This window comes from Lithobates pipiens, unplaced genomic scaffold, assembly GCF_037356315.1.
Source record: "Lithobates pipiens isolate NorthernLeopardFrog02 unplaced genomic scaffold, aLitPip1_a1.2 Scaffold_16, whole genome shotgun sequence".
Taxonomy (NCBI): Eukaryota; Metazoa; Chordata; class Amphibia; order Anura; family Ranidae; genus Lithobates; species Lithobates pipiens.
The window spans coordinates 192,859,895-193,312,932 of NW_027507748.1; the positions used below are offsets into that span (position 1 = coordinate 192,859,895).

At 43.1% G+C, this 453,038-nt stretch overlaps 2 protein-coding genes across 5 annotated transcripts; one reads left to right on the plus strand and one right to left on the minus strand.

Moving 5' to 3' along the window:
- Positions 1–67,720: 67,720 nt before the first annotated feature.
- Positions 67,721–94,389, minus strand: DYNLT3 (dynein light chain Tctex-type 3). The gene is made up of 5 exons (XM_077480856.1): positions 94,160–94,389; positions 88,944–88,985; positions 79,859–79,982; positions 76,380–76,457; positions 67,721–72,766 (listed from the first exon to the last, which is right to left on the minus strand). Exons 1-5 carry the CDS (start codon positions 94,181–94,183, stop codon positions 72,690–72,692), a joined length of 345 nt encoding a protein of 114 aa, XP_077336982.1. The 5' UTR covers positions 94,184–94,389; the 3' UTR covers positions 67,721–72,689.
- A 50,422-nt stretch (positions 94,390–144,811) lies between these two features.
- Positions 144,812–437,821, plus strand: SYTL5 (synaptotagmin like 5). Of its 4 annotated transcripts, XM_077480858.1 has the most exons (22): positions 144,812–144,912; positions 214,170–214,265; positions 284,641–285,016; positions 313,883–314,101; positions 322,419–322,534; positions 323,531–323,642; positions 325,854–325,958; positions 335,450–335,563; positions 338,825–338,974; positions 345,950–346,094; positions 353,315–353,435; positions 356,466–356,578; positions 369,147–369,224; positions 372,777–372,842; positions 392,117–392,295; positions 395,843–395,945; positions 404,659–404,820; positions 405,513–405,624; positions 405,801–405,930; positions 415,481–415,689; positions 432,661–434,930; positions 434,992–437,821. In XM_077480858.1, exons 3-21 carry the CDS (start codon positions 284,898–284,900, stop codon positions 432,816–432,818), a joined length of 2,511 nt encoding a protein of 836 aa, XP_077336984.1. In that variant the 5' UTR covers positions 144,812–144,912; positions 214,170–214,265; positions 284,641–284,897; the 3' UTR covers positions 432,819–434,930; positions 434,992–437,821. The 4 variants fall into 4 exon arrangements, with proteins under 4 accessions (XP_077336984.1, XP_077336985.1, XP_077336983.1 ...); XM_077480859.1 differs by lacking the exon at positions 214,170–214,265 and having other exon boundaries at positions 144,815–144,912; XM_077480857.1 differs by lacking the exons at positions 144,812–144,912; positions 214,170–214,265 and adding an exon at positions 246,794–247,021.
- The last annotated feature ends 15,217 nt before the right edge of the window (positions 437,822–453,038 follow it).

Genomic DNA, 453,038 nt, shown 5'->3' on the forward strand with positions numbered 1-453,038 from the left:
ACTTTCACTTTCTGATTTCTTTTGCTGAATGTTGTGTTGCATTATCCCCTCTAGTCAGCAGAGGGGGAATTATAGCCAGGAAAGCCTGTGAGAATCACAGAAATTGTAGTCGGAAACCTCAATCACAGAATGGGACTTATGGAACATTACAATATAGTTCCCATAGGACATTGAAGCGGAGGGGGAGTGGTGAAGCAGCTTTTACCAGACTACACTTGAAACCTCTTCCTCTTTGCAATGCAGAGCTAAGATGTGCACACAGATCATCCACGGGGTAAGAGACCTGGGGGAAAAGATACCCAAGGCAGTGCAGCACAGCTCACAGGATCACATCTGCACCATTGCTGCAGGGAGAACAGAGCATCCTCTCAGCTCTACTTCCCACCACTGATTACCGGAGGCATTCTGTGAAGAGAACCGGTGAGCCCCTTTCTACAGAGAGAGTTCACAGCAGCACTACAGGGACTGGTGAGAGGTTTCACTGTTCATTGTTTACAGCTTTACCACAGGGGCTGGTGAGAGGGCTCACTGCCCATTCTTCATACTGCTATTAGGGACTGAGTTACTGGAGGCAGGACATTAAATATACTGGACCTTTACTGCATTTGCACCACACCTATACTGCACCTTTACTGCACTTATACTGTATGCTGTTTAACTAAAACTGTTGGTAAATGCACCAACACTTCTTAAAGGGCCCCAACCATAGCTGGCAGAAAAACAACATAAAGTACTGCACCTCACATAAAATTGGCTGTGCTTATACAGTAAGTGGATACTGAAGCGACCACTGGCTGGAACCATAGTCAGAGCAAGAAAATGTCACCAGCACACCGTGATTCTCCAGAACGGGTCCAAAGTTTTATTCAGTGATCACATTGTTACAGCAAATAGCACATTTACACTATTTGTTGTAATGATGCAATCACTTAGTAAAGCTTTGGGCCCATTCATGAGATCGATGGTGTGCTGGTGACATTTTCTTGCTCTAATTTCTATGGACAGTGCACATCCATTTGGTCTAGGCCTAGCATAGTCACCATAAATGCACTTTGGCAGTTTAGTTTCTGTGCTCGGTAAACCAAGCTTTATTACTGCTCCCTGCTGCACTTTATGTGACCTTGCAACCAGTGATGGCTGATTGTTTTTTGGGGGGGGCAGCAAGCAACCTCACCCCCCAGTTGGCCGGCAACATCCCCCTGGCTGGTCGTCATCCAGCCCGACACTTACCCCATCTAGGTTGCGGGCGGGCAGCGCTCTTACGAACGGCAGTTCCTGTTTCCTCTCCTCCTCTTCTGCATAGGATCACCTGTTCTTTCAGCGAATCGGGGGATGACGGGTCTCAAGACCTGCTTCCTGATTGGCCGGGAGGAGGATGGGTGTGGCAATAGCGAATATTCATTCCCTATTGACACACAACTGGGTGAGTTTGGAGCGCAGTGCTTCAAACCCCCCCCCCCCCCCCATTGGAATCCATGATACAGCACCCTACATGTAGATCAGGGGGCCAGACACATGGATGGGGGGGCAGTGCCCCAGCACCCCTAATGGATGGGCTGTCACTGCTTGCTACTGTTTATACTGATCTGGACACCAAATGCCACAAAAATAGAGCGACAATTTTGAAAAAAATGCATTATTTTTTACTTTTTGTTATAATAAATATCCCCCAAAAATATATAAAAAAACTGTTCTTTCCCTCAGTTTAGGCCGATACGTATTCTTCTACATATTTTTGGTAAAAAAAACCGCAATAAGCGATTATTGATTGGTTTGCGCAAAAGTTATAGCGTTTACAAAATAGGGGATAGTTTTATGGCATTTTTATTAATTTTTCATTTTTAATACTAATGGTGGCAATCAGCGATTTTTATTGTGACTGCGACATTATGGCGGACACATCGGACATTTTTGGGACCATTGTCATTTATCAGCAATCAGTGCTATACAAATGCACTGATTCCTGTGTTAATGACACTCCTAGGGGCATGTTACTAACTGTGGGGAGCTGGGCTTTGTGTTAGTGAACACTGATCTGAGATCAGTGTCACTTGTTGCTAGGCAAAATGGGGAGATGCTGTTTACAACGGCATCTCCCCATTCAGCCTCCCCCTGAAACGATCACGGGTATCCCCACGGCGATCGAGTCCACGAGACCCGTGACCGGACTCATGGGGTCCCGGCCGGCACGCGAGCGTGCCTCCCGCGGTGTGCACGCGATGGCAGGGTGGCATATAGAAATGGACGTGCCTGTACGCCAATATGCCTGCCCGTGCTATTCTGCCAACGTACATCGGCGTGCGCCGGTCGGGAAGTGGTTAAAGATATGTTCTCAAGAACTGGTGTTACTGAAGCACACAGGTGCAAAGGGACAGGAGTTTACACTGTTACACTATAACCTTATGGTCTTGCCAACCATTAGAGTTTGTGCACATGGATGAAATTAGTCTGAAGTGCTTCTAAATTGCTTGCATTCACATTAACCTATATGCAGTAGAAAAGCAAACATGCTCTAAATATTCATATTATTTATATTATACAGGATTTATATAGCGCCAACAGTTTGCGCAGCGCTTTACAACATGAAGGCAGACATTACAGTTACAATACATTTAGATACCTTGCTCAGTAGAGCTTAAATATTATGAACATCTTCTCCCACTGTGCTTTACAAAAAATTGATATATAAAGGCTATAATATTGGCATCATGACAACAAGCAGTATATTTAAATTGTATTTCCACTTTTGCAGACAAATTTGAGAAAACCAAACTATACGCTTGTTATGTGGCCCCAGTCATACAATGTTCCTAAAAAAAATAAAACAATAAATTATTGCTTACCTTGTAAAATGTTTCTCAGGAGAAGACATCAGGAAGGACTTTGAGGCTTTTTCAACAATGTCAGTGTGAGTCTGTCCTAATGACAGAAAGCAAAGCCGTCTTTAAGGCAGGGCAAAGGGGACAGCTGCCCTGGGCCCTATCATTGTTGTGGGGTCTAACGCAGCTGCCTCATACTTGCCAACTCTCCCAGTTTATTCCCTTATCCCTTAAAGTTTTAGTCCAGTGCTGCCTCCCAATATCTTAGTGTGAAGTTCTGTTGCTAATGCTGCCCAGCTCTGCCCTATTGCTGTGTACAGATAACTCACCTGCCAACCCATGTAAATAACCTGCATTGATATGTAAATAGTAGCACCATTGATATGTAAATAGCCATATTCATATGTATATCATACCCCCCTGAGGTTGTATCCACCATCACTTCTGCTGAATCCTGCCCACTGGGGAGGTAAAGGGGCATGCTTGAAAATCCTGCCTATAACTGTGGTCATTAAGCCCAACATCAGCCTGTTCTGCAAAGGTAATCAAATTGGAGATGGAACCCTTTTTCAAAATAACATGGTGCCACAGCACCGTGAATGTTGGTGCATGTGAATACGTACATTAGTGGTTAGTGTAATCCCCATTACTTTGGTGGCCAGTGTAAAAACTCTTCTTTATATTGATAATCAGTAAAAAAAAATCCAAACGTGCATTTGTGGTCAGTTTTGAATCCTACCTTACATTGGTGGTCCATGTGGCAGCCCCCTTTAAATTGGTGGTGAGTGTAAATCCCTGCTTACATTGGTGGTCAGAGTAGAAATTCCCTTTTATTTGTTGTTGATGTAAAATCCCCCATTACATTGTTTACCCGTGTAAATTCTGCATTACATTGGTGATCAGTGTACATTTCACTTTACATTGGTAGTAAGTGAAGAATTGCCCTTACACTGGTGGTCAATTTAAATCCCCGTTTGAATTGGTGGTTAGTGTAAATTCCCCCTAACATTGGTGGTGAGTGTAAATCCCCCCTAACATTGGTGGTTGGTGTAGAAGTGTCACCTTACATTGGTGGTCAGTACAAATCTCCTTGACAATGGTTGTCAGTGTAAATTCCCCTTTACAAGGAGGTCATTGTATATTCCCACTTAAACTGATGGTTGGTGTAAATGCCCATATTACATTGGTGCCGTTGTAAAAATCTATCTTTATATTGGTGGGTGGCGTAAAATTCCCTGTTACATGGTGGTCAGTGCAAATTACCTCTCACATTGGTGGTCAGTGTAAATCCCCCCTCGCATTGGTGGCCATTGTAAATTCCCCATTACATTGGTGGTCAGTGCAGAATCCACCACTATATACTTGCCAAAGATTTCTATCTTTGCTCAACATGATTCAAAATTTGCCAGTGTGTACTGTCTCCTAACTAATCCCATCCCCCCACCCCTGCCACTAATCCCATTAACCCCCCAGCATTGGCACTGATCACCCCCCCTTCCACATCATTGCTACTGATCCCAGGAGTCCTAGGATCCCTAGAAGTTTTCTGTCTATTGATAGGTCCCCTCACCTCCCCATGATGTGCAGGCAGTGAGGAGATGATGTGCTGGAACTTTTGGCAATCAATCAGTGAGCAGTAATGATGTGCGCTAACCTCTTGCAACCAATAATTGAGTGGTAAGGATATGCAGTAACCTCTAGTAACCAATCAGTGAGCAGTAATAATTTGCAGTAACCTCTAGCAACCAATTTGTGAGTGGTAAGGATGTCCATTAACCTCTAGCAACCAATCAGTGAGCAGTACAGTAATGATGTACAGTAATCTCTAGCAAACAATAAACAAGTAGAAGTCATGTGCTGTAACCTCTAGCAAATAACCAGTGAGGCATAATGTGTGCTGTAACCTCTAGCACCTCGAGACATTAATTGCCATTTCTGACAGACCTCTGCAATCTTTAAAAAATATGACATCCTCCATTATTGGTCCTGAAGAAGCTATGCATTATAAGCAAAACCCGTTGACAAGAGGAGGAGACCCAGTTTACAGATACCCCCCCCCCCCCTCAGTTGCTGTTTCCAATACTGTTGTTTGAGTGGGGAGGTGATGTACAGGGGTCAATGAGGAATGTCATATATACTGTTTTAAACCTTTCTTGTTTTGTGGACGTTAATTCCCAAGCGCCCTCCTTTTAATATTTGTACTAATATATATTTGATACTTTTATGAAAAATCGTTTTTGGTCTTGTGTGGGTGCCAGGAGAGTCCATCAGCCGCAGGAAAAGCTCTTGCATTTGTTTCTCTAGATTTCTATTTTGGGATGTGGCATGGATAGAGGTCTCTTATGTATTTTCTTGAAACATAGAGTTAATTTAGGACTACAGTTGCCCCCTCTTAGCCAGTTCTGCTTGCCAGCTAAGCCCTGCATCATTTATTTTGCAGCTGTAGCTGTTTACTGGAGTAGAGCAAACTGATTTCCTAATATGTCTTCTTAGTCCTTTGGAGTGATCACTAGGGAAATACTGAAGTAATATATCTGATGCAACAGTGTCTGTGAATATCACAACGGCACAGTTCTGATACTGAATGTTAAATGAAATGGTGTTCTTGAAAGACAGAGGTAAGTATGAATGAGTCCCTTCTTACCCAAAGTAAAATATGCACAGAAATCAAGAAAATAGGTTTCACGTCCTGAAAATAGATTATTTATAAGGACCAATGTGGAACGCCTGATGTTCTAAATCTGCTAGTTACATACAGTAAAAATTCATGATTGCTGCCATCAATGTCCCTCTTGTTTTAAATAAATAATTATGGATTATAAATATACCATGTTCTACAATAACCTTTCTGTAAGTCCAAGGTCATCCCTGCCCTGACACAGAAGACTTCTATTTGAAGCTGCTTTGCCCTTTAAAGAAACTAATACAATATTCAACATTTCATGCAAGAGAGGAAAAAAATGAGTGTAGATACTAAACAGTGTTCTGAAGAGGGGTCCCTGAAGGTTTCATAGCAAAATGCCTTGGGAAGGCCTCTTTGCCTATTTTCAATGATTAAAAAGATGATGTGACATATGACACACAATTTTTGCTTCTAGTCCTTTTACTATTTGTTGTAAACATTTTGAACATAACCGTTTTATAATTGACACTAGACATGTGCGATTAGTTTTGTACGAAACGAAAATTTGTATGAATTTCTGAAAATTCGTACATCCGTACGAATCCGAAATACAAATTTTTATGCATACGAATTACGAAATTTGTTTGCAAATTTCGGATCCAAATTCATAACGAATGTTCGTATTTAATGAAAAGTTAACGAACCTAAAAGTTAAAAACCCAGGAGGTCATCACAGCACAGGGATGCAGGGAACCCCTCATAATGATAAATTCATCATAACGAAAATTCGTAATTGTTACGAAAAGTTAATGAACCTAAAAGTTAAAACCCCAGAAGGTCAGCACAGCACAGGGATGGTGGCAGCCCCTCATAATGATAAATTAATCATAACGAACTTTCGTTATTTAACAAAAAGTTTACAAACCTAGCGAAAATTTGTATTTTGTACAAATCCGAATTAAATTTCGTACACGAATTACGAAATATGATTTTTTTTTTCGTACGGAACGAAACAAAATATTTTTTTTGACCGCGCCCATGTCTAACTGACATTAAACAGCTTTTAAAAGATTTGGAGACTTAAATTGTTGGGAAATTTTCATTTTACATCTTTAAGCAAAGGCTACATTGGAGTCACTTACCCAGAAAAAGGATATTATTCAGATACCCTGTATGCCTATTTGGGGTCAGTTACTCAGGAAGTACTGATGTTACAGTAGATACAGACAGCGATGATTAGGAGGGCCACCGTGGTGGACACGGAAGCGCTAAAACATTTTTTCCTGAAGAGAGAAGTGATCAGAGTGACGTCATACGTGTCATTCTACATTAATTGCCAAAAAGCATACAAAAGAACAGGAATGCACTAAGAAAGCCATGGTCACTTATTCAGTATAAATAAAAAAAATACATTTAGGCTGCCAAAAGTTGTAATGAGACTTCCAGTGTTAATCTAAATTGATCAAACAGCTGCTGCAATCACTGGTTATGTGTTCCTCACAAAATATAGCAAATGTAAAATAAAAGGTGCTGTGCTGTTGTAAATGGTGAATATGCCAATATATACAATGAATGAATACTGTGTAAATAAAGGACTGATGCTCCTACATAAATGCAATATTCTCCAGTGGTCCTAAATAAACATAATAATTGTCCGGTGCTACAAAGTCCCAAAAAAAACACTATTAGATAATAGTGTAATAAACGTTCAATTATCGTTGTGTCTCACTAAAAGTGATTTATTCCGCCATAGGCATAAGGCTTCAACTGTGATGTTGTAATTATAAAACCCTAATGGTGTTATAGAGACCAAAATCTCAGTGCTGTAGATGTTTGCTGTATTTTCCCCAGTTCTCCACCAGCTATCGAAAATATAATGCCCTGTACACACAGTCGGACTTTCCGACAGAAAATGTGAGATCGGATTGTGTTGTCGGAAAATCAGATCGTGTGTGGGTTCCATCAGACTTTTTCCGTCGGAATTTCTGACACACAAAGTTTGAGAGCTGAATCTAAAATTTTCCAACAAAAAAATCTGATCGTTTAAATTCCGATCGTGTGTAGACAATTCTGACGGACAAAGTGCCACGCATGCTCAGAATAAATTACGAGACGAAAGCTATTGGCTACTGGCCCGTTTATAGTCCCGTTGTACCTGTTCTATGTCACCGTGTTCAAAACGATCATGCAACCATGTGTATGCTAGACAAGTTTGGGCCAAAATCCGTCGGAAAAAATCAGACGTATTTTGTTATCGGAAAGTCCAACCGTTTGTACGGGGCATAAGAGTGGCCCATACCTGATTCTTAGACCTATATTATAGGTCTAGAAACGCCTGTTCCCCAATGTCTGGGGTGGTCAGATGTATGGATTCTCTCAGGGCTAATCACCACTCAAATGCCATTCAGTATCTTGTCTCTCTTTGTCCAATTAGTCTCATGGATGTCCCCAGGGTGTTCTCTAGACAGATCTCATAATCACAGAAAAACGGCCATAGTGTAGTACGTAAAAGCTCCATAGACTTTATTAAGAATAAGTATTTCACCCACATTAAAAACACTTGTATGATAGCATTCCAATACAGAAAGATACGGCATAAACTGAATAAGGACTTGCCGTTACTCCTCGTAGCTTCTCCGTGATGCCACCTCATTCCTCTCCACATTTATCATCCCTAAACACGTGACTTCATCAAGGGAGCACTGGAGAATATACGGCAAACATTTACAGCACTGGGATTTGGATCTCTATAACACCTTTAGAGTTTTATTATTACAACATCACAGGTGAAGGCTATGCCTCTGGTGGCATTCATCACTTAAAGGAGACAAAACGATAATTGAACGTTTAATATACTATAATCTTTTTGTACTTTGTAGCAGTGGACACTTATTATATTTTTTTAAGATCACGAGAGAATATTGTATTTATGTAAAAACATTATTCTTTTATTAAGAAGTTATAAATTTTTTTGATGTTTACATAGTATTCATTCATTGTATATATTGGCATATTCACTAGTTACAGCAGCATAGCACTTTTTATTTTATATAATGTATTCAGTATAAATACCAAACCTAGAGAGAGATTTATGGGATACTGATTTATTCAGCATGTTAAGCGTTAGGTCCATGGTACACTAAGAATAGGATGGAAGTACTAGTAGAATTTGTATAGAGCTAGGTGTATGCATGTTTTTTTTTTTTATCCAGCTAATGCAAAGCATTGTCTCCTTGTAGCATTGAGGTTAATGTACTTGCAACCTTCCTCCCCCGGGTCTATACACCTCCCTTCACACTATGCTTTCAGAAAACCTAAAATGGCCAAAGGATAGGCTTAAAGTGAACCTGTCGCCAAGTTATGGACATTTAATATTCATATGTACTTAACAAACAGAATTTAGGCTTAAAACAAGCCGTCCCTGGCCTTCGTAGTTGCAGGGACTGGGAAGGTATTTATAAGATTTCACAGCATAAACACTGAAGTAATTTATGGCATTCTCTTAGCAGAACAGCTCACCCTTTTTCCCCTCCCAGCAGTGAATAGGCAGTGTTTCTCTAATGTAAAAATATGGTAGGTTCTCTGGGAGATACAAGCAGGGGGATTTAAGCTGCAGAGCGAAGGACTTGAATGACTTTAGTGCTTTTCTGGGGAAATTTGAGTATAAATTATTCCAGAGTGAGAGTTTGTTTTAATGATTCTTCGATTGCCAAAAATATTTAAATACTTGACTTTCCAAACCCTGGTCAAGTTCATTTTACACTTTCACAACTCCCCACCAATCAGATAATTAACTTTTTGTTTCCAATCTTTTTCATTTAAAAATAAAAAGGTACAAAATTCCCACTCATCAGCGGCTCTTTACAATAGCAAACAAATGCTTTACAACAGAAAATAATACAAGAACAGGCTCAAACCAAAGTTCTGCATGGGAAATTACAATTAAAAGTCATAAATACAGAGGTTAATAAATGCAGCAAATCCTCCATCTTTATTGTAGATCCAGTTGACTACGAACAGGACTTCCTTAAAGTGTCCAAACATAGTATCCAACACAATGTGGCCAATAATAGGCCCTGAAGATTCCCCAGGGACTCAGGAGTTTAGATAACTAAGTTTTCAATGATCTGTACACATAGTAAATGTGATGTATCTCTAGGCAAAATTATTATTATTTTTTCAATGTTTTGGATGATGTGGGGAAGGGTCACGTTTTCTTGCTGTCTATGCCCTCATTGGGGAACTTCACCACTCTGTTTGCCTAGATGACTACTGTCACTAAAACAGAAAGTAATGGGAAATCTAAAAGTTGTCTCCAGAAGTAAAGGGAAATCTTTCAATGAGGATAACTGTTCCAGATAAAATGGCATAAGAGAGGAATCCCTGCCTTTGGCCAATGATCTTCCAACAGATTGCGCTGTGATTGGCCAAAGCATGCAGGTCAGGTGCACCCTTTGGCCAATCATCAGTCTATCACTGGTATCTCGCACCCCATATGTTTGGTTAGTTTGCGGACAAACAAACACCTGATGTTCGAGTCGAACTTGAGTTTGATTTAAACATCGGGACCATCCCTAATCCTTAACAGCCATTGACAGGAGGAAAAGGGGAGGGGGGGGCGGTATAAGTGTGGGGCAGACCGACCAGCCAATTGGGAGGGGGGTGCCCCAGCTCCAAAATATATAGCACCAGCTGCCACTGATTTTGAGTATCTTGACTGGGAAGCGTTGTGCACAATTGTGAATAGGTGACCCTGACATGTGTTCCCTAGCTAAGTGACTGACTGAAGGTCTACATATATGGGGAATGTGACATGTTGTCCCATAACCTAGGCTACTTCCATGAAGAAAGCCATCTGACTATAAGATATTTACAGAGGTAATGCTCTTCTGGAGTACAGTTTCAAGTTACTTTATAAACCTGACTTGATATTTGAGTATTGTGAACTTTGAAGAGAGTGGACAGTGATGGGAAAGCTGGTAGTTGGCTTTCTAAAAGACTTGCAAGTCAGGATGTATGGTTCCCTCTTCACTTGTAATGAGCAATATAACCTTGTACAGTATGGAGGATCTTACGTATTGTCTCATGTAGTAGAATTATGACATGTGCACACAAGGCAGTTAGTGGGTCTCTGATCCTCCATATTGAAGATCACTTGGAAGCACATGTGTCCTGATCTCTGCAGGCAGAGGCCATCACTCGCCACATTTCCTTGACACAGAACATATGTTATGAGAATCTAGCGTAGTTGATCTGCAGAAGAAAAAGGTCTTAGTAGCAAAACATCCTCATTCCTCAGCAAGGGGCCGCCACATGCAGCTACCCAGACCATAGATACAGAGATATCTTGTGACTGTTGAATACCTCCAGTGAGGAAATATTAAAAGGAATAATTAAATACACCTGCATATGTATAGATCAGGGGGTGCCTGAGGGGAGTTGAGGAGAGCAAATCAAGCAGTGAAGTTGTCTAGGGTATCTGTAGGCTTGATCCTTGCTAGCTGCAGGCTGCTAGTACCCTCATTCTGCCATATAGCCAAAAAGTTGGGATATTCGTATATAGACTTCGGTGGGATCAGCTACTTATTTTCAAAGGATGCAAAACAAAGTGTGTGTGTGTGTGGGGGGGGGGGGGGGGGGGGGACTAGAATTAGCAGCATATCTAGTTATGAGTTTTGTGGAGGTAAGTGTAATGCCACGTACACACGATCGTAATTCTCGTCGGAAAAAGCTCTGATGGTTTTCCCATTGGAAATCCGATGGAATTTCACTCAAATTGTCTTGCCTACACACGGTCACACCAAATTCCGACGGTCAATAACACTGCGACATACAACACATTTGACGGCACTATAAAAGGGAAGTTTAATGCTTCAGAGCATACGTCGAATTGTTTCCGAGCATGCGTCAGAATTTTGCATGTCGGAATTGCATGCGCACGATCGGAAAGTCGGATAGAAAGGTTTTCCGTTGGAAAAATTAAGAACAGGCTCGCAATCTAAAGTCTGTTGGAAATACCGACAGAAAAAGATAGATGGGCATACACACGGTTGGAAAATCCGATGAAAATCTCCCATCGGACTGTTTCCATCGTAAATTCCGGCCGGGTGTACGCGGCATAAATTACTAATTCATTTTTTTTCCCCCAGTGTGGAGGATGACACTTTGCCTATATATCATGTCTACTGTACAGCCAGTACATCAGAAATCAGACAGAGAGAAGAGAGAATCAGCGCAAGAAGCCAATCACATGAGCTACAGCCTAAGAAACATGCCGATAGAAGGAGAGTGCCAAATGACAAGGAGATGAGCTAATCACTTTGCTGATTCTTTGTTCATTGCCTAATCATTGTACTTTGCTGGGAAAATCAGCGCCCATGTATTATATCAGTATATTTAGCTGTTTGCTTTTAGTTAAACTAAGTGAAACTTCCTTACACTGTGCACACACCTTTTTGATTGCAGCCTTGGCTTTGTGAACTTAGCTGTTCTCAAGAAGCAGACATACACTTCTGGCATAACTCTTGCTAAAAGCGGGAAGCAGCTCAAATGGCTGCTGAGATGACCTATTGGATAGTGCAAGGGTATGGGTGTGTTAGAGATGATACATTGAATCTAAGGCATGGCTTTTTTTATTACAACCTAATTCACACAACGCCAGAACAAAAAGATTTATGATCAGAAAAAGATAGAGAGTATGTGCCAGAAAAAAAAAACAATGGAGGACTCCTCTTACTGGACTTGAATTCAAATTTCCCTATACAAAAATTGGATACATATACTTCGACGCTGAAGTGAAATATTTGTTTCTGGCTGTATAATCATGAAATCACTGGCTAGCTCATTCTTTGTTACAGAAAAAACATACTTATCAATGAACAGCTCACCATGCATAAAACTGTCTGTGAAATATAATTCTATTGGAAAGACATAAAAAAAAAAATGTAACCTTAAGAATGTGGGTAATGATTGTGTAACCTGCATGACATACATACATGATTTGAAACTAGACAAATGTCCATTAAATCAAGGTCCCAGAGTCTGGAGGAAGAGTGGAGAGGAAGAGAATCCAAGTTGCATGAGTTCAAGTGTGAAGTTTCCACAGCCAGTGATGATTTGGGGAGCCATGTCATCTGCTGGTGTTGGTCCATTGAGTTTTATCAAGTCCAAAGTCAGCGCAGTTCTCTACCAGGAAATTCTGGAGCACTTCATGCTTCCCTCTGCTGACCAACTTTATGGAGATGCTGATTTCATCTTCCAGCAGGACCTGGCACCTGCCCACACTGTGAAAAAAGTACTAATACCTGGTTTAATGATCATGGTATCACTGTACTTGATTGGCCAGCAAACTCGCTTGACCTAAACCCCATAAAGAATCTGTGGGGTATTGTTAAAAGGAAGATAAGAGACACCAGACCCAACAATGCAGACAAGCTGAAAGCTGCTATAAAAGGAACCTGGGCTTCCATAACACTTCAGCAGTGCCACAGGCTGATCGCATCCATGCCATGTTCCATTGATGCAGTAATTCATGCAAAAAGAGCCCCGGCCAAGTATTGGTATAGTGCAGGGGTAGGCAACCTGGGGCCCTCCAGCTGTTGCAGAACGATAAGTCCCATCATGCCTCTGGGAGTAATTGTAATCGCCAGCCTTGCAATGCCTCATGGGAAATGTAGTTCCACAACAGTTGGAGGGGCCCATTTTGCCTACCCCTGATATAGTGCATACTATACTGTACATGGACATACTTTTCAGTAGCCAACATTTCTGTATTAGAACCTGAGGATCTAATTGGCACCAAAAAAGGGTGGGCTTGGGGCCCACCCAGTTGTGTGACAATAGTGAATATTCGCTATTGTCTTCCTGCTTCTAATTCTGGCCAAGAGGAGAAGTGATCGTATTGGCCACAGAGGAGGAGGAGACCCAGAGTGAAGCCACCGTGTAGCCCCAAGGAGGAGGAGACAAAGGGTGAAGCCACCGAGGAGGACGCCACTGAGAAGGAGGAGACATAGGAAGAAACCAAAGCTGCCCGTGACCTAGATGAGGTAAGTGCAGGGCTGGTGGGTGGACAAATGAGTGAACGAGTGAGGGACAGGGTGGTGGGGGGTTTGAGTGATTGACCGACCGAACGCAAAATGCACAAAATACACAGGACAGCATTTAATTGTTGGATCATAAGGTATGGCCTTAACAACAGATATAACAAAATGCATTCAATGGTACTGTATATTTAACAGACCAAACAAGAGCATTAAGAGAAGTTCATTATTAGGGTTAGTATACAGTCCCCCAATTAATTTTTAAACACTCTGCCTTAATTTGGTCCACTTCAGTTGCAACATTTAGATCATAACATTAATGTGGTCCTTTTATTTTAGGTTTAAATAGGTTTAAGACCCTCAGAACAAGATACCCCCAAGCAAAAAATAGACCCCCACCAGCAACAATACAATAGACCCCCCACCAGCAACAATAGATCTCCCAGCAGCCATTCACATTCCTCCCAATTTTTTGAGATGGGAATGAGGGACACCTATTAGCAAAAGTATGTAGGCATAGGACACAAACCCTGCCACACTCCATTAAAGGAGATTTAACCACTTCCGGCCCGAAAGATTTGGCTACTGAATGATCGGGGCATTTTTTGTGATTCGGCACTGCGTCGTTTTAACTGACAATTGCGTGGTCATGCAATGCTGCACCCAAACAAAATTGACGTTTTTTTTTCTCGCACAAATAGAGCTTTCATTTGGTGGTATTTGATTGCCTCTGCCATTTTTATTTTTTGCTCTATTAACAAAAAAAGAGCGACAATTTTGAAAAGAAAAGCACAATATTTTGTACTGTTTGCTATAATAAATATCCCCATTTTTTTTCTCAATTTAGGCCGATATGTATTCTTCTACCCTGTTTCCCCAAAAATAAGACCTAGCGTGATTGTCGGTGATGGCTGCAATATAAGCCTTACCCCCCAAATAAGCCCTACTCTGTTTCCCTGAAAATAAGTCCTACCCTGAAAATAAGACCTACAAGCACTTTAACTAGTTCTTATTTGGGAGTAGGGCTTATATTGCAGCCATCACCGACAATCACGCTAGGTCTTATTTTCGGGGAAACGGTACATATTTTTGGTTAAAAAAAAATCGCAATAAGCGTATATTGATTAGTTTACACAAAAGTTATAGCATCTACAAAAGAGGAGATAGATTTATAGCATTTTTATTATTATTTTGTTTTTTACTAGTAATAGAAGCGATCTGCGATTTTTATCGGGACTGCAACATTATGGTGGACACATCGGACACTGTTGACACATTTTTGGGACCACTGGCATTTATACAGTGACCAGTGCTATAAAAATGCACTGATTACTGTAAAAAATTTCACTGGCAGGGAAGGGGTTAACACTAGGTGGTGATCAAGGGGTTAACTGTGTTCCCTGTGTGTGTTTCTAACTGTAGGGGGAGGTGACTGACCTAGAGGAAATGACTGATCGTGATTCCTAGCTATTAAGAACTTGCAAACTGTCACTCCTCACAGAACAGGTATTTGTGTGTTTACACACACACTTCCCTGCTCTGCCTCTCGTGCCTGCGATTGCTCATGGTCAGCGGTCATTGCGACCATCAGTCACGTGCATCGGCACCCCCCCGCTGTGCAGTGAGAGCATTCCGATCCCGCAAGCCGACATATAGCTATGACGGCAAGTGGGTAAACAAAAACAAAAAAAAAAGATTTGTTTAACCTCCTCGCGCCCGCCCTATAGCCGAATTACGGCCGTAGAGCAGGCGCGTTCGTTTGGGCGGTCGTCCCTGGACGGCCTGATGTTTACTTCCGCAATGCGCGCCGCCGCGGGCGCGCATCGCGGAAGTTCTGTGTTCGCCGTGTCCCCCGGGGACAGGCAAACACAGATCGCTGTAAACGGCCAATCACAGCGGCCGTTTACAGCGTGATCGGCGTGTCCAATGGGAGATGATCTCATATGTAAACATATGAGATCATCTCGCAGCGCCGCTCTCCTTCCTCGCACAGACAGTGCGAGAGGGGAGAGATGAACGGCTGCAGCGGCAGCCGTTCTGATTCTGGAAAAAAAAATAATTAAAAAAATGAAATAAAAAGTGCCATCCGCCCCCAGCAGTGCCATCCGCCCCCAGCAGTGCCATCCGCCCCCAGCAGTGCTATCTGCCCCAGTGCCATCCACCCCAGTGCTACCTGCCCCCAGTGCCATCCACCCCAGTGCTACCTGCCCCCAGTGCCATCCACCCCAGTGCTACCTGCCCCTAGTGCCATCCACCCCAGTGCTACCTGCCCCTAGTGCCATCCACCCCAGTGCTACCTGCCCCCAGTGCCATCCACCCCAGTGCTACCTGCCCCCAGTGCCATCCACCCCAGTGCTACCTGCCCCCAGTGCCATCCACCCCAGTGCCACCTGCCGTCAGTGCCACCTGCCCCCAGTGCCACCTGCCCCCAGTGCCACCTGCCGTCAGTGCCACCTGCCGTCAGTGCCACGTGTCATCAGTGCCACATAGTGCCATCTGTCATCAGTGCCACGTATCAGTGCCATTTGTCATCAGTGCCACCTGTCAGTGTCACGTGCCATCTGTTGTCAGTGTCACGTGTCATCAATGCCACTTATCAGTGCCATCTGTCATCAGTGTCACGCGTCATCGGTGGCATGTATTAGTGCCATCTGTCATCGGTGGCACATATTAGTGCCACGTATTAGTGCCATCTGTCATCGGTGCCACGTTTCAGTGCCACGTGTCATCAGTGCCACGTATTAGTGCCACGTGTCATCAGTGCCACGTATAAGTGCCACGCGTCATCAGTGCCACATATTAGTGCCATCTGTCATCAGTGCCACATATTAGTGCCATCTGTCATCAGTGCCACCTGTCATCATTGCCACGTATCAGTGCCATCTGTCATCAGTGTCACGTGTCATTGTCCTGGTGCTTCAAAAGTGTAATAAATAGTCAACAAGTTAGATGTGTAATTTATGTTCCTAGAACACATGATGGCGCTACCTGCATGTTGGGCCTCTCTATGTGGCCAGGCTGTGAAAAAGTCCCACACATGTGGTATTGTAATACTCAGGAGGAGTAGCAGAATTTTTTGGGGGGTGTCATTTGTGGTATACACATGCCACGTGAGAGAAATAACCTATTACAATGACAATTTTGTGGAGAAAAAAAAAAAAAATGAAAAATCTTAATTTTGCAAAGAATTGTGGGAAAAAAATGACAACATCAAAAAGCTCACTATACCTCTTACTAAATACCTTGGAATGTCTACTTTCCAAAAAGGGGTCATTTGGGGGGTATTTGTACTTTCCTGACTTGTTCGGGTCACAAGAAGCGAGATAGGCCACCAGTACATCAGATGTGATCAATTTTGTGCGATTCGCACCACAGCTTGTAGACTCTCTAACTTTCACAAAGACCAAATAATATCCACTAATTTGGGTTATTTTTACCAAAGACATGTAGCAGTATAAATTGTGGCCAAAATTTATGAAGAAAAATTAATAATTTGCATAATTCTGTCACAGAAACAAAGAAATATGCGTTTTTTTTCAAAATGTTCGGTCTTTTTTCATTTATAGCGCAAAAAATAAAAACCCCAGAGGTGATCAAATACCACCAAAAGAAAGCTCTATTTGTGGGAAAAAAAGGACAAAAAATTCATTTGGGTACAGTGTTGCATGACTGAGTAATTGTCATTCAAAGTGTGAGAGCACCGAAAGCTGAAAATTGGTCTGGGCAGGAAGGTGTTTAAGTGCCCTGTAAGCAAGTGGTTAACCCACAATTGTTTTTTTTAACCACTACTATATCCTTTGTATTGGCATTTGAAATTAACAAATGCAGCAATTTAGAAACTGGATGGAAGGCAGTGTAGCCAACCTATGAGTTTGAACACCCAAATTTTACTGGCACCACCGCATTTTCTGACATTTACAAAAGTTACAAAGTTACAAGTGCAAATTTTACTATTTAGGCTACAAACAAGTACAATATGCAATTAGTAATGTGAATTAACCACTTCCTGCCCAGGACAATTTTAAGCTTTCGGTGCTGTCGCACTTTGAATGACAGTTGCGCAGTCATGCTACACTGTACCCAAACTAAATTTTTATGATTTTGTTCCCACAAATAGAGCTTTCTTTTGGTGGTATTTGATCACCTCAGCGGTTTTTATTTTTTGCTAAACAAATAAAAAAATACAGAAAAAGTTTGAAAAAAATGTTTTTCTTTTGTTTCTGTTATAACATTTTGTAAATAAGTAAGTGTTCTCTTTCACTGATGGGCACTGATAAGGCAGCACTGATAAGGCAGCAAGGATGAGGTGGCACCAATGAGTGGGCACTGATGGCCACCGACGATGGGCACTGATATGCGGCACTGATGGGCACTGGTAGGCGGCACTGATGGGTGGTACTGATATGCAGCACTGATGGGCATTAATAGGTGGCACTGGTGGGCACTGATGGACACTGATGGGCACTGGAATTCTGAAAAGATGGATACTTATGGGTGGCACTGATAGGCAGCACTTCTGGGCACTGATGGGCATTGATACATGGCACTGATGGGCACTAATGGGCACTGATACACAGCACTGATATGAGGCACTGATGGGCATCCCTGGTGGCACTGGCAGTGGTAGGCATTGTCAGTGGGCACTGATTGGCAGAACCCTGGGCATTGATTGGCAGCTGCCTGGTCACAGATATGCATTTCCCTGGGGGTCTAGGGGGCATACCTGGTGGTCTAGTGTGGATGGCCATCCTGGTGGCCCTGGGTGGCATGATGATGGTCCTGGGCAGCACAGATGATGATGATGACACCTCACCAACACGACAGTTCCCTCCTGAGTCACAGTGACAGTCTTTCTCCATGCCAGGTGGTCCCTTCAGTCCACTCCATTCCAAATATCTGACAGTCCCGCTCCCAGCTTGCCTTGCTCCCATCCTGCAGACCCACACCAGCCACTCCGCTGAGCTCCCTTGCACCATGACATCACACGACACTCGCAGGCACCCTATCTGTTAGTTGTTACTGGCAACCTTTTCCTGTTACTGACATTTACTGGCAGGACAAAAGTACCCCTTTTTTACTGGCTGCCAGTAAAAATACCGATGGTTGGCAACACTGATGAAAGGTTTAGCACTGGGAAACACTGTAAGATAAATAGTGAATTTTATATAAAACTATATAGATCAGATCAAAATGAGGGACAAATGATGCAGAAGAGGGGCAGAGGGACTTTGTTACAAATCGGGGACAATTCCTAGAAATCAGGGACAGTTGGGAGCTTGTCACGTACCTTGCGGCGGAGTCCGAATGCTGAGGGTGGCCTCTTGCACGGTTCTGGTCTCAACACCCCTGGTAGTGAGGACAGGGAGTGCTGAGGCAGCGAAAGGGTGCAGGTGCCTGCAGGCTGAAGACTGAAGCTCGGAGATACTGGATCCTCACGGAGGAAGGAGTGTAGACTGGTCACCGGAAGTGTTCAGCGGAAGCTAAGCAGGTAATTAGGAATACTACAATGTCAGGAACAGGCAAAGGTTGGTAACTGGCTGACAACAAGGTACAGGAACGGAAGGCAGGTTCGTAGTCAAGGACAGGCAAGGGTTGGCAATGTGCTGGCAGCGAGGTACAGTAAGTCAGGAAGCAAGCCAACGTAGAGAGTCCAAGCCCAGCTCAGTATAGTCAATCCAGGTAAATAGTAAGCAGGGGAGAACCAGGAGAATAGTCAAGCAAGCCGGGTAGTCAGGAACAAGATAACAGGTTCATCAGTGGTCAGGTATCTCAGGAACAAGCTGAAGACGATCCAGCACTGGTATCAGGAAAGGACCCTGTTTATATATGGTGTCATGTGCCAGGATTGGTGGACGTGAATGTGCGTGCGTGCGTGCGTGAGTGCGTACACACGTTCGGATTGGCACGCGAGTGCGCACACGTGTTCGTATTGGTGTGTGCATGCGCCCGTTCGTTCCGGAACTCGTTCACCTCTGACAGGGACACCGCTCATGGTCATTAGCATTGACGGAACGGAAATAAGCTGCTGCTGCACGGGATGGGCATTCACACGGTGAGTTCTCTGACAGAGCTACAAATCATCAATAGATCCCCCCAGCAGCCAACAACAATAGACCACCACCCACCGCAACAATATATCCCCCGCAACAACAATAGATCCTCCAGCACCCCTAGCAATTACAGGTATTCAGAGTCGGAGGTGCCAGAACTGTGTTATCCTGTATTTTTACAGAAGAAAGCCATGCTATTATTACAGCACTAGTTAAAAGAAATGTGGTAAGGCTTCATGTACACCCTGCCAGTGTTAATTTCATCGACTAAAATGATTAAAACATTTTAGTCGACTATATGAATACTATTTTAGTCTACTAAAATATGACTGAAACTAAAACAATTGAGATGACTAAAATACGACTAAAACTAAAATGGCATTTTAGTTGAAAGACTAAAATGGGACTAAAATTAAAATGGCACTTTAGTTTGGAGATTGTAGAGAAATGTTAACTAATACATTACAATTTAATTACACCCATTCGATTTCATATAACTAAAATTAGTTTTAGTCAACTAAAATATACTGGAGATTTAGTTGACTAAATACGACTAAAACTAAAACAATTGCAAAAGACTAAAATGGGACTAAAACTAAAATGCCATTTTAGTCCTAAAACTAAGACTAAAACTAAATCGAAATTTGCTGCCAAAATTAACACTGCACCCTGCCTACATTTACCACAGTTGACGGTCAAAACGTTCCTATCCCTAACACAATTTTTTTCGCGTTCAGGAGAGGTGGGTTGAGGGAGGTTGAAGCTCACCTAAAGCCTCGTACACACGATCGGACTTTAAACAAACTTTCCCGTGGATTTCTGTGTAAAGGGCGTTGGCCGTGAACTTATTAAGCATACACACGATCAGCCTTTTTCAGCCAACTTTCACCAAATCATGTGGTTTTTCTGCTCTTTACTGCCACTTTTGATCAACTTCTGTATTGTTGTCTGATCGTTTGCATTTATTCTGAGCATGCGTGTTTATAAAGTCCAATGGTTTTCTGTACACATGATCGGACTTTGATCCATCGGACTTAGGATGTCCAAAAATTTGTCTGTTCGCACAGCCAACATTTGTCCGATGAAAACCGAAAAAGTTTGTCCGATGGAGCGTACACACGGTCAGATGTTGCCTTAAAACAGCTAATTTGCATGTTTGTTGTCAAAAAGTCTGATTGTGTGTACGGGCCTTAACAGTAGCAGCTCCTAAGCTCTGCTAAAAGCCTATGGGTACATTATTATTATTTAAGGTACTTATATAGCGCTGTCAATTTTCACAGCGCTTTACATATACATGGTGCATTCACATCGGTCCCTACCCTCAAGGAACTTACAATCTAAGGTCCCTAACTCGCATTCATATACTAGGGCCAATTTACACAGAAGCCAACTAACCTACCAGCATGTCTTTTGAGTGTGAGAGGAAACCCAGAGTACCCAGGGGAAACCCACGCAGGCATAGGGAGAACATGCAAACTCCAGGCAGGTAGTGTAGTGGTACATGGATACATAGGGGGTTATTTACGAAAGGCAAATCCACTTTGCACTACAAGTGCACTTGGAAGTGGGGGGGGGGGGGGGGGCATGCAAGGAAAATAAAAAACAGCATTTTAGCTTGCACATGATTGGATGATAAAATCAGCAGAGCTTCCCCTATTTTTAGATCAATCCCTCAGATTTAAAGTGACTGCACTTCCAAGTGCACTATTTATCATTTACAAGTTCATGCAATAAGCATTCCAAACATATCCCATATGAAAACCAATATGCTGGCTGTGAGTAACTGCAGATGGCTGCGCTTGAAATCCAGTAAGTGAATGATGTCAATGCTCTCTCTGATGATAGGAAAACCACTCCCTTGCTTCCAAACAGGTGAGAAAATGCCACGATACATCAGCGGGCAATAATTACAAAAATAAGTATTTAATAAATAAATAATCATAGGTGTGCGCAGCCTATTGCATTAGGGTGTGCACTCCAAACCTCAAACACACATGCCTTTCAATGCAGCCTCAGCTGCACGGGACAGTAACTGAATAGGAAGTGATCTGTGCTGAGGAGCTTCCTGTTTATTCACAATTTACTATGCTTCAGTTATGGATGAATACACTGAGTGAGTGTGTTCACTGTATTCATTTAGAAAATGAAGGGGTCGGTAAATTACACATTTACTAGCCCATTCCCCCGCTCTCCTTCTTTAAATATCTGCAGCAGCAGCCAGGAGGAGAGGAGGGAAACCAGCAACACTGTGGGGTGGGGGTGGGGGGCAACAAGGGGGAAGCCCAGGCAGTAGGAGGAATTTGCACTGCACATAGTGATTAGGGTGTGCCCAGGCACATCTGGCATACCCACTGCGCACGTCTATATAAATTCCATTTTATGCACTGGCATACCTCCTTAGACATACATACCCAGTCCGTCCAGATAGCATGGTCACCTGGTGACTTGGCACCATCCACAGGCAGCTTAATTCTTCAATAAGACACAGAAGTTGAATCAAACACATATATCACCTTTCTAGGTAGGTTGCTGAATAGGCTAGGTACATTTAGTTCTTTTTTTGGTCATTTGTAATCAGCGGAGCCGTTTGTGATTGCCTTGGACTGTTCTGGGTTTTACATTTCTGGAAGATTCCAAAATACAGTGGGTTTAGAGGAGGCAAATCAGCAGCCTGAAAATGTATGCTCCCTGCCAATCCCTGGGAGAGGGTGCCCAGTAGGTGGCTAGGGAGTGTATAAATAGCCTGGAGTCTGGGGCAGCCCTGTTCTTGTCCAGGAGGGGAAGTTCCCAGCCTGAAGGGCTGCTGACCTTCTAGACAGCCCAGCTGAAATTCTACCTATGCTCATCGAAGTCCCAGCTATGCTAAAGCTGGAGGGTCCTGTTTGCTTAAAATCTATGGAAATTTGGGGAAATGTCTGGCTCATTTCGGAAGGAAACATCCAAGTATCCAGGGACATTGCAAGTACAGACATAAATGTAGGATCCTGGTGACTTGTAGACAGATTGCCTACAGACACATTAGTTAATGGCTGGCCCAGGCAGAGGGGGAAAGAGTTAACATGTGTGTCTCAGTTCCTGGGCTATTTGGATCCAGCCTATTCACTAGTAATATTAATATGGGAGAAGGCTGGGCTTTTAGGGCAAGACCTACTGTGAATCGCGTGAAGGAGGCCCCGGGGGTCCGGAAAGCAACCGAGACCAAGAAAAAGCAAGAATGGACTACTACCTTACAGAGGTATGCCTGGGCAGCCATCCAGTAGTTGTTAAGGTCAGGATATGGACCCTATGTGCACTGTGGGACAGAGCTATGTGTACATCAGAACCCCATTCTGTAATACCCCTTTCACACCGAGGGCGTTAAAAATAGCACCTGCAATCCGCCCTCAAACGGCTGCTCCATTGCCTCCAGTGTGAAAGCCCGAGGGCTTTCACACCGGAGCGGTGCGCTGGCAGGACATCAGGAAAAGTCCTGCCAGCAACTTCTTTGGAGCGGTGAAGGAGCGCTGTGTTTACCGCTCCTCCACCGCTGCTCCCCATTGAAATCAATGGGGCAGCGTGGCTATACCACTGGCAAAACGCCACTATTGCGGCACATTGCGGGCAGTTTTAACCCTTCCTCGGCTGGTAGCGGGGGTTAAAAGCACCCCGCTAGCGGCCGAAGTGCGCCGCAAATCCGACGGTAAAACGCTGCTATAAATAGCGGCGTTTTATCGCCGACGCTATGGGCGGCTTGGTGTGAAAGCCCTTTCACTGGGAGTGAGGTAACAGAGGTACGCTGGACTCCTAATGCAATTTACATTATGCTACAGCGTGCAGTGACATGGGAAAGGACGTTACTACAACCAGTGTGAAGGTTCATCTTTAAGTTGCCTGGTTCTGGGCATTGATGAGTGCACCCGCGTGAAAGGCACCCCCTCCAACGTGCTGGGAGAGTAGACCCTGCCCACAGACTGATACTGCTGCAGTCTCTTGTGCATCAGTACTAATGCTTGTCTGACCTAGGACATTTCCGATGGTGTCTCAGTGCCCTCCATTTTCTGGGCCATTACTAAAGGGACTGTTCTCAGGAATAGCGGCAAAGTGAGGAGTGTCCTCTTATTAGTGTTCAGCGTTAATGCAGTATCCCACAACTCCCTGAGCCCTATCCAGATTTATTCAACAATAAATTCAAACAACGGAAACCCTTACTTATTGAAAAAGAAAGAGTGACTGTTGTTGTGTACCTGGCTACCATTGCACTAATCTGGCAAATCAGCATGCTCTTTCAGGGGTAAGCAACACACACAATTTTACTTTCAGCTCATTGCAGCACAGAGGATGATTTTCAATGCTCTATTCAATTACAACCATGACAATGTGAAGAGCGTAGAATCCAGGGGAGGGCTGGGCTGGGGGGCAGGGATGCAATTGCCCCCTGGGCTGCTCTGATATGCTGTGGCAAAGGCTGCTGTGCCGTCAGCTCAAGAGCACACATGAGCTGGCCAAGTCCAGTACTGTGATCCAGCGATGTCTTCTTGTCAGGGCTGGCAGTCTGTGTTAAGCCCCATACACACTATCAGATTTTCTGCTGATTTTTGTCTTCAGATTTACCAAAACTATGTAGTGCAAGGGCCTGCCTGATTGCATACACACTGAAACTCCTAAGGTTTGACCTCATATTATATGGTTTTGGTAAATCTGAAGGAAAAAATCAGTAGAAAATCTGATAGTGTGTATGGGGCTTAACACAGCACAGCCCAGCCCCTTCCTACTCCCTACCATTGGCTGGCAGAGGCTGGACCTGCTTCTTTCCCCGCCCACACTCCGGGGCAGCCCGTGTGCTGTCTGTGAGAGGATGTGTGGGGCGGGAAAGTTCAATCTGAGCAGTCGGCTGGAATCCAGTGAGGCTCCTGGGAGGCTGAGACCATCGAAGTAAGTGAGCTCCTCCCTCCCCCTCTCTGCAGCCAAAGAGGTTTTTTTTTCTAACAGCCTGAGCAGTACCTTCTTGGTATGATGTGGGCTCACACTGGCATGTTGCAGTTTGGCTGCAGTGCTGGTGTCCTGGCAGTCTTCCTGCACGTTGTCCCTGGTCCCATAGAGGTTGCACATTTTTACTGCATGTTCTGAAAGTGCACAAAACATCCTGCATGCTGCTTCTTTGGTGCATTTCCAGAAAATGCAGCAAAAATGTGCACCCTAAAAGAAGTCAGGGGGACTGTGAGAGCCGCCAGTACACTCCCATTGCAGCACACTAAAGGCTTGTATTCACTTGCAGCAGCCACTCCTCTAAAAAGTGATCCATGCTCAAGTCACTTTTCAGAGGCATTTGACAGGCAGTGAGGAGTTAATATTACATTTCATCCCTGCCTGTTTTAACCCTCTAAATGTCAATCCCTGCAGGAAATGATACGGTTCACTTTGAACTCCACCTCATTTCCATTACTCTCTGTAGGCATTAGACGTGCTCTCAACTTATTGTTTGCACATCTAATATCCAAGGGTACTTTTACACTGGGGCAGTGTGGGCAGTAGTGGTAAAGCATTGCTCGTTTTAGCGGCGCTAGCGGGGCACTTTAACCCCCGCTAGCAGCTCAAGAAAGGGTTAAAACCGCCTGTGTTGCTCATTTCAGTGGGCAGGGCACCTCTCCCAAACCCCCCAATAATGCTGCTTGCAGGACTATTCAGAATGTCCTACAAGCGCACCACCCCATTGTGAGATCACTCGGGGGCTTTCACACTGGGGTGGCATGAGAGACAGTTTACAGGCGCTATTTTTAACACCAAAGCGCCTGTAAAGCGCCTTCAGTGTGAAAGGATCCTAAAAAGAGTTCTGGAAATAAGGTGGAGTTCAAAGTGAATTTCTACACCTAAGTGGAGCCCCCCTTTGAGGATTTGGGGATACAGTGGTGTGAAAAAGTGTTTGCCCCCTTCCTCATTTCCTGTTCCTTTGCATGTTTGTCACACTTAAGTGTTTCGGAACATCAAACCAATTTAAACAATAGTCAAGGACAACACAAGTAAACACAAAATGCAATTTGTAAATGAAGGTGTTTATTATTAAAGGTGAAAAAAAATCCAAACCATCATGGCCCTGTGTGAAAAAGTGATTGCCCCCTAAACCTAATAACTGGTTGGGCCACCCTTAGCAGCAACAACTGCAACCAAGCGTTTGCGATAACGTGCAATGAGGCTTTTACAGCGTCCTGGAGGAATTTTGGCCCACTCATCTTTGCAGAATTGTCCTAATTCAGTTACATTAGAGGGTTTTCGAGCATGAACTGCCTTTTTAAGGTCATACCACAACATCTCAATAGGATTCAGGTCAGGACTTTGGCTAGGCCACTCCAAAGTCTTCATTTTGTTTTTCTTCAGCCATTCGGTGGTGGACTTGCTGGTGTGTTTAGGATCATTGTCCTGCTGCAGAACCCAAGTTCGTTTCAGCTTGAGTACACGAACAGATGGTCGGACATTCTCCTTCAGGATCTCTTGGTAGACAGCAGAATTCATAGTTCCTTTTATCACGGCAAGTCTTCCAGGTCCTGAAGCAGCAAAACAGCCCCAGACCATCACACTACCACCACCATATTTTACTGTTGGTATAATGTTCTTTTTATGAAATGCAGTGTTCCTTCTACGCCAGATATACTTGGACACACACCTTTCAAAGAGTTCCACTTTTGTCTCATCGGTCCACATAATGTTGTCCCAAAAGTCTTGGGGATCATCAAGATGTGTTGTGGAGAAATTGAGACGAGCTTTGATGTTCTTTTTGCTCAGCAGTGGTTTTCTCCTTGGAACTCTGCCATGCAGGCCATTTTTGCCCAGTCTTTTCCTGATGGTGGAGGCATGAACGCTGACCTTAACTGAGGCAAGTGAGGCCTGCAGTTCCTTGGACGTTGTTGTGGGGTCTTTTGTGACCTCTTGGATGAGTCGTCGCTGCGCTCTTGGGGTAATTTTGGGCGGCCGGCCACTCCTGGGAAGGTTCACCACTGTTCCATGTCTTCGCCATTTGTGGATAATGGATCTCACTGTGGTTCGCTGGATTCCCAAAGCTTTGGAAATGGCTTTATAACCCTTTCCAGACTGATAGATCTCAATTACTTTCTTTCTCAATTGTTCCTGAATTTCTTTGGGTCTCGGCATGATGTGCAGCTTTTAAGGATCTTCTGGTGGACCTTACTGTGTCAAGCAGCTCCTATTTAAGTGATGCCTTGATTGTGAACAGGTGTGGCAATAATCAGGCCTGGGTGTGGCTAGAGAAATTGAACTCAGGTGTGGACAACCACAGTTATAGTATGTTTTAACAAGGGGGGCAATCACTTTTTCACACAGGGCCATGATGGTTTGGATTTTTTTTCACCTTTAATAATAAACACCTTCATTTACAAATTGCATTTTGTGTTTACTTGTGTTGTCCTTGACTATTGTTTAAATTGGTTTGATGTTCCGAAACACTTAAGTGTGACAAACATGCAAAGGAACAGGAAATGAGGAAGGGGGCAAACACTTTTTCACACCACTGTATTATTAAACAGAGACTGGTGGACTTAGGCCACCATAGACAGATTGAAATTCTGCCTGTTCAGCAGAAATTTCAATCAATCTATGTGCAGACTGGTTGCACAGAATTCGATCTATCAACTGACAATACAACCAGTGTGTCTTTATTTATTTCTTTGTGATCACTGCTGGCTGCTAAGCTGCCGGCAGCGATCACTGTATTCTGATGACTTGAAAACTTTCACCTCAGAGCACACACCCACACACGGCTCTTATGGATGCTTAGTAAATCAAGTGCCAGGCTTCTCTAGCATTACACCTTTGTGACTGCAACCAAGTCTGGGCACAAGCTAGTACAGGCTCCTGGAAACATGGGAGGGTGGCCAGTAAGAGGAGAGCTGGGATATGACATTGCTTGCCTCATATTCCTGCCACTCCTAAACCTGCTCCACTGCAGCACCAGGCCCATGATGCCCTTAATCTGGCTTGTGCTCCAGTGTGCACCTGCATGTGCTTTTCTCACTACCCGTAATTGACACAGGAAGAGCCTGCACCCTGGTGAATCTGGTGGTCATGCCAGGTAGAAAGCAGGACTTGCGTGTTTAGCCTGCTGAACTCACAGTGACTTTCAGCTACTCTGCTGGCTTGGCTTGCCCAGTGGTGTGGTGCTCACTCACCAGAGAAGCTCCAGACTCCACAGATAGCACTTAGTGTGGCGGCAGTGACAGCACAGTCTTTAGTCTTCATCTTCCTGCAGTCTTATTGGTCTTTGTACTGGGTGAGGGGAAGGGCCAAACTCTTTTTCTCAGTCTCTCTGGGGGCAATCATGCAGTCTCTCTCTGAGAGACTGCTCCAAAATGATTGCCCCCACAGGGAGTGACTGCTCCACACTGCCTGCACAGAGAGTGACCGCTTCACACTGTCTGCACAAAGAGAGTGACTGCTTCACACTGCCTGCACAGAGAGTGACAGCTTCACACTGCCTGCACAGAGAGTGACCGCTTCACACTGCCTGCACAGAGAGTGACAGCTTCACACTGCCTGCACAGAGAGTGACAGCTTCACACTGCCTGCAGAGAGAGAGTGACCGCTTCACACTGCCTGCACAGAGAGAGTGAACGCTTCACACTGCCTGCACAGAGAGTGACCTTTTCACACTGCCCGCACAGAGAGTGACTGCTTCACACTGCCTGCACAGAGAGTGACTGCTTCACACTGCCTGCACAGAGAGTGACCGCTTCACACTGCCTGTACAGAGAGAGTGACCGCTTCACACTGCCTGCACAGAGAGTGACCACTTCACACTGCCCGCACAGAGAGTGACCGATTCACACTGCTTGCAGAGAGAGAGTGACCGCTTCACACTGCCCGCACAGAGAGTGACCGCTTCACACTGCCCGCACAGAGAGTGACCGCTTCACACTGCCCGCACAGAGAGTGACCGCTTCACACTGCCTGCACAGAGAGTGACCTTTTCACACTGCCCGCACAGAGAGTGACTGCTTCACACTGCCTGCACAGAGAGTGACCGCTTCATACTGCCTGTACAGAGAGAGTGACCGCTTCACACTGCCTGCACAGAGAGTGACCGCTTCACACTGCCTGTACAGAGAGAGTGACCGCTTCACACTGCCTGCACAGAGAGTGACCGCTTCACACTGCCCGCACAGAGAGTGACCGATTCACACTGCTTGCAGAGAGAGAGTGACCGCTTCACACTGCCCGCACAGAGAGTGACCGCTTCACACTGCCCGCACAGAGAGTGACCGATTCACACTGCCTGCACAGAGAGAGTGATTGCTTCACACTGCCTGCACAGAGAGACTGACCGCTTCACACTGCCCGCACAGGGAGTGACTGCTTCACACTGCCTGCACAGAGAGTGGCCGCTTCACGCTGCCTGTACAGAGAGAGTGACCGCTTCACCCTGCCCGCACAGAGAGTGACTGCTTCACACTGCCCACACAGAGAGTGACCGCTTCACATTGCCTGCAGAGAAAGAGTGACCGCTTCACACTGCCTGCACAGAGAGAGTGACCGGCATTGTCAAGCAGTCTCTCTCTCTCTCTGGGGCAATGTGGAGCAGTCTCCCTCCCTCTCTGTATGGGGAATGTGGTGCAGATGGATGGTGAGCTGATTCGGGGGTTCAATGGGCCACTTGACTGGACTTGCCCCCCAGGCCTAAGGCTGCCAGCCCTCCCCTGGTAGAATCCCTCAGCAAACAAACTCATTTTAGTATAGGGTGGATAGAGCAGTGAAAACAAATTATGCTGCATGGTACTAGTTATATCTAGCCACTAAGCTTTGTTCTCTATCTTCCTCAATAAAGCTGGCTATAAACTAGTAGAATTTCATTCAAATATTTAAGTTTTAAGAATATTTGTGCGATTTCTAAATTGCTTTTAACCGCATTATTTCTGCTTTAGGCTAGATGGTGACTTATTAAGCCAAGCATGAATTATATATATAGTAACATATTATCTTGTAGGACTGCACATTTTAGAACAGATTTAGGTAGCAATGGAACAAAGGTCCCATGTTTATGTATAGACTGTGAGAATGGGAGAAAGTCCCCTTATAGAAGAAAATATCAGATTAGTTATCAGTTACCTTGAGAAACCCCCTTTACAGGCATAATAGCTTATTTCAAGGTCTAGATGTTGAAGCACTGGTGCCATCTTCAGGAAGTTGCAGAATTTACAATATGATATAGCCGTTTTCACTTTTGCAGCCAGATTAGGAAAATACCTGCTTTATATCTTCTGGATGTTCCCATTCACATAGCATAATTTATGGAGACTTCCAACGTTTGCAAATAATAATAGATGCACACATATTGCAAAAAAACAAAAATGTGCATTTTTTTTTTTAATTAGCTGGCCATAAATGAGCCTATGCTTCTCAGCAGTCATGTAAAAAAATCCATCTTGTAGATGTAGCACCGGCTCCTGAAGAGCATGCGCTATGTGTTTTGTCATTTAAAGCGGTAGTAAACCCAGTTTCAAAAAACTCTCAACCAAACTTTCAAACCATCCAATGGCTGATTTCATAACTGATCACATGTGCAGCATTATGGCAGTTGAAGAATCATTAGAGGAAAAGATGGCAGCTTCCTTGACTGAAAATGATAGAAGGATTTACTTCCACTTTAACTTTACCCTTGAACCGCAGTTTGGTTTTGGGTTTTGGGTTTAATTACTCTAAATTTTGACCTCAGTACCAGTCTGACTAGACTGCATGGTGTTCTGCCTGACCATAGGTGGCGCTGTCATCCCTGGCAGGGTTTAGAACGCAGTCTAGTTGGGTGCATTAAGTGTTATTCTCTCTCAGGACCAGCCCAGTGGGAGTGTCACTCTTGCTGTGCCTTCTGGGAGAGGGTACTTAAGATGCTGATGTCACGTGTTTTGAGGCTCCGGTTCAGAAGTGCTTTCTGACTGTTGGTCCTGGTCCTCCTGACCAGCCCCCAGTGCTCTTATGGCCTGGGGTGTGGATCCACCCGATTCCAGGTCTCGGGGCTGGCTAGCCCAAGGCAAAGAAACTGAAAGAAGGATTCAGAGGTGGTCTGGTGCCGTCTCGGTTTGTGGAGAGGCCCAGCAACTGTGAAGGTATCCAGGGAAGGACTCTCTTCGGGAGAAGACCACGCAAAGGTTGGCTTCTCAGCAAGAGCCTGGACAAGTTGAAAGACCCCAAGTGAATTTAGTCTCGTATGGTATCGCCGGACCGGCTGCAAGACACTGGTATCATACGAGGGTTCTCCGAGTTGTCTATATCTTTCAGTTTTACTCAAGTGTTCTACAACAAGTCTGTGACAGAGACTTGGTTTGATTTAAACACCCTGTTGGCTGCTAGGCCTGGTGAGAGAAGGACTATCCGATAAGGGTGAGGATCCAGCTGTGAATGGCTATTCTCTGGATTTCCTAATGTGAGAGACTTTTTCTATTTCACTTAGCACTAAGAGTACCTGGACTTTCCTACCTAAACCCTCTAACCCTACGTTGAGAGACTGTGTTTGTTAACTGTTTTTTGAAAATAAAAATCCCTTTAAGTGGATTTGGCATCAGTCTCTACAGTTCTTGGGCCATCTACCTCAGGAAACCCATAGACACACACGAGGTCAAGAAGGTAACGGTAAGCACAATAAAATCAGCCTCTCCTTCGGGAGTCAGTGCTACATAGAGAATTCACAAAAATGTCTACTATCACAACACAACCTAACCCAGTGATGGCGAACCTTGGCACCCCAGAGGTTTTGAAACTACATTTCCCATGATGTTCAACAGCACTGCAGAGTGCATGAGCATCATGGGAAATGTAGTTCCAAAACATCTGGGGTACCAAGGTTTGCCATCACTGACCTAACCACACCTCAAAGCAGATCATTTCTTCTACATCACTTCCAAGATTTTAAAGAATTAACAATCCAAGGTCCCTATATCACATTCATACATACACATACTAGGACCAATTTAGAAAGGAGTCAACTAACCTACCAGTATGTCTTTGGAGTTGGGGAGGAAACTGGAGTTCCAGGTGGGCTGGCATTTCCTGCAGTTACCCTGTTTCCACGAAAATAAGCTCTACCCCAAAAATAAGACCTAGCATGATTTTCAGGGATGGCTGCAATATAAGCCCTACCCTGAAAATATGCCCTAGTTAAAGTCCTTGTAAAAACATGTAATCCGTTTTGTAAAAAGATTATATAATGTGCAGTGTGTCTATTAGTATAATTTTATTGTGGAAAATACCTTATTTACAGCGCCATTGGGTGCTCACGTGACCCGTGAATAATACTGTAAATAAATATATATAATAAATATACCATAAATAAATAAGACATCCTCTGAAAATAAGCCCTAGTGTCTTTTTTGTAGCCAAAATTAATATAAGACCCAGTCCTATTTTCAGGGAAACACAGTATTAGAGCTGGGACATGTTTACAAGGGAGTTGGAGATACTCCACGATGCAGTTCACAACTTTATTCTACTTTCTAAAGGGACTGTGAGTTCCTAGTCCTTAAGGGACTTTTCCTTTTCTAACAGAGACTGTTGGCTGCAAGAGAAGAATCCATCAGAGTTATACAGACTAAAGCATAAGACTCAATTGGAGTTGTACATAGGAAGCAAGTTGTCCCTGGTTTTGTTGCTATCAAGTTGGGCATCCCATCATTTCTATTCCCTATCCAAGGTATTACCCTTAATTGTGTCTTGATGAAAGCTGATTGCCCAGCAGTGTTTCCCACTGTCCTCCTCCTGCTCCCGTTCAGGACACCTCTGAATGACCATGTAGAGAGAGGCTCCCTCCCAGCTACCAAGCTCCAGACCCGAGATCACCCCCCAGAAAGGGGGTTGCCTCAAGAGCCATGACAGTCTAACACTCCATCACTTCTTCCACCTGACAACTCCTCCCACAACAGGCTGACCATGAGTAAATATAGGAAGCCTGTCCCCTGCCAATCCTAGTTGGTCAGGGCTCCCAGATACACTCCATGCCATTCCCATCCTCTGCCCTGCCTCTTTTCCAGAACCCTCTGGAAACAGAGGAGGCGCCAGAGAGATGAAGTACATGTCAGTCACCTGCTGCTATACTAAACCACTCCCCAGCCTCCACACCAAAAACAAACAGGCCTAGCTCAAAGCGAGGCATCCCTTAATTTAGCTGCACTGGCTTTAACAAAAATACACTACTCAAGCAACCTACCTACCTAAGGTAGAGGGTGCTAAACTCACCCCCCGCCAGAATACAGCTGGTCCCCAGCTGAAGAAAAAAAATAGAAAAAATGGGTGAAGGCATCCCATGAAATAAGTTGGATGGGGGAAGGGAAACAACTTGGATGGTGAACTGTACAAATAAAGTACGTACAAAAATAGGTGTAGCGGCCATAACCTATTTCAGGGCGGCCTTGAGGCCTTCAGGGGCCACTGACAGGAACATGTTGAGGGGTGTCGAACACCCCGTGACCGGGACCCCTCGTGGGGCTACCCCGGTCCTGGAACCAGACTAGACCACACGGATCTCTCCAACAACTCTGGAACCCCGAACACGTGACCCACACCCCTTTAAGTACCCCTTTCCAGACTCCTAAGCGGGCCCGGGCACTCCCACTGATTGGCTCCAAGAAGGCCGATACCCAAACATCCAATCAGACTTTATTCTAGCCTGTCATGTGCACCTCACCATCCTCATGACCAGGCAGAACTTCCAAACACAGCCTGGTCAGACTGGTGTTAAGGCCTACCTACACAATTAACCCTCAGAACCTTTACTGTTCTGAGGCCAAAAACGAAATTTACAGGTGTGTGACATTTGATTTCAAATGTCATCCACTACATAGGTATATTCACTTTTGGTAGGTATTTACACTGTACATCACAACTAAGACAAACCTAGCTACAGGTCCTTGCAGCTAAACACATAAAACATTTTTGAGCCAGAGGTATTTCTCCCTCACAGCATTCTTGTCCTTCGGAACAGTGAAGATGGACAGCTGTCCCATCTCTAAAGATCATAAAAGAAAACACAAACCATACATCCTGCATTTATATTATACCTATACACTGTACAAATCTCCACTGAAAGGGGGTTACAGTCCTTTCAGCAAAGAGAATCAGCAACACAACATAAATATTTCTGCTTGTTTTGTTCTGTCAGAAGGGAACTACTACCCCCGGACAAACAGGCTCCAAAAGAGGTGAGCAAGAACAGTGCACCCAAAGTGTCCATGACTAGACAGTCTTTCTATCAGGTACACAAGGTGGCAGGCATAGTCTGTTCCTGCAAAAGTCAGAAAGGAAAACACACACAACTCAGCCACTTCACCGGGGTCGGACTGACAACTCATGGGGCCCCCGGGCAATAGGAGATTATGGGGCCCCCGGGCAATAGGAGATTATGGAGCCCCCAGGCAATCAGAGATTATGGGGCCACACAGTATACACACACACACAGTATACAATCACACAGTATACACAGACATGTTTCTATTGGCTGAGAAGGTACTGGAGAGGTGGGGCAGCTATAATCTCTGGCTTTTTAGACCAAAAGGATGTCGGTAAGGGACATTTCAGAGACAGATGTAAAAAAAACACAAATTTGTACATACTGTCCCTGGTTTTACTGAGGCTGGTAACCCTGATGGGGTCCCCTAGTGGCATGGGGCCCTCGGGCAGTGCCCGAGTGGCCCAATGGTCAGTCCGCCCCTGCACTTCCCTGCAGGTCCATGTGGCAACTTCTATGGTGGCTGAGTCAGGAAAAAGCTTGAGTCAGGAAAAAGCTCATGGGAGAGAGCGAGAAGGAAGCTCATACAAAAAAGGGAAAAAAAAAAAAAAATTCCCAAGTAATTCTTCAATGAGGAACAACCAGTAATATCAAACCTCTTTTTGAGGTTATGGTATCAGTTGTCTGACTGAGGAATTGTAATTTTTCAATTCCTCACTTCCAGCCAACTTCCTATATAGCTGAAGTGTCAAGTTTATGATCATTTTTCAGGAGGAAGCCCATAGTTGCCAACATTTGAAAGAAAATTTTAGGGACACAGTTTTTTACAGAAAGCCAGTGTAGGTGGTGTAGTATGTTAATTGGGGCTGGGGCATTCATTTTGTGGGCATGGCTTACCTTTAAAAATGTTTAGCATATGAAATACGGGCTTGGTTAACCACTTGCCGACCAGCGCACGACGATGTACGTCAACAGAATGGCACGGGCAGGCAAATGGGCGTACATGTACGTCCCTTTAAATTTGCCGCCCTGCCATCGGGAGCGCGCCGGCGGCGGCGCGCTCCCGCGCTGGTCGGGACCCCTGTGAGTCAGGTCGCAGGACCTGTGGACTTGATCGCCGCGGGCATCCCCGCGATCGTCTCACGGAGCGGCCGAATGGAGAAGTGCCGTTGTAAACAACATTTCTCCATTCTGCCTAGCAACTAGTGACGCTGATCTCTGCTCCATGTGATTGGAGCAGAGATCAGTGTTCACTAAATGAAAGCCCAACCCCCCCACAGTTAGTAACACATCCCTAGGAACACTTAACCCCTACACTGCCACCCACTGGTTAACCCCTTCACTGCCAGTGTCATTTACACAGGAATCACTGCATTTATAGAGCAGTGATTACTGTATAAATGACAATGGTCCCAAAAATGTGTCAAAAATGTTCGATGGGTCCCCCACAATGTTGCAGTCACAATAAAAATCGCTGATCGCTGCCATTAATAGTAAAAAAAAAATAATAAAAAATTATTAATAAAAATGCTATAAAACTATCCCTATTTTGTAAACGCTATAACTTTTGCACAAACCAATCAATAATCGCTTATTGCGATTTTTTTTAACCAAAAATATGTAGAAGAATACGTATCTGCCTAAACTGAGGGAAAAAAATGTTTTTTTATATATTTTTGGGGGATATTTATTATAACAAAAAGTAAAAAATAATGAGTTTTTTTCAAAATTGTCGCTCTATTTTTGTTTATAGCGCAAAAAATAAAAACCGCAGGGGTGATCAAATACCACCAAAAGAAAGCTCTATTTGTGGGAAAAAAAGGACGTCAATTTTGTTTGGGAGCCACGTCGCACGACCGCGCAATTGTCAGTTAAAGCGACACAGTGCCAAATCGCAAAAAGTGGTCTGGTCTTTGACCAGCAAATTGGTCCGGTCTGAAAGTGGTTAAATTATGTTAAACTTTGGGTGTGGCTTAAAAGGAATGTAGTTAAATAGAGTCTGTTACATCTGCTTGTCCATAGGGATGCATGGACCTTCCCATCAGGTCCGCCTGAATAACTGAAAGGCAGACCTGATCTGATCAGCCGTGTGAAAGGGGCCTTAGTGATGGTTTTTAGCAGGGGTGGACTGACCTCCGCTGCAGGGGGCATGCCAGTGCCACCTGCTTAAACTCTCAGGACTCAGATGTCACACTGGTCCAATGCCGGGGGAGGTATGACGTCTATCATGCGGGACATCAGATGACAGAGGCACCAGGTGTAACAGCGGGAGATCTGTGTGATCTGGCGTCTTTTCTCTCTAACCCCCATGCACTTATCAGGCTGCATTGAGGGCACTGGTGGTGATGGGCACTGGTGGTGAAGCTACATAATGAGCACTGGTGGTAACGTGGCAATATGGACACTGGTGGTGAGGCTGTATTATGGGCACAGGTGGTGTGGCTGCATTATGGGCACTGGTGGTGAGGCTACATTCATGGGCACAGGTGGTGAGGCTACATTCATGAGCACTGATGGTGAGGCTGCATTAGGGGCACAGGTGGTGAGGCTGAATTCATGGGCACTGGTGGTGAGGCTGAATTATGGGCACAGGGGGTGAGGAGGCATTATGGGCACTGGTGGTAAGGCTGCATTATGGGCACTGGTGGTAAAGCTGCATTATAGGCACAGGTGGTGAGACTGCATTATGGTCACAGGTGGTGAGGCTGCATTATGGGCACTGTTGGTAAGGCTGCATTATGGGCACTGGTGGCGAGGCTTCATTATGGGCACTGGAGGTGAGGCTGCATTATGTGCACTGGTGGTGAGGCTGCATTATGGGCATTATGACACCTTTCCTCAAATCCCTAAACAGTAAACCCTCCTGACATGAACCGCTGCCAGCAGCTTACCTCCCTAAACAAGTTTCCAGACAGAAACACAGCTCATCCGGAGGCAGCTCTGAAGCCAGGCTCTCCCTTGAAGATGTTCCTGCAGTTCCCGTGAGTGCCTGAAGCTACTGGTTTTAGTGATTCTGGCCGGGACAAGCTCTGAGTGGGACATCTGTCTGATTTCTGTGAATGTCACGGGCAATCCATGACTCTTAATAACTATGGAAGCTGTGGTAGAGAGATCAAGTTGTCCAGAAGCATTGTCAGACTACATCTTCCTCAGTAGGAAGAGGATGGTGGATATCAGCAGGAGTGAGTACAACACCCCAGTGCTCCAGAGTGTGACAATGTGGTGCTTTGAGACTCTGAAAGGACAGTCAGTCTATAGATCCAGTGGGACATTTAATTTGCAATTGTAGTGCAGCCAGGTGTTTTGCAATACAGCTAGGAGTGGTACAGTGCAGCCAGAGATTGTGCAATACAGCCAGAAGTTTGTGCAAAGCAGCCAAAAGTCAGCAGTCCTCAAGTTGTACAGTTTTGTCATTGCTCCCCGTCCCTATTCAAGTTCATCATTCCTCAATAAAAACACACAAAAGAAAACCCTGGACGGATCTTTGAGCCATTAGAAGAATGCGGAAAATTCTGTGTGCCTGACTGTGTGTGCTCTGAGGGGGGAAATAGGACCAAAATTTCAAGTGACTCTTTAGGGGTGCTACACTGATTGGGTAACATTGGGTGTTATTCAGCTCAGAAGACTGAGGACATCTTGTGGTGAAGATAGGTACGCTCTGGTGTAGCTCTGGGTTGAAGGTGAGTTTTGTAGCCGAGGCTTAGAATCTCCATAGGACTATGTAAAACAAAACAAAATACTATCTAAACAAAACTAAATAGTCTAGATTTGGACTTTAGAATTTAAGGCTGCGCAATTACAACATTATATAATAATTTATGATTGACTGTTGCTATGCTTTTTACAAGGTTAGATGTGAATAGTTTCTTTAGGAAAGTTGATTTAGTAACCAAAAATGAAAAACTACATATGCTTGTTTTACAAGTTGAAATCCTATCTTATCCTTTTTTTTTTTTTGGCACCCTCTCCATAAGACACCAATCTTTATGACTAAAATAAATTAACTGTTTTTGCCAGATATCAAACTTGGTCTTCCATGCTATATTTTAAATCTCTATTAATATAAACTGTAAAAATGTGCCAGTTTCAGATTCTTGATATTTCCTTCAGCCAAGGTGTTACCCACAAAAGATTAGACTACAGTAAATCTTTTCATTCTTCTCTTGAGAGCCATAGAATGTTAATTTTATACATATGGGAAAGCCATAGAATGCTATTTTTTTTACATATGGCAAAGGACAGCTTACCTTTATTGATTTTCAATAGGTTTTATTCTTTTGACACATACTTATTTTTGACTAGTCAACACCTTGGGTTTGGAGGTAAGTAGCCCACTAACCCACACACACACACACACACACACAAATTGAAGAAATGTTGCGTTCTTGGAAGAAACTTCTGCTATCAGTTTCAAATTGGGTGTTCTGTTTGATTGTGTTTTAAGTCAAAGTGTTTTCACTTTTTGCACTTGTCTGTTGGGACATTCACTTTCATCACTTGGCTTCTCGAATCATTCCTCTCTGATGAGTCCAAATCGTTTTTCATTTTTCAGTCCCTTACTCCAGATGTTGTTATTCACTGCTTGGAGGACTGCCCATCACTTGAATGTATTATTGGAGCAAGCTGACATTTATATTTCCTTTTTCTGAATGTGGGAAAACCCACTTTTATTCCAGATAACATAGTTATCTCTCGCTGTATGATATATCATTTTGTAGATTGAATAATAAAAAAAAAAAGACACACTTTTAAAGAGTTGGTTCAAATGTGCTATTTCAGTTATATTATAGTTTAAGAGGATATATCAGTCTTTTACTATCAGAAACACTGTCCTGACTGTGCCTGATGAATTCATAAATTAAACAGTATATTTTTTTCTGTTACCTAAGGTAGAACTAAAGGCAAACCTTTTTCCATTTTGGAAAGTGTAAGGGAAGGTTATAACCCCACATACGTGTTGTGCCATCTGTGTCCCAGTTGATAGCGTTCCCTTCACTCTATCCCATAGCCAAACCAGTAAGTGAGAGGATATCTCTGCAAAATGAGGGATTTAGTGTCCCCATTGGAAAATGGTCCTCTATTCCTGTAACAACTTTCACTTTTGGTGATAATGGTCATCAGGACAAATAGAGATGGTGAATATCCATAACAGATGCACATACAGCAATAAAAACCTGACAGATGACCTAATCCAGAGGTGTCCAACCTTTTGACCTTCCTGGGCCACATTGGAAGAAGCTGCACATAAAGTACACCAATAATAAGTATAGCCGATGAGCAGAAAAGGTTGGGCAGAGCGCAAACACTTACTGATATACAGTAGATAATGTACCTATCTGAGTAATAAAATTTTATTTTTTTGTAATATCTGTTTAATATAAAAGTAAAAGAGGGAAACATAAAACTAGTTCAATATTTAACACTGTTTTTGATAAATGAACACATCAATATCTGGTTCAATAGATGTAGCAATTCTCAATGAATTCTCAAGGTGCTCATCAGATATTTTGGTTCTAATTTTGCCCTTCATGTGCTTCACCCTTGAAAATAGCTGTGCTGAAAAAGTGCTGCCAAAAAATGATGACATGAATAAGGCATGATTGTGAAGATTGGAAATTTTATTTTGGCAAGATAAAACTTATATAAGTCCAGTAAAGAGACATTGTCAAATTTCTCTTTGGCCGCACGTGTTTGCAAAGTGTAAATGCATTTTTACAAAACAAATCATCATACAGAATGTAAGTACATTTACGATTTTGAACTGGGCTACTGTCATAGCCATGGTGGGCCACAGGTTGGACAACCCTGATCTGATCTCTGAGAGAGAGAGAAGCGGCGCCACTCTGAATGCAGTATGTCAGTTAAAATGTAATGTAAAGCCGCGTACACACGGGCGGACTGTCTGGCCAACTTAGTCCGTCGAAACACATTTCAGCGGACAGTCCGCTCGTGTGTGGGCTTCAGCGGACTTTTTCAGCGTGCAGTCTGGCGGACTAAGTATTTCGGAATTTCCGTAATATTGTCCGTCCAACTTTGGTTTCAGCGGACAGTCCGCTCGTGAGTAGGCTAGTCGGACGGACTAAGTATGACGCATGCCCAGAAAGGATTTACAGGGCGGAAGTGCTCGGTCTTGTAAAACTAGTGTTCATATTGAAGCTAGCATATTCGTCATGCTGCTAATTTTGTGTTTTTTTTAATATAGCCCATTCTTTTCTTCTTCATAATGCAAGAAAAGTGAAGTAGCTTTGCTGCTTATATTCACACAGAGTTATCCCAAATGTTTTTATTCATCCTCATCCTATGATTAATATTCCAATTTGAGAAAAATAGTTAAATATATATATATATATATATATATATATATATATATATATATATATCAATTTTTTTTTTATAATTTATCAATTACTATATATTTTTGGAACTACTATTGTCAGTTTAAAATTATTTATTTATTTATTTATTTATTTATTTATTGTGTGTGGTGGGGGGGTTTAAACAAGATGGACTTGCGTTTTTTTTGGCCAAGCAGGACTATGTAAGTAGAGATAGATAGATAGATAGATAGATAGATAGATAGATAGATAGATAGATACCCAAACCAGCATTTTAGCTTACACATGATTGAATGTTCAAAATCAGCAGAGCTTCCCCTCATTTCAAATGTTAAGCCTCAAATTTACAGCGACTGCACTTCCAAGTACACTTGCAGTGCTTTAAAAATTGCACTTGAAGTTAGCATATTTATATTAACATGAACATGAACGTGTGTTTTGTAAATAACCCCCAGAGTCTTTTGAAATGTACCTGCCTACTCACAAATAAACTCTGTTTTTTTAAGCCAAAATAACAAAAAAAAATACAGTATTTTTGGAAATAATAAATATTTATTTTTCGTCTGTACAAAACAAAATCAAGAGGGAGGCAACACTGGAGACAATTTTGAAGTTTGTAAAGCCTTTTGTCCCCCAGGCACACATCAAGTGAGTGGCCACCAAAATTCAGAACCTGTGTAACATGAAAATAGGGAGCACAACATGGTCCTAGAATCCCACAGACCAGGAAGAGCAGCAGATGAGATCTATGTCCCCAGACTGTGGTACTACAACAGCCTGCGTCTTCTTTCAGAGCAGACTGAAGCCAGGCAGTCACTTCCGACTCTTCCGTGTAGCCTTCCCTCCACGCTTCGCTGGAGGCTGTGCCTCTGGTGGTGGACTTGTGGTAGGAGGAGGAGGAGGAGGAGCAGTAGGGTCTGTGTTGTAGAGTCTGGTGGTTGGTGTTAGCTCACCCTTCAGACCCCGTTGAATAGTGTAAAAAAAAATGGCTTCGCACAAGTTGCGCTGTGCCTTCTCCATTTCTAGCAACTTGCTTGCCAAATATGTACCGTAGGCCTCCTCAGGATTGGGGGGTTTACTCAGCACTTGGGTGGCTTGGCGTATAAGCGCCAATGACTCCTCCTCTGTCTGCGTCATCCTCCTGGGCCTTTTGCTGGCTAGGCGGAGGGGAGGGACCTGACTTTCGGTCCGACTCCTGCTGGGCCCAGCTAGCTCCTGCGTGTGGCTGGTCTTCTCCTCCATACCACTGGTCCCGGCCTCCTCCTGGGTGAGCTCATCCTGTGTAAAAAATAAAGAAATCAATAAATAAAATATGTCTATATTTTGAAATCATCAATCACTAACAATTTTACAGTTCTCACTTACAAATACTTTTGTCTTGAAATACAAAAGGCTATCATTTTGACACCATCATTTTTCCATCAGTTCACCAAGATTTGAGCCACATTTGTGGAAACTACTGTATCCTTATATCTAATTTAATTTGTGATGAAATCCTAGATTTGGAAGCAATTCAAACATTGAACTTTACATCATTAATATTTGAGCAATCCTAACTTTAGAAACTAAAATATACCTGGCTCCAGCTGGGCGCATCAACTTCGTCCAGCAAGGAAGGGTCTGGATCTTCCTGGGATGGCTCACCTGAGGTGGAGGGAAGGGTGGAGGGAAGGGTAGACGGAAGAGTGGAAAGTGACTGCCTGGCTTCTGACGTGTCATCCAGAAAACGCAGCCTGTCGTAATACCACAGCTTAGGTACATAGATCTGATCTGCTGCTGCTCATGATGTTTGGGAGTCTAGGACCTTTTTGCGCTCCCACCTATACACGTTACGCAGGTTCTGAATTTTGGAGCTCACAAAGTTAAGGTCTGCCTGGGGGAGTCGGGTTTTCACAAACGTCAAAATTGTCCCCAGTGTCTTCCTCCGGCCAGGACGGTTTGAATATTGTGGGTGCTTGGAATCCCACAGGCTCCTGTGCATCTCCAACATATCGATAAATGTGGCGAGGAAGGCCTCCTCCTTAAAGGGGTCTGGAGTGTACTTTTGCATTTTGATTTCTGAAAAAAAATATAAAAACAAAAAAAAAACATAAATACTAATGTCAGACCAAATGCACACTATTTATATTGTGACAATGTAGGCGAGACACACACTACACCCACACTACCCCCACACACACACTACCACACACACTACCCCCCCCCCACACACTACCCCCCCATACACCCACCCCCACCCCCACACACACTACCCCCCCACACACACTACCCCCCATACCACCCCCACCCCCACACACACTACCAAACACACTACCCCCCCACACACACTACCCCCCCATACACCCACCCCCACCCCCACACACACTACCACACACACTACCCCCCCACACACACTACCCCCCCACACACACTACCCCCCATACACCCACCCCCACCCCCACACACACTACCACACACACACTACCCCCCCACACACACTACCCCCCCCCACACACTACCCCCCCATACACCCACCCCCACCCCCACGCACACACACTACCCCCCCCATACACCCACCCACACTACCACACAAAACACCAACCCCACTCAACCACCAACCCACATAAAAATCAACCAACCATCCACAAGGTGAAATCTCACTATATACATTCCTAACGCAGGCCTAAAAATAAAATAAAATAAAAAGATAACCATCTTACCGTCGCGTGTAGCACTCGCTGCTTCTGTTCGGACAAACGTACGGCCTCGCGGTAACGCTTTATATACAGCGCATGCGTTCAAGCTCCACCTGCGTTGCCCACGTTGCCCGCCCCTGACGTTCCGTGTGACCGTATTTCCCCGCCCCTTTTACCCTCGTTCCGCTGTGGGAGATTGATAGTTGAAAATGGCGGACAGAATTTCAGTGAGCAGCGTGGAGGAAAGCCCTGAACCCCATGCTTCCGGAGCAAGGAAGAGGTATAAGGCCACAAACATGGCCTTTGAAGAGATGGTGGAGATGGTGAATATACTCCGAAGGGAGGATTACGATGGGGAAAATGGCCCGTATCCCAAACCCAATATCCGCAAAAATGGCATCATGAATACAGTTGTCGAAACTTTGGAAAGCAAATTTGGGGTCCGAAGAGCCAAAGATCAGCTCCGGAAACGATGGTCCGACATCAAATCCAGGGAGCCGGACCAATACCATAGAATCAAAAAGGCCCTGAAAAAAAGTGAGTACTCTGCGCTTATCGTGACGGTCGGACATAATCGTTCATATAGGTATACGATATATTTGTAAATCTGGCGAATTTGATCGTTCGTGTGGTTAATAGTCCATGTAATGAGCGAATATGCTCGTTCGTATATGTGGACGTAAATAGCATGAATTTGTATATGGTGTAAATTTATCTGGTGTTGGATTAGATTTTAATTAGTTATTAATTTTTTTGTATTGTTCATGATAAACTGAATTGTCACACTCAGTTTAGGATATCTTTGTGTACATGTCTTTATAGCTGCAGCTGTTTCATAAATGTATTCAGTGTAATGTAGTCTAAATAAAAAAAAGAGATAGATAGATAGATAGATAGATAGATAGATAGATAGATAAAATGCTGGTTCAACATCTGGACTGGGAATCATTTAGTGTAGTTTGGGACATCATAGAACATTTTTTGACATAATCACACACAGGTACTCCAGGGGATGATTCGAGTGTGTCCGTCTGTGAAACTTGGACAAAAGATATAAAGTATCACAGTTTGGTTAAAGGCTAGGTTCACATTGCTGCAATGTACGAGATCAAATGTGATTTGCACCGCACTGCAGTGCAAATCACATGTGATCTCTGTTTGATGCGATTTCAGCCATACATATAGTATGGCTGAATTTGCATCGCAATCGGGCCCAAACTTGTACATGGCCCTTTTTTTAGTCCACAGCAGAATCAGATCACATGGGTGTTCACACCATGTGGTCCGATTCCTGTCCGAGTTTAAAGATTGCACTGTGATATGAGAAATAATTTGGAGGTGTCAATAAAACTTTACACTGACACTCCCAGCAGGTAACATAGGGCAGTGTGAACTGCCTCCGGGAGACATGTGATGCGTGAAACCACAGTAGATTAGCAGCGTTCGCACATCGCAGCAGTCTGAACACAGCCTAACTAAAAAAATGTCCTTTTAATGATGTATTAAACTAGGAGCTTGTAATAACCAGCTAATAATTGTACACCACTTCAAACCAATGTTTCATATTCCAATTTCTGAACTCAAATATCACTATGCTTAAAAGTATACCTTTTTTTTTTGTTTTTTTTTCATTCTCATAGGGGAACAAAGACTCAGACAAGAGGCGGAGCAGCCCAGGACCCCCCGACCTCACCAGCCTGATTGGGCAGTTAGCCCAAGCCCAGTGTCCGAGATGGAGCTGCCCAGCCCAGTGTCCGAGATGGAGCAGCCCAGCCCAGTGTTAGAGCTGGAGCAGCCCAGCCCAGGGCTAGATGTGGAGGAGGAAGAGGTGGTGGAGATACGCACCCCACAAAGTGAGTGTCTAACAACCCACCTTAAGGTAAACAATTAATGGCTGTATATTTTAACCAATTTTTTATCTACACATGTTTTTAGGTGATGATCTAGTTGTGGAGGGACAAGCCGCGGAGCCATTTACCTCTGACAGTGCCCAGAGACTGATTGGTCAGATCATGGCCTGGAATGGCAAGATCGATCAGATGCAGAACAATATGATTACCATGCAACGAGAAGTGGACACTATGAGGCAGGAAATGAAGAACATGATCGATGTTTTAGGGAGAATCTAAGCCCCTTTTCCCTAAAACGAAAGATCATGTTCTTCATTTCCTTGTCAAAAAGTTTTTAATGTTTTTAGAACATTGTTTTTAGAGGCCAAATTTTGGAGATGCACACGGTGTGTCAACATGTGCTATGTGCCATCAGAGGATCGCAATGGACGCATTTTGTGTTTGCAAACCCTTCCTCATTCTAGTATGTGAGAGGAAGGGATTGCACCCACCAAACACGTCCATTGATCACTCATGATGGTAGATAGCACATGTTGACATTACCAATTTTTGGTGTGCATCTTCAAAATTTGGCTTTACCCCTTGTTTTCTGTAAATAGTTTAAAATTCGATTTTATGTATTTTTTTTATAATTTTATTTTATATATATATATATATATATATATATATATATATATATATATATATTTATATATATATTTTTTTTAATATGTCTACAAAAAAAAAAGTTTACAAAAACAAAACAAAACAAAAAGAAAAATATCTAAAAAAGAGGCACTGGTTGGAATGTGCACTATTAAAAATTAAAAAAAAAGATGTGTGTGTGTGTGTGTGTCTACTTCTTTCAATACTCAATACCAGTTTGGGAAGTCATTTTGTGTTTTCTGTCACAAAGGGCCTTATTTACTATTGGCAAAAACCACTTTGCAATACAAATGCACTAGGACAGGAATATGCAATTAGTGGAAATCCAGCTGTTGCAGAACTACAAGTCCCATGAAACATAGCAAGACTGACAGCCACAAGCATGAGACCCAGAGGCATGATTGACTTGTAGTTTTGCACCAGCTGGAGGTCGGCCAATTGCATATCTCTGAATTAGGAGAATGTAGGAGACAAGCACCGTGAAAAGCAAACAAGAACCAAACTTAAAAATTTGAACAGACAATACATATTTAAAGAAAAATACATTTTTATTGGTCAGCTGGCATTGGAATAGCCCCCCTACCATTAAAATAGGTGACATACCGGTCACGCACCTCACGTGCTGTTTGGGGGGCTAAGCCAGGATGGGCATGATCCAGCCCTGTGAGTTCAGGTAATATTAGTCCGGCCTCAGGCCCAATTGGTTGCAGGTACTGGTTTCCCTAAAGTTTGCGTAAAAAATTGTGCAAAATGCAGCAGCAAAGAATTACATAGTTCAGTTTATACTCTGCTAAGTTGATTGCTGTCATAAACAGACGGAACCGGCTGGCCATAATACCAAAGGCATTCTCCACAACCCTTCTTGCTCTGGCCAGCCGGTAATTAAAAACACTCCTCTCCGGGGTGAGGGTCCTTTGGGGGAAGGGTTTCATCAGATGGTCACTCAGACCGAACGCTTCATCAGCAATAAAAACAAAAGGTAGACCCTCCACATTATCGGCATCTGGTGGCAAGTCCAGGTCACCAGTGATGAGACGGTGGCAGAACTCAGTCTGCCTAAAGACTCCTCCGTCAGACATCCGGCCGTTCTTCCCCACATCCACATACAAAAAAAACGGCCCAATTCACAGATTACTCAGCCCTCTGATGGACCAGGGGACATAAGTTAGGTGGGTGAGTGGGGTATACAATCCCTGCAACCAATTTGAGTGGGGTGGGGGCCTAATTAATGAGTATACAATCCCTGCAACCAATTTGAGTGGGGTGGGGGCCTAATTAATGAGTATACAATCCCTGCAACCAATTTGAGTGGGGTGGGGGCCTAATTAATGAGTATACAATCCCTGCAACCAATTTGAGTGGGGTGGGGGCCTAATTAATGAGTATACAATCCCTGCAACCAATTTGAGTGGGGTGGGGGCCTAATTAATGAGTATACAATCCCTATATATATATATATATATACACACACACACACACACACACACACACATACACACAAAGGGTGTATACAAAGAGTATACAAAGGGTGGGGGGGCAGTAAAACAGTACAATGGAGCTGACAATATGAATTAGAGAAAAACAGTCTCGGTTGTGGGTGTATAGGGGCCCAGGATTGCATGCTGGGGACGTTAGTGAAAGCAAATATGCACGTGGGACACAAAAAGGTAAAAAGCTCCAAAAAAATGACACAAAAAAAATAAATAAATACATAAAAAAAAAAAAAAATGCATGCATTCATATAAAGGGGACATTCACAGCATATTCCTGTCATGGATATTAAAAGTCATGATGAAATTAATACAAACATACAATGCATATAATGCAATATTAACCACTTTCAGACCGGACCATTTTGCTGGTAAATGACCAGAGGTCTTTTTACACTTTGGCACTGCGCTGCTTTAACTGGTAATTGCGCGGTCATGCAATGTTGTACCCAAACAAAATTTGCGTCCTTTTCTTCCCACAAATAGAGCTTTCTTTTGATGGTATTTGATTGCCTCTGCGATTTTTATTTTTTGCGATATAAACGTAAAAAGACCGCAAATTTTGAAAAAAAATTATATTTTCTACTTTTTGTTATTAGAAAAATCCAATAAACTCAATTTTAGTCATACATTTAGGCCAAAATGTATTCAGCCACATGTCTTTGGTAAAAAAAAAGTCAATAATTGTATATTTATTGGTTTGCGCAAAAGTTGTCACATCTACAAACTAAGGTACGTTTTCTGGAATTTACGCAGCTTTTAGTTTACGACTGCCTATCTCATTTCTTGAGGTGCTAAATTGGCAGGGCAGTACAAAACCCCCCCAAATGACCCCATTTTGGAAAGTAGACCCCCTAAGGAAATTGATAAGAGGCATGTTGAGCCCATTGAATATTTTATTTTTTTGCCTCAAGCGATTGAATAATGACAAAAAAAAAATATTTTTTTTTTTTTACACAAAGTTGTCACTAAATGATATATTGCTCACACATGCTATGGGCATATGTGAAATGACACCCCAAAATAAATTCTGCTGCTTCTCCTGAGTACGGGGATACCACATATGTGGGACTTTTTGGGAGCCTAGCCGCGTACGGGGCCCCGAAACCCAAGCACCGCCTTCAGGCTTTCTAAGGGCGTAAATTTTTGAGTTCACTTCTCACTACCTATTACAGTTTTGAAGGCCATAAAATGCCAAGATGGCACAAAACCCCCACAAATGACCCCATTTTAGAAAGTAGACACCCCAAGCTATTTGCTGAGAGGCATGTTGAGTTCATGGAATATTTTATATTTTGCCACAAGTTGCGGGAAAATTACAAACTTTTTTTTTTTTTCACAAAGTTGTCACTAAATGATATATTGCTCATGCATGCCATGGGCATATGTGAAATGACACCCCAAAATAAATTCTTCTGCTTCTCCTGAGTACGGGGATACCACATATGTGGGACTTTTTGGGAGCCTAGCCGCGTACGGGGCCCCGAAAACCAAGCACCGCCTTCAGGCTTTCTAAGGGCGTAAATTTTTGAGTTCACTTCTCACTACCTATTACAGTTTTGAAGGCCATAAAATGCCAAGATGGCACAAAACCCCCACAAATGACCCCATTTTAGAAAGTAGACACCCCAAGCTATTTGCTGAGAGGCATGTTGAGTCCATGGAATATTTTATATTTTGCCACAAGTTGCGGGAAAATTACAAACTTTTTTTTTTTTTTTTTTTTTCACAAAGTTGTCACTAAATGATATATTGCTCACGCATGCCATGGGCATATGTGAAATAACACCCCAAAATAAATTCTGCTGCTTCTCCTGAGTACGGGGATACCACATATGTGGGACTTTTTGGGAGCCTAGCCGCGTACGGGGCCCCGAAAACCAAGCACCGCCTTCAGGCTTTCTAAGGGCGTTACAGTTTTGAAGGCCATAAAATGCCAAGATGGCACAAACCCCCCCCCAAATGACCCCATTTTGGAAAGTAGACACCCCTAAATTTAGGGGTACACTAGTGAGACTAGGTAATAAATGGCGGGTGCCCTGAAACTATAAAAAAATAACTAACCAACCAGCGTCACCTGTAACAGTTATATGGTGATCACTGGTGAAAGGGTTAACTAGGGGGCAATCAGGGGGCTTTATGCGGTAGTATATGGGGGTCCCTGGCGCTATAAAAAGCTGTGGCGAACCTAAATACCTACCTGCCTAACTAGCGTCACCTGTGACACTAATACAGCGATCAGAAAAACTATCGCTTATTAGGCTGGGTTCACACTGGAGCGATGCGGGAATGCCACGAATGCGCGGCGGGTTCCCGCATCGCATGCCTCCCGGCGGCAGTTCACACTGCCCTATGCGAACTGCTTGGAGTGTCAGTGAAATGTTAATGGCACCCCCAGATCAGTTCGCATATCGCAGTGCGATCTGCAAACTTGGATCGCATGGTGTGAACACCCATGCGATCCAATTCTGCTGCGGACCAAAAAAAGGGTCCCGTGCGAGTTTGCGGCGGGTGCGGCGGGTGCGACGCGAATTCAGCCATACTATCTGTATAGCTGAACTCGAATCGCACAGAGATCGGATGTGATTTGCACTGCAGTGCGGTGCGAATCACATCCGTTCTCATAAACCGCTGCAATGTGAACCCAGCCTTAGTGACACTGGCGACGGGGGGTGATCACGGGGTTAAACCTTTATTGGGGGGGTTAGGGGGTACCTTAGAACTAAAGGGGGCTAACCCTAACTGCCCTAACAGTTATTAGTCACAAATGACACCCGCCGGATGATCAGGGGGTTAAACCTTTATTAGGTAATAAATGGCGGGTGCCCTGAAACTATAAAAAAATAACTAACCAACCAGCGTCACCTGTAACAGTTATATGGTGATCACTGGTGAAAGGGTTAACTAGGGGGCAATCAGGGGGCTTTATGCGGTAGTATATGGGGGTCCCTGGCGCTATAAAAAGCTGCGGCGAACCTAAATACCTACCTGCCTAACTAGCGTCACCTGTGACACTAATACAGCGATCAGAAAAACGATCGCTTATTAGGCTGGGTTCACACTGGAGCGATGCGGGAATGCCACGAATGCGCGGCGGGTTCCCGCATCGCATGCCTCCCGGCGGCAGTTCACACTGCCCTATGCGAACTGCTTGGAGTGTCAGTGAAATGTTAATGACACCCCCAGATCAGTTCGCATATCGCAGTGCGATCTGCAAACTTGGATCGCATGGTGTGAACACCCATGCGATCCAATTCTGCTGCGGACCAAAAAAAGGGTCCCGTGCGAGTTTGCGGCGGGTGCGGCGGGTGCGACACGAATTCAGCCATACTATCTGTATAGCTGAACTCGAATCGCACAGAGATCGGATGTGATTTGCACTGCAGTGCGGTGCGAATCACATCCGTTCTCATAAACCGCTGCAATGTGAACCCAGCCTTAGTGACACTGGCGACGGGGGGTGATCACGGGGTTAAACCTTTATTGGGGGGGTTAGGGGGTACCTTAGAACTAAAGGGGGCTAACCCTAACTGCCCTAACAGTTATTAGTCACAAATGACACCCGCCGGGTGATCAGGGGGTTAAACCTTTATTAGGTAATAAATGGCGGGTGCCCTGAAACTATAAAAAAATAACTAACCAACCAGCGTCACCTGTAACAGTTATATGGTGATCACTGGTGAAAGGGTTAACTAGGGGGCAATCAGGGGGCTTTATGCGGTAGTATATGGGGGTCCCTGGCGCTATAAAAAGCTGCGGCGAACCTAAATACCTACCTGCCTAACTAGCGTCACCTGTGACACTAATACGGCGATCAGAAAAATGATCGCTTATTAGGCTGGGTTCACACTGGAGCGATGCGGAAACGCCACGAATCCGCGGCGGGTTCCCGCATCGCATGCCTCCCGGCGGCAGTTCACACTGCCCTATGCGAACTGCTGGGAGTGTCAGTGAAATGTTACTGACACCCCCAGATCAGTTTGCATATCGCAGTGCGATCTGCAAACTCGGATCGCATGGTGTGAACACCCATGCGATCCGATTCTGCTGCGGGCCAAAAAAAGGGTCCCGTGCGAATTTGCGGCGGGTGCGGCGGGTGTGGCGGGTGCGGCGAATGGCTGAACTCGAATCGCACAGAGATCGGATGTGATTTGCACTGCAGTGCGGTGCGAATCACATTCGTTCTCATAAACCGCTGCAATGTGAACCCAGCCTTAGTGACACTGGCGACGGGGGGTGATCACGGGGTTAAACCTTTATTGGGGGGGTTAGGGGGGTACATTAGAACTAAAGGGGGCTAACCCTAACTGCCCTAACAGTTATTACAGTCACAAATGACACCAATGCAAAAAAAATAAAAAATGACATTGGTGTCACTGTGACTGGGGGGCAGGGGTAATTGGGGGGGTGATCGGGGGGGTGTGAGTGTGCCTGGCATGTTCTACTGTGTGTGTAGAGTGTTGGTGCAACTCACCGATCCGCTCTCCTCCATGTCGGAAGGAAAAATACCGACACGGAGGAGAGAATACATCACTTCCTCTCCTGTGTTTACATTACAGGAGAGGAAGTGATGTCACGGGGGATTTCTATTCGTCGGGAGCGATCGCGAGGGGGTGGCCATGAATGAATGGCCGCCCCCTCGTCCCGGATCGCTCCCGGACGAAAACCGACCGCCGCAGGCACCGGGCGGGGGCCCGATCGGGCCCCCGACCCGCGGGAAGGCAGGGACGTACAGGTAGGCCCATATGCCTGCCCGTGCCATGCTGTCGACGTACATCGTCGTGCGGCGGTCGGCAACTGGTTAAAAGAACAAACTTACCTTCATATATTCCTTCTGCAGGACCCGAATAGTGGCAGAACAGGTCTCTGGAATAATGATCCCCAGAGCCTGGGGGGAGATGCCTGTCGAGAACTTGAGGTCCTGAAGGCTTCTCCCTGTCGCCAAGTAGCGCAACGTGGTGACGAGCCTCTGCTCCGGAGTGATGGCTTGCCGCATGCAGGTATCCTGCCTGCTGATATAAGGGGTCAGCAAAGCCAGCAGACGGTGAAAAACGGGGTCCGTCATCCTGAGATAATTCCTGAAATCATCAGGATTATTCTCACGGATCTCACGGAGTAAAGGAATATGCGAGAATTGGTCATGCTGGCGCAACCAATTCTTTGTCCATGAACTCCTCCTCACCCTGTTCACAGACTGGGCTCGGGTCAAAGTATTAACCCCAACACCAAGCCCCAATATAGCACGAACTCGTTCCCGAGTACGTCCACTCTCCATGGCTTTGAAACGGTCGGCTGGACAAACAAGCTCAACTGAACGCACTGAAGAACAGCCAGACCTATGAAGAACGATCTGAAACCCAGAAACGAGCGGACCAGAAGCGCCTAACAACAGGTACCAACTGATCCACGCATATCGAAAGACAGATACAAACCTCACAGGTAGACTGTGCCGCAGAAAACGGACAAATTAAGCTGAAGTCTGAAAAGCGCGAATCGTCTCTAACCAAACTTCTACTAACGCAAAGTCAGCAGAAGGAGCCCAAAGGGTGCTTTGCTGTGTCTTGGACTTCCTATTTCTAGTCCCGTCGTACGTGCTGTACGTCATCGCGCAAGCTTTCGGCGGACTGTTTGGCTATCCGTGTGTGGTCAAGTCCGTTCAGTGGAAAGTATGACGGACTGTCCGTCGGATTGTCTGACGGACTAAGTTGGCCATACAGTCCGCTCGTGTGTACGCGGCTTAAGAAAGATCAACTCACATTTTGGTAAAATATAATGTGTATGGCATAAGTAGCTTGGGCTCCTATAGTCCAGCTGGGTAGTGGTGGTGGTCAACAGTGCCTGGCGGCTCCGGTGGTTCACAAGGCTACAAGGCTGAAGACGGCCACACAATAAGCACGTCAGTGGTGATTGAAGGGAGGTGTGGTCGAGCTCGCATTCGGAGCATGCATGCTCCTTCATCAGGCATATGGAGCAGCCATCTTAGGTGTGGGTTTTTATGGGATCGGAGAGGGGCGGTACTTGTGACTGCAACTCACAGCTGACCAATGTCAGCGCTGGGTCTTCTGTTGGTCACTTGTTGCCGGGTTGCAGATGATTAGGTAATAGTGCTAGCATTAATGCAGATGTTACACACTGTTAGCATATTTGAGTTCATTAGAAGTATAATCATAATGGGATCAAATTGAGGAATATAAAAGGCTGGAAACTGGTCCAACCAAGGCTGCCAAGTTTTTAGAAATTTGTCCTTAGTGCCCACGAGTAAGCTTCTCGTTCCTCCACGTACCATGCACCCATCGCTTCACCTCCTCAAAAGAGAGGAGAGCTGTTTTTCACACCTTTGCAATGGTTTGTTTAGTAGCCATAAAAATGTGTGTCAGGATACATTCTTGCTTCATTAACTCCAAGATAGGCTTATGAAGTAAAGCTTCCCACAGGTCCTTTACGTATATTAGAATGAAATAGCATATTGACCAAAGCATACACCCGGATGCACAGCTTGTCCACCATATGTGCTTCATATCACCCTGTTCTGAACAACCCCTGAAGCACATTGCTGTGTATGTAGGAAGGTATTTTGCAAATATCACTGGGGTGTAACACCATCTAGACCTAACTTTGAACAAATTCTCTAATGCTATGACTTTACAGAAGGAATGAAAAAGGCCTTCCAGATCTTGGATCAGCCATCAGGGGATTGAAGGACACCTAAATCTGCCTCCCATCATGCACAGTAGAAGAGAGCTGAAGTGTTATGCCGCGTACACACGACCAGACTTATGTCCGACAGACTTTCGAAGGAGTTCTGCCGGAGTTCTGACAGAGTTCTGATGGACTTTCCGAATGAGCGGACTTGGCCACACACAATCACACCAAACTCCGACGGATTCGAACGTGATGACGTATGACTGGACTCGAATAAGGAAGTTCATAGCCAGTAGCCAATAGCTGCCCTAGTGTCGGTTTTTGTCCGTCGGACTAGCATACACACGAGCGGATTTCTCGATAGGAACTGGGTCCGGCAGAGTTCTTGCGGAAAAATTTGAAGCATGTTCCATTTCTAAAGTCTGTCAGACTTTTGCGAATCAAAAGTCCGTTGCAGCCCACACACGATCGAATAGTCTGCCGGAATCATTCCATCAGACTTTTGATGTTGAAAAGTCCGGTCGTGTGTACGGGGCATTAGATGCTCACAGAAGGGAGGAATAGAGTAATGAGACAAGGCCTTGAGTAATCAAATGAGTACTGCATCTGGTTTCGAATGCAGTCAAAGATCAAAATTATCATAATTTCTAACCAGGGTGTCTAAGAAATGGCAAATTTGGATATTGCGGTATCTCTCTCTCTCTCAGTAGCTTCATACGTTTCTTAAAGATTTTTTCTATGACTTTACAGTAAAAAAATTAATAGTGTAACAAGTCATACCTCTTGTTTGTTTGTCTCCATATTCTTTCTGTTCCCTGAATGGGCCTCAAAAAATGGCGGTGAGCCTTTACTATGCTATCCAGCGGGTAGCCTTTCTCCAGAACGCCTTACTACTGTTTTTTATTTTTTCTACAATATTTATTTATTTGGTATGTTGTTTTTCTAAAGAAGTTTATGGTAACTTTGATAATGTCACTGATGGTCTTGAGAGAGAGACTCACAGGTCGCAGCAGAGGTAAGTCAAAGCAACAGCATTTTATTGTTAGTATGTTATACTTACCTGCTCTGTGCAATTGCACAGAGCAGCCCCGATCCTCCTCTTCTTAGGTCCACCTGGTGTTCCTGGCTCATTCCTTTCTAGGTGTGCCACCATAGGAAGCCCCTTCCTATTGTTATACACCTGTAGGCAAGCCGGGCTGCATGCATTCATAGACAGAGAAAATGTGGCTTAGCTCCACCCGCTGCTCCCAGTCATTGGCTCCTGCTGCTGTCAATCAAATCCAATGACAGAGTATGAACAGCGATCTGTTAGTCTCCCTGCATAGTCCCATCCCCCTTCAGTTAGAACACAAACTAGGATACATATTAACCCCTTCACTGCCGCCTAGTGTTAACCCCTTCAATGCCAGTGACATTTTTACAGTAATCAATACAATTTTAATATTAAAGGGGTTGTAAAGTAAAAAATTTTATTTTTTTAAAATAACAAACATGTCATACTTACCTCCACTGTGCAGCTCGTTTTGCACAGAGTGGCCCCGAACCTGCTCTTCTGGGGTCCCTCGGCGGCTGTCTCTGCTTCCTCCCGCAGGCGCTTCTCACGTTAATGGGAGCTCCCTCGCATTGGTGAGAAGCACTGCGGGCGCGCTCCCGTGATACAGCCGGCGGCTATAGCTGCTCGCTGTATCACAAGGCCCCGCCCCCCGGCGCGCTGCGTCATTGGATGTGATTGACAGCAGCGTGAGCCAATGGCTGCGCTGCTTTCAATCCATCCACTCCAGCCAATCAGCGGCCAGGCTGAGCGGCGAAGAGGACGGCGGGGGCGAGCGCGGGATTTTCGAGGGGTCAGGTAAGTAAAACGGGGGGACTGGGGGCGCCGGCAGTGTGAGATGTTTTTTCACCTTAATGCATAGAATGCATTAAGGTGAAAAAACATTTACCTTTACAACCCCTTTAAGTATTGGCCCAAACTGAGGAAAAATATTTTTTTTCTATATTTTTGGGGGATATTTATTATAGCAAAAAGTTAAAAATAATGTGTTTTTTTTTTTTTTTAAATTGTCGCTCTTTTTTTGTTTATAGCGCAAAAAATAAAAACCGCAGAGGTGGTCAAATACCACCAAAAGAAAGCTCTAATTGTGTCGAAAAAAGGATATAAATTTTGTTTGGGTGCCACGTCGCATGGCCGCGCAATGGTCAGTTAAAGCGACGTAGTGGCGAATCGCAAAAAGTGGTCTGGTCTTTGGCCAGCCAAATGGTCCGGGGCTTAAGTGGTTATTTAAAGAAAATAAAAAACAAAGCTTTACAATCATTTTAATTATACTGGGGGGGGGGGGGGGTGAGGGTTAATAAACATACTCAAACATGTTTTACCTTAAGGCAGGGAATGCTTAACCCTATTTATTGAATTGTGCAGTGTAGGTACCTAAATTTTACATGTTATCGGCCTCCTGCAGTCCCTGTACAAAAGAGCTGAAGTGTGAGAGGAAGAAGCAACACAAAGAGCCAATCAGTTCGGGGGTTATTACTGACACCTGTACACTGGCTTACATACTACCAACTTCTGTACAATACCCTACATACTGATGACCCCTGTACACTGCCATACACACTACTGATCATAACTTATTCCTGACCATTCATTCTGTGCAGCTGAGGCTGCAGAGATGGAGATTGAGTGTCCCCAATAATAAAAAATAAAATTGTAAAAACAAAAATGAAATGTAAACTTCTCTCCAGATTATGTAAAGGTAGCCATCGCCCCACACAACATCTATACGCCCCAGACCCCATCATACAACAAAAGACTCGACACTTCTTAGACTCTCTGCCTCTCCCCTCCATCTCGACGGAGCAATTGGAGGCCATTAATGCCCCCATCACTCTCCCTGAAATAGAAAACACCATCCGCCATCTCAACTCACACAAGGCACCCGGCCCTGACGGCTTTACTAGTGACTTTTATAAAAAATCATACACACATCACGGCACCCACCCTCCTCTCCGTCTATTCCGCTATCTGGGCGGGAGGTCCATATCTCCCCTCAGGGAATCAAGCTGTCATTAAACTCCTCTCAAAAAAAGGAAAGGATCCACTACAGCCCGGCTCTTACAGGCCCATCTCCCTCCTCAATTTAGACGTAAAAATACTCTCAAAAATCGTTGCCACGAGATTGGCTGATGTCCTACCCCACTTAATCCACTCAGCCCAATCGGGTTTTATTAAGGGGCGAACGGCCACTTTAAATATCCGCAAAGTTTTACTAGCCCTTGAAGCAGCCAAACAAAACACCAAGGGCACCTATGCCATTATCACTTTAGATGCAGAGAAAGCCTTTGACAATGTCAGCTTCGATTGGCTCTCTTTAACCCTCTCCAAATTAGGTTTCTCAGGCCCCTTCTCCCACCTCATTAACTCTATGTACTCCTCCCCTTCCGCCAATCTGGTAGCGGCTGGCCTCCTTTCGCCCAGCTTTCCCCTGCACAAAGGCACCAGACAGGGCTGCCCTCTATCCCCTTTACTCTTTAACATCGCCCTCGAACCTCTATCTAGACACCTAACCCATACGGCCTCCCTCCACGGCATAGACATAGGAGGCAAGGAACTCCGCACATCTCTGTTCGCCAACGATGTACTTATCTTCACATCTAATCCAGCAGCTGACATCCACACTATTAAAAGCGTTTTCGACGAATTCAGACTTTGCTCAGGGCTCCGCATTAATTATTCCAAAAGTGAGATTCCTCCCATTGGCTCCCATTCCACCCCCCCCCCCCCCCCGGGCTGCTGGTTCTTTATTTTCGGTTGCCCCTTCCTTCATCACATACCTAGGAATCAAAATTGGGAAATTACCTTCCTCACTATACCAACTGAATTACCCTCCTCTGCTCTCTAAGATTTCCCAAGAACTGACCAACTGGATGGATCTGCCCCTTTCGCTCCTGGGAAGGTGCCACCTTGTGAAAATGGTCAGCTTTGCCAAACTCTTATACCCTATGCAAACTCTCCCACTATTGCTTAAACACAAAGATGTTACCTCATTGGATTCTGCTATCTCAACATTTTTATGGCACGGCAAAAGACCACGCATCGCCTACAAAAAATTACACCTTCCCAGGGGCAAAGGGGGTATCAGTTTGCCTAATGTTAGATTGTATAATTTAGCTTGTCTACTTAGAACCAGCCTAGATTGGATCACCCACTCGTCCAGGTACTCTAATTTTGATCTCGAAACTGCTATGGCTTACCCTTTCTCCTTAACTGCCCTGCTGCATTGCCGTTGGAAGGCGGTACCCCCCCCCCCCCCCCCCCCACCAACATAACCTTGTCCTTAGAGACACAGCAATAGCATGGAGGGAGTCTAGGAAACTGGCTAAACTCCCACCCTTCCTTTCTACTCACCTGCCAATGCAAGGAAATCCTTGCTTCACTCCAGGCCTTCACTGCAAAGCTTTTTCATCCTGAACAGCACGGGGCCTGTCCCTTTTCTCCTCCCTGTGCGACCCGGCTACTGGCAGACCTCTTCCTTTTCAGTCAGTGATGGAATTGTTCTCCATACCCACCTCACACTTTCTGCACTACCAACAGTGTGTCAGCTTTATTACCCAGAGTTGCAAGGAAGAGCTTCTTTGTTTCCTACCCAGCTTCATGGATCAGCTGATACGGGACGAGTGTTTTAAGATCTCTGATGTCTACAAACCCCTTCTGGAACGCTCAACGCCCCCGGCCTCCACCACCTCCATTGCAAACTGGTCCTCGGCCTTCCCAGACCCCGACATTGTCTACAAGATTATGCTGGGGCTCAACAAAGTTATGAGACTCACGCCCAACGAAATCTGGAGGGAAACCCAGCTTAAGATTGCCCACAGGGCCTACGTCCTGTTTTTGTCTCCTAAATCAAAGCAAGACGGGGCATCCTGCCCCCACTGTCAATGTTTAAAGCCACCTCTCTCTCATCGTTTCTGGTCTTGCCAAATAATATCTACATTCTGGGACCAGGTCATAGCATTCATTTTTGATATCACTCTACTGAAACTACCCAAGGATCCTCTGCTCCTAATCTTTGGATATTGGGACCCCTTGCTATTGCCATGGTCTACATTGCCGGGGGCCGGACCCATATTAGGGCCCCACTCCCAGCATGCTACAGTCGACTGGATCTTGCTATGTCTACTTCTGGCCCGCCGCCTTATACTTCGTTTTTGGCTTTCGCCTCCTGGCCCTCCGGCCTCCCAACTTCTCAAGGACCTTCTATCTCTCCTGTACAAGGAGAGGCTTCTGGCTGACTTTTCCCATGTCTCCCAAAAAGCTGCCTTTTTCGCCAAATGGCGTTTGTTTATCACCGCAACCATGTCACTACCTGATCAACGTGCATTGGATCAATTGTCTTTTACCTACAATGATTTGCTTCACTCCTAATATATCTTCAGGATCTACTTAACTGCCTAGACTGCCTTGGTCCTTATTTGCTCCCCAGGTTTCTCCTATGTGGTCATTGCATATGAATCCCTTCTTAAGATGTTATCCTTGTTTCTAATCTGCCTTCCCCCCCCCCTTTTTTTATTTGTCCTTCCCTACCTCTCCCTCCTCCCCCCTCCCCCTCCCCTCCCTCTTAATTACTTGGATCTATAAAGTGTAATTAGGCACTTGTTCCGCTAGGGAGCCGGTATCAATACCTGTTCTACTTAAGGTTCGAAACAGTCCCCGATTCATCCAGTTGGTCCCTGTTGCCCTATGCTATTATAGTATTACTGTTTGTTGAACTCTTCTGTGTTTCACGGTTTCCTCTGCCCCAGGGCTTGCCCTGGATATTTATATCTTCTCTCTTTATCGCTGATTGTGCCTTCTTCTATGCCTTTGTATGTTCTTATTTCTTTTTTTTCCTGAATAAAAATTATTTAAAAAAAAAAATGAAATGTTAAAAAATAATTAAAAAACAAAATAACAAAAATAAAAAACTACTGACACCAGTGGCAGAACTACCAGGGTCAGAAAGGTTGCACTTTCAACTGGGACCTGGTGTTACACTACGGTGTGGGGGGGACTCGCTGCAGAACATGTCAAAATGTCCACCGCTGCGGGACCATAATAAGGGGCCCCATGATGGGAGTAAAGGGCCCCGGGCTCAGAGGGAAGGGCCTCGGACTCAGAGGAAGGGGCCTTGGGCTTGGAGGCCCCAGCTTGGTGTCAGAGGAGGCTCTTCATGGTTTTATGGCACCGAGGCCCGATAGATTCTGTGCAGTGCCTCTGTAGCGTCCACTTGATGATGCTTGTCCCCAGTTGTTGCCCTGACCTTGCAAGACCCCTGACCCCTCTGACACTCTAGATTTAGTCATATTTCAGCAATCAAAACTATGGAACAAGAGACACAATCCTTTAGTGACACCTCTATATTGAAGTTTGGTCAACAAACATATTAAACAAAGTATTTGGATAGGCGGAAACAGTCTCTGTTAGAGCATAGAAAAAATGCACACCAATTACAGTAGCAACATTCAATTATCAATATTCAGCAGGCTTAAACAGTGAAAAGTAGCCAGATACAACCATTGGAATGCAACACTGCCAATAACGAGGGGGAGGAGAGACTTATTTGTCGGCCAGCTCCCTTCTGGGCCACTGGTGTACCAAAGAGCATGCACAAATGTATATATATATATATATATATATATATATATATATATATATATATATTATACAGTATATATAAAAGCCCCCCCTTTGACCCTTTGATGATGATGACAATAGCTTCAGAGAAGTGGGTATTTTTTTAACCACAGGAAAAGCAGTCAGGAATTCTGGATAGCTGAGAAATGAAATTCTGGTATGGTGGTATCAATTGTCTAGCAACGGTAGGTATGCAGTAGTGTTGAATACTTATATGTCAATGAAGTTAAACAGTTGTGCTGCTTACAATATAAGGTTTTCAGTAAAGGGTGTCTGCTCCCAGTGTCTCTAGACTGAAGTATGACAGAAAGGGGTTGGGCGTCTGCCTTCTCACCAACCCTGAGGGTAACACCTCTTTCAAAGAGACAGGATGTCCTGTGGAGGCTCTTGAATGGAAGTCTCAGGGTGAAATTGCACGAATGCGGTCCTGATTCAGTGATGTGCGTCACAGCAATGCAGATCCCCTGAGCTGAATGATGCTGTGATTGGCTAGGCCACAGACCCACGCTCCAAGAGCTCAAACCCACCATTAAATAAATATGCTGCACCAGAATCCTCCTTGCTTCACCAGCCTTCTGGTATCTTTAGTACAGTCAGCACTCTGGAACAGTGAATGTATTGACCGTTGGACTATAGGTCCCAAGATCCTCTATTATTCAGGAGAATTTGCTCTGACTCTGCAAACAGGAAGGATTTCGTTATTCTAATGCAGGACACTAGAAGGAAAGGTGTAAAGTGTTTGTAACCCTAAGAAAAACCCTGGTTGATTCTTTCACTTTCTGTGTCCCCCTCTGTGAGCTGACCTCGATAATCATGGCTGCTGAGCCCTGACTACTGTTTTCAGCTTGTGTGACTCCATCATCTGCAGCCTTGCACTGTCCCCCTCATCCCCTCCCTCCCTGCCTGTCAGCTCCTATGTCTGTGTCTCTGTCTTCACCCCCCTCCTCCTGACGCTATTATTAAAAAATAAAAGATTACCAATCGCCACTGCCAGCCCCTCTATTTTAACTAGGCATAACACACAAGGTAAGTGCTTTTCTAAAACAAAGCTTGTAAATACTGTTTTACAGGCTGATCATGTGACTATTGGCCGGTCTCCTACTCCGATCTTGTTAAAGCCCCCTTTAACAAGATCCCCCTTTAACAAGATCCCACATCCCGAAAATCCCCCATCCATTTACCAAAAAAAGTGTCAAAAAGTAATAAACACAAGAGACCGTTTTTGACAATTTCTATTTTGTCCCTCGATGTAAACTCATCAACAATCACGCCGTCCACCGGGCCTGAAAAAAGAACAAAAAAAAAAGGTCTCGCCTTCTGCGAGGTTTGCCATCATATATGCTTTGACATTTCTTATTTAGGCAAGGGGCGGGGCCACCTGGCTACGTCACCCAGTGGCACCACCCCTTCTGACGGGGGAAGAAGGGGGCAGTGCCACCTCATGATGTATCCAAGTGGCTACGCTCCTTGCCTATATAAGAAAAGCTCAGAGCATGCAAAGGGCAGAAGGCCTCCCAGGAGGCAAGAGACTATGGATTTACATTGAGGGACACTATTTTTTTTTATTTTTTAATAAAGCATTTGTCAAAAATTCGATAAGCCCCTTCCCGTAGAAAAGAGATTTGGGTGCTTACCGCTCAAAAAGCCAACTGATTAGGATCTGTGAAAGCTGCTGGAAGAGCCCAGGTGCCTACCTGTTCGCCCCATAATTCACTGTGAGATCATCACAGTGGCAGGTTAGTTAGTTGGTGGCATATATATATATATATATATATATATATATATATATATATATATATATACACTCTGAATTTAGTGTAGACTATATATTCAGTGTAGACTCTATATTCAGTCAGTGCAGTTAAGGGGAACCCTGCGGCAAAATAAAAAAAAATGGCATGGGGTTCCCCCAAAATCCATACCAGGCCCTTCCGACGGGGGGTTCCACACACCGTCTTTTTCAATGTTTTTTTCTCTATGTTGCCGGGAGCCGACAATACATTACAGACCGAGCAATTTTAAATTGCATTTCTTCCATTAGAAATGTAATTTTGCTGCTGTACTGTAATAAACATCAAAAATATGTGCTACTTTACAGGCAGACTAAGGGACCCCCCCACCTCCCCCCGGGACAATATTTTAAGAAATATTTCATTTGTTTCACTTTAAGCATTATTAAAATCACTTCTCCTGAAAAAAACAATCATTTTCAAAACTCTGATAAAAGTGTGAAAGAAAAGCCTGCAATTGCAACTTTAACATGGTTACAGTTAAAATAGCATATTTCCAAATAACCACAAGATGGCGCCCTAACATTACAGCATACATTGCAGAGGAGCGAGGACATCTAGTGGGAAGTTTGTTATATATAAATGTATAACACACAAGGTCAACCCAAACAATTAATTCTCATTTGCTTCCTTTTGGTCTTGTTTAATATACAATTGAAATAGTGTTGTTATATCTGTTTATTAAATGCAAAAAAGATTCTGACAGAAATCTTGAGCTTTACTTTGAATGGTGAGCTGATAACTTTATGTGCTGTTTGTTTCTGCTAGCTGTCAGTTAGTATTAATTCCAAAACATCCCCCATTTTATGGAAAAAAGGAGAGGTTAGTGCTGTCCTAGAGTGACAACACTGTTCCTCCACAGATCACAGTAAACAAGAAGCGGGTTACTGTCAAGATCACTGAGTCAAAATAGTGGCAGCTGGTGATAAAAAATTTGGGGGCCATCGAACAGTGCACCCACAGACACCCTAGCCACCCCCCACCCCCAGTCGGTCAGGTAATCCATACCCCCCCCCCCCCCCCCGGAGCACTTACCCCATCTATGGCAGGCAGCACGTCACCCAGGTGACAGGCGGCAGGCATCACGGATGGCTTCCCCTTCCCCTGCTCTCCTCTGCAGGCATCACAGCGACTTCCGTCTCTTTCCTCTGCCTCGGGGGCCAATCGTAACTCTTCTCCTTTCGGCCAATTGGGTAACAGGTCTCAGACATGCTTCCTGATTGGCTGGGAGGAGAATCAGTTTGAAAATAACAAATCTGGGTTTTATCACACAACTGGGTGGGCTGTTTGCAGTGCTCTGGGCCCCGAGCCCACCCTATTTTGAAGCTTTAAAAAAACATGCATGGGGACCAGACGCATGGATGGGGGGGGGGGGGAGACGCCCTAATTGATGGGCCACCCCTGCTTAGACTATGTAATATTGTATTTGGCGACATAAATATTTTTTCATTAATTTGTCCAACATTTTAATTATTGTTTGATATTGTAACTATGAATGCATTAGCAGATTTCCATAATTTTTATATCCATATATGTGTAGCACCCTCCTAGTTTAGAGAAAGTTGCTAGGTAAATTTGGTTTGGCTCCCCTGTAATCAGTGGAACAGGTGTTGATTTTTTTGGGCTGTTCAGTTTTGCACAAACTGCAGTTCTGTTACGTTCCCCTGTCTTCTAGAGCATTCTAAAAGTATGCTGGGAGGAAGAACAGAGAAGACAGCCTGAATATTTATGGGACCTCCAGCCAATCCCTGAAGAGGTGTGCTCAGAAGGTGGTGAGAGAGCCCATAGTCTGAGGCCCGAGCAGTAAGGACAGTGGTTATAAATCCAGTCCTGTAGGAAGGGGACCCCTCTGCAGGGTCTCTGCCCATCTGGTGCAGGACCCTAGTGGAAGTCTTGAGGAAGACGCCGAGCTATGCTTAGCTGGAATTCCTATTCACAGATTGATGTCCAGAGATCAAGATGGGTCTGGAGGAAACTCACTGGAAAGAACCTGGAGGAAGTTGGTGGGAAATAGTCCAGATGTCCTATGGTGGTGTGAGTCTACATCTCCCTCGCTAGGAAGAGCCTGGTGGGTGTCAGCAGGAGGCAACAGATGATCTTGTGGCTAAGAGAGTAGATGACCCCCAATTCTGAAGTAAAGTGACTGCGTGGGACTTTTAACTCTGGAAGGAGTGCAGGTCACCAGCAGCACAGAGCTCTTGTGGGACAGTAAGTCCTGTACTGTGCAGCCAACACTGTGTGCAGTCCAGCCATTAGATTTGTGCAGTGCAGCCAGAAATTAAGAAGTTCTCAAGTTGTTCAGTTTGCAGTTCATCGGGTATCCCATGTTCCATTTAAAGGGAAATAAAATAAACCCCTATCAGGCATGCTTGGCTTTGTGTGCTCTGAGGGGGAAAATAGGACCAAGTTTACCAGCGGCTCTTACGCGCGCGGGGAGGGGGGGGGGGATTTTACAAGAATTGTTTATAAGAAAAGAGAGGAGGGACCTGGGAGGATTTTACTTTTACGTTAAGTCAAAAATACTATTTTAAAGTATTCAGGTACTGTACATAGAGACAACCAAAAGCGATTCAACAGTGGGGTGGTCTAAATTAACCAACAGTTTAACAGAGATGACTCTACAGGGCATGGTCGGTGGACATCATAATTGACAATGGATTAACAAGGGACTTTTCTTTTTCATTCTTGCTATAGGACGTGCTACAACAAACATTTGGAAAGAAAAGTGCTGCAGCACTTTCCATACATCACAGAAACGCACCTCTTCACAAGCTGGATTGGGACACCCTGCTCAAACCGAACCCAGGAAATTTCAGCGCATCCTTGCTCTGGAGATTGTCCAGGAGAAAGAAAACCTAGGAAAGAGCTATATTCAAGAAGATCAGGCCCAGGCTCTCCAAATTAATATAAGTCAAATGTTCTCTCAGAAGGTTGTCCAGATATCCCATTACAGGGATGCATTTTGAACAAAGCAAAGCAAGAACAAGGGATAGCACCTTGGTTAAGACCTGATGTGTAGTGGACAGGCCAAAAGCAAATGCATCAAATTGATAATGTTGTGTGTCCACAGCAAAACCCTGGCAGCGCTGATGCAGAAAGATGGGCACATGTAAGTAAGCATCTTTGATGTCCACAGGTGCCAGGTCTCCTGAAGGAACAAAGACTGACTTGGCAGATTTCATGCAGAATTAAAATGTTTTGGAGGTGTTGAGAACCTCTAGATCCAGTATGGGATAGATGCCTCTTTAACTTGTATACAGTGAACATGTCTGAATAGAAACCATGGAACCTCTTGGTTTCTGGACCTCTTCATAAAGTAGCTGCACCAGAGCAGTGTGAGGATTGTTTCAAGGATGCTGGTAAGTTTGACAGCATAAAACAAGGTGGAGGCAGAGACCAAAATTCCCATATGTAGCCTCTGGACACAACATTCTGGAACCAAACATCTAAAATGTCCTTAGACCAGATGGCCAGAAGGGTTAATTAACATCCCCACACTCTGACAAGTGGGGGCACTGCCTCATTATGTGGAATTAATACATGCTTATAGATTTTGGGGATCCAGGACTTATGGCAACACTGAGTTTTGGGCTTAATTTGGGACTTGGAAACCCAAAATAAACTCTTCCTAGCCTCAAGAGTAGAGCGTTTCCCAGATGGGGATTTTGCTTTCTTCTTCTGCGGTCAATGGGTATTCTTCCTCTCCAGTGATCTCCTGAAAAGTTATCCAGTTATTCACCAAAGATGTATTTCTTGTCAAAGAGCATTACAAGAAGCATTTCTTGCACTGCTGCTCTGCAGAGCAATATCTGACCCAAAGGGTCTGTCACATGTGTAGCAAAAAGGAGGCCAATTCTGGCTATCTTGCATATAATATCTGCTAGCCTGACGAAACAGAGTAGGACCTCAGGCATGAGCACTGCTGATAGAGGACACTATACAAGACCAATTGCAAGAGGGAATTCAAGACTTCAAAAGTCTTAACAGGCTGGGGTCTTTTAAAAAAAAAACAATGTTAGTAATGTCAGGTGTAGCTGATGCAGGTAGTTCCAACTCTAGGCATGCCTTGGCTGTGTAAATAAGAACCAAAATTGTATCCCTAAAGCTGAAATTTAGTATAAAAAAAAAGCTATACAATTTTAGGCACTTTTTTTTTTTTACATGTAATGAAGTATGTCACACAACGTAAATAAACAACAAAGGATGTAGCAGTATAGAATAGAATACTAGGATACTAGGATACTTATGCATCTAGGATACTAGGATACTTATGCATCTAGGGAGGGTGGGCTAAGTTAGGTCAGAGAAGGCGGTCAAAAGGATATTTGTACTTACTCTATAACTTCTAAGTTAGCTAATAAATGAGGGGCACCTCTAGAAGGCTTTTGGCAGGCAACAAAAACAAATTTGGGCTGTAATTGCCTTGTTTAAATAACCTATGACTTGATATCAGCATGCCAAATAGGGTTAATCCCCACTGTTGTAGCCATGATTAACATTCCATCATGACACTAGGAGGCTCCAGGGATATACTGCTGAACTCGATATACAACTAAATGCACAGTGTACATAAATATACATTTTCATTTATTTTTTTTAACTAGGTATTATGCCCTGTACACACGGTCGGATTTTCTGATTGAAAGGGTCCGATCGGATTATGTTGTCGGAAAATCGGAACATGTGTGGGCTCTATCAGACTTTTTCCAAAAAAGTTTGAGAGCTGGATCTAAAATTTTCCAACAACAAAATCCGATCAGACTTTTTCCAATCGTTTGTAGAGAATTCTGACGGACAAAGTGCCACGCATGCTCAGATTAAATTACAAGACCAAAGCTATTGGCTACTAGCCTCTACCTAGTCCTGTTGTACGCAACGAACGTCACCTCATTCCGAACAATCAGATTTTCTGACAACTTTGTCTGACCGTGTGTATGCAAGACAAGTTTGGCACAAAATCCGTCGGAAAAAAATCTGATGGTTTTTGTTGTCTGAATGTCCGACCGTGTGTACAAGGCATTAGGCTCCTTTTACAACAGAGATTCGATCAGGTCCGCTTTTCAGTTTCTCAGGCAGACTTAATTAGAAGGTCTATGCATTCCTATGGACAGGCGTCGTATACGGACTTGTGTCCTCTTTCACCCACCAACTTCCAGGTCCACTAAAAAAAAAAAAAACAGAATGGGATCTGTCCTCTTCCATTTAGGAGGTTTGGATCAGAGGGTAGTCGGGTGTAAACAATCACCGGAGTCCTGGCAACCCATAGAGCAGAGCAAAAACTAAATGGACACAGATGTGTTATCTACCTGCTCTGCTCTGATCAGCAGGGGATCTGTCAGCTGATCAGAATGGAATCCATCACATGTGAAAGGGGCCTTAGTGTAGTTAAGTTCTCTGTGCTGTTTATTTGCCTCACTTTTTAATAATGGGCTCACATGTTGTGGCTGCAGTTCACAATGTCATAGTTGACTGAATCCCCATGTCCATGGTAGAGTGTAAATGGTCAGTACTTTGCTCAGGTAGGGCTTTTAGCCTAACATGGGGCTGACATTTCTGTGCTAACAGGGAGAGAATAAAAGGGAATTAAAGCTATCACAGGTATCCCTAAGTAGTAATGTTATACTATCAAACAATCTGGAGATTATAAATATTTCATATACCCACTCCTAACTATTCCTCCTAAATATGCCTTATACAGCCATCCTAAATATATCACCATATTCCTTACATTCACGGCACTAAATAATACCACCCTTTGGACCAGGTACCAATGCATCTGTCTTCTTATACAATTGTTTGGTCACACGTATGCTTAAAAATTGTATACATATATTTTGGGCCCAAACAAGTACATACATGGGCTTGAATGCCACCTATTAGTCAGACAAACACCGCAGCACATCATGGCATGGCACTTTATTTTTTTCTGAATGTTTACCAATTTTTTTATTTCACTATAAGAATCTTTATTAGGTATTATACCAAACAACAGCATACATTTTTATGTATATTATATTGTATTAACAAAACATACATATTTTATCATCTAACATTCTTCTCTTAATGGTAAATATATTTTTAAATTAACGTTATGGTAAATGCATTAAAATCTTGTCTTCAAGTTAAACAGCAGTGCAAATATAAACTGAGTTTTGCAGTGAGGAATCCAAGGCAACAAATGGGCAATGCAAAGCATCATAATGTTATAATAAAACTAAAATGATGACACGTATAAAATAAAAAATAAAAAAAAACCTGGTTATCTTAACTTGATAACATCGATGCGGCATAATACGTATGTAAACCTGAAGCAGCTTCATTTTAGTTGTTTATGACTTTATTTCCAAATGAGAGCAAGTAGATTTCTATATAAATTGTAAGATTATGTTTTAAGGACTCTTATAAAAACTGAAGGGCGTTAAAAATGGTTGTGTTGTCCATAGCATCCAGCCAGGTCAGCCATGCAGAAGTAATACAGCTCTTGTAAAGTTTATAAACTCCTTCCACAAATGTTCATTCTCTCTTTCCAGGGTACCTTCTTCAAAGGCCAATCTACTATAAACTGATTTTTCAGTTTTGTATGGGTGTTGTGGGGGGAAAATACACAACACAGCAAGATACATTCACAATGAACATTCCCAATAATTCCAAAAGACTGTTCCCTGCAATTTTTGCAATGATTTCTCACCTTCTCTACTGAATGTCTTTTTTTTATTTTACATTACAAACATTGCAGGAAAAGAAGTGTGACCAGCTTGCTTAGCTTTTCGATGACTGTAGCAGGTGTCACAACTGAGAAATGTGGCAAGGAGATCTTGCTTTTGGAGATCATAAGATAGGAAGCCAGTGATTTAAACCATAGTCTGCATCTATAATTGAAATAATTATTTTAGGTAGAAAACAGGACTGCATAATTGTTTGTTTTGTTATTGATGCACATTAATTATACATGCCATCTAAATCCAGGTAAGGCACTGTCTGAATCGAATTAGCCACAGAATCTGTATAGTTATGATGCATCAATTAGGGCCCATTTAAACCTGCATTCCCAAGCATTGCGATGCAATTTTAGGGGCAATGCACACTGGGCTTAAATAAACACCAGTTCCCTTGGCAGAAATAAAAATGCTCATGTAGAGCTTTTTTCAAACAGGCATTTAGGAGCATTTAGCATTTTTTTCTGCCCAAAAACTCCTCTCAAAAATGCAAAGCAGAATGTTTTTTTTGCCTCTAAACCCTGAGCTTAAAATATGCCTCTAAGCGTCCTAATGTGCATGGAAACACAGGATAACGCTGAGCTGCTTCTACAGGCAAAACACAAAACTCCTGTAGAAGCAACGTTCTTTAAGGCCGGGTTCACACTATACTACACGACTGTAGTACGACTTTCATCCTACTTTGCTCTGCGACATCAGTCCTACATTGGTCCTACATTGATCCTACATTGGTCCTACATCCATCTGACTTTCATGAGCAGGATACTACTTTGATCCGACTTTTCAGATAGTACGACTTGTCCTTTGACCAATCAAAACTAACACACAATGGGAGGGGCTTCAGCAGGGGGCAGGAAATAACACAATGTCGGATGCCAAAGTTAGATGGTTATGTCAAGGATCTGACTTTGATCCTACTTCAATGATAGTTAATGGGCTGAAGTAGGATCAAAGTCGGACCAAAGTAGTACAGGGAGCATTTTCAAAGTAGGACCGACTTGTGTTGGACCAGTTAAGACGGCTCCCATAGGGAAACATTGATTTTCACACGTCATGCGACATGAGCTCCCCAATGTCAGAGCGTTTGTCGTACCAGTGTGAACCTGGCCTAAATGCTCTTTACAGGTGCAACTATTCATCTGTATGGAAGTATATATGTGCAGGTTCTCATTTACCCAAGACATGGTACAGCTAGTAGTAGTCACATTCACCTAGACTTGTTGATGGTTCTATAATACTGAAGGTATTACACTACTCATCCAAGGCAGCTTCCTTAGTTCTAATTTGTGTCAGGGATATACCCAGGCATTTCGAGCGAATTGAATTGTTATTGCTAAAAAATAATAAATATTTGATTTCAAATATATACTTATTTGACAATTTAAAACAGTTCATTGATATTAATTATTTATTTTTACTCTGCCAAATGCTGCTTTCTTTTTTTTGGACATGTGACCAGTAGCAGAGGACTAGAAACACCTCCTGCTTATGTTTCCCTGCAGACAGACTGGGAAAGAGCTGGGACATGTGACAGCTGTATATCGATTAGTAGAAATTTTACAATTTTAATAATTACAGTGCCATCATCTACAGAAAGAGAATGGACAATGTAAATTAACCACTTAAGCCCCAGACCATTTTGCTGGCCAAAGACCAGAGCACTTTTTGACACTGCGTCGCTTTAACTGACAATTGCACAGTCGTGCGACATGGCTCCCAAACAAGATTGACGTCCTTTTTTTCCCACAAATAGAGCTTTCTTTTGGTGGTATTTGATCACCTCTGTGGTTTTTATTTTTTGCGCTATAAAAAAAAAAATAGCGACAATTTTGAAGAAAAAAAACGCATTATTTTTACATTTTACTATAATAAATATCCCCCAAAAATATATAAAAAAAAAACATTTTTTTTCCTCATCCTTTTCCTTTAGGCCAATACGTATTCTTCTACATATTTTTGGTAAAAAAAATGGCAATAAGCGTTTATTGATTGGTTTGCAGAGTTTACAAAATAGGGAATGTGGCATTTTTTTTTTTTACTAATAATGATGGCAATCAGTGATTTTTATCGTGACTGCGACATTATGGTGGACACATCAGACATTTTTGGAACCACTGTCATTTATACAGCAATCAGTGCTATACAAATGCACTAATTCCTGTGTAAATGACACTGGCAGTGAATGGGTTAACCACTAGGGGGCAGTGTAGGGGTTAAGTATGTCCTGGGGAGTGATTCTAACTGTGTGGGGGGGGCGTGGCTACATTTGACACGTCACTGATCTCTGAGCACTGTCACTAGGCAGAATGGGGAGATGCTTGTTTACATTAGCATCTCCCCGTTCTTCCTCTCCGTGAGACGATTGTGGGTATCCCTGCGGACATCGAGTCTGTGGGACCCAGGACCCGACTCATGGAGCTTGCCACGAGTGCATGCCCACAGGCCGCCTCTTAAAGGGCAACGTACAGGTACGTTAGTACGAGCCCTTCTGCCAACATATATTGGCGTGAGGTGGTCTGCAAGTGGTTAAACAGTGTGTGTGTGTTTAGTATCACTATAAAAATAACAAACATGTTATATTTACCTGCTCTGTGCAATGGTTTTGCACAGAGCAGCCCTGATTTTCTTCTTCTAGGGTCCCCCCGCTGGCGCTCCTGGCTCCTCTGTGCTCGCTCCAGAGTCCCGTTGCTGCATCCATCGATAAAGACAGTGGGATTCGGCCTTGCCCCCTGCTTCTGCTTCTGTCAATCTGTCCAATGAAGAGAGAGACAGCAACGGGAGCTGCTGCGCTCATGCACATCGTTGGATTGGAGGGGCTCAGGTAAGTAAAAGGTTTAGGTCTAAGGGGGAGCTGCGGCACAGAAAGCTTTTGACCTTTATGCATAGAATGCATTAAAGTGAAAAACCTTACAGCTTTAGAACCCCTTTAAGGTGGCTGGTGTGACTACAAATGCTGGAGTTTGTTCCTAATACTCATTAGAACTGAAAATTGTGCTTAGATGAGTAGCAACAAATTGTCAACATTACAGAGCAAGTCCAATTAAGTGTGACTAACTACCACTAGCGATCTGTATGGAAGATTTGTTTGCCAGAAACTGCAACAAAGATTGCAATAGAGAAAACAGGTAAGACCTAGTGCCTAACTACAGAGACAAGTTTACAACCCTGGTGGACAGGTGACTCTTAATGCTCTGGACATTCCGACGACAAAATCGGTCGGATTTTTTCAGACAGATTTTGACCCAAACTTGTCTTGCATACACACAGTTGCACAAAGAAAAGAAAAATCTGATCGTTCAGAACGCAGTCACATAAAACAACTACGTCGGGACTATAAACGGGCCAGTAGCTTTCGTCTTTGTGCGTCGGATTTGTCTACACACGATCGGAATTTAAACGTTCGGACTTTGTTGTCGGAAAATTTTTGATCCAGCTCTCAAACTTTATGTGTCGGAAATTCCGACGGAAAAAGTCCGATGGAGCCCACACAGGATCGGAATTTCCGACAACACAATCCGATCGCACATTTCCGCCGGAATGTCCGACCGCGTGTACAGGGCATTAGAGTTTATCTATGTTGGGAACTTGCTGACAACTTGCTCTGTGCACACAAACACATCCTATGCACAAAAATCACTGAGATCGTGTCTGATTCCCCTGTAACCACTTGTGTCACAGGCCCGCTGCATGGCTTCCCATCTGCTTCCAGTTAGCAGCCTTGAGTGACGAGCCTTCTTGTCCATCTGTATAGGTTTCTAGTATTGTAAAAATTACAGTTAAAACTTGACTGGTTGCCACAGGCAACATCTCCATTTCCTATGTGCTACTTATTAGAAGCTAGTCCAATGGGTTTCTGAGGGCCCTTAATTCATTTAAAGTTTTTCTCACTTGTATTCCTGAGGATCTGTGTATTATTATCGTCAATCGTATGGCAGGGAAAGGCAGTGTCGCTTTTTCTACCAGACTTACAGCTGTACAGTTTAAGTTGTGCTTTATCCTGCCTTTAAAATAGACAGCTAAGCTGCTGAGGTTTGGTAATACAGATTATTGGATATCCTTTGTAAGAGTCCTGGTTCCTGTTTTTTTTTTTTTTTTTTTTTAAGCATTAAAAGCGTGCAAAAAAAAAAAAGAGTACAATATTTTCCTGTAATTGGTTACAGATGAATGGCAACAGCAAATACATTCACGATACAATACATGGTCCGATTTTCCCACCTCACTGTGCAACTCCCTGAAAATGAGAAAAAAAAGAAAAAATTAAAACAGGAACAAACACTTAAAAGTCCACTAACATTAAAGTGTATCTTTATGCAAAACCTGTCCTAGAGAGACTCTCTGTCAAATTTTTATTGTTGTCTTTGTCCCCAGTCACTCCTCAATTTGTACTCGTGACCATCATCATCATCATCTGTAAAGAAAGTGAGGAGGAAATCCCAAATTTTTAAGTTGTCCCTAGGGGTGAGGGGAAATGTTTCAGTGGGGACAGGAACAACCAAGAGGGGAATGACCCTCACGTTGGGAGAATTCCTGTTGCATCTCTAGGACAGGAAGTGAACAGAAATTTACCCAATGGCACACAGACATCCACATCTTAGATTTGTGTCTTTTCAGCAATGGGAGTTGGTGCTTTTTAGTGCTGACAGATACAGGATACAATAACTATGCTGCACGATTTAAAACAGTGCTGGCATCAGGTTAGGTTACTAGGTCAGGGGATTAAGTCCTGGTTCACACCAGTGCAGCTTTCAAATCGCGCTACTTCAGCACGATTTCAAAGCTGCCGATCAGTACAATTTTATGTGTGGCTTGCTGACATCTGTGCGACTTGAGCGATTCCATTGTGGCTAATGGGGTGCAACTTGTCGTGCGACTTTGAACTGTTAAGTCGCATGACAAGTCACACTGGTGTAAACCAGGGCTGGGTGTTAAAACCAAACTCCAGCAATTTCCAAAATTCACCCTTGCAGTGAACTGGGGTTGCAGTGAACAAGGGTTAAATGCTCGCTATTTCTAGGGGTTACAGTGCAGGCTCTATCATTTACCTGTCTCACCATTCCAGCACTCTCCTCCTCTGCCTGGAAGTGTGACTGCAGTTGGTCTCAGGTTAGGCCTCATGCACACGGGCATATGAATTTATTCTGCATTTTTTCTTCCAGAACTTGGCAGAAAAAATGCCTCTAATGTTGTATATTTGCACACGTTTATGCGTGTATTTATGGTGCTTTTAAGTGCATTTATTCTACCACGCCTAAATTATGTTCATAGGTGGCTCTCCAAATGCAGCTGTGGGGCATTTTATTTATACCTCTGAACACTAGTACATAACAATGCTCATAAACGCCTGCATTTGCATGGCCACATTAAATAACAGGCAGCTGCGTTCATGGGTATGAAATAAAAAAATGTCAGATGTCCCTAGCAGCAGCATTTTATCTTATAGAGGCAGATATGGGGGACTGGTTGCAGCACTGGCGTAATCCAGCTGGAGTGAGAAATAAGGTAAGTATTTCTTCTTATTCCTCTACCCATATTTGCAGCTATGCAGTAAGCATGATCTGTACCTATCGGCCACAATCACTTTGCAAGCTGCTGGAAACTGTACCTGCATGCTTGATTTTGGTTGCTCGATGGAGGAAAATGTGTCAAGGCTAAAGCCCCATACACAGCATTAGATTTTCTGCAGATTTTTGTCTTCAGATTTACCAAAACCATATATTTATCGGCATATAACACACACATAAAATAGGGGGAAAATTGTGTGCTTGTTATACGCTGCTATAGGCTTCCACCATGGGGAAGGAGGGGACAAGCGCTGCTGAAATAGAGCCGGATCTCCTGTGTACTCAGCTTGGCTTGCAGTCACGCTCAGTCCCACCCCCTGGACGACTTCTAGCACGGACGTCCTGGCATTGGACGGGTGTTATGTCCATCATAGAATCCAGGCCAAGGGACGGGACTGGGCGTGACGCCAAGCCAAGTTTCGGCAGCGCTGCGGATGGACACTGAGCAATGCTGCAGGTGGGCACTGATTAGCCTGCAGGTGAGCACAGATCAGGCTGCAGATGGGCACAGATCAAGCTGCAGATGGGCACAGATCAGGCTGCACTGAAGCTGATGATGGGCACTAATCAGGCTGCACTGATGCTCACTGACCATTATTTTGCTTCAAAATGGTTTATTTAAAAAAAAAAAAAAAAAAAAATTTCCTGAAACTTAAATTGCGGTGCATGTTATACGCTGACAAATACGGTAATATGAGGTCATACCTTAAGAGTTTCAATTTGTATGCAATCAGGCAGACCATTGCACTACATAGTTTTGGTAAATCTGAAGACAAAAATATGCAGAAAATCTAATAGTATGTATGGGGTTTTAGGCCCCATACAAACTATACAACTTTTGTTGTCTGATTTACTTTAGATTCATCAAAACCATGTAGTGCAAGGGCCTGCCTGATTGCATACAAATTTAAACTCTTAGCTTTGACCTCATATTATATGGTTTTGGTAAATCTGAAGGAAAAAATCTACAGAAAATTGTATAGTGTGTATCCAGCTTTAGAGATGATGGTATACAAATGACCCACATTTAGCCATCTCTGCTCTATGCAGCTGTCATGGCTAATCTTAATACAGGGGAACATGGGATGGAAACAAAAACCTGCAAAAGTATCAGGTTGCAGATGCTCCACTGCAGCTATCCTCCTGAGTAAAGGCTGTACATGCTCAAGGGAACACTGAAGTCTGCATTTGGTGGGAAGTGGTGTTAAAAAAGCAAATGGACATTGTATTAAGCTATAACTTTAAAGTGGAACTAAACCAATTTGAAAAAATGCCTGTCTGCTCACAGTCTTCGAATGAATGTACGCAGCGTGGCTCAGTGTGGCCCAGCACATTGCGGCTCTGCTGACTCCCATGCGCATGATTGGGATCGCACCAGCCCACGTTGGCCTATCAAGAGGCAAAAAAAAATGACACCAGTATTAACTGGTAGGGGGTGGGATAATGACATCCATCAGCAAAGGATGTAACTGTTGCAACCTTGAAAAGTGAATGTAAGTTTCTTGTGAAGTTTAGTTCCACTTTAAAATATTTTTTTCATTTGGCTGATAACCAGAAGTGTGTAGGCTTTAAGAGATTAACATAATCATGACACAAAACTCTATATGTGTGATGACCATCATCAGGGCAGGACTTAGGGTGGTGGGGGCCCCTGGGCTTGAGTCACTTTCGGGCCCTACATTCTATACATTATCGTATTTATCGGCGTATAATTCGCGCCAGCGTATAACACGCACCCCAAGTTTAGGAGAGAATTTTAAGGAAAAAACTTACATTTAAATACCCATCAATGCAGCCTGGCAGTGTCATTTGTAGCCTTGTCAGTGTAGCCTTGTCATTTACAGCCCTGCCCCAGTGTCATTTGCAGCCTTGTCATTGCAGTCTTGAAGTTTAAAAATGGCGCCGGGTCCTCTCGGCGGCTCTCGGGTCCTCTCGGCGGCTCTCGGGTCCTCTCGGCAGCTCTCGGGTCCTCTCGGCGACTCACAGATCCTCTCGCAGTCCCGAGCGGAGCAGAGAGTAGTGTACTCGGCTTGGCTCACAGTCACGCCCAATAGCTGTGTTATGTCCATCATAGGTCAGGACTGGGTGTGACTGTGAGCGGAGCTGAGCAGAGTACACTCAGCTATGTATCTCGGCGGGGCCCCCTATTGGGCGGGGCCCATGGGCTTGAGCCCAGTCAAGCCCAATGGTAAGTCCAGCCCTGACCATCATGTTCAAATCTATAAACCTAATAAAGTTGGTTTATCTGCCCAAAACATTTAATTGGCTCTACATAAGGATTACCATCAGTGGTGTTATCCCAGAAGGAGGAGCTTGCTGAATGAAGACCACCGCCTCGTTTTTGCATAACTGTGCAGGTTACTGAAGAAAAAACAAAAAAAAACAAAAAATGTTGGTGAAGAGTCCAGTGCCCCAATGTATAAAAAAAATGCTTTTTTTTTTACATAAGTCACATATTTATGTGCAAATAATACATTTGCACACAGACCCAAAACCTAGGCTGCAAACACAAAAATGTATAAATCACATTAACCGGCTCTATTTACCTGTGTCCATACTTTTCCTTAATATTTAACCTTTATGGTGAAGTCAAACATATAAGATAAGAGCGTGTCCGAGAAGTGATTTTTAACTGCTTTAAACTCTTTATCAGAAAGTTTCCCCAAAGTTATGGGTTTCTTGGAGTTATGTTCACATTGTTTATACTTATATTGACGCAATGTTATAATTAAAATAATCACATTTTTGTATTGACTGTTTCACATATACAGTAATATGTCACATACGTCACATATGTATTCAACGAACAATCAAGTTTCACAGAGGTCAAATAACAAGCATAAAAAGGCTGGAATTTCAAAATGGCAACCAATACATAAAAGGTATACACTTTGAAAAAGAAAGAATTCTGGCCAGAATACCACTTTAAATTGTGGTACATATTCTACACAGTTCTAACAACAATAAATAAGCTTTAAAACGAGCCCCCTAACCTGTGTAGCTGCACGTATTGTCAAGCAATCCACGCTCATTCATAGCAAAAGGAATACATTTGTTAATGTGTTCATTCAGAAGCTCAACTCACCCTGATCCCCCTCCCAGCGGTGACAGCAGACTTCCAGCCTTCTAATCTCTATTGTAAACACAGGTGTTCTAGGAGCCAGTCGTCCCTGCATTGCACAGTGCTATTAATTTATTAACAAATGGAACTTGCTAATTGGAGGAAAGAGAGTGCAGGGATGTCCTCAGATAAGTGTCTCTTTTGCTATCTAATCACAAACTAGACCAACCTGTATTGCTTTGACTGCAATTGAGAAAAGTTACTGGTCAAAGCTTTGTATTTTGAAAAAAAAAAAAAAACTATTTGAACAGAGTTTAAATATAACACAGTGACATATGTATTTCAACTGTGTATCAAGCTGTTTGCCTACTTTTACACTTTAAACAAGCAATCATATTAAGAACTGCCAGGACAAGTTTTTAAAATGATGAGTAAAAGCTTTTGGATGTGTGATCAACCTTGCATGGAACTCCCCCTCCCATATAAAATGAATCATAATTGTTAAAGAAAAGGCAGCAAAGGAAAGTGCAGTATGTACTTATACAGTTCTGATCCAACCACAGCAGTGTTTTGCCACAACCCAGCCCAGGCCCAAGCTAACTAAAGTAGCTCTATCACAACTGGGAAGGGAGCACACTGCTGCAACTATGAACTCCAGACATCTAAAAGTTTCTGCGTATTATTGCAGAAGACGTTTTGTTTTTCTGTTAATGTTCTGACTGTACTAACTGGTGCACTGTTTAGTTATGTTACCCTACTGAGCTTGTGCCTCTTGAGAGTCAAGGGTTAACACTTGTCAGGTTTTCCTGGACTTTTTGGGAAGTATTGTCCTTTAGTTGTCATTGCTAGCTCTGCAGAACATATGACTGCAACTTTGCTTAATATCACTCCTTGGTGGGAACCCAGTCGGGGTTCCAGGACTCTTGAACTTAAACAATTGTCTGTGGACTTTAAAGGGGTTGTAAAGCTTATTTTTTTATTTTCTAAATAGGTTCTTTTAAGCTAGTGCATTGTTGGTTTGCTTACCTTTTCCTTTGATTTCCCTTCTAATTGTTTTTTTTCTTTGTCTGAATTTCTCACTTCCTGTTTCTCCTCAGTAAACTTCACACCATCATCCGAGCTGGTGGTTAGTCAGCCAGAACAGCTTACTGAACAGCTTACTGAGGAGGAACAAGAAGTGAGAAATTCAGACAAAGAAAACAAAGAAAAAAAACATTTAGAAGGGAAATCGAAGGAAAATGTAAGTGAACCAACAATGCACTAGCTTAAAGAAACCTATTTAGAAAATAAAAAATGAACCTTTACAAACTCTTTAAAGACTTTCTATTCTTTAAAAGGTATAATGGGCATGGGCACCAAGGGGCAACTAGAAAACACTTGCTGTAATGTCTATTTATACGTAACCAATTTTAGTAAATAAGTTTGTTGTCAATGTATATTGGCTTGGTATGAAGTTACTTAAGGACATACTTAAACGGGTGCATGTAGGGTGTATCACATATTTGGTTCAGACCAGGAGACAAGAAAATATCATAGAATATGCAGGGCCAGTGCCTGAGTAATGGTCAACTAAGGCTAACCAGAAAAGGCTATAGTGCCATTTCTAAGGACTACAGTAGAAGTGACTATATACATATAATAGCCAGCTGAGGTGACTTGATAGGTGAGGGAAAGCTCCAGTAGCGAAGGAACTTGTGTGCTTGAATTCCTTCCCTAGCGATTGGGGCTCCAACCTGGGTCTGACTTCCAGTACAGAGGGACCTAGGCTGGAGGTCACGGAAGATGGATTGAGACCTCAAGGGAGAGTAAGCACAACAGAGTCGAGCTTCCTGGGATTCAAGTTTAATTACAAGTAGAGTACAAGTTAAATTTTCAAATCAGCATCATTGGGATGAGGTAACAGATTACTGAGTTGGTGGAGTCCAGTGCGCGTCATGCGTTCTGACAGTCAAACTGCAGAGGAATGTGCTAAATGATTCTGCATGTCATCCAGATCAGAAATCATCAGTAGGTTGCAATGAAAGGTTGAGAACAAATATTCAGCCAATAAAGTTTGAATTAGAGCCTGTATGCTTGTTCCAGGTTATTGACTCACTAGGTAGTATAGCAAGAATCAGGATGACCACTCTGGAGACTGAAGATTATTGGTCACAGTAATATATCCTCATGTTGTATTTAAGGAAAGACTTCCCTGCAAGGGGTCAATATGTACCCCTTTTTCCATCTGCACCACCAATCTCTGCAGCCTACAAATGCAACACTGACTTAGGTATCTGACACACTTCCAGTCTAGGTCAAATACTTCTGTGTGCTGTGTTGGTCCCTACATCACTTTTGTGTCCTGTAGTGATACTGGGGCCTACATAAGGAACCACAGAGTGCAGAGGGAGACTTGGCATCGGACATGCCAGAAAGTCTAGGATAACGAAGATTTTTCAACCAGGATTACTGAAATCCGAGGAGACTGGTGTTGTGTTGGTGTTGGAAGACCCTTGACCCCTTTATTTGAAGGGGAATATTTCTTACAACTTTATCTGGGGCAGGTATGAGAGGCTCTAGTACTGGAACTACATCTCTGGGGGTCCCCAACACTGATAATTCATTCCACCCAGTTCCACCAGAACTTGAGATACACTTGCAAGATCAGAATAAACCACATGTAGAGCAATGAGATTCGGCATTATAGTAACAATTAACTTACCAATATACTTGTAGGTTTTTTCCAACTTTACCAGATGGGTTAGTGACTGCTCCACCACAGCAGACATCCACTCATTGACTCGGCCTTCATCATAATCCACTCCACCTAGGATGACCTCTACACACTGGATAAAAAGCAACAAATAGTATCAATCCAGTATTTTTGTAAACACAAAAAAGATACCTGGTTTTCCATAATTAGAACCTGTCACTTTTTTAAAGTGACATACAAAATACATTTTTTTTTACAGATATACAGTATGTACATACATGCGTAACTGCATACATGCGCAGGATGTGGTTACATACAAAAACATTGAGGATGAGGGCCATATTAGGCCCCTTCCACACAAGGTGGTTTTCAGCTGCTACATCGCTAAAAATAGCGCCTAAAAAAAACGGCCCCTTTTACTCCAGTGTGAAAGCCGAAGGGCTTTCACACTGGAGCGGTGCGCTGGCAGGATGGTGAAAAAAGTACTGCTATTTGCTCAAAGTGGCGCATGCACACATACATAATGTCCCAAATGCACACTACCTGCATTCCAGACATTACAACTGTGCACAACACTATGCAAGTAGAGACACGGCTGCATAGAGCTGCCTTCACCCAGTTATTTCTATGAGCAGCTGTATGAGGTACCATGAGTTTAGCTTTAATTTATTGGTCCATTTAAAGGATAAGTTCATCTTTTGAAACTGTTACATGTTACACCTGTACTTAGGGTATAACATGTAATATATTCAGCAGGCCCCTCTCCTCCCTCCCCCATCCACTGTGACAGCGAGCAGGGGATCCTTTCCCTGCACCCGCTGTCACAATTTAAAAACAGCGTGGCTCTGCCAACATAGCCATGTAATTTATTCACAGGGATCTTTAAATGAAAAAAACTACAAGTTCCCTTTTCCAATGGAGCAGACGGGCTTTTAGTTTCAATGACCTGCAAGTGTGCTGATCAGCACACACATAGTTCATTCATTCTTTCACTAGTTTTATAACAGAAAGCCCATACAGAGGTATGAGCAATGACGGGGCAAGGCCATACAGCGCCCAGGGCAAATATGCCAAACTACGCCCCCCCTTCCCATAAGGTTAGGGTCAGGGTGCCCACATCCCTGCAATAAACCATTGTACCCAGGGCAGCCCCCCCTCTTATCCACCGCTTGTCCTGGCCCTGGGTATGAGTATAAAGCTGGAGGAAGACTGTGCAGAAGCCTGACATTACACCAGCAATCTACTGATCACAGATGCAATGTTTTTCAGGCTCCTGAAAAAAAATAAAGAAAAAATAAATAAATAACGTTTTTACCGGCAAAATCATGTGCATTTTTTTTTAAGGTGAACTTAGCCTTTAATCTATATATCCATCCAACACCATGCTATCCACATGGTGACAATTCTGCTGCACAGTTTCACTGCAGAACGTACAGGGTTGTTGTCCCATTAATGAACATAAAAAAAAATGGATCTACTGGCAGGATCAACAAGTAATAAAATACAGTATCTTACAAAAGTGAGTACACCCTCACATTTCTGTAAATATTTTATGCTATCTTTTCATGTCACAACACTGAAGAAATGATTACAATGTAAAATAGTGAGTGTACAGCTTGTATAACTGTCCCCTCAAAATATCTCAGACAGCCATTAATGTCTAAACCACTGACAACCAAAGTGAGTCACCCCTAAGTGAAAATATCCAAATTTGGCCAAAGGTGTTAACATTTTGTGTGGCCACCATTATTTTCCAGCACTGCCTTAACCCTCTTGGGCATGACGTTCACCAGAGCTTTACTGGTTGCCACTGGAGTTCTCTTTCACTCCTCCATGACATCACAGAGCTGGTGGATGTTAGAGACCTTGTGCTCCTTCACCTTCCATTTGAGGATGCCCCACAGATGCTCAATAGGGTTTAGGTCTGGAAACATGCTTGACCAGTCCATCACCTTTACCTCAGCTTCTTTTGCAAGGCAGTGGTCGTCTAGGAGGTGTGTTTGGGAGCGTTATCATGTTGGAATGTCCCAGAAGGGAGGGGGATCGTGTTCTGCTTCATTATGTCACAGTACATGTTTGCATTCATAGTTCCTTCAATGAACTGTAGCTCCCCAGTACCGACACACTCATGCAGCCCCAGACCATGACACTTCCACCACCATGCTTGACTGTAGGCAAGACACACTTGTCTGTGTACTCCTCATCTGGTTGCTGCCACACACGCTTGACACCATCTGAACCAAATAAGTTTATCTTGGTTTCATTTCAGAACATGGTTCCAGTAATCCATGTCCTTAGTCTGCTTGTCTTCAACAAACTGTTTGCGGTCTTTCTTGATCATCATCTTTAGAAGAGGCTTCCTTCTGGGAGGACAGCCATGCAAACCAATTTGATGCAGTGCATGGCATATGGTCTGAGCACTGACAGGCTGACCCACCACCACTTCAACCTCTGCAGCAATGCTGGCAGCACTCATATGTCCATTTCCCAAAGACAACCTCTATAAATGATGCTGAGCATGTGCACTCAACTTCTTTGGTCGACCATGGCGAGGCCTGTTCTGAGTGGAATCTGTCATGTTAAACTGCTGTATGGTCTTGGCCATCGTGCTGCAGCTCAGTTTCAGGGTCTTGGCAATCTTCGTATAGCCTAGGCCATCTTTATGTAGAGCAACAATTGTTTTTACCAGATCCTCAGAGAGCTATTTGCCATGAGGTGCCATGTTGAACTTCCAGTGACCAGTATGTATGTGTATATAACATACCTGCTCCCCATTCACACCTGAGACTTTGTAACACTAACGAGTCACATGACACCGGGGAGGGAAAATAGCTAATTGTGCCTAACTTGGACATTTTCACTTAGGGGTGTACTCACTTTTGTTGCCAGCGGTTGAGTTATTTTGAGGGGACAGCACATTTACACTGTTATACAAACTGTACACTCACTACTTTACATTGTAGTAAAGTGTAATTTCTTCAGTGTTGTCACATGAAAATATATAATAAAATATTTACAAAAACATGAGGGGTGTACTCACTTTTGTGAGATACTGTATGTTACAGGGAGGACTCAAAAAAAATAAAATCTGCTGTATTAATTATAGGGACAGACTGAAGAACTATTGTGTCCATAGATACACTTGAAGTCAATTGGTATTTTTTTTTTTTTTGATAGAGCTAAAAAGGAGCAGACTCTATTTAATGTGCTGCCTCTCAATGCTTGAAAATATTTTTTGAAATAAATGTTTCCTGCCTATTTATCACAAAGGAAAAAAAACATAGCTAATACAGCTCTGCAGATTTTTTTTTTTTCCAAAGTATTAATTATGGAAATCTAGTATTCAGCCTTATTTCAATGACTTCTAAGCCCTAGTAAATGAATAGCACTATTGTTTGATCCAGCTGAGCATTGTGCTATGTTTATTTCACAGATACAAAGTCTTTATTATATTGACTTAACATACTATGACTTCAGATTTGCTCAGTATAAGAATGTATACATTACAAAGAAATATTGTTTAAGATATATGAACTAAACCACATAACATTTCTTCATTATACATGTAGTGCACCAGTGGGGTAAAAACAAACATTTCACTAGGATTACGTTAGTGATCTAAATGTTCAATAGGCATCACGCACCCCCATGTGCTGGCACAAACTACTGTTTTAAAAAAAAATAAGGCTCGACCACACCCAGAGCACATAAGTAGGCCAAATTTAGAGGACGTTACGGTGGTACCATGCCCCTCCCACAACCCACAATGCCATGCGGATATCGATAGTACCCTGACGCTGCATATGAAAGAAGTAACTATTATAATCTCACTCACAGATCAAACTTTTTCATTTTGGAAAGGATTAGAACCCCTGTCAGATTTTTATTATTGTGCCCCTGCTACGTAGATTTACCCTCTGTTTGCACTGGTGACAACAGAAAGTAGACAAGTAATGGGAAATACAAACTCCCCAGAACAGAAATGTTACAAAGTTACATTTGTTACAAAGTTACAATTAGGTTGAAAAAAAAAAACACAGGTCCATCTAGTTCAACCAAACAAAATGGAGAATAAATATGCAAATATGGACATCTGATCTGGTGTCAACGTGGACATTTTCTCTCACCAAGTAGGTATTTGCTCACTAAGTTAGGAAGTGAAGAGAAATCTCCCTAAATGCTCTTGCACACAGATGCCTAAAAATGCCACTTTTTAGGCATTCAGGCATTTTATTTTACTGACCTATATGCACCCCATTGTTTTTAATGGCCCTGTACACACAAGCATTTAAACCTGCACTGCGTAAAGATCAGTAAAAAAAAAAAAAAAAAAATCTGAGTTGCTCAGCAGTATTGAATAAAAGCAAGAATCATTTTTTACACCTACAGTATCTCACAAAAGTGAGTACACCCCTCACGTTTTTGTAAATATTTTATGCAAGTCACAACACTGAAAAAATGACACTGTAAAGTAGTGAGTGTACAGTTTGTGTAACAGTGTAAATTTGCTGTCCCTTCAAAATAACTCAACACACAGCAATTAATGTCTACAAAAGTGAGTACAACCCCAAGTGAAAATGTCCAAATTGGGACCAAGTGTCTCACTGCCTGCCTGCATGTGGAAGTTTTCCCCGCTTGGACGCTGATGGGGAGAGACTGCCAGAAGTAGTGCATGTAGTGACAAGCTGCATATGGGGGGGAAGGTGACAGTGACAAGCTGCATATGGGTGGCAGGGGACAGTGACAAGCTGCATATGGGTGGCAGGTGACGGTGACAATCTGCATATGGGTGGCAGGTGACAGTGACAAGCTGTATATGGATGGCAGGTGACAGTGACAAGCTGTATATGGGTGACAGTGACAAGCTGTATATGGATGGCAGGTGACAGTGGCAAGCTGTATATGGGTGACAGTGACAAGCTGTATATGGATGGCAGGTGACAGTGACAAGCTGTATATGGGTGACAGTGACAAGTTGCATATGGGTGACAGTGACAAGTTGCATATGGGTGACAGGTGACAGTGGCAAGTGATATGCTGCATCTGGTGGCAGGTGCCGGTCATGTACAGAATATCGGCACCTGATATCGGCTATCGGCCTGAGAGGCGGCCGAAAAATAGGCATTGCCCCTGAAAGAACTATATCGGTCAACCCCTAATTTGTAGCTGTTGGCTTTTAATTTATTTCTCCCTAGGGCAAAGCTCCTCTTAAGACTGCAAATGAAATACATAGATGGTAAATAAAGAGCCAGTTAGAATTCCAGCCAGCTAGCAGTATTGATGCTTGTTTGATGTTAATGATTTTTCCACGAGAACTGCACCCTCTCTAATTATAAGGCCGCTGTCACAGACATAATGACGAGGGATCCAGGAAACAATTGATCAGTATACACTTTCCCATCCAGAAGCTTAGGACATGAAAGCAGTTTATGCTTAGCGTATGTTTCCTGAACAAAAGAAAAGCTATTTTTTTGTCATGCAAACAGTACAGGGTGTTCTGAAATACAGGGAATTGGATTTGCAAACTGCAAAGTATACATACTCAACTCTAGAAGGCCACCGTATAAACTAAGCATACTAGACATATTTCTGTCATTTACGACTCATATTAAACAGTACCCATCGCCAGACTATTCATTTCAATAAAAAACTTCCCATAAGATTATATGTGCATTTAATATATTTTAGACATGTTATATACCTGTAAAAGCCTCCCTTGTGTAGACAACCAAGAGCCTTAAGATTGTTACTGGCCACTGCCATCTTGGATGTGATGTCAGCAATCCCAGCAGACTCAGATCTGTCACTCAAGTGTCACCCAAGCCCAGCAGCTACATAAAAGGTTATGCATGGTAGTAAGAGCACAGGTAGTGGAGCTGTGCCAGCACAGACAGTAACTAGGCACACCCATAAGAGGAGATGGCTATGACATGCAGGGAGAGAGGGGTCTCTGCTAGGGAACTGACTATTGAAATGCTCTAGCAAACTCAAAGGCACGTTGCAAGTGAATAAAAAATAAAACATAAATAATGTATGGAAAGGAGAAATACAGCAAGTCCGCATTTCAAATACTTGATTTTTCTGAGCGATATGTTAAGCTGGTGGCAAGGTCTCTTTAAAGAGTGCCACCAGGAAACATGACATTGTAAAGTGTACTTTTAATGGGTTCCATGAAAATTTGTAACTGAGCTAAAATCTGATACTCATCTTACCTTAAAGTTTTTGTAAAGGCTGAAGTTTTTTTTATCTTCATGCATTCTATGCATGAAGGTAAAAAACCTTCAGTGTGCAGCCCCACCCCCCAATACTTAGCTAAGCTCGATCTTGATCCAGCAATGTGAACAAGACCCTAGGCTCTCTTTTTCCTGATTGGCTGAGATGCAGCATACAGCAGCGGGAGCCACTGGCTCCCACTGCTGTCAATCACAGCCAGAGAGGCAGGAGCTTGGGGCGGAGCCGAGCTGCGCTCTCTCTGTCTCATGGATGCAAAGAGCTGGCGTGGGAGCGAGCATGCACGAGTGCCCCCCACAGCGAGCAGCTTGCTATGGTGGCACTTGGCAAGGGGGAGGGGGCCCAGAGCACCAGCGGGGGACCTGAGAAGAGGAGGTTGTGTGCTGCTATGTGCAAAACCACTGCACAGAGCAGGCATGTATAACATGTTTGTTATTTTTTAGAGTGGACCTGAGAACTGAGTGATGAGCGGTCACATGATCCCTGAGTTCTCAGGCTTACAGCTAGCGAGGGACACCAATGCTGCAGCAGGGAGATACGTATGTATAGTGTTTTTTTTTTACCATTGTCACACTTCCCTTTTAACTGTAATGGACAGACAAGTCCCTTACATGACCTTTTAAAATAAAAGCATAAATCTTTAAATTAATTTATGAGTCTGCTCACCTACCTGACTCCCTAAAGGATGGCCTAATCCATAATTCACGCTAATGTATGTCTAAACGCACGGGAAATCACAAACGGAATTGGACCAGCTTTACAACTAATTGCACTTCCAGGTTGAAAGGCTAGACCAAGGTTTACTGCAATTCTCTTAGCTCAGCACTTCTATGGGGCTCATTTAAGTTTCTTCTATTTTATTTTATTTTTATTTTTAACCCCTATGTTGCTTCAGCTTTATATTCTAGTACAAAGGAGTGTACTGGCATGGTGAAGCCATTTTCTATATTTTAGAGAATAAAGTTAAAATAATGACAATTTCAGATGCATGTTGTCTTATCATATGGTATGGTAAGTGATCAGATAGGGATGTGTGATCACAGGGAGTTGTGTATGTCCACCAGTATGCCAAGGCAACATTACAGTGGCAATACACCCACCACCCCACCACCTGAACAGCCTGAATATTTCAAGGTGTGCTGAGACTTGTAGTTCCACTACAAATGAATAGCTATATATAGTCCATCTATGGTCTAAAGCAGCATTTCCTAACCTTTCCACCCTGGAGGAACCCTTGAAACAATTTTCAGGTCTTCAGGAACCCCTGCTACAATGATTATACCTACAGCTCACAGTAGTATGAACAATAAGTTGTAAGAGCAAAAAGTTTTAAATAAAAGAATAAAATAATGTCGCATATCTGGGGTTTTTGACAGCCAGGGTAGATAATATATTTTCATCCCCCTTATATTATGAAATTATTTTCAGTAATATTATTGAAATTATTGATAAAACAGTAAGAAGAATTGTTGTCCTATAAGCTGCACATCAGACAAGACCATGTGTATAGAGTGTGTAATAGCCTCAGCCCAGGCTCCAACCAGGCCACATCCCCCTCCAAGTCGTTTCACCCTGCCCCCGGGGCTTAGTCATGGATTTCTTTCCCTTGTATGGATACTTGGAGTTGGGATGAGCTCCATCCTTGCCTACACTCCCAGCAGTTGAGAGGAGAGGACCTGTCAGAGCCTCGATAGGCACCCACAATTCTGGTATTGGTTCACAATAGAATTGTGGTGTCTCCCAACATTGGCAGTCAGTGTGTAAGTGCCCCCGTTACATGGGTGGTGTGTGGAAAATTGCCCCCCTTGCATCCATTTTACTGAAGGAACCTCTGGTGACTTCAGAAGGAACCGTAGAGTCCCACAGAATCCTGCTTGACAAAGGTCTAAAGCAAACCATACATTGATCAAAATTAGGCCGGTTCAGTATGGACCAGATGAATTGCGATCAGCGTGTGGCCATCCCTGCTCAACATAATTTGATTGTTTGTATGACTTTAGTTGAAGGGACATGTTGGGAAATTTGTATATCTGTGGCTGCAGCCATTCATCTGCAGTCAATATTTGGTGTATTCTGACAGCCATGAGTGCTGCTTTTAGAATACAATGTCCCAGTGGGCATGTGGTGATGATTCCTCCATGCACCTCATATGTGTGGATGAAGGAATATATATATATATATATATATATATATATATATATATATATATATATATATATATTTTTTTTTTTTTTTTTTTTTTTTTTTTGTTCAGCTCACTAGTTAAATTTAAAAAAAAAACTAATCCTGTGTTGCCAGGTTAATGCCACATTGACTTATTTAACAGCACAGTACAATGCAATAGTGTGCAGTAAAGCTGGCCATATATGGATCGAAATTCATTGGGCTCAGCAGGAACGGGCCAAGCTTCAATCCATGTATGTGCAGGGAGGTTGTACATGAGTTGATTTCCCGAACGACTTCTGTACAACCACCCTGTCGGATTTGCCCCGCTCAATCAGTGCTGACGGCTATATCAGTGTATTCTGATGGTGGGGAAGTCTCCCCACTGCCAGAATACAATGGCTCAGCAAGGAGTATTCCCACATCCACATCGAGTGTGGATGAGGAAATTACGTTTTTTTTTTTTTTTTAATCCGCTGGTTGAACCCAAAAAAAAAAAAAAATGGGCTGCATTATCCATGACAGTTAACCAGATCACAGTTGAATGAAATCCGCAGACAAAGAGAAGTTCTGGTTAGCTGGTATTTGAACGGACAGTATACTGAACCTAACCAGTTTTCATGGTAGAAGGATAATCTGGACAAATACTGCAGGTACTACAGCTGTGTAATGATCAATATAAGGGTGATGATTAACCCACCTCTTTTACAATGGAGCTCGCTTCATCTGCACTGAATGTGTTCTGTAATATAAAACATATATTATTATCCACAGCATGACAAGCTTCAAAACATTGACAGATGCAAAGGAACAAAAATATAAAATATACTGATTAGGAAGCATTTCTACAGCCATGAAAAAAAGGACAGAAACAGGCTTATTCAGTATAAGCCTGTTGCACAAATCCATAGTATCAATCATATATCAGCTGGAGAGATGGTCTAGTTTTATGACTTCTCACCAAATATATATACAGAAAAATAAAAATAATGCCTGTCTTAGAAGATGTATGCAATAGTTGCACATGATCATGGTCACAGTGAAGCCCTGAAGCACTAAGATTTCAATGTTCCATTTTAAGCCTGTTTATTAATATTCTGTTCTTCCCTTGTCTGCCCATTCCAAACCTATTACAGAACATACAGTACATCTTAAGACCCTGGGTATTAAACAGAAGAAGAAATTACATTTATATACTTAATTTAAAAACTGCATATATTTTGTAAACTCAAATGTTTGGGATCCTGAATCCTTGCTTAAAACAGAACGCAAGCAAAAAAATAATAAGAAAAACATTACAATTGTATTAAAAAATAAAATAATTCAGAGATTTCCCCTGTAATGTTTTCTTCTGCCACTAGATGTCCTCAGTCTGGTGACCAGCATCATTTAGCCCACATCCTCCGAGTCCAGGTCATACTGGGCTCACCTCAGTCTGTGACTGGACAGTGAAAGGAGAAGCAGCACAGTGAGGAGCTCATTTCCCTGTTCGACTGCTCTCTCCAATCAACATGTTCCTTGTCAGCAATAACCGATTGGCCCCTTGTGCTGCTTCTTCCTTTCATACTACAGCCCTGTTGTACAGGGACTGAGGGATACAAGGTCAAATAAAAAGGAACTATACTCACCTCCACTACAGCAATACGGTGTCCCAGAACTCCCTCCCCGGCCACTGACATTAGCTGGGCCAAGATGAAGTCACTTCCACTCATGCGCAGGAGTTTGTTCATCTCAGCAAATGCCGAAATTGTACATGTATCAAACACAGGAGGGTGCAGAGTAACAAAATTTGAAAGAACAATGATTAAAAAGCATTTTTGTAGAAACAGGTTTATTCAGTATAAGCCTGTTGCACCCATTTATAGTAGTAATTCATCTATATATATATACACACACACACACACACACACACACACACACACACACACACACACATACATACATACATATATATATATATATATATATATACACATACACACACACACACACACTGCATATATAACGTAGGGTCATAACTCCTGTCAGATTTTTTATTTTTTTTTGCCATCTGTGTCCCATTGCAAAGATCTCCCTTTACTTCCTGTCCCATAGCCAAACAGGAAGTGAGAGGAAATCCCTGCAAATTAGGGGAATTCTTTGAGGACCCCCAGGTCTCCAGAACTAGTGTCTCCATTGGAAGATTTCCCCTCTATTACTTTTCTGGGGACAACCCAAAATTTGGGATTTTTTCACTTCACTTTCACTTTCCAGGATAATGGTAAACAGGACAATTAGAGAGTGTGAGGCTCCTTAACGGGGGCAGAGACAGCAATAAAAACACACAGGGGGATTTGGGGTTGGGGACTTGGAGTGGTTTTCCTTAGAGTTCAGCATTAAAGTATTATTAAACCAAGGAGGTTAACAGGACAAAAAGAGAGGGTAAATCAGCCGGGGAACGGGAACACAGACAGCAATAAAAACTGACAGGGGTTCTAATCCCTCTCCACTCTATCCAAAAACAATAAAAAAGTTTTGCCTTAAGTTATACTTTAATGCAGGAGAGATGTGGGAGGATTTATCAAGACTGGAGTAGACAGAATTTGCAGCAGCTGTGCACTGATTCAGTCTGCTCCTGTTTTCATAAATTACGTCTTTTCCTTTTTTTCACTTTGAGGTGCATACATTGCTGCATGTAGAAAAAAAAAATATTGTCACTAAAGGCAAAACTGTGGAGAGTGGAGAGGGATTAGAACCCCTGTTGGCTTCTATTGCTGTCTGTGTTGCCATTAGGCTGATTCACTCTCTTTCTCTATTTGTCCTGTTTACCTGCTTGGTTTACTACTACTTCAATGCTGAATTCTAAGGAAAACAATACCCCTAGCCCCCCTCCCTCCCTTCCTCATTGCAGTGGAGCTGCCACAGAATTGCAAGGAATAAATGTTTATTTAGGTCTTGGGAACCAGAACCAGAGAAAGTTTTACTTACCTGATCCTCCACTCTTGGAGGTCCCCAGAGGCTTTTCTCCCCTGAGCTCTGGAGGCTGCAGGTCCTCTGACATCATCAAGTACAATGCAGGATGCATAGCCTTGCATTGAATGTGAGGATAGTGAGGGATAGCCCACAAGCTGGAGCATAGGGGAGGAGTAGAGAGCCAGTGGGGAAGAGGATAGAGTAAGAAAGATTGGTATTCCTGTCCCCTAGATATAAACAGGCACTTAAAGCTCAATTCTGGGCACAGAAAAAATTAATACTCCCCCCACTGCAAAGGTTAAATGCTAAGACCCCTTTCACACTGGGGCACTTTGCAGGCGCTACAGCGCTAAAAATAGCGCCTGCAAAGCGCCCTGAAAGAGCCGCTGCTATGTCTCCAGTGTGAAAGCCCCGAGGGCTTCCACATTGGAGCGGTGCGCTGGTAGGACGCTAAAAAAAGTCCTGCTAGCAGCATCTTTGGAGCGGTGAAGGAGCGGTGTATACACCGCTCCTGTCCATTGAAATTAATGGGGCAGTACGGCTATACCGCCAGCATAGCGCTGCCGCAGCAGCGCTTTGCAGTGGTTTAAACCATTTCTTGGCCATTAGCGGTGGGGGCAAATGCGCCCCGCTAGCGGCCGAATAAAGTCACAAAATTTCCGGTAAAGCGCCGCTAATAAATAGCGGCGTTTTACCGCTGACGCCACCCCGGCCCCAGTGTGAAAGAGGTCTAAGTCTAGGGGGGACAGAAAGAGGGAGTATTACTTACTAGGCTCTGTGCTCCGGTCAGCTTCGGTGCTGTCCCCCTCTCCCCAAAGCTCCGCTCTGCATCCTCACACCTAATGCAGGGCTATTAATTCTGTATTGTATGTGGTAGGGGCAAGCCTGTGACCTCGGTTGAGAGCAGGTTAGAGAGGACGCTGCAGGGGACTGGTGAAACAACTGGAGGGACCCCGCTGGAGGTAGGAAAACATAATTAACCACTTCAATACAAGGCACTTAGACACCTTGTAGCAATTTGAATGACCATTGCGCGGTCATGCAACATTGTACCCAAACTAATTTTTTATCATTTTGTTTCCACAAATAGAGCTTTCTTTTGGTGGTATTTGATCACCTCTGTGATTTTTATTTTTTATGCAACAAATAAAAAAAGACTGAAAATTGTAAGCGTGTACGTTTTCTTCTTCAATGATGGGCACTGCTATGGCTGCACTGATGGGCACTGATAAGGCGGCACTGATGGGCACTGATGATGTGGCACCAATGAGGTGGTACTGATGAGGTGGCACTGACGGGCACTGATGATGGGCACTAATAGGCGGCACTGATAGGTGGCACTGGTATGCGGTACTGATGGGCACTCATAGGCGGCACTGATGGGCACTTATAGGCAGCACTGATGGGTACTTATGGGTGCCACTGATAGGTGGCATGGATGGGCACTGATGGGCACCGATAGTTGGCACTGCTAGACACTGATGTTGGCACTGCTGGACACTGATGGGTGGCACTCATAACACTGATGGTTGGCATTTCTGATTTAATTTGTTTCATGATGGTGCCAGTCAGTGCCCATTTGTGGGCACTGATTGGCACAGATTGGGCATTCATATGTACATGTGGATGGACATGGGGTACATACCTGGCCATCCACATGTTGCCCACTTCCCTGGTGGTCCTGGGGGCTTCCCTGGTGGTCTAGTGTGGGCATCCGAGGGGGAGCTGCGCTGATGAATAATCAGCGCAGACCCCCCCATCAGGATTGTCACCAATCGGCTCTCCTCTACTCGCATCTGTCAGACTCGAGTGAGGAAAAGCCAATCAACGGCTTTTCCTGTTTACATCGTGATCAGCCGTGATTGGACACAGCTGATCACGTGCTAAAGAGCCTTCGCCAGAGGCTCTTTACCAAGAGCGGTGTATCGGTGTGTCAGACTGACACACTGCTCCACCGGATGCCGCATTGCGTGCCCCCTCGGGCGTGTGGCAGCATGTTATCCTGAAGGACGTCATATGATGCCCAGTCAAGATAACAGAACCACTTCCCAGATGTCAATTTGCTATTGACCGGGCGGGAAGTGGTTACTAAAGCTCCTTCTGCCTGGACTTAACATTAAAACCGTGCAGTGAGGGTAATTCTTTTTTTATTGTGCCTTGAGTTGGGCTTTAACTCATACAGTGCAGGGGCAGCCCCACTGCAGGGGGGGATTTAAAGTGGAAGTTCATGCAAAAACTAAAATCTCTGCATTTATAGCCAACAACATTCTAACACTAACCTCTTTAACCCTGTAAAGAAAAAAAAACAGTATTTATACCTTTTCTGCAGGCGATCCGATGCGATCTCCAGTGGCGGAAGCTCTGCTGAGTACACGTCCGACAACGGCTGTGAAATGAATGGGAAGGGACATCACTTATAGACTTACTATGGGGATTCCGCTGTCGGACGTGTCCTCTGCACCCGACTACACAGCGACGCCGCGGCTGACAGCTCAGCGTGGGATCAGAGCTTCCGCTGCTGGAGATCGGGTCGGATCGCCTGCAGAAAAGGTATGAATATTTTTTTTTTTTTTTTTTTTATAATCAGGGCTAGATAAGTTAGTGTTAGAATGTTGGTGGCTACAAATGCAGGGATTTTAGTTTTTGCACGGGCTTCCACTTTAAGCTTTAGGATCAAAACAAATTTAACATCAGCTTGAAAAATATCCAAATTAAAATCAGGAAATAAAACTGTTAACACGAATAAAAGTCTGTCGCTCTACAGTAACAATGGCTACCAATCTGAACATTCACATCTGTTCTCCTTGATTTTCTAAGCAAACTATATCCAAGGTCTGCTGTGATCTGAACACGTCCCCGCCAGCATGGCAAGCTGCATCTGTGCTGCACCAACATAGTGTCCCCATTGTTCCAATGTCACAGGCTGCTTGCTGTACAGTGCAGTGTAGAGTGGTGTGCACTTACCTCTGCCTTGTTCTGATCCTCCATGGTGGTGGGACAGGTGCAGCCAGAGGTAGATCCTGCTCTTCTAGCTATAGCTCTGCCTCTGTGTTCTCATCTGATGTTTAGGATTTAGAGGAAGACCTAAAAATAAACATGTATAAACATTTACACATTCATCTCTTCTGAGCTCTCTGCCTCTCTGCCGTCCCACCCTGGCTTCCTGTATTAAAGTAATGCTGTCATTGTGAAGAGGAGGAGCAATGATCAGGAACAGGGCTACAGCAATATGAACAGGAAAATGACAGGAGGCGTACACTACACAGATTTGGGGGAGGTGCTGCCACCTGCTGGTCAGAAGGCATCATTACAATCATATACCGCACACTGTCACTTGTGACAAATGGTTTCAGGAATGTTTATGTTGGTCATATAATCCACGTGTTATTTTGTTCAGGGATTATTTTTTCATGCATCTTTATCACATAGTTATTATTCAAATAAAAGGAAAAAAAATCATATAATGTTCCAATAAACATTAAAGGGATTTATCACAAAACCGCCTAATGCAGATAGGGTTGTCACTTTTTATTCAAGCCAAACCTTTTTTGTAGTACACACTATAGGATTGTAAAATACCTTGGGTTACCTAAAGAGAGTAGTAATGAGGTGTGATACGGTGAACAGAGGCTGTGGCCAAATTGCATTAACAGTGGGGGACTGGGGCGACTTAGAAGGGGCATGGTTAAATAAAACAAAAGCATTAGTGTACTCATAAAATATGATTTGATTAATAACAGAGATGTCAGTTTAAATATGAAAATAGCCTACCTTAAAAGTGGACACTATTAGCCAGTAGAGCAGTGGACGATGTTAGTAGAGCAGTGGATGGTGTCAGTAGAGCAGTGGATGGTGCCAGTAGAGCAGTGGATGGTGTCACTAGGGCAGTGGACGGTGTCACTAGGGCAGTGGACGGTGTCAGTAGAGAAATGGACAGTGTCAGTGGGGCAGTGGGCAGTGTCAGTAGAGCAGTGGATGGTGTCACTAGGGCAGTGGACAGTGCAGTGGACGGTGTCAGTAGGGCAGTGGGCGGTATCAGTACAGCAATGGACGGGGTCAGTAGGGTAGTGGGTGGTGTCAGTAGAGAAATAGACAGTGTCAGTGGGGCAGTGGATGGTGTCAGTAGCGCAGTGGACGGTGTCACTAGGGCAATGGATGGTGTCAGTAGAGCAGTGGACGGTGTCAGTAGGGCAGTGGACGGTGTCAGTAGAGCAGTGGATGGTGTCAGTAGAGTAGTGAACAGTGTCAGTAGAGTAGTGGACGGTGTCAGTACAGCAGTGGACGGTGTCAGTACAGCAGTGGACGGTGTCAGTAGGGCAGTGGATGGTGTCAGTAGAGAAATGGATGGTGTCAGTGGGGCAGTGGATGGTGTCAGTAGAGCAGTGGACAGTGTCAGTAGAGCAGTGGACGGTGTCAGTAGAGCAGTGGTCGGTGTCAGTAGGGCAGTGGACGGTGTCAGTAGGGCAGTGGACGGTGTCAGTAGGGCAGTGGGCGGTGTCAGTAAGGCAGTGGGCGGTGTCAGTAGAGAAATGGACAGTGTCAGTGGGGCAGTGTAACGGTGTCAGTAGAGCAGTGGACGGTGTCAGTAGGGCAGTGGACAGTGTCAGTAGGGCAGTGGATGGTGTCAGTAGGGCAGTGGACGGTGTCAGTAGGGCAGTGGACGGCATCAGTAGAGTAGTGGGTGATGTCAGTAGAGCAGTGGATGGTGTCAGTAGAGCAATGGACCGTGTCACTAGTCTGTATAATGGTAATAATATGGGGGGGCTGTATATATGGGAGGATTGTATATATGGATGGTGTATGGGGGACGGAACTGTATATATGGGGGGGACTGTTAATATGGATGGTGCATGGGGGGGCTGTATATATGGGGGGGAGAACTGTATATATGGAGGGACTGGGGGGATTGTATACATGGATGGTGTATGGGGGACGGAACTGTATATATGGGGGGGACTGTTAATATGAATGGTGCATGGGGGGACTGTATATATGGGGGGAGAACTGTATATATGGGGGGACTGTATATATAGATCATGTATGGGGGAAGAACTGTATATATGGGGTGACTGTATATATAGATCAGGGAGATGAGAGTACTTTGAAATCCTGACATACTAACATGGCAAAAATGTACCTTTCAAGTTGGGCTTTAGTCCCAGTGCGCTCTCTGCTCACTTTCCAACAGAGTAGCAGGGAATGGGGAGGCTCGGCCTTCAACCCCACCTCTTTGTCCCTTCTGCAGCCAGCCAGAGGACTCGAGGAGAGCACCCGGAAACATGGAGGCTCCACCTCTGTGTCCTATCTGAAGCACACAGATTGGGGGGGTAGATAGGGAGGAGCAGAAATCAAGCGGACTCGAACTCGAGGAGACATGGCCATGGTGGCACAGCTTTGGCACAGTGATGTAAGGAGGGACTCTGCTGGGAGCACCTGATGTAAGGAGGGACTCCGCTGGGGGCACCTGATGTAAGGAGGGACTCCGCTGGGGGCACCTGATGTAAGGAGGGACTCCGCTGGGGGCACCTGATGTAAGGAGGGACTCTGCTGGGGGCACCTGATGTAAGGAGGGACACCGCTGGGGGCACCTGATGTAAGGAGGGACTCCGCTTGGGACACCAGATGTATGGATGGACTACGCTGGGGCACCTGATGTAAGCACAGACTCCGCTGGGGGCCACCTGATGGCATCAGGTGACTTGCTGAAGGCTCCCACTGATTCAGCATTATGGTGAGTTGAATGATTTCATTTTATATTAAAATGTATTAATAGAAATAGTGTGCTTCAATCATCCTGACACTATAACAGCCAGGGACACCAGATGTAAGGAGGGGCTCCGCTGCTGGGGACACCAGATGTAAGGCGGGGCTCCGCTGCTGGGGACACCAGATGTAAGGCGGGGCTCCGCTGCTGGGGACACCAGATGTAAGGAGGGCCTCTACTGACTGGGACACTAGATGTGAGGGGCTCTGCTGCTGGGGACACCAGATGTAAGGAGGAGCTCCGCTGCTGGAGACAGCAGATGTAAGGTGGAGCTCTGCTGCTGGAGACACCAGATGTAAGGAGGGACTCCGCTGCTGGGGACACCAGATGTAAGGAGGGACTCCGCTGGAGGCACCTGATGTAAGGAGGAACTCCGCTGGGGGCACCTGATGTAAGGAGGGTCTCCGCTGGGGGCACCTGATGTAAGGAGGGACTCCGCTGGGGGCACCTGATGTAAGGAGGGACTCCGCTGGGGGCACCTGATGTAAGGACGAACTCCGCTGGGGTCCCCTGATGTAAGGACGAACTCCGCTGGGGGCACCTGATGGCATCTGCTGGCAGGCGACGGGGCAGGTGACATGCCCACGGATTCAGCATTATGGTGAGTTGAATGATTTAATTTAGTGCATTTCAACTAATGAGCTCTGCTTGTTTCAAATAAAAAGGAAGTGAGAGGGGAGAAAAGGAGAGGTTCAGAAGCTCACTGAGAATTATGTAGCACTACCCAGTTGCTTGTCCCCATTGGTTGCCCTGATCTTGCAAGATCCCCAATACCTCTGGCACTCTGGGTTCTGGAATATTTAAAGCAGACAGAAAATACAAAGACAACAATAGTTAGTAAGGTTTGGGAAATTAAGTCAGAATATAATGGACACAGGTGTAGCCCAAGTTGAGTGATAATGCAGGAAGCAATTTTTACATTTCCCCATGAGTCTGTGTATTCAATGATAACTTTAAAATTAATTAATGAGATAGGAAAGGCTATCTACTAAGTAAGCTTTGAATGTTGTCTGCCTTCTGCCTTTACCAGTGCTGAACCCTGTTTGTAATAATAGGAAGTGTAAATACTTTTTACCATGCTCCAGGTTAAGGGCAGCTTGGTGAGAACCAAGATCTGTTAAGAATTTTCGAGCAGTGATGTCATCCCACCACATGTCAAACTTGAAAGAGGTTGTAAATCCTCACATATGTCACACCCTGGTATTAGGCAGGGTTGCTAACAAATTTAGTTATGCTGTGTGGGCAGCAAGCGGCTAAAGTAATGCAGTACTACATCACAAAAAATGGTTTTGTCAGGAAGAAGGGTAAATCTTCTGGAGATCAAGTGGTTAAATTTACCTCTCATGGCACATCTTGATACTTTAACAGGTAATTCATTATTGCCTTTTGCATCTATTCCTCTTCTGCATGTGGTAGATGTGTGATGTGTTTTACATCATTTTAAGAGGAATCACAGCTACTGTATTACTCTTTTGCACACCAGTCCTTCAGTAGAATAGATTATTATTTTACTCATATTCCTCATTTTCCAATCTTTGTTAGAAGTGTCCCCTGCCCCCTCAATTGGTTTAAGACTGTGGTCAAGCTACTCCACCTCGTTTTGGGTTGCTCTTCTAAATGCGCAGGTCTCTTCTGCTGGAGACTGAATCTGATCCAATGTGTTTGGCTGACATTGATAAAGCCTCATTCTATCATCCAATAGGAGATGCTAAAATGTGTACAATCTTTCTTTGCCTCCATCTTCTGAACTCTTTTCTATTTATCTAGGCCCTAAAAAAACTCCACAAAAAAATGTTGTTTAAACATTTCATTATGAAAGCACATCAACTTATCCCCACATTTTGAAAAAGTCTACTATACCTTCTGTGTGAGGCAGTGCAGGTGATGATATCATGAGAATGGAGAAACATTTAGCCTCGGATACGCACACTCTAGACCACTTTCTTGCCCAATGGACCATTTCCTTTCCTGTGTGCTGTGTGGAGGGGGTGTCCCTTTCCTCCAATGAGCTATCAGCAGGGCTTTTATTCTCAGAGAATAGGTGCAGGAACTCACCCTTCCCGGCCAACTCTCCACCCTCATCCCCCCAGTATTCCTCGAAGAAAGACGTAAAGCACTGCCAAATAATCTGCACATTGCACAAGAGGCACAGAGTACTGCTCCTAGTATTGCATAACACACAGGGCTCAAGAGTGCGTATTGTGCAGTTTTGAGGTATTTGTATCACACAGGGCACCCAAAGATATAAGCACAATGAGCAGTACTTAGCTATTCCCTCCCAAAGTAACCATCTATTGCTTACCTCTGTACCCCCTAGCTCCCCTCTTCTCCCACAGTCCCCTGCTACCCTCTTCTCCCACAGCTCCCCTCTTCTCCCACAGTCTATAGCTCCCCCCTTCACCCACAGCTCCCCTCTTCTCCCACAGTCTACAGCTCCCCTCTTCACCCACAGCTCCCCTCTTCTCCCACAGTCTCCAGGTCCTCTCTTCTCCCACAGTCCATAACTCCCCTCTACTTCTACAACTCCCCTCTTCTCCCACAGTCCACAGCTCCCCTCTTCTCCCTCAGTCCACAGCTTCCATGTTTGCCAAGTCAGAACACAGTTCTATACCACTGTCCACAAATGAACTCCCCACCACCTCCCCCATCCAGAGCTTACACCCATAGCTGTGGGTGGTGGACAGGTTACACAACCTGCCTCTCCCTACACAGCTCTCAATTTGCCCCCATTTTCCTTCACAGCTCTTACCTGTTTTGACAAAGCCCATAACCTCCCCAGCTGGCATGTCTGCATTACAGTTTCAAACCTCTCCACTGTTGCATCTCTGCATAAGCGCCTGCTCTCCCCCACCTGTTTACAGCTTCACATGGCAGCAAGCATGTGTGTGCGGGCTTTTTCTTTTCAACACTGTGCAGTCTCCACCTACTAGACCTGTAGCACACAGCGAGATCACTTCAATAGGTTTTGTTCTGCTAAGGTCTGACAGGCAGGGGCGGGACGGGAACTGGAGCCTGCTTCCGATGCACTACAGGGATGGAAATAAAACACAGGTATTTGTGGCATAGGGACTCGGGGTACCAACCAACAAATTTACAGCTCTGCACTAGCCCTAGGTGCCCGGCAATAATACACAGAAGACAGTAGAAGAAGTGAGTAGTGCAAAAACTTTCTCTACCTTCTTCCTTGTTTAGTGGCAGGTTGGAGAGAGAGGACAGGGCAGCCAGAGGTGGCGGAATGCCGTTCCGGCTGAAAAAAAGCCCTGTCTATCAGAATTCTCTTCACTGAGTTCTGCAGAGTGCAACTTCAGTTCTCTTCCCCCTTTTTTCTGAACTCTCAGACAAGCTTTATAATTCAGCACTTTAAACCGATGTAGAGAACATAAGACTGCAGATAAACAGGGACAACTTATATAGGAGGATTTGTAAATTTTTATATCTGGCATGAAACTGCTAGAATTTGTTGATAGTAAAAAACTCTTTCAATTAAGCAAAAATGCAGTATGTAATTTCAGCTCTCTGTCCCCTTTTCTCTGACAGCTTTATACATTCTGGATTTTGAATGGATTTAGAGAAGGAAAGAAAAGACTGCAGATAAACAAGTACAACTTATGTAGGAATATTTGTTTAATCTCTGTGTATCACTTGAGGCCAGTCACTTCACTGAGCATATGTAAGGGTTTACAACCACTTTAAGTTATCGTGTCTGGTATGTGCCTGTATCTTAGAATGTTCCTGAGTGCAATGTATGATTTGTCTATGTGTCCTTGACCATTTATGTAGCCGTGTTCTGGTTTACCTTCATGATCAACTCAACTGGCTCAGCTGCTTTGTTCTGTTTGTAAACATCCCCTTCATATATACCAAACCATTATCCTAGATTAGGGTATGATAGGGTTTGCCAGGAGGGACCCCACAAAAAAAGGCACGGGGTTCCCCCTAAACATACACACTGAACCCTTATGCTTGATGAGGGCCTGGAATTGATTTTAAGGGGAAACGCCTTGCAAAAAAAAAAAAAACACAACAGCATGGACCACCAAAATGTATTTCAAGGGAGTACCTTATGGAAAAAAACCTTTTAAAAAATTGGCGGGGTCCCCCCAAAATTCAGACCTTTTATCTTAGCATACAGTCTGGTTGGAGTGTGGGGGAGCAGGAAGGGTACAACCCCCCTCCAAAATGCCCTTAATGTGAGGAGAGTACCTTGCAAAAGGGTATGAGTGTTGTTGGGAACCTCATGTCTTTTTTCCAACGCTATAATTGGTTCATATGGCACACCATAACAACCAATGAATGTACACCACCAGCATCCCAACAACCAGGGATGGTAGCATCTTCATCTGCTAGGAGACAGGAGGCCACATAACAAGTTGTCATTTAGTGGCAGTAGCAATACCACCACTAAATAAATGACTTCCATGCACAGCTTGAGGGTCCCTTCAGTGGGAGGGCAAACATCCTATTTAGATCACCCACTTGCTGAACTGCGATCGCCTAACGTTCATGTGAACCCAGGGAAGTCTCCAATTCAAACCACCATCCTTAGTGATGACCCATCTGTGTTCCATTTACTACAGGATTCTGCTTATTAGCTTAGGTCAGTTTTCAGGGGATTCCTTGTGGAGTTATCAAGACCAGAGCTGTACCAGTTTTGGCTAATTGCGTCTTTGACTACTCACTTGTGAGCTAGTAGGCTTTACGCTGTGTTGAGGAAATGTTCTCCTCATTTTCCCTGAGAATGAGTGTGCTTTCTTCTGCTACATTTTAGGCTGTATTACATGGGGACTTGTGAGGTAAAATAATATCTATTCCTTTTGCTAAACTTGATTATGGCAAGGTCGGCTTATTTTTAAGGGAAAATCCATTTTTTTTTTGTCCCTCAGGCTTAGCGTACAAGGGGGGGGGGGGGAAGTCTTCAGTCTTTTACTAATGTGGTTGGACATTTTACCCAAACCGCCATTTTAAATTTCACACTTTCTTCTCCTTCTGGTCTTGATAATACCTTATGGAGTGAATGGGGTGCACAACCTGGCACTGTACCAGCAGCACTGTTACATTGATGACAAGGGGAAGCTCTTGCATACTCCTTAAGTTTACAGCTCACAGCAAGAAATAGTCGGAGTCTGCACAAGCCAAAACCCAGGATCTGACAGTAGAAAGTACAAGGATCCAAGAAAGCAGCAGGATCAGTAGTGAGGAACTAACAGAAGGCTTGGCACAAATATGAGAACACCCCGCAGCAGATCAAATGCACTTCAGATGAACAATTTTGTTGCACTGACACTCGATTGCTTGGATCAATAATAAGACAGTCAACTGTATCACATAAAAAAAATAAAAAAAAAGCTATTCCAGCTTTGTTCTAGATTTTTATTTTATTTTTTACTATGTTATCAGGAAATAATAGTTATTATTCTTCCAACTATTAAATGAACGGGGGAAACTAACAGAAAATGTACCATAAATTATTCATATTTCAATTGTTAGTGACAGTTAACTTAAACACCCTAAACGTTTCTAAAAGCCTAATTATTATTCCTTTTTCCCTAGCAACAGCCTGTGAAGATTGATATCTTAAATGATTCATTTAACTGTAAAGACTTTTTCCTTTGTTCTTTTTTGAATATCAATTTACATGTTAACAAGCCATGACTTTTTGGGTTAACAGAAGAGCTTACCTTTGTAGCAATTATTCCCCCCAGTTGTGATAACATGTTTATGGTCAGAGTAAACATCACGTCAATTTAAAAAGATCAATGCCCTTATTTAGCAAGGCATGGATCAATATTCAAAGTGTTGTAACCAATAAAAACACATCTTTAACTTATCTGAAATATGTTGGCCTTCCTTACTGAACTTGCAGTCCTCTTTATAATGCCTTATTAGAGGAAACTTGAAAAAAAAAAAACTAACAATGTATACTAAAGCATCTTTATTTTCTCAAAAAGCAGAAGAACATACAGCTGGACCAGTACTGTGCCCAAAGGCTTGGCTCTTTGGCAAATACTGGGATGTGCATTGATAGAGAAAATTTTAAGCCCACTAATTCAATATACTGTATATCAGGGGTGTCCAAACTTTTTTCAAAGAAGGCCAGATTTGATGAAGTGAGCATGCACTAGGGCCGACCATTTTGCCTGACATTCTTTGAACCATTGAAAATTCGGTCTAAGTGTGTCCATCCGAGTACTAATACACAGCCTAACAAGAATTCTCTTGCCTTTGTCGCGCTCGTTCCCAACAAACAGATGAATGCTCTGCACTTTAGGGGGTACTTTAGGGGGTACTATTCTTAATGGTACCCCACACATTGGAAAATGTAGGGTGCTTTTGGTGCAGTGCAATAAAAAAATAAAAAAAAGCTTGGGGGCTTCTTTCCCTGCATTTTTGTGAGTAGGGAAGTCCATTGAAATGAATTGGCTGCCCTACACACAGTACGCAGCCACACAGATGTGAACCAAGGGCTTATTCACATGTCAAGTTGGAGGGGCAGTAAAACCACATGGTTAAGCTGTTTTTACCACCCCCCAACTTCTCCCCCTTTAGCTGCAGAGGGAGCAGCTGGGGGTGTACACATGCTGTGGCTGCAGCTGGAGGTATACCCAGGGTGAATGGGCCTGCAATTTAAGTACACACAGTTGTGGTATAGTGATGCTGCATTTACGGGCTTAAAACAGGTGGTGAGGAGGGAACATAATGCCTCTTTACCGCCATTCAAATGCCTCTAAAAAGAGATCTGTGCATGGATTGCTTTTCAGAGGAGCAGCAGTACTGGCTAATTTCACACACAAGCCCTACAAAAGCAGTTTTGATGGTACAAGAATGGTGGGGGGGGGGGGGGTGCGGATTAAAAGTAACATACACACAGACACACGTACACACATACAGACAAATGCACACCGCACACACATACAGACACATGCATACACATACATACAGACATACATGCACACACATACAGACATGCATACAGACACATGTGCACACACACACACACATACAGACATACAGACACATACAGACATACATACAGACACATGCGTGCACACACACACATACATACAGACACATGCATACAGATATACATACAGACACATGTGCACAAACAGATATACATGCACAGACATACAGACACATGTGCACACACACATACATACAGAGACACGCATACACATACATGCACACACACACACACACACACACACAGACATACATACATACAGACACATGTGCACACCCACATACATCAGACATACATACAGACACACGCATACACATACATGCACACACACACAGACATACATACAGACACATGTGCACACACACATACAGACACATGTGCACACACACGCACACAAACACATACAGACACATGTGCACACACACACACATACAGACACATGCACACACACACACATACAGACACATGCACACACACACACACACACACATGCACACACACACACACACATACAGACACATGCACATTTGCACACACACATACAGACACATGCACATGTGCACACACACATACAGACACATGTGCACACACACACATACAGACACATGTGCACACACACACACACACACACATACAGACACATGTGCACACACATGCAGACACATGTGCACACACACACAGACACATGTGCACACACACACATACATACAGACATACATGCACACACATACAGACATACATGCATACACACACACGTGAATAAAGCCCTTTTTAACAGTAATTTAGCTTGTAGCACAGTACAGTACCTTTGCAGCTTCCTCATTCAGCCATTTACTGCACTGTAGGGGGAAGCAGAGAGCACAGCACACTCCTCTGCGTTTTACTTTCACTGTTGAAGCTCACGGAGCTTCTCACAGTGCCAGGGATTGGGCTCATCTGACAGCCCTGCTCCCACGGCACACTAAATTGAGAAAGACCAGGTGGGTCATTCAAAACCAGACTGCGGGCCGCAATTGGCCCGCGGGCTGGACTTTGGACATGCCTGCTGTATATAGTACAGCATAAAACATCAGTTCATTATGAAATGCCACAATATTAATAATATTAATTTAAACATACACACACATGGATATATAACAACTATATGTACTGAATGTTTTTCAGGAATCTCCCCAAAAAGTTTAAATTTAAAATAGAACTCCAGCTTTGACTTTTTTTTTAATTTTTAGTCCACCCCTCCCTACTGTTTAAAAAAAAAAAAAAAGAACTTGAAGTACCTACCCTATTCATGATTTTCTTTCAGTCCAGCGCTGGTAGTCCTTTTTCAGGGGCACAATGGCATTCATTTCCGGTTAGCCCAGCCTGTTTAGATAGAAGTTGCTTCTTCTTGCAGACTGGGCTCAAAATACTCCAGACCTGAGAGACGCTCAGTCCAGGAAGAATGCTTTTCTTTGGAGGAGGAAGAAGAGGAAACACAGGACTGGCTAGAAAACTTTTTAAAAAAAAGGTATTGATAGAGTTTACAAAAATATACTGAGGGGGCTTCGGGTTGGAGGGGTGGTGAATGAGGTGGGGGTTAAATGCCTAGAGTTCTGCTTTAAATTAATTCTACACCATTATGAAGTAATCTTAGAACAGGTTGCTAACCCTTGTCATGCCAAGTTATCTAACCAACTATTCAAAGAGGTTTAAGGCTAAACTCAAGGCAAACAGCTAAATACACAGTTGAAAATACATATGTTGAAGCTGTTTTACTCACTGAAGGATTTGTATTTCTGATTAAAGATTCACACAGCCCTGCCAAACTGTACAACCAGGTTGGTGATCCGACTGTTCTCTGCAGCAGTTAAAGCCCAACTCTGGATTCAGCCCCCCATTGCTTATTTTTTTTTTTTTTTTAATATACTTAGATTTGTTAAATGTCCCTAGGCCTAGCACATGACTTGATGGGTCTTCTTCCTCTTTGCCTCTTTTGCAGCCCAGTGCTCTCAGCTTCTATACACTATGAATATAGGGTGTTGTGCTGATGCCCGTTAGGATTCTGGGTTGAATGACACTGTGGGGGTTATTTACTAAAGGCAAATCCACTTTGCCCTATAAGTGCACTTGGAAGTAAAGTCGCTATAGATCTGAGGGGGACATGCAAGGGAAAAAAAAACAGCATTTTTGCCTGTACATGATTGGATGATAAAACCAGCAGAGCTTCCCCTCATTTCAGAGCTTCCCCTCAGATCTACAGTTATGGCACTTCCAAGTGCACTTGTAATGCAAAGTGGATTTGCCTTTAGTAAATCAACCCCTGTGCATCAGTCAACTCCAAAAAACTGAGGGTATTTTGTGGTGGAATAAAAGTACTGCTGAAGAGAACTCCAGATTAAGGGTGAGCATCGTTTTCTAAACTGCTTTTATATTTTTACAATCCTCCACTAACAATACATAGAGGCACAACTAATAATCCAATTTGCTATTCTTTTTGTTATTATTTTTTCTTATTCTTTTTCTTATTCTTATCGGGATTAGGTGCCGATGTGTTCAGTTGAACTATATGTTTTTCTAATAACATAAAAATATACATTTAAGGAACACTTTAATTTATTTGAGAGTAATGACAGAATTATGAGAGGTAAAGCATAAATTTAGAACTTTTTTAAGAGGGAAATGAGACTGATAAAAAGTCAATATGAAATGCAATTTGTTGAAAAGAGTAAAACAAACCCCTTGAATTCTTTTAAGGATAAGGAGACTTTTAGTAGGCACTATTTTAGTAGAACTCCTGGCAATTTTCTTTGCTGTGATAATATCATTTAAATTGGAACTAAAGCCTAAGGGCCGGTTCACACTGCAGGCGATGCGAGGCGACACCGACTCGCCTCGCCGCGACCTGCCGCGACCTCAGCGGCGACTTGCAAATGACTTCTGTATAGAAGTCAATGCAAGTCGCCCCCAGGTCGCCCAGAAGTAGTACAGGAACCTTTTTTCTGAGTCGGAGCGACTCGAGTCGCTCCTCTCAGAACGGTTCCATTGTACAGAACGGGGGCGACTTGCGAGAGCGCGGCGAGGTGAGTCGTGTCGCCTCGCATCGCCCGCAGTGTGAACCGGCTCTTACTATAACTATGCTTAAAATTTTTCTATCCCCCTTCTACTTATCCAAGTTCTAAAGCGCAGGGCCCTCTGATTCCTCCTGTATTGAATTGTATTGTAACTGTACTGTCTGCACTCATGTTGAAAAGCTCTGCGCAAACTGTTGGTGTCATATAATTATAATATCCTGCCTACTCTATGGAAGAAAGATCTGTGTATTTTACCTTTTTTAAATCACCTTCAGTCTGGCCATCTGCAGCTTTATCAACTTTGTTAAGAAGTTAGATAGAGAGATACAATGTAACATGTTACTGTGTATTTGCTCTTCTTCATTCATCTGCAAATTTAAAAAAAATATATATTTTTTTCCATTTAAAATGGCTGTAAACCTCAGACATGAAATATGAATAAAGCAAATCATTCTATAGTGTGTACTTTTCTCTATCCAAAGTATTGAGTGTGATTTATCTCCACTGCTTTGTTCCTCTGTTATCTGCATGAGTCATTTGTGTCAAGTTTTCCTGACACCAAGAGATAATAGGGTGACAGGGAGGAGAGCTCCAACACGTAGCCTGCAATTGACAGCCACAGCTGTGCATGCTCCCTATGTACTTGTCAGAAACCATGAATCAGACCAAGACAGAAGTACAATTAAATCACACTTGTTTATTAAATAAAAATAAAAAGTCCAGTAACCGGATCGAGTAGTCAGCCAGGCCAGAGTTCAATAACCAATTCGGGTAATCAGCCAGGCCAGAAGTCAGGGATCTATTTTGAGGAACAGCATGCAGGATAAGGAGGCAAAAGGGATGTCAGCAGGCCAGTCTTTAAACAGGTACACAGGACATGGTTTCTTGTGATGTGACCAAAGCGATGGTAGAGATGAAGTGAGCTGGACAGCTTTAAGTAGGCAGGTCAGCCGAGCAGGATCAGGAACAGCTAGGTAACTGTGGAGAGTGATGAGAGCTGGCAATTAGCCAACAGCTGAGCAGCCAGCCCAGAGAAGGAAGGGCTAAGCCAGCCCTGACAGTACCCCCTCCTCAATATCCCCTCTCCCTCGAAGGGCCACCGGGCTTGAGGGGAAAACATCTATGGAACTCACGGAGGAGCTGAGACAGCTGAGCAGCCAGCCCAGAGAAGGAAGGGCTAAGCCAGCCCTGACAGCTCTGCACTGTGAAATGTCAGATTCCCAACCCCTGCTTTTGAAAGCTGAGAGATGCTGTGTAAATTGTGTGTTTTGGAAGACCATAGAGCAGTGCTTCTCAACTTCTGTCCTCAAGCCCACTAAAAGGCCAGGTTTTATGTATTACCTTGGGGAGATGCAGACTAGAATACTGCAATCACTGAGCAGCAAATGATATCACCTGTGATGTATTTCAGTTATCTTGCAAACCCAACCTGTTAGTGGGCCCTGAAGACAGGAGTTGAGAACCACTGTTGTAGAGGACAGATGAAGCAGAAAAACAGGTACAACTGATTTAGAAGGATTTGTTTAATCTCTGTGTATCACCATTGACAGTAACTTCACTGGGTATACAGTATGTAAGGGTGTACAACCACTTTAAATAAAACTTGTCTCTCATTGAAATAACCTTTCACTGCCAGGTCTGTATGCTAAATTTGACATCTTGACATTTTGTCCCCTGTGTGATGAAAAAAAGTTACATAAACTTTTTTTTTAATTATACAAAAATAAAGTTAAACCCAAGGATAGAAAATCCCCCACCTCCAAATTTTTGGAAGCCCCTACATTCAAACGTAAATTCATGCGTTGGGGCGCCTGCACAAGAAAACGTAGATTGTGCTACACATTGTGATATCACCGTACACACCACAGTGAGAGCAATAATTCCAGCATCATACCTCCTCCGTAACACTAAACTCATGACCTGTAGGGAGCTTTTAAAGCATCCCCTATGGAAAATATAGGGTACTGACATTTGTTGTCATTTCACGGGGGGGGGGGGGGGGGCACACAAATTTAAGGTTTGGCATGTTGGGTATCTATTTACTGGATGCAATCTTATCTTATATTTTTTATTTAACCACTTACAGACCGTCCGCCGCAGTTTTACGTCGGCTGTTTGAAGGAGGATATCGTTATGGCAGCAGCTAGCTGCCATAACTCCAGTATCCTCTTCTTCAGCGGGCGGTCCGCTACAAGATAAAAGTGGTCTCTGCGGCGGATTCACTGCTAGATCACTTTTATCAGAGGTGGGACGCCACCCCCTCCCGCCACGCTCTGGCACCCTCTGTCGCTTACCAGAGCCGTCGGCAGCGGCGGTGGCAATTGCCTCCTGTCTCCTGATAAATATGGAGATGAGTGAGGGGGAAGATGGCCCCCACGCGTCTCCATAATAAATGCAGTGCGGAAGCGACGTCAAAACGTCACTTCCGCCCACAGCTCTTAAAGGGACATTTTTTTTAATGATTTTTTTAAATGACAATTTTTTTTTATTGCATTTTAGAGTAAATATGAAATGTGAGGTCTTTTTGACCCCAGAGCTCATATTTAAGAGGTCCTGTCATGCTTTTTTTCTATTACAAGGGATGTTTACATTCCTTGTAATAGGAATAAAAATTACTTTTTTTTTTTAAAGTGTAAAAATAGGTAAAATAAGAAACAAAAAAACGTTTCTAAACACGACCCATCCCGACGAGCTAAGACCGCTGTGCAAATATGGTGTGACAGAAAGTATTGCAACGACTGCCATTTTATTCTCTAAGGTGTTAGAAAAAAAATGTTTAGTGTTTGGGGGTTCTAAGTAATTTTCTAGCAAAAAAATAAAAATGTTTAACTTGTAATCAACAAATCTCAGAAAGAGGCTCGGTCCTTAACCACTTGCCGACCGCCGCACGACGATATACGTCGGCAGAATGGCACGGGCAGGCATATTGGCGTATATATAAGTCCATGCCTGCCCGCGGGTGGGGGGCCCGATCGGGCCCCCCCCCGGTGCCTGCGGCGGTCGGCATTCGTTCGGGAGAGATCAGGGATGAGGGGACGGCCATTCATTCATGGCCACCCCCTCGCGATCGCTCTCGACGAATGGAAATCCCCCGTGACATCACTTCCTCTCCTGTAATGTAAACACAGGAGAGGAAGTGATGTATTCTCTCCTCCGTGTCGGTATTTTCCGTTCCGACACGGAGGAGAGCGGATCGGTGAGTTGCACCAACACTCTACACACACAGTAGAACATGCCAGGCACACTCACACCCCCCCTTTACCCCCCGATCACCCCCCCAATTACCCCTGCCCCCCAGTCACAGTGACACCAATGTCATTTTTTTTTTTTTTTTTGCATTGGTGTCATTTGTGACTGTAATAACTGTTAGGGCAGTTAGAGTTAGCCCCCTTTAGTTCTAATGTACCCCCCTAACCCCCCCAATAAAGGTTTAACCCCGTGATCACCCCCCGTCGCCAGTGTCACTAAGGCTGGGTTCACATTGCAGCGGTTTATGAGAACGAATGTGATTCGCACCGCACTGCAGTGCAAATCACATCCGATCTCTGTGCGATTCGAGTTCAGCCATTCGCCGCACCCGCCGCACCCGCCACACCCGCCGCACCCGCCGCAAATTCGCACGGGACCCTTTTTTTGGCCCGCAGCAGAATCGGATCGCATGGGTGTTCACACCATGCGATCCGAGTTTGCAGATCGCACTGCGATATGCGAACTGATCTGGGGGTGTCAGTAACATTTCACTGACACTCCCAGCAGTTCGCATAGGGCAGTGTGAACTGCCGCCGGGAGGCATGCGATGCGGGAACCCGCCGCGGATTCGCGGCGTTTCCGCATCGCTCCAGTGTGAACCCAGCCTAATAAGCGATCATTTTTCTGATCGCCGTATTAGTGTCACAGGTGACGCTAGTTAGGCAGGTAGGTATTTAGGTTCGCCGCAGCTTTTTATAGCGCCAGGGACCCCCATATACTACCGCATAAAGCCCCCTGATTGCCCCCTAGTTAACCCTTTCACCAGTGATCACCATATAACTGTTACAGGTGACGCTGGTTGGTTAGTTATTTTTTTATAGTTTCAGGGCACCCGCCATTTATTACCTAATAAAGGTTTAACCCCCTGATCACCCGGCGGGTGTCATTTGTGACTAATAACTGTTAGGGCAGTTAGGGTTAGCCCCCTTTAGTTCTAAGGTACCCCCCTAACCCCCCCAATAAAGGTTTAACCCCGTGATCACCCCCCGTCGCCAGTGTCACTAAGGCTGGGTTCAGATTGCAGCGGTTTGAGAACGGATGTGATTCGCACCGCACTGCAGTGCAAATCACATCCGATCTCTGTGCGATTCGAGTTCAGCCATTCGCCGCACCCGCCACACCCGCCGCACCCGCCGCAAATTCGCACGGGACCCTTTTTTTGGCCCGCAGCAGAATCGGATCGCATGGGTGTTCACACCATGCGATCCGAGTTTTCAGATCGCACTGCGATATGCGAACTGATCTGGGGGTGTCAGTAACATTTCACTGACACTCCCAGCAGTTCGCATAGGGCAGTGTGAACTGCCGCCGGGAGGCATGCGATGCGGGAACCCGCCGCGCATTCGTGGCGTTCCCGCATCGCTCCAGTGTGAACCCAGCCTAATAAGCGATCGTTTTTCTGATCGCTGTATTAGTGTCACAGGTGACGCTAGTTAGGCAAGTAGGTATTTAGGTTCGCCGCAGCTTTTTATAGCGCCAGGGACCCCCATATACTACCGCATAAAGCCCCCTGATTGCCCCCTAGTTAACCCTTTCACCAGTGATCACCATATAACTGTTACAGGTGACGCTGGTTGGTTAGTTATTTTTTTATAGTTTCAGGGCACCCGCCATTTATTACCTAGTCTCACTAGTGTACCCCTAAATTTAGGGGTGTCTACTTTCCAAAATGGGGTCATTTGGGGGGGGTTTGTGCCATCTTGGCATTTTATGGCCTTCAAAACTGTAACGCCCTTAGAAAGCCTGAAGGCGGTGCTTGGTTTTCGGGGCCCCGTACGCGGCTAGGCTCCCAAAAAGTCCCACATATAAAATATTCCATGGACTCAACATGCCTCTCAGCAAATAGCTTGGGGTGTCTACTTTCTAAAATGGGGTCATTTGTGGGGGTTTTGTGCCATCTTGGCATTTTATGGCCTTCAAAACTGTAATAGGTAGTGAGGAGTGAAGTCAAATATTTACGCCCTTAGAAAGCCTGAAGGCGGTGCTTGGTTTTCGGGGCCCCGTACGCGGCTAGGCTCCCAAAAAGTCCCACATATGTGGTATCCCCGTACTCAGGAGAAGCAGCAGAATTTATTTTGGGGTGTCATTTCACATATGCCCATGGCATGTGTGAGCAATATATCATTTAGTGACAACTTTGTGAAAAAAAAAAAAAAGTTTGTAATTTTCCCGCAACTTGTGGCAAAATATAAAATATTCCATGAACTCAACATGCCTCTCAGCAAATAGCTTGGGGTGTCTACTTTCTAAAATGGGGTCATTTGTGGGGGTTTTGTGCCATCTTGGCATTTTATGGCCTTCAAAACTGTAATAGGTAGTGAGAAGTGAACTCAAAAATTTACGCCCTTAGAAAGCCTGAAGGCGGTGCTTGGTTTTCGGGGCCCCGTACGCGGCTAGGCTCCCAAAAAGTCCCACATATGTGGTATCCCCGTACTCAGGAGAAGCAGCAGAATTTATTTTGGGGTGTCATTTCACATACGCCCATAGCATGTGTGAGCAATATATCATTTAGTGACAACTTTGTGTAAAAAAAAAAAAAATTTTTTTTTTGTCATTATTCAATCGCTTGAGGCAAAAAAATAAAATATTCAATGGGCTCAACATGCCTCTTATCAATTTCCTTAGGGGGTCTACTTTCCAAAATGGGGTCATTTGGGGGGGTTTTGTACTGCCCTGCCATTTTAGCACCTCAAGAAATGAGATAGGCAGTCGTAAACTAAAAGCTGCGTAAATTCCAGAAAACGTACCTTAGTTTGTAGATGTGACAACTTTTGCGCAAACCAATAAATATACAATTATTGACTTTTTTTTTACCAAAGACATGTGGCTGAATACATTTTGGCCTAAATGTATGACTAAAATTGAGTTTATTGGATTTTTCTAATAACAAAAAGTAGAAATATCATTTTTTTTCAAAATTTGCGGTCTTTTTACGTTTATATCGCAAAAAATAAAAATCGCAGAGGCAATCAAATACCATCAAAAGAAAGCTCTATTTGTGGGAAGAAAAGGACGCAAATTTTGTTTGGGTACAACATTGCATGACCGCGCAATTACCAGTTAAAGCAGCGCAGTGCCAAAGTGTAAAAAGACCTCTGGTCATTTACCAGCAAAATGGTCCGGTCTTAAAGTGGTTAAGTGGTTAAAAAATTGAGTAATGTATTGCATTTACGTGCCTCAAAATTGTATTTATTTGTATTTTTTTTTTACTGAAGTTTATATAGTTAGAAAATGTAAGTCCCGCTGGATCACTTCAGGCTGGTCCCTTTTGCAGGTATAGTCCAGTAATACCGCTCTGCACATGCTCAATTGCTCTGTATTTTTAGGCACTGTGACGAATTTATAGAGACCGATCTGCTGACAGCTTAAAAGATTTACTGCTGTTCAGATGATCTAGGCTTCAGCAAAATTACAGCCACCAGCAAGAAAAAAAAAACAGGAATTGTAGTTCCTGAACAACTGGAGGGCCATAGTCTGAAAACCCCTGTGCTTGACCCTTATTATACCTCCAGAATTGTGAGTGTGGCCTCTACCCAACTTCTCTCTGCTGATGGACACAAGAACCTACATCTATTGATATATATATATATATATATATATATATATATATATATATATATATATATACACACACACACACACACACTGAAACAGGAAGCAATATACATTGGCCCAAAAGTGAATCTGTACACAGGAAGTAGGTGAGTGTTTTGAGGCCAAATCATTTAGACATACACACATGACCCACACAAACCCCACCCCATGTAAAAATAAATCAAAAATGATCTTCATTTGCAAATAAGGATCATCTCTTCCTCAGAGAACAGTGAGCTGGGCATGGTGGTAGAAATTATCAGCAGTACAAGCAGGGGAGGGCTGGTAGCCTTAGGCAGGACCCACACGTCAGTGGCCAGCAGGACCCACAGGCCAGTGGCCAGCAGGACCCACAGGCGAGTGGCTTGCTTCCAGCAGGACCTACATGCCATGGTCATTTCCCAGCAGGACCTACAGGCCAGCCACGGCCAGCAGGACTTACAGGTCATGACCAACTCCCAGCAGGACCCACAGCCCATTGGAGTTACTACCAAACTTCCAGTGCTGTAAATCAAATTTCCAGCAGAAGATGACATAACAATGGGTTTCTGCCTAACAGAGAGGATTACACACCAATCAAAATACAGCCCCTGCTGAACCTGATGAATTCTGATCTGTGTGTACCCAGCTTTACCATATGCCTTGCTTCAGTGGGCTCTCTGCAGTTCTGTTACTGGTCCCCTGCAGCTCCTGTGTATGTTAGGACTGACATTGGTCACACTACTGCCTCCACTTCATACCATACAGGGTTAATCTTCCTTTATATGTGATGTCTACGGAGGAGGAGAACACTGCAGCATAGAATCTGGTAAGTAAAAAAAGGCTATACCCCCCTTCTCCCTTTCCCCCACATTGCAAGATTGGACTTCTGTACTTTCTTTGAGTTGGGCTAGGATATCATCACATACTTTGCTGTGTATTCTTATATTCTTGAATAGGTTAGGAATTAGTGTGACATTTCAAGTGCTACATAGATGTAATCCATATACATATTATATCTTATAAAAAATCATTATTTTTAAAAGATATAATGTGTATGTGGATTACATGTATGTAGCACCTGAAATGTCACAATAATTCCTAACCTATTCAAGAATTTTACTCTCACTTTCAATAAACCTGCACTGAAAAGTACAGAGCAGGCTCACATCACAGTATGCAGGGCAGTGGATACACACGATCGGAAATTGAGCCAGCAAAAGTCCGATGAGAGCTTTTGGTCGGAAAATACGTTCAGACTTTTGCTGGCCTAATTTCAGCCAACAAAATATTGAGAGCATGTTCTCAATTTTTCGGTCGGAGAAAGTTCCTATCCGAAAATGCGTTTGTGTGTATGCAATTCTGACACGCAAAAACGCATGCTCAGATTCAACTACGAGATGGAAGCTATTGGCTACTGAGTATTGAACTTCCTTTTCCTAGTCCCGTTGTACGTGTTGTACGTCACCACCTTCTTGACGGTCGGAATTTGGTGTGACCGTGTGTATGCAAGACAACTTGAGGAAAATCCCATTGGAATTCCGTCAAGAAAACCATCAGAGCTTTTTCCAACCAAAATTCCGATCGTGTGTAGGGGGCATAACAGTAGCAGAGGATCTCTGCTGTGTACTGGGTGGGACCCAATGATCGTTGCTGCAATGTGAGGTTCTTCCTGCCCTGCCCACATGTACTGTTGCTGGGACTGTACCAGCTCCAATCTGGGGGGGGGGGGGGTAGACTCAAGAAGGGAGCCTGGAAAGGGGTGTATCTGCTGCCACAGAGCAACAGACAGGGGAACATAATCTTTGTTTTGGGCAGGCAAAAGGGGCTTACAAGTGTTACAACTAGATTTTGTGGGCAGATTTTCCTGCTCAAAACTCCCAGAATGCAACACAGCCAATCAGTGGCCGACACAGTTCGACCTTCTGCATAAAAAAAATGTCAGCAGACAGCGGCCGCTTTGAATATGTAAGGCAGCCTGGAGGGAAATTTCCACCCTGCCCCCTGGCCCAGTCCGCCCCTGAGTACAAGTAACTTCCTGGAGGGGCGTGATGTCATTCCTTTGTGCTGGCCACCACTGCTGCATACCAGATATGCGCCATGGGTACATACCTCCGCGCACACAGCAGTTGTGCATCTCATATACACAGAGCATCTAGATGCAGAAACCCAATTTTTATGGAAATTAATAGTAAAGCAGATGCAGATTTCCAAATGTTTATAGTGAAAGGCAACTGGTGTTTTCTATTAAATAAGGTCTAAATGGCCCATTGATATGTATCACAGTTGAACTTAGGAATGTGTCTTTGCAAAGTTAAACTAAATTAAATCCTTTCTTATTTTTGTTGGGGATAGAGTGCAGAGGGATTAGAAGTTTTTGTCAGTTTTTGGGGATGTCTGCACCGCTGAAAGGGTGAAGACATCTCCCAAATTTTGCCACTTTCTCCTTCAAATATATTCACTTCCTGTCAGATAGCCAAACGAGAAGTGAGCGTAAAACCCTACCAATGTCTTTCCTTGGGGACACACAGGTCAATATAAATATTTTCCTCATTAGGTAAATTGCACTCTAGCATTTTGCTGTGTACACCCCAAATTATTAGGCATCTTGGACTTTGGGGTTTATTTACTAAAGGCAAATCCAGTTTGCACTACAAGTGCACTTGGAAGTGCAGTTGTTGGAGATCTGAGGTTGACATGCAAGTAAAATAAAACAAAACAGCATCTTTGCTTCTGCATGATTGGATAAAATCACCAGTGCTTCCCCTCAAATTTACAGCCAGTACACTTGTATTGCAGAGTGGATTTGCCTTTAATAAACCCCAAAATACCTAATAATTTGGGGTGTACATAACAAAGTGCTAGAGTGCAATTTACCTAATGGGGACCCTAGTTAGATTGACCTGTGTATCCTCAAGGAAAGACATTGGTAGGGTTTTACCCTCACTTCCTGTTTGGCTATGTGACAGGAAGTGAAGCCAATTTTCAGAAAAGGGACACAGAGCCCAACCTAAAAAAGACAATCAGGGGTTCTAACACTCACTTGGTTTCCCTCAAATGCCCACAATTAGAATAGGATTGTCTTCAGCTAGATTTTAGCTCAGTGCTCTAAAGCCTCGTACACACAATCAGATTTTCCGCACACAAAACCTCAGACTTTTGTCCAAAGGTGTGTGCCTAGATTTTGTCTTGCATACAAACGGCAAGGAATTGTCGGCCAACAAATACGAATGTAGTGACAACTATGGTTTTTCAGCTCTTTAGCGCCACCCTTGGTCTCCTTCTGCTAATTTTGTGTTAGTAGAAGTTTTGGCGAGTGTTGATTTGCGCTTTTGATTTCATGCTTTTCAGTGCACACTTTTTAGTGCGTTTTTGAATGGCCATTCGTCAACCAGACATGTTGTGGAAATGGAGCAGATAATGTGTTATTTATTATTAGCCTTGGAGTTATTGCTTTGACCCAAGTCCAGTCACAGGAGGAGGAGGAGTTCTTATTAATCGTAACCAATTATGTCATATGCCTTTGCTGCAGGAGCTCCAGGAGAATAATCTGGATGTTTTTCGGAATCATCTCCAGATGACGGACCCCTGCTTTCACCAACTCTATGTTGACCTCCTACATTAAGAAGCAGGACACATGCATGAGACTTTCATTTTATTTTTTGGTTGAATAATAAGGATTTGTTATATTTTCTATATTTTTGGATGCATAGAATGCACTTTTTGGTTAAGTTCTATTGGCAGATAACAGGTCTAATTTTATTTGTTTTCTTTTTTTAATGCACAATAAAAAAAAATTGTGGAGAATAATACTTGGCTATGTGTTTTACTTCAAATGACAGTTTGGGAATACAATGTAAAATTAACAAGGGACACCAACATAGTTGTATCTTTGATCTTAAAAACTACGGGATAATGGTATTGTGATAACTTGCCCAAAAAATAAAAAAAATAATTACAATATTCTTCTTGATATCACTAGAGAAAAAAGCCTTTGAAAATGTGTTAGCAATAGCTCCATCAGTATCACCAGCAAAGCAGCTTCATTATCATCCCATTAACCACTTTCAGACCTGACCAATTTGCTGGTCAAAGAACAGACCACTTTTTGCGATTCGGCACTGCGTCGCTTTAACTGACAATTGCGCGGTCGTGCGACGTGGCTCCCAAACAAAATTGACGTCCTTTCTTTCCCACAAATAGAGCTTTCTTTTGGTGGTATTTGATCACCCCTGCGGTTTTTATTTTTTGCGCTATAAACAAAAATAGAGCGACAATTTTGAAAAAAACGCATTATTTTTTACTTTTTGTTATAATAAATATCCCCCAAAAATATATAAAAAAACATTTTTTTCCCTCAATTTAGGCCGATACGTATTCTTCTACATATTTTTGGTAAAAAAAATCGCAATAAGCGATTATTGATTGGTTTGCGCAAAAGTTATAGCGTTTACAAAATAGGGATAGTTTTATAGCATTTTTATTAATAATTTTGTATTATTTTTTTTTTTACTAGTAATGGCGGCGATCTGCGATTTTTATTGTGACTGCGACATTGTCGGGGACCCATCGGACATTTTTGACACATTTTTGGGACCATTGTCATTTATACAGTAATCACTGCTATATAAATGCAGTGATTCCTGTGTAAATGACACTGGCAGTGAAAGGGTTAACCAGTGGGTGGCAGTGTAGGGGTTAAGTGTTCCTAGGGGTGTGTTACTAACTGTGGGGGAGTTGGGCTTTCATTTAGTGTACACTGATCTCTGCTCCAATCACATGGAGCAGAGATCAGCGTCACTAGTTGCTAGGCAGAATGGGAAAATGTTGTTTATACAGCATTTCCTCCATTCGGCCGCTCCGTGAGACGATCGCGGGGATGCCCGCGGCGATCGAGTCCACGGGTCCCGCAACCGGACTCACGGGGGTCCCGACCAGCGCGGGAGCGCGCCGCCGGCGGCGCGCTCCCGATGGCACGGCGGCAACGAATATTGGACGTACATGTACGCCAATATGCCTGCCCGTGCCATTCTGTCGACGTACATCGTCGTGCGCTGGTCGGGAAGTGGTTAAAGAAGAGATGTGCACTGCATTTCAAGATTTCATCTTGCCACGTCACGAATGTTAATTCTCCATTACGAATGCTAGTTTACAAGACCGACCGCTTCTGGCTCGTCTTTGCTTTCGAGCATGCGTGTTTGTACTTTGAACTCTTGTCTGACGGACTTGTGTATACATGCTCAGAAAATCTGACAACAGACATTTGTACGCGGGAAATTTTGAAACCTGCCATCCAACATTTGTCCACGGAAAATCCACCAACAATTGTCCGATGGAGCGTACAAGCGGTCGGATTTTCCGCCAACAGTCTGTCATCACACATTTCCCATCAGAAAATCCAATCGTGTGTACGAGGCTTAAATCAGTGCTAATCAACCCTGTCCTCAAGTACCCCCAACAGGCCATGTTCGCAGGTTTTCCTTCGGCTCCATGCACACTGGAGTTCAAAAAATCTTTTTCTGGATGGCAGTTTTGTACTAGTGTTTATGTGCGTTTTTTAGCATTAGCGTTTATGGGTGTTTTTTAAAAAAAATACACAGAGGACCCTCCAAAAATCCCACAATGCATACAAAAACTCCCACAATGCATTGAAAAAATAGAAAGTTGAACGATAATTAACGTGCCTTTATGCGTGTTTATACGCATTTACCTGCGTTTGCCGTTTTTAGCATTTTTTGTGGTCAGAAAAGCGTCACTTTGAACACGATTTTATGGTATTCAGAGAACAGCCCATAAACTCCACTGCTGATAAAAGCTAAAAATTGTCCATGTGTGCATGGACACATAGGATAACAGAGTGGAGTTTATGGGATGTTAAAAAAAGAAACGCCCAAAGGCCCCTTTCACACTGGGGCGGTGCGGCCGTCGGCGGTAAAGTGTCGCTATTTTTAGCAACGGTTTTCGGCCGCTAGCGGGGTGGTTTTAACCCCTGCTAGCGGCCGAAAAAGGGTTAAAACCGCCTGCAAAGCGCCGCTGCAGCGGCGCTTTGCTGGCGCTTTGCTGGCGGTATAGCCACGCTGCCCCATTGATTTCAATGGGTAGGAGCGGTGACTACACCGCTCCTTTCACCGCTCCAAAGATATGGCTAGCAGGACGTTTTTCACCATCCTGCTAGCGCACCGCTCCAGTGTAAAAGCCCTCCAGCTTTCACACTGGAGTGAAAGGGGCCAGTTTTTTCAGGCACTACACAGGCGCTATTTTTAGCGCTGTAGCGCCTGAAAACCGCCCAGTGTGAAAGGGGCCAAACTCCAAAAAACGGCCGTTTATGAGCTCCAGTGTGCATGAAGCCTTCATCTTCCACAGGTGCTTTAAATCACAGTCAATGGCTTGGTATTTTGGACAGCTATTTTAGCTAAGATAAATTCCCAAAACATGTCCTGTTGGGAGTACTCAGGCTGAGAACCACTGTGCTAAAATGGAAAATTGAATACTTACCTCTCTGTAATTTTCCTTTCCTACTGCCATGGCAGAATATGCACTATCCATGCATATGTTACCATGAAGGCACCAGGAAAGAAGCTTTTAGGCAAATCACACCTTTTTTTGTTTTGCCATGCCAATCAGCCTAGTTAAGCTGCAGCTGGGAAATCTATTGCATGAGGGGAGGGAGTGTAAAATGCATTACTTGGATTGAGCATACATCTGCAAAACAAAATTATTAACAAGAACACATAAAACAAAAATTTGCTACAAATTTTATTGCTCAAACAGGACTTGGAAAAAAGCAAGGAAAGCAAAAAACATGTTAATTTGAGACATTAACAGAATAGAGGAAAATTTTATACTTACCTGATGGTAATTTTCTTTTCCTTTACTGATGCAAGGCATGACAGCATATATGTATGAGTAGGCTCTGCCCCCTGCCCTATTCCACATTCTTGTAACTTAGTATCACTGCGAAGCCCTTTCAGGAGGGACCTATATGCTGTCACGCTTTGCATCAGGAAAGGAAAATTATTGTCCGGTAAGTATAACATTTTCCTCTTTCCTGACACAGCATGACAGCATATACGTATGGGATGTACGTATGGGATACTGTAGCTAAAGCCACTTGGGTCCACTTTAAAATGGGCCCCAAACATGTTGAATGTAGACCAGGTCGTAGTTTACATATTAGTTCTGGAGGGACTCCTTTGGAGTTCTGCCCATGGAATGCGCAATCCATCTGGAAAAGCAGTCTCTGCCCTCACTTGATGGATTTTTCTTAGCCATCTAAGCCCCTTGAGTAACGTGATCCGCACCACTGTGATTGTCTTTAATGGACAGTAATTGTCTTCTGATGCCATTAGGCCTAAAGAGCCTATTGTTTTCTCCTTGAAGAAGGGACAATTCTATGTCTCTCTTCAACTTTGAATCTATTTTCAATGCTTGTGGTACATATCCAAAATAAAGTGTTTGGAGTAAGAAGGATGATGTTCTAACCCAGATGCAAAGCTGCAGGTCTCTGCATAGTGCTGAGTAGGGATGAGCTTCGTGTTCGAGTCGAACATACGTTCGACTCGAACATCGGCTGTTCGCCCGTTCAGCGAATTCCGAACGTTATGGGCCGTTCGCACCAAATTCGCGTGGCGCTCACGGCCCACAATGCACTGCGATGGTCATGATTGGCCAAGCATGCACTGTGACCCCGCATGCTTGGCCAATCACAGCGCCAGCAGCGAGGAGAGCCATGATTGGCCACAGGCAGGATGCCTGTGGCCAATCATAGCTCAGGCTGTGTAGTACACGCCCCACACTATATAAGGCCGCCAGCGCGGCGGCCTTGTGTAGTGTGTTGGCATCTGTAGCAGTTAATGGGTGTTCTGTGTACCTTCAACACAGTATACACCGATCGTTATCGGCCGATTTTTAGTTCTTGCTCTTCTGTAGTGGTTGTTGTCTGCGTGCCCTGACCGCAGTATACACCGCTATATTCACCTATCTTTTATAATAGAGCTGTTAGTCAGTGTTAGGAGATTGTGCGTGCTGTCTGCGTGCTCTGAACGCAGTATACACCGCTATATCCACCTATATAGCTAAATATCTTGCTCGTTTTAAATAGAGCTTTCAGTCAGTGTTAGGAGATTGTGCATGCTGTCTGCGTGCTCTGAACGCAGTATACACCGCTATATCCACCTATATAGCTAAATATCTTGCTCGTTTTAAATAGAGCTTTCAGTCAGTGTTAGGAGATTGTGCACGCTGTCTGCGTGCTCTGAACGCAGTATACACCGCTATATCCACCTATATAGCTAAATATCTTGCTCGTTTTAAATAGAGCTTTCAGTCAGTGTTAGGAGATTGTGCGTGCTGTCTCCGTGCTCTGAACGCAGTATACACCGCTATATCCACCTATATAGCTAAATATCTTGCTCGTTTTAAATAGAGCTTTCATTCAGTGTTAGGAGATTGTGCGTGCTGTCTGCGTGCTCTGAAAAAGACGGACGGCAAAACAAATTATACAGGGGTGATAACCCTTCCCTATGTTTTCCAAAAAGCTTAAAAATAGTTTTTTTGACTGGAGCTACACTTTAAAAATTTACCAGTTGAAAATTACAAACCGATTCAACTTAACACAACAAATCTACACAGTCCCTGTCTTGTTTGCACCGCCTGTATACTGCTGTTCTGAGTATATAGGGCCTGGGGGCCACACGTATTTCCTTTTTTTAATATGGGTACGGGGTTCCCCTTAATATGCATACAAGACCCAAAGGGGCTGGTAATGGGCAGGGAGGGCTACCCATGCCATTTTTCTCAATGATTTTCAACCATATTGCAGGAACCAGATTTAACATTAAAACCGCAAGCAGCTTTAAATGACGTTATTTCCGTTAAATGTCATTTTGTGCAGGGACTGTTCTAAACACGGGAAGCACGTGGCACTTCACAGGCAAACTACAGACACCCACCAGGCACCATATTTAAAGGAATATTTCACTTTTTTTTTCATTTTAATCGTCATTAAAATCAGTGCTCCCGCCAAAACGGACGTTTTTAAAAGTTTTTTTGCATTGACCCATGTCCCCTTGGGCAGGAGCCAGGTCCCCAAACCCTTTTTAGGACAGTATCTTGCATATTAGCCGTTAAAATTAACACTTTTAATTTCGAACGTTCGAGTCCCATAGACTTCAATGGGGTTCTAACATTCGTACGAATTTGGGGTCCGTTCGAAAGTTCTGGTGCGAACCGAACCGGGGGGGGTGTTCGGCTCATCCCTAGTGCTGAGGAAGAAACTGGAACCAGTTTGCCTGATAATTTCAGCAACAAGGTAGTTTATGGCTGGATATCTCAGATCCTTCTAGACCTATTAGCCATACAAAATACTTCTTCAGTGTTACTGGCCATATTGAGGATGTCTTATCCCTCTGAATGGAGAGTGAGAAAAAGAGAGACTTGTCTCCTCTAGAGTCACTGTTCCTGGTGTAGGAAGCAAATCTTCCCTTACTACAAAAATCAAGCAATACTGTTGTCAACCTTCCATTGGGCCCCTCAGACCACATAGGTTACTACAGGCTATTTCCTTACCCTTTTGCGACCATGGGATGCAACCAATAGGAAAGAGCTATAATTTGTTCAAGTGAGATACTTATACTGTTGCCCTCTCTGTGGGTATTTCTACTGTATGATTCAGAATTGCTTCCAGGCAGGTCATTGCTGTAATGAGACTAGTTGGTCTCTCATGATGGCTCCTCCCAATTTGAGCAGAGTCTGAACTAAATTTTTTTCCCAGAACCTGGAAGCTATTGCGCCAGGCTGTTGCCCAACAAGGCTCACCAGAAATTCTTGCTCCCGCAAGATGGCCACTACTGAACCTAATATCCTGGGAAATGCCCGGCGTTTGTAGAAAGGTCACAATCTGTCAGATTAACTCTTAGTGAACTCTCGAATGGCCGAGCAAAGGTACTTGTAGAAACATGGGTGGCTCAAAGTGTGTATACAGCACACATACACACACACACTTTCTAGGTCTAAAGACCATCTACAATCTTAGCCTAAGTTTCCACTGTTGCAACCTAAAAGTTGTGCGATTTTGATGCAACCTTTATGAGACTTGAAGCAATGCTGGTGTATGCTTGAGGTCCATGGTCCCAAGTCGCATTAAAGTGGGATAAAAGTAGTGCAGGTACAACTTTGAAGTCACTGCGATTTGAAGTCGTACCACTTTTAATGGTGCTCCTTGGAAATAATGGGCTATGATTTGTGGGAATATAACGAAAAAGCAAACACTGCGCTACTTGGATGAAACTAGCAGCTAACACTCAAAGTTATAATAAATGTGAAAACAATAAATGTAGCGCTAAAAAATAAACTCAAAAACCTGAAGGCAAATTTTAATTGAGTATGAGTAACCCGTGCTAGAAAAAAAGGGGAAGTTTTGCACTTATTATAAAATATGTGTAAACAACATTATGTGCAAGGTGTAATCGCTGGTGCTATATAAATACAGCAGTGCATAAATAATATAATAACAGTGGGATCACATAACGTGAATCCTGAAGGATAAACTATTATCAGTTCATCAATCTGTACAAAAGTCCTCTTGTATGGAAAAAGAGTGACCAATCTTCTCATGTAGACCTTGGATCAAGGCAGCAAGGAGACAAACCACGGCAATCTATTTTTTTTTCAATCTAATATCTGAGGATGCAATGCTCTATAGATGTAGGATCGATACTTTTACCAGAAAAGTTGGACCCGCATGACCTACGACAGTGGGTCTAAAGAGCTTGTAATCCCAGAGGATTGTACTCCAACTTCTGATGAAAAAGATCACGGTGTAGAATCCTCTTATAGGCATCCTAGATCCCAGATGGTGGTGAGTGGGCCCGATAGTTACCAACCGATGTTTCCCACACTCGAGGGCGGTGATACCTTGGGGACCCAATATGTCCCAACTCCAATTTCAAGGGTTCGTACAGATGGCATATATAACAGGAGAAAAGAAAAAGAAAGGGCTCCATCCACTTTTTGCTTCTAATATGCCAACTTGCCATAGCAACTTCCTAGAAGCACGCTAAGGCTGACTCACCTGGCCAGTCTGATAAAGACTCCCCAGCCAACTGTTTCTGAGGTAGGGGCTGCCTTTAAACAAACACAGCTGTTTGATTTAGGCTTGGCATGGAATCATTAGTGACTGTAGGCCTTCTTAGTCTCTGCACATTTGCCACTGCCTCTGGCCTGCAACTTGGTTTCGCATTTTGGTCGACACACCAGTTACCACCAGTCCGCTATGATTTTTGTACAGGTTTCCTTGGTCTGCCTCTGCTGACAGTTAAATATAGTGGTTCCTTCAGGGCTAAAGAGGACCTGTCTCTGTTACAGAAGCCAGTTGACTCTCTTCTTCCTGAGAAGTAGTGTTGGTGTTGAGTGCTGGAGAGATTTACAATCCATTATGCTTATAATGTGCACTCTTTTAGGATATAGAATATACCTACCTGCCCTCACCTTAATGAACGTTTCTGGTCTCTAGGAAGGCTCATTGCTACTGGTCCACATATGAGCTGAAAAACTGGAGCCATGCCTGGGAGTATTTGTTTAAAAAATCCATCAGTAGTAACCACTACAAACAGTAAACCACATATCCCTCTGTGGTGTACCATAAATAACAGAAGCAATTACACATTGCTAACAGGTAAGGACTTAGGAAATGTAACTAAGCAGATCCTGATTTTCATTTCAGCATAAAGGTCAGCATGTAAATGCATAGAGATAAACTCATAGCAGTCATAGTACTGTTGAGTCAATGTAATCACAGGAAAACAGTGCAGGTTAATAGTCATCACACAATTAGCACTAACAGGTTAAACCTTAGGCACATGTACCGCAAAAGGTCCATACCACAACTAAGCATTAATTCAAGAAGCCCAGTCTGCAGGGCCAGTCCCTGTGTTAATAGGAAAGGCTCAGCACCACCTGAAATCAGCCTAACCATTAGAAATACTGCAGACACAGACCACAACCTGTGAAGCAATAGTAAACAGAGTGGCACTATGGACAGCCAGTAAGATTCACATTTGTGATATGCGTTTCAGTGGTGCAAGCTAACAGCATACCTACCGACAATAAGGCCCCCTTCACACTGGGGCGGTGGATGCGTTGGAGCTTTACCATCAATTTTGCGGCGCTATTCGGCCGCTAGTGGATGAGAAAGGGTTAAAACCACCGCAAAGCGATGCTGCAGCAGCGATATGCTGGCGGTATAGCCGCGCTGCCCCATTGATTTCAATGGGCAGGAGTGGTGAATACACCACTCCAAAGATGCTGCTTGCAGGAGTTTTTTTTTTTTAACGTCCTGCAAGCACACCGCTCCAGTGTGAAAGCACTCGGCTTTCACACTGGAGAGACAGGAGCGGCTCTTTACAGGCGCTATGGAGGTGCTATTTTTAGCACTGTAGCACCTGTAAAGCGACTCAGTGTGAAAGGGGTCTTAGTCAAGCCTGTAGGGCCAGGCCTTGCTGAGTTAATAGGAAGGCTTCAGCCCAGGACAGCACACCTGCTATCAGCATTAGCAGTATTTGCAGACAGAATCCACAACTTGTGAGGCAATAGTAAACAGACTAAAACTTTGAACAGGCCAGAAAATTTGCATGTGTGACATATGCTTGCAGCAGTAACTGAATACTATGGGTTTGTGCACCATGTGGAATGTCCATCCATTGAGTCATGATAAAGGAGCAATCCCTAGAGACCAGATACCATTGCCCCCCTTATCCTGGATCTTGAGTGGGGGAGGTCTCCCCCATATAGGCGTTCATTTGAAACTGTACAGCGGGAAGCTTTGTCACTGGAGAGGCTTGAACCCATGTGGCTTGGCCAGATCAATTCGGCAAGGTGAGGGAAAAGAAAAATCTTGCTTTCAGCAGCAGCATAACCAGCTGTAGCAGTGAGGAATAAAAAGAGAATGTGACCTGCAAGGAGGAAACTTACTTATATAGTATAACCAGTCCTGGATAAGGCAGGGGGAGCGGAAACCTACCCATACCTATTTGCTTTCATGCTGTGTCAGGAAATTGTTTTGAGGTCTGACCATTTTTTTTCAGGGCAAGGTAAAGAATGCTTTATATAACATAGATTTGCGTGCTAATGAGGCAATTGAAAACACATGCACAGTCCATGAAACACACAAAATTCAAGCTCATCCAATGTAGAGACAGAACTTCAAATTGGATACACCTGTTAATGATGTCCTTAAATTACTAAACCAAAAAACACTCTCTGATCATGCCCTGAAAAATCCAAGTGCTGTTCACACACAAAAAGCACAAAAAAAAGCAAAGTCCCTGAGCATGTCCAGACCAACCCAAATGCATTTCACACACCAAAAGCCACAGCAAAAAAAGGTCCCTGAGCATGCTCAGAACAACCCAAATACAGCTAGCACAAAGTAAGCCACCCCCTGTCCAAAAGTAAGCACAACATCCAGCATGCTACAAAATTATAGATGGGACAAACACCCCCCTCGGTACAGGGGGGCAAACAGAGAGCCTAACATGGGCAAAAGTTATACAACAAATACTATTTCAGTTTATGGGAACTGACTTGTTAATTTTGCTAGTCCCCATTTAGCTGGCTTATATTCTAATTATTGGCCTTAAAATGGATATGGGGGTCCAGGTCCCACACTGAGGGACATATATTAATGTCAGCAATTTTGACAACCCCAAAAACGAAACAAGGAGAACTGCCTTTTAAAAATGCAAAATTGCTTAAAGGGGTTGTAAACCCTTGTGTTTTTTTACCTTAATGCATCCTATGCATTAAGGTGAAAAAACACCTGTCAGTGACCGGCCCCCCAGCACCCCCGTTTTACTTACCTGAGCCCCGTATTCCTGTCAGCGGAGACGTGCTACCCCCACGTGAAAAATACCACCCCAAATTAAAAACATATTGTGCCCCTCCCACACATTAACAAACCCCTAGCCAATCACAAAGCAAGGCAACCCATGAAAGGGGGTGGATGCTTGGGGCGGGGGGGTTGGGCACCCCAAACGTCAACCACCTCCTTACCATATTCAAGGGGACAAGGGCCTCTTCCACACAACCCTAGGCTGGGGTTGTGGGGGGCTGCAGACAGGGGGCTTTACGGAATGTAGAAAACCCCTTTAAACTAATGGGTACAAGGTGCTTTGTGGTTGGTATTGGGTTGAGCCCAACATGCTCCAAAGGCAGCCAGCTGTGTTGAGTGCATGTGGCCTTGTATGGTTCAGAAGGGGGTTGAGCAATCGCTCTTCTCGCCCCTTTCCTAGCTGGCACTGTTGTATGCTCTGAAAAAGGATGTGGTTTGGATTGGTGAAGGCAGCTCACAGCCTTTGGAGAATAGGGTGGAGTGTGAAGTTCCCCTTTAAAAGCAAAAGTTAGCCCATGGTAATCCAAGTGTGTCTATGGGAATGTTTGATCATTCTACCAGAAGCGCATTTGTAAGGTCAGGCACTGATGTTGGACGAGAAGGCCTGGCTCGTAGTCTCCGCTCTAATTCATCCCAAAGGTAATCTATCGGGCTGTGTGCAGGCCAGTCAAGTTCCTCCACCCCAAACTCGCCCATCCATGTATTTATGACCCTTGTTTTGTGCACTGGTCCAAATCAATTGGAGGAGAGGGGATTATGGTGTGGGGTTGTTTTTCAGGGGTTGAGCTTGACTCCTTATTTCCAGTGAAGGGAACTCTTATGCCGCGTACACACGAGCGGACTTTTCAACATCCAAAGTCCGACGGACTGAGTCCGTCAGACTACTCGATCGTGTGTGGGCTGCAACGGACTTTTGATTCGCAAAAGTCTGACGGACTTTAGAAAATGGAACATGCTTCAAATTTTTCCGACGGAACTCCGTCGGACCCAGTTCCGATGTAGAAGTCCGCTCGTCTGTATGCTGTTCCGACAGACCTAAAATGACGCATGCTCTGAAGCAAGTACGAGACGGAAGTGCTCGGTCTTGTAAAACTCCAGTTCGTATTGGAAGTAGCACATTCGTCATGCTGCAAATTCTGTGCTCGTTTAAATGCAGCGCATCTTCTTTATAATGCTAGAAGAACGAAGTCTTTATTTATAATGCTAGAAGAACAAAGTCTTTATTTATAATGCTAGAAGAACAAAGTCTTTATTTATAATGCTAGAAGAACGAAGTTGAGTTCTCACAAAACACATTTCTGGCTTATTTCTCCTCATCTCATGAATGATCTTGTTTTTATTTTAAAGCCCCATCTCATTAATAATGTTTTTTTTTTTTTATTTTTTTTTTTGGTAGTCGTCTTTTTTTTATTTTTTCCTCCATATTTTTCGTATAATTCTTTACCAATTATTTTCTTGTGATCTCCATATTTAATTATTCTGTCAAGTTAACACCAAAAACCTTTATTTTATTTTTTTGGTAGTCGTCTTTTTTTTATTTTTTCCTCCATATTTTTCGTATAATTCTTTACCAATTATTTTCTTGTGATCTCCATATTTAATTATTCTGTCAAGTTAACACCAAAAACCTTTATTTTTTTTTTGTTTTTCATTACCACAATAACCTTTTTATTTTTATTCTGGTGACAAGTTACCACAATAACATTTTTATTTTTTTTGGAACCTCAAGGAGGTTAGTGTCCCTTGTTAATTTCACATTGTCTTTTAGAAATGTATTTGACCAAAAAACACATAGGCAATTATATTTTCCAAAAAAAATATCCATTTATTCTGGTTCAACCAAAAAAAAATGAAGGCAACACTGGAGAAACTTGTGACATTTGTGTAGCCTTTTGGCCCCAGGGCAAACATTAAACTCTGTGGAAAAGAAAATTAAAATATTGAGAAGTACAATATGGTCCCAGAATCCCAGACATCAAGAGCAGCAGCAGATGGTATATATGTCCCCAGGCTGTGGTACAACAGGCTGCGTCTTTGGTCAGACCAGAGTGAAGCCAGGTCATCACTTTTTTCTCTTCGCTCCACCCTTCACTGCACCCTTCCCTGCAGACTTCCCTGCAGCCTTCCTGTGAGGCTGTGTCTCCGGTGGTGTACTTGTGGCAGGAGGAGGAGGAACAGGAGGAACTTGATCCACAATATCGCTGGTGGCAGTTAATTTGCCACTCAGCCCCTTCTGCAAGGCCAAGAAAATGAGTCTCTCGCACTGGAGGCGTTGGCCCATCTCCAATTGCTGCAGACAGCTGGCTATGTAGCAGCCATAGGCCTCTTCAGCTTCAGGGGGGCTCTTTAACACATTAGTAGCCTCTCGAATGAGGCGCAGGGATTCCTCCTGTGTTACTGTCATTTTCTTTGACCTTTTTGCTGGAAGACGGAGGGGAGGCACCTGCGATTGTGTGCGTCTTCTACTGGGCCCGGCCACCTCCTGGCTGACAGTGGGCCCGGCCACCTCCTGGCTGACAGTGGGCCCAGCCTCCTCCTGCCTGCCACTTTCCACACCTTCCTCCTGGCTGAGCTCATCCTGTGTATAAAAAAGGGACATCGTTTTAGTTTTTTGTTCATCAATCATAAACATTTTTCAGCTCCTGACTTCAAAATTCTGTTAATACATATAAAAGAGTATCATTATGACACCACTATTTCTTGTTTCTGCTGGTGACAAACATTTGTGGCGACTACTGTAAATTGATATGTCAAAATATTTGTTTTTTTTAACATCAATAATAGCGTTTAAATTATAACATCTAGTTAACATCATTAATATTATGAATATCACTATTTATTGTAACAAACTACCTGGCTCCAGCTGGGTGCATCCGCTTCTTCCAGGATGGAAGGCTCAGCTTGCTCATCAGCCTCTGCTGAGGTGGAGGGAATGCTGCAGGGAAGGGTGGAGGGAAGGGTGGAGGGAAGGGTGGAGGGAAGAGTTGAAAGCGATTCCCTGGGCTTACTCTGGTCGCCAAGAAACCGTAGTTTGTCAAAGTACCACAGCCTGGGTACATACACAGCACCTGGTGCTGCTCCTGATGTTTTGGATTTCTGGATTTTCTTATTCTCCTTTCGGTACATGTTTCTCAATATTTGAATTTTCTTTTCCACAAAGTCCACGTCTGCCTCTGGGATCCAAGTCTGCACAAATGCCAGAAGTTTCTCCAGTGTTGCCCTCCTTATTGGTTTATTATAATAATCAATGTGCTTGACTTGCCACAGATTTGTCAGCTCTTCGTATTTGTCAATAAATAGACTCAAAAATTCAGGATCCTTAAATTTCTGATTCATTTTTCTGAAAGACAATATACAAGCCAAAAACAATAATGTTAGCTCAGACTCTCCTAATCTTAGCCCAATATAGACCCCAATCTCTAAGCAGGATATGCCACTGATTTGGGGAATTTGTTTAAACTTACCTTCGTTTTGCTTGCTCCCAACTTCCGTTCCTATTTTCTCAAAAGAACATACGACATGTGCATTTTGTCGTTATATACAGTGCGCACGCGTAGAACCACGCCTGCGTTGCCCGCCCATGACGTTCTTTTGGTCAAGTTTTTGTTTTCCCGCCCCTTTCTGCGCTCATAACGTACGTAAGAACGTACGACATGTGCATTTTGTCGTTATATACAGTGCGCACGCATAGAACTACGCCTGCGTTGCCCGCCCATGACGTTCTTTGGGTCAAGTTTTTGTTTTCCCGCCCTTTTCTGCGCACATAACGTAAGTAAGAACGTACGACATGTGCATTTTTTTGCGTAATATCCAGTGCGTACGCATAGAACTACGCCTGCGTTGCCCGCCCATGACGTTCTTTTGGTCAAGTTTTTGTTTTCCCGCCCTTTTCTGCGCACATAACGAACGTACGACATGTGCATTTTGGCGTAATATCCAGTGCGTACGCATAGAACCACGCCTGCGTTGCCCGCCCATGACGTTCTTTTGGTCAAGTTTTTGTTTTCCCGCCCTTTTCTGCGCACATAACGAACGTACGACATGTGCATTTTGGCGTAATATCCAGTGCGTACGCGTAGAACCATGCCTGCGTTGCCCGCCCATGACGTTCTTTTGGTCAAGTTTTTGTTTTCCCGCCCTTTTCTGCGCACATAACGAACGTACGACATGTGCATTTTGGCGTAATATCCAGTGCGTACGCGTAGAACCACGCCTGCGTTGCCCGCCCATGACGTTCTTTTGGTCAAGTTTTTGTTTTCCCGCCCTTTTCTGCGCACATAACGTATGTACGACATGTGCATTTTGGCGTAATATCCAGTGCGTACGCGTAGAACCACGCCTGCGTTGCCCGCCCATGACGTTCTTTTACAAGAATATTTCCCGCCCCCTTTTCTCTACGGTGCGCAGTAGGAGAAACATGGCGGAAACACAACAGGTGCTTGATATTAACGACTCCAGTAGTCACGAATCCCCGGAGCCACAAACGTCCCAATCCGGAAAGAGGAGATTTAAGGCCTCAAATATGGCATTTGAAGAGATGGTGGAGATGGTGGCAATCTTGCGAAGTAAGGATTATGATGGCAAGCATGGACCATACAACCATCCGAACTTGCGCAAGGCCAGAATCATGGCCAAAGTAGTTAAGACCCTGCACAATCGTTTTGGGGTACGACGGTCAAAAGACCAATTGAGGAAACGGTGGTCCAACCTTAAATTGAGGGAGCCGGATCAGTACAGAAGGATCAAGAAAGTTCTTAAAAAAAGTAAGTACTTGTCGTGTGTTCCTATTTTATGATTATTGCATACTGATCCATATGCTTTACCTTTGTACAATGTAAAAAATTGCTGCTTTCATGTTGGATACAGTAAAATAATCGTATCGTTATTAACAAACCCTCGTAAGTTGTTCGTGGCAAACCTCGTTTATGATACAGGGTTTAATCCTCATTTTTTTGCTGTGTAATTTTTAGGAACCAAAAAAAGATTAGGACATTGTGGTTTAGATGTGTTTCAAACTACAATGACTAGAAAAGAACATTCAGTGTAATTGAAGGAGAGGACACTTGGCAGCTGGGTAAAAACACATCTGCACTCATGAGCAAAAGTGTGGGACACCAGAGAACATTTATTAGGGTAAACCACACGGGGTTTCTTGGTATACTTGGGGGGGGGTTGGGCATGTGTGAAACTTGGCCCAAAAAGCAAATTATTGTAGTTTTTGGCAAAGTGAATTGATTTATCATGTCTTCACATTTTGCATCTCTTCATAAACCGACAATTGTACAACACTTCTAATCAAGGTTTCATCTTCCTAGTTCTGGCCTTAAATATCTGTGTGCTAAAGTATACCTTTTTGTTTGTTAATTTCTCATAGGGGAGAAAAGCCTCACAAAGCAGGATCCCAGGGACCGCCACCCTTGCCAGCATGAATGTGAGGTTAGCCCCATCCCCCCCGTGGATGTGCATGTGGAGGAAGGAGAGGTGGAGGAAGGAGAGGAGATGGGCACCCCACCAGGTGAGTGTCTGACACCACAGCTTCAGGTAATCGATGTATACCTGCATATTTCAAAACACATGTTTTTACATCTATTTTAGGTGATGTTCTGGTTGTGGAAAGGGACACATTTCCAAGCACCAGTGCCCCCCCCGAGGATGTGGAGGAAGGAGAGGTGGAGGAAGTAGGGGAGATGGGCACCCCACCAGGTGAGTGTCTGACACCCCAGCTTGTTGAAATCCATGTATGACTGCATATTTTTTGACCCAATTTTTATCATCTATTGTAGGTGATGTTCTGGTTGTGGAAAGGGCCCCGTTTTCCAGTGACAGCGCACAAAGGCTGATTGGCCAGATAATGTGCTGGAATGGGGAAATAGATGCCATGCGAACTAGCCTGGATCTCATGAAGAATCGGATTGACAATATGCAGCAGGAAATGAAGAACATGATCGATATTTTGGGGAGAATATAATCCGTTTCTCCATAATATCGATCATGTTCTTCATTTCCCTTGTTTTACTTAAAAGATTGTTACTTCCTAAATTATAAATATTGTGGCTGATTGTTGTTACATTTTTCATATTTTTTTAAGAAAAAGAAAACAAAAATTCTAAAAAAAAAGGAAAATAAAAAATGTTTTTCAAAGAAAGTTAAATTAACCCAAAAAATAAATAAATATATAAATATTCAATGGCACATGTGAATGTGGCCAAATTAAAAATTTGAACAATCAACAATGTGTGGCGTATTCTTTCAATGTTCAATACCAGTTTGTGAAAAGTGATTTTGTGTATCCAGTGACAATGGGCCTTATTTAATTAATGAAAATACACTTGGCACTACAAGTGTACTAGGATAACATAGGAGACAGCACAAACCAAAAGCAAGCAAGAAACCAAAATTCAGATTTGATGTTCTTTTATTATTTTACTGGTTTTAAAAATTAAAGATTCTGTGGCATTGCAATGGCCCCCCTACCGTTAAAATAAGTGACATATCTTTGACGAACTTCACGGGCACTTTGGGGGGCCAAGCCAGTACGGCCAGTATCCAGGCCTGTCAGAGATTCTGGAACAAGTCCAGCCTCAGGCACTATTGTTGACAAATAATTGGTAGAGTTTTTATTTAAAAAGTTGTGCAAAATGCAGCACGTAAGTACTACATGGTTCAGTTTGTATTCGGCTAGGTTAATTGGAGTCAGAAAAACACGGAACCGGCTGGCCATTATTCCAAACGCATTTTCCACAACTCTTCTCGCTCTGGCCAGCCGGTAGTTGAAAACCCTCCTCTCCGGGGTGAGGGTTCTTTGGGGGAATGGCCTCGTGACGTGGTCGTCCAGAGCGAAAGCTTCATCAGCTATGAAGACGAAGGGGAGTTCTTCAACATTCTCGGAATCAGGTGGCAATCCCAGTCCACCTGTCTGTAGACGGCGGTAGAACTCCGTCTGGGCGAAGACTCCTCCATCAGACATACGGCCATTCTTCCCCACGTCCACATACAGAAATTCATACTGTGCCGACACCACCGCCATTAACACAATACTGTGAAACCCCTTGTAGTTATAATAGTATGACCCCGAATGGGGTGGTGGCACAATGTGGACGTGCTTCCCATCTATCGCACCACCGCAGTTTGGAAAGTCCCAACGGGTGGCAAAATGGGATGCCACAGTCTGCCATTCCTGTGGCGATGAAGGAAACTGGGGAGGCAAAGCAGAAAAAAAAAAAAAAGTACTTTTGCACATTAAACATTGTACATTACAACACAAACTTTATTTCCCGCTTCTGCCTAGTCACAGGACACCGATCGTCTGCTCCCTGTCATCGGGAGCAGTGATCAGGGTCAGGTCACTGCTAGCCCATCCCCCAGACAGTTAATAAACACTCACCCAGAACACACTTTAAACCGTTCCTCGGCCCCCTTGTGCTTAATAACACCTTCACTGCATGTGACATTTTTACAGTAATCAATACAATTTTTTACAGCATTGATCACTGTATTAATGACAATGGTCACAAAAATGTATGGAAATTGGCCAATGTGTCCGCCATAATGTGGCAGTCACAAGAAAAAACAAAAAAACGGTTAGCACTGCCATTACTATTTTCAAAAATGGCAAGATTTTAAAAATGCCAGCAAAATAGACCATATTTAGGATACGATAGAACTTTTGCACAAAACAATCAAGAAACGCTTATTGCGATTCATTTGAACAAATTTGTTTAATAAGAATACGTATCAGCATAAAATGATGTCCAAAAAAATCAGGGTGATATATTTTTGGGGCTATATTTCTTAGAGCGAAAAGTGAAAAATAATGCATATTTGGAAAAATGCGTTTTGGTTTTGTTGGTGGTTAATCGCCAAAAATAAAAAAGCAGAGGTGATCAAAGACAACCAAATAAAACATCTATTTGTGCTAATAAAATAATATTATAATTTACTAGGAGGAGCCATGTTACAAGGACACACAATTGTCAATTCAAACAACGCACTGCCAAATCACAAAAAAAAGTGCTGAAGGTCAGGAAGGGGGAAAATCATTCCAGGGTTGAAGTGGGTTAAAAATACAATATATAATTCAACATTAATTTAAGGACACGCAGACTAGTTGGAATTATATTAAGTGGGGGGGGGGGGATCCAGTTAAAGGACACACAGACCATTTGGGATACTATTAAGGGGGGGGATTCAGTTAAGGGGACACAGATTATTTGGAATAATATTTAAATGTTTGGTTTTAGGATAAAGCAATACAATGGAGCTGACAAAAGACATTTTAAGTGACTAGACTAGGTGGATATGGGCCTACCATAGCATGTTGGTGAGGTTTAATGAAGGCAAATATGCAGGAAAGACAAAAAAGGAGCATTAAAAGATTACAGCATGCATGAGGACAAAGGGGACATTCACAGCATATTGCAATCATGGTAATTAGAGATGGAGGAAAGAAATACAAGACATTAGCAAACATTAAAGACAATAAAATGTGATGTTAAATGATAAATCTTACCTTAATATAGTCCTCCTGCAGGACCTGTATGATGGCAGAACAGGTCTCTGGAATAATTATCCCCAGAGCCTGGGGGGAGATGCCTGTCAAGAACTTGAGGTCCTGAAGGCTTCTCCCTGTCGCCAAGTAGCGCAACGTGGCGATGAGCCTCTGCTCCGGAGTGATGGCTTGCCGCATGCAGGTATCCTGCCTGCTGAAATAAGGGGTCAGCAAAGCCAGCAGACAGTGAAAAACGGGGTCCGTCATCCGGAGATAATTCCTGAAATCATCAGGATTATTCTCCCGGATCTCACGAAGCAAAGGCATGTGCGAGAACTGGTCACGCTGGAGCAACCAATTCTTCGTCCAAGAACTCCTCAACACCCCGTCTACGGACTGTTCTTGGGTTGAAGAATGAACTACAACACCAAGCACAAGCAAAGCACGAACTCGACGACGAGTACGTACACGCAACATGGCTTCAAAACGGTCGGCTTATCAGAACGAACTTAACAGAAGTCACTGAAGAACAGCAAGGCCTGTGAAGAGCGAGCTGAAAGTCAGCGAGCGCAGTAGATCGCACTGCAAAATACAGAGACGAACTGACTACACGCACTAAAAAACAGATACAAACCTCACAAGCACAAACTGAAAAGCAGTGAAAAACGTTCTGAAAAATACGAGTCTGAAAAACGCGAATCGTCTCTCACCAAACTTCTACTAACACGAGATAAACACGAAATTAGCAGAAGGAGCCCAAAGGGTGGCGCACTTGTTATTGAACTTCCGTTTTATAGTCTCGTCGGACCTGGTGTACGTCACCGCGTACCAGACGGGCGGACTTTAGTGGGATCGTGTGTAGGCAAGTCCGTTTCCACGGAACTCTGTCGGAACTCTGTCGGAACTCCGGCGGAACTCCGGCGGAAACTCCTTCGGAGTTAAGTCCGCTCGTGTGTACGGGGCTTTAGGCCCCTTTCCCACAGGTCGGATCTGCTCAGCGGAGTTTGCCAGCTCAGCGGGAAATCGCTCCATTGATCTCCGCTGAGCCGGCGGATGATAGGTCCTTCTCTGCTCCTAAACAGAGAGCGACCTGTCAGAGCCCTGCTTATTTCTATGGGAAGATCGGATATAAACAGACAGCATATCCGTTTTCATCAGATCTCATCGGACCCGCCATATGTCTGTTTTGAGTGGATCAGATGGCAGACGGATGTCAGTGAACACATCTCCGCTGACACCCGCTGCCCATAGGAGTCAATGAGTGGTCCACTCGGATCCTCCTGTCCATTTTTCAGGCGGATCCAAGAAGGCCACGTATTGACTCCTATGGCTTATCATGTGAAAGGGGCCTTAAGGTGTCAGCATACCAAGACATTTTGGACAATTTCATGCTCCCAACTTTGTGGGAACAGTTTGGGGATGGATGAACTTGACTGGCCTGTAGGGATGAGCTTTATGCTTGGGTCAAACATGAGTTTGACTCGACATTGGCTGTTCGCTGAATAGCGGGCAATTTGGGGTGTTCACGGCAAATTCGAAAGCCGTGGAACACCCTTTAAAAGTCTATGGGAGGAATCAAAAGTGCTAATTTCAAAGGTTAATATGCAAGTTATTGTCATAAAAAGTGTTTGGGGACCCGGGTCCTGCCCCAGGGGACATGTATCAATGCAAAAAAAAGTTTTAAAACTGCAGTTTTTTCGGGAGCAGTGATTTTAATAATGTTTAAAGTGAAACAATTAAAGTGTAATATTCCTTTACATTTTGTACCTGGGGGGTGTCTATAGTATGCTTGTAATGTGACACCTGTTTTCCATGTTTAGAACAGTCTGAGAGCAAAATTAAATTTCTAAAGGAAAAAATGTAATTTAAAACTACTCGCGGCTAGAATAAATTGTCGGTCCCGGCAATACACATAAAACAGGGGAACCCCCGCACCAAAAAAAAAAAAGGCATGCCCCCCCCCCCCAAAATCCACACCAGACCCTTATCCGAGCATGAAACTTGGCAGGCCGCAGGAAAAGGGAGGGTGAGAGAGTGCCCCCCCCGAACTGTACCCAGGCCACATGCCTTCAACGTTGGGACGGTGCTTTGGGGTAGCCCCCCAAAGCACCTCCCCATGTTGATAGGGAGAGCCCCAAAGCACCTTGTCCCAATGTTGCTTGCATGGTGGTTGTGGGGGTTTGCGGGCAGGGGGCTTATCGGAATCTGGAATCTCCCTTTATCAAGGGGACCCCCAGGTCCTGCCTCCCCCTGTGTGAATTGGTAATGGGGTACAAAAAAGACAATAGGCATTTTTTAACAATTCCTTTATTAAAGTCTTCTTCTTTCCCCTCTTCTTATTCCATCTTCTTCTTTTCTTCCTTCGGTTTTCTTCTTCTTCCTCTTCTTCCATCTTGTTCTTCCCCCACTTCCTCCTCTATCTTCCTCTGCTTCTTCCTCCGGTCTTCTCATCCGGCATCTTCCTCCGTCTTCTTCTTCCTCGCTTTGTCCTCCAGACGACTTGGCTCAATGGGAGTCTCCCGCTGTGTGATGCTTCTGTTCAGGTGATAGCTCATATATAACGGAGGGCGGGTGACCCTGCCCCCCTCTGACACCCGGTTGAAAGCCATAGGGAAGTCCCTGTGCGTCAGAGGGGGCGTGGTCATCAGGTGGCCCCACCCTCCATTATATAAGAGCTGTCACCTGTACAGAAGCATCACACAGTGGGAGACTCCCATTGAGGCAGATCGTTCAAAGGATGAAGCAGGGAAGAAGAAGCCGGAGGAAAATGCTGGACGAGAAGACCGGAGTAAGAATAAGAGGAAGATAGAGGAAGAAGCTGGGGAAGAACAAGATGGAGGAAGAAGAAGAAAACCAAAGGAAGAACAGAAGAAGATGGAAGAAGAAGAGGGGAAAGAAGAAGACATTAATAAAGGAATTGTCAAAAACTGGCTAGTCTTTTTTAACATTTTTGACACTTTTTTTGTGAAATGGTAGGGGTACATTTGTACCTCATTACCAATTCACACAGAGGGGGCGTGATCTGGGGGTCCACTTGTTTAAGGGGGCTTCCGGAATCTGATAAGCCCTCTGCCTGCAGACCCCCACAACCAACCGGCAAGGGGTTGTGGGGATGGGGCCCTTCTCCCCATCAACATGGGGACAAGGTGCTTTGGGGGGCTACCCCAAAGCACCCTCCCAATGCTGAGGGCATGTGGCTTGGTATTGTTCAGGAGGGGCCACTCTCTTGTCCCCCCTCTTTTCCTGTGGCCTGCCAGGTTGAAAACTCAGATAATGGTCTGGTGTGGATTTTTGGGGGACCCCACACCATTTTTCAAAAAAAAATTGGCACGGGGTTCCCCTTAAAATCCATACCAGACCCTTCAGTCTGATATGTATTTTGAAGGGGACCCCCACGCCATTTTTTTTTTACATTTTGGCGTGGGGTTCCCCTTAATATCCATACCAGACTTTAAGGGCCTGGTATGGAATTTGGGGGGACCCCACACGTTTTTTTAATTTTGGTTTGGGGTTCCCCTGTGGGGGATTCCCAATGCCGCTTTTTTCAATGACTTTTATGTGTATTGCCAGGACCGACAATTCATTATAGCCGCGAGTACTTTTAAATTACTTGTTTTCCTTTAAAAATGTCATTTTGCTCTCCGACTGTTCTAAACATGGGAAACATGCGCCACTTTACAGGCATACTATAGACACACCCCAGGTACGAAATTTAAAGGAATATTGCACCTTTATTGTTTTACTTTAAGCATTATTAAAAGCACTGCTTCCGAAAAAACTGCCTTTTTTAAAACTTTTTTTTGCATTGATACATGTCCCCTGGGGCAGGACCCAGGTCCCCAAACACTTTCTATGACAATAACTTGCATATAAGCCTTTAACCACTTCAGCCCCGGACCAATTGTCAGCCTAAGGACCAGAGGTCTTTTTACAATTTCGCACTGCACTGCTTTAACTGGTAATTGCGCGGTCATGCAATGTTGTATCCAAATGCAATTTGCGTCCTTTTCTTCCCACAAATAGAGCTTTCTTTTGATGGTATTTATTCAGCCACATGTCTTTAGTAAAAAAAAAATGTCAATAGGGGTATATATTTATTGGTTTGCGCAAAAGTTATAGCGTCTACAAACTAGAGTACCGTATATACTCGAGTATAGGCCGACCCGAATATAAGCCGAGGCCCCCAATTTACCCCCAAAAAACTGGAAAACTTATTGACTCGTGTATAAGCCGAGGGTGAGACATGGCTGTCCATCCCTGTGTGTCCGTCCATCCCTGTGTGTGTGTCCGTCCATCCATCCCTGTGTGTGTGTCCATCCATCCATCCATCCATCCATCCATCCATCCCTGTGTGTGTGTCCGTCCATCCATCCCTGTGTGTGTATCCATCCATCCATCCATCCCTGTGTGTGTGTGTGTGTGTGTGTGTGTATTCATCCATCCATCCATCCCTGTGTGTGTGTGTGTATCCATCTGTGTGTGTGTGTGTGTGTGTGTGTGTGTGTGTGTGTGTGTGTGTGTGTGTGTGTGTGTGTGTGTGTCCGTGCAGCCTTGTGTGTGTGTCCAGCCTACCTGTGTCCCAAGCCTCCGTCCCGAGCCGCCGTCGTCCCGAGCCTCCTCTGTCCCGTGCCTCCTCTGTCCCGTGCCTCCTCTGTCCCGTGCCTCCTCTGTCCCGTGCCTCCTCCGTCCCGTGCCTCCTCCGTCCCGTGTCGTGCCGATGGATCGCCGCTCCAGGATCGCCGCTCTTCTCGGCGGCCATTCTACAATTCAAAAGCCGCGCCTCCTTCTCCGCCTCCGCCTGTGATAGGCGGAACACTCAATTTCCCAGCAGCCTGTGTTCCGCCTATCACGGACATCCTCTCATACTCGTCCGTAGTATGAGAATGAACGGATGTCCGTGATAGGCGGAACACTGACTGCTGGGAAATTCAGTGTTCCGCCTATCACAGGCGGAGGCGGAGAAGGAGGCGCGGCTTTTGAATTTTAATGTCCGCCGTCTGTCTGCTCGATACGCTGATCGAGCAGTCAGACAGCGGTGACTCGAGTATAAGCCGAGGGGGCACTTTCAGCCTCAAAAAAGAGGCTGAAAATCTCGGCTTATACTCGAGTATATACGGTACATTTTCTGGAATTTACACAGCTTTTAATTTATGACTGCCTATCTCATTTCTTGAGGTGCTAAAATGGCAGTGCAGTACAAACCCCCCCCCCAAATGACCCCATTTTGGAAAGTAGACACCCCAAGGAAATTGCTGAGGGGCATGATGAGCCCATTGAATATTTTTTTTTGTCCCAAGTGATTGAATAATGACACACAAAAAAAAAAAAGTTTACAAAAAGTTGTCACTAAATGATATATTGCTCACACATGCCATAGTTATATTTGTAATTGCACCCCAAAATATATTCTGCTGCTTCTCCTGAGTATGGGGATACCACATATGTGGGACTTTTTGGGTGTCTAGCCGTGTACGGCACCCCGAAAACCAATCACTGCCTTCAGGATTTCTAAGGGTGCAAATTTTTGATTTCACTCCTCACTACCTATCACAGTTTCGAAGGCCATAAAATGCCAAAATAACACAACCCCCCCCCCCCCCCTAATGACCCCATTTTGGAAAGTAGACACCCCAAGGAAATTGCTGAGGGGCATGTTGACCCCATTGCATTTTTTTTTTGTCCCAAGTGATTGAATAATAACACAAAAAAAAAAAAGTTTACAAAAAGTTGTCACTAAATGATATATTGCTCACACATGCCATAGTTATATGAGGAATTGCACCCCAAAATATATTCTGCTACTTCTCCTGAGTACGGGAATACCACATATGTGGGACTTTTTGGGAGCCTAGCCGCGTACGGGACCCCGAAAACCAATCACTGCCTTCAGGATTTCTAAGGGTGCAAATTTTTGATTTCACTCCTCACTACCTATCACAGTTTCGAAGGCCATAAAATGCCAAAATAGCACAAAACCCCCTCAAATGACCCCATTTTGGAAAGACACCCCGAGCTATTTACTGAGAGGCATGTTGAGTCCATGAAATATTTTATATTTTGCCACAAGTTGCAGGAATATTACATTTTTTTTTTTTTGTTTTGCACAAAGTTGTCACTAAATGATATATTGCACACACATGCTATGGGCATAAGTGAAATTACACCCCAAAATACATTTTGCTGCTTCTCCTGAGTACGGGGATACCACATGTAGGGGACTTTTTGGGAGCCTAGCCACGTACGGGACCCCGAAAACACTGCCTTCAGGATTTAAATATAAAACGCTACCAAAAAAAACTGTTAGCGATCGCAGGGATCAGGCCTGACTCTGCCAACGCTGCAGTTATGTATTTAGTGTTTTGTAAGTGACACTGATCGATCGATACTGCACTTGGGTGGGCTGGGCGGAGGGGCAAAACGCAGGTGCCAGCAGGTATCTGGGCTGATCCCGCTAAAAATGAGTTTTTTTGGAACCCTAAACTTCTGGGGACGCTAGTATAGATCTGATCAGATCAGATATTGATCTGTTCAGATTCTATACCACTACCGGAGGTTTATGCTTTGCGCGTGGGTGTTAGCGGTACTGGCACTAACCTAGTGCTGCCTGGGGCGACGCAGACCCTGACCCTAAAACATAATTGATATCACCCGCCGGGTGATCAGGGGGTTAAACCTTTATTGGGTAATAAATGGTGGGTGCCCTGATGCTATAAAAAGCAAACTAACTAACCAGAGTCACCCGTAACACTTATACGGTGATCACTGGTGAAAGGGTTAACTAGGGGCAATCAGGGGGTTAAAATCTTTATTAGGTAGTATATGGGGGTCCCTGGCGCTATATAAAAACCTGACGGGGAACCTAAATAACTAACTGGCTAACCAGCGTCACCAGTGGCACTTATACGGTGATCGCTGGTGAAAGGGTTAACTAGGGGCAATCAGGGGGTTAAAACCATTATTGGGTAGTATATGGGGGTACCTAGCACTATAAAAACCTGGCGGTGAACCCAAAAAAATAACTAGCTACCTAGCAGCACCAGTGACACTAATGCACCGATCAGAAAAACGATCGCTTAGTGACACTGGCAAAAGGGGGTGAAAGGGTTAACTAGGGGCAATCAGGGGGTTAAAACCATTATTGGGTAGTATATGGGGGTACCTAGCGCTATAAAAACCTGGCGGTGAACCTAAAAAAATAACTAGCTACCTAACGGCACCAGTGACACTAATGCAGCGATCAGAAAAACGATCGCTTAGTGATACTGGCAAAAGGGGGTGAAAGGGTTAACTCTAGGGGAAATCAGGGGGTTAAACCTTTATTGGGGTGGGTAGGGGGCTACCCTGGACCTAACACTAACTGCCCTGACAGTTTTTACTGTCACAACTGACACTAAATGCAGCGATCAGTAAATAAATGATCACTGCAATCAGTGACACTGTGACTGTGGGGGGGGGGGTGATGGGGGGGGGATTTCTGTGCCTATGTGTACCTACATGTCAGTGTAGTGTTTGGTGCACTTACTTTCTGTGTTCTCCTCGCAGTCCGGTCAAAAAGACCGCCCAGAGGAGAATGACATCACTTCCTCCCTGCCTGTGTTTACAATACACAGTGGGGGAAGCTTCTCATTCGCCAGGAGCGATCGAGAGGGGATGGCCAGAAACCAACGGCCATCCCCTCATCCCGGATCGCTCCTGAAGCGAAAAGGACTGCCGCATCCAGTGGGAGGGGGTCCGATCGGACCCCCCACCCGCTGGAAGGCAAGCACGTACATGTTCGTGCTTGTGCCTGTCAGTGCCATTGTGCCGACGTACATTGCCATGCGGCGGTCCTTAAGTGGTTAAAATTAGCACTTTTTATTAATCATGTTTGTGTCCCATAGACTTTAACAGTGTTTGCGTGTTTGAACAAATTTTTTGCATGTTCGCATGGTCTGGATGCGAACAGAACCGGGGGGGGGGGGGGGGGTGTTCGGTTCATCCCTACTGGCCTGCACAGAGTCCTAAGCCAACCCGATAGAACACCTTTGGAATGAATTAGAGCCGAGGCTGCGAACCAGGCCCTCTCGTCCACATCAGTGCCGGACCTCTCAAATGTGGTCAAACATTCCCATAGACACACTCCTAAACCTTGTGGACAGCCTTCCCAGAAGAATTGAAGCTCCTATAGCTGCAAAGGGTAGGCCAACTCAATATTGAACCCTATGGACTCTTTGGAGCGGTGAAGGAGCGGTGTATACACCGCTCCTTCACATTGAAATCAATGGGGCAGCGTGGCTATACTGATGGGACCGCTGCAGCAGCGCTTTCTGGTGGTTTTAACCATTTCTCGGCCACTAGCACGGGGGGGGGGTAAAAGCTCCCCGCTGGCAGGCGAATAGCACCGCAAAGTTGATGGTAAATCGCCGATAGAAATAACGGCGCTTTACCGCTGACGCACCCACTGCCCCAGTGTGAAAGGGGACTAAGACTGGGATGCCATCAAAGTTTTGACACTATATTACATCAACTGATCTTTGCATATCTGAAGTCTATTCTGCTGTTCACAAAAGTTGCCACTAGATGGTGCAAGGAACCCGATTTAGCCCAGTAGAAGGCTGAAGCAGCGAAGCCCTATGACGTCTTCAGCAGAGGCTGATCACGGGGTCTCGGTTCCCCTCTCTGGCTGCAGTAGATCAGCTGGAGGAGCAGGGATGCGCACACACTGATAAACTAAGAGGGGTCGTGTGTACTCAGCTGTCAGACAGGTAAGTACTGCTCTATGCACTTCATCACTGCTAGATTTCTTATGAGAACAGCATGCTTGTGATCTGCTTGTAGTTCTTTAATGGGTCCTGTGCTTGGGATGGCTGACCCTAAGCTGATAAATGTAGGTTTATTCTGTACATCACTATACATGTCATTATATAGAAGACATCAGTATCCCTCTTTACTCTGCCCCACTATACATGTCATTACATAGAAGAAATCAGGACCCCCCTTTACTCTGTCCCACTATACATGTCATTATATAGAAGAAATCAGGACCCCCTTTTCTCTGCCCCACTATACATGTCATTATGTAGAAGAAATCAGAATCCCCTTTACTCTGCCCCACTATACATGTCATTATATAGAAGAAATCAGGACCCCCCTTTACTCTACCCCACTATACATGTCACTATATAGAAGAAATCAGGATCTCACCTTTTCTATGCCCCACTATACATGTCATTATATAGAAGAAATCAGGACCCCCTTTACTCTGCCCCACTATACATGTCACTATATAGAAGAAATCAGGATCTCCCCTTTACTCTGCCCCACTATACATGTCACTATATAGAAGAAATCAGGATCTCCCCTTTACTCTGCCCCACTATACATGCCATTATATAGAAGAAATCAGGATCTCCCCTTTACTCTGCCCCACTATACATGCCATTATATAGAAGAAATCAGGACCCGTCCCCTTACTCTGCCCCACTATAAATGTCATTATATAGAAGAAATCAGGACCCCCCCCCCCCCCCCCCTTTACTCTGCCCCACTATAAATGTCATTATATAAAAGAAATCAGGACCCCCCCCCCCTTTACTCTGCCCCACTATAAATGTCATTATATAGAAGAAATCAGGATCTCCCCTTTCCTCTGCTCTTAGACCAATGCAATCCTAGAGACACACATCTGTCAGACTGATTGGCAGCCAGGTCAGTGTCATGGTCAGATGGAGACCTCTTCTTCCCTGTCTGACATCAATCCATGGCAAGCCTAATGAGGGAGCCCTGACCACTGACTAGTAAATGATTATTTGTCATATGGATTGCACATTAGGTGAAGGTTCTGCTGATGATATGAAAGTTTGTCTTGTCGGGATATGTTGATGACGGTGTGCTCAGTTATGGGGTTGGTTTGCTGGTTAGGTTTTGGGTTATTGGGGGAAAATTGTCTTCTATAAATAACTGGATCTCCGGTGTCACGGACTACTGTTAGGGCAGTAAATTAAAAATAAAGTGTTGTGCATCTTCAAAGAATATGTATTCAATGCATAACTGCAACTCCCTCCTCATTGACTATCCCTCCTTCAGTCCATCATGAATGCTGCTGCCAGACTCATCCACCTTACAAACAGCTCAGCGTCTGCTACTCCTCTCTGCCATTCCCTCCATTGGCTACCACTCACCCAACTGATTAAATTCAAAATACTAACAAATGGTTCCAAAGCATTCCACAACTTAGTCCCCAGTTATATCACTAACCTAGTCTCAAAATACCAACCTACTCGTCCTCTTCGTTCCTCCCAAGACCTCCTGCTCTCTAGCTCCCTCATCACCTCCTCCCATATTCACCTCCAGGACTTCTCCAGAGCCTCTCCCATCTTCCGGAATACCCCAATATGTCAGACTATGTCCAAATCTATCTACTTTTGGGCCATCCCTGAAAACGTTTCTCTTCGGAAAAGCCTATCCTGCCTCTACCTAACAAATGTACTTTTATTTTCTCCATCAGTTCATCCCCCACGGTCATTAACCTTTCGCATCACTTGACCCTCCCTCCTAGATTGTAAGCTCTAGCGGGTAGGGCCCTCTGATTCCTCATGTATTGAATTGTATTGTAATTGTACTGTCTGCCCTACTGTTGTAAAGCAATGCGCAAACTGTCAGCACTATATAAATCCTGTATTATAGTAATAATAATAACCCTCAACGCATGACAGTATGCGTCTAACTGAACACACGCGAGGAAGTATCATTGGTCAAACGTAAGTATACCTTCTAAGATTGGTAACATATATAGTACCTATAAGTGACCTTCAAACTGTGCATAAATGGACACATAACAATTGCATTACTATGAAATCTGGTGAATTAACTCAACTCGGGTCATAATATTGTGAGTAGCATGAAAAATCACAATATACATTAAGCAAACATATATAAAAGTGCATTAATCATATATCATCTGTATCAGAAAACCATAAAGTAACCAATATGAAATGAACAGTCCAATGTGAATGTTCAGCAGGTTCTTCTAAAGGGACATTCACATTGGACTGTTTATTTCATATTGGTTACTAATATATGGTTTTCTGATACACATGAATATGATGAATACACTTTTATATATGTTTGTTGAGTGCATATTTTGATTTAGATTTTTCATGCTACTCACAATATTATGACCTGAGTTGAGTTAATTCACCAGTTTTTCTATTGATGCAAATGTTATGTTTGTTCATGCACAGTTTGAAGGTCACTTAGGTCTCTTGCACACGATACTCCTGTTTGAGCATCTATTTAGGGACTATATATGTTACCAATCTTAGAAGTTATACTTACGTTTGATCTATGATATTTTACACGTGTGTTGTTTTAGATGCATATTGGCATGCGTTAATGTTCTTTGAAGTTGAAAACCCTTTTTTAATTTACTATTTAGGTGATTTGGGAATTACACATTTAAGTGTTAGCAGCCGGGACAAAGGGTGGGCAGGAGGGGCACTGGGCACTGTGGTATAATGTTCAGTTGGGGGGGGGGTACCAAAAGGAGATGGGGGGGATTTGTGTTGGAAGAGGAATTTGGGGGGGAGCAAAGGGGTAATTATTGTTCTAGAAGGGGAAATATTGGGGGGGGGGTGCTAAGAGTGGTGATTTAAGGGGATTTGTGTTGGGAGGGAGGATGGGGGAAGATATTGTGTGCTAGGAGGGGAAATTTGGGGGGAATTTGTGCTGGGGGGGCAGTTTGAAGAGTGTGTGTGGGGGGAGAGAAGATGTGTACTAGGAGGGGAAATGTTAGAGGTAGAGGATTTGTGCTGGGAGGGGTGAATATGTATTTTTGGGGGGAGAGGCAGTTAAGCTGGGGGTATATGGGGGATGGGGGGGCAAAATTTGTGCGGAGAGGGGGATTTTACCAGGGGGAGCTGATTTGTTCTGGGAGGAGGGTGAATTTATACTTAGGGGGTAAGCATGCAGATTAGTGCTTATTGTTTTTGTGGGGGATTTTTGCTGACACATAAAGCTTATGCATCTTGGGGGGCACAGTTTGACATGTTTGCCCTGGGCTCTGCATGATCTTATCCCAGCATGGGTTAGCAGCACTAGTGGATAATTTTTTGGTACCTATCAATTATTTTTTTTTTTAATCACACTTATTGGTTTGCGCGGAGGATTCCTCCATACATTTTGTACTGTTAGGGCAGCCTTGTTCTACCTTTTTACCCAAGAGGAACCCCCTAAATCGTTTTCAGGTGATGTGGAACCCTTTACTAAAACCAATTTATTGGAAGAGAATTTCAAAAACGTCCCTCGTGGTGGTGGTCAGAATGCCACTTTGGCAGAAAACTAAAAAGATAAAGGGTGTCATGCCACTGGATACCCTAATTGGCATTGACCTGGAAACTATGCAAGCACTATCAGATGGTCAATCAGCCAAAGCTCAAGGAACACTTAACAGCCTCTGGAGGTACCCTGGGCATTTTTGGTGGAGGCTGCAAAAGAGCCAATATGAGAATTTTCATTTCAATGACATTTCAAGATGTTTTTGCCGATTGGCGATTTCCAAAATCCATTGGATTTAGTGGGGAACATTAAATGAAGGTGGTTTTGGTGGTTTTTGAGGGTAAATTGGGCTTTAAATGGTTCCGGAGGGTTATGGAACCTAAAGCTGATCTCTGCGAATAAGACATGCCCTACATGTTGATTGGGAGTACATGTATTACTGAGGCTCCGTTCGCTTGTTGTGGTTTCCCACTATTGCACCGCGATGGGCGTGGCAAAACCACACCTTGTTTTAGGTGGCATTGAAAATTAGTAGTACCTAAACATGCGTTTTGCGATTGCAGTGCATTTTGAGATTGCAGGCAAAATTGCAGTGATTCTGCCTGGGATCCCAAAACACCAAATGTGAATGAAGCTTTAACCTATCCCCCACTCCAGCACTGTTCTCGTCATCCTAAAGCTCCAGGCTGTGAGAGGGGGACCCTTGGTGTCATCACATACAGTGCAAGGCTATTGACCCTATATTATATGTGAGTAGATGAACACTAACCAGGACCCAACGTGGATTAGAGAGGAGGCAGCACTGGACCAGTCGCATAGATAAAGGAAATCTGTAATAGTCAGGAAAGTAATCAAATCAAGCGATTTTCTCTTACTCAGAATGTGTGCAAATCAGCCCATTATAGTGATGGGTCAATAGGAATGTCTTGGGGGGTAGGATGGAGCAGGTAAGCTTCAGCACTATAGTTTTGGGGCTTTATCAAATCAGAATAGCCTGAGGATTAGTTTTGTGACGACATACCTAACAGCAACTACAGTCACTAATTCAGTAGAATCTGTTAACTAAAAAAATATAACTGCATTTGGTACATATGCTAATCAGACAAATATTTCTACCTTCCTAAAAAAAACTGAAAAAAACCCCACAAACAACAAATAACCAATAAGAAATAAAAGTCCAAAAAACTGTTTATGTCTAGCCTAAATTTCCCGCTTTCTCATGCCCGGGGGGCTAAAGGTGCATCCTACGTATCTCCCAAAAGCTTCAAAGAAGCAGTAACATTTAAAAGAGTACGCCGATGTACAGCTATTCACTTCTATGGCAGGCTGCACCCAAGCACCCTAAATGCCCCTAGATCTCTGTGTGAATGAACCCTTATTGCCACTGTTTAAATCCTCTGTTCTGTAAAAACCTGTGGGAACATTACTGTGTCCATGAATTGATACATCACTTCAAACTGCAACAAAACTTTCTTCCTTGTTATCTTCCCCCTCCTTGATCAGAGACAAATTTGTCCCATATTTAGCTCGCCAGAGGTGATAGATAGACCTTACTAAATTATTCAGGTCAATATGCACTTTTTTTTATTTCACATTCCACTCACTCCTTCCCGACCGTCCCTAGAGATGATAGTAAACCTTACTAGATAGATATTCAGGTCAAAATTTGTATTTTAACCTCTTGGCGCCCATACTACGTCTATTGACGTCATGGGCTTTCGGTGGTTATATCTGAATGATGCCTGAGGCCACAGACATCATTCAGATATCAGCGTTTTCAGCCGGCGATTCCCTGCACCATAAGAATGATCATAGTGGCTGTTCCACCGCTTGATCGTTCTTATGGGCGGCGGGAGGGGACACCCCCCCCCGCCGCCCTCCGGTGCTTGTACCGACTCACCGCTTCCATCGGTGAGTCGGTGACAGGATCCGCCGGCCCCCGCCAGTTACTATAGAGATTTCCGGCAGACAAGATCGTCCCCGGAGTCTCTATGATCGTTCGGAGGCCGGGCGCGATGTTATGACGTCACACCCGGCCTCAGTATTCAAATTAACGGCGCCGATTTGGCAGGGAAGCCAGGATCATTTTTTTTTTTTTTTGATTTTATTCTTCCCAGCCTAGAGGTGTGATATGGGTTCAATAAAATAAATATGTCTGATCGTGCCATATTCCTATTACAAGGGATGTTTACATTCAGATTCAGAATCAGATTCCATCCATTCTTTTGAGACCAGTTATAGAGATGATAGACCTCACTAGATATACAGGTCAAAATTCACCCTTTTCTGATCTTATCACATTCTATCCATTACTTTCTGACCGTCCATAGAGATGATAGACCTTACTAGATATACAGGTCAAAATTCACCCTTTTCTGATCTTATCACATTCTATCCATTACTTTCTGACCGTCCATAGAGATGATAGACCTTACTAGATATACAGGTCAAAATTCACCCTTTTCTGATCTTATCACATTCTATCCATTACTTTCTGACCGTCCATAGAGATGATAGACCTTACTAGATATACAGGTCAAAATTCACCCTTTTCTGATCTTATCACATTCTATCCATTACTTTCTGACCGTCCATAGAGATGATAGACCACCTTACTAGATATTCAAGTCCAAATGGGCTTTTTTATTGTATCAGATTCCATCCATTCCTTCCTGACCATTCATGAAGATGACAGTCCTTAGCCCTTGTACACACGGTCGGACATTCCGATGGAGAATGTCCGATGGGACCGTGTTGTCGGATAATCTAACTGTGTGTGGGCTCCATCGGAAAATTTCCGACGGACAAAGTTTTAGAGCTGGGCTATAAAACTTTCCGACAACATGATCCGATCGGACTTTGTCCGATTGTGTGTAGCGAATTCCGATCAGACAAAGTGCCACGCATGCTCAGATCAAATTCCTAGACCAAAGCTATTGGCTACTAGCCTGAACGTAGTCCAGTCGTAATGAAATAACGTCATCACGCTACGTACGATCGGATTTTCCAACAACTTTGTGCGACCGTGTGTATGCAACACAAGTTTTGGACAAAACCCGCCGGATTTTGCTGTTGGAATGTCCGACCGTGTGTACAAGGGCTTACTAGATATTCAGGTCAAAATTTACTTTTTGTATCAGATTCCATTCCTTCCTGACCATTCATGAAGATGATAGACCTTATTAGCTATTCAGATCTAAATGCACACTTTTCTAATATCATCACATACTATCCATTCTTTCTGCCCATCCATAGAGATGATAAATCTCACAAGATATTCAGGTTAAAATGTGTTTTTTTCTGATATCACGTTCCATCCATTCCTTTTGACTATCTATGTTACACCTTACTAGATATTCAGGTCAAAGTGTGATTTTTGTTTTTTTAATGATATCAGATTCCAGCTATTCCTTCCTGACCATTCATAGAGATGATAGACCTTACAAGATATTTAGGTCAAAATGTCCCCCTTTTCTGATATTATCACATTCTGCCCATTCCTTCCTGACCGTCCATAGCGGTGCTAGACCTTACTAGATATTCTGGTAAAAATGTTCTTTTTTTTATATCGGATTCTGTACAATCCTCGTTAATCATTCATAGAGGTGTTAGACCTTACTAGATGTTTAGGTCAAAATGCACTTTTGTTTGATACTTGATATCTTGATACGTTTATTATATAATTACATTTGTGCCAATAGATAATTTATAATTTGTAAACACAAAATTGTTTGTGTAAACACAAAATTGTTTAAAAGTAATGGTTCATATTCATCATATGCAGCCACTGTGCCTATCATGTGCAGCCAATTGTGCCCAGCAAATGCAGCCACTCTGCCCATCATATGCAGCCAACTGTGCCCATCATATGCAGCCAACTGTGCCCATCATATGCAGCCTCTGTGCCCCATCAATTGCAGCCTCTGTGCCCATAATATGCAGCCAACTGTACCCATCAATTGCAGTCTCCGTGCCCATAATATGCAGTCACTATGTCCAGCAAAAGAATCCAAATGTGCCCCATCAATTGCAACCTCTGTGCCAATAATATGCAGCCACTGTGCCCCCCCCCCGCCCACTGTCTGCCTGGCACTTACCCCGCCGTGGTGGTGGGTCAGGCAGTGGGTCAGGCGGCGAGCTGTGGGACGAGTAGGGCGGCGATGGCTCCTGTGTCCTCCGTGCGTGTCTTCTTCCTGTTCTGCTAGGCGGCCAATGGGATTGCATTCAGCCAATCAGGTGACTGGTATTACATCCACGCCTCCTGATTGGCTGAGGGGCGGTTCTTTGTTAAAAAGGCAAATATTCATTTGCTTTGCTAACACACTTGGGTGGACTATGAGCGCAATGGTTTGCGCTCACAGTTCTTATTTTTGAAGCCTATAAGAGCTTATGGCTCTAATCAGGTGTTTAAAAAACATCCCTCCACCATTGTAATTCAGGCGCCCTGCGTCCGAAAAGGGGCCGAACGCCTGAATAAGGGGTGGCTACAGCGCCCATGAATATCCATACTACACAGAGGGGGTGGCTGGAGAGAGGGGCCAATGCCCGTGCGCCCTAAATGGACGCACCACCACTGCCATAAACGGTGCAAATTTCTTTCCTGCAACCATGCAGGAAATAAATTTGCATTATTCCCCCAACAACACAGACAGTGCTGACAGGAGAATCAGTAATTGTCTTCTCCCGGCTGGGGGGCAGGGAAAGCCGATAGCAGTCATTAGCGATAATTGCAGGAGAATGCAGCAGGCTGGTTGTACCCAAATTGATTGGTCAATCAACTTGGTAATTCAGCCTGCCCATTACCGTGTATGGCGGGCCTTACTGTCAGACTATTCAGGGTATAAATCATTGATCAAAACTCTATGAATATGCCAAACCCAGACAAAACCGTTTATTTTTATTTTTTTGTAATTTATATTAGATTGAGTGGGAAAGGATTAGAGCCTAGAGTCAACTTTAAATTGCCATCTGCATTTCAGTTGGAGAGAGGTCCCTTTATTTCCTGTGAGTGCAAGAAGTGATGAGAAATCTCCCCGACAGCAACACTATAAAAACAAAAATACATTTTTAGTAGAGGGAGGAAAGGTTAGAACCTCTAAAATGTTTTTATTGTTGTTCATATCTTCCTATCCTGCTGGCTTTTTTTTCTTATTTCTTGTGTGAGTGTCACAGGGACAGGAACTGAGGCTAATTCTCTCCAAAATGTTATTCATAATAAGGAATTTCTCTTTTTAGCTTCCCTTTTAGGCCTCTTTTACATGAGCAGCCAGGGGGCAGTAAAAACAGGTGATTGAGCCATCTAAAACAGACAGCCAGAGAGGGCTGTATACATGCCATGGCAAATGTCATAGGGCTTGTTAAATTGAAAGGTGGCACCACCTGTCAAACTTGCCCATGCATGTCTATGGAACTGCACCACAAGCACCAACCAAATGCTTCGGTCACTGTCGGGACATGTTAGCCCTTGTACACACGATCGGAGGTTCCAACAGAATGTGTCCTATCGGACCGTTTTGTCGGATAATCCGACTGTGTGTGGTATGCATCGGACTGTTTCCGTCGGAATATCCGTCGGACCCAATTTTCCAACTTGTTGGAAATATTTTCCGACAAACTGGTCTGATCGGACATACTCCGATCATGTGTAGAGAATTTTGATCGGACAAAGTGCCACGCATGCTCAGATCAAATTCCTACATCAAAGCTATTGGCTACTAGCGTAAACGTAGTCCCGTCGTAACGAAATAACGTCATCACGTTCTGAATGATCGGATTTTCTGACAACTTGGTCCGACCGTGTGTACGCAACAGTCTCGGACACAATCCGTCAGACAAAATCCAACGGATTTGGTTGGCAGAATGTCCGACCGTGTGTACAGGGGCTAAGTCTCAATTTAGCAAAGTGAACAGGCATGCGGGAAGAAAGAAACCACTCATTAGCAGTTCTTTGGAAATCAATCCATCACCGACTTCTATGAACTTAAAGTGGTTGTAAACCCTTACAAACCACTTTGACCTACAGGTAAGCCTAGAAAAAATCACAAAAAATCACGCCAAAAATCACAGCGCCGGAGCAGCGAGACCCACGGAGACCCACCAAGAAGATGGACGCTCGGAACTACAGGGGACAGCGGTGACTTCGCTAGCTCCTGTGTCAGGCAAGTGACACATAATGGACTACTATGCGATGCATAGTAGTCCATTAAGCTTTGCCTTTACAGGGAATGAAAGAGGAAGTAAACTCATCAGGGTTTACTTCCTCTTTAACCTAAAGCCTCTTACACACGATCAGATTGTTGGCCAACCGAGCGTCTGATTTTTGTCCAAAAGGCATGTGCCAGGAACTTGTCTTGCATACTAACGGTACACAATTGTCGGCCAACAAACACGAACGTAGTGACGTACTACAAGGAATTTCAGCTCTTGAGTGCCACCCTTTGGGCCCCTTTTGCTAATTTCACGTTTGGTGAGCATTGATTCCGAGCATGCGTGTTTGTACTTTCAACTTTTGTGTTTAATGACTTGTGTACTGACAATACGAAAATCAGACAACAGACCGTTGTCCGCCAAAAATTTACTAGCCTGCCATCCAACATTTGTTGGCCGAAAGTTGGACAACAATTGTCAGAAGGAGAGTACTAACGGTCAGATTTTAGGACAGCAGTCTGTCAACAGACAATCCCCTGCCAACAATCTGATCATGTGTACAAGGCTTTAGTCTGTTTGTTGATCCTCCCAGAAATCCAGTGCTGCCCTGTGCTGTTTGCAGTGTTATCTTTCCTATTACAAAGAGCTTGCATTGGGGGTGTAGTTGCAGAAAAGTAATGTGCTATATAATGTTAACTGTGAATATAATCAATGGTAAAAGATATGATGTATTGAACATATGTTTGGTAACCACCCTTTACAAACAGCTAACAAAAGTAGATGAACTCAGCTCCTATACTGGATATAGGTTTTTTCAAACATTGGCCATAAAACACACAGTAAATAGAAAAGTCCAACACCCTGCATAGAAAGGAATAGGAATTGCACTGGCTGACTTTTTTACATTTTATAAATGCATATTTTGTCCAATGTAAATGTCTTATTGATTATTTAAGCCATATTAATATTATAATTTGAATGTAAATAAGTTAAATAGAAACTGGAAGTTGTGCATGAAAAAAGGCAGGCAGAAGCAAAGGACTAGTCACGGTATTGCCTGTGGTCTCCCTACAGCTGATCTTTCTCCAGTTACCGACTTACCATGCGTTCTTCTGCACTTGTCTCTTTGCGGAGGCGGCCATCTTGGCAGAGGCATGGCTTTGCTTCCTCATGTCAAAGCCTCCAGCATGGAGAACAATGAGCGGCACAGTAGTGGCAACACCAAATCTCACTCCAGACAGTGGTGGCCCCCCATCCATGCGCCCAAACCCTTTTAGGATGCCAGACGCATGGATTCCCATAGTGAGGCGGGAGTGGGTGGTACCTTTTGAAGCACCTGATTAGAGCCAGAGGCTCTAATAGGCTTCAAAATAGGGTGGGCTCGGGGCGCAGAGAGTGCGGCCTGATCCCACCCAACTGTGTGACGATATAAAATAAATTTTCACTATTTTCACACTAACCTTCCTCCTCACCAATCAGGAGGCAGGGCGTTAGACCTGTTTCCTGATTGGCTGAAGTGCCAGGCCACCCTATTGGATGCCTGGCGCTTAGGAAGAGGAGTGGACTCAGCGAAGTAGATACACGCTGGAGCGGAGGTCGCCGCCACTCTGGTGCACTCACTGCACTGAGAGGAGCTGCTGCCTGGCGGTAAGTGCCAGGGGGGTCTGTAAGAGCCACGTGGGGGGGTTGGGGGTCCTGCCAGAGCCACGAGCCTCATGAGTGGGGGAGGTTGGTGGGCACAAGTGGCTGCATATGATAGGCACAAGTGGCTGCATATGATGGGCACAAGTGGCTGCATATACTGGGTACAAGTGGCTGCATATACCGGGCACAAGTGGCTACATATACTGGGCACACGTGGCTCCATTTGATGGGCACAATTGGCTGCATATACTGGGCACAAGTGGCTGCATTTGACAGGCACAAGTGGCTGCATATGATGGGCACAAGTGGCTGCATATGATGGGCAAACGTGGCTGCATATGATGGGCAAACGTGGCTGCATTTGATGGGCACAATAGCTGCAATTGCCCCCCCAAAAAAAAGTTGAGCACCAGCCGCCACTGACTCCAGATCTTCTGAGACTAGCAGACAGGCAGCAGTTCCTGAGATCTCACAGTGCAGATATACAGCTATTAGGCTGTAGACACCCCCACATACCAGGAAGTACTGCTATTTTTAAAGAGGAATGCAAGAGGTAAATTATTCAGGTTACTGTTTAGGCATGATTGACATTTCTAGATGTTCCCTATAACATAGCAGATCTTCACTTTTTGATATCAGTTTTACTTTAAGGCTGGGTTCACACTGCTGCGGGGGGAGATCCGGATGTGATTCGCACCGCAAATCACATCCGATCTCCGTAGCGATGCGAGTTCAGCCATACAGATAGTATGGCTGAATTCGCATCGCTCCCGCAGCAAACTCGCACGGGACCCTTTTTTTGGTCCACAACAGAATCGGATCGCATGGGGGTTCACACCATGCGATCCGATTCCTGTGCGAGTCGGCAGATCGCACTGCGATATGCGGACGGATCTGGGGGTGTCATTAACATATCATTGACACTCCCAGCCGTCCGCATAGGGCAGTGTGAACTGCCGGCGGGAGTAATGCGATGCGGGAAAACGCTGCGGATTCGCGGCGTTCCCGCATCGCAGCGGTGTGAACCCGGCCTAAACGTTATATTTCCTTTATAGACAGGCTTTAATGCTCCTGAAACTAAACCTAGAGCTATAGTTGGCAGAGTTGAGATATAATATTATTATTATTATTACTAATGTGTTAAGCCTTTTCTTTCTTTCATGTCAATGCTTAGAAGAGATGTATGGGAATTTTTTTTTTACAAAAATCATACTTACCTGGGTGGATGCAGCAGCGGTCCGATGCTGCTTCTGTCCCCCGCTGGCTCTAAGACTGAGAACCGAGCGATCAAAGCCTGGCGATCAGTTGTTTCTCAGAGCTCCATGAGCAGAGAGCTTGTGACTGTCAGTGCCCCCCCCCCCTTCCCCCGTGCTCAGTGGAGTGCTGGGCTGTGAACGGGGCAGGAGCAGCCAACAGTGGGCTTCAACACGCTGTCTGCTGAAAACTGGTCACAGGAGTACAGAATGATCTGCACTCCTGTGATCCACAGAAGAAGTACAGACAGATGAGCTTTGACTTTACTTCTCCTTTAAATGGTTTTAATGTTTTTTTTAAAATAACAAACATGTTATACTTACCTGCTCTGTGCCACTTTCCATGGGAGAACCCCTGCGTGCAATGACTCCTGCTGCTATCAATCTGTCCAATGAGGTGAGAGACAGCGGCTGGAGTCGCTGGTCTCTTGCTCATCGCTGGATCCGATCGAGCTCAGAAAAGTAAAAGGGGGAGGTCTAGGAGACTGCAGCAAAGAATGTTTTTCACCTTAATGCATAGAATGCATTAAAGTGAAAAACTTTGAGCCTTTACAATCACTTTATTGCTCCTTTTTCTTTTCTTTTCATTGTTGAGGTACACCAGCAAACTGCCCACTAAAATTCGTTGTAGATAAATTAACTAGCAGGCCAATCATTTTTCAAACAGGATAGGAAATGTAACATTGAGTGAGGCAATGTTAAAAACTGTAGCAGTGGATACATATCTACTTCCATTGTACTGGCTTCCATTTCTGTTTTCAATGTTTTGGCAATGTTGGAGGTCATACAATTTCAACCCTGTGACCCATGCCTGTCCCACCTAACAGAGCCAGCGCATAGAGATTGTTTCCCTGCAGTGCCCCCCCCCCCCCCCTTATATTTATCTGAGCCTGATCTTGATCCAGCAATGTGCGCAAGAGCAAAGGCTTTGTCTGCTCTCTTCCTCCTCATTGGTTCAGAGACAGCAAAGGGAGACATTGGCTCCAGCTGCTGTCAATCACAGTAATGAGGTGGTGGAGCCGGGTCCTGCTGTCTGTGTTAATAAATGCAGACAACAAGGCTTGGGAGCAAGTGACTTGCTATGGGGGCACTCAGCAAGGGGAGAAGCCAGGAGCACAGAGGCAGGGGACCTCAGAAGAGGATGTTCGGGGCTGCTCTGTGCAAAACTATTGCAAAACTATTGCACAGAGCAGGTAAGTATGATACAGAATGTTTGTTATTTTAAAGGAAAATGTAATTTACATTTGAATCACTTTAACGCTCTCTTGTCACAACTCTATAACAGTCCCTAGGTGACAGATACACTCTAAGCCTAGGTTCACACTATTGCAGGTGGTTACAGGTGCGGGAATTGCACCTGTTCCCCCACCCGCAGCCAAAATGCACTGTCCTATAAAAACGCGTGGTGCTGCCATTCATTGTTGATGACACCCCACGCATCTAAAAAGGGCATTTTGCAGGTGGGAACCGCCAGAAAATTGCTGCCACTGCGTTTCCAAAATAGTGCAGGGATTGTTTCCTGCATAAAATGCAGGCACTACAGCCCATTCAAATAATTCCCAATATACAGTTATTTGTCCCTCTCTATGCTGCAAAATACCTAGTTGATCCTGACTGTTCCTGTGCCCCCCTGTGTGTGCTGACCACAGTAATCATAGCTGCTAAGCACTGATACCATTGTCAGTTTACGTACCTCTGTCAGCCCGCAGTCTCTTCCTCTCCCTCTCTCTCCCTGTCTGTCAGTTATTGAGTCAGTGCTGAACTGCCCCCTGCCTCTTCCCTCCTGATGCTATTCTGTGTAATGTCATTGTGCCTTATAACTAGAATCCCCTCTGTTATATGAAGCTATGTTGCACCGTGTCTTTGTTTTATAAAAATTATGCAGCTAAATACCTTATTTCAGAGTACCGCTTTAATCCATTAAAATTTAATTTTCCCCCAAAAAATGTGCGTTTGAAAATCGCTGCACAAATGCTGTGTGATATAAAAATATGCAACACTGACCATTTTATTCTCTAGGGCCTCTGCTTAAAAACAAATACATATATATTTGGGGGTTCTAAGTAGTTTTCTATCCCAAAAAAAAGATGTTATATACATGTGTGTGTGTATATATATATATATATATATATATATATATATATATATATATATATATAAATGTGTGTGTGTGTATGTAAATATACAGTCAGGTCTATAAATATTGGGACATGTTATATACACGTATATGTAGCTGTGCGTGTGTGTATATATATATATATATATATATATATATATATATATATATATATATATATATATACACAGTGCCTTGCGAAAGTATTCGGCCCCCTTGAACTTTTCAACCTTTTGCCACATTTCAGGCTTCAAACATAAAGATATAAAATTTTAATTTTTTGTGAAGAATCACCAACAAGTGGGACACAATTGTGAAGTGGAACGAAATCTATTGGATAATTTAAACTTTTTTAGCAAATAAAAAACTGAAGTGGTGCGTGCAAAATTATTCGGCCCCTTTACTTTCAGTGCAGCAAACTCACTCCAGAAGTTCAGCGAGGATCTCTGAATGATCCAATGTTGTCCTAAATGACTGATGGTGATAAATAGAATCCACCTGTGTGTAATCAAGTCTCTGTATAAATGCACCTGCTCTGTGATAGTCTCAGGGTTCTGTTGAAAGCGCAGAGAGCATCATAAAGACCAAGGAACACACCAGGCAGGTCCGTAATACTGTTGTGGAGAAGTTTAAAGCCGGATTTGGATACAAAAAGATTTCCCAAGCTTTAAACATCCCAAGGAGCACTGTGCAAGTGATCATTTTGAAATGGAAGGAGTATCAGACCACTGCAAATCTACCAAGACCTGGCCGTCCCTCTAAACTTTCAGCTCAGACAAGGAGAAGACTGATCAGAGATATGCAGCCAAGAGGCCCATGATCACTCTGGATGAACTGCAGAGAACTACAGCTGAGGTGGGAGAGTCTGTCCATAGGACAACAATCAGTCGTACACTGCACAAATCTGGCCTTTATGGAAGAGTGGCAAGAAGAAAGCCATTTCTCAAAGATATCCATAAAAAGTCTCGTCTAAAGTTTGCCACAAGCCACCTGGGAGACACACCAAACATGTAGAAGAAGGTGCTCTGGTCAGATGAAACCAAAATCTAACTTTTTGCCCACAATGCAAAACGATATGTTTGGCGTAAAAGCAACACAGCTCATCACCCTCAACACACCATCCCCACTGTCAAACATGGTGGTGGCAGCATCATAGTTTGGGCCTGCTTTTCTTCAGCAGGGACAGGGAAGATGGTTAAAATTGAGGGGAAGATGGATGCCGCCAAATACAGGACCATTCTGGATGAAAACCTGTTGGAGTCTGCAAAAGACCTGAAACTGGGACGGAGATTTATCTTCCAACAAGACAATGATCCCAAACATACAGCAAAATCTACAAAGGAATGGTTCACAAATAAACGTATCCAGGTGTTAAAATGGCCAAGTCAAAGTCCAGACCTGAATCCAATGGAGAATCTGTGGAAAGAGCTGAAAACTGCTGTTCACAAACGCTCTCCATCCAACCTCACTGAGCTCGAGCTGTTTTGCAAGGAAGAATGGGCAAGAATTTCAGTCTCTCCATGTGCAAAACTGATAGAGACATACCCCAAGCGACTTGCAGCTGTAATCGCAGCAAAAGGTGGCTCTACAAAGTATTAACGCAAGGGGGCCGAATAATTTTGCACGCCCACTTTTCATTTTTTTATTAGTTAAAAAAGTTTCAAAAATCCAATAGATTTCGTTCCACTTCACAATTGTGTCCCACTTGTTGGTGATTCTTCACAAAAAATATAAATTTTATATCTTTATGTTTGAAGCCTGAAATGTGGCAAAAGGTTGAAAAGTTCAAGGGGGTCGAATACTTTCGCAAGGCAATGTGTGTGTATATATACAGGCAAGTCCATAAATATTGGGACATCAACACAATTGTAATCTTTTTGGCTTTCTACACCACCACAATGGATTTGACATGAAACGAACAAGATATGCTTTAACTGCAGACTTTCAGCTTTAATATGAGGGTATTTACATCCAAATCAGGGGAACGGTGTAGGAATTACAACAGTTTGTATATGTGCCCCCCACTTTTTAAGGGACCAAATGTAATAGGACAATTGGCTGCTCAGCTGTTCTATGGCCAGGTGTATGTTATTCCGTCATTATCTCATTTACAAGGAGCAAATAAAAAGTCCAGAGTTCATTTCAATTGTGCTATTTGCATTTGGAATCTGTTGCTGTCAACTCTCAATATGAGATCAAAATCACTATCAGTGAAGCAAGCCATCATTAGGCTGAAAAAAACAAAACAAACCCATCAGAGAGATAGCAAAAACATTAGGTGTGGCCAAATCAACTGTTTGGAACATCCTTAAAAAGAAAGAACGCACTGGTAAGCTCAGCAACACCAAAAGACCCTGAAGATCACGGAAAACAACTGTGGTGCATGAACGAAGAGTTTTTTCCCTAGTGAAGAAAACACCCTTCACAACACTGGGCCAGATCAAGAACACTCTCCAGGAGGTAGGTGTATGTGTGTTAAAGTCAATAATCAAGAGAAGACTTCACCAGAGTGAATACAGAGGGTTCACCACAAGATGTAAACCATTGGTGAGCCTCAAAAACAGGAAGGCCAGATTAGAGTTCTGGAACAAAATCCTATGGACAGATGAGACCAAGATCAACTTGTACCAGAGTGATTGGAAGAGAAGAGTATGGAGAAGGAAAGGAACTGCTCATGATCCAAAGCTTACCACCTCATCAGTGAAGCATGGTGGTGGTAGTGTCATGGCATGGGCATGTATGGCTGCCAATGGAACTGGTTCTCTTGTATTTATTGATGATGTGACTGCTGACAAAAGCAGCAGGATGAATTCTGAAGTGTTTCAGGCAATATTATCTGCTCATATTCAGCAGATGCTTCAGAACTCATTGGACGGCGCTTCACAGTGCAGATGGACAATGACCTAAAGCATACTGCGAAAGCAACCAAAGACTTTTTTAAGGGAAAGAAGTGGAATCTTATGCAATGGCCAAGTCAATCATCTGACCTAAATCCGATTGAGCATGCATTTCACTTGCTGAAGACAAAACTGAAGGCAAAATGCCCCAAGAACAAGCAGGAACTGAAGACAGTTGCAGTAGAGGCTTAGCAGTGCATCACCATGGATGAAACCCAGCATTTGGTGATGTCTATGCGTTCCAGACTTCAGGTTGTAATTGACTGCAAAGGATTTGCAACCAAGTATTAAAAAGTGTTTGATGGATGATTGTTAATCTGTCCCATTACTTTTGGTCCCTTAAAAAGTGGGAGGGACATATGCAAACTGTTGTAATTCCTACACTTATATACATGTAGGATTTGTGCTTAAAAGGGAAAATTAAAACTGGAAAAAAAGGAAAACTTGGCTTGACATACACATACTACAGACAGAGAGCTAACACTTTGAGCCTACCTTAAAGAAGAACGTAACTGAAATAGTCACGGGTTACTTAGAAACCCCCACAGCTGTTGAGACAATAACACTATGGGGTATGTCATCTACAATATAGCAAATACATTATAGGGTCAGAGGTATGTAACATAACATACAGGAGGTACAGCCTAGTGTACAGAGTGCTCTGAGTATGCAAAGAACAGTGCAATTGCCACAAATATACAACATTCTAAAGTATGGGGTATGTATATACACACACATACAGAGAATGGCAGTCAGAAATAGGTAATGTATGGTACACATTATGTTACATAATCCTGACCACTTCACTCTGTATACTTGCCACACATTGCACACTCCTGACTGCTGCACTCCCAGCATACACAGTGCAGACGTTACATTAACACACAAATGGATTGCATGCAGGCAAAATTTCCCCCTAAGCAAAATTATTCCCCCTATCTGCACTAAATCAAGCAACAATCTCTCACAAGGAAAAACCTCCCCGAAAGATCTAAGTCATCCCCTCCCACAGCAATAATCTATCTCCCTCCAAAATCCTTCCACAGTAAACATTCCCCCACAAAAAAAAATCCCCAAAGGAGACTCCTCCAAACCCACCTTGTACCTCTCACCTCTGCATCCTTTGCCCATCACTGTTCACTTCTACATGTCCCACACCCTCTTTTCCACCACTCACCTCTGCAGCCCTTGACCTTAGATCTGCATCCCCTTATCCACCACTGCTCACTCTTGCATACCATGTACCCCTCTGCCACCACTGCTCAGCTCTATACCCCTCTTCCACCACTCCACATGCAACATATCGATCACCATTACAATCTCTGCAAACCACTTCCAACACTGCACTCCCAGGACAACTCTGCCACCACTGTAGGCCTTGCACATCTGTTCTACCACTGCACTCTCTGCACATGTGTTGCACCATTGTATCCCCACAATCCATACACCTGTTCCACCATCAACACTGTAATATTTGTGATATAGGAGCGCTGTGAACCTTATGCAGATGTGTTTTGGTGGGATAGGTGGGTTGTGGCCCTAGAGGCTGCTCCCCAGCAACTGCGGGGTCTTGCTGGACCCCCAGAGGGGTTCGTTGAAGTTTTGAAAGGGCGTGAACGCCACACCAGCTTGTACAGACTTTTAAACAAATTTTTATTTTGGAGGGCCCTTCCAATCCAAGTGCCTGCATCATCCTGTTTTTAGCCCTGATGAAGGGGGAGTGCTGCGCCCCTGAAATGCGGTGGCTGTTGCAAAATAAAAATCTTTGAGTAGTCTGTACAAACTGGTGTGGCGCTCCCACCTTTAAAAAATTTCAACGAAGCATCAACACTGTGACCTCTGCACCCCACTGTACCTCCTGCACATGTGTGTCTGTCATCTGCTATGCAAAAGAGCGCCCCACCCCAAGCCATGAACTAATTGCACCATGGGATTGGCAGAGACAAGACAGCCTAGGAAGCTCTGAAATGGGTTAGTAAGCATCAATCCATTGATTCTCAACAAGTCAGTCTGAGCCTAAACATGGTGAATGCTGATGGGGGTGCTGTGCCCCCACATGCACCCCCACCACCCTGAGCTTCACTACTATGTACCTTATTACAATATATTCTGTGTTTTTCACCACTGGCGCATAACAGTTGCTGTCATTCAAGAGATGTTTATTGACTTTATTTCTTCGTAAAACGTAGTGTCCTGTAATCCAAAGATCATTTATCCTTTTTCTACAGGTTTCTGATGTTCTTTTGTGAAGGATTATTTTCTATTAATGACTTCTTGGGCAGAAAATGATCTACCAGTGTAAGAGAGGCTTCATTCAGTAAATGACAAATGGTATACATGCGATCCCTCTGAGCATGCAGAGCAGTAAATAGAATATACCATTTACTCATCCTCTGTATATGAACCACCAGAGATAATAGTAACAGGAGCACTAGTTGCTTTCTTATAAATAACACATTTCATTTAAAGTGTTACTAAACTCTCAACAGTTAAATCAGTTAAAGCAGTCTGTATATGCAGTAAATCATGCTTGTTATACTCACTGTGGAACCTAAGGGGTTAATCCTCTGCATTGTGTAGCAATGCTGTTTGATCCTGTCTTCTCTGATCCTCTTCTTCTTCCACGGTCCCCAATCCATCTGCTGATAGTACAGAGCCATAGGAGGCACTCTGCACATGCTCAGCTTGGTGTATATTGCTAGAGAGTTTTTTTTTTCCTTAGGAAGATGCATGTGATCAACAGAGGGCCAATCAGCACTGTCCAGACAGAGGAGTGGGGTTCTGCAGCCTCATAGGACAGTCAGAGTAGAATGAAAGCTCCTCCTACAAGCTTTAACCAGACACCGATTGAAGTCATAAGACTGCTAAATACTGCTGAAGAGAAAATGTATTTATAAGTTTATATTTACAAAAATAATTTAATTTCCATCTTCTGTGTACTTTGGAAGACAAGATATGGCGAATGCAGGTCCCTGGGTTTAGTAACACTTTCAAGAAAATTTATTAGTTTAAAGTAACCCTGTAAACCTATTTTTAGGTTGGATAGAGTGTGGAAGAATTAGAACCCCTGTTAGGTTTTACTGCTATTCAGGCCTCTGTTAGTGATTTCCCCTCACTTTGTTCTTCTGACAACGATTTCATCAGACTGGAATTAAGGAAAAATCTGCAACAGGGGTTCTAACCTTCCCCAATTCTACTAAAGGAAACATTTTTTATTTCTGTCTGTGTTGTCTTAGGAGAATTACCTTCACTTCCGGTCTGGTATGTTCCCTATAAATCCTCTCCTGGTCTGTCCATCAATTCCCTGTGATGCCGTTCTTTTGCTTGTTACCTTTTTCCAAGTGCAGCTTCACGAAGACAGGGCCAGGCTTTCAATCCGAGGCTGCAACTCAGTGTTGTTGCAGTGGGCAGAGTTGGTAGGACAAGCCAAGGAAGACTGGGAAGCTCTGCCAATCAGCCTTATTAGGATGAAGCAGAGCAGAACTAAAATCTCAGAGTGAAGGAATCATTTTGGAGGATATCTGGATGCAATGGAATTCTAAGCACAAATATTACCAATAACCTCCTATCCTTTAAAAGAATAGAAAGGGTCGCAAAGCAAAGGTCCCCAACCCCTGGGCCATGGGCCAGTACTGGTCTGTGGCCTGTTAGTGACCAGGCTGCACAGCAGGAGGTGAGTGGCAGGCAAGTGAGCAAGACTTAATCTGTACTTGGAGCCGCTCGCATTACCGCCTGAGCTCTGCCTCCTGTCAGATCAGTGGCGGCAATAGAATCCAACAGGAGCACAAACCTATACTGTAACCTGCGCATGTGTGAGATCTAGGTTGTGCGCTTCTATGAGAATTCAATGCCTCGTGATCTGAGGTGGAGTTGAGGCGGTGATTGTAGCACTCGGAAGCGGCTGCAAATACAGATTAAGAGAGTTTTTTAACTGCACCCACCCAGGTCTTCCTCGAAACCCATCCCTGGTGACAAAAGGGTTGGGGACCACAGGCTTAAAGTATACAATAATTAGTTTAAAAAGCATTTATTTAAATAAAAAATATGTATGGGCAAACCCCAGGTTACAAGCAAGGTTTTGTAGGTTTGATCTTAAGTTGAACTGGTATATAAATTGGAACAGGTTAATTTTTTAAAGCAGTAGTAAACACTTTCCTCCTGAAAGGCAATGTTATAAAGTGCTAGTATGCACCGTATACTAGCACAATATGTGTCACTTATCTCACTTACCTCAGAACGAGCCCTCCAGCAATGAGCTGTCACCACTGACAGGGCTTCCATCTTCACCCAGTCTTCCATACAGGTTCGTGGGCTCCTTTGGATGAAGAAGCCACAATGATGTCATGTCCCTCGCTTGCCCACGGGAGTCGCTATTCATGGCACAGGGCTCTGGAATGGCACGGTGCATGTTTAGGAAATATTTACTGTACCTATAGATAAGCCTTATTATAGGTTTACAGTATCTCACAAAAGTGAGTACACCCCTCACATTTTTGTAAATATTTTATGATATCTTTTCATGTGACAACACTGAAGAAATTACACTTTTCTACAGTGTAGAGTAGTGAGTGTACAGCTTGTAGAACAGTGTAAATTTGCTGTCCCCTCAAAATAACTAAGTGTCAATATTTTGTGTGGCGACCATTATTTTCCAGGACTGCCTTAGCCCTCTTGGGCATGGAGTTAAAAACAGCTTCACAGGTTGCCGCTGGAGTCCTCTTCCACTCCTCCATGACGACATCGCTGAGCTGGTGGTTGTTAGAGACCTTGCACTCCTCCACCTTCCATTTGAGGATGCCCCACAGATGCTCAATAGGGTTTAGGTCTGGAGACATGCTTGACCAGTCCATCACCTTTACCCTCAGATTCTTTAGCAAGACAGTGGTCATCTTGGAGGTGTGTTTGGGGTCGTTATCATGTTGTAATACTGCCCTGCAGCCCAGTCTCCGAAGGGAGGGGATCATGCTCTGCTTCAGTATGTCACAGTACATGTTGGCATTCATGGTTCCGTCAATGAACTGTAGCTCCCCAGTGCCGGCAGCACTCATGCAGCCACAGACCATGACACTCCCACCACCATGCTCGACTGTAGGCAAGACACACTTGTCTTTGTACTCCTCACCTGGTTGCCGCCACACACACTTGATACCATATGAACCAAAAAAGTTTGATCTCATCAGACCACAGGACATGGTCCAGTAATCCTTGTCCTTAGTCTGCTTGTCTGCAGTAGGCTTTCTTGTGCATCATCTTTAGAAGAGGCTTCCTTCTGGGATGACAGCCATGCAGACCAATTTGATGCAGTGTGGGGGCTATGGTCTGAGCACTGACAGGCTGACCCCCCACCTCTTCAACCCCTGCAGTAATGCTGGCAGCACTCATACGTCTATTTCCCAAAGACAACCTCTGGATGTGATGCTGAGCCCATGCACTCAACCTCTTTGGGCGACCCTGGCGAGGCCTGTTCTGAGTGGTACCTTTCCTGTTAAACCGCTGTATGGTCTTGGCCACCATGCTGCAACTCAGTTTCAGGGTCTTGGCAATCTTCTTATACCTAGGCCATCTTTATGTAGAGAAACAATTCTTTTTGTTTCAGATCCTCAGAGAGTTCTTTGCCATGAGGTGCTATGTTGAACGTCCAGTGACCAGTGTGAGAGAGTGAGAGCGATAACACCAAATTAATTGACATTAATAGACATTAATGGCTGGGTGTTGAGTTATTTTGAGGGGACAGCAAATGTACACTGTTATACGAGCTGTATAATCACTACTTTACATTGTAGCAAAGTGTAATTTCCTCAGTGTTGTCACATGAAAAGATATAATAAAATATTTACAAAAATGTGAGGGGTGTACTCACTTTTGTAATATACTGTATCTGTAGATAAAAATCAGCCAAGGGAGTGTCCTCCAACTTTAAGTGTAACTCTACATTACATGTTATGGCTATCATAGGAAAAGGTTAACACCCCTGTAACTTTTGTTTTACTGTGTGTGCCCCTGTTCAGAAGATTTCACCTCACTTTCTGTCCTTGTGACAATTGGATTTTGAAAAGTTTGGTTTGTCATGGAAACAAGGATTGATGATAAAGCTCCAGTGGAGACACCTTTTTCCCAGGATGGCTACAGGAATGAATTTGCTTTCCTAGGGGTAGATTTCCTCTCACTTCCTGTATCTCCCTCCGTTTGTAAGTACGAGTCTTATTTAAGTTGGATGTATGAACAAGCTTATTTAATACACATGTGGAACAAAAGACACCCTATGGTGTTCATACTCACATCACATACTTCCTTGTGCTGGTCTTATAAAGGCTGTTGCTCTAGTAAAAATTAGGGCTGTGGAAATTAATCGATTCATTTTTTTGATCGGTACTCACCTCTCCGTCGGCTTCCGGGTCTTCAGGGAGTTCCGTCGGAGATCCAGTGACATCACGGACATCGATGTCACTGTACTCCTCCCCCCTTCCCCAAGTGCCTCCATCTGCTAATGAAGGGAAGGGGGAGGAGTCCGATGACATTGAAGTTCTTATTGAACGTAACGCGTACGGGGAGGAGCTACGCATGACGTCACCCGCTGCTGCCCTACGGAACTAACATGATTGTAGACTTTACGTGCTGTGTTTTTATCATCTTTACTTCTTTACATCTTTCTTATACTTAAGCGGTGAGCACTTAGGTCTTTTCTTTCTACCCATGACCTGCCATCCTTGCTGAGATCTATGGAGACGTGAGAGAAGTTTATGGTTCGTGCTAACCCTTTTGATACCCGCTTGCATGAAGACCTGTTTGCACCGGGGTCCATGCCATAAGGTGAGAGTGATTAGTTAGACCGGAGGTGGAGGGATTGTCACGCTAGTGTGGAAAAAAAAGACTTACGTCGGTGCTACAGTTTGAATTTAAAACGTATTTGTGTGAAGTTAAGTCATGGATTGTGGAAACTAACTAGTGTCGGGTGATTGTATATAGTGTGTACCACATTTACCACTGACTAATGCAGAGTTGCAATGCAAGGAGATCAGCTAAAAGTAGTTGGATCTGTATGTGCATTATAATTAATCACAATTAGTCAATTAATCGATAAAAAAAAAAACAATTCATCGAACACGAGTATTTTAATCAGAAATAGCCCTAGTAAAGATATATGAAAAAGATTGTCTCGTTACGTTTACTTCGCTGAGCTTCTCTCTGGCAACTGGCCATTCGGGCACTGGTGGTAAACATAGGCAGTTGATGTGGGCTCCAGATGATGCCTATTGGGGGTGGTTTGACTTATTCAGATAGGATTTAACAAAGCAATAAGGCTAGATTGGCAATCAAAGTGACTGTATATGTTTGCATATGATTTCTTTATGTAGGTATTATGGCCTAAATAGGATTAAAATAAAAAAAATGTTCAGTCCACGCATCATTTACATTTCATTTTTTGGTAGATACTAAAAAGTTAAATTGCTTAGTGGTTTTCTTTAATGTTCCTCAGGGATTCCCGTAATGAGATCTCTGTGCTTGAGTGGCCAGGTTTGAGGACCTGCTGTGGCAGCTTTAATAGGAAGCTCATTTTTCCAGCCATATTTTTCATTAATTTTACATTCTGAAGGATGTAACAAGTGAAGGAGAAACATGTTTTCAACTTTAGGGAGTGAGACTCCAAGTCAGGTGTGAACATATCATGAAACTATTGAAAGAAGCTATAACGACCAAAGTCCAAAGAGGTATGGAAATCCAGTGGGTCACTCATTCCACCTATCTCAATCTGACCCCTTAAAATAAAACTGACAGAATATGCTATCTTACTATAATAGTTAATCTGCTTAAATGCAGATACCACAAGGTGCCTACAGATAGCTCTGTTTTCCTAATAGAGGACTTAAGGGAGAAGTATAGATAAAGCTTTTTTGACTGTGCTTCTCCTATGGATCATAGGAGTGTAGTTCGTTCATCAGGCCAATGCTGCATCCACCTAGGTGAGTATAGTTTTTTTTTTTAATGTTTTAAACCAATACTTCTCTTTTCATTTCCCTGTCTTGAGCTTTGCTTCCACTTCTCTGTTAAGGGGTCCAAAGTGGCAGAGGCGTAGTCAGGCCGCTTGCACAGAAACCTCTACCCTATAAGGACTGCATTGCCACCTTTGGCACTAACGGTGTTGAACAAACTGGAGCTACTCAACACCTTTGTTAAAAGACTACAGCTAGGTTTGGGGTAAGGGCTGGCGATGATGACCTCTTACAAAGCTGTCTGAGAAAGCATCCTGCTTATATGGTGCACTGACCCCTACATGTAGCGGTCCCACTGTGAGCTTGAGCGTTTGGCTCTTTTGCATTGCTAGGTGCAGCCTGATGCAGGTAAAGCTTAGATGTTTTCTACACCTGCTGTACTGGTGGCTCAACGGTGGCTGACGGAATGGGGTTACTAACTCATTTGACATGTTGGAATCTCAGGACACATATTCTTTTTTTTTTTCCAAGTCTTTATAAATGGTCCTCTAGTCCAGTGATACTCAACCAGGGCTCCTCCGGAGGTTGCTAGGGGCTCCTTCAGCATTGGGCAATTTCTGCCTCTCCCACTGACACCATTGATCTTTTTAGCTATCTGTAAGGAGTTAATTCTTCCCAATGACCACAAGTGCCAGGACCATTCTTCCAACTGACCATCACACTAATGTATCATGAGTTGTAGATTTCAAATTTTTAGCAGGGGTTCCTCAAGACTGGAGAACTATTTCAAGAGTTCCTCTGTGTTGAAAAGGTTGAGAAAGGCTGCTCTAGTCAGTGCTAACATATTTGTATATGTTCCTTTCATCATGTTATTATGTTGGCTCATTTGGGTTGTTTTTAGAACAGATGGGCATTACCGCTCAGAGATGATAACAGGAAAGCTGAATGAACAGATGCCTCTGCAATGAAAACTTGGGGCCAGACTTCCTTTGCATACAAATAGCGCATCCTTGTACAAAAAATATATACTTTCAGAACTATATAAAGATAACCATGTGTTTTGCAAAAAAAAACTAAACTAATATGTTGAAAAATAAATATATTTTTTATTAATAAAAGTAATATTTATTTTATTCCATAAAATATTAATAGTGAATCTTCTTTAAAACTGCTACATTTCATACTATGGGCTTTGGAGAGTATTAAATGTTATGATTTACAGACTATCATATATGAAATGTTTTCATGAGGCATGATATTGTTTTGGTCAGAGAATCTTACAAGTGCCCTCAAGATTTGTATTTAATTTAGATAGACTTATTTTTGTCTTGCTTTTGTCTATGATAATATCTATACCAAAATGAATTACTGATTCATCTGTAGGTTTTTCAGAATTTAACTCTATTACTGTCAAAGGTGCCAGGGAATCCAGTGCCTCGTTTCCCAGTTCTTCCTCATCCATATCCTAGAATATTGAATAATGAAAGATGCAAGTCCACAGCTATCAATAGCAGACCCATCCGGAATTAGCAGTAAATACTGATCACTCACGATTATTCATTTATTATTATGATGTAGTATATTATGAAGTGCTTGTCAGGAAACAATGCAGAGTGTCTTTAAATTTCAATTTAATTTTCTTGCATTGCATTCTATAATACTGTTAGTACGTACAACATTGTTTTCTTTCTTTCTTTTATTTTTTTAAATTTTTTTTTGGTAATAAATTCGTTATACAATACAGTTAGCACTTATAACATTGTTTTCTTTCTTTCTGTTGTTACTCACCCACCCCAAAAGTGGAACTGTATTTTTTACTGTTATAAAATTTTAGATCCAGCTCTCAAACTTCTTCCATCGGAATTTCCGACAGGAAAAGTCCGATAGAGCCCGCACACAATCGGATTTTCCGACAACATAATCTGATCGCACCTTTTCCGTCGGAATTTCCGACCGTGTGTACAGGGCATAAGAGGAACCCTTTTTACTATTCCTAACTACTGTAAGGCTGTAATCACTGCAGTAGTGATCATTAAACACTATGCCATGTATGGCCATGATGCTGGCCTTAGAGGCAATGGCCAGGCCTAATGAAACATATTGGCAAAATGTCCTGGTTGCCGAAGAACATTTTCCAGTTACAATGGAGATCTGGAGACTGTGGTTTGAAATCTGAGATCTGAAATCTGAGATAAAAGAATTCCATCAGGCAATAAAAAGCCAGCAATGGCATAGTTATGTTTAGTGAAAACAACTGTGCACTACTATATATATATATATATATATATATATATATATATATTGAGAGAGATATAATTTTACCCCTGGAATATGGAATATGCAGTTCAATTTTGGGCACCAGTTCACAAAAAGGATATGGGGGAACTAGAGAAAGTGCAGAGAGGAGAAACAACACTAATAGGAGCCATGGAGGAGCTCAGCTATGAGGAAAGATTAGAGGAACTGAATTTATTCTCTCTTGCAGGGGCAGACTGACAACTCATTGGGCCCCTGGACAATAAGAGATCATAGGGCCCCCTGTATCCCCACCAATGTGCCTCACCTGCGCTCAAGCCACACCCACACAAAGCCTTACCTCCATATGCCCGTAAAGCCCCGACTGCCCACATTACATGCATGCGTCACTGAATTTATCTACACTATTTACAAATAAATGTTTATTACAGAAAATAAAAGTTTGGTTGTACTTCTCCTGTGGCTCATAAGTGTGCAGTTCATTCTCCACTCTTGTGACCCATCATTCAGCCAGTCCAGGCTGGGAAAAGATTCCGACTTTACAGTTGGGATCCACCTAGATGCCTAGACTGGTAGCTGACTCAGCCTCTCAGCTTTCCACTGAGAGCCTGAGCCGGCTGTTCTTGCCCCCTTCACAGCCTAATGCTCCAGTAAATGCTGGGGGGAGGGGGTGCAGAGCAGGGAGTGGGTCATTGACAGTTGACGGCTCTATGCTCAGTGAAGGCTGAGAACTGGGCGATAAGTATTGTTTGATACCACCTAGGTAAGTATGATAAACAGACTGGCATGTTGGAAGTTCAGGTGATTTTACTTACTGTCTCAGAATATGGGGTTCCACACTGATGTAGTAAACATAATAAGCTAGCAACAGGAAATATAAAACACTAGAGTGCACAAGAAACTACACAGAAGTTTAGAAACCAATAGAAAGAATCATGGAGAATTGGTAATGGAATTGGATATTGATTCTAGAGCCATAAAACTAATAAAGAAAAAAAAATGTTTATTCTAAACTATTTAACTATATTTTGTAAATCCCTTAACAATTTACATCATGGTGAATACATCTTTTGCTAAATACACCTCAAGCAATTTTAAACCCACAGCTTTAATGTCAGTAAGTGTACCTCCCAGACAGTGTCTGTTAGCACCGATTGTCCGCCACACCATTATAGTTGAACTATAAGTCCCTGATCACCGTTATTACCAGGAATTTATCCATGTAAATTCCTGTATGTAAACCATAGTTTGTAAATGCTATAACTTTCATACAGGCCAATTAATATACTCTTATTGGGATTTTTTCTTACCAAAGACATGTAGCAGAATATATTTTGGCCTAAATTTACGAAGAAAATTTATTTTTCGATTTTGTTATTGGATATGTTTTATAGCTGCAAGTAGAAAATATTAGGGATTTTTTAAACACGTTTTTTGGTCTTTTTTCATTTAAATAATAAAAAAAACCAATGATGATCAAATACTGCAAAAAGAAAGCTCTATTTGTGTGAATTTTTTTTATAACTTTAATTTGGGTACAGCGTTGCATGACTGTGCAATTAAAGTTGTCAGTAATCAGTTAAAGTAGCACAGTCCTGAATAGCAAAAAATGGCCTGGTCATGAAGAGGGTATAACCTTCTGGAGGTCAAATGGTTAAACTGGATTTTAGTGCAAACAAACACATCATACCCAATTATTTTGTTAAATATAAAAGATTGGGTTGCTTTGAGTAAATAGATGCCAAACATGTTAAGTCCTAAAACTGAGCACACCTTTGGAATGGTAGAAAATGATGATACCCAAAATTCTCCATAGGTGATGCTTTAAAGTGGATTTAAACCCAATCTCATAATTTCTAAATTACTTCCATAGTGCTTAACCATAATGAAAACCATAAGGATATCTATGCCTCCTAGTGAAATTGTATAACAAAAAATAGTGAAATAAAATGCAGCGATAATGAAAAATAATGTGATCTTGAAAAACCTTTCACAGTGAAGGATAAAGCCAGGCTCACCACACTGCCATCATAAAGCCAGGCTCACCACACTGCCATCATAAAGCCAGGCTCACCACACTGCCATCATAAAGCCAGGCTCACCACACTGCCATCATAAAGCCAGGCTCACCACACTGCCATCATAAAACCAGGCTCACCACACTGCTACCATAACGCCAGGCTCACCACACTGCCATCATAAAGCCAGGCTCACCACATTGCCAATATAAAGTCATGCTCACCACACTGCCATCATGAAGCCAGGCTCACCACACTGCCATCATAAAGTCAGGCTCACCACACTGCCATCATAAAGCCAGGCTCACCACACTGCCATCATAAAGCCAGGCTCATCACACTGCCATCATAAAGCCAGGCTCACCACACTGCCCAGACAAAGCTGCTCGTCTGAGACTTCCTGAACTAATGCAAAGTTCCACATATGCAGCTGTCCAGAGATTGATCTGCCTTACGGGCACGGTTACCTTTTAGTGAGTGACTAGTGAGTGAGTGACTAGAGTACCGGCCATCCACCGTCCATATCGTCAGCATCTCCATTGAAAGATCTGCTGGATTAGGCAATCCAAATGCTCGTTTGACTCACCGCTATATAGTGTGTGTGTCCATCAGTTGGGGTAAGCGTACCTTATTTGTTTATTACTACATATGGATTGTCATTGGTGACGTGTGGAGATGGATACAGCTCTCTCGGTATAGCAGCACTTTGAAGAGGCAGCACTCCTCACCTATTTAAATAGGACTAAAACCCCTCCTAAGGGAGGAAGTTCACCTTCATATGTGTTCACGGACTATTTTTTAGTTATTTTAAGTCAGCACCAACGATTTTAAAATATATTTGGGCATATATGTACATTTTGCTGAATCATTGAGAGGCATTTTCCTATCATACACTGTAGGTTCTCAGGAGTCGGTTTAGGGATTTGTTTCCTCCTTTTCACCGTAACTAGTTATATTGTGTAGTAACTGTGACATGTTTACGTCCGAATTTCAGGTATTTTCGTTATCATTTTGACAAAAACGATAACGAAAGCACAGAATCCGAAAAACAAAAGATCCGACATAAATAAATGCTTTATTTTCGTTTTTTGTTTTGACACAGTTCGATATAGAATAGGAGACAATAACAGTCTGTGTCTATTGAACTTGTATCATAACAGTCCATTCACACAGGGGCAACATGACTTCCAGCGCGACTTTGGGAGGCAACTTGGACACGACTTGAGTGTGAATCACAGCGTGACTTGGGGCGACTTACAACATGACTTTAATTAAAAAAAAAAAAAAAAAAACGGAATGGGTTCCCCTTCAAGAGCATACCAGGCCCTTCACTTCTGGCATGGATTTTAAGGGGAACCCCGCGCCAAAAAAAGGGGTGTGGGGGGTCCCCCTCAAAATCCATACCAGACCCTTATCCGAGCACGCAACCTGACAGGCCACAGGAAAAGAGGGGGGAACGAGAGAGTGGCTCCCCCCTCCTGAACCGTACCAGGCCACATGCCCTCAACATTGGGAGGATGCTTTGGGGTCCCCCCCAAAGCACCTTGTCCCCATGTTGATGAGGACAAGGGCCTCATCCCCACAACTCTGGCCGTGGTTATGGGGGTCTGCGGGCGGGGGGCTTCTATATCTATGCCTCCTGCATGTATCCTTACCTGTCAAATATCTCCCCTTTAGTTGTTTGGAGTCTGTTGTCCAGGGCTCGGTCAGCAGACTCCCCGTCCATCTCTACACTCCCCTTGGCCAGGCATTGATATTTCTTACACTGAACTCCTGCTGATCTCGTTGATTATACCCCATGATCACTAACATCCAGTCAAAACCCAGGAAAGTCTCCACATGACTTCAGCATGCCCAATCATGCTGAGGTGTGGAGCAGCCAATCCTGGGAGAGCTGGAGAAGAAAGGAGGGGGGATTTGAAGTACACAGAATGCCTCTCTCACACTCCTTCAAGAGATAAGGAAATCACCCATCACTCACAGCAAGGGCAAAAAATGACACCGGTTTTTCTGTGTCTGTTTTTATCTTAATGAAGAAAGATAAGAGGATTGCACAGAGGTGAATTAACTCTTTGTGGCAAGATTGGGCACAGATGAAATGACATCCCCTGCTGTAACAGATATGAGTCTTCAGGACTTTTAAGGCGCCAAGAGAATTAATTGATTACAATTGATAAAATTCAATCAATTTTATTATAACAATAAAAATTGATAAAAGATTCCTTGTTATATCACTTGTTCAATTCATAAGCAAATGCAGACACTACCACTCTACATGTTTCACTTTAAAAGAGCTTCTTCAGTAAACTCAAGAGTGCTGTATGAAATAAATGCTATAAATGACAAAGAAACATAGGAAAAAAAGTATATACATTTTGGACAAAATTGTACATCAGTCACGATATTGGTATACCTGAGTACACATATTTGATTTTATTTATAGATATTATCAGCAAAAAAAAACAATTTTGAATAGTATGTGAATTGAGATAAAGATGAACCTACCGGATATTTTTGGACCTGGGTTAGTCAATAAGCTTTACAGGTTATCAGTTTGTATAGCCTTAAGGATTTCACCTTAATGCATTAAGGTAAAAAAACCTTCTGTGCTGCAATATCCCACACAGACCCCCCTGCTTTTCTTACCTGAGCCCGATCCGATCCAGTTATGTGCACAAGTTCAGTGGCTCCAGCCGCTGTCTCTCTCCTCATGGACAGATTGATAGCAATCAATTCCTGTGAGTCCTGTTGTCTGTGTCAATGGATGCAGCAGTGGGGCTTGGGAGTGAGCACACGCGGGTGCCCTCATTGAAAGCTGCTTTCCGTGGGGGGCACCTGACAAAGAGGAGGGGCCTGGAGTGCTGGCGGGGGACCCCAAAAGAAGAGGATCGGGGCTGCTCAGTGCAAATCATTGCACAGAGCAGGTAAGTAAGTAAAGCTGATAATCATTTTAACTATGAATTATTGCCCTAGGATTATTGCTCTGACTTCGACATTCCTGATGATACCATACCTGTGTGGCGCCACTGATGTTTACATACATGTTCTCACACTAGATCAACTATTTTTATAGGGTGTGTGGGTTCATGGATGTCCTTTAAAAAAGTTTTAATTATTTATCCAGCCCCCCACGAAAAATGAAAAGTCAGCAGCTACAAATACTGCAGCTGCTGACTTTTAATATATGGACATTTACCTGTCCAGGAAGCCGGTGATGTCAGCACCCCAGCCAATCTTTGGATCGGTTGTCACGTGCAGCCAATGCCATTTCTGTTAAGGGAACCCAGCAGTAAAGCCTTTCAGCTTCACAGCCGGATCTCTACTGCACATGCGAAAAGCGCACTGTGCCTTCTAGTTGGTCCGGTGGCCAGGGGAAGTAGGAGGGGGCCATCCCGGAAGTGGGGAATGGTACCTGCCAAAAACAGGTACCTGTTCTCCCCCTCCCCCCTGAAAGGTGCCGAATGTGGCACTGGAGGGGGGGAGGAGACGGATAACCAGAAGTTCCACTTTTTAGTGGAACTCCGCTTTAAGCAAGTAATGTGATAGCATGGGTAGGTGACAGGTACTATTAGACCCCTAATATCTCTCACTAACTGATATATACTGTATAACACTGATATCTGTACCCTGAGTTCTATTCCCTCTATGTAACACTGATATCTGTTCACTGAGTGGCACTCAGTGTACAGATATCAGTGTGCACTCAGTGTAGATCTGAATCTGTGTACAGATATCAGTGTGTTGTGCACTCAGTGTATAGAAGTCACGGTTAACGGGTAGGAATAGGTAATAGCACCTGGCGGATGGGCACTGGGTAGGAACACTCAGCCTGGCTGGTATACATTAAAGTAGAGTGGCACACAGAAGCTGCGTTGGTGATCACTTTTCCTGCCCTGCATACAATGCAGGTTCCTCCGAGATCAGCCGCTCTGCAGGGCATTTCCAGCTCCAAGTTCAGCACCAAGTCCACCTTGCTGTCCCCCATGGCGGGGATGCGGACTCTGCTGAACTGCCTAGAAGGAGAGGTGGCCAGAGCGACTGCCACTGCCCAGATCCCCGTGACTCCACCATCCCTCTCTCATCGCAGCCAGCATGTGAGTCTTCTCCCAGCATTTGATCAACGGCTGGCAGGGATGCTATGGTTCACTGCCTCCTCCAGGCTTAAGCCTCCTCTTTTTTCTGGATAATAATCTGTGGGCATCTCCAGGGCTGGACTGAGCCTCTCATGGGACCCCCTACTTGCCCCCGAATGGTTAATCCAACCCTGCTCTCTTGAGAAGAGGAGATTAAGGGGATAATAATCAACATGTACAAATACATAAGTTGTCCATATAGTGATCTTGATGTTGAGTTATTCACTTGTTCAAGTGTTTGTTAACCCAATAAAAAAAAAAAAATAACACAGATTCTGTTCCTTTAAAGCATTTTATACAACACAGTGCTTGTACTGTGTAATTTGGCCCCCTCTAACACCTGTAGTATCTGGCTTATCCTGCCTGGCTATACCCTCCCCTCTGCAAACTGACCATGATAATCATGGCTGCTGAGCCCCCGACATCGTGGTATGTTTGCATGCCTCCATCATCCACAGCCTGCTCTCCTGTGTCTGTCTCCTCTGTCCCCCCCCCCCCCCCTGCTTTGCGTGTCACCTAGTGACAGAGCCGCCTCATCCCATCCCACATCCCATCCCACTCCTGCTGCAGGAATAAAAATATCTATATACTATCTGTTCTGTATGCTCACCCCCCCCCCCCCCATAAAAAAAAATACTTCCTTCGTATCTCACGGCGGCTCCCTGACCAGCCATGTCTCCTCTCTCCTCCTCGTGTCCCGCTGATGTCAGAGGGGAAACCTCGTCCCCGCCTGCTGCTTCTACAAGACGGGCAGAGAGGAGAAACAGCTGGTTACATGAGTGCCGGGAGCCGCCGTGAGATATGGTGAAGGAGGTATTTTTAATGAAACAAAGAGACAGGGGGGCACTGTATTAGGATACAGAATGGATAGTGTATATTACTGCAATTGGTTAACAACCACTTTAAAGCGGTGTTTTGCTCACATTTTCAACAACATCCTAAGCCAATCTCTTTCTGCCATAGATGTGCAATTGACCCTTAAAAAAATCAGATCGCCGTAATTACCTTTGAATTGCGATTCTAAAAGTAACTTCCGGGCTCTCCTCCCGTGGGAGTAGGCATGGTTATCGCCTTTCCCCAGCTCCGCAAAGTCCCCTGGGAGCTTTCGCACATTCTTCCCATGAATCTGTGGGGAACGCAGTCCTGCCAAAATCTTGTGAGATTTCAGGAATGAATGACGCCGCTGATATCACTGAGCATGCACGGGATCGAGCGGTGAATGCTGGGAACACAGCATTCACCGCATCCCGGAACTAAGTGCTGGTGGGCTTCAAATGCCCACAAGAAAAATGGAAACGGCCGGGAGGAATTTTTAAAAGTTAAACTCACGGACGAAATCGGCAAGCCAGGGAAAAAAAACAGCAACAAGTGAGTGCTAGACTAATAGTATAATCAGATATCAATGACACCAAAAAAAAAAAAAAAAACGATAGGTCAGCGGAATCCCGCTTTAAGGTCATTACAGAGGACAAGGGGCATCTTTATGTCTGAAGGAAAAGAGATTTAATCTCCAAATACAGAAAGGTTTAGTAAGAGCTGTGAAAATGTGGAATAGACTCCCTCAAGAACTGGTTCCGGCCAGCTCAGTAGATTGCTTTAAAAAGGACTGAATTCTTTCCTAAATGTACATAATATATCTGGATACTAACATTTATAGGTAAAGCCTCTCTGGGAATCAGGAAGGATTTTGTCCTGCTGGAGCAAATTGGATCAAGCTTTGCTGTTTTTATTTTGCCTTAAGCCTCGTACACACGGTATGAATATTGGGCAATTGAGTGTCTGATTTTTGTCAAAAGGGCGTGTGCCAGCATCTTGTCTTGCATACTAACGGTACACAATTGTTGTGCCACAAACATGACCGTAGTGATGTACCACAAGGAATTTTCAGCTCTTGAGCGCCATCCTTTGGGTCCCTTCTTCTAATTTCGTGTTTGGTGAGCATTGATTCTGAGCATACGTGTTTTTACTTTCGACTTTTGTGTGACGGATTTGTGTACTGACCATACGAAAATCTGACGTCAAACTGTTGTCTGCCGAAATCTGACTATCCTGTCATCCAACATTTGTTGGCCGAAAGTTGGACAATTGTCAAAAGGAGCGTACTAACGGTAAGATTTTAGGACAACAGTCTGTCAACAGACAATCCCCTGCCAGCAATCGTACCGTGTGTACGAGGCTTTACTCTGGATCAACTGTGGTTATAGGATTGTGTATATGGGATTGTATGATTTTTTATTTTTTTGCTTTTTCCCTTATATAGGTTAAACTAGATAATATGTATATTATATATATATATATATATATACACAGTGCCTTGCGAAAAGTATTCGGCCCCCTTGAACTTTTCAACCTTTTGCCACATTTCAGGCTTCAAACATAAAGATATAAAATTTTTATTTTATGTGAAGAATCACCAACAAGTGGGACACAATTGTGAAGTGGAACGAAATCTATTGGATTTTTGAAACTTTTTTAACTAATAAAAAAATATAAAGTGGGGCGTGCAAAATTATTCGGCCCCCTTGCGTTAATACTTTGTAGAGCCACCTTTTGGTGCGATTACAGCTGCAAGTCGCTTGGGGTATGTCTCTATCAGTTTTGCACATCGAGAGACTGAAATTCTTGCCCATTCTTCCTTGCAAAACAGCTCGAGCTCAGTGAGGTTGGATGGAGAGAGTTTGTGAACAGCAGTTTTCAGCTCTTTCCACAGATTCTCGATTGGATTCAGGTCTGGACTTTGACTTGGCCATTCTAACACCTGGATACGTTTATTTGTGAACCATTCCTTTGTAGATTTTGCTGTATGTTTGGGATCATTGTCTTGTTGCATGATAAATCTCCGTCCCAGTTTCAGGTCTTTTGCAGACTCCAACAGGTTTTCATCCAGAATGGTCCTGTATTTGGCTGCATCCATCTTCCCCTCAATTTTAACCATCTTCCCTGTCCCTGCTGAAGAAAAGAAGGCCCAAACCATGATGCTGCCACCACCATCTTTGACAGTGGGGATGGTGTGTTGAGGGTGATGAGCTGTGTTGCTTTTACGCCAAACATATCGTTTTGCATTGTGGGCAAAAAGTTAGATTTTGGTTTCATCTGACCAGAGCACCTTCTTCCACATGTTTGGTGTGTCTCCCAGGTGGCTTGTGGCAAACTTTAGACGAGACTTTTTATGGATATCTTTGAGAAATGGCTTTCTTCTTGCCACTCTTCCATAAAGGCCAGATTTGTGCAGTGTACGACTGATTGTTGTCCTATGGACAGACTCTCCCACCTCAGCTGTAGTTCTCTGCAGTTCATCCAGAGTGATCATGGGCCTCTTGGCTGCATCTCTGATCAGTCTTCTCCTTGTCTGAGCTGAAAGTTTAGAGGGACGGCCAGGTCTTGGTAGATTTGCAGTGGCCTGATACTCCTTCCATTTCAAAATGATCACTTGCACAGTGCTCCTTGGGATGTTTAAAGCTTGGGAAATCTTTTTGTATCCAAATCCGGCTTTAAACTTCTCCACAACAGTATTACGGACCTGCCTGGTGTGTTCCTTGGTCTTCATGATGCTCTCTACGCTTTCAACAGAACCCTGAGACTATCACAGAGCAGGTGCATTTATACAGAGACTTGATTACACACAGGTGGATTCTATTTATCACCATCAGTCATTTAGGACAACGTTGGATCATTCAGAGATAATCGCTGAACTTCTGGAGTGAGTTTGCTGCACTGAAAGTAAAGGGGCCGAATAATTTTGCACGCACCACTTTTCAGTTTTTTATTTGCTAAAAAAGTTTAAAATATCCAATAGATTTCGTTCCACTTCACAATTGTGTCCCACTTGTTGGTGATTCTTCACAAAAAATTAAAATTTTATATCTTTGTGTTTGAAGCCTGAAATGTGTCAAAAGGTTGAAAAGTTCAAGAGGGCCGAATACTTTCGCAAGGCACTGTGTATATATATATACATATATATATATATATATATATATATATATATATATATATGTATTTATATATATATATATATATATATATATATGTATTTATATATATATATATATATATATATATATATATATATATATATATATATATATATACCTTTTTTTGTGTTATAGTCATTTAGCTCAGGTGAATGAATGATCCTCCCAATATAGCCATCCAACCTGATCAATTTTTAAAGCATAGCAACATATAGAACATGTGGTGCGTAAACTGCATGAATAGATTTGCTGTTACATGGGTCACTAGTAGCTTGACTTTAGCATTTTAGGTTTTGCTTTTTTTTTTCCCAGCAAAAGACCTCAGATTACCCTTTATTTTACGTTGGCAGAGAAGTCAGATTACTTTCTGCATGAGTAAATGAACTGACTCCCAAATCCTTTCAACTCTTGAAAATTAAATTGTCTGCACTGTGCAATCAGAGCATGAAATATGAGAAAACGTAGCTTAATTCAAATAAATGATATTACATTAACAAACGCTACAAGGAGGCAAAGTGGAACAAAGTGAAGTCATATATGATGTGTATGTAAGCTCTAACAATAAATTCCTCTTACTTCCTCCCTTTTGGTCTGTTAAATATACCATTCAAAAGCGGTTTGTTATATCTGTTCACCAAGGCAAAAAATAGCTGTCCATCCAGCCAGAAATCTGGTCAGCTACAAGGTCGTGTATTCTCTGGACTGGTATCAGTTAGCATTGTTCCCTGCTTTCCCTGTCTCTTTGGACCAGTAAGCACCTCCACCTGTTACGGAGAAGAGAGAAAGGTGTTATGTATTTCCAACACACGCCCTGTCCATGGGTGACAACACTTCTCAGTGCGGCTGTCACCCTAGGACAGAAAGCGGAAGCATTACTAGCTGTCATCAGAACAGAAGGTGAGGGGAAATCTTAGTATAGGGATTTTTGTTACAGTGACCACTTCCTGTTGCGTCCCCAAAAAAAATTGAATGAAGCCAACACATCTAAAGACCGGTAGCCTGCAACAATATTAATTGTTGTTCATGGGCTTAGATTTACATCTAACTGCATACTGAATCAAACAGTCCACAATCCTGTGTTATTATGGTGCATTTTTCAACCTTTGCATTTGAATGGGTTGAAATCGCATTGGATCGCACCAAAAGTAGTGCATGCACTACTTTAAATAAAACACTGCAACTGGATTGAATAGTACCGTGATACCATGCAATCCAGTGCAGACAAACCCAATGTGTTTGGGGTATCGATAGGAATACACTGACACTTGCAGAAGATTTCATACCTACTGCATTTTAAATGTGGTGTGCAGAACAGACACATTGCGTGGATGTGATCTGATTTGAGCGGGTCCTTAAAGCGGAGCTCCACCCAAAAGTGGAACTTCCTCTTTAAGGCCTCCTCCCTGGCTTCTGATGGTGAAACATAGCTTTTGGGGAGGAGAGGGTCTTAGGCAATTGGAAGTGGAAGTTCTCCTTCCCCCTTCCTCCTGAAGTCTTCTGGGACACAGAACAGGTTCTAAAAGACTTTGATCACAGAGCGCAGCACCGCTCATGCATGTGCAGTGGGCATGAAGCCGCAAGCGGTCACAACTGGGTGCCCATAGTAGAGATGCTGCCAAGGGAGTAGAGAGGAAGAAAACTGCTAGGGTTTGTGCACCGCTGGACCGTGGGACAGGTAAGTTGGTGTTTATTAAAAGTCACTACTGACTTTTAATAAACACACAAATGGCTGGAAGCAGGCAACTTTCACTTTCATACTATAACATCAAAATTGTAATAGCAATACATACAATAGTTATATTTGACAATCCAATAAAAGTTTACTTGACAAATCTCCTTTCATGTTGTAAGTGCTGCCTGTCTGATGGTGAAATCTTTCATTAACTTCCCTGGATTTCCTGTATGCTTTGCGGCTTCTCCTGCTGTTTACATTCAATTGCTAAGGACTACATATCCCATGGTCCCAAGTTATGATTCCTGTAAGGACTCCTTCACCTGAAACTCCTCCTCTAAGCGCCGCTGCAGTCCAGAAGTCAGGCTCTGTAAAATATGTAACAAACAAAAATACCACGCTTGGGGCAAAACCTAAAAGCTGCAACTAAAAAACCATCAAATATCAAATTATGGATCAAATCAGAAAAAAAATATACATAAAGTTGCGCTAGATATACGTGAAATCTATAGTGAAAAAAGTAATAAAACTCAGTATAGATTATATATAAAAAAACAAATAAATCGAAAAAGAGAAATTCAATCAAAAAAAGTCCTTATAACCAAGAAATCCTGGTTCTAACTAAAAAATAATGAACAGGGAAATCAGTCCTTCTCAAAAGTTTGATGAGACCTTCCTGGTTTTGCCAGTATCACTTCCAGACCCCGAAAAAAGTTGGACTCTTACCGCAAACCAACGGAGTCATTAGCGCTGGCAGATAACCCTCTGCAGGGATCACATACAGTAGGTGCCGCCGATATTGTGTTTCCAGTGGGACAGTATCGCGCTGGTTCCCGGCGACAGGCTTCTCTAACCAGTGTGATGCCGTTGCGCTGGCTGCAATAGGAAAATGTCATTTTCCTATAGAAGTCAGAGCGAGATGATAATGTCGCCTCACTCATGAAGCCTGCATGCCTTCCACTGATGAGGTAGCACTCATAAGCGGCACTGATGGGCACTGATAAGAAGCACTTGTTAATGCACCGATGAGGCAGCAGTGATGAAGCAGTACTGATGGGCACTGTGTGACACTGATGGGCACAGTAAAGCACTGAAGAATAGCAGAGTAAGTTCACTGTTGGCACAGATCTCTGTCCTTCCCTCACACTCAGTCTCTGTGTGAGGGAATGAGAGCTGTCAACCTCTGATGAGCTAATTTATTTACATTTAAGATCACTTGTTATTGGACACAGCGATCACGTGGTAAAAGGCTACTGTAATTGGCCATTTATCAAGATCTGTGATTGCCTATATCCAAGGGACACATCGATCACAGATTCTTCCCAATGCGTGCCCGCATGGATGACTAGCAAAAAGAGTCTGCAGTAGGGTTGAAAGTAAAAAAAAAATTGACCCCTAAACAATTTCAGGTTTTTAAAGGTGCAACCCCTGTACATCTACAGTATGAAGCTCGGCATTAGCCATGTCTTTAGCCTTATGCACAGTGGACCATTTTTAAAGCTGTTGTTTTTGGCTTAGGGTATTTTCTACAACTAGTAAACTCCGCAGCAATGCACACATAGGCTTTTATCAGCAATTTTTGGCAGGGGTGTTTTCTGGCTGGAAAAAAACCCCCAGAACTAGTGGGTTTGAAGAGTTTTTAAGCTGTAAAAACGCTGAAAAATGTGGTTATTTGGCATTTCTGAGTGTTTTTCAGCCATAAAATTTTGTGGGAGTATAGTTTTGCTAAAGAAAAGCAAACACACAAAAAAAAACATTAAAAAAAGCTAATGCAAAAACGCTGAAAAATGCAAAAAAGCAGCAGAATTCTACAGCTAAAGCAATTGGCATGTTTATTACATCCAGTGTGCATGAGGCTTGAGGCATACGTTTTTATTTAGTTATTGCTATCTATTTTATAGAGTGGGGAAAGATTAGAATCTCTATCAACTTTCTATTTTACTTTGTCCTCATTGGGAGGATTTTCTCTTAGTTTCTCTTTGTTGTGTGTCAGACACAGAATTGAGGGGAATTTTTTCTGATGGGAACATAGACAGAAATAAAAACAATGATTCTAATAGATTGGGATAGATTTAGAAATTGGGTTACATTTTTTATTGTTGTCCCCACTGGAGATTTCCTGTCCAGGTGATGAGATCATAAATCAGTAAGGGTCCTTTCACACGGGGCGGATCAGTTCTGATCCGCCCCGTGGATGTCCGTTTGCTCAGCGGGGATCACTCCGCCGATCCCCGCTGAGCAGGGAGATGACAGCTCCGTCTCTGCACACTGCGCAGGGACGGACCTGTCACAGCGCCGCTCTCCCCTATGGGAGATCGGATGACGACGGACCGCAGTGCCCGTCGTCACCCGATCCGATCCGCAGAGGGATGGAAAAATAGCTTTTTCCTCCGTTACACTTTTTCGGATCGGAGCGGGTCGGATGTCAGCGGACATGTCACCGCTGACATCCGACGCTCCATAGACCTCTATGGAGCACCCGTTCAGGTCCGCCTGAAAAACTGACAGGCGGGCCTGAACGGGACGTCAGTGTGAAAGAGGCCTATGTGGGAAAAAGACACAAACAGTATTAAAACTTGACTTTGGGGTTGAATTATTAAAGCCGGAGAGTGCAAACTCTGGTGCAGCTCTGCATACAAACCAGTCATCCTCCAGGTTTTTTCCTCAATGCTTAAAGTGATTGTAATGCCGCGTACACACGACCGGACTTTTTGACAGACTAGGTCCGACGGAACTAATGCGCCGGACAATTCGATCATGTGTTGGCTTCATCAGACCTTTGCTGTCTAAAAATCAGACTGACTTTAAATTTAAAACATGTTTCAAATCTTTCCGACGGACTTGAGTCCGGTCAAAAAATCTGTTAGTCAATATGCAAGTTCGACAGGCGAAAACTGACGCTAGGGCAGCTATGGCTATGAAATTCCTTATTCTAGTCCAGTCGTACGTCATCATGCTTGAATCCGTCGGACATTGGTGTGCTTGTGTGTGGCCGAAAGTCCGTCGGGAAGACTGTCGGACCTAGTCCGTCAAAGACCTGTCACGTGTACGCTGTATAAAGGCTTGTTTTTTTTTATAACAAACGTGTCATACTTACCTGCTCTGTGCAAGGGTTTTGCACAGAGCAGCCCCGATCCTTCTCTTCATTGGGTGCACCCACGGAGAGCCGCTTTCCATGGGGGCACCCGTGTGGGCGCACTTCCGAGTCCTGCTGCTGTGTGTATTTATTGACACAGACAGCTGAACTCACGCCCAACCCCTGGGTCCTGTGTCACTGGATTTGATTGACAGCAGCAGGAGCCAATTGCTCCTTCTGCTATTAATTTATTCAATGAGGACCCGAGACAGCAGCTGGAGATGTTTGGCTCATGCTCGTCACTGGAATGATCGGGTTTAGGTAAGAAAAGGGGGACTCTGGGGGCAGCTGCAGCACAGAAGGTTTTTTAACTTAACACATAGTATGCCTTAAGGTGAAAAACCATGAGACTTTACATCTTATTTAATTGAACAAACTGAAGTTAGAAGCTCATTCGCTATGCACAGCTGTACCAGATTTTGCACTCTCCAGTTTTAGTAAATCGACCCCAGAGTTTCTAATCCTTTTCCATTATACCCAAAGCTGAAAAATACAATTCTTTTGGCTGGGGTTCAACCTTAAAGAGGATCTTTAGCCCTCCTCCAAAAAAATTAAACATCATCATCTACAAATACTGTAGCTGCTGACTTTTAATAAAAGGATACTTACCTTTGCAGGGATCCAGCGCTGTCCTCATCTGCGCTAGTTCTATGGTGTTTTGGTTCCCGGCACCAGCATGTTTACTAAGGGAAGCCAGCTGTGACTCCTTGCGGCTTCACAGCTGGCTTCCAACTGTGCATGAGCCAGCCACGCTGCACTTTGTCAATGGTCCTGCAGCCTTCTGGGACCTGTGACATGTCCCAGAAAGCGGCAGGCAAAGAGAAAGGGGGGCAAGGGCAAAGAGGGGTGGGAGCATGTACCTGTCAAAACCAGGTACCTGCTCCCTCCTCCCATAAATATGTCCAAAAGTGGTAGAGGAGGGGGGAGTAGGCAGAAAAGTGGAACTTGCCCTGTTGGGTGAAGTTCCGCTTTAATTATCTTGCATCTAACTAAATACTTTTAGAATAAATGGGCAAGGGGAAAAAGTGAGGACATTTGGATTATTTGACCTACCCCACCTATCAGTTCCATTGGACATCACAGGGTGCACATTACAGCTCATAGTTTAGTATTGAAGTGTAAAATGTAGGCCATTGTGTATAGTAATAATGTAGCATTCATATCGGCTTTCTTTTTAAATCGACCCCATAAATTTATTCTGAGTTGGCATAACCATTTCAAATTACAGAACCCAATATGATACTGCCATTTACTTGCTATTATGTGTAACATCTTTTAGGTTTATTTTATTGTGTATTTAAAGAGTGTCTGCCATATTTTCCAGGTATTGACAGAGTCTTGAAAGCCACACCCAGAGCCACCTATATTCACCTTTCCAATGCAATTCTTCCACTTTGTTCCTCCGTTGGAGCTGAACGTTTACCCGGGGTTAATGATTTTATTCTCTTCCTCACGTGTTCATATTAGCTTCCAGGTTGGATGTTAGAAGCTTTCCCATACCTGAAAGTACCAGGTATTTCATATGAGCTCTGACAGACCAAGGAAATGACATGGGATCACGGTAAAGGAGAGTATAAGGTTGTTGGCAGCTGGCCTTAGGAAACTGTGTAACATCTCCCTAAATCAACATGATCACAGTTGTTGAGTACAGGCTTTCTGGGAAATTCCAGACTTACTAGAAACTTACTACCAGTTTTTATTTGTCAACAGCAGTCCTTTTACTATCCTTGCCAATTCAGTGATACTGTACAAAGGGCCTTCCCCCAAACCCAATTATATCCCCCCTCCCACTTTACTAAAATCACCAGCATTAGCTTGTGTCAGGTGATAGAGCTGTCACAGTGCTTGGGCCTAGCGATAGGCTGCTGAACCCAAGCACTGTCACAATGGCAAGTGGTTCTATGCCCATGGTTAAGCATGTATTTTTGTCAGCTGAGGAAGCAGACGGATTGATTGGGTAATGCTGGCAAGCTAAGTATCAGCTGGTCAGGAGGGAGCATTTTTCACAAACACTGTTACTGAATGGGAAAAGTGACAGTGTCGCTTTAACATCACTAGTTTTCCTAAATAAATCATGTTTATATCCATAAGCATTATATTGCCAATTTTAATATCTACTTACGGTGTAATAATATTGTCTGCAAATTGCATGTTTCAAATCAATACACAGCTTGAATGTTATTGTGAATGTTAATTAGTCTTCATCTAATAGCTCTCAATGTGCATTTAATGGCTAGAAACCAAGATGCTAAACAAACACCATTACTGCACATTAGCGATCATTTAAAAAGCAATTCTTGGGGGATGTATTCAGACAGTCACCTAGATGCAGGCCCTTACATATAGTTTCTCAGGCCAGGTTTGTTGCTTTCCTTTGCGATCTTGAGTATCATTTTGATTAGTTGAAATGTGCCCTGCTGATGCACATTTCAGCCAATCATTTGCATCACAACACCACTCTACTGGTTTCCAGTATCTCTGGGAATTTGCCAATATCCACAATGATATTCCATAACACAAAGGAAAAGAAAAAACCTGGCCTAAAAAACTATGTGTGAGGCACTGGAAAGAACAGGCAAGATGGCACCCTGCTACAGAACATGTGGAGTCACACCAGAACTCGGATGACTCAGCTGACTTTTGGTGTGCCTGATTCTTGCCGCCCAGTTATTGGAGGCAGTCTTCTTAGATGTTTTTTATATACCATGTCTAACTATATTTTAAAGTTTGCTGAAGGAGAAGGAACCTCCCACCCTCCCGTCCTGATATTTTTTTACTGATCTTTGGATGATTCAAAGGTCAAATTGGCCTGGCGTTTGGGGGTCTCTGGAGGTGTTGAAGAATTCCAGTGCAATTAGAAGCTAGGGACCTATCTTTGATTTGGCTGGGAATTTGGGACATGGAGGTCTCTGTGGAGAGTTGCGATTGACCCTGAGGCGGTGTGTGTTGCAGCTGGGGATCTTGTTTCAGCAGATACAAAATTTGAGTTTGGTTTTGGTGCCTTGAAAGATTGCCAGCCTTTAATATGTTTCTGTTTTAGAAGAATGTTTGTTAAATTTTGATTACGTTAAAAAATGGCTGCTATTGCCAATTTTTCATCCCAGATTGGGGTGTGGACTGTTTAAAGGTATAACATAAGGTGGTTGAATTGGGTCTTTAGTACAAGGGTTTGGTGACATATATTCTATCCCAGTCAATAATATATTAACTATTGAATTGCCTGAAGGAAATGACAGATCCCTGAAACTTTTTTTTTAAGATAATATATCTCAAGGGTAAGCAACCTCCTGCACTGGTGCTGCAAGCAGCATGCAAAGCATCTTTTGCAGGCACCGACTCCCTCCCCAACAGCAGAGCAGTGCAGTAATTTGTCAGAGAGAAACGCTAATGCATTCCAATGTCATAATTCCATAAAAACTAACCTGCACTGGGGGAAGGCACTGTGCCCCCACACATTGTAAACAATGGGAAACATTGGTTATCTAACTTTGTTGTAGCTGCAGCTCTTGTGATGGGGAAGAGATTGGGTGCAGTTCTGCTAGGGGGCCTGTTTCCTATTTCCAGGAAGAGGAGACTGTGATTGGCCATTGCTAAAGCCAATCACAGTTCTGCTAGCACTGTCCACCATCTGGAGGAATATGACTCGTGGGTGTCACTACCAGTCTCAGAAAGAAGGGATTTCACTGTGTGCATATTTTCAGATGAGAACAGGTTACAGCAGTGGAGCAGATAAGTAGGAGGGTACAGCGGTGGGGCAGATGAGCAGGGGGGGTTTAGCAGTGGGACAGAAGAGCAGAAGGGTACGATAGTGGGCCAGATGTGCAGGGGGTACATTGGTGGAAGAGATGAGAAGGGGGTTCATCGGTGGGACAGACGAGCAAGGGGGTTACAGTGATGGGGCAGATGAGCAGGGGGTTACAGTGGTAGGACAGAGGAGCAGGGTGGAGTATAGTGGCAGGCAGAGGAGAAAGGAGGTACATTGGTGGGACAGGTGAGCAGGGGGTTACAGTGGTGGGGCAGAAGAACAGGGGGGTACAGAGGTGGATCAAAAGATCAGGGAGTACAGAGGTGAGACAGATGTGCAGGAGGTACAGTGGTAGGGAGTGATGAGAAGGGGGTTCACAGGGGTAACCCACCACGGGGTACAGTGGTGGGGCAGATGTTCAGGGGTTGGGCAGAAATTACAGTGGTGGGAGAGATGAGAAGAGGGTTCAGCAGTGAGACAGAAGAGCACAGTACAGTACAGTGATAGGACAGATCAGCAGGGGGTTACAGTGGTGGCACAGATGAGCAGGGGGGTTCAGTGTTGTGCCAGATGAGAAGGGGGTTACAGTGGTGAAAAAGATAAGTGGGGGGGTTCAGTGTTGGGGCAGATGTGAAAGGGAGGTGCATTAGGGAGACAGATGAGCAGAGGGTTACAGAGGTGGGGCAGAAGAGCAGGGGGGTACAGAGGTGAGGCAGAAGGGCGGGGGGGTACAGAGGCGGGGAAGAGGAGAAAGGAGGTACAAAACATTTGTGAAATTATGTCCACCTGTGTGCAATCTAAGTTTCACATGATCTGACATTACATATACACACCTTTTTGAAAGGCCTCAGAGGCTGCAACACCTAAGCAAAAGGCATCACTAACCAAACACTGCCATGAAGACCAAGGAACTCTCCAAACAAGTAAGGGGCAATGTTGTTGAGAAGTTAGGGTTAGGTTATAAAAAAAAATATCTAAATCTTTGATGATCCCTAGGAGCACCATCAAATCTATCATAACCAAATGGGAAGAACATGGCACAACAGAAAACCTGCCAAGAGACGGCCACACACACCAAAAATTACGGACCAAGCAAGGAGGGCATTAGGGAGGCAGCACAGAGACCTAAGTTAACCTTGGAGGAGCTGCAGAGTTCCACAACACAGACTGGAGTATCTGTACATAGGAGGACAATAAGCCATACGCTCCATAGCGTTGGGCTTTATGGCAGAATGGCCAGAAGTAAGCCATTACTTTCAGCAAAAGACAAAATGGCAAGTTTGAGTTTGCGAAAAGGCATGTGGGAAACTCTCAAAATGTATGGAGGAAGGTGCTCTGGACTGATGAGACTAAAATTTTACTTTTTGACCAGCAAAGAAAACGCCATGTCTGGCGCAAACCCAACACATCACATCAACCAAAGAACAGCATCGCCACAGTGAAACATGGTGGTGGCAAGATCATGCTGTAGGGATGTTTTTGAGGGGAAGATGGATGGTGCTAAATACAAGGATATTCTTGAGCAAAATCTGTACCACTCTGTATGTGATTTGAGGCTAGGACGGAGGTTTACCTTGCAGCAGGACAATGACCACAAACACACTGCTAAAGCAACACTTGAGTGGTTTAAGGGGAAACATGTAAATGTGTTGGAATGGCTTAGTCAAAGCCCAGACCTCAATCCAATAGAAAATCTGTGGTCAGACTTAAAGATTGCTGTTCACAAGTGCAAACCATCCAAATTAAGGGAGCAGTTTTGCAAGGAGGAATGGGTAAAAATCCCAGTGGTAAGATGTGGAAAGCTCATAGAGATTTATCCAAAGCAACTTAGAGCTGTAATAGCTGCAAAAGGTGGCTCTACAAAGTATTGACTTTGGGGGGGGAATAGTTATGCACATTTACTTTTTCTGTTATTTTGTCCTATTTGTTAGTTTTGCAAGACACTGTATATCTGAAACGAATTTCTGTAGTTAATGAGTAAGTAATGCCGCGTACACACAACCGGACTTTCCGGCAGAAAAGGTCAGACGGTCTTCCTGACAGACTTTCGACGGAGTTCCGACGGACTTTTGAACGAACGGACTTGCCCACACATGACGTACGACTGGCCAATAGCTGCCCTTGCCTCGTATTTGGTCCGTCAGACCAGCATACAGACAAACGGTTTTTCTGATAGGAATTGAGTCCGTCGGACAGATTTGAAACATGTTCTATTTCTAGGTCCGTCTGAAATTTTTTAAAAGAAAAACGATCGGACTATGCCACACACGATCGGACTATCCAACGGAATGATTCCGTCTGACCTATTCTGCCGGAAAGTCCGGTTGTGTGTACGCAGCATAAGTACTGGAAAAAATGGATAGAGGAAAATATCAAGCATTTCCAGCACCAGTTCACAAAGATGATTTCAGAAACAGAAATCTGTAACTTATTAAACCTTTGCATTGAAAATTTTTGACTTTTATGACATTAATTTGACCCTTTTTGTGTCTTTGCCTACTTATATTAAAGTTATTTAAATAAATAAGAGGGCACTTCTGATAGATCAAACAGCTTTCCTTTTTCTCTAGAATGATGCTTTAATAATTATACTTTAATTGAATTTTTTTATTTTTGACTCTACACAGTTTTAATTTCTACTGAATCAAAAGAACGAGTAACATACTCTTTTTCTAGTTTGTGGAATATGGTTAATAGGCCCCACTGGGGCACGTACAAAGAAACGTTATCAATGGGGATTCACTGTAAAGAAATAAAAAAAGGAAATTGCATATATGCAAAGTTTACTTTCATTTCTTCTTAGTTTAATATTAAAATGCAAACGGCCCATACCCTAATAAAATGTCAAGATTCCACATAAATTAACGTAAACATACTTCAGTCACCTGCTTTATGTTATATGTAAAAATGTATGTATTGTAGGATGTAAAGAAATGTATTAAATGTATGATTAAAGCATCAATAACCCAAAAACAAAATTGTAGCTCACTAATTCTCAGATGTGAGGGATTGAATTTTTTTTTTTTTAGGCTTTTTTCTTTTATTTTTACCCGGTGAGCCGCCCAGTAAGTCTGTTATTTTTAACGTCCTTTACTGGACCAAACTGTCCAGCAGAAGTGACACATGGTTAAGACAAATAATTTTTTTCCACTGACATTTCAAAAAAATGCTTTTGTAAACAGCATTTTTTCTGTCAGTGTGCATTAAGCTTATCCACAAGCTCTTACCTTGATGTTGTCTTTACACTTACTCGTCGTATAAATAGGAACATTCTCACAATTTTATCGACAATCTCCAGGGTCATCAGGTGCTTTTGCTGTACAGATGTATGACAAAATGAAACCAGAAGGCATAAACCGTAAATATTCCACATGGATTGCTTATCTGACATTTATTATACCAATGTGGAGCCTTTGAGATAATTTAGTATGGTAGCTCAGGTCACCAAATATATAATCCATAATATTCAGCCTGTTTATAAAGATTTGTGCGCTACTGGACTGACATCTCATATATACCATTTTTCTAAAAATAGGTTCTATAAATCAGCTTGGCTACAGTAAATACATTTTTTTCATAAATCACCCTATTTAATACCTCATTTTAAATTTTTTTACAATATTTTAGTTAGAGCTTAACTGCTTTATTTAGTTTCACAAATATACAGGAAAATCCAGGGAAGAGCAAAAAGCAACATTAACCACTTCAGCTCCGGACCAATAAACACCTTAAGGACCAGAGGTCTTTTTGCAATTTCGCACTGCGCTGCTTTAACTGGTAATTGTGCGGTCATGCAATATTGCACCCAAACGAAATTTGCGTCCTTTTCTTCCCACAAATAGAGCTTTCTTTTGATGGTATTTGATTGCCTCTGCGATTTTTTTTTTTTGCGATATAAATGGAAAAAGAGCGAAAATTTTGAAAAAAAAAGATATTTTCTTCTTTTTGTTATAAGAAAAATCGAATAAACTAAATTTTAGTCATACATTGAGGGCAAAATTTATTCAGCCACATGTCTTTAGTAAAAAAAATGTCAATAAGCGTATATTTTTTGGTTTGCGCAAAAGTTATAGCGTCTACAAACTAGAGTACATTTTCTGGAATTTACACAGCTTTTAATTTATGACTGCCGATCTCATTTCTTGAGGTGCTAAAATGGCAGGGCAGTACAAATCCCCCCCAAATGACCCCATTTTGGAAAGTAGACACCCCAAGGAAATTGCTGATGGGTATGTTGAGCCCATTGAATATTTATTTTTTTTGTCCTAAGGGATTGAATAATGACAAAAAAAAAAAAAAATAATTTTTTTTTACAAAAAGTTGTCACTAAATGATATATTGCTCACACATGCCATGGTTATATGTGGAATTGCACCCCAAAATATATTCCGCTACTTCTCCCGAGTATGGGGATACCACATGTGTGGGACTTTTTGGGAGTCTAGTCGCGCACGGCACCCCGAAAACCAATCACCACCTTCAGGATTTCTAAGGGTGCAAATTTTTGATTTAACTCCTCACTACCTATCACAGTTTCGAAGGCCATAAAATGCCAAAATAGCACAAAACCCCCCAAAATGACCCCATTTTGGAAAGTAGACACCCCAAGCTATTTACTGAGAGGCATGTTGAGTCCATGGAATATTTTATATTTTGCCACAAGTTGCGGGAATATTACAAACTTTTTTTTTTTTGCACCAAGTTGTCACTAAATGATATATTGCTCACACATGCTATGGGCATATGTGAAATGACACCCCAAAATACATTCTGCTGCTTCTCCCGAGTACGGGGATACCACATGTGTGGGACTTTTTGGGAGTCTAGTCGCGCACGGCACCCCGAAAACCAATAACCACCTTCAGGATTTCCAAGGGTGCAAATTTTTGATTTAACTCCTCACTACCTATCACAGTTTCGAAGGCCATAAAATGCCAAAATAGCACAAAACCCCCCCAAATGACCCCATTTTGGAAAGTAGACACCCCAAGCTATTTACTGAGAGGCATGTTGAGTCCATGGAATATTTTATATTTTGCCAAAAGTTGCGGGAATATTACAAACTTTTTTTTTTTTTGCACAAAGTTGTCACTAAATGATATATTGCTCACACATGCTATGGGCAGAAGTCAAATTACACCCCAAAATAAATTCTGCTGCTTCTCCCGAGTACGGGGATACCACATGTGGGGGACTTTTTGGGAGCCTAGCCACGTACGGGACCCCGAAAACCAAGCACTGCCTTCCGGATTTGAATATAAAATGCTATAAAAAACAAACTAACCAGAGTCACCCGTAACACTTATACGGTGATCAGTGGTGAAAGGGTTAACTAGGGGCAATCAGGGGGTTCAAATTTTTATTAGGTAGTATATGGGGGTCCCTGGCGCTATATAAAAACCTGACGGGGAACCTAAATAACTAACTGGCTAACCAGCGTCACCAGTGACACTTATACTGTGATCGCTGGTGAAAGGGGGTGAAAGGGTTAACTAGCAGCAATCAGGGGGTTAAAACCATTATTGGGTAGTATATCGGGGTACCTAGCGCTATAAAAACCTGGCGGTGAACCTAAAAAAATAACTAGCTACCTAGCGACACTAGCGACACTGATGCAGCGTTCAGAAAAATTATCGCTTAGTGACACTGGCAAAAGGGGGTGAAAGGGTTAACTAGCGGAAATCAGGGGGTTAAAACCATTATTGGGTAGTATATCGGGGTACCTAGCGCTATAAAAACCTGGCGGTGAACCAAAAAAAATAACTAGCTACCTAGCGACTGTAGCGACACTAATGCAGCGATCAGAAAAACGATCGCTTAGTGACACTGGCAAAAGGGGGTGAAAGGGTTAACTAGCGGCAATCAGGGGGTTAAAACCATTATTGGGTAGTATATCGGGGTACCTAGCGATCGGGGGGGGTTTGTGTGCCTGTGTGTACCTACATGTCAGTGTAGTGTTGGTGCACACTTACTATTAGTCTTCTCCTCGTAGTCCGGTCAAAAAGACCGCCCCGAGGAGAATGACATCACTTCCTCCTTCCTGTGTAAACAATACACAGGGGAGGAAGCTTCTCATTGGCCAGGAGCGATCCAGAGGGGGTGGCCGAAAACCAACGGCCATCCCCTCATCACGGAGCGCTCCTGGACCGAATCGGACCGCCGTAAACAGCGGGAGGGGGTCCGATCGGACCCCCCACCCGCTGGAAGGCAATCACGTAGATGTACGTGATTGTGCCTGCCTGTGCCATTGTGGTGACGTACAATGGCAATACGGCGGTCCTGAAGTGGTTAAGCCAATATCGGTGGCATACATAATAGAAAAATTCAAAATCAGTGGTAAATGGTATAACTCTAACATGGAGCGGTATCTCCACAGGTCTTTTTTTTTTTAAAGCCAGGGAGATGGGGTGGGCACCCCAATTGTTACATAGGAGCATCTTTACATGCACAGGGTAGCCCATCCTGCCTGTGGGCTTGTGGGGTTATGCGACTCCATTAAAAAAAAAGGGAGGGGTACAGGGAATGGTACAACATTTCCTAACATCCTTTGAGAGAGTCGGATGGAAAATTGTTGGCTGAACAGTATCTACAGCCAATCAGCTGAAGCCATTATTTGGGTAGTCTGACAGCCACGGTTTATAGAGATGGGGAATGAGAGTGGGAAGCTGGAGCAGTTGCTGAAGCTGGCCATAATTCTAATCCCAGACTCAAAAAAAGTGATGGACTATCTCGGTACTGATAACAGACAAAATACATAATATATATAAAAAGTTTTTTATTGCATAAAAAGGTACATTTAAAACAGCAATTAAGAAGAAATTGTATTTCAAATAGCAAATACTCAGGAAACTCCCGGCAAGTATCTGCTGTTGAAGCAATTCTGAGAATTGGTTTAATTCTCTACTAGTTTCACAGGTGACCACTTCTTCAGGAGAACTAATCAAAAAATAGATAATGAAATAAGGCACAGTTCGAATACAACATATGCAGAATTGCACACAGTAAAGTTCAGCAGGGTATACAAAATAATAGAATGAAAATCATCAAATTGCTCACCAGGCTGCAGCGCGACACATGTGTGACCACTAGCCCGAACTATAGACTCCCCTACCGCGGCGGACAAGGGGAGTGAATGCGAGTATGAGTCTGAGTAAAGAAATAATTGATGTATAAAGATCATATATGAAAGATGATGGGGAAAGTTACAATCCACTCATCACAGGGAAGGTGGGGCGGTGGTAGATAAGAATAGTATAAAAGGATGACAGGGAAAGAAACAGGGAAGAGGGGGGGGACAAAAAGGAAGCAGGAAGGGAGGGAAGAGGAGATGAATGAAAGACAATGAAAGAAAACAGGAGGAAACCAAGGACAGAAAGGGAAAGGAGGAGAGGGGGGGTGGGGGGGAGGGGGAAAAAGGGAGGGGGGAGGGGAAAGAGGGGAGGGGAGGAACGAAACAAGGGGGGGGGGGAAGAGGCAGATAGAGGGTGGGGGAAGGAGGTTATAAAGTGTGGAAAGGGGGAGAAAAAGAAGAGTGGGGAAAAGGGGAGGGAGGAGAGAGGGGAACATTAAGAAGAGAACCTATAGTGGGAATAGAGATGGAACAAGAAAATTAATGGATATGTGGCTAAGGTTAATAAGAGAGTAATGGAATAATCTCACCTGAGGACAATAATTACTATATGTAATACATGATATCAGATCTCCAGGGGACACAAGGGAGCCATTCAGGTGTCAGGCATAGGTAATGAACGAACCAGTTTAAAGCTGAACAAATTCAGAAGGTGATAGAAGCTTATGGATAAAGGAATGGTAATCCAGTTGAGTAGAATCCTGATCTCTAAACCACTGTATATTGCTCCAGAATCTAAAATGCATTGGAAAGGGAACGGTCTGTAAATATGGAGGAATATAGCAAGGTAAGTAAATGACCAGCTGGTAATGATAAGGAAGTAATGCCAGAGAAGGGTAGTGGCAACAAACAGGGATAGAAACAGGGTATAACATCTACAGACAAGGATGCCAAATATCTCACCCAAATAGGATGGTTCCAAAACAAGTCCCCTGGAGAATATTCCGCCATGCTCATTCACGGGCAGAAGCCCATTAAATGAGTTCCCCGACCCAGGGACACTGTAAATCGGCGCCTGACGTCACTAGGTCAGACTTCCCACACTGCGCAAGTGCGTCGAGTGTACACTCTTGCGCAAGTGTGTGCCCAGTGGGGGGGAGGCCCAGAGCTCAGTTGGAGCAAGGGAGGGGCAGACTCCGAGGGATGTGCCCCTACCTCGGAAAGTCACATGTCCGCCAGTGGGGAAATAAACATCTGGGTCATGCAGGAGCACAGAGGTCCTATAGCCAGGGGAGCAATCTAGTACAGTTCAATACAAGACAAGAGTATTAATAACAAAAACAGAACATAAAGCACAATTAAAGACATAATCATTGAAGTTTAAAGTGGTAAGTATAGACAATACAACTATCCTTATTGAATTGTCTGCTGGGCCAGATTGCAGAAAGATGACATAAAGGGCAGACAAATTAACACAATTCCGATTGGATCGAAGATTAGTTTAGTTTGATACCCAACCAATTACATATTGCTAACAGTTGGTAAACTCAAGAGAGGGAAGGAAAGGGAAAAGAAGGAAGGAATGGGAAAGAAATAAGGAGAAAAAAAAAGCCACGGGTGCCAGCTCTCAGAATACAATAGCTGGCAGTGAGAGATGGAGGTAGATGGCAGTGATCGGGGGAATCAATCGATTTTTCTCATTCAGCCTCTGGCGAGAGTATGGCCAGCCTTAAACTGAACATCTTGTAAAAAGGAGAGGATTGCAACAGCTAATGGCACAGATTTTAAAGATACCTCCATGCTCGTGGAATAAGTTCACTTTAAAGTAGCTGATCCATTGTAGATTATCAGCAGACAGGCTTGTTTCAGACTTTAAGAAACTATATAAAGGCTAAATGGTGTGTATGGGAAAAACAGTAGAACAGACAACACAACTACCAGCAGGTGTCGCCGCCCCTATATCTCACAGCCCCAAAGGGATACAAGATATAACAATAAAAAATTTTTTAGAAATAAAGAGGCCCAGGCGCTACCTGACGTAACTAAATGAAATATGTAGAATGTAAAATATGTTAATATATACAAATATATGAATGTAAGCAAGCTAATACTCCCAGCGAAGGGGAATAGACTCCAGGTTGAGTGGTAGTTGTATTTCCTCAATAAACACAAACGGGAAATAAAAGTGAGAGAATGGAGAATAAATCTTATAAAAGGAGTCCAGAAAAAGGAGTAGGCAAGGGGAGTCTGTAAAGAGGTACTAGTGACGTGTAACTCTTGCCCAGGGGATTTTACCCAAAGCGTCCATAAATAGATAGACAGTAGATAAATAATAAGTATAAAAAATTCCAAGAGAGAAGAGAACTACAATACTGGCTAAGGGGTGTATAGGCACAGTTTAAATACCACTATAAGAGGTCATAGATGTATATAGATAATAATAAATGTGTGCCTGTACTCAATTTAACATAAGTGCTAAGATTTAAGCAAGAAAATTTGAAAAAAAATGTGCAAAGAATATATATATATAATATGTGCAAATAGGCAAGCGATGTGCAAAAAATGTGCAAAAAATGTGCAAAAAATTGTAAATGTGCAAAAAATGCAAAAAACTGGTGCTCAGACATGAAAAACTCAAGTTTCATGTCTGAGCACCAGTCACCTTTATCTGCAATTATTGGAAGAAATTGAGATTTTTCACATTCTTATTTGGACTGTATTTTTGTTCTTATTTATTTTTAATTTTTTTGTTTTTGGTCTTGTGTTTGGCTTTTGGTGTTTTTGCTTTTATAAGGACTGCACCTATTGTTTGTGAAGGACGTTTCCCTGATTAACTAATGCATTTGTTTATGAATTTCATATAATTAGCTACAATTTTTGCAAATTTTTTGCACATTTACAATTTTTTGCACATTTTTTGCACATCGCTTGCCTATTTGCACATATTATATATATATATTCTTTGCACATTTTTTTACACATTTTTTTGCTTAAATCTTAGCACTTATGTTAAATTGAGTACAGGCACACATTTATTATTATCTATATACATCTATGACCTCTTATAGTGGTGTTTAAACTGTGCCTATACACCCCTTAGCCAGTATTGTAGTTCTCTTCTCTCTTGGAATTTTTTATACTTATTATTTATCTACTGTCTATCTATTTATGGACGCTTTGGGTAAAATCCCCTGGGCGAGAGTTACACGTCACTAGTACCTCTTTGCAGTACCTCTTTGCAGACTCCCCTTGCCTACTCCTTTTTCTGGACTCCTTTTATAAGATTTATTCTCCATTCTCTCACTTTTATTTCCCGTTTGTGTTTATTGAGGAAATACAACTACCACTCAACCTGGAGTCTATTCCCCTTCGCTGGGGGTATTAGCTTGCTTACATTCATATATTTGTATATATTTACATATTTTACATTCTACATATTTCATTTAGTTACGTCAGGTAGCGCCTGGGCCTCTTTACTTCTAAAAATGTTTTTATTGTTTCAGACTTTCTTTGCCTAATTACTAGAGGCCAAGAGAATTTAACTTATACAATATTTTAAGCGGTAGGAATGGAAAGTGAAATTATTTAAGGGCTGGTTCATATCATGTGTGCAATTTTCCCTATTCGCCAACCAAGAACTCCACCAAGAAAGCTTTCACACAGGCCCATTAGTACAGAGGACCCACTGAGACACACTTTTAAAGAAAAAATGGTAAAATGTTGAGAATGTAATTGAGCTTGTGTTCCAGTCCCCTCATATAAATCTCCTATAGAAATTTAGATGGGGCCGGGGGACATGTGTGGCGCGATGTGGGACGGACATGTCTGATCACAACTCCGTCGGACCCGGACTGCCAAGCACGATTCCCAGGGCCATCTCTCACCAAATCCTCCCGATTTCTTCTAGCACCCCTGTGGACATCTTCGTGCATGCCGACAGGCAAAAAGGGGAGAAATCGCCACTCCCAGCTCTCACTAACCAACTACCTACTCAGCGTTGGGAAATCATAGGCAAAGATGACCCAAAATGGGGCCACTCACCTGTGGCCTCAAGCAGCTCCATGCCGGAACAGACTTCATCACTGAGAGACTGTGAATACAATCCCCTGCTTTCTAAAGCTGATTTGGACACCAGACTATCTGCTATATATGAGAAGCTGGTAGACAAAATACAGCCCGAACTGCATAAATCCACAAATGCTTTATCCCAGGAGATTGCAAATATAGGAAGCCGCACAGACATTCTTGAGACCAAACATGATGAACTTTCTCTTGCCCACAATGATCTCAGGAAGGATTATGAAACACTAGCAGATAGCTTCTCATTCAAGCAAGCTCAGGTGGAAGATTTGGACAATAGAAATCGTTGTAACAATATAAGGGTATGTAGTATCCCAGAGTCTGTTACTGATCTCACACCAGCTATTTCTGACCTCTTCCATAATCTTCTGCCTGATAAATCCCTGTCTGCCTTCACCTATGACAGGATTCACAGGTTGCTTCGGCCAAAAACAACACCAGATAAACCTCCTTGTGATGTAATCATGTGCATGAAAGATTTTCTCAACAAAGAAGATATCACCCAAGCATCCAGGAATACAGCTAACATAGAATTAGATGGCACCAGGGTGCAAATTTACCCTGACATATCACCTGCTACACTAGACAGGAGACACAGAATGAAGGAAGTTACTACTATACTGCAGACAGCAAGAGTCAAATATCGCTGAGGCTTCCCATTCAAGCTCTCCGTGATGCACAATGGTTCTACATACACAGTTTACAACAAAAGACTATAATGGCTTTAGTCATAGAGGAAGGAGGGCACCCAGTTGTTTTGGCAGCATTAAATACTCCCAACAATCTAGGCAATAGCTGTTCACCATATTGCTTATACACCTCGGCTGGGATACCATCCTCCCCCTGGCGCTTTGGAGTCGAGGAACATTCGGTCGCTATCTGTAGCTCCTCTAGCATCAGAGGAGCATCCAGTTGTTGTCTAGATGTGTCGCTAGGTAGCTCTACTCCTTCAAGATATGTGTGTAGGATATTGTTAGTGTAGTCTGCTGAGAACGGTATAAATCAGAATCATATGAACTAAGAACCATCATAATATTGTCTGGGGAATTGGTCACGTTTTCATCAGTTGCCCTTAAGGCACCAACGGATGATGTCTGTTGAGAATGGGCAATTTTAGCTAAAAGGTGACCATGTTCACCCTCCTCATAAAAGGCAAGTTTGCTGAAGAAGAGTTTCCGTTCTGCCACCGAGGAGGTGAGTCAGCTCATCGCATATTGAGCAGATAGCCATGTGTCCCTACGATCCTCATTGGGGTTAGAGACAAATTGGATCTTCAGTTCATGCACCAATTGCTCCACCCTTTTCCTTTGTGCATTTTAAACCCTTTTGAATGCACTAACTTCTCTGATAAACAGCCCACAAAGAAAGGCCTCGAATGTCTCCCATGTCACCCCCACATCTGGGTGCCCCGTCTGATCACACTAAAAGTCAGTCATTTTCTGTGCTACCTGGGCCTGGGACTTAGGAGATTAAGCCAGAAGGCATTTAGCTTCCAAGGGGCTCTAATTAGTGTCGATGGGGGACAGACCTCCAGACCAAGAATCAGTGGAGCGTGATCTGAAATCCCCCTCAGTGCATAGTTTATCTCTGCAACCAATCGGACAGCTGTATCCAAACAGAGGCATAGGTCAATGCATGATGATGACATATGTGATTTTGAAAATCATGAGAATTGGCACTTCCCAGGGTTCCTACTTCTCCACGCATCCAACCAGCCCACCTCCTCGACCAGTTTTCTCAGGGCTGTTTGGCCTACTGCTCTCTCTGACGCAACCGGGGGTGTTTGTCTAATTAGGGGTTCAGGTAACAGTTAAAGTCACCCAAGATATACAGAGGTACCTCCAGATAACCCAACTAAAATTCCAGCACCACCCCAGGACCTGATGACTATACAGAGGAGGGATATATACAAAGGCAATTATACATTTCAAAGAAAACAGGCGACAATGTAACATTACATATCTTCCCTCGGTGTCCATCAGACTATCCAGTTCCTGGTAGTCTAGTGAGCCATGTATCGACACACTCACCCCTCTGGAATTTGAGGTGTGAGTGGAGTGATAGGCCTTGCCCACCAACCAGAATGTGAGGCAAGACAGGGAGTCAGGGATGAGATGAGTCTCCTGTAATGCACAAATAGCAGGGAGATATTTTCTCAGAGATGTGGAAAACCTTGTGTGCTTGAAGGGGGTCACCCAGCCCCATAACATTCCACGACACCACAGTCAACACATTCATCCCCCGCCATGGTAAATACATATCAGAGCCCTTAAAAAATGGCACATTCCACATTATTCCAGATCCTGCCCCCCCCCCCTCCCCAAGCCCAGTGAAGGGGAGCCTGCAAGGGCCTGGGCACACGGCAAAAAAAAACATAATGTCTGAGTGCTTAAGTGTTGTGTTCTCTGTACTGCACTGCATGAATAGTTCCAAACAAACTGAAAAACTGAGTGCAACGACACTCTAAACTCTATGGGGCTGACTTATGAATCAGTAGAGACGCATGGCGAGGCGCAACACACGTTTTGACATTTATGAAACGGTGCACTGGGAACAGAGTGCCTTGTTAAAATTATGTAAAAAGACTCTCACTCCTCTAGCTCCTCCTTAAAGGGCATTTAACCTCCCCCTCGAATGCATATGATTTCTTTGGGCTAGCTTTTGCTTTTAAAGGGGAACTCCACGCTCCATTCTCCAATGCTCTTGTCTCCCCTTCTAATGCATATGATTTCTTTGGGCGAATGTTTGCTCTTAAAGGTGAACTCCACACTCAGTTCTACAATGCTCTTGTCTCCTCCTCTAACCCCTTGGATTTCCATGGGCTAGCTTGCTGTGTGTTTGGCTAGGGGTTTGTTAGTGCTTGGGAGGGGCACAATATTTTTTTCGTTTGGGGTGGTATTTTTCACGTGGGGGGTTCTCATTTTAAGCTTTAACAGACCCAAATGACTTTGTATTTATTGGGGGGTACATCTTTGAAGCAGCACTTTGGATACATGCTACAGATGCACCACTTTACAGGCAGAGTAAGCCCCCCCCCCCCAAAGTTACTAGCTTTGCAGCAAGTTTGAATTTTTAAAGGCACTTCTGCTTGTTTCATTTTTGGGGTTGTCCAAATTGGTGACATTGATATATGTCCCTTGGGGTGGGCCCTGGGCCCCCATATCCATTTTAAGGCCAATAACTAGAAGATAAGTCAGCCAAGTGGGGACTAGCAAAATTAACAAGTAAGTCCCCATAGACTGCAATGGTATTTGTTGTATAACTTTTGCCCATGTTAGACTCTTTGTTTGCCCTCCTGGACCGGGGGGGGGGGGGGGGGGTTTGCCCCATCTGTAATTTTGTAGCATGCTGGATGATGGGCTTAGTTTGTGCTAGCTGCATTTGGGTTGGTCTGGGCATGCTCAGAGACTTTGCTTTTTTTTTTTCTTATTTTTGCGTGTGAACAGCACTTGGATGTTTTTGCACAAGCTCAGAGAGTATTTTTTTGGGTTAGTAATTTAAAGACATCCTTAACAGGTGTACCCACTTTGAAGTTCTGTCTCTACACTTGTATTTTTGTGTGTTTTATGGACTGTGCATGTGTTTTCAATTTCCCCATTAGCATGCAAACTTATGTTATATCAAGTATGAGGTTTGCATCTGTGTGCTCTGGAACTCCTTCCTCCATACATATTTCCTTGTTGTGCAATGAGTTCCCCCTTAGTCTCCCCCACCCTCCCACAACCGATCAGTACTGTGTTTCCCCCGAAAATAAGCCCAGGTCTTATATTCATTTTGGCAACAAAAGACACTGTAGAGATTTTTTTCGGGGTAGGTCTTATCATGCCATGTGCTGTCTCTCTCCCTCCCTGCCTGTCAGGAATCCCCTGTGTAAAAGTGCTTGTAGAATACTAGAGTCCACTCCATTACAGTATCACACAATGCAAATAGTGTAGTGACACATACCTTCTTATAGCGGCTGTGATCCTCTCTGCAGAGGGAGGGGGGTCGAGATCCCCGGCTGACATCTTGGAGAGAGGGAGATCAGCTGAGTGCAGCTCGCCACTTCCTTTGCCCACCGGAGCTCTGCACAGGGAGGGGGGGCCAAGATCCCCCGCTGACAGCTTGGAGAGGGGGAGATCAGCTGAGTGCAGCTCACCACTTCCTTAGCCCGCCAGACCTCTCCTCCCCACTCCGAGCACTGAAGGGGGGAATCTCCCGCTGACAGCTGGGAGGAGAGGAGGAAAGGAGCAGGAGATCATCTGATCACAGAGCGGCACTATTCCAAAGGCACTTGGCACAATTGGATCACACAGACAAACACAGTCTACGCTATACACTACTGCAACAGAGTGGATTCCAGCTCTCTACACTAGGGCTTATTTTCTGGGTACGGCTTATATTGCAGCCCTTCCCGAAAATTGCAGTAGGTCTTATTATCGGGGAAACACGGTAATATTCAGGGATCCCGCTAGCTTCTGGGCATAATAACGGATGTCTTTAGCCGGGGGTCGCCACTAGTATTCTTAAGGGTCTTGGGAGGTTTACTCACAGTTTATTTTGTTTTATATGTGCCACACGATCCGCACTGCTGGAGCCCCATGGTGGCGCCATTTTGGAGCTCCGAACGCTGCACAGCCTCTTTGCCCTCAAAACCATTATGGATTAGTTCAGTCCGGGTGGCACAGCGGGGTCACACTAGGTTCTGGAGTCGTCCTATATCTGTAAGACAGCACTGTTAAGCTGGGAACAAGATTAATTCAGGGTAACCTGCGGGAGATCTGTGAGAAAGCAGCTACTCACATGCCGGTCCAGGCCACACCCCCCCCCCCCCCAGGGGTCTCATGTTGAATTAGTAACAGGTCCAAAGTTCCCCATGGCCAGTTCAGCTTTTAAGGGGAAGCAATTTGAATTTTTTTTAATACATTCTACAAGGATACTCTAGAAAAGAGACCGCATTACACTTACAGTAATTTTTCCCCTACACAATTGTTAAAATTGCCACGCAAATGCAATTGTTATAATCTTTCAAAATTTTTATTTTATTATTTATAAAAATGCATTTATTTATTTATTTATATGGTTTGCAGTGTTAATCTTTTACAGTATTACACAATTTTTAGTAATTTTATTTTGAGTTATACCAAGATGAGGAACACCAAGGATTGTTGATCCACTGATTTACCTAGAATAGAATGATATGTGGTTTTATTTTGATTGTTTGGTAAGAGGTGGCGGGTGGAGCACTTTATCACTAGTGGTGCACTGATGTTGGTATATTCACATGTGAGCACAATATAGATATGTTTGTATCCATTTATTTATAAAAAATACACTATACTGTATGAGTTCCTTTAGGTTTTCACATGTGATGAGTTGATATTTGAGAAGCAAAGGTGAATAAAGCAGAAGGCACACAGTTGGTGATTTTGACAGTTTATTGGACACATTTGGCATAAGTGGATTGGAAATCTGATAAGAGACTAGGGAAGTCATCTGCAGGATAATATCCACCTTATGTAATTGTTACTGAAGTGCTAGACATTCCTTTGAAATTTTAAACAAAAAACATCTGCCATCAACATTAGGCAACATTCATATCATGTTATTAAATTTACTTATTTGTAGTTAGTTTGCCAAAAACATTTTGATCAGGATGGCCGACGTACTCCTAAAGGGTTGGCAGCCAGTTGATGTTATGATGCTATTACATATACAATCATTTGGTACCTACAGTAAACTTGTGATTATAAAGGGATTGTGAGGTACAATAAAAACACATACACAGTAAAGCGGAACTAAACCCATCGATTTAACAGTGTTGAAAAACAGTTACATTCCTAGCACATGCCAGGAATGTAACTGTCACATCGGTTGTATTCTCAACCAAACTGTCAAACCATCAAATGGCTGGTGTCATAACTGATCACATGGGCAGCATCATGGCAGTTGAAGATGGCAGCTTCCTTGGCTGAAAACGAAAGGAGGGTTTACTTCTACTTTAAAGGGGTTTTAAAGGTTTGTTTTTTATTTTCTAAATAGGTTCCTTTAAGCTACTGCATTGTTGGTTCACTTACCTTTTCCTTCGATTTCCCTTCTGTTTTTTTTCTTTGTTTTCTTTGTCTGAACTTCTCACTTCCTGTTCCTCCTCAGTAAGCTGTTCAGTAAGCTTTTCTGGCTGACTAAACACCGCTCGGATGATGGTGTGACGTTTACTGAGGAGAAACAGGAAGTGAGAAATTCAGACAAAGAAAAAAAAACATTTAGAAGGGAAATCGAAGGAAAAGGTAAGTGAACCAACAATGCACTAGCTTAACCACTTGCCGACCGCCGCACGACGATGTACGTCGACAGAATGGCACGGGCAGGCATAAGGGCTTACATGTACGTCCGTGCCTGCCCGCCGGTCGGGGGCCCGATCGGGCCCCCGCCCGGTGCCTGCGGCGGTCGGTATTCGTTCGGTAGCAATCCCGGACGAGGGGACGGCCATTCATTCATGGCCACCCCCTCGCGATCGCTCCCGACGAATGAAAATGTCCCGTGACATCATTTCCTCTCCTGTAATGTAAACACAGGAGAGGAAGTGATGTATTCTCTCCTCCGTGTCGGTATTTTTCATTCCGGCACCGAGGAGAGAGGTTCGGTGAGTTGCACCAACACACCACACATACAGTAGAACATGCCAGGCACACTCACACCCCCCCTTTACCCCCCGATCACCCCCCAATTACCCCTGCCCCCCCAGTCACAGTGACACCAATTGCTTTTTTTTTTTTTGCATTGGTGTCATTTGTGACTGTAATAACTGTTAGGGCAGTTAGGGTTAGCCCCCTTTAGTTCTAATGTGCCCCCCTAACCCCCCCAATAAAGGTTTAACCCCGTGATCACCCCCCGTCGCCAGTGTCACTAAGGCTGGGTTCACATTGCAGCGGTTTATGAGAACGAATGTGATTCGCACCGCACTGCAGTGCAAATCACATCCGATCTCTGTGCGATTCGAGTTCAGCCATACAGATAGTATGGCTGAATTCGTGTCGCACCCGCCGCACCCGCCGCAAATTCGCACGGGACCCTTTTTTTGGCCCGCAGCAGAATCGGATCGCATGGGTGTTCACACCATGCGATCCGAGTTTGCAGATCGCACTGCGATATGCGAACTGATCTGGGTGTGTCATTAACATTTCACTGACACTCCCAGCAGTTCGCATAGGGCAGTGTGAACTGCCGCCGGGAGGCATGCGATGCGGGAACCCGTCGCGGATTCATGGCGTTCCCGCATCGCTCCAGTGTGAACCCAGCCTAATAAGCGATAGTTTTTCTGATCGCTGTATTAGTGTCACAGGTGACGCTAGTTAGGCAGGTAGGTATTTAGGTTCGCCGCAGCTTTTTATAGCGCCAGGGACCCCCATATACTACCGCATAAGGCCCCCTGATTGCCCCCTAGTTAACCCTTTCACCAGTGATCACCATATAACTGTTACAGGTGACGCTGGTTGGTTAGTTATTTTTTTATAGTTTCAGGGCACCCGCCATTTATTACCTAATAAAGGTTTAACCCCCTGATCACCCGGCGGGTGTCATTTGTGACTGTAATAACTGTTAGGGCAGTTAGGGTTAGCCCCCTTTAGTTCTAAGGTACCCCCCTAACCCCCCCAATAAAGGTTTAACCCCGTGATCACCCCCCGTCGCCAGTGTCACTAAGGCTGGGTTCACATTGCAGCGGTTTATGAGAACGGATGTGATTCGCACCGCACTGCAGTGCAAATCACATCCGATCTCTGAGCGATTCGAGTTCAGCCATACAGATAGTATGGCTGAATTCGTGTCGCACCCGCCGCAAACTCGCACGGGACCCTTTTTTTGGTCCGCAGCAGAATCGGATCGCATGGGTGTTCACACCATGCGATCCGAGTTTGCAGATCGCACTGCGATATGCGAACTGATCTGGGGGTGTCATTAACATTTCACTGACACTCCCAGCAGTTCGCATAGGGCAGTGTGAACTGCCGCCGGGAGGCATGTGATGCGGGAACCCGCCGCGGATTCGTGGCGTTCCCGCATCGCTCCAGTGTGAACCCAGCCTAATAAGCGATCGTTTTTCTGATCACTGTATTAGTGTCACAGGTGACGCTAGTTAGGCAGGTAGGTATTTAGGTTCGCCGCAGCTTTTTATAGCGCCAGGGACCCCCATATACTACCGCATAAAGCCCCCTGATTGCCCCCCAGTTAACCATTTCACCAGTGATCACCATATAACTGTTACAGGTGACGCTGGTTGGTTAGTTATTTTTTTTATAGTTTCAGGGCACCCGCCATTTATTACCTAGTCTCACTAGTGTACCCCTAAATTTAGGGGTTTCTACTTTCCAAAATGGGGTCATTTGGGGGGGGGGGTTTGTGCCATCTTGGCATTTTATGGCCTTCAAAACTGTAACGCCCTTAGAAAGCCTGAAGGCGGTGCTTGGTTTTCGGGGCCCCGTACGCGGCTAGGCTCCCAAAAAGTCCCACATATGTGGTATCCCCGTACTCAGGAGAAGCAGCAGAATTTATTTTGGGGTGTCATTTCACATATGCCCATGGCATGCGTGAGCAATATATCATTTAGTGACAACTTTGTGAAAAAAAAAAAAAAAAAAAAAAATTGTAATTTTCCCGCAACTTGTGGCAAAATATAAAATATTCCATGGACTCAACATGCCTCTCAGCAAATAGCTTGGGGTGTCTACTTTCTAAAATGGGGTCATTTGTGGGGGTTTTGTGCCATCTTGGCATTTTATGGCCTTCAAAACTGTAATAAGAAGTGAGGAGTGAAGTCAAATATTTACGCCCTTAGAAAACCTGAAGGCGGTTCTTGGTTTTCGGGGCCCGTACGCGGCTAGGCTCCCAAAAAGTCCCACATATGTGGTATCCCCGTACTCAGGAGAAGCAGCAGAATTTATTTTGGGGTGTCATTTCACATATGCCCATAGCATGTGTGAGCAATATATCATTTAGTGACAACTTTGTGAAAAAAAAATAAAAAAAAATTAAAGTTTGTAATTTTCCCGCAACTTGTGGCAAAATATAAAATATTCCATGGACTCAAAATGCCTCTCAGCAAATAGCTTGGGGTGTCTACTTTCTAAAATGGGGTCATTTGTGGGGGTTTTGTGCCATCTTGGCATTTTATGGCCTTCAAAACTGTAATAGGTAGTGAGAAGTGAAATCAAAAATTTACGCCCTTAGAAAGCCTGAAGGCGGTGCTTGGTTTTCGGGGCCCCGTACGCGGCTAGGCTCCCAAAAAGTCCCACATATGTGGTATCCCCATACTCAGGAGAAGCAGCAGAATTTATTTTGGGGTGTCATTTCACATAGCATGTGTGAGCAATATATCATTTAGTGACAACTTTGTGTAAAAAAAAAAAAAAAAATTTTTTTTTGTCATTATTCAATCGCTTGAGGCAAAAAAATAAAATATTCAATGGGCTCAACATGCCACTTATCAATTTCCTTAGGGTGTCTACTTTCCAAAATGGGGTCATTTGGGGGGGTTTTGTACTGCCCTGCCATTTTAGCACCTCAAGAAATGAGATAGGCAGTCGTAAACTAAAAGCTGCGTAAATTCCAGAAAACGTACCTTAGTTTGTAGATGTGACAACTTTTGCGCAAACCAATAAATATACAATTATTGACTTTTTTTTTACCAAAGACATGTGGCTGAATACATTTTGGCCTAAATGTATGACTAAAATTGAGTTTATTGGATTTTTCTAATAACAAAAAGTAGAAAATATCATTTTTTTTCAAAATTTGCGGTCTTTTTACGTTTATATCGCAAAAAATAAAAATCGCAGAGGCAATCAAATACCATCAAAAGAAAGCTCTATTTGTGGGAAGAAAAGGACGCAAATTTTGTTTGGGTACAACATTGCATGACCGCGCAATTACCAGTTAAAGCAGCGCAGTGCCAAATTGTAAAAAGACCTCTGGTCATTTACCAGCAAAATGGTCCGGTCTGAAGGTGGTTAAAGGAACCTATTTAGAAAATGAAAAACGAAGCTTTACAACCCCTTTTAAGCATATGCACATTTAGATGAAGTCATTCTTATAAAGATTTTCAGTCTTGCCAATTTGATGTCCATGTGGGAAAATTTGTGTTCCATATTTCTGCTTCATATTTTTCCATTATTAGTTTCCCTAGCTCCTAGACAACTAGTAATGCTTTGATTATTCTCATCAGTACTAAAAGATGTCACGGGTAATACTCCAGTTTCCTAATAACACTGCTGTCTTCTGATTACTTCGCAGTTCAGACAGAGCCAGTGATGTTCTAATGCATTATCACTTCAGGAGGTGACTGTCACCATCCACTATCTGGTCCCTCCAGCCCGCCTCTATAAAATCATTCTGCAATAACTTTAGTTCAACATCAGCTTGCATCTGGTAGATAAGAAGCCAATGAAAGGCACAGCACAAGAAGAAGAATAAAACAGAATTACTTCAGTTTAATCAAATAGAATTTAATTTTAAAGGATCCTCCTAACCCAGATTCTGCGTTTGTTTCTTCAGATGTTTTTGGCACTCTGATCTTTAAGAAAATTTGATAAAAGAGCAACCTTGCATTGAATTGATATAAAAGAGCCTTTCAAGGATGGACTCTTCATCCTCATCCATCTTCATACATTTTTAACCACTCCAAGCTGTATGTAATTCTCATATGTGACTGTCCGATGTTTTTCTCTGATATGGATTCTCAGCTTCATTTAAAATGATTCTCCTACAGTTTCCACATGTGATAGGATGACAACACAGGAGAGCAACTGGGAGACAAATCAGCTGTCACTACATAAAAGAAAGTCCTTAAACAAGGATCTTGGTGGTGGGATTACCAGGGATTAAAATATATTGTAAAAGATGTTTTAATTGACGTTAAAGGAGAAGTACAGCCAAGGGACATTTAACTGTAGTTCTCCTGTGGATTGCAAGACTGCAGATCGTTCTGCACTCTTTTGACCTATTTTCAGCAGACAGCAGCCTGAAGCCCGCTGTCGGCTGAGGTCACAGAGCCCGGCCAGGCTTGGGCACGTTCACCCACATGCCTGGACCATCACCCAGCTCAGCCTATTAGCGATGAGAGCCTGAGCCAGCCGCTTGCACCTCCTCCACAGCCCAGCACTCCAGTGAGGGGGGGGGGGGCAGGTCAAACAGTGGCTCTCTGCTCAGGGAGCTCTGAGAACCTCAGTGTTAAGGGGGACAGATGCAACATCGGACTGATGCATCCACCTAGGTAAGTATGATTGGGGGAAAAAAAATCCCTTGTAACATGTTACGTGAGGCATTATGCCTCGCATAACCAGGTTTAGATCTACTTTCAATTACAATGTTATATTGCACCCTAATATTTATTTGGGTTAGTGTGATGCAAACCTGGTCTTCAATTTATACAAGGTGAGGAGAGATAACCTGGGTCGCTGCCTAGAGCAGTTAATAGATTATGGCTGTCATGTTTTAGAACAGACTTGAAAATACAAGCAAGCAGTTTTATACAGTTTTTATAGAACAACCAGTCACATACAGTTTATTTCATCTATTGAAGAAGTGAAAAAAATAAACGGCTTTGAAGTGACATTTATATATATATATATATATACACAGTATCTCACAAAAATAAGTACACTCCTCACAAATGTGAAAATATTTTTTTTTTCATATCTTTTCAGACCTGTGCATCCCCATGCAGGCAATCATATTGATATAAATTGAAAGGCAGAATTTGCATGGACACGGCTGATGTTGGGAGCAAATTTATAAATAAGGTATGCTCTCCTCCTTTCTGCTCCTCTCTCCTTGTTGTCCTCTTCACACTCGCCCACTCCCCTTCTTTATGACCTAATAATATTTCATAACTGACTGGTTTTAATATCCTAGGTGGAACCTATAAAGTGCCCAGGATGAAAAATGGCAAACTGTGCCCCCTCCTTCATAGGGATAATAGTGGTGCTGAAAGTGTGCACATTAGCAGATGCATGGGAGTCATCAATGCATACAATGGCACTGCTGTGCGTGGTCCTAGCATTGGAGGTGTTCAGAGTTTCAGAGCCCTGTCCTAATGGATCTTTCACCTGCAGCTGCTCTTGTTGCTGTCGGCTGCAGCTGAAAGATCGATTCTGTGTGATCACTACTGCGCTGCTTAGGAGAGCTCAGCTAGGACGGCAGTTAAGTGTGTGTAGTGTGGAAGCACACAGTGGGACTAGGCTGCAGGAGGGTGATTCATAAATATACAAAGAATGAGAGATAAGGCAGAGTGAGGATCGTTACAGTGTGATGAATAGGGATGAGCCGAACATCCCCCAGTTCCGTTCGCACCAGAACATTCGAACGGACAGAAAATTCATACGAACTTTAGACCCCTATTAAAGTCTATGGGACTCGAACGTCGAAATCAAAAGTGCTCATTTTAAAGGCGGCCTTATATAGTGTGGGGTGTGTACTAAACCCCCTGAGCTATAATTGGCCACAGGCATCCTGCCTGTGGCCAATTAGGGCTCTCCTCGCTGCCGTCGCTGTGATTGGCCAAGCATGCGCGGTCACAGTGCATGCTTGGCCAATCATGAGCCAGCAATGCACTGTGATGGCGTAGTGCATTGTGGGCCATTTGTGCCACACGAATTTGGTGTGAACGGTCCACAAAGTTCTGAATTCGCCGAACAGACGAACGGCCGATGTTCAAGTCGAACATGCATTCGAATTGAACACCAAGCTCATCCCTAGCGGTGAATAAGGGAGAATGACAGTCTCTTCTTTCAGTGAGGCAGGAGAACCACAGAAGCTCCCAGTGCGCCCCTCCTCACTACATATTAGGACAGTGCCCAGGACAGATGCTCCTTCTGCCCATCCTCCTGGCCCTGCTTACACTTATTGTAAATAATAATAGTATGATCACATGACCCCTGATGACGTCAGAAGTTGATGACGAAACGCGTTGAGTCATCTAGTACGTGACACGTCACTTCCGCTATTCTTCTCGAAACGCAGGTAGAATGCGATCGGCGTGCCTGCCAAGTTTCATGGGCTTTTGAAAGTTTACTAAACTGTAAGTGTATACTTTTTTAAGAGAAATAAATAGTTACAAGCTACACCATGAGGCGTTCTCTCTTTGATATGTTTTTTTTTTGTTTACAAATGATTTTTATTGTAGATAAGGTCATGATACAAATATATATATAACACAAGAGAAATATAGGCGAAGGGGTGATTTTTGATTATACATAAATGTATGACTTATCATGGGAGAGATAATAATATCTATGACAGTAGTTAAATAATACAATTGTTAAAAATTGGAAGATAGTGTTAATTTAGCTATTCTGAAAAATATCATAGAATTGAGCTTTAAACCAGAAGAGCTATATCCCATGGTGTCCATTTCTTTTGGTAGATATGCATGGTATCGTACAGCGTATGGTGTATTCTTTCTGATATTTTGATATTTACCATATGATTTAATACCTGGTCCCATGGGATTGTTGAATGCAATAGTCCAGTGGATAGAGCTAAAAAGGGTATGGATTAATCTAGCACTGGCTATTGGGGTATCTTGTATGGGGGAAAATAGTAGGCATAATTAGGGTGTCATGGTACCAGCTTCTTTGATATATGTTTAACCTCCATTGGTGGATCTTTCATTTGGGGGCTGTTTACATTGGGGGATACATCTCTCTTGTTACCAATGCTCATTTGAATACCTGTAATGGGTGTCATATCGGTTTGGTGAGTAGGATGTTTGCCCATTAATCGGTAGAAGACGGCACTTTATTCTTCACAGAAACAGGAATACTTCACTCTCACTTTATTGAAGATTTTTTGGTAGTGGTTCATGGACTTTTTGTATAATTACACAATATATGTGGTTTATGAGTGCGATATGGAAATTTAATCTATACATTTTTTTACACATAGACCTTCTTGGTCTTACTACGGGCTGTGCTTTGTAATAATTTGCATTTATTATTATTGTTATTGGTCTAGGGCAGTGATGGCGAACCTTGGCACCCCAGATGTTTTGGAACTACATTTCCTATGATGCTCATGCACTCTGCAGTGTAGGTGAGCATCATGGGAAATGTAGTTCCAAAATATCTGGGGTGCCAAAGTTCGCCTTCACTGGTCTAGAGTGCATGGCTAAAGGTTTTTTTTAACCTTATTTATCAGTAATAATGGTATGCTGTTGTCATATATGATGCCAAACACGCTAGTTTCACTATCAAATAAACACTATCATCAAACTTAGACTGACCAGGTTTCCCTCATGTACACAAGCGAGGTGGATGGAGGAATCCTTTCTGCTGAGCTATTACTCTGTCACGTCTGTAGAAATACACAAATCAATAGCTGCAGCCCGACAAAAGTTTTCCAATGGCCATAGATGGATAGACATTACAGACTTATTGGCAGGATCACCAGGTAAATATACATTGTAAAAACAAATGCAGCCACCACATCTAAGAATTGGTAAGCTGCAGTACAATAAAAAAAAAAAAAAACTTTTGGGTTTATATTTATTATCAGATCTACTTTAGACAGGTTTGCTGAAAAAGTGTTAATAAATAAAGTTTGTATGCATTGGAAAGGAGAGACAGAATCAAATCAAACAGATCTTTTTATATCTGTATCTTGAAAAAACAGTGATTCTGTTTTGCTTGCAGGAAGCACATGTAACTGGAGGAAAGCACTTACATTTAAAGGATGTGTCAGTCATGCATATTTCAGTGCTCATAGCGGGGGAGACTCAGTGGTAGTTAGTAAATCTGTTAGATTTATCCAATTCAGCTTCAATATGATTCTGTAGGCAGATAATATGGCTGTAGCTGTCAAATGCAATAATTGCTTGTGTGTCATTAGGTATTTATATATTCCTCCCTTCTATTTCTAAATATATTGACTGATTGCCCTAATGCCTAGGTTTTAAAGCCTTTTTGACTTTATTAATATCTATCATTGACATGATAATTTAAAGACTCTAATAGTTTCAAATGTGGCTGTGAAAAATACTATATAGATATAAATTTCTTCTGCTTAAAAGAAACCCATACTTAAAAGTCAGCTGAAAATTAGGTAGCGCTTTCTACAACCCAAAAGAAAAAAGCTAGTGCTTAAAAAAAATTAAAAATGCAATATATATAAATATATATATATATATATATATACCGTTTCCATTACCTTCTGTTCTCCCCGTTTCACGTCTAGGGGTGTCCCGTGGTAAATGGCTCAGTAACTCGAGAGACTGACAACAGATCCACTTGAATGGATTCTATTTGCAAAACGTAGACAATGAACAGTCTCTTAAATTGGGATCAGAGGGTTGGAAAGGAAGTTCAGATACTCTTATGCCTCGTACACACGATCAAACAATCCAGTGGAAAAGTCCGGCGGACACAATCCCGCCGTGTGTGGGCTCCGGCTGACTTTTTTTACCCAAAAGTCCGGCGGACTAAGAAAGTATTTTTGCACTCCAATCTGTCTGCCGGACTTTTGAAATTTTGAATGAGGCGTCGCTGGCCCCGTCACCTGGTATGAACTTAAAGGGGAACCCCTACGCCGAAAAATCGGCGTGGGGGTCCCCCCCCAGGTCCATATCAGACCCTTATCCGAGCACGCTACCCGGCCGGCCAGGAAAGGGGGTGGGGATGAGCGAGCACACCCCCTCCTGAGCTGTACCAGGCCACGTGCCCTCAACATGGGGGGGTGCCTTGGGGAAGGGGGGCCTGCGCTGCCCCCCACCTCAAAGCACCTTGTCCCCATGTTGATGAGGACAAGGACCTCTTCCCGACAACCATGGCCGTTGGTTGTTGGGGTCTGCGGGCGGGGGGCTTATCGGAATCCGGGAGCCCCCTTTAATAAGGCGGATCCCGGTCCCCCACCCTATGTGAATGAGTATGGGGTACAATGTACCCCTACCCATTCACCTGTGAAAAAAAAGTAAAAAAAAAAACACAACACACAAGGGTTAAAATAGTTTATTGCACAGCTCCGGGGGTCTTCTTCCGTCATGATGGGGTCTTCTCGCCGGACTCCTCCGCTATCTTCTGCTCTTTTGCTAGCTCTTTCACTAGCGGAGGAGCCCGGCTTTCTTCTTCGCTGCCGCCCTCTTCTTCCGACTTCGGGGGTCTTGTCCCCCTCTTCGGGGGTCTTGTCCCCCTCTTCGGTTCTTCTTGCCGGGCCACCGCGCCTTCTTCTAGCTCTTTTACAAGCGGTGGCCCGGTCTTCTGTCGCCGCTGCCGCTGTCGCCGTCTTCTGTTCTTCTCTTCTTCTGTTCTTCTCTTCTGGAGATGTTGCCTCATCGTTGCCTACATCTTTTTGGGCATTGCTCCCTCTCTTCTCTTATGTGGCTGAGATGCCAAAGAATGGCAATGAGGAGACAGGGTACTTGTACAGGGGGGCAGAAATTCTAAACAGCAGTAACACAGCCAAGTGACAGGATCACCAGGTTGTAAACGAATGCAGTCACCATCATCTAAGCACATGGATACTGGAAAGCTGCAGTGCAGTGGCATCGTTAGAGGGTGGCTTTTGGGGCTATAGCCCTGTATCTGGGGCCGATAGCCCCAAGTCTCTGCAGGGGTCCGCAAGGGGATGGGTGGCTCTCCGGGGACCCTGATGCAAGGGGGAGGCTCTCTGGGGACCCTGATGCAAGGGGGAGGCTCTCTGGTGACCCTAATGTAAGGGAGGCTCTCTGGGAACCCTGATGTAAGTGGAGGCTCTCTGGGAGAGATATATACACACACACGTATATTACTGTATATACATGTGTATGCCTGCCCAAGCGTATGACTTTCTTTACTACGCTGCTATGGGCTCCAGCCCCAGACCTTTTGTAGAACTAGCAACTTGGGTTTAGAAACACGTAAAGCAGAATTAAATGTCACTATTTAAATTATTTGAGCCACCAGGAGCTTTATGCTGTAATGTGCTCGTTTGCACCACATATTAGCACATTATGGCCAACTTACCTGTCAAAAGATGCCCTCCAGCTCTGTCAGGGCTCCTGCTGGTCCATCTTCTCCCAGTATTCCTTCCGTGGTTGTGTCTCTTCAGCCCCTTGATTGGCCAGGCCATGTTGACGTCACTCCTCCATATGTGCACAGGAGTCGCATCATCTTGGCAAAGATCGATGTTGTAAATGTACACTGAGTTGCGTGTGCGTGGCTCAGTGTACATTACATCTGACAAGCAGGTGGAAGCATTTATAACAGAAGAGACCGATAGTGACTCTTCTTTCATAAACGCCCTACCAGTCAGCAGGTTTGAGTTTAATTCCACTTTAAAGGCTGAACTTCGGACAGGTTATTCCTTTAAAAATAAATATATATATATTTTTTACATACCAGCTATATCTGAATTTGCCATATCATCAGCCCCTTGTCATCCCATAAAGAGCAACACTCAGACTGGGCGAGGGAGGGGCAGCACTAGGGACCAATCAGGCTCTGATGCATGTACATGTGCTGATAAGCGGCGCACTGATCACACACAATGAGACCATTCTACCATACACTGGTGCTGCATTCATTCCAGGATCACATTCAGTTATGGTTTACTCCCACTCAAAATTTTGCTGCACTCAGAAAGCCTTGCAGAAATGTCATGAATGTAGGCATTTAATAAATGCTTCTACGTATTTCTGTATATCTGTAAAACATAAATATAATATATCATCTTATATTTTGAATAATATTAATAGTTAAACTGCAAATAGAGGATTTTCCTTATTTTATCTTTTATGAGTTTTCTTTGATCTGTTGTATAATTGGATGAACAAACGTGGCCGCAATTATGTCAAAGAAACATTCTGCACTTATTTTCCACATTACAGCATGTATGAGTCACTTCACCTACTAAACATTACTATTTACTGCTTAGCGTCTTACAAAGCCTATGATATACACAAACCTGCACCACCCTCAGAAAACAGACTTTAGAAATGCTATCTACGATCACGGTTAATTATCAGCTTCGAGAACTCAAAGTAGATTCAGAACATCTCCAACCTTTAAAGACAGATTATTTCTAATGCGTCTCATTTAGATTCTTAATAATAACAGTAGCTCTGTAGTTCTGATTCTTAATCTGTATTTGGAATACAAAAAATACATTATATTTTATATATTATCTTTACATTATATATGTACAATATATTACCAAAAGTATTGGGACACCTGCCTTTACATGCACTTGAACTTTAATGGCATCCCAGTCCTAATCCGTAGGGTTCAAAATGGAGTTGGCCCACCCTTTGTAGCTATAACAGCTTCAATGCTTTTGGGAAGGCTGTGTGTCTATGGAAATGTTTGACCATACTTCTAGAAGCACATTTTGTGAGGTCAGGCACTGACGTGGACGGGAAGGTGTGGCTCACAGTCTGCGCTCTAATTCATTCTAAAGGTGTTCTACCAGGTTAAGGTCAGGGCTCTGTGCATGCCAGTCAAGTTCCTCCACCCAAAACTCGCTCAACCACGTCTTTATGGACCTTGCTTTGTGCATTGTTGCGCAGTCATATTGGAAGAGGGTGGTGAACCCCAAACTGTTCCCACAAAGTTGGGAGCATGAAATCATCCAAAATGTTTTGGTATGCTGACGCATACACAAGGTCGGACATTATGACCACAAAATCTGTCTGATTTTTTCAAAGCTTGACTTGCATACACACGGTCGCACAAAATTTCTGATCATTCTGAACGAGGTGACCTCAAACATGTACGTTGGGACTATAAACGGGCCAGTAGACAATAGCTTTCGTCTCTTCGTTTATTCTGAGCATGCGTGGCACTTTGTCCGTTGGAATTGTCTACACACGATCGGAATTTATGTGATCGGATTTTAGATCTTGCTCTCAAACTCTGTGCATCAGAAAATCCAACGGAAAAAGTCAGATGGAGCCCACACACGGTCGGACTATTTCATTATCATCTTCTGTGTACTGTGGGAGACCAGAAATAGTGAATGCAGGGGTTTAGTAAGACTTTAACTGCAGAAAGTAGTGTTTTCTGTAAACGTGCTAAAAGAATTATTTTAGGTCTGACGATTAGTAAAAACTCCCAAACATTATATATTATCTGAAAGCAGTTAACACAAAGAATAAAATGGCAGAATGCAGAAAGATAAAAAAAAAAAACCTTCTGCCTTTAGAACCACTTTAAGTGCTCATGCACACGGACGTTTTAAAAAACTGGCTGCAAAGCTAGCTCCGATGCCTGGAAAAATTGTTGTTAAAAACGTGATTTTTACCACGTTTTGCATTGGCGTTTTTTGCGCGTTTTTGCGCGTTTTTTAGCATTAGCGTTAAGTAGCGTTTTTTAAGAAACACATCTCTTGGCTATAGCACTCAGAAAACAAAGAAAATATGTTGCGCGTTTATGCGCGGTTTTGCGCGTTTATGCGCGTTTTTGCGCGTTTTTCCGGGATTCGCATTTTTACAGCTCTAGCTCCACGCCACGGAACGCACTGGTCCTGGGTTTTTTTTACAGCTTAAAAACGCCTATGCCATTTGCAGCTCAAAAACGCCTAGGTGGGCATGAAGCCATAGACTAACATGGACAGCCGTTTTTAAGCTGCAAAAAAAGCTCAAAAAAGTGGCTGTAAAAACGTCCGTGTGCATGAGGCCTAACTATCAAGAACTGGAGGAGCTCTGCTTTCAGAATGGCATGGCTTTCATGTTAACAGTTTTAATTTTGATGTCAAATTTTGATTTAGTTTTAGTTAGACTTTTGACTAAAATGATATTTTGGCTTTGGTCGTATTTTAGTCATCTGAATTGTTATAGTTTTAGTTGTATTTTAATCGACTAAAATCTCTAGTACATTTTAGTCGACAAAAGTCAAATGGGTTTAGTTAAAGCCGAGTTCCACCCACTTTTGGATATAATTTTTTTTTATTATTATTCTATAGTACCTTTTATTGAAGTACAGCCTGTGCTTCTGATCCATCTGGTCCGCAGCGCAGGACGTCATATCCTTTTGTGCGGCGAGCCCCCCCCCGCCCCCGCTGTCTTCTGAGACCTGTGTGTGTCCCAGAAGACAGCTGTCCATTCACAAAGCATTGCGCGACTCGCGCATGCACAGTAGGAACCGGACAGTAATGCTGCAAGGCTTCACTGCCGGTTTAGAATGCACCCGATCTGATGGACAGATCAGCCTCGAGGGGCAATCATCGCGGCCTCCCTGGACAGGTAAGTTTCCTTTTTAAAAGTTAGCAGCTACAGTGTTTGTAGCTGCTGACTTAAAAAAAAAAAGTATGGGTGGAACACCGCTTAAAGTTGTGATGTATTATTTAAAGGAGAAGTACAGCCAAAGCTCCTTTGGCTGTATTTGTCCTGTGGATCACAGGAGTGCTGTTGAAGTGAGCTGAAGCCTGCTGTCGGCTGACGTCACAGAGCCGGTCCAGGCTGGGGCAAGTTCGCAACAATAAAGTCGGAATCCGCTCACACCCCTGGACCAGCACCCGGCTCAGCCTCTCAGCAAGCCACCAAAAACCAGAGCCAGTAGCTCCCACCCCTTCCTCAGCCCAGCACTACAGTGAGCGCGGATGGGCAGAGCAGAGAGTCGGTGACTGATGGACCAATGCTGAATCCACCTAGGTAAGTATGATTTAAAAAAAAAAAATCTTTTAACTATTTCTCTAGAATTGCCAAACTCATTATATAACCTTGGAGTAAAAATCAAACAACATCTTATAATTTATGGTATTCAAGTTTGAACATGTACTACAGTCACAAATTTAGCACTTATGATATAAAATGTCTTTATAAATAAAACCAAGTTTCATAAACAATCAAAAATATTGCTTTTTGACAAATAGAAGTGCAACATTAAAGCAGTTGTAAACCGCTGATGTTCAAAAAACAAACAAACAGCAAGGTAATGGCATGATGTGCTAGTATGCATTGCATACGATTCTTCTTCTTATTATTATACAGAATTGATATAGCGCCAACCATTTGCGCAGCACTTTACAATATAAAAGGGAGACAATACAGTTATAATACAAGAGGATTAAGAGGACCCTGCTCAGGAGAGTTTACAATCTAACAGGGTGGGGCAGGTGGTACAAAAGGTTGTAACTGTGGGGAATGAGCTGATGGAAGTGGTAGAAGATTAGCTGGAGGTGTGATAGGCTTCCCTAGAGATGAGTTTTCAGGGATCGCCTAAAGACAGCTAGAGTAGGAAATAGCCAAACAGGTTAAGGTAGAGCATTCCAGAGGATGAGTGAGGTGCTTGAGAAATCATGGAAACGGGCATGGGAGGAGGAGACGAGGGAGCTTAAGAGTAGAACATCTTGAGAGGAGCAGAGAGGACAGTTTGGGTGATATTTGAAGATAAGATTGGTGATATATCTTGAGGCAGAGTTGTGAATGGCTTTGTATGTTGTGGTTAGTATTTTGAATTTAATTCTCTGAATGAATGGGAGCCAGTGTAGAGATTGGCACAGAGGAGTGGCAGACACTAAGCAGTTGGTAAGGTGGATAAGTCTGGCAGCAGCATTCATGATAGACTGAAGAGGGGGTAGCCTATGGAGAGGTGGGCCAACAAGAAGGGAGTTGCAATAGTCAAGGCGAGAGATAACGAGCGAGTGAATGAGTAGCTTGCATATTAGCACATTATGAAATACTCACCTTGGAATAAAGCCCTCCAGTGCTGTACAGTCACCGTTGAGAGGACTGACATGTTCCCCCTGTCTGTCTTACGGGTTCGCAATCTCCGGCTGTGATTGGAGCTGCGATGATGTCATTCCACCATTTCGTCATGGGCTCTGAAGGTCCGGGACTGTAATGTTGCATACACATGACCGGACTTTCCGTCAGAATAAACTCTTTCCGACTGAGTTCTGCTGAAACGGAGTTGCCTACACACGATCACACCAAAGTCCATTCGTTTAGAACGTGCTGATGAACAACGGGACTAGAAAAGGAAGTTCAATAGCCAGTAGCCAATAACTGCCCTTGCGTCGTATTTGGTCCTCGGAATAGCATACAGACGAACGGTTTTCCCCATAGGAATTCCCATAGGAATGGATTCAGTCGGAAAGATTTAAAACATGTTCTATATCTAGGTCCTTCAGAATTTTTGAAAAAAAAAAGTCAGATGAAGCCCACACACAATCAGAATATCCGATGAAATTATTCTGTCGGACCTTTTCTGCCATAAAGTCCGGTCGTGTGTACATGGAATTAGCCAGGCCTTCACAGCTCATGCGCTGATTATGCCATTGGCTGCATGCACTCTGAATTTCTCATAAACTGTGGATTTAGGAGATATAAATTTAGGAAATATTCAGAGTACCTACAGGTAAGCCTTATTATAGGCTTACCTGTAGGTACAAATGGTAGTACAGAGTTAACTACCACTTTAAAATATAAAAAAAACCAAAAAACTGTAAACTCAATGGCTGTAATGCCATTGCACATATTACCTGAATATGTTACCAACGTTAAATATGTAAGAAAATAAATAAATAAGAAAAGCCTTTTTTGGATTTTTTTTTTCTTTCAGCAGCTTAGTAGATGCCCCCCACTTATTCTTATGTAGTATTGCAATTTTGATTTTGAGATGTTTGACGTTAGTGCTAATTTTGACATCAAAATTCGATTTAGTTTTAGTCATAGTCTTTTGACTAAAATGCCATTTTAGTTTCAGTTGTAATTAGGTCATCTGAATTGTTTTAGTTTTAGTCGTATTTTAGTAGAATAAAACAATGTTAATTTTGTCAAGGAAAATATTTTCCTCGACAAAATTGACACTGCAGGTTTATCAGGATGTACTGAAAGCCTATACGGGTATATTATATGTAGGTATTTTAAAAGTCCTGACCTCATATCTGTCACCAGATTTTGTTTTTTCTAAAGTCAGAATCTCTTTAATTCGTTAAAGCCTAAGTATAGTCAAAAAATAAAATAAAAATCTGCACATTTACTATCACTGCAATATGACCCTTGTGCTGCTGGCTCCTCATCAAACCTGCTAGCTAGGCCCATCCTTTGCACTCCCCGCTTCCATCCATAGAAGTTGTACCATAGTTGTAGTCATACATCAAGAGATCCTGTGATTACAGGTAACACAGACCCTCCTGTATAGCAGTGTTCAATGAAAACAAGTGCACTTTTTGGCCTACCTTACATGCTTGCAGACCAGCCACCTCCATTATACTGCGGCAGGTTGGCATGGCTGAGAGAAATGCCGTAGGTGTACTCTAGCCGTTTTAAGAGCTATAGGAGGCGAGTCTATGTAAACAGACAGATCCCTGTTCTGTCAGGGAAGTGAGATCGTCTGTTCCTAGTGATCAGGAACAGCGATCTCTTTCTACTCCCAGTCAGTATACTCCCCCCACAGTTAGAAACACCTCCCTAGGAGAATAAACTCTTTCCGACTGAGTTCTGCTGAAACGGAGTTGCCTACACACGATCACACCAAAGTCCATTCGTTTAGAACGTGCTGATGAACAACGGGACTAGAAAAGGAAGTTCAATAGCCAGTAGCCAATAACTGCCCTTGCGTCGTATTTGGTCCTCGGAATAGCATACAGACGAACGGTTTTCCCCATAGGAATGGATTCAGTCGGAAAGATTTAAAACATGTTCTATATCTAGGTCCTTCAGAATTTTTGAAAAAAAAAAGTCAGATGAAGCCCACACACAATCAGAATATCCGATGAAATTATTCTGTCGGACCTTTTCTGCCATAAAGTCCGGTCGTGTGTACATGGAATTAGCCAGGCCTTCACAGCTCATGCGCTGATTATGCCATTGGCTGCATGCACTCTGAATTTCTCATAAACTGTGGATTTAGGAGATATAAATTTAGGAAATATTCAGAGTACCTACAGGTAAGCCTTATTATAGGCTTACCTGTAGGTACAAATGGTAGTACAGAGTTAACTACCACTTTAAAATATAAAAAAAACCAAAAAACTGTAAACTCAATGGCTGTAATGCCATTGCACATATTACCTGAATATGTTACCAACGTTAAATATGTAAGAAAATAAATAAATAAGAAAAGCCTTTTTTGGATTTTTTTTTTCTTTCAGCAGCTTAGTAGATGCCCCCCACTTATTCTTATGTAGTATTGCAATTTTGATTTTGAGATGTTTGACGTTAGTGCTAATTTTGACATCAAAATTCGATTTAGTTTTAGTCATAGTCTTTTGACTAAAATGCCATTTTAGTTTCAGTTGTAATTAGGTCATCTGAATTGTTTTAGTTTTAGTCGTATTTTAGTAGAATAAAACAATGTTAATTTTGTCAAGGAAAATATTTTCCTCGACAAAATTGACACTGCAGGTTTATCAGGATGTACTGAAAGCCTATACGGGTATATTATATGTAGGTATTTTAAAAGTCCTGACCTCATATCTGTCACCAGATTTTGTTTTTTCTAAAGTCAGAATCTCTTTAATTCGTTAAAGCCTAAGTATAGTCAAAAAATAAAATAAAAATCTGCACATTTACTATCACTGCAATATGACCCTTGTGCTGCTGGCTCCTCATCAAACCTGCTAGCTAGGCCCATCCTTTGCACTCCCCGCTTCCATCCATAGAAGTTGTACCATAGTTGTAGTCATACATCAAGAGATCCTGTGATTACAGGTAACACAGACCCTCCTGTATAGCAGTGTTCAATGAAAACAAGTGCACTTTTTGGCCTACCTTACATGCTTGCAGACCAGCCACCTCCATTATACTGCGGCAGGTTGGCATGGCTGAGAGAAATGCCGTAGGTGTACTCTAGCCGTTTTAAGAGCTATAGGAGGCGAGTCTATGTAAACAGACAGATCCCTGTTCTGTCAGGGAAGTGAGATCGTCTGTTCCTAGTGATCAGGAACAGCGATCTCTTTCTACTCCCAGTCAGTATACTCCCCCCACAGTTAGAAACACCTCCCTAGGACCCACTTAACCCCTTGATCGCCCCCTAGTGTTAACCCCTTCCCTGCCAGTGACATTTATACAGGTATCAGTGGCTAGTTTTAGCTCTGATTGCTGTATAAATGTCAGTGGTCCCAAACAAGTGTCCAATCTGTTCTACCTCAATGTAGCAGTTCCGCTAAAAAACGCTGATTATCGTCATTACTAGTAAAAAATTAAATTATAATAAAAATGGCATAAGCATCTCTCCTATTTTTTACCAATCAATATACGCCTATTGCAATTTTTTATTTATTTCTTACCAAAAATATATAGAAGAATAGATATTGGCCTACACTGATGAAGACATTTTGTTTTTTATTTTGTTTTTCGGGTATTTATTATAGTAAAAAGTAAAAAATATTCGTTTTTTTTTTCAAAATTGTCACTCTTTTTTTTGTTTATAGCACAAAAAAAAAGCACAGAGGTGATCAAATACCACCAAACAAAAGCTCTATTTGTGGGGCAAAAAGGACGTACATTTTGTTTGTGAACATCACATGACCACACAATTGTCAGTTAAAGTGGTTGTAAACCCTCCCCCACAACTTTGTCCCATGTAAATCAGCATAAAAAACCCTAATGAACACTGCTTGTAGATATCTCCTTACTTGCTTAGTATTGTTGTAATCCTTGTTGTTCTGTAGAATGAAGTCACTGAGCATGCTCAGATCTCCCCTGATTTAGGGCACACTCTCTATGTCTTATCTATCTGTTATCAGGACTTCCTACTGCACAACACTGAACTCTGCTAATCACTCAGAGCTTCCTCCTACACACCATGTGACCAGGTGACATGACATACAGTCTAAACTTAGCCATTACTGCAGTCTTATCAGCTGAAGTTGATAAGTCTGCCAAAGGGAAACATTAGACATCGGCACAAGTAAATACTATGAAATAAACAAGTCAGCTATGAACAGGGAAGCAGGGTTGCCATAGAAACATTGGATTGAGAAGGAGGCTTGGTTAACAGTACAGGAAGTGCTGAATGTAAGGGCAGAAATACACTCCACTGTGGACTCAGAAAACAATACTTAAGATGGTGCTGCCTAACCCCTGGAAACAAGTTTTTTAAAGTTTCTTTAAAGAGTAAGTAATATGCGATTTGGGCAAGATTACAGTGGCTATAGTCTGATAATTACTTATTATAATGGACTAAATGAAAAGAAGCATCAGAGTGGGAGAGTTTACTTCCTCTTTAGGGCACTTACACCCCCTTCCTGCCCAAGCCATTTTTCAGCTTTCAGCACTGTCACACTTTGAATGACAATTGCGCACATTTTCTTCACACAAATAGAGCTTTCTTTTGGTGGTATTTAATCAGCGTGAGGCGGTACTGATGGGCACTGATAGGCTGAACTGGTGGGCACTGATGAGGCGGCACTAATATGCCGCAGTTATGGGCACTGATAGGTGGCACTGATGGGCACTAATAGGTGGCACTGGTTGGCACTGATAGGCGGCACGGATAGGCGGTACTGATGAGCATTGATGGGTGGCACTGATGGGCATTGATCGACGGCAGTGAAAGGCATTGATGGGCAGCACTGATAGGCGGCACTGATGGCCAGTGCTGACTGGCATCGCTAATGGGCACTGATTGGTGGCATTTGTGGGCAGTGGTGTGGGCAGTGGTTGGCACTGATTACTGCCACTGGTGGGCACTGATTGCTGGCACTGGTGGGCAATGATGGGCACTGATTGGTGACACTGGTGGGCACTTAATTGTAATCAGGGCACTGATGATCAGTGCCCTGATTACATACTTAGCTTTCCCCTGTGAGGAGATGCCGCTGATCAGCTCTCCTCTCCTCACACTCTGTCAGTGTGAGGCAAGGAGCGCCGATTATCGGCATCTCCGTGTTTACATGTGACCAGCTGTGATTGGACACAGCCGATCACATGGTTAAAGAGCCGTGGACATGGCTCTTTACAGAGATCGTAGGTCGCACCATGTCCTAGCAACACGTTGCAGCCGCGATCGCTGCGCTGCACGCCACCCACGGGCACGGCCTTCTGGGACTCCGTCATATGACAGCATCCCAGAATGAGCGCCGCACCACCCCGCCGTCATTTGACGGTGGGCAGGGGGGGCAACTAATTAAGGGGGTAAATCCTTCCCGGGCTGAAGTGGTTAAAGTGGTGGTAAAAAAAAAAGCTTCCAGGCTCCCTGCAATGTAATGGCATAACGTGCTAATATGCATCACATGCTAGCACATTATGTAAGACTTACCTATAAAATGAAGCCCTCCAGCGGTGCGCTGTCTCCGATTACATCTTTACCTGCTCTTCCTTCCAGGTTCACAGGCTCTGATTGTTGAATGGGCAAGGCGCAATGACATCACTCCCACGTGTATGCATGGGAGTCACAGCAGCGGCACAGCTCCGTCCATTGAAATCGCATACACCGCTCACGTCACTGGCTACTGCTTATTAAAATATCTCATGAACAGTGCACGTTTAGGAGATATTTATTTTTCCTACAGATAAGCTTTATTGCCTGTTTTACAGCTCTGTACATTGTACATGTATTAAATAAGGGAATACTATTTTGGATGTCATCCTGAATGCCGACCATCCCTTTCCTTATTCAGAAAGGTTGCAAAGCAAACTTTGCTTCCGCATTACCATCTATTGAATAGAGGCAGGCAAGAATCTGCTGTTACATTTCATAGAATCCTTGCTATGTATATTTAGCTGAGGAGGAAAGGGTTTGTTTTTTCTCCTCAACAAAAATTGGCATTTCGCTTTGCATTTAAATCTTGCAGCTAAAGCTTATACTTTAGTTATCGTTATAATAGTTGGCTAGATCACCTTTTGGCAATTTATATTTCTTATAGGCTTTACCAGTGAGTTTTTGATGACAGAGTTATTTGTTCATAGGTCTGTGTTGGGAAGGAGAGGCATTATGCTAGGTTTCCCCTGAAGAAAGCTAAAATTAGTCAAAATTATTAACTTGGTGGGGTTAATTGTGCGGGTAGGGTGCTCATACTGAGGAAAGGCAAATAGGCAGAAGGTTGTGTACCTTAATGCACTCTCTGCGTTAAGACTGTAGCACGACCTCTTTGGGGACTGCTTGGATTTACCTTCTCATCTGCATCACCATGACCAGGTAAATATTCCAACCCACCTGACACTCTGGGTTCAGACATCTTTACACCACCTTAAATTAATAAGTCAAACAACTCAGTGCTTTTATATTCTAATAACATTTACTGGAGTACCTCAAAGAAGATCTTGTTGGAGAGGTAATAGATCAACCGAACTTTGAATAACAATCTGAGCTCAGCAGAAGAATTCCTCTATAGAAATACAAGTTAAGTCAGTTTGGCAATAACAGAATATCATATACATGTATGTACAATGAAATACCACTTGAACATGACCTGAAAGGATAAGCAAGAGTAAAGCATTGATTGTGGCAATACTTCTAAAGGGAAACCCAGGCTGGCTTATTTAACCTTTAATCCTAATGAGAGATCAAGCAAACAAGAATGATATGAGGGCCCTTTTAGCATGTCCCAGTTGCAGGGCTGATGGTCTTCACTGGCAGTCGGAGCTCATTAACTATATCCGATAAGATGCAGTAACAAGTTAATGGTATTTCCTCGAATGGTTGAAGCTAAAGGTGTTTATGTACAGTGTTCAAATAGAAGTGCAGTAAAGCATTCCCAGCGTAAAGCGGTCTGTACACAGTGCAACAGTGAAGCACCAAAGAAAGTTTTGTAAATGTGGGAAATTGCCCTCTCACCAACGACCAGGCTGATTAGATGCCTTTCGAGCAGCGACTCCTAGAGAGGCGTCCTTGCAGCGGATCCACTTTCAACGACCACCTGATGTGAAGCACGGATCGGCCGAGTTGATGTTAGACAGATGTCTGAAGAACAGCAAGCAGTGCTAGGCCCTTCTTGGCTGGACTGGAATGTTGTACACCGCATGGTAGGCCGCGACTTCACTCTCCCTGTACAGAGAGGTCCGTCACACACAAGACCCAGGAAGAGAGCGCGGGGCGGGTCTCTGGCTTCTTTTATAGCTCTTCCCAGCAATCTCCCTGATGGTAGCAAAGATCCCTGGGATATGTAGTCCGGGTGTATAGTCTTGTGGAGGAATAGCCTTTCTGAGGAACTACTAATCCCACAAACCCTTTGGTTTGGCCCACAAATATGATGTCAGTTAGTGATGCTGGGCACTAGAGGGACAATACAATTCATACAAAATGACAGGGAATCGCTGTACTTTGCACTTGTAGTCCACATTGTTACAAGACAAAAAACCTTCTGTTTGCAGATTCCCCCTCAGCCCCCCTTATACTTACCTGAGCGTGATTTCGATCCAGTGCTCTGCACAAGAGCAGCGGCTCTCTCGGCTCACTCTCTCCTCAATGGACAGAGAGCCAGCAGTGGGAGACAGTGTCTCCTGCTGCCATCAATCACAGCCAGGGAGCAGAGAACAGGGTCAAGCCAGGCTCTGTGTGTCAATGGATCGAGCCTGCACACGTGCCTCCATAGCAAGCGGCTTGTTATAGGGGCACTTGACAGGGGGAAGAGCCAGAGGTGGTGGCAGGGGACCCAAAAAGAAGAGGATCGGGGCTGCTCTATGCAAAGGGGCAGCAGGTGAGTAGAACCATGTTTGCTATTAAAAAAAAAAATAGGTTTATAATCACTTTAAGTGTGTATATCAGGAAGTGAGGGTGTATGAGCTCTAGACATTTGAGTGCATTACAATAGAAAAGAATTTTGTCAGTTGAAGGAGTTTATTGTTCAAAGTCAAACACAGAAAATAGCATTCATAAAACTCGCTTCCTACTGCAACAGAGTGTCACGAAATCTCAGTGATTCTTTCTTCTCCTTTGTGTAACAATGAAAATGAAACAGAAATGGGGAGGTCGTTGTAATAGCCACAGCAGGTTGGTCAAACCAAGACCACACTATAGAGCAGTGATGGCGAACCTTGGCACCCCAGATGTTTTGGAACTATATTTCCTAAGATGCTCAAATACACTGCAGAGCATCATCTTTTTACTGTATCGAATGTTTTAAGAGGTCTGGCTCTTTACCCTTTCATGACCAGGAGCCATTAAAATCTGAATTCCGATGTCAAATTTAGCAGCGGGTAATGGGAATATATTGTAAATTAACTAATTTTATTAGGGACACATGAATTTTATTTGGTCCAACATTTTAATAAACACAAAATGTAATACATATATATGTAGTGGTGTGGTTACCACTGGTTACTAACATCCACCAAATCACCCTGCCACCAGACCCTCATCTATCACTTCTCAGACAATGAGCAGTCATTTGCGGAGTTTTGTTGCGTTTATTGCGAGATATAACTTGGGTAGGGTGAGGGAAGGTATGGGATGCTCATAGCACTTGGTTACTGATCATCACATTTGTAGAAAATTGGCTAGTAGCCTCTGCCTTAGAATGTTGCTCCTCCAACATCTGCAGCATATTCCTTCAGCATGACTTATCTGCAGGATATTGCTCCTTCTCCCCTGCACTGACTCCTGCAGAGTATCACTCCTGTACAAATCTTCACTGAAAAACTGTTGAATTACTGCTGCTTCACTTCCAGTACTAAAAACAGGAATCCCAGCTTGATAGATGGACTTTAACCACTTGGGTACCGCGCTATTGCAAAATGACGGCAATAGCGCGGACCCACATTTTCGGGACTACGTCTATTGACGTAGTCCCGGTTACGAGCGGCCTGCGCGCCCCCTGAGGGGCGCGCGCGGCGCGCTCTGTGATCGGCGAGTCCGTGAGACTCGCCTGATCACCGATCCGTGTAAGGGGTCGATCCCGACCCCTTATCACGTGATCAGCTGTCAGCCAATGACAGCTGATCATGTGATAAAACGGAGCCGGTAATCGGCTAGTATTCAGCGCGAGGAGAAAAAAAAAAAGCCGATCGCCGGCGGCCGTGTTCGGGACATCAGTCCCGATCACGGCCAGCAATTTAAACGGACACCTGCCCCCTGCCAGTGCCCACCTGCCACCCGCAGTGCCATCCTGAAATAAAGTAAGTGCCCCCCTGTCAGTGCCACCCAGCAGTGCCCATAGTGCCCACAGTGCCACCCAGCAGTGCCCACAGTGCCACCCAGCAGTGCCCACAGTGCCACCCAGCAGTGCCACCCACAGTGCCACCCAAAATCTGCCTCAAAGGTGCTGCACCCCAGTGCCGCCCATCAGTGCCCAGCAGTGCCGCCCATCAGTGCCCAGCAGTGCCGCCCATCAGTGCCCAGCAGTGCCACCTATCAGAGCCACCTATCAGTGCCACCTATCAGTGCCCATCAGTCCCATCTATCTGTGGTACCTATCAGTGCCCATCCGTGCCACCCATCCGTGCCACTTATCCGTGCCACCCATCCGTGCCATCTTATCTGTGCCCATCTTTGCCCATCAGTGCCGCCTTATCTGTGCCCATCGGTGCCGCCTTATCTGTGCCTATTAGTGCCGCCTTAACTATGCCTATCAGTGCCCACCAGTGCAGCCTATCAGTGCCCACCAATGCAGCCCATCAGTGCCCACCAATGCAGCCCATCAGTGCCCACCAATGCAGCCTATCAGTGCCGCCTAATCAGCGCACTTCAATGAAGGAGAAAAATGACCCGTTTGCAAAATTTTATAACAAACTATTAAAACATGATTTTTTTTTTTTTGCATCTTTTTTTGTTTGTTTAGCAAAAAATAAAACTCCGAGCTGTAACTAAATACCACCAAAAGAAAGCTCTATTTGTGGGAAAAAAATGATAAAAATTTCATTTGGGTACAGTGTTGTATGACCGCGCAATTGTCATTCAAAGTGCATCAGCGCTGAAAGCTGAAAATTGGTCTGGGACTGAGGGGGGTTTAAGTGCCCAGTAAGCAAGTGGTTAAAGTCTCTTAAATAGTGTAGCTTGAGCAAGTCAATGGTACCTCTCCCCGGTGACTCAATGAGTTGTGTAGCCACACAGACTTTTGGAAGTTATTATCAAAGTGCTACTAGGCCAGAGGCACACAGTACCTCTCCCTGTTGATCTGACATGTGGTAATAGGTGGACTACTGATACCAGCCAGTCCATGAACTGCAAATACTGTGTTCCCCGGCCACAGTATTCTGCACTACTCTCCCTAATCCTTTTCTATACTTCTTCCAAACTGACCTCCTCCAAAGTACAAGTCCTGTGTTCCCCGGTCACAGATGCTTGACTCTATCCTCACCAACTTTCCTCTTGCTCCTTTAGCACTGATCTTCTCCAAAGTACAAGTCCTGTGTTCCCCAGTCACAGCAGCTTGACTCCATCTCCATGGTAAAGGTCTTTATCCTGAGATACATCTCAGCAGCTCCTCCAGCCCTCCTCCGCACTCGGCGCATCCCCCATGTGGGGATGCCCAGAACAGCAGCCTAGTACTCCATTCTGTCTTTTCCTGCTTTCAGAACTCATCCCTAGCAGCATGTGATCCCAGCTTATATGGGAGGCCTGCCACCTGCCAATACTGAAGGGTAATTGGTCAGAGCTCCTCACATGAGCTGCCTGCCACTCAGACTTCAGGTCAAACCCCTGTTCCAGAACCATCTTTCTGAAAGCAGGGGAGGCGTCTCTGAGTCAGAACACAGGTGACCACACCCACCGCTGCACTGAACACTCACAGGCCCAAATCAAAACAAACGGGCCTGGCTTAAGGCACAGGCCTGTCTAAATTTTCCTGCACCTATACCTTGAACTCGGAAAAATCCTATTATAGCACCTACCTTCCGGTAGAGGGTGCTACATATATATTTACTTTTTAATACTATAATTGCTAAGGACAGTTACTGTACTAAACAGAAGCATGATGTAATCTATAGTGGCCACTGGAAGCTAAAATAATTAAATGCTAAAATGGACGAAGGTAAAAAAACCTTGAGCCTTTAAAACCACTTTAAGCCAGCCATACATGGATCGAAATTCGGCCAGCAGGGACCAACCGAGATTGGAACCATGTATGGACAGGCTGATTGTACCCAAGTCAATCCTTCGATCGATTTAGGTACAGCAAGCCTGATGGATTTTTTTTTTTTTACATTTGATTACTGTCGGCAGCTATAGCCACTAGCAGTAATCATTGTGTTCTGACGGCCAGAAAGGATAAACCCTGAGCGATTTTCTTTCCTTCCACCATGGCGGAAGGAAAGAAAATCAAATTATCTATGGGTCCCTTTAAGAACAGAAGGATTACCTTAGTGATCATGCAGAACCCTAGGTAAACATTCTAGATCTGTGTATGCAGAAGATAAGCTACCATATGTCTCAGCTAATCATAGCAGATTATTGCCTGCAGCATTTTTTCACAAGGTTTTGTCATTCTCTTTCACAGTGGCACATATGCTATTCTAGGACTTTAAACACTTAAACATTGTTTGTGTTTAATGAGGTCACCACACCTGGAAAACAATTTGTACTAGATTTCTAGTACCGTCACACCGTGAGAGTAATCTCTGATGAAAAACCACCTAGTTAAACTAAAAGGCAAAACTTTTTTTTTCACGTTGGATAGAGTAGAGGGTTTATAATAAGATGACCAGATTTTTAAAATGAAATCTGGGGACATATTTTTTTTTGATTGGCAAATGGTAAACTATTTTCCTCAAATTATATATGCAGTGTATGTAGTATGTGTTTATGTAATGATTGTATGATAAATACGTTTCCTGACAGACTCCATGGCAGACTACGTGTGGGTTAACCCCGCCTCCTCCCCAGTGCTATAGGACCTCACTCCCATAAATTTCAGCTCACCACTAGAGACTGTTCCTTTATTGGCCTCCTCTTTGGACCTACAAACAATGCACTTATGTTTTTGGAAGTCCAAATCGATCAAGGTTGTTGCCAGGCATACGTCTTAGCTGTGAGAAGAAAGCCCAGAGCCCAGCCATGGGTGGGTGTGCGGCTCCAGGACCCTATGTCCAGTGGTGGGGATGGCCTTTTGTATGCCCAGACGAGGAAGCGCATGGATCGGTGGGCAGGTCTGAAGATTTATCTTTCCTCCATGGCAGAACGTTTTTGTATGTGATTGTCTGTCTCCCCTCACATCCCATCTTTCCTGAAAATGTTTGTTTCTGTTGCTTTTGCTTCTATGGCGCCTGGAATGCAGGTTCCCTCTTCCGGAATGCGCGATCCTCCACCTTGGCTCTCGCGGCTACGTCCAAGCCTATGGCAGCCTGGACAGAAAAGTCATTTTGAGATTGGGCATACCAAGACAGATCTGGTGGAAGCGCATCTGCTTCTCTTTAGGCACGTCTGGGTGACCTCTGTCTCTGACTACTGGACCTTCAAGTCTCCATAGGCCACACATGGTCCTTCACCAGTACTCCTCTTCTCCGATTTATTTCCACCCTGCTTCCATGGTCAGAAGAAAAGAAGCAGGTGTTACGGTAACTGCTAGTACAAGGAGCCACGGTGCCTGTCCCAAAAGGTGAAGAGTTTCAGGGGGGTATACTCCCCTCTATTTCTGGTGCAGAAGAAAAACGGTTCATGGCACCCCGTGATAAACCTAACTTACCTAAACAAGTTTATAAAATACGAAAGATTAAAAATGGAGATTTTGTCTACCATCCAACAAATGTGCAGCCAGATGATTGGCTAATCTCAATCGACTTAAAAGATGCCTTTTTTCATGTGCCTGTGGCAGAAGAATTCCGCTAATATCTCCGGTTCAGGGTTGACAACCGCACCCTGAGTCTTTTCAAAAGTTCTTCTGGCCATAGTGGCCCTCATCAGAACAAAAGGGATATGCTTGTACCACTTTCTCGATGACCTCCTGCTACTGTCCCAAGACAAGAAGCAGGTATTGATCCAGAGAGAGCAGGTTATCACCACACTGCTCAAGCTGGGTTGGCTCCTAAACTTAAAGAAAAGCCATCTGGAACCAGTTCAGTGCCTGGTGTACCTAGGGGACCATCTCTCTCCCAGTGGAGAAGATCCCAGTCATCCGAGGGAGATGGGCTCTGAGCTCCTCACGCCTAAAAGCCTCACAGTGCCTAAAAAAAATCTTGCACAATGGTCTCTACGACCCCCATGGTCAAATGATCCCTGTGGAGGTTATGCCCTTTTCAGACAGGGTTCTTCTATCAGTTGAGTTCAGGGGATGGCACTCAGTGGCAGGTGAGCAGAAATCTGCTCACCTGCCACTCCATTGCCCCTTTTTCATGGGTCACAGTCATGACCAATGACAGCGGTGCTGGTTGGGGTGCCCTTTGTGGGTCCTAACTTGTTCAAGGCAAGTGGGAAACATGTCTTCACAACCCAGGCTCAAACGTCCTGAAACTATGGGTAGCCTGGTGTGCCCTTCAATTTTTCAGTCATCTCCTGAAAGGGGAGTCAGTTTTGCAGAAAATGCACAACACCACAGCGGTCGTGAAGAGACAAGGGGGCACCCTGAGCTCCACACTGCTCCAAGAAGTCGAGCCCATCATGTCCTGAGCTCAGAAAAACCTGACCAATATTTCAGTGGTCTTTTGTCTCCAGAGTCCAGAACGTCCAAGCGGACTTCCTGTCTTGCACACAGTTAGAGTGAAGAGTGGTGTCTTCAAGTGCAGACGTTCGAATGGATCCTGTCCTTGGGAGTCAATACCGAAGTAGACCTATTTGCATCCCCCTGCAACTTTAGAAATCAAGAAGTATTACATTCAGGGCTGTTGCAGCCAGGCCTTCTGAGTAGATGCACTGACAAATCAGTGGAGCTTCAACAGGGCATACGCCTTTCCCCCATTTCGATCATCCTCAGGTTCTTACAGACTCCAAGCGGAAGCAGTTGAGGTGGTAGTGATTGCACTTTACTGGCCGAACAGGCCATGGTTTCCCCTCCTGACCCAGCTCAACTTCCGGGACCCGGTGTCTTTTCTTCCCAGGCCAGACCTTCTGTCTCAGGGGACAGTCCTGCACCCATGTTCGGCGTCACTAAGACTGATGGTCTGGTTCTTGAGGGAAAGGCTGGAATCTTCAAGAGTAATTTCCACCCTTATGAGCTTGAGAAAAGCGAGCATGAATAAAGTCTATGAGAGAATGCGGGCCAAGTTTGTTGAATCCTCATCCTCTATGGGCAGATTGTTCAGGGATCCAGGAGTCCAGGATATCCTTGGCTTCTCCAATCCATCCTAAATCTGTCTCTGTCCATCAGCTCTCTCAGAGTTCAAGTCTCAGCTCTGTCAGCCTTCTCCGGAACATAATGGGCGGTTCTTCCGTGGGGCAACAAGACTCAAAGAAGACCAAGATTCCCCAAATAGGATCTTCCTCTTGTTCTTGACTCGCTGACTGGTCTCAGTACCGCAGGATCCACTCCACTTTCTATCAAAGATTTTTCTGCAAAGTTACCTTCCTAGTTGCCATCACTTCGGCCAAAACTGTTTCAGGGATCAAGTCCTTGGGTCATGCTGAACCTTTCCTGACTTTCTTTCTGGACCAGGTGGTCCTCATCCCTATGCTCGTCTGAAACCGGAAAGTTACTTCAGTGTTTCATGAGAACCAAGAAATAGTCCTACCTACTTTCAGGATCCTGAGGTCCTCTGAAGTTCACCCTCTGGATGTGGGCAAAATGCTGAAGGAATACCTGCAAGTTACTTCCTCCTTTAGACGCTGCCACTATCTGTTTATCTTGCACTCTGGCAATAACAGAGGGAAGCGAGCTTCGTCCAGAACAATTGCGGCATGGATCGTCCAGTCCATCCAGCAAGCTTATAGAGCTAAGGGCTTGGCTCCTCCAGAGGCAGTCCACCAGGGGTATGACGGCTTCGTGGGCATGTAGCTCCAGACGTCATCTGTAAAGCGGCCTCTTGGGCCACCATTAAATACCTTTATGTCACATTATTGCATAGTGTCTGTGTCTCTATCGTCTGGCTTTGGTTTAACCGCTTCCTGACTGCCTGATGCCGATATACGTCGGCAGAAGGACACGTACAGGCAAAATCATGTACCTGTACGTTACCCTTTAAGAGGCGGCGGGGCGCACTCGCTCGCCCACGGGAAGCTCCGCGAGTCCGGTCGCGGGTCCCGCGGACTCGATCGCCGTAGGGATACCCACGATCACCTCACGGAGAGGAAGAACGGGGAGATACTGATGTAAACAGCATCTCCCTGTTCTGCCTAGCAGCAAGTGACACTGATCTCTGCTCCATGTGATTGGAGCAAAGATCAGTGATCTGTAAAACACAGCCATGCCCCCCACAGTTATCAACACTCCCCTAGGACACACTTAACCCCTACACTGCCACCTAGTGGTTAACCCCTTCACTGCCAGTGTCATTTACACAGGAATCACTGCATTTGTATAGCACTGATTGCTGTATAAATGACAATGGTCCCAAAAAGGTATCAAAAATGTCCAATGTGTCCACCATAATGTCGCAGTCACGATAAAAATCGCTGATCACCGCCATTTAAATATTTTTTTAAAAATTTATAAAAATGCCATAAAACTATCCCCTATTTTGTAAATGCTATAACTTTTGCGCAAACCAATCAATAATCGCTTATTGTGATTTTTTTTTACCAAAAATATGTAGAAGAATACGTATTGGCCTAAACTGAGGTAAAAAAAAATATTTTTATATATTTTTGGGGGATATTTATTATAGCAAAAAGTAAAAAATAATGTGTTTTTTTTTCAAAATTGTTGCTCTTTTTTTGTTTATAGCGAAAAAAATAAAAAACGCAGTGGTGATCAAATACCACCAAAAGAAAGCTCTATTTGTGGGAAAAAAAGTATGTCAATTTTGTTTGGGTACAATGTCGCACGACCACGCAATTGTCAGTTAAAGCGATGCAGTGCCGAAACGCAAAAAGTCAGGGGGTAAATTATTCCGGGGCTGAAGTGGTTAATAGTCCTGTCAGTTGATGGGCTAAATTAAATTTCTTTTAATCAGCATACCCACCCGTGTGTACTGGCTAGTTTTTTCCCACAGGTATTTTGCCATGGAGTCTATCAGGAAAACGTAAAATCTATTAGCAATCATCAATTAATTTTCCTTTTCTGATGGACTCCATGGCAGATGGAGTTCCTACCCATCGGTCAAAGAATTGGCTAGTTACAGAACGCAGTCTCTAGTGGTGAGCTCAAATTTATGGGAGTTGGGTCCTATAGCATTAGAGGTGGCAGAGTTAACCCACAAGTAGTCTGCCAAATTTTCAGTTTTCTCACATTTCGTTCCATGAGATATAAAAACAAAAAAACAATGTTATGAAAATGAGTTCTGGACACAATCTGAAGGATGGCTGCCTTCCTTTTTAATCCTTAATACCATTTTCTATGGACACATCACCATCCAGCTATTACAGCCATAGACTATACCCCTAAGGATTACTCCATCTGGAGCGCCAGATAAACACTGACTATACTGCTGCATAAAGAATGCAGGGCTCAGTAGTGTGCTACATCAAGAATGCAGGGCTCAGTAGTGTGCTACATAAAGAATGCAGGGCTCAGTAGTGTGCTACATAAAGCATGCAGGGCTCAGTATTGTGCTCCATAAAGAATGCAGGGCTCAGTATTGTGCTCCATAAAGAATGCAGGGCTCAGTAGTGTGCTACATAAAGAATGCAGAGCTCAGCAGTGCGCTACATAAAGAATGCAGGGCTTGTGACATGTCGTTTTACCATACAAGCTTGCATGTAAGATGCAATCAAAATACCATATCTTCAAACCATTGAAAAGCCATACTTCCTTTTGAATTCTTTGAAACTCTATTTAGATTGGATACAATCAAGCAGAATCCATCAGCCGGGGAGGAAAATTATTGATAATGGTGCAACGAGCAACAGCACTGGGATGCTTTTTTCGTGAATTTGATTGTATTGCGATCGATCACTTACACAATCATATCTTCCAAATATGGATTGAAATCCATTTCGCCTGTGTGTGGCATATCAAATCCAATGGTTGTCAACTATAGATTGCTCAAAAGAGAACTCACTTCATGGAACGATGTATGGGCATCCGTAGACATATAGTAAGTGTAGGTCATAGCTGATGTTTGAAATCACTCAACAAGAATCTGACAATATTTTCTCTGTAATCAAGCATTTTCAGGTCTGGAAGAAATTGCTACTTGTGTTCTATTCACTGGCTATAAATGATCATAAAGCGGGTATTTGAGCCAAGCAGAGTACAAATGACCACCTTAGTAAATTAGCCTGAGGATCTATCATCCAGAGAACTGCAAAAAATGAACATTCACAGAAACCAGCAAGACAAGAGATATAATTGTGGTGGCTCAGTAATGTTCTGTCATACACAGATGTGATAAAGCAGCTCTGGTTACTGCCCAGCACACAGCTTCCTTTGAGCTGTATACAAGAGGCAGAGCTAATTCCTAAATACAGTTTAGCATATTATATACTAAACCCAAGAGCAAAAATATATATATCTTAAAACCATCGTCTGTAGTGGCTGCATTCGTTTTCTTTTTTTCCACCCCAGAATATTTTCAGGAAGTATAGAAAATACCTTCAGGGCCTCAGTGCAAGAAACCATGAAGGGCCCCTCTGGTCCCCGACCGGGGCCCTTCCCACTGATCCTGGGGCCCTTTATTCCCATTATGGGACCCTTTATTACAGTCCCACAGTAGACCACCTTCCTGCTGTCTTGGGGTCCCCCTCGTGGTGGCAGAATGCCAGAGCCCAGTGGCAGGTGTGACCTTTGTGACCCTGGTATTTCTGCCACTGGTGTCAGTAGTTTTTAATTTTTGTTGTTACAATTTTTTTTAGGAGACCCATTTGGGGGCTTTGGTAAAATATCAGGGGTCTAAACAGACCCCTGATGTCTCATTTTTGAGACAGAGAAAGGGACTAAGAATACCCCAGACACTTTCTCTGGCCCAAAGCAGCCAATCAGACACATATGCGACTGATTGGCTGCTTAACTGGCCAATAGGAGGCCAGTAAACAAAGAACCGAAACTTGAAGCGACCAAATTCTCGTGGCTTTTGGTTTCTGACGTCACAGAAACTTCTGTACCTTCCACTCTTCTAAGAGAATGAAATTGTTCGGGAGAGCCTGGTAAAAGTGATCAAGTGACTGCTTAGCTGCTCTGATCACTTTTACCTTGTAGAATTTGCCGGCTGAAAAAAATCTCTATCATTGCTGCAAGATATCACCGCTCCCATCCAAGGATGTATATGTCCATGTAGTGGATGAGAAGCAGTTAAAATGAGCCTGTCAGGATAGATATATGGGAGCTTCCAATTCTGAGGCATTTAAAGGGTCAAATGTCAACTGGAATCTGACGCTTACTGACCTGCCACCTTTATTAGCCAGGAATTGTGGCGTTTGTATTCCAGACGGCCCTGCATTTCAGAGCACCATGAAATGTTCACCATGCAGTAGAGCTTTCTTTTATGTCACTTCAGGTTTCATTTAAAGCATAACTACCCATAACAATGTATTAAAAAAATAATGTTCTTTAGCGAGGACGTCAATTTTGTTTGGGAGTCACTTCGCACGACCGCACAATTGTCAGTTAAATTGACGGAGTCAAATTCGGGGGCTGAAGTGGTTAAGATAAAAAGCCTTCTGTGTGCAGCAGCCGCCCTAAAGCCGCGTACACACGGGCGGACTGTATGGCCAACTTAGTCCGTCAGACAATCCGACGGACAGTCCGTCCTACTTTCGAATGAACGGACTTGACCACACACGATGAACAAACAGTCCGTTGAAAGCTTGCGCGATGACGTGTACAGCACGTACGACGGGACTAGAAATAGGACGTCCAATACACAGCAATGCAACCTTTCGCCGTGTAAATCCTTTCTGAGCATGCGCCATACTTAGTCCGTCCAACTAGCCTACTCACGAGCGGACTGTCCGCTGAAACCAAAGTTGGACGGACAATATTACGGAAATTCCGAAATACTTAGTCCGCCAGACTGCACGCTGAAAAAGTCCGCTGAAGCCCACACACAAGCGGACTGTCCGCTGAAATGTGTTTCGGCGGACTAAGTTGGACAGACAGTCCGCCCGTGTGTACGCTGCATAAGGTTCCTCTCTGTCCAGCGATGTCCATGAGTGTGTCAGCCATCTGAGATTCTCCCTCCTGATTGGCTGAGACACAGCAGCGTCGCCCTTGGCTGCTGTCAAGCAAAGTCAGCTGGCCAATCAGGGGAGAGGGGGGGGGGGGAGCCGGGTCAGGGCTTTGTGTCTGAATGGAAGAAACAAGACTTTACAATCACTTTAAGTGAGGTCCCTTTCACACCGATACGACACGACAGTCGTACGACTGTGGATCCGACTTTGCCCTGCGACTTGAGGTCTGACATGCATCGGACTTCAATGAACAGGGATCTGACTTTGATCTCCGACAATAGCAGGCACTGTCTGGTATGAATCTTTATGGGGAACTCCACGCAAGAATGTAAAAAAACCAGCATGGGTTCCCCCTCCAAGAGTATGCCAGGCCTTTAAGGGGAACCCGCACGCTGAGAAAACTGTGTGTAGGTCCTCCACAAAATTCATACCAGACCCTTATCAGAGCACACAGCCCGGCAGGTCAGGAAAGGGGGTGAGGACGAGCGAGCGCCCCCCCCCCCCCCGAAATGTACCAGGCCACATGCCCTCCACATGGGGGGGTGGGTGCTTTGGGCACGGAGGGGCAGAACTGCTGCTAACTGATAACACAAAGGCAAAGAGCTCATAAAGTTATCAGCTCACACGATTTCTGGCAGGATCACCAGGCACTTTTTGAACAGTTATAACAAATGTGTATGTTTAACAGACCAAAAGAAAGGGAATATGATACATTTATTTTTGGGGGTTTACATACACTTTTAGCATGCCAACATTGGGGGAAGGGGAGTGTAAGCCAATTGAAATGCTAAAATTCAGAGTGTCGGTATTTACATAGATAATACTTTATGGTCCAGCAGTACTGTGAGAATATACGTACTATATGGAATGTTATGGTGCTTACAGTATAGGGGGACCCTAGCATTTCTACATAGTCTGAGTATACTTTAAATCTCTTACAATCTTTATAGAAAACTGCATAGAGCTCACATGCAATTGGAGCTTTCTATACAACCTCTCTACAGACACTGCAGATAAGGGCTCATTCAGACTGGTGATAAGACCTATCCTCAGTGCTGAGCTGTTTTTCTGACACAGATACAGTATGTGTCAGTGCTTGTCAAAATCTGACATGCAGGCAGGAGTGGGTACATGGATCTGAATGCACTGCGTCTGTATTCTGATCCAGGCACCCAATTCTGCCCACATGTTCATGTAGCCACTGCGTCTGCATCCACTTCTATGGGCTGCCTGTATGCAACTTCTGATATTCAGCATTGATGGGCAGTGGGCACTGATAGGCAGCACTGATGGGCAGCCTCTATGAGCACTGATAGGCGGCAATGATGGGTACTAATAGGCAAATCTGATGTGCACTGATAGGTGGCACTGATGAGGAGGCACTGACAGGCATCACTGATGGGCCCTGATGAGGATGCCCTAATATGCAGCTCTGATGGGCACTGATATGCAGCACTCATGGGCACTGATAGGCGGCCTGATATGCAGCACTGATGGGCACTGATAGGTGGCACTGGTGGGCAGCCTTTTTGGGAACTGATAGGCAGCAATGATGAACACTGATAGGCAGCACTGGTGTGCACTGATAGGTGGCAATGATGGAAACTGATGGGCGGCACTGATAGACAGCACTGATGAGGAGGCACTGACATGCATCACTGATGGTCCCTGATGAGGAGGTACTAATATGCAGCACTGATGGGCACTGATAGGTGGCACTGATGGGCAGCCTTTATGGGCACTGATAGGCAGCAATGATGGGCAATAAAAGGGAGCACTGATGGGCACTAATGAGCGGCACTGATAGACAGCACTGATAGGCATCACTGATGGTCCCTGATGAGGAGGCACTAATATGCACCACTGAAGGGCACTTATAGGTGGCACTAATATACAGCACTGATTGGCGGCACTGATATGCAGCACTAATGGGCAATGATAGGTGGCACTGAAGGGCAGCCTTTATAGGCACTGATAGGCAGCAATGATGGGCACTAAAAGGGAGCACTGATGGGCGGAACTGATAGACAGCACTGATGAGGAGGCACTGACAGGCATCACTGATGGGCCTTGATGAGGAGGCACTAATATTCAGCCTTTTTGGGCACTGATAGGCAGCAATGATGGGCACTAATAGGCAGCACTGATAGGTGGCACTGATGGGCAGCACTGACGGGCATCACTGATGGGCAATGAAAGGCAGCACTGATGGGCAATAGTGGGCATCGCTGATGGGGCTACACTGATAATCATTGCACTGATTATAAGTGCAGATCCTCCTGGCAGGAAAGCCGTTTATCGGTTCTCCTCTACTTACATGTTGTCAGCATGAGTAGAGCAATGCCGATAACCAGAACTTCCTATTTACACTGTGTTCAGCTGTGATTGGACATAGCTCATCACATGGTATAGAGCCTATAGCCTACCGTGTCCGAAAAGCTCCACCGATCACCACGATGCACGCCCCTGGGGGCTTGCACAAGTGCCATGTTCTAAAGGACGTCATATGATATCCAGTCAGAATGGGAAAGCCACCGCCTGGCCGTGACAGGATATGGTTAAACATGCACAGTTTTACTTAGTACGGCTAGGTTTGGACTTGTGTCTAAATCCCCTCCCCTTTGAAAAGCAGTCTATGTTCAAAATGCTTTTCCTTGACAGGCACGTGATGCCTCCTCCCCGGCTGTTTTAACCCCATACTTGCCGCACAAATGTGTATCCCACGTGGCATTTGCGCTTTCTCATTCGCTTGAAGAGGTTGCATTCGGTGAGCTTGCTGCCCATCGAGCGTGACATTGGATAATTTCTCTTCCGCAAAGACCTCTGTCCGCTGCCATTAACCTTAAGTGGGGGCGGTTTAACGGCGCTAAAAAAAGGGGTTCTGCTGTGTCTTTTTTAAATACCCCCCCCCTCAAACGCAAGTTTAAATGAGCCTTAACTGTGTACAACTGTATACAGCCACTCATTACTATGAGCTGTATGCAGCAACTGTGTATGCCCAAAAGCACCCATCTGCATGATGCCTTGCATAACATTAATACTGAAAGGTATGCACTTGTCACTTGTGGCATTTTTTTAAATTAATATTGTTATTTTTAATATCATTATTATTAGATTAGTAGGGAATACAATTTAGAAAACAGCATCAAGTAGTTTTATATAATATATATATATATATATATATATATATATATATATATATATAAAATAAATAAAAGGACAATTTGCTTGTTTTGGTTTCTGAATGTCAGCTGTGTACAGAAGGCATTGCATGCTGGTCTATTGTATAGGAAAACAGGTAGACTTCCTGTTCCAGTCTACCTTGCTCAGTGCACGTCACTGGAAAGTCAGCACGGGGCGTTTACAGGCTGTGTTACTGGAAGGCAAACATTGAACCGCTGGGTGTGTATATTGTCACCAGGTATCTAGGACAAGACAGTCCGGTTTGTCTGGTTTCTCTGTCCATTGATCAGTGGACCCCTGTGTTGTTTCACAGTGGAAATAATGAACTTTGATGAAGCATGAAACAAGATTTTCCCTTCATAGCTTCCTACATTGTGACAACACATAAGGTAAGATGACCGGTGGGCTCATTTGAAGTGTGTGTCTTTGGGAGAACTAACCAGGTATTGTTCTGGTATTGCCGGCAATGATTCAATGGTGCTTCCTTGTCAGTTAAGAGTTCACCAATGGAGAGCTATTACAAGCTGACAGCTGATGAAGACATATGTTGGTTGCTAATTGTCTTTAGTTTTAATGGACAATGGTAGAATTGCATAGCAAAATCAGTAAGCAGAAGCAGAGGACTGCATTCATCAGGCTAATAAGTAACGTATATGAAATCTATTCAAATATAGTCTAATGTGACCCATTTAATGCGGTAAAAATTGTCTGCCTGAGCTTCCCATTTACTATTTAACTGCATTTAACCTTTGTTAATTTAATTGAATTCCCTGACGTTCCCTTGCTTTTATGCATCACAGTTAGCCCAGAGTAATGAAACAGGACCGCATGAACACGGTATACTGCAGTAATGAGCATCAGGCTGTTTATGGCAATACTTTTAATTCAGTGTTTTTAAACACTTGCGTACCAGGCTGTATATTTCCCGTCATTGCCAGGCAGTTTTTCAGTTTTTAATGCTGTGATAGTTTGAATGTCAATTACTCTGTCTTGCAGTAGTGTGCCCAACTTTAAATATTTTTGAAACTGATTAAGATTTCATTTGGTGGTATTTAATAACCAGTGGATTTTTATTTTACTTTTTGATATTGAGAAAAAAAGACAAAGTTAAAAAAATAATTTCATGTATGTATGTATGTATGTATGTATGTATATATATATATATATATATATATATATATATATATATATAATATACAATTATCATTTTTTTTTCTTTACAGTATAGCACCCGCTGGGTTGCAAGGCTTAACCCTGTGCCCGACATTGCCAGGAAGACAGGCAGCTACCGTATGAACAGTGTGTCTTCTCTGATCTGTCATCATCTACCCTGCATGACAATTTATTCACACAATCTTCCTGTGGAAAAATTTGCCTTGTGAGACAGCCTGCCGTTTGGGGTGTATTACCAAAGAAATGTAGCAGTAGCACGTACCAATGCATTTTGATCTAAATTTATGAATAGCTACTTTTTCCATGCATTTTAAGTAAGGAAATATATATAGAGTATCTCACAAAAGTGAGTACACCCCTCACATTTTTGTAAATATTTTATTAAATCTTTTCATGTGACAACACTGAAGAAATGTACAGCTTGTATAACAGTGTAAATTTGCTGTCCAAGATGAGACCAAGATGAACTTATTTGGTTCAGATGGTGTCAAACGTGTGTCAACAACCAGGTGAGGAGTACAAAGACAAGTGTATCTTGCCTACAGTCAAGCATGGTGGTGGAAGTGTCATGGTCTGGGGCTGCATGAGTGTTGCCGGCACTGGGGAGCTACAGTTCATTGAGGGAACCATGAATGCCATCATGTACTGTGACATACTGAAGCAGAGCATGATCCCTTCCCTACGGAGACTGGGCCACAGGGCAGTATTCCAACATGATAACAACCCCAAACACATGTCCAAGATGACCACTGCCTTTCTAAAGAAGCTGAGGGTAAAGGTGATGGACTGGTCAAGCATGTCTCCAGATCTAAACCCTATTGAGCATCTGTGGGGCATCCTCAAACGGAAGGTGGAGGAGCGCAAGATCTCTAACATCCACCAGCTCCGTGTTGTCATCATGGAGGACTGGAAGAGGACTCCAGTGGCAACCTGTGAATCTCTGGTGAACTCCATGCCCAAGAGGGTTAAGGCAGTGCTGGAAAATGATGGTAGCCACACAAAATATTGACACTTTGGGCCCAATTTGGGTGTACTCACTTGTTGCCAGCGGTTTAGACATTAATTGCTGTGTGTTGAGTTATTTTGAGGGGACAGCAAATTTACACAAGCTGTTCGTTTCTTCAGTGTTGTCGCATGAAAAGATATAATAAAATATTTACAAAAATGTGAGGGGTGTACTCACTTTTGTGAGATGCTCTATATATATTTCCTTACTTAAACTTAAAATGCATGGAAAAAGTAGCTATTCATAAATTTAGATGAAAATGTATTGGTACGTGTTACTGCTACGTTTCTTTGGTAATACACCGCAAATGGCAGGGTCTCACAAAACAAATTGTCCCACAAGACACATGGGCCACCTGTGTGTACTAGGCTTAAGGCTGGGTATACATGTAAAAATTAGTTTTCAGTCAACCCAGCAGCTGAACGAAAAAAAAAAAAGAGAGAGATCGCCGTACTAACACAAGCGATGTTAGTGCGACATTCTCTCCTGTTTTGCCCTTGTGTTCTGACAGGGGGACCCCCCCCTCCTCCTCCGCCAGAACACACTGATCAGCGCTGATGCTTGTATTGCAGCATGTCCCTTAGACAGTCATTAGACCTGCTTCTTTTAGACAGGCTGCTGTATACACTGGCCAAATGTCAGATGTTTTCTGTTGAACTGGCTGATATTCGACTCGTGTGTACCCAGCCTTAAGCTGGCCATACACCTATAGATTATCTGCAGATTTTCTACGTTAGATGGAAAAAGTGCAACAGATTTCTCCATGTTCGCTAAACTGTGTGGATGGAGGAATCTCCCACCTTTTCCATCTAACCATAGAAAATCTGCAGATAATCTATAGGTGTATGGCCAGCTTTACTCTGATGTGTGATATCACAGTGATACGATGTATCACTACATCACAGTCATTTGTCAGCACAGCTCTCTTCGATCTGAGATTAGAGAGGAGGCCAAAAAAATATAAAAATAGTGGTCATAAAAATCTAGGTGGTTTCCCATGTCTGGGGGCCACAGGTGCGACAAACAGGCTGTTTTAAAAGTAAATTGCTGTACACATTATTAGTATCTTTGCAAATGTCAATGCTCCTGTGCAGTGGCGTAACTAGAACCTTCAGGGCCCCGATGCAAGAAACCATGAAGGACCCCCCTAAACCTCATCCAGGGCCCTTCCCTCTGAGTCCGGCGGTGGAACTCCAGGGCGTGGTCACAGGTATGACCTTTGTGAGCCCTGTAGTTCCACCACTGGTATCAGTAGTTTTTTTTTATTATTTTATTTTTTTATTTTTAGGTGCCCCTTTGGGGGACTGTCCCTAGGCAGGATGGGGTCCCCGTCCCCAGAAGAGATGAGGTCCTTTTCTCCCGGGCAGATGAAGTTACTGCCCCCAGGTGAGAAGGGGTCCCTGCCCCCACGTGAGAAGGGGTCCCTGTCCCCAGGGGGAGATGGAGGGGGTATGTAATGGTGTGTGGGGGATAGGGTCCTCTCACTCACCATGACCAATCTGTAGGCGGCGCACTCATCCATGTTGGCCTGGGCTCCATCCAGTCTGCTGGACGGGCGATCAGCATATCTCCCAGAAAGACCTTTCATCATCTGTGTATGACTGGGGAGGAGGGGGGCTGGCAGACAAGCCTGCAGTGTCCTCCGGGGAGTCGGCTCTCATAGGGCTGCACTGCATCTGTGTGCTTAAAGTTTGTTTACCCGGGAGAAGTATGCAGTGCAGAGTGGGCCGGACTTGGGGGGGGGGGGGGGCGGGACTCTGGCTGGGGGGAACAGACATCGGACTGAGCGGCAATGCATGGAGCAGGAGAAGGATACTCTCAGGAGCCGGCTGAGGACACAGGTCATGCGAGGAATGCACAACTAAAGAGCAGCCAGTGTGATAGTCGAGCATGGAGCTCTGCTAGTCACCCTCCACCTCCAGCCACCCGTGTGCATGGTGCACTGGTACCCCTAGCTGCCTATGCTGCTGACGGCCATATGAAGAGGGGGCTGCATGGGCCCCCTGCATCACAGGGTCCGGTTGGGGTCGCGACTGCTGCACCCCCTATAGTTACGCCCCTGCTCCTGTGGGCTGGTGGCCCTGAGTGAAGATTTTTTACCATTCAGATATATAGCAGGACTGTAGACAGTGCCTCATAGCTCATTCAGAAGTGGGATCATAGCATCAGGCAGGAAAGTTTCCCAACGCTGAGATGTCATGTGATTGAATGTTAAGACCCAAAACTGAAGTTTGCACGGGAACAAGTAAAAGGGTTTATCACAATAAATCATGTTCTTTAGATACACCCACCTTTCACCGTGAGCACCAATAGGTGTAACGGAGTGTATGGTGCACTTTCTTTAGGCCATAGGAATCTGTCCCTACCAGCTAAGGCAGCCTTTGTCAACCTTTTCAAAACAGAGGAACCCTTGAAATAGTTCCCCGGTCTCAGGGAACCCCTGCTAAAAATTAGAAATCTACAACTCATGATACATTAGTGTGATGGTCAGTGGGAAGAATGGTCCTTACACTTGTGGTCATTGGGATGAATTGCCTCCTTACAGATAGCTTAAAAGATCAATGGTAACTTATCTGAGAGGCAGAAATTGCCCAATGCTGAAGGAACCCCTAGCATCCTCTGGAGGAACCCTAGGGTTCCACAGAACCCTGGTTGAGAATCGCTGATCTAAGGGCTAGTTGGTTGTGTTTGCCCCTCCTGAGCCTAAGAATCCTAGTGTAGCGGCCATAACCCTTTGTAGGGCGGCCTTGATTTATTGGGCTTACTGGTTACCTCCGCTTGGCTTGTTCTTCCACGTCCTAGGGGTTCCCAGGGTTGATAACCAACAACTTGGACGCTGACACCAATAAAGTCCTTTTGAAAGGTTTTATTTTGCAGGGGTAACATCCAATAACACAGTCTCATATAGGAACAGAGGGCAAGGGTGATGAGCTCAGGCACCTTGAACTGCAGACATAACAAAGTCTCTAATACCACCTAGAGAGTATCCACTCACAGCTGGGCACTTCAGGGCTGAACAGATCTCTAGCCTGAGACCATGGCAATCAGTACATTGATTCGGAACTTGTCAAATCCTCTGAACGTGTATAAGTTATAACTGAAAGTGAGCAGGAACCTTTTTCGGAACTTGGAACGTTCTCTGTCTCCTTGATAGTACTGGAAAAAGTGTGGATTCATCAATGTCCTTCCCAACTCAGTAACCAGGCACTTCTCAGGATGCGACTTGTCGGCCCTCCTCCGAAGAGTCCTCCCCCGGTCACTTTCACAAGCTATGATGCCCCTCCAAGCCGAGAGCACACCTGGACACCTTGAATCCTCCCTCAGTTGCTGCGCCTCGGACCAGCCAGTTCCGAGACTCGGGAACAGACGGTTCCCTACCCCAGGCTAGATGGGTCTATTGGGGTAACCAACAGAAACATGTTACGGGATGTCGAACACCCCTTGACCGGGACCCCTCGCTAGGCTACCCCGGTCCAGGCATCACAAACTCCTCCCCTGAACACGTGACCTCCACATCTTAATTACCCCTACCCAGAGTCCTCAGCGGGGCCCGGCACACCCACTGATTGGTTCCGAGAAGGCTGATACCCAAAACGTCCAACCAGGCCTGGTTCTGTCATGTGCACTTTACTGTACACATGACCAAGCAGAACTTCTAATACAGCCCAGCCAAACTGATGTCAAGGTTAACCTACATAATTAACCCTCAGAACCCCTATTGTTCTGAGGCAAAAACTAACTTTACACATGAATGACATTTTGTCCAAAATGTCATCCACTACACTAGTCTTTCCATTTCCTTGTTCCTTGCTGTGATATTCAGCTGCCAAGCACAGGAGAATTCAACCATGCAAGCCACAAGCCAAATTAGTTTGCTTAGACATGATTATGAACTGTGCCCATGTGACAGCACTGCTGATAAGTGGTAGGCGAAATTGTCACATAGACATATAAATAGTGTAGCGCAAATGAACAATAAAACAATAAGCTTCAAAGATGATATAGTACAAAGCCCAAGTAGAAAAATGTCCTCAACTGAGAAGGTGAATCCCCTGAGTGAGACTATCAGGCAAAATATTCCTCTGTGTGAATGAGCCCTCAACCAACACACAGATTGCTCGCTCACCTCCAAGGCTAGACTCTTGAACTAACGGGAGGGTCAAACAGACTGGTTCCCTCTGCCCAGGGGATGGGGGATAGCAGATGCAAGACAGGTCCCAACCACTCCCACAGTCACAGGTATAACCAGGTACATATGAAAGATAAAACATTGAATGAGCTGATGAGTTTACTTCCTCTTTCATTCCCTGCAAAGGCAAAGCATAATGGACTACTATGCATCGCATAGTAGTCCATTATGTGTCACTTACCTGACACAGCAGCCAGCAAAGTCACCGCTGTCCCCTGTAGTCCGGCACATCCATCTTGTCGGTGGGGTCTCGCAGCTCCGTCGCTGTCATTCGGGGAAGCCATGATGACGTCACTCCCGCGCATGTGCACGGAGCCGAAAACGCGCTGCATCTTTGTCGGTGCCGCGCTCAGTGCGCCTGCACGCCGCTGTCTGCGGCGCATGCGCCGTAGACAGAGGTGCCTGTCTTCGGGCAAATATCTCCTAAACCGTGTAGGTTTAGGAGATATTTCTTGGATCTACAGGTAAGCCTTAATCTAGGCTTACCTGTAGGTCAAAGTGTGTTGTAAGGGTTTAAAACCACTTTAAGTACTAGGGTTGCGCTGACTGTCATTTATTTATATTTCTACATGGAGTCATATGCTTCCCCATACCTAAATGTACTGGCTTTTTTTATTCTCCCAGCAACTAAGTGGAGTGGCAGAGAACAACGGAAAGGCCAGTAATTACTGCTGGAGAGAAGGGCTAAAATCTGATTACTGAGGCCTGCATAGGCAAATCATAGGTTTGTACTGAAGATTATGTATATTTTCAGAATAAGTACATTTACCATAACCATAGCTAGCTGCCAACTGTCCCTGATTTTGATCCTCCTCATTTGTCCCTTATTTTGGTCTGTTCTATATAATTGTATATAAAATGCATTTTTTATCTTTCAAAAAGTGTTTTCCGGTGCTAAACCTTTCATGCAATTTCTAAATTGTTGCATTTGCAAATGTTAAAAGCCAATATAAAGGAATAGTAGTGGTAAAAAAAAAAAAAAAAAAGCACTTCTGGGTTTAACTAATTTCTTTTTTTGTATTCTTCTTTAACCGATTCAGCCCCGGAAGATTTTACCCCCTTCTTGATCAGAACACTTTTTGCGATTCGGCACTGCATCGATTTAACTGACAATTGCACGGCCGTGCGATGTTGCACCCAAACAAAACTGATGTCCTTTTTTCCCCACAAATAGAGTTTTCTTTTATTTCTTGCACTATATACAAGAGGCAATTTTGAAAAAAATGCAATATATTTACTTTTTGCTATAATAAATATCCCCCCCCCCAAAAAAAAAAAAAATGTATATGTGTATATATATATATATATATATATATGTGTATGTGTATATACACAATTTTTTTCCTCAGTTTAGGCCTATATGTATGTATTCTGCATATTTTTGGTTAAAAAAAAAATCGCAATAAAAGTATATTGATTGGTTCAAGGAAAAGTTATATCGTCTACAAAATAGGGGATAGTTTTATGACATTTTTATTATTCATTTCTTTTTTTTATATTAGTAATGGCGTTCAGCAATTTTTATCGGGACTGCAACATTATGGCAGACACATCAGACACTTTTGGCACTATTTTGGGACCATTGCTATAAAAATGCACTGATTACTGTGTAAATGACACTGGCAGGGAAGGGTTTAACCACCAAGGGGCGATGAATGGGGTCAAGTGTGTCCTAGGGAGTGATTCTAACTGTGGGGGGGGGGGTGGGCTTCAACTCGCATGACAGCGATTACTGCTCTCGATGACCGGGAGCAGTGATCTCTGTCATGACACAAGCCAGATCAGGGAAATGCCTTGCTTATGAATTGGATGTGGTTTGTCGCATCCAATTCACAGTAGCAAGAGATTTTGACTGGCTCACTATGGAGCCTGTTCACATATCTCCACTGTGGCTCCAGTGCGAATGTCCACGGGAGCCCTGTGCATCTTTTGGTCCATTTCAGGTCCAAATTCAGCCCAAAATTCAGGCTGAATTCAGACCTGAAATGGTGAACAGGGGTGCACCGGACCCCTGCTGGGAGCCGCATGCAAAGATAGTGTGAATCCAGCCTTAGACTCTGTTCACATTGCTGTGGTAAAGCAACGTGATAAAGCACGTTTTCCGCATTTGTGTGCTGCTGTGGCATTCATTCTTAAAGGTATTCAAAACATAAGTTATAAAAAACTGAGTGCAGGCAGCTCATTATTACAGAAGGGACATTCTCAGTTTTCTATTGAATGTACACTGAGCTGCGCATGCACAGCTAATTGTGCATTCCCGGTGTTCTGCCGAGAATGGTCCCCCCGGCGGATAATGTACTGCGCAGTACAAACCACAAGGGAGCCGCCGAAAATAGCCAAAGCTGAACACCTGTGAGTCAGCTGTACACGGCGCCTGCGCCTGCGTTCCAAGTCCAACACTGTTGTAAGACACCACTTTGTAGCAGGGCCCCTTGCGGCCTCGCTTCTCTCTGCATATTTGTATACTAACTCTGTCCTCTTGGATGGTGGGGCTTGAACCTGGACTCATGGCACAATGTAGTGCGCAGGCGTCGTGTAAAGCTGACGATCAGCTGTTCATCTTCAGAGACTTTCGGTGGCTCCGTAGTCATTTGTACTGCGCAAGCAATGCGCCTGCACAGTACAGGGGAGGGTCATTATCCGCTGGGGGACCTTTTTCGGCAGGACACCGGCACATGCTGGCTGTGCCAGAATTTACTGACTCCTGTGTGCATGAGCAGGATGATGTCATTTCCTCACTGGATAATCAAGAGGTTGAAAACTCGGCACCCGGAAGGGGCCCCAGAGAAGATGACAGATCAGCAAGGGATGAAGCTGCTGCATCGCTGGAAGGTGAAGGTAAGTATTTCTGGGGGTTTACTTGCGCTTTAATGCCGCCCCAACTCAAAACAGACAATGCATTTAATTGGCAACACCACTCTCCTTTCGTCAGGGTTCTGCTCCTGAAACCTCCTGGGATATGCATATCACATAAGTGGCATCGGCTTCAAAACAGCAGCTGGAAGATGGCAGAGGTGGTGAGGTGTCATCAGGGAGTGAGCTGCCTGGACAAGCAAAAGACAGCCGGCTTCACATGATGCGAGAAACTATGCGGGACCTTGGTGTCCCCAAGTACGAGTACCGATACTTTTTCTCAAGTACCTGCCAATACCAATTACCGATACCTATTTTTATTGTCTAATCGAGACCAGGTTCATATATGTGCCACTCATTTATTACAGCGGGATTTTAGCTCCCTCAGGTGCGACTTTGTTTAGCAGTTCAGGTGCAATTCAGGCGCAAATTGTCAAACTGTACGACAATGGAAATTGCACCTAAACCGTACTCAAAATCATACCCAACTCTTTTTAAAAACGTGCTGTAGCCAGGCCGCACATGTGTGAAACGGCTCCATTGAAAAGGCTGCAAGCTCCCATGTCATGTGAATTGGGGTTCAAAACGCATCCAATTCGCACAAGTTTGAACCAGGTCTGAGTATCGGTTTCAGTAACAGAGCATTTATACGAGTACAGGTACTTGTGCAAATGCTTAGTATCGGCATAAAGTATTGGTGCAACACTAGGATCTCAGTCTGGTTTCTGCATAAAGTATTGGTGTAACGCTAGGACCTCAGTCTGGTTTCTGCATAAAGTATTGGTGCAACGCTGGGACCTCAGTCTGGTTTTGGCATAAGGTATTGGTGCAACACTAGGACCTCAGTCTGGTTTCTGCATAATGTATTGGTGCAACACTAGGACCTCCGTCTGGTTTCTGCATAATGTATTGGTGCAACACTAGGACCTCAGTCTGGTTTCTGCATAATGTATTGGTGCAACACTAGGACCTCAGTCTGGTTTCTGCATAATGTATTGGTGCAACACTAGGACCTCCGTCTGGTTTCTGCATAATGTATTGGTGCAACACTAGGACCTCAGTCTGGTTTCTGCATAATGTATTGGTGCAACACTAGGACCTCCGTCTGGTTTCTGCATAATGTATTGGTGCAACACTAGGACCTCCGTCTGGTTTCTGCATAATGTATTGGTGCAACGCTAGGACCTCAGTCTGGTTTCTGCATAAAGTATTGGTGCAACGCTGGGACCTCAGTCTGGTTTTGGCATAAGGTATTGGTGCAACACTAGGACCTCAGTCTGGTTTCTGCATAATGTATTGGTGCAACACTAGGACCTCAGTCTGGTTTCTGCATAAAGTATTGGTGCAACGCTAGGACCTCAGTCTGGTTTCTGCATAAAGTATTGGTGCAACGCTGGGACCTCAGTCTGGTTTTGGCATAAGGTATTGGTGCAACACTAGGACCTCAGTCTGGTTTCTGCATAATGTATTGGTGCAACACTAGGACCTCCGTCTGGTTTCTGCATAATGTATTGGTGCAACACTAGGACCTCAGTCTGGTTTCTGCATAAAGTATTGGTGCAACGCTAGGACCTCAGTCTGGTTTCTGATGCTTTGTAACAAATCCATCCAGCACCAGGATCGGGAGTGAGCAGCTAACAGTGACACCACAAAAACAAACAAACAGTAAAGCCCGCCATAGATGGAGCGATTTTATTTTCTGCAGCTATGGGTTGCAGAAAAGAAAATCGCTTAATTTGCCCATCAACATAGTCAGTGTTGATAGGGAAATTATCCCGATCAATCAAATTGGGTAAAATCAGCCTGCCCATGCATGATTTGAATCTCAGCTGGTTCCTGCTGAACCGGCTGAGATTTGAACCATCTAAGAGAGAAAACCAGTATTCAAACAATAGTAATAAACAAATTTGCAAAACAGATCATGATACACAAACATTCCTGGGGCCATGGCAGACCCCTTTATTCATTTTTATTTATTTATTTCAGGTACTTATATAGTCCCGTCAATTTACTTGCTTGTACATTCACATCATCAAGGTGACAGTCAGCTCCTCTCCTGCTGGTTTATAATGCTGTCTGTGTCCCCATTAAAGAGATTTCCCTTCACCTCCTGTGCTGGTGATCCCCTGTATAATAAGGTATGACCGCGTTCTACTGGTATTGGAAGCAAAAAGAAAACCTGACCGAGATTCTAATGTTTCCCTACTGCATCGGCACTACAAATTGTCTGGAATTGGCTTGCCTTTATAGCATTGACACATTTCTTGCGCTTTCTGTTAATCTAACTAAATCGCTCCAGTGCAAGGTTTAGATGAAAGGTTTTGTCTAATTGGATGCTGGGGGTTAAATGAATGAACTGTTTGACATGTTCAGAAAATGGAATTGCTGCAGAATTTGCTTCTCTGGTGATTTTCCCAGTCCATTCCCACAGTCCTCTGAATTTATCATTCCACTTCGTATTTTTTTTTTTTTTCCATTTTTAAATGACTTTTTAACAAGTTTGTGGTTTCTCTGACTGCATGCCAGACATATGATTTATTACACCCATAGCAAGAGTGCCACAAGCTTGTGGGCCCCCTGCTATGTTAATACCCATAACAATTTTCTTTTTTTTTATTCAATGAATAAGCAAAATTAAAGCGGAACTTCAGTCATTTTTTTCATTTTTCCATCTATTAAATCTTCTGCCCTTGTTGTTTTAACTTTGGATACTAAGCATTTTTTTTCTGCCAGTAAATACCTTATACAGCCCATTTCCTGTTTCTTGTCTGGTCATTAGCCTCTCATTAGCTCTCGCTCTCCTGAGAGTTTGCCAGGAAGGGATGAGTCATAAGAGGACCAATGAGAGCTGCAGAGCTGGAGGTGTGCCTCTGTGTGTCTGTCATAAAACCAGGAAGTGAACAGGCAGATTCAGCTGCCCACAGTTAAAATGGATGCAGCCAGACTCAGTGGCGGGAGATTTCTTATGGCAAGTACAGAATCGCAGTATATATAAAATAATATGCAAAGTAGTCAGAGGAGGCAAATTATGTGAGCAGACTGTGGTTCTACTTTAACCACTTCCATACCACTCATATGATGTCCTCGGCTTTCAGTGGTGATATCTAAATGTTGCCTGCAACAGCAGGCATCATCCAGATATTGTTTTGATTTTTTTTCAGCTGCCGATTCCCTACACCATAAGAACAATCATAGCGGCAGTTCAGCTGCTTTATTGTTCTTAGCTGCGATGGGAGGAGACGACCCCCCCCCCCCCCATCCTGCTGCCCTTAGGTAGTTCTCTGGGGTCTCCCGTGTGATTGGAAACCCAGAGAAGGAATCCGCCAGCACCGAAAGAAAGCCATAGAGGAAACCAAAGAAACAGATGGCCCCCAGCAATCTCTATGTATTTTGGAGGCCCATGCGCGACGTTATGGCATCATGTCCAGGCCGCTTCAAGTAAACAAAGCCTGGGACTCAGCTGGAAAGCATCAGATTGTCCATTTTTTTTAAATTTATTTTTTGGAGGAGAGATGTGGGGTCTTGTAGACCCCACATCTCTCCATAAACAGGACCTGTCATGCACTATTTCTATTACAAGAGATGTTTACATTCATTGTAATAGGGAAAAAAAGTGATAATAAAAAAACTTTTTTTAACCACTTGCTTACTGGGCACTTAAACCCCCCTCCTGCCCAGAGCAATTTTCAGCTTTCAGCGCTGATGCACTTTGAATGACAATTGCGCGGGCATACAACACTGTACCCAAATGAAATTTTTATCATTTTTTTCCCACAAATAGAGCTTTCTTTTGGTGGTATTTATTTACAGCTGGGAGTTTTATTTTTTGCTAAACAAACAAAAAAAGATGCAAAATAAAAAAAATAAAAAAATCATGTTTAATGGTTTGTTATAAAATTTTGCAAACAGGTCATTTTTCTCCTTCATTGAAGTGCGCTGATGAGGCAACACTGATAGGCTGCACTGCTGGGCACTAATAGGCATAGTTAAGGTGGCACCGATAGGCACAGATAAGATAGTACTGATGGGCACAGATAAGGCGGCACTGATGGGCACAGATAAGATGGCACGGATGGGTGTCACGAATGGGTGGCACAGATGGGTGGCACTAAGGGGCACTGATAGGTACCACTGATAGATGGGACTGATGGGCCCTGATAGGTGGCACTGATAGGTGGCACTGCTGGGCACTGATGGGCACTGGTAGATGACACTGATGGGCACGGATATGTGGCACTGGGGTGCAGCACCGTTGAGGCAGATTGCGGGCACTGCTGGGTGGCACTGTGGGCACTGCTGGGTGGCACTGACAGGGGGCACTTATTTATTGATGGGTGGCACTGGCAGGGGGCAGGTGGGCACTGGCAGGGCTGGCCGGGATCGGGACTGATGTCCCGATCACGGCCGCCGGTGATCAGCTCTTTTTTTTTTCTCCTCGCGCTGTCAGGAATAATAGACTCCGGAGACACTGCAGAGAGCCCAGCGCTGACGTTTCTTATATTAGGAGGGCGGGGCCACCCGTCACCTGACCCCGCCCCTCTGACGCTGGAGAGGGAAGCCAGGGGTTCCCCAGTGACGTGTGGGTGACCCCGCCCCCTCTGATGTAACGCAGGTTTCCGTTACATCAGAGGGGGCGGGGTCACCCATACGTCACTGGGGAACCCCTGGCTCCCTTCACCAGCGTCAGAGGGGGCGGGGTCAGGTGACGGGTGGCCCCGCCCTCCTAATATAAGAAACATCAGCGCTGGGCTTTCTGCAGTGTCTCCGCAGTGGAGACAGAAGAAGGATGTATGGACAGCGCTGGACTGAGAGATCCCCCGTCGCTGGATATGATCATCCATCGCTGGACCCCGGAGACCCGTCGCTGGATAGCAAGAGTGGATTAGCACCGCTGGAATTTTTTTTTTATTTTTTTTATTTTTAATAAAGGAATTTTTCAAAAGTGTGTTTTGTCTTATTTAACCATTTTGACACTTTCTTTGTGAAATGGTAGGGGTACTTTTGTACCCCCTTACCATTTCAAACAGGGGGGGCGGCAGGATCTGGGGGTCCCCTTGTTAAAGGGGGCTTCCAGATTCTGATAAGCCCCCCGCCCGCAGACCCTCACAACCAACGGCCAGGGTTGTGAGGATGAGGCCCTTGTCTTCATCAACATGGGGACAAGGTGCTTTGAGGGGTCACAGACCCCAAAAGCATCCTCCCAATGTTGAGGGTATGTGGCCTGGTACGGTTCAGGAGGGAGGGGGGGCCGCTCTCTCGTCCCCCCCTCTTTTCCTGCGGCCTGCCAGGTTGCGTGCTCGGATAAAGGGTCTGATATGGATTTTTAGGGGGACCCCCACGTCAATTTTTTTTTAATTTGATGCGGGGTTCCCCTTAATATCCATATCATACCTGAAGGGTCTGGTTATGGATATTTAGGGGGACCCCCACGTCAATTTTTTTTTTTAATTTGACACTGGGTTCCCCTTAATATCCATGTCAGACCTGAAGGGCCTGGTAATTGAATTTAGGGGAACCCCCACGCTTTTTTTTTTTTTTTTATTATCAATGAATGAATGAATTGTCGGCTAATGCAGAGAACACTCATTGAGTGTTCTCTGTATTACGGGACCCGACAATAGCCGCAAGTGATTTTAAAAGACTTTTTTTCCTGCACAAATGACACTTTGTGCAGGGACAGTTCTAAGCAGCAGAAACATGCGCCCCTTCACAGGCATACTATAGATACCCCCCAGCTACGAAATTTAAAGGAATATTACACTTTTTTTGTCTCACTTTAATCATTATTAAAATCACTGCTCCTGAAAAAACGGCCGTTTTTAAAACTTTTTTTTGCATTGATCCATGTCCCCTGGGGCAGGACCCGGGTCCCCAAACACTTTTTAGGACAGTAACCTGCATATTACCCTTTAAAATTAGCACTTTAGATTTCTCCCATAGACTTGTATAGGATGTTCCGGCTTTTCGAATTTGCTGCGAACAGCCCAAATTGTTCACTGTTCGCTGAACAGGCGAACAGGCAATGTTTGAGTAGAACATGAGTTCGACTCGAACTCGAAGCTCATCCCTACTGCCTAAGGACAAAGCGTATGAGAAACTAACTGCATGAGAAACTTGAGTTGGAACATAATGTGAGTGGTGTAAGAACAGATGAGAAGACTTGCCACCGACCAAGCCAATTAAAAACGATCACCTCAATCTGTTGAACCCATAGGCGTGATGGGTAACCCGCGGTGGAAGAACATGGACAACCCAACTGTGTGAAACAACCAGAAAACCTAACAACCCGCCCGTGACACAACAAACCCCCTTGGTACCTGACAAGTAAGGACGTGGGACCTAAAAAGTATAAGGACGTGGGTGCCAGAATGACAGGACCAACATCGCATGAATGTGAATCTGACGACGCCACCCTAATAAATGCAAAAATGAGCCCCCAAGCAACCTGCAGCGCCAAGACAGGAAATGAAAATAAACACTCAGGGCTAAGGTACCCACAGACCGTGGTGGGTAGTAGTAAAAGGTGTAATGGCGAATGTATACGTATGATTTGTGGACTACAGGCGAGAAGATTGTGGGGCGACAATCAATTAACGAAACCTCAGCCCGTATGGACCTGTAGACGTGACAGATCCTGGATGTAAGTACCAGCTAACTGAAATGCCGCGAACGAAGGGCAACATGAAACGTGCGACACATGGGAAAAACATAAACATATGAGAAAACGGAAAACCAGGGAAAACGTAAAACGCTTGGAAACGTAAGAAACGAAAAACCATAAAAATTGCCTGAGACACGTAAATTGCATGAGAAACGTAAAACCAGAGAACCATAAATTCCATGAAAACCATAAATCGTGTAAAAGCGACAATCGCCTGAGAACGCAAACACAAATGATAAATGCAAATTGCAAGAGAACCTGTAAATTGCATGAGAACTGATATTTCATGAGAAACGCCAAATACCTGCCAACGGTAAATACCGTAAGAAACTGTAAATTGTATGAGAAACGTAAAAACCTGCAAAATGAATCTCGCATGACAACCGTAAATTGCCCGATTAATGGGAATTGCACAAGAAAAATACCACATGAGAACGTAACCTTGTGAGAATGTATGCCACATGAGAACCTAATCGTATAAGAATGTACATCACATGGGAATCTGAATTGCATAAGAACCATAATTTCCATGCACGCGTATATTGCATGAGAAAGTACAGCCCATGAGAACGTGAAACACACATGAGAACATAACAGCATGAGAAAACGTAAATTGCATGAGAAAACGTAATTTGAACGAGAAAATGTACCAGTATACATTTACCCTACCTGCGAGATCAAAACAATACCGGATCTGAGAGAGAGAGGAGCTGGCAGATGGCTGCCAATCACCCCCCCCCCAAACACCGGGAGAATCGGACGATTGCCCCCGGGACACAGATCAGCAAAGACCGGAGCTGCCGGGCGGCCGACTCCCCCCCCCCCCCCCCTCCCCTGGAGGACACCGGGAGAAGCGGGTAGGTCTGCAATTCTTGGTGCCCCCTGGAGCCACCAGGCGGATGAATCCCCCCCCGGCAGAACCACCGGGAGAAGCGGCTCCCTTGCAGCCACCAGGCGGACCAACCCCCACCCTCCCCTTGGCAGAGGCAGTCGATCGAATCCTCCCCCCGGCAGAAACACCAGGAGAAGGAGGCGGGCGGGGGCGGGAGAAGCGGCTCCCCTGCAGCCACCTGGTCGGAATAACATCCCCCCCCCCCCGAGGCAGGCGATCGAATCCTCCCCCCTCCCCCCCCGGCGGAACACCGTGAGAAGGAGGCGGGTGGGAGAAGCGGACGAACCCCCCCCGGCAGAAGCAGGTGACCTAACTCCCTCCCCCCCCCCCCCCCCCCCCCGGCAGACCACCGAGAGAAAGGAGGCGGGCGGGAGAAGCTGCGGGAGCAGCTACTCAAAAGACATGAGACATGATGACATTAAGATGCTAATCAGCCACTGAAAGAAGAAACAAACGGGTGCCCTCTCGTGGAGTCGGACGAGTCGACACGAGAGCCAGCGTCCACAAGAGGAGGAGGCAGAGGAGGGCAGGCTTTATGCAGGCTGACTCCTCCCACAAACACAGGCTGACCTGCGGTCAGCCTTACACTTGTCATGCAATGCCTTATGGCCCATACGCACGGTCCGAAATTCGGGCGACAGATTGTCAGTTTTTTGGGGGTTTTTTTGCTAGTCGCATATCAAAAATGGAGAGTTTACGAAAAATGTTGTACGGCAGAATAAAAAGGAAGTGATATTGTAGTGTATTTGTATTGTATTTTTAGACGACAACTATAGTGAGTAAACAAAAATCGTATGATCTGGTATCGTATGAGAAAAAGTTTTGTGCTTGTCCCATCGGATAATATCGGATGAACTGTCATGATCGGATCTCGAAAGCTCTGTACTAACAATCTGATATCATACGGTCGAGTAGAAAACCCAGGGCAATGCCATTTGGGATTGAAATGTCAAAATTTTGTAATTGTTTGCTTAATATATTAACATATATTGTACACTATCAAATGTTTTAATCATTATAACTAGATATTAGTGCAATTATAATCCCTGTGTTGTTGTTTTTTTTGGCTTGCCTTGTAATGGCGGGCTTGCGTATTGTGGCTGGTTTGTAGTGTCATAGCTAATCGATTCCCCTATGTCCATGTATTGCTGCAGCTAGCTTGTTCCTATTCATTAACTATTCTTTTTATAAAAAAAAAAAAACCCTTAGCGCCTACTGCCGCCAGCCCTTTAAGGGGTTTGCTATGCCGGGAGGCGGAGCTTATGTCCAGATGGTGAGTAGATAGGGTCCTGAGGAAAGAGCCTAGGAACAACCATGACAAGAAAAGGAGGGGAAGAAATACCGTTAAAGGTGACACTCTCCAGGGCCAAGAGAACTGGATTTTTTGAGAAGTAATGCGTGGTCAGCTGTATCAAACGAGGCAGTAACGTCTAACAGTATAATAGTGCAGTAGCAATTTTAGCACTGGGTATATCGTTAATGAGTTAAAACACACGATCCGAAAATCAGACAAGAAGAGTTTACTAAAGTTACAAAAATTCTTGTGCGACAAAATAAATATTAGTATTGTATTTTGGGATGACAACAGTACTGATTAAACGGAAATTGTACGATCTGGTATCATATGTCCAATCGGCAGGGCCACCATCAGGGGGGTACACAAGTAAGGGGCCCAGGTGTCTGAGAGGCCCGGACCAAGGATCACAACCTGGGGCATCTTTAACAGGATACAGCTGTCGTCACAGCGAACAGCTGCCAGGATGCAGGGGAGGGAGGAGAGGTGGGCAGATCCCATGTGCTTGCAGGTCAGGGACCGCTGTTGGGTGCTCTGCAGAGTGGGGTGAGGTCAGCTTCCAGGTCGGAGGGCCCCATGGAGGAGAAGCCCCCCCCCCACTCTTGTGCATGCAGGTCGGGGCCACTGTCACAGGCAGGCTCCACTCCAGTCAGGTACCAGTGTGCGCTGGGCTGTGCGGGGTGGGTGAGGCCAGTTGGTGCCAGTGGAGGGCACCATGGAAGAGGAGGTTAGGGTGGAGAAGCCTCCATGCTCAGATCCTGGTGGAGATGGGACACAGGCTGAGCTACCCCTCCTGGCACTGCTGGACAGGCGAGAGCTGGGAATGTGCTTCCTTAGGTGTGTATGACACTGCCTCCCACTTACCCCACTGCTCCCCACGTGTGACACTGTCTCCCACCTGAGACACTGCCTCTAATCTGTGATGCTGCCCCCCACCTGTTCCAGTGCCCCCCTTCCATGACACTTCCCTCTTCTGTCTGACTGCCCCCCTCCTGTCCCACTAACCTCCTCCCATGATGACACTTCCCCTCTCCAGTTCCACTGCCCCCTTGCCTGTCCAGCTGCCCCCTCCTGTCATGCTGCTCTTCTCCTCTGACACTCCCCCCTCTTAACTCACTGCCCCCCATCTGTCCCCCTGCTCCCTTCCTGTCACCCCCCCCCCCCCCCATCTGTGGTAGGAGATAATGGGACTGGAGGAGGAAATGAAATGAAGGAGATGAGACTGGAGGAGGAATGGGGTGGAGGAGATGGGACTGGAGGAGGAGGACATGGGATGGCCAATGGGCGGATTTGGAGGGACAGCTAGTGGGAGGGCCCTGGGGAATCTAGGAGGTCAGGCCCTGAGGGGCCTAGGCCTAAAGTTGTGTAAGGGGCCCCACAATTTCTGATGGCGGCCCTGCTGATAGGATAATATCAGATGAACTGTCATGATCGGCTCCCGAAACTCTGCACTAACGATCCGATTATCGTACGAGCGGTATTTTTTGTACGATTTTTGCATCATGTGTACGGGACTTTAGAAGGGAAGTTTTAGTGAAGAGACTGAGGAGTTTGGATGTAAATGGGAGCAAGAAGGTGGATCTTAAATTGTTCATCTGGTGGGTTCAAGTGAGGGCTTTTTAAGTGTGGCGGTGAGAAATGCATGTATTAGAAGAGCCATGTGAAAGAATATAAATTGACAACTGGCAGAACTAAATTTTACTTGTCACCTCCTGCTTTTGACAAGTTGCCTATACATATATGGAAAATGAGTATAGTAGGCTGACTTATTATCTGAACATAGTTACTGTACATAAAATATATAAAATAACACATTTTATTTACATAAAATATAATCACTAGGCCGGTATTGCACCCAACCTATTTTGTCCCTTTACTTTTCCAGCAAGCCGTGAGACTGCAGATGAGTGGCTACATGACTGGTGCAGTGACCATCTTTCTACTTATATTAATACAACATTCCCTCACCAAGTTGCACCCTCTTCATAAAAGAGACACGTTTGTTACGTTGGAATGATACCATTTTACTATTTACCACAGCTTTTATAAGAGAGCTATAATCAAATAAACAACCAGTAAAATTGACAGTGGTGTTGGCTGATCTGAGGTGATTACAACAACAAAAACATAGAATTCCAGCTTTCTTATCTCTTTAAAAAGTTAATTTGGTTCAAACTGTCCCAAACAAACTACAGGATTTCCATTATATAATGATGCAGCTACAGTGTGTGTGCTGTAACATACTGCTGTGGCATCAGCTGCATATAGTATACAGTGCTGTGTTCCGGCATCAGTACAGGCAACGTCTCTACTGTTGCTGCAAATGAAAGATTCGAGCTGAGTGCTTCTCAGCCACTCAAGAGAAGTCTTTTATTTTTTGCCCTTTAAGGACCCAGCCTCTTTCTGAGATTTTGATGTTTACAAGTTAAAAACTGTTTTCTTTGCTAGAAAATTACTTGGAACCCCTAAACATTATACATTTTTTTTCTAACACCCTAGAGAATAAAATGGCGGTTGTTGCAATACTTTCTGTCACACTGTATTTGCACAGTGGTCTTGCAACTTGCTTTTTGTGGAAAAAATACACTTTTTTTTAATTAAATAAGACAACAGTAAAGTTAGCCCTTTTTTTTTTTTTTTTTTTTTTTTTTTTAATATATTGTGAAAGATAATGTTACGCCAAGTAAATTGCTACCCAACATGTCACGCTTCAATATTGCGCCCGCTTGTGGAATGGCGACAAACTTTTACCCTTAAAAATCTCCATAGGCGACGTTTAAAAAATTCTACAGGTTGCATGTTTTGAGTTACATAGGAGGTCTAGGGCTAGAATTGTTGTTCTCGCTCTACCGATCACGGCGATTAATTCAGATGTGCGGTTTGAACACCGTTTTCATATGCAGGCGCTACTCACACATATATATATATATATATATATATATATATATAGCGTTTGCTTCTGCACGCAGGCTGGATGACAGGTACGTGCAGAGCGGACACAGACACAGCCCACTCTACTCTATGGGTCCTCCGATCCGGTCCGCCCTGATGGAAGGGGATGTAACCCTTACTGTTTTTTTAGTGAATCAGATTGGAGGTAAGCTGGTGTAAAAGGACACAAATCTGTTTACATCTGCCGTTTCATAGAGGTGAATGGAGGGGCCGATTGAGTCAGACCGATTGTGTGAAAGGGGCCTTTCACACTAATGCAGCGCAGTGTACCTGTGTCTTTCCTGCGGGTTAGCTACACTTTGCCATAGACTTCTATTATATCCTGCAGGTGTGGTGCACTTTCTGAAAGCTCACCAAACCTGCAGGTAATAACAAAAGTCTATGCCTCAGTGCAGGTACCCTGAAGGTGCACTGCACCTTCGGATCAGTTTGAAAGCAGCCCAATAACCACTGAGCAGATATGCCCATATTTACACTGCAATTTTAGTAATAAACTGACCTTTAATAACAGTCTTCCATTCAGGTATCGCCGACTGTTGCTGTCCCCAGTGGATTGCATTTGGTATCACTCCACCTGTGGCAAGAAACTGCGCTATACAAGAAGCATCAGCTTATGCACCTCTGCTCCACAGCTGCTTGCTTTGCCGGCTTTATTAACAACACAGATGCTCTGGGATAGCGGGTCTGCAACCCATGATCTGGGCTTACCAATCTGCTATCCCACAGAAGGAGGCAGCGGGCCACATCAGAGGGCTCCATGGGCCACTGGTTGGGCACCACTGCTGTACGTGAATACTTTCATTGTAACACTGTTTACTGCATCTGTATCCTGAAATATCCTTGCTCCATTGTGTATGTGAGAAAAACTATTGATTGCTTTTAAGGCTTAGTTCACCTTTACCAAAAAATTCCCTATGCAGATAAAGGGCATATGTAGATAAAAACAAACTATGCAGCTCTGACCAAAGTTGAATAATGCCTTTGTTATAGGTGTATGCCATTTACATACTTCATAAAGCCTGAGTGGAAAACTCCTAGTAACGTCTAGCTGTTACTGTTCACCATCATAGAACTGCGCTCTCAAATGTTGAGCTCGGAGCTACTACATCAGGGGAGCAAGAACACGTGAGGGGGGTTTGAATCAGAAAAAGAGCTTGGTCCTTTGATGGTAAAGTTGAACAGTAGCAGCTAGTCTTCTCTTAGCAACGTCCTTAGCAACTTCCTAGGAGTTTTCCAATAAAGCTTGTGACAGTAGTCACGGTAAAATTGGTAGTTTGGGTGACACAGGGTGTGCACATTTACTTGGTGCTAGACTGCAGAGCAAAGATGTGGATTAGAGAAAACTGCTTCCACAGCTTTCTCCAGGTTTGGTATTCCGTCATGGGGCTGTGTAGTTTGGAGATTTCATAGTGTCTTGGGTGGGATGGGATCTCCAACCCTGTGTCCAAATTTTGTAGATGACCAGCAGGGTGTGTGCTCAGGTGAGCACAGCCCTTATGAGGGTATGGGAAGACCTCACAGCTTCCAGCTGGAAACTGCTCCACACCCAACACACAGGAGGTCTCCAGGAGGCAGCCAGAATGTGTGTGACTGCAAGAGGCAGTGAAATGGCCTGAGGACTAAGGCCAGAGCGGAGCTGTGGGCGCTAAAGTGAAGCCATCCACAATGAAGAATCCTGTGGTCTATGTGACCAGGATAAGTAGAGGTACTGCTAGAGAGGCAGGTGGGCTAGCATTTTCTGTTGTATTTGCTGAAGAAGAACCCCTGCGTGGGAAACCTTTATGTTACAGAGTTTTATTTGCCTTTTTAATAAAAATGGGCTACCATGCCTTAAAATATAGTTCCTGACAAATGCATCTACCATGAGTGCTAAAGGTTCCCCATGTTACAGGCTTCATGAGGTAAGTAAATGGCCTACACCTATTGAAAGGGGATTATTCAACTTTGGTCTAAGCTGTATTGTTTTTATCTACAGACACTATCTACAGTCATGACATCACTTCCGGTTTACTTGGCTGCCTATGACGCAATAAAAAAAAAAAAATAGTATTCCAAAATACAGATTTTGGCTTTTTGAATACTTTTAAGGGCAAAGGAGGGATTTGGAATTCTTTAAGAGACAGTGTATAAATAATATACACTGTGCTTGGGCACAGAATTGAACACATATGTCACGCCTGCAACTGTAAATAGTGTTAAAACCATATATGTGAGGTATTCCCGCAATCATCAGAGCGAAAGCAATGCTTCTAGTACACGACCTCCTCTCTAACACTAAACTGGGAACCTGTAGAAATTTTTAAAGCATTGCCTATGGAGATTTTTAAGTATCGTTTGTTACCATTCCACAAGTGTGCACAATTTCAAAGCATCATATGTTAGGTATTTATTTATGTGTGTGTGTGTTTGGTGATTCTAAGTAATTTGCTAGCAAAAAAAATACAGATTTTAACTTGTAAGCAACAATTGTCAGAAATAGGCTTAGGCTTAGAAGTCTTTGGAAGGGGAGTATCTGAACCTAGCCCCTGGCAAAAAAGACCTGAGTATAGATCGGATATAGGAACTTTTTTTTTTTTTAAATTACTTTTTAATCTACCCTTTTTTGAAGCCCAAAGTTGTGGGTGATCCTGTGGGGGGGGGGGGGGGCACAGCCAGCACAAAACCCCTTCTTTTCTGTAAATTAAGTGATCTGTCACTATTATGAATGAACATTCAGTATTGCATGTTCATTCGTAGCAGTAAAAGATCACCCAGATTCGGCACTGTGTAATACATCTGCCAGTGCCCTGTGTGTACAAGCAGCTGCAGATACATTGTACAGAGCCACAACTTTGAGTAATCTATTACTATTATAAGTTTACAAGCAGATCATTGATTCATAATAATGAAAGATCACTCAGCACTGTGGCTCTGTGTGTCTATCAGCAGCTGCTTTTGCAGATATACAGCTGGACCGATGGATTTCACATCGCTGTAGCGTTTTCACTTTTATGAATGAGCAATCAGTGATATAGGGATCTGTGCCGTCAATAACAGTCTGCCATCACTGATCTCTCATTCATAGACTTAAATATATAGTAACAGTGCTGCAGCTGGACTGTGTATGTGTAAAAGCAGCCACTGATAGACACACAGCACCGCAGGCTGAATGGCAGTGCTGGTCTCGAGAGCGACCCCTGCTGCCTGAGACTAGATCTGTCAATCATAAAACCATCTCTTTTCTTTGGCAGACATTTTGGGGGGGGGGGGGGGGGGTTGTCTGACCACGCCATCTAGAAACCTAAGGAATGAATTTAAACTGAACTAGGTTCTAATTTTAATTTACTTCTATTCAGTTCTGTGCAACCGAAGCTCTAGTTTTTTTTTTATTTTTTTTATATATACTATTGTCTCTGTGTTTGTTTAAGTGGCTGATCCTTTTAAACCATACCAGTTTTTACTACACACTTTCTTTATCCATCAAGTGTTCCGTACTTATACTTCCTTGCAAGTATTTTGTTTGCTATACATACCACCCACACCTTCTAAACATACTTGAAATTTTCTGTAGTTGACTTCTTGATCTTTTATACAGCACTGTCAACTGAATCAGAAACCATGTCAATGCAAAGTTGAAAACATTTTTTAAATATTTCATTGGTATGTAAGTCATACCATACATATTACAGGAAGCATGTTTGCTCTAACGTTAGCCTGTCATTGGCTAGCTGTTGTATAGCGCATCAGTGGCAGTACATTTCTGTAAAAATATGTTTTAATAGCATGAAGATAGAAACGTCCTTACTTAGACACATTTTGGTTAAAAAAATTATTTTTTTGGGTTTTTTTTTTTTTTGTGCAAATTTAGTGTAAATGTTAGCATACAAAATATATTTGGCCGCATCATTATCTTACAATAGAGTGCTCTCCTGTATGTCTTTGATTTGTTTTTTAAATAGGTGGATTTACTTTTATTTAAAAAAAAAAAAAAAAAAAAAAAAAGTCAGTATTTTCCAGTATCATCACAGATTTTCCCTTATCTTATCCTGGTGTTCACAGTGTGAGGTCATTGTGAAAACAGAAGTATGTACATATTACCTTCACTAGCAATTCATCTCTTACACCTGTGAGCTGTCACTTGAGAAAAATTCCCTATAAAAGGTGTGTCCTTTTTCATGATATGATATTATTCTATTGACAGCTGCCAGGCACTGAAGGAAGGGTAGAACTTAGAATTTTGGACAAAAAGTATCATATTTTGCAGACCAAAGTGGATATAAAAAGTCTATACACCCCTGTTAAAATGTCAGGTTTCTGTGATGTAAAAAAAATGAGACAAAGATAAATCATTTTTCCACCTTTTTCCACCTTTAGACCCCTTTCACACTGGGGCGTTTTTCAGGCGCTTTTGGGCTAAAAAGTAGCGCCTGTAAAGCACCTGAAAAACACCTCCCCTGCCACCCCAGTGTGAGAGCCCGAGTGCTTTCACTCTGGGGCCGTGCGCTTGCAGAATGTTTATAAAAAGTCCTGCAAGCAGCATCCCATTGAGATCAATCTGAGATCAATCTGCACTGCTGCCAAACCGCTTCAGCAGTGGCATTTTGCGGGTGCTTTTAACCCTTTATTCGGCTGCTAGAGGGGGTTCAGCCCAAAAATGTATTTCATGCTGGGGAGTTAGGGGTAAAGCGCCGCTAATTTTAGTGGCGCTTTACTGCTGTTATAGCAGCGCTTTTCGGCCACTAGCGAGGCAGTTTTAACCCTTTATTCGGCTGCTAGCAGGGGTTAAAAGTGCCCCGCTAGTGGTCAAAAATTTGCAGCGCTTTACCACTAACACCTTACTGTCCCAGTGTTAAAGTAGCCTTTATGTGACCTATAAACTATACCACTCAGTTGAACAACAAACTGAAATCTTTTAGGTGAAGGGAAGTAAAAATAAAAAACTAAATGATATGGTTGCATAAGTGTGCACACGCTTAAACTAAAACTTTGTTGAAGCACCTTTTGATTTTTATTACAGCATTCAGTCTTTTTTGGGTATGAGTCTAGCAGCACGACACATCTTGACTTGGCAATATTTGCTCATTCTTCTTTGCAAAAACACTCCAAATCTGTCAGATTGTGAGGGCATCTCCTGCACACAGCCCTCTTCAGATGGATTTTCAATGAGATTCAGGTCTGGGCTCTGGCTGGTCCATTCCAAAACTTTAATCTTTTTCTGGTGCAGCCTTTGTTGATTTGGATGTATGCTTTGGGTCATTGTCATGCTGAAAGATGAATTTCCCTATAATGTTCAGCTTTCTAGCAGAAGCCTGAAGGTTTTGTGCCAATATTGACTGATATTTGGAACTGTTCATAATTCCCTCTACTTTGACTAAACCCAGCTAAAGAAAAAGGGCCCCAAAGCATGATTCTGCCACCACCATGCTTCATGGTAGGTATGGTGGTGTTCTTTTGGTGATGTGCAGTGTTTTTTTTGTACCAAACATATCTTTTGTAATTATGACCAGAAAGTTCAACCTTGGTTTCATCAGACCATAACACATTTCCCCACATGCTTTTGGGAGACTTCAGATGTGTTTTTGCAAAATTTAGCCAGGCTTGGATATTTTCATTAAGAAAAGGCTTCTGTCTTGCCACTCTACCCCACAGCCCAGACATATGAAGAATACGGGAGATTGTTGTCACATATACCATACAGCCAATACTTGCCAGATATTCCTGCTGTCGGTTTAATGTTGTTGTAGGCCTCTTGACAGCCTCCCTGACCAGTTTTCTTCTTGTCTTTTCATACATTTTGGAGGGGTGTCCAGTTCTTGGTAATGTCACTGTTGTGCTGTATTGTCTGCACTTGAAGATGTTCTTCACATGGTATATCTAATGCTTTGGGAATTATTTTGTACCCTTCTCTTGACTGATATCTTTTATCCACTTGCCGCCCGCCGTATAGGCAATTGACGGGGGCAAAGTGGTTGCATAATCCTGATCGGACGTCATATGACGTGATCAGGATTATGAGCCGCTGCGCGCCCCCGGGGGATGCTCATCGCGGCGATCGTTGTTGCGGGGTGTCAGTCTGACACCCGGCAACTACGATCTCGGTAAAGAGTCTCCGACGGAGACTCTTTACCACGTGATCAGCCGTGTCCAATCACAGCTGATCACAGTGTAAATAGGAAGAGCCGGTGATCGGCTTTTCCTCACTCGCGTCTGTCAGACGCAAGTAGAGGAGAGCCGATCGGCTGCTCCTCTGACAGGGGGGGGGGGCTGTGCTGATCGATTATCAGCACAGCCCCCCCCCCCCAAGGATGCCCACACTGGACCACCAGGGACGCCACCAGACCACCAGGGATGCCCAGCAAAATTTAATCCTCCCTAGACCACCAGGGATGCCAGTCAGTACCACAATGGATAGCAATCAGTGCCCATAATGGATGCCAATCAGTGCCCACAATGGGCATCACTGATTGGCATGCATTATTGTTTGGCACTGATTGGCATCCATTAGTACAGTATAACATAATACAATGCCGCCTATGAGTGCCCACCTGTGCCGCCTATGAGTGCCCACCTGTGCCGCCTATGAGTGCCCACCTGTGCCGCCTATCCATGCCCACCTGTGCCGCCTATCCATGCCCACCTGTGTCGCCCATCAGTACCACCCATCAGTGCCGCCTATCAGTGCCCATCAGTGCCACCTATCATTGGCAATCAATGCCACCTCATCAGTGCCACTTCATTGGTACCACATCATTGGTGCCCATCAGTGCCGCCTTATCAGTGCCCATCAGTGTAGCCCCATCAGTGAAGGAGAAAACGTACTTATTTACAAAGTTTTGAAACTGAAACAAAAAAAAACATATTTATTTTCAAAATTTTCGGAATTTTTTTATTTGTAGCGCAAAAAATAAACCCGTAGAGGTGATCAAATACCACCAAAAGAAAGCTCTATTTGTGGGGAAAAAATGATAAAAATTTCATTTGGGTACAGTGTAGCATGACCAAACAATTGTCATTCAAAGTGCGATGGCGCTGAAAGCTCAAAATTGGTCTGGGCAGGAAGGTGTTTAAGTGCCCGGTATTGAAGTGGTAAACAATGAGATCCCTCTGATGCTTTGGATGCTCTCAGTGGACCATGGCTTTTTCTGTAGGATGCGACTATGAAAATGTCAGGAAAGACCTACTAGAACAGTTTAACTTTATTTTAGGGTTAATCAGAGGCACTTTAAATGATGGCAGGTATGTACTGACTCCTATTTACAGTATCTCACAAAAGTGAGTACGCCCTTCACATTTTTGTAAATATTTTAATATATCTCTTCATGTGACAACACTAAAGAAATGACACTATGCTACAATGTAAAGTTGTAAAGTAGTGAGTGTATAGCTTGAATAACAGTGTAAATTTGCTGTCCCCTCAAAATAACTCAACACACAGACATTAATGTCTAAACCACTGGCAACAAAAGTGAGTACACCCCTAAGTGAAAATATCCAAATTGGGCCCAATTAGCCATTTTCCCTCTCCCGTGTAATGTGACTTGTTAGTGTTACAAGGTCTCAGGTGTGAATGGGGAGCAGGTGTGTTAAAGTTGGTCTTATCGCTCTCACTCTCACATACCGGTCACTGGAATTTCAACATGGCACCTCATGGCCAAGAACTCTCTGAGGATCTGAAAAACAGAATTGTTGCTTGTCATAAAAATAGCCTAAGCTATAAGAAGATTGGCAAGATCCTGAAGCTGAGCTGCAGCACAGTGGCCAAGACCATACAGCAATTTAGCAGGGTAAGTTCCACTCAGAACAGGTCTTGCCATGGTCGACCAAAGAAGCTGAGTGCACCTGCTCAGCGTCATATCCAGAGGTTGTCTTTGGGAAATAGATGTATGCCAGCATTTCTGCAGCGTTGAAGAGGTGGGGGGGGGGGGGTCAGCCTGTCAGTGCTCAGACCATACACCGCACACTGCATCAAATTGGTCTGCATGGCTGTCATCCTAGAAGGAAGCCTCTTCTAAAGATGATGCACAAGAAAGCCCGCAGTTTGCGGAAGACAAGTAGACTAAGGACATGGATTACTGAAACCATATCCTGTGGTCTGATGAGACCAAGATGATCGTATTTGGTTCAGATGGTTCAAGCGTGTGTGGTGGCAACCAGGTGTGAAGTACAAAGACAAGTGTATCTTGCCTACAGTCAAGCATGGTGGTGGGAGTGTCATGGTCTGGGGCTGCATGAGTGCTGCCAGCACTAGGGAGCTACAGTGCATTGAGAAAACCATGAATGCCAACATGTACTGTTACATACTGAAGCAGAGCATGATCCCCTCCCTTCTAAAACTGGGCCGCAGGGCAGTATTCCAACATAAGGACCCCAAACACACCTCCAACTGCCTTGCTAAAGAAGCTGAGGGTAAAGGTGATGGACTGGTCAAGCATGTCTCCAGACCTAAACCCTATTGAGTATCTGTGGGGCATCCTCAAATGGAAGGTGGAGGAGCGCAAAATTTCTAACATCCACCAGCTCCGTGATGTTGTCATGGAGGAGTGGAAGAGGACTCCATGGCAATCTGTGAATCTATGGTGAACTTCATGCCCAAAAGGGTTAAGACAGTGCTGGAAAATAATGGTGGCCACAAAAAATATTGACACTTTGTGACCAATTGGGACTTTTTCACTTAGGGGTGTACTCACTTTTTTTACCAGCGGTTTAGACATTAATGGCTGTGTGTTCAGTTATTTTGAGGGGACAGCAAATTTACACTGTTATACAAGCTGTACGCTCATTACTTATTTCAATTTCTTCAGTGATGTCCCATGAAAAGATATAATAAAATATTTCCAAAAACGTGAGGGGTGTACTCACTTTTGTGACATACATGTGAATGTGATTGCTTAATGCTGAACATGGCTACATTCCCAGTTATAAGAGGGTATGCACACTTATTTTTACTTCCCCCCCCCCCCTAAAACATTTCCGTTTGTTTTTCAACTGAGTTGTACAGTTTATAGGTCACATCAAAGGTGGAAAAAGTTCTGAAATTATTTCTGTCTCATTTTTTTACATCACAGAAACTTGACATTTTAACAGGGGTGTGTAAAGGTTTTATATCCACTAGATATTAAGTGTTTGATGCTGAGCTCCACAGAGTACTGCTGAGAATGAGGACATGTACCATCAGTGTTTCATATCCAACACTTTAACCACTTCCTGCTCTTAGGACATATCCGTGGATCCTAGGGATTCAGTTTTTTTTTTTTTTTTTTTCTAGCCGTCGATGATGAATAATGTAAAAGTGATCCCGAGCGGCTTTAGAGCCACTGGATTGCTTTTACGTGTGGAGGAAGGAAGTCCCCTCCTACCACCTTCTACGCCTTCCTGGGCTCTCTTGTTCTACTGGGGAGTCTGGACTGAAACCATCAGTATGGCCAGCTGAACACAGAGATAAGTGAGGAATGGATGTTCCTTGATCATCTCTATGGTCTATGAAACTGGAGGCGACAAGCTTTTTGTCACTTCCAATTACCGGTTCCATTACCAGCTTGTAACAGCATCTGATCAAACCAAGATTGGTTTGATCAGATGCTTTTAAGGGCAGAGGAGAGATCTGGTGTCAATCCCTTGTGATAGCAATACAGTTGTTAAAAAAGAAAACTGACAAAAAATTGTAACCAAAATACCACAACTCCCCGCCCCCCCACTGCTCACGCATGCACATGCAAACTGAATCATGTGTAGCTATTCACCTTCTCAATGGCGCACACAGCCATTTGACTGTTATTTGTGATCAGCTCTGGTCAATTTGATTAGCTCAGCATGAAAAGAGCTTTCCTGGAGCATATCAGTCCCTGGCAGTGCAAATGAAGCGATAAATCAACTATCGGTGGCAATGCACTGTCATAAAGTTAAGGACGGGCACAAGCCCGTGGATTGAAACAAAAAAAATGCAAAGGCTTTATCAATGCCTAGAAGCACAGTGAAGTTTATTATTAAGAAGTGGAAGGTATTTTGTATGACACAAGACCTTCTCTGAATCGGGATATCACTCCAAACTGTATGATAGAGCCAGGAGGAAACTGGTCAGAGGCTACCAAGAGGCCTACAGCAACTCTGGAGCAGTTGTAGAAATTTATGACAGAGTGGTCATTGTGTGCATGTGGTAACAATATCACAAATTCTCCAAAAAGGTGGCTTGTATGGTAGGGTTGCAATCATTTCTGAGTTTCACCTTGAAGATTCTGAGGCCACATGGAAAAAATATGTTAATCAGATGAGACTAAAATGTAATTATTTGGCCTCAACACCAAACAATATGTCTGCCGGAAATCCAATACAGCTCACCATTCGTTTCTCTGCAGCATGGACTGGAGCACGTCGGCATAGAAAGAAAAATGGATGGGGCAAAACACATCAAATTCTTGAGGAAAATCTGCCCTCAGCCAGAAAATTGTCAATGGGAAGAAGGTTTACCTTCCAACATGACTGACCCAAAACACACGGCAAAAATGATCACACAGCGGTTGAAGGGGAAAAAAGGGTGAATGTCATTGCATGGCCTAGTCAGAGCCCAGACTTAAACCCCATTGAAAATCTATGAAATGACTTGAAGACTGCCGTCCACAAACCTTTCACTTTTAAATGTAATCAAACTGGAGCAGTTCTGCAAGGAAGAGTGGGCAAATATTGTAAAGTCTAGATGTGCAAACATGTCCCAACAGACTAAAGGCTATAATTAAAGCAAAAGGTGATTCAACAAAATACTGATACAAGGGGGTGATTCTTTCAACTCGGTGGTTCTGTTTTTTGAATTTTTACATTTATTTTCTGACATGTTGGTGTTTTATCTTTCACTTGGATGTTATAAGTTGCGCCGAGTAAATATAGCTGGATAAGACAAAAACTGTCTTCATTTCAGGCTGCAAAGCAACAAAATGTGATTATTTTAAAGGGGGTGATTCTTTTCTATACCCACTATATGTAAACAGTGATCGCACCGCACATGTGAGATATTGCCACGAACTTCATAGTGAGAGCAATAATTCTATCACTTGTGTGACTGTGTGGCCCATGGAGTTTTTTACATACCGTAGATTGTCGCCATTCCATGGGTGTGCGCAATTTTCAAGCATGACATCGTAGAAATCTACTTGGCATAACATTATCTTTTATGGTTTACCAAAAATGACTATTATATTGTATTTGTGTGCATTAAAATTTATGAGAGTATTTTTTCCCAAAAATGTACATTTGAAAAAAACAACGCACAAATATTGTGTGACACAAAAAATGACAACTACCAACGTTTTTTTTTTCTCCTAGGACTTCGCCTTCAGAAAATTATAATATTTATACGGTTCTGAGTAATGATCTAGTAAAAAAAAATACTGTGGTGTGGTGTTTTTTGTTTTTTTACATTTGTGAGAGGTGTCAGAATGTACTTGGGTAGCTAGTTGTTAAAGAAAAACTGAACTTTGGAAGCTATGCCCCAAAAAAGCATCCAGAAGGCTAAGTACTTGTCTTCATTATTACCTGTGGTCTCCTCGTAGCTGATATTTTCCAGTAACTGACTTGCAATGCCCTTTTTCTAGACTCTGTTTCTGTGTGGAGGAGGCCATCCTAGCATAAGAGCAGGGCTTTGCTTCCTCGTGTCAAAGCTCAAAAAGGAAACCAATCAGCAGCATGGTAGTGACATTACCAAATCTCACTCCACATCTCCAGAGACTACTATTTAGAGACATGAGATCTCACGTCCTTCAGACTTTAGAGTGGTTGGACTGTGGCCTTTGGGAATAAAAAAGGTCTCAACATCAAAGAAAAAAATAATTCCCCATTTTTGGTGTCAGTGGGACACATTGTGTACATTTATTTACTAGCTTCAAAAAAAGTTCTACAGGATATATAGTGCTACATTTAGCAAAACAGTTAGCAATTGGCTTTTAAGGGCCCTGCTCATAGGAGCTTACAATCTAATTTGTCTAAACCTTAGAGTGGACACAGCTTTACTTTCAGTGTATAACGGTTAACATTTCATACAACTACTCGCCCACCAGCCTACATTTTTATCTGCAAGATTATATAAACATATTTTTACAAAGCATTCCAACATAATGATAAAAAAGGCACATATTCAGAATATAACACCCACTATCAGCCCACAATCCACACACATACATAGGTGACCATGTTCTGCTGGAAGCTGCATTTCTTTGTACATGATTAAGCAAAGAGATTAAAGAGTAGAAGGTCAGCAGATTCTCGCAAACCATGTTTGGCATGGTCAGACAGGAACAATACACACACATTGATGGCGTGGCCACATAAACCCACTTTTGATGGAGAAAATGCACAAGAATTTCAGCAAACGGCCCTAGTTGGGCATTTGTCAATATGCACAATATCATTCCTCCCTCCAATCACAGCAAAAAACCTGACCTTCTCAGGCCAAATGAAACCCCCCCCGTAGCCCTTTATATAAGATAGGTTGTATTGTTAGCACACTGACATACGCCTTATAGAAGTACATGCCCACCAGTATCTTTCAATCTGTCTCTTCATATATGTCTAAAGTGATTGCACCTGATGAGCAGGGACACATAATACTATTTGCAACTGTGTTAGCCCTTGGCTATGTGCATCAAATCTCCAACTACAGGCCAAAGATCAAAGTCCATTTGAATGCACATAAACAAAGCAACAGTTCTCTAAGCATATGTACCTGTGCAGTGTAAACCCTACAATTTTAAATGTCCAAGTCCCTGGGCATGATTAGTGCTAACAAACATTACCATCAGTCCCTGGCTGCAATGAGCTTCCATTCTAAAGTCCAAAACTAACTTTCCTACATTAGAGACTATTTCGACAGGAGACAAAATACCTGCATGTCTTTGGATTGTGGTTAGAAACACACACGGAGAACATATAAACATCAACACAAGCATTCGGATGTTGGGGAATTGAACCAGCAACCCCAGACCCGCTTGGCGGAATTGCTACCCATTTAGCCAACAGGCAGACTCACACATGTTGTCTGCACCTCTCTGATGTGAACCAGCCCTAGGTCCATAGCCATGCTCAGTGTCACAAGCAATATACAATATACTGTCCGAAGTACTGGGGCGCCTGCCTTTATACGCACATAAACTGTAATGGCATCCTAGTCATAGTCTGTAGTGTTAAAAATCCATTTGGCCCACCCTTTGCAGCTATATCAGCTTCAGCTCTTCTGGGAAGGCTGTCCACAAGGTTTAGGAGTGTATCTATGGGAATATTTGACCATTCTTCCATAAGAGCATTTGTGAGGTCAGGCACTGAAGTTAGACAAGAAGGCCTGGCTTACAATTTCCGCTCTAATTAATCCCCAAGGTGTTCTGTTGTGTTGAGGTCAGGACTCTGTGCAGGCCAGTCAGGTTCCTCCACCCCAAACTCACTCATCCATGTCTGGAAAAATGGTCAAACATTCCCACACCAAACCTTGTGGACAGCCTTCCTAGCCTTCCCAGCTGTTCTAGCTGCAAAGGGTGGGCCAAATACATTTTTACCCTACGGACTAGGCCATTAAAGTTCGTGTGTGTGTGTGTGTGTGTGTGTGTGTGTGGTGTATAATTTTGGCTGTATGCTATGCACACCGCCACATCTATTGTGCTTATATAAGCACTCATTTCCGTCTTAATGATATAATACTTTACCTTTCAACCCACTCATCCAAATGAACAGACGTGACCATCCTTCTTACGTTCTCAGTTCCATCAGCACAACTTCCCCTGCGGGTAGTCAGCCTGGTTCTTTTATTTACACATAAACAGGAAGACGCACCCTGGAGGGTTTGCCTCCAACGGCTAAACCCCTCCTACACAGTTTGTGAGCTCACAGGAAAATGAACAACACAGGATGTTAATGACCATATAAGGACATGACCAAATAAAGACATGACAGAGGATAAATGAATTTATACAATAACCAATGAATGATGACTACAATTCCGTTGATAGAAATCCTTAATATACATTGTTCCAGAGAACAATGCATACCTGGATTATGCTACGGTTTGCCTTGTGGATGGAAGGTTATCTGCAGATGCATGCTGTGAATCTTGACATGTGCTGATCAGACATAGCAGAGACAATGAGTGTACATCCGCCCATAACCGATCTTTGCAGAGCAAACATATCCCCTCAGACGATCGTCTGTGCAATGCACAGGGGCCCTTTCACTGGCAGACATACCCCCACTCTGCAAACACCTCTCTCCAAACCGGAAGTTTACCACTACCTAACGGATCTCAACCAGCGTCAGTCTGCCCCAGTCAGCTCTTTAGACCGGGCTGGGGGAGAATGAAAACTGGGGGGACTCTTATGACAATACATATTAAAATACATCCAATACATCTTCATAAAATTTTCCACCACATGTGTGTAAAGGCAGGTGTCCCAACGCTTTTGGCTAGATAGTGTATCTGGCAAGATTCACAATGGTCCTACACATAAATATACATTTAGTTTTAGGACCTGGGTGATAAGACAATTTCTCTACATGAAGCAACATGTTTGGGATTTGAACCCAGATGCTCGGGGATGCTAAGCAGAAGTTCTAACCTCTAAACCACGGAGCTGCCACGTGCGAGAACCTCCTACACATAAATAGACATAAATACTGCATTTCTTTGGACATACAGGTGATAATATTACATTACTCAAGAGTTATTCTTTATTTATTCTGTGATATTTGGTGGTCTTTTGTGGGTGAGTGTAGAATAGTGATATCACCCTCAAATTTTGGGGAATTACCGTATATACTCGAGTATAGGCCGACCCGAATATAAGCCGAGGTCCCCAATTTACCCCCAAAAAACTGGAAAAAATTATTGACTCGTGTATAAGCCGAGGGTGAGACATGCCTGTCCATCCCTGTGTGTCGTCCATCCCTGTGTGTGTCCATGCATCCGTGTGTGTGTGTGTCCATGCATCCGTGTGTGTGTGTGTGTCCATGCATCCGTGTGTGTGTGTGTGTGTGTCCATGCATCCGTGTGTGTGTGTGTCCATCCATCCCTGTGTGTGTGCATGCATCCGTGTGTGTGTGTGTGTGTGTGTGTGTGTGTGTGTCCATGCATCCGTGTGTGTCCATCCATCCCTGTGTGTGCATGCATCCGTGTGTGTGTGTGTGTGTGTGTGTGTGTGTGTGTGTGTCCGTGCAGCCTACCTGTGTCCAGCCTGCCTGTGTCCGTCCAGCCTGTGTCCGTCCAGCCTGTGTCCGTCCCGGCCTGCGTCCCGTCCCGGCCTGCGTCCCGTCCCGGCCTGCGTCCCGTCCCGTCCCGCAGCTCTTCGTCGGTGGCCATTCTAGGATTCAAAAGCCGCGCCTCCGTCGGTGATAGGCGGAACACTCAATTTCCCACTGACTGCTGGGAAATTGAGTGTTCCGCCTATCGGATGTCCGTGATAGGCGGAACACTCAATTTCCCAGCAGTCAGTGGTCCGCCTATCATGGACGTCCGCTCATCCTCATACTACGGACGAGGATGAGAGGACGTCCGTGATAGGCGGAACACAGACTGCTGGGAAATTCAGTGTTCCGCCTATCACAGGCGAAGGCGGAGACGGAGGCGCGGCCTTTGAATCCTAGAATGGCCGCTGTCTGTCTGCTCGACACGCTGATCGGGCAGACAGACAGCGATGACTCGAGTATAAGCCGAGGGGGGCACTTTCAGCCTCAAAAAAGAGGCTGAAAATCTCGGCTTATACTCGAGTATATACGGTACATTTTGATTTCTGATGTTGGAACACATATATCACATTTTTGGGCTCAAATTATGATTATTTGAAAATAATAAAAAAAAATTGTGACTCATTTTTAATTTGCATCAGCAATGGTATTGTTTGTGGTTTGTAAAGACTCCTGTGTGAGTTTGGGTAAAGATTGTTGTGAGATGGAGAGTAACAAGTGAAAGTGACAGGAAATATTTTACCAAAACATCAAAACATTCCACATTCTAGCATTCTTAGGTCCCTTTCACACTGTTGGACCATTCAGGTCCACCTGTCAGTTTTGACGGCGGACCTGAACGGGGGCTCCATGCTGGTCTATGGAGCGACGGATATCAGCAGTGACATGTCCGCTGACATCCGACCCGGTCCGATCCACCAAAAGCATCTGGATCCGTTGCTATCGGATCAGGTGAGATCTGATGAAAACAAACTGTCCGTTTTCATCCGTTCTCTCCATAGAATCCAGTGGCGCTTGACATGCCCCTCCCAGCTCAGTGAGCAGAGAGGGACCTGTCATCTGCCGGCTCAGCGGAGATCAACGGAGAGATCTCCCGCTGAGCCAGCGGACAGAGGCAGAGTCCATGCAAGCGGATCTGCCTCGTCTGAATGAGGCCTTAAAATGAAAATAGTTTAAAAAGAAAGCAACAATGTTGCAAAGGAAAATTTATTTCAGAGAAAGATACATTTCATCTTAACGTTACCAAGATTTATTTGGGGAAGTTACAATTGTACCATTAAAATTAATGGCTAAAACTTGGACTATAATAGTGCAGATTTTAACTACCAAAAAATGCTCTTTAACTCAGTGCTCATTTTGATATTTACTATAGCGCCCTGTAAAAAAAGACATTGGAGCTAAAATGAGAGCTATTTGCAGGTCTGAGCATGCTCGGTTGTGCTGGCACCTAGTTGTACAGAAATGGGGAATTTTATCTATTATTATACTTTTAAAGATATTTCCGTGTAGAATTCACTTTTTCATACAGTTTAAAAGAAGACTATATTTAAATACTATACCGTATATTTCAGTACCATTTAGGCAATTATATCATGCTCTAAGCATTATTTCCATGTGCACTACTCCAGGTTTTAGCAGAGTAAGGGTTTGGGCGCTATTTGTTTTCGGGGAACTATAGTAAATTAGATTTTGGGAGTATTTTTTTTTTTTTTACCAGCGCTATAGTGAATGACCCCTATTGTGAAAGTCAATAGCATAATGCATTGTATTAATTTATTTCTTTGATTTATTTTTTCCAGATTAAATTACAATGATGATTGCACGTCGTCAATGGCCCGACGTCTACAAACTGCAGACTAGCTCTTGTGAATCTGCAACAGTTAAAATTGCAGCTGGATACTTCATTGCATTTGTTGTATTTTGGAAGCACTACATGTGATTTTTTTTTTTTTTTTTTGGATAATACATTGTATTCTATCTGAATGAAGTTAATTACCCAAGTACCTTTTGGCAAGAAAACAACATCAACATTCCATTAAACTGCCAGATATAAACAATGTCTAAGAACACAGAAATACTAAATTTTTCTTATTTGTTGGATCAAGAACGAGAGGCAATATTGGCTGTGCTGAAAAGAGATGAGAACCTGAAGAAAGTAGAGGACAAAAGAGTACGGTAAGATTGATTGTATATTGTCCACAACTCAAACCATTATTTCAGATTTAGGTTATCTCAATGAGTTAAAATAGCTATACACTGGAAGAATTTCACAAGAAAAATTACATTTTAAGAATGTTTGTTTGATTTTTTTTAATCGTTAATGAGTTCATATCGACATTTATTTTCAACCACAGTGGCAAGGAAACTCAAAGAAGGATGGAAATTTTTTCTTGAACAAACCAATTTCTAAGAGTGTATGTGGTTTTCATTTGGGAAAAGTCCATTCTAGAGATGCACCAAAATTTCGGCGGCCAAAACATTTTGCTCGAAACTTGTGCTTTTGGCATTTTGCCAATAAAGAAAAAAGGTTTTTTTTTTTTTTAACTGTCATTTTTGGTTTTGATTTTATGGTTTCAACACCAAAATTTACATTCGGTGCACCTCTAGCCCGTTCACTCCAAAATCAAATGTTAAAGGTTATCTAATGTACTAACCAATCTTTATATGAATGTTTGTACAAAATTTTGGGGGAAAATCTATGGTCAACTTTATTCTTATATGCTTTTGCATAGTCAGAAACATTGGGTGAATTGCTGAGCACACTGTATGCACACTTGTTATGTTTTCTTTATTATAGATGCTCTATGGTTTAGTGTTGGATGTATAATTTACTGTTCATTCCCATATCATTGGTGTAATATTTTCCTGGCATACTGCTTCAAGGTTTAAGTCAAGGTAACAGATTTGTGGATACTGATTGCTAAAGAGCAAGAAAGAACACTGGCAATAACACATTCTAGGTTTTTTTTTTTGTTTTGTTTTTTACAATTTGTAAAAAAAAAAAGATTTATACTGTAGGTTATGTTGTTGATATGCTTACTTGTGACAAGAATGAAAAATCATGTTTATATGGAAGTTATGAAAAATCAGCCCGTAGTGCCTTTTAGAATATGTAGGAATAAATTTGTTGCATGTAGATTGCTGCTTGGGTTTTCAAATGTTTAAAGAGTCATGAATTTCATTATTGATTTTTCAGTCTTTTGGTAGCTTCTTATATCTCTCAGAGAATCTATTAGTGGCATCTCTGTACTCAAGTCTTCGTGCAAACTGATTTTATTGTTAACGCTGTTTCTTCTGACAGGAGAAAATAATAATAATAGCATTAAAAACACACCTAAGCCGCATTTTTTTTTTTTCCAAACACATTTAGGTGTGTTTATTTCATTGGCCACAATTTTAACTTTCTCTGGCCATTGAGATGAATAAACACTCAAGCACCCTAGTGCTTAGGCGCATTTAGACATGTTTAGCCACAGTTGCCATTTTTATGCACAAAAGCTCCTCTACTGAATGCTTTTCTTCTGCTTCCTTGAACAAGAGCTTTGTGCAAGTGATATAAACTTAATGTGATTTGACTTTTCTCAGAAAGTAGCAAGAGAAAAAAACTCACCCAAGCTCAACCACTATATAGTATAGTTGGTGTGTAGAGTAGTCAGTGCTCTGGCTAATTAGGCTCACAAAAAATCCATAGAAAGTACAGGATGGAAACTCGATAGCTTCTCCATAGAATAGAATATTTATTTAAGCATTACATCATCCAAAAACATTGATGCGTTTCGGCCTTAGGCCTTCATCAAAAGCGTGCGCGCGTGTGTGTGTGTGTGTGTGTGTGTGTGCGTGTGTGTGTGGGGGAGGTAATATTTGAACCACCTAGGTTTAATCCAAATCTTCTCAGGAACCATCCTCTGACAGTGCCATCAGTCACTCTTGCTGTAATATCGCCACCTTTACTTGAATATGCCACTCACCCCACTTTTGAATACAAATCCTCCCATACAAATTACCCCTAATGAAAGGAATTTAAAACCTGAAACGAGTTGGGTACCAGAGGACTTATCCTAGATATCGGACACCGGAAAGTATTAATGGACAATGGAGTTATTCCTACTATATACATATATCATACAATCTATTGCAAGATTTAAAAAAAAAAATTATTTTGTATTTTTACAGTAATCCTGTCTCTGTCTATCTCTGTTTCTACAATCGTCATGCTTAGATTATTTTTTTATAGAACCTACATGTTTTTTATATCATACATTTTTGATTTTTAATCAATTTCTAGTGTCTTTTCCAATTTAAAGTCCCTAACTACCTTTGTTGTGATGTCACATGTCACAAGGGGCGGGCTTTGTGACATCATTGGATGCCGTTCCTTTTCGCAAATTTTTTTTTTTTGTCTCCAATTTTTTTTATTTTGCATTTAGCGGAACCCCACTGACAGCTGATGACTCATCGGTTGTTAGGGACGCGGCAGCCAGCTTTCCAGCCCCTTGCTTAGCGACCAGCTTTATACAGTCCTTTTTTATCGTGCATTTTAAATAGGAAAAAAAAGCAAAATGCATGAAAACTGCATGCAAAAACACATAGAAAACCCTGGTTTAAAAACGCAAAATGCACTGAAAAACGAGCCTGGAAAACAAATCAAACGCAGCCGCATAGATGTGAACCTAGACCAATTGTCAAAGCTTAATTGAACAAGCTGAAGTTAGAAGCTGATTGGATACTAAGCACAGCTGCACCAGATTCTGAGTGCACCAGTTTTGAGAAAAAACCTTAAAAGCCCCAATAATGTCAGTTTTTAGGAGCAGCATTGTGCACCTACACAAAGGCCTCTGTATTAACACATCCCACTAATGGAGTACTCCTTAGAGCCTCCTATACCATTTTACCTATTAACAGCAACTATTTAGACAATTTAGAGTCTCATCAGTTCAGGCCCTCAAGGATTTTACACTCTAACCTTGCATACGTATACTTGGGCCAATTTAGACAGGAGCCATTAAACTTACTAAAATGTCTTTTGAAGTGTGGGTGGAAACCCATGCAGGTACAAGAGCGGTTCACAGAAATGTGAACCCCTAAGCCACGGTGCTGCTTGGCACTTCCCTTTTTCATTCATTATCCTACATACACTGCTCAGGGCTTCAGTGAAGCAGCTGTCACTTTTGTTTTCAATAAATTTGCCATACAGTGCAACACTGACTCATGCTGTGTATACAGTTACAACCTGTGCTCTCCATAATAACAAAGCAAAAGGTTTTGTGTCTTCATGCCACATCTGTGGACCTTCCCAATGGATATTTTGATAGTTTTGATCACTGGTTTGAAACAGTTCTGTATTGAATGGTTATTTCTAATGAATGTAGCTGGGTTTCTAGGCCTGGAAAATATTAAGGAAGATTGTGTCTATCCCTGTAATACAATGCAAAAGAAACCCCACAATAGGGTCTGAAAGGGAATTGTGTCTATACGATACCCAGGAAATAATATTGAGAATGAAAGTAATGTAAAGATAATAAATCACAAAATTTATTATAAAAATATATAAAAACCTCAAGAGGAAAGGCATTTTACAACACCGTTAAAATAAAGTCACCCAGTAATTTCAATATGATAAATATACAAAGGGGTGAGCCCCATGCGTGTGAAATACAGCTGAACTAAGCGAACATAAAGACCCCAAAGCGTTAAAACAAATTGTCTTCTTCAGGGAATGATGATGTCCATTTGAAGGATATCTAGAAAGAAAGTGCATAAAGGATATTATCCTTTATGTAATGTTTTTTCTAGATATCCTTCTCAAATGGACATAATTCACCCCTGAAAAAGACAATTTGCTGAAACGCGTTGATCTTTATGTCTGTTAGTTCAGCTGTATTTCACATGGATGGTTCACTCTTTGTATTTATCGTATTAAAATTACTGTGTGACTTTTTATATTAATGGTATTGTTAAAATAAAATGTCTTTCCTCTTTTGAGGTTTTTCTATAATGTTTTATAATACATTTTGTAATCTTTTATCTTTACATTACTTTCATTCTCAATATTATTTCCTGGGGACTCTATAGCCTCAGTTCCCTTCCATACCCCATTGCGGGGCTCCTTTTGAATGGTTATTTCTATTTATTCTTATCTTTCAGAGTCTGTTCTGCTGTCCACCCTCAACTTTGTCACTCTTGAATGTTAAATATTTGATCTATTGGTTTTCTGTTTGTACTGTACCACTTTATATTATATCATGGGTTTGGCAAGGACTGCCTTTCATTCTGCTAACAATATACAGTTACTTACATATTTGTATAGTTCTAGGAATTTCCAGGTACCGTCAGCTGCATGCCTAAATATGAGATTCTGTTTTTAGACACTGGAAGATCGCAGGACCTGTGCAGGTCAAAAGTTGCTGATATTGTGATTTCTTATCTTTCCTGTTCATTGAGGGCCACAGGGACTCTGGTGGGTTGGGTTATATTGCTGCCTACAGGAAAATTGGACACAGCCACACATAAAAAATGTAGGCCAGCCCTGGAGTACTCTTTCTACAACTGACATGACTTATGTTATTTGCTAGTGTCCTGGGAGGATACAGGTATTTTCTTCAGCTCTGCTGGGAAAAGTCTAACTTTTTTCTCTATAATCAAGATTTTTCTCTGTATCACTGCTAGAGCTGGTCTCTGATAACAGCTATCCAGAGAGACCTATCCGTAGCCTGGCTTTGGAGTGCCATAACTGGATTCTGTTGGGCTGGATGTTGCAGGGCTAGCCTGGATCTGACTATTGGGCAATGGGTTCTGCTTAATATGCTTTCCAAGCCCTGTGCTAGCAGCCTCCTATCCTATTTCTATATATGTTTTAATAATGTAAAAGGCATTATAAAAGGCAACATTGGAATAATAAACATGTTATTCTCACCTGCCCTGTGCAATGGTATACCCATAAGTGGCCCCAAACCTCCTCTTCTATGGTCCCCCACTGGCACTTTCAGCTCTCCCTGTGTCTGTCCCCATTGCAAGCGCTTGCTATGGGGGCAGACACATGGACTCACTCTGGAGCCAGGCTCTGTGTCTCCATTGACATACACAGTGCTCCATGCTCACAGGGTTTTATTGACTGCAGCAGAAGCCAATGGCTCTTGCTGCTGCCTCTGTACCTGTGAGGTGAGAGAACAGTGATTCTGCTCTTGGGCACAGAGCTGGATCGAAAGAGGAGCCAGGTAAGAGAGACTGAGGGGAGCTAATACTATTAGGTTTTTTACCCTAATGCATAGGACGCATTTAGGTAAAATACCTTCTGCATTTAAAACCATTTAAAAACAGTATATTACCATTCCAGCTGGATTGCTATCATTTTCAGTTGGAAATGTTCTCAATCTAGTAACAGCTACCAAGCTAAGGAGGGAGAGGAAGGAAGGTTATATCTAGAAAAAGATCATAATAAGGGCATACTTCCAAATAGAGCTGCACGATTCTGGCTAAAATGAGAATCACGTTTTTTTGTTTAAAAGATAGATCATGATTCTCGTGGCGTAACATCATCTTTCACATTAAAACAAAAAAAAATTGTGCTAACTTTACTGTTTAGTTTTTTTATTTTATTTATTGAAGTGTATTTTTTCCCAAAAAATTGCATTTGAAAGACCGCTGGGCAAATACAGACTGCCCAGATTATTTGTTTACACAAGAGGTTCTATCCCTTTGATCTAAGAAGTAAGCCTTAGTTACAATGTTTCAAGTTCTAAACTTGGCAGATTGCCCGGGATGTTTTCTTTTGACAGCTGAGTGAGCAGATAATCTCTCCACTTGTTTATGTGAAAGAATCGCCTACTCTCAGCAGGAGAGATCGTCAGGGGGGGGGGGGGGGGGGTGAATCGAGATCACGATTTTTTTTTAACGATTAATCATGCAGCTCTACTTCCAAACAAATATTTGACTGACTGGATAATAAATAAGGAGGAATAAGTACAGAAAATAAAAAGGCAAAGCTTTAAAGTGGTTGTAAACCCTTACAAACCACTTTGACCTACAGGTAAGCCTAGATTAAGGCTTACCTGTAGGTCCAAGAAATATCTCCTAAACCTATACAGTTTAGGAGATATTTCCCTGAAGACAGTGGTGCGCAGGCGCACTGGGCAAGCCGCAGATCGCGGCGATATGCCGCGAGTGTCAGTTCCCGTGCGCATGCGCGGGAGTGACGTCATCGCTGCTCCTGCAAAAACAGCGCCGGAGCAGCGAGACCCACCAAGAAGATGGATGCTCGGAACTACAGGGGACAGCGGTGACTTCGCTGGCTCCTGTGTCAGGTAAGTGACACATAATGGACTACTATGTGATGCATAGTAGTCCATTATGCTTTACCTTTGCAGGGAATCAAAGAGTAAGTAAACCCATCAGGGTTTACTTCCTCTTTAATATTCCTGTCCATGTTATCTGGATTTTAATTGGCTATGCAATGACTAGTTTGGAATGTCTCCTTAAAACCTCAGCCTCCCGCTGAAAATAAAAATGTCACAGGCTGCTGGAAGGTAGTAAAATGGGGCAACTAGTAATTTTCATAGAGTAGGTAAGGCATCTATCTGCTGGCAAATGAATGTTACCTAAACTGAAATTATTTGTTCACAAAATCTATCCAGATAAAACTGACACTACTCATTATGCTGTTGAAGAAAGACTGTGAAGTTACCAAGCGCAAATCACAGACCTACTGCTGGAAAGAAATTGTGAAATATGCTGCTGAAATAATATAATTTGCTTTATTTCAGAATATTGCAAGATCAGTGTTTAATTTATGTTCAGTCTGACAGCCCTTATGTTCCATTTATCTCTCACTCTCTGAGATTCATATGCTCAGTTAGAGAACAATTTCAAATCTCAGTAATTTAGTTCTGTCATTGTTAAACTGATAAAAGGAAATGTACAAACTCAGAAACCAAAGTCAGATATTTTGTCACAAGCCTTTTTTTGCTTATCTAAATGTATTTATTTATTTCCCAATTGTAAAGCCCCAGGGGATGACAGGTTACCTATAGAGGTTTACAAATGTTGTGCTGAGGTTAAACTACCATTTCTCATGAAATATTTGAACATTGCCTACCATGACAAGGGTCACTATTATACTTTTACTAAAACTGAGTAAAGTGCCAACAGACCCTAGTTTGTATAGATTTATATATCTCCTTCAGAATGACATTAAAATATTAGCCCTGATTGTTTCTAATCCAAATATCACCGAGTTTTGACACAACAATTAGACTAAAAAAAATCATGCTTTACGCCAATGCTACATTGCTGCTTTTGGGGGATACTTCCAAATCTTTACAGGAAGCTATGTCTACGATTTCCACCTTTGGGGTTCACTTGGGCCTTACCATTAATTGGTCCAAGTCTTCACTGATGCTTTTGGATGGATCGGAGGAGCCAGTGGCCCAATCATACTGAGTACAGTTAACCATCTCATTTAAGTATTTGGGGATCCAGATTGGTCCAACTCTTGCTGATGTTTGCTGCCTCAATATAGCCCTTTACTTAAGACACAGAGTGAAAATCCAGAACAAATTATGACTATTTCTTATTGGTAAAACTAATCTTATTAAAATGATCATTATGCCCCAACTTTCTTGCATAATAACCCAGTGTTTATACCCCTGAAGAGCTTTGTGCCGCGTACACATGGTCGGATTTTCCAATGGAAAATGTTTGATGGGAGCTTTTTGTCGGAAATTCTGACCATGTATGGGGGCTCCATTGGACATTTTCCATCAGAATTTCCGACAAACAAAATTTGAGATCTGGATCTCAAGTTTTCCGACAACAAAATCCGTTGTCGGAAATTCCGTTCTTGTGTACACAATTCTGAAGCACAAAGTTCTACGCATGCTCGGAATCAAGTAGAAGAGCTGCACTGGCTATTGAATTTCAATTTTCTCAGCTCGTCGTACGTCCCCGTGTTCTTGACGTTTGGAATTTCCGACAACATTATGTGACCGCTTGTATGCAAGACAAGTTTGCGCCAACATCCGTCCGATCGTGTGTACGCGGCATAAGAATAGTCATCATTTATTTTTATTTTTTTATATTTTATTGCAACAAAAGGTTCCAGTACACAGGTACAGGTAGTATTACGAGAGATGCATACAGTGCCTTGCAAAAGTATTCACCCCTTTTGGCTTTTTACCTATATTTTGTTACATTACAGCCTTTAGTTATGTTTTTTTAATCTGAATTATATGTGACGGATCAGAACACAATAGTCTAAAAATTCTATTTTTCAGAAATAAAGTGATAATTGGCATAGTTGCATAGTAAGGTTGAATAAAGACACCAGTCAATTCAGTTCAACCTGAGTGTCTACAATTGTCCCCATCACCCTTTTACATTGCACACTCACATCGGTCCCTGCCCTCAAGGATCCCACAATCCAAGGTCCCCATACATATACTAGGGCTTACCAGCATGTCTTTGGAGTGTGGGAGGAAGCCCATGCAGGCACAGGGAGAACATACAAACTCCAGGCAGGTAGTGCTGTGGTTGTGATTTGAACCAGCAACCCTTTTTACTGCTAGGCGAGAGTGCTAACCACTAAACTACTGTGCCGCCCATGAACGTGCATATGTGCCGGCCGCCCATGCATGTGCATATGTATTCAACCCCTTTGTTAAGGAGCCCATAAAAAGCTCTGGTGCAATGCATTACCTTCAGAAGTCACATAATTAGTGAAATGATGTCCACCTGTGTGCAATCTAAGTGTCACTACATATATACACCTTTTTGAAAGGCCCCAGAGGCTGCAACACCTAAGCAAGAGGCACCACTAACTAAACACTGCCATGAAGACCAAGGAACTCTCCAAACAAGTAAGGGACAATGTTGTTGAAGTACAAGTCAGGGTTAGGTTATAAAAAAATCTTTGATAATCCCTAGGAGCACCATCAAATCTATCATAACCAAATGGAAAGAACATGGCACAACGGAAAACCTGCCAAGAGACGGCCGCACACCAAACCCCAAGGACCAGGCAAGGGGGGCATTAATCAGAGAGGCAGCACAGAGACCTAAGGTAACCCTGGAAGAACTGCAGAGTTCCACAGCAGAGGCCGAAGTATCTGTACATAGGATGACAATAAGCCATACGCTCCATAGAGTTGGGCTTTATGGCAGAGTGGCCAGAAGAAAGCCATTACTTTCAGCAAGAAACAAAATGGCATGTTTTGAGTTTGTGAAAAGGCATGTGGGAGAATCCAAAAATGTATGGAGGAAGGTGCTCTGGTCTGATTAAACTAAAATTTTACTTTTTGGCCATCACAGAAAACTCTTTGGCGCAAACCCAACACATCACATCTCCCAAAGAACACCATCAGTTGGGAATGGGAAACAGGTAAGAGTTGAGGGAAAGATGGATGGTGCTAAATATTCTTGAGCAAAACCTGTACCAATCTGTGTGTGATTTGAGGCTAGGATGGAGGTTCACCTTCCAGCAGGACAATGACCCCAAACACACTGCAAATGCAACGCTTGAGTGGCTTAAGGAGAAACATGTAAATGGGTTGGAATGGCAAGAGGCACCACTAACCAAATGCTGCCGTGAAGACCAAGGAACGAGCCAAACAAGTAAGCCCAGACCTCAATCCAATAGATAATCTGTGGTCCGACTCAAAGATTGATGTTCACAAGTGAAAACCATCCAACTTAAAGGAGCTGGAGCAGTTTTGCAAGGGGGAATGGGCAAAAATCCCAGTGGTAAGATGTGGCAAGCTCATGGAGACTTCTCCAAAGTGACTTGGAGCTGTGATAGCCTCAAAAGGTGGCTCCTACAAAGTTTTGACTTTAGGGGGGTAAATAGTTATGCACATTGACTTTTTCTGTTATTTTGTCTGATTTGTTGTTTGCTTCACAATAATAAAAACAAATCTTCAAAGTTGTGGGCATGCTCTGTAAATTAAATAATGCAAATTTCCAAACAATCCATGTTAACTCTAGGTTGTGAGGCAACAAAACACGAAAAATGCCAAGCAGGGTAAATACTTTTGCAAGGCACTATATACTGTAGCTGTAGCCATAACCTCTGTATTTAAGGTCAAGTAGTGACATATTTTCCCAGTTAGGTGGTCATCAAGTGGTAGGATCAAAGTCAGTGTTTTGTAAAGGCCACCCAAGGTCCTCCACAACACGCTTGCCAAACAATATCTTTATGAGTTTTATGGACAGAAGAGTGGTCATGCTGAAACAGGAAAGGGCCTTCCCCAAACTGTTGCCAAAATAGTGGAAGTACACAACTGTCTATAATGTTTTCAAGCACTGGCGGGGCCGGTCCATAGAGGGCGCACGGGCGCTGCTCCCCCATCCCAACATCCGGCTCTCTGATCTACATGCAGGGGCACCGGACCATGGAATCCAATGGTTTTTTTTGGGGGGGGGGGGGTTTACCACATGATTGGAGCCAGAGGCTCTAAAAGGGTTCTAAAAAGGGTGGGCTCGGGGCACAAATAACTGCGCTCCAAGCCGACCCAGTTGTGTGACAACAGCGAATATTCACTATTCTCACACTAATCCTCCTCCTGGCCAATCAGGAAGAGGGTTATGAGACCCGTTTCCTGCTTGGCCGAAACGCCAGGCGATTCTATTGGACACCTATGAGGAAGGAGGAGGAGGAGCGCTGAGAGCACAGCCAGAGCAGAAGACCTGCCCACCCACCAGCCGCCATTGAATTGGATCACCTGCAGCGGCGCTCCCTGGCTCAGACAGTCCTCATGCTAATTTTATAATCATTTATATTCGTATCTTAAATCTTCTTTATCTGTTACATGTGAATTCATTTAGAGGACCCTGGCTCATGAACTGGTGGTACTGGCTACACTGATATGGTTGGAAGCATGCATGATTTAGCATTGTTCTTTGGTAATAGTTTGACCAGACACATACATCTTTTTCTATGCAGCAGAGATTCAGATGAGATTTTCCTATTACAGACAGTGCAATTTGTCATTTCGCAAAGCCATTGAATACCTTGAAGCGCAGCATGAAACATACCTATTAAATGCAAATGAAGCAATTTTCTGCCTGATTTACAAATCAGTTCTAGTGACATTACGAGGCAATTACTTTGCCATGACACAGTTGATTAGATGACAACCATAAGTCGCAAAAAACATGATATACTGGAAGGATAGCTGTCCACTTTTTAGTGGCAGACTAGCATAAATTACTCTTATTGTATAGATTACTACACCTTTTCCCGTAGATCTTTCTACCTCTCAGTCCCACACAACATAACCTATTCGCCATTCCCTTGTAGAGATCAGTGTATCTTTAGCCCCTGTACACACGGTCGGAGATTTCCACAACCAAATCCATCGGATTTTGCCCATCGGATTTTGTGCGTCGGATCTTGTCCGAAACTGTTGCATACACACGGTCGGACAAAGTTGGCGAAAAATCCGATCTTTCAGAACGTGATGTCGTAATTTCGTTACGATGGGACTACATTCAGGCTAGTAGCCAATAGCTTTGATGTAAGAATTTGATCTGAGCATGCGTGGCACTTGGTCCGATCAAAATTCTGTACACATGAACGGAGTATGTCCGACCGGCCCAGTTGGTCGGGAAATATTTCCAACATGTTGGAAAATTGGGTCAGACGGATATTCCGACGGAATCAATCCGATGCATACCACACACAGTCAGATTATCTGACAACACGGTCCGATAGGACACATTCCGACAGATTCTCCGACCGTGTGTACAAGGGCTCAGACCGATGTAACCATATGATGCCTTAAACCAAATGAGAACACTATATTGAGATCATTGGAATTGCATGGATGTCTTGTTACCCTTTCACTGCCCATTCTGATTAAATTGATCTATAAAATGCAAAATGTAAAATCTATGAAATGGGACAGACAGTATAATGCATATACAGTATATAGGGGTTTGTTGATTTTCACAAAAAGAATATTGTATTCAGTGTTATTCTTGTATTCTATGTGATATGTAATTTTTTTTTTTTTTATTAAAATTTTAATATGATATGAGTCAATCTATTTTATTTTTTTAAAATATTTTTATACTTCTGTATAAAACCACCACAACTACGCACACAGCGCACACACGGTTCTGGTGTGGATGTTCGATTTGAACATGGATCACACTTTAGACAGCAAAGCAAGTCTAAATGAAGTTTAATGCCGCGTACACCCGACCGGACTTTTTCGATGGACTAGGTGCGCCGGTCTTCCTGACGGACTTTCGGCGGAGGTCCGACAGACTTTCTGAACGAACGGACTTGGCCACACATGACCGGACTAAATCCGTTCAAAAGTCCATTCATTTTGAATGTGATGACGTAATTGGGAATAAACAAGGAAGGCCAATAGCCAGTAGCCAATAGCTGCCCTTGCGTAGTATTTGGTCTGTCGGGCTAGTGCACAGAAGACCGGTTTTCCCGATTTTTAGTCGGTGGGACTTGAGTCCTTCGGATAGATTTGAAACCTGTTTTATTTCTAGGTTCGTCTGACTTTTGGGAGCCCAAAATTGTCCCGATTCCGGTCTGCCGGAAAATCCGATCGTGTGTACACAGCATAAGAGTGAAAAAAATATAAACTTTTTTTCAGTGGAAGCACAACAGCCTTGTTCGCATGGGCTTCAACATCTGTAAGAGCAATATGAACACCAAACTGTTGTGAAGCTTTTTGGCAAGCTTTTGCAAAGCATATGCATAGGTTTTGGCAAGCTTCAAGCAGCTTTCATGAAGCCTTTAACGCACCCTTCATCTCCAATTTTGGAATGTTAAACACAGATCATAATGGGAGTAGTGACTGTCACTTTAAAGAAGAATTCTCTAGAAACAATTGTAATCTCTTGCAAACCATGTAACGCATATATAGTATGCGGTGTCAAGAAATGAGAGCTTTGATTCCAAAGCGCTACACATATGCGTCCATGGCTGCCTGAGGTTATGTGCTAAAAGTGAGCTTACTGCTCCCCATCATGTGACCACTGCAAGAGCCAATCACACTATAGAGCAGCCAGGAGGTGATGTTGAGGAGTTATCCTAGGGGACAAAGTGCGCATTCTTCTGTAGCACAGGGGTGCCCAACCTTTTTGAAGAGCGAGGGCCACTTTAGGGAACTGGTAACCAGTCGTGGGCCACAATAAGCTAAGTGGGCAGATGACAGGGCAGTGTCCACTCTGCGTAGCAGACACGGGGACAGCTCGCTCTACTCTGTTGGCCCTCCTATCTGCCCAGACAAAAGGGCATGGATCCCCCTTTTTTTTTTTTTTTTTTTTTTATTCTTTATAAATAGAACAGATTGGAGATAGGTGGGTGTAAACGGACTTGTGTCGCTCTATAGAGGGGAATGGAGGGTCCGATTGGGTCCACCTAAAAAACAGACAGGCGGACCTGATCGGACCAATCGTGTCAAAGGGACCTAAGGCTGCTTTCACACTGATGCACTGTGGTACCTGCACCTCAACTGACCTCAGTCTTTACTTCTTCCTCAGGATTCCTGCAGGTATTGCTGGCTGCTACTGTCCCCCAGGTGGGTATGGCTGGTTGCTGCTGCTGGCTGTCCCTTTAGGGCTGGTACTGCTGGTGGGTAGTGCTACGGGTACTGCTGCCTGGTAATGTTGGTTGGTTGCAAACCCACCATCCCATCAATGTGACAGGAGCCGGCGCATGCATGCGCCTGCAGTAGAAAGCAGAGGCAATGCTTCCTGTATTGCTCCTGTCACAGGCGGAGTAAATTTAGCATCACTCCGCCTGTGACAGGAGGCAGAGCTATACCAGGAAGGCTGGTGGATCGGAAACCAATGATCTGGGCTTGCCGACCTCCCATCCCAGAGCAGAAGGTGGCAGGCCACATCAGAGGGCGCCTGCAGGCCAGCGGTTTGGCACCCGTGATGTAGCACTTGGTTCTTATTCCAATTGATGGTCCCATTGTGGATTAAAAGCATCTCATTTGTTGATTGTATTTCCACCCATATTAACCACCTGACATCCGGCCGTAGCCAAATGACTGCTTCAGTGCAGATGTCAAATCCCCGGGAGGCTGTCATATGACTGCCTCCCCTTTCCTCGCTCCCGTGCATGCTCACAAGCGTGCATTGGAGAAATTCTGTGCTGCCCGTGTCCCTTGGACACAGCCAGTCACAGATCGCTGTAAACGGGCAATCACAGCGGCCGTTTACAGTGCGATCAGCAAGGCCAATGAGAGATGATCTCAAATGTAAACATATGAGATCATCTCTCATTGCTGGCTCTCTCTCCTCACACAGAGACCGCGTGTGAGGAGAGCGAATCTGCAGTGCTTGTGAATGTAATTATACGCAAAACAGTGCCCAAACAGTGCCCCATCAGTACATTGCCCCATCAGTACAGTGCCAACCTGTGCCTATCGGTGCCCACCTATCTGCCATCTGTGATCAGTGTCCATCTGCATATCTTCACAATCAGTGCCCACCTGTGCCGCCTCAGTGCTTACCTGTGCCGCCTCAGTGCCTACCTGTGCCACCTCATCAGTGCCCACCTGTGCCACCTCATCGGTGCCCACCTGTGCCACCTCATCAGTGCACATCTGTGCTTACAGTGCCGCCTCATCAGTCCCCATCAGTGCAGGCTTATCACACCTCTGTGTAGTCGCATTACCACCAGCAACCATGTCCAAAAGAGGCTTTTGCGCCGAGGAGGCATACCAAATACTTTCCCAGGGCAACAAGAGCAACGGGGAGCTCTTTTTCGGATTCTCGTCAGACATAAATTATGAGTCAGTCCTCAGTAGTTGAACACTGAGTGATTCAGAGGAGGAAGATATTCGGCGCGACAAATGAAGGCGTTCTGGTGAGGAGGCAGTGGCATCCACCAGCACCGCAGTGGCATCCACCAGCACCGCAGTGCCATCCACCAGCACCGCAGTGCCATCCACCAACACCGCAGTGCCATCCACCAGCACCGCAGTACCTCGGCAAGAAAGGCCAAGGACCCATACCAGCCTTCCCTATGCCCTTCAGAACCCCTTGTGGCTTCCTCCTAATTCAGGAGAAGCCAACATTCCCCCTTTCACTGCCCAGCCAGGAGTCCAGTTGGACACACAGAATTTTTCCCCAATACGTTTTTTTGATTTCATTTTTACAGAGGACATGCTATCGACAATTGTGGTCCAGTTCAACCTTTTATGCCCAGCAATTTATCTTAAATAATCCAACGTCCTACTATGCCCATCCCTACGAGTGGAGAGACCTAATGGTGGAGGAGTTTTTTTAGGCCTCACATTTAATATGGGACTCACCAAAAAAAACACTTTGATGTCCTATTGGTCAACTCACCCCCTCCACTACATGCCAATCTTCTCCAAGGTAATGCACTGAAACAGATAACGCATGATAATGAGGTTCCTTCATTTCAATGACAATACCCAGTGCCCTCCCCGAAATGACCCAAATTATGACAAGCTTTTCAAAATCCGGCCACTTCTAAATTATTTTTCTGAAGTATTCCCCCAGCTATTTACCCCAGACCAAAACATGTGTGGATGAGTCCCTTGTTAAATTTAGTGGCAGGCTTAAAATCAAACAATTTATTCCCTGCAAAAGGGCCCACTATGGAGTGAAGGTATACAAATTATGTGTTTGAGTCGCAGGGTACTTGTATGCCTTCAAAGTGTACGAAGGGAAGGACACCCAGCTGCAACCCCCCAATTGCCCAGACTACTTGGGATCAAGCGGGAAAATAGTTTGGGACCTCGTATACCCCTACTGGAGAGAGGCTACAATTTATACGTAGATAACTTCTACACATCTCTGCCCCTGTTCCACAACCTTCACCGGATGAAGACGCCAGCATGTGGCACTGTAAAAAAGAACCGGAAGGGCTTTCCTCAAAGTCTTGTCAATAAGAAATTGAGAAAAGGAGAAACGGCAAGTCTGCGAGAGAAGGAGATTTTGGCAGTGAAGTGAAGGGACAAAAGGGATGTCTACATGTTATCTTCAATCCACAATGATACCTTTGTGAAAATCCCCAGAAGGAATGGCCCCATACTAAAACTTAAATGCATCTATGATTGTAATTTTGTTCATGGGGGGTAGTCGACTTCAATGACCAAATGATGGAACCATACCTTGCTACAAGATGGACATACCATTGGTATAAAAAAGTCGCAATTTATTTTTATATAATTTACCGCAACTCCACCCAGAACCCCAAACGCTTCCTTGGCTAGCAGGAGGAAGTTTTCACTGCCCTTATATTCCCGAACGGCCCACCAGAAAATATCCAATCAGATGTTCTTAGTCGACTCTCCAAACGCCACTTTCTCGATTTAAAATCCCTCCCAAACCAACAGGCCAACAACGAGCAGTCAGAGACGCATCTTTTTATTGTGCACAATGCCCTTCCCAACCAGGCCTCTGCATAGGCAAATGTTTTCGCAGTTACCATACTTAAATACATTATTAGTGAAGTATGGTAAAAGTAATCCTCAGTTCCTGCCTTCACACACCTTCACACCCCTTGTGCCACTGCCTGCTCTGTAACTGACCCTGGCTTGTTATTCAACCACGCTTCTGTCTGCCACTTCTGTGCATACCTCTGCCTGATCTGGAACTGACCCTGGACTGTTATTCAACCAAGCTTCTGCCTAACAATTCTGTACATACCTCTGCCTGATCTGGAACTGACCCTGGACTGTTTGACCATGATATTTGCCTGCCTCTTGGACTGATCTTGTACCCTGCAACTGGACTAGTGGGATTCAACCCAGGGGTCTCGCATATGTGAGGGGCTCCAGAATTGTTTTTCTGGATGAAGAAAACCAATTTTTTTGTTTTCTCAATCCTAGATTAGGGTCTGGAGACTCGGAGGCTTCAAAGAGATTTGGGTGGGAGAAGCCTCTACCCCTGTCCCCATTCTGTCCTGAACGAGGCCCTACTTCTGCCTGCTGCCTGTAGGACTTACTGCCATTATGTCTCTGCCTGTCGCACTGACCTCACCACATGTTCCTGCCTACTACCATGACCAGTATTTTTGGCACTGCTGACAATATCTCTGCCTGCACTGACCCTGGACTTTATATGGACAGTATTCCTGCCTGGAGAATTGTGTTCACCGTTACTGACCAAGTCCATGCCTGCTGCATGGACCAGTGCTATTCTGCTGTTTACAACTGCACTACTACAACCACAGGTAATCTTTTGTTTACGCTTTGCTCAGCATAATGTATTTTGGGGTGTAATTCTTGGTATGTGCATGCTATGTGTCCCTGGAAGACCTGATGGTGTTCCTTGCATTTTGGATCTCTGTATGTGGCCAGGCTGTGTAGAAGTCTCATACATGTGGTATCGCCATACTCAGGAGGAGTAGCAGAATTTATTTTGGGGTGTAATTTTTGCTATGTAAATGCTGTGTGTTGGAAATATCTTAAACTGACAACTTTGTGTAAAAAAAAAAAAAAAGGCGTTTTAATTTTTTTCCACATTTTCCAAAAACGTCTGAAAAAAAATGAACCGTTCAAAAGACTCATTATGCCTAATAGATTATACGTTGGGGTGTTAGCTTTCCAAAATGGGGTCATTTTGTGGGTGTTTCCATTTTCCTGGTGCTCCAGGGCCTTCAAAAGTGTAATAGGTGGTTGAGACATGTGATGTGTAATTTATGCTCCTAGAACACCTGATGGTGCTCCCTGCATGTTGGGCCTCTGTATGTGGCCAGTCAGTGAAAAAGTCCCACACATGTGGTATCGCTATACTCAGGAGGAGTAGCAGAATGTATTTTGGGGTGTCATTTGTGGTATACGCATGCCATGTGAAAGAAATAAGCTATTAAAATGACAATTTTGTGAAAAAAAAATCTTAATTTTGCAAAGAATTGTGGGAAAAAAATTACACCATCAAATAAATCACCCTTCCTCTTACTAAATGGCTACTTTCCAAAAAGGGGTTATTTGGGGGGCATTTGTACTTTTCTGGCTTGTTAGGGTCTCAAGAAATGAGATAGGCCATCAGTACATCAGATGTTATCATTTTGTTATGATTTACGCCATAATTTGTAGACTCTAAAACTTTAACACAGACCAAATAATTTCCACAAATTTTTGGTTATTTTTACCAAAGACATGTAGCAGTATAAAGTGTGGCCAAAATTTATGAAGAGAAATTGCTAATTTGCAAAACTTTATCACAGAAATTCAGAAATATTCTTTTTTTTTAAAAAATTTTTGGTCTTTTTCATTTATAGAGCAAAAAATAAAAAAACCCAGAGGTGATCAAATACCACCAAAACAAAGCTCTATTTGTATGGAAAAAAAGGACAAAAAATAATTTGGGTACAGTGTTGCATGACTGAGTAATTGTCATTCAAAGTGTGAGAGCACTGAAAGCTTAAAATTGGTTTGGATAGGAGGGGGGTTTAAGTACCCAGTAAGCAAGTGGTTAAATCCCAAATTATGGGTGTTCCTGGGGAGGGAGGCACAGCCAGTCCCTGCCCCCTCTCTAAGCTGATCCTTCTTTTACTCTTGTGAATAAACAATTAGCGCTGCTTGTTTATTCATAAAAGTAAAAAATAATTTTGAACTGCAGGGCTGTGTAATCTAGCTTCCAGGGCTGTATATTTTTACAAGCAGCCGTAGATGGCTCACACAACTCCATAGCACTGAATGATCTTTTACTAGTATAAATGAACAGATGACACTAATTGCTGAAGTCATGATGTGAATTAACGTGATCTAGCAACAAAAAGAGCACATCGTTTGAGCTGTTTGCTTTGAGTTGTTAGACTACATAAAGGCCTGGTGGAAGGAAATGTAAGTTATAGCGCTGTGGTCTCCAAACTGTTGACCAGGGCCAGATGCAGCCCTTTGCTTGGCTTTATCTGGCCCTTGGGGCACTATTTCTCCCACGGATGCAAGACACTGTATAGTTAGTAAAGTTTTGGAGGGTCTCTAGCTCAGTGGTAAGTGTATTTTTCAGTAAGTTAACAGGGATGTCAGTTTTAGGGTGTGGTAGCCCACTTTTATTAAGAGTAACAAAAATAAAAGTTCATACATGCATGGATTGCCCACGCAGGGATTCTTCTCCAGCAAAAATTAACAAATGAAAAATTCTAAGCCACCTGTCTCTCAAGGTTCACTCAGCCTTTGTCGCAGTACCATGCTGCGCAGTACCTGGCCTCTAGGAAAGGGGTTCTGCTGACACTCCAGGATTTCTCACTGCTCCAAGACTCATGGCTTCCTCTGGTTCCCAGGACTCTCTCTCCCAGTTGGCCTCTAGGAAAGGGGTTCTGCTGACACTCCAGGATTTCTCACTGCTCCAAGACTCATGGCTTCCTCTGGTTCCCAGGACTCTCTCTCCCAGTTGTCTCTGCTATGGTCTCCCAGACTCTCTCAGCTGGCCCAACTCTCTTTAGTCCACTGATCTGGAACCTCTCCCATATGGGAGATTTGCCTTGGTTCCTAAACAGGAGCACACTTCCCTCCTGGCTGCAGCAACTGCTCCAACACCAACTCCTACTCCACCTCCCCTGAGCTACACTCAGATCTGCCTTTTATATCGAGTGTGTGCACCTGGACACACACAAAACTTGCAGGATTTCCGGAAAACCTGGACTCAAGACTGAAGACTCCATCCTACCCAATGCTTTTTGAAGTCTTCAAGTTTCCAGCTCCGATCCAAACTTATCAAATCCAGAGACAACTTAAAACATAGTTTTCTCTGCTCATAAAACTTCAGCTGGAGATTCTCAAATAAGGAAGAGCTTCGGCGTGTTCGCATGCTCCACCTGCAGAGCCCGCCAGGAAGTCGGCGCAGCGGTGCGCTAATCACAGGCAGTGAGACCTTCCCCCGATGTGCGGGTGCAGAGATCGGGCAATGTCTCACTGCCTGTGATTAGCGCAGCGCTGCGCCGGATTCCTGTCGGGCTCTGCACGCGGAGCATGCGAACATGCCGGAGCTCATCCCTATTCTCAAACTTACTCTTTGAGAGCCCTGTGTCCATTTTAAACCCGTTTTCCCAGATACAGGGAACATTATCACATAATATATAAATAAAATATATAAATCCCATGCTGCATTGGCCACTATGCTTGTTTTTGTGCTGTGGTGCTTCCATACAAAATTTCTGTCAAAGTATTCTATTTTTCCTAAAAAAAATTTAAACTGATTTTCCTTTTCAGTATTTTTATTTTTAATAGAAAGGAATTTAAACATTTCGTGGAACAGAGGCAGTGCCTTTCTGAAATACCAGTACATTCATTTTATGGGAAAGTTGTGCATACATTGTTAAACTTGACAAAAGTTGTATATCAACAGCACACCCTGAGGAATGTAGTGGGAGGCAAACCAATGCAATGGACAAGGGTACAGAGAAGTTGAAAAAAAGGTGGGGAGGGTGAACAGGGAGATATGGCCTGGTAAGGGTGGGGGGGCAGAAGGTGAAGCAATTAACTAGCTGTTTTATCAAAGTAGCTAAAGTGTTAAGCCTCATACACATGATGAGGATATCAGACGAATGATCGTCTATTTTTTTTGCATGCTAGTCTTATATCGAAAATTAAGAGGTTACTCAACTTGTGAAAATTCTTGTATGATAGAATACAAATTTCAGAAGTGGTGTAATGTATTGTCTTGTAATATATTCTTTTCGTTTACAAGCATCTGTGGTCTTGCTCTTCTGATTGTTGTTGGATGAATACTGAATTAAACGAAAACCGTTTGTTCTGGTATCGTACAAGAAAATTTTTCGTGTTTGTCCCTTCAGAGAATTTTGGTTGAACTGTCATGATCGACGTTTGTAAGCTGGTTACTAACGATCATATAATCACACAATCGCTTTGAAAACTGTATTTTTAATTTTTTTTTGTCCAATTTTCAAATCATGTGTACTAGACATTGGGGTCCATGCACACTGGGCTCAAATAACACTGCTTGTCTAGTTTTGCATTTTGCCTGTAGAGGCAGCTCAATGTTATCCTATGTGGCCATGCACATTATAACATTTAGGGGCATATTTTAAGCTCACTGTTTAGAGGCAGAAAAAACGTCCCTTTTGGTTTGCGTTTTTGAGAGTTTTCCAGCAAAGAAAACATCTAAATACCTGTACAAAAATGTTTTATTTGAGCATTTTTTCTGCCAAAAGAACTGGTGTTTTTTTTTTTAAACCCAGTGTGCAAGCCAAACTTATGGGGTGAGGAACGTTGTGCCCAGCGTCCCCATATATTTTTATATAGCCATTCTGTCTGGTAGTTGTAGCTGTAAATATTTCTTTAACCATGACTTGTGATAGTCTGGCTTTAACCTCCTAAGATTCAATTTATTTATTTTTATTTCCAGCCTTAGGCAGCTGTTTATCAGCTGTTAACAGGTGTTCAAGGAATTGAAAAGTATATATTTATAAATGATGGATACCGTGCTTAGGTAAGGCTAGGCTGCTGCCTCCCCTAGGGGCTCCAATAGTGAAGCACCAGAAAGATATACGTTTATGTGCAGGGATGGGTGGCGTGGCCTCCTGTGATGACTGTTCACATCACTTAGTGGTCTAACTAGTAATTGCACCCTGGCACATATATGTATATGAAAAGTATATATGGCTGTGTTAATTACGATTGATAGAAATGTTTTTGTATTAGGTAGTCTTATAGCCTGTCAATTATCCAGTACACTTTGACCTAGAATGTCTGCACTGTAGGGCATGTCTACCATATGTGTAGATACAGTATCTCACAAAAGTAAGAACACCCCTCACATTTTTGTAAATATTTTATTATATCTTTTCATGTGGCAACACTGAAGAAATGACACTTTGCTACAATGTAGTAGTGAGTTTACAGCTTGTAGGACAGTGTACATTTGCTGTCCCCTCAAAATAATTAAACACACAGCCATTAATGTCTAAACAGTTGGCAACAAAAGTGAGTACACCCCTAAGTGAAAATGTCCAAATTGTGCTCAATCAGCCATTTTCCCTCCCAGTGACTTGTTCGTGTTACAAGGTCTCACGTGTGAATGGGGTGCAGGTGTGTTAAATTTGGTGTTATCGCTCTCTCTCTCATACTGTCATACTCTCAACATAAGTTCATCATGACACTCCATGGCAAAGAACTCTCTGAGGATCTGAAAAATATAATTGTTGCTCTACATAAAGATGGCCTATGCTATAAGAGGATTTCCAAGACCCTGAAACTGAGCTGCAGCACGGTGGCCAAAACCATAGAGCAATTTAACAGGCTGGGTTCCACTCAGAACAGGCCTCGCTATGGTCGACCAAAGAAGTTGAGTGCACGTGCTCAGCGTCATAGCCAGAAGTTGTCTTTGGGAAACAGATGTATTAGTGCTGTCACCATTGCTGCAGAGGCTAAAGGAGTGGGGAGTCAGCCTGTCAATGCTCAGACCATACACTGTACACTGCATCAAATTGGTCTGCATTGCTGTTGTCCCAGAAGGAAGCCTCTTCTAAAGATGATGCACAAGAAAGCCCGCAAACAGTTTTCTAAAGACAAGCAGACTAAGGACATGGGTTACTGGAACCATGTCCCGTGGTCTCATCAGACCAAGATAAACTTATTTGGTTCAGATGGTGTCAAGTGTGTGTGGCAGCAACCAGGTGAGGAGTACAAAGACAAGTGTGTCTTGCCCACAGTCAAGCATGGTGGTGGGAGTATCGTGGTCTGGGGCTGCATGAGTGCTGCCTGCACTGGGGAGCTACAGTTCATCGAGGGAACCATGAATGCCAACATGTACCGCAGATTTTTGTTCGAAGGATTTTGGCTCAAACTTGTCTTGCATACACACACAAATGTTGGCCAAAAATTCCGAACGTAAGAACGCGGTGACGTACAACTGCTTGATTCAGAGTATGCGTGAACTTTTGTGCGATGGACTTGTGTACACACGATTGGACTTTCCGACAGTTTTGTTGGTGGAAAATTTGAGAGCCTGCTATCAAACATTTGTTGGTGGAAATTCCGACAGCAACTGTTCGATGGAACATACACACGGTCAGACTTTCTGACAACAAGTTCACATCGAACATTTCCCGTTGGAAAATCCAACCGCATGTACGCGACAATAGTGTGTACCAGGCTTCAAAGAGGAAGTAAACCCTGCGGGGGGAGGGGGGGGGAGTCTCTTGTTTGTTCATTTTCAACTCCATGCTGGTTAAGGTTGGAATGATTTAATGAAAAAAAATTATTGTTCTTAATCGTCATCAGCCTTTCTGTTTGGTACAATCTGCTTAATCTGCTATGCTGATAACCTCATGAAAGAAATAAATACTAGTTTTTGATTGTTGCTGGATTTATCAAGGTTGGAAGTACAGGATTTTTGTTATGACATAGTGCTGTCTATATATATATATATATATATATATATATATATATATATATATATATATATATATATATATATATATATATATATATATATATATATATATATATTTTTTTTTTTCTTCATCACCATTTAGCTTCCTACCTGGTCCGATATGCTGATGCTACTAGAATGTGATGTTGGTGCACCCGAATTAAAATATAATTGCCTGTTAAGGTTGAAAATGCCCAACTGCCACACCTTGAATAAATAAAATAAATATTGTGCCTTTGTCCAATTTTTGTTATCCATTAGCCTTCCTACCCAGTCTGTGCTGCCAGTGGTGCTGATGCAACCAACTGAATGCCATTCATAAGACATTTGTATGTGGGAACTGAGCAGGAAGCGCTTTTCCCTGCATTACAGTAGGATTAAATTAATTTAACATTATGAAAGTTCAAAGTTGGAACATTCAGCAACTGTAGTGGATTTTCACTCCTCAAACTGAAACATTCTGTAGATAAATCTAGGTGGATTTTAAAAAGTTAGCCCATCTTTACTCTTGAATCTTTGCCCAGGGGCCACATTGTTTTGTCCTGCCACTGCCCTTTCATAAAACCCAAGGGCCCCTCTGTGGCTGCCCTTTCTTTTTTGACTCTCTTCCCTGTACTTGCATGTATACATCAAATCTAAGCAACTGCATGCTTGTCTCCCTTATTTTGTTGGAAACCAACCATAGTCACTGCTGAAGTGATTTCCCTGTGCTGCTACCCACTCTTCATTTCTAGAGAGGGTATGTTAAAGGGACCTCAGAGAAAGATATCCAATATATTTTTTTCTCTTCTACTTTTGTCATATTCTTAGGCCTCTGGCACGCTGGGCGTCAAAACGTTGCTTCTTAGGTTAGTCTGATGTTTTGCTTTGCATGAGTCCATGCACACATAGGCATTTATAATTCTTTAGAGGCAAAAGGGTTTAGAAGAAGAAAAAAAATAATTTTCACATTCAGGAGAGGAGAATTTTGGTAGACCGAAATGGTAGACCAAAATGCCCGACACACCTAAAAACGCCTAAACACTAAACACTAAGTGCATTTAATGCTTGAGCGTTCATTCATTTCAGTGGCCAAAATACATTTATGTTCTGGCCAATGGAATAATTGAATGCCTAAAAGCTTGATGCCCCTAAACACATTTGCAAAATGCAGCTTTAAGTGCATTTTTACGCTACATTTCTTTTGCCAGGAGAAAAGGCTTTCAGAAATGCCGGGCAAACACCCAGTGTGCATGAGGCTTAAAGAGCAAGATTTATATACAGATTTTAGACATACTGTATATAGTGTATGGGAAGATGTTCCTATGTATGTTTATATATTGAATGTATTGTTAATTGGGAGAGATTCTTCTTATTATAATTATGAATGTGTACCTAAGCGACCCCAGCAGAGGACATCAAAGTTGTTGGTGCCTCTAACACTTTGTGTACCTGTGTGTTTCAGCCAGAAGTATGTGGCATACAGCTGGTGTCAGGGGTGTACCTAGAGCATTTGGCACCCGTGGCAGATCCTATATCTGACACCCCCCCAACATTAAAATGTAAAAACACCCCACTGTGTCCTCTGAATTCTTCAATATCTTTGCCACTACTGTGTACCCCCCTCCACAACTGCACCAATGGACCACTTTACATTACACAGCCCCCGCAGCTCTGGGCCCCTTTACAATACACAGCCCCCATAGCTCTGGGCCCCTTTACTTTACACAGCACCTCTGGACCCCTTTACTTTACACAGCACCCTGTACCTCTGTACCCCTTTCCATTACACAGCACCCTGCACCTCTGGACCCCTTTACGTTACACAGCACCCTGCATCTCTGGACTCTTTTTACATTACACAGACCCCCCCCCCCCCCAAGCTCTGTCCCTTCCTATCTTAATCATGCTGATGGAGAGACAGTGAGCAGTGCTGAACAGAGGGCAGGAACTGCTGGAGGTAATTTTTCATACTAACAAGCTATTGCTTGGTTACTAGGATCACCTAGCAACCAATCACCTGCTGGTTTACCTAAAAAGTTAACTTTAGCAGTTCTCTACTCAGCTCTGCTCGCTGTCTTTCTCCCCTGCGATACATGAGGAGAGAGTGTTTTTGCTTACCCTGTTTTGGATGCTTCAAATTGAGAAAACCAAACTTGCCGCCAACGCGCTGTAAACAGAGCAATGCGCATGTGTGAGCACCATGTCATGGGCAAAGGGCCGCATCTCAGTCCCTATATCATATCCCATAGGGCCAATCAGCGTACCACAGAGGCGGAGCACCTCCCACTCCACGGCCCGCCGATCTCGTACCAGCCAGTGTAGAAAAACGTCATATGTCCTGCTCACCCTCACATCCAGGGAAACACAGCTCCGCCAGCCAACCACGCAGAAGGCCTGAAAAACACAGACAACAGAGCAGGAAAGGGCAAGAGCCCAAGCATAGGAACAAACAAACGTGGCCCCTGACAAGTGTGTGGCATCCGAAGCGGCCCGCTCCACCACTTCGTACACCACTGGCTGGTGTCACAAACTTATCATATGCTGTGATCATCAAAGAGTGATATACTAATACCTGTCACGTTAGAATGCTTACCTTCAACTGTTTACTTTAAACCCAAACTAATAATCATGACGTTTTCCGTGTTCATTAGAATTTTTTTGAAATGCTGAAAAACTGGTTACATGTTTACAGTCCTTGATTTCAAGATTATAGCACATAGTATTATTTGTAGTTAATTACCAGGTCACTGAGTAAAGACTACTGTATTCCTGTTGTTTTAGTAGACAACATTGGCCCTAATCTAGCCTTTTATAAGCAGACCTAGAAAAAAAAAAACTTACATTAGATTTTTGACGTTTTTCTTTTCCCTTGCACATTATCATGTAAAGATCTTAAAAAATTCAAAATGCATGACAAATGTTTTCTCATATAATATTACTTACTGTTTAAAGCATTAAACATGAACCATCTGTCTAGTCAGGTTATACCACTTAATAGAAGGTGTTTATTCTTGCCTGGCTAACCAGATAACAAAACTCCATAGATCTTGGCAAGTTAAGAGTAATCTTCAGTGGAGTACACTGTGACAGACATAATGCTGGATAATGGTGTGAATACACACTTTTACCTAAATTTGCTATTTCCATTTAAAGTAGTTGGTGGTGGCCATATTGCATCTCATTCTCTGTGGCTCCGGAGGTGAGAGGTACTTAATGGAGTTCCTAGATTTTCTCAACTATAGCAGTCATAATGAGGACAAATAATTGTGTTGTGCTCCTTAGAGGGATTCTTATAAGTGTTAAAAAAATTTTTTAAAGAGTGACACCATCCTTACCAGGGCAAGGGGATTATTGAGAGGGGATACCGAGCTATATAGAAAAAAATGGTCCATTTTATGGTAATAACTTGTCAGGAACATTAAAAATGTTTGTTCTACTGAAAAAAAAAAAAAACTCTAGCATGTAAAATATATCATAAACTATTATTCTTCACCATTATCCCTTCATTTTCTAAATTGAATGCACTAGATATGAGTTTCTGATACTATGATTCTTTCTCTAGAGCGTATCACTCAATTATGAAACCTGCTATAAAAGCAGATTTTACATTTACTTTTTTTTTTGTTTAGTTTAACCTACATCTATTGCATTTTGCATAAATGTACAGTGCATGAAAGGGTAGTACAGAAGATTTAGGGTATGGACATGTAAGCACGTTACAATGCAGTATTAGTGATTCATTCTAACATTACTTGTATAACAATATTCTCATAGAGGAAACAAATATCACATGTTTGGTATGAGGAATAAACCAGATTTGCCTCTTAAGGATCACATTTACTAATTTGAGATAAAAGTAAAGAACTCATCTATGGTGTATAGTTAGGCATTTATGCTGTTTTTAGTCCATAAATGAAATGGGAAAAAGGAGAGAGTGAAGTATAAGAAGTAGTGTAATTTGGAAAAGGATTTTTTACAGGATGAGCGTTGGAGAGAGAAGAAAGGTAAGAGATATTGAAGGTTGAAAAAATGAAAAGGGAGACAAAGAAAAAAGGGATAGGAGGATGGGGATCAGAATGGTCCTCCAACATGGCTCAAACACAGCAAGCTGTTTCTACTCAGCTTTGAATTCAGATGAAAATCAATATATGATGGGACCAAAAGTTCCATGTTGTCATAAATTGTTCCGATCTGTCACATTCCTTGGATAATTCCAGATCTCTGATTGATTCCAGCTCTGAGGCCCATTCCTTTGAGGATGGTATTTATAATAGATCTCCAATATCAGAGTATAATTGCTCTGGCAGAGGTAAGGAAGTGATGAAGAAAATCCTTCTTGACTGATTTGAGGGGGCCTAGATTGATTAGAAGTAAAGCTCTTTTCATTGTATTGGGGATTTGCATTGCCATAATCATACAATAAACGGCAAAAATCTTTGTCCAGTATTCTCTGATCGGTGGTATTCCTACTAGATGTGTGTCATGGTCCCCTTGGAGTCAAGATAATGCCAACAGATATCCAAAAAAGATGAAAAAAAGCAATGTAAAACTGCAGGGACCATCTGGTAACTAGTTTTAAGTTTTTCTCCTGTCTTGGCAAAGAATTTCTTTGTGTGTTTGTTGGGTATATATAGGGGAGGTGATCAACTAGAACATGCCAGTGGAGGGTATCATCTATATATGCTGTATCTGTGACATGCTGACCTGTTTTTTTACAATATGAGAGTAGGATAATGCAATGTATAATAAACGTGTGTTTTAATACAGCGCCATTAGTGATTTCCCTTCCTCTGTGTTGTATATGCTGTGTGCTTGATCGCTGGAATAGCTTAATGTGATCTGCTACAGTGGTGGTATAAGCGGCTGGCTGTGGAACCGGTGGTTTAATTCCTGCCCATCCATCCATCCATGCTCTGGATTTTTCCTTACAGGTCTTGCTAAACCTCTTATAATTTGAGGTCTAGCTTTATAAGAAGAAGCTTTGAGTATCACTGGTGGTTTGGTGCACAGAGATGTTTATGGAAATCTTTTCTGATCTTCAGTTTTCGTTTTCCTCCTGATTGAAGGCACCTATTCACGTAAAAGACTTTGATTTTGCACTTTTTTTTTTTTATGGACTTCATTATGAACTGTTAATTTATCTCTTATTTATTCACAGTATTTTATGCACTTGAAGTTTTTTATTATCTTTGTGTCCATATATGTACAATATTTTAAAGTATTCATTCAATTTCTGCACATGTATCGTGCTGTGTAGTACTGGTGATCTGGAACTATTTAGTTACACAGTTACCCTAGGTTCATATTATTGCGGGTGGTTGCAATTGTGGGTCAGGGTTTAAATCGCATGCATTCCCGCACCCGCAACAGTTAAATCTTAATGGCACCCCAATGCATTGGAAAATTGTCAAATGCATGAAACTGCATAGTGCAAAACAATAAGATTATATGAAGGGATGACATTTTTTGGACAGTACTGGGGTTATATACACTGTATGAACAGTATCTTTGCATGTCTATATGCCTTTTGCGTTAAAGAAAGAATGTTATACCATGTACTAAGACCATATTCTATTGATGTCCAATATGCATGGAGAGATATAGTGCACATTGTCTATAATTGTGATGTATTACTACACTCACTGGGTCATAGTATTTCATTTATAGATCTGATATGCACAATGGAATCATTTTAAAATGCATTTTGTTTTATTCAAGGAAAATGAAAAATGAACTCCTGGAAATCAAAAAGAAGGGTGGCAAAATCAGCAGGTTGCGCCAGAACAGTGCCAGAATCTGTGTTCGCTGTCAGAAGAAGCTGGGGATAATCTTTGACCGTGGAGACGTATGCCAAGCCTGCCAGTTCCGTGTGTGCAAAGCATGTCGTGTTGTGGTAAAAGACAAAGTTTGGAAGTGTAATGTGTGTGCCAAAATTGCGTAAGTATAATTGGTAGTAACATATTTCTGTGTTTCATACACGGGTAGAATAACCGTTCTCCCACATATACTTCTACAACCACCACTCACAATTTGAAATGTCCTGTATATCATATACATATAGAGTAAGTGAAACGAGAAATAAAAATTATACCTCATATAATAGGTGGATAAACAAGTTGTTATATAAATGTTCTGCATCCTGCATTTTCTGTTATTCTAAAATCCTATAAGTGTATGCAGGTACCTGATAGCTCATACTCTTGTATATAGCCCACATGTGATATCAGGTTCATCTTTCTTCATGCACAATTTATTCATTTTGATATAACTGAGATCAGAATAATGAAAAAAATCAAAGCATGTTTGAATAACCTTGTTTGTTGATTTATTTATTTTTTGTTATATACGTATATGAAAGCAGCCATATTTGCTCATTACATATTTAGGCTCTGCCTTCTGCACATTGTACTAAATAATAATGCATTTTGGTTATACAGACACTTACAAATTTGTGTGAACCGTGAATGTGATTGGTACACTTTAAAGGATAACTTCACTAATAGCTGGAATACTGAAATACCTACCTGCCTTATGCTGTTTAGTCTTTCAAGCAAAAGGTCCGTTGCAGGCACTCTTTTGTTGTACACATGCTTTCAATGGTCCCACCCATTCCTTTGGAGAGACCATACTCTGCTGGATAGCTGGAGAATGCCAAAAGTACAGACCTTCCATAAAAAAGAATTAGCAAAGTGCATATTTTCACTAGAAAGTGGACTCAACCTGGATATAATACTTGCAAAGGCTATGCAATAGCAGATTTTCAGGCATGGGGAAAAAAAGCTAAGTATTTCACTATACTGGCTTCACTTAGGGAGGTAGAGGGTTTACTTTAAAGGACAACTTCCCTAAAACAAAGTTGTCATTTAAGTTGGACATCATTTTTAGGATATTTAGCCGTGACAGGGTTAGGAGGAAAGAGGTTGATGAGTAGATCAGTGCAGTTCAGTCTTCCCTTTGTCTAACTATAGATTACAGGGGTTCCTTAGTGTGGGGGGATTCCAAGTGGGTCTGAAGTCTGCTATCTGCTGTTTTCTTCCTGGTGGAGCTCCTAATGAAAGCTTCCAGGGCAACCATACTGGATTCCTAAACTACCAAACTGCCCCCTGTAGATTTCAGAACCAGCTGATATACTACACAGGATTCCCAGAAAGCTTATTGAATTGAGCCTTTTGTCGATCAATTTTACACTCATCACTCATAAATAGAATCCAAGGTACTATACATAAACTCCCACAAAGGCATTGTGCCCCTAAGCAACCAAAATTAAACTTGAGTGTTCCTCAATGGTCAATCCCCGCATTTAGACCTTTACATTTTAGAGTGAAGTGATAAATAATGAGCTGGAATTTACAACAGGAAGGAGCTTACAGGATATCAGCGCAAATTGTACGTCTAGCCCAGTACAGAACACCGAATACAAACAAGGCAAAGTTATATAATTCCACTTGTGTTTCAAGTTAGGTGACTTTTTGTACCCCCTGGATGTAAGAGGGAATAGCAGAAATTGGGAATCAAAATGAATGTGTATTTTGCTTTGTCATGTTTTGTAAGCTGCTGATAAAGCATTTATGTTAGAGAAGCGAACCATACAATTGTTTTCAGGAACGTTTCAGACTTCTCACAGATGGCATCGAACAAACGTTCACATTTTGCATGTCAAATTGAACGAGCCTGACAGCAGCTGAATATTTATGCACTGAAATTTCCATTCACTGTTTGTTTCAACCTTCGAGAGAATGGAAGGAGATTAAACTATTTACTTTCCACTGTTTTGTGCTTGTCTGAATGTTCCATTAGTTGAAATGGGAAGGGACAGACAGGTCATCTGAGAGTAATTCAGGACCTGAATGTACCAATCTTGTATGTGTCACTGTCATCTATCCCTGTGGCTGTACATGACTCACAAAGAAAATATAACCAATCCCATAAAGGTTTCGCCTAACCAAGCAAATTCATTTCAAGGCTGAATCTTTATTAAAAACATAATACCGATATATATATATATATATATATATATATATATATATATATATATATATATATATATATATATTTATTAGTGGCAGAGCATTGCCCTGCCAGGGTCTAGAAGGAGGATGTAACCCAGAATTCTCAACCAGACGGGTTGAGAGGCTCCAGGGAGCATATAACAGTGTTTTGTAAAGTCCACTTTGGGACCTGGAGCTCAGGGATTTCTGAGAGATCCAGGTGGAATGAAATCCCTAGTCCTGGGTCCTGATTTTGAGAACAGCCAGCATACTGATTGGTCAGGTGTGTGCTGGGGTTTTAGTAGTAACCTGACCATGGTTCTGCGCTCCACCCCGGCAGATAGGAAGTCTGAGAACCAGGAGTCAGGAGGGCTCCACGTGGGAGCCAGTGCACCAAGAGGCTGTTGGCTATATGCACCAAGGTGGTTGGTTGGTGAAACAGTCTGTACCGGACAGACAAGGGCCTGGAGTGTAAGGCCAGAGCTGCCATGCTGCAAGTGAGAGCCAACTAGGCTGAATGTCATTTTTTTTTTTGTTGATGGAAAAGGGAATGCTGAAAGCCCCTGTGAGGGAAACCTATGTTGTTTGCTGAACTTGCTTTTAATAAAATGGGCAAACAAAGCCCTTAAAAAGAAGAACCAGCGAGTGGCGGTGTCCTTGAAGCTCTACATTTGATGCTAGATATATATACTCTCTTTATATATATATATATATATATATATATATATATATATATATATATATATATATATATATATTATATGTAGTTTGTGTACGCTTTGTTTCCTGCCACTTAGTACTGGTCTCAGGCAGAGTGCAAAAGACTAGTATTATTATTACACAGAATTTATTTAGTGCCAGCAGTTTGTGCAGCACTTTGCACTATAAAGGAAGACAGTACAGTTACAAAACAATTCAGTACCACAGGGTTAGAAGAACCCTGCTCCTAAAAAGCTTACAATCGAATAGGAAGGGGCAAGTTGCACAAAAGGTATTAACTGTGAGGGATGAGCTGATGGGAGAAATAAAAGATTCAGTTGTTAGCGTATAGGCTTTCTAAAAGTGGACATGAGTGGAGTAGGAGACAGCCGGAAAAATTAAGGGTAGAGAGTTCCAGTGGATGAGAGAGGCTCTGGAGAAGTCCTGGAGATCAGCATGGGAGGATACAAGGTAGCTGAAGAGCAGGAGGTCTTAAGAGGAGTGAAGAAGACGGTTTGGGTGATATATTGAGACAAGATTGGTGATGTAGCTGTGGACAGGGTTGTAAATGGCTTTTTAGGTAGTTAGTATTCTGAATATTATTTGTTGGACAATCGGAAGCCAGTTGAGGGATTGGCAGAGAGGGGGAGGAGTGGACACTGAGTGGTTAATAATGTGCATGAGTCTGGCAGCCGCAATCAAGATAGACCTTTAGCAGTATTGCGTGTGGGTTAACTGCAGCTGATCACAGACTTAGCACGCCTTGTGTTTCTCTGTGTGGAGGCAGCCATATTGATAGAGGCAGAACCAACCCTAACAAAGGATATCAGTGAGCAGTACAGTGATGACACCAAATTTCTATTCAGATCTTGGAGACTACCAGAGGCAGTGGTCCCTTAGATGCTGATATACAGCTATGATCCTGTAAGTAGAGGGGTGCCTAGATACCCTCAAATACCATTGCTCTACTGTTTTTCTGGAGGAATTCAATTCGCTGTCCTGTTGAATGTTGTCTTCCAGTTCCTAGGTTGCCATAACATGCATCAAACATTATGCCCATTTAGAAGGCAGCATGTGTTATCAGCACAAGGTCCATTAATTAAACAGCAGGTATCAGACCTCTGGTGACCCCTAACTCTCAAAGGCATAGAAGGTTAGGTTAAATTTGGCTACTCATATACATCATTTAAGTATGTATGTTTTTTTAGACATATACAGTATCTCACAAAAGTGAGTATACCCCTCACGATTTTGTAAATATTTTATTATCTTGTCATTGACAGTACTGAAGAAATTACACTTTGCTACCAAGTAAAGTAGTGAGCGTACAGCTTGTATAACAGTGTAAATGTTATGTGCCCTCAAAATAACAAAACACACAGCCATTAATGTCTAAACCACTGGCAACAAAAGTGAGTACACCCCTAAGTGAAAATGTCCAAATTGGGCCCAAAGTGTTTTGCGTGTCCACCATTCCTTTCCAGCACTGCCTTAACCCTCTTGGGCATGGAGTTCACCAGAGCTTCACTGGTTGCCACTGAAGTCCTCTTCCACTCCTCCATGATGACACCACGGAGCTGGTGGATGTTAGAGACCTTGCACTCCTCCTCCTTCAGTTTGAGGATGCCCCACTGAGGCTCAATAGGGTTTAGGTCTGGATGCATGCTTGGCCAGTCCATCACCTTTACCCTTAGCTTCTTTAGCAAGGCAGTGGTCATCTTGTAGGTGTGTTTGGGGTCATTATCATGTTGGAATACTGCCCTGAGGCCCAGTCTCCGAAGGGAGGGGATCATGCTCTGCTTCAGTATGTCACAGTACATGTTGGCATTCATGGTTCCCTCAATTAACTATAGCTCCCCAGTGGCGGCAGCACTCATGCAGCCACAGATTATGATACTCCCACCAACATGCTTGACTGTAGGCAAGACACACTTGTCTGTGTACACCTGGTTGCCACCACACACACTTGATACCATCTGAACCAAATACGTTTATCTTGGTCTCATCAGACCACAGGACATGATTCCAGTAATCCATTTCCTTAGTCTGCTACTCTTCAGCAAACTGTGGGCTTTCCTGTGAATCATCTTTAGAAGAGTATTCCTTCTGGAATGACAGCCATGCAGACCAATTCGATGCAGTGTGCGGCATATGGTCTGGCAGCACTGACAAGCTGACCCCCCCACCCCTTTCGACCTCTACAGCAAATCTGGCAGCACTCATATGTCTATTTCCCAACCTCTAGATATGAAGCTGGGCACGTGCACTGCACTTCTTTGGTCGACCGTGGCGAGGCCTGTTCTGAGTGGAATCTGTCCTGTTAAACCACTGTATGATCTTGGCCACCGTGCTGCAGCTCAGTTTCAGGGTCTTGGCAAATTTGTTGTAGCCTAGGCCAGTGATGGCAAACCTTGGCACCCCAGATGTTTTGGAACTACATTTCCCATGCTGCTCATGTACTCTGCAGTGTAGTTAAGAATCATGGGAAATGTAGTTCCAAAACATCTGAGGTGCCAAGGTTCACCATCACTGGCCTAGGCCATCTTTATGGAGAGCAACAATTCTTTTTTTTTTCAGATCCTCAGAGAGTTCTTTGCCATGAGGCGCCATGTTGAATTTCCAGTGACCAGTATAAGAAAGTGAGAACAATAACACCAAATGTAACATGCCTGCTCTCCATTCGCACCTGAGACTTTGTAACACTAACGAGTCACATGACACTGGGAGGGAAAATGGCTAATTGGGCCCAAATTGGACATTTTCACTTCGGGGCGTTCTCACTTTTGCCAGTAGTTTAGACATTAATGGCTGTGTGGTGAGTTATTTTGAAGGAATAGCAAATTTACACTGTTATACAAGCTGTACACTCACTACTTTACATTGTAGCATAGTGTAATTTCTTCAGTGTTATCACATGAAAATATATAATAAAATATTTACAAAAATGTGAGGGGTGTACTCATTTTTGTGAGATGCCGTATGTAGGTTTATGTATGTTTATTAAGCATGTGCATTTTTTATGATGTAAAGAGGAACTGTAACCAATAATTGCTATGTTAAAACAAAAGGAATTTGTCCTATCAACTCTTGTTAGACATACATATGTCCACATTGTCCCCCTGTATGCCCTTTGTGGCTCACCTATACAACAAATCATTGCATTTTTTTTGTGTCCCATTACTTCAGGAAGGGTTGATGAAGAAGTAGTATGCGGTGTACTGGGGGGCAAAGAAACAAACTTCTCTGTATGCCTTTCCCGTAAAAACCTGTCTATATGTATGGCTACTTGCATGGCTTCATTCAATGACTTTGGTTCAGGGTAGTATACTAAGGACTCCTTAATGGAGTCTGATAAGCCTAACCTGAACTTCTTAGAGCTGGGTCATTCCACCCTGAGTCAGGTGCCCAGCGGCAGAAATCAGAACAGTATTGTTCAGCGGTGCGTTTACCCTGACGTAATGACCTAAAGTTAGCTTCAGCTGAATGGGCACAGTCAGGATCATTGTAGACTAAACCTAAGGCCTTGAAAAAAGCTTCAACTGACCCTCTGGCTGGGTCATCTGTGAGGAGACTAAATGCCCAAGACTTGGGATCCCCCTGTAACCATGTAGTAATCGGGTCAACCCGCTGTGCTTCAGAACCAGAGGAATGGGGCTTAACTTGGGCTTTGGCTCTGGGCGGGTTAACTTGGGCTCTGGCTCCTGCATTACTGCTGGAGGTGCATTTACATGCACAGACAGTTCCTGGACTGGGTGTGCCAGTTTGCAAATTTCCTCAGCAAATAAGTGAGCCTGTCTTGAGTCCATCGTCACAGAATTATTATTTTTTTGTTAAAGGCTTGTGATAATGTCACATCTATCCCAACGCAGGTGGTTAGACACTATAGCTGTTGTGTTCTTTATCTATAGCATCCCCCTTTCCCATATGGCAAGCAGGCCTACTGCTACTCGGTTGCCCCCGGGACTTATACACAATGCTATAGTGCCTGGCTACCATGCCAAGGCAGGCTCAAAATTAGCAAAGCAAACATGTACTTGCGGTTGGCAAACAGGTAGTGTAGTTCAATGACAGTCCAGGTAAAAGGCAGGCTGAGTTCAGGGAATAATCCAAAATATGGTTCACGGTCATACACAGGGAAATACAATCTAGCAGGGCAGACAGAAAGGGGGGCTTTATCAGGAATAACACACGTATCACTCTCTATCACAAGCATGCAAGTGAGGGTTTAGCTGGCTTATAACAGGTTTGAGTTGCCACACCGAGACTGACCACATCAATCAGCTTGCAGGTGGACAAAGACAGGGAGAATGCCATAGCCAAAACCCAGATGCTGGAATGAGGAGCAGGAGCTCTAGACACTCCTGGCAGTGCATGTGATCAGCACAAGGCCAATCAGCACTGTCCAGACAGAGAGGGTCAGGGGTCCTGCTTCCTGATAAGACAGCTAGATCAATATGAAAACTACTCCTACAAGCTTTCACCAGATACCGATAGAAGTCATAACAACTACTCTAACTGCTGATGAATAAAGGCATTAAGCAGATTGTGTTTACTAAAATGATTGCATGTCCATGTTCTGTGTACTATGGGAGAGCAGATATAGTGAATGTAGGGTCCTGATTTTAGTAACACTTTAATCCTCGATAATTGTTACTCCGTAACAGTTGAAAATTGTGTTGCCCTGCCGCAATGCAGAACTCATTTCAGTTACATTAGAAGGTATCTAGAGATTTGGTACTCCTTTGACATGGGATCAGTGGTTGATCTGTCCTAGCATGGAACTAAAGTGGACCTTTAGTCAGAACCTTAAGTCCTGCTGGATCACTTCAGGCTGGCCCTTTTTGCAGTTATAGCTATGTAAAACATAAAAAATAAGCGCCTATGCTGTTTTCACCCTGCTCTGCACATGTTCAGTTAATTCTTTCTTTTCTCGGCACTGTGCCTAAAATCAGAGCCACTAGAGGCCAAATTAAATTTACAAGGATAGTGTATTATCTCCATGATTCTCCGTTCCCACTCTGAATCAGCAGCCTGTAAAGCTTCTTTCAGTTCTTGCCCTCTATCTGAGCTCAGACATTCCATCAAGGCTGGAAATGTACATATTTTAATTACAGAAAGTGACATTTATATTTTTGAGACCAAGGGGAGGGGGCGAGTCTCCTATAAGTAAGTAACTGCTCTGGGCTCCCACAAAGTGGCAGCCTCCAGGGAGAAGAATCGGGAGTAATGCTGGAGGCAATTTACAGCATACACTGGTTTTTGTAGCATAATTATTACTGTGAAATGTATATTATTTTGTTAAGAACAGTATTGTTATCAAACTGTTATGGGTAAAGTTCCGCTTTAATATACATTTGGCCTAAAAAAAAAAAAAAAAAAAAAAAAAATCCTGATAGTATTTTTCCACACTTCAAACAATTGTTGAAAAGCTTTAAACAAGGTTACAATTGCTAACAAGTTTTAACATTCTGAAAACAGAATGAGAAGAAAGGTTTAAATAAAACAATTATGGAATGAATCTGAAATGTGAGCATTTTATGCCAGATTACTCTTTTCTTTATCTACAGGCAGATAAGGATAGCAACAGGGGACTGGTTTTTTGAAGAACGAGCCAAGCGGTTTAAAAATTCCACTGTGCTGGGATCTGATGTGGTCAGGAAATCTATTATGAGAAAAACGCCAGGTATTTCTACATTTAAATATTGTAGAATCAAAGCGGGAACCCTAGGACAAGGGAGCTTTTTGTGTACGCTGATTGCTTTGCACAATTAACATGCTGTTTGCAGTACTGTCGGCTTCTAATGCCAACATAAACCTTTACGCTTCTTCAGTAAAGCCCCATACACACTATCAGATTATCTGCTGATTTTTCCTTCAGGTTTACCAAAACCATGTAGTGGAAGGGCCTGCCTGATTGCATACACATTGAAACTCCTAAGGTTTGACCTCATATTATGTGGTTTTGGTAAATCTGAAGGAAAAACTCAGCAGAAAAACTGATAGTGTGTATGGGGCCTAAGGCAACATGCACAATGGGCAGGAACCTATTGCAACCAGTCAAATATCAGCTGACCATAGCAAGGCCAGTTAACATAACATTTTTAATTGTTTTCATGGCATCCTGCCATTTACACATTATGCTCATTGTGCTGATTTAATAAGTTTAGCAGTCTCAGTACATTTTTTGCACACTGTGGTCTTTAGACTTGACACAGTTCAGGCCAAGCAGTAGCCCTGATCTGGAGATACACTAATGCCTAGGCTTGGCTTCTAAACCAAACCTCTGATTATTCTTGGTGTGTCTGCAGCAATAAATCATCAGGGCCTAAGTCAAATATAAATGTAATACTGGCGGTTTCATTTTCCGTGCTGTTGTTCTTCACATGCCAAATGAATTAGACTCATATGAGATATTGGATAGTGAATAACAATGCAAGCTGTCACTGAATGCACTGGTGTCTTTTCCGATTAAAGAGTTCAGATTGGTGACTCACAATTTTCAATATAAAATGGCCAGTAGCAGTTACCACTATGAAAGCATTGCTGTCAGGATTATTACGTTATTTGCCAAAGCATTGACCTTTCAGCTTCACACTGCCTAGAGGAGTATCAAACAATGCTTAGTCATGCATTGAAACTGATTTATTTTCTTTTTTTTTTATATGTGATCATTATACAGTGTCTACTAGAATAGTGGAAGAATCTGAACAGATTGGTAATGATAAAAAAGAAGATGCTCCAGTGCCTGCAACTTCTGAAACTGCCCAAGCTACAGAGGGCAACACAAAACGGTAAGTGCCCCCTAACTAGGATTGCTAGGAAAACTGGAGATCTCCTGCCCTTAAAGGGATACTAAACAGAGAAGTGTTGATTGCTTAAAGTGATGCTAAAGTCTTGTTTTTTTTCTTGTTAAAAATAACAAACATGTCATACTTACCTGCACTGTGCAGTGGTTTTGTACAGAGACGCCCCAGTCCTCCTCTTCTCGGTTCCCTCTTTGGTGCTCCTGGCCTCTCCCTCCTGTTGAGTTCCCCCATAGAAAGCAGACTGCTATGAGGGCACCTGAGCCGAGCTGAAGCTCCCTGTGTCCATTCAGACACGGAGCCGTGGCCCAGTCCCATCCCCTTTTTCTCTCCTCATTGGCTCGCTGACTTTGGTTGACAGCAGCGGGAGCCAATGGCACCACACTGCTGTCTTAGCCAATGAGGAGGGAAGTCCTGGACAGTCTCTCGTGCAACATCGTTGGATCTAGATGGACCAATGGTAAGTATTAGGACTGAGAGGGGCTGCTGAACACAGAAGGTTTTTTATCTTAATGCATAGAATACGTTATGATAAAAAAAAAAAAACATTCTGCCTTTACAATCACTTTAAACCACTCCCATAGTGTTTAGTGATGGGAGGGCATAGAGGAAGAGGAACATAGCTGGTCTACATAATCTCAGCTTGCAGTGGGGATACAGAGAAGATGGGAGGGAAAGCAGAGGCAGAATCAAGCGGGTATATTTCACTTTACACAAAACAAATGCTTTAGTGTCTTTGTGAGCACACACACTCTCTGTTTTATAGTATGTAATGAGTTATTCATAGTCTGGATAATGACACTTTAATTAGTATAACCTATATGATTACAGCAATTGCATCCATTTTGTAATTTGCTATTGAAAATGACCTTACTATTCAACAGACAACCAGCTGATTTGACACTTGCGGAATGTTTTACAAATATCAGGTCTAACAAATACTATTTGTATATAGGACTTGCTGTATATTAGGACTTTTTAGGCACATAAAATCAGACGATATGTATGCAAAAAAGGTATCAATGTTATTATATTACAAAACCTCAATAAGAACAAATGTTAAAAAGTGGCTGACAACAGAAGATCACTCATCTGCATGGTCCACTATCTGTTACTCTGTCTACGTAGTCAACATCACACAGTATGTACTAAATTGTAGCAGATTGTATAGAAAAATGACATATGGAGAAACCCAGGTGTAGGCAGAACACACGCAGAGAGCAGAAGTGCTCAAAGCTTCTTTGCTGAGAGGCTGGGCTGACAGACAGGCAATGGTAGGTTCACAAGGGCTGTACAGGCACAGACAGGAAATCAGGGTAATCTGGCACAAAAAGGGTTAAATCCAGTGTTACAGGGCAATAATCTGCGTATAGCAAGGGGTAAATCCAGCACACCAGGTAGTAATCTGGACACAGCAGGGTAGTCAACAATGTGGCATAGCAAAGGCTAAGTGCAGCACATGGGGCAGTAATTCAGGCGCCACAGGGGGTAAATTCAGTGTACAGGGCAGTACTCCAGGTGCAGCAAGGTAGGCAGCAATGTGGCCACAACATAGGTTAAGTCCAAAACACAGGGCAGTAATCTGGGCACAGTAGGCTAGGCAGCAATGTGGCACAGCAAGCGTCAGGTGATTAACAAGGCAACAGCAGCTTCAGCCAAAGGGATCCAGGTAGAGTGGCAGGCAGGGGAGGTTCTGAGAACACATGCCAGTCGGGGGTCTTCAGAGGGCTGTGTGTCCTGGCCGAAGCTTCAGGACCACACAGGCACCAGCTGTGAGAGGAGACACAGCAATGAGAAATAGTCTACAGAGTTGCAATATTGCACTGCAAGGCAAATTATCCACAGCACAGTAAACTCATCCATTACAAAACTGCAAGTTAAAGAGGTTCTCTTTAACAGGAATCAGAAAACAGGGAAGCCTAATTCACCCACCAGAAGAAAATCTTGTAAAGTATGTTTTAACATGTAAACAGTCATACATGTAGCATGCACTGTTTATGACATGCTAAACTGCAAAATCAACTAGCATTTTCAGATTTCTGCTAACAGGGCCTTTTTATGTGTGTGTGCGTGTGTATATGTGTGTGTGTGTGTGTGTATATGTATATGTGTATATATATATATATATATATATATATATATATATATATATATAATATATACAGTATATGCTGTAACATGGAACATTGCATTTTTTAGCATCCCTGACAAAAAATCTGGAAAAGGTGAAGATACCAAAAGCCTACGTTCCAATTATGACACTCAGAGCCTGAGAAGTGCCCGATCGGTGCCTCGTCCTAATGGGTGAGATTTGAAAATTGATACATTTCCTGAAAAGAATGCTGTATGGACAGTAATGGAGTAGATTTTATTATGCAGCAACATACTGTTACATATTTCACGAAAATCATAAATAACTTTCAACAAAAGAAAAGATAAGGAAAGGGGTAAGAGTAGTTAGAAATGGCAGTTGAGATTTTAGTTTTTTGGTGCTTCATGAGGCTTCGATGAGGTTTCAATGAGGCTTTGGTGGGGCTTCGATGAGGCTTTGGTGGGGCTTCGATGAGGCTTCGGGGGGGCTTCAGTGGCGCTTCAAGCGAGCTTTGCCATAGACTTCTATGGAGGCTTTGAAGACTATTTGACGCACAACTAAAGCGACATAGGGTATCATTTTTGAAGCAAAGCAAAAGCAAGGTGTAAACAGGACTGTAAGCTAACCATTTTATTTAGTGACAGGAGCTTTGACTAGCATTCAGAGAGCGTCAACAAAGCGTGTCTGAAGCCTTGTTTTTTGAAGCAAGTGTAAACAAGCATAAATGAGCCCTAAAACTTAGGGCAATAGTTCCACGGACCTCCTAAGTCCTTTGTGAGATAAAAGGGAGACTTTCTTTTTTTTCCCCCAAAAGTATGTTGGCAAAGAATGATTCCAGTTGCAATATAATACTTGTAATTGTTTATAAGTACATATAGGTTTATACACCAGACAAAATTATACTAGAGGAATTAGGGGCAGAATATATTGTTCCAAAAGAAGGACAGTCCTGCTAAATGAGACCGTTAAGAGCAATGTGATTGTACCAGTATATTTGACCCACACACAGCTTATCTAGTACAACAGTGGTCACATAGAATAATATGGTGGGACTCATCTATAACAGGCCCTTGGTTTAAATACAAAGTAGTTGAAACTGAAAGAATATTAGTAGCCTAGCCATTGGTAACATTAAACAAATAAACTCTTGTGGCAATGCTCACTTCCTGGTCCTTTTTGGGTTGAAAAACACGCTGTACAATTCAACTCCATTGTAGTGATCCGAAGCTGTCAGAAACACACCCCCTAGGGGCACATCATGAAGCCACTTTGGACTCACAAGTGGATGCTTCAGACGACAGGGTCATGTCTTTAAGTGGTGGAATTCTCTGCAGCATTCGAGACCTACTAACAAACACCACCAGAATAGAGCACCTCTAAGGATACTGTTGCAGTTTTTTTTTTTTTTTTTTTTTTTAAATTGTATTTTTATTGAAAATAGAAAGATAACAAGAATACAGTATCTTACACTTGTACAAGTGTTCATAGAAACAGTAAGTTTGACATATGAGACAAATCAAAAACAAGAAGGAAAAGGAGGGGGGGGGGGAGAAGGAGGGTGGGGCATAATAGTTCAGCATATTTATTATGTCTTCAAAAGATTATCAGTTATTTGCAGTACAGATCCGTAAATGCCACTTTCAAATAACCAAGTCTCAGTGAGCCGGGGGCGTGGGAATGCCTTCCTTTCAGAATTATATGACATGGTTTGGTCGATTAATTTGAGCATTTAAACTCATCATAAGAGGGCGTGGAGTAGTAATCTGAATTACGCAGCAGTATTCAGTTTGGAGCGGTTCCACAGATCCCAAATCTTGGAGAACTGGGGCATAGTATCGTGGACTATGGCTGTAAGCTTTTCCATACGGCTGATATGTTCTAAGTTCTGCAAAACCTGGGTGAGATCGGGCGGAATATGAGATAACCACCGAGTAGGGATGGCTCTTTTAGCCGCTAGTAAAATGAAGGTGGCGAGCTTCTGAGCATGTTTAGAAAGTCCAGGAATCGGTAACCCTAATAGGAAGTACAGAGGATCTAGTGGGAGGGAAATCTCAAACAAGTCTTGGATGAAAGACTGTATTGTCAGCCAGAATGGGCTAATCAGTGGGCATTCCCAAAAAATATGAAAATGAGAACCTGTATCTCCTCGGCATCTCCAACAGACCGCAGGGGCCGTGGGGTCATATTTATGTAGAATTTCAGGCGTTCTATACCAGAAAAGCAATATCTTATAAGCTGTTTCCTTCTGTTCTACACAACGCGATGTCTGAGAGACAGCTGCCCATATTCTCTGCCACTGTGGGAGCAATATGGGATGTTTTAGCATTTGCGACCACTTCCGCATATAAGAATGGGAAGATTCTGTAATGGGTACCGATTCCTGGAGTATTCGATATATGTCAGAGATTAAATGGGCCTGGTATGGGCCTTGTGCGCATAAGAGTTCAAATGGGGTTGGCTTGTCGAGACTTAGGGTGGGGGATTTAGAAGCGAAATAATGTCTGATCTGGAGATAGGAGTGGAAAAGTTGTTTGGGAATCTGGTGCTGTTTCTGCAATTCCGCGAACGATAGAAGTTTCCTGGTGAGAGGATGTACTATGTTGCGGAGCTGAAAAATACCAGCTTGGGACCAAGGAATCATCCTATCATAAGCCAGGCTGTCCGGGATATCTGGGTTAAACAAAATGTTTATCAAAGGAGGGCATTGGGAGGCTAGAGAGAACAACTTTAAGCATTTCCTCCAGACATCCAGGGAGAATAACATCGGGGCTAGACAGATGCTGCGAAGTGGGCCCATGGAGGTTTTAAGGTCCGTCCAGAGCATGGCACAAATGTGTGCAGGTCTGGTGATGCTCATCTCAATTTCTGCCCACACTGTAGGGGCTTTCCTGGATGACCAGGTAACAATTGGTTTAAGGTGTGTAGCGTAATAATATTTAATCAGATCTGGGGCTCCCAGACCTCCGCGCCATCTTGGAGCTAACATCACCGGACCTGCAATCCTATGTGCTCGATAATGCCATATAAAATTAAGAAAAGTTCTCTGAACTGCTTTTAGTTGGGACATAGGGACTGGGATCGGGAGAGTATCAAAAAGGTAGAGGAGCCTAGGCATCACCGACATCTTCAGGACATTAATACGGCCCAGAAGTGAGAGGGGAAGCGAATCCCATTGCTTCAATAGCCTATCAATGTCGCGAAATAGTGGAGGGTAATTAGCCAAGTATAAGGTTGAATAGGAGGGCGTAACATTGATCCCTAAGTATTTAATGGAATCTGTACACCAGTGAAAGGTATAATTATCTTGCAGTAAATTGAGAGCAGAAGAGTGAATATGTATGGGTAAAGCTTCAGTTTTACTTGTGTTAATCTTGTACCCTGATATGGAGCTAAAGTCTTTCAGCAGGGATAAGAGGTTTGGGAGTGAGATGTGGGGACTAGTCAGCGTCAAGAGGATGTCATCTGCGAACAGGGACAGTTTGTATTCCCTGTGGCGTAGACATACCCCTCTAATGTCTGGGTGTATACGGATGGCCTCTGCTAGGGGTTCCAGGCATAGAATAAAAAGAAGAGGCGACAAGGGACAGCCCTGTCTGGTGCCGTTACTCAAAGGGAAGGAGGAGGATAAATAGGATGCCAATTTGACCTGAGAAGAGGGGCGGGAATAGAGGGCTTCAAGGGCTGCTACAAAAGGACCTGCGAAACCATATCTAGAAAGAGTGGCCAACATATATGGCCAACTAAGTCTGTCAAAGGCCTTTTGAGCATCCAAACTAAGGACCAGGGCTGGGCGGGAGGTTTTGTTCAGTAAATCAATCAGGTCTATCGTACGTCTGGTATTATCTCCTGCGTGACGGGTTTGTACAAAGCCCACTTGGTCTCTATGGATGAGTGTAGGGATTATATGGGTCAGCCTGTTAGCCAGGATCTTCGTAAAAATTTTATAGTCCGAGTTTAACAACGCTATGGGCCTATAATTGTCCGGTAGGGAGGGGTCCTTACCAGGCTTTGGAATGACCGATATGTGGGCATGGAGGAATTGGGCGTGTGGAGTAGAACCTTTAAGTAGGGAGGCATAGAGTGAGATCATGTGGGGGCTCAGGATAGGAAGGAAGGTCTTGTAATAGGAATAGGGTAGCCCGTCTGGGCCTGGAGCTTTTTGGCTAGGGAGCTGCATGATTACTTTCTCAAGTTCATCGGGTGATATGGCTGAGTTCAGGGTAGCAAGATGATCAGGAAGAAGTTTAGGTAGTTTCAATTGCTTAAAGAAGAGATCGAATCTCTCTTTTGTAAAGTCATAATTTGGGTCTGTCTGTAGGCAGTTATATAAGTTATGGTAGAAGTCTCCGAATATCCGTGACATAGTCAGGGGGCAATATGTAAGTGAGCCATCGGGTTGTCGTAGGAAGTCGGGAGAGGGTTGAAAGGGGCGTGGCTTTAACCTATTTACCAGCAGCTTATGAGGTTTATTAGAGAATTCATAAAACTTCTGTTTGGACCACAGAAGAGACTTGTCTATCTTGCTCATGGCTAAGGATTTGAGCCGATTGCGCAGGGAGACGACCTTCCGGAGCCTGTCCACCGTGGGGGAGGCCAACAGCAATCTCTCTGCCCGGCGCAAGTCAGTCATAATGGCAGAACGCTGGGATGCCGCGTCTTTTTTAAGGCGGGACCCCAGCGCTATACACTGTCCGCGGAAAACAGCCTTGTGGGCCTCCCACAGGGTGGAGGGCTCCGTGACCGAGTCAGTATTAAGTTGGAAATATTCCGTGAGACCATTTGTTAAAAGACTCTTAGTTTCTGGAGAATGGAGGAAAGTCTCATTCAGTCTCCAATGACATGTCTTAGGAAAGGTAGATGAAAGGTGGATATCCAGTTGGACTGAAGAGTGGTCGGACCATGTGATAGGGTTGATTTCAGAGGAGACCACTGACGTTAATAGGGGCGAGGAGATAAAGAAATGATCTAATCTGGAATAAAGTTTGTGGGGATGTGAGAAAAAGGTGTACTGTTTATGAGTAGGATGTTTTATCCTCCAGATGTCTAACAAACGCCTAGATCTTATCAGCCTACGGAACGATTTGGATAGGCGAGTGGCTCGGGGCGGGGAAGCTGAGGGAAAGAGAGTGCATCTATCTCTGTCTGACGACATCGTCATATTAAAGTCTCCTCCTAATATCATAAACGGTTGGGCAAAGCGGTCGAGGGTGTCAAAGACTGAGGACAAAAAGTTAAGCTGACCCGAGTTAGGGGCATAAATGTTAACTATGGTGAGGGATTTAGCAAGTAGGGAGCATTTCAGGATGATAAACCTTCCATGAGGGTCTAAATGGGATGATGTGACCTTTAACGGGCAATGCCGACTAATCAGTATAGCAACACCCGCCTTACCCGACGGGTCAGATGCCAGAAAGGAGGTCGGGAAATGTTTGCTAGCAAACTTAAGTGAACCTCCAACACGGAAGTGGGTCTCTTGGACCAATATCACGTCCGCCCTGGAGGCCTTAAACTCCTTCAGAGCTAGCCATCTCTTTTGAATGGAATTTAATCCTTTAACATTATATGTTAGGAGTTTTAAAGCCATAATACGTCAACCAAGGACCAGAGCATGGCAGAAAACCTCACAAGTGCAACAAGTAGGGTATAACAGTGGACCCAAAACAAATATATAATACATAACAAAGCAATGTGCATGACATAAACATCGGTGCAATCGTTCAAAAAAAAAACAAAAAAAAAAAACAAAAACCTGTACCAGAGGTAAGTATAACCAGTGGAAGACAGGGAAAGATCCCAGTGTCCCACCCAGAGTGGAAAAAACGTTCCAGAAAAGAAAAGGGGGAAGGGGAAAAAACGGGGGTAAAATGAGGGGTCGAAATTCAACGACCAACCAATAGAAACCTGGATGGCTCGGCGCCACCAGGGAGCCCAGGTCAAAGCCATGGGTCAGAAGTGGAGATTTGTATATCTCCAAAACATGCAAAAAGAAAAAAAGAAAAAGGAGGAACATGGATGGGGGGATTCCCCCGTCTCTCTCCGAAATAATTAGGGTGCCCCCAGTGTGAACAGGAGACCTCGGTTGTGTAAGTGAAAAAAATAAAAATAATAAAAAAAAATAAAAGGGGGGGAGCTATACACTTACATGTACAGACCCCCATAAGTGTGCAACCGTACACAAAAATACATAAACAAATCATAATACTATAGTTTCTATCAGACAAAAATATCACAACCTGTTGAGGGAAGAGGAAAAAAAGTTAGTTAAACTGGAGGCAGCGGCAGATAAGTCCGGCCACCTACCCCACTGGACAAGGGGTAGATCTACCCTCTAGGGGGCATGGACCACCCATAATAGCACTTGGGTGTCAAAGTAAATAAGGTATCCAAAGTGAGTCAGGAGGGGACAGTTCAGGTTGGGAGCCTGGAGGCACGACCTTTCCGGGGCGTATAGTTAGATTTGGACGTCTTCTGTCGCACCGGGGTCCAGATGCGGCTTGGAGCCAGCGGAGGCTTGGGCGTAGCTGGAAGAGGCTGAGAATCCTCTTCTGGAAGAGGTGGAAGCCCCAAGTTGCGAAGAAAAGAGTCACATTCTTGCAGATCACGTAGGGAATATTGGATGCCGTCTTTAGAAGCGGAAAGACGAAAAGGGAAGCCCCACCGGTAGGCCACTTTGTGAAACTGTAAATGCAAAGTCAATGGTCGAAGGGTTCTCCTCCTCGCCAGGGTAGTGGGTGACAGATCACTGAAGATTTGGAGCTTGGAGCCTTTAAATTCAACTCTGGACTGGTTGCGGGATGCTAGCGTCAGGGTTTCTTTGCTGTCATAATAGTGAAAACGCACAATCACATCTCTCGGGTTGGCCCCCAAAGGAGGTTTCGGAGCCAGCGACCGATGTGCTCTGTCTAGGCGCCAGTCTATGTCTGGGACATTAGGGGCTAAAAAGTTGAAAAGGCTTAGGAGGTAGTTGCGCAGGTCTTTGTCTTCCACTGTTTCGGGAATGCCTCTGAACCTAAGGTTCTGTCTACGCTCTCTGTTTTCCAGATCTTCCTGCTGGGCTTGTAATTGAGTCACGGTATTTTTAATGGTGGCATTGTCTTCCTCGAGAACCTGGACATATTGCACCATTTCGTCAAATTTATATTCCAGGGAGTCTGTGCGTTCACCCAGCTGATCAATCTCCCCTCTCAATTCCTTGGCTACTTTCCCTATCTCCTGTGCAATGGTATGGGTGATTGCTTGTAAGAGGGAGTGTAGTTTAGTGTCCAGTAGCTCTGCCGTTAGGGGGGGAGATGGGGAGGATGAGAGCGAGGAGGTGGCATTGAAGAGCATGTTGGTGCACATATCAGGCTGTTCCGGTGGGAACTGAGAGCCTTCGGGAGCCCCCGAGGCATTTTGAGAGGGTTTGCTCAAGTAGCGGTCCATAGCCGCGGAGGACTGTGATTTTATAGAAGAGGAATAGGTGCGTCGTTGGTCCCCAATTTTGCCCATGGGGCGTGTGGCCGGTTGAAATGAGTCAAAAAGGAAACACCCGTGTCTGTAAAAGCTCACATGAAAGAAAGACGGGAGTCATGGAGAGATGACGGGGGAGCCAGGTCCCGGCCTTAGTAGTCTATCACATTTGTAGACCTTATGTGACAAGTATGAGCTGTTCTGGGTTTGCTTTTCCCCTTCTTTTGGGGGGAGAGGTAGGTGTATAGGTTCGGATGAGGTGTCACGCTTCCTCAAAACTGTAAAGGAGGGGAGGAGGAGGAGAGGGTGTAGTGTCACCAGGTTGTAATGTCTCTGATAGCCAGATGATAGCCAAAAGTCCAGATTTAATAAATGTGGAGCTCGGAGCACACCCCCGGCGGGGGTAACACACACCTGCTGTTTAGAGAGTACGGTGGATTGCGAAGCACATCTGTACTAGTAGGAATATCTGCAGTATGATAGGTGGGTGAAGTCAGATGGGTGAAGCAAGATGGCCACCCGGTGTATGGCATAGGACAGAAAGCCAGCACAGGTCTGAGGGCTGCAGAGTATCTGAGAAGCCCCTGGCTGCTGAGAGGTGGTTCAGGGGTGTAAGTAGCTAGGGCACTTAGGCTGAGGAAGTCCGGTGGGGAATAGGGGGGGATCTGTTCAGATCTGGGAGTGGTGGGCCCAAGGTGTACCAATATGGCCGCTGTACCTCTCACCTGCCCTCCGTTTTTCGGGCTCATCCGCCGGTCCCTCTGTTCCTGGAAAGGTGGCTCTCGAGGCTCCGCTGTCAGGGGGCTCCCCGGGTGGTCCTCGGACGTGGAGGGGGATCCGCGGAGCGCCACAGGCCAGCGCTAGGCTCACGGACCCGGTAGGCCTCAAGATGGCGGCGCCGCGCCGTGTAATGCGGCCGTCCGCGGACCGGGATTCGGCGTCTAGGTGTCCGATATTGGCACCGGACTGTGCCCCTCGCTACCCGCACCCGTGATGTGCGGCGTGGAACTTCTGGGGAGCTCGCTGGGTGAGGATGGCCTCGGATTAGCAGAAGGCCTCAGCGGAGCTCCTCAGATTCACGTCCGCCGTCTTCCGCTTCCGGTCACGCCCCCGATACTGTTGCAGTTTACTGTAAACTGCAGCAATAGCCATATGCCGCGTACACACAATCGGAATTTCAGCCCGCAAAGGACTGATGAGCGTTTTACATCAGGAAATGCGACCATGTGTACACTCCATCGGACTTTTGCTCACCAAATTCCAGCCAGCAAAAGAATGAGAGCTTTCTCTCAATTTTTCGGTCGGGAAAAGTTCCTATACGAAAATGCGATTGTCTGTGGCAATTCCAATGTGCAAAAAGCCCACGCATGCTCAGAATCAAGTACGAGATGGAGGCTATTGGCTACTGGCTATTGAACTTCCTTTTTCTAGTCCTGTCATACGTGTTGTACGTCACCACGTTCTAAACGGTCAGAACTTGGTATGATTGTGTGTACGCATTACAGTTTCAGTGGAACTCCGTTGGAAAAACCTTCAGGGTTTATTCTGATGGGAAAACCGATCGTGTATACGCGACATGAGAGGTGCTCTATTCTTGTGTTATTTGCTTGTAGCGTTACAATGTTTTTGGATGCACCTCCCCATAGTCTGGTAACCACTCCCAGGATTTTTTCTTGGTGGATTTTTTACAATAAACATTCAAGACCTCCTACCATTGGAAGAGGAAGCACGCCTATGACGTCATGTGACTGAACCAAAGACCAGGTAGTGGGAAGGGGGAAGCTGTATATGTCCTGCTTATAAAATATCTTACAACCTTCGTTATTAAAACATTTTCACTGCATAATTTTGATATTGCCATTAGGGCAAGAAAAAACATGGAAACTGCAAGTAAAAGCTGACTACATTTCTTCATGTTGAGTGCTTCCATGCAGTTACAATTCTACAATAACACATTAATCATTGAGGAAGGACAGAGTATAGAGATGCTTTCTCCTGCCTGGCACAGACTAATGACATAATTTTCCCAAGATGCTTCTCATTTGTGTCATGTCAAGAATTGTTCAAAGCAGACTGGTAAAGTTACTCATAGCTATTATCTATAGGTATACCTATCCTAATGAATAGTGTACATATTCTATATCATATAAAATGAATCGATGGCAAATCAAATTGCACATAAAAATATGTTTTGTACTTTGTATGGATAAGAATAAATGTAAAATTGTACTTACATTATTTTCTTTTATTTCAGTCTTGATAAAAGACCAGGAAAACAGATAAGAAGTGGAGAGGATGCAATAAGCATTCATTCAAATCTTGACACCCAGAGCTTAAAAAGCGTCACATCGATCCCGCGCTCTGAAAGGTCAATAGTATAGTGATCCCATTTGTCAATATTTCCCATTGAACATTTGTTGCCCTAAGTAGTCAGGAAGAACTCACAGAGGAAATAAATTGTAGATAGCAGGCATTGATTGAATGAAGTGTCAGTAATGTCCATAATGTATATCACAAAATTTAAGTTTTATAAAATAATGCTTTTTAAGAAATATAGTCTTCTGTATTATAGTTACATTCTTTTTAATATATATTAGAAAAGTGCCCTGTATATAAATATTTAAACATAGTGGTGGTAAGCATTTTCAATGAGTTTGCATCAGTGCAGTTGTGGTTAGTGGCTTGGCAGCCCATTTTTATTGGAAAAATTAAAAGAAAAGTTCACACACGGTTTTCTACACAAGGCACAGTGATCAACCGAAAAATACCAAGCCATCTGGTTCTCTTGACTTGTCAGCAGCACCACTGCTATTGACACTGGTCCCCCAGACCCAGCTCTTTGGCTTATTTAATAATAGCTACAGCACCTTGCTCTACAGGCCCACTCTGGCCTCTAGATAGGGGCTCTCCAGATACCCTGGGATCTCTCACTTACAGACTCCCTCCAGTTCCCTGGAGTTGCTAGTTGTTCAAGTTCTCTCAGTCCTGCAGACTCAATTAGCTGTCCCAATTCTCCCAGTCCTGTGGGTAGAAAATCTCTCCAACACAGAGTTCTGCCTCCCGATCGGATCACCTCTGCTGGCTGGAGCACACCCCTTTCTCCAAACAAGGGCACACACCTATATCCAAACAAGGGCCCTGAGTATTAGCCAGCTACTGGCTTATAACGAGTGTGTACACCTGGACAGGTCTCCAGCAAGACCTGAACACATGATTAAAGGCTTAGTCCTTCTCAAGACACTTTGAAGCCATCAAGCTCCAGGCCCCAATCCGGGATTACAAACACAGCTTTTTCCACTCACAATATACTCTCCGGAGTCCCACACTCTGTCCTAATGCAAGCTCAGTGTCCCTTTTTCCTAAACTCACCCCAAGGCAAGGCCTAGCCATATCTCACAAAAGTGAGTACACCCCTCACATTTTTGTAAATATTTTATTACATCTTTGCATGTGACATGAAAACAACACTAACAGTAATCCGTAACACTGAAGAAATGACACTTTGCTAGAATGTAAAGTAGTGAATGTACAGCTTGTATATAAGTGTAAATTTACTGCCCCCTCAAAATAACTCAACACACAGCCATTCATGTCTAAACCACTGGCAACAAAAGCAAGTACACCCCTAAAAGAAAATGTCTAAATTGGGCCCAAAGTGTCAATATGAGGCCACCATTATTTTCCAGCACTGTCTTAACCCTCTTGGGCATTGAGTTCATCAGAGCTTCACAGGTTGCCACTCTTCCACTCCTCCATGACAACATCACAGAGCTGGTGTATGTTGGAGACCTTTCGCTTCTCCTTCCACAGATGCTCAATAGGGATTAGGTCTAAAGACATGCTTGGCCAGTTCATCACCTTTACCCTCGACGTATTTAGCAAGGCAGTAGTCATCTTGGAGGTGTGTTTGGTGTCATGATTATGTTGAAATACTGCCCTGTGGCCCAGTCTTTGAAGGGAGGGGATCATGCTCTGCTTCAGTATGTCAAAGAACATATTGGCATTCATGGTTCCCTCAATGAACTGTAGCTCCCCAGTGTCGGCAGTACTCATGCAGTCACAGATCATGACACTCTCACCACCATGCTTGACTGTTGGCAAGACACACTTGTCTTTGTACTCCTCACCTGGTTGCCGCCACACACACACTTGACACCATCTGAACCAAATAATTTTATCTTGGTCTCCTCAGACCACAGGATATGGTTCCAATAATCCATGTCCTTGGTCTCCTTGTCTTCAGCAAATTGTTTGCAGGCTTTAGAAGAGACTTCCTTCTAGGACAACAGCCATGCAGACCAATTTGATGCATATGGTCTGAGCACTGACAGGCTGACCCCCCTCCTCACCCCTACAACCTCTGCAGCAATGCTGGCAGCCCTCATATGTCCATTTCCTAAAGACAACCTTTGGATAGGACGCTGAGCAGGTGCACTCAACCTCTTTGGTCGACCATGGAGAGGCCTGTTCTGTGTGGAACCTGTCTTGTTAAACTGCTGTATGGTCTTGGCCACCGTGCTGCAGCTCAGTTTTAGCGTCTTGGCAATCTTCTAATACCCCAGGCCATCTTAAAGTTGGGCAACAATTCTTTTTTTCAGATCCTCAGAGTTCTTTGCCATGAGCAGCCATGTTGAACTTCCAGTGACCAGTATGAGAGAATGAGTGATAACACCAAATATAAAGAGGAAGTAAACCCTGATGGGTTTACTTCCTCTTTGATTCCCTGCAAAGGTAAAGCATAATGGACTACTATGCATCGCATAGTAGCCCATAATGTGTCACTTACCTGACACAGGAGCCAGCGATGTCACCGCTGTCCCCTGTAGTCCGGAGCATCCATCTTCTCGGTGGGTCTCCGTGGGTCTCGCTGCTCCTCCGCTGTTATTCGACGTAGCCATCATGACGTCACTCTCGCGCATGTGCACGGGAGCCGCCACTCGAGGCATATCGCCGTTAACAGCGGCGCGCTCAGTGCGCCTGCGTGCCGCTGTCTACGGTGCATGCGCCGTAGACAGCGGTGCCTGTATTTTGGCAAATATCTCCTAAACCGTGTAGGTTCAGGAGATATTTCTTGGACCTACAGGTAAGCCTTAATCTAGGCTTACCTGTAGGCCAAAGTGGTTTGTAAGGGTTTACAACCACTTTAACACACCTGCTCCCCATTCACACCTGAGACCTTGTAACACTCATAAGTCACATGACACCGCGGAGGGGAAATGGCTAATTGGGCAATTTGGACATTTTCTCTTAGGGGTATACTCACTTTTGTTGCCAACGGTTTAGACATTGATGGCTGTGTGTTGAGTTATTTTGAGGGGGCAGCAAATTGACACTGTTATACAAGCTGTACACTCACAACTTTACATTGTAGCAAAGTGTAATTTCTTCAGTGTTGTCACATGAAAAGGTATAATAAAATATTTACAAACATGTGAGGGGTGTACTCACTTATGTAAGATACTGTATATATCCTATTTCAGTGTTTTTTTGTTCGATAAAAATAAACTATATTTGACTGTATTGATTAACTTTTGCACTCCTATAAACAAATACCATCAAATTGATTTTTGTGCTACTTTTGGCAATTTAATCCATTTTAACTTGATTTTGATTTTGTTCTGTGCTGCAGGAGGTCCAGAATAGATATCCACAGTCTCCCAGAAGCTTCTCAGGCAGATTACCTTCAAAGTGTCCGGGACAATGGTGACGGAGTTAGTCAAGCAAGCGTTAAAATTGACTCTCGACCTGAATCCAAGCGTAGTTCACCAGTTTCTGTGATGTAAGCATGTATCCAGTTCTGCAGTAGTTTGGAAGATATTTTAGTATTAGGAAGATGTAAGATCAGGGGTGCTTGAAGCGTAACCCTCCCTTACACATAGCTATTACCACTTCCAGTCCGGGCCAATCCTGACATTCCTCTCCTACTGCTAAAAAAATGTTTATTTTTTTATGCTAGAAAACTACTTAGAACCCTAAACATTATATATATTTTTTTCAGCAGAGGCCTTATGAATAAAATGGTTGCATATTTTTATGTCACACAATATCTGCACGGCAGTTTTTAAAATTCAAATTTTTGGGAAACAATACACTTTCATTTTAATGCACGAAACACAATATGAAAAAGGAATCCAGTAGAATTGGCGCTATACCTTTTAAATTAATATATTTATTGCCACTAATCCTCCACTTGTTAGCGTTATAAAATTGCTATCGTTGTTATACAAATTGTTAAGATATTAGTGTCCATACCCTTTTGCAGGGAACTCCTGCTGAAAAAATATATATGTGTATATGTAATAGTGATGATTAACCACTTGCAGACCGGACCATTTTGCTGGTCAAAGACCAGACCACTTTTTGCGATTCGGCACTGCGTCGCTTTAACTGACAATTGTGCGGTCGTGCGACGTGGCTCCCAAACAAAATTAACGTCCTTTTTTTCCCACAAATAGAGCTTTCTTTTGGTGGTATTTGATCACCCCTGCGGTTTTTATTTTTTGCGCTATAACCAAAAATAGAGCGACAATTTTGAAAAAAACGCATCATTTTTTACTTTTTGTTATAATAAATATCCCCCAAAAATATATAAAAAAACATTTTTTTCCCTCAGTTTAGGCCGATACGTATTCTTCTACATATTTTTGGTAAAAAAAATCGCAATAAGCGATTATTGATTGGTTTGCGCAAAAGTTATAGCGTTTACAAAATAGGGATAGTTTTATAGCATTTTTATTAATAATTTTTTATTATTTTTTTTTTACTAGTAATGGCGGCGATCAGCGATTTTTATTGCGACTGCGACACTCTGGGAGACATCCGAAATTTTTGACACATTGTTGGGACCATTGTCATTTATACAGTAATCACTGCTATACAAATGCAGTGATTCCTGTGTAAATGACACTGGCAGTGAAAGGGTTAACCAGTGGGTGGCAGTGTAGGGGTTAAGTGTTCCTAGGGGTGTGTTACTAACTGTGGGGGGGTTGGGCTTTCATTTAGTGAACACTGATCTCTGCTCCAATCACATGGAGCAGAGATCAGCGTCACTAGTTGCTAGGCAGAATGGAGAAATGTTGTTTACACGGCATTTCCTCCATTCGCCCGCTCCGTGAGACGGTCGCGGGGATGCCCGCGGCGATCGAGTCCGCGGGTCCCGCGACCGGACTCACGGGGGTCCCGACCAGCGCGGGAGCGCGCCGCCGGCGGCGCGCTCCCGATGGCAGGGCGGCATTGAATATTGGACGTACCTGTACGCCAATATGCCTGCCCGTGCCATTCTGTCGACGTACATCGTCGTGCGCTGGTCGGGAAGTGGTTAAACAACCCCTAATCGGTGTTTGGAAAAAAATGAGATTACATATAAAATTGTGATACTACTGAAAAATTCTTAAATGTCTTAAGATGTTTTGTGGTACGAGCTGCCTCTACTTGGTATACCAGCCCCGAAAACGGGTGGGGCTTATTAGCATGTGAAAAAAAGTAAGATAGAATTGGCGCTATACCCTTAAATTGCGTGGCTATAGAGAAGTGACCTCTTTTGAATACACCACAGCAGCTGGCGGTGTGAGGATTTCTTATAGCGAATCTTGCTCTGATAAGATGAGAGTAGTTGTCTGTTTTCAATAAACCTTTCTTAACCACTTTCAGACCGGACCATTTTGCTGGTAAATGACCAGAGGTCTTTTTACAATTTGGCACTGCGCTGCTTTAACTGGTAATTGCGCGGTCATGCAATGTTGTACCCAAACAAAATTTGCGTCCTTTTCTTCCCACAAATAGAGCTTTCTTTTGATGGTATTTGATTGCCTCTGCGATTTTTATTTTTTGCGATATAAACGTAAAAAGACCGCAAATTTTGAAAAAAAATGATATTTTCTACTTTTTGTTATTAGAAAAATCCAATAAACTCAATTTTAGTCATACATTTAGGCCAAAATGTATTCAGCCACATGTCTTTGGTAAAAAAAAAGTCAATAATTGTATATTTATTGGTTTGCGCAAAAGTTGTCACATCTACAAACTAAGGTACGTTTTCTGGAATTTACGCAGCTTTTAGTTTACGACTGCCTATCTCATTTCTTGAGGTGCTAAAATGGCAGGGCAGTACAAAACCCCCCCCAAATGACCCCATTTTGGAAAGTAGACCCCCTAAGGAAATTGATAAGAGGCATGTTGAGCCCATTGAATATTTTATTTTTTTGCCTCAAGCGATTGAATAATGACAAAAAAAAATATTTTTTTTTTTTTTTACACAAAGTTGTCACTAAATGATATATTGCTCACACATGCTATGGGCATATGTGAAATGACACCTCAAAATAAATTCTGCTGCTTCTCCTGAGTACGGGGATACCACATATGTGGGACTTTTTGGGAGCCTAGCCGCGTACGGGGCCCCGAAATCCTAGCACCGCCTTCAGGCTTTCTAAGGGCGTAAATTTTTGAGTTCACTTCTCACTACCTATTACAGTTTTGAAGGCCATAAAATGCCAAGATGGCACAAAACCCCCACAAATGACCCCATTTTAGAAAGTAGACACCCCAAGCTATTTGCTGAGAGGCATGTTGAGTTCATGGAATATTTTATATTTTGCCACAAGTTGCGGGAAAATTACAAACTTTTTTTTTTTATTTATTTTTTTCACAAAGTTGTCACTAAATGATATATTGCTCATGCATGCCATGGGCATATGTGAAATGACACCCCAAAATAAATTCTGCTGCTTCTCCTGAGTACGGGGATACCACATATGTGGGACTTTTTGGGAGCCTAGCCGCGTACGGGGCCCCGAAAACCAAGCACCGCCTTCAGGCTTTCTAAGGGCGTAAATTTTTGAGTTCACTTCTCACTACCTATTACAGTTTTGAAGGCCATAAAATGCCAAGATGGCACAAAACCCCCACAAATGACCCCATTTTAGAAAGTAGACACCCCAAGCTATTTACTGAGAGGCATGTTGAGTCCATGGAATATTTTATATTTTGCCACAAGTTGCGGGAAAATTACAAACTTTTTTTTTTTTTTTTTTTTTTTCACAAAGTTGTCACTAAATGATATATTGCTCACGCATGTCATGGGCATATGTGAAATGACACCCCAAAATAAATGTTGCTGCTTCTCCTGAGTACGGGGATACCACATATGTGGGACTTTTTGGGAGCCTAGCCGCGTACGGGGCCCCGAAAACCAAGCACCGCCTTCAGGCTTTCTAAGGGCGTTACAGTTTTGAAGGCCATAAAATGCCAAGATGGCACAAACCCCCCCCAAATGACCCCATTTTGGAAAGTAGACACCCCTAAATTTAGGGGTACACTAGTGAGACTAGGTAATAAATGGCGGGTGCCCTGAAACTATAAAAAAATAACTAACCAACCAGCGTCACCTGTAACCGTTATATGGTGATCACTGGTGAAAGGGTTAACTAGGGGGCAATCAGGGGGCTTTATGCGGTAGTATATGGGGGTCCCTGGCGCTATAAAAAGCTGCGGCGAACCTAAATACCTACCTGCCTAACTAGCGTCACCTGTGACACTAATACAGCGATCAGAAAAACGATCGCTTATTAGGCTGGGTTCACACTGGAGCGATGCGGGAACGCCACGAATCCGCGGCGGGTTCCCGCATCGCATGCCTCCCGGCGGCAGTTCACACTGCCCTATGCGAACTGCTGGGAGTGTCAGTGAAATGTTAATGACACCCCCAGATCAGTTCGCATATCGCAGTGCGATCTGCAAACTTGGATCGCATGGTGTGAACACCCATGCGATCCGATTCTGCTGCGGACCAAAAAAAGGGTCCCGTGCGAGTTTGCGGCGGGTGCGGCGGGTGCGACACGAATTCAGCCATACTATCTGTATAGCTGAACTCGAATCGCACAGAGATCGGATGTGATTTGCACTGCAGTGCGGTGCGAATCACATTCGTTCTCATAAACCGCTGCAATGTACACCCAGCCTTAGTGACACTGGCGACGGGGGGTAATCACGGGGTTAAACCTTTATTGGGGGGGTTAGGGGGGTACCTTAGAACTAAAGGGGGCTAACCCTAACTGCCCTAACAGTTATTACAGTCACAAATGACACCCGCCGGGTGATCAGGGGGTTAAACCTTTATTAGGTAATAAATGGCGGGTGCCCTGAAACTATAAAAAAATAACTAACCAACCAGCGTCACCTGTAACAGTTATATGGTGATCACTGGTGAAAGGGTTAACTAGGGGGCAATCAGGGGGCTTTATGCGGTAGTATATGGGGGTCCCTGGCGCTATAAAAAGCTGTGGCGAACCTAAATACCTACCTGCCTAACTAGCGTCACCTGTGACACTAATACGGCGATCAGAAAAATGATCGCTTATTAGGCTGGGTTCACACTGGAGCGATGTGGGAACGCCACAAATCCGCGGCGGGTTCCCGCATCGCATGCCTCCCGGCGGCAGTTCACACTGCCCTATGCGAACTGCTGGGAGTGTCAGTGAAATGTTAATGACACCCCCAGATCAGTTCGCATATCGCAGTGCGATCTGCAAACTCGGATCGCATGGTATGAACACCCATGCGATCCGATTCTGCTGCGGGCCAAAAAAAGGGTCCCGTGCGAATTTGCGGCGGGTGCGGCGGGTGCGGCGAATGGCTGAACTCGAATCGCACAGAGATCGGATGTGATTTGCACTGCAGTGCGGTGCGAATCACATTCGTTCTCATAAACCGCTGCAATGTGAACCCAGCCTTAGTGACACTGGCGACGGGGGGTGATCACGGGGTTAAACCTTTATTGGGGGGGTTAGGGGGGTACATTAGAACTAAAGGGGGCTAACCCTAACTGCCCTAACAGTTATTACAGTCACAAATGACACCAATGCCAAAAAAAAAAATGACATTGGTGTCACTGTGACTGGGGGGCAGGGGTAATTGGGGGGGTGATCGGGGGGGTGTGAGTGTGCCTGGCATGTTCTACTGTGTAGTGACGTGTTGGTGCAACTCACCGATCCTCTCTCCTCGGTGTCGGAACGAAAAATACCGACACGGAGGAGAGAATACATCACTTCCTCTCCTGTGTTTACATTACAGGAGAGGAAGTGATGTCACGAACGATTCCTATTCGTCGGGAGCGATCGCGAGGGGGTGGCCATGAACGAATGGCCGCCCCCTCGTCCGGGATCGCTCCCGCACGAATACCGACCGCCGCAGGCACCGGGCGGGGGCCCGATCGGGCCCCCGACCCGCGGGAAGGCAGGGACGTACAGGTACGCCCATATGCCTGCCTGTGCCATGCTGTCGACGTACATCGTCGTGCGGCGGTCGGGAAGTGGTTAAAGACATACTACACTATGGATTCTCCTCCTTTTTACATGTAATGTTTAAATGAGAATCTAAACTGTGGATGGACGAATAACCAAATTCCCAGGGAGATGCCAGAGAGGGACACAGGGGCTATACACTGTGAAGGCGATTTTCCCCCAGTAGGGGTAAAGATCTGGTGAGCGCAATATAATTCATTTTCACCAAAGCGCACCGGGGATTTTCTTTGGATATTTGCACAAGGCACCATTTGGATTATGAACTGTTTAATATATTACAAAGGACTTGTTGGCATTTTATGTTTATAGGATAATAATATTGCATTTATTTATTTATTTCAGTATTTTTCACTAGGTTTATATTACCAATTTATTTTTATTTTTTTACTGTCTCACAACCTTTATTGGTATGGATGTATAACTGTTTAACCAATTGCATGGATTAGGAATAATTTTATTAATTAATAGAGTTCCACACATTGACACACATTTTATTTAAGGGTATAGCGCCAATTCTACCTGACTTTTTTTTCACGAAACACAATATAATACCAAATTGTTTGGTAGAATATAAAAGATAATGTTACACTGAGTAAATAGATTTCAAACATGTCATGCTTAAGAAATGATGTCTGCTCGTGGAACGCCGCCAAAATATGGTAGCTAAAAATCTCCATAGGCAATGCTTTAAAATATTTTACTGGTTACCAGTAGAGATTTACACAGGCGGTCTGGCGATAAAATTATTGCTCTTACGCTGACTTTCGCAGCAATACCTCACATGTGTGGTGTGATCACCATTTATATGGGACATGTGAGTCCTACGTGCATTTGCTGCACACAGGGCACTTTAAAAAAAAAAAAAAGTATTTTATTTACTTTTTTTAACACTGTACCTTTATTTTATTTATATATTTAATCAACTTGAATTGAAAATTTAAATTGCAATCCCAAGGGATATTAGACCCCATATCACGCCTCTGGCCTCAAAAGCATCAGATTAGATGTGGGGCTATACCTGCACAGCAAGGGTTCACTGCTCGTTTCTGTCTATGGGATTTGAAAAAGCAGATTTACCCTCTCAATCCTCTGCTCCTGCACTCTAGCAATATACTGCTAGACCAGTCCCATCAGCCTATTCTTTCCTACACTTTGTCTAAAGTCCTCTAATGTCATCAAGACCAATTCAGGGTCAGCACTGCATGTGAGGATGTTGAGGGACAGTGCAGCATCAGAGCACCGGGGGAGCACTGCCTGCCAAGGAAGTAAAAGAGCATGTAGAGTAAAGTAAATGTACTTTTAGTGTCCCCTAGACTAAACAAGCAGGGAGCAGTACTTGTACTGCAAGGGAGATTGCTGTGGTTTTCTGCTATTGAGCTTTAGGATAGGTGAAGCAAAATGAGGGTCAATAGACAAAAGTTTAATTGATTTACCATGAAGCTTTCTTTCTTTAGTGGAAGTGTCCATTCCTTGGGTGGTGGCAGTATTAACTCAACACAAAGTCGGAGCAATGGCGGCAAGACCAACACAACTGTGGTCCTGCAAGAAAGTTCACCAACACCAAGTAGAAAAAGCATATCTTCAAACTACAGCCATATAGTAAGTTACTGCTTATGAATCTTTACAATTGACATTATAATATGTGTGTACAGAGCAGGAACAGTATTATAGCTTTACTATAAGTGTATGGATAACTATGCTAGAGAATGAATGTCCAGTAAACATTAATAAAATAATGAGCTTTTCATTGTCTTTCTGGACCTTCACACCTTTGAAGTCTGAGATCTGTTAACACATATGTCTGAAGGGGCTTTAAAGGGAGGAGTGTTCTTCATGCCAATAGTAAACAAATGTATTGGTATTCTCTCTTATGTGATGAACTAGTAGAATGAAATAGTGAACGTTACTGGGGCTCCAGGGGGCACGCATCAGGCACAGATCTGGGAGGATGTACAGGTATGTTCCCCCAGATCGATGCTTGTCCCAGCCCGGCCATTACTCTATAGTGAAGCGGTAAAAGCAACAAATACTGTCTTTCTCTCAAAAACTGGGATAAATACTCATGTATGGAACCAATTATAAAATCTAGCTGTGCAAAGTTTTTAATAAAAAGTTCTACTAGACCTCATGAATCCATATTGGCACATTGCTGCAAACTAGCACAACTTCGGTGGAGACACACTAACTACACCCAGAATTTTGTGCTCAACATCCAAAGGAGGACGAAGAGGCCCTTCAAACAACTAGCAAGCGAGAAAAAAAGGAAATTGATTTATCTTCGTTTGTAGCATAATCAGTCTTCATTTGTTTGCAAATTAAGTTTGCTAGCCTGTTGCTCTAAAAAAAAAATAAGACAACTGATGAATAAAACTATTATCAAAAAATGTGTATCATCCTCTCGGTTAAACAGAGTACATTTGACAGCCAGCATTCTGCAAAAAAGGTATTGCGTTTTCAGGACGTTCATTTTTCACTCGATTGGTGCTGATGCTGACATAGTATCAAAATAATATTATTTGTTTAAATAGAACTTGTCAGGCAGAAATTTTGGCTTTTGAAAATATAAGATCCAGGGGTGTCGTACTTCTTTCCAAATAATCAGTAAGTCACTGATGAATTCTTGTGTCGAGAATATACATTGATACATTTGATACATTTGCTAGCAGTTTTTAAAAGACCTTTTTTGCTGACACTTTTTAAACAGCATTTTTTTTTCCCCTCTTTCTTCCTCCCAAATTAGGGGAGGGGTTAATTGTTCACAGGTGTATAAAGGTAGTTATACAAACTCCCCCTTGAGCTTGCTCCCTGATTGTGGCTTGCATGTGGATTTTCTGAACATAAGTGGATTTTTTTGAACTAAAGTGGAGAGTTAATAACCAGGAGTTGAAAACAGGAGTTAAGACAGGAGTCTCTAACCTCTATCCTACATCCATCCTCCCCTCCATTTTAAAGATCCCACTGCAAGGGGCAACCAGACAGCTTTCCAGAAATGTCAGGCTGACAGCAAGCCAGATTCACCGGATCAGAGTGTTTTAAGGGGACAACCGCAGCCAGGTAAGCTCGCACCTCCACTCCCCCCCCCCCCCCCCCAGTGATTGTTCCAGGGACTCTGTCCGACCGCCTACGGGGATCAGGAAGGAATTTTTGCCCCACTGGTGCATTTGGCTGCTACTGTCAGGGGGTTTTTTGCCTTCCTCTGGAACAACCATAGGTTAGCATACCCCTACCTCCGGCCTCCTTTCCATTTTTTACGCTATCCTAGGACGACTATTCCAGATCACAGCCAGACTTCTTTTCTAAGCGGAGAACTCCACCTTAAGTAAAGGCAGCTGGAACAGCCAGCAACCGAATACAACAACTCCTTCCGCATCCATATAGGCATCCCCTGATCAACTTGCGCGCTAATAGCCTCAAGCACGGCGGCAAGTCTGATACCTAGCCCCACCTCAGGATCAATACCCTGATCAGGATCATCATCTTAGGCCCATAGTACCATCAACAGCATCCACAAACCATGTGCTACTTCAAATGCTCAGCTGAAGTTCTGCACAGACTAAGGAACATCAACACCACATTGCCATCTTCCATACAAAAAATACTTCAAAGAGAACAACTATTAAAAACCGGACGACAAGCGGCTCCCAACCACAGGAAGACATCTACTCGACCACTACAATTAGATTGCGCCTTGATTAACGCCAGGTCTGCAGTCAAACATAGACTGGAAGTACACGACTTCATCATCGAGAACAATGTAGATTGTCTCTTCATCACCGAAAGCTGGTTAACCTCTGACTGCAACACCATCCTCACCGAATTGGTGCCGGAAAACTACAGGATCCTAACCGAACACCGGATAGGGAAAAAAGGAGGAGGCCTAGCAGTGATCTTTAAAGGTCACCTGGATCTCACTAAACCATCATCTCAGAACCCAGTGTCTTTTATGGAAACCCTGACGCTACATTTTCAACCAACACCCCATGACACCACTCATATTCTACTGTGCTACAGACCACCGGGACCAAAGTCCAATCTTCTTTCACCCCTCACGGAATCCTTTGCAATGCACACCCTAAAATTCAAAAATTTCCTGGCACTCGGAGATTTCAACCTTTGGGCAAACGAGCCTAAAGACCCCATCGCGACTGCCTGCATCAATCAACTAGAAGAACTGGGTCTACAGCAACTGATAAAGACTCCCACGCATGGGTCAGGACACACCCTGGACCTCATTTTCAAACAGAACATCGACGTCAACATATGCGACAACATAACTCTGCCATGGACGGATCACCACGCCATCAAATTCAAAATCACTACCAACATCACCAACGCAAAACGGAAACCTGTAACAACGCACTGGACCAGATCGCATAAAAAACTGTACTCCGAAGCCTTCAAAACCACTCTGTCCAAAAAAATATCTACAATAACCTTAAACCACTCTACGGAGGAAACACTCAACTCCCTGAACAAGGCATTACTGCAATCAGCAGACTCGGTAGCACCAAAACGCAGGGCTCTCATCAGGAAGAAAAATGCTGGATGGTTTAATAGCTCCCTCTCCGTACTAAAGCAAGAACGCAGAAGAGCGGAAAGAACATGGAGAAGAAATCCCACCGAGGAAAACCTATTTAACTACAAAGGTCTGACAGAGAATTATCGGAAAGCAATCTTCAAAGCCAAAAAGGACCACTTCTCATATACAATCTCAACGGCCGCAAACCAACCACGGGAACTGTTTAAACTGGTTAATCAATCAATGAATCCGGTGTGCCTAGAACCCCCAGAAAGCGAATCCCAGGATTACTGTGACAAACTGTCAGATTTTTTCATCGATAAAGTCAAAACCATCAGGGAAACAATTTGTCAGAAGAAAACATCCGACCTCAGCCAGCAAATACATAAAGAGGATGTCCGCACCAACATACCGCAACCGCCAAAATTTTCACTATCCCCAATTACCGTAGACACCGCAAAAAACATCATTAATAAACTGCGTGACAGTACCTCACCTATTGACATCATCCCCACAAAACTACTGAAAGAATGCTCCGACATCGTGGCTCCAACCATAACCCACCTCATAAACCGATCATTCCACGAAGGGATTGTTCCCAGCATCCTCAAACAAGGCATCGTCAAACCTCTACTCAAGAAACCAAACCTGGACCCTCAGGATCCAAGCAACCGTAGGCCAATTACAAGCCTCAACACCATTTCTAAGATCATGGAGAAAGCTGTAGTACATCAGCTACAACTTCACCTGGATACTCACAAACTCCTGGACCCGCTGCAATCAGGCTTCCGCCCGGGTCATGGAACAGAAACAGCTCTCCTCAAGATTTGGGATGACGCCCTCGAAGCGGCAGATGACGGAGAGCCGTGTCTCCTCGTACTGCTAGACCTAAGTGCAGCGTTTGATACAGTAGATCACAATACTCTACTCGTCCGCCTCACAGAAGTAGCCGGAGTCCAAGACATAGATCTCCATTGGTTCGCGTCCTTCCTAGGAAATCGGTCACAGACAGTGAAACTAGGAAAATTCCTCTCCGAAACTCGGGCAGTCACCTGCGGAGTCCCTCAAGGCTCTCCGTTGTCACCCGTTCTCTTCAACATTTACATTCGCCCACTCCTTCAAATCATCAGATGCTCAGATCTCTGCTTCCACTCTTACGCTGACGACACGCAACTTTATTTCCGGATCAATGGAAAAAAAGATCACCAACAACAACTTGAAAACTGCCTCAAATCAATAGAGGACTGGATGACCACCAACTCCCTCCAGCTGAACCAATCAAAGACAGAGCTTCTTATCTTACACCCAAATCATAAGCCCGCAACCAAAACCTCCTGGTCTCCACCAACCGTCTTTGGGCAGACTATCTCCCCAAAGACCAAAGCCAAGAGTCTCGGGGTTATTTTAGACGCACAAATGTCAATGGATGCGCAAATAGGAGCAGTAGTCAGTCGATCTCACCATCTGCTGCGCATGCTTCGCAGACTCATCCCTTTTATCCCAAAGAATGACAAAGCAGTGGTAGTTGGAACAATCATTAATTCACGACTGGACTACGCAAACTCGCTTTACATAGGATTACCACAATATCAACTTGCGCGATTACAACTGATCCAAAACACGGCGGCAAGGCTGATAACAGGAAAAAAACCCTGGGAATCCATTTCTCCTTCACTGAGGAGCTTACATTGGCTAACCGTAAAAAATCGGATCACGTTCAAGACCCTTTGCCTCACCCACAAATGCGTGCATAGAGAAGCTCCGCAATACCTAATGGAGAAAATAAATCATTACACACCAAACCGCAGTCTTCGATCAGCCAACAAAAACCTCCTCCTCGTGCCCAAAGCCCGGTATAAATCCAAGGGGGATCGGAGATTCGCTGTCCAAGGGCCTCGGCTATGGAATGCTCTACCAATAAACATCCGCCTGGAAGAAAATCACCTGGCTTTTAGGAAAAAACTCAAGACCTTCCTCTTTTAGCAGATGATCAAAGCTCGCCACAGCGCCTAGAGGCGATTCAGTTCGCATTGTGCGCTATATAAGTATTTCATTCATTCATTCATTCATATACAGTTATGCTCATAAGTTTACATACCCTGGCAGAATTTATGATTTCTTGGCCATTTTTCAGAGAATATGAATAACACAAAAACATTTTTCACTCATGGTTAGTGTTTGGATGAAGCCATTTATTATCAGTCAGCTGTGTTTACTCTTTTTAAATCATAATCACAACAAACTACCCAAATGACCCTGAGCAAAAGTTTACATACCCTGGTGATTTTGGCCTGATAACATGCACACAAGTTGACACAAAGGAGTTTGAATGCCTATTAAAGGTAACCATCCTCCCCTGTCATCTGTTTGCTTGTAATTAGTGTGTATATGAAAGGTCAATGAGTTTCTGGACTCCTGACAGACCCTTGCATCTTTTATCCAGTGCTGCCAAACATTTCTGGATTCTGAGTCATGGGGAAAGCAAAAGAATTGTTAAAGGATCTGCGGGAAAAGGTAGTTGAACAGTATAAAACAGGAAAGGGATATAAAAAGATATCAAAGAAATTGAGAATGCCAATCGGCAGTGTTCAAACTCTGATCAGAAAGTGGAAAATGAGCGGTTCTGTTGAAACCAAACCACGGTCAGGTAGACCAACTAAAATTTCGGCCACAACTGCCAGGAAAATTGTTTGGGATGCAAAGAAAAATCCACAAATAACTTCAGGTGAAATACAGGACTCTCTGAAAACATGTGGTGTGGTTGTTTCAAGATGCACAATAAGGAGGCACTTGAAGAAAGATGGGCTGCATGGTCGAGTCGCCAGAAGAAAGCCATTACTATGGAAATGCCAGAAAGTATCCCACTTACAATACGCCAAACAGCACAGACAAGCCTCAAACCTTCTGGCACAGTCATTTGGAGTAATGAGACCAAAATTTTGCTTTTTGTCCACAAACATAAACATTAAGTTTGGAGAGGAGTCAACAAGGCCTATGATGAAAGGTAGACCATTCCTACTGTGAAACACGGAGGTGGATCGCTGATGTGTTGGGGATGTGTGAGCTACAAAGGCACAGGAAATTTGGTCAAAATTGATGACAAGATGAATGCAGTATGGTATCAAAAAATACTGGAGGAACATTTGCATTCATCAGCCAGGAAGCTGTGCATGGGACGTACTTGGATATTATAACATGACAATGATCCAAAACATAATGTCAAGTCAACCTGTCATTGGCTACAGCAGCATAAAATTACCTCAATATTATTAAGCCACTCTGGGGAGATCTCAAATGTGCAGTTCATGCAAGACAGCCCACGAATTTACAGGAACTGGAGACTTTTTGCCAAGAGTAATGGGCAGCTTTACCATCTGAGAAGGTAAAGAGCCTCATCCACAAATACCACAAAATACTTCAAGCTGTCATTGATGTTAAAGGGTCAACTTTTGATCAGGGTCATTTGGGTACTTTCTGTTGTGATTATGATTTAAAAAGAGTAAACACAGTGGATTGATAATAAATTAACTCAGCCAAACACTAACCATGAGTGAAAAGTTTTTTGTGATATTCATATTCTCTGAAAAATGGCCAAGAAATTATACATTCTGATAAGGTATGTAAACTTATGAGCACAACTGTATATAATGTACACCTTTGTGCTGGGACAGTAAGTAGTAAAGGAAAGATAAGGGTACCAGTCCGATTACCTGCCCCAGCAATGGCAGTTACCACGTTCATTTCCGAACAAGTTCCTTTAAATGTAAACCTGTCACTTTCCCCATTCAGGGTAGTCTGAAAGATTATCTTGACAAGACAATCCCCAAGTAATGTGGATGATGTGATCTTCTCCCCTTCTTTACATAATGTAGTGTTTAATATCTGAGTGACCATTTACTAAAACTGAATAATGTAATGTGATAATAGGTAGAAGGCCATTAACCCTGTGTTAAGATCCAACACAGATCAGCATAGCTCTTATATAGGACTAGTTAGGCAGGGCTACAGCAGGTGAAGAAGTCGGGTGGGGGTTCAGGGAAGAAGAGGGGGTGTCAGATGAACCTGTTATTTTTCCCTGCGTGAGCAAAGTGAAAGATTTATGTCTTTTTTTTTTTTTTTTTTTTTTCTTTTTTTTTTTATTAAAAATATATTTGTTTACAAATACAGCAAAAGTATTTTTCTGCATGGTTCTTGATATCAAGTTTTACATTATAAAGTTACATTTTTGTAAAATTAAGAAAAACTTGTTAAAAAATGCTATTGAATGAAGGAGTTTTTAACAAAATAATTTTTCTTTCAGGGTTCAATAGCAAGTGGAATAAGAGCTAGTTCTAGCATTCCTGAGGACATTTCGAAGGGGCATAGAAGAAAGGGTTCTGGAACACCTTCTCTAGCTTTGTCTAGGGTGTCTGTAGCATCCGGTAGGCCTGTCAGCTGTTTCTTGCTTTAGTGTTCTGCATTTTTTCCCTTTCTTTTCTAACTGTTTTAAATACTTTGGTCACGGCACAGTTGTATCCATACCTGTTGTTTGCCCTGCACATGGTCATGTCTAAAATTGTAACTATATCAGACTAAATTAAAAAATTTAAAAGAGAGCCTACCCCGGTCTGTCCATCTTTAATAATATAATTAAAGGCTAACTACACTTCTTGAACCTTTGTTACATTACACCTGTATTTAGGGTGTGACCTATAACTTGGGGCAAATGGGACTTCCCCAACCCCCCCATTACAGCATGCAGAGGTTCTTCTTATTTGTCACTTTTGCTCAGCCATGAGGGGTTCTAACTGTACAGCCATATCATTCATTCAAAGAGATATGTAACTGAATAAACTACAAGTCCTGTCTGCCATTGTAGCAAGTGGACTTGTATGTCTAAATTTAACACAAATGCAGTGATCAGAGACAGAAACAAAGACCTTGGGACCTGACTTGTACCCCACATGGTTATCTTATAGTATGTATGAGATAGGTAACTGCTACCCCGCACCCGGAGACCCTGCATCGTATTGCTTTGTCTTCCTTGCAGACACAACTAAACACAAATAGGTTTTCCATAATCCTATTGAAATGTCAGATACTATTAGATTAAATATTCCAAGAAACAGAGTCCATGATCTCAAGCATATCAGTGTTAATACTGTGTGTCTTTTAGTTTGGGTCTGCAATGCACCATGGCCAGTAAATGAAAGAAGTAAAAGGGCTTCCTTATGGAATAGGACACACAATGAAATTTGAGATATAAGAAGAACATCACAATGGGGATTGGGGTCTGCATAGTTCATTTGATCTGCAGCTATCACCAACCTGAACTAAGCTCTAAGTATAGGGAATGTTTATATAAAAAAAAAGTTACAGGGATAGTTTTAAACTGGTTTCTGAAAATGTCATCTCATTAAATTGATCATGGGAGCATTACGAGTGCAAGCTGATTATGGCAAGAAAAGGAGGCAGACCAGGAGTTAAAGCGTATGTTAACCCAAAACAAAAAAAAACGGATCCTGCTCCTTTAAAGCATGTTATATGTCCTGTGTCATTTGGCCCCCTGTAACACCTAAAAAACCTGGCTGATCCTGCCAGTTTCTTTCCACCCCTCTGTAAACAGACCACGTTGTATCATGGCTACTGAGCCCTGACACGGTGGTCAGTTTTTGTGCCTCCTTAATCAGCAGCCTGCTATGTGCTCTCCTGTGTCCTCCTCCCCCTTTCCCTCTCTCTGTGTGAGCCACCCTTCCCCCTCCTGCTGCTCTCCTAACACTAATCTGTATACACCACTAGCACTTCCTCCTATTGCAGTGTCTCCCTCTGTGAATGATATATAAATGCTGTAAATACCTTATTTAAGAGCCGAGATTGCGATTACATGGTCAGCCAGCTCTCTCCTCCTCTCCTCCTCTCCTCCTCCCCTCCAGACTGACATTAGCAGGGGAATCTCAGCTCCGTCTGCTGCATCTCTCAGAGGAGGAATGGAGAAAGCTGACCAGTCATGTGATGGCAATCTCGGCAGTGAAATGAGGTATTTGTAGCATTTATTTTTTTATAAATCACACACAGAGGGAGATACTATAATAGGAGGCAGTGCTGATGGTGTAGACACGTTAGAGTGGCTTAACAACCACTTTAATCGTGGACCAATAGATGGCAGAAGGGCAGATGTACATGCATTGGGAGAAGGAATATATGTAGCAGTAGAATAGAAGTAGAATAGTTGCTGGGTTGGGACTAAGCCCTTGTACACACGGTCGGACATTCCGACAACAAAATCCGTCTGATTTTTTCAGACGGATTTTGTCCGAAACTGGTGTTGCATACACACGATAGGACAAAGTTGTCGGAAAATCCGATCGTTCAGAACGTGATGACGTTCGATCGTTACAATGGGACTACATTCAGGCTAGTAGTCAATAGCTTTGGTCTCGTAATTTGATCTGAGCATGCGTGGCACTTTGTCTGAGCGGAATTCTCTACAAACGATTGGACATGGTCCAATCGGATCATGTTGTTGGAAAATTTTATATCCAGCTCTCAAACTTTGTTGGTCGGACATTCCGATGGAAAAAGTCAGATGGAGCCCACACACGGTGGGATTATCCGATAACGCGGTCCGATCGGATATTTTCCGTCTGAATTTCCAACCATGTGTACAAGGGCTAAGAGGGCATAGAGGAGGCAGAGTGAAAGCAACTAAAATGGCTTGGAGTGGAAAGAGGAGCTACAGTTGACCATAAAACATTTAGACCAGGGGTCTCCAAACTCCAGTCCTCCATTTGTTCAGGAACTATAATTCCCATCATGCCTAGTCATGTCTGTGAATGTCAGAGTTTTACAATGCCTCATGGTACGTGTAGTTCCGCAGCAGCTGGAGGGCCGCAGTTTGGAGATCCCTGATTTAGACAGCCAAAGTAGGGACTAATCACAGAGGGAGAGGCAGGGTGTGAGAGGATGAAGTTGATAATAGATGGGTGAATAAGAGCAAAGGCAGTGTCTGATCACTGCCAAGGGAGAGGAGATGCTAAGTGTGATCTGATCGTGGACCATTAAGTGAATGGGTGGTGTCAAACTGGTGTTAAAGGGGAGGTTGCTGAGCTAGAGAGAATGGGGGCAGAGTGAGTAGCAATTGTTTCAAAGTGGTGAAGGGAAGGGAGGACAGGAATGTACTGTAGGATAGTATAGGAAGGTTGGGTTTTTTTTCTTTTTTTTTTTTTTTTTTTTTAGCTACCTATATCTTTAAAACTGATATCCCCTGCTTATGCATTTGTTTTTTACTTCTGCATTAGGTGCTCAGTTGAAATTGCCCAGGTTTGTGACAGGTAGCCAGTGGAGTCCTGTATAAGCGCTGCTCAAACTATATAAATCCTATATAATAATAATGTATTTATTGATTTTGCTGTAGAAGCCCTGTTTATATAGTACTGATTTCAACTAATAAAAGATATCACACATATTTCTAGATCGCAGTCGATCAGAACTGGATCTTAGTGGACATTATTCAGAGGGAAAAGAAGACACAGGAAGCATTAGAAGTAAATCTATATCAGTTCCTGGGGGTTTGAACACGGAGTTGGTGAGTTGCAAAATAGGCTAACCATGCAAAAACTTGGCTTGCTCAGTACAACCCACTGAAAAATATTAGTTGTTGAACAGATATTTGCTGTTATTTTAGTGTCTGTTAGCTGACCGCCTATGTCATTTATTCATTATTATTCATTATCCCGAAATGTCATGCTTTGGAAAGGTACTGGATATTCTCTATGGCATGGGATGAGTACAGATGGTCTATTTGTGTTTATGTGAAATGTATTCCAAGCTTTCAGTGATTTCTGTTTATCGTAGGCCTTGAGGCTTTCTCCTCCACGCCTGCTGTAGATTTACCATTAAGAGCAGGTTGTTCATCTTGGCTTCCATTTCCTAACATCATAATTCTGGCGTTACAAGTGTGCTTTCATTACCTCATTTACATCCCAGGGTATGTGGTTGATTTCTCAAACCGTGTTCCAAAAGGAATAAAACAGAAAATGAAAAGTCTAATAGGACATCCCAGATTCATAAAAGGGAATTTTAGTTTTTTTTAGATATTTTTTTATTTATGATTTAGTATTCCATTTATTGTCTGGTACTAAAACATGTATTTCACTTAAATCAAGTAGATCTGAAATATTGCATATGACAAGCATGACAGAAGTGGTAGACTGTCTTTTTAGTGTCAGAGCCGGTTCACACAGGGGCGACACGACTTCCAGGACGACTTTGTGAGGCAACTTGGAGACGACTTGAACACGACCTGGGGCGACTTACAACACGACTTTAAGTCGCCCCAGGCCAGGCGACTTTTGCCAGGGCCAATCAGAGAATGAGCTCTGAAGGGGGAACTCCACGCCAAATTTATGAAAAAAATTGGCGTGGGTTCCCCCTCCGAGAGCATACCAGGCCCTTAGGTCTGGTATGGATTTTAAGGGGAACCCCCTACGTCGAAAAGACGACGTGGGGGTCCCCCCAGATCCATATCAGACCCTTATGCGAGCACGCTACCCGGCCGGCCAGGAAAGGGGGTGGGGACGAGCGAGATGTTGACTCGACGCTCTCTCCGGCCGCAATGCCCAGGGATGCGGTGCGCGGCGACTTATATAGGGACAAGGGGTGGGCGCCCCCTTACGATGTCACAGTCCCAGCATCCTCTGGGACTGTGACGTCGTAAGGGGGCGGGGCCACCATGTGACATCAACCGGTGACCCTGCCCCGCGTCCCTGGCATTGCGGCCGGAGAGAGCGTCGAGTCAACATCTCCAGAAGAAGAAGAGGAAGAACGGAAGGTGACGGCGGCGACAGAAGACCGGGCCACCGCTTGTAAAAGAGCTGGAAGAAGAAGCGGTGGCCCGGCAAGAAGAACCGAAGAGGGGGACAAGACCCCCGAAGTCGGAAGAAGAGGGTGGCGGCAACGAAGAAGAAAGCTGGGCTCCTCTGCTAGCAAAAGAGCCAGCAGAAGATAATGGAGGAGTCCGGCGAGAAGACCCCCGAAGACGAAAGACACCCGGAGCTGTGCAATAAACTATTTTAACCCTTGTGTGTTGTGTTTTTTTGTACATTTTTTTCACAGGTGATTGGGTAGGGGTACATTGTACCCCATACTCATTCACACAGGGTGGGGGGGCCGGTATCCGGGGGCCCCCTTATTAAAGGGGGCTCCCGGATTCCAATAAGCCCCCCGCCCGCAGACCCCGACAACCAACGGCCAGGGTTGTTGGGAAGAGGCCCTTGTCCTCATCAACATGGGGACAAGGTGCTTTGGGATGGGGGGGCCGCGTGGCCCCCTTCCCCAAGGCACCCCCCATGTTGAGGGCGCGCGGCCTGGTACGGCTGAGGGGGGGGCACTCGCTCGTCCCCACCCCCTTTCCTGGCCGGCCGGGTAGCGTGCTCAGATAAGGGTCTGATATGGATCTGGGGGGACCCCCACGCCGTTTTTTCCGGCATAGGGGATTCCCCTTAAAATCCATACTAGACCTAAGGGCCTGGTATGCTCTCGGAGGGGGGAAACACGCCAATTTTTTTTCATAAATTTGGCGTGGAGTTCCCTCTTGAAAGCTGATAATTCTGTCAGTCGCCTCCGTATAGACGGAGATCCGACTTGGAGGCGACCTCCATTGAAATCAATGGGTACCAGTCGCCTACAAGTCGGATTGAAATAGTATAGGAACCTCTTCTGAAGTCGGCGCGACTTCAGTAGCGTGCATTAAGACGGCTCTCATTCCCTTACATTGATTTTTAAATGTTGTCCGACCTAAGGCGACTAGGGACGACCTGAAGTCGGATCTGAGTCGCCCCTGTGTGAACCAGCTCTCATGGTTTCACAGTTTAATAAATGTGTATTTGCAAAAAATAAATTTTATACAAATAATTAACAAAATATACAAGTAATTGTAATTATAAAGAAGCCAAGCCCACTCTTGCATGTGGTCTCTGACTTTCATTTCCTCTGGTTGACCCCTTGTACCCAAGTCCAACAGAGCCATCACCTGCTTCACAATGCAGTTGTTCATAGCATTTAGGACAGGAGGACATCACATACACTGTGTGACTGAAACCCTGCTACCCCCCCAGCCCCGCCTGACGACAGCCACACTATTTACCATGGCCCCCAATAAGGGGGTACCGCCGGTCCCACTATATGGGGCCCACAAATTCAACAGGGGGCCCCGTTGCAGGAAGGGTAACCAGGAGGGATTGCAGGGTTGGTATTTACTTGAACCGATCCCCCCCATAGTTCCCTCCCTGCAGCAGCTGAACGCCGGCTTCTCTGCCTCTCCTTCCTGCAGCTTTCAGCTGCAGCAGGGTGGAACTACAGGGGATCTGTTTCGGTAAATGCTGCCTCTCCTGTCCAGGTTCCCCTTCCTTCTGTTACCCAGAGCCCCTGTGTGCTTCCCTGCTCCCCCCCCCCCCCCCCCCGGCACTGCCGACTGCTGACTATTGCAGGCGATCCTTTCAGAATGGAGAGCTGTGGAAGGGGCCACTTACTTTTCTGAATGCACACAGTGAGTGATTGGTACCAGCCACTCACTGTGTTCATAACTGAAGCATAGTAACTGTGTTTACTATGCTTCAGCTTGTGCAACTGAGGCTGCAGAGAAAGAGAGAATGAGGACTATGTCCTCAATCTGTTTAGACCCCTAATATTTCACTAAAGACCTCCAACAAGCCTGTCAAAAAAAAAAATACAATATATTGTCAAAAGTATTGGGACACCTGCCTTTATACACACACACACATGAAATTTAATGGCATCCCAGTCTTAGGCCGTCGGGTTCAGCATTTGAGTTGGCCCACCCTTTGCAGCTATAACATTTTCAACTCTTCTGGGAAGGCTGTCCACAAAGTTTAGGAGTGTGGCTATGGGAATGTCAGGCATGTCTTTATGGCACTAGAAAATTGTATGTGTGTAAAATCTATATATTCTCTATCTATCTAAATAACAAGAGACGATGGCAGTCACTGGTAAAACTGGCATGAAAAGTTTTTCAGGCTGGTTGTGCATAAATTGATCTATCGAGTAATTAGTTCATGTCAGATTTTTTTTTGATCATTGTACTATAGTCTAACAGCGGGGAAAGCTCCATGCAGTCAGAATACAATACTACAGCAGGAGGGATTTCCCCATCCACGTTGATTGTGTGACTGGGAGAATCGAATGATTAACAGATGCGTAACTACTTAAAAACTAGACTAATTCTGGCATTTCTGTCATTCAAGTAAAGATCTGCATTTTTTTAGCTAGAAAAATATTTAGAACCCCCAAATATATATATATTTTTTTAAACTGAGGCTCTGGAAAATAAAAGGGTGGGTGTTGCAATTGTCTGTCACACAATATTTGCACAGCAATTAATTAATCACTTCAGAAACTGGAAGGTTTTACCCCCTTAATGACCAGGCTGTTTTTTGTGTGATATGTCACTGCGTTACCCACTGATTGGCTCCCCCTCCGTGCAGTGGACACGTGCGCCCACAGTATCTATTGCATTAAATGATGTACAGGTGCGTTGTTTCGCGCAATAGAACCTCCCTGCCACAGTATATATGCGGTGGGTGGAATTTTAGTGGTTAAACCAAAATTTTTCAGGAAAAAAAGTTGAATTTTGGAGAACACAAACAAAATATAATACCCAGTTTTTTTTTTTGGGGCAAAATATAAAAGATGTCTTACACCAAGTAAATAGATGCCAAACATGTCATGGCCATGGAATGGGGACAAACTATAGTACATTACATTTTCCATAGGTGATGCTTTAATACCCTCTACAGGTTACCACTTTTTTTACATTGTACTTTTCTGTTTGTTTTAATCAACTTTATTGATATCACAAAGACAAAGAATGAACAACATCCCTTGTGTTAGTATGGGTCATGGCAGGTCCACTTTATGGCTCTAAAAAATGGTCTCAGGATCATGATTGTTTCCTCAACCATGATCCCAGTATGACCACCTTAATACAAAGCCATATATATATATATATATATATATATATATATATATATATATATATATATATATATATATATATATACACAGTATGTACGGCGGTGGTTAAGTATCAGCTTCTCAAAGGTTCAGGTCTTTAGCTCATCATTAGTTGTTACCCTAAACAAGAGCCTTCATGACAGTATTATCAAATATTCCTTAAATCAAGGATAGGCAACCTTAAAAAAGATCTACCTGAACAGTGTGGGAGAAGTCAAAGATCACTGGGCACAGTGTCTCCTCCTCACACCTGATTTAAACCTCAAATTGTCATACCACTGTGTCACAATTGTGTACATTGCATGCCAATCATGGGTTTCAGGCTGCATTCACACCTGAGCGTAGCGGGTTTGAACGTTTTTACCGGCGTTTTGTCGCGCGACAACGAGCGTTTTGTCACACTACAACGCGCGACAACGAGCGTTTTTTAACTTCGGCGTTTTTTTTCAGCCAATAGGAAAAATATTTTTCATCTGCTTATTTTTTCTTGAGCAGATACAGCGTCAAAACGCCCGTAGAAACGCTCGTTGTCGCGCTAAACGCTCGAATCGAGCGTTTCCATTAGTTTCTATGGGAATGAAAACGCCCAAATCAGCCCAATTCGCGCGACAAAAAAGGGTCCAGAACTTGTTTGAGCTTCAGGCGTAGGGCTTCAGGCGACATGGAGTGGAGATGTGAACCATCTCCATTGAGAATAATGGATTTTTTCCCCTCCAGCGTTTTGTAGCTTCAGGCTGCATTCACACCTGAGCGTAGCGTGTTTGAACGTTTTTACCGGCGTTTTGTCGCGCGACAACGAGCGTTTTGTCACACTACAACACGTGACAACGAGCGTTTTTTGACTTCGGCGTTTTTTTTCAGCCAATAGGAAAAATATTTTTCATCTGCTTATTTTTTCTTGAGCAGATACAGCGTCAAAACGCCCGTAGAAACGCTCGTTGTCACGCTAAACGCTCGAATCGAACGTTTCCATTAGTTTCTATGGGAATGAAAACGCCCAAATCAGCCCAATTCGCGCGACAAAAAAGGGTCCGGAACTTGTTTGAGCTTCAGCCGTAGGGCTTCAGGCGACATGGAGTGGAGATGTGAACCATCTCCATTGAGAATAATGGATTTTTTCCCCTCCAGCGTTTTGTAGCTTCAGGCGTAGGGCTACAAAACGTTCAGGTGTGAACGGGCTGTCAGGCGTAGGGCTACAAAACGTTCAGGTGGGAACAGGCTGTAAGGGCTTCTTCACACGTAAAGTTGGGGGGCCTCATTCACTTGAATGGGTCATGCTTGGCAGATGCTACACCCACCAACCATGCTGGGGTTTATTACTCTTTCTGCAGCTGAGACATGTGTACACCCCTGGCCACTGCAGTTAAAGGGAGTGCGGTTGGGGCAGGGGTGATAAAAAAAACATATCTTAACTATGGGGTTTTACCACATCCCAAACTGCAAATGTAAATGGACCCTTACTATTCTGAGCCCCCTATAAGGCTGTTTTCACACTGATGTACTACGGTTTACCTGCACCGCGGGTGCAGTGCATCTTCATCAGTGTAAAAAGCAGCCCTATACTGTTATGCCCAGTGTATTGCTTTACACTGACCTGGATATTTCTTCTTTCCTGCTGCTGGCACCACTCTGGAGGTTGCTGGCTGGGATAAGAGATGGAGTGCAGTTGGTATCATTCCACATGGGACAGGAGCAAGCACTACAGAGGAGACATTAGCTTATCCGGCTCTTGCTCCCTTCTACAGCTTCAACTGTAGAGGTAGTTCCTCTGCATTGCACTCTGTTTGATGCTCTGGGATGGAAGGTCAGTAAGGCCAGACCGTGATCTACCAGTCACCTGTCCACAATCTACTGGTAGATGGCCATCTTCAGGTTGCTGACCCCCGCCTTAAATGAAACCGCTCAATTTAAAAAGATTAAAACTTACTATTGAAATTCCAATATCACGTTAAAGCTTAAATGAGATCCTAGTAATTGTGTTTGAATCCATGCGTACTTCCCATAAATCAAACTGGAGCATTTTTTTTTCTTTATAAATTCTTTGTTAGGGGAACAGCAGTAAAAGAAATATAGCATGGACAAATTAGTATAAAGTATCTTAAAGCAAAATAAAAAAAATTGTAATGTTGCAGTAATTGCCCATTATTTATATATATATATATATATATATATATATATATATATATATATATATATATATATTCTTAAGGGAACAGCAGTAAAAAAAAATACAGTATTTTACAGCGTATAAGACGGCCCCCTAATTTTCCAGTTAAAACTGTTTTGGGCTATACTCATCATATAAGACTACCCCCCCTTGCGAGGCAACACTATTTAGCAAGACCATCTGTCAGCCTACTGGATGTGCGGTAATACCGTATGTACAGTAGCTTTGGTTACATACAGTATACATGCAGTATACCGTGCTGAGCCAATCACGGAGAGCGATGTATCCTATTAATGAATAAAAAGCCTGCTCGGATTGGCAGAGGTTGTAACATCATCAGCCCGCACCTCTCTGACTCTCAAAGCCAAGCCGAGCAGGCTTTGTATTCACTAATAGAATACATTGCTCGCCGTGACTGGCTAAGCGTGGTTTACTGTATGTAGCCAAAGCTACATCAAGTATTACCTCACATCCAGCGGGCTGACTGATGAGGGCCAAGCTGGCCCAAAACGAACTAAAGGTGCACATACACTGCGTATAAGATGACCCCTGATTTTTGGAGGATGTTTTTAAGTATAAAAAGTCTTCTTGTATGCCAGCAAATACGGTAGGATGGACAAATCAGTATAAAGTATTTCAAACCAAAAAAAATGTTGCTGTAATCTCCCATCTTTTTTATTTATTTTTTTATAAATTTGTTGTAAAGGCACCAAAAATACAAAAAATATGGGATGGACCAATCAGTATAAAGTATCCATTATAACATACAAGTCATGAGAAAAATAATAATACACTGTTGAGGCCATAAAAGTTGACAAAACATAGGTATGATGAATCTATAGTGGATCAAAGCTGCACACCAATCGGCTCCAAGGTATAGGAAGTGAAGAGCAGCCTCAGTCCTATCTCCTCCCGATAGCCAAGCCCCTGATATGTTTTTCCCCTCCCCTGGGGCTTAGTCATATGAGGGTGGGGTAAAATGCATTAAAGGGGTGTCTATTGGGAGACGCTGGAGCTGAGGCCACTCTTAACTCCCTATACCTTAGAGCTGAACGGTGTGTGGCACTGATCTACTGTAGATTCATAGAGCTTTCTGGACCAGCAAACTCACTCCAGCACCCTCTTTGTCTGTGGAACATTTGAGCCACAGCATCTAGCGCTTGCTGGATCGACGCTCCACCAAGTTTATGTGAAAACATAGGTACAGATTACCATAAATGTGAGCCATAAGTCCTGTGTGAAGCAGTTACTTCCCAATTATCATACAAACGACGACTGGTCTTCCATCTTTTCTAAAGTTGGAAAATATCTGACATTCAAAACTGTTGCTTATTTTACATGGTTACATAATTAGCCAGAGTGGCAAAATACACAAGTCTACTTTGTTCAACCAATAGAAAAAAAAAAAAACGAGACAGAGTAAATAAATATAAAACCTCCATACCCACAGCTCATCCAAAGGAAGGCAAAGAAACCTTATGAAGCATGATCCAATTTGCTCCAATGGGGAAAATAAATTCCTTCATAATCCCCCAGAAGGCAATTTAAGAACAAAACCAATATACACAGTCCATCTTTGCTGATGTTGGTCCAGCCCTAGAGATGTCATGATGAATTTATTGCCATGATTCCCAGCCCTGTTGTCAAACATAAAATTAGATCGCATTTGTTGATGATATTATGGTCACTGAATGTCTCAGCAGTCATTTGGAAAACAGGCAGAAGCTGCATCTTTCATCACTAATTCAATCTATGTATGGCTCTGTACTTATGGTAATGTACTGTGCATGTCCTCACACATAAAAATCAGTCTTATTACACCTTTTCTATCTGATGAAGCATAGCCGATTACAAGAGTCAGCGCACTACACTACATTAAGAGCTGAGCCAAATGTTCACACTATTGATTAACATCAAGAGAGCTGCAGGATACTGCTTTGCTTTATTAGTCTCCACAGCCTGCTAGTGTTGGGAAAGCTGTGATATGCACTGGTAAAGTGTGCTAGAAAATGATTTCAAACGCGAGCCAAGTGGAAAACTATGATGTTTTTCTACTGCTTCTAATGAGTGTTTTCCTCGGATAACTTGAAAGGAAAAACAATTCAAATCTAGCACATGATCATTAGAGTTATTTAACAGATGTCCCGTGTTAAAAGGAAACAGTAATGGGTCTGAGTTCAATATCTATGTTTTTAAACAAATGTTTTATAATTTATATTTAATATTCGGTTTGAAAAAAAATATATATAATGCAGGGCACAAGATTAAAGTGGATGTAAACCCAATGTCATCCTTTCTAAACTACTGCCATAGTGGTTATCTATAAGGATATACATGCCTCCTGTATCTTTACCTGTCAAATGTCTCCCCTCTGTCTGCTATGAGACCCAAAAAACTACAGATTCTGTGGGTGGGTCTGTTGTCTGGAGCTTGGTGGGTGGAGTCGTGATGTCAGTAGACTCCCTGCCCACTTCTACACTCCCCTTGTCAATATGTATTTTCTCCTGTGTATTTCTTACACTGAACTTCTGCTATGATCTCTAACATCCAGTGAAAAGACAGGAAAGTCCCCACATGACTTCAGCATGCCAAATCACGCTGAGGTGTGGAAGATCCAATCCTGGTAGAGCAGCAGAAGAAAGGAGTGGGAGGGAATTAAAAAATAATGCATGTCTCTTAGGCTAGTGCACCAGATATGTAAATCACCTGTCACTCACAGCAAGGGGTAGGATTTGACACAGTTTTTCTCTGTTTGTCAAGATTTATCTCACTGAACAATAAAAGATGATTGCTCAGAGATGGATTAACTCTTTGAGGCAAGACAGGGCTCAAATAATAGGAAAAATTATGACATAAAAAAAAAAAAATCGGGTTTACATCCACTTTAATACTGTTTTTTGCTGAATATTATGGGTTTCTAGAGAGCACAACAGTGGTTTGTATTTTTCCACCTGCTTTGTGCTGACCTGTATACACCAGGGAGAGGAGGAGAAAAGGAGATGTTATGTTTCTGAGTCATTCAGCTGTTTGTGTAATCTGAACTTCAGGTATTGAATTCTCCTGTCAGTTGAAGTTTAAATCTTGAAACACATATATTTTTTTTAAGAATAGTTATTAGTTCTAACCCTTTCCTACTCAAAAAAAAAAAAAAAAAAGGTTATTGAGCTTAAATGTTTTTTACAAAGCATCCACAAACACAAGCCCTTTATTAATTTCACCAAGCCTTTGTCTGTGGCATGTATTCTTTACCTCGCTTACCTAGGTCAAATATTCTGCATACTGAAATTTGAAAGACAATAGTACGAATGTAATAACTGTGGCTAAATTACTCAAGGTCAAGAAGTTTCTAGAATTTTAGAAGTTGCATAGTCATCTACAAATGTCACAGTGACTTTTTGTTGGGTGAGTGACAAATTACATACAGTGCCTTGAAAAAGTATTCATACCCCTTGACATTTTCCACATTTTGTCATGTTACAACCAAGAACTTAAATGTATTTTATTGGAATTTTATGTGATAGACTAACACAAAGTGGCACATAATTGTGAAGTGGAAGGAAAATGATAGATGGTTTTCACATTTTTTTACAAATATATGAAAAGTGTGGTGTGCATTTGTATTCAGCCCCCCTGAGTCAATACTTTATAGAAACACCTTTTACTGCAAATACACCTGCAAGTCTTTTTGGGGGATGTCTCTACCAGCTTTGCACATCTAGAGTGACATTTTTGCCCATTCTTCTTTGCAAAAGAGCTCAAGCTCTGTTAGATTGGATGGAGAGCGTCTGTGAATATCAATTTTCGAGTCTTACCACAGATTCTCAATTGGATTTAGGTTTGGACTTTGACTGGGCCATTTTAACACATGAATATGCGTCGATCTAAACCATTCCATTGTAGCTTTGGCTGTATGGAGGAAGGGAGAACACAGGAAGCGCCACCTCAGTGTAGTGATTAAGCAAAGTTTTAATTGCAAAGTAAATGTAACACTCACAAGAAGTAAATAAACGTCAAGCTCATCTGTGTGATCAAAGTGGTAACTCTCCAGGCATCAGTGGAATGGCAAGGGATCCGCTGTACAGTCCTGTGGCCACCAGGAAGTTGGCCAGAACCAGCGTGAAACGCAAGGATATGACATCACCGGAAGTGGTCATGCACCATGGAGAGATCTTTCTGGGTGGTTGGGAATAGCAAGCTACGTGCTCAGAGCCCAGCTCCTTCTACAGACCTAACATTGTAATGCTGGATTGGTACTATTTATTTGTACAGGGGCTCTGTGGGACAACAAGCTCCAGCGCACACAAGGAAGTGATCATTTGAGTTTGGCCACAATGTATAGACAAAAGTAATGTTGCACAATCACAATATAGGATTATAAATATTTTAAACCATTAAAATCGTTGATTTAGAACCATAGAAATAGATATGAAAAAGTAAGAAAAAAATAGAATGAAAATAAAAATGTAGTGATGGTGTGTTCAGGGTGATGTGTAGTGTTAGTTTTCCGCCGCACATAGCATTTTGCTTTTAGGCCTAAAAGTTTAATTTTGGTCTCATCTGACCAGAGCACCTTCTTCCACATGTTTGCTGTGTCCCCCACATGGCTTCTCACAAACTGCAAATGGGACTTCTTATGGCTTTTTTTCAACAATGGCTTTCTTCTTGCCACTCTTCCATAAAGGTCAGATTATTGGAGTGCTCAACTAATAGTTGTACTGTGGACAGATTATCCCACATGAGCTGTGGATCTCTGCAGCTCCTCCAGAGTTACCATGGGCCTCTTGGCTGCTTCTCTGATTAATGATCTCCTTGTCCGGCCTGTCGGTTTAGGTGGATGGATTTCTTGCCATGTTTGCAGTTGTGTCATACTCTTTCTCTTTTTGGATGATGGATTGAACAGTGCTCCATGAGATGTTCAAAGCTTGGGATATTTTTGTAGAACCTAACCCTGCTTTACACTTCTCCACAACTTTACCCCTAACCGACTGGCGTGTTCCTTGGCCTTTATAATGCTGTTTGTTCACTAAGGTTCTCTAACAAATCTCTGAGGGCTTCACAGAACAGCTGCATTTATACTAAGATTAAATTACACACAGGTGGACTCCATTTACTAATTAGGTGACTTCTGAAGGCAATAGGTTCCACTAGAGTTTAGTTAGGGGTATCGGAGCAAAGGGGGTTGAATACAAATGTACGCCACACTTTTCAGATATTTATTTGTAAAAAAAATTTAAAACCATTTATCATTTTCCTTCCACTTCATAATTATGTGCCGCTTTTTATGAATACTTTTTCAAGGCACTGTATAGAGGCTTCAAGACTTCACGCTCAATTATCAACAGGATCATGTTATTACTTTATTTAAGCACGCCAATATTAAACTTTTTCATATAAAAAAAGTGGGTACTTTATTTTATGTTCAAGGAAGAAAAAGAACGAGTTCCCCTAAATAGGTGAAAGGTCTCGGAGACCCTGCCATTAGCCAAAACCCTTGACACCGGGGCTTGATATACTAATTGTAACCACTTAAAGTAAAACAGCCCCACTTCACTGAATCAAAAGTTTTGGCTGCATCCAAAGTTACAATAATCCTCGTGCCAACGTAATCATGTTGAGTCTGTGAATTCATAAATCAACATCTAGTACTGTAGGTGGTATTTTTACAGAACGTACAACCCGTTTGGTGAGGATGAATTAAAGATAGAATAACTTGATTTAAATGCATTGCCAGCACTTTCACTAGGACCTTAATATCCAGCCATATGGAACATTTTGCTAATATTTTCTTTATTAACACAATGCTGTGTGCCTGTTCATTGTGTTCTTTTGACTTATTATTTTATAGTATGACATCAGTGAAGCCAGCATGTAATGGTTTAAAATCTGTTGACAACTACATTCACACTTCACGAAGCACTCATATGAATCTTTTTTTTTTTTTTTTTTTTTCCTGCAGGAATATTTAGATGAACATGAAGAGGATTTTCCTGCAACTAATGCACACAAAACAGATACTCTTAGTGCATATTCCATGGTGAGTACAACCAAAGAGAAAAAAAATAGCCTGATAAGGGTTTTAATCCTTTCTTATGCTATCCACAACTTACTTTTGCATTTACATACACTTTAAACGAGACATATTTTTACATTAAAGCGGTTGTGAACCCCTCTTGGTCGTTTTTACTTACAGGTAAGCCTATAATAGGCACGAGTTTCCCCTTTCCAAAGCTTGATACTGGTGGGCAGCAGGGGTGATTAAGAGTCTTGATGTGCTGGGATGGTTAGCTCTGGGACCAAAGGTCATGATGTTTGTTTTTAACATTTGAAAACATGAATGAAAATAATGTTTAAAGTGTAACTAAAGGCAACACTTCTTTTAAAAATGTGATACTCACGGGGAGGAATTAGAGCACCTGTCAAGATTTTATTGCGGCTTGTGTTCCTGTTAGATCCCCCAGGGGGTCTCGTGGTCAGTCATCCAGTCTCGCACTTACCCCACATAGGTTCTTTATGGAGCAGCGCTCCTATGGGGGGCTCCTCGTCCTCTGCATCACGCCATGCGTCTCCGACCTCATAGGCATACAATAGGATTGCCTGTCCTTTCAGCCAATCGGGTAATGGGTCTCAGGACCTCTTTCCTGATTGGCCAGGAGGAGGATCAGTGTGGGAATAACGAATATTCATTCGCTATTCTCACACAACTGGGTGGGCTTGGAGTGCAGTGCTCTGCGCCCGAGCCTACCCTTTTTCTGAGACCTATTATTTTCTGGCTTTAATCATGTGCTTCAAAAAAAAAAAACAGCCCTCCCCCATTCGAATCCATGTGTTCGGCACCCTGCATGTAGATTAGGGGGCGGACAAATGGATTGGGGGGGCGGCGCCCATGCGCCCCTAATGAACCAGAACTGACAGGGGCTATAACCCTCCCTTACTCTATCCAAAATGTAGTTTCCCTTTAAACTGCATTAAAGGGGAACTACACTGCATCTGAGCACGAAAAATACGATTTAATTAACTTTAAATTTTCAAAGCAAACTCCCTTATCCATCCATGTCTCCATGCTTTACTTTGCTAAGAAAAAAACTCGCTAGCATTTCTAGCCACAGCAATCTTGAATAAGGGCATATGATTCATGTAGCATTTACTTCATATAAATAATTTGCCCTTATCCTAGGCATGCAGGTAGGAGTGTGTGCTTAGTTGAGAAAATTCCTCCTACCCTCCTGAACACTCCTGGGATGTATGACCTAATTTGCCTAGGACTGGAAACCAGGAAGTAGTGGACGAAATGTAAAAAAACACATTTAAAACACGTAAATATGATAATAATAATGATTCCCTATCTACAGTATTTACTAATGCTGACAGTCAATGTTGCTTGAGAGAGTGAAGTTCTGCTTTAAGCATTGTTACAAAATAAAGCGAAATGGACAGATAAATAAATTACTATTGTTTATGAAGAAGGTGCAATAATGACAGTGGACCATTTGTGTTTCTTAAAGAAGGAGGTTAAACCCAGAGGAGGCTGAAAATCCAAACCCAAGGTGCCCTTTGCGTCCATTTTCACCATGTAAACCCCGGACAAGCATATTCCCGGACAGTGGCAGCCTGTCCTTAAGGGGTGCAGGGGCCACCCCCCTAATCCATGCGCCCGGCCACTAATCAGCATGCAGGGCTCTGGATGCATGTTATTTCAATGGGTGGTTGTTTTTGTTTTTTTTATGAAGTACATGATTAGAGCCTGAAGCTATAATTGGATTTAAAAAAGGGTGGGTTTGGGGAGCAGAGCACTGTGCCCTGAGCTCAGTTGTGTACCAATCCGAATTAATATTCGCTATTGTCTTCCTGATTCTCCTCCCTGCCAATCAGGAAGTGGGTCCTGAGACCTGATTGGCCAGGGAGTCTTAGGACTCTCGGCCAATCAGGTCTCAAGACCCACTTTCTGTTCAGCCAGGAGAAGAAGCAATGGCCCCAGAGTGAGGAGTAGCTGGAGCAAGAAGCAGCAGCCCTACCCCAGATCCTTGTCATCTGCCTCCTAAGGTAAGGAGGCCTCTGATCTCCACTTTCCCGCCCATCTCCCGTGGGGTGGGATGATCACCACCTTCACATTCGTCTCCTGCAGGGGGATGGATCACCACATTCCCATCTGTCTCATGCAGCTGCCACTGTTCCCTGAGTATTTGAAACGTGCTCAAAATGCCTAAAAGGGCATATTCGCTTAATTTCCATCAGAATAGCAAAAGAAGTAGCAAACATAGCACCTCTTGCAAGCCATTGGCTTTGGAAGGCCACTCAATATGACTTGGCATTTTCCATGACCTTTTCTGACTTTTATATAGGGGGCATTTTTATATTGTAATACACATTGGCGGCAGGGGGAAAAATATTTTGGGGGGGAGGAAAACTGTATGACACCACCTCCCGGTCGGTAGCACTTGCCTCATAACCGGCAGCTTCACCTGCTCGGCAGTGGTGGCCTCCCATTTTCCTGCTCTTCACGGGTCATTGCGGCGGCCTCTGTTTCCTCCCTCCTCCTTGGCGGCCAAGGGAGTCTTCTCTTTTCGGCAATCAGAAAATGGGTCTCACACCAGCTTCTGATTGGCTGGATTGAGGATCAGTGTTTCAATAGCGAATATTCATTCGCTGTTGTAACACACCTGGGTGAGCTACAGTCACATTCTCTGTGATCCAAGCCCACCCTATTTTGAAGCCTATTAGAGCATCTGTCTCTAATCAGGTGCTTCAAAGGAAACCTGGCTGCTGTAATTCATGCGCCTGTTGTCCTGAAAGGGGCCGGACGCATTAATAGGGGGTGGCCGTGGATAGATTCACGCTATGGATAGATGCCTAAATCTATCCATGGCCACCGTATATATCCATTGCACATAGGGGTGGCCTGGATAGAGGGGGCTGCGCCGCAGTGCCGGGTGCCCCTATGGACAGGGCGCGGCTAGTTATACATTTAATAAATGTTTATTGATACATTAGAGACAAACAGACAATGAACAAAGAATGATTCGGTGTTGCATAGAAAGTGTCAATGATTACCTGAGCATTTGGTGGCCTCTGAGGGCCAGATACACATCCACCTGTACTCTATAAATACTACAGTTGTTGCTCCAGTGTAAATAACATTTGGACAGGTAAAGTTACATTTTGCTATGTAAATAAGGTAATTAAAATATTTTATCTTGATATGCATTATAATTTGGACTACTATTGAAGTATAATTAAAGGCACCAATACTCACTTGCACTTTTCTGGTGCCGACATCTTTTCGCTGACCTCACCTTGATTGGTTGGGCTGGGATGACATAACACCCACGCATTATCACAGGAGTTACATTTTTCTGGCACCAAGAAATGTCACGGCACAGTGTACATTCAGATGTTTGTGAGCAGACGGGTTTGATATAGTAATAAGTCTCTTTTGCAATAAAAAGCCTAGAAAATGTATGTTCGGGATAAGGTCCTGTTTTAAAGAATACTTCTGCAAACTGTGTTTTTGTTGCTGTACTTCTATTTCTAGCTTTATCTGTTGGTCTTTTACTATTGCTACTTTCTACTCATTTTCTCTTCTGGATAGAATGCTCAAGCTGTCTCTGACAGGAAGTGGACCCATTTAAGTGTCCCTGATGCTGATGCAGATACTGTAAGTCTTTTCTTAATGAACCTTTTCTATACCTACTTTTTTTCCTTCCCTCCTCCTTCATCCCAATGGAACATACAGTAGACTCAGGGGCGTACCAAGCAGGGGGCAGGGGGGCGTTCCGCCCCAGGTGCCACACATTGAGGGGGATGTAAGTGGCTGGGTGGCATTGCTATGGGGTTCACTCTGCACTCAGACAGTCTGACATAATCCTGAAGGGAATCCCTGGCTCTGGCTGCTCTGTTTTTTGTGAGTTTTTTGTGAGCTGGAACACCCCCAGCACTGCGGCCGAAATAGTATGGTCTAGTTTCTGTTTTCCCCTGCTAGCTCCACCCACCACTGCTGAGCAGCCGAGCTGAGTGTGTCATCATTCAGCGCAGGGGTGGTTGCTGTTACATTCTGTGTCCACACCATCTTCCAGAGTCTAAACCTCCCTAGCTGAAGCTGAGAGCCGAGGTGAGCTGGTGATAGGGGATGTGTGAGCTGTGAGAAGACGTTGGAGGAGTGTGTCTGTCCTGCCATCCTTACTGTGCTGGTCTGTCATAGAAGGGGGGGGGGGGGTTGCTGTGTAGTAGGTATAGTGTAGCTGACCTGATGGGGGGGGGTGTACAGGTTGCAGAATCCAGGCGTGTGCTATGTACAGGTTGCAGAATGCAGGAGTGTGCTATGTACATGTTGCAGAATGCAGGCGTGTGCTATGTACAGGTTGCAGAATGCAGGCGTGTGCTATGTACAGGTTGCAGAATGCAGGCGTGTGCTATGTACAGGTTGCAGAATGCAGGCGTGTGCTATGTACAGGTTGCAGAATGCAGGCGTGTGCTATGTACAGGTTGCAGAATGCAGGCGTGTGCTGTATACAGGTTGCAGAATGCAGGCGTGTGCTGTATACAGGTTGCAGAATCCAGGCGTGTGGTGTATACAGGTTGCAGAATCCACATTTGTGCTATATACAGGTAGCAGAATGCAGGCGTGTGCTATGTACAGGTTGCAGAATGCAGGCGTGTGCTATGTACAGGTTGCATAATCCAGGCGTGGGCTATGTACAGGTTGCAGAATGCAGGCGTGTGCTATGTACAGGTTGCAGAATGCAGGCGTGTGCTGTATACAGGTTGCAGAATGCAGGCGTGTGCTGTATACAGGTTGCAGAATGCAGGCGTGTGCTGTATACAGGTTGCAGAATCCAGGCATGTGCTATGTACAGGTTGCAGAATCCAGGCGTGTGCTGTATACAGGTTGCAGAATGCAGGCGTGTGCTATGTACAGGTTGCAGAATGCAGGCGTGTGCTATGTACAGGTTGCAGAATGCAGGCGTGTGCTATGTACAGGTTGCAGAATGCAGGCGTGTGCTATGTACAGGTTGCAGAATGCAGGCGTGTGCTGTATACAGGTTGCAGAATGCATGTGTGCTGTATATTGCTGTGTGTCTACCACCCACCTATAGTAGCTGAGCTGTGAGCTTACCTGGTAAGGGGGGGGGTGGTGTTGCTGTGTTCACAAACCAGGTATAGAGTAGATGAGCTGGTCTGATAAAGGGGGGGACTTACACCCACATCTTGCAGCCATCAGATCCATCCAGCAAGCAGCAGGTCACAGCGGCATCTTGCCATCTTCCCTGCGGCCATCAGATCCCATCCACGGTCCAGCAAGCAACACGCCTTGTCAGCAGGTCCGTTTCCAAATCTGAATCAAATCATCAATGCCAATGCTGTCCTCAGGGACAGATCCGATCCAGAGATCGCCATACAGTGGGATCTCTGGATCAGGACAGTAGACATGGGCCATACTTTGTATTGTCAGCTGTATCACTCTGATGTCTCCCTCATAGCAGCTCCAGTCCAGCTCTCCACTTTCCTGACCTTGGCACAATCTGTCCAAAAATATGGCATCTGCTCACACCTGAGTGACTGACACCTCTGTCCTGTCCCGTCTATTGTCACTGGCTACCATGGATGAACAGCATCGGCTGTTATTACAAGGAGCGGGAGGGGACGTCCCCATCCCCCCACAGCTCCGCCCAGGTCTCCCATCCCACCCGCAGACTTGAGCCACCAGCCAGCTGGCCAGAGACCCGAACAAAGCCGAATTTGCCTTTGATCAGGTCTCCGATGTAGAAAACTGGAAGCGACAGCACAGTGTCACTTCCGGTTTACTCGGTAGCCAACAGCGCCATTTAAAAAAGAAAGCAGAATTAAAAAACACTGATCTTGGCAGAGGAGGGTGTTTTTTGTGTGGGTGTTTTTACAGTTGGGGGGGGGGGGGGTGCCAGATATAGGATGGGCCCTGGGTGCCAAATGCTCTAGGTACGCCCCTGAGTAGACTATGACATTATTAGACATTTGCCTAAGTAGTAATACATTAAATCAAAGGTTGATGTATTTTAGTAAGAACTGTACTAAAAGGCAACCACAATGCTGAGAGTTTAAGGTTAACCCCTGTGATTTATTTCGAATACAGCAGCTGGCGGGCAGCAAATGGGTAGTTCTTTCTTTTTAGACTTGTAAGAAATGATTGGATTGTGATGTACGGAATGTAATAGACATAATCTAGTTATCTGCAATTTCTGACCGAGAGAGTCAGACATGTATAATAGCTTCTGCTCAGACATAACAATATTAAAGAATTTTAGCATACAGAGCCCTATCTTGAACTGGCAAATCTAGTTATCTGCAATTTTTGCTGGCGGGAATTCGGCCAGCTAAATTCCGATGGAGCATACACACGGTCGCATTTTCTGATGGGTACGTGGCATTACAGTTTGTGTTAAAAACCAGAGGGTTTTCTTTGCACACATTTGCAAATATATGCAAGTTCCACATTCCACTAGATCAGTTAGTGCTTTATTGGCTGCTTTTCAGCATTATTTATCTAGTCCCCATATACAAGGTGGATGTTCAGTCATAACCTGATGCCGGCTGTGCTTGTAAGGTTCTTTAGGCTGCTCTGTAGTATTTTTGTTAGTCACCTCTGTTAAATTGTTTGTTTTTTTTGTAGGCCTTTTAAACTTTCCTGTATTTCCCACTTGTCAGTTGGACTGCTTTTGGATGGGCCATTGTACCCGAATACTCATTCTTTGTTCCCAAATGTATGATTAAGAAAATAGGATTTTTTTTACTCTTAAAATCATTTTCTTGGAGCTTATTACAGGATGTTGGTCCTTCTATTCTATTCTTATTATTTACTCTAACTATTGCTTGCTAGCAAAATTGAGGCATGTTGGGAGTGGGAGGGATTATAGCGGGCTGTCCTTACAACTTTGTTGTGCTAGCATTTTATCTCCTGAAGGTAGCAGCATAACCCAAATTACCTGAATACTCATCCTGTGTCTCGAAATGTATTTCAGGAAAAAGCATTTTAAGATCAGTTGAAATGAGCTGCAACCACCCCAGGCATGCTATTTAATGAAATTTTCCTTTTTCTAATGTTTCATTTTAACCTCTTCAGCCCCGCAAGATTTGGCTGCTGAATGACCGGGCCATATTTTGTGATTCGGCACTGCATCGCTTTAACTAACAATTGCGCGGTCGTGCAATGCTGCATCCAAACAAAATTGACGTCCTTTTTCCCACAAATCGAGCTTTCTTTTGTGCTATAAAATGCACTGATTACTGTAAAAATGGCACTGGCAGGGAAGGGGTTAACACTAGGGGTGACCAAGGGGTTAAATGTATTCCCTAGTATGTGTTTTTAACTGAAGAGGGAAGGGACTGACTAGAGAAAGTAATGGATCGTGGTTCCTAGCTAATAGGAACACACGATCTGTCACTCCTCTCAGAACAGGGAAGTGTGTGTTTACACACACTCGTCCCTGTTCTGTCTCTTGTGCTTGCGATTGCTTGTGGCCGGTGGTCATCACGACCGTCGTCCACAAGCATAGGTACTCCGCCTGCTATCCCAATCCCACAAGCCGATGTATAGCTATGACGATTCGTGGGATTGTGTCAACCTGCCGCAGTAAAATGATGGCGGCTGGTCGGCAAGCGGTTAAGATTTATTAAAATCGTTGCTTCCCGCCCATTTGGAGCTTTTAACATTTTTTTATTTTGCTATGGTAATGATCCCCAGTGGCAATCCCTTGCCTATTATCCTAGAAAATAGCCGTTACTAATTTTGACATTCAGCTCCCTTTGGCTTTTATGGGGTTTGGCTTTGGCACTAAAACTTTAGTAATATTCACTGAACTTTTCCCAAACCAAAGCCAGTTATGTTTGGCTTATCACTAAAGAGAAGTCAAAAATCATAATATTTTTGCATTTAATAGCCATTTATTGTCATTCATTTGTTGTAGTTACCTTCAAAAATACAGTATAGCCAAGTAGTAATAGCCCATGAAGCCAAATACTGTTTTCCTATCTGTTTATTCTTTCTTGGATCAGAGTATGTGCAGTTAAATTTCAAATCGGCTTGGCTCCCTGTAAGGAGATAAACCTTCTAGATGCATTAATACATAACATGTATATAGCAATCCACAATCATCAAAACCAAGTGCAAGTGAATGCTGATAACATACCAACCCCGGAGGACTGCTGGAGCAGGGAGAAGCAACTGCAATGCGTTAGTCGATAAATCCAAACAGAATGGTGTAAGCCACACTTTTTAAAAAAAGCAGTGCTTCACACAGACATGAGATCACTGAGGAAGATGTGGTCCTACCATGTAGAATCTCATAGTTAAAACTCGGCTCTCCTTTTATTCAAACTCTATTGACAGGCAAGGAACAAAGAACAGCGGGCAAAGATCCTGACCCGTTTTGTACATTCAGCACTTCATCAGGGGTGGGAATATTTCTGAAACAAACAATACAATAGCAATACCATGAATGATATCACCTGAAGTATGAGCAATCACAAGTCATTCTCTTTTACATAACAGATACCCAGGTATCAATGTGTGAGAAATGAAAAGCACAACACTGAACAAAAAACATGTACAAAAGCAGAAGTAAAAATAACAACAAATAAAATATGCAATGTTTAAAACCTACAGTGCTTAAAGGGGACGGCCTCAAAGATCTTTAAGGGAAAGTTTATCAAACACAATATACAGTGCATTACAATTATTAGCTCCAACAGCAAGGAGTGTTGGCTTTAAGCTTGTGTATTCACATTAACTCAGTGACATTTTGAAACTTACCTCTCTTACTGTTCCAAAAGTCCAAATGGATGGTGATGAAGTGTTAAGCAGTATTAAACCCCAAAAACAAAAATATTGCAGCTTACCAATCGGTACTGTGGTGGCTGCATTTTTTTCTAGGGTTTTATCCCTTTATTTCACCCGCTGATCTGGCCTGTGACACCCTTTCGGCCTTAGGCTCCTTTCAGACAGGGTGGATCCGTCCAAGTAGATCCGCCTGCTCAGCGGGCGGTTCTGCCCACTGATCCCCACTGAGCTGGCGGAAGACAGCTCCGTTATATAGAGCTGACATGGACACAGCCAGCTTTCTCCTATGGGGCTGTTGAAAACTAACTGCATATCCTTTTCCATCTGATTGTCATCCCATACGCTGGAGGGATGGCGAACATATCGCCATCTGTCTGTGTTTATAGCGGTCTGAATCGAGATCTATGGGAGGTCCGATCGGGTCCACCTGAAAAACGGACAGGCGGACTCGAAGGGTCTGCTTGTTTGAAAAGGGCCTTAGCCTGTCTGCATTCTGGATGAAATGGTAAAGCAGACACCTTTTGGACAGCAGGATTGTTTGTGTAGGGGAGGGTAGTGTCCTAGACTAGCAGATTTAGATGGACTTGATTAACATATTGAAGCTGACCTCCAGATATCACTTTATAAGAAGTTGAAGCAAACCTTTTTTCTCCTTTTGGAAAAAAGGTTTTACACTAATGAATAAAAACTGGCTATTGTAAGCACACCTGTTTGTGTTAAATGGTTAGTCTAAACCCTTTAACCGTCACACTTTCTGACCAGCTTGGTCTGTTAAATGAAGTTGAAAAATAACACCATACAGGCTGGATCACCAGGTGAAAATAAAGGAAAAAATGCTAAAAATGAAAACTAATGCAGCCACCACATCTAATTATTGGTAAGATGCAATGTAATAAATTTTGGTTTTAATACCACTTTAAAAAGTCAAAGTGCTTCATTAATGGCAAACCACATTGGATCTTGATTCATCAGTTCAGTTCATATAATATTAAATGTACCTTGGTGCATACTAATTCCCTAGTGGTTTTGGAGAAAACTTCACTAGTGATATTTACATAGGCACAACATTTACACATGGCATGGCCATGTCCATATACACCAGTTGTGGAAATCGGCTACATGATGCAGTGATAGGGCAAGTTATTAAATCCCTGTTTAAATTCCTGCCTCTGCTAAGACTTAAAGGATACGTTCACCTTTGTTCATCCTTTTTTTTTTTTTTTTTAATCTCCAGCTTCCTTATGTACCAGTATTGCAAAAATGTACTTCTTTTACAAAAAAAAACTGCTTTCTATTTATTCTACGCACGCTTACCTCACTGTCTTTATGGATGTTTAAAACACAGCTTGATAACTTCTGCCTTACATCCTGAACAGACTTTAGGTCATGACACCAGAAGAAGTTGACCATCTGATCTCATTAGCAAACACCCTGCATCATCTACCCTCAGCTGGTCAACTCCTTCCTGTGTCATGACCTAAAGTCTGTCCAGGAAGTAAGGCAGAAATAATGGAGCAGTGTTTTTAACCACTTAAAGACCAGGCCTATTTTTCAAACCTGTTTACAAGTTAAAATAATTGTTTTTGCTAGAAAATTACTTAGAACGTAAAAACATTAATATTTTTTTTTCAGACAACATAGAGAATAAAATGGTGGTTGTTGCAATACTTTGTCACACCGTATTTGCACAGTGGTCTTACAAGCACAATTTTTTAGGAAAAAATACACTTTTTTTAAATTAAAAAATAAGACAAGAATTGATATCCAACATGTCATGCTTCAAAATCGCGCCCGCTCGTGGAATGGCGATAAACTTTGCCAGTTAAAAATCTCCATAGGCGACGTTTAAAAATTTCTACAGGTTACCAGTTTTGATTTACAGAGGTGGTCTTGGGCTAGAATTATTGCTCTTGCTCTAACGATCATGGCAATAGCTCGTATGTGTGGTTTGAACACTGTTTTCATATGTGGACGTGACTTACGTATGCGTTAGCTTCTGCAGCGAGCTCGACGGGACAGTGCGCTTTAATGTTCTAATTTATTTTTTATTTTTACACTGACTTACTAAAAAAAACAATTTGGGTCACTTTTATTCCTATTACAAGGAATGTAAACTTCCCTTTAGAAAAAAAATCATGACAGGACCTCTTTAATGTGAGATCTTGGGTAAAAAAAAACTCATATCTCACATTTTACACTGAAAAGCGATTAAAAAAAAAGTTTTTTTTTTCAATAAAAAATTTCCCCTTTAGGACCATTGGGCAGAAGTGATGTTTGATGGCTTACCGACGGCTCTGGTAAGCGTCGGAGAGCACTGGGGAGATGTGAGAGGGGGGAGCACCTCTCCCACCGTCGATAAAAGTGATCTCGTGGCAAATCCGCCACAGAGAACACTTTTATCTGAAAGCAGACTGCCTGCTGTTTAAAGATACCGGGGTTGTGGCAGCTATTTGCTGCCATAACTCCGGTATTCAACGTCAAATAGCCGCTGTATGACAGTGGGGGGTCCATAAGGAGTTAAACAACCATGAAGACAGCGAGGCAAGGGTGTGTAGAATAAATGGAAAGCTGTTTTATTTTTGCAAGAGAAGTACAATAATGCTATATTGGAAAAAGGTGAACTTAGCCTTTATAGAAGGTTTGTAGATATGATGGTTTAGGATCTATGGCCAAGATAAAGGATAACTAAACCCAAAAACAAAATTGCAATATACTGCAGCTTACAACCCTTATATGTAGTGGCTGACTTTGTTTTATTTTTATTTTTTTCAAGCTAAGAACGTTTTGGCAAATGCAGAATATTATCTGTTAATCTTACCGGAAATGCATTTTCCTTTCCACTACCTATAAGCTGCATAGACGAATATCTTCCTTCCTAGCTATCTTCTGTAAATTACCAATTGCCCTCGCCCTCCATGTAATGAAGAAGAAGAGATACAGACATGTTTGTATTCCGTATCAGGAGAGCATATTAGGGTGACAACCATGGCTTTCTCCATAGATACAGTGGAAGAATGACATAGCCACCCAGGGACATAAAGTATGTTATTTGCAGAATAACCAGGTGAAAAAAAAGTAATGCCGCGTACACATGACCTGACTTTTCGACAGCAAAGTTCCAACGGACAATTTGATCGTGTGTGGGCTTCATCAGGCCTTTTCTGACGAAAAATCTGATGGACTTTAGAAATAGAATGTTTCAAATCTTTCTGCCGGAACCAGTTGCTAATGAGAAAGCTGCTCGTCTGTATGCAGGTCCGACAGACCAACAACAAAGCAAGGGCAGCTATTGGCTACTGGCTATTGAACTTCCTTTTTCTAGTCCCGTCATACATCATCGCATTAAACGAGTGGACTTTGGAGTGATCGTGTGTAGGCAAGTCCGTTTCGGCGGAGATCCATCGAAAAGTCCGTCAGAGTTCATTCCAATGGAAAGACCGGTCGTGTGTACGCGGCATAAGAGGATTGAAAAAAACAAAAAACAAATGCAGCCGCCAAACCAAGGGCTAGTAAGCTGCAATATATTACAGTTTTGGTTACACTTTAAACCAGTATTGGCTTATACAAAACCATATATACTTTTAAACGTTGCATATTTCGTTTTTTTGTCATTGTTATTTCTACTTTCCGTTTTTGCACATGGCTTTTAGATCCACACAATGTTTAATCCTAGGAATCTATTTTAATTATTGGCTTGTAATTACTTATATATTTCAGGTGATTTCATTCATGTGGCTGCTATTTAGTGATGTTTTGTTTTATGAGTAATCCGTAATAAAGCACTTTATTCATTAACTTGTTCGTATACCTGCTGGGCCTTTTAATTAATCCAGAATAAAAGCTATTTTAACTGTGAGTTTTGGATCCTTGAAGCGCTTCTTCATTACTGATCTCACGTCGGAGTGAAGTGCTGCTTTTAATGCCGAGCTTTGCGCTATTCAGTTTACATTCCCAGAAGTCTGCTGTGTCAAATCTAATTCTCATCTGAGCAAGGGGACCACAGAGAACCAAGAAAATTCAGGTTGAGTAGCATCATTTACAATTAAATTATTGGCTCTGAAACTGTTTTATGCACAGCTGACAAAGCCTATTGCTCTGGCAATATATTAAGAATTATATACAATTGATGTTGTACTTACTTTTCTAGTATTTATTAAGTTTATAGAAATATGTGCTTTAATTAAATGTAATTATTATAATTTAGGTAATTTAATTACGTTTATTTACCTTATCTAATATACAACATTTTTGAAGATGAAATAGTATAACCCTTAAAGGTTATGGTAAGAAGGGGTTAAGAAATCAGAAGACGTGATTTTACGGATATTTTATTTTCAGTAATGTATGGATTGCTACACAATGCTTATTGCTGTTGGCCATTAAAGATGCTACAAAAAATCCATTACTACATCTCAGTGGGAAGTACTCCCTAAGCTGCGCTTAATGCTCCATGTACTCACACATGATTGCAGTGAATAGGGTGTTAGGCTGGACTTTACAATGTGACAGCAAGCACAGTGTAGCATGCTTTCATCTTATGTAATGAAAGTAAATGCATCAAGGACTGTTAATGTGTAGCTTTTCATTTTATTATTCCCTGGTGGGTACTATACAGAATGACAGCTACAGTAAAACGAGTCTGTCTGTAGCATAAACATTGCTAAATGTTGCATGAGTGGGCCAATAAAAGCTTTGCAGAGTTACAAAAGGAATACGATGTAAAAGGAATAATAAAAACAGTAGCACAGCACAAAAACAATATATGTTTATATGTTTTTAGTTAAATAAGGACATGTTGGGGGTTATTTACTAAAGCTGAGGAGCGCAAAATCTGGTACAGCTCTGCATAGAAACCCATCGACTTCCAGGTTTTATTGCCAAATCTTAATTGAACAAGCTGAATTTTGAAGCTGATTGGCTGCTATGCACAGCTCTATCAGATTCTGAGGGCACCAGTTTTAGTAAATCTCCCTGTTATCATGTAAAATGAAACACCATGGGGGTTATTTACAAAAGGCAAATCCACTTTGCACTACAACTGCAAACTACAAGTGCAAAGTGCATTTGAAAGTGTACTTGGAAGTGCAGTCGTTGTAGATCCGAGGGGGACATGTAAGGAAAATAAAAAATAGCATTTTAGCTTGCACATAATTGGATGATAAAATCAGCAGAGCTTCCCTCTCATTTCAGAGCTACTCCTCAGTTTTTCAGGGACTGCACTTTCAGTGCAATTTCAAGTGCACTTTGCACTTGTAGTGCACAGTGGATTTGCCTTTCTTAAATAACCTCCCATGAGTTTGATTTACTAAAGGCAAATAGACTGTGCAGTTGCTCCAGAGTTTAGTAAATGAAAAGAAGCTTCACTTTGCAAAGAATACCCAATCACCTGCAAGGAAATAAAAAAAAAAAAAGAATTTTTGCTTGCACGTGACTGGATGATGGAAATCAGCAGAGCTTCTGCTCATTTACTACCGTAAGTTCTGAAGCAACTGCTCTTACAGAGTGCAACTGTAATTTGCAAAGTGTACAGTCTACTTGCCTTTTAGAACATCAACCCCTTTAGTAAGAAGCAGTTCTCCCAGGTCTACATTTTTGTAAATATTTTATTATATCTTTTCATGCGACAACACTGAAGAAATTACGCTTTGCTACAATGTAAAGTAGTGAGTGTACAGCTTGTATAACAGTGTAAATTTGCTGTCCCCTCAAAATAACTTAACACACAGCCATTAATGTCTAAACCGCTGGCAACAAAAGTGAGTACACCCCTAAGTGAAAATGTCTAAATTGGGCCCAGTTAGCCATTTTTCCTCCCCGGTATCATGCGACTCGTTAGTTACAAGATCTCAGGTATGAATGGGGAGCAGGTGTGTTAAATTTGGTGTTAGCACTCTCTCTCACACTGGTCACTGGAAGTTTAACAAGACACCTCATGGCAAAAAACACTCTAAGGATTTGAAAAAAAAGAATTGTTGCTCTACATAAAGATGACCTAGGCTATAAGAAGATTGCCAAGACCCTGAAACTGAGCTTTAGCATAGTGGCCAAGATCATACAGCGGTTTAACAGTAGAACAGGCTTCGTCATGGTTGGTCGATCAAAGAAAATGAGTGTACGTGTTCAGTGTAATATCCAGAGGTTTTCTTTGGGAAATAGACATATGAGTGCTGCCAGCATTGCTGGAAAGGTTGAAGGGGTGGGGGGTCAGCCTGTCAGTGCTCAGACCATATGCCGCACACTGCATCAAATTTGGTCAGCGTGACTGTCGTCCCAGAAGGAAGCCTCTTCTAAAGATGATGCACAAGAAAGCTCTCAAACAGTTTGCTTTAAGAGGAAGTAAACCCATTTGATTCCCTGCAAAGGTAAAGCATAATGGACTACTATGCATCGCATAGTAGTCCATTATGTGTCACTTACCTGACACAGGAGCCAGCGAAGTCACCACTGTCCCCTTGTGTACGGAGCCTCCATCTTCTTGGTGGGTCATTCGACGGAGCCGCGATGACATCACTCCCGCGCATGCGCACGGGAGCCGCCACTCGCGGCACATCATCGCTAACAGCGGCACGCTCAGTGCACCTGCATGCCGCTGTCTATGGCGCATGTGCTGTAGACAGCGGTGCCTGTCTTTTGGCAAATATCTCCTAAACCATGTAGGTTAAGGAGATATTTCTTGGACCTACAGGTAAGCCTTAATCTAGCCTTAATCTAGCCTTAATCTAGGCTTACCTGTAGGCCAAAGTGGTTTGTAAGGGTTTACAACCACTTTAAGACAAGCAGATTAAGGACATGTATTACTGAAACCATGTCTTGTGGTCTGATGAGACCAAGATAAACGTATTTGGTTGGTTCAGATAGTGTCAAGCGTGTTTGGCGTGAACTAGGTGAGGAGTACAAAGACAAGTTTGTCTTATCTACAGTCAAGCATGGTGGTGGGAGTGTCATGGTCTAGGGCTGCATGAGTGCTGCCGGCACTGGGGATCTACAGTTCATTGAGGAAAGCATGAATGCCAACATCTACTGTAACTCGCTGAAGCGGAGCATGATCACCTCCCTTCGAAGACTGGGCTGCAGGGCAGTATTCCAACATAACCACCCCAAACACAACTCCAAGAAGACCACTGCCTTGCTAAAGAAGCTGAGGGTAAAGATGGACTGGACAAGCATGTCTCCAGACCTAAAACCTATTGAACATCTGTGGGGTATCCTCAAATGGAAGGTGGAGGTGCGCATGGTCTCGAACATCTGCCAGCTCCGTGATGTCTTCATGGAGGAGTGGAAGAGGACTCCAGTGGCAGCCTGTGGAGCTTTGGTGAGCTCCTTGGCCAAGAGGGTTAAGGCAGTGCTGGAATATAATGGTGTCCAAATTGGGCCCAAAGTGTCAGTATTTTCTGTGGCCATTTTCACTTAGGGGTGTACTCACTTTTGACAGAGGTTTAGACATTAATGGCTGTGTGCGGAGTTATTTTGATGGGACACTCACTACTTTACATTGTAGCTATGTGTCATTTCTTCAGTGTTGTCACATGAAAAGATATAATAAAATATTTACAAAAATGTGAGGGGTACTGTACATACAATGAGCTTATCCAACTTTATTGCAGATTCTTACCGGCTTCTGTTCTATACAAATCGAGATAATTTAGTGCAGTAACCTTCTGAAATAAATGAACAATCACACAATGCTATTTTCTTATATATAGTTAGCAAAATTAAATATAGGGTTGAAAAAAAGAGACCACTCTATCAAGTTCAACCAATGTGTCTGTGGTTTTTATTATCTGTTGCAAAATATGAACCAAATCGTTCTCTTCGTACCTCCCAAAACCTTCTGCTCTCTAGCTCCCTTGTCACCTCCTCCCATGCTGGTCTCCTGGACTTCTCCTGATCCTCTCCCATCCTTTGGAATTCCCTACCCCAATCTGTCCGACTATCTCCAACTCTGTCCACTTTTAGGTGATCCCTGAAAACTTTTCTCTTCAGAGAATCCTATCCGGGCCCTCACCTAACAACTGTACTTTTATTTTCTCCATCAGCTCATCCCCCATAGTTATTACCCTTTGTATCACTTGACCCTCCCTTTTAGATTGTAAGCTCTAATAAACAGGGTTCTCTGATTCCTATTGAATTGTATTTTAATTGTACTGTTAGCCCTAACGTTGTCGATATGCACTATATATATCTTGTATAATAATCGAATAATCGAATAATTCCCATTTTAGTTGTCAAAACTCTGAGCTAGTACCACTTCTTGGGAAAGAGAGCTTCATATTTTTACTGTTCTATCAATAAAGAACCCTTTCCACAATCTAAGGGTTAATTATCTTTTGATTCTAACCTCACATTTAACCATGTGTTCTCTTCAGAGACCTTAGAGAAAACAGTTTATTGCAATTACTGAAATCACCTTTGATATATTTGTATATTGTAATTTTATCCCCCCCTTAAGCCTAATACACATGGGCTGAATGTCGGGCGGCATCGGCCGGTTCAATAGAAACTGGCTGACATTCGGCCTGTGTGTACTGATGTTGATCTGGCAGAAGCCTGGTCTGAATTTGGCCGGCTTCTGTCGAAGGGGCATAGCCGAAAAAGGTTTGCGGATTGGCTCCCAATCAGTGCTCATAGCCAATGGCTGCGAGCGCTGACCTGAGTGTTCTGGTGTGTGTGTGTGTGTGGGGGGGGGGGGGGGTGCATGTCCTATCAGAAATACAATGGCTCAGCAGAGGCGATTGCTGTACTAACATTGGATAGTACAGTGGCTCCTCCTTAGCAGTGAGTTTTTTTTTTTTTTCCATTCAGCCCTGCTGGGTTGAACGTAAAAAATGATTTGTGTGTACTAGGCTTTGAGTGCCTCTTCTCCAGAGTGGCTAACTATAATTAATCCTCATAGCTCCATCCCCCTTATCCATTGTGTTCCCTATCACTGAACTATTTCTAATTCAACGTCTTTCCTGAGAACTGAACTGCATATTCAAAATGAGGCCAATATTTAAGATGTGTCTGCCATCAAACGTGATGGAATTGCCAAAAGTTATCTATGGTTTTCCACCTATGGCTTAGTGGTTAGCACACCTGGCTTGCGACACTAGGGTCTCTGGTTCATTTCTTAGCCAGGACATTCTCTGCATGGAATTTGCACTTTCTCCCTTTGTTTACATGGGTTTCCAACCACAGTCTGAGAAGATATGCGAAATTTTTTAGTTCGATATAAATATAGCATTATGTTGTTTTTATGTGCGGCGCTATAATCATAGAGGTCCCAAACACACTAAATTATAAATAAATATTGGTAAAAGGTAGAAATGTAACAGTCTTGAAGCTATCAATATGCCTGTACACCATGTTGCTTAGTAGCAGATATATATATATATATATATATAGCAAAATAGCACAGTGTTATTATTCATTTATTGGATGTATGTAAGGAGATTTCAGCCTGTTTTACCAGCTGCTTGTTTTTTTGTAATTGTCATACCTTTTTTTACATATGTTCTCAAAAAGACTGCTAAATGAGTATTCATGCTTGCTATGATTAAGCGATCGGTCCTGGTGTCATAAAATGAGAACCTGCATCTTGCCCTGTAGAAGTGCCATACCCTTGGCCAGAAATGTCACCAAATAGGAGACGTTGCTGCAAGAAATGTAGGTACAGTGCTGGGGTTGCCTGAAATGTTACATCCAGATCTGTGCAGACTTCACAGACAAGCAGGGAGTAGATTTACTGGGACCTTCTATATGCAAACCTGGCACAGCCACTGTTATGCAAAGAATGACATTTCAAGTATTTTGGTGGTTTGAAACAGGTTTTAGTAGAATTATAACATGGCCAGTGTTCATGCATTAAGGTGAAAAACCTCCTGTAATACAGCAGCCCCCCAGAGCCCCTCTTTTACTTACCTGAACCTGTTCTTTCCAGTGACAGAGACGAGCACACCATCTCCAGCCAGTGACTTGGGTCCTGATTGGATAGATTGATAGCAGCACAGCCATTGGATCCTGCTGCTGTCACTCAAATCCAGTGATGTAGGAGCCAGGGGGTGGGGCCAGTGGACACAGCAGCAGGACACCGAGCGCACCCGCATGAGTGCCCCGAGGGAGAGCCGCTGTCCAATGGAGCACTCGAGAAGAGCAGGAGTAAGGAGCGCGCTGAGGGACCTAAGAAGAGGAGGATCATGGCCACAAGGAGGTAAGTATGACATGTCTGTGTTTTTTTTTTTAACTAACCTTTACACATACTTTAATGCATACAGTGCATTAGGATAAAAACCCTTTTGACTTTACAACCCCTTTAATCCAAAATGTTGTCAAATTTACCACTCATACTTTCTCATATTAGGCCTTGTTTAACCTTTTTGGAGCAGGTACCTCCCAGCCCTTCAAGTGGTTTAGGATGCCGGGAGACAGGGCGGGGTTTATGATCATGTGACGGCATTCACATGATTGGAAAGCTCTCGATCGCAAGCAGCATTCGCAAGCTTTCCGTTAGGTGTTAGTAACTGTGCCGGGAGTGTGCAGGGCCCGTGCTTTCAGCATAGCTGTATTTTCACCAACACACAACGCATTTTTTAGCACCCCCGACCCACCCTCCTTAATCTAATATGGTGGCCAGAGACATACCTCCCAACTTTTTGAGATGGGAATGAGGGACACCCATTGGCAAAAGTATATAGGCATAGGACACGCCCCCTGCCATGTCCCCCCTAAAGGAGAATTGTACAAAAAAAGATTAGTTAAACCCACAAGTGCTTTTTTTTTACCACTACTATTCCTTTACACTGGCTTTTGAAATTCAAAAATTCAGCCATTTAAAAATTGGATGAAAGGCTTAGCACTGGGAAATACTTTTTGATAGATAAGTAGTGCATTTGTTTACACAACTATATAGCTCAGACCGAAAAGAGGGACAGAGAGACTTTGTTTAGAATGACGGTCAGTCCCTCAAAATCCGGGATAGTTGGGAGCTATGCAAAGGGGGTGAACATGTGCTACTACAGTAATGATAATGGGTCCATATGTAAGGGTCTGTGCTACTGCCTGTTGCAACTTATTCAAGTGTAATGCACGTGGTTGTGGTGCATTTGCAGCCTTTCAAAAGTTAAAACAAGTGGGGGAGGCGAAATATCGCTTCCACTGTGAATTGCTATTCAGAGAATTGGCAGTGACATCTACAATTGTTGATAAGCCCTTCATTTTGTACTTTCTATTTTCATCCTGAAGTTTTTAAAATAAACATATAGCATTCTCCTCACAACTGTGATTAGATTAACAGCTCGCTTAAATCTCCTTTTTCAATGGTACATTAGCGTGCTCACCTGCTGTAAAGTCTTTCTAAAAGAAATCAATAGCAAATAATTCAAAGGCTGTTACCTTGTGACTATTGCTAAGCTCTTGGGAGATTATGGATGGTTTTTAAGCTTCTGCTTGAAAAAGAATAGGCAATGCTTCAGCTGCTATAAAAAAAACAAATGGGATGGATAATTCATCAGATGGCCAATTTATTGGAAGCTTGTCTTCGTTTTGCTCAGTATAGCTGTTAGATTTTGTGATAAAGTAACCAGTGAGAATAGAAATATGGCGGCTGAGCTGACTTGTTTTAAAGATGAAATAAGGAGGCTGAGAGAATTGACTTGTTTTAAAAGGCTTTGGTACAACCTAATGAGTCACTGAGATTTGTACAGGCATACCCCACGTTTAAGTACACAATGGGGTTTATTTACTAAAGCTGGAAAGTGCAAAATCAGGCTCACTTCTGCATAGAAACCAATGAGCTTCTAACCCCAGCGTGTTCAATTAAGCTTTGGTAATAAAACCTGGAAGCTCATTGGTTTCTATGCAGAAGTGAGTCTGATTTTGCACTTTACAGCTTTAGTAAATAAACCCCATTGTGTACTTAAAAGTGGGGTATGCCTGTTATGTCCAAATTTACTAGGCAGCAAAGCACCACCTTTGAGTCAAGAGAGCTTTAGCAGTTTCTATATTGCTATCATCGATTGGTTCCTGTGCTCCAAAAGTTTTTTTCCCCATTCATGGCCAGGCCATTTTTTTTCTATTTAGCACTGTGCTACTTTAACTGGTAATTTCGTAGTCCTGCAACACTGTACCCAAACAAAATTTATATAATTTGTTTTTCACACAAATAGTGATTTATTTTGGTGGTATTTGATCACCACTGCATTTTTTATTGTTTGCAATAGAAATGAAAAAAGACTGTAAATTGTTTTGAAAATCCAATATTTTTTGCTTTCTGCTACAAAACATCCAATGAAAAAATAAAAAAATCTTCATAAAGTTTGGTCAAAATGTGTTCTGTTACATATCTTTGTTAAAAAATAAAATAAAATCCCAATAAATGTATATTGATTAGGTCGCGTGAAAATTCTAGTGCTCAAAAAACTATGGTATGTATGTGTGTGTGTGTGTGTGTGTGTGTGTGTGTGTGTGTGTGTGTATGTATATGTGTATATATATATATATATATATATATATATATATATATAGTGTGTGTGTATGTATATATGTGTGTATATATATATATATTATACATTTTACTGGAATTTGTATTTTTTTTTTTTTACACTACTAATGGCAGTGATCAGCAACTTATAATGGGACTGTGATAATGCAGTCGGCAAATTGACACTAACTGGGGGAAACTGACATTACCAGTGACATACGGTGATCAGAGATAACATACATTGTCACTGTACTAATGACACAGGCTGGGAAGGGGTTAACTTCTAGGCGATTGCGAGGTTAAATGTGTGCCTAAATGTGCTATATGTGTAAAGTGTGCTGCTTTTACTAATAGATCTCTTATGCCGCGTACACAAGAGCGAAATGTCCGACAGAAAAAGTCAGACGGAAGCTTTTCATCTTATATTTTCTGATCGTGTGTATGCCTCATCTGACTTTTTTTTTCGAAAATTCTGATGGACGTAGAAATAGAACATGTTCTAAATATTTCCGACAGAACCAATTCCTATCGGGAAAACCGTTCAACTGTATGCTGTTCCGACGGACCAAAAACAATGCATGCTCTGAAGCAAGTACGAGATGGAGGCTATTGGCTACTGGCTATTGAACTTCCTTTTTCTAATCCCGTCGCATGTGCTGTACATCACCGCGTTCTTGACGATCGGACTTTGGTGTGATTATGTGTATGCAAGACCGTTTCAGCGGAACTCCGTCGGAAAAACCTTCAGAGTTTAATCCGATGGGAAACCCTGTCGTGTGTACAGGGCATTAGTTTCTCATCTTTGCTTTGAAGGGATGTGAAACCGAGAGATTGCTCCCTCTGTACAGAGCTCTGTGTGGTGATTGTACACAGGCGATCAGTAGGTCCGGGTGTGAACAATTGGTCGGGACTTGCTCCCGATGTACACAATCACAGCAGGTGACGGCAGAGTGGGCGCACATGTGCATGCCCTACCACCGGAAGCAGGCAGAAATGTTTGGGTACTCGATTTGCCTGTGTGAGTCGCCCGTCTGCATTACATTGCGGGCGGGGAATCTGAAAATGATTAAAATTAGTTCTGCAGATGACCCAACCATATTGCTTCTGCAGGTTTTCAATAGCACTGAGTCTACCAGTGTGTGATAAAAGTACCTGCTAGATCTTGAGACCAAGGTACTTGGTATATGTAAATTTTGGGAAAACCTGAGTAGTAAATATAGGCATTGCATCTGTCATCCAGATTTTTTTTTTTTTGCAAATTCCTTTCTTTGTTTTTTTGCATAGTATAAAAAGAGAAACAAATTTAAAAAACACACCTCGCCATGCAGGGCAGGAATTATAACATTAACATTTCATCCAGAATATTTCTGATTTGGATTGTCGGGTAAGGACTTGTTCCACAAATAATATGGATGGCATTATTGGATGATTTTGTTTCTGGATGTAGTAATTGAGCAATTATTATTTTTTATATGAACTATTTCTAACTCAAACAACTTTAGTGTTTTATTTTCAGAAATTATTGTGCTATAAGTTAACTGATAAAAAATGTCAGTACTGTTTTATGATATACTTTTGATTGCTGGAGATAACACATCTGATTTATTCAAATACTGGATCACTTCATGGAATATTTTTTTTTTTCTCCCTTCTCTTTTTGCAGACAAGTCTTAATAGCATGACAAGTGTCTACAGTGAAGGTTGGGACTATGATAATGCAAAAGTCTCTGGAGACCTTGTACTCAATCTTAGTTACAGCTATAAAACTGGCGCTTTGAATGTTCTGGTGAAAAGCTGTAATAATCTAGCAATTGCTGATGAGAAGAAGAATCGAACAGACCCGTAAGCATAAAATGTTTTTAATTTCATATGATATACTGTAGTCAAATTTTAAATATTTTTTTATTGAATACAAACTTTTTTTTATTGGAAAAAAAGGTTTTCTTAAGCCCCATACACGCTATCAGATTTTCTGCTGATTTTTTTTCCTTCAGATTTACCGAAACCATGTAATGCAAGGGCCTGCCTGATTGCATACACGTTAAAACTCCTAAGGTTTGACCTCATATTATATGGTTTTGGTAAATCTGAAGGAAAAAATCAGCAGAAAATCTAATAGTGTGCATGGGGCTTTACAAATATTTGAAGCAACAATAATGGAACATACGGTACATATAAGAAGTAGTCGACTACTTTTAGATTGTAAGCTCTAATGAGCAGGGCCCTCTGATTCCTCTCGTATCAAATTGTAATGTAACTGTAATGTCAGCCTTTAGTTTGTTAAGCGCTGCGCAAACTGTTGGCACTATATAAAGCCTGTATAATAATATTAACTAGGGATACAATGAAAATGTGTGTTCTTATAAACAGACGGCTATCTTATGTGGCATAATAACAGTGTCACTTTAAATAACTATTGTTATAGAAGGAAAACAACAAAAGAATAATAAATAAAAGAAGATAAAATAATGGAAGCAAAGAAAAACTTTATAAAAATCAAAAACATTAGGGTACAGTCATATGGAGGTATTTGTTTGAAATCTATGCATTAATTGACGTCTTGAAAATAAACCAAGGATTCCATTGGCTTTCTTATATTATTAATATTATTGATTGGAAAATAGTCTCCATTATCTTAATATCTTCTATTCTTGCTAATGCTTGTGAAAAGGGTACAACTCTAGATGTCCAATGGTATGCGATTGTCCAGTGTGTGGCGACACATATTGTGTGGATTAATTGTAGCAAAGGTGGGTGTATATCTGGAACACTATGAAATAGCAAACAGTTAAGGTGGGTAATGTTTTTACCTGCAAGACTATTGATAAGGAAAAAAAACGTCCTTTCATGCAGGAGATAACTGTTCACACTCCCAAAATATGTGGAGAAACATCCCTGGAACTGGATAACCCCTAAAGCAGTTTGGAAAGACTTCTGGGTAGATTACATTTAGATGAGAAGGTGTGTAATACCATCTGGTGGAAAGTTTCACTGCTATCTGATTTAGTATATTTGCATAGGTTGACCCCCATAATAGACCATTCTGTAATGGTCAACTGTGTGTTTATTTCAGATTCCCATTTGAGCATATATGGTAGTTTATCGGAAGGGGTAGAGGTGTTAAGAGCATTATACATAGTTGATATAAGACCTTTCTCTCTTGGGTACTTAAAACATATATGTTCGTAAATGGTCGGTGGAGATTTTAAGGCTGGGTTCCCACCTATGCAAATTGGATGCAGCTTATACAATTCCTAGAATATTTTAAAATCTATTACTTTCAATCAGTCTGGTTCATATATGTGCGTTGCATTCGCACTCCACATTGCCCAAAAAAGTGTGTTTTCTAGGCAGTGTGGTGCGAATTGCAGGCACATAGTCTTCTATGGCAACACATCTGATTCGCAGATGCATTCCATTGTGAACAGACATTCTCTCCCCCTCCTCACTACATCTCTCCCTGCTCAGCTGATTCGCAACAGAGAGGAAGCACTGAACAGCTGCGTTTTCTATTCGCGCAGAGAACGGAGCTGGAATTTGCACCGGACTGGTGTAAATCCAACCTGATGGTTTGGCAAAGTGGGTTTCATAGAAGGATCAAATTTGAAGGTAATTGTGGTGTTCTGAGATAGGGGCTCCCTTTAACTCCTGAAATGTATTTAAAAGAGATAAAAGTATCACCATTATAGAAGTCTGATGGCTTAGTTCATTTATTCTTTATCCACTATTGAAAATTAATCAGGGAAAAATAAGCAGATTTAAGTCTAGGGAAAAGATGTGCTAGTAAAGGGATTGGAGAGTTCTTTTTTACATTTGTTCCAAAATTTAAAATATCTCTATGTGGAGCACTCTACTGTTCAAATCAGGGCCCTGTAGTTCTTCCCTCTCCATGTACCATTTAGCCCCTATTCCTGTAGGATCAGAACTTTTTTTTTCTGAGCTTCTTCGTAATAGCAGCAAGGACTGACGCTCCTCTGTAAAGCAATCCATGCTCACTTTTCAGAGACATTTGAGAGGTGGTAAGGAGGCAATATGTTGCCTCCTCACCACCTGTTTTAATCCCCTAAATGCAGCATTACCACACCGCAACCGCATGCAGTGCACACAGTCGTGGGCTGGTTGCAGTGCAGCCCTATTCACCTGGGGGTATACTTCCAGCTGCAGCCACAATGTGTATACAGCTAAAGGGAGAGCAGTTGGGGGTGGTAAAAAAAAGCTCAACCACCTGGTTTTACCACCCTCCAACCTCAGATGTGGACAAGCCCATGGTTCACATCTGTGTGACTGTGTGCTGCATGTAGGGCAGCCCATTCATTTTAAAGGGCTGCCCCACCTGCAGCAATGCAAGGAAAGAAGTCCCTCACCCTTTAAAAAAAAAAAAAATGCACTGCACCAAAAAAAAATGCATTTCCCAGTGTTTTGGGTACCATTATGAATTAATGGCAACCCTAAAGAGTAGAGCATTTGTCTGTGTGTCAGGAATAAGTGCTATTTTGCATGCACTCTGCGACGCACGGGAACGTGATTCGAGCTTTGTACAGGTGTGCCCCAAGACTAAAAATACTTTTCAAGGGCACCCTGTCTGGAAAAAGATTGAGAAACACTGGTCTATACTGACCTGTTTTGTATGCTGTACGGTACTCCATGTGACACTCAATGCTATTATTATAAACGTTATACTGCTAATCAAAAAAGTATGATCATATAGAATATGAAAACTTTTGCTAGGTCACTTTTGCGATCATAAAAACCACAGGTTCAGCATTTTGAGCAGTGGGTCTCATTAGGGGAATTTTTGCTTTTCACTGTAATGTGTAATCATCCACTTCAAAACATGTCTGGAGTATGCGCAGTGTCTGTGACTTTGATTGGATTATAAATACATTGGATGCTACAGTAAGCATCATTTTTTCATTAAAAATGGATGTTGGTGTCAGTGAATGTTTCTTGACTCTGCAAATTTGACTGTTGGTTGTATAAATAACTTTACAAATATTTTGCTGAGTTGAAACCAGATGACAGTTGAGCTAATTGACTGGTTTATGCAGAAGAGCAGAGCATGGTGTTCTACCCATGAGAGATGAATAGGATCGTACAAAAGGACTAGCCTGAGGAAGCAGAAACCGCTTTAGCTGTCTATAATTGATTGAGGGGGTAATGTTTTACTATGGTGTGTTGCAATGGAAGGACTATTTGCTAACAGTTTAATATTTGTTGAGATTGTCCCAATTTTTTTTTAATTGGTGGAAATGTGTCCACCAAAAGCAATAGAAGCATCGCCAGATCAGGTTTCCATGTTCACCAGAGGAGTTGATGCCAGGTTTGAATTGTAAAGTTTACTTTTCTAAATGTAAGTTTATTTATGTTTTATTTAATTTCACTTTTCCAGGTATGTTAAGTCCTATCTACTTCCAGACAAATCACGGCAAAGTAAGAGGAAGACAAAAATTAAAACGAATACAACTAATCCAGAGTTCAATGAAGTTCTAAAGGTACAAATGCGTTCTTCTTTTCTTTATGCCTGCAGTTCCTGCTTTAATTTCCTCAACTAGCTCATGTTGAGAGGTGTTCTAGAATTCTTCTCCAATCAGGATGACTGACTCTTCTATATGCTCCTGGCCAGCACACCTACATGGGATGTCTAGTAGAATGGACATATGGATGCAGATAAAGGTTTTCTCACTGCCAGTGCTTTTTTTTTGTAGTAGTGGCTCTCAACCTTTCTAGTGCTGTGACCCCTTGATAAAATGTCCCAAGTTGTGGGGACCCCTAACAGTAAAATTATTTTGGTAGCATGGGTTGTCAGCACCCAAGGCAAGACAAGAAATTTGCGCCCCTAAACCACGGACATTTTAGCGCTCTTCGAGTCCCTTCCAAACTCGTACAGTATTAAAATCCCTTATGGTACATTTTAGGATGTACCACTCTTTCTCTTTTGTTCTCCTTTCTTTCCCTTTTATCTCTCTATCCCAATTTCTTTTTTTTTTTCCCCACCCCTCTCTCTAGCCATCTTTGTTTCTTTCTTATTCTTTCTCTCCCTTTTTCTTTGTCCCTCCCCCTCTTTTTCCTTTCCCTTCCATGTATTTTTATTCCTTCTCTTACTCCTTATTGGAGGGAATGGGATAAGTGGCAGTTCTAGCAGGAAGTTGGGATGAGTGACAGTGCTGGTGGCAGGGCCGTAGATACATTTTGGGGGAGTCAGGTCTTTCAAACTCAAAGGCATCATTTACACTTTTATGTTGGGGTAGGTACAGTAAAAACATATGACAGCAGAGTGGGGCCATGAGGCTTTGCATAGCAGTGCAGCAAAAATGATACCCCCACTGAATAGAACACAATGCACATAGTTGTGGTGTGGTAATATACTCATTAGTACTGCGAGCTCCTCCTAAGCTCCCTATTTTTTTTTTTTTTTCGCTCAGCCCGCTGCGTTGAATTAAAAAAAAAAACTTGCGTTTTAACCAGGATTTAGATCTCATTCATATGTTCTAAATGGCAAATATACCATGAATAGCTACAGCCAGGATCCCAGATGTTCAATTTTTTGTCAGCTGTTCTCCTGAGTGATGAGCTGAAAAGAGTCACTGCTGTTAACATGTATCTGCACATCCAGTGGTCCCTATGTTTAAGCTCCAAAGGACAAAGCAAAACATATTGGGGTTTGGCCTGATGGGAACCCAGGCTGAGGTAGTCTCTCCCATCAGCTGACCTCTATCTCTGCCCCCCAGCCATGCCGTGAACTGAATGAGTGGCCACTTTCACACTTAAACAGCCCAGCTGGGCAGCCACAGGCTTCAGGGACAGCCGCAAAAAGTCTGGGCAAGCGGTGCCGGCTTCAGGAACAGCCCAGGATTTGGTGACCCCTGGCAAATCATCATTCGATCCCCGAGGGGTTCCCGACCACTCATGTAGAAGAATACAGCCACAGCAAGCCAGTACATGTTATCCTGCTTCAAATCAGTAGCTACTGGGTAGATGAAAATGGGATTAGGTAAACAGAAAAAATGGTAAACGTTCTGTCTTCACTACATGTTTCCCTGTGTGTAGCTTGACATGCAGCTAAACCCTCCTATTCTGTAATCTAGACTTGGTGTAATTTTGAAGCTTTAGTAATAAAACCGTGGGTGAAACTATTAAGAAAAAACAAATACAGATACAAATAATCAGTATATGAAGTATACAGAAATACAATGAATAAGCTACTTAGTAGATGGCGATAAGTAATTCTGATCAGCGATGCTGCGTTTAAAAGATGCAAGTGGATGCAAGTTTTAGTCCAGCATTTGATCTGATAGCTGATTCCTTCTTTCAGTCTCTAAGCTGGAGTCTGAGTTCCCAGGATAAACTTGTGGTCACCATGTGGCTAGATTTAGTCAATATTCTGTATAGTGGGCTATAGACATGAGCTGTCTTATTTAATGTAATAACTCATAACCAGGAATCAGAAACGGTTTAATTGTTCTTACACGAGTATCCTGAAATCGATGACCCTGTTGTCAATGACTCTAGCGTTGATTTAAAGTATAGAGTGGAAGTGGATAGAGTGGAGATGGATTACAACACACATTAGGTTTATATTGTTGTCCCTCTCCATTTGTCTTGGTTACCATTTTCATGGAAAGTAAAAGAATTTTGAGTTGTCCCCAGAAAAGTCATAGCGGGGAAATCATTCAAAGGGGACAGTAGTTCAAGTGACCTGGGAGGCCCCAAGGGATTCCCTGAATTTGCAGGGATTTCCTCTCACTTCCTGTTTTAGCTGTGTGACAGGAAGTGAAGGTAAATCTCCCCAATGGGACATAGGCGGCCAAAAAAAAAAACTCTGGCGGGTTAAAATTCTTTCCTAATCTATCCAAAATGTTTTGCCTTTAGTTCTATTTTTTTTGTAGTTCAATCATTTTTATATATAGTTCTATTTTAAGTGGTCATTGCATGTTAAAGAGCCCCTTTCACCACATTTTGCAACATCTTCTAATGACGTTTTTGCAATAGCTACCTACACTAGCCTCCACTGTTGCAGCAATCTGTATAGTGTTGAGGCTGCGCATTTAGGTATTCTTCAAAGGAAACCTATCAAAAACTTGCCAATTCAATCTAAGCATGTGAGGAACAAAAAGCAGGGTTTACCTTCAGTGAAACCTGCATGTCTGTTAGGATACCAATTGCTGATATTTAGCAAAAGCAGAGGTAAGCAGACATGTGTAGCTGTATAAAGGAGACTGGACCCAAACAAAGTGCAGTTATAGTAAGATTTATTAATAACACAGCAAAATCATCTAACACCACAGACAATATACAAGCAATAGTAAAACACACGTGACAAATGAAACCTACTTACAAATGATGACATTGTTTATACAAGCAAGTGGAGAGATCAGATAAGGCAGGGTCAGATGGGTGGTGCAAGGAACAGCCAGAGGGACAGGTCAGGAAGGGGACAGAAGCAGGGATCAAGTACGAGAGAAACGCTAATGCCGCATAAACACGAGCGGAATGTTCCGACAGAAAAAGTCAGACGGGAGCTTTCCATTGTATATTCCAATCATGTGTATGCCCCATCTGACTTTTTACATTAAATTCTGACAGACCTAGAAATAGAACATGTTCTAAATATTTCCGATGGAACCAATTCCTGTCGGGAAAACCGCTCGTCTGTATGCTGTTTCCGACGGACCAAAAACTACACATGCTCTGAAGCAAGTACGAGACAAAAGCCATTGGCTACTGGCTATTGAACTTTCTTTTTCTAGTCCCGTTGTACGTCACCACGTTCTTGACGGTTGGACTTTGGTGTGATCCTGTGTATGTAAGACAGTTTCAGCAGAATTCCATCGGAAAAAATTTCAGAGTTTATTCTGACGGGAAAACTGGTCATGTGTACAGGGCATAAGATGCAGAGGGATAATTATAACAGGTATAGAAACAGGACCAGGATGTTTGGCACACAATACAAAACACTTAGCCCTTGTACACACGGTCGGACATTCTGACAACCAAATCCGTTGGATTTTGTCCGACAGATTTTGTCCGAAACTGTTGCATACACACAGTCAGACAAAGTTGTCGGAAAATCCGATTGTACATAACGTAATGACGTTATTTCGTTACGACGGGACTACGTTCAGGCTAGTAGCCAATAGCTTTGGTCTAGGAATTTGATCTGAGCATGCGTGGCACTTTGTCCGTCGGAGTAGGCTACACATGATCGGAGTATGTCCGATCGGAGCATTTTGTCGGAAAATTTTACCGGCAAGTTGGAAAAGTTGGACCATCGGATATTCCGACGGAAACAGTGCGATGGAGACCACACACAGTCGGAATATCCGACAAAACGGTCCAAAGAGAGAGAAGAGAGGATAAATACCCACCCAGCTGGAATCTGCAGGCTACTGTGAGACATTGGGACTTTACACTTCAGCTCTGGGAACCACAGTGTCATCAGCAGTCGATCCAGCACCTGACAACATCAAAATGATTTTTTGATCCAGAAGCATAGACAGTAGAAGATAAAAGTCCATTTTGACTTTCCCTATCCATGTCATAGTCTGATTCTGCCTTTTCCTTCTCTTGTGCCTCCATATTGGTCAGTAAAACTGCTTATCGTCGTAAAGCAGTGGTTCCCAACTTCAACCCTTAAGTACCCCTAACATGTCATGTTTTCAGGATTTCCGTAACATAGGTGGTTTAAATTAATGTTAGTGGTTTGGTGTTTGTTACAGCTTTTTATATATTTTTTTGGAGGGGGGGATCCTTGGGAATTTCCTTAAATCATGGCCTGTTGAGGTAATTGAGGACTGAGGTCAGGACTGCTGTAAGGGATCAGTAGGGAGGTTAGGAGAGGAGCCAAGATGAATCCTTACAAGAAAAGTCAACATTCACATACTGCATATTAATCTGTTTGTATATCTGTCTTGATTGATCATTTTGACATTTTTATGATCTACTCAGCATGAATAGCTTAAGCTTAGTGACAAGCTTATTTTAAGCTTACAGTACATTTTGCTGTATCATTATTAGTATTATCCTATTCAGTACTGTCTAAATAAAGATAGTTTTATCAACTGTAAAAAATGTTTTCTAGAGGCAAAAAATCAACTGCCTACTTAGATGGTTTTCAAAAATCCTCAAAGAATAGCAAAAACCTTTTTAAAAACACAACCGGAATACCAGCACTATAATATAGTAAGATGATGCAAAAATCCTGGGAGAACTCCCATACATGTCTTTGCCTGTTCATTTTACTGGACTCTCATCACACAAGCAAAAGGTTCTCAGACAATAGTGTTAATAGGCAGAAGTGCTTTTACGTGACTTTGGCAACGTCTCTCTTCGTTTGTATAACTGTCACTCACAAATAATGGTTCAGATTACTCTCTCAGCCTGGACCATTAAATGAGACAATATAGAAGAAAGTACTGTAGATTTACATTTTCTATTCACTGCCCAGCTGCAGTTTCCATTCTTTTCTCTAGATTTAGAAAAGCATTAGCACAGCTTTCTAATATTTCTATATACAAATTCATCAGTGCACAAACCATCACTGGCATTTTTAATGTAACCTAGCAACTATCGGGCAAATTCAAGTAGTTTCTGAAAAATAAAGCACATGCTGTGATTCTTAAGCAAAGATCAGTGCTGGTTACTTATAATGTTGTGTAGAAAAAAACACAGACCCACTTGGGAAGTGAGATTTTAAAAGTGACCAAAAATATAATAATTTGGGAGCTTACTTAATAATGTTGTGTACTACATAAATCTTTCTTTTTAGATTGAAATGCACACACCACAGGCAGAGATAAAAAAAAAAAGTGTGTGTGTGTGTGTGTGTGTGTATATATATATATATATATATGTGTGTGTGTATATATATATATATATATATATATATATAATGTATATATACACAGTATCTCAAGAAAGTGAGTACACCCCTCACATTTTTGTAAATATTTTATTATATCTTTTCATGTGACAACACTGAAGAAATTACACTTTACATTGTAGCAAAGTAGTGAGTGTACAGCTTGTATAACAGTGTAAATTTGCTGTCCCCTCAAAATAACTCAACACACAACCATTAATGTCTAAACCGCTGGCAACAAAAGTGAGTACGCCGTGGCTTTTTTGCTACCCACCGCAAAGTGCCGCTCTAGGCCTGGGCCATGTTGGCCTAGGCCAAAGCACAGCACTGTCTGTTTTAGTGTTGTTTTTAGTCAGGTCACATGATGTCTTGGTGGCCTCCTCCTTATATTCCTGGGATGGTATTAGAGGAGTCTTCTTCTCTGCATCATTCTTCTCTCAGCTCAGAGCAGTTTGATGATTTACCTCCAGGAAGTGTGTTCTAGACTTATTTTTAAATGGTGGGGGTGTTTTAGCGTAATTGGGCTTTACTAACTTCAAATAGGACAAGCTAGATATAAGGAGTGATGGTTTAGGTAAGTTTATTCAGATATAAGGGGCAGATAAAAGGAAAGACATAAAGGTGCTGCTTGCCAGCTCAGCCTCAGTTTGCCTACAGGTGGACAGAATAATACTTCTATTCATTCCATTTTAGGTGTATGGGCCCACAGCTGACAAACTATCTGTACCCAGATGGCATGCTAATGGCACTGGTGGATGGGTCAGCAAGATAGCAATGGTAACAAGAGGAGCATAATACTGAGTCTGTTATTGGCTTTGTATCTAGCTTGGTGTTGTCCCTGGTGAACTTTTCGCCCTAGGCCACAGCCTATGTATCCGATGCAGGAATCTGGCCCTGGTTTTAACATTCATACACTTTTTTTGGTAAACCTGCTTGCAATCACAAATATCACAACAGCACGTTATGTGGCTGCATAAACCATACTCGTATTGTCAAAAGCTTCAATTGTTTAAAAATGCATTAGAATAATACATATGCATCTAAATAACTTTGACTGTGGAAAGATTATTGGTCTCTGACATGGTGGTTGCAGCAAATATGAAGTTGCTTACCTCCTGGGATATTTAGTCCTTTCATACAAAGTCCCAATGCCCCTCTGTCCCTTATTTTGTCCCCCTTTTTTATTTAGTCCTTCCAGTTCTGTGAACAAAACAGCTTGTTGGACACTGCCAATACCAGAACCAACAAGGGCATCCCTGAGGGCACCATGCTAACTCAGCAGATTACAAACCCAGGCACAGGTAGTTAGGTCCAACTGTGTTCATATATCAAATATAAATATCATATTCAAATAGCTAATGCAGGTATACATGACCACAACTGCCAGTGTATAGCCAACCAGTGTGTAATGACTTCACTCTGACCTGTATTGGTGATAGATGTCTAATTCTTTCTAGTTTGGCCATAGGAATATAATGTCAGCTCTGCCTGAAATGTGACTTCTTGTGGTTTAATCCAGCCAGTGGAATTTTATTGTATGTATTTACTAATAACAGAAGAAAATGTACTTGTAATATTGTGTTCTGGGTAAACATATCCTTTCATGAAATGTTGTCTACGCTGATGAATAAACTTGGACTTCTCAATACAATATCTCCGATGCACCTAGAGTTTCCAATTTATGTTCCATTTTGTAAAACATAAAAATCTGCAGGTGCAAATATGTACCAGCAGTGAAATTTACTGGTGCGTTACAAATGGAGATTACATTTTATCACTATAAAAAACATTAGTTTGTCTTCATTGAAATTTATTAGAAGCACAAACAGCAAATGTCTCTGAGAGGAGCCGAGTCATTAAACTGCAACAGCCAACATTGATTTTCAAAGTCATCCAAGTTAATATAGCTTAACTACAGCTAATGGATGTTAAACTTTACATGTGCAAATTTACCAGAAGCTGCCTGACACCACTGCTTATAAATCAGTTGTTGGGAACAAATACAAGAGCTAAACACAGCCACAGACCTCAGACAGAAAAGTTACAAGAGGCGATTTAAGCAATTTTGGCAAAAAAAAAGGGAAAATGGAAGGAACAGAGACAGACACCTCCAGCAACAGTTAATTTCAGGAGAACAGTAGCAATTAGACAATGGTTTCTAAACAAATCAATTGATCTTTCCCCTGAGATTTATCAGCCAAGGGTGCCTTCTATTAACCATAGCTGAGAAATTGTTGCCTGGTTTGCCTAAATTTGACCATATCAGACAATTATTTTCTCACAGCAAGTGGTGCTTCTGTTTTCTGGCAACCCATATATTCACCTGTTGGGTGAAAGGATCTTCTTTTTGGAGTTTGACAAATTGATAGTCTCATCTTGTGTAAACCAACAAAATAGAATATTGTGACTCAACACAAAATATTTCACCATGTACTTATGCCAATTTAATGACACAAATGTTAAAGACAATTATCACACAATAAGTGTCCTTGTGTATTCATTTTAAATTATTGTTCAAATCTTGCTGCAAAAAATCAAGTGAACCACTTCCACTAGGATAATATTCAATCCGTGTTCCAGATATAAAATGAAATGTGCCTCTTACCAGATAGCCACGATCTCTGAATTATAGGAGATCATGATACTCATTAGGCGACCAGATGTATGGATTCCTCCAATGTGTAATCTGACCTCTGCAATGGATCAATCAAGCAGCCTCCTGATTAGCTTCCCAGCCCTGCACACTTCAATCTGGACTCGCTCAAAGCTCTCCACTTGGTGTATGTGTGGGGTTTAAACATAGGGAAGACTCATTGCGTATTATATAACGAAAAGGATTTATTGAGCTAAAAATATGCACTTTCAGCATCATGGATAAAAACGAGCAGTAGAGAGAGCGAAATCCAACCAAGAGATCATCAACAGGTATGGATCATGTTGACGTCTCCTTCTACATTGTGACGTGAACATGATCCCTACCTTGCTGAAATGATGCAGTCAACATCAGATTCTTAGGATTTTTTTTTTTTAATTTACAAGCCATAATAGGTTTTTATGTTTGATGTTTGTAGCCCCATCCTGTCAGTCTAAGTATCAATCCCCACAATCTACCCCAAAATTTATACAAGTGTATTCATGGGGAGTTCCCCTTTGTTGAATGACCTTGCTAAGAAAAATGGTTCATCACAGACATCCAATTTTTAAACCATATTCAGTTATGATTGTATTTCACCAAAATTCTTGTATCACTTCTACTATAGAATTGTGAACCTTAGTACACTGTACTTTTTTTTTATTAACCTTACACTCTTTACTTTTTCTTTGCATTTTTTTAATATATTTTACAGTACGTAATCAGTCATACTCAACTGGAAACCAGAACTCTGCAGTTATCTGTCTGGCATAATGATCGGTTTGGGCGTAACAGCTTTTTAGGAGAAGTAAATATTCCTCTTGACACAAGGAACTTTGAAAACCAAGAAGATGAGACCTTTACACTGCAAGCCAAGGTCCGTCTAATTTTTATATAAATTGACTGACAGAAATTATTTAGAGACAATTGTATAAATCGGGAAATGTGACACCAAATATTTTTCCTGGTGCATGTGTTTTTAATTACTTGAAACAATTAGCAACCTGTGAATGTCACATTCACTGTATGTTCCACAGTCTTCTGTTCTTTTACACCATCACCATTTTACCTTGCACAAAGGCAAAGATGGCAGAGAAAATGTAAGGGTAGAGTTTTTAATACAGGTTCAAGAGTTTTAGCATCCCCCCCCCTTTCTGTGAACTAACCAGCTTGTTACACCAGGCATTCAAGCTGGTATCACCATAGCAGAGGGAGCTTAGAGAATGCAGAGTGGTTCTTGTATGGTGCATGAATTTACAAGCAAGCACAATTGTAACTGCAGTCTCAGTGACATGAATTTTTAATTACCTGCTAGGATCTTTTACAAGCAAAGGGACCCAATCCCTGTGCTGATTGGTTCTATCATCCCCAGCTATGGCAGCTGCAAATAGCACAGTTGTCTTTTGACAACTTCATCTCATTTGTTAAAAAAATAAAATAAATCATATTTGTCTCTATAACAAAGAAAAAATGTTCAATATCTTTCCAGAACAAATTTTATATTGTGCATTGTTGAAAGGAAATGCGGTATATTGTTCAAAATAATGGAAACATTGACTTTGCTCTTAGATGGACTTGACATCTGATGTAACCCTGCAGTATAAAGGAGAAATCACAGTTGGGTTACGCTACATTCCTCCTGAGAAAAACCTCACTCTTCCACTGGAACCAGTGACAGTAGGTAAGTCATATCTCCAATTAACCATCAGTAGTTTATTGGTCAGCCTACTTGGCTTTTGGAGCCACTTTATACAGTAGCTGCTAAGTATCTTGCTGTGTTTGTCACTTTTTTATTTCAAAGAATGGGAAAAACACAACTAGCAGAATGGTTTATTGTCATTTTTTTGTATTCTACAGGAAAGAAAAGTTTTAGAAGGTCAAAGAAAATCCCCATGCCAACTGGAGGAATACTAGAGGTACTAATAAAGGAAGCCAAAAATCTAACTGCAGTGAAATCCGGGGGAACTTCAGACACATTTGTCAAAGGGTAAGGCAAAATGTTTTCTGTAACGTATTGTTTCATACAAGGCCGGCGCTACCAATGGGCAAGGTAGGCGACCGCCTAGAGTGCACATCAGTAGGGGGCATCAGAGGTGCCCCGACTGGTGCCTCCTCGGCTGTGCGAGTTAGGTACATCCTGAGAAGGAAAGGGGATTTCCTGTCATTCCGAACAGCACAGTGCAGGTTGGAATGGCTGCTGGAGGGAATATTTTGCTCCCCCCTTTCTCCAGCTGCGGAACTGGGTCTTCAGCCCGGCTCACGTTGTGTGGGTGAGATGGGGATGCGGCTAGCTTTCGAGATCCCACCCGCCTGAATTGCCTGCTTCTTTACCTGCCCACATGTCTGAACAGCCCGTCTGAACCCCCCAGCATGGAAATGGGACTGCAGCAGGCTGGGAGTGAGGAAGTGGTTAACATTGCTGTATCCGCCTATGCAGGTGGGGGATGGGGGGAGTCGGTGGCGGTGAAAGTTACCCCTCATATCCCACATTGCATTGTCCTTATGACAGTGACATTTTAACCCACCTTCCCCTTCTGCATTTGTGGTAATGTCAGTATTTTTAACCCCCCCCCCCCCACATTGGGGGTCATGGAAGGGGTTTAATCTCAATACCACTGACCACCAATGTGGGGAGAGGGGGTTAATAATACTGACCTCAATTCTGGGAGTTTTATTGCCTCCACTGACATCAATGCTGGTGGTTTTATTGCATCCACTGACATCAATGCTGGGAGTTTTATTACGTCAACTGACATGAGGGCCGTGGGTCTTTAATGCGTCCACTGACATCCATGCTGGGAGTCTTTTTTGCATCCACTGACATCAAAGCTGGGGGTCTTTTTTGCGTCCACTGACATCAATGCTGGGGGTCTTTTTTTTTTTAAATAATTCATCTTTATTGAGAAAATTTTTCGGTACAAAATAACAATATGTCCCACATTTCACAGAGATCATCATTTCATACATATATAATACAATGGCGAGGGCGTACCCATACTCACGCCGGGTTTGCCCTACACCTCAATCCCTCCCCAACCCCCCCCCCCCTCCCTCTTCGAGCACACGCTGCTAATACCAACCCTTCCTATAATGGTTGGCTGATTGGGGTGTAATAAGCACTCATTGGGACACAAGGCAATGAACCGGGGAAGCCGGAGATAGAGATCCGACGCCCCCAGCCCATCAGGCATACACTAACCCACCCTCTCAGTGGGCTCCCCTACGGGATATCCCATGTCGATCAGCCAAGGATTCCATATTGCTCCAAATTTTTTAAGATTGTTTTGTTTAATATACGTTGCTCTCTCACACCAAATGGTGGCGTTAATTGTGTTGACCCATTGTTCGATTGCTGGGGGGTGTTTGGCTTGCCAATTTATGGCTATCAGCCGTCTGGCCTGGTACAGACATCTCAGGACAGGTAACTTGATTAGAGGGGGGATACCATCCTCTTCAAAAATCCCCAATAGACATATCCTAGCCTCTGATTTCAAGTTGATCTTATAAATCTTGTTTATTCTGAGTACTATTTCTAACCAGTACCCATACAGTTTTGGGCATTTCCATACCATATGAAGAAGGTCCCCCGTTGCCCCACATCTGGGGCAGCTATCGCTGGGTTTCCTACCCATTTTCCACAATTTCTGGGGAGTGTAATATACCCTATTTATAAGAAACAGATGTGATACCTGCTGCGATGGAGATATAGAGACCAATCTCCCCTGTGCAAGAATCTTGTCCCATTGTACCTGGGTAATCGGGCCCACATCTCCTGTCCACCCCCTCCTGCTTTTATCTAGGCCCTCTCCCTTCAGGATCCTAGCCCTAATCTTTGTATAAAATCTGGAGATCTGGCCTTTTACTTGCCTATGGTCCATGAGTCCCTGTAGCAGGGGGATTTCAGTCCTTTCAATCTCAAGCGATCCAAATTGGGCTTGAATACCATGCCTCAGCTGTAGATATTTATAGAACGTCTTGTTAGAGACATCGAATTCCAGTCTAAGAGTTTCAAAGGTTTTCATTACATTCCCTTCGTATAATTGCACCAACCTGTTGATGCCCTGGCTGCCCCATTCTAGAGATCTATCTATTTTATTTAGTTCGAATAGATAACGGTTATGCCATAAGGGCGTATAGTTAGTTACTCCCACATATCCCATGCTTTGTTTTACCTTATGCCACACCTTCCTCATTAGTATGTTAATAGGGCCTCTATGGGCAAATGAGTTAGCCTCCAAGGCTTCAAGCAATAACTTGTGGGGTGTCCCAACCATCATCAATTTATGGTTTGGCGACCCTCCCTCTTGGAGCCCTGCCCCCTCTAAGTGCTGGAGTTGTGCCGCTAAGAAATATGCTCTCAGGTGGGGTATGGCCAATCCTCCCTCCGCTACGGGAAGCTGCATCGTCTGAAGCCCGATCCGGGCATGCCCCTTTTTCCAAATTAGGTCTCGAATAAGAGAATCCATTTTTTGGAACCATTTCTGGTTAATCCAGATTGGGGAATTATGTAGGATATATAGTATTTGGGGCTGCCAGATCATTTTTATTAAATTGCAGCGTCCCGCCACGGAGAGAGGGAGACCACACCACCTATTAAGTTTCTGCTTCAGTTTCGTTAGTAATGGTACTAAGTTCTCGTTAAGATATTGGTTCACTTCCCCCGAGATCCAAATGTCTAGGTACTTCAGTCTAGGCACTATCTCTAGACCAATAACGGTCGGTGACGCCCATTGGACCCCAGATCTGGATAACGGCAGAAGGGCTGATTTACTCCAATTAATTACGAGACCAGATTGTTGACCAAACTCCCCCATCATCTGCACTACCCTGTTCAGGGTTGAATCCACGTCTCCAATAAAGAACAGGACATCATCCGCGAACAGGGCAATTTTATCTTCCTCTACTCCGCGCTGGAATCCCCGGATGTCCGGGCTTGATCTGGCCAGGACAGCCAGGGGCTCCATGGCTAGTACAAACAAGAGGGGAGACAGTGGGCACCCCTGTCTTGTACCTCTCTCCAGCTGGAAAACCTCGGAAAACTCAGTTCCCATCTTAATTTTTGCCCTGGGTCTATTGTATAGTAATTTTATCCATTGGATAAAATGAGGGCCAAAACCAAACCTCTCCAACACTCCCCACAGATAGTCCCATTCCAGGCTATCAAAAGCCTTAGTCGCATCCAAGGCCAGGATGGCTCCTGACCCATCGTTGTCCCTGGGAGTTTGGATATTTAGGAAGACTCTTCTGATGTTAGTGCTGGTTGACCTGCCCGGAATGAAACCTGACTGGTCTGGGTGTATTAATTTGTGGATGTATTTATTTAGGCGGGTTGCTAGGGCCTTGGCTAGGATTTTAATATCTGAGCACAGCAGAGATATTGGCCGATATGATGAGACCTCCTGTTGATCCTTCCCCTCCTTGAGTATTAGAATTATATTAGCTTCCAGCATCGAGGGGGGAAGTTCACCCACCTCGAATGCATGGTTCAATGTTTCCAAGAGTTCTGGCAGTAGCACTTCACCGTAGCGCTTGTATATTTCTGCCGGCAACCCATCTGGGCCTGGAGATTTATAATTAGGCATTGCGGCCACTGCTTCTTTTAACTCCTCCAGCGTAAGTGGTAGATCAAGACTCAATTTGTCCTGTTCTGATAGTGTTGGAATTGCTGCTTGGAGTAAAAAGTCAGTGGCAGAGCTGCCTTGACCCCGCGATGCTGATTTATATAAGTCATTGTAGTAGTCATGGAGTACTCCCATGATTGCAGGGGGGCTAGAAATGAGATCGCCATTTGGTGACTTAATCACCTGAACTATTGTAGGCGAGCTATTGGTTTGGACCAAAAGGGAGAGGGCTCGTCCCACCCTCTCTCGTTCGCCAAAATAGTGCTGGCGTTGAAAAATTTGCCTATTCTCTGATTTTTTTAAGAGGGACATTTTATAGACTTGTTGGCTATCAAGCCACACCTTCTGACTTACAGGGGATGGAGCTTCTATATATGCCCTCTCCGCCAGAGCAACTCTATTTCGTATTACTGACTCCTGTTCTCGGGCTTTCCTTTTAATTATTGCAATTTGTTGAATTAGTGTGCCTCTAATATAGGCTTTTAGGGAGTCCCAGACCATTCCAGATGAAGCTGAGCCCTTGTTTATTTGAATATATTCCCCTATCTTATCTAGGAAGGGGGAGGAACCATCCATTAACTCCAACCAGCCAGGATTTATCCTCCACTCCCCTGAGCCTATTCTGGTTCCCAGGATCACAGTCATGGACAGGGGGGAATGATCTGAAACCCCCCTTGCCCCATATTCTATTTCCTGTACCACCTCTGCTGCCTCTTTATTGCCCAAGGCCATGTCAATTCTTGATAGTGTATGATAGGTCCTAGAAAAGCAGGAGTATTGTCTCTCCTGAGGGTGTCGTGTTCGCCATAGGTCGCACAATCCTATTTCAGACAAGAATCCCTGCAATCGCCCTGCTCTAGCCCCATCGGGTTTGGGAAACCTATCCAGGCTCCCATCTAGTATTTCATTAAAGTCGCCTAATACTATCCACGGGACTCCCGGCTTATTCAGGCAAAACACCAACAGTTTATACATAACCTCCAGCTTAAAGGGCGGGGGGATGTAAATGTTGGCTAGAATATAGTGTTGCCCTCTCATGAGACCATATAGAAAGACAAATCTCCCCTCCTCATCAATAGAGGACTCTTTACACAGGAAATCCGTACCCTTCCTAACTAAAACGCTCACACCTCTTGAATAAGATGTATGGAAGGAGTGGTAATAAGACTGGAATTTACGATTGTTTAACTGTAGTGCTGTGCTGGGGGTTAAGTGTGTCTCTTGTAAAAAGAGTAAACCAGGGCCGTCTCTCTCTGTTTCGATCATGACCGCTGCTCTTTTCTTTAAATCTCCCAGCCCCCTCACATTCCATGAAACAATGCTTACACTATTCATAAACCTTGGTGATTGCCAGGTTAATTGGGGGCAGGGGGGGAGAAGGGGAGGCCCACAACAGGCCCCTTCCCCTCTCCCACCCATATTCCCCCTCAGCCCCCCATACCCACAGCGTGTGCTCGAAGTTCCCCCCATCCCCCCCTCCCCCCCTCCCACCCCTGCCCACCCAACACCCTCCCCCCTACCCCCACCCCTATTCCCATCAGGGCATCCCCTAGGGGTTCCTACCGTGGCCCTCTTATACATTCACCCCGGAGCTCAGGGCGCCCAACCCCGCCTCCCCACCCCTCTATTGCACCTAGAAACCCGTCTTATCTGTTTCCGCCCCTAATATTTACCCAGCACAGTCTAGACCCATCGTTCGGTTAAGCCCAACTCCTAAAACCGCAAAGAGGAATAAAAAAAAAAAAAAAAAAAGAGGGGAAAGGGGGGGACCAAACATAGCCTCCACCTATCTAATAAATATCACATTAATTAATTAGTGTCCCTAGTGTCCCCTAAGTTGCTAAATACGCCGACTCTAATCTATAAATCCATTTGTGCTTATAATAATATACATATAGTGTCATTTTTCCTTCATGTCAATCTCATATTTACTCTCCATATAACAGTATCCCAAATTGCATTAAAATACCACTACTACGCTTGTGATTCTGTTTGTGCATTCAATCCTATTAATTAGTTGCTACTTCCTATAAATCACAACTTAAACTCGAAGAAGGAAAGAAAAAAAAAAAAAAAAAAAAAAGAAAAAAAGAAACAAGAGGGGAAGAAGAGGCAGGAGGAAGAGGGGACCAAGAGGGATCCCCAGCTGGACGAACCCAATAACGCTGGGGAACACTAAAGGTCCCCTTTATGTTCCTCGAGCCACCGCCTCGCCTCATTTGGGGTACTAAAGAAAAGGGTTGAACCCAGGGCGGTCATACGTAATCGGGCCGGGTATAACAAAGCATAAGGTATATTGTGTTCTTGAAGGGTTCGCTTAATAGGGATAAATTCTGCCCTCTGCTTCTGTAGGTCTGGTGAAAAGTCCGGGTAGAATGACACTCTAGTCCCCTTATAGAGAATGTCCCTTAATTCTCTGACCCTTCTCATCAAAATAAGTCGATCATTGTAGTTCACGATTTTCAGTATCAGCGGCCTAGTGCGGCCCTCTAGTGGCCTAGCTCTAATTGGCACTCTGTGTGCCCTTTCTATAGCAAAGAGTGCTGAAAAAGAGTCATCTCCCAGAAGTTCTCTAAACCAGTTTTCCAAGAAGGCTATAGGGTTAGAGCCCTCACTCCCCTCTGGTAGGCCAATCAGGCGTATGTTGTTCCTGCGGTTTCTATTCTCTATTTCATCTATTTTTAATGACTGGCTAGTAATCTGCTTCTGTAGCCCAATTATTTTTTGCTGAAGTGGATGAAACTCGTCCTCAATCGTGCTTAGTCTTTCCTCAAGTACTGTGGTTCTCTCCACGGTATTGCTCAACAATTGACCCATGGAGTGTAAGTCCATCTTAATGCTGGTTAGCTGATTATCCAGGCCATGGATAGAGTCTTTACATTCATTGACTGCAGCCAATATATCACGCAGCGTAGGTTCACCTTCCCCTATTGATGGAGATATTGCTGGGCCTATTGCATTGTGTATTGCCGTGTCCTCTGCTAACGCCGGATTACTTACTTTATTTCCGATAGGTGACGCGATAGGATTTGATGCTAGTTGATTAATGCTTCTCCTATCCGAGGGCGCCCCTTGTGACCTTGCTTGCCCAGCTATCTGATGGTGTCCTTTCCTGGTTGGTGAAGTTGTATGAGCATAACGTTCGAGTTTTGCAGCGGCTGCCGCAGAGGCCTGGCTAGCTTTTTCTTTGCCCGCGCGGGTTTTTAAATTCCCGTCACTATGTAGTGTGTCCTCCGTAGCCCTTTTACTAAGCATGGTCTTCCCCTAGAAGCGGTTTAGCTAGTAATATAGTGGTAATATAGAGATTGTATACCAAAGGTAGGTAGGGCCTTTAAGTCTCTCTGGTCTCTGTGTGGTTTCGATGGAATACAATGCAAATGACGCAGCGCCCTTGGTCCAAGTGCTCACCCGCCTCCGGGTCAATGTGATCACAGACCTTGGTTCAATGTGGTGCCGTGTAATACCAAGTAGCCTGGATTATACAGTGCCTTTAATCCCTTGCATCCTTATTTCGACCTTCAACAACCTTCAACAATCCGAGCCAATAATTAGGGTTTTGCTGGTCAGGGAACAGATAAGGGGGAGGAGGGGGGGTGTTAACTGCATATAGACTTGATTGTTACCAGTGCTCATACCAAATACCAAATAAGCCTTGCCACCTGCGTTTTGACTTATGTTGCTCTCTCCTCACCCCCCCCCCCCCTTGTTGCCCCGTGTTACCGCTTAGCCTGGGCCGTTGCCACAGGCTACTGAAGTGCTTCACTTCGTTGCTCCGGCTTCCGAGGTCTCCGGTCTTTAGGCAGGTTTCAAAACGCCCGCCGCCGCACTGCGCTGCGTGTACAATCTCGCGATGACTCGAACCAGCGGCGTGGCTTCCCTTCGGGTCCTCTCGGCTACCCTCGGCAACCTTCGGTCACCGTCGGGGACCTTCGGGGACGCTGTTTGCTCTGCGCTGCTCCACGGAAGACGCTGTAGAGAGATCTCGCGATAGCTCGACCCGCCGCGAGATCTTCCCCCGCCAGCCTCAGGAACACGGGCACCACTCCTCTTCAGGCAGCCACCGCTGATTATTGCGGGAGAAGAAGAGACAAAACGGGCATGATATATGTTGCTTCTTACTCGAAGTTGAGCATTGCCTCTAGGCTTCTAGCGAGGGAGCAGAGGGAGACGAGGCCCGGGCGTCCGCTCACTCACTCACTCACTCTCTCATCCGACCACCAATGCTGGGGGTCTTTAATTCCTCCACTGACATCAATGCTGGGGGTCTTTTTAACGTGTCCACTGACATCAATGCTGGGGGTTATTAATGCATCCACTGACCTCAATGCTGGGGGTTATTAATTCATCCACTGATACATGGGCAAGGCAAAGGGGGTAGAGTCGGGGGGGGCAAACTTAGGTTTTGCCTAGGGTTTCAAAAATCCTTGTGCCAGCCCTGATTTCATAATAATGTGAAATTGGCATCAGACTGATTCTGCAGATTTCCTATTACCTCGTGCAGATGCATTCAAGAGGTTTTTTAGATCATAAGCAGTTTCCGTCAAGGTTTAAAGAGTTTTTGCAGCAAGTTTTGATATAAAATATTTCTCTAATTTTGTTTTTGGAATACTGCAGCTATGTGCTTTGAATATAAAGGAGCCTCATACTGATTTTTTTCCTTTTTTGATGACTAATACTCAGCATCATTTTTATGCCTCACACACCTTTTGTATTGTATTAAATGTGTCAAATACATTATAAAAACCTTAGTATAACTGCAGAGTTATGCTAAAATGTACTTTTTAAATGATCTAAATCCAAGAACAAATATGTATTGTATTACAGTTTACCAGCCTTTAGATATAGTGGCTGTGCTTTGTTTATTTAGGCTTTTTTTCCCATTCATTTTCACCTAGTGATCCTATCCTAGGGTGACTCTACTCAGTGTACTGTATCTATCAGTGTTATCACTGTATGACTACAGAACATCTCCTACTCTTCCATAACATAGCAGAGAGATGTTCTGTACTTCAGAGGTGCATTGGACAGGGTTGGTAACACTACTTGAGATAACACTGCAGCTTGCACTGGAGCTTGTAAGCTCAGGGAATTTACTTTTTGAACGGCTATAACAAAATGCGTTCAATTCTATATATGAGACCAAAAGAGAGCAAATAAGAGAAGTTTGTTTAGGGGTTCACATACAATTTAGGGTGAGCTTTTGTCAATGTATACACTATATGGCCAAAAGTATTGTGACGCTTACCTTTACACACACATGAAATGGTGCGCAGTCATGTTGGAACAAGAAGGGGCCATCCCCAAACTGTTCCCACAAAGGTCACCTTAAGAGTTTTCTTCACTGGAACCAAGGGGCCAAACCCAATCCCTGAAAAACAATCCCACACTGTAATCCCCCCTCCACCAAATTTTTTGGACCTCTATAAGTGGTCGTAGGTAAATGGGCCCCCTGCCCATTTAACATCCGATCCGTAGATGGATGGGGAACGTCTGCTTTTAGTGGAAAGGATCAGATGTTGGCCCATTTACATCTGCCCCTCCCTCCATAGAGAACTGATAGGTGGATAGGTGGCGGTCTGCCTGTGTGAAAAGCAGCCTAAATATTATTATTATTATTTAGGATTTAATGTATATAGCACCAACAGTTTGCGCAGCTCTTTACAAAATGAAGGGAGACAGTACAATTATAATACAATTTTGTACAAGAGGAACAAGAGCACCCTGCTTGTTAGCGCTTACAATCTAAATGGGAATAATCATCTCTTGCAGTGGAGCTGCCCCACAATGTATATTGTGAATGTACCTGTTTGGCTGTTGTCCCATTTTAAATGTGGCATGTTAACAGATATTTAAATTATGTGGGGTTCATTGTGGGTCGTATTTTTCTATACTAACATTTGATTTTTAAACTTCTAGATGCCTATTACCCGAAAACAACAAATCCACAAAACACAAAACTGCAATCATTAAAAAGTCAGTGAATCCTCAATGGAACCAAACGTTCTCCTTCACAAGTCTAGAGCCCAATGACTTGCAGAACATCTGCCTGGAGCTGATTGTTTGGGATAAGGAATCCTTGACAAGCAATGTGTTTCTGGGTGGAGTCAGCTTGAGTTGTGGCAGTGGTGAGTAAACAGTCATACATCAATTTTTTTTTTTTCAAGTAAATAATATGATGAAACTTGTTTGTAATTGAATAGATCGGCGTCCATTCCTTGAACAGGGATTTCAGAATAATTAGTAGACCTGACCCTGAAAAGTGGAGATTTGCTATGTTGTAAGGAAAGTTTTGAATTGGAAATGATTTGGTAATTGTGTCTAAACATTACCCTGAAAAACTTACATTTTGTCTATTGTGGCATGTGAGTGTGCCTAGGCACTGCTATGTCTACAGCTGTACATCTGCTATGCAAGAGATAAAATCCTAAAGGAACCATGCTTTGCCCATGCATATACTAACCTTTCCTTTGTTCCCCCACTGCTCCATTTGCTCTCCCAGCATTTCTGGGTGTGCAGAGAACATGTAACTCATTCTTCTAGACACATGGCACATGACAGTACTGGTGTTAGACTATAGGCTGCTAAGGATGCACAATGCAATCACATGGGGTGGAGAGAGAATTGGAGCTGAGACAGGCCTTCTACACATTCCTGATAGTCAAGTGGAGCAGTGGGGAAGCAAATATGGATAGAGGTATGTGCAGCTAGTGGGGTCAACATCAGGGCTGGACTGGGACAAAAATTTGGTCCTGAATTTCATCATGACCAGCCCACTTTAATTTTGATTGTCCCCAACAGCGTCCCCCTTCACATCAGAGTGTCCCCATCACCAGCAGCCCCCTTCACATCAGCGTGTCCCCATCACCAGCAGCCCCCTTCACATCCGTGTGTCCCCATCACCAGCAGCCCCCTTCACATCTGTGTGTCCCCATCACCAGCAGCCCCCTTCACATCTGTGTGTCCCCATCACCAGCAGCCCCCTTCACATCTGTGTGTCCCCATCACCAGCAGCCCCCTTCACATTCGTGTATCTCCATCACCAGCAGCCCCCTTCACATCAGTGTGTCCCCATCAGCAGCCCCCTTCACATCAGTGTGTCCCCATCAGCAGCCCCCTTTGCATTAGAGTGTCCCCATCACCAGCAGCCCCTTCACATCACAGTGTCCCCATCACCAGCAGCCCCCTTCACATCAGAGTGTCCCTATCACGAGCAGCCCCCTTCACATCAGAGTGTCCCTATCACGAGCAGCCCCCTTCACATCAGAGTGTCCCCATCATGAGCAGCCCCCTTCACATCAGAGTGTCCCCATCACCAGCAGCCCCCTTCACATCAGAGTGTCCCCATCACCAGGAGCCCCCTTCACATCAGAGTGTCCCCATCACCAGGAGCCCCCTTCACATCAGAGTGTCCCCATCACCAGCAGCCCCCTTCACATCAGAGTGTCCCCATCACCAGCAGCTCCCTTCACATCAGAGTGTCCCCATCAGCAGCAGCCCCCTTCACATAAGTGTGTTCCCATCAAAGTGTCCACATCAGGAGCCCCCTTCACATAAATGTGTTCCCATCAAAGTGTCCACATCAGGAGCCCCCTTCACATCAGTGTGTCCCCATCAGCAGTCCCCTTCACATCAGTGTGTCCCCATCAGCAGCCCCCTTCACATCAGTGTGTCCCCCATCAGCAGCCCCCTTCACATCAGTGTGTCCCCCATCAGCAGCCCCCTTCACATCAGTGTGTCCCCATCAGCAGCCCCGTCACATCAGTGTGTCCTCATCAGCAGCCCGTCACATCAGTGTGTCCTCACCAGCAGCCCCCTTCACATCAGAGTGTCCCCATCACCAGCAGCCCCCTTCACATCAGTGTCCCCATCACCAGCAGCTCCCTTCACATCAGTGTCCCCATCACCAGCAGCCCCCTTCACATCAGTGTCCCCATCACCAGCAGCTCCCTTCACATCAAAGTGTCCCCATCACCAGCAGCCCCCTTCACATCAGAGTGTCCCCATCACCAGCAGCCCCCTTCACATCAGAGTGTCCCCATCACCAGCAGCCCCCTTCACATCAGAGTGTCCCCATCAGCAGCCCCCTTCACATCAGTGTGTCCCCATCAGCAGCCCCCTTCACATCAGTGTGTCCCCATCAGCAGCCCCCTTCACATCAGTGTGTCCCCATCAGCAGCCCCGTCACATCAGTGTGTCCTCACCAGCAGCCCCCTTCACATCAGAGTGTCCCCATCACCAGCATCCCCCTTCACATCAGTGTCCCCATCACCAGCATCCCCCTTCACATCAGTGTCCCCATCACCAGCAGCTCCCTTCACATCAGTGTCCCCATCACCAGCAGCTCCCTTCACATCAAAGTGTCCCCATCAGCAGCCCCCTCCCACGTGTACTGACAATTCTGAAGGCATCTCGTTCCTCTCTCCAGTCATAAGTGACAAGCAGGGCCGGACTTACCATTGGGCTTGACTGAGCTCAAACCCATGGGCCCCACCGATATACATAGCTGAGTGTACTTGGCTCCGCTCCGTTCAGTCACGCCAAGTCCCGCCATATGATGGACATAATACAGGGACTGGGCGTAACTGTGACGACATATTCGGCGACCCATCACAGTTTGTTACAAAGGTAACCTTCCGCCATCACCATCTTTCTACACCCCACACTCGTCCACAGTAAGGATACACTAAGAAGGGGTAAAGCGGACATGTTGTTACACCCACCGGAGTTTTGCATTTTAGACGTATTTATAACATTAAAGTTAATACATAGTGAAATACAGTACTTACAACACCGTCTGACTACTTAGATGTTGAATGTTAAAAGCAGCGAACTTCTGTCAGATTAGCAAACCTGTGAGATGAGCAGGGTTGCCGCTGCTTTTAAAATTCAAGATCTAAGCAGTCAGACGGAGTTCTAAGTCCTGTATTTCACTATATAAACTGACTTTACTGTTATAAATACATGTAAAATGCAAAACTCCGGTGGGTGTAACAACATGTCCACTTTACCCCTTCTTAGTGTATCCTTACTGTGGACAAGTGTGGGGTGTACCAAGATGGTGGCGACGGAACGTCATTTCCGTAGCAAATGAATATGTCGTTACATCGCCGAGAGGACCCGAGAACCGCCGACTCTGTATCTCGGCAGCACCATTTTTAAACTTCAAGGCTGCAAATGACAAGGCTACACTGACGAGGCTGCAAATTACACTGACAAGGCTGCAATGACACTGGACAAGGCTCCAGATGGATGGGCAAGGCTGCAGATGGACACTGATAAGGCTACATTGATGGGCATTTAAATGTAAGTTTCTTAAACAATTAGTTAGTTTTCCTTAATCTTCCCTCCTAAAAGTTTTTTTCCTTAAAATTCCCTCCTAAACTTGGGGTGTGTGTTATACACCGGCATGCGTTATACATCGATAAATAGGGTAATGTATAGAAGGTAGGGCCCGAAAGTTTTGCCCTGGTGACAAGTTATAAGGGGAAAGAGGAAGGAAAGTCTGCCGGCTGTCTATCTCCCCCTACAGGCTGGAGGGAGCAGAAAGCCTAATCCTCTCTCCGGTAAGTGACTGCAGCTGCCATTCCTGACAGGAGTGAAATCGTGATCACCCAGAGGGGAGCGGCTCCAGGACTGCACCCGACTGGCCCACTGAGCCATCGGCCTACCGGGAAACTCCTGGTAGTTCCGATGACCAGTACATTACTTTGCAATGGAAGTTCCACTATACAGGGACATTTCCCCCCAGAGCTCACTGAATGAAGTGAAACTTTGCTGAATTCCATCATCACATAGTGTGCAAGCAAAAATGTTGCTCTTTTTTTTCTTAGTCATTTTTTTTGTCAGAAATTTGACCACATTCACTAAACTATGGATGAGCTTTCCTTGTAATGTGCAACATCCAATTGCAAAGTGAAGAACCTATTTATCTTTAGTAAATTATCTCCATTTTTAGTTTTTATATCTATTAGCTAATTTTTACCATTTGTTAAATATCTTCAAGATTTATGGGTACTAGAATCTTTATCATTTGTAATCTGTGAAAATATAGCTGAAAAAACAACAGCAAATAAACTCCGCGCCACTTAATTAAAATGTGAAAAAAGAATAAAACAAATAATCAGTGATTCAAATAAACTGAGTGAAACACTAGTAGCTGCTCCCTAGAAGCAAGAGAAAAAAACTTGTCGTGCTGAAAATAAGGTAATAGTAGGGGCGCTAAAAAAATATATATAGACATCAATTACAAATGTAAAACTTATTAATCATAGAAACACCTCAAGTGATAGACAACCTATCACCATAAATTAAAAAACATAAGACAATTGCAAAAAAAAATTGAATATATAATGATAAAGTCCCACTTAGATGCTAGGAAAACAAATATATCCACAGTCCAAACAGTGATTCATTTAGTGAAAAACTCCGTCTATATCCATATGCCAGAAGGCGGCTGAAATCTTCTACAAGATTGTGACACGTCCCTTCACCAAATTTTGGACACAGACAACACCCCAACTGTGAAGATAAAGATGTCTTCTTACCAGATGATGTTGACTACTTTACTTAAAAAGATAGTCAAATAAGCTTATGCAGGTGAATTCCCTGCTCACATGGAATAAGATGGACCTCTTATGGAAAAAACCTTCTCCTCATAGATTCAGACAGGTCATAAAAAAAGGAGAGCAAACAGAATCCATAGTGTGACACCGTTTAATAATAAAAATTTAAAAAACATAAAGCCAAATGGCTGCTTACATATGCAGGTGCTCGACCTGGTACTGGGGCTGCTTGCTGAAAACAATTGTTTCGTAGTAGATGCGTAGTTCCTCGTTGTGTAAGGCGTGCAAAATTTGGTGAAAGGACGTGTCACAATCTTGTAGAAGATTTCAGCCGCCTTCTGGCATATGGATATAGACGGAGTTTTTCACTAAATGAATCACTGTTTGGACTGTGGATATATTTGCTTTCCTAGCATCTAAGTTGGACTTTATCATTTATTACATTATCATTATATATTAAATTTTTTTTGCAATTGTCTCATGTTTTTCAATTTATGGTGATAGGTTGTCTATCACTTGAGGTGTTTCTATGATTAATACGTTTTACATTTGTAATTGATGTCTATATATATTTTTTTAGCGCCCCTACTATTACCACATCATTTGTAATCTACCTTAGGCCACTAGCGATAATCACATGTAAAATCCAGATGGTTTGATTGATTGATCAGCTTGGGTACATTCAGCCTGGCCATATAGGGCTCAAATCTCCTGCTGAACTGGCCCGAGATGCGAACCATCTATGGCCAGCATTAGACTTTGAGGGCAGAACTCCTCATTCGTCTTTGAACATAATTTGCAGTGTCAGAAAACGAAAGCTTCAGTTGGACTTCTGAGTGTGGAGTTCCTGGCTTGTAATCTACAAAAGGGCACCACACCATACAGACATCTTCAGCCTTCATTGTAATCTCCTTTAAAGTTAATTTCATGGATGCCTAATTTGATAGATTTTCAGCTGAAGACTTTGTAATCACTCGTCTGTGAAGATATATACCATTGTAATTATTGTAATTAGCTCATGAGATGCCTCCGCTAACAAAAACAAATGGGCTCATTGTTTTGCATTTCAGTCCATTTTTTTTAATATCCAGTGCTGCCGTTTTGCAAAATGGTTTTTGATATTCATTATGGTATCTTATTAAATGAACTAATCAACAATCTAATTTTAATTACAGCTACAATATCACTTCAGGAGAATTGTTTTGCTTAAAGCGAATGTATTACTGGCATTAAGAGCATTTTATCTTTGTCTTTATTCACAATGTTTCTTTTGATCATGCCTTTAAGTGATCAACAATGCATGGAGATAAGGAACACTAGGTGGCATTAGCTGCCTATATCTGGGCAATAAAATAAAAAAAATCGACAATGCATGTGGCATTTCCTATATCTCTCAGCATAGTCTAATCATTAAAGGATGACTGGGACTGGTTATCAGTGTTTCATTTTTAAATACATTAATTTATTGGGTTTCTGAGTCCCTTTTCATTGCTAAAAGTAGATGAACCACATGAATTTAAATACGCTTTTGGTAAAGGTAAAAAATAGAGCTACTTAAAATGGAACTCCAGGCAAATACCATATTTTCCGCTCCATAAGACGCACCTGACCATAAGACGCACCTAGGTTTTAGAGGAAAATATGGAAAAAAAATATCTGGACCAAACATTGGACTAAATAATATTTCTACACTGACAACCAATGTAAGGGGGCACTCTACACTGATCCCCAATGTAACTGGGACCTTTACACTGACCCCAACAAAACAGGAGTATTTACATCAACCACCAATGTAATTGAGACAGTGACTAGCCATATAACAGGTGTATTTACAGTAAACTCCCTCATCTCTCTGCTAATCTCTGCATTCTTATCTCCCTCTCAGTACAGCTCTGCCCCTCTAACTCATCATCTGCTAACCTCTGTCCCCCAAAACCCCTACTCTGCTAACCTCTGCACTTCAACCCTTCCTTCCCATTCAACTCTGCACCTCTGTACACCTCCTCTGCACACCTCCTCTGCTGTGCACCTCAAGCCCCCCTTTTTGATTACCTCTACATGTCCCCTATGCTCACCTGAGGCTGGCGGCATGCAGAGGATGGGATGTGATTTGCAGATAAATCGCGGTGGCCGAAATCATTTGCATAAAAATAGCCACACAATTTACATGTGAATGCTGATGTTAATTAAAGAACAATGCCTTTGTTTCTCTCCCCATCGTTCTGTCATGGAAACAAACCCCCTATTAGCGGCTCTGCTGGTCAGTATTCACTCCATAAGACGCACAGACATTTCCCCCCCTTTTTTGGGGGGAAAAAAGTGCCTCTTATGGAGTGAAAAATATGGTAGCTAAATACACAGATGATATACATATATGGAAACTGTTTTACCTGCCAAAGTAGTTGTATCTCTGTCCATCCAGTTCTAGGGCTTACATCGCTCTGTCAGCGAGTCTCGCTGTCTGTGTCAATGGATGCGAGCATGCACAGGTGCCCCCATGGAAAGTGGCTTTCTGTGGGGGAATTCAATAAAGAGGAGGCGACTATAGTGCTGGCGAGAAAAATAGGGGCTGCTCTGTTCAAAAGCATTGCACAGAGCAGGTAAGTATAGATATGTTTGTTATTTTAATACAAAAGGAAGCTTTACAACCACTATAACCTCCCTGGCGGTATTCCCAAGTTTGACTTGGGGTTAATTTTCAGTACCAATAGCGGTAACCCCGAGCCACACTCTGGATTGCATTGCAGTATCTAGGTACAGGTATTTACCTTGTCCCTAGGACCCCATGATGTACGCCTGTTGTGTCCCCCAGCCAGATCCTCCGCCCAATGCTCTGTGATCTGGGTTCCATTCCCTGCGAGCATCGCGACGCATGGGGGCAGAACCAGCGCCAAATTCAAAGAGTACAAAAAACGCAATACACAATACATCGTAATCTTATAGGATTAAATTACTGTATCAAATCAGTTGACTTCAGTTTGTCCCTAGTGCTTTGTCCAGGGCCCTGCCATTCTTTCTGCCTGGAAACTTGAGAACGTTTATGGCATCCATAAAGCTTCCCTCTACGTCAAAAATGTTTTTAGACCAGCTTGAAAACAGTGCTAGTGAATTAGAATCACTTTCAGAATTGAGCAATAGTGATTTGTGGGGAAATTCAACATCAGACACTGAAAGTGACGACAGTGAAGATTCTGCGACTGAGCTCGGTAATGTGCAAACTTGATGCTCTATTGACTGTGGTACGGATCACGCAGCGCCTCCAAGATTCCCATTTGGTATGAAAGTAGATGTTAAAGATGACCACCCCTTGGCATACTTACAACTATTTATGACCAAAGAGATTATTGAAAAAATAGTTACTGAGACAAACCCATACCAAGAGCAACAATTAGCTATGCATGGGACGTTTCCAAGAAGCAGAAAGTGGGAACCAGTGACCAAAGATGACATTTGGAAATTTCTGGGCCTAATAATACTTCAGGGAGTGGTGGGAAAACCCCTGTAGAAGTGGTATTGGACAATTAACAAATTACTTACCACTCAAAAGAGCCAACTTCCCTAAACTACGAGCCTTCCTAGAAGGCATAAATTGGGATAAAATCTTAGGAACAAAGAACACGTAGGAGAGATGGGTTTGCTTTAAGAGCATAATAATTAAGGGCATTAGCCAATGCTTCCCATTGGGTAATAAATTTAAAAGAGAGAACAAAAGTCCTGGATGGCTTAACTTCAATGTAAAAATGCATATAAAAGCAAAGGAGAAGGCCTTCAAAAAATACAAGGTTGAGGGATCATCATCGGCATTCAGACTTTATAAAGAATGCAATAAGGACGGCTAAGATAGAACATGAAAGACACATAGCGGAGGAGAGCAAAACAAATCCCAAGAAATTCTTTAAGTATGTAAACAGTAAAAAAGGGAGGACAGACCATATTGGTCCCATAAAGAATGAGGAAGGACATCTGGTTACAAAGGATGGGGAGATGGCGAAGGTATTGAATTTATTATTCTCCTCAGTCTTCATGAGAGAATGGGGGGGCTTCAGTAACCAAAACTGCAGAGTTTATCCTCATGACACATCACAGGAAGCACCTCCATGGTTAACAGAGGACAGAATTAAAATTAGACTTGGGAAACTTAACATTAATAAATCACCAGGACCAGATGGCTTGCACCCGAGGGTACTTGGGGAACTCAGTCAAGTAATTGCCAGACCATTGTTCCTAATTTTTGCTGACAGTCTACTGACTGGAATGGTACCAGCTGATAACATCATTAGTATGTAAACTCTTGGAGGGGATGATAAGGGACTATTTAGAAGATTTTAGTAATAAAAATGGTATCATTACAGCAGTGGTCATCAACCCTGTCCTCAGGGCCCACTAACAGGCCAGGTTTGCAAGATAACTGAAATACATCACAGGTGATATCATTTGCTGCTCAATGATTGCAGTATTCTAGTCTGCATCTCCCCAAGGTAATTCATAAAACCTGGCCTGTTAGTGGGCCCTGAGGACAGGGTTGATGACAGTAATCGGCATGGATTCATGAAGAATCGTTCTTGCCAAACCAATCTATTAACCTTCTATGAGGAGGTGAGTTGCCATCTAGATAAAGGAAGGCCCGTGGACGTGGTATATATGGATTTTTCAAAAACATTTGACATAGTTCCCCATAAACATTTCCTGTACAAAATAAGGTCCGTTGGCATGGACCATAGCGTGAGCACATGGATTGAAAACTGGCTACAAGGGCGAATTCAGAGTGTGGTGATAAATGGGGAGTACTCGGAAAGGTCAGGGGTGGGTAGTGGGGTCCCCTAGGGTTCTGTGCTGGGACCAATCCTATTTAATTTGTTCATTAACAACCTGGAGGGTGGAGCAAACAGTTCAATCTCTGTATTTGTGGATGATACTAAGCTACGCAGGGCAATAACTTGGATGTGGAAACCTTGCAAAAAGATCTGAACAAATTAATGGAGTGGGTAACTACGTGGAAAATGAGATTCAATGTAGAAAAATGTAAAATAATGCATTTGGGTGGCAAAAATATGAATACAATCTATACACTGGGGGGAGAACCTCTGGGGGAATCTAGGATGGAAAATGATCTGGAGGCCCTAGCAGATGATAGGCTATGCAATGGCATGTAATGCCAAGCTGCTGCTAACAAACCAAACAGAATATTGGCATGCATTATAAAGGGGATCAATTCCAGAGATAAAACGATAACTCTCCCACTCTACAAGACTCTGGTCTGGCCGCACCTAGAGTATACTGCCCAGTTCTGGGCACTGCCCCTCTGAAAATAGAGCGAGTATAAAGTACAAAGAAAATCAACAAAGCTAATAAAGGGTTTGGAGGATATTAGCTATGAGGAAAGGTTGTGAGCACTGAACTTATTCTCCCTGGAGAAGAGACGCTTGAGAGGGGATATGATTTCAATATACAAATACCACAATAGGGATAAAACTTTTTCGAAGAAGGGAGTTTAACTAGACTCGTGGCCACTCATTAAAATGAGAAAAAAAGAGGTTTAACCTTAAACTACGTAGAGGGTTCTTTACTGTGAGGGTGGCAAGGATGTGGAATTAATTTCCACAGGCGGTGGTCTCAGTGAGGAGCATCGATAGTTTCAAGAAACTATTAGATAAGCACCTGAACAACCACAACATACAGAGATATACAATGTAATACTGACATATAATCACACACATGGGTTGGACTTGATGGACTTGTCTTTTTTCAACCTCGCCTACTATGTAACTATAAACTAAAAAGAAAAAGTTGCGCTATAAATCCTTACAAGAAAAACGTATACAGTTGACCCATAAATTTGTATACACTTTATGGGTCAACTGTATACGTTTTTCTTGTAGGAATTTTAAGCGCAACTTTTTCTTTTTAGTTATTTTGTGTGCATCTCGCATCAAGTTGTGGCTTTTTCCTTCACATACGTTTTCCTCTAATATTTTATTTATTGGAGGAACATATTGGACAGTGCTGTATTGCCATTTTTTCCATTTACTGTGTAACTCCATTCTTTGGCACGGTCGTGTCAGAGTACAGCTTTTCACGGATCATGAAATATTTACACTTTGAAAACAACGAAGAATTTAATGAAACTACTAATCCTGCACCAAAACTCAAGAAAATGTGGGAAGTATCTCAAATTATTCTAAAGAATTTCCAGTGGAGCTATGTGCCAGAAAGAGATCTCAGCATAGATGAAAGTATAATGGCCTACAAGGGAAGGCTCAGCTGGGTACAATACATTGTATCAAAGAGAGCAAGATTTTTCATAAAATCCTTCGTGCAAATCGTCAACTGGCTACATTTGGAATTCTGTCCTATACACTGGGAAAGAAACAAAAATCAATCCAAAATACAGCAACTATGGAATGGCAACATCTTCCGTTCCTTCACTCATTGAGCCATTTCTAAAGCCAGGCTATTGCGTAACAACTGGCAATTTTACACATCTCCTGAACTTTATTTGTTTCTTCTGCAAAACAAAACAGATACCTATGGAACCGTTAGGGCTAACCAGCACGACATGCTGCCAATGTTTGGCAATAAGAAGCTAAAAACTGGTTGCTTGGCAGAAAGGTAAAATGATGTCACTGTGATGGCGTGACAAGAAAGATATGTGCCTAATGAGTATGGTTCATAATTCCTTTCACTGTTATGGTACACACAAAAGGTAGGAAAGAAATCATAAAGCCACAAGTAGTGATAGACTACAATAAAACAATGGAAGGTGTTGAGAGAGCCTACCAATGACTACCCAGCAATGAGGAAACCACAAAAGAAGTACTACAAGAAGATCTTCAGGCATCTTCTTGAGTAATGCATGTGAAATGCTTACATTCTTCTCAAAAAAAAAAAAGTGACAAGCCTGTGATACATTCTGACTTAATTTGAAAAGTTGCCGAATGAATTTTTGTGAACCACCAAACACCATCAATGGCTGTTAATAGACCTGGACGTCGTGTTGTTGGTGTTGTCAACCCAAAACGCTTGACTTCATGGACCACATCTCACCAACCGAGAAAAAGTCAGCACCTACAAGGATGTGCGTGGTTTGTTGCTCAAAGCGAGATGACAGTGGAAAGAAAATCTGAGAAGGAAACCAGGTTCTATTGTCCTGATTGTTTCAAAATTTATCATACCCGAGATGTTTACTAAACCAATATCAAGTGTCTAGTATTACAGTGACTAGTAATATTGCACCCTTGTTTGGACAAATTTTTGTGTTTTTGATTACATTATTGAATAAAAATTACTATTATATTATTATGTATTATAATTATTTATCGTTATTATATTATAATTTAGGATTTCATGTTTCAAACTTTAGCATACCCGGGATGTCTACTAGGCTCTTGTTTGAACAGTTTTATATGTGAGTTATTCCTAAGAATTACAGGCCTACCATATAGAACAACAAATTTCCATTCAAAACAATGTACCGCATTGACATTCAAAAATCAGACATAATAAGACTGCCAGGGATGTTATGTAACAACTTAACTTAGAGGTATTGTCTGTCTCCCAGCCTATTATTGGACAGTGAAAGGCTAAGCAACTCATTTCTATGTCACTCTGTTTTCTCCTCCTGTCAGAAGGCTCACAGTCTGAGCTTTGCTGTACAGTGAATTGCAAGAGGCTGAAAGCAGTTCAAATTCACATACATAGACTGCTTGCATTTATGATTTGGATTACTTTTATTTCTATTATTTAAAATCTGAACTCCAGATAAAAAAAGACATAAATGAATTCAGCTACTGTATGTTTTTTAGTAACACCCTTAAATCATTTTTTTATTTGCAAGCAGTGTATGTACCTGAATGTGGCTATCAGCATTTTGCAATCCACTGTACAGCAGAGCTCAGACTGTGGGTGTGAGAAGCAGCGTGAGGAGTCAATTAGCTGCTCTGCAGTAGAAGGAGTAAATTGATAGGAAGGGTGAGTGGAGTGGGGAAAATGAGCCATTCAGTCTGCTGCTTCCTCTTTCACTAGACACTGTACACAGAGTTGGAGGTGGTCCGGGGGCCTGTAAGTGTTACTGAAATGCAACAGAGAGAAATCAAGTCTACTGCCCTGCCAGACAGAGTTGTTTAAACCTCAGGACTGCATGGACAGAAGTAAAATCCTTTGGCAGGTAAAAGAGCTCTCAAATAGGAATTTTGTCTATGTAATTAGTTGTTTTTCCCAGGTTTAGCTTTAAGTTCATAACTATTTTGGCTGATTTTGACGCTATAAATATACAATCTTTCCTTTACAAATAAACATTTGATTTATAACCCAGAATTCTCAGAGTGTTATGGGTTTTCTTACGAGAGCATAGGAGAGACTGCCTCCTTTCAGACAGCTATCTCTCATTGAAACCTTGAATGAATCTGTTTATAGAGAGGGGGATTGAGGGGGTGAGTCACTGTAACATATTATCTTTGTGTTAAAATGAGCTGAAGCTGTGCGTGCTTCTAACATCTAATTATGCACATGCAAAAATCCTGCTTCTTGATTGTACAGTACAGGACTCTTAGTCATAGACAACTAGGTTATATGCTGCCACCTCCAGATGATTGGTAGTAGCATATAACCCAGTCATCTATCACTATGCCTATACCCTGTACTGTACTCCGAGAAACATTTTTTTACAGGTATATATAGACAACACTACAGTGCCTTGTGAAAGTATTCGGCCCCCTTGAACTTTTCAACCTTTTGCCACATTTCAGGCTTCAAACATAAAGATATACAATTTAAATTTTTTGTGAAGAATCACCAACAAGTGGGACACAATTGTGAAGTGGAACGAAATCTATTGGATCATTTAAACTTTTTTAGCAAATAAAAAACTGAAAAGTGGTGCGTGCAAAATTATTCGGCCCCTTTACTTTCAGTGCAGCAAACTCACTCCAGAAGTTCAGCGAGGATCTCTGAATGATCCAATGTTGTCCTAAATGACTGATGGTGATAAATGGAATCCATCACAAAGTGTAATCAAGTCTCTGTATAAATGCACCTGCTCTGTGATAGTCTCAGGATTCTGTTGAAAGCGCAGAGAGCATCATGAAGACCAAGGAACACACCAGGCAGGTCCGTAATACTGTTGTGGAGAAGTTTAAAGCCGGATTTGGATACAAAAAGATTTCCCAAGCTTTAAACATCCCAAGGAGCACTGTGCAAGCGATCATTTTGAAATGGAAGGAGTATCAGACCACTGCAAATCTACCAAGACCTGGCCGTCCCTCTAAACTTTCAGCTCAGACAAGGAGAAGACTGATCAGAGATGCAGCCAAGAGGCCCATGATCACTCTGGATGAACTGCAGAGAACTACAGCTGAGGTGGGAGAGTCTGTCCATAGGACAACAATCAGTCGTACACTGCACAAATCTGGCCTTTATGGAAGAGTGGCAAGAAGAAAGCCATTTCTCAAAGATATCCATAAAAAGTCTCATCTAAAGTTTGCCACAAGCCACCTGGGAGACACACCAAACATGTGGAAGAAGGTGCTCTGGTCAGATGAAACCAAAATCGAACTTTTTGCCCACAATGCAAAACTATATGTTTGGCGTAAAAGCAACACAGCTCATCACCCTCAACACACCATCCCCACTGTCAAACATGGTGGTGGCAGCATCATGGTTTGGGCCTGCTTTTCTTCAGCAGGGACAGGGAAGATGGTTAAAATTGAGGGGAAGATGGATGCAGCCAAATACAGGACCATTCTGGATGAAAACCTGTTGGAGTCTGCAAAAGACCTGAAACTGGGACGGAGATTTATCTTCCAACAAGACAATGATCCCAAACATACAGCAAAATCTACAAAGGAATGGTTCACAAATAAACGTATCCAGGTGTTAGAATGGCCAAGTCAAAGTCCAGACCTGAATCCAATCGAGAATCTGTGGAAAGAGCTGAAAACTGCTGTTCACAAACGCTCTTCATCCAACCTCACTGAGCTCGAGCTGTTTTGCAAGGAAGAATGGGCAAGAATTTCAGTCTCTCGATGTGCAAAACTGATAGAGACATACCTCAAGCGACTTGCAGCTGTAATCGCAGCAAAAGGTGGCTCTACAAAGTATTAACGCAAGGGGGCCGAATAATTTTGCACGCCCCACTTTTCAATTTTTTATTAGTTAAAAAAGTTTCAAAAATCCAATAGATTTCGTTCCACTTCACAATTGTGTCCCACTTGTTGGTGATTCTTCACAAAAAATAAAAATGTTATATCTTTATGTTTGAAGCCTGAAATGTGGCAAAAGGTTGAAAAGTTCAAGGGGGCCGAATACTTTCGCAAGGCACTGTACGCCAAAGTAAAAAAAGAACAAATTAAAGTGTATACATGCAAAAAAAAGACTTACTGCTAAAACTGGGTGGAAAGTTCCAAGTGTAAAATTTAGTGAAAAGTAGCACTAATTTTGCTTCAAGAAAACAATTGCTAGTGCTAAACCGAACCTATATTGCATTGTACTATTTAATAATTAAATAACATAAAATGCATGAAATAAATAAATATATATATTATGAAACATTGTAAAAAAAAATATTTTCTGTGCAATCAATATTTAAAGTGCATATCGGTGTCCATTCCACCATAAATCCATTAGTGTAGTTCAATGTAAAGTTCATAAAATCCACTTAAAAGTCCTTATACGTGCTCCACTCCACAGTAATGACCAAAATTCACCACACCAATCATGCCCACGCCTCTGGACAGCCTGAACTCACCAAAACAGATGGCATATGATATGCAACAATAGATACGCATTATAGTACTGTGAGGTTTATTTACATAAAAACTGCATGGTGCAAAGTCTGGTGCAGCTCTGCATAGAAACCAATAGCCTGGCTTTAGCAATGGCTCAATGAGAGAAAGAACGGAAGATGCTGCGATGCCATAGTTGCTGTATTTTGGATTGATTTTTGTTTCTTTCCCAGTGTATAGGACAGAATTGCAAATGTAGCCAGTTGACGATTCGCACAAAGGATTTTTTATGCCAAATCGTGCTCTTTGATGCAATGTATTGTACCCAGCTGAAGCTTCCCTTGTAAGCCATCAGCTTCCAGGTTTTATTGGCAAAGCTTAATTGAACAAGCTGAAGTTAGAAGCTGATTGGCTACCATACACAGTTGGATCAGATTCTGAGAGCTCCAGCTTTGGAAAATCCTCCTTATCTCCTTCCTCTCAGACCCAGATAACTCCGCTCATAATGGAAAGGAACAGATAGGGGGACTCATCGCATAAAACCATAAAACCAATATTTTATTGAGCTAAAAAAGCATTACACTAACATTTATCGATGCCCCATAATTTTGCCACATAGTAACAGCATGAACTCTTGTTGGGAGCCGCAGCCGCTCTGTACAACTGTATAAAGAGTGGTGTGTGCTTTACATGGTTGGTCTGGATGTCCCATGGACCAAAAGTGGCATCAGTGTGGACAGACCTGCCCCAACGCGTTTTGCCAATGGGCATCTTCCTATGTTTGCATTGACATAGCACTGGTGCATTAGAAGGTTTTGTAACACAGGCAGACCCTGGGAACACAGTTTCTATGCAAATGAAGAGTGCTTAAACAATAGTGAATGGTCTTGCAGCAAATGGTGTTCATTATGTTGTTCCTTCTACTGCTGCACAATCTGTACTTGTTTGTCATTTGTACCATGTGTTAATAATAGCCTTGTTTGCCTTGCTTAGTACATGTCTTATATTATATTTCACTGAATTAGGATTGTGACTGTAAGGCAGATTCCAATAGATAAATAGAACAACTGCATATACATAATCCTTTACCCACAGTTGATTTGGAGGAAGGCAAAAAAGCAATAAAGCATGGTCCTGTTTGCTCCCGAGGAGGCAATCGGTTATTGTCTAGATCAGCCTTTCTCAACCTTTTCAACACAGAGGAACCCTTGAAATAGTTCTCCGGTCTCAGGGGGAACCCCTGCTAAATTTTAGAAATCTACAACTCATGATACACTAGTGCAATGGTCAATGGGAAGAATGGTCCTTACACTTGTGGTCATTGGGAAGAATTACCTCCTTACAGGTGGCTAAAAAGATCAATGGTGTCAATGGGAACTTATTTGAGAGGCAGAAAATGCCCAATGCTGAAGGAACCCCTAGCAACCTTTGGAGGAACCCTAGTTGAGAATCACTGGTCTAGATCAATCTGGTGTCATTACCTATAAGGCTTCATTCACACAGTGCAAACTATACCATGTGCTGTTTACCTGCATCGGGATGCACAGGTGTTCCATGCATCCCTGTGCAGTCAGTCCCATTGCTTTGAATTGGGACATAGCGGCATCACAGACACAGCTGATGTGTCCCAATATGACATCCACGTGGCTGCAGGTCCCCAAACACTGAGCAATGGGACACCCTGCTCAAGGATGAAGGGAACACAGTATAGTAAATCCTGTGTGAGCGAGAACTTTAAAATCCCCCAAAAAAATTTTTATATGAGCAAAACTTTAAAATGTAATACATTCCATTGTCTTTGATTTCCTTCTTCCAGGTATAAGTTATGGGAATGAAGTTGACTGGATGGACGCCCAAGGTGAAGAACAGTATCTGTGGCAGAAAATGATGGACAGCCCCGGGACATATGTTGAAGGAACCTTAATGCTAAGGTCCACTAAGGCAAGACATAAGAAGGCAACTCAAAAGTCCTAAACATGTCAAGAGTTACTGATACTAATAGTAGACTATTTTACCTGGATTCTATTGCTTGGCATTTCATTGTTGCGTCTCATGGACTGACTGCACTTCGGCCATAGCTTTAGTACTGTAATTAAAGGGATGCTCCTGCACATTTGTATATGGGACTGATAATGTCTAACTTACTGACATACCAATGACGTGGATTTACATAACATGAAATACATCATTTCTTATTTGATAACACTTTGCAATGTCAACTTACAAAGCCTGTGACCTTAGTTTATTTTATTTTAATATTTAATTATGCCTGTTAAGAAAAAGGTCTGAATTATTTTTTTAAAATGTGTGTAGAAAAATAGCACAAAAAACAGGGCCAAAATATTTAGATTATGATAAATATCTTTACTTGCACATTAATAGACATCACAAAGCCTTATTACATTCCTACCCCAAATGTTCAACCATGCTACTGTCACTTTCTTCAGGAAGCAGTGCCACGATGTGCCATATGTCTTTACTTAAAAGGTAACTCCACTTTTGTTCAGAAAAAAAACATTCCCCTCTGGGTGATCTATGTACACTGCTGGGATTCTACCAAACTTGGTCTCAGTTTCCTAGTTTTGTTATTCTGAAGAAATAGCTGTTTGTCTGTGTCCCTGTGCCAAGTGAATCTGAATTAGAGTGACTTTTTCATTAGTGATCAGCTGCTGTACTTGCAGGGCTCTAGTGAGAAAAATTGGCAATGCCTGCATCCCTATAGACGTGATTTCCTTTTTGGGCAAACAAATATGTTTTTTGTTGCAGAGGATGCCCAAAATTTGATTTGTATCTTAGTGCAGATTTCTGGGAAAATTAATAAGCCAATCACACAAACAGAAAATGACCATGTACAGAAGGCCTCCAGGCTGCCATATTGCATTCAATGGTACAGAAAATGACAGCACTGCAGATTGAAAAGGAAAGATATTTGTAATAAAATTCAAGTACAATATGACTTGTGTCGCAATTGTATATGCTATATATATATTTTTTTTTTTTCATTTCCTAATATTTTTTTCCCACAAAAGTGGAGTTATCTTTTAATTTAGACTGTGAACTTATGTGAAAGTACTGTATATAGTGCCAAAATAAATATACTGCCGGGGCATTATTGCAATCTTCTTAGGTAGTCTGCATTTCCAATGGTGGGCGTTGACAGTATAGATAACTGACGTTTATCATTATGCCCAATGTGACAGCGAACATGTCCATAACAAAGGATTTAGGTACATATAGCACAATTCCACCAAATACCCGGGTGACCTTGGGTTATGTGGTGCTCTGTGTGTAATAATATGGTCATCCAATCCACCTTGGCGAAAAGGGAATTCTGACCTCTCTCTATGTAACTGTTGACACTAAACTTGACTTGAAAAAAGAAAAGCCTTCTTCACTGACTTTTCATATCTTTGTTTTTAAGCAAAGCACAATTGAAGGTCCATTTTATTCAGTAAATATTTTATACAGGGTCCAAATATATTGAAATACATAGATTTTCCATGTAGTTATGTACTGTAATCCATTAAGTGGGTATTGCCTTACACTACAGGAGGGGAAGAAGGTGGCACTGCCTTTTGGTGCACCTTTTTTCATGCTTCTCTTCAGGACCCATGTCTGCTATGACTATAGTTACATCCCGGCTAGAATATGTGTTACAACGCAACAGTTATCCAAGGTTCCTACACACAAATTAAACTTAAGACGCCCAGTATCATTTTTATCATGTTGTCACCAGAGTTGTAATTATAACCATAGCAACACACAAGGTTGCTATGGAACCAGGAGATGAGGGCTCATGTATAATAGTCCCTGAACATGTCCCTGTACTACAGCCCCATCTAGCCCGAATCATGGTCCTGCTGCTGAGTGTGACAGATCTTCTCCTTACGGGAAAAAGAAGCAGTTAGTAAAAGGGTGCCGCGAGGATGCGCCCTAGAAGTATTTTAAAATGTTGAGAACTAGTCATGGTTTTACATAGCAAGCTTTCTTTGTAATTCTATTTTCTAAATCCTTATAAATGCATTTCATTCTGCCATTATGTTATATAATAAAATACATTTCAAAAAGGCACAAGCCTCAATACTTGTGAATGAATGAATGAATGAAATACTTATATAGCGCACAATGCGAACTGAATCGCCTCTAGGTAATGTGTATATATGCTGTACATGACATGGCATGCAGCCTTAAAGTTGGAGAGTACCCATGAAAGTACTACCCCATAAATACATTGTTAGTTTTCTAAGTGGGAATTTTTATACCTGCTGAATGAGTTAATACAAAAGCACAATGTCGATTTTTTTTTTTTTTATTATTATTATTAGGTCTTCCCAGTTTCTGGCTGCATCTATAAACTAGTAAAATGCCCATGTTACGATGTAAAATTTAACTTTATTTTGAAGGTAATATTCTTGGTTTTGCATATAAAATAGTAGAAATTCTCTGACGATGTTACAAAGTATAAAAGCATTTAGAGACATTTCAGGAAGACAAATATATATATATTTTACAATGAAGATGTATCTGATAATTTTACTGTACAGTATATTTATTGTGTATAATACTGTATGTGGAAATAGATTAAGTAACTGTAAAGGGACACTAAATCCCCCAAAAAATTGTCTTATATTAAAAGAATCTATCAATAACATTTACACATCTGTAACTAAAGCTGGTCATACACATACATTTCTCACATTCACCCCATGGACTCCTCTCCTTGTTATTGTGCTCAGACCCCTGCGGCTGTCTGAGTACTTGAACAGTGCATTGGAATGCTAGTTTTCCACCTGGATCCTTCAATTTTTGAGCAGGGTGGTGCTGAGTGGCCCGAATTTTGTCCGGGTCCTGCTGAATCAGACAAAATTTAAGCCATGCATCGCCAGCTTACATTTTCCATGTTTTAATACATTTTGAGATATTGCACATTTTTAAACCATTTATAAAGTCGGGTGTTTACTAATGTAAGTTTCTAGACTGCTCACACAAAGAACAAATCGTATGCATTATCCTTCAGATGGATTACGTCACCTTTGGTTAAAGAGAATCTGTTATGCCCCATAAACACGGTCGGACATTCCGACAACAAAATCCATCAGATTTTTTCTGACGGATGTTGGCTCAAACTTGTCTTGCAAACACACGGTCGCACAAAGTTGTCGGAAAATCCGATCGTTCTGAACAAGGTGACGTAGAACACGTACGATGGGACTATAAACAGGCCAGTAGCCAATAGCTTTTGTTTGGTAATTTATTCTGAGCATGCGTGGCACTTTGTCAGTCGGAATTGTCTACACATGATCCGAGTTTAAACAAACTGATTTTGTTGCCGGAAAATTTTAGATCCTGCTCTCAAACTTTGTGCGTCGGAAATCCGATGGAAAAAGTCAGATGGAGCCCACACGCGATCTGATTTTCCGACAACATGATCCGATTGCACATTTTCCTTCGGAAAATCCGACCGTGTGTATGGGGCATTGGACTACTAATATAAGAGCTCTTGTTTCTGAAGATGCAAGCTACAGGCCTGTCTTCCCTATCCATCCTTTACTGACCTAGAACAGGCATGCTTTCAATGAAGTGTCTGCTTGTTCAACCTGCATCTTGTTCCTGGTCAGTGACTATGTAGTTAGACAAGGTTAATGAAGACAGCCATGCAATTTGCACCTATAAGTGGCAAAGCCCATATATCTGTCGTGCAAGTTTGCTTTTATTTAAAACAGATGTCTTTTAAATATTTTCAGTTATAATTGGTTTCAGAAATTGTTTCAAATGAAGCAGTAAATGTTTATAGGTTCTATATTTTCCAAATGTACCGTATTTTTCGCTCCATAAGATGCACCTGACCATAAGATCCACCTTGGTTTTAGAGGAGGAAAAGAAGAAGAAAAAAATATTCTGCACCAAATGTTGCTGATTTGGAGCACAGGAGAGTATGCCCACATCCCCAATTAATATACTATAGTTTGTAACTTACACAACCAATCACAATCAATCAAAGCTGATGCCTAAAAATAGACATCTATCAAGTGTGCCAAATAGCTTCCAGGCAGCAAACAAATATCACCCTCTCACCAAATTCAGTCTATATACAATTCATAGGAAACATCACCATCTTATAACAAATTCACCATGCAGGCTGTGAGCACAGCACTGCAGCTGCAGTCTGATAAAGAAGGACCTGAGAATGACTAGATACCTGTTGCCATGTACACACATCACATGGTCACGCCAGCAGATGACACGCTGGAGATGCCAGCCTCTTGTATCCCCCGCTCGATCGGCGTCTGACGTCACCGGTCAAGCAGGGACGAAAAATCGGCACTGTGCGTGCGCCAGTGACATGAAACCCAGCCAGCCTACAGGACTCAGAAGACATAGCGGGGAAAGGAGAGGGGAGGTGGCTGATATTGTAACACGGCAGCGGCTGGTCAGTATTCCCTCCATAAGATAAACAGGCATTTCCCCTCCATTTTTGACGGGGGAAAAAGTGTGTCTTATGGAGCAAAAAACATGGTATTTTAGATCTATTTATCCTTATATAAGCTTGTATACTTGTTTATCACATATGTTCCTATCTTAATTTGTGTTAACAGCTTAAAAGAGCAGACCAAGAGCCAAGCGTTTAACAGTCATGTGATCTGTCAGCTCTCAGTCTTAGTGCCGGCATGGCACAGCTGCAGTGTCACATGAGTGCTGTAGCATGGAGGTGAATATGTATATTTGTTTTTTTGTATACCCCATAATTCTCCTTTAATATTACAGATGTACAGAATTTTACAATTTCTAGAAATGGCTCCTAATATTTAAATTTACAGGGAATGCCGGGATAGCCATACTACTCTCAGGCCTAGAACTGTGGTTTCTTGTTATTTGAGACAAGTCTTTCACAAGAAAGAATGTTGAAATTGCATACAATTGTAACTGCATTTGAAATGCAAACATTTTCATGAATAAAAATGTTCATTTGCAAAGCATCTAAGAGTATTCATAAGTCATGAGTCTGGATCTTCAAAACTAAGAATTTGTATGAGTGCTTCATTTTACACAATTAAGGATACATAAAAAGTGAAGGAAAATTAAAAACTTAATGGTAACATATACATACAGTGTGCTTTCTTTACTTCAAGATAAAGAATATAATATAACTGTGTTTAGGCACTTGTCCCTCTACTTTGTATCACATTGCACAGACATGCCTACAGCAGATCTCCAGCCTAAAAAAAATGCTTAAATCTCGGTGTCCTTGTGGTTTTTGTTTTGTGTTTCTTCCAAATCTATGTAGTTATCCAGGATCATACAATTTCTACATTTTGCCCCTGTGCGTGAGTTTGCTGTAATTAGGACCCATCACTTCCTTATTCCTGTTCTCCTTCCTTATGCTGGGTGTAATGACACCCCGTGTATGAAAAGGGTTAAAGTCTTTTAGGACATTCTATTTCCGAACACAAAGGCAGCTACCGAACACTCTAATCAGCTAAACAAGAAGCCCATACAAGTAATTTCCCCCCCCCCCCCCAAGTACAAGATGAGCCTCTTTATGGAGGTTCAAACAGGAATCGGACTCTTTATTATTGGAACCAGAATAAAGTCTTTTATATACAGTAGAAGAGGAGGTCCTTCCTCCTGCTCATAGTACTCCAACAATACAACTGTAACCAGAAACAGAATTAACACAAACTCCATGCCCTCCTGGGCATTGTATGATTAATCAGGATTTGAGTAGACTGTCTGGCTCCTACCCAGTTCTAGAGGCCAATGTGATCAGCTCTCTCAACTAACATGTTGAGTTCAGAATCAAACAAACCAAGAATAGTCTTTACATATATCCTGGGAGATATTGTGGATTACTAAGTATTACTGTACCATTTTAAGTAATCCAATCATATTCTCAGGGTTCATTCTTTTTTTGGTCACCCTGCGCCTAACAGTGACTCACAGGGTGACTGGTCTTGTCTCCGCCCCCTGTAAATTTGAGCCAGCAGCCTGTAGTGGGTGCAGCTTCTGGATCCAAAGCAAGAAATATGTCACCAGCATACCAAGGATCTCCAGAATGGGTCCAAAGCTTTATTCAACAGTCACATCTTGGTTATAAAAGCAACGTTTCAGAGCCGCACAGGACCCCTTCATCTGGCATATGGTCACATGCCCGACAAAGGGGTCATGCAAAGGATTCGAAACATTGCTGGTCATACACAGTTTTTTTTCTCATTCAGCCAGCAGGAGAACACTGCCTCCGCTGTTAGAATGCACTGATCAGTGGCAGTGGCGTTGCTACAGGGGTGACACCATCCCGAGGGTGAGGAAAGCCCTTGCTGACTTTGGAAGGTTTTTTTTCTTTCAGCTGGAAACCCACCTCCAGCGCCGCAGGTGTTCTCCTCCTCCTCTATCTCTACGGCGCTGCTGCCTGTTGCGATCCATTCTCCACCCGGGCGGCTGCAGACTGTCCTCTCCTCTCCAGCTGCCACCCGGTTGTTCCATGTATCTGAGCCGCTGGAGCTGGTGTGGTAACAGGCGGGGGGTTTCGACTTGCGATGGGGGGGATATCCTTTGCGGTGTTGTGACAGGTGGGGGGCTGTGCTACTGATAAAGGGGGGGTAGTTTGTACTGGGGGGCTATACTGATGGAGGAGGTTAGCTTGTGCTAGGGAGGCTGTACTGATGGAGGGGGTGGTTTGTCCTGGGGGGCTGTACTGATGAAGGGGATAGTTTGTACTGGGGGGCTGTACTGATAGAGGAGTGGGTGGTTTGTACTGAGGGGGGTCTGTACTGATGGAGGGAGTTTATACTTAGTGGGGGGTCTATACTGTGGGAGGGGGGGTCTGTACTAAGTGGGGGGGACTATGGAGGGAGGGTCTGTACTGAGGGGGGGACTATACTTGGAAGGGGGTCTGTACTGAAGGAGGGGGGGGTCTGTATTGAGGGGCAACTATAGTTGGTGAAGGGTAGTGACACCATGTTTTACCGCACCTGGTGACACCAACCCTAGTGATGCCACTGCAGTGGCTACAGCTGGTCGGCTGCAGCCGCTGATTTAGAGAAATTTTTCCAACATATCCCTTGGATAGAATTCGATAAAATGAGCATCCTCTGTCGAGCGGGAATGGTTTAAAGTTTCAGTCAGTGTATGGCCAGCTTTATGTTACTTGTCTGGGAATAAGACACAAGTCCATCTATTTCAACCAGTAGGAGAGAAAAAAAGAAATTGTACAACCCCACATACACAATCCTTCACACACACATGATCCAGAGGAAGGCGAAAAAAACTAGCAAAGCATCCTCCAATTTGCTACAGCAGGGGAAAAATGTCCTTCCTGATCCCCCGAGAGGCAATCAGATATTCCCTGGATCAACTTTACCTATTAGTACCAGCTAGTATCCAGTTATATTATGTACAATTAGGAAAGAACCCAGTTCTTTTTTAAAGCAATCCACTGAGCTTGCCAGAGCCACCTCTTCAGTGAGTCTATTCCACATTTTCACAGCTCTTACTGTGAAGAAACCTTTCCGTATTTGGAGATGAAATCTCATTTCCTCTAGACATAGAGTGCCCCCTTGTCCTCTGTGGTGACCTTAAAGTGAATAACTCAACACCAAGTTCATTATATGGACCACTTACTGTATGTATTTATACATGTTCATATCCCATGATATCCCCCCTTAATCTCCTCTTCTCAAGAGAGAATAAATTGAGTTCCTCTAATCTTTCCTCAAAGCTGAGCTCCTCCATGCCTCTTATCAGTTTGGTTGCTCTGCACGGAGCTTGGTGAATGAGATAAAGCTCTGCTGACTTTCATCATCTAATTGTGCAAATGAAAAAAATATATATATATTTTTTTTTCCCCCATTAAAACATGTCTTTATTTGCAACATGAAATTCCACCACGCTGACTAAGCACTGAAGAAGATTCCCTTGCAAAATGCAATTTCCCTTGCAAAGTAAGTCTATTTGTCTGTATGTGCACCTTAAGGCAGCATGTTGATTTTCTGCTCAGTGATTCTGGATATAAGGGAGTTTTTATTTTATGTAGAAAAACTTTAAAAAAATATCAGCTCAGTATAAGTAGTCCCAGTGCTGTGCATTAGTGTTTGGTGTAATTATTATATGTACACGGGGAAACCATATTAACTACATACACCTCTCCTTCTCACAATGCATATATCTATGGGTTTCATACCTACTAAAAATAATTCCATTCTTATGTGATTGATATTTTGCCTTGGTAATGCTTAGGCAGGGAGGCATTGATTACCACTTCAGCCCCGGAAGGATTTACCCCTAAAGCGACACTGCGTCACTTTAGCTGACAATTGCGTGGTCGTGCGACATTGTACCAAAACAAAATTGACATTTTGTTTTCCCACAAATAGAGCTTTCTTTTGGTGGTATTTGATCACCTCTGCGTTTTTTTTTTTTTTGCACTATAAACAAAAAAAGACCGACAGTTTTGAAAAAAAAAAGCTAAATTTTTTATTTTTTGCTCTAATAAATATCCCCCAAAAAATATATAAAAACTAATTTCTTCCACAGTTCAGGCTGATATGTATTCTTCTACATATTTCTGTTATAAAAATCGCAATAAATGTATATTGATTGGTTTGCGCAAAAGTTAAATAACATCTACAAAATAGGGGATAGATTTATGGCATTTTTATTATTATTATTATTTTTTTTACTAGTAATGGCGATTTTTATCGGGACTGCGACGTTATGGCTGACAGATTGGACACTTTTGACACTATTTTGGGACCACTGACATGTATACAGCCATCAGAGCTACAAATAGCCACTGATTACTGTATAAATGACATTGGCAGGGAAGGGGTTAAACACTAGGGGGAGATCAAGGGGTTAAGTGTGTTCCCTGAATGAGTTCTAACTGTAGGGGGAGTGGCTCACTAGAACATGACAGGGAGAAGTAGATCCTTGTCATGTTGCTAGGCAGAACAGGGAACTGCCTTGTTTACATCTCCCTGTTCTGCCTCTCCTGGCTGCAATTGTGGGCCGTCGGCGAACATCGGGTTCGCAGGACCCGCAGGCACGCGTGCCTGCTAGGTGGCAAGTTCAAAGGGACGTAGGGGTACGCCCTTTTGCCTGCCTGTGCCATTCTGCTGACGTAAATCGGCGTGCGGCGGTCGGCAATTAGTTAAGCTAAAATACAGCCCACTTAGTGACTAATATAAAAATCACTATATTCAATGCATAACAAAGAAACAGAGCGTAGGCATGTAAGGATGTGAAGGTCACAAATAAAATAACTTTAAACAGTAAAATATTAACAACGCTTACACTATATTTTTCCTTTTAGGATGATAATCTGCAAAGCAGTCTGTTTTGCTGCCAATGTATGTGATCATAGCTATGTACCACTTTAATGATGAGGGGGTGGAAAGTTAGTTGTAGTAGCTGAGGCCCTGCAGATTTAGGAGGCTTTAATGCGGAGCAAATGTCACGTTTAGGACTTTAAGTAGTTAGCATATCCTTGCTGGAATATGGACTGCCCCTCCTTGATCTTTCCTGCTGCTTTCAGTTGTACAATGTATAACCTATTAACAGAGAAGATTACTGTAAACCGGTATTCCCCATCGACTCTGCTGGGGATTGCCTTAAAATGGCACTAAACAATATAATTTTTCTCCCAAAAAAACTATACACATATAATACTTAAAGGCCTGCAATCTATCTTTCATGAAGTCATTTTTAACTGTGTTTTTCCGCCTCCTGATAATGTCCTCTGTGAGCTCCCAAACCTCTCCTTTGACCCAACACTTCCATTTGTTTGGAACGAGCAGTTCATGGTAAATGTGGTCATATGCAATGCTCTATGCATACCACAAATTCCATAGTCCCTAGTCCATCAAACTACAGTAGGAGACATATAGTGGTGGGACCATGGAGAACAAATGTAGCCATTCACCAACACAAAGTCAAATCACAACAGCAAAAAAAATGGATTTTGGAGATTTGGAAGAGGTTGAGGGCAATAGAAGTGTCTTTTTTGAGGCCTTATGTGTCAATGTGTTTACTAGGAACTAAGATTTTCGCCTTTCCAGGTAAAATTACTGGCCATATGATATGTTTTCTATTAAAGTGGTTGTATAGGCGCATGTTTTTTTACCTTCATGCATTCAATGCATGAAAGTAAAAAAACCCGCGTGCAGTAGCCCCCCCTAATACGTACCCGAGCCCCCTCTCAATGCAGTGATGTCCACGAGAGCCTTGCCTTTCTCCTGCTGCTGCCAATCACAGCCTGTGAGCCAATGAGGAGACGGAGGGAGCAGTGCCAAACCACAGTTTCCGTATGGGAATGGACACACAGAGAAGTGCTTGACTCGGGTGCCCCCATAGCAAGCTGCTTGCTGTGGGGAGCACCCGAAAGGAGGGAGGAGCCAGGAGCACCAGCTTGGGACAAGACAAGAGGAGGATCCTGGCTGTTCTGTGCAAAACCACTGCACAGAGCAGGTAAGTTACATAGTTACATAGTCAGGTTGAAAAAAGACACAAGTTCAACCACAAAAAAATAATAATAATATCACACAATCCCATATACCCAATTCTATACCCACAGTTGATCCAGAGGAAGGCGAAAAACCCCAGCAGAGCATGATCCAATTTGCTAAAATTCCTTCATGATCCCCAAGAGGCAATCGGATTTTCCCCAGATCAACTTTACCTATAAATGTTACTACCCAGTTATATTATGTACATTTAGGACATAATCCAGACCTTTCTTAAAGAAATCTACTGAGCTGGCCAGAACCACCTCTCCAGGGAGTCTATTCCACATTTTCACAGTTCTTACTGTGAAGAAACCTTTCCGTATTTGGAGATGAAATCTCTTTTCCTCTAGATGTAAAGAGTGCCCCTTGTCCTCTGTGCTGACAGTAAAGTGAATAACTCAACACCAAGTTCACTATATGGACCCCTTATATATTTGTACATGTTGATCATATCCCCCTTAATCTCCTCTTATCAAGAGGGAATAGATTCAGTTCCTCTAATCTTTCCTCATAGCTGAGTGTCTCCATGCCTCTTATCAGTTTGGTTGCCCTTCTCTGCACTTTCTCCACTTCCCCGACATCCTTTTTGAGAACTGGTGCCCAAAACTGAACTGCATATTCCAGATGAGGTCTTACTAATGATTTGAACAGGGGCAAAATGATATCTATTTCTCTTACTCTCTTAATACAAGAAAGGACTTTGCTCACTTTGGAAACCGCAGCTTGGTATTGCATGCTATTATTGAGCTTATGATCTACCAAAACCCCCAGATCCTTCTCTACTCTCTACCAGTTGTACTCCCCCTAGTATGTATGATGCATGCATATTCTTAGTCCCCAAGTGCATAACTTTACATTTCTCAACATTAAACCTAATCTGCCACATAGTCGCCCAATTAGACCTAGCATTGAGGTTGGTTTGTAAATTGGAGACATCCTGTAAGGACGTTATTCCACTGCATAGATTGGTGTCATCTGCAAATACAGAAATGTTACTTTTGATCCTAGAACCAATATAATTTATAAAGCTATTAAAAAGTAAGGGTCCCAGCACTGAACCTTGGGGTACACCACTGATAACGTTAGACCATTCAGAGTAAGAATCATTAACCACTACTCTCTGAATTCTGTCTTTTAGACAGTTTTCTATACATTTACAAACTGATATTTCTAAACCTGTAGACTTTACCTTACACATGAGCCGTGTGTGTGGAACTGTATCGAATGCTTTTGCAAAATCCAAGTATACCACGTCCACCGCCCTGTCCAAGGTTTTACTTTCCTCCTCATAAAAAGAAATCAGGTTTGTCTGTCAACTTCTGTCTTTCATGAATCCATGCTGTCTGTTACTTAAAATATTTTTTTCCCTGAAAGAACTCGTCTATGTGGTCTTTTATTAATCTCTCCAGTATCTTCCCAACTATAGAAGTTAAACTAACAGGTCTATAGTTACTTGGTAAAGAGTTTGTTTCCTTTTTAAATATAGGCACCACATTGGCCCTGCGCCAATCCAGTGGTACTATTCCTGTCATTAATGAGTCCCTAAAAATGAAATACAATGGCTTTGAAATTACAGAGCTCAATTCTTTTAAGATCCGTATAAGTATAACATGTTATTTTAAATAAAAACAAAAATTAACGTTTTACAATCACTTTAACCAGTTGCCGCCTGTTCACCTTCAAATGACGGCGGGACGGTGCGGCTCTCGTTCTGGGGCTCTGTCATATAATGTCCCAGAATGGCCGCTCTCCGTACCCACAGGGGATGCACAGAGCAGCGATTGTGGCCACACCGTGATGCTAATACATGGCACGACTCCGATTTCTGTAAAGAGCCGCATGCTCTGTGCACCTATCAGTGCCCATAAATGCAGCATATTAGTGCCTCCTCATCAGTGCCACCTAATCAGTGCCCATAAGTGCCGCCTCAACAGTGCTCATAAGTGCCACCTCATCAATGTCCACCAGTTCAGCCTATCAGTGCCTCCCATCAGTGCCAATTAGTGCCCATCAGTGCCGCTCGAACAGTGCCCATCAGTGCCACCTATCAGTGCCCATAGATGCAGCATATTAGTGCTGCATCATCAGTGCCACCTAATTAGTGCCCATAAGTGCAGCCTCATCAGTGCCCATAAGTGCCACCTCATAAATACCCACCAGTTCAGCCTATCAGTGCCCATCAGTGCTGCCTCATTAGCGTACACAAGTGAGGGAGAAAAATTACTTAGCTTCTGTCAATAAATTTTGTAACTAAGTAAAAACAAAAGTCTTTTCAAAATTGTTGGTCTTTTTGTTTAAAAAAACAAACAAACCCAGCAGTGTTTAACCACTTTCAGACCGGACCATTTTGCTGGTAAATGACCAGAGGTCTTTTTACACTTTGGCACTGCGCTGCTTTAACTGGTAATTGCGCGGTCATGCAATGTTGTACCCAAACAAAATTTGCGTCCTTTTCTTCCCACAAATAGAGCTTTCTTTTGATGGTATTTGATTGCCTCTGCGATTTTTATTTTTTGCGATATAAACGTAAAAAGACCGCAAATTTTGAAAAAAAATGATATTTTCTACTTTTTGTTATTAGAAAAATCCAATAAACTCAATTTTAGTCATACATTTAGGCCAAAATGTATTCAGCCACATGTCTTTGGTAAAAAAAAAGTCAATAATTGTATATTTATTGGTTTGCGCAAAAGTTGTCACATCTACAAACTAAGGTACGTTTTCTGGAATTTACGCAGCTTTTAGTTTACGACTGCCTATCTCATTTCTTGAGGTGCTAAAATGGCAGGGCAGTACAAAACCCCCCCAAATGACCCCATTTTGGAAAGTAGACCCCCTAAGGAAATTGATAAGAGGCATGTTGAGCCCATTGAATATTTTATTTTTTTGCCTCAAGCGATTGAATAATGACAAAAAAAAAATTTTTTTTTTTTTTTTACACAAAGTTGTCACTAAATGATATATTGCTCACACATGCTATGGGCGTATGTGAAATGACACCCCAAAATAAATTCTGCTGCTTCTCCTGAGTATGGGGATACCACATATGTGGGACTTTTTGGGAGCCTAGCCGCGTACGGGGCCCCGAAAACCAAGCACCGCCTTCAGGCTTTCTAAGGGCGTAAATTTTTGAGTTCACGTCTCACTACCTATTACAGTTTTGAAGGCCATAAAATGCCAAGATGGCACAAAACCCCCACAAATGACCCCATTTTAGAAAGTAGACACCCCAAGCTATTTGCTGAGAGGCATGTTGAGTTCATGGAATATTTTATATTTTGCCACAAGTTGCGGGAAAATTACAAACTTTTTTTTTTTTTTTTTTTTTTTTTAACAAAGTTGTCACTAAATGATATATTGCTCATGCATGCCATGGGCATATGTGAAATGACACCCCAAAATAAATTCTGCTGCTTCTCCTGAGTACGGGGATACCACATATGTGGGACTTTTTGGGAGCCTAGCCGCGTACGGGGCCCCGAAAGCCAAGCACCGCCTTCAGGCTTTCTAAGGGCGTAAATTTTTGAGTTCACTTCTCACTACCTATTACAGTTTTGAAGGCCATAAAATGCCAAGATGGCACAAAACCCCCACAAATGACCCCATTTTAGAAAGTAGACACCCCAAGCTATTTGCTGAGAGGCATGTTGAGTCCATGGAATATTTTATATTTTGCCACAAGTTGCGGGAAAATTACAAACTTATTTTTTTTTTTTTCACAAAGTTGTCACTAAATGATATATTGCTCACGCATGCCATGGGCATATGTGAAATGACACCCCAAAATAAATTCTGCTGCTTCTCCTGAGTATGGGGATACCACATATGTGGGACTTTTTGGGAGCCTAGCCGCGTACGGGGCCCCGAAAACCAAGCACCGCCTTCAGGCTTTCTAAGGGCGTTACAGTTTTGAAGGCCATAAAATGCCAAGATGGCACAAACCCCCCCCAAATGACCCCATTTTGGAAAGTAGACACCCCTAAATTTAGGGGTACACTAGTGAGACTAGGTAATAAATGGCGGGTTCCCTGAAACTATAAAAAAATAACTAACCAACCAGCGTCACCTGTAACAGTTATATGGTGATCACTGGTGAAAGGGTTAACTAGGGGGCAATTAGGGGGCTTTATGCGGTAGTATATGGGGGTCCCTGGCGCTATAAAAAGCTGCAGCGAACCTAAATACCTACCTGCCTAACTAGCGTCACCTGTGACACTAATACAGCGATCAGAAAAACGATCGCTTATTAGGCTGGGTTCACACTGGAGCGATGCGGGAACGCCACGAATGCGCGGCGGGTTCCCGCATCGCATGCCTCCCGGCGGCAGTTCACACTGCCCTATGCGAACTGCTGGGAGTGTCAGTGAAATGTTACTGACACCCCCAGATCAGTTCGCATATCGCAGTGCGATCTGCAAACTCGGATCGCATGGTGTGAACACCCATGCGATCCGATTCTGCTGCGGGCCAAAAAAAGGGTCCCGTGCGAATTTGCGGCGGGTGCGGCGGGTGTGGCAGGTGTGGCGGGTGCGGTGAATGGCTGAACTCGAATCGCACAGAGATCGGATGTGATTTGCACTGCAGTGCGGTGCGAATCACATTCGTTCTCATAAACCGCTGCAATGTGAACCCAGCCTTAGTGACACTGGCGACGGGGGGTGATCACGGGGTTAAATCTTTATTGGGGGGGTTAGGGGGGTACATTAGAACTAAAGGGGGCTAACTCTAACTGCCCTAACAGTTATTACAGTCACAAATGACACCAATGCAAAAAAAAAAAAAAAAAAAAATGACATTGGTGTCACTGTGACTGGGGGGCAGGGGTAATTGGGGGGGTGATCGGGGGGTAAAGGGGGGGTGTGAGTGTGCCTGGCATGTTCTACTGTGTGTGTAGAGTGTTGGTGCAACTTACTGATCCGCTCTCCTCCGTGTCGGAACGAAAAATACCGACACGGAGGAGAGAATACATCACTTCCTCTCCTGTGTTTACATTACAGGAGAGGAAGTGATGTCACCGGGGATTTCTATTCGTCGGGAGCGATCGCGAGGGGGTGGCCATGAATGAATGGCCGTCCCCTCGTCCGGGATCGCTCCCGAACGAATACCGACCGCCGCAGGCACCGGGCGGGGGCCCGATCGGGCCCCCGACCCGCGGGAGGCAAGGGACGTACATGTATGTCCTTATGCCTGCCCGTGCCATTGTACCGACGTACATCGGCGTGCGGCGGTCGGCAACTGGTTAAATTCCACTAAAAGAAATCTCCTTTTTGTGTGAAGAAAATTATAAAAATTTAATTTGGGTACAGTGTAGCATGACCATGCAATTGTCATTCAAAGTGCGACAGAGCTGAAAACTGAAAAATGGCCTGGACAGGAAGGGGGTGTAAGTGTCCTGTAGGTAAGTGGTTAATAACATTGTCAGAAATTCTCATGTAAAGATAAATTTGCGTCAAAGCTCTTTTGGTTCTACTTCTTCTAGGTCACAGAAGGGTGCTTAGTTCTACATACCTATGACTTGTATTCAGCCAACAGTGGGCTAAAGTCCACTGTTAGCTTACAGTACTTAGCCGGCCCAGACTCTGGAGAGATCCTGACTTTAATGTTGGGATCCACCCAGATGCCTGGGCTGACAGCTGGCTCAGCTGAGCCAGCCCCTCCTACCCCCTCCATAGCCCAGCACTAAAGTGAGCTCTGGAGGGTAAGAGCAAAGAGGCAGTGACTAACTGAAGACCGGGAACTGATCAATCAGCGGCCTTTGATTGCTCAGTTCTTGGTGTAGAGGCAGCAGGGGACAGATGCAGCATTCGAACTATGGTGCATTCATCTAGGTGAATGTAAAGGTTTGGTCATTTTTTTTTCTAGAGGGAGCAGGGGCATAAGTTTTCTCACCCACTTTCTGGTTAGATATCATGAGCCCCAACAGCAACTTTTAAAAACAGCTGTCCCCATTGTTTATATCTGATGTTATGATCAGCTCATCTCCTGGCTTCCATAATGCAGGGGGAAACATCGCCATCATATCGACAAGATCCAAAGGAATGTTGAGAAGCCCAAATATTTCCAGAATATGCTGTAGCATGGCACAGGATTGTCTTTTTGCTAAATTAAGGATACCTTAAATTCCTTGTGATCTCATCAGAAGAATGAAGATACCTCCATCCCTAATGCCGCGTACACACGAGCGGACTGTATGGCGTACTTAGTCCGTCGAAACACATTTCAGCGGACAATCCGCTCGTGTGTGGGCTTCAGCGGACGTTTTCAGCGTGCAGTCCGGCGTACTAAGAATTTCGGATTTTTCGAAATTCTGTCCGTCGTACTTTGGTTTCAGCGGACAATCCGCTTGTCAGTATGCTAGTTCGACGGACTAAGAATGGCGCATGCCCAGAAAGGATTTACACGGCGGAAGGGTGCTTTGCTGTGTCTTGGACTTCCTATTTCTAGTCCCGTCGTACGTGCTGTACACGTCATCGCGCAAGCTTTCGACGGACTGTTTGTGCATCCGTGTGTGGTCAAGTCCGTTCAGTCGAAAGTACGACGGACTGTCCGTCGGATTGCATGACGAACTAAGTACGCCATACAGTCCGCTCGTGTGTACGCGGCATAAGATGCTGCCTGCAAAGTTGTTTTCCTTTTGGGATAAAGGTTTTACATTGTAAGCACCCCTGTCAGGGGTAAACGGTTTGTCTCTTCCCTGTAACTGCTACATCTGCAATAGAGCTTGTTCTTTTGAAAAACAACAGACTTGCCAGATCACAAGGTGGAAATAATGGAAAGAAAGCCTAAAAAAGGAAACAAATGCAGCCACCACATTTAAGAATTGGTAAGCTATAATATAATAAATGTTTGCTTTTGGGTTTAATACTGCTTTAAATCAGTCTCTGTTTTGAAAACTTACACCTGTGCTGGAGATAGTGCCTTGACTTTTCTTTAGCTCTGTTCTTTTATTTTTTTCTTCAGCTCTAAGAAACTACAGATTCATTCATCTGACTTTATTCTGCCCACAACTTTTACTACTTAAAGTGGAAGTAAACTCCCCTATCGTTTTTGAGCCAAGGAATCGGCCATCTTTGCCTCTGTTTAATCCTCAACTGCTATGGTGCTGCACATGTCATTCGTTATGACACCAGCCATTGGATGGTTTAATAGTTTGGCTGAGAGCACAGCCAATGTGCAGTTAGCATTCCCGGCATGCCATTTTATTTAACTGTTTAAATCCATGGGTTTACTTCCACTTTAAATACAGGTACACTGAGTCAACATATATAGAATCTGTTGGGATAAAAGTACGGAAGCTCAATTGCCAGCTAGTTTTTAAAGATTCAAGTTCCGGGGGCCATCTTTTTCATGCTTATATCACAACCTACACTGACTCCAGATCACCTAGCAAGTTAAATTAAAAATACTAACCACAACATACAAAGCCATTCACAACTCTGCCCCTAGCTACATCACCAATCTTGTCTCCAAATATCACCCAAACCATCCTCTCCACTCCACTCAAGACCTCCTACTCTCAAGCTTCCTTGTCGCCTCCTCCCATGCTTGTTTCCAGGATTTCTCCAGAGCTTCTACCATCCTCTGGAACTCTCTACCTCAACCTGTCCAGCTATCTCCTACTCTAGCTGCCTTTAGGCAATCCCTGAAAACTCATCTCTTCAGAGAACCCTATCATGCATCCATCTAATAATTTTGCCACTTTCATCATCTCATTCTCCACAGTTACAAGCTTTTGAACTACCTACCCCACCCTATTAGATTGTAAACTCTTCTGAGCAGGGCCTGCTTAATCCTCTTGTATTCTATTATTTTGTAACTGTATCGTCTCCCTTTTATATTGTAAAGTTCTGCATAAACTAATCAACAGGTACATTTGACACTCCCCTTATTCAAATCTGCTACTACAGCCGAAGTTACTAAACTCCTTTCTAACGCCCACCTAACCACCTGCCCCCTGGACCCTATTCCCTCTCAAATACTATGGTCACCCTTTGACTCTATCCTACACTCTCTAACCCACATCTTCAATCTCTCCCTCACCTCTGCCATTTTCCCCAATGCGCTAAAACATGCACTGGTCACCCCCATACTTAAAAAGCCATCCTTGGACCCTACCAATCTTAACCTACGCCCTACCTCCTTGCTCCCCTTTTTCCTTTAAACTCCTTGAATGCCTGGTTTACAACCGAGTGACCATCACATTAAGAATAACCTTCTTGATCCCATTCAATCTGGATTTCACCCTCAACACTCCACAGAAACTGCTCTTTTAAAACTCACAAATGACCTACTAACTGCAAAAACCAATGGACACTATTCTGTACTCCTACTTCTGGACCTTTCAGCTGCCTTTGACACGGTTGACCACCCCCTCCTCCTCAAAAAACTTTACTCCCTTGATCTCCGTGACTGTGCTCTTCAGTGGCTCTCATCCTACCCATCCCAACGCACCTTCAGTGTCACTTACAATTCAACTTCCTCTACTCCTCTTCCCTTCTCCGTCGGGGTCCCCCAAGGTTCTGTTCTTGGACCTCTTTTATTTTCAATCTACAGCTCTTCCCTGGGTCAGCTGATAGCCACTCATGGCTTTCAATGTCATTTCTATGCTGACGACACACATATCTATATCTCCACCCCTCAACTGACTCCATCAGTCTCCTCACGCATCACTAACTTACTAACAGACTTATTTGTATGGATGTTGCATCACTTCCTCAAACTCAACTTGTCCAAAACAGAACTTATAATATTTCCTCCCCCATGTGCCTCTTCCCCTGACTTCTCTGTCAAGAGTCATGGCACAACCATCCACCCATCCCCACCTGTCAGCATGCTAGGTGTTATCTGGGACTCTGAACTCTCTTGTCGGCCCCACGTCCAATCACTTTCCAAAGCTTGCCACCTCAATCTCTACAACATCTCTAAACGATGTCCCTTTCTAACCAATGAAACCATAAAGCTCCTGATTCACTCCCTGGTTATCTCTTGCCTTGACTACTGTAACTCCCTCCTCATTGGCCTACCTTTAAAAAGACTATCCCCCTTCAGTCCATCATGAAGGCTGCTGCCAGACTCCACCTTACAAACCGCCACTTGCCTAACAAATTAAATTAAAAATACTAACAATAAGTTAGCCATCCACAACTCTGCCCCCAGCTACATCACTAGCCTAGTCTCAAAATACCAACCTAATCACCCTCTTTGTTCCTCCCAAGACCTCCTGCTTTCTAGCTCCCTCATCACCTCCTCCCATATCCGCCTCCAGGACTTCTCCGAGCCACGCCCATCCTCTGGAATTCGCTACCCCGATCTGTCAGACTGTCTCCAAATTTATCCACTTTTAGGCGATCCCTGAAAACTTCAGAGAAGCCTATCCTGCCTCCATCTAACAACTGCACTATTTTCTCTATTAGCTCATACACCACATCTATTACCCTTTTGTATAACTTGACCCTCCCTCCTAGATTGTAAGCTCTACTGAGCAGGGCTCTCTGATTCCCCCTGTATTGAATTGTATGCCCTAATGTTGTAAAGCGCTGCATAAACTGTCGGCGCTATATAAATCCTGTATAATAAAAATAATAATAAACTGTTGGCGCTATATGAATCCTGTATTATAATAATAATAATAATAATAACTGAGTGAGTCTCAATTTTGCATATTGGAAGTTAGACTTCACTGGTTGCAGTGTCT

Bases quoted from the DNA above. Each gene is read 5' to 3' on its own strand.
- DYNLT3 (XM_077480856.1), bottom strand. From the start codon at position 94,183: ATGGAGGATCAGAACAAGGCAGAG. The intron at 79,983-88,943 runs GTGGGTTAATCA...CTTTTTATCCAG, and splicing joins CGAGCTCCATTGTAAAAGAG to TGTGTAGAGGTCATCCTAGG. The intron at 72,767-76,379 runs GTAATCCTTATG...TCTCATTTTCAG, and splicing joins CTGGGATAACACCACTGATG to GGAGTTGCACAGTGAGGTGG.
- SYTL5 (XM_077480858.1), top strand. From the start codon at position 284,898: ATGTCTAAGAACACAGAAATACTAAATTTTTCTTATTTGTTGGATCAA. The intron at 335,564-338,824 runs GTCAATAGTATA...TCTGTGCTGCAG, and splicing joins TCGATCCCGCGCTCTGAAAG to GAGGTCCAGAATAGATATCC. The intron at 395,946-404,658 runs GTACAAATGCGT...TATATTTTACAG, and splicing joins AGTTCAATGAAGTTCTAAAG to TACGTAATCAGTCATACTCA.